This window comes from Meles meles, chromosome 16 (assembly GCF_922984935.1).
Source record: "Meles meles chromosome 16, mMelMel3.1 paternal haplotype, whole genome shotgun sequence".
Taxonomy (NCBI): Eukaryota; Metazoa; Chordata; class Mammalia; order Carnivora; family Mustelidae; genus Meles; species Meles meles.
The window spans coordinates 59,237,221-59,800,246 of NC_060081.1; the positions used below are offsets into that span (position 1 = coordinate 59,237,221).

General features: G+C 46.5%; 16 protein-coding genes and 1 pseudogene across 49 annotated transcripts; 7 read left to right on the forward strand and 10 right to left on the reverse strand.

Moving 5' to 3' along the window:
* Positions 1-3,458: 3,458 nt before the first annotated feature.
* MYH7B (myosin heavy chain 7B) lies at positions 3,459-27,540 on the forward strand. The gene is made up of 41 exons (XM_045980379.1): positions 3,459-3,958; positions 5,239-5,345; positions 5,556-5,699; positions 6,094-6,250; positions 6,556-6,583; positions 7,646-7,742; positions 10,003-10,026; positions 10,206-10,298; positions 10,423-10,486; positions 11,471-11,569; positions 12,082-12,185; positions 12,302-12,440; positions 12,728-12,846; positions 12,938-13,087; positions 13,219-13,389; positions 14,766-14,945; positions 15,054-15,186; positions 15,273-15,349; positions 15,778-15,865; positions 16,066-16,183; positions 18,192-18,315; positions 18,405-18,541; positions 19,328-19,583; positions 20,550-20,792; positions 21,413-21,589; positions 21,684-21,829; positions 22,130-22,220; positions 22,307-22,696; positions 23,335-23,461; positions 23,554-23,672; positions 23,764-23,960; positions 24,089-24,438; positions 24,606-24,730; positions 24,841-24,956; positions 25,399-25,795; positions 25,877-26,002; positions 26,101-26,271; positions 26,372-26,476; positions 26,560-26,655; positions 27,082-27,219; positions 27,305-27,540. The coding sequence occupies exons 1-41, from the start codon at positions 3,868-3,870 to the stop codon at positions 27,314-27,316; spliced, it is 5,826 nt and encodes a 1,941-aa protein (XP_045836335.1). The 5' UTR covers positions 3,459-3,867; the 3' UTR covers positions 27,317-27,540.
* On the reverse strand, positions 27,513-96,076 carry LOC123926486 (transient receptor potential cation channel subfamily C member 4 associated protein). The gene is made up of 19 exons (XM_045980373.1): positions 95,870-96,076; positions 83,237-83,365; positions 80,338-80,454; positions 73,031-73,088; positions 70,607-70,662; positions 68,195-68,323; positions 61,891-62,098; positions 54,174-54,359; positions 43,649-43,815; positions 38,918-39,049; positions 36,882-36,940; positions 34,813-34,914; positions 33,635-33,718; positions 32,500-32,590; positions 31,319-31,459; positions 30,430-30,538; positions 29,732-29,844; positions 28,583-28,789; positions 27,513-28,440 (listed from the first exon to the last, which is right to left on the reverse strand). Exons 1-19 carry the CDS (start codon positions 96,032-96,034, stop codon positions 28,303-28,305), a joined length of 2,391 nt encoding a protein of 796 aa, XP_045836329.1. The 5' UTR covers positions 96,035-96,076; the 3' UTR covers positions 27,513-28,302.
* On the forward strand, positions 70,874-72,324 carry LOC123927097 (annotated as a pseudogene).
* A 27,654-nt stretch (positions 96,077-123,730) lies between the features above and the next one.
* EDEM2 (ER degradation enhancing alpha-mannosidase like protein 2) lies at positions 123,731-154,919 on the reverse strand. Its single transcript, XM_045981379.1, has 11 exons — positions 154,737-154,919; positions 154,404-154,514; positions 152,313-152,352; positions 148,656-148,761; positions 143,315-143,440; positions 140,682-140,893; positions 138,591-138,732; positions 137,289-137,413; positions 128,967-129,111; positions 126,094-126,215; positions 123,731-124,290 (listed from the first exon to the last, which is right to left on the reverse strand). The coding sequence occupies exons 1-11, from the start codon at positions 154,841-154,843 to the stop codon at positions 123,790-123,792; spliced, it is 1,737 nt and encodes a 578-aa protein (XP_045837335.1). The 5' UTR covers positions 154,844-154,919; the 3' UTR covers positions 123,731-123,789.
* A 15,986-nt stretch (positions 154,920-170,905) lies between these two features.
* PROCR (protein C receptor) lies at positions 170,906-175,905 on the forward strand. Its single transcript, XM_045981103.1, has 4 exons — positions 170,906-171,194; positions 173,520-173,762; positions 174,203-174,481; positions 174,731-175,905. Exons 1-4 carry the CDS (start codon positions 171,116-171,118, stop codon positions 174,844-174,846), a joined length of 717 nt encoding a protein of 238 aa, XP_045837059.1. The 5' UTR covers positions 170,906-171,115; the 3' UTR covers positions 174,847-175,905.
* Positions 175,906-196,037: 20,132 nt separating this feature from the next.
* MMP24 (matrix metallopeptidase 24) lies at positions 196,038-243,917 on the forward strand. Its single transcript, XM_045980573.1, has 10 exons — positions 196,038-196,088; positions 200,818-201,309; positions 219,376-219,524; positions 223,529-223,645; positions 225,604-225,908; positions 233,173-233,334; positions 235,249-235,463; positions 237,488-237,626; positions 239,056-239,322; positions 241,182-243,917. Exons 1-10 carry the CDS (start codon positions 196,038-196,040, stop codon positions 241,517-241,519), a joined length of 2,235 nt encoding a protein of 744 aa, XP_045836529.1. The 3' UTR covers positions 241,520-243,917.
* MMP24OS (MMP24 opposite strand) lies at positions 243,259-245,016 on the reverse strand. Its single transcript, XM_045981062.1, has 2 exons — positions 244,898-245,016; positions 243,259-244,815 (listed from the first exon to the last, which is right to left on the reverse strand). Exon 2 carries the CDS (start codon positions 244,810-244,812, stop codon positions 244,621-244,623), a length of 192 nt encoding a protein of 63 aa, XP_045837018.1. The 5' UTR covers positions 244,813-244,815; positions 244,898-245,016; the 3' UTR covers positions 243,259-244,620.
* A 548-nt stretch (positions 245,017-245,564) lies between these two features.
* EIF6 (eukaryotic translation initiation factor 6) lies at positions 245,565-251,756 on the reverse strand. Of its 4 annotated transcripts, none has more exons than XM_045981818.1 (7): positions 251,644-251,756; positions 251,278-251,396; positions 251,059-251,144; positions 249,154-249,329; positions 248,426-248,602; positions 248,069-248,250; positions 245,565-245,847 (listed from the first exon to the last, which is right to left on the reverse strand). In XM_045981818.1, exons 2-7 carry the CDS (start codon positions 251,382-251,384, stop codon positions 245,838-245,840), a joined length of 738 nt encoding a protein of 245 aa, XP_045837774.1. In that variant the 5' UTR covers positions 251,385-251,396; positions 251,644-251,756; the 3' UTR covers positions 245,565-245,837. The 4 variants fall into 4 exon arrangements, with proteins under 4 accessions (XP_045837774.1, XP_045837772.1, XP_045837776.1 ...); XM_045981816.1 differs by having other exon boundaries at positions 251,596-251,698; XM_045981820.1 differs by having other exon boundaries at positions 251,641-251,683.
* Positions 251,757-254,021: 2,265 nt separating this feature from the next.
* FAM83C (family with sequence similarity 83 member C) lies at positions 254,022-259,116 on the reverse strand. Its single transcript, XM_045981780.1, has 4 exons — positions 258,604-259,116; positions 256,306-256,473; positions 255,966-256,090; positions 254,022-255,468 (listed from the first exon to the last, which is right to left on the reverse strand). Exons 1-4 carry the CDS (start codon positions 259,114-259,116, stop codon positions 254,022-254,024), a joined length of 2,253 nt encoding a protein of 750 aa, XP_045837736.1.
* Positions 259,117-271,622: 12,506 nt separating this feature from the next.
* Positions 271,623-368,568, reverse strand: LOC123927029 (ubiquinol-cytochrome-c reductase complex assembly factor 1). Of its 3 annotated transcripts, none has more exons than XM_045981502.1 (10): positions 368,500-368,568; positions 354,212-354,316; positions 345,530-345,625; positions 343,894-344,001; positions 336,987-337,059; positions 330,703-330,760; positions 315,934-316,042; positions 281,727-281,804; positions 275,134-275,247; positions 271,623-272,229 (listed from the first exon to the last, which is right to left on the reverse strand). In XM_045981502.1, the coding sequence occupies exons 1-10, from the start codon at positions 368,521-368,523 to the stop codon at positions 272,095-272,097; spliced, it is 900 nt and encodes a 299-aa protein (XP_045837458.1). In that variant the 5' UTR covers positions 368,524-368,568; the 3' UTR covers positions 271,623-272,094. The 3 variants fall into 3 exon arrangements, with proteins under 3 accessions (XP_045837458.1, XP_045837461.1, XP_045837459.1); XM_045981505.1 differs by lacking the exon at positions 271,623-272,229 and adding an exon at positions 272,273-272,957; XM_045981503.1 differs by lacking the exon at positions 271,623-272,229 and adding an exon at positions 272,273-272,960.
* A 15,257-nt stretch (positions 368,569-383,825) lies between these two features.
* GDF5 (growth differentiation factor 5) lies at positions 383,826-387,453 on the reverse strand. Its single transcript, XM_045981879.1, has 2 exons — positions 386,829-387,453; positions 383,826-384,700 (listed from the first exon to the last, which is right to left on the reverse strand). Exons 1-2 carry the CDS (start codon positions 387,451-387,453, stop codon positions 383,826-383,828), a joined length of 1,500 nt encoding a protein of 499 aa, XP_045837835.1.
* An 11,370-nt stretch (positions 387,454-398,823) lies between these two features.
* CEP250 (centrosomal protein 250) lies at positions 398,824-447,476 on the forward strand. Of its 14 annotated transcripts, none has more exons than XM_045980785.1 (33): positions 398,826-399,603; positions 408,531-408,820; positions 409,283-409,339; positions 410,278-410,360; positions 410,603-410,768; positions 411,495-411,601; positions 411,837-412,088; positions 413,629-413,725; positions 415,478-415,585; positions 416,141-416,302; positions 417,044-417,222; positions 417,564-417,746; positions 419,838-419,982; positions 420,824-420,970; positions 421,682-421,912; positions 423,158-423,351; positions 423,575-423,702; positions 423,898-424,067; positions 428,251-428,418; positions 428,814-428,948; positions 430,676-430,819; positions 431,747-431,880; positions 433,407-433,545; positions 434,505-434,844; positions 435,697-435,818; positions 436,754-436,874; positions 437,907-438,028; positions 438,489-441,104; positions 443,602-443,694; positions 443,899-444,054; positions 444,519-444,584; positions 445,527-445,589; positions 446,970-447,476. In XM_045980785.1, the coding sequence occupies exons 2-33, from the start codon at positions 408,635-408,637 to the stop codon at positions 447,231-447,233; spliced, it is 7,278 nt and encodes a 2,425-aa protein (XP_045836741.1). In that variant the 5' UTR covers positions 398,826-399,603; positions 408,531-408,634; the 3' UTR covers positions 447,234-447,476. The 14 variants fall into 14 exon arrangements, with proteins under 14 accessions (XP_045836749.1, XP_045836744.1, XP_045836743.1 ...); XM_045980779.1 differs by having other exon boundaries at positions 398,827-399,603; positions 444,519-444,620; XM_045980782.1 differs by having other exon boundaries at positions 398,827-399,603; positions 415,478-415,579; positions 444,519-444,620.
* A 1,564-nt stretch (positions 447,477-449,040) lies between these two features.
* Positions 449,041-457,167, reverse strand: C16H20orf173 (chromosome 16 C20orf173 homolog). The gene is made up of 5 exons (XM_045980574.1): positions 456,856-457,167; positions 456,492-456,652; positions 456,224-456,392; positions 450,263-450,294; positions 449,041-449,089 (listed from the first exon to the last, which is right to left on the reverse strand). Exons 1-5 carry the CDS (start codon positions 457,165-457,167, stop codon positions 449,041-449,043), a joined length of 723 nt encoding a protein of 240 aa, XP_045836530.1.
* A 7,237-nt stretch (positions 457,168-464,404) lies between these two features.
* Positions 464,405-479,343, forward strand: ERGIC3 (ERGIC and golgi 3). 2 transcript variants are annotated; one of them, XM_045981130.1, is made up of 14 exons: positions 464,405-464,565; positions 464,704-464,774; positions 464,878-464,965; positions 465,167-465,286; positions 471,465-471,558; positions 472,394-472,559; positions 472,704-472,761; positions 476,251-476,265; positions 476,905-476,936; positions 477,763-477,859; positions 477,937-478,001; positions 478,654-478,790; positions 478,869-478,924; positions 479,128-479,343. In XM_045981130.1, exons 1-14 carry the CDS (start codon positions 464,478-464,480, stop codon positions 479,205-479,207), a joined length of 1,167 nt encoding a protein of 388 aa, XP_045837086.1. In that variant the 5' UTR covers positions 464,405-464,477; the 3' UTR covers positions 479,208-479,343. The 2 variants fall into 2 exon arrangements, with proteins under 2 accessions (XP_045837086.1, XP_045837087.1); XM_045981131.1 differs by lacking the exon at positions 476,251-476,265.
* Positions 479,344-480,949: 1,606 nt separating this feature from the next.
* Positions 480,950-513,504, reverse strand: LOC123926631 (fer-1-like protein 4). Its single transcript, XM_045980575.1, has 44 exons — positions 513,445-513,504; positions 512,622-512,710; positions 512,408-512,507; positions 511,057-511,148; positions 510,820-510,861; positions 510,368-510,523; positions 509,790-509,850; positions 509,540-509,671; positions 509,225-509,287; positions 509,060-509,129; positions 508,662-508,821; positions 508,350-508,533; positions 508,076-508,262; positions 507,101-507,456; positions 506,690-506,798; positions 506,321-506,498; positions 506,105-506,225; positions 505,585-505,685; positions 500,490-500,577; positions 500,299-500,415; positions 499,809-499,961; positions 498,845-498,998; positions 498,585-498,709; positions 498,028-498,162; positions 497,729-497,902; positions 496,943-497,059; positions 496,680-496,841; positions 493,256-493,454; positions 493,068-493,126; positions 492,848-492,979; positions 492,192-492,234; positions 491,996-492,102; positions 491,782-491,919; positions 491,572-491,688; positions 486,104-486,231; positions 485,736-485,906; positions 485,158-485,312; positions 484,382-484,542; positions 483,787-483,872; positions 482,771-482,869; positions 482,303-482,544; positions 481,585-481,865; positions 481,360-481,460; positions 480,950-481,263 (listed from the first exon to the last, which is right to left on the reverse strand). The coding sequence occupies exons 1-44, from the start codon at positions 513,502-513,504 to the stop codon at positions 481,071-481,073; spliced, it is 5,898 nt and encodes a 1,965-aa protein (XP_045836531.1). The 3' UTR covers positions 480,950-481,070.
* A 3,670-nt stretch (positions 513,505-517,174) lies between these two features.
* Positions 517,175-521,489, forward strand: SPAG4 (sperm associated antigen 4). 3 transcript variants are annotated; one of them, XM_045981393.1, is made up of 12 exons: positions 517,175-517,484; positions 517,988-518,092; positions 518,357-518,423; positions 518,589-518,650; positions 518,891-518,934; positions 519,249-519,274; positions 519,394-519,502; positions 519,759-519,834; positions 520,008-520,123; positions 520,471-520,638; positions 521,137-521,226; positions 521,340-521,489. In XM_045981393.1, exons 1-12 carry the CDS (start codon positions 517,175-517,177, stop codon positions 521,487-521,489), a joined length of 1,323 nt encoding a protein of 440 aa, XP_045837349.1. The 3 variants fall into 3 exon arrangements, with proteins under 3 accessions (XP_045837349.1, XP_045837350.1, XP_045837348.1); XM_045981394.1 differs by having other exon boundaries at positions 518,009-518,092; XM_045981392.1 differs by lacking the exon at positions 519,249-519,274 and having other exon boundaries at positions 519,329-519,502.
* A 3,678-nt stretch (positions 521,490-525,167) lies between these two features.
* LOC123927072 (RNA-binding protein 12) lies at positions 525,168-559,920 on the reverse strand. 13 transcript variants are annotated; one of them, XM_045981596.1, is made up of 17 exons: positions 559,757-559,886; positions 554,019-554,103; positions 530,729-530,857; positions 530,451-530,630; positions 530,238-530,312; positions 530,084-530,155; positions 529,848-529,928; positions 529,590-529,679; positions 529,390-529,476; positions 529,158-529,244; positions 529,004-529,063; positions 528,791-528,924; positions 528,651-528,705; positions 528,350-528,401; positions 526,091-526,224; positions 525,705-525,941; positions 525,168-525,505 (listed from the first exon to the last, which is right to left on the reverse strand). In XM_045981596.1, exons 3-17 carry the CDS (start codon positions 530,855-530,857, stop codon positions 525,365-525,367), a joined length of 1,614 nt encoding a protein of 537 aa, XP_045837552.1. In that variant the 5' UTR covers positions 554,019-554,103; positions 559,757-559,886; the 3' UTR covers positions 525,168-525,364. The 13 variants fall into 13 exon arrangements, with proteins under 13 accessions (XP_045837552.1, XP_045837546.1, XP_045837551.1 ...); XM_045981590.1 differs by having other exon boundaries at positions 554,019-554,071; positions 559,757-559,860; XM_045981595.1 differs by lacking the exon at positions 554,019-554,103 and having other exon boundaries at positions 559,875-559,899.
* Between the last annotated feature and the right edge of the window lie 3,106 nt (positions 559,921-563,026).

Consider the following 563,026-nt stretch of genomic DNA (forward strand, 5'->3'; position numbering starts at 1 on the left):
GCTCCAGGGCTCTTGGCAACAGCTGATTGAGACCTTTGATAGAAACTGGGGACACCTGGACCCCCGATGTCCAGCTTGGCCGCAGTTCCCCTATATCCCAAGACTGTGCATCTCTATCTTTGGCCACTTTGCTCTCTACCCTAGATCTTGCCCTTTCTTTCCAACTCTGTTCCTAGCCAGGTGCAAGGTTCCCTGGCTCTGCTGTAGGATTGTAGGTAGGGGACTTTCAGCATTGTCGTCTCGGAAGGCAACAATAGGCCCTCAGCCTAGGGAAATCGGAGCCGCCTAGGTCTGGGGGCCTCGGAGCACTGAGGCTGGAGAACCTCCTTGACAGTCCTTCCTAGCACTGTCAGCACCTTAATGAAGTCCCTTGAGAACTGTGGTTCTCAGAGTGATTTCTGGAGAGAGTCCCTACAGCTCAGGAGGCTGGACATACTGAACGCCAGGCCGTGGGTGCCCCAGCGGCCCCCATGCGGTCCTCACCACGACTGCTTTCTCCTTTGCTGGCTTCTGTGGGGGCAGGAGGGCGGGTAGAGCACTAACCTTGGAGGTGGGGTCCCAGAGTCTGGGCCGGGCTCCCTCCGTCCCCATCAGGGCCTCCGTGTCCTCAGCTCAGCTGAGGGTCTAGACGGGATGATTTCACTCTCAGCCTTGATGCTCCTGATTTCTCATGCCCTGCTGTCTTTAATTGGGGGGGGGAGGAGCAGAGGTGAGGGGGATATAAAAGATACAGGAAAGTACAGAGAATAATGAACAAAGCATTGTACACATTCTGTCGTATTTGCCTCAAGCCTTCCGCCCCTGGATTCTAGTACTTCAGTGTTCTAGTGACCCCAGTTTTAACACTCCAGGATTGTAAACCAAGGTGCACACATGTCTTGGCTCGGTAGTCCTAGTCTTGGGAAGCAAAGGCAGGAAAAAGGACTTTGGACTGTCTACACTAGCTGCTCGGTGGGTGGGTTAGGTGGGATGAGAAGGTGATTATGAAGAGATGAAGCTTCCGGGGGTTCCAGAATCCTAGGGTCCTAAAAGTCAGAGCAGCTGAGGTTACCCAGTCCAAATCGGCAAGCCCTGTGCCCCCTCTGCTTTGTTCCTCACTGCTGTCGGCAGGCTCATTTGCTTCTCGGCAGCCTCTTCTATTGCTGACTGGCTCCGAGGATGCGAAAGCCCCTTTCTGTGTGTGTATCCCAACTGCTCCCTTGTAACCACCCCGTGGGCCTGCTTTGAGTCCACCCCAAACCACACAGGCTCCCTCTGCTCCTAAACAGCTCTTCACGTACAAAAGTTCAGTTGGATATTTACGTCCTTGCAGATCGTGGCAGTTGGTGCCTCTCTCGGGTGCATTCTGGATCTCCCCAGTGCTTTGTCATTTTTGTCTGTGCGTCATCTCAGCAGGACGGCGTGCCCCGAGCAGTAGAACTTAGGGAGGAATGCCAGACCCATTTCTTCTGGATGATTTCTTAGCCCAGGTGTATACACCGAGCAGGTAATTCTAGAATTCAGACCCACATCGTATTTAGTATAAGCTAGGCTCATTAGAGGTTCTGATTCTCCAGGCTAATTCGATTGCTCGGGCCCAAGGAAAGAAACCTTCTGTCTGAGCATCTCCAGAGAGCGAGCGAGCAGGGTTTCCCCACCTCCTGAGCTTCCTATAAATTGCTCAAGCATAGCCCCTTTGCCTCTGACCCCATGAGAGTAAAACCCTATAATCTTAAACTGTCCATCAAGCTCAGTTCTTATACTCATTCAGCAAAGATTTATTGACTTTCTTCTATAGGCAGATGCTCTGTAAGGTACTGGGGGACATAGACCAAGCTCTTGCCCTTGGGTTGGCAAAAAGACTGGGAAGCAGTCTAAACGTCACCCAAAGGAGACCTGTATCATTTCATAACATGGAGAAGTCTCTGTAGGATATGTTCCTGAAAGGGTCTGGGCTTTGTAATTTTAACAGATACTGCCAAATCTGGCCATGCATTTTAAGCACACTTTGCCTGTCACACACAAGCAATAAAATATGTACATCTTAAATGCACAGCTCTATTAGTTTCACAGAGTGAACATACCTGTGTACCACCCCCTGCTCACCGCTGTGCTCAATCTACAGTGTTTCCTGCATTCCAGAGGCTTCTCTCGTGCCTCATCCCTTCATTACTCTCCCCCAAAGGACCCCTCTTCCACTTTTGTCATCCTACATTAGTTTCACCAGCTTTGAACTACATACAGTGGAAAACGTATCTTTGAAATTATTTCTATATATTTTATTTATTTTTTAAAGATTTTATTTATCTATTTGACAGACAGAGATCACAAATAGGCAGAAAGGCAAGCAGAGAGAGAGAGGAGGAAGCAGGCTCCCTGCTAAGCAGAGACCCTGATGCAGGGCTCGATCCCAGGACCCTGGGATCATGACGGGAGCCGAAGGCAGAGGCTTTAACCCACTGAGCCACCCAGGCGCCCCATTTTCTATATATTTTATAGACTATAGATACGTCCATGTATTTGGAATTGGTGGCCAGCTGGTACAGAGGATTTCTCTGTGTGAGCTCAGCCTGACATCTGGTTGGACTCCTGGCTCTGCACCTGTGTGCTTCTACACGTCCACTGTCTCAGGTTCCAGGATCCTTTGATTCTCTGACTCTGAAATTCTGTGGTGTCACCATGGCCTGAATGGGGTGATGGACAGGAGAGCCTGGAAGTGGCCTGGTGTATCCCAAAGCCCATCTAAAGTAGACTGAACGCCAGTGTGCTCAACCCTTGTTGAGAGTGGGGTGTGGGAGGGGGCCAAGAGTGAGAACTTGGTGTCCTGGGAATCTTGAATGTCTCCTAAGCGTTCTAATTTCCTCGTTTTGCTTCCTCTTCAGCCAAATTACTCCTTCATGCCTGTGGTCCCTGGTCTAGTTTTCTTCATGTGTGATTTCCCCAGGGGACCCCAGGGAGATGGGGATAGAGGTGGGGAAGAAAGAAACAGCATCCCATATTGGAGAGGGATGTCTCACTCTCTCTGCTTCTCTTTTTGTTCTGATCTCTGCTGCGGCTTATCTGTGAGACTTGCCCGTGATTTCTTTTCTCTGGGCCTCAGTTTCTCTGGATGTATCAAGAGGGTTGTGCCAAATGGTCCCAAAAGGCATTCTGTGGTTTCCTCTCTGAGTCTCCTTGCTCTCTGTTTCTGGGGGTATGAGTCTTTTTCTGGGTGGATCAGACTCCCTGTGACTCAGTTTCTCTCTTTGAGCTCCTCAGTTCTCTCAGATGTCTCCTGGCTTTGTCCCTTCCCCTTTGGTCTCTGAATCCCAGCCTCCCTATCGCTTAGTAAGAGTGTCTCTCTCTGCCTTTGTGATCCCATGACAATGGGAGGTAAAAATAGCCCAGGGGCTGTGCTGGTAGAGATAAAAGGGAATTTGCCTTTTGTGTCCTGTGGCCAGGCTGGGGGGGCTGTGACACGTGGAGATTGCTGACATAGCTCTCCTCCGCTGACCTTGACGGCGGCAATAAAAGGGGTGGCGCAGCTCCCAGCCCTCACCGTGGTGCTGAGGTGGGTGATCAGGGCTGAGGTTGGAACCAAGGGGTGAGGGTCCCCATGGGTGGGCATGAGTCTCTGTATCTGCGGGAAAGGATGCTCTGGTGTTTGAGTGTGTGTGTGTGTGTGTGTGTGTGTGTGTGTGTGTTGGGGGCTCACCAGGGAGGCTGAGATGGGGACCCCCAGGGAATCACTGAGTATTAAGCCTTTTGGGGTTTGAATCATGTCCCAGTTTGGGACCCCAGGGCCCTTAGTTCCTCCGTTGCTGCCATCTTCCAGTGCCTGATGCCTTGGACTGTCTTGAACCTCCAAAATTTTTAGTCTCCCGTCCTCCACCTCTCGGTGCCACTGCCATGATGGATGTCAGTGAACTTGGAGAGTCTGCCCGCTACCTCCGCCAGGGCTACCAGGACCTGATGAAGGTGCACACTGTCCCATGGGATGGTAAGTGAAGGCAGGAGAGCACAGCCACAGTGTAGCCCTTATGAACTCAGACCGGGAGTGGGGAGGGGTGGTGGCACTGAGCTCAGGGCTGAAGGAGCACTCTGGCATGACGCTTTAGCGCTGGCCCTTTCCCTCAGAGTCCAGGGTCCTAAGGCTACATTCTCAGAGACCCTGTGTACATCACGGCATGTTTGTGAGCAAGCCTCGATTTGCTCCTCTGTGAAATGGGACAGTATTCTCTGTCTCCCGGAGCAGCAGGCTGTGGCTGGAGCCCGAGGCTTCCAAGATGAGAGCGATTGGTATGTATGTAGGCTGGTGCCCATAAAACCTGTGCTTTTTTAACCTGAGTTATTTTTAGTGCTTTCCATAGAGCCAAAGACAGGAATAAAGACTACTATTTATGACTTGGTTTGCTCATAGGACAATAATAACAATAGGCAACGTGTACCAAGTGCTTATTTTGTGTCAGGCTGAGTGGATGACTTCCCATGCATCATCTCAACAACCTGGGGAGGGTGGGGACCAGGGCCAAAGCCAGCTTCACGGGCGTGCCACCTCTGCCGCTGCACAGGGCATCACCCTCAGAAGGGCCTCCTGCTTGATTTAACACTCTGGAATCACCATCTTGAGATTCACAATAATTTTTTCAACAAGGGACCTGCATTTTAACACCAGGGCCTGCAAGTTATGTAGCTGGTCCTGACTAAGGCACTTGGCTAGAAGTAGCAGGACAGGGAACAGAATCTGGAGGTCTGCAATCTCAGTCCATGCCTTTAGCCACCGTGACACAGGGGCTCCCGGAAGCTTGGGGACCAGCTGGCCAGGCAAGACACGGAATTAGGAGAAGTGGGCTTGAGTCTTCAGCAGAACGGGGGAGGAAGAACCGAGAATTATGTTCCCGATGTTGAGGGCTCTTCCATATGGGACCTCAGGAGATGCCCATAACATTTTGCCTTGGAGGGAACAGACCCAGAGAGAAAGGGATTTTCCCAAGGTCTCAGGGTAGATAAGGCAAAAACAGGAATCTGAACCCAAGTGGGTGGTAAGGGACTGTTAACTCAGTCAGGGAAGCCCTCTGAAGAGATCCCGATAGACTCTCCCTGCTCTACCCTTCCAGGATCCTGGGTGTGGAAGGATCTTCTCTGTGTCTTCCCTGCATCCTGGCAGAGGGGCTCATGGGAGGGGCATAGCTCTGTTGACATGGCTTGGGAGCTGCAGCTGGGCCCCCAGCCCCAGATATCCTCAGCCTTCTCAATCCCCAGTGTTCTCCCCCCAACCAGGGAAGAAGAGGGTCTGGGTACCGGATGAACAGGATGCATATGTGGAGGCCGAGATCAAGTCGGAGGCTACTGGGGGCAGAGTCAACGTGGAGACCAAAGACCAGAAGGTTTGTCTCCTGTCTTTTGGGATTAGCTTCTCTGTCTCCTGGGGTGCAGCTCCTTACTAGCTAGAGCTGGCGCACTGAATGAAAGGAGGTGGGGGGTGTTGGTGCACAGGGGTAAGAGGCTGAGGTTAGTCGGCTCCTGCCGGTCTGCCACCCCACCCTGTGTTAAGGCCTCCCACGGTATGGCCTCCCACGATATGGCCTCCCGGACAGATGCTGATGGTGCGCGAAGCAGAGCTGCAGCCCATGAACCCGCCCCGCTTCGACTTGCTGGAGGACATGGCCATGATGACGCACCTCAACGAGGCAGCGGTGTTGCACAACCTGCGCCAGCGTTACGCTCGCTGGATGATCTACGTGAGCCATGGTCCGGGCTGCGGGCGGCGGGGGTGGTGCCACAGAGGTAGGGGCGGGGCTAGGGGAAGAGCCCCTGCGCTGTGGGGACTGGGCCACGGGGAAGGGGCGGGGCTAAGGGTGGGACAGGGTGATGTCATGGCCCTGAGGAGGCGGGGCCCCAGGTGGGGGCGGGGCTAGAGGGGGTTCGGCTCCTGGAGTGCAGGGGCGGAGCTGGAGCTAGAGGCTTGGCGTGGCAATGTGGAGGTGGGGCCTCGGGCTGCGGGCCGGAGTGACGGCTGGGGCGGACCGACAGCCGCTTGGGGCATATTGCAAGTGCCAGGGAAGGTTTCTTGAGGGCTGGGGCCGGAGGGTAGGAACTTGGCCTTCAGTAACTCACCTTACATTCTCTCCTCAGACGTACTCGGGCCTCTTCTGTGTCACCATCAACCCCTACAAATGGCTCCCGGTGTACACGGCCTCCGTGGTGGCTGCTTACAAGGGAAAGCGGCGCTCAGAGGCCCCACCCCACATATATGCAGTGGCGGATAACGCCTACAATGACATGCTGCGCAGTAAGAGCCGCTTGGACTCCTCTCCCTCACCCAAGATCTCTACCCCCGCTCCAGGGAGGCCCCTGTAAAGGACCCCTTCCTCCACGTGTACTGCTTCCCTTTTGATGTTGCTGGACACACTCCCAGCATAGCATTCTGTCTTTCCAAGTGGGAGCTGGGTACAGTCTGGATGATCACACTTGGGCCTTCCCTTTTTGGCCCTGGGTGGTGGAGGGGCTGCCCCAGTGCCATGGATATGCAGTGTTGCACCTGTGACTGGTTCCCTACCTTGGCTAACTTCTCTTATCTCCTACCCTTTCCTCCAGACCGAGAGAACCAGTCCATGCTGATCACGTGAGTGTGGGGCTCTGGGGGTGTGGTGGGAAGTGCTGGCAACCTGGCAGGAGGGGAGTGGAACTAAAATCATTTCCCAGGGTTGATTTCCAAAGCACTTAGGGCAGGGCCTTTACCACCTGGAGCTGGTATCCAAGCTAAATTAGAGCATTTTCTCTGTCGCCTTTCTGGGCAGATGCATTATGGGGTGGTGGACAGGGAAGAGATACCCAAGAACCAGAGTGATCAGCAGCCCTGATACTCCCTCCCCACCAGGACCTGGAATCGCCCCTGCCCCCCTTGATCTTTCAAAAATTTTGAAAAATTATGGTTCTGGCTCAATGGGAGGGAGGAGATGATTTTCTCTTTCCTCTTTACAGTCTCCTTACCTCTGAATCTTATTTTGATTTTTCATTTGCACCTATGAGAAAGTGGTAGAATTCGTATATGCCAAGTTCATGCCAAGCCAGTATGAACATTGTGTGTGAGTGTGTGTGCATGCAGCCTGGTGGTTAAAAGCAAGACCTGTAAAACCAGAAGGATCTGGGTTCAAGTTCTCACACATCCACTTCGTGCTGGTACCCTTGGGCCCCTGAGTCTCATCAGTAAAAGCTGAACAATCCTACCTACCTACCATGCAGAGCTATAAGGAGTCGGGCAGTTAACATATGTGCCTGGCACACAGCACAGACATTTACATAACTTCCCTGAGTCCTGTTTCTTTACCCATAAAATAGGGGTTATGATGGTGCCTGCTTTACAGGGTTTCTAAGGCTTCAACGAGCCAGTGCAGGTAAAGCACTTGGCCCAGTGTCTGGCACCGACGTTAGGGCTCAGTAGACAGTGGCATCATCATGTGTGTTCTCATCTCACACGGGTGTTCTGCCCTGACTTGCTTTATAAACCCTTTGCACCTCCGAGGGTTGATCTGTCCCTGGAGGGTCTTGAGTGGGGGGTCCTGAGTTGGGAGCTGGGTGGGGAGAAGTAGAGCATGGCCCTGACTGAGGGGTGGCGTGTTGCGGGGGGTGAGGGGAATTTGAGCGGCCAGATGGGCTTTGGTGACTCATGTTTGTGTCGTCTAAGCGGAGAGTCGGGGGCCGGTAAGACGGTTAACACCAAGCGGGTCATTCAGTACTTTGCCATCGTCGCTGCCCTGGGAGACGGGCCGGGCAAGAAGGCCGTAAGACTCGCCCACACGGGCGCCGCTCCCCACTCTCCCCACTGCTTCTCACTGTTTCTCTTTTCTTTTCTTTTTTTTTTTTTCTTTAATTCCTTTTTAGAAAGTTGATCCCCCAGAGCCTCTAGCCCTGCCTGAGCCTCCCACCCCGGTGGCAGACTCTGGCCTGAGCAAGGCTTGACCAAGAAAGAGGCTGTGACTGCCTCTTCCACACCGTGGGACCCAATTCTGGGCCTGCCTCAGTGGCCCCACCTGTAACACACAGGGGCGGGACAGCTGTTCCTAGACTTTTTACGGAATTTTCCCTTCCCTTCTTATTTTTGAAAGTTTACCAAATAGGCAGCTTTTAACTCCGAGGTGGTTGTTTTCTTGGTTTTCGTGCACCAAAGACAGTTACCTGCTGTCAATCAAAAAGCAGGCTTATGGAGTCTAACCAGAGCCAGGGCCACTTGGCAGGCTCAACAGCCAAGGTCAGGGGGTGGTTTCTCACCCTGTGATTTCTGTATGGGTTTTTGAAATTTCTGAAATAATGGGGGAACCAGTGTTTTGTTTTATTTTTGTTTTCCGGGTATAACATTCATTCTTAGCCTCCAGGGCCAGCTGTTCAGAGCTCTGTGTGTGCTCCTCCCACCCCTAAAGCAGGCTGCCTTTTCTTTCCAGAAGCCCCAGGCCACCTCCCACTCAGCACCCACTCCTGGTCCTGTTAAGCCTTGCTTTATTCCGGGGCATTTTTCTTTCTTCTTCTTTTTTTTTTTTTTCCATTTAAAGTTGTTTTTCTTTTTACCTTTTCCTTTTTCCCCCCATTTGATTTTCTTGCTTTTGTTTTTTTGTTTTTCCTTTCAGTTTTGTTTTTTATTTTTTTTTTGTTGTGGTGGTGGTTGTTTTTGTTGTTTTGTTTTTGCTGTTGACTTTTTGGTGCTCTTTGCTCCTTCCCTTCCCCACCCCGTTTTTGAACCCCCACCCCACCCCACAGTGTCTCTGAGGATGCTGCAGAAAGTTGGGGCTTGGTCCAGTAACAGAACGGAGGGCAGGGAGAGGCCAGAGTTGGCAGGGGTGCAGCTGGGAAGGGTAGGGCAGAAAGGAGCTCTGCAGGGTGGTATGTGGGGCTGTCAGGCAAGGGAGTTCGTGGAAAGAAAGGCTGGCTCCCAGGGTCCATGGATGCTGGAACTTAAAAAGCTTCATCAATCCCCTTCCCTTGGCCCCAAATTTGACTACATCTGCCATAGAGAGCCCTGTTCAAAAGGCCCCAAATGTGAGTGTGGGGGGCGGAGCTCAGAAGGAGGGGGTTCTTGCCACTTCCCTCCAACCTTGGTTCCCCCAGCAGTGTCTTTGGGGGGATTTTTAAGTCTTGGGCTCCCTGGAGGGGAGTGAATAGCCAGAGTCCCTTGGCCGCCTGGCACCTGGCATTCCAGAATCTGTCCCTTCCTTCCTCTCCCTTTCTTCCCAGACTGCAGGGAGCCAGGGTGGGAAAGGGAAGGGAAGGGGACATGGGCAGAAGACAAGATGGAGGCTGGGAGAGGAAGGGAGATAGATCCCCTCAATTCAGCAAGTCCCTCTAGATGAGAGGTGCGGTGGCTGTGGTGTCATGGGAGACAGGACGCCTGGGCTCAGTTCCTGCCCTGCCCCTCACTTACTGTGTGGACTGGAGGTCACATCCCTGCTCTGAGTCTTAGTTTCCTCATTTGCAAAGTAGGGCTAATAATATGCACCTGCCAGGGCCATCTTGTCTAATAATCTATGGGCAATTAATTGTGTGACGGGGATGCAGCTCATCACAATACAAAGGAGAAGTGTGAGGAGGGCTCTTACCAAGGGAGGTGAGGGGTGAGAAAGTTCCAGCCAGAAGAGGGCTCCTCTAGCCTCAGAGCACAGGGAATCCTTCCTGAGAAGGGGGCATTTGAGCTGGGCTCTGAAGGGAGGAGATTTTAGTCAGGAAGCCCTTGGGCTTTTGGGCAGGGGCTGCTTCTTGGAGTGGAAAATTAAGGGATATGGAAGAGGCCAGAAACAGAGCTGGGGGAGGGGAAGGGCTGCAAGCAGGAGACCCTGAGACACAGCCCCTTGCCTCAGGCCCCTGACCAGGGAGGGCCAGGTTCTTCCCACTTTCTAGCATTTCTCCTTCTAACAGTGCTGACAGGGTTGGGGAGGGGCGTGGGGGTTACACGCTGGGGTGACTAATGTTCACTGTCCCGCTAACCACTGCCGCCCCCATCTACCAGCCCTGCTGAGACTGCATACTTTCTCATACTTTGTCTTCTCTCTGCAGCAATTTCTGGCCACGAAGACCGGGGTAAGTATAGGGCCAGGGTTGGTGGGGCAGGCAATGATAATGAGGCCCCAGGGATCTCCCCTTCTTTCCCCCGACCCAAGAGATTGTCCAGGTTGGGCCGAACCCCAGGACTGTTGGGCCCCTCGGTCTCCCATTCAGGGACACCGGGGCTGACAGACCCCTCACACTGCTGTCACCAGGGCACCCTCGAGGATCAAATCATCGAGGCTAACCCTGCCATGGAGGCTTTTGGCAACGCCAAGACCCTGCGGAATGACAACTCATCCCGCTTTGTGAGTGGCCATGGTGGGGGAGGGGGTGGTGTTGGCAGCAGGGAGATGGGGGCGGTGGGAGCTTTCAGCAGCTAGTGCCCCACAGGTGGCTGGGCCCTGGCTCAGCCTGCCCCTCTGCCCACAGGGCAAGTTCATCCGTATTCACTTCGGCCCCTCTGGGAAGCTGGCATCCGCAGATATTGACAGCTGTGAGTCTTGGGGAGGGTGGGAGAGGGTGGAGATGGGGACCAAGGCCTGGGTCTTTCTGCTCAGACTGGGTATTCATCCTCAAGTCCTGGGGCTCCCATCCATTCCAGGCACTTCTCTCCATCCCCTGGCCACTGCCCAGTCCTACCCACCTCACTCTCACCTGGATCGTCCCACCAGCTTCAGCACGGTCTCCCAGCCTCCATTCCTTGCTGGATCATCCAGCCAGAGTGATACTGTCTCAGATACTGATCTGATCACATCATATTTCTGCTTAAAAACCTTTTCGAGATTCCATTACCTTAAGATAGAGACCCAGATCTTTCCTGGGCCAGTCAGGATCCTTGTGATTGGGTCCTTACCCCACCTCAGTCCTTTCTCTGGCCTCCAGTAGAGCAGGCCTGTACCCCTGACCTGCCCCAGTCTCATCTACACAGAGTCCCTGTCCTTCCGGAAGCCTCCCTCTCGCCTCTTGGGGGTTGTTGCCCCTCCCACCTGACCCAGCCCCGCTACTGGGACACCAGGTCCCAGGCTGCAGCAAGGCCCTGCACTGACCATTCCCCACCTTGGGACACATGGCCAGACCCCGACGGTTGAGCCACAGGCACGTGATGACCAAGGAATGTCATCATTTACTCCTTGACCGACCCCTTTGCAGACACGTGGGAGCTCAGCTCCACACGTCACTGACACACCAACTCTGCTCTGAAGGGAAGAAGCGTGGTCTGTGGATGACGGAATGAAAGCACAGATGAAAGACAAACATAGATAACCCCCACTCCCGACCCCTACCAGACACACAGACCTACAGATGCACATTCCCACGCTGACACCCTTCAGTACCTGCAGGCTCGTGTGTGGACACAGCGCCTCTCTACTCACCCTTGACCCTCACTGGTACCTCCTCCCTGCCCCCCTCAGCTCTATCGGGGTGTCCCAGTCTGGGGAGAAACAGGATGGTAGGCCGGTGCCCCTCTTTCTCCCAGATCTCCTGGAGAAGTCGCGAGTGATCTTCCAGCTGCCCGGGGAGCGAGGCTACCACGTCTACTACCAGATCCTCTCTGGGAAGAAGCCAGAGCTACAGGGTGAGAGGCAGGGGTGGATAAAGCGGGAGTCAGAGCCCACGGGGCTGCGTGGGACGGCCTTCCCCTCCCCCAACTCCTTGGCTGGGACTTCTGGTTATTGTTGAGTTCTCTCCTTGTACTGGGAAACGGGCCCATGGGTGTCATCACCCTGGTCGTCCCTTCTGCTATGCTGGGACTGGAGAGGCTTTGTGCAGCACCAAGGGGGGAGCAGTGGCTCTGTCTCGGCCCAGCTTCCCTTTCTCACAAACCCCAAAAGGGCAGAGTGTGGTCCTCCTAGTGTCCTAGCACGCCATGTGGAGCTAGGCCTGGGCTCATTCCTCAGAGAACCATGAAGAAAGCAAAGCCATGGGCATGGGGGAGGGGGTGAGAAACTCAGCCACAGAGAAGTCCTGGGAGGGCCCTAGAGTCTTCTGCCAGGGTGGCCCCTAGGACCTCCCATGCAGGGATGGGGGGGAGGAGAACAGCTGAGTGAACACAACCAAACCCCCCATGCTCCTCCCCGGGCCCCCCAGATATGCTGCTTCTGTCTATGAACCCCTACGACTACCACTTCTGCAGCCAGGGGGTCATCACTGTGGACAACATGGATGATGGGGAAGAGCTCATGGCCACTGACGTATGTCTGTGGTGGAAGGGGGTGGAGCAGGGGGCTGGATGGAGATCGGGGCAGTCCCAGCACCCTTCACTTGGCGGGCCCAGGCCTTCTCCGATCCTTTTTGTCCCCTGCTATAGCACGCCATGGACATCCTGGGCTTCAGTGTGGATGAGAAGTGTGCCTGCTACAAGATCGTGGGGGCCCTCCTGCACTTTGGCAACATGAAATTCAAGCAGAAACAGCGGGAGGAGCAGGCCGAGGCTGATGGCACTGAGAGTGAGGGGTCCTGACCTTGGCCTGACCTGGCCATCAACCTTGACCCTGATCCCCGTGTCTTATCCATGACCATCAACCTTAACCCTTGTTCACAACCTTTGGCCTCCGTTTTACCTGGCCCTGGTTGTAACCCCTGACTTCTCAAGTCCCGACCCTCACCCTCCCGGGCCATACGGTTTGCCTGGCCTGCACTCCACCTCTCCCAACCCCAGGCAGAGGCTGGTAGAGCCCCCAGGTGCCCATGTTCTTGACCACCTCCTTCTTAACCCACCTGTGTGCCCTGCCAGGTGCTGACAAGGCTGCCTACCTGATGGGGGTCAGCAGTGGGGACCTCCTCAAGGGCCTTCTGCACCCCCGAGTGCGTGTAGGGAATGAGTATGTGACCAAGGGCCAGAGTGTGGAGCAGGTGAGTGGCTCACAGGCCAGAGTCCACTGGGAATGGCTGGGGCAGGACCCCCTCCCCTTTGGGTCCCAGCCCTGCCTCTGCACACGTCCAGGTGGTGTTTGCTGTGGGGGCGCTGGCCAAGGCCACCTACGACCGGCTGTTCCGCTGGCTGGTATCGCGGATCAACCAGACGCTGGACACCAAGCTGCCCCGGCAGTTCTTCATCGGGGTCCTGGACATTGCGGGCTTCGAGATCTTTGAGGTGAGCGCAGGGGCCGTGGGCGTTCCCCGCAGGGCGGGGCACCCCAGGTGGGTGGGGGTGAAGTCACACACACCCCGGTCCTCTGCGGGTCCCCCCTGCCCGTCCACTGAGCCCGGCGCCGCCCCCCGCAGTTCAACAGCTTCGAGCAGCTGTGCATCAACTTCACCAACGAGAAGCTGCAGCAGTTCTTCAACCAGCACATGTTCGTGCTGGAGCAGGAGGAGTACAAGCGCGAGGGCATCGACTGGGTCTTCATCGACTTTGGCTTGGACCTGCAGCCTTGCATTGACCTCATTGAGAAGGTGGGGCGCAGGGCAAGGGGGTGTGGGTGTGGGGAGTGAGCGGGAACAAAGGCACGCCGGCTGGTGAGTGAGCATGGGCAAGCCTACACGTGCGCGCCTGTGCGACTGCGCAGTGACGTCAGCTTGTGGCGGGGGGTGCGGCTGTGATGTGTCTCTGTGTGTGCGTGTGCATGCGCATGTGTGAATGGCAGTGTGCGTCGCCGTGAGGAGGTTTGTTGGAGGCGGTGTGAATATGTGTCGGTGAGCACGTGTGAGTGTGCACCCAGCACTGCTGACCATGGCCCCATGGGCACACACGGTTCTGCGGTTCTCGAGGAACTCCTGCGGCCACGCTTTCCCCGGACCGTGGGGGCAGGCAGGGTAGGGTCTGTTCACTTCTTCTTTTTTTTTTTTTTTTAAGATTTTAGATATTTATTTGATAGAGATCACAAGTAGGCAGAGAGGCAAGCAGAGGGAGGGAGAAGAAGGCTCCCTGCGGAGCAGAGAGCCTGATGTGGGCTCCATCCCAGGACCCCGAGACCATGACCTGAGCTAAAGGCAGAGGCTTAACCCACTGAGCTACCCAGGCACCCCGGGTCTGTTCACTTCTTCATTGGATTGGTTACACCTATTTCCCCGTTGTACGAAGACCAGAAGAAAAAATCAAAGAAAATTTGAAAGATCAGAAGTAAAGGGGGAAAAAACGTTTCCCCCTAATTCTCTACCTTGTTTATAGCCTGTAGCTGGCACCTGGGTAAGCCTCCTCCAAACCCGTTATCCTGGGTGCACGTTTTCTTTTATGGACACGCACTCATTTCTCATCTTACTTTTTCTCTGAAAATGTATTTTGAACATTGAACGTTGTTGAAGACCCCACAAAGGTTCACACAGCAGGTGGTTTTTATGCATTTCTGTGATCTCCTGCTTTGGCACATTTAGGGGGTCAGGAGTGTTTTTGCTTGAGATATTCATTCCCTATTTTGCAGGTTAGGAAATCGAGGCCCAACAGCCCCCCTGCTAGTAAGTGAGGAAGCCAAAATTTCAACTGCCTTTTTTTTTAATGGTACTGTGTGTGTGTGGGAGAGAGTGTGTGTGTGACAGAGAGAGAGAGAGAGACCACAGATGTCGGGAGGTGAATGGCAAAGTTTGAGTTTGTGCAGCTGTGAGTGAAGAGGACAGCCCAGAGTGTGACTTGTGCCCAGGGGCTGGCAGCCAAGCCACCAACTTCTCTTTCAGAGATGGGACTCCTGGGCACCGGTATGGTTTCTGTTCCTCCCAACAGATGGTTGGGGCATCTCGGAAGGTTTACAGTAGGAAGGGCTCTAGGATATGGGGATGTGGCCCAGTCAGGACGGACTGGCCTGATGGCAGCCTTCAAGCTTGTTCCCTGTCCGCAGCCACTGGGCATCCTGTCCATCCTGGAGGAGGAGTGCATGTTCCCCAAGGCCTCAGACGCCAGCTTCCGGGCCAAGCTCTATGATAATCATGCAGGGAAGTCACCCAATTTCCAGCAGCCACGGCCTGACAAGAAGCGCAAATACCAGGCCCACTTTGAGGTGGTCCACTATGCGGGCGTGGTAGGTGCCTGTTGGAATCCCAACCCTTGACCACCCTCCTCCCTTCTCTTGGCTCTCTGTCCCTCACTCAACGCCGCCTTTGCTCAGCACCTGTCCGCTCTCTGCCAGGTGCCTTACAGCATCGTGGGCTGGCTAGAGAAAAACAAGGACCCACTGAATGAGACGGTGGTCCCTATCTTCCAAAAGTCGCAAAACAAGCTCTTGGCTACCCTCTATGAGAATTATGCAGGCTCCTGCTCCAGTGAGTACAGAGGGACAAGATCTTCATCCTGTAGGGTACTCACAGAGTGGCATCCCCTAGAGTGACTGGTCCCCTGTCTCTCCTAGCCGAGCCCCCCAAGTCTGGGGTGAAAGAGAAGCGTAAAAAGGCAGCATCTTTCCAGACGGTGTCCCAGCTGCACAAGGTGAGGCCCAGGGTGGGCCCCGTGCAGGTCCTCCCCTGCCAGCATTCGCGCCCCGTCCCTGGTCCCTGCTCGGTCCCCTGCACCCTGGGCGGGCGGCCGTTAAGACTTGCAGTGATGTTTAACTCCTCTCCACGTGAACATCACAGCAAGTCTGTGCTGCTTCCCGTCCCCACGCTGCCTGGGCAGGGAGCCGCGGGATCTGTGGGAGGGAAGGGGATTGGGTGGGGTCGGGGTGTGAAGGCTTCGGTGACTGACAGGGACCCACTCAAGCAGAAGAGGGAAGAGGGTCACAAGGACCGGAGTGAAAGGACCGATGTGCAGTGGCATGCTTCGATGCCCGGCTCACCAGTCCTTAGCGGGCTGATCCGCTATGGTTTCCAATTCTGCTTCTTGCCCCTCTTGGGCCTTCTCCCCTCTCCCACCACCAGGAGAATCTCAACAAGCTGATGACCAACCTGCGGGCCACACAGCCCCACTTTGTCCGTTGCATTGTCCCCAATGAGAACAAGACCCCAGGTAGTCTCCCCAGGGCTGGGTTGGTGGGGTGGGACCATTGGAGGGAGGGGACAGGGCCGACTGAGAAGCTGGGTCTTCCCTCCCCTTGGGGCCCATACGGTCCTGAAGAAAGCCCCTCTGTGGGCCAGTGGTCTTTCTCTGGGACATGAAGATGTGTCCATTGACTTCTAACCTCTCCCTTGAACCCCCACCTCGTTCAGGGGTCATGGATGCCTTCTTGGTTCTACACCAGCTGCGCTGCAACGGGGTTCTGGAGGGGATCCGGATCTGTCGCCAGGGTTTCCCCAACAGGCTGCTGTATGCTGACTTCCGGCAGCGGTGGGTGTCTCCCTGCACCACCCGACCCCCACAGCTCCTACACAGCTCCCTTCCCCTTTGCTCTCCTCCAGGTGGAGGCAGCAGCCCGAGGGAATGGGAAGGGCACACACTTAGAACCAAAAGGATCAAGGGTCCAAGGACTGAGATTCCAGTCACTGAAGGGGACACCAGGGACACCGGGACCGGGGAGGGGACTGGGCAGACCTCTCAGGGCAGGTGGTGGTGGCTGAGACAGCAGCGGGCTGGGGGAGTAGCCAGCAGGCTTGTCCTGAGTGCTTGCGGCACAGCCACTGGGCGGTGTTGGGTTAAATAGGGAGTAAGAAGGAGGAGGATCCCAGGTTTGGGGCCCAAGCCACTGGGGGGAATTGGTGGTTGGTTTACTGAGATACCAAGACAGGGTTTTTTGATATTTTGGGGGATGGAGGGTAGTGGACTGAGCTCCACTTTAAACAAGTCAAGTTTGAAACGTCTTCAGCAGATACCTGAGGGGAGACATCAAAGGGGGGTCAGGCGGAGCCGGGTGTGGATTTGGGGATTGAGTGAGGATCCCTGGAGACTAGACTTTGTGTAAAGCCAGTCGGCGCTATGAGCTCCCCCTGGTTTTGAAAGTTTGAGTTTGTCAGGCTCTAGGTGTGCATAGTTCCCTCCCTGTCCTGAAGTCCCCAGGGTCACGACGTACCCACGCGTGTTGACACGAAGACAGTGGGCATGCTCACATGTGTGCTGTCTCGTGTATGCACGCTCTCAGCCCCCCAACCCTCCACCCTTATTTTGTGAGGTTGTTGTTCCGTGGAAGAGAAAGAGATTTCTCTTTGTCCGCAGACATAAAGTCTGCACCGTGACTTCTCTTTTCTTTTAATTAAGATTTTTTTTTAAGAGCAGCTTTAGGTTCACAGCAACGTGGAGGGGAAGGTACTGAGATTTCCCATATACCTGTGCCCCCCCACATGCACAGCCTCCCCCACGATCAGCATCCCCCACCGGGGTGGGACCTCTGTCACAGTGGATGACACACCGTAACCACCCATAGTTCACATCGGGGTTTGCGCATGGTGTTGGACACCGTGTGGGTTCAGGTGTATAATGACGTGTGGCGTCACTCATTTTGTTACGGCTGCAAAATATCCCATAGCCTGGTGAGGCGCGATTTTTTCCTCAGTGCCCTTGGGAGGGAGCTATCGTGGTTCTCTGGCCTTCACAGTGTGGCCACAGCCACTGTGAACCCTTGCTCTAGAATCCTCTCCCTCAAGTGTTCCTTCAGCTTTGTACCGTACCATATCACCTTTGTTGTATTTTTTGTCTTCTATTTTTTTTTAATTTTTAAAATTTTTATGTATTTGACAGAGAGACACAGTGAGAGAGGGAACACAAGCAGGAGGCATGGGAGAGGAGAAGCAGGCTTCCTACTGAGCAGGGAGCCCATTGTGGGGCTCTATCCCAGGACGCTGGGATCATGACCTGAGCTGAAGGCAGACGCTTAACCGACTGAGCCGCCCAGGCGCCCCTATTTTTTGCCTTCTTAAAAAAAAAAAAAAGAATTATAAAACATAAGTTAAAATATTATGAAAGTGCTGCACGCCCATTTTAAATACAGTTTCTTAACAAATCTAATGAAAAAATGCATTTAAATGCAGCCCAAGCTTTTTTTTTTTTTAATATTTTATTTATTCGACAGAGAGAAATCACAACTAGGCAGAGAGGCAGGCAGAGAGAGAGGAGGAAGCAGGCTCCCCGTGGAGCAGAGAGCCCGATGTGGGGCTCGATCCCAGGACCCTGGGATCATGACCTGAGCCGAACGCAGAGGCTTTAACCCACTGAGCCACCCAGGCGCCCCCAGCCCAAGCTTTTTAAGCAGCACATGCTCAGGCCCCAGGGCCGCCACGCTGCCCACCAGCTGGTTCAGTGGGGCAGTCTGCAGCCTCCTCACTGGCCTCTGTGAGGCCTGGCAACGATTGTCCCTCCCTCCCCTGCTCTGCCCCCTCTCAGCAGCCCTTCCCTGCTCCCCCAGGTACCGAATCCTGAACCCCGGTGCCATCCCGGACGACACCTTCATGGACAGCAGGAAGGCCACAGAGAAGCTCCTGGGCTCCCTGGACATTGACTACACACAGTACCAGTTTGGCCACACCAAGGTCGGGGCACCCGGGATGGAGGGTGGTCACGGAGGACAGACAACACGCAGGCGCTTGGGATTCCACCTGGTGCCTCCCCCGACCCCCAGGTGTTCTTCAAAGCTGGGCTTCTCGGGGTCCTGGAGGAGCTTCGTGACCAGCGTCTGGCCAAGGTTCTGACGCTGCTGCAGGCCCGGAGCCGGGGCCGCCTCATGCGCCTGGAGTACCAGCGCCTGCTAGGCGGCAGGTGTGGCGGTCGGGGGGGGGGGGGGGGGGGCAGGAGCTGGCTGGGGAGGGGGCGGGACCCCTAGGCTCTCTGCCTTGCGTCACAGTATCTGTCGTATGGGTCAGCTTAGTTAGCCCCTGGGGCTGGTCGGGTGGCCCTGAAGGGGCAGGTTCTGTGTTGTGCCCCTCAACTGTCCGTCTCCATTTCTTCACCTCAAAAATTGGGGTAAGAGCACCTTTCCCCGCGCTGCAGGCCACCGGGAGTGTGGCCCAGACGGGTAATAAGGACAACTGGTGTTTTTCAACACTCTTGAAGTGCCAGCCCCAGGCAGAGGCTTTATTTGCATAGTCTTGGTTAATGTGTGTGACAGTCCCCTGAGGTGGGTGCTGTGATTATCTCCAGCCCCAGAAGGGCCACCATCTGAGGCGGAGACTCTGTCACAGCTGGTCGGCAGGGGGGCAGGGCGGCTAATGTGGGGTGCGAGCCCCGTGTAGTCCAACCCCAGAGCATAGCAGGATCCATTCCTGGTGTCTTCAGGACACTTGCAAGGGCCACCGGGACAGTTAGGGCTTGTGAGCCCCTACCCTGGAGGCAGCCCTGGGGGTGGAGGTGGACCCTGGGCCTCTTTGTCCAGCTCACCTAGAAAGCAGAGGCATCAGACCCACCTACAGGGCTGCCGGGAAGGTGAAGGGAGATCACCCTGAGAGCGTGTAGTGCCGAGCCTGGGCCCAGGGCCCCAGACCGTTGGGGCTGTCACTGTGAGGGCAGCACTGAGCCTCCCGGCACCCCGTGGCTTCCCCTCCCCAGGGACGCCCTGTTCACCATCCAGTGGAATATCCGTGCCTTCAACGCTGTCAAGAACTGGTCATGGATGAAGCTCTTCTTCAAGATGAAGCCGCTGCTGCGCTCGGCGCAGGCCGAGGAGGAGCTGGCCGCCCTGCGGGCCGAGCTGCGGGGGCTCCGCGGGGCTCTGGCTGCTGCTGAGGCCAAGCGCCAGGAGCTGGAGGAGACCCACGTCAGTGTCACCCAGGAGAAGAATGACCTGGCCCTGCAGCTGCAGGCAGTGAGTGGGGCAAGGGAAGGGAGGGGATTCCCTTGGTGACCCGTGGCTGCCTCCCACCCCGCACCCCAGAAAACCGCAGGCTGCTTTGAGGAAATACCACGCTGCCATGCTCCCTCCCTCTGGGCCGGGGTGGACCTGGTGTGCCCCAGGTCCTCAGGATCCGGATCTTTCTTCCCAGTCCCAGATGTGCCGTGACAGGAGGCCTGTGGGTTCATGTCCGTGCTTGGCTTCCCCACCCTCCGAGTCTGTCTGTCCACACGTCCTGATGCCCCCAGCTCCTGCTGCCTGGGCTTCCTGCTAAACCCGCAGTTGAGCCCTGTCTCCCCAGCCCCCCCTCCTTTGCCCTCCCGGAGACTCACCTCAGCTCCCTTCCTCTGGGAACCCAGGTGGCAAGTAACAGTAATAGCCAGAGGGCAGGGATCAAGGGTCTGGAATCTCCCCAAGTCCAAAGAGGCAGTCCTTCCTTCCGCAAACACTGAGTGTCACCTGTGCACAGCCCCCATGATAGCTCTGGTGACACGGTGGGAGGACAGGGTGTGGTCACCAGACTCACCTGCTGGTGCAGAGACTGTCAGGCAGCCAGGTGGTGAGGAGGCGGCGAGGACCCCAGCCGAGCCGGGGCACTGCTGCCCATCCTCTCGGAAGGCCTCAGCCCGGAACTTCTCTCCTCGAACCTGTGTTCGGGTGTCACTCTGGGTTACCCCCAGCCTGTCTGATGCTCCCCTCTGGATGTTTCTGCTTCAGCTCCTGCCTTTCCCTCTTCCTGAGCCCTCATTCCATCACACCCAAGCCCCTTCAGGGCCCCGAGCAGGTGGGTCAGGAGCATTCCTGGTCCCCAGAGCCCAGCTGAGCATGGGGGTCAGGACTTGGCATGGACATGAGAACTTTCTTTGGGGCCCAGCCTGGTCTCCCTTGGCTGGATTAGCCGGCCCCCGGCTCTGCCCCATTCCCCATGTCCGTCTCCAGGAGCAAGAGAACTTGGCGGACGCGGAGGAGCGCTGCCACCTGCTGATCAAGTCCAAGGTGCAGCTCGAGGCGAAGGTAAAGGAGCTGAGCGAGAGGCTGGAGGACGAGGAGGAGGTGAACGCCGACCTGGCCGCCCGCCGGCGCAAGCTGGAGGACGAGTGCACGGAGCTCAAGAAGGACATTGACGACCTGGAGCTGACACTGGCCAAGGCCGAGAAGGAGAAGCAAGCCACGGAGAACAAGGTGTGGGCCCGGCCGGCCGTGGGGCCAGGCAGCCGCCGCTCTCCCTCCGGGTTCTAGGACACCCCTGCCGGGTGGCCGCGAACAGGTCCCCTCCTCTCTGTGGGCTTCAGTTTGCTCATCTTTCAGATGGGGTCAAGAACAGCACTTACCTCGCTGGGTGGTTGAGGAGTCAGTGTGAGTAGCTCCCGTGGGCACTCGGCGCGGGGCCTAAGCGCTCGGCAGCTGCTGGCATCTAGCATCCGCCCCCGACTGCAACCTCTTGAGGGCAGGAGGCCCATTGCCCAGCTCTGTGTGCCCCGCCTGCCACGGCGTGCCTTCTGCCATCAGGCCTTCCCACAGCCCCACACAGTTTGTGGGGAGCGTGGACGCTTTTACACAGGGAGGGAGGCAGGCGCGGGTTTGGGTCCTGCCCGGGTGCTCCCGGCGGGGAGCGGGGGAGCCAGGAACGCCTGAACCCCTGTTACAGTGAAGGAAACTGGTGTCTACTGAGAACTGAGGCTGAGTGGAGTGACTTGTCCAAGGCCCCCTAGCTGGAAGGGGCGGTCACTGTGACCTGGAGGGTGGCTTCTCAGACCAGAGTGCGGGGGGGCGTCCTCATGGTGACCTCATCACTGGCACAGGTGAAGAACCTGACGGAAGAGATGGCGGCCCTGGACGAGTCAGTGGCCCGACTCACCAAGGAGAAGAAGGCTTTGCAGGAGGCCCACCAGCAGGCCCTGGGCGACCTGCAGGCTGAGGAGGACCGTGTGAGCGCTCTGGCCAAGGCCAAGCTCCGGCTGGAGCAGCAAGTGGAAGACGTGAGTCCTGGCCCCAGCGGAGGCCGGCGGGGATCCGGGGGGCACGGCAGCTGGGCCTGGCGGCTGAGCCTGCCCCCCGCCCCCCGCCCCCCAGCTGGAGTGCTCCCTGGAGCAAGAGAAGAAGCTGCGTATGGACACAGAGCGGGCGAGGCGCAAGCTCGAGGGTGACCTCAAGCTGACACAGGAGTCGGTGACGGACGCCGCCCAGGACAAGCAGCAGCTGGAGGAGAAGCTCAAGAAGTAGGCATGCGGTGGGCAGCCGACCTGAGTCCCTGGCCAGCAGGCGGCATCGCTGCAGAAGTTGAGCGCGGAGGACTGAGATGGGGGTTGCTAGGGTGCAGGCGGAGTGTCCTGCCTCCCTTGGACCAAGGGCCCAGGCCACGGTCAGGGCTGGGGGGTTTGAGAGGGACCATGGGTGGGGGCGGTCCCTTAGGGCTGGGTGCCTCAGGCAGGGAGCTGGGAGACTGGAGGGCAGGGCGCCTCCAGGCTGGTCCATGGCAGTCCGGCCCTGCCCTGGCTCACGCCCCACACCATCCCCAGGAAGGACTCGGAACTGAGTCAGCTGAACCTGCGGGTAGAAGACGAGCAGCTTGTCGGGGCACAGCTACAGAAGAAGATCAAGGAACTGCAGGTGTGTGGGGCATGGGGGTGGGGGGTGGGTAGGGCCAGGGCTAGTGGTGCACGGAGGAGGTGCCACTGCTGTGTGCCTGTCCCCAGGCTCGGGCGGAGGAGCTGGAAGAGGAGCTGGAGGCAGAGCGGGCGGCCCGGGCCCGCGTGGAGAAGCAGCGGGCAGAGGCGGCCCGGGAGCTGGAGGAGCTGAGCGAGCGGCTGGAGGAGGCTGGCGGGGCATCGGCGGGGCAGCGGGAGGGGTGCCGCAAGCGCGAGGCCGAGCTGGGCCGGCTGCGGCGGGAACTGGAGGAGGCGGCGCTGCGGCATGAGGCCACCGTGGCTGCCCTGCGCCGCAAGCAGGCGGAGAGTGCGGCCGAGCTGAGCGAGCAGGTGGACAGTCTGCAGCGCGTGCGGCAGAAGCTGGAAAAGGAGAAGAGCGAGCTGCGCATGGAGGTGGATGATCTGGGCGCTAATGTGGAGACTCTGGCCCGCGGCAAGGTGTCTGCCCCCTTACTGAGCCCTCCTGAGCTTGGATCCCACACCCATCTCGACGCTGAACCCATCCTGACTCCAGCACTCTCCCACCCGCTGGCCCCTGACCATCCCCGTGCTACTACCGACCTGCACTAGGCCTGACCCTGTACCTGAACCTGACCCCTGACCTATTCACCTGTCATTCAGCGCCAACCCCACACCCGTCCTGACCTCAAACCTTGAGTCCTGCTAAACTCTGTGCTCTGACTCTAGGTCATTTTTGACCCAGCATCTAATTTTAACATCTTGGTCCCTGATCTCTATCCTGACTGTTCCTGTCCTGAACCCCAGCATCCAGCCTTGGCCCTTGACCTTTGTGCCACCAGCCCTGACAGCTGACCTCTGACCAGTCTGCAGCTGACTTCAGGCTCTAGTATCCTAACCTCATCCTGGCCCTCTCACTTCTGACACCTATCTTTTAAAAAAATGGTCCAGCAGTAGAATCTCTTGACGTTGAACTTGGGGCTCTGCTTTCCCTTTGCTTCCTAAGCCCACATCTAGCTTTTTAGTTGACAACCCCAACGTCCCAGTCTCTGGTTGGCAGCCCCGGAGACTGTCTTTAGATTGACAAACTTGTTCTGACTCCTGACCCTGGATCCCAGGCCAGCGCAGAGAAGCTGTGCCGCACCTATGAGGATCAGCTGAGTGAGGCCAAGATCAAGGTGGAGGAGCTGCAGCGGCAGCTGGCAGATGCGAGCACTCAGCGTGGGCGGCTGCAGACTGAGAGCGGTGAGGCCAGGGGCTCGGCTGGGCCACCCGGGGGCCTTGGTGCCACCCCTCAAGGGCCTGCCTGACCTGCTGGCTCACCCCTTGGCCTGCAGGGGAGCTGAGCCGCCTGCTTGAGGAGAAGGAGTCTCTGATTAGCCAGCTGAGCCGGGGCAAGGCCTCGGCCACCCAGAGCCTGGAGGAGCTGCGGAGGCAGCTGGAAGAGGAGAGCAAGGTGGGCTGGCCGCTGGCCGCCCCAGAGTGGGCAGGGTGGGCCCTGGGGCCACTGGCCCAGTCCTATGCTGAGGTCCCTGCGGTCCCTGCAGGCCAAGAGTGCGCTGGCCCATGCCGTACAGGCTTTGCGGCACGACTGTGACCTCTTGAGGGAGCAGCATGAGGAGGAAGCAGAGGCCCAGGCCGAGCTGCAGCGGCTGCTGTCCAAGGCCAATGCCGAGGTGGCCCAGTGGAGGAGCAAGTACGAGGCAGATGCCATCCAGAGGACCGAGGAGTTGGAGGAGGCCAAGTGAGTGCCTCACTCACCGGGCTGTCACCCTGTAGGGGTGGTGTCCGAGCCTCCGAGCCATCAGGGCGCGGCGAGGGGAGACAGGGCACTGTTGAGCCAGCCTCCCACCCTCTGCTTCCATGGCCTAGAAAGAAGCTGGCCCTGCGGCTGCAGGAAGCAGAGGAGGGAGTGGAGGCTGCTCACGCCAAGTGCTCCTCCCTGGAGAAGGCCAAGCTGCGACTGCAGACGGAGTCAGAGGATGTGACCCTAGAGCTGGAACGGGCCACCTCAGCGGCGGCCGCCCTGGATAAGAAGCAGCGGCATTTGGAGCGCGCGCTGGAGGAGCGGCGGCGGCAGGAGGAGGAGATGCAACGGGAGCTGGAGGCTGCCCAGAGGGAGGCCCGCAGCCTGGGCACTGAGCTCTTCCGGCTGCGACACAGCCACGAGGAGGCGCTCGAGGCCCTGGAGACGCTTAAGCGGGAGAACAAGAACCTGCAGGGTATGCTCCACCCCAGGGCCAGAGAAGTGTGCCGGGGTCAGCGGGAGCCCCTTGGAGTCATTGAGGGTGCCCTGGCGGGGTCCCCCTGGAGTTAGGAGTGAACAAAATGACCTGGGTTAGAGCAGAAGGCATGGGGGCGGCCCTTCAGTGTCCTGTTCCCTCTGCAGAGGAGATCAGTGACCTCACAGACCAGGTCAGCCTCAGCGGGAAGAGCATCCAGGAACTGGAGAAAGCCAAAAAGGCTCTGGAAGGGGAGAAGAGTGAGCTCCAGGCCGCACTGGAGGAGGCTGAGGTCAGGAGCTGACCACAGGGCCGGGGTGGGCACCACCCTGCTCCTGGGCCTCTGCTCTCCCATAACACACTTGTGGCCCCTGTGCCCATACTGCCTGCTCTGCGCTCCAGGGAGCCCTGGAGCTGGAGGAGACCAAGACTCTGAGGATCCAGCTGGAGCTGTCCCAGGTCAAGGCTGAGGTGGACCGGAAACTGGCTGAGAAGGATGAGGAGTGCACTAACTTGAGGTAAGGGGGCTAGAGTCATCCCTGCCCACCCAACGTGCGTGCTGCCTCCCATCCACCACTCCTCTGGAAGCTGCCATCCCTCCAGTCCCGGCCACCTGAGGGCAAGAGAAAGGCAGGCAGAGTTTGCCGGGTTTGCCCCTCCCCTAGAGCTCTGTCAAGGTCAGGACCATCGTCCCTAGTCTATAGGTGAACTTCAGAGACTAAAGGACTTGCTCAGGGCTACAGCATGCGGGTAGAGCCCACATCTGTCTGGAGCCTTGGTTTTGCCCGTGAACTTGCTCTGAGGGGTAACAGGCAGTCGCAAGGGGCTTGAAACCGGGAGGGACGATTCATTTATTCCCACAGTGGGTCTGTGTGTGCAGCGTTCCTTGGGCGTAAGAGCAGGTCCAGTGCCTGTGCCCACCCCCTTCTCCTGTGCCCACTCTCCTCCCGCTTCCCACAGGCGGAACCACCAGCGGGCCGTGGAGTCCCTGCAGGCCTCCCTGGATGCGGAGACGAGGGCCCGCAACGAGGCGCTGCGGCTCAAGAAGAAGATGGAGGGTGACCTCAACGACCTGGAGCTGCAGCTGGGCCATGCCACCCGCCAGGCCATGGAGGCGCAGGCAGCCACGCGACTGCTGCAGGCCCAGCTCAAGGAGGAGCAGGCGGGGAGAGACGAGGAGCAGCGGCTGGCGGCGGAGCTCCGAGAGCAGGCGCAGGCTCTGGAGCGGCGGGCTGCGCTGCTGGCCGCGGAGCTGGAAGAGCTGCGGGCCGCGCTGGAGCAGGGCGAGCGCAGCCGGCGACTGGCGGAGCAGGAGCTGCTCGAGGCCACCGAGCGCCTTAATCTCCTGCACTCGCAGGTGGGGACAGGAGGGGCCCGGGGAGGCTTAGGGCGCCACCCAGCAGGCCCCCACCCTAAGGCTCTGCTTCCCCCTCCTCAGAACACCGGCCTCCTGAACCAGAAGAAGAAGCTAGAAGTGGATCTGACCCAGCTGAGCGGGGAGGTGGAGGAGGCCGCCCAGGAGAGGCGGGAAGCCGAGGAGAAGGCCAAAAAGGCCATCACCGATGTGAGGCTGGGCTGGGGCCATGGGAGGCCTGGATCGGAACTCCAAAGGACTTTCACCTGCTGACCATGCCCTCCCCCCACCCCCCACTCCACCGACAGGCGGCCATGATGGCCGAGGAGCTGAAAAAGGAGCAGGACACGAGTGCACACCTGGAAAGGATGAAGAAGACGCTGGAGCAGACGGTGCGGGAGCTCCAGGCCCGGCTTGAGGAGGCCGAGCAAGCTGCCCTCCGTGGCGGGAAGAAGCAGGTGCAGAAGCTGGAGGCCAAGGTGCGTGTGGCCCTTCCAGTTCTTTCCCGGCAGGGTGGGCCGGTGGGCCCGCCCGACGGCAGGCTCCGGGCAGCAGGCCCACCCCTGGATCTGTTTGCAGGTGCGGGAGCTGGAGGCCGAGCTGGATGCAGAGCAGAAGAAGCACGCCGAGGCCCTCAAAGGGGTGCGGAAACACGAGCGCCGGGTGAAGGAGCTCGCGTACCAGGTGGGTGACCAGGTCTGCCTTGAGGGGGGGACCCTGGAGCTGGCCAGGTCTGGCCAAGACCCAAGTTGCTTTTGCCTGCCCAGGCTGAGGAGGACAGGAAGAACCTGGCTCGCATGCAGGACCTGGTGGACAAGCTGCAGAGCAAGGTCAAGAGCTACAAACGCCAGTTCGAGGAGGCGGTGAGCGCACAGGAGTCGGGCTGCCGGGGTCTGGCACTGGGAACTCCCCCTCAGTGCAGCCAGAGGGCAGCAGCCACCCAGGCTCCCGAGGGTTGGCTTTGTGTGTCTGTGGTGGCTTTGTGTGTGGGCAGGGACCCCACTGTCCCTGGGGGAAGAAGGACAATTTCTTCTCAGCTTGGGCTACAGAAAGGACCTAACTCTATCTCCAAGGGGACCCTATGTGCTTTCCCCTTCTGCGGACCTCTGGAAGGAGTGCTGCCCCCTCCCTCCTGGCTTCCCGCCGTGGGTACAAGTCATGGGGGAGGAGGGGAGCAAGAAGCGGTGGAGCAGCTGAGGGCCAGCTGAGGGTCTCTGGGGACGGGGTCAGACAGGACTGACCCCCTCTCTCAGTTACCAAAGGGTGACCAGGCCTGCCTGTGCCCCCAGGAACAGCAGGCCAGTACCAACCTAGCCAAGTACCGCAAGGCCCAGCACGAGCTGGACGACGCAGAGGAGCGGGCAGACATGGCAGAAACCCAGGCGAACAAGCTGCGGGCACGGACCCGGGATGCCCTAGGGCCCAAGGTGAGGGGCTGCACGGGCACCCCCTGCCCTCTGCCTGGGGCGGGGGCGCATGGTGGTGCTCACTCAGCCACTCCTTTCTCTTTAGCACAAGGAGTGACGCCAGAGTCTGGGTTCTGAAGATGCTGCCTGCTGTGCTCCCTCTCCTGCTGCCTCTCCTTCCCGGTCTGCCCCAAGCCCTGCTGGACCCTGAGTAAATGCTACGTCTGCAGCTCTAGCTGGGGCCTTCTCCTCCTCTGAGGTTCAGGAGAAGAAAGGAACACACGGTCCCTGGACAAAAGTCAGGTCCACATCAGTCATTTAAAATAAAGTTCTTTAATAGTCTCCACTTAATCGGTTTATTTGTTGTTAATAAATTGGCAACACAAGGAGGGGCCGAGGGTGTGCTCCTAGCCAGGCTCCTGTGTGTGTGGGCTCAGGCAGGAGACGCTGCCCCGGGGAAGGGCACAGGTACCCTGTGCCCCAAGGGATGGAAGAAAAAGGCCCCCACTTCTAGGGGAACCCCCCTGGGATGAACACAGCGGCCAGTGAGCAAACAGAACCAGAGGAACTAAAGGAAAACAAGGGAGGGAGGGACACAGGGGCAGGTGTGGGGGAAGGCTGCGTCCTCTGGTAGCCCCCACCCCTGCCCAGGGGGCTCAGAAGCCTTTGCCTGGGTCCAAAGGCCGGAGCAAGCTTGGCTCACAGATTGGAGGAGGGTGCCCGTACCTCCCTCTCCACCCCAGGACTGACAGCCAAGAGACTGGGCGAGAGCTCAGACAGAGCTATTTTTAAAAGTTTCTTTACCTCTGGGTGGGCCAGGGCCCCAGGGTTCTGAAGGAAGGGTGGGCATCCCGTCCCTGTCCTTATCATGGGGATCTTGAGGGAACCGAGGTTCCCCCAATGACCTGGGGCCCTCAGACCCAAGGGCCAGGGGCTTCTAGATGCTCCTTCCCACCAAGCCTGTACCTGAAGACTTGGGGCAGGCAAAGTAGCGGGGAGGCAGGGGGGTGGGGGGGATGCAGCCAGGGCACGGCGTGTGGCACACATCCCCACGCTCACCCGCATGGGCCCTGGCCCAGCAGCCTCCCGAGGCCTGGCCCAAGGTCACTCCTCGGTGAAGTCCCTGTCTATGTCCATGTAGGGCTCCTCAATGTAGCTGACAAGGGCAGAGGGCGACTGGCGGTCTGGGTTCAACAGGATGGACACGGTCTCCTTCCAGTAGGAGAAGCTGATGCAGGAGCTCTGGGCAGAGACAGAGGGACAGAGGACCCGGGTGGAACCCAGCACCATGCAGAGGGCCTTGGTCAGGGGACAAGGAGCTGCCCACCGCACGGCCCAGGCGGGGTCCATGCCCCACCCGCTGGGGCTGGTGGGGGGCACTCACGTTCTCCAGGCAGGTGCTGTCCTTGTCTTTGTGCAGGTAATGCTGCTGCCAAAAGCGCAGCAGGTTGTGGAAGTTGTTGAGCAGGAAGCCCGGGTACTTCTTGCTGTGCTCCATCCGCTGCAGCAGCCGCAGGTACAGCGGCAGCCGCTCTTTCCGGCGCGCCAGCATCAGGATCACCAGGCTGGTGTTGAGGCAGCTGACGTTCTCCTGCCGGGCACCGGGCCATCCCAGTCAGGGGCGGGTGGGGAGCCCGGGGACCCCTGGCGGACCTAGGCTGCCGAGGGGCAGCGAGGGCGCCCTGCACCCAGACCCTGCAGGGCCCCTGGCGGAGTCTGCAGGCCACGCACCGAGCTGCTCCCTGCCCAGGCCTGAGAGCAGACCTGCCCTGAGTACCGGAGTACCTGCCTGTCCCTCCTCCACCCACCACCCATACCCAACCTGGTGCGACCCTGGTCATTGGTCCAGCTGGAGTCCACTCCTCCTCCAGAGTCAGCTCAGGCATTGCTTCTTCCTGGAAGCTCTGGATCCCCGCACAGGGCAGGGGGCCTGCCTTAGGGGCAGCTGCCTCACTGACTGACTCCCACTCAGCTCTAGGCTGGGGCTGCACAAGGGAAGAGTCTCGGCCCGTTGGGCTCACTGTGCAGCCGGGCCCAGCTCCCTGCCTCAGCAAGTGTGTGTTGGCTGAAGGAACAGAGGACAACCTCTGAGGGGTACAGCATCACCCCCATTCTAGAAAAGGAGTGTGAAGCTTGAGGAAGGGACAGCTGTGGTTAGTCAGGGAAGGGGTGGGAGGCAATATCAAGTCCAACCCCAAAGCCTGTGCAGAAGAGGGGCGCTGAGAGCACTGGACCGGGAGTCAAGAACTCAATGCCAATGCTGACCACCCATGACTTTGGAGACTTGCTACCCCCTCAGGCCCTGTCCATAAAATGGGGCACTGCACCCTTACTGGAAAAAGTCCTCAGAATAGCTGGCAAGGTTTCCTAGGAACTAACAGATGGATCAAGATACACTCCTAGGGAAGGTGGGACAGATCAACCATCGGGCTCCAGGACGAGGGAGCCAACTCCTACATCCCTGCCCTGCCGCGGGGCCCTGCCGCGGGGCCCTGCCGCCGGGCCCTACCACAGGGGCCGCACGGCATCTCACCTGGGTCAGTGTCTGCACGTGGATGATGTTGATGAGGCGGAAGAGGAAAGACATCTGCGTGGGGACCTGGGATATGTAAGCAAGCAGGCGGCACTCGGACAGGACCTCAGCAACTGGGGACAGAAGAGTAGAGTCTTGGAAGCTGGTCTGTGGCTCAGGACCAGGGACGCGCCACTCGGGCTTCTAGCCATGCCCTCCCTGGGGTCCCCACCCCGGAGCTGGGAGCCCAGGCCACAGGAGTGGAGGCTGCAGCAGGAACACAGGCATGTGCTGCCTCTCAGGAAGAGCCCACGTTCTCAGGATGCCCCAGCAGGAGTTCACCAGCCCCTAGTCCCTCAGTGGGCGCAGGGGCCACCTCCCTCTGAGGCCCTCCCTCCCTTCGGCTCACCACCTGGCCCCTCTCATCCCAGGCAATTCCAGCTGGGGGAGCGGGGCGTGTCTGGTTTCTGCATTTTGATTGCAACAATAGTTTCTTCACTTTTATTAAAATGTGTATCTTATGAAAGGAAGCACAGATGACAGAAAAGTCAAAGCAGCCAGGAAAATCTCCTGGAGAGCCACGACCTTGACCCCAGCCATGTGTGCATTTGGGGCAGGTGCCTCTAGCCACAGTGGTGTGTCCTTGGGAGATGCTGGGTGTTTGACACTGGCGCTGCCACACGGGACCGATCCGCCCAGGCAGGACGGGTTTTTCTTACCTTTCATGTCCACTTGGTTCTCGAAGCGGTCCAGCGACAGAGTGACGCAGCGCACCAGCATGTTGGAGTCTACCAGAGAGCTGTTGATCTGCTTCAGGAACACCTGGAACTGGAGTGGAGCCCAAGCTCAGACGGGTGCCGGGAGGCTGAGGCCCCGGGGCTGGGGGGCGGGTGGTGCTCACTGCAAGGGGCACCCCTTTACCCAAGCCCAGTGGTTTCTGGTCAGACCAAGGCCGTGACACACTGGGGAAGCGGACCCTCAGCAGGAGCTCACACCACATCGGACACTAAGCCCAGTGTCTTCCACACTGATAGGTGCTGGGCTACTCTCATTTCTACCTCTATTGGCCTGAGCTGTGTTTCTGTCAGAGAGCCCAGGAGGTGTACAACCAGGCCCAGTCGTGCCCTTCTGGGGCTCAGCCCGGCACCCGCCGCACCACATCAGGGCCAGGTCAAAGCCCTGGGCCCCCAACGTCTCACTGACCCCCAGCAGCTGCACCGACCACCCCTGTACACCCAGGGTCTAGCGCAGTCCCGGCACAGAGCAGGGGTGAATGACTGTTCACTGAAGACTGCCCACTGACTCCCCAGTGCTCTCCAATTAAAAGGCAGCACCCAAAGACTAGCAAGGACCAGGGCTCCAAGGTAACTTCATTTTCTTCTTTTTAAAGACTTTATTCACTTGAGAGCACAAGCGAACATGAGCAGGGTAGGGGGCAGAGGGAGAAGGAGAAGCAGACACCCCACTGAACAGGGAAGCCTATGCAGTGACCAATTCCAGGACCCTGAGGTCATGACCTGAGCCAAAGGCAGATGCACCACCCAGGCGCCCCTCCACGACAACTTCTGAACACTGTGGCAAACCCCACAGAGCCCGGGTTAGTCTTACCTTTGCATCAGTGTTGATGTATTTGTTGAATCTCTTGAATGCGTCAACGTTGAACTTCATTAACTCCCCCAGAAGGTCGAAGTAACTCTGGAGTACATCCCTCGACTTGCACTCACTGTCCACAATGCAGTACAGGATGTGCTGGGGGAAGGAGAGGACAGGATGAAGGCAGGAAGAAGGCTGAGTCCTGGGGCCAACAGGCAGACGTGGCTGCCGCCCCCAGGCTGTGCTCATCCAAGCTGCCTGCCACCCCCGCCCCCACCGCCAACCCCTGCCCGGGCCAGGCACAGAGCCCCGACCACGTGATGCCTGCTTCGAGTAAGCACCACGTCAGTTGATGGAACCTGTTCCCCTGTCTAGATTCTCATCTGGGGATGCTGGGAGCTCCAAGGGTGGGGCCGGGCCTGATGCACCTCACCAGCAGGTTGGGGGCGGGTTGGGGTAGGCAGCCATGAGCTCTCCTGCTTGCCCAGGGCTCCCCAGCTTGCAGGCGAGGGGAGCTGTTTCCAGAAGGAACATTAGCCACTGCCTGAGCACTGAGGCCACAAAAGCAGCATAGGGTTTAAGGGCACGGGACACATTTTGACCCCACGGTTTGTCTTCATATTTATGAAAAAGAAAGTTTATACTAAAATCAATGAATTTTTATCAGGAACATAAAGCCAATTTAACTTTTTAAAGTTTTCTATGATAGTTCAACTGCTTCCATTTTTCATTTTCCTGAAGGTATGCTAATTTGGATAAATTTCTTATGCATTTACAGTTCATGGGTCAGTTTCTTGTTTGTATCCCTTTTTGATTTTTTTAAAACCAATTATATCTTTGGCCATTTTGCTCCCTGCCTTTTATAAATGTTTCTTTTTCTGAAGGCCATTTTGTAATAAAAGGAAATTAACTTTTCGACAACAGCAAAATATCCTCAGGGTCAAAAGGCCTTACTGGGTAACTTCTGACTCCCACTCTTCATTGGCACCCCCAGCTCCCTCCAGCATCCATTAAGCACCTACGGGAACCCCCAGCTGGAAGCTCGGGAGAAGTCCTAGGGCAATCTGCATTAGCGTTTTAAAATAAAGAGAAGTGGTCTGCTCCTGACCAGCTATCTAGGGCTCAGTAAGGAGAGCAACGCATGGGGCTGCGGGGAGAACAGGACACCCAACACCCTGGCTCCTCCAGGCCATTACCTCCAGAAGGCCTCGCTTCAGCAGGAACATCTGGTCTGCATAGGAGGTGGTCCCTCGGAGGAAACTCTCCACAGCCCGGGCTTGCCAAAACCTGCGACCCAAATGTTGACCCCTGGCCCAGGTGGCTAAGGCTGCCCTCTTCTGTCCCATATTCCATTCACCAAGGAGCTGGGAGATGTTTGCTGCCTCTTGATTTATTCAACATTTACTGCACATCTGCTAGGCATCAGACCTCATGCTAGGCACTGGGGACATGGGAAGGATAAGTCCTCATGGAACAGACAGTTCAGCGGGGAATCGTCCTCTGTTTGGTTCGGTCTGTGTCTCAGAGCAGGGGGATCTAGGATCAAAGGGCTGGCTACAGTAGGACACATAGGAAAACGCACTCTAGGTTTTGACCCTTCAGAAGAACAGGGGGAGAACGGAAAGTGGGGCTGGGAATGCATGAGGAACTGGACGGACATGTGCAGATGAGCCACCAAGCTCACTTCTGACGGGCTGTCCCAGAGAAGATGTGGCTCGGAGGGCAGAGCTGGGATCAAGGAGGGGAAGTCTGGACAAGTCAGGCTGAGCTGACCTGCGGTGCATATGAGGGCACGAAGCGTACTGACGCTTCACAGCCCAGCCCTGACAGAATGCCTCCCTTAGCCGGCTTCTGCCCACAGCCTTCACGACTCATCCCAGGCGAGCAGGAGGAGCTCTGAGAAGCCCTCCCCCTCCCCGCCCACCCTACCAGCCCCCAGATAGCGAAGGGGCTTTCCTTTGATCCCTCAGTTCCCGGGGCAGGTCCTGGCTCCGCTCCTTTTCATTCTACATTCAAACCGATTTCTTTTCATGCTTGTTTCCTGCAACCCAGGGAACTCCTGTGGGCAGGGGCTATAGCTCCTATTTCCCTACCACCTGTCTGTCCAACGCCAGCACAGAGTAGGCGCTTGGTGAATGCCTGGTCAGTTCCTGAAATACGCTGCTGGTATGCACAAGATCACACACACCCGCTGAGTTGGACCCCGTCTGCCCCACAGCAGTCAGATGTCCAGGGTGGAAGCTGGTAACTAAATGAGGTAGTTCTAACCACCTGGGAAACACTAGGTTTCTGGGCCCTTCAGGAGTGGCAGGTGCCTGTCCCCAAACCTACCTGAAAGAGGACTCGGCTGGCTCCTTCTTCATGACCTGCAGCAGACGAGTTAGTAAGCCCCTCTTCCCATCACACACCAAACTCCTGGAATAAAACAGGGACACTGGTGACAGACCTGAGGCTGACAGGGCCCAGTCCCACTTGGCCGAAAGACTACTGTTGTCCTGGGGCCCTGGGGCTGGGTCTCTCTGCTGCTTTTGGTGGGTGAAAACACTTGGGGACATTTCCAAGGCGACAGGAGGCTCCCCTGCTCTGCCTGGACCCAGAGCACCCCAAGGACTCCTGCAGTCTTAGAAATGAACAGCCAAGTGAATTCATACCACGTCCCAGGCCAGCTTTCCCTTCTCAAACCCACTAGCAGGTGATCAGAGGCCAGAAAAACCCAGAGTCCATGCTCAGAACTGCTGGAGGGAGGGCTGTTTCCACCAAAGTGAGTCTGAAATGCTGTGACAGTCTCCCAGATGGGGCAAAGTCTGTGCCAGTAGGGTGAGAAAGGGAGTACACTAGGCCCCACGTTCCGCACCAGCTGGCTTTGGACAAGCCCCCGTGCCTCTGGGCCTCAGTTTCCCAGTCTAGGAAGCAAAGACATTAGATGAGGAAATGACTCAGACTGCATCATGGGGGAGAGAGGGTCAAGCAGGCAGGGGGTTGGGGCCCTTAAGTTCCCTCTTCAAATAGAACAGCTCTACTTTTATCCCCTACAGACATTACGGAGTGTGCATGGTTTCATTTGAACAGATTTCTCCTGCTTTAGAAAAAAGGAGGCTGAGAATTAGGCCTCCTGTTGCTGGTTACAGTCCTCCCTGCCCAGACCCCCATGAGCCTGTGACCTCCCTACTGCTCAGAAGGTGACACAAGCATAACCCAGTTAATGGGACTTGACAAAGGGCGAGAAAGAAGCATGTCTGCAGAGGTGAGTGACAAAGGAGCGGGCAGAGCACATGTGACTTTGGCACCTGACCTCTCCGAGTCCCTGCTCCCCGCTCCATGAAGTGGAAGGGATGCCGGCACTCCCCCCCTAGGGTTGCTGGGGCCCCCAGGGAGGTAAGGCGGGTGATGCCCCTGGGACACTGCAGCCGCCCATCAGTGAGAAACCACCGGTACCACACCTGCGGGCAGGCGTCTGTGGGCGTGCGCCACCCCAGGGCACGTGTGCAGCCACAGCTGCCGCCACCCACCTGTCCGTGTTGAGGACAGCTTCCACCTCAGGGATGTTGGCCTTGAGAGAGATGGCGCTGAGTTCGTTCAGCTCCTGGTTATTGAGCAGTAGGTACTTGTTCCTGAAACACAAGGACAGGCACTGGGCTAGTCACCTTCCCACGTCCCATGGTGAGAATCAGAGAATCCCCTAAGTGCCCTTCCCAGACACCACCTGCCCCTGAGGCAGCAACGGGGCTCCTGGCCGTGGGAGCCTCCCTGCCCCACCTCCTACCTCTCCACTTGCCACATTCACTAACAAGGCCCCTTTCCTCAACATCTCCAGGCCTTCTGTTTGCCCCTGAACAGTCCTATTTGACCTCTCAAAGGCACTTCCAATTCAATGATGTCCAAATCAAAATCTCCCATTTTGCTTCTCAAACCTGGCCCTATTCCAGCATTCCCAGCAGGGGGCCTGAGTCAGCTATGACACTCCATCCTGCGCCCTTCACCTCTAGGCCTGGCATCACCCAAGCCAGCTTCCTAAATGGTCTCTCCCAGGAACGGATTCAACACACAGTACCCAGAGAGAGCCTTAGGAAACGGGACTCTGATCATGTCACTTCCCTGTCAAAAAGCCCCCATAATTTTACACTTTTGACGATATAAAAGCCAAGCCACCAACACAACCCACAAGGCCCTGTGGCTCAGCCACCAACCACCTTCGCAGCCTTGTTCTGAGCCAACTCCCCCTTCATTCACATCACCTACCACACTAGCCTTCCTGTACGCACGGCATTCCCTCTTGCAGTAGATTCTTCTGGAACAGTCAGCCTCTCACTCTTCCCTTTCACCCAGTTTATTACTGCCAACCCTTCGGATCTCAGCTGACAAGTTACTTCTGCAGAGAAGAGCTCCTGACAGCCCTCTGGCCAGGTCACAACCCCTGTCAAATGTTCTCTCACAGAACCATGCTCCTTCCGCCAGAATACTATCGTCATCTGTCACCATACATTCAATGATAAAATTCTCTGATTCACGTCCTTCTCCCTTTCAGGACTGTGCCCTTCCTGAGAGTGGGGGTCATGGCTGATTCCACTCCTCACTGTCTCCCCAGAGCCTAGCGCATACAAGTGCTCAGATTTAAGAGTCTGATGAAAGTTAGGCACCCAATTCCTCAGGGAAAAGAAAAAAAAAAGTACACAATCAGAACAAACTGGTGCCATTTTTCAGAGGGTTCATCCACTTCCTGGAGAACCTCAGACAGAGAACGTCTAAAAGAGGATGGTCAACACGATCCAGACAAAAGCAAAGTGGAGGCCCTGGACCACATCTGTCCTCAGGCACATTCTGGTAGCTTATACAACGCTTCAGAGGAATTTAAGCCAATGTTTAAAATTAGGACCTTTCACAGAAATCTTAATTTTGAGCTTCCCTTGGGGGAAAAACTCAGGAGCTATGTGACAGCGGGCCCAGTTTCCTATATACCCATAGTGGGCCAGAGCTGAGCAGTACTGCCTGTGTGTTCCAGCTCACCAAAGTCCCACTACACTGTCCCCAGTGCCAAGGTCAAGGGTCAGCTGCTACTCACTCCTCCCTGCACTGTTTTTCCTATAGCAGAGAATCATTCTCTTATATATTCTCCATTGAAGGTTGGAAAATAAAAAAATGAGAGGGCAGAATGTGTTTCCAAAAAGTGGGAGTGGGTACATCTCATGCAGCGGAAGACTATCCCCCTATCCAATAAACACTCAGCCCACTCTGCCCACCTGAGGTCCCCGTGAAGAGCCACGCTGTCCGCTCCTCGTTCAGAGCGGCAGAGTCGAGAGATGTATCAACTCCAAGGGTAACAAGGGGCCAGTAACATCCGTACTCACTTCCTAGGCTGGCCCTGAGGGCCCAGGGCAAGCTCAGCACCGGGCCGCGCACAAAGGAAAGGCAGCGCCAGCAGCAGCGCCCAGCAGCGCGTTGTGTGAGTGCGGCCACCCACACCGGCTGAGGTGGCAGCAGCTCGCACAGCTCCTGGGTCCTCCCAGGCTGTGATCGACAGGACAGGGAGATGAGACAAGCTGGTGCAACAGCTCTCCTTCCGGGGACGGCTCGTACTTACTCGTGGTGGTCGCTGAAACTCTGGAGAAGCCGCAAGAACTGTATCTTCAAGGTGATGTCCTAAAACACACGTGTACCCTTGATGTTCAAACCATGGTCACGATGTTCCCAAAGAAAACAGAACACTCTGCCGAAAGCCTGGGCATGTCACTGATTCTCTGAGTCTTTGTCCTCATGCACGATGAGGACTTCCCTTGAGTCAGAAACCCTTTGCTGACCTCCACATCTGGCCAATAGCAGAGTAAGCTAGTGGGGACCCCTCCTGCTAACCCCTACCCCCACCAACACCTTGGATAAAAAAATAACTGAAATTCTTTAAAATGTGAGGCTAAGTTCCTAACAAAGGAAAATCCATGGGAATCAGAGATGAAGAAAGGACTGGGCTCAGAGTAGGAAGCACGAGAGCAGATGGTAGGCAGCTTGGGGAGGATGGAGAAGTGGAAATGACACTTACCCAGGGCCTGGGTTTTAAATGCCCTGCAGGGACTAGACAGAAACCTGAGCCCACATAAAGCCCAGGAAGCATATACACTTCGTGAAAAGAAGGGTTAGAAAACCCCCACTTACCAGCCCAGGGAGCTAGCATGGCTGCCTCTTTCTGTGGGGGTAGTGCTGGTGGCGAAGGCAGCCTGCAGGAGAAGGCTTCTGGGCTCACACCTCCAGGGCCAAGGTGCTCAACGTAAAAATTTGCCCTGGGACGTGTACGCCTAGTGTATCCGGCAGACAAAAGCAAAGTGCTCTAAAGAAACACCTCCAGAGCCCAGGCTATACTACAGAGCACGAGGCAACTTTCCACCCCAAGATGAGTCTGAAGACTCAAATACAAACATTAGCACCTCACGAGCAATCCGAGACCATAAAAAAAGTATGTTACAGGCAATAAAAGAGATGGAATGCAATAGTACAGAACATAAATGTAATGAATAAATACCAAGTAGCTTTTGACAAACAGCCAGGTGTCTCAAAATGCAGACTATATTCACTTGAAATTAAAAACTCAGATGCATGGGCTGAGAAGCAAAATCTGACAAGGCTGAAGAGAAGAACAGTAAGCTGAAAGATAAGGCATGGAGGAAAGTCCCCAGAGCATGGCACAGGGACCAGGGAGGACCTACGGCACTGATGGCTGTGTGGCACTTTCAAGTCCCAGGGTACCATACCAGCCCCTTCGTGGTGGTGACCAGGCCTCCACGTGGCCCATGAAGACAGCAGGCAAGGGAGTGGGACCTTCCTTTTGCAAGAAATAGGCTCAGAGATTCAGTGACTCGCTCAAGCTCTCCTAACAAGCTGAGTGGCACATGGGCCTTCCGACACCCAGTTCAATGCTCTCTCCAGTAAACCATAAGAGAGGCTAGGCAGAGGCGAACCCTTGGCCCCTTTAAAAAAAGAAAGCATCCTAAAGCCCTTTTTGGCTACAGACCATTGGTGGTGCATGGTTTCAGGGGGCAATACTACCGGTGCATGGAAGATACAATGGGGGAAGAGTACGAAACAAGGGAAAACTTGCTACTAGGTCATGGTATGGCGAGCCATTCCTGGAGAATAGCGAGTGCCCCATTCCGGAGGTATGCAAGAGAAAGCTGGCCACAGGGCCTCCAAAAGGATTTCTGCACAAATGGAAGGGCAGGAGCAGACCCTTCTCCAAGGCAGTTTCCAATTATGGGATTATACAGACTTTATGAATTAAAAAAAAAAAAAAATATATATATATATATATATATACACACACATATATATATATAAAATTCTGTATGTGTGTGTGTGTGTGTGTGTGGTCTGGGTGACTCAGTCGGTTAAGTGTCTACCTTCAGATCAGGTCATGATCCCAGGGTGGGATTGAGCCCCACACTGAGCTCCCTGCTCAGCAGGGTCTGCTTCTCTCTCTCCCTCTGCCCTTCCTCTCTGCTCATGCTCTCTCTCTCTCTAAATAAAATCTTTAAAACTCAAAAATTAAAAAACGAGATTTCAAAGGGTCAAAGAACTTGAGTTCTTGAAAGAACTCAAGTAAAGCTCATTTGTCGCCACGCCCCTGCTCACCGGGCTGCAGTCGCAGTTCTGGTTGTGACCATGGAGGACAAGGGCAGATGCTGAGTGCTTCCTCCAAATCAGCTTGTCGAACAAATTATTGAGCCCAGGGATCAGCTTGAACTCCGCGATCATTCTGTGAACCTGGATGGGGTAGGAAGATAAAAGCATTACAACAACCGTGCTGTAAATATCCATCAAAGCCTCATGCTTGGCATGTACAAAACAATCTTTAGGACAAAGAAAGAGACAGTAGGGACTGCTGAAGTTTAAAGAAAATCCCCCGCTTAGCCTACCCCTCACTGCACTCTCACTATGCACAGACACACTTTTACTCTCCACTCACACATTCCCCTCAATATCCTAGGAGACATACTATACGGTGGGTCCTTTTTTAAGAACATGAGTTTGGATTCAGAGAGCCCTGGGTTTGACTCCCACCTCCAGCACATATGAACGTTGTAACCCTAATCAAATCTCTCAGTCCTTCTAGTTTGTTCACTCCTCATACCATTAAAAAATAAAAATAGCCCTCATGCTTTGGAGTAGGATAAATTTCAACTGGAGGCAAGATAAACATTAAAAAAAAAATTAAATGCTAAATATCCTAGAAAAATATACGCAAAGAATTAAAAAAAAAAAAGACCACACAATGAGTAAGACTTTCTAAAGTATTAAGCCTATTAAGTAAATCTAGAAGGCAAAACAGAAAACCACCCAATTCAACCATGTAAACCTTTAAAAATGCTCTATGACAAAATTCACAATAAGCAAAGTCCATACCATGACTCAAAGTCCATACTGTGACTCTCAAGTCATAGGCAAAAAGCTAATTTCCTCTTTAAGGAATCCTACAAATCTCTCCTTTTAAAAAAAAATATTATTTTATTTTATTTATTTGAGAGAGTGAGAGAGCATGAGAGGGGAGCAGTCAGAGGGAGAAGCAGACTCCCTGCCAAGCAGGGAGCCCGATGTGGGACTTGATCCTGGGGCTCCAGGATCATGACCTGAGCTGAAGGCAGCTGCTTGACAACGGAGCCACCCAGGCACCTGGAATCCTACAAATATCTTAAACTAAAAGACCAACCATACAGAAAAAATGGGCAAAGGATAGACACCAGAAAATATAAGATATTCTTCAAGGTATGGAAAGTAATAAGCCTCACTTATAATAATAAGAAAAATTCCAATCACAACGACTTTTTCAGATTAGTAAAGAAGAAAGTTTTATAACACTGTGTTGGTGAGCTTGGCCTTGGGCATGCTCTCACACTGCTGCTGAGAGGGCATACTGGGGTACCACCTGCGGAAGGAGGACATTTTGGTCATATCTCTAAAAATTACAGACACATAGTCCCTTTGTCCAGCGATTCTTTTAGGAATTTATTCTCAGATCCATATACATACTAAGTGACATACGTATAAAGTCACTCATGGTAGGATTATTTCCAATACCAAAAGAACAGATATAAGCTATATTCCCCATCAATGAGGATTAGTTGCATAAATTATGGTATATCCATTGAGAAGGGTATAATGTACCAGTAAAAAAGAATTGAGCCTTTTCACACTTAGTGAACATTCACCAAGATTTAATATTAAGAAAGCAAATATGGGGGCGCCTGGGTGGCTCAGTTGGTTAAGTGTCTGCCTTTGGCTCAGGTACTATCCCAAGGTTCTGAGATCGAGCCCTATGTCAGGCTCCCTGCTGAATGGGGAGTCTGCTTCTCCTCTCCCTCTGCCTCTCTTCCCCTGCTTGTGCTGTCAAATAAATAAATAAAATATTTAAAAAGAAACAACAGCAAAACAAGAAAGCAAATACGTACATGCTATACTACTGATTGTGTTTAAAAAAAAAAAAGAGGAATACATTTGCTTTATTATAAGCATAAAATGTCTCTAGAAAGGTACATGAATAACTGGTAAACTGAGATGCTTCATGGAAGAACCAGAATGTTCAGGACCAGAGAGGAGAAAGGCTTCACTGATACTTATTTACACATTTTAATACAGAACTATGTAAATTATTTACCAATCAAAAATATTTTTTTAATAGAAAACTAAGCTATTACTTCTTCTCAGGGCTACTGTAAGGACAAGGTCAGAATATATATGTAAAGTCCTGAGCACAACACCAGTGCATACTAAACCCCATTTTATAAGGGGAAGGGAAGTCGAGCAGGACCAACCTGGGCAAGGCAGTGGTGGAAACGTCGCCCTAACTCAGGGGTTCTGATCCTAAAGCTCAACCCTTTCAGGCCCACCACAGGTGTGCATTTATCTCAGGAGACCATAACCTGACAAAGATGTGACCCTGAGCAACGTTCTTCTTTGAGCCTGAGTCCCCTGACAGAAAATGAGGGATATCGAAGCTGCTGAAAGGATTCAGTGTGGTCACGTGGGGGAAGCTCAGGGCCTGACAGACAAGTAGTACTGGACGGATTATTTACATTAGCACCAAATGCAACTCCCAACATCTGGGGCAGGTTTCCAGTCTAGTGATTTCAACTTAGCCAAGACTGGCCAGAGAACTTGGCCTGATGGCCCAATAATAAGCACTCTGAGGAGGAGCCTTCTGGGAGGCCTGGCCAGGGAAACCCTTCCCCTCGCTGTACCGGGCTCGGCGAGGTGCGTGCACACAGTGCAGGGCACACGGGAGGAACACAGTAAATGCCAACTGTGCAGATGAGGCCGCGACAACCTAACACTGGCTCTCGGGTGGGCAGGGGCCTGCGGCCAGGCCATGGGCCTTCCAAGGAAGCAGCGGCTGTAATCATGCAGTTTAGAACTAGAGACCACAGTGACTGATTCATAAAGCCTTGGTAACAGGAAGGCTCAGGGAGCAGGGGACAGTCATTGGGGGACAGAAGGCAGGGTCCCGGCAGCAGAGTCTAAATCCTGGCTCTCCTGTTGCCTGAAGCCTGAGAGCACAGCCCTTTTTGTACCTGGGTTTTCTCAAGCATCAAGTGAGGGGACAGAGGGTCACCACCTGTTTTATAACTTACCAAATACTTGAAAATTCAAATAAGAGTAAATGTAAGATTTTCTCAAAAAAGGTAAAAGCACTCAACACATGTAAAACACAGTGACTATTATTTTCTATATATATGCCTCTGTCCCTCACCACCAACTCCCCAACTCACAGTCTTAACCATCTCAGTCAATGGCCAATCCATCCTCCCACCTGCTTGGGCCAAAAACCTTGGAAGAAGTTACGGGGCGCCTGGGTGGCTCAGTGGGTTAAAGCCTCTGCTTTCGGCTCAGGTCATGATCTCAAGGTGCTGGGACTGGGTCCCGCATCGGGCTCTCTGCATAGCGGAGAGCCTTCTTCCTCCCTGCCTCTCTGCCTACTTGTGATCGCTGTCAAATAAATAAATAAAATCTTTTTTTTTTTTTAAGATTTTATTTATTTATTTGACAGACAGAGATCACAAGTAGGCAGAGAGGCAGGCAGAGAGAGAGAAGGAAGCAGGCTCCCCGCCGAGCAGAGAGCCTGATGTGGGGCTCGAATCCAGGACCCCGGGATCATGACCTGAGCCGAAGGCAGAGGCTTTAACCCACTGAGCCACCCAGGCGCCCCTAAATAAAATCTTTTAAAAAACAAAACAAAACCTTAGAAGAAGTTAAAGAAGTTACCCTTAATCCCTCTCTCATGCCCACATTCAAACCTGCAGCAAATTCTACCTGTTCTACCTTCAGAATATATCCAGAACGCAAGCACTTGTCACCCCTCCCCAGCCCTCCACCAACATGCTGGTCCTGGCTACGATCATCTCTTCCACAAAGCAGCCAGAAGGAAATACCACAATGTCCTGAAAGTGGCCAATGAAAGCCAGGCACGGTCTGACCCCCACAGCCCTCCCCACCTCCGCCTCGCTGCCTATTCCCTACTGTCCCACCAACCCATTGGGTGGGGGGGGGGGGCACACTCCCACTTCAGCACTTGTTCCCTCTACCTGGTAGGCTGTCAGGGGGATCAGCTTGCCCTGTTCCCTCACATTCCTCACAACATCCCCATGCTGCATGTCATCTTTTCAGTGAGTCTCCTTCCTGGCTCCCTGTCCAAAAGGGGGATGACTGCACCAGTCTCACACAGAGCTGTTGTGACGGTCCAGTGCCTGACTCAAAAAGGAGCTTGAGGACTGTTGAGTGCCCCGCCCCCAACACCTACCTTTTTTCATCCACAGGACAATGACTGGCTGGTGGAGAAGGCCATTTCTCCTCCATCTTGAAGAAGAGCACTATATAGTTCCAGGGCTCTCTTTCTCCCTTTGGAGGTTACAGACCCTTGCTCCTCCCTCTTAGAACTGCTTCAAGAGTCAGGGAACCCCAGCATATCCGGAGCCCCCCATAGCTGCCTAATTTTTGTAACGTGACACAGCTCCAGGCTCTGGCCATCACCCTGAGTCCCCACTGGACTGGCAAGTCCTCTAGTACATCTCCAGGGCAGTCATCTTGCCACAGTAACCTTTACTCTTCACATTAACAAGGTCAGGTAACATGGTCAAGCCACCAGCTCCTGCCCTGGGAACCAATGCTCTACCCAGAAATGCTGCCCATGGCAAACTACGGTGGAAAAGGCTCTGGACTCTGGAACGAGACCAGTTTCCTGATGCGTAGAACAGAGAGAAGGAAAACGAGCCCCATGCCTTGCGGGGCTACAGACACAGTAGTGGCACGCACGTGCCCAGGAAGCGTGCGCTTCTGGCTCCTCCTGTTCTGAGACGTGGGGGAGGGGCCCACCTGGTTTCGCTGACGCCCCATCAGCAGCACACAGAGAACATAGAGCACTTCCAGTTTGTACATGATCTCATGCATAATCTTCATCGACTGCGGCAGCTGGGTCCTGGTGGAAGTGTGAGGCAGGCCATTCTCCTCAGAGGCCCCTGGGGGAGGGAACACAATGGAGGCTGGGACAGCCACCGAGAGAGAAGATTGAGTCACTGCTTATGAGGAAACATGTTTCTGCCCCTCAAAGCCAGTCTGGACAGACCTGAGGTAACAGAGCCATTAGACTGGCCCCTGAGGCCATGACAGAGACTTTGAAAGCCACAATATCCCCTCCAGCTCCCCAAGGGCCAGGCAAGCTTAGAAACTTAGAAAAACTGACTCTGTGCATCGTAAGGAAAAAAATTCTGTAGTATAGGGACAGGTGTTAACTAGACTGACCGCAGTGATCATTTGGCACTATATGCAAATATCGAACCACTACGTTGTACACCTGAAGCTAATACGATGTTTTATGTTAATTATACCTCAACAAAAAAGGGGGGAAAATCGACTGCAGTTTTGTTGTATTTTATCAACTTAAACACACTAGAAATGCTCTGACGCTGCTAACCCAGTGACGCGATTCATCCCTTCTCCTGCCGCCATCAGCGAGTGCCCCACACCCATGTGCCCACTTCCCTAAGCCACCAATTGTGCCAAACTCTCTTCAGGTCACAAATGACTCTAAGTACTCGGTTCCTCTGCCTCAATTCTACGAGGAGGCACTGCCGAAAGACCGAGAGGGATCCTTCTCCGAGACTTTTCTCCTGTTTTTCAAAGAACCATCTAAAGTTTTCTAATGTTCAACTTCCTAAGGCAGACTGGGCACCACCATCACTGTGAATGATACTGACGAATGCATCATCTACTCACAGACCATCTTACCCAGTTTCATTATTAGTAACAACGGCAGCAGCTAAGTCGTATTTCTGGAACACCTGATATGTGCCAGATACCGTGTTTTGGGCATTAGTCAAGCATCATATTTATTCTACTACCCCGTTAACAAACAAGTCTCAGTGAGTCACGCATGCCGGTGAGGTGAACTCATGGGAAGGCGGCAAGTGCTAGAGGCTGAGGGCTCTGGAGTTACGACTTGCTAACTGTGTGACACTGGGCAAGTCACCTCCTCACGAGGCCTCGAACTGCCCTGTAGAAGGGCGGGAACGGCAGTACTACCGTGGGTGGCTAGGGTAGCTGTGAGGAGTGAATGAGAACACAAGAAAAGCCCAGCACCTGGTTCTTGGGAAGCCTCCCTCTTAGTCCTTTTTATTTTATTTTTTTAAGGTTCCTATTATTTAAAAAGAGCACTGATCAGAGTCAGGAGTACTTAGGGTTTACGTCCCCTCAGTTTTCCTCATCTTTAAGGTGAAAGAATGAAGCAGTAACTATTAAGATGCTTCCAAGCTCCCACTGGAACTGCTGCCCTAGAGGCCTTTGGCAAAGGGCCAGAAAAACCACATGGAGCAGAGCAGGGGTTATCAAATCATATTTGGGTAAGAAGCACTCGCAAGTCTGGTGACTTCTGCAGGGTGATACCATGCCTCAAGAACCCTAGCTACTCTGCCCTACAGATGTGGGACTATTTTTTCCAGCCATATTATGGTACTAATACAAAGTCACAACGCTGGGAGACGACCAGTCATGGGATGAGCAAGACTGAGGGGCAGCGTGGCACAGGACTCAAGAGCACAGCCCCTGAGCCAGGCCGCTGGGTCTGAACCCCAGCTCTGCTGTTTACCAGCTCGGTGGCCTTGGGCAAACCAGTGGATGTCACTCTGCTTCAGTATCCGTCCTCACCTGTAAAACTGGGATGACGGCAACAGTACCAATCTCTTACCCGTGATGCCAAGATCAAAGGATTTGGTATATTCAAAGTACTGCAAACAATGCCCGGCACATGTCACGAACATGTGAGTGTATGTTAAATAGAAACAAACACTTGCGTTTTTCTGCGAATGCTCGCTTGCTACTTGTATTTTTTCCTTTTCATCTGCAACTAAAAATGGCAGTGGGCGAAGACTTAAGAAAAATTTACTGGAGAAAACCGAACTGAGAAAATTCTATCTCAAAAAACATGTATTTGCCTGCATGTTGGGAGAAAAATCATAATTACTCAATTTCCATGTTGGGACTCCTTGGCCCAGCTCCCGGAACAGTTTAAGAGTCAACTGATTTGTGGAGAGACTCAGAAGAGCTATCATGTAGATCCTGCCTCCACGGCACACTTGCTGCGTGGCCTCAAGAGCCTTGGCGTCCTTGTCACCTAGCTCAGGGGGCTCGGGGCGACTACAGGACAGGAAGCCTACGGGAGGCGCGGGCGCAGCGAATGGCACACAAGCCCTCCTCAGTAAAAGTGGAGAAAGAGAAGAACAGGCAGCTCGGACTCTTCCCTGAGGCACTGCCAGTCTTTGGTGCCTGGTTTGCACAGGCGTGACAAGGAAGTCTTTGGTAAGTTGTTTTTTTTTGTAAATGCAGTTCTTAAAGCGATGGCCAGAGTTTAGCAACAAGGTTCATTCCCAAGGATGACGCTGGGCAAACTAGTTTGAGAGGCCCATGCTTCCCTCTGAATCTCTTCAGCGCCACTAACTGATTCAAGGCACCAACCTTATGTCCATACTGCACTCTGGGGCATAGGCACTCATTTTTTTTTTTTTCTTTTTTAAACGGCTTTGGGCTACAATTCACATACAATTCACCCACTTGAAGTGTACAATTCAATGGTTTTTAGCATATTCACAGAGCTGTGCAGCCATCACAACCGACTTTAGAGCGTCTTGTCACCCCAGAAAGAAATCCTGCACTCACTGGTGGCCACTCCCTGTTCGCCACCAAACCCCTGATCCCTAGGCATCCACTAAAGTACTTTCTGGCTCTACGGAACTGCCTGTTTGCGACATTTCATATAAACGGCTTCTTTCACTTAGCGCGATGGTTACAAGATTCACTCGGGGTAGCATGTGTCAGGACTCCATTCTTCAGATCACTGAGTAACACAGCACTGTATGCAGAGGCACATTCTCTTATCCATTTACCAGCTGATGAACACTTGGGTTGTTTTCAGATACTGACTATTACAAATCTGCAGCTGTGAGCACTCGTGTAAGTTTTTACGTCAATATGTTCTCATTTCTCTTGAAAACATAACTAGGACTGGAACTTCTGGGTCATATGGCAACTCTGTTTAGCCTTTTGAGGAACTGTTTGAAAACTGCCAGACTGTTTCCCAAAGTGACCACACCACTTTACACGCCCACCAACAGAGAACAAGGGTTCTGATTTCTTTACATCTTTGTGCCAACTCTTGCCATCATCTATCTTTTGATGACAGACATCCTCGCAGGTATGAAGTAGTATGTGATTGTGGTTTGGATTTGCATTTCCCTGACGATTAACGATGTTGGACATCTTTCTATGTGTTTATTGGCTATCTGGTCACCTGCCGTGCAGAAATGCCTATTTAGGTCCTATGCCCACATTTCGAAATGCGTTGTCTTTTGATCATCGAGCTGTAGGAGTGCTTTACAAATTCTAGATTCAGTCCCTTATAACTATTAATTATTATTAGACATATGCTTTGTAGCTAGTCCATTTCTGCTAAGAAGCCAGTCAGGATTTTGATAAGGGACTGTGCCGAATCTGTACACAGACGTATAGCTCAACACGTGGAGTATGAACATGAACAATACCGAGCCTTCCAATCCATGAACACGAGTATCTTTACGTTTATTTCGGTCCTCTTTTGTTTCTTTCAATATTGAAGATGTTTGGCAATTTCTAGAGTATAAGTTTTGCATTTCTTTGTTAAATTTATCCCTAAGCTTTTGACTCTTTTTGATGCTTTTGTATATGAAATTGTTTTCTTAATTTCATTTTGGTTTGTTCTTTGCTACTGTATACAAACACAATTATGTATACTGACCTTGTATTCTGAAACTTTACTTAACCACTTGTTAGTTTAATGGGTTTTTTTAAACTGGATTCCTTAGGTTTTTCCCTAAATAAGATCATGTCATCTATGAAGAAACACAGTTTAACTTCTTCCTAATCCGGATGGTTTCTATTTTCTCTGTCTTGTTTAACTGCCTATTCAGAACCCCCAACAGAGCACTGAACCGAAGTGGCAGGAGCAGGCATCCTTGTCTGTGCCTGTGTCTGATCTTAGTTGAGGAAAAGCTTTCAGTGTCAACGTACTATGAAGTTTGCTGGGTGTGGGTTTTCGTAGATGTCCGTTAACAGACTGAGGCAGTTCCTACCTATTTCCAGTTGGAGTGTTTTTATCAGGAAGGCATGTTGGATTTTGTGTGAGGCTTTTCTTCATCTACTGAAATGATCATGTAAATTTTTGTCCTTTGTTCTACTGATACAGTGTATACATCAACTGATTCATACTGAATCAACCCTGAATAAATCCTACTTATTCATGTATATATACCTGGTCAAGTGTATAATCCTTGTAATTTGTTGCATTTGGTTTGCTAGTATATTCTTGGGAATTTTTACATCTATATTCATAAGAGATCTGGTCTATGATTTCCTTGTAGTGTCTTTGGTTTGGGTATCAGCTTAATAATGACTTCATAAGACGAGTTGGGAAGTATTTCCTCTTCTTCTATTTTGTGGAAGTCTGTGACATACTGGTGTTAATTCTTCTTTAAATGGTGGGCATAATTCACCAGTGAAGCCATGTAGGCAGTGCTTTTCTTTGGGGGTAGCTTTTTCATTACTAATTCAAATTACTTGTTATAGGTCTGTTCAGATTTTCTTTCGTCTTGAGTCAGGTGCAGGAGTTTCTGTCTTTCTTATCAGCTGTCTGTTTCATCCAAGCTGTCTAGTTTGCTGGCACACAGATGCATACGGTATTCCCCGAGTCCTTTCTAGCTCTGTAAGCTGGTTGTCCTCTCTTTCATTCCCAGTTTTAGTAGTTTCAATCTTGTCTTTTTTTTTTTTTAATCTTGGTCAGTGAAGCTCAAGGTTAATTTTGTTGACCTTTTCAAAGAATGAATTACTGGTTTTTACAGACTTTATTGTTTTCTATTCTCTATTTCATTAATTTCTATGCCAATTCTATCATTCTTTCTATCTGCTTGCTTTGAGAGTATTGCTTGCCTCCTCTTTTTTCAATAACTTGAGAAAAAAATTAGGCCACTGACTTGGATTTCATTTTGTCAGTTTTTAAAAATGTAGGCATTCATAGCTAAAGACTTCTCCCTTATCAGCAGGCTTTAGTTGTATTCCTTAAATTCTGTATGTTGTATCCTCATTTTCATTTGTCTCAAGGTGTCTTTTTTTTTTAAATTAACATGTAATGTATTATTAGCCCCAGGGGTACAGGTCTGTGAATCACCAGGTTTACACACATTTCACAGCACTCACCATAGCACATACCCTCCCCAATGTCCATAACCCCACCACCCTCTCCCTAACCCCCTCCCCCCGGCAACCCTCAGTTTGTTTTGTGAGATTAAGAGTCACTTATGGTTTGTCTCCCTCCCAATCCCATCTTGTTTCATTTATTCTTTTCCTACCCCCCAAGCCCCCTACGTTGCATCTCCACTTCCTCATATCAAGGAGATCATATGATAGTTGTCTTTCTCTGATGTCTCAAGGTATCTTTTAATGCTCTTTGTGATTTTGTCTCAGAACCACTGGTTAATTAGAAGTGTGTTACTGATTTTCCCTGTTTCTAACATCTGATTGCTAATATCACTCCACTGAAGCTGATATACATGGTTTGTACAATCTTAATCCTTTTCCCTTTACTGAGGCTTTTTAGATGGCCTGGCGTACAGTCTACGCTGGAGAATGTTCCATGTGCACATGAGAAGAATATGTATTCTGCGGGGGTTGGGTGGTGTGTTCTAAATGCATCTAGTAAGTCCAGGCAGTTTACTTGCTGCTCAAGTCTTCTGCTTCCTTCTCGATCCTCTGTCTAGTTGTTTGCTCCATTACTCAAAGTGGGGTATTCCAGGCTCCAACCACTCTCTCTGGTCTGCTTATTTCTCTCTTTAAACTATTTCTTATTTCTTATTTCTCTCTTTGTCACATCTTCTTAACAGACTAATACTTTTATTATTATAAAATGTCCTTTTCGTCTCTGATAACATTTTTTGCTTTAAAGTCTCTTTCAGGGGGCGCCTGGGTGGCTCAGTGGGTTAAAGCCTCTACCTTCGGCTCGGGTCATGATCCCAGGGTCCTGGGATCAAGCCCTGCACCGGGCTCTCTGCTCAGCAGGGAGCCTGCTTCTCCCTCTCTCTCTGCCTGCCTTTCTGCCTACTTGTGATCTCTGTCTGTCAAATGAATAAATAAAATCTTTAAAAAAAATAAATGAAGTCTTTTTCAGTATCAGCCACTCCAGCTTTCTTGTGGTTGCTCTTTGCAGGACACATCTTTTTCTATCCTTTGCTTTCAACCTATTTCTATCTTTGAATAGAAAGTATGCCTCCGAGGGGGTGCCTGGCTCAGTCAGAAAAACTCCTGATCTCAAGGTTACCTGAGTTCAAGACCCACATTGAGTATGGAACCTACTTAAAAAAAAGGAAAAAAGAAAAAAGAAAAGAAAGTATGCCTCCTGCAGGCTGCATAACAGCTGGATCTTTTTTTAAAAATCCAATATGACAAGTCTGTTTTTTGGATGAACTGCTTTAATCCATTCATATTCAAGGTTATTACTGATAGAGCTGGATTTACTTCTGCCTTTTTAATTTTTGTTTTCTACATTATCTCATGTGTCTTTTAATTCCCCTATTTCTCTTATAATACTTTCTTTTGTAGTAAGTGAATATTTTCTGGTATAACATTATAATTCCTTTAATGACTTCCTCACGGTATTTTTAAAAAGTTACTTTCTTTGCAGTTGCTATAGGGTTTTCCACATACATTTTGACAGAATCTTCCCAGATTTATACTAATTCCACACAACTCTATTCCTTCTCCCTTTCCTGTACTATTATTGTTACACATACTACATCTAAGACACTAACCATCCAACAATTCATTGTACAATATGTTGCATGCATTATTACACAATACAGTGTTGTAATGATTACTTATGACTGTTCAAGAAGCTGAGGAAAGAAAGTAAATATTAATAGAGTTTGTTATATTGATCCTCTTACCATTTTGGTTCTCCTCATTGATTAGCGTTGATTCAAGTTACCAACTCGTGTAATTTCCTTCCTGCAATACAACTCTGGTCCCACCCAAGATCCCACAAAAGTTGGTCCCACAAAGTTTCTTTGTGCTGTCACTGTCTCAAGTATATTATATTTCTGCATGTCACAGATTCAACAATGTAATTATAAACCTATGGTTTTACCTAACCACTTTTTAAATTCGTTAATGAAAGGAGAAGAAATGGGCATTTATATTGTCTTTTGTGATTATGTAATTGCCTGTAGTAATGCTACTTGCTGTTCTGTGTAGATTTAAATTACTGTCTGAGGTCACTTGCTTTCAGCCTGAAAAATTCCATTGGTATTTCTCAAAAGGCAGATCTATTAGTAACAAATTCTCTTTTTGTTTATCTAGCAATTTCTTTATTTCACCTACTTTTCACAAAGAAAGTTTTGCTGCTGAGAGTTCTTTTTCTTTCAGCACTCTGAATAGGTTATCTCATTGCTTTCTGACCTCTGTTATTTCCGAGAAGTCGGCTATCAATCTTACTGAGATATTCTTGAACACAGGAGTTGTTTTTCTCTTGCTACTTCCAAGATTTTCTCTTTGTCTTCCAACATTTTTATCATGATGCGTCTGGGTGTAAATCTCAGAGTTTATGTTACTTCCAGTTCTTTGGGCTTCTCATATGTATACATTAATGCTTTTCAAATTTGGGAAGTTTTCAGCCACTATTTCTTCAAACATTCTTCTTGTTCCTTTCGGTGAATTTTTCACTCCAGTTACTTATAATTTAATAAACCACAGAACTTCCATCTGGCTCTTTTTTATATCTCCTATCTCTTTACTGATATTCTCTATCTGATGTAGTCACAGATTCCTTAGCTTCTCTTCTCTCTTTTTTTTTAATTTTTATTTGTCAGAGACAGAGAATGAGAGAGAGAGAGAGAGCGAGAGCGCGCAGAGCAGGGGGGAAGGGGCAGAGGCAGAGGGAGAAGCAAACTCCCCTACGAGCAAAGAGCCTGATGTGGGACTCAATCCCAGGACCCTGGGATCATGACCTGAGCCAAAGGCAGATGCTTAACTGACTGAGCCACCCAGGTGGCCCTTCTTTTAAGCATAGCTTCCTTTAGTTCTTTGGCCATCCTTATATTGGATGCTCTGAAGTCTCTTAGATCTGCTTTCTGGGCTGTCTCACAGGCAACTTCTGTTGCCTGTTTTCTTCTGTGTATGGGCTGTACTTTGTTTCTTTTCATATCCCCAATTTTATTTTAAAAATGACATTTTAAGTAAACAATTCAGCAACTCTGATTCCTCTTCCCTTTTTCCAGGGCTTGTTGTTATTTCTTTGTTCATTTCTTCAGTGAGCTGGGAGTTTATTTCAGTGAAATCTATTTCTCCATGGCCTAGGGAGGTCTTTTGTGTTTTGTCTCAGAGTGTGCAGCCGTGGGCATGTTTACAGTCTCCCTGGATGATGGTGTTTTAGCAGGGCTCTCTATGGCTCTTCCCTTGATCTCTCTGTTAAGATTTCTGCCTCAGCTGGTATGAAACCCAGATGTCAGACTCCACTAATTGCTGGCTGAACGCTCTATTTTTGACAATGCCTTGGGGCATAAAGCACTCCAAAGTCTAATCCAATTAAAATTGGGCAAAGGTAGTTTTTGAGTCTGAGTTGGTTTTGATCTCAGAAGAGCTCTGCTAAGTTGTATGCCTGGTTCTTGGGGGTAAACTATATTAAGCCTATGGTTTAGCTTTTTGTTCTCACTCAAGAGCTAACAGCCTCCTTTTATATGCTTACCACCAAAATCTACACTGTTTTTGAGAACACCCTTAGCTTTGAACTTCCCTACTTTCTGTTCTTACCTATTAATTTTCCTCCTGGCACTCTTCTGGTGCCACTACTCTGAGCAAGGTCAGCAGACTCTTAGCTTTCTCAGCTTGCATGCTGCATGGAGATCCCTGCATGGAATCTCTCTGTCCTACAAGTGAGTTGGGGCAAGGGCAACAGGGTCACAGAATTCTTGCTTCCCAGGCCTTGGCCACAGCTTGTGCACTGAGTGTAGTACAGAGGCGGGCGGGGGAAAGGGGCCCCTGGCATTATGTGAAATAAGTGAATTAAATGAAGTAAGTCAGAGGAAGACAAATACTGTGTAATATCACTTATATGTGGAATCTAAATAAGTCAAACTCAGAGAAATAATAGAACGCTCGTTACCAGAGAGGCTGGGAGAAATAGAAAGATAGTGGTCAAAGGGTATAAACTTTCAGTTCTAAGATTAACAAGTTCTGGGCATCCAATGTATAGCATGGTGATTATAGCTAGTAATATTTGAATGATGCTAATAAAAAAGCAGATCTTAAATGTTCTCACCACACAAAAAAATGATAATTGTATGATGGATGAGGGGCTAATGCTCTGCTGATAATCATTTTGCAATATATAAATGTATCAAATTAACATGTTACATACTTTAAACTTAAACAAGGTTATAAATCTACTGTATCTCAATAAAGTTGGGGCAGGGAGCCCCTGGCCTGTAGGATACACTCATCAAGAATTCAACCTCTTCAACTTGGAATTGGAGGGGATGAGAAAAGCTGGTGGTCTGCCCTCCTCCTCAGTGGTGAGAAACCATATTCCTTGTTTGGAAATCCTGTCCCCTGTTGAGGATTGTATCCTTTTGGCCACACCTGCCCACAGTGGAACTTCCAACACGCAGGACTTCAAATGTCACAGACTCTCACTGTTCTGAGTTTTAGTAGATTGTCTGGAGGATCTCCTCATTTACTGTATGCACTTAGAACGACTTCCACAGACTTTACATGGATGGTTTTTGTTGTTTATAGGTTTTGTTTATAGTTGCCATAGAGAACAGGTCCACAGAGCTCCACACACTGCCATCCTGGAAACAGAACTCCTCTTCGCTTTTACAGTGAGAATTCCTCTATTTGTACAATCTGACCCCATCCTGCTGGCCAGAGTCAAATGTTTAAGGGTAGAGCATCTGACCCAAGATGGGCCAGAGCCCTTCACCAGGAAGCTGTTGCTGAAACTAGAAGTCTACTCATCAGAGTAGAGAAGAGAATACCAGAACCATGGAGAATGAAGGGACTTAGAAAGGACTCTCTGAGTTCCTAAGAATGCTCTGGTTATTGGATCCAGCCAATCCCTTCGCCCTTCTTTCAGGTCCACTCTGAGAGAGTTCAAAGAGGTTTCTGTCACTAGCTTTCAAAGTGTCTTAACAGTTATGATCTAGGACTTTGCTGAGCAAAATTCTCCTTTGAGAAAATTTCAATTAATCCTCCTTGGAAAAGAGGTCAAGAATGGCTCCAGGTGCCTAAGGGAAAGATCCCCACCTCACAGAAAACCCACGCCAAGTACCTTGATTGTGTTCGGATTCTTCATTAGCTACTCGCATCAGGGCGTCCAGCACCAAAGCATTGTCTAGCCATGTGTACCACTCCTCCAGCTCCTGAAGGAAGCTAGCTGTCCCCGTTGACTCTGATACCTTTCGAGTCGCAAGCTTGCAAAGTCGCTCAACAAAGCCAGGGATGCTGAGAAGGGCCGCTGCCAAGGAGAGAACAAAAGAGTGCATTTTCAAAACAGAGACCAGGGGCGCCTGGGCGGCTCAGTGGGTTAAAGCCTCTGCCTTCAGCTCAGGTCATGATCCCAGGGTCCTGGGATCGAGCCCCACATCGGGCTCTCTGCTTGGCAGAGAGCCTGTTTCCTCCTCTCTCTCTGCCTACTTGTGATCTCTGTCTGTCAAATAAATAAATCAAATCTTTAAAAAAAAAAAAAAAAAAAAAAAAAAAAAACAGAGACCAGCTCTAAAACCCTGAACGATAAGCCTGTTCTTTACCTACATGATAGGAATGACTTTTAATTTGACAGCAGCTAGTCAGAGTTTCTTTGCAAAATGAAATGCTAAGCCAAAGTAAAATAGTACTTAAATTAGAGAAACAAGTTCAATAGCAGGTGCAGGGAAATAGACTCTTTTACATGTACTGGTGGGAAAAGAAATTGAAATCACCTTAATTTCTTAAACCTGTGTGTCTTTGAGCCGGGAGGCTCATTTCTGGAGATTTCCTGCAAGGAAATAACCAATCACATCTATAAAGATATTCACTGATGTGGATTCTACAATAGCAAAAAGGTAAAGATAACTACACGGTCATCAACAGCATATCGATTAAACACAAAATATCCCAATACAACAGAATACAACAGACACTGAGAGAATAAAGACACATATATCTTTATACAGAGTGACTAAAAAAAAAAATGTTTAAGTTTTACTTGTTAGAGGAAAAATTATTAAACAGTATTGGCATAAGCCCATTTTCTTTAAAAAATTGCTTCTTTAAAATATCCACATAATATACAGGTAAAGAATGAAGGCTATACAACAAGATGTTTACTGTGGCCATTCCTGAGTAGGAGAGGATATAAGTGCTTCTTTTAAAACTACTTCTCTGTAGTTTGATTTTCCTATAACAAACATGTCCTACATGTACTAGCAGAAAGAAAGGAGTTTTTTTTTGTTTGTTTGTTTTGTTTTTGGTAAAGAAAGAAAATGAATAATCACCCAACTCTTATTTCCCTTAATCTCATTTTGCTCACAACAGTAAGATGGAAATTCTGGTCAGCATAAGAGAACATAATACACAGTGGAGGCAGGGAAATTCAGGTGGTAGATCATGGATCTATCATTTAACCTTCTTTAAAAATAAGGGCTAACATCTCTATGTATTTCCTTATACATGTATTAAATCTTCCTGGAAGGATAGAAAACACCAGTGGCTACCACAAAACGCAAAGAGAATTAGGCCACTGGAAATAAGAGTGTAGGGGAAAACTTTTCAATGAACACCTTTTTAAATCTGTAGATTTTTTTGAACCACATGAATGCATCATCTAACTGAAAATTAATAAACAGGCATTTGATAATACCAAAATATTACTATTAATTTGGGGGATAAAATATGGTGTTGGAGTCACTTTTTAAAAAGAGTCCCTATCTTGTGGGAATACCGTGATATATGCAGGTTAAATTTTATGATATCTGGGATTTGCTTCAAAATAATTCAAAGTAAGGTAGGGAGGAGTGAATGGGGATACAGACAAAGAGACACTGACACTTAGGGTGCCTGGGTGGCTCAGTGGGTTAAAGCCTCTGCCCTCAGCTCAGGTCATGATCCCAGGGTCCTGGAATTGAGCCCTGCATCGGGCTCTCTGCTCAGCAAAGAGCCTGCTTCCCCCCCCTCTCTCTGCCTGCCTCTCTGCCTACTTGTGATCTCTGTCAAATAAATAAGTAAAATCTTTAAAAAAAAAAAAAAAGAGACACTGACAGTTGAAGCTAGTTGATGGGGAAATAGGTATCATTATAATGTTACATTGTCATATACTTGTCTCTGTGTGAATAATTTACATGAAAATTTTTAAAGTAAAATTCAAAAGAAAAACAGGAGAGAAAATTCTTCAAAAATAAAATAAATTACAACAAATTAGTTAGGATTATACAAAGTCATACAAATTCAGTTCCAGCACAATGCTCAGCAAATAATCTTAGGTGCTTTTCCATCCTCTATAAATTAGTAAGTGACTACACTATCTGACCTCATTTTTAAAAAAAAAGCTAAAATTAGCTTTTCCTCAAAGAGTTGAACATGGGGCGCCTGGTGGCTCAGTCAGTTAAGCGGCTGCCTTCGGCTCAGGGTGTAATCTCGGGGCCCTGGGATTGAGTCCTACATGCAGTGGTTTCCCTGCTCACAGGGAATCTGTTTCTCCCTTTTCCTCTGCCCCACTATTGTGCTCACCTACTCTCTCAAATAAATAAAATCGTAAAAAAAAAAAAAAGTTGAATGTAGAATTAGCACATGACCCAGCAATCCCACTCCTAAGTATACCCACAAATTACTGAAAACGGGTGCCAAATTCATACACACACATTCATAGCAGCACTTCTTCAACTGCCAAAACGGGGAAACAACCCAAATGTCCATCACCAGATGAATGACTAAACAAATTGTGGTATATACAAATAATATTATTCAGCCATGAAAAGAAATGAAACATTGACGAACTACAGCATAAAGGAACCTCAAAAACATCACGCTAAGTGAAAGCATCAGGATACAAAAAGTCACGTATTCCAGGATTCCCTTTATAAGGTTATCTAGAACAGGGACATCCACAACAAAGCATGTAGCTGCCAGGGTTGGAGAGAATGGGGAAGTTCACCTATCTGATGTGTATGCAGTTACCTTTTGGGGTGATGAAAATGTTCTCAAAATAGATGGAGGTGTGTTTGCACGCACTGTAAATGTACTAAATGCCACTGAATTGTTCACTTCAAGTGGTCTGTTTATGTGACATTCACCATAATTTAAAAAAATACACGGGGATAGCTTTTTTGTTTTGAGATACCATTTTTTACTTACTGGCTTGGCAGACATCGGGAAGTTTAAAAAGGCCCTAGACTAGGAATGGTATATGGGATGGGAGAAAATGAACTGGTAAGTTCTTTGCAGGGTTAATCTGTCAACACCCATCAAAGTGTAAGAGGCAAATATCCAGCACACCATACTCCATACACAAGCCTGTTATTTGTAAGAAAATATTAAAATAAACAAAATTTCCATCAATCAGGGACAGGTTAGTTAATTGTGGTATGTCCATATATTAGAATACTATGTAGTTGTGAAAAGGAATCACATAATTCTGTAGGTATTGGAATAGAATGCTTTGTAAGATAAAGGTAAGTGAGGGGCGCCTGGGTGGCTTAGTGGGTTAAGCCTCTGCCTTCAGCTCGGATCATGGTCTCAGGGTCCTGGGATGGACCCCACATCAGGCTCTCTGCTCAGAGGGGAGCCTGCTTCCCCCTCTCCCTCTGCCTGCTTCTCTGCCTACTTGTGATCTCTGTGTGTCAAATAAATAAACAAAAAAATCTAAAAAAAAAAAAGATAAAGTTAAGTGAAAAAAGCAAGGGGCAGAAGGGTGCCTATTTTATACTACCATCTCTACAAATAGGGAGGAGTCAATCTCTTTCCCTCCTGCATCCCCTGGACTGGGCATGTAGAGAATTTCTTGGGAGGGACACATGAGAAAATGTAACAGGATGCCATGGGGGAAGGGAACAAACTTTCTACTATATACCAACTCTCTTCTTATTATTATTTAAGAAACTTTTAGATATATATCTTACCTTTTTCCAAAAATAAATAAAGGAGTAGATTCTACATGAAAATCCTCCCAAAGATAGATTTTTACTCTCAACCTCTTTTACGCAGGATGAATGGCTGCAGTTTCTCTGTTCCTCACAGGACAGTTCCTAAGACCTATTCTTCCCACCCTGCGTACTCAACACAGCCCTTCAGATGTGACTGCCCAGCACTCAAGCTTCTGAGACTCCAAACCCCACCCTGGAGATTCCTAAACCTTTGTGAATCAACTACCTCTTGAAAAAGTGATGAAGGCTAGAGGCTCGCTCCCAGAAAAAAAATCATTGGCCCAATTATGCTCATCAAATTATACATAACCTCAGGGAACTGGCACCCAGTGTCACAGTGTCCTTGTAACTCTCACAGCCTTACTGGCAGTGAGCCACAATACTGGTTAATGTTAAACTGGTTGACAACTGAAACACAACTTCTGAGAATTTCTGCAAAAGCAGACCTTCCCTCTTTGACTTGTTAAAACATCAGTATTTTGAAATATTCCCATAAACTTTCCTCTTTCCAGCTAAGAGGATTCTATCTATTCTATTCTATCCTGTCCTAGCTGACAGAAATCAGCACTTCTTAGCTCATGTTACCTACAAATTGATAATTATCTGGCCTGTGGCTTCATCCACATTTCTGACTAAAATCTTGAACGAGTTTTCCCCCTGATGAAACTATCTGTTCCCCTCTGAATGGACAGATGAATAACTGGTAGTTCTGAGAAATCCAAAAATTTGTTAGAGCCTAATGTTTTTATTATTGTATGAGCTCCAGGAAGACATTAATGACATTATAAATCATTTTGCTGGGCAAGAAAACAGCTCCAGCTTATGGAAAACGAAACAAAAACATGTCCACTTTCCATACTCCTATGGTCCGAATTGTGTCCCCTCCCCCAAATTCATATGTTGAAGCCTTAATTCATAATATGACTGTATCTGGAGATGGTGGCCTTTAGGGAGGTAATTAAATGGGGTCGTTAAGAGTGGGCCCTAACCCAACAGGGCTGGTCTTCTTATATGAGGAGGAGACACCAGAAATTGCTTTCTCTCTGTACATACACAGAAGAAAGACTACCTGAGGACACAGTGAGAAGGCAGCTGCCCACAAGCTAGGAAGGGAGGCCTCACCAGAAACCAATGCTAATGGCACCCTGATCGTGAACCTCTAGCTTCCAGAAGAGGGATAAAATGAACTTCTGTTGTTTAAGCCACCCAGTTATGGTACCTGGTTATGGCAGCCTGAGATGATTATTATACTTGTCTCTATTTAAAAGTATTTAGTACTGGAGTTCAGTTGAAGCATGCCAACATTGAGGACGAAGATCTTTCTCATTATACTTGTGATTTAATTATGTTCACCTTGGCCTTCCCAGGACATGTGACTAGAGAAATGTGTGTGGAGTGGGGGGCAGGGCAATAGGAATTATGGTCAGAGAGCTGAGAAAGGTCAGACCCTGTACAACACATGCCAAAATACAACATTTACTAAAACTTCAACCCAAAAGCTAAAAGCAGACATCACATGTAGATTATCTCATGGGTTAGCCACACAGGTATACAAGTGAACTTAGATATTTTATGAAGACTTTCTTTTTTTAATGACCCAAATCAAAGAAACCTGGGTTTGAGGTTAACTCTCAGTTAATTAAAAAAACCAACTGACTAGAATACCTTGTCCTCTAAGAATGATGGGCAATGCTCGTTTCATTTAAGGCAGCTTATAAACAGGTATGTGTAATTGATACTAGCAGGATAAAAATAATCTGCCAAAACAGTTTCCTTAAATGGGAAACTGAAATGAAAGTGACCTAGTGCCTCAGCACACACAGGTATCCAATAGTGGCCATTTATGACCCTCACCTTCCTAAGCTGTGCAAAGGGGATGCGAACCTCTATTTCACAGGGCTACCTGGAGGGTAAAAATAATCACTCCTAGCAATGCAGTTAGCTCAGTGTTTGCTACATAGCGGGAACTTAACAAATGTGAGCTTTTGTCAGTGTGTTTAAATCAGCTTTAAAGTATAATTTAGTTATAATAAAATTCACATGTTTTTAAGAATGTATATTTTATGATTTGCTAAAATGAGCACTCCTTAAAAGTCATAAGAAAGGAGAGGGGAAAGGAATAAAAGCCTACAAAGACCAAGGTAGGGCCCCTGATCTATGAAATCAGGAAAAAAAAGGAGCCTGGAAGGGGAACCATGAAACTGGGGTTCACAGATTCATATATTTCTGCTTTTACGTATGACTAAAACATGTAAAATTCTATTCCTTAATAACTAGAAATACAGTTCTGACCATTTGGTGTTCGTAACTCCAACGCTCGCAGAGTTAAGGGACGACTCACATTCAGTAGTCAGAAGCAAGGCTGCTGTGCGGCACTTAGCAGGTGTGTAGAGCCGGGCCTGGGAATGCACACATCCCGTCACCCAGACTTCAGAAACAAAGTATTGTTTTCAAAGCATCATCAGGGCTGCCACAGGAGGATCATTGCTCTCTACTGCTGCTTTTTAATGCTAAGTTTTTATTATTTCACCTTTGTTATTCAGTTAACCCTAAGGCACACGTATATGTTACTGCAGTCTGTTGATGTTTAAGAACTAGGTTTTAAGACACATAAATATTATAGTTCAAATATGGACCATCTATACTCTTACAACCAAAACAGGTATATACCAAATTTCCCCCAAATCTGCTTAGACCAGCATAGAAATAGAAAAAAATTCTCTTGCTACCAAAAAAAAACAGTAAGTAGGGAACTAACATACTCACATGTTTCTAAAATCAAATATATAAACAAATACATTAAGAAGTCCTACTTCCGGGGTGCTTGGGTGGCTCAGATGGTTAAGTTCTGCCTTTGGCTCAGGTCATGATCCCAGGGTCCTGGGATTGAGCTCCACAGCAGATTCCCTGCCAGGGAGTCTGCTTCTTCCTCTGTCCCACCCCCAATCATGCATGAGTGTGTGCTCTCTCACACACAAATAAAATATTAAAAAAAAAAAGTCCTACTTCTGCTGTTGTCATCTACCTCTCTTCTAGCCACCCTCAACAGGTAACCATTTTCAGTTTCTTGTACATGCTTTCAGTTAACGCATACTGTATATGAGCAAACAAATACATTTGATCATATTCCCCCCATCTCTGCTTTACCACACAAAGTATCATACTATACACACAGCTCGGCATTTTCGTTTTTAACAGTAATACATCTTGAAGATATTTTCCTGTATCATACACAGAGATCTTCTTCATTCTTTTTTCTTAACAGCCATACAATTTCCCATTACATAAATATTCTAGAAATTAAGTGGCCTCTTGTTTCTGGTCTTTTTGTTAGTACAATGTTGCAATGAATGACCCTGAATATACATATCCTATATATCTATAAGATAAAGACCCAGAAGAGGCTTAGTGATCAAAAGGTAAGTGTATTTGTAATTCTGATAAACAATGGTTCTTAACTTTTTTTTTTTTTAAAGAGAGAGAGTGCGGGGAGAGGGAGAGAAAGAATCTTAAGCAGGCTCCATGCCCAGTACAGAGCCTGACATGGGGCTTGATCTCATGATCCTAAGATCATGACCTGGGCTGAAATCAAGAGTCTGATGCTTACCAACTGAGCCACCCAGGTGCCCCTGGTTCTTAACTTTTCTAAGATTCTGAATCAATTCAAAAATCGGATAAAAGTTATGGACTTTTGCGGCCCCCTAAAATGATGAAGAGATACACACACACACACACACACACAAAATGTACATACTCTAAGTGGACCTTGGAGCCTTCACATGAATAACCCTAGAGATACTGAAAGAGCAGATAATTTATGAAGGGGGTCTCAGAGCCATAGTCTCAAAACTGAAAACTTAGAGACCTTACCTTGGTTGATTTCAGCTGCAGAAGGCCCCAAGCTCAAGCTCTTCTTCTGCTGAGCATTTTTGGCAAGTAGTGTGTGCTTGTCATCATTCCCTGTATCCATCTCTGAAATGGTGACAGCCAGAATCCGGCAGAAATTAGCAAGCTGCTGCTGATCAAAATTGGATACTAAAGAACTCAGATTGGGGACTTCGTCTAGTCGGATCATTTCCTACAGGAGACACAAACAAAACAATCCCCATGCTCAGTTCATTCGAGGCTGGATGTGTCCCTCTTTTGCATTCCCCTAAAAATGGGACCTGGTAGCTAAACCACTTGGATCCAAATCCTGGCCCTGCAAACTGCAGTTGTGCAAATGTAGGTAAGTTATGGAACCTCTTTAAGTATTTGTTCAACTGTCAAATGGGACTGACATGCTTCATAGGACTGGTCTGAGGATTAAACCCTTTGGAGCACCACTATTCTCATTTCTCTTTGTTCATGTGACTCATTTTGCCTATTTAAAAAAGGAAAGAGAAGAAATGCCTACCACGCAAATTTTCTTACTCACAAACTGCCATTCCTACTACAGATGTTTTCTTTCTAAGAAATAAAATATTTCAAATATAGCTGAAGGCCCCTGTGTACTCCTACCCAGTTGTATTCCCATCTCTCCCACTGGAGGTAACCATTATTTTGAACTGCTGATTATTTCCATACATGTTCTTATATTTCCATAAAAATATATGGTATTAAAGCAAAGGAAACCACCAACAAAACAAAAAGGCAACCTTCTGAATGGCAGAAGACACTTGCTAATGATACATCTGATGAGGGGCTAATCACCAAAATATAAAGAACTCACACAATTCAACACCAAAAATATCTGATTAAAAATGGGCAGAGGACCTGAATAAACTCTTTTCCAAAGACACCCAGGAGGCCAACAGACCCATGAAAAGATGCTCAGCATCACTGATCATCAGGGAAATACAAATCAAAACCTGACGCCTGTCACAATGGCTAATATTAAAAAGGCAGGAAATGAGAAGTGTCGGAGAGGATGTGGAAAAAAGGAACCCTCATGCACCACTGGTACAAAGGTAAACTGGTGCTCCCTCTGTGGAAACAGCTGGAGGTTCCTCAAAAAATTAAAAGTAGAAATACCATATGATCTAGTAATTCCATTACTGGGTATTAACCCCAAGAAAACAAAAACAATAATTTGAAAAGATATATGCACCCCTACGTTTACTGCAGCATTATTTACAATAACCAAGTACAGAAGAACCCAAGTGTTCATCCATAGATGAATGGATAAAGAAGACATGGTATACATATCCGACGGAATATTATGCAGCCATAAAGAATGAGATCTTCCCACTTGCAAAGACGTGGATGGATCTAGAGTATAATGCTAATTAAGCAAAATAAGTCAAAGAACAGGCAAATACTCTATGATTTCACTCATATGTGGACTCTACAAAACAAATGAACAAAAGAGATAAAGACTCAAATACAGAGAACTGGTGGTTGTCAGAAGGGAGGGGATTGGGAGGAATGGGCAAAATAGGTCAAGGGGATTAAGAGGTACAAACTTCCAGTTATAAAATAAATAAGTCGTGGGGATGAAAAGTACAGCATGGAGAATACAGTCAATAACACTGTAATAACAATGTATGGTGACATGGTGCTGAGCATGGCTTCATGTATAAAATCACTGAATCACTATGCTGTAGACCTGAAACCAATATAATATTGCATGTCAATTATACTCCAATAAAAAATAAACCAAAAAATTGAAAAACATATGATAGCGTTCCATATGCAGTGGAATGCTACATTATACCTTACTTTTTTGTCAACACTGGAATTTTTTTTTTTTTAATTTAGGTCACTTCAGATAAGAAGTTAGTACTTCTTTTTTAACATTTATTTATTTTTAAGTAGGCTCTAGGTCCAATGGGAGGCTTGAACTCAGGACCCTGAGATCAAGGGTCACATGCCCTACTGACTGAGCCAGTCAGACGTGCCTCAACAGTGGGATTTAACTACTCTGACAGAAGTAGCTCTAATTCATTCATTTTTCACTGCTTTACCCCACCATGTATTTAAACATACATCCATATATATGGATGTATGTTGAGGTGGACTGTAATTTTTCACTAATAAACACTGTTGCAATGACCATTCCTATAGGTGTCTCCCTGTGTATGTGCTCATGTAACCAATTACCTAGAGTAAGTGATAGCAGACATTCTTGTCTTTTTTTTTACTTTAACAGGAATATTTCCAAAGTTTTAACAGGAAGTTTAATGTCTACTTTAAGTTTTGATATCCTTTGTCAAACTAAAGAACTTTCCTTTTATTCTTAGCTTTTATCATGAATGACTATTGAATTTCATGAAATGCTTTTTATTTGGCTACATTCTTTTTTTTTTTCTTCTTTAAAATCTGCAAATGTGGGGCACCTGGGTGGCTCAGTGGGTTAAGCCTCTGCCTTTGGCTCAGGTCATGATCTGTGTCCTAGGATCAAGTCCCGCATCGGGCTCTGTTCAGCGGGAAGCCTGCTTCCTTTCCTCTCTCTCTGCCTGCCTCTCTGCCTATTTGTGATCTCTGTCAAATAAATAAATAAGATCTTTTAAAAAAATCTGCAAATGGGGGCGCCTGGGTGGCTCAGTGGGTTAATGCCTCTGCCTTTGGCTCAGGTCATGATCTCAGGGTCCTGGGATCGAGTCCCACATCAGACTCTCTGCTCAGCGGGGAGCCTGCTTCCTCCTCTCTGCCTGCCTGCCTCTCTGCCTACTTGTGATTTCTCTCTGTCAAATAAATAAATAAATAAAATCTTAAAAAAAAAAAATCTGCAAATGTGCATTACATGAGCTTCTCTTCTTCTGAAACATCCTTATATCCTCAGATTATAGCTACTACCCTTCATCTCACTAATTCACTTCCACTAGACTGGGTATTTATCACTGCACATGTCACAGGATCTTGTGATACCTGTTCCTCCATTTCCAAACAGACTCACACTACACTGAGGGAGCTGTGTGTCTTACTTTCTTTCCAGAGCCTCAGCACATGAGACTTGGTAGGAGGGGTCTCAGTAAATGTGTACTGAACAAGTGAATGATTCCCAGAAGCCCTCATGACCTCCGCTCTTAACTCTGGTAATGAAGAACAGGAGTTTGCTGAGGGGCTATTTGGGAACAGCTGCTTCTACCTTTGCCTTCTCCTTCCCCCAGTACACAAAAGTTAGTGATTTTTTTTTTTTAAAGATTTTATTCATTTGACAGAGAGAAACACAGTGAGAGAGTGAACACAAGAAGGGGGAGTGGGACAGGGAGAAGCAGGCTTCCCTCTGAGCAGGGAGCCCAATGTGGGGCTCAATTCCAGGACCCCAGGACCACGACCTGAGCCGAAGGCAGACACTCAACAACTGAGTCACCCAGACGCCCCAAAAGTTAGCAATTGTTATGAGAGGAAACGGGACTTTCAGTCCTGTTCCTCTAGCCTTAACTTAGTGTATGGGTCACAAACCAGGTCCCACTGCCCTCCAAGCCCACCTCCTGTGTCATATTTTAATATCTGATACATACAACATATGTTATGAGGCATAACCAAGTGAAGAGCTGTGTGTATCTTTCCTATCACATCTTCCACACTCTCTGCCAGAGGTAACCACAATCCTGAATTACTTTCGTTTTGCTGTTAAAAAAAAAAAAAGTTTTATATGTATGAGTTGAGTCTTATTTCAGAGCTTTATAAGAATGATATACCAGAGGCACCTGGGTGGCTCAGTCAAGCAAACATCCAGCTCTTGGTTTCGGCTCAGGTCATGATCTCAGGGTGATGAGATCAAGCCCTACACTGGTACCTCCATGCTGAGCTTGGAGCCTACTGAAGATTCCCTCTCTCTCCCTGTGTCCCTCCCCTGCTCACACTCTCTCTAAAAAAAATAAATAAATAAAAAGATACTACAGTCTTCTGCAACCGACTTTGATCTATTTCTACGACTTTGATCTATTTCTACGATTTAGCTATGTTGTTGCCTATAGCAACAGCTTATTCACTTTTGCAACTCTATAATATTCATTGTGTGAATAGAGAAATTTATCCATTCTCCTGTTGATGGATCATGGATTTGGCTTCAGTTTTTAATCGGAAACAATACTATAAACATTCTTGTGCGTTTCTTGATGTACACATGCGAAGTTTTTCTGGAGCGGTGGCTTCCAAACCATTCTGACAATGTCCAGGAAGAAGAAAAAATTTCCATCCCAACCCAGTAAAACATACATATGTGAATATATAACTACGTAACAAAAACTTAAATAATACCCTTACATGACACACTTGAATCCTTTCTTTTTTAGCTGGTAGACTCAACGAATGAATTGATTTCACAACCTCTTGGCTTTGATGTAGTGTTTTCATTTCTGAGAACTACTGTTCTGGGATGGAGTTTATCCACAAGCATGCCTGGACATAGACTATAGGTGACCCAGGCACAAGAATGATGTCTCAGCCCTCAGGGTAGTGCTTCCCTAGGTGCTGGGTCACAGGGAATGCACATATTCAGCCAGAAAACAAAGAAAGATGAATAGATTCTGCAGAAACAAAAAGGTATCAGCAGTACATAAGTGATTGCAATGATACATGTTCTTGGGGTGCCTGGGTAGCTCAGTTAGTTAAGCATCCGACTCTTGATCTCAGCTCAGGCTTTGATTTCAGGATTGTGAGTTCAAGCCCCATGTTGGGACCCCACGCTGAGCATGGAGCCTACTTTAAAAAAAAAAAAAAAAGCCAAAGAAGAAAAGAAAGGCCGATGATATACATTTTCGCCAACATTTGCTCTCTCTCTCTCAGTGTGGTCTTAATTTGCATTTCCCTGATCATCGATGAAATTAAACATTCTTTTTACGGATTGTTTCTCTTCTGTGAAATGTTTGTTACTATCATTGCCCCCCCCCTTCTCTTTACCAGGCTATTTGTCTTTTTCTTGCTGATTTGTAAGACCTCTTGATAAATTCTGAATACCAATCCTTTGTTTGTTACACGGGTTACGTGTATCATTTCCCAGTTTGTGGCTTGGGTTCCCATTTTCTTTATGGTGTCTATCCCCCTTTCAAACTGCACCAAGGTAACCATGCCTAGCAGAACTCATCACTATTTTTGGTAACACACAAAAAATGAGCATGTCAGGGCACAAGGGACAAGCGGGAGAAGTCAAGAAGGAACAATCCCAGACTCCCATGCTCAGACTGCCAGGGAGTTTGGTGTTTCCGCCCTGGAAGCCCTCTTTCACACACTGGCTGGAGCATACAATTATTGGAAAAATAACAAAGCCTTTTTATCAAAGGGTACAAAGGGTCTGTCTGGGACCTGCACACATCTCCAGTGTGTTCCTACAGACAATGGGTCACTTGTGCATCTTCCGCCTGTGCATGACAAGCAGGGCCCGGGGAAAATGCAGCAGAAAGACAGAAATGAAAGCTGGGGTAACCACAATGCACGTGGGTAGCCTTTTCCCTGCAACAGCAATTCTAAGAGGCTGCTCCTGCCTCCTCAACTGTAAGAGGAAGAAATGTGCCAGCCTGCAACCAACATGGAGGCATGGAACAAAGACTGATCTTCACCCAACGTGGGGCTTAAACGCACAACCCTGAGATCAAGAGTCCTATGCTCCATCGACTGAGCCAACCAGGTGTTCCTTTCTGTGTGCATGTTTTTTTGAAGCATATTCTGGATCTTTTGAATGTCCATCTTATGACCAAGTGGCAGGATGTCAGTGCTCACATCTGTGTCCTCTATGCTAATATGAATTAAATTTTAACTGCTGAAGACTAATGAGAATAAACAGAAGTAGACTTAATAAATAAAAGTCGAACATCACCACCTAATGAATGAAAATTTCACAGCATTCAAATAAAGAAAAACGGTAGGAAAATGGAGTCATTACATAGCATACAGCAGTGTAAGTATGCTACAAAGATCATGCAACATAATAATTAATGAGGGGCAATTTGATTTTGACAAAGTGGCATTAGCCACCACATTAAAAACAAAGTCAATCTGAACTTTTGAGTCTTATCATTAGATTGATTTCAATTTATATACTGATTTAGGTTTTACTGTCATTTAAAAACCACCAAAAGGAGTATGACCTAGGTTTGTACTTGAATATATTTAAGTAAAAAAAAGTTAACATTAGAAATATGGAAGAATTTCCTTTAAAAGAGCTCTGTACATCATTCAGGTTTGAGAATCCAATGTCTGACACACCCTCCCCCATCTGGTCACCCACCTGCTAGAAAACATAGCTCACCTTTTTAACCCCCAAAATATCTTCGATGAGGGTTGCTGTTTGTAAGAATGTTTTCTTACTCGTCATCAGTGTAAACAGGAAGATCACAAAGTCATTCTTTTCTGCCAAACGCTTTGTAACTCCTTCCGTCTATCACAAGGGAAAAGGAGAGAAATGGCAAAATAGATTATAATTACAAAATAAAACATGAAAAGCAAGGCATCCTCCTTCTAGAAACCAGAAAAGCAATTCCAACCTACATCTGGAATTCTCGGCAGAGGCCTTAAATCACTAAAACTATATACAAAACACTGTGTGCAAATGCATTTTGAGGGGAGGGGTTTTTTCATGGTAGGTCCATCAAAGGGTCTTGACTTAGTATCTGCCTAGGAACCAAATGAGGAGCTACAAACAAGCATCCAGCAGGCCAAGTTTTATTTGGCCAGCGGTATATTTTAAATTTGGAATGTAAATGTCCTTAGGCAGGACACACTTACTCCAAGTCAGAAACAATTTGCACAAGTTTCCACCCCAAAGCAGGCACTGTCAGACATTTCTTGGTTTCTGCCTAATCCCTGAAATTAAGCCACATCAGCAGAGTTGGACCGTATCATTCCATGTTCTTCACATTTTTTTTCCTTTCCTTCTTTCATGAACTGTGTTTTGCGCGAATATTATTAAGTGTCATTAATAACAAATGGCCTCATAAAACTAATGACTATGTGGAAGTTGCCAATGATGGAGTCATTACATCATACACGTATTTTTTAAATTAAGGACAAGTTCTTACTGACCTTAGCTGCAAGAGTATTGTGTGTTAGCTGAACAACTAGTTAGTTTACTGTTATCTTATCGGTCTGCGCCTATCTGTCCACTAAAGACATGTGGCTACTGAGCACCTGAAACATGGCTAATCTGAACTGAGATGTGCTTTAGGTATAAAAAACACACTGGATTTTGAAAGCTTAGTACAAAAAAGGAGGTAAATATCCCATTAATAATTACTTACATTATTTACATGTTGGAATAATCTTGATATACTATGCTAAATAAAATATATTATTAAAATTAACCTCACCTATTTCTTCCTACTTCTTTTCTTCCTTTCTAAAAAAATGTGGCTATAAGGAAATTTAAAATAATCTAAGTGGCTCACACTGTACTTCTGTTGCATGGGACTATTACAGATGCTGAACTGTGTAAGTATTGAAACTTACTTCCCTATTTATGTTGGTTGATAAGAAGCTTAAACCGAAATGTGTGCCCCCATCCAGACGACAGATGATTTTTTGGGCAGCCCAATTCCTGCATACATGTTATACCCTCAACTTGTTTTATACTCTTCTTTCTTACCTACTTCTAAATATATGATTCATGATCTTGGTAGATTTTACATATCACTACAAGAACGCCTGACATCTCTTTCTGAATGAGGCAAGAAACGAAATGGAATTAAATGTTCCATTGTATTTTCGTAACATGTAAGTTTCGCCTCTACAGGAGCCTTTGTTTCATTCTGGTGTGTATAATGATTCACTGTGTACCGGTGACCGCATAAGTTCCTAAAAGATAGGTACTGTATTTTACAAACACTGACACTTGTATGTCGCTTTACAAAGTGTTTCCACATCTCACAACAAGTCTACAATACTAGTAAGATTACGGACTGCACTCTCCAGATGAGAAACTAAAGCTCAGGGAGGTGAATTAATAATCACTGAGCCAGGAGCCAGAACTCCAAATCCAGTTCTAGCACTAAGTGCTAGGCTTTTTCCTTCCTACCAAATTGCTGTTTTATTCACACTTCTTTCCTTTTTAGGGGTCAAACAGTCTCCTACTTACTACACTGGTGGGGCTTTTGCCTTCTAACAAGGAAAATGAAGGAACAGAAATAATGGAATTAAAAGGAATCTTAGGGGCGCCTGGGTGGCTCAGTGGGTTAAGCCTCTGCCTTTGGCTCAGGTCATGATCTCAGGGTCCTGGGATCGAGCCCCGCATCAGGCTCTCTGCTCAGCAGGGAGCCTGCTTCCCCCCACCTCTCTGCATGCCTCTCTGCCTACTTGTGATCTCTGTCTGTAGAATAAAGAAAAATCTTTAAAAAAATAAAATAAAATAAAGGAATCTTAAAGGTGCCATACACTCTTCCAGTGTATCTATAAATGATAAATGATTGTTCAGTATCTGCTTGGACACCTCCAGGGCTAAAGGAGATTGCTATCTGCTAAAGGAGCCCTGATTCTGAATTTCTATAAAATTCTGTCTCCCCACAATTTCCACCTGCTGGTCCTGGTCCTCAGGCCCACAAAAGTCAGTCCAATCACCGCATGTCCGAGGACAGCTTTCACGTGCACCCTCGCCCCTTGAACTTTCCCTTCTCAAGCACTGCAGATGTGATAGAAACATAACTGGGCCCCCAAGGGCAGGTGTACTTACACAGACACACGTATTATACAGGATGCTCAAACAGTCCTTGGACATTTCATCACTTACTGAAAGTGAAGGGAGAATAACTGGTTATTTTTCTTACTGAAAAGATGGCATAATAGAATTAAATTTTTCAACCTAAGAACTGTTCCTCACAATCCCCTTTAAGATGCTTCTTTTCCTTTTAGCACACCTCTTTCCAGTCCTTGCTTACCAAAGATTTTCGTGATGCCCATCAGAATCTACAATCCAATTTGTATACTGATTTTTGGCTTGATGCAGTAGCTGTTTTCTTCTTAAGCTCCACAGTCTTCATACTTTCAACCTGTATATCATCTCTTAATAGGCATGTTCCCTTTGTAGTTTGCTTAGAAGATATCCAGGGTTTTGGGGGGATTTTTGCTATTTAAATAGACTAAAAACAAACTATTTATGTAGCCTTTCTATGCCTGTGTTGCATTGGTTCCTCAAGATACATTTCAAAAGCAGAACTGCTAGAATCCAAAGTATAAGCTTCCTGATTGCATGTTATAAATTTCCACTGAAGGTTGTCCTAACAGCAAACAAGGGTATCATTTTTACTAAAGACTCACAAGTGTGTTTTTGTTTTGCTTTGTTATTTCTGTTGGGGAAATGTCTTTTAATGCCTGACCTACTAACTCCAACAGAGAACTAACTACTTCTCTATGAGCAAGAACAGAGGAATACACAACAAGGAAACATTTTTATGACATCTGAGCCTGGAGAGGATAAAACTGAGTATGAACCATCAACAAAGTGTTTTTGCTCAGCATTACTTTTATTTTTAAGAACTATTTCCATTCATTTCTATGCTGCCACAAACTCTAAAATGTTAGGTCTCCCTCTGAGATGTCAATGGGCAGCCCTGCCAAGCTAGCTTGACCAGAAGGGTTATCTGATAAAATCTGGAGACAGTGCAGATGTCCTGTACCCCTTATCACTACCTTTCAACCTGTGGGGGCTTTTTCGTTTATCTCATGACTTCAGAGCAGGATGGAATACCAGATCAGTTCATCTCTGCATTTCTAGACCTTTCATTTTCAAAAGGAATTGCGATTCACTCACTCATCAATTATTTATTCAGCACCTACTCTGCAGCCGATAAAGAATACACAGTGGTTGGCGGGGGGGGGGGGGGGGGGGGCGCAGGGGGTGGGGAGTCTCTAAACCTAGCAGGAGAAAGAGAGAACAAATACACCAACAAGTAATTACAAGATGCGACTTGCTATCAGCTTAGACAGAGAACACAAAGAACCAATTTAGGTAGAGTACAAAGCTGAGACATCAAAGACGAATATGAACCTTCTTAACCACTGCTGCACATAAAAATGAGGCCTTACATAATATGTTCTGTTCTGGTTAAGGGGGGGATTTTTTTAAATAAAAAAAAAAAAAAGTACTTTTCCTTTTGCCCCATTGCATCCAAGAGAGCAAGATGGGTCCCAGCAGCTCTCCGGGAGCCATCCTAGAAGTTTGCCCAGGGTTCTCCTTCTTGCCGCCTATGCTCAAACTGGTAGAGTCTCATCAGGATATACAGACTCAATATGGGCCACCAGTGTTTCTGTCAGTACACAAAGGATACAGGCTTCATTAAGTTGGATTAAGTGAACTTCTTTGAATGGGTCAGTCAAGATACCTACCTTACCTGCAGATATCCAGGATACCTACCTTAATGCTACCTCATTGTATATAAAATAAAAATACTTCAATTAAAAAAAATGTATGATGTTTGTAGAAGGGCATTCATCAAGTGTTAAAAGTGATTTCTGGCATGTGGGTAAGTATGTATGTATGTATGTATCTCTGTGACCTCTGGCTTATGCCAGAGTTCTCTTACTTTTTTTTCTTAATTAAATACTGAATACCTAAAAATAGTATTTGTAACATGTATAAGTTATAAAAAGGAATTATAGAATACCCATAGACCCATCCCAGCTTAAGAAATAATGTGCTACCAAAACACTGACTTTCTAACCTTTACCATTTCTGGTAATGACTAAATTTTCTTACCAAGAGCACATATCACCCTTACAACAACAAGAAATAGATATACTTTTTCAAATAAAACAAACAAATGATCCTACCAGGTTATTCATTACTCCCTCAATTAACTAGATAGGAGAAATAAGACTTTCCAGAGAAAATACAAAAGCTGGGCCGATGACAATTAGAAACTACAACGATGCAATTCATTTAGCCCAGTGGCTTTCACACTTTTTCTTTCACAGCCCCAGACCTGTATTTCTACCTAGTACAAAATGAAGAAAGAGAGCTCTTAGGTGGGGGGTGGAGAGCGCATGCTGGAAGGCAGACCCTCACTGCTGAGCTAGGAGTAGGAAGAAGAGAAGTCTCTGGAACCACATCACATCAGCAAGCTGGGAAGGAGGACCAGTGGCTCACAAATATACTTACTTTTCAGTTTCTGTCCCCGGATAGAGATCGTAGGCCTCATAAGAATTTCTACAAGGAGCTATATATTTTAAAAAAAAGAAGAAGAAGAAGAAAGGAAGAAGGAAAGAAAGAAAGAAAAAAAGAAACAAAGAAAGAAAAGAAAATTGGGTAAAATGTTCAAAATAAACTCTAAGCACAACTTATAAAACAATCTTTGCCATGACAAATGATGACCCAAATACCTGTCGCAGCACTAAAAGACCCTCTGGTTCCCAACACAGACACAAGGTGGTGAGGCTCGCGGGAATGAGCACTGTACCAAGGGTCAGGAAACCTCAGTCACAGCTCAGCCACCTAGTCCCCATGTCAACTTGGGCAAGTCAATATCCCTCCATGGCCTCAGTTATCTCATTTAAAAAAATAAGCACGTTGGACTAGATAATCTCTGGGATCCAATGCAGTTTTAATTTTTTAAAAGCTATAGAACGTTATCACTAGGATTCCACTTTTGCTTTAAGAACATTTACATTCTTGGGGCGCCTGGGTGGCTCGGTGGGTTAAAGCCTCTGCCTTTGGCTCAGGTCATGATCCCAGGGTCCTGGGATCGAGCCCCGCATTGGGCTCTCTGCTCTGCAGGGAGCCTGCTTCCTCCTCTCACTCTGCCTAGTTGTGGTTTCTCTCTGTCAAATAACTAAAATATTTAAAAAAAAAAAAAAAAAAGAACATTTACTTTCTTTTACAGACATAAGTCAATAAAAACAGAATCTCAAAAGATACACCTATAAACTGTTAATACAGATTTCTACAGGGGATAGGGATGTTATGCATTCATTTTTCATTTTACATACTTTTAATACAACACATAATTTTTGCTTAAACTCTTTACAATAAGCATACACTTAAAAACCCATTTGACTGAGAAAAAGGACAGTTTATTATGAGAAAAGGGTCAATCCATCAGGAAGATAGAACAATTATAAATACATGCACCTAACAACAAAGCCTCAAAATACATGAAGCAAAAGCCGACAGAAGCTAAGTACAGAAAATTCAAAAATAACAGACACTTCAATATTCCACCTTTAATAATGGACAGACAACTAAGCATCACCAAAGAAACAGATAGACTTGAACATTATAAACCAACAAGCTCTAACAGACACCTATAGGGCATTTTGCCTAGAAACAATATACATTCAACTCAAGCACACATGGAATATTTTCCAGGATAAATCACATATTAGACCATAAAACAAGCCTTATAAATTAAGAGGCATTGAACTTATCAAAGCATATTCTCTGAGCACAAGGAAATGAAATTAAAAATACCAGAAGGAAATTCCCCAATGTGGATAATTAAAAAACAAATCCTAATTTATCAATGAGTTGAAGAAGAAATCACAAGGAAAACTGGAAAATACTTTGAGATAAAAGAATACAGTTAAACTTATGATACAGCTAAAGCAGGTTTAGAGGGAAATTTATAATTTTAAGTGCCTATACTTAAAAAGCAAGAAACAAAAAAGAATTATCTCAAACCAGCAACCTAACCTTCTACATTGAGACACTGGAAAAAGAGGTACAAACCCAAGGCAAGCAGAAAAAAAGAAGAAAATAGAATTAGAGTAAAAAGTAATTTAGTAGGGCGCCTGGGTGGGTCAGTGGGTTAAGCCTCTGCCTTCCGCTCAGGTCATGATCTCAGGGTCCTGGGATCGAGCCCCACGTTGGGAATCTCTGCTCAGCGGGGAGTCTGCTTCCCCTTCTCTCTCTGCCTGCCTCTCTGCCTACTTGCGACCTCTGCCTGTCAAATAAATAAATAAATAAATCTTTAAAAAAACAAAACAAAACTTGATTTAGTAAAGATTAGAAAATAACAGAAAATCAACTATATAATCTTACAGAGAACCTTACAGACCTTACAGAGAACAAAAATCACCTTCCTTCTGATGGACACTTTTAACTACTATACATGAAGCTACACTAAGCATCTTTGCATACAGAGCTTCATCGCCTTCTGACTTACGTCTTCATGAGAAATGTAAACAAGGCAAAAATGGGTAATGATCTTTAAGGACTAAGCCATACTACAGAGTTCTCAAAGAGATGCCTCAACTCCCACAATTATCCAAAGGTGTAAGATGCTCAACTGCACAGAACATAGATTCACTCCACAGGGAAGATAAACTAAGTCAATGAATAAATTAAAAGTTCTTGGATGTCAAGCTATGGATTATACGTGGCCCACCGGCATTTCATTTGATCCACACCTACTGAAAAGCTGGGAGACTTTACAAAAGAATCTGGATTTCTCACGTGCCCCAGGGCAACAGCAATCAATGGGCATGAAAGAGTCATTTCCCCATAAAAGGGGTCACACTCTCCACTTCTCCACAGTCCCTGCAGGCATTTAATTTACACAGGTCATCTGACTTGGGCCTCCATGCTCCAGTAAGTTACCTACCTGACCCTGACGCATCTAGGATGCAAACTCTAGGATACACTTTTCACTGTCACGTCAGGGTTGACAAAGGAGTGGACTACCCAGCAGTACTCCCAATTATTCCAATTCAGCTGAGCTTTGGGCAGCATACTGAAGAGAGGGTTACTTTGGGGCCTGGCTAGTGACTGGCAGAGGAAGAAATAAAGAGCTCAGTCTCAAAAATACTTCCAAGAACAAGATGACAAGGGAGTTCAACAAGAACAAATGCATCCAAGTTAAGGTAAGTGAAGAGCAAAAGGTCCTAAGCAAAAGCTCATATTTATGAACAGACTGAAATTCCTGGAGAAGCTAATCTTCTCCAAAGCAGACCAAAACCAAACAAAATCAAGAAACTTTGATGCAAAGTGTCCATGACCAGCACCTGCAACAGAAAACCACACTGTCACTGCCAACAGACAGCCGGCTAGAAACCCACGTTATTCTTTTTTCCTCCCATAAATCTACTGGTTTCTATTAAATAAATTCCTTGATGAACAATTCAGAGGTGAAGGGTCCCTCATGCTGGCCATTAAGCCCACACTGCGAGACCACTAGAGCTGCTAAGGAGAGGCAATGCAGAGCAACAATTAGGGAATGAAAGCTAAGGTTGATGCTACGGCTGCAAATGTGTAATGATCTTTACTTTCATGGCAAACAGCATCTTTTTTTTTTTTTTTTTAAAGATTTCATTTATTTGACAGAGAGAAACCACAAGAGAGGCAGGCAGAGAGAGAGGAAGGGAAGCAGGCTCTCTGCTGAGCAGAGAGCCCGATGCGGGACTCGATCCCAGGACCCTGAGATCATGACCTGAGCCGAAGGCAGCGGCTTAACCCACTGAGCCACCCAGGCGCCCCGGCAAACAGCATCTTTAAGGAAACCATTTTTAAATTGCAATCTAACGGGCGCCTAGGTGGCTCAGTGTGTTAAGCCTCTGCCTTCGGTTCAGGTCATGATCTTAGGATCCTGGGATCAAGCCCTGCATCGGGCTCTCTGCTCAGCAGGGAGCCTGCTTTCCCCTCTCTCTCCACTTGCCTCTCTGCCTACTTGTGATCTCTGTCTGTCAAATAAATAAATAAAATCTTTAAACAAATAAACAAATTGCAATATAACATACGGAGACAGTAAAATATAAACCATAAATATACAGCTCCAGTTTTTACAAAGTGAACATCATTCCTGTACAGTCACCAGCCAGATCAAGATATAAAATAACCATGACACCCTGGGAATAAGGACAGATACGGGGGATTGGAGGAGTAGGATCCCAGTCCCTCACTCATTACATGGTACAAAAATTTAAACATATGTGATAACAACTTTAAAATATTACCAAGAAAGGAGACACAGCTTATAATCCAACAGCGGGAAAAGCAAGAAACAAAGCTCTGAAGCCATAAAAGGAAAGACTGAGCAATCTGATAACCTAAAAAGTAAGGCCCCTTACCTACATCTAAAAGTACCATAAGGGAAGTCAAAATTCATTTCTCAAACTTGGAGAAAAAAATACAGCACATATAATAAAGGACCTTTAAAAACTGAGTAATCACAAAGTGCTACAGTCTAAACCTCTGTGTCTTCCCAAAATTCATGTTAAATCCTAATGTCAAACGTGGCAGCATTAAGCTGTGGGGCCTTTTGAAGCTGATTAGGTTTGGAGGGCAGAGCCCTCATAAATGGGATTATGCCCTTCTAAAAGAGGCTCCTGAGAGATTCCCTAGTCCCTTCCACTATAAGAGGACATGGGGAGAGGCTGGCAGTCTGCAACCTGGAAGACGGCCTTCACCAGAAACCAAATCTGCCAGTGTCATGACCATGGAATTCCCAGCCTCCAGAACTATAAGAAATAGATTTCTGTTGCTTATAAGTTACCCAGTCTGTGATGGTCTTTTATGGCAGCCCAAAAAACTAAGACAGAAAATCAGTAAGAGAAAGACCCGATAATCAAATAGAAAAGGATGCAAAAGCTACGAAGAGGTAACTGGCAGAAAAGGAACTGCTTATAAACACACACAAAGATATTCAATCCCACTGATAGAAGAATGCAAATTTTAAGAACTATGAAGAGAATATATAAGGTACTCTTAGAATGCATAAGACAACCCAATTAAAAAATGGGAAAAGGAGGGGTGCTTAGGTGGCTCAATTAAGAGGCCGACTCTGATTTTGGCTCAGGTCATGATCTCAGGGTTGTGAAATCAAGCTCCTTGTCAAGCTCTGCGCTCAGCAGGGAGTCTGCTTGAAGAGTCTCTCCCCCTGCCCCTCCCCCACCACGAAGTGTGAACCCTCTCTGAAATAAAGAAATAAATCTTTAAAAAAAACAAACAAACACACATTCCTATGTTCCAAGGAAGACATACAGATGACCTGTAGGCACACAAAAAGATGCTCAGCACCATTACCCATCAACACAACCCATATCAAAAGCACAGTGAGATACACACTCGCGAATATGGCTATAACCAAAACATAGGTAACAACAGATGTTGACAACAAGGACATGGAAAAATAAGAACCTGCATACACCATAGGTGGGCATCTAAAACGGTGCAGTTGCTTTGGAAAACAGTCTAAAGAGTCCTCAAAAGATTAAACTTAAGAGTTACCATATGACCCAGCAAACCCACTTCCAGGTATACACCCCAAATTAATAAAAACATATGTCCACGCACCAAGGGGGACACGAAGTTAAGAGCAGCATTATTTTTAAATTATTTTATTAACATATGATGTATTATTTGCCCCAGGGGTACAGGTCTGTGAATCATCAGGCTTACACATTTCACAGCACTCACCAAAGCACATACCCTCCCCAGTGTCCATAATCCAGCCACCCTATCCCTCCCACCACCAACAACCCTCAGTTTATTTTGTGAGATTAAAAGTCTCTTATGGTTTGTCTCCCTCACAATCCCATCTTGTTTCATTTTTTCCTTCCCTACCCCCACCACGCCCCACCCTGCCTCAAATTCCTCATATCAGGGAGATCATATAATAATTGTCTTTCTCTGATTGACTTATTTCACTCAGCATAATAACCTCTAGTTCCATCCACGTCATTGCAAATGGCAGGATTTCATTTCTTTTGATGGCTGCATAGTATTCCATTATATATATATACCACATCTTCTTTATTCATTCATCTGTTGATGGACATCTAGGTTCTTTCCATAGTTTGGCTATTGTGGACATTGAGAGCAGCATTATTCTCAACAGCTAAAGGTGGAAGCCCAAAAGTCCATCACTGACAAACATATACAAAATGTGGTATATCCATTCAATGGAATATTCTTCAGCCATAAAAAGGAATAAAGTACTAATACATGCTAAAACATGGATGAACTTGAAAACATTAAGCTAAGTAAAAGCAGTCAGTAACAGAAGACCACATATTACATGATTCCATTCAGATGAAATGTACAGAACAGGGATATCTATAGAGAAGGAAAACAGAGTAAAAATTCCCTATGACAAGGGTGTGTAGGGTAGTGATAGCTAAAACATAAGGAGTTTTTCCTGGGGTGATAAAAATATCCTAAAATTGACTGTGCTGATGGTTGCACATATCTATGAATTTACCAAAAACCACTGAATTGCATACTTTAAATGGGTAAACTGTATGGTATGTGAACTATATCTCAATAAACCTTTTTAAGAAACTAAAGAAATACCACTTCTCTCTTCTCTACTTAATTAATACTTAAAATTTACTTAAAATGTGCCATTAGGGGGGCGCCTGGGTGGCTCAGTGGTTTAAGCCGCTGCCTTCAGCTCAGGTCATGATCTCAGGGTCCTGGGATCGAGTCCCGCATCGGGCTCTCTGCTCGGCAGGGAGCCTGCTTCCCTCTCACTCTCTCTGCCTGCCTCTCTGCCTACTTGTGATCTCTGTCAAATAAATAAATAAAATCTTTAAAAAAAAAAAAAAAGTGCCATTAGGTAAAGGAGACTACTGGGAGCCGATAATGTTCCATTTCATGATTTGGGTGGCAGTGACAAAGGTAAAGTCACTTCGTGCTAATCACTGGTGCACTTTTCTACCAGCCAGACTTCAATAACACAGTCCACAAAGACACACACACATACACTGTGTTGGTGATGGTGTAGAGCAACAGACACTCTTACACTTTGTTACTGGGAATGTAAACTGATATAACCTCTTAGGTATATAATTAATGAGTTTATAAACAATAAAGCACACATATGTTTTGGTCCCATACGTATATACTCCCATGCATAAAAGCCTTCACTGCAACTTTGTTGTAAAAACAAAGGTGTGAAAAAACTCTACATGCCCATCAGTTGGGGCCTGGGGAAAATAAATTATGGTACAATTATACCAGGGAATACTATATAGCTATTTAAAATAATGAGGCAGATTTACATATACTGAATTTATCCCCAACCTAGAGAATTACATGAAAAAAGCAAGGTACAGAGCAGTGTTATCTGTATATGGGGTATGCCACCTCTGTGTGGGGAGAAAATAAACCTAAGGTGAGGATGGTGGGGTTATTTATATACACACACACACACACACAATTACCACAGAACATCTCTGGAGGGACACAGAAAAACTAGAAATCACAGCTGCCTCTGAGGAGGGGATGGGGGATAAGAGACACACCTTTCACTTTGTGCCTTAAAAAAAAACAGGCAGAAATATTATCAACTCAAATAAATCAATCCTTCTCATGTAAAAGCTATGATGAGCCAACAGACGTGAGCGCCCCTGAACTTCTAAAGATTGAAATTCTGAACTGTTTGATGTAAATTCTGCAATGTCTTACTTCTCCCATTTTAAGAGTTAAATACTCAAGCCACTAAGCAGTAGTAGTAATGAATAACTACTTACATCAACACCTCCAAACAGGTCGAAAATATAAGTATTTGGATAAGTGGTTTCTTGGGTAAGTTTCCTCTCTTCAGTAACAAATGCCATAGCCTCCATGGAGAGAAGAGGAGAAATTTCCTAATTTAAAAAAAGTATACAGAGAGACTTTCAGTTTTAGTATCCAAGAGGAACCACACACCAAAACAACAGTTTGCATTTTAGTCACAACCTGAATGCCCATGAGCCCAAAGATAGCCCCCAGCGACAACAACAGAAAGATAATAATCTTACAGAAAAGCTAATATGATGATCAACATTTAAGTAGTAATAATAGCTCACTTACTTAATGATTATGTACCAGGTATGGTTCTAAGTACTTCATGCATGACCCCTTTTAATCCCCACAAACCTACAAGATAACAGTAATTTATCACCCTAATTTTATAGATAAGCAAACTGAGATACAAAGAAGTTGTCAAGGTCACACAGCTGCTAAGTGACAGGGCCAGAATTTAAATGTCGGAAGTCTGGCTCCAGAGTTTGCACTTAGAGAAGAAAAGTAACTATTTGGGGTGAAACAGAGTGTGGGAAGAACCCAGGACCCTACTCTTATGCTCTCTCTTCAGGGATCTTGAGGGAAGAAGGAACACAATGGGCGAGGGCAGTGGTTCTCACACAGTGGTGAACATCAGAATCACTTGGAAGGACTTGTTAAAATCCCTCCTGCTGAGTCCCACGGGCGGAGTTTCTGATTCAGTAAGCATGGGGTGGGCCTGCCAAGGGCTCCTGATGCTGCTGGTCCAGGTATCACAAACCAGGAAAAAGCAGAACTCTTACAGACAACCGGTTATATGTTGGGCACCAGGCTTTGATACTTTAGCCCATCTAATCCTTAAAATAATTCAATGATGTGAGTATAGTTTTACTCATATTATGTGGGAAAAGCAAAATCACAAAGTTGCCCAGGCTCATGTAATTAGTGACTGAACCACTTACGAGAGACTGAACCACCTTCCCCAGGTCTCATTTTTCTCAACTATAAAACTAGGATGTGATTCCTGCTGGCAACACGGTACAGTGGAAGCTGGTCTTAGGAGGAAGACAGATCTGGGCTCATCATGTGATAGCCACAGGCTCTGGGTGGGTTACTGCTGAGGCTGTTCTTTCAACTGAAAAAGGAAATTATAGAAGACATTTGGGTTTGCCTGCCCACTATCTCGTTTTCTCTTCTTCAAATAAAAGCCCCATTTCCTTGGGGGAAAGGCCCCTTCCACTTTCCACAGAGTTCTGTTGGGGCTGCCACCAAGCACCTCAGTGCGAGCCCCAGGAGCAGGTGACCAGGCCTCGCCAACAGTGTCTCATTCCCTCACCTCGGTGGCTGGCCCAAGTTGTAGAAATGTCCCCCTAGCACTGTGATCACATGGAGGAACATTTTAGACCACACGCAGATGTCAAGGTAAGAAAAGGATAGCTTAACCCTGTTTAGCCCCTGAATTCACACATGTGCTCTCCAATTTGTGAGACAATAAAGGATCTTTTTTGATAGTCTGAGTGGGCTACTGTCTCTCACAATCAGAAGTATTCTGGACTAGAACAAGTAAGTAGACCACCCATGTCATAGAGTTACCACAGGAATTAAATAAGCCTGGTACAGAGACTTCAAAGAAGCATGTGTTGGATGAAGAAAGAAATAGTGACTGCAGAGCAATTACTCACAAACGTTAATTTCTCTCTTCCTTCTACCCCGTATCTCAGAGATTTTGCAGGAATCAAGTGTAATGTATAATTCCTTGCACAGAATTTTCAAAAAGTGTAAAACACTGCAACTATTTCTGTCTCATTCAGACTATAATATCAAGAATACAAAACACCCTTTTTTAATTAAATAAACTTATTTGGAAATTATTTTAAATTTACAGAAAAGTTGTACAGACAAAACATCTCTTCTTAAAGGTAAAGCTTATTTGCTGCCTACTATATTTTAGAATGACTTATGTGATATAATAATCAAAACTTTACTTCCAAAGAACATTATATCAAGTTTCATTACAATCAACTGTAACTCACACGAGTTTTAACTGCAACTAGTACTGGTCATCTAAATTCAAATTTGGACCCACCCCTGACGCTAAAGTTTGGACACAGTAACTCGGTGACCTAGTGAACCATAAACTCCCGGCAGGCACATGGGCCTTCCAGGTGATTCTGATACACACTCAAGTTTGAGAACAAGTGCCTTAGAATCTCTCTGCACTCTTCCATCCCTCTCCCAACCATCAATCCCAGTTCCTTCATCTTCTTATGTTGGTCATAATGGATCAACAACCACAAGGTTGGGGCGCCTGCGTGGCTCAGTGGGTTAAAGCCTCTGCCTTTTGCTCAGGTCATGACCCCAGGGTCCTGGGATCGAGCTCCACATCGGGCTCTCTGCTCAACATGGAGCCTGCTTCCCTTCCTTTCTCTCTGCCTGCCTCTCTGCCTACTTGTGATCTCTGTCTGTCAAATAAATAAATAAAATCTTTAAAAAACAAACAACAACAACAAAAAACAAACAACCACAAGATCACTTCCCTGAACCTTTAGCAGTATGAGAGTTTTAAAAAACCTTCTTAAAAAGAAGGTCATCCCAAACCCAGGACATAGGGTTGGCCTCCCAAATTAAGCAAGCACTGCCACAAAACAAGTGTGAATAAAGCCCAGAAGGGCAGACACAGGGAACTTAATGGTGATTATCTTTGGGTGGTGGGATTATAGTTGATTTTTATTTTCTTCTTTGTGATTTTTCTCAACTTTCCAAATTTTCTACAGCTTACACAACAGAAACAGTCTATTTTAAAAAGCAGACTGAAGGAGAGAAAAACAGACATCTGCATCACCTGGAGGCTTTGAATGAAGCCTTTCCAAGGCCCCTAAGAGTTACCTTGAGGATGTTTTGGCACTCAATGAAGTCACTGTGGAGGTGGCTGGTTGCATACAGCTTCAGGAGCAGCTGAGGAATCCCACTCCATTTGGACTGCTTGTCTCTCTCTGCCAAAAACGTCTCTGTGAACTGTGAAGCAAAAGAAAAAAAGAAAAAGGAACATTTCGCTGATGAGGACAGAATGACTAGCATGCGTGGCAAAGGAAAGCAGCTGCCTCCTAAACATACCCAGGAGAAATAATTCAAAGGTCTCTTTCTAGAAACCTTCAAAAGCTCCCCAACAGCCTACAAGTGAAAAGTCCAGCTCCTCGCCTTGTGACACAGCAGCCTTTGCATCCTATTACCAATCCTCCTCTCTAACTTCGTCTCTTAGTGCACACTTCTCCAAACGCACATGTTCTCTATGTCTCTCTGCACGTGTTCTTCCTTGCCTAAAATGTTCTCTGTTGTTACCTGGAAAGCTCCTTCTCCTTCTTCAAAGTGTGACACAAATAACCAGAAATGTTCCTTGCTGGGTCTTCCCCTCTCTCCTTTTTCTTTCTTTTTAAAAGATTTAATTTATTTATTTGACAGAGAGCAAGAAAGTGCATGCACACATGCACACTAGGAGCGGGCGGGGGGAGCAGGGGGTGGGGGGAGGAGGAAAGACTCTCAAGCAGACTCCACGCTGAGCATGAAGCCTGACACTGGGCTCAGTCGATGCAGGGCTCAATCCCATGATCCTGAGACCATGACCTCAGCCCTGAGATCAGGGTCTGAGTTGGATGCTCAACCCACTGAGCCACCCAAGTACCCTTGCTCCTCTCTCTCCTTTCTAAGTGAGGACGTGCTCCTCCTCTGGGGCCTGATCTTAACATCATAATTACTGATTCACTTGTTCCCCTCCTCCTGTAGACCACAAGCACCTTCAGAGTAGGTACTAGGCTGCGTTTATCGTGCCCACCTTCTCTCTCTCAAAGAATGCCGGGCAAAGAACAGAGACTCAGTAAATGTTTGAAGAAATAAGCAATAACTTTTTAGTCTAATGACAGGTTCATTAATCAACTATGGCACAGTTCCACTAACACTCTTATGACGTATCATTAACCAGGGGCCGGATGTGAATTATTTTCACATACACTTGTCCCTCAATCAGATCAAAAGCATCTTATGACTGTTATTACAGGACATGCAGGTCTTCAATAACATCTTAGTTTATCCTGGCGCATATCAGTTCTATGATTTTGGACGAATCCCATTATCCTTCCTGAGCCTGTTTTCTCGGATTGTAAAAATAAGATAATACAGAAGTAATAGAGAGATAATGAAATGTTTGTGAGAATAATCTGTGTTTGGGTGAACCAAAGGCATCACTATTTCTGTAGGTTAAGAAAAAAAAAAAGACTGACTATCAGCAATTTCCTATCATTCAAGCTAGTTCAAATCAAGGCAAGTCCAAAAACAATGGGAAACCATTTTTCTTTTTCTTAAAAGGAAAAAAAAAAAAAAGAAAAACATGGTTTCATGGGACTCAGCAAATGTGGTGTTTACAAATTTACAGGTATGCACATTTATACTAAAAAGGAAAAATGTCTCAGATAAATTAACTAAACTTTCACCATGAGAAACTAGAATAGCATAAACCAAACCCCAAACAAGCACAAGGAAATAAATACGACTACAAAAATAAATGATATGGGGGCACCTGGGTGGCTCAGTGGGTTAAGCTCTGCCTTCGGCTCGGGTCGTGGTCTCGGGGTCCTGGGATCGAGCCCCACATCGGGCTCTGTGCTCAGCAGGGAGCCTGCTTCCCCCTCTCTCTCTGCTTGCCTCTCTATCTACTTGTGATCTCTCTCTATATATCAAATAAATAAAATCTTTAAAAAAAAATAAATGATATGGAGAGCAGAAAAATAATCAAGAAAAATCAACAAAATCAAAAGTTGGTTCTTTAAAAGAGCAACAAAATTAAAACTTTAGTTATGATGACCAACTTAACACTGACTCAAATAACTAAACTCAGGAATAAAAGAGGGACATTACTACCAATAATATAGAAATAAAAAGGTTTATAATGAAGTAGTAGTAACAATTACATGCCAACAAATTACATAACCTAGATGAAATGGACAAACTCCTAGAAAGATACAAAATACTGAAATGGACTCAAGAAGAGGTGAATCACTGGTTTAGCAAGAAAAAAGAAAACTACCCACAAAAAAAAGTGTGCCCAAAACCAATGCTTCACTGGTGAATTCTACAAAACATTTATTTTATTTATTTTTTAAAAGATTTTTTATTTGTTTATTTGACAGACAGAGATCACAAGTAGGCAGAGAGGCAGGCGGCAGGTAGGGGAAGCAGGATCCCCACTGAGCAGAGAGCCTGATTGCAGGGCTTGATCCCAGGACCCCGGGATCATGACCCAAGCTGAAGACAGAGGCTTTAACCCACTGAGCCACCCAGGCACCCCATTTTATTTTCTTTTGAGATTTTATTTATTTATTTGAGAGAGAGAGAATGAGATAGTGAGACAGCACAAGATAGGGGAGGGTCAGAGGGAGATGTAGACTCCCTGCTGAGCAGGGAGGCTGATACTGGACTCTATCCCAGGACTCCAGGATCATGAGCTGGGCTGAATGCAGTCGCTTAACCAACTGAGCCACCAGGAACCCTCTACAAAACTTTTAAAGAAACTAAAAATTCTTCACAGACTCTTCCATAAAACAGAAAAGGGGACACTTCCCGACTCATTCTGTTATCCTGATACCAAAATCTGACAAAGATGTCATAAGAAAACTACTGACCAATATCTCTGATGGATACAGACACAAAAATCCCTAGCAAAACCCTACCAAACCAAATCCAGCAACATGTAAAAAGGATTATATACACCATGACCAAGCAAGGTATATTCCAGGAATTCAAGGTTTGTTCAACATATGAAAATTAATCAATCTAATCAACCTGTTAAAGGGCATTTAACAAAAACCCACAACTATCATCATAATTAACAGTGAAAGCCTGAATGCTTTCCCACTAAGATCAGGAAAAAGACAAAGATGTTGATCCTCACCACTTCTATGTAACATTGTACTAGTAATTCAGGCCAGAGCAATTAGGTAAGAAAAAAAATAAAGGCATCCAGGTGGGAAAGAAGAAAAACTATATTTGCCATCCTATGATCTTGTATATAGAGTACATTATGGAACCTACACATAAAACTACTAGAGCTAACAAATGAGTTCAGTAAGGCTGCAGGATAAAAATCGATATACAAAAATTAGCTAAATGTCTATACACTTACAACAGACAATCCAAAAATGAAATTAAGAAAACAGTCCCATTTACAATGAAACCAAAAATAATAAAACACTTAGGAATAAATTTAACAAAAGGAATACAAGACTTATAAAATGAAACTACAAAGTATCATTGAAAGAAATTAGTGGAAGTCTAAATAAATGGAAAGCCATCCATGTTCATAGACTGGAAGACTTAATATTGCTAAAATGGCAATACTTCCTATATAGAGTCAATGCAGTTTCCATCATAATCCCAGGTGGCTTCATTGAAGAAACAGACAACCTGATACTAAAATTCATATGGAAATGCAAGGAACCCAGGATGGCCAAAATAATCTTGAGGCAAGAGAACAAAGTTGGAAGAATCACACTTTCTCTCATTCAGAACCAACTCAACTCTCCCCATTCCATAAAGTTCTCTAAAGCAATCACAGCCAACATAATCACAGGAGAGAAAATGGCTTTTAAAAATAGGAGGGCCTTGGGGCGCCTGGGTGGCTCAGTGGGTTAAGCCGCTGCCTTCCACTCAGGTCATGATCTCGGGGTCCTGGGATCGAGTTCCACATTGGGCTCTCTGCTGAGCAGAGCCTGCTTCTCTCTCTCTCTGCCTGCCTCTCTACTTGTGATCTCTCTCTGTCAAATAAATAAAATCTTTAAAAAATAAATAAATAAATAAATAAAAATAAAAATAGGAGGGCCTTTTAAAAGTTTAAAAATTAAAAAATAAAAATAGGACCCTAAGAGAACAGTGTATTTTTCAGAGGAAATTAATGCCAGGTGATGGACGTGACTTTTTTTTTTTTTTAAGTTTTTATTTATTTATTTGAGGGAGAATGAGTGAGAGAGAGCATGAGAGAGGAGAAGGTCAGAGGGAGAAGCGGACACCCCAAGGAGCTGGGAGCCCGATGCGGGACTTGATCCCAGAAGTCCAGGATCATGACCTGAGCCGAAGGCAGTCGCTCAACCAACTGAGCCATGCAGGCACCCCTGGACATGACTTTTTAATAGTTATTACATATTTATTTTTCAGTCACACATTTTAATGTGTACTTACACAAAATGTCCAGCACAATGAACAAAAAAGAAAGACTCTCACCATGATTAAATTTCAGAATGCCAGAAAGAGATGATCCTAAAAGCTTTGAGGGGGTAAGGGATGGGAAAATAGGTCATATACTGAGGAATGGGAATCAGAACAGAACCTCTCAACATTCACACCAAATGCTTAAAGACAATGGAATAACACCATTAAAAAATTTAAGGGAAAATAACTTCCAACTTAGAATTCTATACCCTGCTAAACTTAATATACAATTATAAGAATAAAAGACATTTTCAAACATGCAAGCTTAAGAAAAAAAAAAAAGCCACCTCTCACGTACTCTTTCTTGGGAGGCTACTAGTGAATGTATTCCCCCAAGAAAGACAGGATTCACGAAACAAAGGATCTAAAACATAATAAAAACAAAACACCTTAAATGTGGTGAAGGGAAATCCCAAGAATTCAGATGTATAGCTGTCCTAGCAAGGAACTAATCCAAATGAAGGAAGATGGAGAATTCCAAGAAGGATTTCTTTTTAAAAAAGAAAGTTTTAGGGATGCCTGGATGGCTCAGTTGGTTAAGTCTGCCTTCAGTTCAGGTCACAATCCCAGGATCCTGGGATGGAGCCCCGCATCAGGCTCCATGCACTGTAGGAAGCCTGCTTTTCCTCTCCCACTCCCCCTGCTTGTGTTCCCTCTCTGGCTGTCTCTCCTGTCAATAAATAAAATCTTAAAAAAAAAAAAAAAAGAAAGTTTTAGAATTGGGACTAAATTACAAGCACACAAAAACCAAAGCAAATTTTAAAAGAATGACATTATTCTAGTGAAAGAAGCCAGACCCAAAGGCTACATATGGTTCAGTTCCATTGCAATGAGAATGTGTAAAAGGGTATAGGAACAGGACAGTAAACAGATGAGCAACTGCTAGAGGATGGGGCTAGGGAAGGGGTTAACTACTACAAGGAAATTTTCTATATCCTAACCCTAGTGGTGGTCACACAACTGCATTTGTTAAAACTCATAGAACTAACAGGCATACCTCGGAGATATTGTGGGTTCCAGACCACCACAATAAAGTGAGTCAAATGAATTCTTTGGTTTTCCAGTGCACGTAAAAGTTATATTTACATTACACTGTAGTCAATTAGGTGTGAGATTATGTCTAAAAAATGTACATGTCTTCATTAAAGAATAAAGTAAAAAATACTTTATTGCTAAAAATGCTATCATCTGATCTTTCACAGTTCACCATATTATAATAATAATAATGGAAGTTCGAAATACTGTGAACATTACCAAAATGAGACAGAGACACCAAGTATGCAAATGCTGTTGGAGAATGGCACCAAGAGACTTCTTTGATGCAAGGTTATTACAAACCTTCAATTTTGCAAAAATGCAGTATCCATGAGCACAACAGACAAAGCACAACAGAACAAGATATGCGTCTATACACTAAATAGGGAGAATTCTATATTTATAACTCAATTCAAACAATGGGGAAGGGGACAGCAGCTTTTAACTCAAAATATATATATATATAAAGCATATACTGTCGTATACCATATGGCTCTATTGTAACCAATGATATCATGATCGTATAAATATTTAACACCAATAGCCCAAATTGTGACTTAACTACATTAGAAGAATCAAAAAGAAACATGTGGCATAGCATGTTGAGAATTAAATCCTAGTTTACAAGGGAAGAAAACAGATAATGTCTAAAACTGAAGTCAAGAAATAACCTTAAGGGGCGCCTGGGTGGCTCAGTGGTTAAAGCCTCTGCCTTCAGCTCAGGTCATGATCCCAGGGTCCTGGGATCGAGCCCTGCATTTGGGCTCTCTGCTCAGCAGGGAGCCTGCTTCCCCCCCATCTCTGCCTGCCTCTCTGCCTACTTGTGTGGTCTGTCAAATAAATAAATAAAATCTTTAAAAAATAAAAAAAGAAAGAAATACTGGCTATGCTTGCGGTACCTGGGTGGCTCAGTGGGTTAAGCCTTTGCCTTCGGCTCAGGTCATGATCTCGGGGTCTTGGGATCGAGCCCCGCATCAGGCTCTCTGCTCAGCAGGGAGCCTGCTTCCCCCCCCCCCCCCACTCTGCCTGCCTCTCTGCCTACTTGTGATCTTTGTCTGTCAAATAAATAAATAAAATCTTAAAAAAAAAAAAAAAGAAAAAGAAATACTGGCTATCCTGTTTCCTGCAGGACCCTTCCCCTGCAAAAAAACAGCTACAGTGTGGGCAGTGGTTGTGTGGGGAGGGCAGAATTTGGGGGCAAAAAGTGGGGCAGAGCACAGCTGTTTTTAGTTACAAGGCTCATGATACCCAGAGAGCTTCCCTATCGTAGTCCAAATATTCAACTACTCAAGGAATTTCTTTTACCCTGTCTACATAGTCTTACAAGGCATTTACTCCCATTTAAAAATAATCGTTTGGATTTTGTTTTCCTTGTGGACATCTGATTACTATGATGAAAGAGCCACCAATCCAGTCATCTTCAAAGCTGAATTACTGGCAGGAGTTGTACGGGTTTCTTCTCTTGGAGTACTTGTGGTTTGACAGTTTATAGCAGTGATAATCTCTTACATCATGCTGCATAAGCTGTCAACCTGTTCAGCGGATGTGGCATTTCCAGACACTCAGTTTTCATTGACTTATTTTGTCTTTACTGCTTTTCTTTTTAAATAAAGGCTGAATTTCATAAACATAAATGTGTATCTTGTTTGTTTAATCCTAAGTGTAAGATATCTTTTTTAAAATTCATTTTTTTCTAAAGAGATAGCACATGAGCCAGGGGAGGGGGGCCGGGGAGAGGGACAAGCAGACTCCCCATTGAGCAGGGAGCCCAATGCGTTACCTGATCCCAGGACCCTGGGATCATGACCTGAGCCGAAGGAAGATGACTGACTGAGCCACCCAGCCCCGTAATCCTAAGTGTAAGATATCTTATGTCTTATAGTATCATATTAAATTCAAGTAAATAGCTGTCTTAAAAAATAATTCAGGGGACGCCTGGGTGGCTCAGTTGGTTGGACGACTGCCTTCGGCTCAGGTCATGATCCCGGAGTCCCGGGATCGAGTCTCACATCGGGCTCCCAGCTCCACGGGGAGTCTGCTTCTCCCTCTGACCTTCTCTTCACTCATGCTCTCTCTCACTGCCTCTCTCTCAGATAAATAAATAAAATCTTTAAAAAAAATTCAGGAAAATAAAATACTTTGTTAGGTTATTCTTTAATTTTTTTAAAAGATTTTATTTATTCATTTGTCAGAGACAGAGAGAACACAAGGAGAGGAGCAGCAGGCAGAACAGGCCAGGGAGAAGAAGGCTCGCAGCCAAGCAAGGAGACCGATGCAGGACTCGATCCCAGGATCCTGGGATCATGACATGAGTCAAAGGCAGACCTGAGCCACCCAGGGGCCCCAAGGTTATTCTGATTATAACTGTTAACCAAGGAATACTTGTGTCCACTTTAATGGGATTTGTTTTAATATAATTAGGAGTGAATCTTACGGTTTGTAAATACAAAAACTTCTTGTTAAAATGAATAGCATTTCTATTTTTAATTTATGAGAAGTTATCATATCCAGGGGTTTTTTAATACCAAATTACCCTTGACAGGCAAAGGAAGACTATATTTGACTTAAACCCTTAGGTTTCACAAATACTAATGCTTAGGATGATGAGGTCAAAATAATTGTGCTCAACGAAATCTTAAAAAAAAGAAAAAACAAGGCGGGGGTCAATCTAAAGTGTGAGGTAAGTAATGTTCGGGTAGAAATGACCTATGCCAATAATCATGAAGGAAGCAATGATTAGCATTTGGGAAGTAGAACGAGGATGCCATAACCTAGTTTGTCACCAGACTGCCATACTGAAGGACAAGCTCTAGCGGTGGTGGGACACAATCTGTTTGAGTTACTCTGCCTTGAGCCTACGGTTTGCCTAGTCTATCCCCTTCCCTCAACTCCTACTGATCACGCAGGTCTTGTGCACGCACCGTAAGGAATGTAACTGCAGAGGGATGCTACTGGAGGGCTTTAAGCAAGGGATTTGTAAGATCTGATTTGCTGTAAGGATCAAACGTGCTGATAAAACGTACGCAGGCTCTGTAAACACTAGAGCATTACACCAGCATTACTTTGCTACCCTGATAGAGGACAAATCAAATGGGAGAAAAGAAAATACACGAAAATCCACATAGCACAGGCCCATTCTAAATCATGCAGTCTGGAGTCTTCTCCCAAACTTCTCCTAAATCCCATTTAGGGAAATGTGGAAGACTTGGGGATGATCAGGTTTGGTGAAGGAGGAATTACGGAATCAGGAATTCTATATTAAGTTTGAGATGCCCACTAGACATCTAAGTGGAGGTGCTGAGAAGATATTTGGATATACCCATCTGAAGCTAATGGGAGAAATCTGGATGGAAATATAGATTTAGGGTCCATCAGAATATAGAGAATTTGTTAAACAATACTCGCTAACCTTCATAGCATGCTTACTACATTTTAAAACACCACTTTAAGTGCTTTATATATGAGAACTCGCTTGATCCTTACCACAATCTTATAGGCTGTCTCATGATTAGCCCTATTCCACAAATGAAGAAACTGCAGCATAAAGAGATTAAGTAACTTGCCCAAACGCAGACAGCAAGTATGTACCAGAGCAAGGATTCAAACCTAGGGTATCTGACTCTAGAACTCTTTAAAACCCTGAGACTGTTCAGGAGTAGAGACAGGATTGAGGAGGAGGAAGACTGAGCCCTCACGATTCAATTCAAACAATCTTCTGAGTCCTGGGTATCAAGAGCCTGACACTGTTTCCAGGCTCTGCAGACACAAAGTCCCTTAAGAAGCCCAGTCTAACAAGCTGACTGCAACTATTTACTGAACATCCACTATCTGCCTCACACTGGCCAAGCTTTTTATTTTTTTATTTTTTTAAAGATTTTATTTATTTATTCGACAAAGAGAGATCACAAGTAGGCAGGGAGGCAGGCAGAGAGAGGAGGAAGCAGGCCCCCTGCGGAGCAGAGAGCCCGGCGTGGGGCTCAATCCTAGGACCCTGGGATCATGACCCGAGCCCAAGGCAGAGGCTGTTAAAGCCTCTGAGCCACCCAGGCACCCCTGTCCAAGCTTTTGAGACATATGATGTCTCTTCATCCTCCAAACAGCCCTATGAGATGGATATTATTATTGCCATATCAGAAATAAGGAAACAGAGCTTCAGAAAGTTTAACATAACCTAGGACACTCAACTAGTAAGTGACCTAGGGTTCAATCTAGGTCCACCTTCCTTTAAAATACGGTCTTCTCCAAGGAAATCCTGTCCACATGCTAACACACGCATGAACTTTGAGGACTTTATGCTAACTGTAATAAGCCAGTCACAAAAAGACAAATACTGCTTGATTCCACTTCCATGAAGTATCTAAAGTAGTCAAATTCATAGAAACAAAAAGTAGAATGGTAGCTGCTGGGGGCAAGGGGGGCGGGAGGGGAGTTGTTTAATGGGTATAGAGTTTCAGACTGGCAAGACGAAAAGATGCTGGAGCTCCGGTTCACAACAATGTGAACACACCTTCTACTACTGAATTGTACACTTAAAAATGGGTAAGATGAGGGGTGCCTGGGTGGCTCAGTCATTAAGCGTCTGCCTTCAGCTCAGGTCATGATCCCAGGGTCCTGGGACAGAGCCTCGCAATGGGCTCCCTGCTCTGTGGGAAGCCTGCGTCTCCCTCTCCCACACCCCCTGCTTGTTTTCCCTCTCTCACTGTGTCTCTGTCAAATAAATAAAATCTTAAAAAAAAAAGAAAAATAGGGGTGCCTGGGAGGCTCAATGGGTTAAGCCTCTGCCTTTGGCTCAGGTCATGATCTCGGGGTCCTGGGATCAGGCCCTGCGTTGGGAATCTCTGCTCAGCGGGGAGCCTGCTTCCCCCCTCTCTCTCTGCCTACTGCTCTGCCTACTTGTGATTTCTCTGTCAAATAAATAAATAAAATCTTGGGAAAAAAATGGGTAAGATGGGAAAGTTCATGTTATGTGTTCACAACTTAAATTTTTTTTCAAGCTTGTCTTTTCCAGTATACCAATATGCCATAATGGACATGCTTACTGTGCTATGGAAATGCTTGTGTGCAAAGAATTTACCTATAATGTGGGGAAAGTGGGTATGTGGAGCAAGGAAGAGATCAAGCAAAGTCACCAAGAAAGGATACATCTGAAAGACGAAATTCCCCACTTTATCATGACCAGAGTTTTATGAAGATCTCTCCATCTCAACCTTGGAAAGAGCTTCCATGCCTGCATACAACTACTGATTAGCACAATACTCATCCTAAAGCAGGCTTAAGAGTATTCTAGCACCCTTCTTTTTTTTTTTTTTTTTTTTTTTAAATATTTTTTATTTATTTGACAGAGAGAAATCACAAGTAGGCAGAGAGGCAGGCAGAGAGAGAGGAGGAAGCAGGCTCCCCGCTGAGCAGAGAGCCCGATGTGGGGCTCGATCCCAGGACTCTGGGATCATGACCTGAGCTGAAGGCAGAGGCTTTAACCCACTGAGCCACCCAGGCGCCCCTTCTAGCACCCTTCTATCTGGGGAGCTTCTCCAATCTCCTCCCATTCCAAGTCATCCATCACTGGAAACAAATTAAGTGTCCTAAATTGTCTCATTTATTATGCCAAATGACCTTTGTGGCTCCCTACAGACCTCAGAATGTAAAGGATAAGCAAGACGGGTGTTTAGTAAGAGATCACCTTTTTTTTCCTGAGCCTCAGTTTCCTCATCTGCATTGAAACACAAGTCCTGACACCTTATTCAAAAGACTGAAGATTAAATGAAGACACTGTTTGAATACCTTCCACAATGTTTGATCTGAAGTATGTGCTCAGTGATGGTGAATTAACTCCCTTTCTGCATGTCCCTACAACCCTGCTAGGTAAGGCATTTTGGTTTAAAGAGCAAGTCTTTCCAGGATGTTAAGGCAGATAGAGAAGAATGCAGGGGGAAAAAGTTGCTCAACTACGATTATCTGATGTTGGGGAAAATACTGCTCACCCAGAACTGGTTCTTCATCTATAACCTGTTAACACAGAGACCACCTGGTTTTTATCTTTATTCTGTCCTTTTAAGTATATGAGTAATACTGAAATGGCTCGTTTATATATAGATATATATAGTACATTGCAAAAAATCTCACTCCCATTCTCTCCCCCATCTACCCAATTGCCACTGATTCCCACCAACCACTGTATTAGTTTCTTCTGTATCCTTCGAAAAGTTTCTATATGCAAAAGTTGTCTTTAAATTAAGCTGTTTTCCAGGCGTGTTTGTAACCTAAGTTGTGGGAATGAAAGGAGGGTAGTACAGCGAGAAGCCTAGGTCTTTCCATCCTGCCTTACCCTAAAGCAATGTCCTTCATTCATTCAAAAAAATACTAATCATATATTGGGCGCCTATTATAAGCCAGATACCATTAACTAACTGATTATCCTTCAACCCTTACTAAGGAACAAAAACGCACTTAACGCTTTACAGAACGGTCTCCATTGATCCTCACAGCACCTTAAGAGGAAGGTTACTAATTACCATCTCCATTTCACAAGTGAGAAAACTGAGGCACCCAAAGATAACTGGCTCAAGCAAGGCTTTGAATCCAGGCCTGACTCCAAAGTCCTCGCTCTTAACCATGACGCTTTACACTGCACCCTTTGGAGCTCAGCCTAACGTGGGATACAGGCGAGAAAAAGGGTAGACAACAAAGAAATATGTAATTACAGACTAAGAAAGTAATGTGAGCAAAACGAATTCAGGGCTGTGACTGAATAACAATGGGGACCTACTTTAAATGTGGAGTACGGGGTAGTGTCAAGGAAAGGCCTCTCTGAGAGAATGACATTTATGATAGGCTTAGGAACCGTTCGGGGGCTGCAATAATGACCCACCACCCAGTTCACGGGGGACAAACTCGAGGCCCTTAGAAGCTAAATCAAACTCGCTCAGGGTCCCCCAGACGTGCAGACGTGGCGCAGGGCTGGGAGGATCCAGGAGCTGGGCCCAGGGCTCGTACACGCCATCGATGCCCGATGCAGCCCAGGCCCGCTCGGCCCCTAACCTGGGCCTCTAGCCGGCGGGTGCCCACCGCCCCGCGGCGGCTGACAGCAACGGGACAGCCTGCAGGGAGGCCCCGCGGCCGGCTAAGAGGGGTCGGGCCCGTACTGCGGCGGCCTGGAAAGGCCTCTTCTCCGGCCCCCCGCCAGCTCCCGCCCGGTCCGCCCCGCCCCGCCCCTCCGGGCCGGCTTCGTACCTGCACGGCCCGGACCAGGCCCCGGCCGGTCAGCTGGCCCTGCCGCAGGTGCAGCAGAATGTTACCGGGCCGCGGCCGGCCGCCCCATCCGCCCCAAGCCGCCACCGTTGCCGCTGCCCGTCGCCCTCGGCCGGCCCCAGACCCCGCCGCCGGCGCCGCCGCCATGTCTCCTCGTCCGACAAACAGGAAGCAAGCGGCCCCGGGGCCGCGGAGATTTCTACGGGGCGGCGGAGGGGTCGCCGCAGCGCCCCCAGCGGGCCAACGGCGGAGGCGCAAGCCGCGTGGCAGAAACCGTACGCGTCGCGGGGCCTCCTGGGATATGTAGTCTTGCTCTCAGTTTGGGCAGGTGCGAAATTGAGATGTGGCGTTTCCTGCGCCACTTGCTTTTGGGGACCCTGGGTCCAGCATTTCGGTGAGGTCCCCCGAGGTCAAAGACACGTCCCTGCGTGCGCACTCTCCCATTTCTTGCCTGTTTCGGGGAGGTTACAGCCAACTGGCTAGGAAAATCCTGGACTCCAGTCCAGGAATCAAGCCACACACCGCCCCCCCCCCCCCTTGATTCCTGCCTGCCTCTCTCCACCCCTTATTCAGGTGGATGGACCTAGGCTTTCTGCTTCTTAATTTCCTTGTTAGTTCATTCAATCAGTAGTTCCTGGGAGCCTAGTCAGCCAGTAAGTAGTTCCTAGAGGCCCTGAACCAGTCACTGTGAATACAGTGGAGAGCAGAACAGACTTAACAAGGTCCCTGTTTTGGACTGCAGGTTACTGCAGAAGACAGCAAATCCATACACAAATAAACGCACGATAACAGACTGGCTAAGTTGTGTAAGTAGGTAGGTTGTTGTGAAGTTGAGTGAAATAATGGAAGGGAAAGGGATCGGTAAATTATGACATATACTTTGTCAGAGGAAACTTGTCCTAATTCTTCCCCACCTCTACTCTGAGCCCATGTAATCATTGTTTTAGCAAACCTCTGCGTCAGGATTGCATTCTTGCCTCCCCTTTTCCTTTCCTGCAAGGGGCCTTGTAACATAAATGAAAGAGGAGTGCTGGGTAAGATGTAATAAGGCATGGTGGAGATAGTAACTTATCATTTATCGCCCAAACAAAAACACTTTAAAAAAAAAAAGATTTTATTTATTTATTTGACAGAGAGAAAGAGAGAGAGAGAGAGAGATCACAAGTAGGCAGAGAGGCAGGCAGAGAGAGAGGGGGGAAGCAGGCTCCCTGCTGAGCAGAGAGCCCGATGCGGGGCTCGATCCGAGGACCCTGAGATCATGAGGCTTAACCCACTGAGCCACCCAGGCGCCCCCCCAAACCAAAACACTTTTAAGAGAAAAAAGACTAATTATGCCTGGACAGCAGGCATGGTGACCATTATCCCAGTTTGCCTGGGATAGTCCCCATATATGCCTGCTGTTTATATTACAAGACCCCTCCTAGGAAAGAAAAAGGGGAGGCAAGAATGTCCTAAAATGAGTGGTCCCTACTGGCCTATCTGCCTCTGGCAGATAGTTGCTGTATATTCTGGTTTTTCCAGAAAAGCCAAAAATCTGGGTTTTTATGAGAAATCCCCAAATTTTGAAAAATCCATGAACTAAATAAAACTCTGTCTCTTTTAGACCCTTGGAACAAAGAGACCAGGAATAAGTCCAAGGGAGATATTTCAGATCAATGGGGAAAGGGATGCCTGAGTGGCTCAGTCTGTTAAGCATCTGCCTTTGGCCCAGGTCATGATGGGATGGAGGCCCACACTGAGACCTGAGGCCCACATGGAACCCCACGGGGCTCAGCATGGAGCCTGCTTCTCCCTCCCCACTCGTGCTCTCTTGCTATCTCTCCCTCTCTCTCTCTCAAGTAAATATATAAATAAAATAAAAAGAAGAAGAAAGAACATATCAATGGGGAAGGGAAAAAAATGTTAAAGTCTTTCACTTCACACCAAAAGCTAAAATGAATCTTAGACATATTAAAATCTATTTATAACAGGTTCACCTGGGTGGCTCAGTTGGTTAAGTGCTAGACCCTTCATTTCAGCTCCAAGTATTGAAGTCAGAATCATGGACTTGAGCCCCAAGTTGGGCTCAGCACTCAACAGGGAGTCTGATGAGTGTCTCCCTCTGCCCTCCTCCTCAGTTGTGCACGTGCTCTCTCTCTCTCTCTCTCTCTCAAATAAATAAATAGATAGATAAATAAATAAAAGCTATATATAATAAAATCAAAGTATAGTTCTAAAACTGGATAGTGGTGATGATTATTCAAGTCCAAGTTTACTAAAAACCATTGGATTGTACATTCAAAATGGGTGAATTTTATGATACATGAATTATACCTTAACAAAGCTGTTAAAAACCAAAGCATAAAAATAATAGAAGTGAATCTATGAAAATACTTCTATGATTTGAGGGTAGAAAAGTTCTTATTCGTTAACCCAGAAATCATGAATATGAAAAGATCAAAAAGTTTGATCTCAACAATATTAAAACTTCTGTACAAGACACTATGAACAACCATAAAAGGCTAGAGATAATCTGGGAAAGAGTCAATATCCAGAATTCGTGAAGAATGTATTGTGCCCTCTGTCTTAAGTTCTCATTCCCAGGAAGATGTGAATGGCTTGCTTCCTCATGTACTCCAGGTTTCTGGTCAAGGGGAGACCTTCCCTGACCATCCATATAAAATAGCATTTCTTACACTCTCTATCTTACTACCTGCTTTGTTTATTTGCTTGCTTTTATAGCACTATTTCCAACGGACATCTAGTTGTTTACTTCCTACACCCCTCCTCTTGACTAGAGTATAATTTTGGTCTATTTTGCTCATTGTCATATTCACCTCCAGCACCTAGAATACTATTTAACACGTAGCAGGTGATCAAATATTTGTTTATTGGATCAATGAATGAGCCAGCAGATACATGAACTCCTACAAAAATACAAAGAAATGCCAAACAATCCAATAGAAAAACAGATAGAAATGAACAGGCAATTCACAAGAGAAAAATCGATGGCCAGTAAATGTGTAAAAAAATGTCCATCCTCAATTTTACTAACAGTAGAATTGGGATGGTCAGAACATAAATTGATATGCCTTTCTGGAAAGCAATTTTTAGCAATATGAATTAAGTCCTAAGAAACCCAAACTTTTTCACTCAGTAATTACTTCTTTAAAAATCTCTCCTAATGATATTATTTGATACGATGATGATTCACAATACAAAAATGCTTATTGTATTATTTGTAATTGCAAAAACAGAAACAATGTCACCATAAAACAGGAGCATGTTTAAATAGATTCTAGTATTTCAATATAATTGAAATATAATTTAGTCATTGAATATCACTGCTTATGCTTAAAATGAAATTAAATGCTAAGATTTTGGGGCACCTGGGTGGCTCAATGGGTTAAAGCCTCTGCCTTCAGCTCAGGTCATGATCCCAGGGTCCTGGGATAGAGCCCTGCATCGGGCTCTCTGCTCAGCAGGGAGCCTGCTTCCTCCTCTCTCTCTGCCTGCTCTCTGCCTACTTGTGATCTGTCTGTAATAAATAAATAAATAAATCTGTCTTTTAAAAAATAAATAAATAAAATCTTTTAAAAATATAAAATAAAATAAATAAATACTTAAAAAAATAAAAATAAATAAATACTAAGATTTCAAATAAAATTAAACATGCATATCCTTTGGTCTGCTTCTAGGAATTTATGTTTTAGCAACAATGAAAGAAGTATACCAAGACATATTATTAGAATAATTATTAGAATATTCAGTGATGAGGAGCTTGGGTGACTCAGTCGGTTAAGCATCTGACTCTTTTTTTTTTTTTTGACTTTTTTTTTAAGATTTTATTTATTTATTTGAGAGAGAGACAGTGAGAGAGAGCATGAGCAAGGAGAAGGTCAGAGGCAGAAGCAGACTCCCTGTGGAGCTGGGAGCCCGATGTGGGACTCGATCCCGGGACTCCGGGATCATGACCTGAGCCGAAGGCAGTCGTCCAACCAACTGAGCCACCCAGGTGTCCAAGCATCTGACTCTTGATCTCAGTTCAGGTCTTGATCTCAGGGTCGTGAATTCAAGCCCTACATTAGGCTTGAAAAAGAATAACAGGATAAAAAGGAATAAAAAAAGAATAAAAGAATACTCAGTAAGGCAGTTATATATCAAAATATTAAAAATAATCAAAATATCCATCAAGAGAGGTCACTGGTTAAACAAACTGTTTCATCTCTACAGTAGAATAGTCTGCAGTTGTTAAAAGGATTAAGTACACACACACACACACACACACACACACACACACACACACACACACGTGCTGACATAGGAAGATGTTCAAGACACAGTCAAATGAAAAAAACAGAAAACCAACATGCATCATGTGATCCCATTTGTGTCTAAAATCATCTAGTTACAGAACTTATGTATATGTTGTAAAATCTGGAAGATTATGCACAAAACAATTAAAAGTAGTTACCTGGGGAATGGAATTAGGAAGGTGGGAGGAGAATGTTCATTTTTCCTAACTTTGACACTGTTACTTGCATGTTTATTATGAGCATATATAGCTTTAATCATTTAACACTTAAAAACTTTTAAAATTAGTATCCATAACTGGATTGGAAGATGTTCACCACACATTGTTGAAAGAAAAACAAAGCTAGTTATAAGGGAATAGGCATACTGTGATCCCATTAATGTATAATTCGACATCCCTACTCTATGTGGTTATATGCATAGAATGACCTGAAGGAAGCATCATCAAAAATGCCAAAGGTGGGGCGCGTGGGTGGCTCAGTGGGTTAAGCCGCTGCCTTCAGCTCAGGTCATGATCTCAGGGTCCTGGGATCGAGTCCCACATCGGGCTCTCCGCTCAGTGGAGAGCCTGCTTCCCTTCCTCTCTCTCTGCCTGCCTCTCTTGTGATTTCTCTCTGTCAAATAAATAAATAAAATCTTAAAAAAAAAAATGCCAAAGGTGGAAGGCACCTGAGTGGCTCAGTTGGTCAAGTGTCTGACTCTTGGTTTCAGCTCAGGTCATCATCTTGCAGTCATAAGATCAAGCCCCATATCAGGCTCTATGCTTAGCACAGAGTCTGCTTCAGATTCTCTCTCCCTCTCCTTCCTGCTCACTCTAAATAAAAAATAAGTAAATAAATAAATAAAAATTTAAAATGTCAATGGTATTTATCACAACGTAGACAGATTTCAGGTGATTTTTACTTGCATATTTTTATATAGGCCATGTATCATTTTTTAAAGTTTTTATTTAATTTCCAGTTAATGTAGGAATGTCTGTGTGGCTCAGTCAGTTAAGGGGGCCTGCCTTTGGCTCAGGTCATAATCCCAGGGTCCTGGGGTCGAGCCCCACATCAGCCTCCCCACTCATTGGTGAGTCTGCTTCTTCCCCTCCTTCTCCTCCTGCTTGTGCACTCTCTCTCTCTCTCTCTGTCGAATAAATAAATAAAATATTTTTAAATAAATAAATTCCAGTTAGTGGGATGCCTAGGTGGCTCAGTCGGTTAAGCATGTGCCTTCAGCTCAGGTCATGATCCCAGGACCCAAGGCTCAAGTTCCACATCTGGATCCTTGCTCAGTGGGGAGTCTGCTTCTCTCTCTGCCTGCTGCTCCCCCTGTTTGTGCTCTCTCCCCCCTCCCTGACAAATAAATAAATAAATCTTTAAAAAAATTAAATTCCAGTTAGTTGACATACAGTGTGATATTAGTTTCAGGTGTATAGTACAGTGAATCAACACTTCCCTACATCACCCTGGCTCATTACTCTCTCTCTTCCTCTCCTTCTTATTTTTTTCCCCTTTGCTTGTTTGTTTTGTTTCTTAAATTTCGCATATGAGTGAGATTATATGGTATTTGTCTTTCTCTGACGGACTTATTTCACTTAGGGTAATACCCTCTAGATCCATCCATGTCATTGCAATGGCAAGATTTCATTCTCTTTTATGGCTGAGTAATATTCCATTGCATATATAGACCGCTTCTTCTTAGCCATGAACCATTTTTACACTCAGGGGGGAAAAAAATATCTTTTAATATTAGAAACTAAGAAAAAAGAAAAGATGTTTCCACAGACACAGGCTAGGCATTTGTGAGCTGATTGGCCAGCATCCAGTCTTCCCTAGGTAATCACAGCCTGGGATTCTGCCCAAAGTTGTTCCTGAAGTATATGGTGGAGTATACTCTCATTCTTTTTTTTTTTTTTAAGATTTTATTTATTTATTGGACAGAGGAGAGAGATCACAAGAGGTAGAGAGGCAGGCAGAGAGAGAGGGGGAAGCAGGCTTCCCGCTGCGCAGAGAGCCCGATGCAGGGCTCGATCCCAGGACCCTGGGGTCATGATTTGAGCAGAAGGCAGAGGCTTAACCCGCTGAGCCACCCAGGCGCCCATATACTCTCATTCTTGTCAGGATGAATGAGGAAACAGGATCCTGACAAATTTCGCAGTTCAAATGGACCTTCAGGTTTCCCTTGGCACTCATGATGCTGGGAACAAGTCTTTCCACCTAAGCTTTAACTCAACTACAAAAGTCACCTGCCATTCCTAAGTTTGTACTTTGTTCAGCCCAGCCTGGCTCAGGAATTACCTAAAGCTGGCTATTCATTGAGTCAAAAATTATCTCATCAAATTCAGACTGTAGGGTCACCATGTGTCTGGGAAGTGAGGGGATATGTTTTCAGAAATCTCTGGGTAAAGCCATTCTTCCCATTGCATCCTTGTTCTGCAGGCCTTTTTCATAGAAACCAGATGTGTATCTCTCACCACCAGAGGGCGCAGCATCCCTACCATAAGAAGTCAGTTGATGTCAATTTGGGTCAGGGTTAGAAAAAATGAAGCTCTTAAACCGGCTAATTTTTTTTCCCTCTCACAGTAATCCCAAATGGTTTAACCAAACACGCTGATGTTACTCAGAGAATATTACTTCTTGTAATTGAGTTACCAAACTCATCTCACTCGGGCAGAAAGATTTTCTTTTTAAATCATATTTTTTAATCATAGAGAAGTCATTTTAATCAAAGCAACTGGCACAGCTATACTCAGACCATAGAAACAGCTGTCCCATGTAGTTATACATTGTCCTGTGGTGGTATTTCAATTACATTTTTTTCATTTTACATTTCTAATGTACGATCATCCCAGTGATCAGTTTCTTTTTTTTTTTTTCTTTTCCTTAAGATTCTATTTGTTTGAGAGAGAGAGTGCAAGCAAGAGCAGGGGGAGGGGCAGAAGGAGAAGGAGAAGCAGGCTCCCCACTGAGCAGGGAACCTGACTTGGAGCTCAATCCCAGGTCCCCAGAAATCATGACCTGAGCTGAAGGCAGACGCTTAACAGACTCAGCCACCCTGGTGCCCCTCAGTGATTTGTTTCAAAAATGTTTGTTGAGTACAATCTTAAGTGCCGGGCACTGCTGTAGGTACTAGGAATACTGTGCTAAATTAAAAACACCAAAAATCTCTGCTCTCTTAGAGCTTATACTCTTGTGTAAGACCCACCCTTTTTTGGAGCACATACCGACGTACCACTGGCCAAGTACTTTATTCGCACGGTCTTATTTTCCCCGCCACTTTTTAGGGGAAGATTTTCAAATCTATAGAAATTTGAAAGGGTGATACTATGAACACACATTTCCTTTGCTTGGACTCACCAATTGTTAACATTGTGTTTTACTGGAGCTATTCTTTCTCTCTTTCCCTATCAATCGCATACATATACATATATATGTACACATATATTTTAGCGTATATCTCCAAGAAGGAGGACATGCTCCTAATAACCATGACACCACCACACCCAAGAAATGTAATATTGATATAATAACATCACTCTATATTCCATATTCAAATGTCTGCAATTGCCCCCAGAATGTCCCTTATAGTCTTTTCCCCCTAAACCTAGGATTCAATCAAGGATCATGCATTTTTGAACATCACATCTCTTTAGTGTCTTTTACTCTAGAAGAGTCTCTCATCTTTTCTGTCTTTCATGGCATTGACCATTTTTAAGAGTCCAACTTTGCTGAATGCCCTACTACCTAGATCTTCCTGACTATTTCCTCATGACTAGATTAGGGCTTAACTTTCTTTTTTTTTAAATGTATATAAAAATATAGATATATAGAGAAAAAAATTTATTAGGTAACAGAAAAATAAATAGGTTCTACAAAACAAAAAAAGTTGACATTCTATGTAATAATTACCACCCAAAAAAGAATAGAATGGGAAATGACATCTCACAAGGACATCATTTGACAATAATAACTAAGATCTGGTTAATAGTCACAAATTCCTTTAGTGCTTGTTTGTCGGGAACTCTTGATCTCTCCTTCCATTCTGAATGGTGCCCTTCCTGGATAAAGTCTTGGTTGTAGGGTATTTCTCATTCTTTTTTTTAAAATATTCAATTAATTAACGTATAATGCATTACCAGTTTCAGAGGTAGAGTTTAGTGATTCATCAGTTGCATGTAACACCTAGTGCACATTCCATCAATTGCCCCTTTTAATGTCCATCACCCAGTTACCCCATCCTCCCCACCTCCCCTCCAGCAACACTGGGGAAAAAAATAAGAGATAGAGACCGAGAAACAGACTCTTAAGTTTGTTTTCTATAGTGAAGAGTCTCTTGTGGCTTGTCTCCCTCTCTGTTTTCATCTTATCTTATTTTTCCCTCCCTTCCCCTATGATCCTCTGTTGTGTTTCTTAATTTCCACATTTGTCTGGAAAATAGTATGGGGCTTCCTCCAAAAGTGAAAAATTGAGCTATCCTCCGAACCAGCAACTGCGCTACTGGGTATTTACCCAAGGGATACAAACACAGTGATCCCAAGGGGCACCTGCAGTTATGCTTTCGGCAGCAGTGACCACAAGGGCCAAACTACAGAAAGAGCCCAGATGTCCATCCACAGGTGAATGGACAAAGGAAGATGAGGTATATATAGACAAGGGGATATTACTCAACCACCAAACAAACAAACAAACAAAAACAACCTTGCCATTTGCCATCAGAGTTTTCTTCCTATTCAGCACCTCCAAGAGATCATACCCCTCCCTTCTGGCTTGCCAAGTGTCTATAAAGAGATCTACTCTTTCCATCCTCGTGTTCATTGCATCAGCCTGTTTTCCGTCTTAGTTATTGTAGTTTTCATTTCTGACAGAATTTTTTTTAACTCTTTTCTCTCCATGGGAAGGGCCTCCCTGAAGTCCTCCATTCTTTTCTTAATGCTAGCGAATATCCTTAGGACTGCGCTTTGCACTCTCCATCGGGCATGTTCCGTCTATCCGTCTCGCTTAGATCTGTGGTCATGACTTGATCTTGTCCTTTCATTTGGGATGAATTCCTCCGTCTTGGCATGTTGTGTAAGTCTCTGCCTTCTTCCCGGTGCAAGAACAGTCCGTTTGTTTCCCACTCGGGAGAGAAATGGCTTTATGAAACAGAGGGTATGTAGTGCCCGGCGCCGGGCCCTGGGCCGGGGTCTCTGGTGGGGGCTGCGTGCCTTCTGCTGCTCTGGCCTTCAGGCCGGTCACCTGCAGAGGCTCTCCTGGCCGGTGTGGACGGTGTTTGGTCCCTGGTTGGAAAGTGGCGAGTTTACACGAGGCGTGCTCTGCTCTGCTTGTGAAAGGGGACCTGAGGCTCCTTGCGCTATAGTGGACCGCAGCCCCGCAGAACTCTCTAGTCGGGGCACGCAGTATGTGCGGGGGCTGGTGCTGCTCTCCTGGACAAAGGTCCCTGCCACACCGGGCCAGAGGCAAGCCTGGCGGAGCAGGGCAGCAGGCCGGAGCGCCAGGCCGTGGGCCTTGGCGTCCCGCAGGCTGGGCAGCCCGCGTCCTCGCTGTGCTGCTCACCGCCCCAGGTGGCTCTGTGTGGATGCTGCCCCGCCGGGGAGGAAAATGGCACTGGCCTCCTCCTTAGCCCCGAGAGAGCAGCCTCTGAGGCCGCTGCCTCTAGGGAAAGCACTCTGAGAAGAACAACTCATCTGCCCCCCCGGGTGTGTCCCAGCGATTTTCTAGATCGTTCTTTCCAGCCCGCCTGCCCCTGGCTTGCGGGCTTGCCTCCTCTCCTCGCCCGGAGCGGCACGGGGCCCTGCGGCTTCTCTCCTAGCCAGGCCAGGCGACTTTTCAAACTCCGGGCTTTAGGGACGCGATGGGGGCAGGGGCCTGCGGGGGTCGGCCGGGGGCGGGTCTGGGACCGAGGCGAGAGTCCTTGGCCTAAAGAGAGAGTCCCACCAGTGTGCGGGGAAGTGGGGTTCGTTGGAAGCCAGGGAGGCAGCCGGCGTTGGCCCCCTGCTGCCCCCTGCTGGTGCGCCTGTGTTTGTGCCGAGAGCCTGCGAGAAAAATGGCGCCCCTGGGGTGCTCCCTCTCTGCGAGTCCTCCTGCGAGAAGAGCAAATCGTCTTCCCGCTCTGTGCTGCCGACACTCTTCAGATGGCTGTTCCCATGGTCTCTGCCCCCGGTGTGTCTCCCAGCTTTCTCTCCAGCAGCAGGGCAGCGCCCTCGGCGCTCTATCCCAGCCAACCCCACCGACCTTTCAGACTCCAAGCTTGAAGCCCCACCGGTTGCAGGAACTCAGGAAAATCAGCCCCTCTCTTTTTCCCAGCGAATGGCTTTGCGGATATGTTCTCCTTGTGGGTTCCCCTGTGTGCCCACCCCCTCTCTCTATCACTTCCTCGACCATGGCTCCCTCTCCCCCGCCCCCATCAGTCATGATCCCTTTCCCCCCCAAATCACGTTTCTGCCCTTCCTACCTCCTCCATGAGGCTTCTCTTCTCCCTTTAGTTGTGTTTGTTCTGTCCATCTTTGTGCAGATGTCTGGGGTATGTAGGATGATTTAACAGTTATCTCATTGTGTTCCATGGACAAAACCAGCCTAGGGTCCTCCTACACGGCCTCCACCTCAGCTCCTAGGGCTCAATTTTTAGCAAGAATACAACGGAGGTGATGGCCTGTCTTTTCCATTGCTCACATCAGGGGGAAATAATGTAAATTTATCCTATTATTAATGATGCCAAGTTTGATCTCTTGGCTCATGTGGTGTTTACCAGCTGTCTTCATTGAAAAGGTACATTTTTGGGGCACCTGGCTGGCTCAGTCCATACAGCATGCAACTCTTCATCAGGGTTGTAAGTTGGAGTTCCCCGTTGGGTGTAGAGTAGAGATCACTTAAAAATAAAATCTAAAAAAAGAAAAAAAAAGGAAAGGTACATTTTCTCCTTTGTAATTTATAAGTAACTGGCCTTCAAGACTGAGAGTATCTTGTTCTCCAACTTTCACTCAGTAGTTTTAAGCATCCTTTGGCAGTCTTTGCCTGGATTACTATGCTGGTGGTTGCAAAATGGTGATTTTTTCTAATTTTATCATTTCTTCCCCCTTTTATTAGATTGTATTCTCCTGAAAAAGGGAGCACTTCCATTTTTTTATCTGGGGTATCACTATGGACCCACAGATTCTTTTTTAAGTAATGGGTTACAGTCCTTTACTGTTGTGACTTTATTTTCCTTAGGTTATCATTTACATAGGTGAACTATATAGATATTAAGTGATTAGTGTGATGAACTCTGACATATGTATATACTTATGTAACCAACACCCCAATCTAACCAATGCCCCAATGGATATAGAACATATCTATCACCCCATTAAGTTTCATCATGCTCCTTGCCACTCAACTCCTGCCCTCTAGGCAACCGCTGTTCTGATTTTCATCATCATAGGCTCATTGTCACTGTTCTAGAATTTTATGTCAACAGAAACATACAGTATATAGTCTTTGCATTTAGCTTCTTTCACTTGGCCTAATGTTTTTGAGATTCATCTGGATTGTTCTATGTATCAGTGGCTCAGTCCTTTTTACTGCTGGGAAGTATTTCGCTGTATGAATATACAGTTTATCTATTCATTCTCTTGTTGATGGATATTTGGGTTTGATGGATATTTCTAGTGTGGGGCTATTATGAATAAAGCTAATCTTACACGAGTTTATACAAGTTTGAACATTCTTATGCAAGTTTTCTGGATGTATGTTTTTATTTCTCTTTCATTATTCCTTTTAATGCTCAAATTGCCTCAAATTTGACCAGTGGTAGTCCTTTCAAGCCAGTTCCTGTGTCCTTTTGGTATCCTCTAGGATAATCCTAATTTTAATATTTTTATTTATTTATTTGACAGAGAGAGAGGTCACAAGTAGGCAGAGAGAGGGAGAAACAGGCTCCCCACTGAGCAGAGAGCCTGATGTGGGGCTCGATCCCAGGACCCTGAGATCATGACCTGAGCCGAAGGCAGTGGCTTAAGCCACTGAGCCACCCAGGCACCCCAATGCTAATTTTAAATAGCCCCTGTGAGGCTTGAATTCAGTACAGTCTCTCTAGACCTCTGCTTCAATCTTCACAGGTGTAGATTTTAACCTTATTTCCATAGCCAGTCATTCATTAATCTGTGACAGTGGCTCATAGCCTTTTGGGGGCTTTGGACCTTTTTATAATAAAAGCTTGAAGCTTTTCTCCCCAAAAGATGTGCGCGCATACGCACACGTGCACACACACACACACACACACACACACACACACAAATTTTGCCACAGGATTCTTGGATTGGCCTCCAAACTAGTTGTCTCAAGTCTGTTTACTGAACACTTAATATGTACCAGAAATTATAGAAATGCAAAGAAAGAAAAAAAAAGTGCATTAAGAAAGACCTAGTATGGGGCGCCTGGGTGGCTCAGTGCGTTAAAGCCTCTGCCTTCGGCTCAGGTCATGATCCCAGGGTCCTGGAATCGAGCCCCACATCGGGCTCGCTACTTAGCAGGGAGCCTGCTTCCTCCTCTCTTTCTCTCTCTCTCTCTCTGCCTAATTCTCTGCCTACTTGTGATCTCTGTCAAATAAATAAATAAAATCTTAAAAAAAAAAAGACTTAGTATGTGTGTTCCAGACACCGTATCAAGAGTTTGTTAACATAAAGACATAAAATAGTGTTCCAGATACCATATCAAGAGTTTGTTAACATAGAGACATAAAATATGAAAACAAATTTTCATAGCAAATGAAATATATGCAATTATAAATAATGCATGTGGTCATTAAGTTTCATGCGTTCACCAAATCTTTACTGAGACTTACTACATCCAGGCACTCTCCTGGGAATTAGGGATATATCTGTGAATAAGAGAAGTTCATCTGTGGCTGTTAGGGCCCAGAATCTAGTGGAGAAAAACATAAAGATAAGCAATTACATATATGGTTGTAATATATATATATATCACAGGCTCCTATAAAGCCTACATATAGCCTCCAATTCACACATCATGACCTTGAACAAGTTAGAGGAGGCTACGGGGGATATGTTCCAAGACCCCCAGTGAATGCCTAAAACCAGAATGGTACCGAGTCTGTACATACCATGTTTTTTCTTAAACATATCCACCTATGGTAAAGTTTAGCTTATAAATTAGGCATAGTAAGAGATTAACAGCAATAACTAGTCATAAAATGGAATAATTATAACAACACGCTGTAATAAACGTTGTGTGAATGTGGTCTCTCTCTCTCAAAACATTGTATTGTGCTGTACTCACCCTTCTTGTGATAATGTGAAATGATAAAATGCCTACACGTTGAGATGAAGTAAAGTACTGTCACGTAGCATCAGGGCACTGTTGACCTTCTAACCATGCTCAGAAGGAGGATCACCTGCTTCCGATCACAACTGACCACTGGTAACTAAGCTGTCGAAGAGCAAAACCCAGGATAGAAGAGAACTCCTGTACTTAACTTTCTGAAGTTTCAATTTGCTTATGTGTATGTGGAGAAAATACGTCAATGGATCATTCAAAGTTGCATATGAGATAATAAATAAATATAAAGCACACAGGGCCCAGCACAAAATAAGCATGAAAAAATATTATTATTACATTATTTTTATCACATAAGCTTTCTGTCCATGAATATGTAAATTTCAGCAGCTTTCAACTGGCATATTTTAGGGCTCCACACAATCCAGCTCTACTCCGAAGTATTCAACGCCAGTTCCCACAGTTCCTCTACGTGCCTTCCATGTTCCAGGCAGCCTAGGATCCTTAGAGAACCTCTGTTATGCTCAGGAAAGGATCCCCGTACTCGTACAAATCCCACATTTTCTTTAAGACTAAGTTCCTGTCTTTTTCCGAATTCTGGAGGCATTTCTCACAACTTAACCCTTGCTTACAAACCTTCGTAGTAATCGTTCTGTTATTAGTCCTAGCAGTTTCTTTCCTTCCTAGGTAGATTTCATCTGATAGAAGGATAAAGCAATCCGATTACTTTTTTCCCCTCTGAACATAAATATCGTACAAAACACATTCAAAGCCTCGTTTCCTTGAATTGTATAATTATTGCAATAGAGTTGCAAAGGCGCCATCCCTTCTTGGAATCTTTCTTTGGAAAAGGCCAAAAAAAGAAACACCTAAGTAAAAGCCATTGCCTCTGAGCCTTTATGATGATTCTTTGGAAACTCCTCCAAGGCAACAAATTCTAATTCTCTGGTGGATTTGAGTCTTATAAACAACTCCAAACCCTTCTGAATGGAGCTTGATGAATAAGTGGATGATTAATACTGTTTTGGGGGTATTTTTATAAGCTTTTCATTTGGAATAATTTTAGGTTTATAGAAAACTTACAAGGAGAGTACAGACAACTCCCTTACACCCTTCACCCGGCTTCCCTTAGTATTAACATCTTACATAACCAGTATTTTTGTTTTTTTCTTTAAGTTGCAGTACATGAAAAGAAATCCCAGATTGCCCGTTGTGCCATTCTAGAAAGCAACCAAACAAATTAGAACAGACCGTATGAAGAAAAAGAACAGATTCCAACCAAGAATTAACATCGAAAATAGAAAAGGGGAACATCATTTTAGATTCTTCAGCATTAAGAAGATGCATAAGAGGATATAAGCAATTTTATGTCTATACATTTGAAAATTTAGATGGAATGGGTAAATTTCTAGAGGAAAAAAAAAAACCCTGAAAGGACACAAGACATAACTGAAAATGGGAATAATCCTATAACTATCAAAGAAATTGAAACTACAATATAGATACCTTTTCATAAAGAAAACTCCAGCCCCAAACGGCTGTGAAATATACTAAACTTTTAAAGAAGAAACAATACCAACAACACACAATTTCTTCCAAAGACCAGAAAAAGAGGTAACATTCTCTTGACTGACAAGAGGCCCACAGAACACAAGTACAACACAGGAGGTGAGACGCAACTTTCATCAATGAGTTCTCATCAATTTGTTGCAATGATGTTGGGAACATCTAGTAAGTACACTAGTTCCCATATTTGAGCTTATATCTGAATTGCCTGGAAGGCTTTTTTTTTTTTAATTCCTGGAAGTCTTTTAAAAACATATATTGCTGTTCCCACCCCCTTCTGATTCAGAAGATCTGGGGCGGAGCCCAAGAGTTTGCATTTGTAGCAAGTTCTCTGGAGATGCTGATGTTGCTGGAGACCACATTTGACAACCATGGGTCCAGTGGCATATTTATTAAAACCTTGCTTACCACAGCAATAATGCCCTTTGGAACCCTCAGAAAGGCTTGAAATATTGGAAGAGTTTTCCTATGAACATTCTAACTGAATTCTCTAAGAATGTTTTAAAAAAAAACAGCTAAAATACATACATACATACATACATATCAGTTAAATGGGTCCAGCTGCTACTCAAAAATAAGCTTTGAAAAGATTTTCCAATGAGATTACTTTTCAGCTAGAAAAACACAAATTTCATTCTTGTATTCTTATAATCTGCTTTGAACTTTCGTTTAAGACAACAAACTAACTTTGATATGATAAATTAAGTGGCGTGGTCTGCTCTAATCCATGAAAACATTTTCTGGGTTGTTTTTTTCCTCTTCCCAAGGAATTGGCTGTTTTGTTTTTTTTTCAGCTTCCTTTAATAAAAGAAACAACTTCCACTGTTTTGTTTTGTTTTTTAAGATTTTATTTATTTATTTGACACACAGAGATCACAAGCAGGCAGAGAGGCAGGCAGAGAGAGAGGAAGGGAAGCAGGCTCCCCGCCGGGCAGACAGCCTGACGCAGGGCTTGATCCCAGGACCCCAAGACCCCAGGACCCCAGGACCACAACCCAAGCCAAAGGCAGAGGCCTTAACCCACTGAGCCACCCAGGTGCCCCTCCACTGTTATCCAAAGAATTACAATACCCAAGCTGTAATAAGAGTAGGCCAAGAAACCCCATTTTTCGATGTTTCTAAACAATTCTTAAATAACTTTTTTATAGTTTCAATTTTGCAGACTAATTCTTGGTAACCAAAATTGTACTTTTCAATTCTGCAAATATTTTTAACCCAGTTTGTGAGGGGAGGCTAAATAAACATAACAAAACCTTCCTTAAAATGGCCTTAACCAAACTCACCTCAGGCATAAACTATTGTGCAATTTTCAACTTGTCTTGCTCAAGGATTTTTGGATCACAAAATCAATACCAGACTGTAAAAGCATACAAGCATTGCTCCTAGAGTTCTACAACAGTACAGATTTGAGGAGAAATTATATTATTTCTAAAACCTATTTTTATTGATTGATTTTTCATAAAAACTGTACAGACCAAAGACCACTGTACATGCCACAAGAGTATTTTTTTTTCAGGAGGCCTGTAAGCAGTTTCCACTGTTGGCATGTATTACGTAACCCAATAATAATGTGGCTTTCTCATTGGCAGCTACATCAGGACTCAGAAAATTTGTCCATCACATTATATATCATTTTTCTTGTTTTGGAAAATACTGAAAGGACTAAATTCGGTATGTCATGTTTCCAAATATCTTTTTAATTTTGATGTAATCGAGCTTTCATTTGCAAGAATATTATTACAAATAATACATTAGTATATGTCATTTTGTTGGTCTGCACATTTGATAAAACTATTTTTTTCAAGACTTATTTATTCGGCGGCGGAGAGGGGCTGAGGGAGAAGCAGATTCCCCACTGGGCGGGGAGCCCGATGTGAGACTCAGTCCCAGGACCCTGGGATTACGACCTGAGCTGAAGGCAGAGGCCCAACCCACTGAGCCACCCAGGCGCCCATAAAACTCTTTTATAAACGCTGTCTTAGGGGGTGGCTCAGTGGGTTGAGGCTTTGCCTTCGACTCAGGTCATGATCTCAGGGTCCTGGGATCGAGCCCCGCATCGGGCTCTCTGCTCAGCGGGGAACCTGCTTCCCCCACACTCTCTGCCTGCCTCTCTGCCTACTTGTGATCTCTCTCTGTGTGTTAAATAAATAAATCTTTTTTTTAAAGGGCTGTTTTACATTCACACGCAAATGAAATCACTCTGCTGATTAAAGTAGATACTTGCCCTAACATCACGATTAACTCATCCCTTATTTTTCACCTTCTCATTCTCATTTTCTTTAGCATTAAAACAACCTATTTAAGGGCAATTTAAACTAATCCAATTAAAATGCTACATTTGTCACACATTCAACATTTTCCAGATTATGCGCTTTCTGAAAAACCACACTGTAAATTCCCAACCAAAATAGGTTGAAAGTCACTAATGTTGCCAAAAATGAATAAAATTCTCCCACACTTCAGTTCACAACTAATTTCAAATTATGATATAAAATTTAGAATTACTTGATTTTTCCCATTATTGGGTGGTGGTCATATTGGCAATCATGCACCAGAAAATCAAAATGGATGCCAGTGTGTTGAATAAAACAATCTGCTTCTAGCCAGTGGGTATATTTTTCACATCTCCCCTCTGTCTCTCTCTCCCACAACATGAAGCAGTTAGCTTCAGTGTTGTGCTAATGTCCTTGGTTCTTGCTAAAGGCCTATGTGACACTTTGTGATGCTTTCTAATTCATTCTTTCATTATTTTAAAAGTTAGTTATGGGGTGCCTGGGTGGCTCAGTGGGCTAAGCCTCTGCCTTCAGCTCAGGTCATGATCCCAGGGTCCTGAGATCGAGCCCCACACTGGGGGGCTCAGTGTGGAACCTGCTTCCCCTGCTCTCTGCCTGCCTCTCTGCCTGCTTGTGATCTCTCTCTCTCTGTCAAATAAGTAAAAAATAAAATAAAATCTTTTATAAAAAAATAAAAGTTAGTTGTGACACATTAAATTTATTCGTTGGCCTCCTAAAGGGTCATAAGCCAAGTTTCAAAAAGATTTTCTAAAGCACTAGCCTGTTAGCGTAGCAACAAAGTTTGTTTTGAAAATATATAACCAGAATAGCTTGCCTTTCTGCATGCAGAATGGCTTTCGGGGGGGATTTTTTTGATAATTTTTTTTTTCCAAGCACAGATTTAGACCACACTGTGCCTGCAAACTACTGCTGCTTTGTGAGGGAATATGTGTTCTCTCCCCCACCCTCTTTTTTTTTGTCTTTTTAAAAATGAAGATATTCATATGCATAAATTTCCCCCTATTAAAAGTATACTTTCAGTGGCTTTTAGTATATTCACAAAGCTGTGTAATAATCATCACTATCTAATTCTATAACATTTTCATTACCCACCCAAAAAACTCACTTATGGCAAAAAAACAAAACAAAACAAAAAAACCCACCTATACCCACTAGAAGTAAATATTCGTCCCTCCTCCCCCTGGTCCCTGGGAGCTACCAATGTACTTTCCATTTCTATGGACTGGTCTATGCTAGAGGCTTCATGAAAGAGGAATAATACAATATGTGGCCTTTTGCATCTGGCTCCTTCCCCTTAACATATATTTTCAAGGTTTATTCATATTGATGTAGTATCAGCACTTCATTTCTTTTTATGGTTGAATAATATTTCATCGAATGGATATTCTACCTTCTGTTTACCTATGGATCAGTTGATGGACATTAGGGTTTCTTCTGCCTTTGGCTATTATGAGTAATGCAGCTGTGAACATTGGTGTACAAGTTTTCATGTGGACATATGTTTTCATTTCTCTTGGGTATGTATATACCAGGAGTAGAACTGGTGGGTCATATGGTTATTCTATGTTTAACTTTTTGAGGAACTGCCAAAGTCTGTTCTAAACCAGCTGCACCATCTCACATTCTGACCACCAGTGTATGAAGGTCCCAAATTTTCCACATCCTTGATAACATTTGTTTGTCCCTGTTGTTTATTACAGCCATCTGCGGTGGACTGAATGTTTATGTCTTCCCCAAATTCATATGGTGAAATCCTAACCCTAAGGTAATGGTTTAAGAGGCAGACCCTTTGGGAAGTAATTAGATCATGAGGACAAAGCTCTACATGAATGGGATAACTGTCTTAATAAAAGAGGCCCCAGAGAGCTCTCTCACCTCCACTGACATGTGAGGTTACAGTGAAAAGATGGTCACTGAGGCAGCAGGCTCTCCCCAGACATAGAATCTGCCGGCACCTTGATCTTGGACTTCCCAGATTCCAGAACCGTGAGAAATAAATTTCTGTTGCTTATAAACCATTCAGTTTATGCTATCTTGTTATAGCAGCCCAAGCAGACTAAGATTCCATCCTAGTGCATGTGAAGTGGTACCTCATTTGGTCTTGATTTGCATGTATCTAATGACTAATTATGTTGACCATCTTTTCATGTGCTTACAGGCTATCTGCATACCTCTTTGGAGAAATATCTATCACCTTTGCTCATTTTTTTTAATTGGGTTGTCTTTTGATTGTTGAGTTTTAAGAGCTCTTTACATATTCTAGATACTAGACCCTCATCAGATTTTTTTTTTTAAGTAGGCTCCAGGCACAGTGAGGAGCCCCATACGGGGCCCAAACTTATCACCCTGAGATCAAGACCCAAGCTGAGATCCAGAGTCTGATGCTTAACTGTCTGAGCCACCCAGTCGCCCCTTCCCCCATAAGGTATTTTGATTTGCAAATATTTTCTCTTGTAGGTTGTCTTTCAATATTATTGATAATGTCCTTCGAATCACTAAAATCTTTAACTGTGAGGAAGTCCAACTTACCTGTTTTTCTTCGTTTGCATGTTCTGCTTACCTTGTCATCTAAGAAGCCCTTGCCTGACCCAATGGCACAAAGATTTATGCCTGTATTTTCTTCTAAGAATATCATAGTTTTAGCTCTATTTAGGGCTTTGATTCATTGAGTTAATTTTTTTTATATGGAGTGAAATCAGGTTCAACATCCTTCTTTTGCAGATAGATATCCAGTTGTCTCTGCAGCCTTTGATTAAAATGTGTTCCCAATTGGATTACCTTGGCACCTCTTTCTTTCTTTCTTTCTTTCTTTCTTTCTTTCTTTCTTTCTTCTTTCTTTCTTTTTTTTTAAGATTTTATTTATTTGTTTGTCAGAGAGAGGGAGAGCAAGAGAGCGAGCACAGGCAGGCAGAGGCAGGGGGAGAAGCAGGCTCCCTGCTGAGCAAGGAGCCCAATGTGGGACTCAATCCCAGGACGCTGGGATCATGACCTGAGCCGAAGGCAGCTGCTTAACCAACTGAGCCACCCAGGCATCCCCTCTTGGCACCTTTTTCAAAAATGATCTGACCAGGGGCTCCTGGGTGTCTCAGTGGGTTGAGCCTCTGCCTTTGGCTCAGGTCATGATCTCAGGGTCTGGGATTGAGGCCCACATCAGGCTCTCTGCTCATCGGGGAGCCTGCTTCCCCTTCTATCTCTGCCTGCTGCTCTGCCTACTTGGGATTTCTCTCTCTGTCCGATAAATAAATAAAATTTTTTTTAAAAATGAACTGACCATAAATATAAGGGGTTAGGGACTGCCTGGGTGGCTCAGTCATTAAGTGTCTGCCTTCAGCTCAGGTGATGATCCCAGCATGGAGTCCTGAATCAGGCTCCCTGCTCAGCAGAAAGCCTGCTTCTCCATCTCCCACTCCCCTGTGCTTGTGTTCCCTCTCTCGCTATCTCTCTCTTCATAAATAAATAAAATTTTATATATATATATATATATATATATATATATATATATATGGGTTTATTTCTGGATTCTCAATTTATACATCCATCAATTTATACGTCCATCCTTTGCCAGTACCACACTGCCCTGATTATTGTAGCTTTGTAGCAAGTTGAAATCAGGATGTGTAAGTCCTCCAACTTTGTTCTCCTTTGTCAAGATGGTTTTAGGATATTCTGGGTCCCTTGAATTCCCACATGAATTTTAGGATCAGCTTGTCAATTTCTCTAAAAAAAAGACAGCTGGGATTTTGATGGAGATTGCAGTGAATCTGTAAATAGTAATGTCGTCTAAACACTATGATATCTTCGGGGGCGCCTGGCTGGCTCAGTGGGTTGAAGCCTCTGCCTTCAGCTCAGGTCATCTCAGGATGAAAGTCTGAATAAATAAAAATCTAAATAAATAAAATCTTTAAAAAAAAACACTACGATGTCTTCTGATCCATGGACATGGAAATATTTTTCCATTTATTTAGATCTCTTAAAATTTCTCTTAACAATGCCTCATAGTATTCAGTGTATAAATATTCTCATAATTCTTTTGTACATTTATTCCCAAGTAACTTATTCTTTTTTATGCTGTTGTAAATGGAATTGTTTTCTTGGTTTCATTTCTGGATTGTTAGTTGCAACTGTATAGAAAGAAACTGATTTTTGCATATTGATCATGCATCCTGAAACCTTGCTGATCTAATGTTTTTCTCTTATTTAGAAGGAATATAAAGTTAATTGATTAACTTTAGACTTTAAATTAAGACCATGTACCAGTCATAATGGTCTCTACGTATATCAGTCAGGCACCAGAGCACCCGAGAGAAAAATGGATGACTCATTCAAATTAAGAAGTTTAGGGGCATCTGGGTGGCTCAGTGGGCTAAAGCCTCTGCCTTTGGCTCAGGTCATGATCTCGGGGTCCTGGGATCGAGACCCACATTGGGCTCTCTGCTCAGCAGGGAGACTGCCTCCCTTCCTCTCTCTCTGCCTGTCTCTCTGTCTACTTGTGATCTCTGTCAAATAAATAAAGTCTTAAAAAAAAATTAGGAAGTTTAGAGGAGGTCTGGGCAGAATGCAGGAGAACCACAAGGGATAACTCAGTAATCTGGGGCTACTCACAGCACAGCCATTACCATCTCTAGCTTGAGGGAACAAGGGAATTGGAAAGGTTATCATCACAAGAAAAGAAAGAGTTGAGAGAAACAGCGATCTTCACCTGAGAAACTAGCCAGCCTGAAGCGAACCTATCAGAAAGAAGCCAGGGGAGTAAAGGTCTTGACCACCCTCTACTCTCTCCCTCCCATCTCCTGCCTGGACACCCCACTGGCTGAACCTGGTCAGAAGCCAGAGAGCAAGTGAGCCCACTGATGTAGTTCATACAGGACTGGAGTGGTGAAGAATTCACCTGCTTGGGGTAAAGAGCGGAGAGCACAACCAGTGGGGCACATGGAAGATACCCTACGCACAGGGTTATGCAAGAGTCCCAGGCAACTTCATCAGAATCACTGGAAGAGAGTAGAAAGGAGGAAATGATAAAAGCCCAAATCAGGACAACAGAAAACAAACATACAATTAACAGCAATAACCAAGGAAAACACTTGTTTTTGAAAAAAGAATGATAGAAAGGGTTGGCTGAGAAGATGGCAAAGTAGGAGATCCCAGAGACACAACTAGATATAGCGCTCACGTCAGCGAAAAAAACCCAGAAAATGGCTTGGTGACTGGCAGAACACAGTCCACAGCTAAATGGTAGCGAGGAGGCCACATAGAAGAAGGTAAGAAGGGCAAGGGTCTGGGAGCGAAATGGACTGGAACCATCTACCCACGGCATGGAAAAGGGCAAAAAGCAGACCTTCACACCAGAGAACCCTACCAATGAGAGGAAATAGCCCCATAATATTTGCCTTTGAAAATGTGATGGGTCCAATGGACTGAAAGCCTGGAATTAAAAAAAAAATTTTTTTAAGATTTTTATTTATTTATTTGATACAGAGAGAGACAGAGAGAGAGCACCCAAGTGTGTGAAAGGGAGCACAAGCAGGGGGAGTGGGAGAGGTAGAAGCGGGCCTCCCACTGAGCAGGGAGCCCCATGCAGGGCTTGATCCCAGGACCCTGAGATCATGACTTGAGCTGAAGGCAGAGGCTTAACCTCTGAGCCACCCAGGCAACCCTGAAAGACTGGAATTAAAAAAAAAAAAAAAATCTGTGGTTTTGGCTCTAGGAGAGCCAGGATGCCTTAGGAAGCAGAGTCTCTACCCTTAAAGAAATAGCAAGACAAACAGCCCCTGCAGACACAGGTAGAACCAGCAGTTTGAAAAACCGCCAGGGGCTCTCTGCTCAGCAGGGAGCCTGCTTCCTCCTCTCTCTCGGCCTGCCTCTCTGCCTACTTGTGATCTCTGTCTGTCAAATAAATAAAATCTTTAAAAAAAAAAAAATGAAAAACCGCGAGGGACATACAATAATTGTCTTCCTCTGCTTGACTCATTTCACTTCGCATAATCCACTCCAGTTCCATCCATGTCAATGCAAATGGAGGGTATTCATCCTTTCTGATGGTTGAGGAATATTCCATTGTATTTGTATTTGTACCACATCTGTCTTTATCCATTCATCTGCTGAAGGGCATCTCTGCTCTTGCCACAGTTTGGCTATTGTGGGCATTGCTGCTACAAACACTGGGGTGCATGTGCCCTTTCTTTTCACTACCTCTGTATCTTTGGGGTAAATACCTAGTAGTGCAATTGCTGGGTTGTAGGAACATAATAATAACAAAAAAAGATGAAAGAAAGAAAGAAGGAAAGGAAAGGGGAAGAAAAAGAAAGGGAAGGAAAGAAGGAAGGAAGAAAAGAGAAGGAAGGGAGTGAGAGAGGAGAGGAGGGAGGAAGGGAGGAAGGGAGGGAGAGAGGTGAGAGGAGAGGAGAGGAAAGGAAAGGAAAGGAAAAAGAAACAAAACGAAACCAGGGGCAGAGGGCAGGGAGAGTGATTTGCTCATCTGAGAGCATGCCGCAGAGACAAGGATCACAAGGAGATCCCTCCATGAACAAAGGACCTGGCAGGTGCATTTCCCTCCCCTGCCCCCAGCATAAACAGCCACCTGTGGGTATCAATGCAGCACAGACACTAGCTACCTAACTTGCTTACACCAAGCTCTGCCTGCCCACCCCTCAGTGGATCTGCCCTTCCTAGTTACACTTGTCTCAGTCCCACACTGTCCCCTGCCCCCCAAGAAGACCAGGACAAACTCTGCCAACTCCACACCTCCCAACACAGGCACTGTGGGACCTCAGCTGCTGTGGTAGCAAGGGCAAGTCTCATTTCCCAAGCAGACCCATGCACACCTTGTTAAAACATGCCCTACCCTTGCTGGGGACCAAACACTGCCCACAATAGGCAAAGAGAGCCTCTGCAGACAACTGGACTGAAGGGAAAAGAGGCCAAGAATCAACAGCTGAGCACAGGCAACACGCATAGGAGACATTCCCTGAAGTGCCAGGCCCTGGGGAATAGGGGACACTGCACGACAGGCCACTGTAGGACTTCATCATAAGGCTGTTATTAAGACCAAGAGAAGCAGGGGCGCCTGGGTGGCTCAGTGGGTTAAAGGCTCTGCCTTTCGCTCAGGTCATGATCCCAGGGTCCTGGGATGGAGCCCCACATCGGGCTCTCTGCTCGGCAGGGAGCCTGCTTCCTCCTCTCTCTCTGCCTGCCTCTCTGCCTAGTTGTGATTTCTCTCTGTCAAATAAATAAAATGTTAAAAAAAAAAAAAGAACAAACTAATGGTTACCAGAGGGGAGGTGGGGGGATGGGGAAATATGTGTTGGGGATTAAAGAGTCATGATACAGAATGGTTGAATTGTTATATTGTACACCTGACACTGTTAACTATACCGTAGTTAAAATAAAAAAGTTTCATAAAATTATATATTTATATATACTAATATATATGTGTATACTTATCTTGATGAACATGGAGAAATGTATATAATTGTTGAATCATTATATTGTACACCTGAAACTTATATGACACTCTATGTGTTATATAAATTAAATTAAATTTAAAAAATTAAAATTAAATTTAAAAGTTAAAAAAATAAAAACAAACCAATGACTGTTATAAAGACAATCAAACATATGTGTCTCCCGACTGAAGTATACAACACCACTTATGAACCACTTTTGCAAAATAAAAACAAAATTTAAAAATCTGAATGGTGAAGCCTGTAGATCTTAATATCAATTTACCAAAAAACAAAACAAAACAAAAACAAAAACCAAAATTGACAACACAGTTCCTTCAACAAATTTCAATGAAACTAAGAAGTAGTTCAAGAGAATGAAAAGACAAGCCACAGACTGGAAGAAAGTATTTGCAAGACATACATGATAAAGAACTTCTTTTTTTTAAGATTCTTATTTATTTATCTACAGACAGAGATCACAAGTAGGCAGAGAGGCAGGCAGAGAGAGAGGAAGGGAAGCAGACTCCCCGCTAAGCAGAGAGTCCGATGTGGGGCTCAATCCCAGGACCCTGGGATCATGACCTGAGCCAAAGGCAGAGGCTTTAACCCACTGGGCCACCCAGGTACCCCTGATAAAGAACTTTTATCCAGAACATACAAAGAACACTTTAAGTTGAACAATAAAAAAAATTTTGATTAAAAAGTGGTCACAGACCTTAACAGACACCTCACCAACGAAGATACACAGATGGCAAAAAGCATATGAAAGCATGCTCCATGTCATGTGTTATCAGGGAAAGGCGAACTAAAATAACGGAGATACTACCACACACCAATTAGAATGGCCAAAATCCAAAACACTAACAACTCCAAATGCTGGTGAGAATGTGGAGCAACAGGAATGCTGTCATACATTACCGGCGGGAATGCAAAATGGCCCAGCCCCTTTGGCAGACAGTCTGGTGGTTTCTTACAAAACTAAACCTACTCTTACCACATGATCCAGCGATTATGCTCCTTGATAATTACCCACAGGAGTTGAAAACATATCCACGCAAAACCCAGCACACAGATATTTACAGCAGCTTTATTCATAATTTGCCAAACCTTGGAAGTAACCAGGATGCTTTAGTAGATGAATGGTTTAATAAAACAGTACATCCAGACAACATTCTAAAAAAAAAAAAAATGAGCTATCAAAACTTGAAAAGATGTGGAAGAAAACTAAATGTATATTACTAAGTGAAAGAAGCCCATCTGAAAAGGCCGTATACTATATGATATTCTGGAAAAGGCAAAACTATGTAGACAGTAAAAAGATCAGTGGTTGCCAGGAGTTGGGGGAGAAAGGGATGAATGGGGGAAGCACAGAGGAATTTAGAGCCGGGAAATTACTCTGTATACTGTAACGGTGAATACATGTCATTACACATTTGTCAAAACCCAGAGAACGTACAACACCAAGAGTGAACGTTAAGGTAAACTATGGACTCTGGATAACGATGTATCAGTGTAGGATCATTGATTATAACAATGCTCGGCTCTGGTAGGGGATGTTGGTATTGGGGGAGGCTATGCAGGTGTGGGAGCAATGGGTATTTGGGGAATTCTCTATACAGTCTGGTTGGGACTGAAATGAACCTAAAACTCTTCTAAAATATAAAGTCTACTAAAAATTAATAAATTCATTTCCTCGGTCACAGAGCCCCATTTCCAGACGTCAACAGCCCCATGTAGTGGTTACTCTATGGGACAATGCAATCATTCTAATTGTTCTTTTAGAACAATCCATCATCTCGGAACGGTCTGTGGGAGAGCATGGTTCTGTATCTTCATTGTGGTGGTGGTTACATGGGTGTCCAAGTTTGCAAAAGCTTACAAAAAAGGATGAACTGGGTGCAATTAATTGTATGTAAATTATATCTCAACAAAATCGGGTTTTTAAAAAAATAAAGAGAAGACCTATAGACCAGAAGACAATTCAGAAACGGATCATCTGATTGTAAATACATGTGCCCTGCTTGGATCCTGATTCGAACAAACCGTATTTATAAAATAACAACAACAAAAAAATTGAACATAATTAGAGACTTGGAGATTATTAAGGAATAATTGTTAATTTTTGTAGGTGTGTTTTGGAGGTACATTCTGAAATACTTAATGGGTGAAATGATCTAGTATGGATAGGGGGTTATTATCCTGTTCTCCTTCTGTTCATTGTCAGTTTTCCATAATTAGAAGTTTAAAACCTCACTTCCTCAGAGGCCTTCCCTGCCCTCCCTGTGTAAGGTAAGCTAAGATTACCTCCCCTCTTTATTTTCTAGCATGCATCCCATTAGCTTCCTGGCACTTCCCACAATGTGATTTTACATTATCTACTAATTTGTTTCTCTCTGCTAGAATTTAGTTTTCCCAAGGATAAAAACCTTGCTTCATCCACACTGGCCACTAGGGCTGGGGCTGGGGTACAATAGTGTTTGTGCTAAAGGGTGGGAGCATAGGCTTGGGACAGATGTGACAAACCCGTTCTTAACCACATCCTCTCCAGAGATACCAGAAGAGGGGAGCCTTGAAAGGAAGGGAGATTCAATCATCAACCCCCCCTAGGGTCTGTGCAGTGGGCCGACTTTGGGTTCAGCTGTTTCTCCAACGGTATGAGAAAAGGAAATGAGATTCACAATGTTTTGTTTTTGGTTTTTTTTAAAGCCATGACATCTTTTCTTTGAACCAAATCTCCCAAGACAACCCGATAGGTAAAACAGAAAAACAGGGGGCACCTGGGTGGCTCAGTGGGTTAAGCCTCTGCTTCTGGCTCAGGTCATGATCTCAGGGTCCTGGGATCCAGCCCGGGATCTCAGCAGGGAGCCTGCTCCCCCCCCCCCCCCCCCCCCCCCCCCCCCGCCTGCCTCTCTGCCTACTTGTGATTTCTCTCTCTCTCTGTGTCAAATAAATAAATAAAACCTTAAAAAAGAAAAACAAAACAGAAAAACAAGATTGTCAAAAGCAGGTTTATTGTCACAGTTCAAACACAAAAGAAAAAAATCGTCCAGTGGTTATGAGGAGTCCAGGAAAACCTGTCCCAGTAATGCCAATTTGGAGGTAAAGGGCTGACTCGGGCAGCTGAGCAGTGGGATTTTAGGCTTGGCAGGCTTCTTCTCCCTTGCCTGGTCATGGCTTTCGGGTGAGGAGACCGTGCCTGACCGTGTTGGCGGTTGCCACGGCCCCGAGCTCATCGTTTTTTTCTGAAATCTCGACCTGTTCCGTTTGAGGGAGTAGAATTCCCTCATTAAGTCTTCTACTTCCCACTGCTCCTCCTTCAGCCTCCGGCAGCAGTGCAGGGCAGCGGGGTCGATGGGGTGGGCTTCGGTGTTGAAGATGTAACCCCCGGCCCCCAGGATGCACTCCCCGTAGGGGGTTATCACCGCGTCAAAGGTGGAGCCGTTGTTGTGGATGAAGTTGGCCGGGTCGAAGAGAAGGTAGAGGTATTTCACAGTCTCGGCCAGGAAGAAAGACTCCATGCGGTTGTCCAGCTTGTGGTCTCGCAGATCTTTGATCTGCCACGAGGAAAAGGGAAGCGAATCAGAACCAGCGGCAGGGGACAGCCGATGGGGCTGCGGTGCCATTAGCGATTTCCGCTTCGCTACTGAGCAGCTGAGCGCCAACCCCGGGGGTTGGAACCCTAACGTATAGTTTATAGGGTAGGCTTAGGGGTCACTCCTCCCGTGAAAGTGCTCTGTTGACATCCCACTTCATGAAGACTCAAAACCAAAGTCCTGATCATGGCCTGAGCGGTCCTCCGGGTCTGGCCCGTGCTCTCTCCCTTGATCTCGCGGGTCCAGCCAACGGGCTGTTCGGTGAGCAAGTACGCGCACACTGGCTATGATCCTACCCTTGTTGTGACCATACACAGATCGAGTCATCCCCTTTAATGACACTAAAAATACAGCGTCATTTACTTAGCTAATCTCCCTTGATGAGCCTTAAGGTGGTTAGCAAGTTTTTGCTACTGTCATAATTAATTAGGAGTCTGTAAGAAGAAAAATTCATACTAAGTTCACAGTCATGGATGAGTAAGTTTACTTCCTACATTTATATTCGCGTCTCATAATTAGAGATACATTTTCTTAAAACTAATTCTCGGTGGACATTTATTTTTCACCAGAAAAATGTGACTAAAATATGGACTTGATGTACCAAGAATTATTTGTCAAAGGCCAAGGAATCTGACGCCTATTCCCATCATTTGCCTTGGAAGACCTCCAGAGGGCTTTCATTTTCATGGAAATAAGTCAAATATTTTTAAGAAGTTCCCAGTGGGCTTATCCACTTTGACTTTTCACAAAATACAAGACGTTAGACACTAAAACATACCACTGCTTTATTTTCTCCCTATATACATAGGTCTTTTAAAAAATATACATATTAAATAGATATATATATATAAATTTTAAATTTCATGTATTTAAAATTTATATAAAATTTAAAATTTATAAATTTAAATTAAATAAATATATATATATATTTCATATTCTACTTGTAGAATATAACCACAGCACAAAATTTTGAAAAAAGAAGGAATTTTTTTTTTTGGTCTGTTTTTAATCCCATACCCTAAAAATCCTCTGTACACTTTTTGGTGAATTTTCTTCCAGACAATTTTCCTACACATCTGGTTTTTACATGTCCATAATGATGGTTTATTAATAGCTTGCCTGCTTAGGTCCTCTAAGGATGTGACATGGCTCTTACCCTTGACCCTTTCAATTCCTTTTCCACAGAGCAGCCAGAGTGGTCCTTCTAAAATACAAGTCAGACCATGTCCCTGCTCTGCTGTCAGTCCTATGACGGCTTCTCCTGTTAAGTAGAACAAAATGCAAACTCTCCCCAGCACCTCTTCCAAAGCCCTACACGATCTAGCCCCTTCTTCCCTCTGGGATTTATCTCTTCCTCTTCCCTCCTTGCTCACTCCACTCCAGCCATACTGGCCTTCTTTCTGTCTCCCAACTACATGTTTGTTGTTTCCTACTAAGATATCTGCTCAGGGGCTTGGTCTTTGTTCATTGCTAGAACCCTCGGTCTAGCATAGTGCCTGGCACATAAAAGACATTTAGAAAACATCTGTGAAACTACTGGACTGTTTCATTAAGGACCGTCAGGTTTGAATACAACGCAATGGGACTCTATTTCCCTTCTAGAATCCACCTGATAGGCCTTTCCACAAAACTTTTCACAAAATATGCCCCAGTAAAATAAAAGCATATGTACATCTCTAAGGTCCCTTCAGTGCTCATATGCCAGAGGCTCGTTAGCAGCAGAGGGAGACATTTCTCAATTCTTGGGCCCGTGGAAACACTTACTGTTGCAAATCCACACTCCACCTTGCTGATTTTTTCAATGGATTCCACAGCATCTCTTCCGAGTTCTAAGAGGGTGGGGTCCCCCGTGGCACGGTAGAGGTACATTGCGCTCTCAATGAGTTCTGTAAAGTCCAAGGCAGACCCTTCTCATCCAGGAAGGCTCAGGGCCCATTTCAGGCAGTGAGAGACTCCTTCCCTCATACATTGTCCATAGGGCCCCAACCAGGAGGAATAGGGCATAGCTCACACAGTGCTGAATTTCCAGAGCCGATATACCCAAAGCCTGAAGTGGAGATCAGCCTTAAAACTGACCATGGACTTCCCATCCCAAGGGAGAGAGGCAGCTAGGTTCTGGGATGGGGAGGTGTCAAAGATTACTCCCTTTCTCCCAGTATTTGTCCTCTCCTTCTTCCGTAGTAACGATCCTTAACTATAGCCACGTACACCCAGCAGCCAGGTGTGAGATTAAAGTCCCTGACACCATAGAGGGACACATAAGGCCAGAAGTGAGAGAAGAATAAATGTCTATCTTAATTAAGCTACTACTTACCTTCTGTCACTCACAGCCTAACCTAATCCTAAAACTTAAAAGTATGAGGCCCTTTTTGAGATGGGATGGACAAAAAGATGAAAGTTAAGATATTCAAGAGCCAATCTTCAATCTAACAAAGAAGGAGCCACAGTTCACCAGGCCCAGAACACGGTGATAGTCTTGTCCGACTCTATACACACAACCGGAATTGGATATTCAGACATGGGTCCCGTTTTCAGATGAATATTGGGCAACAGGAGTTGATCCTGATGAGGAAGTTTATTTTGGAGAAAAGAAAACCCAGGATGCATTTACTGCTTTCAAATATCTGAAGAGCTAGCATAGAAAAGAAAGATTTGACTTCCAGAGTGACCCCAGCAGGCGGAAGGTACAGCTCAACAGACTTTTCTACTTCTTCACCCATCTCTTCTCAGAGAGGAGAGAACTCTCCCCTCCCTAGACCAACCTCTCCTCCTGATCTCCTTCCCTGTTCCCTCCTCGGCCTTGATCAGCACTTTTCTCCCTTTTGATTTATTACTGCAAACTCTATTTCTTACTTTCGGAAAAACGATCTCTGCCTGTTCCCCCGTTCTCCACCACCTCTCCCTCTTTCCCCCACGGGTCTCTAGACAATTGCTAATCGGAATGCTCATATTCGAAGCACAGGTCAGGGCACATTTAGTGGTAAGAGAACATGCTGTGTGCGTTCAAAGAAAGAAAAGCTAGGGAAGCCTCTTGTCCTGCTGCTAGCAGGGGCTGGCTCAGAGCCCCCCAGGGCCCAGCCATCTTGTTTTCTCTTTCTCATACATGGGCCTATGCTGGCTATGGTCATTTTAATTTCTTCTATTTTGACCAACTCTCCAGAACAGGGCAACAGCCCAAGGCCTGGACTTGGACTTAGGGGGAGGTAAAGGCCCTCAGACCCTTAGGCCGGGTTCTGTGCTACTATACTGCTGATCATGTACCAGAGCATAGGACACTCGTCAATCTAATGAAAGAGCACTACCTTATCTCCCATTCGCTATTGTTTTAGGGTAGGAGGGGTGACTAGCTAAGGTGATTACTGGATTCCCGGCGGTGGGGCCTTACTTTCCACTGAGGCCTTCCCGCCAGCCCATCCTGCAAATGGAACAGGGTGCCTCTGGAAGTAGTGAGCTCCCTGTCACTGTGCTAACCAAACAAAGACCAGATAACTACTTGCCAGGGCGATGACAGGGGACCTCAATTAACGGCTTCTTGGGTTCCCTCTAACTCTGAGAATGCACAAGCTTCCTTCCTATGTTTAGCCCCAAATTCTCTTCATCTCATCTACTGGTATCACTGGGTAGGATACCTTCTGAGAGTCTTCTCTTAAAAAAAAAAAAAAAAAAGAAAGAAAGAAAAAAAAAGGAAAAGAAAAAGAATGGAAAAGAAAAGAAAAAGCTGTGAGAATAAATGCATTAGAAATACCAAGAACAGCAGACTCGAGGAATCAAAGTGACTAATTTGCTCTTTGCAGTTGCTGTTTTACTTCCTCTTCTGTTCCCCCTCCACAACTCCCACAACAACCTCTTGAGCCGGAGGAAGGAAATGGATAGAAGAGGGCAGAATGGGCAGAAGGCATGAGAAGGCCTGTCCCGCAGGCAGCTCAAAGGCATTCAGGTAGGAAGGTGGGAAGAATCTAACAATGGGAACGTAACCCATTTCGGGGTAGGGGATGACTGTGTGTGCTGACTAAGCTTCCTTCCTCTGGCCCCCTTCCCCTTCTCCTCCTTGCAATGTTTAGCTTTCCTGTAGTGAATCAGAGGCTCGGCGCTGGAAAGGAACTCTAAGACAGTGATCGAGTGTGTAATACCTTCCTTCTCTGAGCCTTGATTTCTGAGCTGCAAATGGGGAGGTGGACAAGACCAGATGATCCATTCCTAAGGTCCATTCCAGAATTCTAACATTCCGTATTACAGAAGCATAACTCACCTGACCCAGTGATTTAGGAAGTTTGTCTACACTTCTGAAATCCCGATGGCAAGAACTCAAAAGGAGACAACTTGACTCTTCCCTTTGCCCTCACTTGCTCAAGTTTGAAGGAGCCTAAGATTTAGCTGAGAGGCCTGTGTTCCAGTCCTACCTCATACATTTAGTCTTGGGCAAGCCAGCTCAACCCACTAAGCTTCAGTGTCTTTATCTGAAAATATATGGGTAGTTCATTCCTACCAGGAAAACCACCCAGAGCCGCTGGAAGCATCAGATGGGAAAAAATTAGCTTGTGAGCACTTGTGAGGCTCCATGCCTCACAGAAACATGAGGGTTTGGGGTTCAGAGAACTAGAGCCTGTGGGTTGGGATGAGCCAGAGATCCTGCTTACCTGGCCGAAGAGGGTAGCCCTCTCGCTTCTCCACTGTGTATCCCTGAGGAATGTTGTAGAATTCTGGGAGCCCCCCAAACTGCTTCCATATAGTGTAGTAGTTGAGGAAGGTCCTCATAGCATTGTCAATGTCCCCAACGAGGCTCTGTAGGACAGAAGTGGTTGTTAAGCCGGCAGCCACCAGGCATAAAAACCCACATACAAAAAAGAACTCACATACCACACCACACGTACAACCTCGGGGAAGAGACAATAAAGGCTTTGGAGTCACAAAAGCCTGCGATCAAACCGAGTCACCCATTTATTCATTGTTTGGCCCTGGGCCAGACACTTAGCTTCTCTGAGCCTCATCTCTCCCATGCAAAACACAAAAACATCGAAGTTACTGTGAGGGACAGAGGTTGTATTCAAAGCCCCTGCTCAGTCCCTGGCTACTACAGTTTTTAAATAGGTAAGTCAGCTGTCTGGTTCAAAATTCTAAAAATATGAAAAAGGTTAATTTTACTAAGTCTCACTCCTATCCCATACCCCAAAAGAATCTGTATTAGTTTGTAAATGTAAATATGTGTGAGACTCTATTATTTTCCCCCACATAAAAGATCACTGTTCACACATACAGTTCTGCACTTGATTTTATTCATTTAACTACTTTCTTTAATTTTTCATCTAAGTGCATAAAAAGCTGCCTCCTTCTATCTATACAGTTGCATAGTACTCCACGGCCTGGACCACAGTTTAACTAGTTCCCTATTAACAGCCAGTTGGATTGGTTCCAATGTTTTGCTATTTGCTAGAACAACCAACAGTGTAGTAAATAACCTTGTACATATGTTACCTCAAACATATGCCAAGTTTACCTGTAAGACAAATGTCCAGAATTAGGATTGCTAGGTCCGAAAGTATACGCATTTGTAATTTTATAGCTATTGCTAAGCAGCTAGTAATATTAACATAAGCTTGCAAAGAAACAGCTTTTTTTTTTTTTTTTAGATTTTTATTTATTTATTTATTTAACAGAGGGAGAGAGAGCACAAGAAGGCAGAGCAGCAGGCAGAGGAAGAGAGAGAAGCAGGCTCTCTGCTGAGCAGGAAGTCCAATGCAGGGCTCCATCCCAGGGCTCTGGGATCATGACCTGAGCCAAAGGCAGCCACTTAACTGACTGAGCCACCCAGGTGCCCTGGGAAACAGCTTTTTGACCTGACATTTTTGACATCTCCTGTGGGTGCCTCGTGGATAGGACAAACTTAACATTTCCCCAAGAAAGCTTGGTTCCCTCACTTTCCCACAAAGTTGCCTCCTTACTGTCACTCTCCCTTCTTAGTAAACGGCACTTAGCAAATCGTGGCCATCCTTGACTCCTCCCTTCCCCCTACCCCTATATCCATTCCGTCGGCAACTCCTGTCAATTCCATTCTAAACCATCACGGTCTGTCCCTCCAGCACCGCCACCCCATCTGGCCACCAGCATCTCACACTGGGATCACTTCCACAGTCCTCTCACTTCTCCTACCACTTGTTCTCATGCCTCTCTCCCCACACAGGCAGAGTAACTGCTTTCCTACAGACACCAGACCTCAGGGCTTCTCAGGGATTCGGCATAAAGTCCTGATACCTCCACATAGCCCTCAAGGCCTTGCATGACCTGGGCACTGCTGACTTCCATTGACTGATCTTTCCCTCCCTTGGAGTGTGGCGAAACTGCTTTTCTTTGTTTCTGATAAACACCCAACTCTTTCCTGTCTCAGGACCTTCACACATGATGTTTCCTCCACCTGGAACATCATCTCCTACCTCTGATTCCTGAAATACCAGCTTTAGCATCACATCTCTGAGAGGACTTACTCCCTCAAGTTTAGGCCCCCCTCCAACATTTTCTCTCAGCCTTTCGCTTTGTGTCCTTCACTGCAACTGACTATTTTATGCATTTGTCCACTCAATTTTTTCTTTTGTGTCTCACACTCTAGAAACCGAACAAGGGCAGCGCCTGGAACGCAGCAGGCATTCGGATATTTGTTGAATAAATGAATGAACAAATTGAACATATCTAAGCCTCCTTTCTTCATCCATAAAGCAACATTTACTTCAGTGTGCTGTGATAATTCTGTGTCAAGTGTCTGACACAGAAATCATTCTCTTATCAATATTTATCACCTCTGTGTGTCAGTCACACTACAAGGCACTGACTAGATGTTAAATAAATGTCAGTTATTAGTGTTTTTATAGTCTCACAGAGAATGAACCCATGATCCCTGGTCAAGCCAGGAAAAAGTACCACACCAAAGAGGATGAAACTCTTTCCTTCCTTATCACACCCTCTCTTTTATTTTCTTAATTTTTATTTTAGGAAATTTGAAAACTAAAGGTATAAAAAAGTCACTCTTAACCTTACCACACAGATAACATAGCTTTGATATCTACCTTCCTAATTTATATTCTATTCAGAGTTATAGAAATTTTTTTTTAAACATACAGGAATAAAAAGGTAATCACCTTTGCAGTAGAAACTGTTTACATTTTTGTTTTCTATTTCATAACATACCGAAACCAAAATTTTAGAATTGTAATCAATTTACACATAATATAATGCCTTTGTGTGTATTTTGTTATTGTTAAATCTACTTAGAGAATTTTTTAAAAATTTAATTATCACTCCTAATTTCTCACTATAGTCCAACAGTATGTTTCATTCCTTCCACATTTTCTTGGTTCTTGTCGCTACCTCTTCATGTAACACAGGAGTTTACATATTAATTTCTTAAAGTTATATAATGACCCATTCCATTAAAATGTAATTATTCAGGGACACCTGGGTGGCTCAGTTGGTTGAGCAATTGCCTTCGGCTCGGGTCATGATCCTGGAGTCCTGGAATCGAGTCCACATTGGGCTCCCTGCTTGGCAGGAAGTCTGCTTCTCCCTCTGACCCTCTCTCTTCTCATGCTCTCTCTCTCTCTCAAATAAATAAATCTTAAAAAAAATTTTTTTAATGTAATTATTCATTTGCCCCTCCATTAGTGGGCATTTGGATCACTTCTAGGTTTTCTTTGTCATGAACTTTGTTGCTAGGAATATCTGTATATATGATGCATCTTTCCCTCTTGAATTACTTTCTTGGGGAGCATGCAGAGAAATGGGATTTGGCAGGGTCAAAGGGTGTCATCAGTGATATGGCTGGATTGTACAAGCAGGTTTCCCAAGAGGAATGTAGTCACAAATAGTTTTAAGGCAATAGAGTTCTAGATCCTCTACCTTCCTAAAATGGATCTGCCTGAAAAGATGCTTATAACACAAAGGCAGGCTATCTATTATCACTGTTTCCTTCACAGTTATCCTTCTGACATTTTACCTTCTCCAAAGGGTACTGACCAGCAATCTCTACCCTTCCTGTAGAACACTCTCCTGGGGAATAAAGACTTCCTGAGCACCAACCTAGGTTACATTTAAAATAGTGGTTGGGGCGCCTGGGTGGCTCAGTGGGTTAAAGCCTCTGCCTTCGGCTCAGGTCATGATCCCAGAGTCCTGGGATCGAGCCCCGCATCGGGCTCTCTGCTTGGCAGGGAGCCTGCCTCCCCCTCTCTCTCTGCCTGCCTCGCTGCCTACTTGTGATCTCTGTCTGTCAAATAAATAAAATCTTTAAAAATAATAATAAAATAAAATAAAATACTGGTATAGAGGGCACCTGGGTGGCTCAGTCGTTAGGTGTCTGCCTTCAGCTCAGGTCATGATCCCAGGGTCTTGAGATCAAGCCCCACATCAGGCTCCCTGCTCAGTGGGAAGCCTGCTTCTCCCTCTCCCACTCCCCCTACTTGTCTCTCTCTCTCTCTGTCAAATAAATAAATAAAATCTTTAAAAAAAAAATACTGGTGCGGGTGTTGAAAAAACAAAATGACTCTAACCACCATGTAACAAATTCTTTTGTGTATCAGATGGTTCCCAATACTCTGCCTTCAAAAAACTGGAAGAGCAACTTCCAGTTCCACGTTGTCAGCAGAGAGATCATTAAAAATGATTTCTGAAGACAGATTATGATTATTTTCATCATATAAAGAATGAACCATATAATACTGCCATTTTTGTAGGTAAAACAATGAAATACTGGCAGTTTTATATGGATCAATCTATTAAGTCAATGATTACAAAGAACTGAATGATGGGCACCTGGGTGGCTCAGCTGGTTACAAGTCCAACTCTTGATTTTGGCTCAGTTCATGATCTCAGGGTCATGAGATGGAACCCCACAGGCTCTGCACTGGGCGTGGAACCTGCTTAAGATTCTCTCTCTCCCTCCCTCCCTGATGCTCAAAAAAAAAAAAAAAGATCCTTCCATTCCTATCTACTTATTTATATGCATATGGCTACTCAGCACTTATAGCTAAAAGATGAAAATAGGAACAAAACTTTTGATACATAACCATGTCCCATTTTAGCAATATGTGTTATTCATGCACAAATACATAAACTACTTAAAAATCTAAAAGCCCCCAAAATCTCACAAAGAAATGTATTTCTGATTAAATTGCCTTTATGTTTTGTAATTATTTATCAAAAAATGTAAGCTATTAATGTTGCTTTACTCATTTACATACTAATGATAACCAAGTCAAGAAGAAAACAAATTTAATACTCAGAGCTTATGGTCACAGGAAATTCTAAAGTATTTTAAATTCCTATGTATACAGAAATTTTATTACAAAGATATAAGAGGATTTCAATAAAATATATCTAGCATAAAATATAACAATTAGTATAAAATCTTGTTGGAGGAGAAGAATGAAAATATGAGATCGAGGAGAAGAATGTTAAAAACATGCAGGGGACTACACGGTTCTTCAAAATTCTTTTAGTGGGCATCCAAGAAATAGAATTTGAATATCTTAGAAAAGCTGGACCTATATTTAATATTATCAACAAGTTTTCTCTGAGCCTGTTTCCCCATCTGTAAAATAAGAAGGCTGGCTAAAAGTACATGATGGGGGACTAGTACATGAATTGCAGTATATCAATTTAATGGAATATATTCATCTGTTAAAAAGAAGTAAAATTTAGGGGTGCCTGGGTGGCTCAGTTGGTTAAGCATCTGCCTTTGGCTCAGGTCGTGATCCCAGAGTCCTGGGATCAAGCCCTGCAATGGGCTCCTTGCTCACTGGGGGGTCTGCTTTTCCTTCTGCCCCTCGCTGTTATTCGTGCTCGCTCTCTCTAATAAATAAAATCTTAAAAAAAAGTAAAACTGACCTATATGTATCAATAAAGAATGATCCCCAAGACATATTCAGTGAAAAAGTACATGATATATTCCTATCTATGTAAAGAAAAAAGGTAAATATAAATTATGCATACCTTTATGCATTTAGATTTCTAGAAAGCTATACACAAAACTGATAATACAAGCTGGACTGGGGAGGGCGTCTGGGGGCGGCTCAAGATTTACTTTTCGCTGTATTCCTCTGTGTGCTTTTAAAATTTACCACCATCTACATGATATTATCTTTTCTTAAAATAAAAAAAGAAACTAGCTTGTAAAAATATTGTGGTACACATAGGGGCCTGTTAGATGGGCTCCAAGATCCCGCCCTCCCAGTTGTGATTCCATCAGATCATGTAATGGAAAACAATAATGATGGCACACAGAGCAGCCCCAGCTGCTTTCACGTCTTTTCTCAGGCTCGCGGTCAAGAATGAAGAGATTTGACAGAATTGTCCAGTGGAGAAACAGTTGTTGCCTATGGCGGTTACTGCCCAGCCTGGAAAGACACTTCCTACTTCATTTTAAATGGTATCACATTTCACAGCACACTGGAAGCTCAGTTCCTGACACCTTAAAGCTCCCTTTGGAAAATTCAGCTTGGCAGAGTCCCAAGTCCGTCTAATTCACTGTAAGTCTCTCTTCTGTCTCCAATCCAAGTACTCAAGCAACTAAAATACCTTATTTGACTTATACCAGAATGAACCTGCTTTGATCCTTTCTTGATTAAACTCTTCGGGAGTGTAGGGATAAAGGGTACATACCTCAGTATCATAAAGCTATCTATGAAAAAACCACAGCAAATATCATTCTTAATGGGGAAAAACTGAGAGCTTTTCCCCTAAGGCCAGGAACACGCCAGGGATGTCCACTATCCCCACTGCTATTCAACATAGTACTAGGAGTCCTAGCCTCAGCAATCAGACAACAAAAAGAAATAAAAGGCATCCAAATCAGCAAAGAAGAAGTCAAACTCTCATTCTTTGCAGATGATATGATACTTTATGTGGAAAACCCAAAAGACTGCACCCCAAAACTTCTAGAACTCATATAGGAATTCAGCAAAGTGTCAGGATATAAAATCAACACACAGAAATCAGTTGCATTTCTGTACACCAACAAGACAGAAGAAAGAGAAATTAAGGAGTCAATCCCATTTACAATTGTACCCAAAACCACAAGATACCTAGGAATAAATCTAACAAAGAGGCAAAGAATCGGTATTCAGAAAACTATAGAATATTTATGAAAGAAACTGAAGAAGACACAAAGAAATGGAAAAACATTCCATGCTCATGGATTGGAAGAACAAATATTGTGAAAATGTCTATGCTACCTAGAACAATCTATGCATTTAATGCAATCCCTATCAAAATACCATCAACTTTTTTTCCATAGAAATGGAGCAAATAATTCTATAATTTGTATGGAACCAAAAAAGACCCTGAATAGCCAGAGGAATGTTGAAAAAGAAAAGCAAAGCTGGTGGCATCACAATTCCAGACTTCAAGCTCTATTACAAAGCTGTCATCATCAAGACAGTATGGTACTGGCACAAAAACAGACTTAGAATGTGTCTATGGAACAGAATAGAGAGCCCAGAAATGGACCCTCAACTCTATGGTCAACTCATCTTTGACAATGCAGGATAGAATGTCTAATGAAAAAAAGACAGTCTCTTCAACAAATGATGTTGGGAAAATTGGACAGTCACAAGCAGAAGAATGGAACTGGGCCATTTCCTTACACCACACACAAAATAGACTCAAAATGGATGAAAGACCTAAACGTGAGAGAGGAATCCTTCAAAATCCTTGAGGAGAACACAGACAGCAACCTCTTCAACCTCAGCCACAGCAACTTCTTCCTAGAAACATCACCAAAGCCAAGGGAAGCAAGGACAAAAATGAACTATTGAGACTTCATCAAGATCAAAAGCTTTTACACAGCAAAGGAAACAGTCAACAAAACCAAAAGACAGCTGACAGAATGGGAGAAGATACTTGCAAATAACATATCAGACAAAGGGCTAGTATACAAAATCTATAAAGAACTTATCACACTCAACACCCAAAGAACAAATAATTCAATCAAGAAACGGGCAGAAGACATAAATAGACATTTCTATAAAGAAGACATCCAGATGGCCAACAGACACATGGAAAAGTGCTCAACATCACTCACCGTCAGGGAAATACAAATCAAAACCATAATGAGACACCACCTCACACCAGTCAGAACGGCTGAAATTAACAAGTCAGGAAATGACAGATGTTGGCGAGGATGCGGAGAAAAGGGAAACTTCCTACTCTGTTGGTGGGAATGCAAGCTGGTGCAGCCACTCTGGAAAACAGTACGGAGGTTCCTCAAAAAGTTGAAAATAGAGGTACCCTACAACCCAGCAATTACACTACTGGGTATTTACCCCAAAAAACACAAATGTAGAGATCTGAAGGGTCACATGCACCCCAGTGTTTATAGCAGCAATGTCCACAATAGCCAAACTATGGAAAGAACCTAGATGTCCATCAGCAGATGAATGGATAAAGAAAATGTGGTGTATATATATGATGGAATATTATGCAGCCATCAAAAAATGAAATCTTGCCATTTGCAACGACATGGATGGAACTAGAGGGTATTATGCTAAGTGAAATAAGTCAATCAGAGAAAGACAATTATCATATGATCTCACCCATATGTGGAATTTGAGAAACAAAGCAGAGGATAATAGGGGAAGAGAGGAAAAAATGAAACAAGATGAGGAAATGAAACCAGAGATGGAGACAACAAAAGAGTCTCTTAAGACTCTTCATCTCAGGAAACAAACTGAGGGTTGCTGGAGGAGAGGGGGGGTGGGAGGGATAGGGTGGCTGAGGGATGGACACTGGGGAGAGTATGTGCTATGGTAAATGCTGTGAATTGTGTAAGACTGAGGAACCACAGACCTGTACCCCTGAAACAAATAATACATTACATGGTAATAAAAAAACAGGATTAAGTTCCAAAAAAAAAAAAAAGAAGAAGAAGCCTGCTTTGTCAGTTCCAGAAAAAAAAAATCCACCTCTCTGATCATTCCTACCTGAAGACCAGGCCAGTAGGCCTCTAGGGACTGGAAGACTGGCATGGACACAGTCCCCTTGTACATCTGCACCCACAGGTACCAGTCATCGAAGCGGGTGTAATTCCGAATGGCTGTGTTATATTCTGCAGAGGAGATGCAATAAGACACATCAGTGATCACGGAGATGAAAGGCAGTCTTGACCCCAGGAGCACGGACTTATACTTTTGGAAGACCATATGATGGTGTAGCTTCAAAGCAGACTAGGAAGCAACAAGGCACAGAGAAAAGAGCATGGGTTCCGGAGCCAAACGTCCAGACTCAAATTCCAGCTCTAGCTTTACCACCTGCTAACTGTGACCTTGGGTATGGTTTTCCTTCTGAAGCCTCAGTCTCATTATCTCTAAAGTGGGGAGAGTAATGGTACACATCTCATGGGATTGTTCAGTCATTCATTCACTCAACAATATTCACTGCACGTGAAGGGCAGAACTTTATTTTGCTCACTGCAGAATCCTCAATGCTACAATAGTGCATAATATATACACACAATAAATTATTATCCAAATGAAGTACCAAATACACACGCAAATTACTAAGACAATCTCAAATAGCGCTGTAAGGATGAAATGAAATAGTCCACGTTGGGTGCTTGCGCGGCACTAGACAGATCAATGGTACTAAGTATCTGCTGAATAAATGAATGGTAGCCCTCACAGTAACTATTATTAGGTGCTCAACAATTCCTCAATTTCATTATCGTTAGTGTCCAAGGGCCTAGAGAATAAAATGCTTTTATTCCACAGGCATTAATCAACCACCTACCTCACGCAAAGCACTGTGAGGGACAGAAAGATGAATACGGCATAGACCCTGCACTCAGCAGTTAGAGCTGTTGGCTGTGGACAAAAGCTGACTCTACAAAAAGTACTGAAGGCCCTTAGTTCTAAGGAGGGATCAAGCTGCTTTGTGGGCAAGGTGACACTGTAGCTGGGCCTTAGAGGGTGAATGGAATTTGGACACATGAAGACAGGGAAAAAAGGTATTCTAGGCAAAGGGAACCCAGGGGCAATGGTCAGCAAATAAGAAACCCAGGGCCACACACAGAGAACGGAGCACCGTTCACTGGGATCTTGCAGGAAGGCCTGAAGAGCTACAATGGGCACCAAGGGGGCAACGTTCAGTCCATCCTGGCTCTGAATGCAGACTTGGGTACTCAGAACAGATTCTGTCCGCACTTGGGAGCAACTGAAAATTTCCAAGCAAATCACCTGTTGATGGGAAAAATCATGGCAAAAGCCTCCCTGCCCCACCCTTTTTACCTAGGAACATGGCCATGAGTTTCTTATCCTGAAGCAAAATGGCTCCTTTCACCAGGTACTCGAAGTAGGAGTCCACGCCAGCCCCGATGCCCGAGTCCTGTGCCACCCACTTTCCAGTGAGCACATCGATATGGTTGCCAACCTGGGAGGAAAGAGACACATACACACACACACATAGTCCCAAGGGAGGGCTCAAGACCAAACATGGCTCTCCCCATACCCGTGACTGGCCAGTCAGAGGCAAGGCAGGCAGCCTGATACTCTCAGAAGACATGCAGGCTATCCAGGTGTGGGGTTGGGAGGCCACAGACTCCTATCAGTATCAGTCACTGATTTGGGGAACTGCTCCAGGTCGTTTTAAGTTCTGGAACTTCCAGCTGATGGCAAACAGAGCAGACCCTGGGCACCAGAGAAGGCCCACAGGGAGAGACACTGTCAGAAGACAGGCCACGGTAAGGGCTGAGAGGATATACGAGACCAGTGCTCTAACCCCTGAGCTACGGAGCCTGAGAGGATATAAAGTCCACTGTGGTGTTCCAGGGCTGGAGAAAAACCTGCTGGTGTTGGACCTACTGTAGGTCTCCACAGTGGCATCTTCTTAAGGGATTTTCAAGGATTCCTCATACAAATCTCACTTTTCAAGCTTAGAACCAGACTTGCATAAAATGTGTCCCTGCTTGAATCACTTTCAGACAACTCAGTCTTTCCAAGTCATAATGACTCACCAAAAGTATATTAGTACATCAACATTACTGCTCCAGTAACTGAGGATCAGAGAGGTTGAGTGACTCGTCCAGGGTTGCAAAGTTTCAGTGTAGCAAGGCCAGGGATCAAACCCAATTCTGACTAAATCTAGTGCTATTTCCTGGATAGCTTTGGCTCAATTACTGTTAGTTTCACTGGACTATCTGATTTAAGAGCTGAAGCCAGCCTTAGAGATCATCTGGCTCAAAGTGTGTTCAATCTCCATGGGTTCATAGGTATTGGAGAAGAAAGGGAAGCTCTGGGGTCAAATAAGTTTGGAAAATATTGAGTTAAGCCAAGTTAAATAAATTTATTTACCACAGTATTTCATAACCTTTAACCTATTCATATTTATTACGACTCTCAAAAAAAAAAAAAGACACTACAGTTGGCTCTTGAACAATGTAGGGGTTGGGGGTGCTGAGCCCCATATAGTCGAAAATCTGTGTATTAACTCCTGACTGTCCAAAACCTAACCACTAAGAACCTGATCTTGAGTGGAAGCTTTACTGAAAACATAAATAGTCAATTAACACATAACTTCATATATGTATTATGTACTGTATTCTTTTTAAAAAAGATTTTATTTATTTGATAGAGATCACAAGCAGGCAGAGAAGCAGGCAGAGAGAGAGAGGGAGGCAGGCTCCCTGCCGAGCAGACAGCCCGACGCGGGGCTCGATCCCAGGACCCCGGGACCATGATCCGAGTCGAATACTGTATTCTAAATAGAATTCTAAAATGGAATATTTGTATTCTAAAATAAAAAAGATCATATAGAAGAGAAAATATGTTTATAGTACTGCATTGTAAAAAAAAAAAAAAACAACTGTGTCTAAGTGGATCCACACAGTTCAAAACTGTGTTTCTGAAGGGTTAACGGTCTACATAGTATTCCCCAAACTTAACTGACTAGGAATTACTTTTTTCATAGAACAGCTAACCATTCAACATCTCTCAGCACTGGTGTTCCAAGAAACCCAGTTTAACAAACACAAAAAGACAGTAAAAATGAGGGCCAGATGGGCTGGCCATCCAAGGTCACCATGCGAGTCACGGGCAAGAAGCGTATGACCCACTTACTAAAAATCAAGGAGCTCAAGGAGTCAAACCTCAACAGGGCCCCCCTCCCTGACAGAGGGTGTGCTCTCCCGTGCCCTCTTCCCCCATGCCAAAACCTGAACTGGAGGCTTGGTTAACTTTCAGTGTCCTGATGCGAAGTCCTGGGTCACTGCTGAGGTCACCCTAAGTGTCCCTTGGTTGGGCTGCAACTTACTGCTCGAGTCTTACAAGCAGGGGCTACGGTGGCCAACTTGACTCAGACAGAAAGGGTGGCAGCCGACCTACCAGCCCAATATCCGACCGGCTCTCCCAGAGGCGCATGAGGGCCACTCTGGCCACATCTTCAAACACGGGGTCACCAGTGAGGCTGCTCAGGGTGGCAAATTCCACAATGAAGGTCCCAATGCCTGCCGTACAGGTGACAGGGGTTTCTCCCGGGTTCACACCATGAAGCAGGTTCACCGTTCCATATGGCATGCCAGTGGGGGTCTGAAATGCTGAATAATCACAAAATAATGATCTCAGACAGGAGTGGACATAGGGATGGTTCAACACAGAGGCCCAAACCCGAGGGCTCAGCCGGCACTTCCCTCTCTATCTCCTGGGTGATCTTCTAGAGATGAAGACAGAGAGGGATAGAGGTCATGACTACAGGCCCTTGGTGGCCACCTAACCCAGATGCTATCAAGCACTGATCAGTGGGGCCCTTGGGCTCTTGCCCATGATGAGGAGGAAAGCAGCAAGCTGTGCTCCAAGCTGCCATGCCCAGGCAGGCCTACTCTGGCTAGAGGAGCTCCATTTTTAAGTATTTTACATGACGCCTTCAGAGGCAGGCAGGAAACGTAGTGGGAGGAATGTAGGGTTTAAGCCATAGGAAGCGGCGGGGCTTGTGGCACCCTGAAGAGCATGCGCCATGAGAAGCCCTTCACATGCTTCTCTTTTCTTTTTATTGAGATACAACTGACGTACAGCACAAAGACCTGACTTACCTATACGGTGAGAGGATGAATGTGGAAAATTAACATCCATTGACTCATACAGATACAAAAAGAAAACATTTGGTTTTTTCCCTTATGATGAGAGCTTTTAGGATCTACTCTCTCTCTCTTTTTTTTTTAATATTTTATTTATTTGACAGAGAGAAATCACAACTAGGCAGAGAGGCAGGCAGAGAGAGAGGAGGAAGCAGGCTGTTCCCTGTGGAGCAGAGAGCCCGATAGGATCTACTCTCTTAGCAACTTTCAAACATATCGTATAGCGGTGTGAGCTATGGTCATCGTGTTGTATGTGACAGTCCCAGCACTTACGGATAACTGGAAGCTGGTATCTTTGACCGCCTTTGTCCGATTCGCCTCATATGCTTTTCCAGACACAGTATGACCAAATGAAACCTACCTGCAGACCCGAAGCAGTCCCAGAGGAGGCAGTTTGAGATCCTTGCTTTAAACAGTTTAGGGGGGAAACTATTACAATTTTTTTTTTTAAAGGATATAAACTGCTTAACTACTGATGTGGTTCAACCCTCAATTTATAGGTAGGAAAAGTCATGTCTGTAAGGAAGTGACTCAAAGGTCATAGAGAGGGAGCCAAACAGAGCTGGGATGAGAATGCCCACCTCGTACCCACTCTGTTACTCTCTGCCCCTCCCATCCCTGTGTCTTCTGATTCAGGGCAAGGAGCTAGATAAATAGCCAGAGGCAGAGATTTCCTCTCTAGGCCAAAAGGTCAAATAACGCCAGAGCAGCCCATGCGTCACAGAACTGTGAAAAAAGTTATCAAAACTTCCAAGAACCACAAGGCCCAGCCACTTCATTATGAGTGGCAGACTTGTGTGTGGCAGGCCCAAGTGGCAAGCGAGGAGAACGTAAGTCACAACTTCCGGGCTCAAAGGAGTATTTCAGAAAAGTCAGGCAGTGTTCAAAAGAGGGGGAGTGACAAAATCCTCTTTCTTCACCTGAATGGCAGATCGGTGGGGGCTTGCTCCAATATGGACTTTCCAGCATTTGAATTTCTCAATACAAACTGGTTTTTAATGACCGAAAAAGAAAGGAAGGGGGAGCAACCGAGCAGTGTGCCGTACCAGTGATTCACACAGGATATGATGTTTTTAAAGACACTGAGGCTACGAGCCGTAAGCCATGAGTGCATGTGAACCAGCTCCCTCACTTTCCTCTGCTCTCCTCCAGAAAGGGAGAACTGTGGTGGCCAAGAGGTTGGTGAACGCCTTGGGTGATGTGTTTGGGTGTGAACAGCCCCAGAGTCCCCACCACGCCCCTAAGAGAACACAGTGTCCAGCTCATGCGGCCGTGCTCGGCTACTGCGCCGCCAGACAAATGCACCGAGGCTTGGCCCGCAGCCCCGGACACAGCTGAGCTACAAACAAGTCCCCTGTGTTTCAGCGGTGTTTGTGGTTCTCCAAGCACTTTCTTCTTTCTGACCTCGTTTTTGGCCTCTCAAAAAGCCAATTCGGCAGGCAAGCAGGGATTATGATTCCCTTTTGAGAGACAAGGAAACTGAACCAGGGAGAGAAGAGTGGCTTGGTTAAGACATTGGCTAGTCCAGAACCAGGGGCTCCTAATGCACTGATCGAGGCCCTTCTCGGGAATCCCTTTATTCCAGCAGAGTGTGGGGCAGAGAGGAGGCCAAACGGCTTGCTCAAATAAGAGAGCCTTCCACCCACCAGGCTGGCTTTCAGTGCCACCCTGAGAAGAGTCATGAGGTCAGCTCATCCGTCCTGGGCCAGGGTCCCAGCAGGCCCTTAAAATGCCCAGGACTCTGCTGATTTCCATGGTGGGGTTCCAGAGGCAGAGACAGCAAGGGTTTGGGTGAGAAACAGCAGAAAATAATTCAGCATCGCCATCCTGGTCTCCAGCAAGAGTAGCAGGACCTACTAGACTTCCTGTCCCCCCAAGTCTTACCTGGGAGGAGTTTTCGGGCCGCCTCTTCAGCCATCCTCAGGAGAGGCCCAGAGCAGGGCCAGCCGGCCTCCACTTCCACCCCAGCCTTCTTCGACAACAGGTGAGCCGACAGAAGTCCTCCTACCACTACAGAGAGCACGAAATCCAAGTGTCAGAGTCCCAAAGACCAGTCTTTCCCTTGCGTGAATGAAACCTACATACTCTGTTGGGTGGCTGCTGGGAAGGGGCTAGAGCCACCTAGTGAAAGAATCCCTTAATCCCACATACTGGTACACTGGTAAATTTACAAAGTTTTTTGCTCTTGGTGGATCCCCCAAACAATGGTTATCACTTATTTTTAGTCCCTATTGTATACCAAGCCCTAGGTACTATTGTCCCCTCTTCAAGTGACGATATTGAGGTTCAGAGAGGTAATGTGACCTGCCCTGGGTCATTATCTAGCAAGTGGTAGGGCCAGGTCTGTCCGACTCCAAAACCCATGTTCATTTCACTTGGTTATCTGTCTCCCAATCCCCACCCCTGCCTCCGAGACCTGGACAGGCAGGGTGGAGGTCAGAGTAGTTATTACCTTCATTGCATTAATTCATCTGTTTGAATTTCTGACACAATATTTAAGACTTATAAAAAGACATAAATGTGGGGCTCCTGGGTGGCTCAGTCTGTTAAGGGGCTGCCTTTGGCTCAGGTCATGATCCCAGGGTCCTGGGATCAAGCCCCATGTTAGGGTCCTTGCTTGTTGGGGAGCCTGCTTCTCCCTCTACCTCTGCCTGCCTACAGCTCCCCCTGCTTATGCTCTCTCTCTCTCTCACTCTCTCTGTGTCCAAAAATAAATAAATAAATAAATAAATCTAAAAAAATAAAACATAAAAAGACGTAAGTGTTCTGTATCTGGAAATATGACTAAATAGATATCCTGAATGGCCCTCTCATTGGAAAAGAATTAGTGACCTTGAGCTTCCCCTTCTTCCTGTCAGAAGGGGAATAAGAAACAAAGGCAGAACCTACTGTAAGTGGAAAGTCTGATAAAAGATACCACCATAGGGGTGCCTGGGTGGCTCAGTCGTTAAGCATCTGCCTTCGGCTCAGGTCATGATCCCAGGGTCCTGGGATCAAGCCCCATGTCAGGCTCCCGCTCAGCAAGAAGCCTGCTTCTCCCTCTGCCTCTACCTGCTCCTTCCCCTTGTGCTCTTGCTCTCTCTATCAAATAAATAAATAAAATCTTACCAAAAAAATACCTCCCTAAAGTTGGGATCTGAAAGAATTATATAGCCTGTATAAGGATAGATTCAAAATAAACCCTACCCACCTCCCCCGGCATATTATAAGGAAAATCGTATGCCTCAGATCCTGATGCCAAGTAAAGGAAGGGAAAACAGAAAACAAAAAAACTTCCCTAAGAATTAGCAACTACACTCACTAAGTTTTGCAGCTTGAATTCACACTAACTTAGTAGTCTAGGACAACACAAATTTTTGGCATAAAACAGTTTTGGGGAAACAGTGCCTCCAACCAAGTGGCAGAAATAAACAAAAAGTCTACCTGGAAGAAGCGACCTTCAGTCTAGGCCTCAAAGAAGCCCAGAGATAAAGTCTAGGGAATGAGTGTACATTAAAATCTAAATAAATCATAAAACATACAAAGAAACAAAGCATTGGGAGTATAAACCAGCAGAAATGACAACAGAACAAGACTTACCAGTATATCAAATATTGGAATTATTGGACACAGTTACAAAATAATTATGTGGAAATGTTTAAAGAAATCAAAGAAAGATCTGGAACAGGTGACTAAGTAGCAAGAAATTATAAAAAGGACCAAGCCTATTTACAGAAGAACCAAACGGAATTTCTAAAAGTGAAAAATGTAATAACTGGAGTTAAAAACTACTAAAAATTACATAGACAGGTTCAACAGCAAATACGATATATCTGAAGAGAGAATTAGTGGACTTGAAGACAGATTCCAAAAAATTACCCAATGTGCAACACAAAGAGACAGAACTGTTTTTAAAATATGCCAAAGAGATTTGGAGGATATAGTAAGAAGGTGTAACATCTCCCTGGCTGGAGTTCTAAAAAGAGAAGAGGGAGGAAATGGGGGAGAGGTACTACTTGAAGAGAAAAATTCATAACTTTTGAAAACTAATGAAAGACACCAATTCTCAGATCCGGGAATGCCAAGCAAGATAATTAAAAGAAATCCACATTTATGCACATCGCAGTAAAACTGCAGAACACTAAAAGAAAAAAAAAAGTTAGGAGTCCATGATAACAATGATTTTTTTAAAAAAGATTTTATTTATTTGACAGACAGAGACCACAAGTAGGCACAGAGAGAGGAGGAAGCAGGCTCCCCGCCCCGAGCAGAGAGCCCGATGCGGGGCTCGATCCCAGGATCCTGAGATCATGACCTGAGCCGAAGGCAGAGGCTTTAACCCACTGAGCCACCCAGGTGCCCCCCCATGTAACAATGATTATTGAAATCGGGTGATGGGTAGCTCTAGTTGATTATATTATTTTCTCTATTTTTATATACTTTTGAAAACTTTCATAATAAAACGTTTTTAAAAGGAGGGGACAATGAGCATAAATAAAACCAACCACCTGCAAAATAATCACAATGAGACTGACAGATTACTTCTTAACAATGACAATAAAATGAGAAGACAATGGAAAGATTTCTTCCATGTGCTAAGAGAAAAATCCCATCAATTTAGAACCATATGTCCTGCAAAATTATCCCTCAAAGACCCAAGAAAGGCAGTGAGATAAAGACATATCATACAAACAAAAGCTGAGAAAATCTGCCAAGAACACATCTGCAATAGAGGACATTATAAAGGAAGTGCTTCAGATATAGAAGGAAAGATATCACAGATGTAAAGTCTGAGACATAGGAAGGAAAGATGGTTAAAGAAGTAGTAAGTATGGGGCACCTGGGTGGCTCAGCCGTTAAGCGTCTGCCTTGGGCTCAGTCATGATCCCAGGGTCCTGGGATCGAGCCCCACATCAGGCTCCCTACTTGGCAGGAAGCCTGCTTCTTCTCCTTCTCCCACTTCCCCTGCTTGTGTTCCCTCTCTTGCTGTGTCTCTGTCAAATAAATAAAATCTTTCTTAAAAAGTACTAAAAAAAAAGAAAGAAATGGTAAATATGAATAAATCTAAAACCTCAACTGTATAGAACAGCAATCATGTATGGAGGGTTTAAAACAAAAATGCAAACTATAGCATACAGGTCAGGATATCCTCAGAGCCAGACTTTGTATTATTCAAGTGAATAAAGATTCTCATTAACTCTAGACTTTTGTTATGTTATGTTAAATTTTCCAGGAAAACTATTTAAAAAGCTAGATACTGAGCATAGTTTCTACATTAATAAAAAGGGAATAGAATAAGGGGAAAAAAATCAGTCTGAAGAAGGCACCAAAAAAAAAAAAAAAAAGAGAGAGAGAGAGTGAAAAAGAACATAGAGAAGATGGGACAAATAGCACAAAATAATACCACAGAAACTAATGTAAATACCCAAGTAATTATAGTAAATGTAAATAAATGGATTAAATGCTTCAGTTAAAAGAAAAGATTGTCAGACTGGATAAACAAAATATAATATGTAATTTATAAAAGATCTATCTGATCATAAAAATACAGAAAGATTGAAAGTAAACAAGTAGAAAAAGATCCTGGTCGAATGCCAACCAAAAGAAAGCTGGTATAATTATATTCATATCAGCAATAAAAGTGTAACAGACTCGTAAATCACAGATTATAAATTAGACTCACAAGCTGTGAACACAGCAGTGAGCATGGCCTCCAACTCAGGTCTGTTCCCTCAGCCAGATTTTGTATCGTGCTGTCCCTCTGCTCCCTAACCTTTCCAAAAACGTTATCACATACCCACAATACAAGTTTCATTGCAAAACACATACAAAATAAGGGGAAGAAGTATAACTCGGCCTCCAGAAGTGATAGTTTGTTAAGCCACTAGTGGTCTAGGGTTCACTGAAAGTAAGGGTTGTACTAGCTTCATAAGAATCACTGGACACCTGATAAATATATTGATGCTAGGACCCAACTCAGAAATCCCCATTCATTAGGTTTAGAGTGGAACCTAAACACTGAACTTTTTTAAAGGTTCCAAGTGGTTCTTTTTTTTTTTTTTAAGATTTTTATTTATTTATTTGACAGAGAGAGAGAGATCACAGGTAGGCAGGCAGAGAGAGCAGGAAGCAGGCTCTCCGAGGAGCAGAGAGCCAGATGTGGAGCTCAATCCCAGGACCCTGGGATCATGACCGGAGCCGAAGGCAGAGGCTTTAACCCACTGAGCCACCCAGGTGCCCTCCCAAGTGGTTCTGATGCACAGCCAGCTTTGGAAACTAATGCCCAAGACTTGCACCATATAATGCAATAAATCATGAACCACATGCCACTATTTTTTTTTTTAAGATTTATGTATTTATTTTAGTGGGGAGGGGCAGAGGGAGAGAGTGTCTCAAGCAGACCACTCTGAACATGGAGCTTGACGCAGGGCTCAATCTCACGACCCTGAGATCATGACCTGAGCTGAAACCAAGAGTCGGACACGTTTTTGTTTGTTTTTTTTTTAACATAATGTGGTATTAGCCCCAGGGGTACAGGTCTGTGAATCACCAGGTTTACACACTTCACAGCACTCACCATAGCACATACCTTCCCCAATGTCCATAACCCTCCCCCCTCCCCCCAGCAACCCTCAGTTTGTTTTGTGAGATTAAGAGTCTCTTATAGTTTGTCTCCCTCCCGATCTCATCTTGTTTTATTTACAAGAGTCGGACACTTAACCGACTGTGCCACCCAAGTGCCCCCCCATATGTCACTATTCAAATTTAAATTTGTTAAAAATTAAATGAAATTAAAAATTCAATTCCTCAGTTGCAGTAGACACATTTCAAACGTTCAATAGCCATGTGTGATTAGTGGATACAACACTGGACAACACAGATACAGAATATTTCCATCATCATAGAAAGTTCTATTAGATAGCCCTTCTTAGACAATACGATCCAAGAAGGCAAGGGTTACATCCTTCTTACTCATGGCTGGCTTAAGCCTAGCGTCAAATACAGGAATCGTTCTGGCACAATTTTTTCCAGTCTTTTCTCTGTCCCCTGCTCATGTCTAAAACTGATGGGGGATCCTGAGACCTCCACACTCCACCCTCCGCGGGGAATATCTGTCAGTCACTGGTCTGGGCCAAGTGTTCTGGCAAGGTTGACCCTTATGATCCTATATACTACTTCCTGGTTTACACAGAGGCAAAACTCCACACTCTCTTTTCTTCCAAAGGTTCTAGAAGTCAGCCCTCACCTCGGATGTTGGTTTCAAAGACGGAGGCATTCACGTCAATATCAAAGTCTACGTTGTCCTGGAGCACTTCAACCACTCTTTGGAATTCTGAAACATTCCCCAAAATCTGGAAGGGAGGAGAGACTTGACAGTGAGGCTCTTTCAGGCTTGAAGGCCCTGAAGACATTGGATCAAGAGTCTGGGATCACACACTGGTGTGGCCTTCACTTATTCAACTTAAGACCTCCAGTTTCTGTTCAAGACTGGTGACAGGAGAAGGAAACACTGAGATCTAGAAATCACCTAATATCAGACCAGTTAAGTAAATTCTTAGGTACCACTTAAAGAGTCACTATGTACCCACTTAATGGAAACAATATAGACTGTAGACCGCGTGAGGAAAAACTAGTTTGATATTTGCAGTGGGTATCTGTTAGTTTTAAACTTCTCTGATCACCTTCATCCTTGTGGGAAACACTGCAGATTGGTTGGTCCAATACCGATTTCCAATCTCCTTTACCCTGGTAGTCTCCCACTATAGAGGACAGAAATCCAGATACTTTCTGGATTGCTTTTTGGATATGCTTTCTCCACCTCCTTTGCTGCTAGAGGTCACCATGTTATCTAGCCAAAGCTAAGCCTTGAGAAGTCTAGTGAGGGTACATCTGGGAAAGCTTCAGTTTTCCTAATAAAAAGGGACACTGCTTACTCTTCTTTCTGCCTTGAAAGCAGACTTGATTTCTGGAGCTGTAGCAGCCATTTTAGACCCTGAGGTACTAAGCATGAAAATGAAAGCCAATACACTAGTGATGGTAGAATGGAAACATACGAAGAGCCTGGGTCTCTGATGGCACAGGTGGACAGCCAACCCCATGCTAGAAATTACCTCCAGACTTCCTCTCACTTGAGAAAATTAATCCTCTTCATTTAAACCATCAGCCAAATGCAATTCTGATACCTTTTACTCTAATAGTAGTACCCTAATTCTCTCTCGAGGAATCACTCTTCTTCTATAGCCATTTCTGCAGTTTGGGAGAGGCTGACCCCATTCCCTCTGCTGCAAGAATGCGTGCTTGATCTGGACCACTGTACTGTATCCCTTGGCCAGTGACTGGTTCAGGAATAAGTGGGTGACCGAAGCCAAATCAATGAGACTCAGTTCCTGGTATTAATGCGTAAGGGCTGATTCTTCCCATATGCACTGAGTGGGAAGTTAATCTGGAGATACTCTTGGCTACTCTGCCCAGCACACCGAGAGCCCAAGAACACAGCTAACAAAGCAAGCAGAGATAAAAGATAGAAGGACTCGGAAAGACATTGTTCATATGCCTGGATCCAGCTAAGTCTGACGCCAGGCTTTATCTGCACTTTTTACTTATCTGACTCAGTAAATTCCCTTCTTGTCTCTTATCAGTTTGAACTGGGTCTCTTGTCACCTGGAATCAAAACAATTCTGATTATCTCAAGCTGCTCAGTGATTTGGACTCAAATTTTCTTTTCTTTTTTAAGATTTTATTTATTTATTTGAGAGAGAGAGAGAGAGCGAGCATGAGCAGAGGGAGAGGGAAAAGCAGACATTCCACTGAGCAGGGAGCCCAATGCAGGGCACAATCCCAGGAACCCAAAATCATGACCTGAGCCGGAGGCAGACACTTAACCAACTAAGCCATCCAGGTGCCCCTCAACCTACGTTTCTCACTGTTGGTCTTCACGTAATCTACCCTCACCTACTTCAGGAAAACCAAACCCGCTATGCCTCCATTCTTTGCCTTGAGACATGCTGTGTCCTCTGCCAGAAATCTCTCCATCATGTGTCTTCCCATTTCCAAATCCCATCTGGCTTTGATTGTCTGAATGTCACTTCCTAGGAAGGAAGCCTCTGATCCCTCCAGCTAAAATGAACCTCGTCATCCTTTAAAAGACTCCAGTAACTTTATCCACAACTCTTACCAGCGTCTGTTTCTTTCCACATTAAGAGAGACCTTTGTCTGGGAAGGAGCCTCATTCATTCCTGCCTTTCCCCAGGGCGCCAAGCACAGCCCATGCAGCCATCACTCCACAAATGCTTATTGAATGATTACACGAATCTCTTTCCACAATGCAGTTAGAGATCTTCTCAAAACAGAAATCCCAGCATTTCCCACCCTCTACTGAAATGTTTCAGTGGCTTTCCATTCCTCTCAAATTAGAAATCAAAATCCTTAACATAGTGAACAAGGGCTTCCATCATCCTGGTCCCCAACCAGGCTTCGAGCTCCACTCTGCTTCCTGCATTTCCTTCTCTGCATCCCAGACATACTGGCCCTCCTTTAATTTCCTGCATCTGCCTCGCTCTCTCCTGCCGTGAGGCCGTTGCCCACACCCGCTGTTCCCTCTGCCTGGACCACTACGTCCTCCCCTACTTCCCTAGTCAACACTGGCTTCTCCTTCAGATCCCAACTTGAAGTGTCATTTCACTGCCTTAGGGAAGTCCTCCCTGACCTCCTCAGTCTAGGTCCATTTCCTTTGTTACATGACCACTCACAGAACCATGTTCCCCTCCCTCAGAGCACTCATCTTGATTTGTAATTCTATGTCCTTTAAGATTAGTTTCTGATTCCTCATCTCCCTCACTGAAGTCGTAACTCCAGGAAAGTAGGGACCATGTCTTTTTAAACTTACCACTGTAACTCCAGAGCTTAGCACTGTGCTTGGCATACAGGGAACCCCCAGTAAGTATTTGATGAGTGGACAAGTACATACAAGTTAACATTAAGGGAAAAAAGGCAAAATTATATCTACAAGGTGATCACATTCAGGTCAATGTTATTAATATATAAAAATGAGGGGCGCCTGGAAGGCTCAGTGGGTTAAGCCTCTGCCTTCGGCTCAGGTCATGATCTCAGGGTCCTGGGATCGAGCCCTACATCAGGCTCTCTTCTCAGCGGGGAGCCTGCTTCCCCCTCTCCCTCTGCCTGCTTCTCTGCCTACTTGTGATCTCTCTCTCTGTCAAATAAATAAATAAAATCTTTTTTTAAAAAAATGAGAAGACGTGACAGAAAACCAGAAATAGTGAAGTGGGGAGAAAGTTGTTCAGTCCTCTCCTGTGACCTTTTTAAGGAGGACAAATAAGACTCGGAGTCATTCAGTTAAGCTCAAGTCCTAGGCCCACCATTTCATAGCCTTGGACCCTGGTCAACCCTTTTTACCTTTCTAAGCATCAGATTTCCCCACACTAAGAAGCGGTAAAGGTACATATCTCATGGGGGTGTTGGAAGGATTAAACAAAGTAACACATACAAAGTGCTTGCACAAGCCTACACACAACACATGAACTCGTTACAGTTACTACTTTTTTTTTTTTTTTATCACCGAACATGGCCAGTTGGAATGTAAGCCTCTGAAAACAAGGAGGGTCTCAAAGTCTCTGTATCACCCAGTTATACGGGCCTATCCCAGTGCTGTGTTCATAACAAGTCCTCTATAAACATCTGCTGAATCAATGACCCTGAACACGTTTGGAATTCATCCTTTTCCCCTATCTAGCTGGGCGACCAGAACCTGATGGTTCAGAATCCGGAGATGAAAATAAAAGGCCTAAGTGAAGAATTCCTTTTTCACCCACAGTCAAGCTGCCAAAAGAGAAAGGATCTCGGTTACACAACAGTGGTGCAGAAAAGCAACCGTCAAGTCACTTACCAGCAAAGTATCCAGGGCATCAATTAGCGTCAGAGAAAAACTGTAAAAGGACAGAAATCCCAGCTGCTTAGTAAGAAAACCAAACGCAAGATAGTAAGGCTGCCCCAGATCAGATACCCCCAAAACCAATAAGTGAGGCACAGCGACGCCTCTGCCTGTCCCAGCTTCCAGTCACAACAGAGAAGCCAGAGTGAAAATTGCCAAGAAGCTCTGACCCATTTAATGCACCTGGGAGGATGGGCTGGTACTGCTCAGCTGTGGTTAACCACTGTATCTATATGCACTGGCATTCTCCTCCGCCATAGGGAGGCAGTATAAGATTATAGCTAAGGGCATAGGCTTTTCCCCATCTAGGAATTTACCTCAATGTGTACAGAGCTGTATGTTTGAGAATGCAGATCCAGTAATGTGCAGAAGAGCAAAAAGCTAGAAATAACCCAAACATACACCAGTTGGAAGAATAATTATCTAAATTGCAGTACATTTGAATAGTGCAAAACTATGAAGTTGTCAGAAAAGACTGTTATCAGGAGTTCTATGGATTAATGTTAAAATACTCACATTATATAGTTAAGTGGAAAAGACAAGAATAGAATAGGCAGAGAGAGTCTCTCTGCATTTTCGAAGAGAGACATATAGACAGAAGGTAGATTAGCAGTTGTTTGGGTCAGTAGTGGAGGAGGGATCAACTTTAAGTTCCTATATAAGAGAACTTTAGCATGACAGAAATGTACTCTATCTTGACTATGATAGTGGTTACTATATGCTTTAAATGGGTTCGTCTTATTATATATGTTATGCCTTTTAAAAGCTGATTTAAAAAGACACATACGGGCGCCTGGGTGGCTCAGTGGGTTAAGCCGCTGCCTTCGGCTCAGGTCATGATCTCAGGGTCCTGGGATCAAGTCCCGCATGGGGCTCTCTGCTCAGCAGGGAGCCTGCTTCCCTCTCTCTCTCTCTGCCTGCCTCTCTGTCTACTTGTGATCTCTCTCTGTCAAATAAATAAATAAAATCTTAAAAAAAAATAAAAAAAATAAAAAGACACATACTTATATGATGGTATAAACCGAAAGTATTTTGGGGAGGATGTACACGAAAGTCAACAGTGGTTGGGGTTCTAGGGTAAGGGAGAGACTGACTTTATTGTATATGATTTGGTACTGCTTGGATTTGCCATTTGCTTACTTACTTTTTTTTTTTTTCAGCTAAAAAAAGAAAACCAGCACAAATTTTGTTGAGTTAACGTCTCCCGTGCTTAGCATACTCATTTGTTAAATGGAGAAAGCAGCACTTAATTCCTAAGGGTGTTAAAAGAATTACATGAGAAGACACAAGTAAAATGCTTAGCACAGTGTTTAATCAATGTCAGCCTCAGCGAAAAATGCAATAATTCTTCACTCACTCAGCAAGGAACAAGACAGAGAATTCCATCTCATAAATTTTTATTCTAGTGGAAGTGAGAAAGACAAACTAGCGGACAAGTGAAAATGATAGGATCAGAGAGTGAGAAGTGCTACTAAATAAAAAATAAATAAATAAATAGGGTGATTTAGGAGAGTGACCTGTAGGGGGTGGGTGGTTAAGGGAGCTGATCCTGAGGTGACATTCTGAGCTGAAATCTCAAGAAGCAGTCAGTAATGAGAGTGTGTTTCAGTTACTAACAACAAATGCTCTGAAGTTTCGAGTTTGGAAGAGTTACACCCCCTCCTGGGCCTATTGGCCCAATTATAAAATGAAGGGGTTGGGTCTTCTGACTTTTGGAGTTCTTCCTCTATAGCCTGGGACTCCAGAGGTCTGTCCATTTGTCCAAGTCCCCACTGCGGGTGCCTGTTACTGTCGTGACTGGAGCCCAGAGATCCAGTCCACCAGGCTAACTCAGGCTTTTTTCCACGGTGGGATCCAACTTTCCAGGAGGCTGGGTGGATCCCGGTGGTGCTGGCCTGAATTGGAGGGAACGTGGCCTCACCCTCGCTAGGAGCTTTTTTGGAACTGGTGAGGAGACTGTGAAGCCACCAGGCCCAGCAGACCCGCCCGCCTAGGACCGGACTGCCACACCCAAGCCGCCCCCCCTTGCTCCTCCACTCGCACTACCTGCCCCAGGTGTCGTGCCCGTCACAGGTGAGAGGTCGCAGCTCGTCGTAGGGAAAGGCATTCTCCAGGTAGCTGTCGTAGGCGTGGTAGAACATGGCCTTGACTCGCTCCCTGGTGCGCGGTACAAGAAATAAGTCAGGGAGCCACAAAACGAAACGAGGCAGGGGAAAGGACAAGAAATAGGGCGGAAAGTGGGGAATCACCACCTGAGCCCAGTGGTGGGGTCCGAGCAGGTCAGGGTGGGGGGTCCTGGGACCAAGGGAAAGGAAAGGGACCGGGTCTGCGCTTCCTCTTCCCCAACTATGGAAGGGCTAGGAGCCTGACCCCCTTCACCTGTAGTGAGCGGGGTCGGGCGCGGTGCCATCCGGGCCTGGCGCACCATGGTGCAGGGGCAGCAGCACGCACAGGAGGCCGAGCGGGATCAGCAGCCGGAAAGGCATAGAGCTCGTGTCCTGTCAGCGCCGCGGCCGCAGCAGCAGCCACCGGCACCCGCTCATCCTGCAAGCCTCTGCTGGTTGTTCCGGGAATCCGCACCCCTGCGCCTGCGCGCTGATGAATCAGTGACCCACTTCCGGACTACAAGTCCCAGAATATAATGGGAGGTGGAATCCAGGCAAAGAGCATCTTGGGACATACAGTCCCTGAAGTGGAAATGAACGTGGCTGAAAAACAGTGGCTACTACAGATACTATAATTAACTAATGTTTTAGTAACAGCATTTGTTGAGCACTTATTGTGTACTACGACTGTATTGAACACTTTAAATACATTTAATTTCAACCACCGTATAAGCATTAAAGACAGAGGACAGCAGGAGACTTAGATAACAACACAGGTGCACTGCAGTAGTTTCCTGTGACTACTCTAAAAAATTACCGCACATTTGGTGGCTTAAAGCAACAGAAACCGATTCTCTCTCAGTTCTGGAGGCCAGAAGTCTGAAATCAGTTTCACTAGATCAAATTCCTCTGGAAGCTCAAGAGGAAAATAAGCTCCTTGCCTCTCCAGCTTCTCCTGGAGAAGAGAAAGTTGCAGTATTCTTTAGCCTGTGGCCACATCACTCCAATCTCTGCCTTCTCCTTTGTGGGTGTGTCTCACCACTCTCTCCACTTATCTCTTATAAGGACACTTGCGATTGCATTAGGTTCCACCTGAGTAATACAAGATAGCAACCCCCACCCCCAACTCAATCACATTTGCGAAGATCCCTTTTCCAAATGGCGTAAGGGGTACAAATTCCAGGGATTAGGACCTAATTATCTTTAGGGGCCTTCTTACAGCCTAGCACAGGTACTAAACATTTTTCAGGTCTGGGCTTTTCTGTGCAAAAAAAAGTGACCCCAGGCCTCATCATCCTTCCCTATATACATCCTGTAGCTGATATTTTTGTCTCTCATTCAAAATTCTAGTGTGGATAAAATGTTTCCGGAGGCAGGAGGGAGGATAAGTTGCTGGGTTTGGTAATGCTAGTTCTCTTCTTTATGAGCAAGACTGAACTACTCATAATTTTTCTTTTTTTCTCTAGCTTGATCGAAATGTGCATTTTCTACACTGGCACAGAAAAATACAACCATGACTTATATTTTCACAATTTATGTGATTTCATGGTTCCCTCATAAGAAAAAACTTTTTTTTTTTAAGTCTCTGGAAAGTATTAGGGCTCTTACTTCCGGGCTCTACCTCTTACCCTGTGATTATCTTTTTGGATTCTAGAAGGTTGTAGTCCACCAGAGAAGTGTCAAACTTGAACATTTACTTGTGAAGAGATGCAGAGTGAGCTGCCTAACCTGTCTGAACCTAAATTTCCTGATCAAAAAATGGAAATTCACAATGCCATAAAAGATTTCTGGGGATTGGGGCACCTGGGTGGCTCAGTGGGCTGGGGCCTCTGCCTTCGGCTCGGGTCGTGGTCCCAGGGTCCTGGGATCGAGCCCCACCTTGGGCTCTCTGCTCAGCAGGGAACCTGCTTCCTCCTCTCTCTCTCTGCCTGCCTCTCTGCCTACTTGTGATCTCTGTTAAATAAATAAATAAAATCTTTAAAAAAAAAGATTTCTGGGGATTAAATGGGGAAAGAGTGAATTTCTCAGTACAGTGACTGGCACATACTAATTTGTTAATAACTATTTTCTTCCCTGCCCCCCTATTTCTCTTTAAAAACAAGGTGGGGTATATTTATTGGTTCCATTTATTGAGTAACGGCCCCTATTTTTCCCCCATATGATTCTTTCTATGTTTCTACTTAAATTCCAATTAGTTAACAGTGTAATGTTAGTTTCAGGTGTACAATATAGCAATTCAGCAGTTCTATACAACACCTTTTGTAAAGAGCACACGTTACAAGTGTGCTCCTTAATCCCCATTACCTATTTCACCCATCCCTGTACCCATCTCCCCTCTGGTAACCATCAGTTTGTTCTCTGTAGTTAAGAGTCTGTTTCTTGGTTTGTCCCTCTCTTTTTTCCCTTTGCTCATTTGTTTTGTTTCTTAAATTCTACATATGAGTGAAAACATACGGTATTTGTCTTTCTCTGACTTACTTTGCTTAGCCTAATACACTCTAGCTCCATCCACGTTGTTGCAAATGGCAAGATTTCATTCTTTGTTGAGTAATATCCCGTGTGTGTGTGTGTGGTGTGTGTGTGTGTGTGTGTGTGTGTATGGTGTGTATACACATATACAGACACACACACACAGTGTGCAAAAGCTTTTTTTTTTAAGATTTTATTTATTTATTTGACAGACAGAGATCACAAGTAGGCAGAGAGAGAAGAGGAAGCAGGCTTTCCGAGGAGCAGAGAGCCGGATGTGGAGTTCGATCCCAGCATCCTGGGATCATGACCCGAGCCAAAGGCAGAGGCTTTAACCCACTGAGCCATCCAGGCGCCCCTGCAGAAGCTTTTTTTTAAAAAGATTTTATTTATTTGAGAGAGAGAGAGAGAGAGAGAACGAGCACATAAGCAGGAGTGGGAGGACAGAGGGAGAGACAGACACCCGCTGAGCAGGGAGCCCAATCTGGGGCTCAATCCCAGAACCCCAAGATCATCACCTGAGCCAATGGCAGTGCTCAACAGACTGAGCCACCCAAGTGCCCCCATGTAGAAGATTTTTACTGTGATGTAGTCCCAATAGTTTATTTTGCTTTTGTTTCCCTTGCCTCAGGAGACATATCTAGAAAGATTAAGTCACTATGGCTAATGTCAAAGAAGTCATTGCCAGGGGCACCTAGCCGGCTAAATTGGTAGAGCATATGATTCTTGTTCTTGAAGTCATGAGTTGAAGCCCCACATTGGGTATAGAGTCTACTCAAAAATAAAGAAAAGTTACTGCTTATAATCCATTTTAAATTTATTTTTGTATGTGATGTAAGAAAGAAGTCCAGTTTCATTCTTTTGCATGTTGCTGTCCAGTTTTCCCAACACCATTTACTAAGGAGACATTCTTTTTCCCATCGGATATTCTCTCCTACTTTGTCGAAGATTAAGTGACCATAGAGTTGTGGGTTCATTTCTGGGTTTTCCATTCTGTTCCATCGATCTACGTGTCTGTTTTGCCCGTACCATGCTGCTTTGATTACTACAGCTTTGTAATAGAACTTGAAGCCTGGAATTGTGATGTCTCCAGCTTTGCTTTTCTTCTTTAAGATTGCATTAGCTATTTGGGGTCTTTTCTGGTTCCACACCAATTTTAGAATTGTTCTAGCTTTGTGAAAAATGCCTTTGGTATTTTGATAGGGATTGCATTAAATATGTAGATTCCTTTGGGTAGTATAGACATTTTAACAATATTTGTTCTTCCAATCCATGAGCATGGACTGTCTTTCCATTTCTTTGTGTCATCTTCAATTTCTTTCATCAGTGTTTTATAGTTTTCAGAGTACAGCTCTTTCACCTCTTTGGTTAGGTTTATTCCTAGGTATTTTATCATTTTTGATGCAGGTGTAAATGGGATTGTTTTCTTAATTTCTCCTTCTGCTGCTTCATTATTGATGTATAGAAATGCAACAGACTTCTGTACATTGGTTTTGTATCCTGTGACTTTACAGAATTTATCAGTTCTAGCAGTTTTTTAAGGGGGAGTCTTTCAGGTATTCTGTGTATAGCACCAGAACATCTGCCCTTATTAACTGAATGTGTTCTTGTAGGCAATAATTTCTGCCCTCGAGAGTCTGATGGACAGTGCATGGCATACAATCAAAATTCCAAAGTAGTCAGGCCACAATCCTTTCCTTTGAAGTGCTTGCAATTTTGATAAAAATGAAAGACATCTGTTGGAAAATACCTGGAACCGTAAAAGGTCTTCTTGTGGGTGAATAGAGTTTGAGGATGCCCAGATTGTGTCAGTCCCCAAGGGTGAAAGTTCTTGGTCTCTGTGACAAGCAGAATGAGCTTTGGACTAGTGGTCAGAAGCCCTTGGTTCTATTACTGGTTTAGCCATCATTTCTGTGTGATCTTGGGTAAGCTGTTTTCCCCTGCGGGGATTCAGTTTCCATATCTGGAAAGTGAGAGAACAAGACTGCCTCTCAACACAAGGAAAATATTAACAGATTCATGCAGAGTTATTGCAAAAAAAAAAAAAAAACAACAATAACCGGAAAACAGAATTCCACACATATCAACTGCAGAATTTTCCCCCAGAAACAATCATGAAGCCAAATAAAACTATAGGAAAACACTCTAAATTTGACTGTTTTCCATCTGAATAATAACCATAATAATGCTAATATGAAAATGGCCAAGATATATTGATCATAGCAAGTACTTATATAGCAACTTACTATGTTCCAGACACTGTTCTTAGTACTTTACAGGTATCAACACCATTAATCCTCACCACAACCCTCTGGAACAGTATTATTATCATATTACAGGTTTAAAAATTACAGATTTAAAAGAAATGGAAGCACAGGTTTTAAAAATTGAATGAGGGGTAGAGCCAAGATTTAGTGCCAGTATATGATGAAATTAATGATAAATGTTTAGATAAAAGGCCAATACAGAATTTAAAAAGTAGAGATTTGATTGACTTCTGCAATGTCCTCTGGCTTTAGCTGCATATAATTCTACATTCAACATTCCTTTTCTTTCTGCTGGAAAGTCAGAGTAAAAAGTTCAGTTCCCTGAAGCTGGAAGTCAAGACACTGTAGTTCTCTTTTGACCCAGTTCTTTTGACTACTTTTAGCAAGGAAGTATCTGGGAATTCTTTTTCTAGCATCTGGGGGCCATGTGGTTCAAGCAGATTCAACCACCTCCCAGAGTAGAACTTGTATGCTACATATTTTCTCACTGCCAAGAAATAACTAGTTTATCCCTGGGAAAGTTTCCATCTGTTGCTTTGTAGAAATGTTTGAATTTCCCCCGTCTCCACATGTCCATGCATTTAAAACAATGATCCTTGGACACAGCCCCAGAACGTGTTTTACAGAGCTCATGTTCCAAGTGAACTTGGACCTATGGCAATTTGCCTAGAGAAACCTAGCCATCCTGGGTGTATTTAGGCAAAAGTGTAGAATCAAGAAGAGACCACACATGGTCTCATAATCTGGTCTGTCCCAGGTCTTGGGCCAGATTACAGTCTTTGATATCTCAAGCCTTGAGAATGGTGTCCATCCCTCATGTGCAATTTAAAACAAAAATAATCCTATACTATAAAATTAATGGAGGCAATAGGCAAAGGATGGAAATGGTGCAAATGTCCCCTGATCCACAAATGGATAAACAACATGTGATACAAATATGATGGACTATTAGTCGCCCTTTAAAAGGAAGGAGGTTCTGACACATGCTACAGCATGGACGAACCTTGAGGACATTATGCTAAGTTGAACAAGCCAGCCACAAAAGAACAAATGCTGCATGATATCACCTAGATGAGGCACCTAGAATAGTCAAATGCATAGAGACACAGAAGTACAAGGGTAGTTGCCAGGGGCTTGGGATGAGGGGAACGGGTTACTGTTGAATAGGTACAGAGTTTGAATTCTGCAAGATGAAGAGTTCTGGAGATGGATGGTGGTAATGGTTGTACAGCGTGACTGTCCTTAACACCACGGAACTGTGCATTAAAATGGTTAAATAGTAGATCTTGTGTGATACGTATTTTATCACAATTTTTTAAACTAAAAAAAATGGAAAAAATAAACGGATAATGGTTCAACACATTTCTGATTTTTCCATGGTGTCAACTTAACTGTGTTTTGGAAACATCCAGTTCTTTCAAAGGAAATATGTACTTTTGGGGATGGGGGTGACTCCTCTGTGATGTCCAAAGCAGATACTCCCTCTGCCTATTTGGTGACACAGAATTAGCCAGAAAGCACCCCAAGGTGAGGGAGGGAAGAGCATAGGTATCTTGCAGGTTTTCCCTCTCAGCCAACCTACTCTGTAGGCCCTAAACTCTGCTGCTGGAGAGAAGGAAAAAAATCTAATCAAATGAAAATCATTCAGCAAACATTTATTGAGAACCTTAACAACAGTTAGTATTTATAATTAAACTTATTAGTGTTAAAAAAAAACTATCTGAAACATGTCACTAAAATACAAAGATGACTATGTGACTTTTTTTTTTTAAGATTTTAAGTGATCTCTACACCCATAGTGGGCCTCAAAGTCACAACCCAGAGGAGATCAAGAGTTGCATGCTCTACCCACTGAGCCAGCCAGCCGCCCCTGTGTGACTTTTAGTGTCATAATAAAGCATGGACCAGCAAGTCTACTTAAGCGTCATCAGCTTGTAACGAGAAGTTTGACATTATTTACACAACTGACTAGGGCCCAGACACTTTACAATTCTGTAAAATAATAAACTGTGATGATTTGATTTTCAGTCTATAGTGAAGACAATCCCAAAGGTTATGGTTTTATTACCCTGTAAGACATTAATCCATTTTGCATATAATTTAGCAATCTCACTTTTTTCAATGTTTTTCTTTTTCATTGACTATAAAAACTTCAGTTTTTTTAAGATTATTTATTTATTTATTTGATAGAGAGAGATCACAAGTAGGCAGAGAGGCAGGCAGAGAGGGAGGGGGAAGCAGGCTCCCCGCCGAGCAGAAAGCCTGATGTGGGGCTCGATCCTAGGACCCTGAGATCATGACCTGAGCCTAAGGCAGAGGCTTTAACCCACTGAGCCACCCAGGTGTGCCCCAAAACTTCAGTTTTTATATTCTAATTTGAACTGGCTTTGCCATCCTGCTAGTGTCTGTTTGTATGAGAATGATATTTTTAGTATACTGAGAATTATCCTTTACACTGTATAAGATCTGTGATTAAGCAATTCACAGACCCATGACATCCCTTTGGGATAATTTCTATTTTATCCCCATTTTCCAGATGAGAAATTGGAGGCACAAAAAAGATTAGATAATTTTATTTTTTAAGAAGATTGATTGATTGATTTTAAAGATGTATTTACTTGAGGGGGGGCGGAGAGGGTGGGGGGAGGGGGAGAGGGAGAGAATCTCCCGCAGACTTCCTGCTAAGCGGGGAGCTCGATCTCAGGACCCTGAGATCATGACCTGAGGCAAAATCAAGAGTCGGACCCTTAACCAACTGAGCCACCCAGGCACCCCAAAAAAGATTAGATAATTTTCTAAGGGCCAATTATGTGCCAGGCATTTTGTGAGTCACAATTTTCTTTCCTTCCCTGGATGTCCTATTTATTTGTTCATTCACCCAATAACATCAATTGAACACTTACTCTGTGCCAAGTACTCTGCTAGCCTGGTAACACAGAAATGTTAAAACACATTCCCTGCCCTCCTACAGCTTTTGGTGTGGAGGACAGATGCTTAAACAGACAATTATCACGGAAATAATTAAGGGCTATGAAGAGTGAAAAGAGAGAGCTATAGTAGAACAGCAGGAACTGCCAGCTCAGACTTGTGGGTATGAAGTTAGGGAAGACTTCCTGGAGGGGCGCCTGGATGACTCAGTCGGTTAAGCATCTGCCTTCACCTCAAGTCATGATCCCAGGGTCCTGGGATCAAGCCCTACATGGGGCTCCCTGTTCAGTGGGAAGCCTGCTTCTCTCTCTCTCTCCCCACCCCCACTCATGCTCTCTCTTCCTATCTCTCTCTCTCTCTCTCAAATAAATAAATAAAATATTTATTTTTTTTAAAAAGACTTCCTGGAGTAGGTGGCGCCTACTCTAATAAGTGTTGGCGAGGCCAAAGAAGGAGGTGAGAATCACCTCAAGATAAAGTCTCAATTCCTTAATATAGCAGGAAAGCCTCTTCGTCAGATTCCAGCCTCCACCTTCACCTCACATCTGCCTCCCCAACACTTGTTCTGTTTTAGCCATCCTTAAGTACTACCAATGTCTCAAGCCTGTTATTTTCTTTCTTTCTTTTTCTTTCTTTCTTTCTTTCTTTCTTTCTTTCTTTCTTTCTTTCTTTCTTTCTTGCCTGCCTGCCTGCCTGCCTGCCTGCCTTCTTTCTAAATCTTACCTGTTTCAGGTCCTAGCACACAGTAAGTGCTCAATAAATGCCCATTGAATAAAAGAATGAAGCATCAGGGGCGCCTGGGTGGCTCAGTGGATTAAGCTGCTGCCTTCGGCTCAGGTCATGATCTCAGGGTCCTGGGATCGAGCCCCGCATCAGGCTCTCTGCTCCACAGGGACCCTGCTTCCTCCTCTCTCTCTCTGCCTGCCTCTCTGCCTACTTGTGATCTCTCTGTGTCAAATAAATAAGTAAAATCTTGAAAAAAAAAAAAAAAGAATGAAGCATCAGGTGAACCACGTTAGAGGAAATAAAGGAAGAAGAGAAGATGACTCCAGAAGCGTTTAAAAATAAATTATGAATGGCTTACAGTAGCCGAAGCATAGAGTAGTGGTAATGACTGCCGAGTGAGCTAACAGAAATAATATATGTCCAGAGCTGTACTAAGTAATTCTATTATACCAGCTCATTTCCTTCTCAAAACAGCTCTTTGAGGCAGGTACTATTGTTCTTCCTGTTTTTCTGATGGTCTCAGAGAGGCCAAATGGCATCCCCTAAATCTAACAGCAAGTGGCAGAGCTGAGATGTAAATCCATGCAGCTTTACCCAAGCCAGTGTTCTCATGCTAGGTCACCCTCCATACTTCCTCTGTTCTGGGTTCTGGAAGGTAGGAGTGGGCTGAGAAGAGAGCACAAGGATGCTCTCCAGGATTTAGAGTCCGGGAGAGAAAACAAGGGAAAGAAGGTGACCATGGAGCTACAACCGGAGGCAAATTCTATTGGTTTTGTAAGAAGAGTAAGAGGTCATTTCTAACATCTGGGAAGGCTTTTCAGAAGGAGGTGGTGCCACAGCAGGGCTTTGAAGGAGTGAGGAGAATTTGGAGACGTCTGGAGAAAAAGGACCGAAGAGTAAAATACACATAAAAAGGATAATACCTCATAAAGAAGTTTCATCTCAGTAACGCAAGGTTAGTTTGATAATATAAACTTAAAGCATTTGCCATGTTAACAGGTTAAAGATGGAAACTTGTGATCATTTCATTAGATTATGGTAAAGGATTTGAAAAACTCAAAAACAGTTATGATAAAAACTCAGTTAACTAGGAATAAAAGGAATCCTATTTAATACAATAAAGGGTATCTATAAAAAATACAGCAAACATCATGTTTAATGGTAAAAAAGGTGAAAACTTTCCATTTTAAACCAAGAAAATTATAAGAATACTTAAAAAAATTATTTCTATTCACATTGTAAAGAGGTTGTAGCCAGAACAATAAGTTAAGAAAAGGAAAACTATGGGGGCGCCTGGATGCCTTGGGTGGTTAAGCATCTGACTCTTGATTTTGGCTCAGGTCATGACTTCAGGGTTGTGAGATTGAGCCCCACATCAGGCACTGTGCTGGGCATGGAGCCTGCTTAGGATTCCCTCTCTCCTTCTCCCCATCTCCCTCTGCCCCTCCCCCCCAAATAAAGAAACTATAAAAATTAGAAAGGAAGAAATAAAGGTCACTATGTATTAGTGATATGACTATGCATATATAAAATTCAAAAGAATCTATAATTATTGGAATAAATAAAAGTTTATTAAAGTTTCCAGATAACAGAATCAATGCAACAAAATAATCATATTCTTACACCAGCAATAAGCCGCTAGAACATGGCATTTCTTTTAAATACTATTTTCAGTAACATTTTAAGATATGAAAGGCCCAGGGACACCTGGGTGGCTCAGTCGGTTAAGAGTCTGCCTTCAGCTCAGGTCATGATCCCAGGGTCCTGGGATGGAGCCCCACATCAAGCTCCTTGCTCAGCAGGGAGCATGCTTTTCCCCCTGCTTGTGCTCTTTCTCTCTCTTTCTCTGACATAAGAAATAAGTAAAATATGAAAAAATATTTTAAAAAATATGAAAAAAATATGAAAGGCCCGGGGGGGTGGGGGAAATCTGTCAAAGGGTGGGGAAGATGTCTAGAGATAAACTTATAAAACTCTGAGAGACACCAAAGAAGATATAAATAAATGAAGAGATATACGCTATCATGCATTGAATGATTTATATCCTGAAGACCTCAGTTCTCCCCGCAAACCATTAACACATCTAATGGGATACCAACCAAAATCCTATCAACCTGATAAAGTGATTCTAAAATTTATGTATAGAAGTTCAACATACAAACACAGCCAAGACACTCTTGAGGAACAAAGTGGGAAGACTTGATTTCCAAGATATGAAGGTGTATTATTATAAAACCATACCAATTAGGATAACACCGCCTTGGTCCAGGGAGAGAAAAACAGCCTATTGAAACAGAATAAACACATTTACTATCAGGCATATCACTGCAGATTAGTGAGGAAGGGCAGAATTCTAATAAATGTTGTTGGGGAAACTGGATATCCACATAAAGGAAACTAATCTTGACCTGTATTTCACACCATACACCTAAAGGTAAAAGACAAAACTGTAAAGCTTTGGAAGATAAATTGGAGAACATCTTCATGACCCCAAGATAGGGAAGGATTTCTTAAGGCACAAAAAGCATGAACTAATGGAAAAGATTTATAAAGTTGACCATTTTAAAATTAGGAACTTCTGTTTATCTAAAAAGAAGATAAGGAAAGTGAAAAGATAATATTTGTGTGTTCTGTGTTCAGGAAATCAAGAGGAGCAGATTTGGCTGAGACTGGTGTACATGGAAAGATAAGGCTGGCAAGAGAGGCAGGAGCTGAGCCAGGAATGTACCAGGCTTCCACTGAGGAGGCAAGAGCGGGAATCACTCTGACGTTACGGGCTTCTTTTCATCTTCCCTAAATCTGGGTGGGTGAGTGACTACGTGGGGAAAATTCTGAGGAAGATTCATATCTTCCTTGCCTCCCCTTCAGGATCATACTTAAAGTCAACAGTCATTCTTCCTGCTGCAGGGTCACCTCTGTTTGCTGCCCCCCACCCAAAGCCAAGCCCCTTTCTTATCTCTCCCACCTACTGAATTCACACTCTGTCCTGGCACTTTGTATAAAAGTAACCTCATTTATCCTTATGGGACAGTCTAATAGTTACAAAAGTATGTTTCAGGTGAACAGGTCCAATCACTGCTCTTTGTCTCTGTTCCCTCATCTAGGAGATGTGAATAATGGCTGTTTCTTTATACATTTCATAGGGCACTAGTGAGAATAAAACACATGTATTCTGCTTGCTTAATACAGTGCCCAGCAATGTGTAAGCTCTCGATGCGTGTTACTAGTCCGTATCTTAAGCGGGAGGTAACGGAGATAACACTCGGTTGTTATCTGAGTTCGGTCTGGTTGGTTAAACTGTTAGCTACTCTGCAGTAGCTAACAGGGGAGGGAGAGCGCTGGTCTTCTGAAGTCCTGCTGGGCACATCGCCAAGTCTCTGGCTCAGCTCAGCCTCTCCTTGCCCACTGGGGCTGCACCGGCACTGGCCCCTGCTCGGCTTCCTGTCTCCCTTATCTTCTCCTGGCATGTGCTCTCTAGAGTGGGAAATGCTACCACTGGCTTCCTTCACTTCCCTCTGCTCAACAGGACCTTCATTCTTTAGATCTCGGTCAAATTGCAGCTGCTGGCCCTACGCCCACTCTGCTCTGTGATCTTCTGCCCTCGTCCACCCAGGCCCCATGTAGCAGAGGCTCCAGCTCCAATCACAACCTGTCTTTTCTCTTTCCCGTCCCAGCCCTGAGTTTAGAAGGGGACGTGAGGATGCCCCTCAAGCTCTCCCCACTCATCACCTTCCGCATCCCAATACTCTCCTCATCCCAATACCCCATGCCAAAACTCCCTGTACCCAAACCCTTGCCCCTCTGTTTTTGAGTTCAAATCCCTGCTCTGTACTTTCATGGTGTGTGGCCTTGGGCAAGTTACTTAGCCTCTCTGGGCTTGAGTTCTCTCATCAGCAACGTGGAGAGATTGAGCCTGGTGCTATGCTCCCCAGAGAAGATGAGAAAGGCCTAGGACACAGTATGAATTTGGGGCATATTTTTTATTACATATTACATAAATATTCAGGAGTGTTGGAAGTATGTGTTCAAAAATGTATTGCTGGAGAGTGATTCCCCCAAAACTTTTGAGACACTATGAGGTGGCTAAGTTCACAAACTTTGGCATCAGAGAAACATGGGTTCAAATTATAGTTTTTGCTGTGTGACCTTAGTTAAGTCACTTACCCTCTCAGAGCCTCAGTTTATTAGGAAAATGGTGATGTTAATGAAACCACCTCGAAAGACTGGCATACAGATAAAATGAGATAATTTGTGTATAGAGCTTAACACTGCTCCTGGCCCACTATAAATGTTAGCTATAACAATAATTGTTATCTCTGCTATTTGATTTTTGGGGCAGTGGTGTGTGAGGAGGACGCTTGGGAAGTAGCCATTGCTGTTGCCATCTCTGTCTATGACAGATCTTAGCTTGGTGGGAAAGGCCCATCTGTGATTAGCTCTGTGGATGCAGGTGTGGATCACTTTAACCCCAGGGATACAGGTCCTACCTGCACAGATCAGGCTGACAGCACCCAATTCTAAACTGGTCCAATCATATACTTTATTACCCTCCATCCCAAGGCGGCTTTCAGGTCCTCAAGGGAGGAAAAAAAGGCAAAGTAAAAATATGCACAAACTCACTAGGAATCAGAGGAAGCACAGCGAAACCAAAATGTAGTGCCATTTTATACCCAACCATCTGACAATGCCAAGGGTTGGCAGGGATTTGGAGTGAGGGAAATCTCGTGCGCTGTTGGGAATGTAAATTGGCCCAAACATTTTGCAAAACATTTTGGCAATTTTTAGTAAAGCTGAAGATGAATATACCTATGACTCAGCAATTCTACTCCCATGTTTGCACCTACAAAAACTCTCCCACATACGCACAAGAAAACACATACAAGAAAGTCATACCAGCACTTTGCATAAGCGAAAAAAAAAAATCTGGTGGGGGTACTTTTAACAGAAGAATGGATAAATAAATTGTGGTATATTCCTAAGATGGCATTATAAAGCTGGGGAAATGAATGGACCTACATATAATAATATGGATCAATCTTATTAATATGTTAGGTGAAAAAAGTAAGTTGCAGAGGAATGCATGCACTTCAGTATTATTTATACAAAGCTCAGAATATGCAAACCACCATTACATATTGCTTAAGGATATATGCATATACAGTAGAGAATCCAGAAACAAGGAAATGAGAAATAGCAAATTCTTTTTGTTTTTTTTAAGATTTAACTTATTGGGTGCCTGGGTGGCTTAGTGGGTTAAGCCTCTGCCTTCGGCTCAGGTCATGATCTCAGGGTCCTGGGATCGAGTGCCACATCGGGCTCTCTGCTCAGCAGGGAGCCTGCTTCCTCCCTGCTTCTCTCTCTCTACCTGCCTTTCTGCCTACTTGTGATCTCTCTCTGTCAAATAAATAAATAAAATCTTTTTTAAAAATTTATTTATTTGAGAGAGAGAGTGTGAGTAGTGGGTGGGGGGAGAAGCAGACCCCCGGGATCATGACCTGAGCCAAAGGCAGACGCTTAACCAACTGAGCCATCCAGGAGCCCAGAGAAATGGTGAATTCTGATTAGTGGTTACTTCGGTGACAGGGCAGGGGGGAGAAAGTCACCGTCAGGGAGTTTAAGGGTCTTCAATTATATTGGTAATATTTTATTTCTTCCCCTGGGTAGTGAGGACAAGTAGGTTTGTAATAAAATTCTTCAGCCATGAAAAATATTCTTCAAATATGGAATATTTCATAATCATTTTTTATAAAAGCCAAAACAGTGTAACCGGCAGTGATTTAAGACCGTCCACTCTTCCTGAGTACCAGTCCAGGAAAACAAGGCCCCCATTTGCCTCCTGACTAGACCATTTTGGCAAGCTGGAAAAACACTTGGTTATTTCTAAGCTTGTCTACAATGACTGAGGAGTGAGCATGGACAGTTCAGAGAATGGGAGGCTGGTATGTGTTCAGGGTTTGCCCTGATTCCATTAGGACATCAACTCTCCCTCCAAGAACAGTATATAAAATAAAGAAGTTAAAACCTCCACCTCAGTCCTTTATCTAATCCTGTTTCCCAGAGCGAATCTCTCTTGACAGCCCCTCCTGGTATTCTTCCTGCGGACACAGGTGTATTACTCAGACAGAAGTAACATTCTAAACTAAAACTAGATGGAATTATCCTGTACGTATCATTCCACACTCCCCTTTCTTTTTTTAATTTTTATTTTTTTATAAAGATTTTATTCATTTATTTGACAGAGATCACAAGTAGGCAGAGGCAGGCAGAGAGAGGGGGTTGGGGGGAAGCAGGCTCCCCGCTGAGCAGAGAGCCCAATGCAGGACTCAATCCCAGGACCCTGAGATCATGACCTGAGCCGAAGGCAGAGGCTTTAGCCCACTGAGCCACCCAGGCGCCCCCCACACTCCCCTTTCTCACTTATCAATGTCTCATGGCAGTACCTCAGCTCATGTGATCTGCCACCTTCTTCCCCCACAGTTTATTACTTAAACTTTTATTGTCAATTCCAGGCAAGATATATCATCTCATGTTAGGGGCAGACTTTTCAAACAATATAGATAGAGTGATAAAACTCTTCACAAAATAGACAGAAAAGGCCTTCCACAAGACTGCCGCCCTGACACACACACACACACACACACACATTCACACACGCATGCGCCTACACACGGGCCCACACACATTCATATGCACACACACACGTGCTTACACACATACACACCCCATACACATATACATACACATCCGTATACTCGTAACCTCGGGCTCCTCCCTGATAATAAATCACTGGAGGAAAATCACTGTTATATTTGATGCACATCCTTCCAGATCGCTTCCATAAAGAAATAGGTTGTTTAGTGGTTACGTGTGTGGTTGACACATACATGGTTCTCAACCCCATGTCCTGCAACTCACTCTTTGAGATTTATGCATATCTTCACTGTCTCAGTCAGCGATCACTGAGTCACTATCTCCATCACTTGTTAGCTGACAGTGATTACGGATTGTAGTATTTATTATGTGCTCCCTTCCAAGCAAGGGAGCAAACAAGACGGACAACCTCTTGGGGCTCACATTCTGGTGGGACATTCAGACAATAAACATGTAAATGAAGAAGTAATATAATTTCAGGTAGTATTAAGTAATATGGAAACAGAGTGGAGATTAGGCAGGGGAGGTTTTTTGTTTGTTTGTTTGTTTTTAACTACCACATAGTATTCCATAGGTAATTCTATAGGATTAATAAGGTGATTCTATAGGATTACCATAGTTGGGTGGAGTGACTTCCAAATTTTTCCACTTGCTTCCCGGAGTAAGAAATACATTTTAAACTGCCATTCAAAATCCATCACGGAAACATACATGCACAAAATTGGAACAGGCATGTGTACAACTGAACAACTATTTCATAAAATAATGCTTACTCTAACCCAGAAGGAGGCACTGATAATTTTTATTCTGCTCTAGTTCATAAAAACAAACAAAAACAAAAACAAAACTGCTGCTAGTCGTCATCTGCTAAACCGTTTTCATCATCTAGGAGTGGATTGTGACCTGTTGGAAAAACACTGCTTTAAGTGACCCATCCCCTAATGAGATTTAGTTGTTCATAATTCTCCCCTATTACAAAGAACACTGCAGTGAGCTGTTTTATACTCATTTTGTAACTATGTATTTCTGAGAGCAAGATCCTTGATTGTGTAATTACTATAATCCTGATAAAACTTTAGCCAGCATGCTGGAAAACTGAACTCTAATCCCGATCGGTTACCAGCACGACATATAAACTTCCGTCGGGCAAGTCCCTGCACCTCTTGGGGCCTCAGTTTCCCCATCAATAACCTGCGGATCCCTACACCCTAGAGTGTGCTCCAAGTTGAAAGCAGAGGCCCCACCCCCTGACTCAGCGAGGGCAGAACTTCTCTCTGAATCTGACTCCCCCCTTTTCCGCTCACTGTTTGGAAGAGGCCCAGGGAAAAGGGAAAAGGCAGGTCTGGGCAGGAGGGCCGATGCAGGGCGGGGCAAGGGAAGGGCAAGAGGGAGGCCAGCCCCCTAGTAGGAAATGAGACAGGGGAGGAATAACACTTTATAAGCCTGCCGTCTTCTTCCTCCTCCTATCCTCTGGCCACCTTCCAACCTCCTCCGTTCAGCCTCCTCCCCTTCCAGACAGTCCTCACTTCTTTTCCCTCTAGGCTGCAGCCAGCCAGAGCCCCCTGCCTGCCGGAGCCAGGAGCCCAGGTGGGGTAGGAACTTCAGCCCCAGGATGTTGACAACATTGCTGCCCCTGCTGCGTCTACTGCTCCTGCCTGGCTGGGCCTTTTGTAGCCAGGACGCCTCAGATGGTGAGTCAAGGGCACATCTCCTTCCTCGGGATGGTTCTGGAGACTCTCAGCTTGTCTGGGGCACATGGGGAAGACCAGCGGAGCACTTCTCCCACAGTGCCTGTGCCTGCAGCCAGACCTCTCTATGGGGCAGGCAGGGTCCTGGGGACAGATTTGTGTCCCAAAGCCAAGGTGAGGAAGTACAGTTCGCCGGGGAAAGGGGGTGATGGAAGAGGCTGGAGGAACAGGACTGGAGAAATGGAAAGGGATAGGTAGAAAGGGGAAGGGGATTAGCCCTGGGGAGAGGGGGTGAGTCTGGAGAGGGACTGCTGAGAGTGATGTGGATAGGGGTGAGTCCACGGAAGATGGGAAGAGACTCAGAGAAGAGATGAGAGATGGAAGGAATGGGAAGCCACTGGAGAGACTGGGGTTGAGAGAAGCAGATAGGAGGAGGTTGAGAGGAGGCAGATAGGAGACTGGAGGAGGTGGAAGATGGGTGGCAGGAGGCAGCGGGAAAGTCTGGGGAAAGGGAAGCTGTGGTCCATGGGTGAACTTACAGGGGTCAGGCTGCCTTAAGAGGCTCTTTAAGCGGAGAAAGGAGTTATTGCTCTGTATTGTGACTGCACAGGGACCTCCTCTCCCCTTTCCTACAATCTCCAGAGCTCTAGTCCCCCCCTCTCCAACCCCTGTCTTAGAGAGGGAGCAAATCGCCAGAATTCTACGAGCGTTCACTACGGTTAATACACGCACTGACTCATCTAACCCCCGTGATATCTCTATGGTGAGCAGTATGATTATCTCTATTTTACAGCAGAGGAGACTGGGCGCAGGGCAGTTAAGAACCTTATCTAGGGTTACCCACACAGATGTACCTATTCATACCTGCAGACGCAGAGCACTTTTCATATGCAAATGTGGGCAAGACACACACACCACACACCCACAGATTGACAACCTCAGGCCCATCCCCTCCTCATACATTCTCTGGACATCAACCCTGTGCCAGGCCCTTAATAGGTGTAGAAGGCAGATAACCAGACACAATTCTATAGCCTAGTGGAGCCCAGTGTAGTCTGTATGTATTTGAAGACAGTTATGTGAAATCTGGGAACGTTGAAACAGACCCACTGTGTCTGGGAGGGTAGGTAAGTATTTATTTATAGATTTTATTTATTTGAGAGAGAGAGAGAGCACAAGCAGGGAAGGGACAGAGGGAGAGGGAGAAGCAGACGGGAGCCTGATGTGGGGCTCAATCCCAGGACTATGAGATCATGACAAAGGCGAACGCTTAACCATCTAAGCCACCCAGGCGTCCCTGTGTCTGGGAGGGTAAAGAGTAGAGGCATTAGGAAAACTTTTATAAGGAGATGGCAAAAGAGCTGGGTCTTTAGGCTCCAAAAGAAGTTTGCCTGGAGGCAGAGCAACCTGGACATGCTATTCATGTCAGCCAGAAGGCAGCACGAGGAACTCCAAGTAGTTCACTATATCTAAGGACAGGAAGAGGCCAGAGAAGCCAGCTGGGACCTGGTCTCCTGCAGCCTTGAATGCCAAGCGAAAGACTCTGGACTTCATTCTCTGGACAGACATCCCATGGGAAGACAGTATGGCTGAGTGGCTAAACGTGCCGGACTCACACTGCCTACATTCAAACCTTGGTTCTGCCGTACCATTTAGCCTGCTTCCCTTATGCACTGAGGTTAATAACAGTAGCCACTGCATTGAGCTAATGGGAAGAAAGCACAAATAAGATAATAATGTGTGTAGGTACAGTGTTTGGTTCGTCATAAGTACTTAACAGCAATTATTACTATTATTGATAGGCGAATGTGTCACTGGAGCATTTCAAGAAGGAGAAGGGCATAATCTTATTTCTGGGTCAGATGGAGGTCAGATTGGAAGGAGTGAAACTGAACAATGAGGGCAGGGGGATGAGGAAGGAAGTTACTACCCCAGTCCAGATGAGCACCCACGAGGCCCGACGTAGGGCAGTGGCGGGGGAGGCCGAGAACTGGAGACGGAATGGGATTTTATTGTAGGTCAGCCCGTGTTGACCAACCGGAAATGGAGGTAGTTAGGGATGAGAGAGAAAGATCCGAGTGGCTCTTCCACTGACTGGATTACCCTGGGGCAAGTGGCTTCTGCTCTTCCCAGCCTCAGTTACCTTATCTGTAAAACGGAGATAATAAGCCCTGTCCTGCGCTCCCGACAGGGTTGTGGGAGGAAGGGTGAAAGCACACTTTATAACTATGGGCGGCCGGGAAGGTGGGCGGCCGGCCTTTGGGTAGGGGGTTATTATCTCCAGCTTCACGCCGGGCCAAGAGCTGTCGCGCTGACAACTACCCGCAGGCCTCCACATGCTCCAGATCTCCTACTTCCGTGACCCCTATCAAGTGTGGCACCGGGGCAACGCGTCGCTAGGGGGACTGACGACGCACGTGCTGGAAGGCCAGGGCACCAACGTCACGATCCTCCAGCTGCAGCCCTTGGAGGCGCCCGAGACCTGGGTGCACACAGAGAACCGCCTGAAGACCTACCTGAGAGAGTTCCAAATGATGGTGGAGCTGGTGCACCGGGAGCGTCACTTGACCTGTGAGTGGCGCTCGCGCGCGGCGGGTGCAGCCTGGGCGGGGCCGGTGAAGGTGGGCCTTCCGGCTGGGAGGCGCGGCCTGTGGGAGGGACTTGGTGGGGGCGGGCCTTGGAGAAAGGGGAGGGGTGTAAGGAAGAGGCGGAGTTCCCGGAGGGGTCTCATGGATGGCTTGGCTCCCTGGGAGCTGGCTTCTCTGAGGAGCCCAGGTGTCGGAGCACCTGCCTTTGCTGATTGCTGGATGGGAGCTTGAGCTTGAAGAGGAGTCCTACTTGCGGACCCTCGGTCAGGCTCTCTTCTTCTTGGCATGACCTCGGGGTAGACCCTGTTGGGACGTCCTGTCCCTGATCCAACCTAAACCCCAAAAGTTCATGTTCCCCCTGGTGGCCATCCTCCCCAGGCATGCTCTCCACACAGCTGTCTCACCCTGAATCCCCATCCACAGTTCCTCTGACCATTCGCTGCTTCCTGGGCTGTGAGCAGCCTCCTGAGGACTCTCCAGCCCGCGTCTTCTTCGAAGTGACTATGAATGGGAGCTCCTTTTTGAGTTTCCAGCCAGAGACAGCCTTATGGGTGGCAGGGCCCCAGGCACCATCCAAGGTGGTCACCTTCACTGTACATCAGCTCAACTTTTACAATCGTACTCGGTACGAACTGCAAGAATATCTGCGGGACATCTGTGTGCAGTACATGCAGGAATATGTCACTTTGAAAAACTCAAAAGGTAGGATGGGAAGGCGCGAGGGGCTGGGTATAAGGGTGGGTTCCAGGCAAATGGGTGGACCTGAAGGATGGCTGCCTTTAGCAACGGGAGGCCCCGGGCTGGGGTTTTGGGACAGAGTATACACAACTTCCATCACTTGGTGAATTAGCCCCTTCCTTTTGGGGTGGGATTCCCTTAGGGTGTGACTCAGAGCATGGACCAGGATGTTGGAGGTAGGTTCCTCAGGCTAACTCTGTGCATGTTCTGCAGGGAGCCAAACAGGCCGCTCCTACACTTCGCTGGTCCTGGGCGTCCTGGTGGGCAGTTTCATCATTGCTGGTGTGGCCGTAGGCATCTTTCTGTGCACAGGTGGACGGCGGTGTTGATAACTCTCCAGCCCCCTCTGAGAAAGGGCTGGCCTGATGGGGGCTAGCAAGGGAAGACCTCAGCTCACGACAAAACCAAACAGAGTCCCCATCTGGGACATTACATCCCAGAAGGTTTGGAGTGGCTGCTCCTTCTCTCAGATCTGCCCACCCAGAGTCTGGGGGAGGGGAAAGGATGGGAGGAAGCTAGGTAGACAGAGGTTTTGGTTTGCTGAGCACCTAAGAGCTTGCATGCTTTGCTGAATTGGTCTGAGAAGCAAATGCTTATCTATCTTTGTGGAAAACAGTTGATGGAGTTGGGTGGGGTTGGGGGATGTCTGTGGCACATCCTTCAAGAACAGAATCACCTGAGGCATTCAAAACACCTAACAAATACAAGAAGTCCATCCACAACCAAAATAAACAACATTTGGTGCTTCCAGGCACATCAGACTTGGGAAGGGACGCTGGTTTAATAGAGGTAGACAGAAATAACCATAGAAATGGTGAAAGTGTAAAATATAAGTAATATGGGAGCAAAGAGTTATTAATTACTTAATAATATTATTAATAAATTCCTTACTTATGTATATGGCATTATTTTTTTCTCCCTCTACTTTGCAAAACTTCTGGGAAAGTAGCCTTACCTTTTGCTTCCTCATCTCCCGTACACTCCCAAACCACTGCAAACTGACTTCCTTATAAACTGCTCTAAGATCATCAGTGACCTCTAATTGTAAATGCTTCATCCCCATGATATCTGTAACATTTTCCTTTGTGGACTAGAACCCTCTTTTGACCTTGACTTCTGAGATACCATACTTCTAATTTTTAGAAACTCTTCTGGCCACTCAGTCAATCCCTTTGCCTTTGTCATCTTAGTCCATTCGCCTTGGAAATGTGGCTTCCTTAGAATTCCATTTTTTGGCTCTTTTTGTTCCCATTTGAACTGTACCCTTTGTGGATGACCTACTAATCCTCATGGCTTCAAATGCCATCTGTTTGCGGTGTTTTCCATGGAAAACAATATAATCTTGTCTTTGAAAGCTGGTGTTTTATCATCGGACTTGAGTTTTACTTCTTTGAGTGAGGAATTTAACTTCAAGTCTCAGTTTCTTCATAAATAAAGAGTATAATAAAAATAACACCTGCCTTTACCTCATTGAAGCATTACAAGTATGAGGGAAGAATATAGATATACGCCCCATGAAGAGACTGAGTCGGGAGAGATGAGGGAAGTTGCCTACTGTCTCCTCGCTTTGATTTTCAAAGCACCTTTGTATCAATGATCACATTCAATTCTCACAACCTCCCTTCAGAGTAAGGTCACAGAAGGCTGGAAACCACACGCCCACCTCAGACACTACCAGACAGTGGCCCCCAGAGCTACAACTCAACCTAGAGGTCCATAGTAAGACCTCAAGCTGCCCCTGCCCACAGAATTTTCCCGAAGAAACTGCTTTGTCCTCAGTCCCTGGAGAAGAGCCAGAACTTGGGCAGACATATCCCACTCAGGCAACCCTGCTCCCAGGAACACTAATTTGTCTGAGGGTGGACACTGGATCCAAGGACAGCCACTCCAGGGTTTCTCAGACTTTGGTCATGTGTGACCCACCTTCATGATTTTGCTATAGCATCACACCCTGACTATTTTTGTACTGTTTTCCTTTAAAATGATATACTTCTTAGGCATGCATTTTCTCCAAATATAAATTAAAATAAATGAAGTACTAAGTGCATTCAAAATAAAAAAAGAATATAGATAAAAAGCACTCACTGCTGACCTCCAGACCCCCCATTTACATTGATTCTTGAAATCATCTCTACCTAATATTTTGCAGACATTTCTGAGTCAACATGTTCTAAATTAAATTCCTTATCTTTCTCCCCAAACCTTTTCTCTCTTCTGTTGTTTGCTGTCAGTTAAACAGAATTATTATCAAATCATATCAGTGTAGAGATCTCAGTGTTAACCTTTATTTACTCCCTTTTCATCCCCACCTAGAAAATAGAGTATCTGTAGAATTTAATTCACTTTTTCCACTCTCTTGCTTTTTTTCCCAAGATACAGTCCCTCATGTCTTTTTCTGTGGCAGGCCCGGAGGTGTACCACCCAGTCCTACCTTCAGGGAAAGTCTAGCCATTTAGTTACAGGGCATAAAGGCAGCAGATAGCAAGCCTCTAGCTGCTTCAGTCCCTTCCATGTCGGCCTCACCTGCAGAGAACAGTCCTGCAGGAGGTCACGTTCCTCCTGGGGCTGTCCTCATCTGGTGACTGAGCAAAGCAAAGATGTAAAGTTTCAGCCATTCTGGCCCACTGCAGGACAATTCTGATAAGCAGTATTCACTCCAGAGTTTCTTGCCAGGGGGGCTGGGTCTCTGTCATTGTTATATCTACATTGCAGTTGACTTCTCCCTCTCTTCAACCCTGCTTCCTTTCCCCAGTTAGTATCTTCTACCTCAACTGTCTCAGCATCTGCTTCCAGAAAACTCCAACCTATGACTGATAATCTTTTTTTACTTTCTTTCTTCCTTCCTCCTTCCTTCCTTTCCTTCCTTCCCTCCCTTTCTTCCTTCCATCCTTCCTTCCTTCCTCTTTCTCTCTCCCTCCTTCTCTAGATTCAGAGATTTGCTCAATATTGTATATGGACTATGGCAGTAGCCTCCTTCTAACTATTCTCCTGTCCTCTAATTTCTCTGAATTCTTATCCATCTACATGGATATGTAGATGGCAATAAACAAACAAACAAAGGTCTCTCATGTCATCATTGCTCTGCTTTGTAAATTCCCCATACTCAATTGAGCTAAAATCAGAATCCTTAAAATGATATTCAAGGCCTTGTACAATTTGGCCTTATCCTGAGTTTCATATTTTATATCCTACCACTCCTCTTACCCCCACGTACTTTAGGCTCTTGATTTTTAAAGTATATTTTAATTTTAATTTTCTTTAAGATTTTACTTATTTATTTGACAGAGATCACAAGCAGACAGAGAGGCAGGCAGAGAGAGAGGAAGGGAAGCAGGCTCCCCGCTGAGCAGAGAGCCTGATGCGGGGCTTGATCCTAGGACCCTGGGATCATGACCTGAGCCGAAGGCAGAGGCTTTAACCCACTGAGCGACCCAAGCACCCTAAAAGTATATTTTTAAATAACAGAAGTAATACGACAATACTAGCAACACAGACATTTACAAAGAAAGTTTTTGCAAAGGGAAAAGTGAAAGACCTATGCTTTCTCTTTCTCCCTAACCGTTACCTCAACAGTATGCCAGGTTTCTTAGTTTCCAGCAAAAGAAACCAACTCCACCAACTTAAGGAAGAAATAAACATACTGGAAGGTTATCAAGCAATCCTCAGTTTGATAGGAAGGTTAGCTAATTAAGCTCGGAGAATAGAACCAGGAATATCAGCCAATGTCACAACAGAGGGACGGTCTAGGTAAGGGGGCCACAGCTGGAACCACTGCTTTCATCATGAGCATCATTATGGTGCTATCGTAAATTAATTCTACTCTGTCCCTGTGTTTTTACACTATTCGTTCAAGATTCAAAGTCCTGATGAGAGGTCAAATGACCAAGCCTAAATCATTTTGTCCTTGCCTTAGCTGCAAGAGGGGAAAGGGGAAATTTTATGTGATGTAGCAAGGTTAGGGGAAAATGTATAGTTGTAAGTGCCTATATTAAAAAGAAGAAATATCTCAAATCAAAAACCTAACTTTTCACCTAAAGAAGGTAGAAAAAGAAGAGTAATCCAAACCTAAATCAAACAGAAAAAGGGAAATAATAAGTATTAGATAAAATAAGTAAAATAGAGACTAGAAAAACAGTAAAGAAAATCAACAAAACCTCTTGCTGAAAAGATCAATAAAATTAACAAAACTTTAGGTAGACTTACCAATAAAAAAAATGAAAAGATCAAGTTATAAAAATGTTACAGAAATTACATTAGGGGGCGCCTGGGTGGCTCAGTGGATTAAAGCCTCTGTCTTTGGCTCAGGTCTTGGTCCCAGGGTTCTGGGATCGAGCCCCACGTCGGGCTCTCTGCTCAGCAGGGAGTCTGCTTCCCTTCCTTTCTCTCTGCCTGCCTCTCTGCCTACTTGTGATCTCTGTCTGTCAAATAAATAAATAAAATCTTTAAAAAAAAGAAATTACATTAAAGAAATATAAACGATTATAAGGAATACTACAAACAACTATATGCCTAATAAATTAGATAACTTGGATGAAATGTATAAGTTCCTAGATAGACATCCATGCTTGACACAGATGCAGAAGAAATAGAAACTCTAAATAGGTATATATATCAAATAAAGAGACTGAATTAGTTAATTTTGGAAAAATAAAATCCCACAGCTAACATCATACTTAATGATGAAAGCTTGAAATTTTCCCCTAAAATCAGAACTAAGACAAGGATTTCTGCTCTTTCTACTTAATTTCACTATGTATTATATGTGAGATTCTAGCCTGCACACACAGGCAAGAAAAAGAAATAAAAGGCATCTGGATTGGAAAGAAAAAAGTAAAGGTATACCTATTCTGAAATTACATGATCTTGTATATAAAAAATCCTAAAGAAGCTACAAAAAAACCCCACCTTATTTATTAGATTTAATAAACAAGTTTAGTAAGGTTGCAGGATACAATATTAATATATAAAAATCAATTGTATTTCTATGCACTAGCAATAGACAACCCAATAATGAAATTTAAAAGAGAATTTCAGGAGCACCTGTGTGGCCCAGTTGGTTAAGCATGACTCTTTAAAAAATACATTTTTTTTTCTCTACTTATTTTAGAAAGAGAGAGGAATCAATCAGAGGGAAGGGGAGAGATAAGCAGACTGGGCACTGAGCACGAACCCTGATGTGAGGCTCAATCTCATGACCTTGAGATCATGATCTGAGCTGAAATCAAGAGTCAGACATTTAACTGACTGAGCCACCCAGGCATCCCAAGCATCTGATTCTTGATCTCAGGATCATGAGTTCAAGCCCCATGTTGAGATCTATGCTGGGTGTTTAGCTTATTTTAAAAAGAGAGAGAGAACCATTTACAATAGAATGAAAGAGTTAAATACTTAAGAATAAATTTAACAAAAGAAGTGTAAGATGTGTACATTGAATTCAAATACTTATTGAAAGAGATTAAAGGTCTGAATAAATGGAAAAACATCCTATATTCATTGACCAGAGACTTAATATGTTAAGACAGGAATACTCTCCAAGCTAATCTACAGTTTCATTGCAATCCCTATTAAAATCCCAGCTGCCTTTTTTGCAGAAATTGATAAACTGGTCCTGAAATTCATATGGAAGTGCAAGGGATACAGAATAGATCCCAAAGAAATCTTGAAGAAAAAAAAGTTGAGGACTCACACTTCTTGATGCCAAAATTTACCACATAGCTACAATGATCAACACAGTGTTTTATTGGCATAAAGACAGACATGGATTAGGACAGAGACTCTAGAAATAAACCCTTACATTTGTGGTCAGTTGATTTTCTACAAGATGCTAGGAAAATCTGATGAAAAAGGAATTATCTTTCTTTTTTTTTTTTAGGAATTTTCTTTTCAATAAGTAGTTCTAGGGCAACTAGTTATCACCAAGCACAAGATGGAAGTTGGAATCCCAACATCACCCTATAGACACAAATTAATCCAAAATGGATCTAAAGCCATAAAAGGCTTGGGACACCTGGCTGTTTCAGTTGGTGGAGCATGCAACTCTGGATCTTGGAGTTGTGATTTCAAGCTCCCATGTTGGGTATAGAGGTTACATAAAAGTTAAATCTTAAAAAAAAAAACAACCCATAAAACTCTTAAGGGAAAATATAGATGTAAATATTTGTCTTAGATTAAGCAATGGTTTCTTAGCTATGATACAAAAAGCACAAGCAACAAAAGAAAAAAAAAATAGATGAATTGGACTTCCCCAAAATAAAAACACTTTTGTGCTTCGACACTATTAATAAAGTGAAAAGACACCCCACAAAATAGAAGAAAATATTTGTAAATCACATATCTAATAAGAATCTAGTATCCAGGGGTGCCTGGGTGGCTCAGTGGGTTAAGCTGCTGCCTTCAGCTCAGGTCATGATCCCAGGATCCTGTTATCGAGCCCCCCATCGGGCTCTCTGCTTCTCCCTCCCTCTCTGCCTGCCTCTCTGCCTACTTGTGATCTCACTCTCTGTCAAATAAATAAATAAAATCTTAAAAAAAGAATCTAGTATCCAGAATATATAAAGGACTCTTACAACACAGCAATAAAAAGACAAAGGACCCAATTAAAAATAGACAAAGGATTTGAATTGGCACTTCTCAAAGATACACCAGAGGTCGATAAGCACATGAAAAGATGCTCATCATCACCAGTCATTAAGGAAATGCAAGTCAAAACTGTAATGAGATACTAATTCACACCATCAAGAATGGCTACAATAAAAAAGACAGACAATAACAAGTGTTGACAAGGATGTGGAGAAAGTGGAACCCTCCTATAGTGCTGCTGGGAATGTACAATGGTATAGCCATTTTGGAATACATTTGACAGTCCCTAAAAATTCATCATAGAGTTACCATTTGACTCAGCAATTCCACTCCTGTCACATACTCAGGAGAATGGGAGACACATGTCTACACAAATACTTGTACATGAATGTTCATAGCAACATTATTCATAACAAACAAAATGTGGAAAAATCCAAATGTCTATTACTTGATGGATAGATAAACAAAATGCGGTATGTTCATACAATGGAATCTCATTTTGGCCAAGAATGAATGAAGTCCTGATTTATGCTACAACATGGATGAGCCTTGAAAACATAATAAGAGAAAGAAGCAGCCAGTCACAGAGAACCACATCTCTTATGATTCCACTTCCATGAAATTTCCAGAAGAGGCAATCCATCAATATGGAACATAGAGTAGCGCAACCTAGTACTGGGAGGATGGAGTGGTGGCAGAGAGTCACTGCTAAAGGGAACAGGATTTCTTTCTGGGATGATGAAAATATTCTAAATGTACATTGTGGTGATGGAGGCATAGTTCTGAATATAGCTTTAAAAAACCGAATTGTGGGGTGCCTGGGTGACTCAGTGGGTTGAGTATCCAACTCTTAATTTCAACTCAGGTCATGATCTCAAGGTCGTGGGATCAAGCCCCTCATCTTGGGCTCCATATTCAGTGGAGAGTCTGCTTGGGATTCTCTCTCTCCCTCACCTTCTACCCCTCCCTGCTGCTTGCATACATGCTCTCTCTCTAAAATAAATAAACAAATCTTTAAAAAAAAAAACACTGAATTGCATACTTTAAATGGATGGATTTTATGGTATATGAATAATATCTCAATAAAGATGTTACAAAGGGATCATGAGAAAAAAATCTTGAATATGCAGAAAGAAAGCAATGGCTGTTTAAATCAGTGGCTGTCTAAAAATGTTAATAATTATTAAAAAGATGGGGGCACCTGGGTGGCTCAGTGGGTTAAGCCTCTGCCTTCTGCTCGGGTCATGATCCCAGTGTCCTGGGATCGAGCCCCAAATCCAGCTCTCTGCTCAGCGGGGAGCCTGCTTCTCCCTCTCTCTCTGCGTGCCTCTCTGCCTACTTGTGATTTCTCTCTCTCTGTCAAATAAATAAATAATTTTTTTAATCTTAAAAAAATTATTAAAAAGAGAGAGAGTGAGCCTCTGGAGTTAGGTTGGGAGAGGTACGTTCTTCTCTCTTTGTACTTTCTCAGTCCACGGTCTGATGAATCTTCCACTGTGTCCACAAGAAGAATAAGGAGGTAAAATTACAAAATATTAGACCCAAACGCACTTGTCCTGACGGTGAAATTGAAGCTGGGAAGGACTAAGCAGCGTGTCCAAGGTTCTACAGTTGGCTGGGACAAGAGCTGGAACTAGAGTTTGGGGCTTTTGACTGGAGTCCCTGAGTTGTTGCTGCGACACCGTGTCCTGGGGAAAGACAGGCAAGAGTCCCAAGTTGTAGGAGTATCAAGATTCTCTGAAAAGCTTTTGTCCACATCCAAAAACAGGAGAGGTAAAAACACCAGGGAAACAGTAGGATGAGTAACTCTTGGCCCTTTAGGGCAAGAGGTATGATCCTCATTTCCAGGATGTTCTAAAACAGCTCCTAGGAGAGAGTGAATCGAAAGTTCATCTGCCGGTGCTTCAGTGTGTGAATATGTTTCTAGCTGTGTGACTGTGACCTTGGATAATCAGTCAGAGGCCCCTCTCTGAAAGAGAATTTATAATTTCTAAAGATACCTTTCAGGTCTGAGAATTAGGATTCTAAGTTCCTAAGCCCAGACTGCTAGCGCTTGGGCAATTCTAAGTGTCCTAGAAGTACCCTTCTTATTCTCGGAATGACCTCAGACTATTTGGCTTAGACCTGTCCCCTGACAGACAGACCACGGGAGGTCATGCTGAAGTTTACACAAGAAATAAACAAATCTGGAATAAATGTAAACAAGCGGCTCTCCAAGTGCATTCTAAAAATCTCCTTCTGGGTGGCTTGGATTACTTTGATTCCTCCACTTTTTAATTCAGTTCAACGTGTGTCTCATGATAGATGCCTCCTGCCAGCTGGCCTGAGGTTCAGGGTTTTGTACCCAGTTCAGCCAACTATTGCTGAGGTCTATTTGATGCAAAGCATTGTACTAACTGCTCTCAGGGATGCAGAAAGGGGTAAAACATGATCCCTGCCCAGGAGCTCCTGGTCTGGAGGAAGAGGTGTACAAACCACGTCGTTTGAGCCCAGAAGAAATGAAAAAGGTGCAAAGCGATTATAAGCTATGTACTGAGGAAAAGAGATCAGGGAAAGCTACACAGGGGTCATATCTTCCATCTGAGCTTTTAAGAAAGAGAATTTTACTAGGTGAAGAGGGGAAAGAGATTTCTCTCCTCTTGGGCCAAGATCTTTGAGGAAAAAACAAGGTCTTATTTATCAGCATGTTCCTGACACCTAGTATAATACGTCATATAAGGAAAGAGCCCAGTATGTCTTTGTTCAGTAGTGAATAATGAGTGGATTCTGGACTGATATAACAGCACGAAGGCAAAGGGGGTGAATGTGCCCTGTATGTTTGGGGAATGGTAAATGGTCTGATGTGGCTGCTCTGAATTAAGTTTATGCAAGGAAATGTGGGAGATGGGATGAGACACTTGGGTACCAGATTATGCATGGCATGCTAAGAAGTTACACTTAATTCTATGGGCTAACTAAATAGGTTATGTATTTCCTCCTCTAGGGAAATATTACCCTTGTTCATCTTTGTGTCCTTAATATCTAGAACAGCCACAGGGATTTGGAAGATAGATAACAAAAGGCTGGATGAAAGAATGAACTCATGATTTTTGAGAAAGGAAGCTATTTCATCCAATCTCAGTTTATTCTACTACCAATTCTCACTTTTATATGTAATTTTTAAAAAGATTTTATTTATTTGAGAGAGAGAGAGAGCATGAGCAGGGGGGAGGGCAGAGGAAGAGGGAGAGGAAGCAGACTCCCCACTGAGCAAGGAGCCTGATGAGGAGTTCCATTCTAGCACCCCAGGATCATGATCTGAGCTGAAGGCAGATGCTTACAGAATGAGCCACCCCAGTGCCCCTATATGTAATTTTATACTTTCAGAAACACTTTTATTCTATTATCTCATTAAAATTTTTGCTGAACCACCCAACAAGTTCATGAGGAAAGAAGGACAAATATTATTCTCATTTCCTGGCCAATCTTGTGAAACTAAATGAAGGAAACCTCTTTCAAAATGGGGGGGGGGGGGGCGGGTAGAGTTGTCGCCTGGGTGACTAAGTCTGTTAAGCCTGTCTGACTCTTGGTTTTGGCTCAGGCCCTAATGTCAGGGTCATGAGATCAAGCCCCATAGCAGAGTCTGCTTAAAGAGTCTCTCTTGCCCTTCCCTTTCTGTCCCTCCCTCCTGCTCACTCACTTTCTCTAAAATAAATAAAAGAATCTTTAAAAATAAAAATAAATAAATAAAATAAAAATGGAGCCGGGAGCTATTCACAGACCTGTACCCCTGGGGCTAATAATACATTGTATGTTAATTTTTTAATGCAAAAAAAAAAAATGGGGGGGGAGCCAGGAGGCCAGCAGGGGGAGCTCTCACCCCTTACCAACTCTGTCAAATACAGACCCTCAACATGAAAAGCCAGACCTTGCGTTCCCAGCAAGAGGAAGCCTGCTTTACTACTCCAGCAAGAGGAAGGAATATTTTTCTCTTGGCCCAACAATAGCGCGGCCAACGAGAAACTGCCACAACTCAGCCAATGAGAAATTATCATCATCCTCAACTCTCAATTTGCCCAAAGGGTCTTTCCTGCAAAGTAATACCTCCCAACTTACTCCTTTTTCTCTATAAAGTAACATTCCTCTCCTTTGTTCTCCTGAGTTGCCTATGGTTTTGCCCTAGTTGCTGGTCCCAAATTTCAAAATTCAAAAATCAATGAATGTAATTCCCTATATTGACAGGCTAAAGAAGAAAAAACATGATAATCTTAATTGATGAAGAAAATGCATTAACAGAATTTAATATGTCTATGATAAGATCTCTCAACAAATTAGGAACAGAAAGAAACTTCTCTAACCTTAAAAAAAAGCATCTACAAAAAGGCATCATACCTAATGGGGAAAGCCTGAATATTTTCTCCCTGAAGTTGGGAACCCAAAAGGATGTTCACTCTTGCCACTCCTATTCAATATTATCCAGAAAACTTTAATTAATGCAACAAGACCAGGGAATAACGAAGACATATGGGTTGGAAAGGAAAAACCAAAACTGTCTCCATTAGTAGTCAAAAATGATTGTCTATGTAGGAAATTCTATTTAATCTACCAAAAAACTCCTACAACTATTTAATGAATTTGTCAAAGTCATAGGATTCAAAGTCATAATATAAAAATCAATCATATTTCTATATAGAGACACAGTTGGCAACAAACAATTGGAAAACCAAATTAAATAAACAATGTAATTTATAACCACACCAAAGTAATGAAATACTTAGGGATAAATATAACAAAATATAACAAATATATGATGGATCTTTATGCTGAAAACTACAAAATATCAATGAAGAAAATCAAAGAAGCTTAAATAAATGGAGCAATAGAACATGATTAGGAGGCTCAATTCTGTTAGGATGTCAATTCTCTCTAAATTAAACTACAGATTCAACACATTCCCAACCAAAATCCCAGCGGAGGTTTTTTTTTTTTTTTTTAGGATTTTATTTATTTATTTGACAGAGAGAGGGATCATAAGTAGGCAGAGAGGCAGGCAGAGAGGAGGAAGCAGGCTCCCTGCTGAGCAGAAAGCCCGATGCAGGGCTTGATCCCAGGACCCTGAGATCATGACCTGAGCCAAAGGGAGCGGCTTAACCCACTGAGCCACCCAGGCGCCCAGGGCTTTTTTAAAAAATAGATATCAATAAGTTGATTCTAAAATTTATACGGAAAGACAAAAGAACTAGAAAGCTAAAACAATTTTGGAAAAGTAAAACAATGTTGGAGAACTCACACTATCTGGTTTCAAGACTTACTACAGTTACACACTAATAAAGACAGTGTGGTATTGGCAAAAGGATAGACACACATGAATCGATAGACCAAAATAGAGTCAGGAAATAGATTGGCACAAATATGGCCAATTGATTTTTTTACAAAAGTGCAATGGGGAAAGACTGTCTTTTCAGCAAATGATGCTGGAGTAATTGGGCATTCCTATGCAAAAATGTCAACCTTGACCTATACCTTGTATTTTCTATTTTAAAAATTCAGTTGAGGGGTGCCTGGGTGGTTCAGTGGGGTAGAGCTCTCTGCCTTCAGCTCAGGTCATGATCCCAGCCCCCACCCCCACCCCCGCCTGCCTCTCTGCCTACTTGTGATCTCTGTCAAATAAATAAATAAAATTCAGTTGAAATGAATCATGGACCTGAATAAACCTATGAAACTTTTAGAAGAAAGCAAAGGAGAAAGATCCTTGTCACCTTAGGTTAGACAGAATTCTTAAATGCAACATTAAAGTGAAATTCATGAAGAGAATACTTGATAAATTTGACTCTAGGGATAAAGAACACATCAGTGTCGCAGGACTTAAGGGTGGGAGAGGGTTTTGCTCCAAAGGGGTACTACATGGACGTTTTTAAGGAATGATGGACTATTCTGTATTTTAATTGTGGTGGTTATATGACTGCATTTGTCAAAACTCACAGAACTCTATGCCAAAAAGTAGTTTTTACTAATGGAAATTACAGTTAAGTTAAATAAATGTATATGTATATATACATGAATTTTTAAGTTTTCTTTTCATATTACTATCAAGTCATATCTAACAGATTCTGTATTTGTATAATTCTTTTTCTTCTTTTTTTAAAAATAAGATCTTATTTATTTTTTTGCCAGAGAGAGAGAGAGCACAGGCAGGAGGAAGTGGAGGCAGAGGGAGAAGCAGGCTTCCCGTTGAGCAGGGAGCCTGACGCAGGGCACAATCCCAGGATCCTGGGAACATGACCTGAGCTGAAGGCAGACACATAACAGACTGAGCCACCCAGGCATCCTATAATTGTTTTTCTTGAGCCCGAGATTAGGACTGCCATAATGCCTGTTAATTTTTCATTTCCTTTCCTCCCATAGAACCTGAAACTGTACCATCAGCAATTTATTCTTTTTGAGTAGGTTATTGTTTCTGGGTTGGGAAGGTCTGCCTCCTTTTATTGGGAGTGGTAGAATGACATACTACCAGTCATTAGCACTTTAGCAGGGATCCAGTCACTGTGGTAGCTAGCTGTCACTGTGGATGGCAGTGAGCAGGCCTCTGAGGGGCCAGGACACGGGACAGATGTGGTCTGATAGGAGGAACGGGAAAGAAGCAGCGAACACAGCTACCGGACGCGAGAGGCTGGGGCTGGCCGCGGGAGGACAGCGGATCAGGGAGCAGAGCTGAGAGCCCGCCAAGAACACACTGTGCTGACTTCACAGCTTCGCCTCCGGCTGGCTCTGGACTTCAGCCAGTGTCTTCTTGAGCTTTCATTTTCTCCCTTCTGAACCTGTCAAGTCTCTGCTCACAAGAGTTCCGTAGCATAAATAAGATCCTTGTCCTTAGCTTCCATTTATTCAATAGTTGTCATAACTGCGTCTAATAACACTCCCTTCTGTTTGAACAGCACGAAAGCCCTTTTATATCTACTTATCTCTTTTGATCCAAGAAATGGAGAATTCGCTCTGATTTCCGAGAAGGAAATAAAGTCTCGGAAAGGTTAAGTGATGTAGTCAGTTACTTTTTTCCCTAAGGAGGCCTGGACTCTCTCCATTAGCTATACTCTGCTGCCCCCTACTGGGCACATAGCATTACGTACTAAATTGCAAAGACTGAACACACAGTTGTCCCAGGCTGAGAGTTTACATTTTGTTAACTTAATAAATATTTATTGAGATCTTACCATGTGCCGGGGAGGGAGGTGGGAGAAAAAACGGACATGGTCCTTGTGCATACGGAGCTTATGATGTAGAGGGAGAGATAGAATTACACAAATAATTATGTCATTACAACTTGGATAAGCAGTATGAAATGCAAGGTGCTGTGGAGGATGTAGACCAGGGGTGTGTAGCTCAGTCTGGAAGATCAGGGAAATCTAGCACGAAGTGTAGTTCATAGAATTAGATTACCCATTAGCTTAGAGAAAGAAGAATATGAGCTTAGCTCTGGCTTTTTTCAGTTTGGAAATCCTATGAGACATTCCGGTGTAGATGTGGAATAAGCAAGTGGTATTTGAAATTGTGGTTATGGGTGAGATCTCTTAGTAAGAAAAGAAGGAAAGGTAAGAGGGCTTATCACGGCCATGAGAAACTCCTGGGTTTAAAAGTCCTGTTCATAGGAGATGGAACTAGACCAGGAAGCTTGGAATGAGGATCCAGAGGGACAGGGAGGAAGGTCAGGAGAGTGTGATAAAGTCAAAGCCAAGGGGAGAGTGTGTTTCAAGAGGGAGGCTGTCGACTGTGGTGGAACTTGATGAACAAATCAAGTAGAACTTATTTACCTGGCTTGCCTGGCAGGAGGGAGGCTCAGTTTCAGAGGCCTGGAGTCTGAAAGGTCCAGGCCAGGACTTCCTAGAAAACCCTCCAGGGGCCACCAGAATGTGTTGCCTTGGACAAGTCCTCATATCTTTTTCACATACCACCCAAAATAATTTTGATAAATGATGTCACCCTATAATTAAAATATGTTTCCCTGAAACTGCTATTTTTTTAAAGGTTTTATTTTATTTGAGAGAGAGAGAGAGAGACAGCATGAAAGGAGAGAGGTCAGTGGGAGAAGCACACTCCCCGCTGAGCAGGGAGCCCGATGCGGGACTCAATCCCAGGGACTCCAGGATCATAACCTGAGCTGAAGGCAGTCGTCCAACCAACTGAGCCACCCAGGTGCCCTGAAACTGCTATTTTTAAAAGTCCCTTTGTTTCCTCCAGGATTTTTTTTTAATTGCCTCAGGTAATATACCCTGGTAAGACTCAGGGATTCAGGGCAAGACAGGGGTATACCTTTCTTATGAAGACTAGCAAAATGAATCAAAGATCTAAATGGAAGAGCTAGGGGCGTGGGCGTGGCTCAGCCAGTTAAGCTGTGCCTTCAGGTTGGGTCATGGTCCTAGGGTCCTGGAATTGAGCCCCACATCAGGCTCTCCGCTCATGGAGGAGTCTGCTTATACCTCTCCCTCTTCCCCTCCCCCGACTCATGCTCACTTGCTCTCTTTCTTTCTCTCAGAGAAAGAAAGGAAGGAAGGAAGGGAGGGAGGGAGGGAGGGAGGAAAAGAGGGAGGAAAGGAGGGAAAGGAAAAGCCGCTTGGAGTCTCATCCCTAGGAACTTTCTCAGGCAGAGTACAAATGGAAGTTGAGAATATGGAAATTAATTCCCTTAAAAATATCGGTGCATGACTACCTCTTGGGAAATCTTTATGTATCAGAGGGTTATTGCACACTTCCATTTGAAGGCCAGATTTGCAAAGCATTAGGGACAACCTAGAACTACTATCAGGTTCTTAGAACCTGGAACTGACTGATGGAGCTGGCTGGCCCTGATAAAATCGGACCCCATTTTATTTATTCGATTTAATTTAATTTACTTTCTATTTTGTATATTTGTTTACAGACCCCCATTTTAAAAGCCTGAACTTGGGGCACCTGGGTGGCTCAGTGGGTTAAAGCCTCTGCCTTCGGCTCAGGTCATGATCCCAGGGTCCTGGGATGGAGCCCCGCATCGGGCTCTCTGCTCCGCAGGGGGCCTGCTTCCTCCTCTCTCTCTGCCTGCCTCTCTGCCTACTTGTGATCTCTCTCTCTGTCAAATAAATAAATAAAATCTTTAAAAAAATGAATAAATAAAAATAAAAGCCTGAACTTGCATAAGGAGCTTCAGAGATAGGGTTTGGAGTGGTTTGGAGGGGTCCTCCAAGAGGCTTTCAGGCTCAGGCATCTTCCACCACTCCAGGGGACCACCTTGAAACTGTATCACGACTCTCAGAAGCCAGAGCCAGCCATCAGGGCCTGCTGTCCTCAGTGAGATTAGAGTCCAGCCTGATTTAGCAACATGAGGGGGAGGTGTAATCGGGAAGCAATTGGACTGATTATTAAGCACACCCACCCAAATGTTTGCACTGCGACTCATTCATTCTCCCAAATCCCATGTGCTAGGCAATGAGTGAGGCGCTGAGGTTACCGAAGAATCACAAGCCACAGGCCAAGCCCTGGAGAAGCTCAGGGAGAGCGACTTTTAAACACATGCTTGTAATTCATCGTAAGGAAGAGTGAATACAGCTTCCGTGCAGGAGCTGGGGGAGCACTGAAGAAAGAGCATCTGGGGTAAGAGGGGCCAAGGAAAACCTCCCAAAGCAAGTGACATCTGAGTGATTTCTAGACAGGCGTGCAGTGCATCAGACAGAAAAAGAGAGGGTGGGGAAATGTGGTTCAGGCAGAAGGAGCTTTGCAACCTGTGTAGAAGGGTCACGTGACCTCTGCAGTCACCCAGGGACTCACTCTTAGAAGGGCCCCCGCCCTTGTTCCAGTGCTCTGCCATTACTCTCTCGAAATTCTCAATATTTTTTTAACCAAGGGCCCTGCATTTTCATTTTGCTCTGGGCCCCACCCGTTATGTAGCAGGTCCTGTGAGGGGATAAGACGAAAGCAGGGAGACCTGCCGAGAAGCTATTCCTGTCGTCCAAGGAAGAGATAATGAGGGGCTAAATTAAGATCATCTTGTCACAACAGCACTACAGACCCACATTATTCTTTTCAACACCTACCTAGTGTCCCTCTGTTTAGATGCAGCGGTTTCTCTAGTTGGAAAATATTTAGGTTGACCGTGATCTTTTGTAATCACAAAGACTGCTGCAATGAATAATTCTGTACATTTGTCCTTGTACTCGTGTAGGGATTATCTCTCTAGAATCAATTCTCAAAATTAGAATTGATGGGCCAAGGGCATGCTCATTTCCAAGGCTGACAGGCATTGCTAATTTGTGCTCCAAAGAAAGCGTACCACTTTATACCCCTCCCAATAGTACTTTTATTATACCCTCATTAACACTCTGTAACATCCAACTTTTTGATATTTGCAGTCTTGTTGGTGAGAAAGCAAGAGCTCTGGGGTGCCTAGGTGACTCAGTGGGTTAAGTCTCTGCCTTCAGCTCAGGTCATGATCTCAGGGTCCTGGGATTGAGCCCCGCATCAGGCTCTCTGCTCAGCAGGGAGCCTGCTTCCCCCCCACCTCTCTCTCTGCCTGCTTCTCTGCCTGCTTATGATCTCTCTGTCAAATAAATAAAATCTTAAAAAAAAAAAAGAAAGCAAGAGCTCATTGTTCTAGTTTGCTTTCTTTAATTAAAAATGAGGTTGGTCTTTTTTTAAAAAAAGGTTTTATTTATTTTTTGAGAGAGAGAGAGAGAGAGCAAGTACAAGCAGGCAGAGGGGCAGAGGGAGAGGGAGAAGCAGACTCCCTGCTGAGCAGGGAGCCTGATGTGGGACCTGATCCCAGAATCCTGAGGTCATGACCTGAGCGGAAGGCAGACACCCAACCAGCTGAGCCAATCAGGCGCCCAAGATTGGTAATTTTTTTTTAAAGATTTTATTTATTTATTTGACAGGCAGAGATCACAGATAGGCAGAGAGACAGGCAGACAGGAATGGAAGCAGGCTCCCTGCTGAGCAGAGAGCCCGATGCGGGGCTCTATCCCAGGACTCTGGGATCATGACCTGAGCCGAAGGCAGAGGCTTTAACCCACTGAGCCACCCAGGCGCCCCAAGATTGGTCATTTTTTAGAAAATAGATTATAACTCCATTTATACTCTCCTAAGATGAAACACATTTTACCATTCTTGAACTGGGTTGTAGGTTTTTTTCCTTATTGGTTTCTAAGAGCTGTCTTATGTTAAGAAAATGAATAGTAAATATATTACCTATTCTGTTGTTTATTTATTATATATATAAAACATTTTTGCCGTACAGATTATGGCCTGAAATTTTGAGACTGCCCACCTATGAACCGCTTTTCCCTCTACCTTCATATTACAACACATGCCCTCTTTTCAGGGAATGGCCTTTGGAGACTATTACAGTTACTTTTTAAAAAGTTCAACTCATATTTGTTTACTTTTCAAATAGATAATCCATCTACATAGTTAAAAAGTCAAAGGACACAAAAATGTAGGCAGTGACAAATCTCCCTGTCATCCTGTCCCGCAGCCACATGGTTCCCCTCCAGGAAAGCAATTACTGTTCTCAGCGCCCTGGGGATCCTTCCATATTTTACACGTTAACAGACAAGGGTGTACACACACACACACACACACACACACACACACACACGCATTTGTTCTCCATTATCACACCAATAATGCCATTCTCTACCCTGTATTCTGCACCGGGCTTTTTTTTTTTTTTTTTTTTTTTCATTTAACATTACATTTTGGAAACAATTGCCTATCAGTTCATAAAGTAATTCATTTTTTAAAATGGCCTCACAGTGTTTCACTGAATGTGCGTCTTTCCGAATACAGTCGTAAGGGGAAAATACACCTAAGTCATTGGATTTGAGGCTGGAGGTGGAGACAAAGGCGGCGAACTGAACGGGGCCTTCCGTACATCCTGAACAATCAAACCCTTTCCTTCCTCTGTGCCTTTACCTTCCCATCTCTGCCAGTCAAAACTTCACACAGTCTTCCATTGCTTATGTGTGCTAATGAGCAGCTTATATTGCAGGTAAAACAGTGTAAAAAACTCCTCTGCTTACATAGACTCATCCTAAATGCTACTTCCTTTCTGAAGCTTTCCTTGAACTCTGATTTTTTTCCCCAGCCAGAGCGACCTCGCCCCCTTCTGAAATCCTATGGTAATTGTAATGTGTTGTGGTTATTTGTCACATCCTCTACGTGCTCAAGTCTTCACTCTTTTACCTAAACACTGTCTCACTCACCCGATGGCTTCCGGAATGGCTGCTTAGTAATGTTTATAGAATCTCTGAGGTAATTAATGAACGAGGAAATACGTAAGGAGTTAAGGACATACGTTTCTGTGCCAGACATTTGGGGTTTTTCCCTTGTTTTCTGGGTGTGTCATTGGCTAGATCACTTTTCTTCTCACCCTTTCCTTAGACTCCACGTCCTAGGACACTTGTGAGGATTCAATGACATGATGGGGATCAATTGCGTTGTCCTTAATAAGCCCTCATTATGGGTTGGCTGCCATAGTGGGAATTCAGAAGAAGGAGAGAAGTCAAGGAGACTTCCTGAGCTGGGTGGTGCTCTCCAGCCTCATGTCTATATTTGCTTTCAGGGGTGCCTGGGTGGCTCAGTGGGTTAAAGCCTCTGCCTTCGGCTCAGGTCATGATCTCAGGGTCCTGGGATTGAGCCCTGCATGGGACATCCATCGAGCTCTCTGCTCAGCAGGGAGCCTGCTTCCCTTCCTCTCTCTCTCTCTGCCTACTTGTGATCTCTGTTTGTCAAATAAATAAATAAAATCTTAAAACAAACAAACAAACAAACATGGATATATTTGCTTTCAGATTCCAAGTGAGAACTTCACTTTTTTCTATTCCTACGTTCTCTTTTTGTCTTTATCTTTTGGGTAAATTTGTCTGGCTTCAGGCCTTGGGCACTCCAGCACCAAGGGCTACTCAACTGTTTCTTGACTTTATGAGAAGCAAGGATCTCTACCCTATGGTGGAGCTAGCGGGTTATTTTCTTCCTCTGCAGTGTTAAAGGAAAAAAATTCAATGACCCTTAAAGAAGACTTAATTCATGGGAGGAGGTATGGGTGTACTTATACCTGGGTATACCGCAATGGAATTTTGCAGTGGGGGAGAGAAATTAGGCTCAATTATGAATACAGCATGAGAAAAGGGGGGCATCTATAATTAAGGTACAGGGCAAGGGCCAAGTGATCGAAAATTACGAAGAAGAAACATCAGGGGTAAGGGGTAAGAATCAACATTCTTGCTGAAGACAGGCCAGGATGACCAGACATCATCAGGGAGACAGTGGAAGATGAGGGACCTGATCAGATAGCAAGGGGATCAGACATTGAAGGGGGAGGGGCTCTGGACAAATTGAGTTACCAAAATTTTTGGTAAGACTAGGCTTTTACAAGGAAGTGCACGCAGATGGGCCTAGGAGAAAGTTTAGAAGCCTGACCACCGTTTGGTCAAGCAAAGAATCTTTGTCATTGACTAGAAGGCATTCTGATATCAGCAACAGGATTAAGAAACAGACAAAGTTCCATAAACATTAACATAAAGAACACAGCGCCTTGGGGCTCCAGGAACTCTAGTTGCAACAGCCTTATCGTTCACCTCCCTCGTACAGTAGTGAGGAAAGCATCCCCCATCTGCTGGGCAAAAAGTAAGTAACCAACAAATGCAAGTTCCCCTCTAATCTCTTGTCTGCACTGGTACCAAATTTACACTCCCTTTGTACACTTGCATAATCGTGGACACTGCTTCTGCCATTCTCCCCCCTCTCTCCCGCAGGATCAGTTTCCCCCTCTCTACTGGATCGTTCTAGGTCGGCTTATAAACATTATTCCTCCCATGAGGAAAACAAACAAAAACAACCCTCTTTTCACTCTACTTCCTCCTCCAGCTGCCACATATTCTCCTTCCCTTTGTAGCAAAATTCCTTGGAAAAGTGTGGGTGTACTCAACATTTTCAATTCCTCAACTGTGCCCTCTTGAACTTATTCCAATCAGATGACTGACCCCTACAAGCCACCAAAACTGCCCAAGATCACCAATAGCTCCACATTGGTCAATCCAATTACGATTTCTTAAATTTCGTATGACAATCTGAAAGCAGCATTTAGTATAGTTGATTACTCTATTTTCCTTAAAACACTTTCTTTACTTGGTCTCCAGGATTTCTCACGATTCTGGATTTTTCTTCTTTTGCCTCTTCCTGCTCAGTGTCTTTTTGATTCCTCTTTATTTCCCCAACCTCGACATACTAGATTTGCTCCCCGGATAGAGTCATTAGAACTCCTTCCCACCAACATTCATTTCCTAAGTAATGATTTCTGATCTCTCAGCCTTTTTTTTTTTTTTTTTTAAGATTTTATTTATTTATTAGAGAGAAAGAGAACAGAAGCAGGGGAAAGACAGAGGGAGAGAGAGAAGCAGATTCCCTGCTGAGCAAGAAACCCCACTTGGGGCTCCATCCCAGGACTCTAATCATGACCTGCGCCGACGCTTAACTGACTGAGCCACCCAGATGCCCCAGTCCTTCGGTTTTTAAATCCTGTCTTTGTTCTGAGAACCTCTCAATTCATTTTCCAGTCTAGACTTCTTTTCTGAAGTCAGACCACATATGAAACCGCCGCCTACTTGCCACATCCGCTTGGGTGTTTAATAGACATCTCCCACTTAATATGTCCCCAACCAAGTTCTTGATAGTTCTCTTCAAACCAGTCCCTCCTGCAGCCTTCTTTGTGTCACACAACAGCAACTCCACTCTTCCAGTTACTCAAATGTTTGGTGTCATTTGACTCTTCTTTTTTCTTCATCCCTCCTGTCCATACATTGCCATGTTCTGTCAACTCTACTTTCAAAATCTGTCGAGACTCCAACGACGTCTCCCATCCCTGCTTGGACCCTGGTCCATACCACCATCATCCTGCATCGGGAGTCTTACCATGGCTGCCTAGCTAGCCTTTCCGCTTATGGCCCTTCAACCTGCTCTGAGTACAACAATCAAAGTGATTCTGTTAAAGGTAAGTCAGAAGATGTCTCTTCTAGTCTTAAAATCTTCCATGGGCTTTTTTCTCTCAAGAAATGTACCTCCCCTCTATAACCTTCATCCCTAGTACTCTTTTTTTTTAATTTAATTTATTTATTTGACGACACAGAGAGAGAGAGAGAGAGAGATCATAAGTAGGCAGAGAGAGGGGCAGGGAGGGGTGGGGAAGCAGGCCCCCTGCTGAGCAGAGAGCCTGATGCGGGGCTCGATCCCAGGACCCCGGGATCATGACCTGAACTGAAGGCAGAGGCTTTAATCCATCCTTAGTACTCTTGCCCTTCTTCCACTCCCACCACACTGGTCTCCACGTTGTTCCTCAAACCTGCCAGTCATGCTCTTGCTTTAGAACTTCCCCCCTTGCTGTTCCCTCTGTCTGACTTCATTTCTCCCCATACCTGCAGAGTCTACTCCCTTATTCCTTCAGACCTTTACTGAAAACTCACTTTCTTTTTTTTTTAAGATTTTATTAATTTATTTGACAGAGATCACAAGTAGGCAGAGAGGCAGGTGGGGGATGAGGGGAAGCAGGCTTCCTGCTGAGCAGAGAGCCCGATGTGGGGCTCGATCCCAGGACCCTGGGGTCATGACCTGAGCCGAAGGCAGAGGCTTTAACACACTGAGCCACCCAGGTACCCCAAAAACTCATTTTCTTACTGAGGCCTTCCCTATCCAAAATCACACACACACACACACACCTCTTTCAGCTTTCATATCCTAGTTCCCTGCTTTTCTCAACAGCTATTACTTTCTAATATACTACATATATCAATTATTTTGCTTGTTGTCTGCCACACCAGGATAATTTAGGTTCTGTGAAAACAGGGAGTTTGATTTGATTTGTTTACTGCTCTATCCCAGCACCTCAAATCCTGCCGGGCCCAATCCAGGTGTTTAATAAATATCTGCTGAACAATTTGCTGAAATGTTATCATGTCACTCCTTTATTCAAAACCCTTTGGTGAGGTCCAGCAGCTCAGAACAGGGTTTTCAGACTTTTTAATCTCAGGATCCCCTTTACACTCCTAAAAATTATCGAGGGCTCCAAAGAGCTTGTGTTTATGTGAATTATATCTATTGATCATTACCACTAGAAATCAAAGCTGAGAAATTATAAAATATTTTCATATTAATTCGTTTAAAAAACAATAATAAACCGCTTAACATAAATAACATTCTTGTGGTAAATAGTTATGATTTCCCAAAAAAAAATTAGTGAAGAGACTGGTATTGCTTTACATTTTTTTTAAGAGAGAGAGAGAACAAGTGGGGGAAGGAGCAGAGGGAGAGAGACGAACAGGCTCTGTACCAAGCATCATGCGGGGCTCGATCTCAGGACCCTGAGGTCGTGACCTGAGCTGAAATCAAAAGTTGGAAGCTCAACGGACTGAGGCACCCAGGAATCCCTGCTTGACATTTTTGACAACCTGTTTACTGTCTGAATTAATAGAAGACAGTTATATTCTCAAGTCTACTTCTGTAATCTGTTGTGAAGCCTCAAAAAAAAACACCACACAGCCCCCTCAGGAGGGAAGGAGAGTTAAAGAGACAAACAATGCTTAGTATTGTTGGGAAAATAGTTATGATCTCACAGAACCCCTGAAAGGGTCTCAACCACACTCGGAGAACTGCTGGCCTCGAACATAAAGTCCAAATTCCTCAGCGTGGCACTTCTATTTTTCTGTGTCTTTGGATATACAGTTCCTTTTGCACTCTCCATAGCAAATTCCTGAGATGGCCAAGGCCCATCTCACCTGCTGCCATCTCTAGACAATTAGTTGTTCCCTCCTCTCTACTTTCCTGAAACTGTTCTTCTATAGCACATGTTGTTCTATCTTCTTGCTGTCTATATGTGTCCGTCTCCCCAGCTGACTGTCTTTCTAAAGGAGACAACTATAACCTAATCTTGGTATCCCTGCCCAGCTAGCACCCAAAAGATACTTAATAAATATTTGCTGAATAAAGAAGTAAGAGAGGAGGTGAAGGGGGAAGGGTTCTAGTTTCCCTATCGTCAGCTCTGGTACTGGCATAACGCGTTCTGGTAAGATTATCAATATCTAAGTTTCTCCCAACATCTGCTCAGTTGACTATGTAGTTTACAAAGTGAATCCCAACCATTTGTGTGGTCCTTCTAATGAAGTGGAGAGGGAAGGGCCATTAGTTTTACTTTACAAATGAGGAAGCTGAGGCTCAAGGATATGAAATGACTTGCCCAAGGGTGCACTACAAATTAGTGTCAGCCAATATTGAATCCAGGTATCCGACTCCAAGACCCATGCCTTTTCCATGAAAAAAGGGAAAAGAAAAGTCCGTGCCTTGGTGAGTTCATCTTACAGTGTTACTCTGATGCCTCTAAACTTCCTCTTGGGCTGGCTTCACAATAGGCTCTAGACCTTCTCTACTAGGGACCTGCCTTAGGGTTACATTCTATAAGCATCCATTTGCTTATACCAATATCTTCCTTCTTTATCATTAATTACCTACCGCCACCCACGTCTACCATCCTTGATATCTGGCTTGAATGTACTATTTCCTCCTGGAATGCACCCTTTCCCAAAGCTTCCAACATTGGGTAATTTGTTGCTCTTTCCTCAATGTTTCCATAACACTTCCTTCCCATCTCTGTCATAATTTAGCATGAAACCATGTGACTAGCTCTGTCCCTATCTTCCTGCTAGACTGTGAGCAGGAAATCAGTGGTGTGTATACAGTCCTCAATCTCTGTGATCTCCCTGATACTGCCAAGTGCTCTTCTTCTCCTTGAAATGCTCCTCACCTTTCTCATATACTCCATGATTCTGACTGCTCAATCTTTTGAGTGCTCCTCTTTAGACTGAATATGTATGTCTCAACACAGGGCCTGCAGCTTTGCTTTTTCTACTCCAATCTCTCAGTTTCAACTATCACATTGACCTCAAGGTTTCTAAAATGTCCATTCTCCACCCTCTTCTGAACTCGTTCCTATATCCATCTCAGGGATCTTATCATTGACGTGGCCTCGGCAAGCCTAAAACTCTTTGCCATCTTCCTCCTTATGATACCTCCATTTCTGTAAAGACACTACAATCCATCTTCCTGGACTTGTTATCACTCCAAACTCCTTTCCTTCTTTTTGGCCCAATGTCTCTTCAATTTCTTCCCCCAACCCTATCTTAGAAAAAATGTGTTCTGAGGTCAGATTGCTTCCCACTCTGCCGCTTGTGAATCATGCAAATTTGGCAAACTTATTCAGAGCCTCCACTTCCTTATTCTAAATTGGGGGTGTTAATAGTGTCCGTTTCATAGGGTTTATTTATGAGGATTAAATGAGATATAACACAGTTAAGGGCTTAACCCAATGTTTATTACATACTAGGCATTTAATAAGTATTTGTTATTATTGCCATCATTATTTCTTTATACTGAGACTATTGTAGTCATCTCCAACTAATTTCTGTTTCCTCTGGTCATCATTCTGTATACTGGAAGGGGAACTAATAAGGAACATTTCTTAAGTGCCAACCACATCATCTTTAGAACAATCTTATGCATTAAAATCGACATCATTCTGTAAAAATGGAAGAGAGCCAATATATGAACATAGGTCTGATTCCTAAGCTTGTTCCCTTTCCCCACCTCCAAAGTACCAGGTAACCATAAAACGCCATCTTCCACACACTATCCTGCTTAAAGGAGCTTTCAACCACCACCACCCCCATTTCCCTTCCCAAATTCATTATCCTGGAACTGACCGTCTTCTGCTTCCTTCACTCCCCAGCACTTTCCTATGGGATCCCTGTGCTCCAGAGAAATGATCTACAGCCCCAACCATATCCTGTGCCCCTCATCTTCCTACCTGACATGCCCTCCCCATTCTCCTTCCCTTATTTAAATCCAGCCTTTCCTCAAGACCTAGCTAGAGCTCCCCACCCCCTTCATAACACTTGTCCTGACTTCATCCTGTCCCTCATGAAGCCTGTCCTGACCCCTGGAGCACCTGCCTGGATCCTTTTTGACACTTGGTGTTTGCTGCCCTGTGCTTCTTTGCACTTCTGTTTTCACACCCAGCTGTAAACCTCTACACTTCAGGGAATCAGCCTCCTTTTTGGTTTTTTGGTTTTTGTTTTTTTTTTTTTTTCTTTTTAAGTCCCAAGTAGCCCAGAGTCCTACATATATATAGAAAGTGTTCAATACATATGGGTTGTTTTGGATGAAAGATGATCTTCCCAACTGGTTGATCACTCTCCAACTAAGGGAGGCGGTGAGAGAATGAGCTTCACCTTAATTTTACCAATGTCTCCCAGGGATGCTCCCCCCAAACACTCCTCAAATCTATTCCTTAGTGTCCCACCCTCCCTGCCCTCCTTTCTCCAAGGCCCCCCTCTCAGACCCTCTCCGCCAGGGCCACCAGCCCCACCCCCGCCGTTACCCCAGGGCGTCTCCTCAGTGCCTTCCCCCGTCCTCCTCAGTTCCTATGCTGTCTCCCATACCCCCCTCCTCCAGGGCCACCCCCTCAGACTCCGTTCCTCAGGGCTAGTCTTTTGGCTTCGGATCCCGAACCCAGTACATCTCCCCCAGAGCCATAGCGCGGTCTACCTCTGCGACTATTTATTTAGCCTCTTCCCCCTCCCTCGGGGCTGCCCCCAGACCCCCGCCTCTGGTTCCACCCCTTCGGACCCTCCCTTCCGAGCTGTGCTTCGGGCCGCTGAGACCCCTCCCCCGCACAGTTCCCCAGCCAGTGCCCCAGGGCTGGCCCGGAGCCGCCGCCCCTGTGGTCCGGCCCGGGTGCTGCCCTGGTGCCCCTGGCCGCCCCCCACCGGGGCGGGGCGCGCGGAGGCGGGGGCGCGCTGGCGGCCGAGGCGGCGGCGGCGGCGAAGACAGGCGGGCCGGGCGCGTGTCCGCGGCGCCGTGACTCGGCGGCTCCGCAGCGGCTGCAGCGGGAGGACCCGGCCGGAGCCGCCGCCGCCGCCGCCGCCGCCGCCGCCATCGCAGCCGGGCGGCCGGGCCCCGCCGCGGGGATGCCGAGGAGCCGGGGCGGCCGCGCCGCGCCGGGGCCGCCGCCGCCGGGCCGGGCCCCGCGCTGGAGCCGCTGGCGGGTCCCCGGGCGGCTGCTGCTGCTGCTACCGGCGCTCTGCTGCCTCCCGGGCGCCGCGCGGGCGGCGGCGGCGGCGGCGGCGGCGGCGCGGGCGGCCGAGGCTGAGGCGCCCTTCGCCGGGCAGGTGGGGCTGGCGCGCCGGGCCGGGGCGCGGGCTCGGGGCCTCCGGGCAGGGCGGGGGGCGGCGCCGGGGCCGGGCCTGGGCCGGGGCGGGCCGCGTCTGCCGCTGGGGGCGCGGGGGTGGCGTGCGGGGGTCTGCGCCTGGGGACCCGGCCGGGGGTTGCCTAGGGCAGGGGCCGGGAAGGGCCGCGGGGCTGGGAGCTTCTTCAGCACCGCGGACAGGGGCAGCGGGCGGGGGCGGAGCAGGAGGGTCGGGATTGTTGTGGTGGCGGTGGGGTGTGTGGCCTGCATGACTATGTGTGAGGGAAACCGTACAACGCCTCGGAGTAAATAGTAAGCGCAGCCAGTATGTTGTGGGCTGGGAGAAGAAACCAAGGATGTTCAAGCTGGAATAGAGAGGATGGGGGGGTGGGGGACGGGAGGGCGGGGGAAGGACTGGATCACTGTCTTCCTATCTGAAGAGCTGTCACGTGGAGGAAGGATAGACTTGCTCTGAGTGGCCCCACAGGGCAGAATTAGGGTCAACAGGGGTGGAGGTAGGGGTTGCAAGAAGACAAATTTCAGCTCAATATTAGAAGAAGTTTGTAACAATCAGAGCTGCTCAACCAGCTTAGGAGGCGGTGAGCTGCTCATCACTGACATGTGCAGGCAAAAGCTCGTGGGGGGGGATGGATACATGCATAATAATAACAATAATGCCAACTAGTATTTACTGATGAGCCAGTCCTGGTGCTGTGATTTATATTAATAATCTAATTTCATCCTCATGACTACTTTATGAGATAGTTGTCATTATTATCCCCCTTTGGAGATGAGGATACAAACTTCAAGAGCTTCAGTAACTTGCCCAAGGTCACACAGCTATGAAGCAATGATGTTGGAATTCTAGCCTGGGCAGGCTGACTCTAGTCACCATGTATTTAACCACGACACTATTCTATATCACAGAGAAGGGGTTGCGGGGGTGGGGGGGGCAGTTGGACTAGGTAATTTTTCTGGTCTCTTCCAACCTGCAGGTCTGCAGTTCTAATATGTGATAAGTAATAAGTTAGGACAGTAGTTCTTTGCCAAGGAAAATTAGAGCGATTGCCTCAGTTATCCTGTGAGATTGAGCCCATTTGTTGAAGCAGGCAGTCTGTTCAGAAAAATGTGCCAGAACAGGGATTTTAACTGGGCATGGGACTCAGGGGGACTGAAATTTTGTGCTAGATTGTGTTTGTGCACGCAAATGTATTTTTCTAGAAGAGAATCCCTAGATTTCTTCAGATTATCAAAGGAGTACACAATCCCAAAAAATTAGGGTGTGTAAAAAGTCTCTTTTGCCCAGGTTGGTATTTGTCTTTCAAAGATCTATCATTGCTCATTGACTTCTAGTGGAAACTTTCCCTCTCCTGTTTGTGTTTTCAGCTTTATTACATCTCAAAGTAATGAGTTTCTTAGGTTTATATCCTATAAAAAGTCGGATTCCCCTAGTCTTCCTGAGTGGGAAGGGTGAGGTAGAAGACCTGGCCTGGGATTTAGGCGGCCTGGCCTCTAATCTGACCTTGGACCATTTCCTTGCCCTCTCTAGGCTTGAATTATACCATCTCAAATATAAAGAGATAGGGCTAGATGACCTCAACTCTGAAACCCTTTTATTCCTGTGATATTTCAAGCATCAAGAGGAGACTATTTGCTTAAATATGTCAGGATGTGGAGGAAAGGTTATGCATACCCACGCCTTATCCTTATCAGCTTTACAGGCTTTGATTATTCCTCCTCTCTTAGCCTTTGTTTTTTCATGCGTGAGCTTCCCCCTTATGACCAGCTACCCATAGAAGGCCACATTCATCCTCTGGGTCATTGTAGTTGCCTTTTTTTAGATATCCTTGGGCCCTAGTTTTCAATAGATATAAACCTGACCACTGTCCCAGATGTGGGACTCTGTAGTCTGGCACAAAGAAGGATGATTCCTTCTTTGGTTTTCAGCTCCATTCCCGCTCCTGCCTATCCCTTTGTCAGCCTTCCTGACCCACACGTTAGGACACTGCCTTTAGGAAACAATCTGCAGTAGTTCTCCGATCCCTTTCCTGTTCAAAACTGATAGCCTGGAACCCAACACCCCGTACGTGGATTATTTTTATCAGAGTGCATTACCTTACGTTTCCTCACGTTGACGTTTACCTGCCATTTTGCATCCCACTCAGTACCCTCCTTCAGCTCTGTCTCCTTTGGCAGAGCATTTCCCTTCCTGAAAAGGTTTGAGAGGATCTGCATTTCTTGAAATTTTCACTTTGCTTTACTTCTGGATCACTTATAAAAAATTTACATGAGACAAGTTCCAGCCTGGTCTCCTGGGGCCCCCTGAACTCTTCATTTCCTTTCATTGTGAGAAGTGACCCTATATTTCTATTGTTTCCTATTTGCAAGTGACCTGATTTAAAAAAAAAAAAAACACCCTTAATTCCATGATGACTCCATTTTCAATGTCTAATATATTGTCCAAAAGTTTCTAAGAGATAGGAGAATTATTTCCTCTGCTTCTCTCAACAATTTGCTCCTAATTATCCCTCGTTGAACACTAGCAGCTCATGTGATTGAAACCTTACAGAAATATGGTTGCTTTTCAGCCAGCAGATAATGTTCAACTCCTCTTTCTGTTTTTTAAATCCTCTGGAGTCTGAACCCACACGACCTCCTCTCTAGAAGGCTGTGTTTCCCACTGCTCATCGGTATACAGTCTTACTGCAAACAAGCTTGTCTCTCCTTTATCCTAAGACAAACTCACTACCCACATTTCTCTGCACATCACATGCCATTTGTGTCTGTACCTCCACTCACCCATCTGTGACCTTTCCTTAGAGTTTCAGCCCAAGCCCCACTTCTTCAGGAAACTCCCCGACTTCTCTAGTTATTTATTCCTCTCTTTTCAGGTTAACACTCTGAAGCAGCCCCAGCCAGTTTGCCACTTAATTTTTTTTTTAATACGTAAACATCATTTGGGCAGTTCTTAGGCAGGGCCTAAACACATCTTCTGTTTTTAGATCTAACATAATCCCCAATGCTCATCATTAATTACTCAATAAGCATTCGGTGATTCTACTCTTTGTCCCTTGTGCCAAAAAGTTACACGGATCTGAAATAGATGCTTATGGACAGGTGGGTCCTTCTAAAATGCTTCTTAGGGATGGGACTCATTGCCCATCTGTCCTTCTTTCATTGGAAACAGAGGTTATTCCTTTTGGCAGTGGTCCCACAATCTCACCCTTGAAAACCTGCTCAGTAGGTCATCATCTGGTGGTCGTGACATATAACAGAGAGGCACCGAGAGGTGGCCATGATCCTAGAGATCACCAAATAAGCACATGGTAGTACCTAATAGACACTTCTTGAATTGCTGAGAGTTGCCCAAGGACTCTAAATCTGATAGTAGGTGATTCAGGACTCGAAACTTTTCCCCCGGTCTCCTGACTTCTCAGTTGAAAGCATTTTCACTATCTTTGGCTTTTAATTTTATATCTCTGATCTATCATTACCAAAAGACAAAATGAAAAGAAAAAGAAGAAAAAAAAACCAACCCAGCTCATTCAATCTGTTTTCTCCTTTGCATTCTTGAGTCTTTCTTTTGTATTTTGCACATCAGGGGGTCTCACTGATTCCCTAATTGGCTTCCTGTGTTGGTTTATTTAAAGCATCCCTTTCTTTTCTTATTAGCTGAGTAGAATGTCCCACAGATAGTGTTTTGGCCCTGCTACTTTCCAGTTTGATTCTGAGGAAGGTCAGTACAGACAGAGACAAGCTGATCAACATGGATCACACAAGTAACAGAGTGTGACGGGGGAACCAAGGCATAATGGACTCTTGCCCTCTAGACCAGTTTTGAGGGATCTGCCCTGAGTGGATAGAGAGCATTCTTTGGTTTGCATCTATAGTCAAGAAAAGTTAGAGCCCCAATGAGTCTAGCAAGTGAGGCAGGCCTATTAAGAGGCACAGATTCCCCAACCAAAAATTTCTTTCAATATGATCATGGCCTCCCTCTATAGCTTCATTCTTGTCTGGGGGGGGAGGGGAAGTTCTCACTGTTAGGAAGTTCTCCCTTTTACCTAATCTGAACCCAGTCTGCTGCATTTTAATTCATTTCTCTTATTATTACTGTGTTTTTTTCCTATGACTTTAACAGCCTCATATCTGAAAGGTGCTTTGCACTTTCCAAATGCCGTCATGTGTGCCCCCCTCCCCCACTCCTTGATCCTGGCAACAACACCATGAGTGAGACAGGGAAAATACTGTCATCATTTTATAGGTGTGCAAACAGAGACTCTGAGAAAGATGTGACCTGTCCACAGCTTGTCCAGGGACCCACATGTAGCTAATAAACAGTAAGGCTAGGACTAGAAGCTAGATTTTTTTGTCCTTGGTCTGCGTGCTTGTTCTAAAGTACTGCAATAGCCTTTCAGCCAATCTTTTCCACTTTCAGCGTTGTCCTTTCCAGTCCTTGAGACCAGGTAGTTTCAGAGCAAAGAAAAGTTAATTATAATTGTACTAAAGAGACTGATCTTGGGACATGTCTAGCCTTATGATATGGTATAGTTTGAACTCAAAATGAGAGGAACCAGTTTTTTTTTTTAATTTTTTCATTTATTTATTTGATAGAGAGAGAGATCACAAGTAGGCAGAGAGGCAGGCAGAGAGAGGACGAAGCAGGCTCCCTGCCGAGCAGAGAGCCCGACGCGGGGCTTGATCTCAGGACCCTGAGATCACGACCCGAGCCGAAGGCAGAGGCTTTAACCCACTGAGCCACCCAGGCGCCCCGAGAGGAACCAGTTCTTAATAATGGCAGCTGATGTCTCCTGAATATCTAGAACAGTGCTTGGCACATTCTAAATATTTTTTAATTGATTCTATTGTCCGGGCCCCCACTACCTTCTCTCGATCATGCTTCATACACAAAAGTCAGTACCTTTTTTTGAAGAATAGATGAATGCATGCTAGAGGTAAAAATGAGGGCTGGGGAACATAGCATGGGGAGGAGATGAGGCTCTCAGAGAATGTTTTAGGAAGAAGGTTGGTATTAGGGAAGAGAAGGGCAGTCAGCAGTGAGGGGACAGTCCAGACAGAAGGAAAACCAGGAACCAAGGCTCTGCAAAAGCGCATGGCATGTTTAGGAAACGGTAGCTAACTTGATGAGCCAGAGGCATCACGTTACTGGCTGTTTCCATTAAGAGAGCAGGAGAAGAGGCTGGACAGGGAGGCTGAGAGCAGATTGTGAAGCTGGCTTTTGTCCAAAGGCTGAGGGGAGTCATTAAAGGTTTCTGAGCAGAGAAGTGACCTGCTCAGAGCCGGGTTGAGAGATGGAGGGACAGGGGCCTGTTCCTGAGCCAGCTGGGTGCTGGCTCCTGGCCAGATGCTTGAGTTTTTCCTACCATAGCTTAGATCTGCATACTGGTTTGAGAGAATAGTCTGTGGATAGAAATTGGGAATCCCAGCTCCAGCCCTCCCTAGCTAAGAGATTTTGGAAAAAAGCTTTTGGTTTCTTTGGACCTCAGGATTGATTGCATTCATATCCTTCGTTAGTTTTCCTTCATCATTATTCCATCATTTTTTTTGTTTTTTTTTTTAAAGATATTTATTTATTTATTTGTCACAGAGAAAGAGAGAGAGCACAAGCAGGCAGAGAGGCAGGCAGAGACAGAGGGAGAAGCAGACTCCCCACTGAGCAAGGAGCCTGATGTGAGACTCTACCCCAGGACCCTGGGATCATGACCTGAGCCGAAGACAGCGACTTAACCAACTGAGCCACCCAGGTGTCCCCTTCTATGCACTTGTTTTAAAAGGCAACTTTGAACTAGGCTTTAATGACATATAGGAAAATGGCAAAGCCTATATATATAAAGGGCAACATTTTCTCAAAAGTCAGACAGGCTGTTGTAACAAAGCAGGTAGAGAAAACAGGCATTGTCATCAACAACTTTTGTCGGCCATAATAATTTTAAAATTCGATTCCATAGCACACATACGCTCCTGGGCACACTGTTCTCTGTGCCCCAAAAGCTCTGGGCCAGAGAGATGGGGCTCGCTCCTCGCCTTCTCCTCACCTCACCTTGCAGTCAATGACCAGGCCCCAGAAGTTCTTCCTCCCGACTGGACCTCCCGGGCACCTTCTCTCCACCTCCACTGCCTCCTTCGTAGTCTGAACGTCTACTCTCTCTCATCTGGACTACAGAAATTTCCCACCTGCTCTGCCTCTCTCGCCTGCCTCTAATCCCTCCTCAAATGGCAGCCAGAGTGACCTTTTAAAAATAAATCCACACAGGGGTCAATTATATCTGAGGCAAATATGGCCAAAGCTAAGATTGAACAAAGCTGGTCGGCGATGATCCAAGGCCTGTTTGATTATTTTTATGCCTTACTGAGTGCTAGAAATATTTAATAATAAAAAAAACTTTTTAAACAAAAAAATCTGATCATGCTACTCCCACACTCACTTTGCTAAAAGTGGCTTTGAGGAGGGAGACTAACTAGTATTACTACTCTACCACCACTTCTTCCTTTTGATTCTTGTTATGGGAACATCTCAAACACAGATGGAAGTTCGTAGTATTACGAACCCCCTTGTATCCGGCACCCACCGGGCTGCCACATAAGGCTGACGACGGCCTGCGTGACTGAGCCCTTCCCGGCTCTCCCGCTTCCTTCTCCATATACCACCTTCTTACTCAAGTCTGGCCACCCTGGCCTTCTTTCTCTTTTGCTAATGTGCAGGCTCCTTCCCATCTCAGGAATTCAGGAAGATATGCTTCCTCCCGGGCTGCTCATTCTTCTGCCTTCGCCACGCATCCTCAGGGAGGCCATCCCGGACATCACAGCCCGGGTCTCCTGTCAAACACGTTCACGACACCTTCTCCTCCTCCTTCATCCCACTCAGTGAAACATCGAGTCTTTCTGTGTCTGAACCCCTCACCAGGCCATGAGCTGCAGCGTTCAGTGGGGACCACGGGCTCGTGAAACACGATATGTAATATAATATGAGTGAGGGGGTTGTGGAATGCCATTGGGAGCCCAGAGGAAACCCATCCACCCCTGGATAGCCTTCCCAGATGAAGTGGCAATTAAGTCGCCTTTGGAAGCATATTTAATAGTTCGTCATGGAGAAGCCATGAGGGAAAGGCATTCTGTGGAGAGGGAAGGAAAGAGGCACAGAGGAAGGAAACGGTGGGACGAGTGCTATCCACACAACGAGGTTGTCAGTAGCTGCAGAGGGAGCCCTGGGGTGGGCAGTCAAACAGTAAGACTCTCTTGACAGAAGATAAGGCTAGAAAGGTGCATTGGGTCGGACTGGGAAGCTTGGGTCCCACATGAAGGAGCCTGGATTTAAAACTGGCAGCGAGGAACCAGAAGACGGGTTCCACACCCAAACCCATCAAACTAAAATTATTATACATTTTATACTTTGTATGATTGTTTACGGGTTATCTACTTCAGCCATCTGCCTGTTACAGTTGAAAAACAGAGGCCTGACCATGGTCTTGTGTTCCCTCTTCCCTTTTCTTGACTCATCAGTACGTCAAACCCCAGGGGACAGAAAACTGTGGCAGATTGGCAGGAAGGCCCTGCAAAGAGTGAGGACGACAAAGTGTCTTCCCTCCTCGGAGAGTGAATAAGAGCGCGGCCCCTCTCCTGGCCCCGGGAGGAGGCCTCCCCGGAATTGGGAAACTTGGACATCCCCATGCTGGCCCAAAACCCCAAATGTGCCATCTCCTTGGGGATGGTGATTGTCTGGCTTGTGGTGGCCTCCTGGGAATGAGCCAAGGACACGGAGCAGAGCGCCAGGGAGTTCCCGCCAGTGCACTCACCACCCACTCAGGAGCTGGTGGCAGCCAAGAGGCAACGCTGTGCCATTAAGGTGTTTGTCAAGAAGCTAAGCTGGGCATTGTGGGCGATCCTGAGGGCCCTTTTTAGACTGGCTGTAAGTGAAAAAGAAAAAAAAGAAAAAGAAAAAGAAAAAAAAAAACAACCCAGCGCTTGGAGGCAAACCAGAGCTAGAGCGGGGGGTGTAGCGTGACAGAGAGAAGCTCCCTAGCAGGCAGACACCCAGCTCCATTTCCTCTCTCTACTTGCTCGGCGATTTTGGATAAGTCATTTCTCCCTTCGTTGTTTTATCTTGCTCTTCTGCAAAATAAGCGTATTAAAGCAGATGGTTCCAAAGCATGTCGACCAGTGCCTTTTCTAGATACCTGAATGGTTAAGCCTTCAAGTTTGCAATTTTAAAAACTTAGCTATAACGGAGGTGGGCTCCTGGCAAGACTGGGACCTCAGCGGTATGGCTGGAGGAGGAAGCAGGGCTCTGGTGGGACAGGAGCTGGGGGACTGACAGGATGCTAGGGCTGATCTCTGAGACTTCGCCGCACCGTGATTTGGGTCACCGAAGATGGTGGCCCATCTCTTACCAGAGAGTGCAGGAGCGAGAACACAGACAACAGCACTGTAGAATGCTTACTACTGGCCAGAATCTGCTCAATGCTTTGCCTGCATTCCTTTCCTATTGCTGCTGAAACAAATGACCACACACTTAGTGGCTTAAAACATGGATTTCTCATCTTCTGGAGGTCAGAAGTCTGAAACAGGACTTACCAGGACTAAAAGGAAGGTCTCTGAAGGGCTGGCTTCCTTCTGGAGGCTCACGGGAGGATGCGTACCTGGCCTTTCCCAGCTTCTAGAGGCCTCCCACAGTGTGGCCATTCGTGTGGCCCCTTCCAGCATGGCGCACTCTGACGCTTGCTTCTGTCATCACCTCTCCTTCTCTGACTCGGACTCTCTTGCCTCCCTCTCACAAGGAACCTGTGATTAACATTGAGCCCACTTGGATGTTCTAGGCTAATCTCCCCACCTGAAGATCCTTCCCCTCATATCTATAAAGGCTCCTTTGCCACGTGAGTTCACACAGTCATGGGGTCCAGGGACTAGGCTGCAGCCATCTTTGGAGGGCCATTTTTTTCACCTACCACAGTGATCATCTCACAGGATCCTCCTCACAGCCTTCTTTTATCATCCTTTGCTTAATAAATGAAGAAAACGAACCTTAAGGAAATAAGGTCATTTGCCCAAGGACGCTCAGCCAGAAAGAGCAAAGCTAGGTAATATTTGGCATGTGGTGATATCTTGGTCCCAAGTGGCCTGTCTTTTCAGACAGGATCCTACCCAGCTCCCAGCTGTACAGGGACTAGAGTCTCACTCTCTAGAGAAGACCGGGAACCAGGCAGGGAATGTGAGACCTTGAGAAACAGATTAGGGTCATAGCAATCTCAGCTTGGGACCCAAGTGCCAGACAGGAAAACCGAGGCAGAAACCCAGATATGAGGATTGAGCTAACATAGCAATAGATGGGGAAGAATGATGTTAGACCACTCTTGATGCTGAGTTTTAAAATGCAGATTCCCAGTTTCCGGCCTCATGCAGTCCAGTTTAGTAGGGTCTAGGTTCAGAGTTAGGAATATGGACTTTTAACGAGTTCCCAGAACCCTGTGATGCTGACAGCCCATGACACATGAGGACTGTGCACTGAGCGACACAGCCTTGGTGATGGGGCTTAGTACAACGAGGTGTTTAAGTTGCCTGTCACCTCTCAGGAAAATAATAGTTGTTATTATTGCTATCTTTTACTGAGGACTTAATACCACGAGCTATGTTATTTCATCTCCACAACCACTCCACGAGGCACGTGCGAATGACACGAAGTGGTTGGAGAAAGTGAGCATAAGGGAGGTTGAATACTGTGCCTAAGGTCGTGCAACAAGTAGATGGAAGAATTAGAATCTGAACAGAGCATGGTTTGTCTCCAAAACGTATGTTCTTTTTTTTTTTTAATATTTTATTTATTTGACAGAGAGAAATCACAACTAGGCAGAGAGGCAGGCAGAGAGAGAGAGGAGGAAGCAGGCTCCCTGCGGAGCAGAGAGCCCGATGTAGGGCTCGATCCCAGGACCCTGGGATCATGACCTGAGCCGAAGGCAGAGGCTTTAACCCACTGAGCCACCCAGGCACCCCCAAAACGTATGTTCTTAACCACAACCCTACACGTCCTCTGGAGCTGCCTTACTCCTCACCGCTCAGCCAACCCCACATCAAGACCACTCCTGCCCACCTGCCCAGATGAGGAAACCAGTTCTCACTCTGAGTCGCAACCTGGGAGGCTACTGACTGAGGCCTCATGCTTTCTCTAAAACAAAATATAGGGTCGAACGGACCCTTACAGGATAGTCAAGGCAGCTCTATGTGGGATTCTTCTTATAGCAGAAGTTCTCAATCCAGGACAATTTTGCCCACTCTCAGGGAGACTTTCGGCAATTTCTAGAAACATTTTCTCGATTGTCACAGCTGAGAGGTTGTGCTACTGGTATTCTAGTTGAAGAAACAAGGGATTCTGCTTAACGTCCTACAGAGCACAGGACAGCCGCCCTGCAATGAAGAATGATCTGGCCCAAACTATCGGTAGTGCTGAGTTTGAGAAAGCCTGTTCTACAGCAAGTTCTGACCCCATGATTCTCCCTCCCCCCGAACACGTCCACTCGTTTTCATTCAATAAATATCCAAGCCAGGCCCTGTGCTAGGTGTGGAGGCGCTGTACTGGAGAAGACAGACTACGAGCCCTGGCCGGGCACTGTGCAGTCAAGAAGAGGTGACCAGTTGACAGCACGTGATGACAACAGTGCGTGATAAAAGTTGTGATAAGTTAAGGGGTCAAGGAAGGCCTCCCCAGAGATAGGAACGAGATCTAGATAGAAGGACCAATGTATGGAAGGGTCTGGAAGACTTGGAACACACCGGGAACACAGAGTGCTAGGTGGAGAATGGTAAAAGAGGCTGCAAAGGGAGTCGGGTCAAGTCATGAAGGCTCTTTTTTTTTTTTTTTTTAAACCACTTTACTGAGGTATAACTGACACCCAAAAAGCTGTGCATATTCAATGTAGGCAGCTTAATGAGCTGGGAGATAAACACCTGTGAAACCATCACCACAGTCTAGGCCATGAACAAGTCCATCCCTTCCAGGGGTTTCCTCCTGCCCTCATTGTTTATCACTATTATTTCATGCCAAGAACACTTAAGATCTGCCCTCTTAGCAAATTTTTTAAGTATATAGTACAGTATTGTTCATTCTAGGCCCTGTGCTGTACAGTAGATCTCTAGAACTTACTAACATTGTGAAACACTGTCCCCTTTGACTAACACCTCTTGTTCTCTCCCTGGAAAGTTCTTGGTGGAAAGCCTCTGAGGCCTTGGGGGAACACTTTGTGTTCCCTCTTCAGGTCTCTTGCCCAGATGTCACTTCCATGGGGCCACCTTCTCAGAACATCCTTTGTAAAACAGTTGTCCTATCCCTCTTAGCTCCTCAACTTGCTTTATTTTTCACAGCACATAGTGCCCCATGGTTCTTCCACTAGCCTGTAACTAGACATTAACAAGAATGTTTCTGTTTGCTGTTCTATCCCAGAGCCTAGCACACAGTGCCTGGTACATAGGAGTAGGACCTTGAATACTTACTGAATGAATGAGTGAGTGAATAAATGAATGGACAGAAGCACATCTGATATTTAGGAAGTAGAACCAATAGTTCTTTGGCAAAAGATGGATGTGGACTGTGAAGGAGAGGGTAGAGTCATGGGCCATATGAGGCTTCTGGTTGGATAACTGGGTACGTAATGGTGCCCTGGCACAGGGGTCACAGTAGAAGGGTACGGAACTCACTAGGATGTGAGATAAGACATTGCTCTTTGGAGTATGAGGGCACTTATTAGCTTTGTGACTCTGGATGGTTAGGTTACTTCTCTGAACCTGTTTCCTCATCTGCAAATCGGGGAGATTCCTACCTCGTGGGGTCATTGCATTCTAGAGTAATGCCAGGTATGTACCTGGCATTCTAACACAGTAGCGGTTATCATTGTTGCTGTAATTCGAACACCTCTGTTTCAAAGTTGTTTCCTATCAGCAGTCAAGATCTATGTCCTATCATCTCCTGTGCTGGTCTTAGGTCTGCCCTCTGGATCAGCCAGAATAAATCCTCTTCGTCTATAGCAAGTCAGCTTTATGAAGACTGGCATGTCCCCTGCAACTCCCCCTTCTCTAACCTAAACATCCCTCCTGCTTCCCTTCTAGTAGGACATGCTTCATATGAGTGGTTCCTTCATTCACCCAGCCACGCTCCCTTAGTCACTGTCCTTCTATGGGATGGGACCAGGACGTCTTATGAGTGTTGAGGTCATGCCTTCTTCCTGTTACTCACATCATTGTCCTAGACTATGACCTCAGCTACCCAAACTCTTTGATCGGGGGTCTTTCATTCTTTCTTCTTCATTCTAGCCCATGCTTCCAAATTGGACACCTCTTGCCTGGTCCTTCTTTGTGGGCTTCCCCTTGGAGCTTTCTGATAACACCTTCCAGCCCACTGCGATCCTGATCAAACATCCGATCCTAACCATTCTCCCGCTCCTTCTCCAGACCTGAGCAGTTGGCGTTGGCCGCACACCCAGACAGTGCGATGCTCCAGGATAGCCCTGGAGGCCATGCTGCTTTAGCGGATCCATCTTTCTCTCCTCCTCCACTGCTTTCTCTGTTCTCCAAGAGCAAACAGCAGCACCACCCGCTGATCCACTTCTTGCTGCCCCCAGCGCCACTTCTAATGTCACCACCGCCTCTGCTGTCTGCCGCTCTCTTCCCTCTCCGGGCCACGTTTCTTCTCCTTGTTATTTTCCGCTCTCTCCTTTGCCTGCCACTACTGAATATCTCAGCTCTGGCTTCTCAGGCACTTGAAATCCCGCCTTCTGGCCAGCAAACCAATCACACATACTGTCTGCCATCTCTACATCTTCGGTTCAGCCCCGCTATTTTGGTCCCTGCTCGCCACACTCTGAGATTTTTCTCACTTTCCTCTGGGTTTACACCTCTTTCAGCACTTAAAGGGTGACAGACACCCCAGAGTTGGTGAACTGAGCTATAAAGATCAGACTTCTGACATGACTGGTGATTGGTCAATAAATCTAGGTGTAAAAGGACGGAAGGTAGGTCATTGTGTTTAAACTGAATGGGCCTTTTTTTTTTTTCCTTTGGTGGATTTTATCTTTTTTTCCGATGGGACAATGGCGCTTATTGCCTCTTCAAGCAGGGAAGTCAAACCATGCTAGACTGAATTTCTGCAAATGTTTTTCTCGGCCTCTAACAGATACCAAGAATTGTGCTTGGTGTTTTTGTGTGTATTGCTCAGGAAGCCTTCGCAAGATGAAATCTCTTCCTTGGTACCCAGGCAATGCCTTCTGGACCAATTGTTCATTTGTTGGTTCATTCATTCATTCGTTCATTCATTTATTCATTTATTCATTCATCTAGTGATGATTTGTTGTGCCAGGCACTGTTCTGAGTGCTGTAACAGATACAAAAATAAATAAGACAATCTCTGCTCCTCCAGGTCTCAATCTACTGGGGAAAACATATCAACCGAATGGTTGATATTAGCATATCTACCGAACTCACTGTGGCATCTGCGTTTAGAGTGGCAGACAAGCAAAGCCCTGCAGGAGTAAGGAGGGTGCCTGCCAGTTCTGCAGGGAGACTTACGGAAGATTTACCAAGAGAGGTAACATTTCAGCTAGACCCTGAAGGATGAGTTTGCTAACACACATAAAGAGAATGGGCTTGGAAAGCAGCAGGAACAGCCTGAGAGTATGCAAGGGCAGGGGCTATTTTGGAATAGGTATGGCTGAAGCATAGAAGACGTGCACCAACACGAGGAGCTTCTGCCCAGAGAGGTCAAGAGGGACTGCGTGGGTCACACAGTAGCAGAAGCAAGTGAGTGGCAGGGACTGGGTTAAACAGAAGTTGGAATTATCTGGTCCCTAGCCTCGTAGCCTCTCACACACGCATTCATGTACATACACACATGCAGGTCTAATCTCAATGCCCCGTTCCCTAGTTTGGAGCTGTCCTTTGACCAGCCCTTCCCCTCCCGTTTTCCTTCTTAGGGGTCTGCCCCTGAGCTCTGAGGATAGTTTCCAGTGAATCTGGGAGGGAAGCAGAAGCATAGTTTAGAGAAGGCTGATCCATTCTCGTGTTTCGGCCTGATACAGACATTTGCCTAGGACCTGCCTAGGATCCTTAGGTCTTAGCTCCCGATGCTGCTGAGCTAGACTCTGTGACCTTCATAGCACATCCTATGTGGCCCCTGAGTGGCTCCTTGCTCGAGTAGCCCAGAAAAAGAGCTGGGTAAACCAGGTTGCCATTTACTGAGGAGGAGCTATTTTCAATTCCCCCAAGTTGTCAAAGGCTGGAGTAGGTTTATGCCCAGAGTTCCCTGTTCCTTATCTCTTACCATAAACAGTAATAAGGGCAGGAGGGGAGAAAGTTCTGAATTCCTGTGCTAGTTCAGAGGAACTCCTCAGTTGGCTCAAAGAACTCAGTTGGCTGCCTGGTTTGTCAGTGGTATCCGTCCAAAGATCCCCAGCCATTTCCCAAATGCCATAATTCATCTTAGTTGGGTTTCCAGAGTGTAAACTCCACAGATAAAGAGGAATTCCATTTATTTTAGATTTGTACCACACCTCTTTCTGGAAGGGTTTGAGACAGCTTACAGGTTGAGACGAGGGTTGTAAGTAAGACTTTTAAGGATGAAACATAACTTGGTGGTGGGAAAGATGAAAAAAGTAAGTTACTTCCAGGTCTCACCATGTTTCATATTTAAGCCATACATTTGGCTGATGGATTCTTGGGGGGAAAGGCCAAGAGGGAAAACCCCTGGGTCACCCAGTGTCCACTTTCTGAATCCAGAAAACATAACCTCCTGCAGGGAAAACATTTTCATCAAGCTAAAGCTTGATAGAAAGCGACTGTATTTGGGCCTAAGAAAATTGAGTGAGGGTGAAGAGTATGCAATTCAAGCCAGCTGTCAGTTCTCCACTGAGCAGTGCTCCAGATGCTGTGGGAGAGATGGTCACGGCCACCTGCCACCTAGGGGCAAGCAGACTTGACCGTGACACCTGCTGCCCTCCACAGGACCCATTAGGACTGGCTCTTGGTCCAGGGAGAATGTGGGAGGGTGGGATGACTAGATTTCAAAAGCCAAAGGAGTCAGAGACCAAGTTTTCCATGTTGAGTTTGCAAAAGATACCAGAGATACCATCCCCAGCAATAGCAAACACCTTTGCGTGATTATGTGTCAAGGAATTTGTTCATTTTATCTTAACAGTAATCCTGTGGAGGAGGAATTACGGTTCACATTTTACACACTAGGAAACTGAAGTTCAGTTTGCCTGGCATCACATGGCCAGCGAGCAGAGAAGTCAGGATTTGATCTCAGAACTGGGTACCTCTTTCCCACCATACGCCTTGTTTATTCAACCCAAGAATTCTTCACTGAGGTTTCCATTAAAAAAGGGAACCTAATGTACCATTCTGGCTGAAAGGATGCAGTGCGGGGATGTAATGTTTCGATGGCATGATTTAACCTGGGGGTAGCAGCTGGAGCACCAGGATGAATAGTGGGTAACTTAGCTGTGCTGTCGTGTCCATTTCTAGATGATTTACTTGAGCTTTTTGGCTGATCCTGGGCCACAGTCAGAGTCACAAGTGATTCTCTGTAATTTGCCCACTTTGTGAACAGCTAATAACATATCATCTCCCTCCACATCCTCCTCCTTCTCCTCTCCTCTCCTCCTCCTCCTCTCATCACCACGCTCCCCTCCCCCAATTCTTCATTATTGCAAACCCCTCTCAGAATGCGCCATGCTCCCCTCCCACAATTGCTCATACTGTATGCCTCAACACTGCTTCAATCCCTCTTGGCCTGGGAGCCTCCCCTGAGTTCCCCTCGCTCCCGGTCCCCACCCCCATGTAGAGAAGATCCATCTCTCTTGTTCTCCCATAGAACCCTGTACACACCTGACTTTGAGGGCTGTGTTTTCATGGTGGGTTTACTTGTGGGGCTGTGAGCTCCTTAGGCATCTTTTTATCCCCAGAGCCTTGCACAGGCCTGGAATGCAGTGACTGCCCAGTTATGTTTGTTGAGCAGATATGAGGAGCAGCACTGGGTATCAGGCACCTCCGGGCGCTGGATGAAGAGAGACAAGTAGAATACAGACCCTTCCCTTAAGGCACTTAGAGTCTGACAGGTCAGATAACGATTAGAACCCAGTACTATAAGGTCTGTACTATCTATAATGGGGGATTGAGGGAGCACAAAAGAGGAAGAAAATGACTTAGTTTTGGGGAGGGTGAGGGAAGTCTTCTGGAGGTAGTAATTTATGAGTGGAGCCTTAAAATAATGAAAGATTTTCACCTAAGGAGTATGCCAGGGCCAGGGAAAAACATACAAAAGCAGGAGAGAGAGTCAGTGTTTGAAAAAGTGCAAAAGTTTTGATATCTTGTGCCATAATTTGGAGTGAAAGACACATTCTAGGTCTCAGTATGGAGGTGGTAAGGCTGTCATGCTGTTGTAGAGGTTAAGACTTTATTGTTCTGTTTTGTTTTTAATCAGTCAGCTGCATTTATCGCAAGGCAATAAAGATGTTATAGTCACCTTAGATGAAAAAAATAATAACTTATTTATAGTTTCTGGTCTGCTTCCTTCCCTGGTTTGCTTTGACTTGTAATGATAGACACATCCACAATAAGACTGTTGGTATAGAAACAAGAAGCAAAAATCACAATGGGAATAATATTGTTTTCTAAGTTCTTTCTCCTTCCCTAAATCACACGGTGTGCAGGGTAATTCTCGAGGATGGGCTGAAGCGTCCATCTGACTCAGAGACCAGCATGGGGGGGTGCTCCTGTGAATGCTGGTGGGTTCAAGAGACCCATGGGGGTTTCCCTCATTTTCCAACTGATGCCACAGCTATTTCCCAGTGCTCTGGTTTCTTCAGGCTTCCATCCCCGCATGCCTGTCAGTGGGAATAGACATCTCTACTTTGCTGTCTTCTGGAGTCATTGTCTGTTTGAGTTTCTTCTTTCAAGTTACTTTCCGACATTCTTGCCCTTTCAAAGTGTTCCTCCCCTTTCTAAATGACTCCATGCCTAAAACATAGAAAACAGAAATGCTCCCCCATGATCCCCGAATGGAGGATGCTCCTGGTTAATTCTTTTTTTATTTAAAAAAATATTTTTGACATCATTTCAGACTTCTGGAGAACTTTTCCAGAATAGGACAAAGAATTCCTGAATACCCTTCACCTGGTTTCCCCAATTCTTAGTGTTTTACTACATTTGTCCCCCGCCCCTCCTCTCCCTCTCTCTTTTCTGAATCTGTTTAAGAAAAAGTTGCAGAGGGGGAACAGGTGGTGGGTAATAGGGAGGGCACGTTTTGCATGGAGCACTGGGTGTTGTGAAAAAATAATGAATACTGTTACGCTGAAAAAATAAATTAAAAAAAAAAAAAGAAAAAGTTGCAGACATCATGCGCCATTATATAAGCCAAAATACTTCAGTGGATATTTTCTAAAAACAAGAAATTCTCTTACATAACCATGCGATTATTTTTTTATTTTTTAATGTGTGCCCATCTATGCTTTTTTCCTATGCATGCATTTATGTATTTATATTTAAATTAAATAATGCATTATTTTGCTTATATGTACTTACAATGGCTTGCTCTTTTGGAGGGGTTAGCGATAAAGCCTGTATATAATCTCAGGTCAATAAGGATTCTATAACATGATTCTTCAGCCAACTCTGACGTTCGACACAGCGGTTCTGGAGCGCACATTTTAACAGGCTGCCCTGCTTCAGAGAAGAAGCATTCTTATGCTCATGCATGTCTAGTTACATTTCAGCGGAAACCACTGCATAAGGAAGTAAAGAGGCAGGGTACCAGCCAGTCTTGAATGCAAATTTAATCTTTTATTCTGTAGCCAGTAGAGAGCCCATGAACACTTCATGGCCAGGGAGCCAGCGAGAGCTGGGTTTTCTGGAGACTAGCTTACCAGTGCGTGTGCAGGAGGGAACGAAGGAGGAAGCAATCAGAGCATGAATCCATAGGTCCCTTCAGTAAAAGGATCCCGAGTAGATCGGAGCCTTCTGCATGATGATGCGTCTTTCTCTTTCCCGTGTCTTTCAGAACTGGCTAAAGTCCTATGGCTACCTGCTGCCCTCGGACTCCCGGGCACCCGCGCTGCACTCAGGGAAGGCCTTACAGTCAGCAGTCTCCACTATGCAGCAGTTTTATGGGATCCCCGTCACGGGGGTGTTGGATCAGACAACAATCGAGTAAGATCTGCGTAGGCCATCGTGCCCTACTTTCCAGACTTACATTTGGGTTCATATTGGTCACGGCCCCCGTGTATATACCATGCCCATCCTGCCTGCCTGTCTTTCACTCCTGCAGTATCATGAGTGGGTACCCCAAGGTGCCCTTGCCTATGTGGGGCGGGGGGGGGGGGGCTCGGCCCTAAATTTGCGGTGTGACCTTAACCCTTCTGGACCTCAGTTTCCTTATCAGCACAATGAGCAGTTTTGTGAGACGGGGTCTTAAATCTCCCCTGACTCTAATAGCTTTTGGCTCTCTGAGTCACCGCTCTGGCTTTCCCGAAGACGTACACATCTCCCTTGGTACAAACAACTCCAGAATGATAACGAGTTGGCAACTCGTTCCACTTTTTCCATTTTTCAAATATCACTGAATGCCTACGTGTGCCAGGCACTGGACTTGATCCTATGAGCCCTGCCCTCCAGAGGCTCACCACGCCATGAAAAGGGCAATCATCTGGCTGCGCCAGTCTAGAACGAAGAAGGAAACACGAATTTTCAGGGAGGTACTCCAGAGAAGCCAGACCATGAGCTTGGTTGCGTTACTCGGGGGGAGTACAAAGAGGAGGAAGAGACAGAGTGATAGGAATGGAACTCAGGGTGGGGGCTGGAAAGGAGCAGCCAGAGAAGTAGAGGAAGCCGGGGGTTCTGTGTCCCGGGGCAGAAGGAGAGCACGGTCAGTGGGTCTGGCTGCTGCAGAGCAGTTAGGAGACAGAAGAGCACGGGGGGCGAGTCTAGCAGGGAGGAGACCAGTGCAGGCTCTGTGAACCGGTGGAGACAAGGTCTGACTGCAGTGGGGAGGAGCGCAGGAGGGAAGTCGAGGTGGCAAGTGGAGGCAAAACTTGCTAGAAGCCTGACAGTGAGGGAGGAGTAGAGGGTAGCTAGAGGTGGATGGATTTTTGTTGGTTGGTTTGTTCGTTTGAAGATAGCAGAGAATTAAGCATCCTTACGTTTGTTTGAGAAGTAGCCTTGAAAGTCATTGACGCTGCACAAGGAAAGTCATTGCCACCACAAAGCCATGGCAGCGAGCTGGGGGAGGGTCCCAAGGAGACAAAGAGGGCTGGGGGTCCTGAGCCCAGGTAGCAGCAGGGAGCAGGGCCCCAGGGCGGGGTGCAGGGAGGTGGTAGGTGAGGGCGGATCCAGGATCCATCCACCCTGGGCCTGAGTCACCCCCAGGAGACTCATCTTTCTGGGCCTCAGCTTGTTCACATGCAAAGGGGAGCACTGGATTACGGGTCTCCAATTCTAGATCCCATTTTTCTAAGCTGTTAAAATTGGGTTGAGTCTGAGGTTTTCTGATCTTCTAATTCTGTACAGACATTTTCTAGTCCTCGGGTTCTCTGATTGCGAGATTGTGAACTTCGGAGACAATACATTTCACTGCTGCGATGATGGCGTGGGGACGGTGGATGCCGTGGCCCTGTGGCCTCTGGAGGCAGCCGGTTACAGAGAGCCCCGCCGTATTCAAAGCAGAGGTTATTTTGAGGGCTTTGTGCGGGCCTTGTGGCAGTGCATCCTGGGGCAGGAGCGCTGGTGTCTCTGCTGAGGCACCACCTGGCCTTGGGTTTTACTCTGTTCCAGAAAGCCCCAGGCCTGCTGGACAGGGTTCAGAGAGTGGCAGGTGGACCAAGAGAGGAGGAGGTGGAGGGAACGAGCTGGGGGAGGAGGATGGCATCTCCCACGTGCGGGTCTGCCCCCACGTCTTTGTAGGAAGGCAGGGAACGCGGTCTTAGAGGCACGACAAGGGAGAAGGAGCACACACTTCATCCCAGACCTGAGTGGGGAGGCTGTTTGGTGGGGTAGAATTTAGAGACCTTAGTTTCTATTCTAGTTCTGTGACCTTGGCAGTCACTGCCTTTCTCTGGGCCTGTTTTCTTCCCCGGGGGGCCCTTCCAGGCCTACCTCAGCCTTGCTGTCGCACAGGTGACTCCTGGTTCTTCCTAAGGACCATCAGGGAAAGGAAGCCAGAGCAGCCATTTAAAAGTACTACTTTTTGAGTGCCTACCTCGGAAAATGTCACCCATTCCTTCATTCAGCATATCCTCCAGCCCAACCTTTTGCTAAGCCTGAGGAAAGAAAAGCCCTAGCTTCTACTGTTTTGTTTTGTTTGTTAACTTGCATGAATTACTCGCTCATTTACTCATTCAACTAAGTTCCTGTCCTGCCTCAACAGCTGTATTCTGCAAGTTACTCAATTTATGTGTATCTTTTCACTCCTCTGCAAAAATGAGGATAAATAATTTCTGGTCACCTCACAGAGCTGTTTTGAGAATCCAAAAAAAAAAAAAAAAAAAAGTCTTTAAAAGAACGCCAAACTCTGTAAAAATTAGACACGTTTGTACCAATACGTGATATTGTTATTATTGTGTTTTTTAGCATTGATTTCTGAGTAGAGGCACTCAAGGCAACAGGAAGCCTGCAAAGATGAGTAAGACCTGGTGAAGTCCCTTGGGAGCCTTTTACTATTTGGTGACAATAGTCTCTGTTTCCTCTTCTCTATATTGCCCATGGCAACGGCTTTCAGCAGCTCCCCAGGAGGTGGCCTGTTGGCCCTTCCAGCAATCTCCAGCTGTGGTTTAGTGAGTTGGTCATTAGGCCAACACGAGGACATAAAATGCAAGGTTGGCCTGGGCCCCAATCAACTATGATCTTCAAAAATCTCCCACCCCGCCCTCTTTTTGATACCCCAACCATGCCCCAGGCTCGTGGTTCCCTAATGTCATTTAACCCCGACAACAGTTATTGGGATTCACTTAGTTCTAGGCACTGGGCTAGCTCCTGGGGACACGATGATGAATACGATGCTGTTCCAGTCCTCAAAGAATCTGCCATTTGTTAGAGGCGATACACTAATAGATTTAAAATCACAACACAGCGAATGAACTACAGCAGAGAATTCTGTTCCAAGCCCTACAGGTGTTTAGCCACTTTCTGAACAGCTCTAGTGAAAGGGAATTTGCTGTCTTAGGAGCTACGCCAGTCTGCTGCTGGGAGGTTCTGATTCATTCTCTGATTCATTCAGCAAATCATTAGCAAACATCTTCTGAGTTAGGCACTGCACAGGCAAGGTTCCTAAGTTCACGGAACTTGGAATCTGCTAAGAGAGACAAAGAATAAACAAAAAAGCTAATATATGATATAGTTTCAGGCGATGATCAATGCTATGAAGAAACCATATCCTACGGATAGCCGTCGGATGGGGGGGGGCTATTTCAAAGGAGGTGGGCAGGGAAGTCCTCTTTGAAGGGGTAACATTTGATCAGAGACCTTAAAGAAGTATGGAACAGATCATGCTGAGAAGAAGAGCATTGTAAGCAGAAGAAACAAAGACCCTGAAGTGGGAATCATCTTGGCCTGTGCCAGGCCCAGCAAGAAGGCCCAATGTCTGGGAGCCCAGTGTAGGGGGCGGCAGGCGGGGCCTTCCCCTTGAAGAGGCCTCAGGGCCTAGATCATGTGTATCCCTGCAGGCCGACATAAGGAGTTTGCATTCATTCTAGGTGTTTGGGGACATCATTGGGGGGTTTTAAAGCAGGGAGTGAGGTGACCTCATCCCATTTACAGGGTATTTCTACATAGACTAAGGCTTGCTACAACCTAAGAACAGCGAGAGCAAGAATTCTCATGTTGTCGATGGGGAAACTGAGGTTCACAATAATTCACAATAAAAGGGCTCCCACGATGAGGGGTGGAGCTGGAACTATCAAGCCCATGCCTCTGAGCCCCAGGCTCGAATGCAGCCCCGTAATCAGTAATCAGTGATGAGTGAAGGAATCAAAAATCAGTCGTGAGTGAAGGAGTCGCATAACCAGTGTGGGTCCTGTCCTGCGAGGGAGCCCATCAGAGCCAGGGCCCCCAATCCAGGGCGCAGGAGCACACGGCCATTTCGACCAGGACTGGGAACCCTGCCTGGCCTTCCTAGAGTGCTGGGTGACCACAGCATGTGCATGTGTGTCCTCTCTGCCCAGGTGGATGAAAAAGCCCCGCTGCGGTGTCCCCGATCACCCCCACTCGAGCCGCAGGCGGAGGAACAAGCGCTATGCTCTGACCGGACAGAAGTGGAGGCAGAAACACATCACCTACAGGTGCTTACCTCCCTCCCCCTTTCCTGGCTTTGGCTCCACCCGCTCCTGCTGTAGGTGGTGGGTGTGTGATGGGGGTGAGAGCCAGGTATGCCCGCATCAGGACCCGGTGTGGAGGGACTATGATTTCGTCCCCTGGTGGCTTCCAGAGGATGCTATGTCTCCAACTTCAGGTGTGTTTGGTCCTTTGGGGGCTCATTAGTTGTGTCCTGCTTAGAGTCCTACAGTTCTTAGAAAGTGGGGTATGGATTGTTCAGCAGCTTTCTGCTGTGATAAAAATCCAGGGCTGCACGCACTCTCCCTGTCCCTGCTTGCCAAACCCCACTCACTCCCTTTGATCTGTGTCCCTTCTCCACTGAGTCCCCATGGACGTTGCCTGAATGTCCCAGCACAGTTCCAGTTGTCTCCTAAGGGAACTGAATCACAACAACGTCGCTCCTGAACTGTCTGGGGAAACCAAGGGTAGAGGAGGATCAGTTCCCAAGTCAGATCAGTGACCGGGGACAGGGGTGATGGAGCCCAGCACAGCGGACTCAGACAGCACAATTCAGAGTGGGGCTGAGGCCAAGACCAGGCATAGAGCAGACTCAGATGGGCTCTAGTTGGCACCTCTCAAGCCCCTGACTCCATCTAAGGTAGATGCCCTGGGGTTAGGGGTAGGACCTAAGACAGAGATCCCTCAATTTAAAAAATAATAAAAAATAAAGATTTTATATGTTTATTAGAGAGAAAGAGAGCACAAGTGGGGGTGGGGAAGCAGAGGGAAAAGAAGCAGGATCCTTGCCAAGCAGGGAGCCCGACTCAGAGCCCAATCCCAGGACCCTGGGATTATGACCTGAGCCAAAGGCAGACACTTAACTGAATGCACCACCCAGGCACCCCTAAGAGAGAAATTCTTTTTTTTTTTAAGATTTTATTTATTTATTTGACAGACAGAGATCACAAGTAGGCAGAGAGGCAGGCAGAGAGAGAGGGAGAAGCAGGCCACCCGCTGAGCAGAGAGCCCGATGCGGGGCTCAATCCCAGGACCCCGGGATCATGACCTGAGCTGAAGGCAGAGGCTTAACCCACTGAGCCACCCAGGTGCCCCTAAGACAGAAATTCTTAAAACTGAAGAATGAAGGGCTCTTCTGCTAATGAACTATAAAGACTAGAACTTGATTTTTTTCCAGAAATCTGACAAGAGAAGGAAACCTAAGAAGAATCTGGGTTAGAAACTCGATAGACTCTTAAGGTATCCTAAAGAAGTAGAATGAATCAAGAGAAAGAACAGGCTTCTAACCCTAACTTCTATCATTGACCTCTCTGGGCCTCAGTTTCCTTACCTATAGAATGGGTGAATAATCCTTACCCAGGTGTTCATGGGGCAGAGCACCCAGTAGTGATGCCCTGTATGGAGAAGCATTCAATATGGCTCTTGTAACCTTAAATCACTAAATCTTTAACTGACAAAATCAGATACCACTGTATACCAACTTCCCAGGTCAACAAGCAATAGTTGGGTAATTGGTACCAAATATTTGTGAAAGGGATGTTTGACTTAAACTCTCCACTGTTTAAATATTTCTGTAACTTTTATAAATACCTTTTATGTATTAGGAGAAAAACTTAAAATTTTGAAAATGCTGTTCCCCTCCCCCTTTCTTTCCTGCACATTGGAATGGAATTCTGTATTCAACACAAGCTTTGTGAGAGGTCAAAATATAAGACCTCAATTAATGCCCTGGGGTTAGGGGTAGGACCTAAGACACTAAGACTAAGACCTAAGACACTGAGACTGAGTCGGGGGTAGGGACCCAATGGCTTCACCCAGCCTCTTCTTCAATGCCAGAGGTAACTCAGCAGAATCCTAGGGTTCAAAATTTGGAGACGACTGGTCCATATTGTCTCTGGTATCCTTTTATCTTGCAAAGCTCTGACTCTGACGGTTCCTCCCTACTGACTCTCCCCTCTCTCACCAGCATTCACAACTACACCCCGAAGGTGGGTGAGCTAGACACACGGAAAGCGATTCGCCAGGCTTTCGACGTCTGGCAGAAGGTGACCCCGCTGACCTTTGAAGAGGTGCCATACCATGAGATCAAAAGTGACCGGAAGGAGGCAGACATCATGATCTTCTTTGCTTCTGGTTTCCATGGCGACAGCTCCCCATTTGATGGAGAAGGGGGATTCCTGGCCCACGCCTACTTTCCTGGCCCAGGGATCGGAGGAGACACTCACTTTGACTCCGATGAGCCGTGGACACTAGGAAACGCCAACCATGATGGTAAGGCCATGAGGGGAACGGGGTCAGTCCTAGATTGCTCAGTTGTCAGGGAAAGATGCCCCAGGGAAGAGCTTGGGATGCCGTAGATGAGTTTCCTGTTCTGGAGCTTTGTGTCCAAGAGCTAAGAACCTAGGAGGGTGGAAACTGAGGTCTCTGATAATGTTCAACACTGGCCCATCCATGCGGATGGATCAGATCACTTAGTAAATGGTCTAATGTGGGGTCAGTCCAGAAAGAGGGGTTAGGCCATGAACAGGAGGAGGAAGTCATGGATCAGAGGCTGGAGAAAAAGGTAAAAATGTCATTCAAGTGGAAAGTGGGGTCTGAAAGTGGTAGTGCCTGGCCTGGCTGCTAAGGGCTTCAAAGGCCATCATTCAAGGTGACATGACTCTCTCTCCTTTATGTCAACTTCATGGGTGAATAATAGACCCCATAATCATTCTAGTAGCCTTGGGTAACTTGCTTTTCACCCCCGTAACTCAATGGGTGTTATACGGAGCCACAGTCATATTGTACAGTGCGAGTAACAATACTCTTGAGCTTCCAAAATCATTCCTCATCAGTATTTACTCCCAAGGCACTTGCTTAGTAAGTAGGCAAGTGGACATCATTATGGCCATTTTTAAGATAAAGGGCTTGGAGCTCAAACGGCGCAGCTGGTAAACCAGCAGCGCAAGGGCTCAAAACACAGCCCAGCCACTCTGTGGCTCTGTGACTAGAGGCAAACGATTCCCTCTCAGTATCCTCGCATATAAAAACAAGGGACTGGACGAGGTGATCTCTAAGCCCTCTTCCAACACTAGTGCATGTTACACGTGATACACAGCCCAAGGAAGAGGATACCCAAACATTCAAACAAAAAAGACATGGTCTCTGCCCTCTGATAGTCCACAGTTGAGTGGGGAAGACACATGTGCATAAGCAACTCTGTCACAAAGCAAACCACTGAAGGAGGTAGCGGAAGTACCAGGAAAATAAGAAGAGGCAGAGGGTGTCTGGAGGAGAAAGGGATAGAGGATTCTGACTTCGAGATGAGAATAGATAATGATTAGCATGTTGAGATTCCAAGGCCTGTTTCAAGTGCTTTTCACATACTATGTAATATGTATATATCATTATCATCATCCCCATTTTCCAGATAGGTAAACTAAAGTCTGTAGAAACATTAAGTAGTCTTCCTACAGTCCCATAGGTGGTAAATGGTGAGATGAGGCTTTGAACCTGGGCATTATGACTCTGGGGCACATACTCCTTTCTTTCTTCCTTTTTTTTTTTTTTTTTTAAGTAACCACTGCCCCCAATGTGGGGCTCAAACTCATGATCCTGAGATCGAGTTTCGTGCTCTAATGACTAAGCCAGCCAGGCACCCCTGGAGCACATACTCTTAGCTACCAAGCTAAGCTCCCATGGTTCTCAAACTGCAGGGCACACCAGAATCGTCCAGAAATCTTTCTAAAGAATGCCCATTCCAGGTTCCAGGCCCCTAACCTCTTGCTACTCTGATTCTTTGATTCTGGGGTCAGGCCTGGGGATCTGCGCTTGGTGTAATGCTCCAGGAACCTCTGATGTAGGCGTCCCTCACCTCGAGAAATACTGCCTTGGTCCCCAGAGTTTCCCCTCACTTGCCTGGTCATAAGAATCCCCTGAGATCCTTGTTAGAAACAGATTCCTAGGCCCTTCCCCTGGGCATTCTGATTCTTAAACTTAGGTACAGCCGGGAAACACGGGGCGTTCTTTTCCCTTAGCTGTGCTCAGGCTGAGAGCAGACTCCTACAGGCCCCGTTCCTCAGGCGTTCAGTCTGGTGTCTGGGGGTGGGGAAAGTCTCTTTGAGAACATTTCAGATCATTGCGTGGATCAGGGATCAGCAACTCTTGGCTTATCTGTCAAAGCGTGACTCGGCCAAGGCTCAGCCTTGGCAAAGACAGGAAAGTGTTAAATTTCTCTTTGTCCCTTGCCCTCTTCAAATGTTGGTCCTCTTTCCTATCCAGCGCCATTTCTTCAGGCCTGATACCCCCTTCCTGACGTCCTGGGTGTGCTTCCTGGCTTTCTAAACCTCTATTTTTCTCACCTTCTTCTTCTTGAATCAGTGTCCAGGAAGGGCTGTCTGTGCTACCTGATAAAGTGCGAGGAGAAGAAATTAACGTTTTTGAGCCCTGTTATGTGCCCGGCATGGTTAGCTGACAAGATTTTAGTTCTAGCCCTGATGGAGACAAATGAGTTCTTAAAGGGATGTTGGCTAGAGGAGGCACAGGGAGGACACTCCTAATAACTCTGCCTTCCCCTTCCCAGCTCTGGGGTTTCTACGGCCTGCCAGCCCTCCTTGCTGTTGGAGACCTTGTGTCCCATCTCAAAATCCCACGAACTTCTGGTGGTGTGTGCGGGAAGGAGCTGGGACCTGTGGATGGGCACAGTCCCAGCTTCTCTTGCCTGTCCTACCCCATCCTGATCACACACCAATTGTGATAGACCGTCCCAGATGGCCAGTGTCTTCTCTGGATAAGAGTCAGAACTTTCCTGTGCTCTGGAAAGCCAAGCACGAACTTGTTCAGTGCAGCCCCTGACCTTAGCAACAGGCCCCTGACAGGTGAACTGGAACACAGCAGGTTGCCCTAGGACAGTTTCTGGAAGGAGATGAGAGGATTTATGGAGCCAAGATTTATGGAGCACCCGTATATTATCTTGTTTAAATACCACATAAATCCAGCGAGGGAGTATGTGGAGCCTCCCGGGAACTTTGTGTTTATTGGCTTTCTTCTCTCTTCTAAATTTCCATCACGGAAAACTTCAAACTCACGAAATAAGGGAGAATGATAATATGAACCCCCAGGTGCCCACCACCTTGTTTCGCCCATTCCCCATGTGATGTCTGCGCCATCTCACCTACTCTCCCCCTGCCCCTTGTGTTTCCTGGCTGACATATTTTAAAGAAAATCCTTGGCACAATATCACGTCACCTGTAAATACTTTAGGACATACCTCTAACGGGTTATGTTTTAACCCAACCACAAAACCATTATCAAACCCAACAAAATTTTCAAGAATTTCTTAAAATCCAATTCCCGGTTTGGGTCCATTTTCCCAGAATTATCTCAAAAACGTCTTTAACAGCTGTTTGCTCACAGCTGGACCCAGACAATAGCCACATGGCGCACACCGTTGACATCTCGTAAGCCATTTCCATTCACAGCCATCAGCTCACCTCTCCACCCGCAACCCCATTGAAGAAACCGGGTCACTTGTCCCAAGCACAGTTATTTGGCTTGATGGGATTCAGATTCACTTTTAACGCATCTCCCTTCCTCCCATAGCCTGAATATTGGTCATTAGACCTGCACGCCTGACTAGACTCACTTTGGGGCAAGAGCGTCCTAAGTGGCGGGTGTCGTCCTGCCCTGGGATGCTCTGCTGTCCCACCGTTAGTGGCGCCGAGGTGGAGGGGCGGCCTCATGTGTGTCAGCCTGACCCAATCACTATAAAATTCACTTGGGGGATTTTATATTTTAAAAAAATGTTACCTAAGTCCTAGCCCCAAACTCCTGAATCAGAAGCTCCCCCCGTCTGTGTTTGAAAGGCTCTCCCGGAGAACCACTGGATGTAAGGGTGGAAGGGCGATCCCGATTCCTCCACGTCATTGGAGATTGTGGGAAGGGCAATCTGGCCCACCGAACCTTCCAGCTTGTTTTGGGGGCTGCTTCCAGGCACCTGCTGTCCTCATCTCTTTTCAGTGAGTCAAGCACCAATGTCTGAGTTCACTAAGCTGAGTGAGAAGGGGGCCCGGCCCTGGGGGAAGGTGACGAGACAGGAAGAGTCACTGCGACCAGCCCTTCGTAAAGTCCTTCCACGATGACTTCTGTGGCTCTTCCCCACCCTGGGAGTTAGACCAGACAAGGATCATAATCTCCCTTTAACGGATGAGGAAAGTAAAGTTCCAAGTGGTTATAAAAACTCGGTTAAGTGGCAGAGCCAGGTGGGAACCCAGGACTCTGAATTTTTCATAATCACCCCAGGTGGTTCTGCAGCAGGTGGTCCAAGGACCACACCTGGAATGTTTGGCACTGTTCCCTCCCGACTGCTGTCACCCAGCCCTGTCACCCAGCCCTGACCAGCACAAAGCCTGCCGTTGAGGAAGTCACAGTCCTGGGGCAGAAGACAGCATGTGCTAGTGGCTGCCACGGAGGGTGGAAAGGGGTCAGTGCCATAAAGATGACTCGAAGAAACTGCTAGGGGAGTCGAGGATGGAGTACTCACTGCCAGTGGGGGAAATCAAGGAAGTCTTCCTGGAAGATGTGGCGATGAGCTGAACTTGGACAGAGTAAGGCTATTCTGGGTAGAGGGGCCCTGGCAAAAAGAACAGAGGCAAAGGGAAATGTTACAACCTTTTTGGAGGTTGGAGGGGGTCAATGAGATGGGACTTAACAAATAAGGAAGTTCTAAGAAAAGGAAATGAAGCAGAGACAAGGTATACTTGGGTAGTAGAGTCAGACGTTTGGGTACTTGCTAGCCGACCCTAGGACTTGAGCTCCCAGCCTGTGGGGATGCTGGTCCTTGCACACAGCTCCACGGGACCCTGCTAGTTAAGAGTGATCCGCAGCTCTGTGCCAGGAGGCAGAGTGAGCACTTGACATGCCTTGCCTCATTGACTTCACCCCCTTCTTAGGGTGAAGGTACCATTCCCCGCATGTTACAGAGAAGAGATTTAAAGCGTCACATGGCTGTGACACGCAGAGCTGGGATCCAGGTCCGGCTCCCTTGGACCACACTTCGACTACTCTGCTTCCTTGCTTCTCACCCTCTTGGAGGATGAAGACCCTAAAAGCCTCCTGCCCCTTAAATCCTGGGATCTTCTCCATCCTACTGCTTTTCCCCCCACACATTCCAGGGAGTTCTTCTGCTCCCCGCTTCCGTCTCCCCAGAGCAGCCCCCACTGAACAGTCTCTTCAGGTTCTGTACCATGGGATGCCAGATCCCCAGCTCCTCTCTACCTTTTGGTCCCCGGAATAAGCCCACCGTCCTCTTTCCTTCAAGGGCTTACTCCTGTTCTCTGCAAAGACCCAGGCACAGAGGCCATCAGAGTAACAGACACAGACTGAGGACAAAGGTTTAGAGTCTTGCTAAGTGCTCAGAGCCCCGCTCCCTGGTTCCCAGCAGAGATCCCTGTGGATGCCCCCCGAGGAAGAGCCTAGTCATGGGACAAGAGGCCTGAACAGCTTGTCCCAGGTCGCAGAACAGGCCAGGAGCAGAGCCAGGCAGCACAAGCCCCCAGGAAGCAGAGCTGCCTTCTGCTGGCTCCAGTAGCTGCCTTTGTTTGGGATGGAGCTGAGAGATGAGCTCACCCTTCCCTGCTGCCAGAGGAACCAGCACCTGAGGAAGGAACTGGGGGTGGCCTGGCCTCCTCCTGCCAGCTTGCCCTTCCCCGGCAGAAGGCCAGCCCCAGGCTCTTGGCCAACCTTGCCCTGATCTTGCCCATCCCTACTTTGCTGGAGACGCCGGTGATGTCAGCAGAGAGGCAGACATGCACACGTCTGGGTCTGCCCCCAGAAAACTCCTCTCTTCCCAAGACCTTAACCAGAAAGGCCAGAGATAGTCGCCAGCCCCATCTGACCCTCACGGGGCCTTGCGCAGGGCTGCTTCCAGGCACCTGCTGACCTTCCAGGCACCTGCTGACGGTGTCCAGTGACACCGGCGCCAGAGAAGGCCCCAGTGGACTCCTGACCACCGCATGGGCTCCTGGCAGCTCCCCTGCACTTCAAGGTGGCAGGATTGAGCCACAACATGCCTTAGGGCTGGGCAATGAGAGGCAGAGCTCAAATGCCAGAGGTCAAGGCAAGCAAGAGTTTATAACGGGACGGACAGGGGTCAGGACTCTACAACAGCCTGCCAACTCCCTGTCCCTTGTGTTCCTTTCCCAAAGCTGGGGTTACTTAACCCCTCCCCACCCTCAAATCTGGCCTTGCTCTGTCCCAGGCCTGATCCAGAGACTCAGAGGAGTTGGCTTAAGAAAATCTGGTAGCTGGAACCGCATGGGCCTTGTCCTTCCTTTCTGGTCAATGGGCACGTTCCAGGTGCCAAGTGGCCACCTTAGATTTGCTACTAGCAGCTGCTCGGCAGCGTCACGCCCTTCGCACATATCTTATCCAATCCTCACGTGACCCTATGAGGTAGATATGATCTCCTCCTTTTACAGCTCAGGATGTTGAGGCTCAGAGGGGAGACCGACTGGCCAAGTTCACAGCACTGGTGGGCGTAGAGCTGGAGATGAGGGTCCGTCTGGCTCAGGGGCCCACACTCATGAGCACTGTGCCATGTTGCCGCCCCAGCTTCGTGCTCGGGATCCTGTGTCCCACTTTCAGCACCTGGACCTTGTTGTTTCACTCGCATTTGAGTCCCTGCCTTGATCTTGGCCATGGTTCAGTTCTGTCAGGATTGAGGTCTTGCCCAACCGCGCGCTGCCGGCAATCAGGGCCCTGCCTGCACCCGGGCCTCCTGAAGCTGACTGCCTGCCCGCTGCTCCCAGACCTCCCCCTGCTGCTGCTGCTACTCTCTCCCCTGGCTTGGCCCTTTCCATCTCTCACCCAGACCCTTCTCCAGGCTCCAAACCGGCCCCGCTGATGCCCTACCTCTGGTCTCCTTCCCCTCTCCTCCCTCCTCCAGCCACAGCACAGGCAGAGTGACTCATCCCATTGCCACCCCCACTCTTGCCTAAACCCCCCACTGGCTAAGAAGCCAATCCAGATTCCTTTGCGTGGCATCCCAGCCCCACTTGCCAGCCTGGCTGACCTCATCTCTCTCTGCCCTCCCCTCGTGCTTTGTTCAGGAGCCAAGTGGAATGAGCCTGCTTGTCCCTGGGTCTTGTTTACAGCGTCCCCTAGGCCAGGAATGCCACCGCCGCCCCTCCTCCTGCCCTCTGAATCCATTCTCCTGACTAACTTCTTATCTTTCAAGAGTCAACTTAAACTTCACCTTTATGAAGCTTTCCCTGAACATCTTCAAGTTTATATCACGCCTCTCTTCTCAGAATCCTCACTTGACCCTTACAGACATCTATTCAAACACCTGGAAAATGAATATCACTTAGTTGTTTCTCTCTCCAAATCCCCCACTATATGGAGAGTTCCAAAAGGCAGGACTGTGTAGGATTTCCTGGTAGATCCCAGTGTCCAGCACAGGGCCTGACACAAAGCTTTGCTCAGTGTTTGCTGAAGCAATGGATTGATTGATACCTAAGTGGGTGCCCTGGGCACCTCCCCACCCCCCTCTCCACAGGGAATGACCTCTTCCTGGTGGCTGTGCACGAGCTGGGCCACGCGCTGGGACTGGAGCACTCCAACGACCCCAGCGCCATCATGGCGCCCTTCTACCAGTACATGGAGACACACAACTTCAAACTGCCTCAGGATGATCTCCAGGGCATCCAGAAGATCTACGGTGTGTGGCAGGGGAGATGGGGGCCACTGCTCCTTCTTCGGGAATGGACTGTGACTACCTGCCCAAGGGGTTGGGGGGACACTCACATCCTTCTCCATAGCCCCTGTCTGACCTTGAGAGACCTCTGAGGTCTTTGCCTGACCCACTGGGAAACTGTGGGGAGGGTCTGAGCTGCCAAAAGTGAGCGGAATTCCACTCACTCCCTCTTCTCTACCTCCTCCCCCTCCATACACCTCCATCTTGCCTCCTGTAGTGCACTCTCAAGGGGACCCCCACCTCTAGTCAAGAGATTCTTAAACAAGAAAAAAATGAGAAGCTAGACTGGTATCTTGGTAAGATAGGAAAGGCCTCCCTCCCAGTTCTCTGTTCACACTGGTATATGAAGGTCTTGTTCTTACCAAGTCAATTGAGAGGGGAAGACCAGAGATACTGGGGCAAATGCCCAGGAGTTTAGCACAGGCCGCCTCAGGCCCCAGGCTATGAAGCCCGGGAGGAGGGCTCCCTCTGGAGGCCCTGAGTTTCTCACAGAACAGGGGGCCCCCCCGTCAGAACCATGGAGGATGGGCAGGATCTCTCTACCAGGGAGCAGTAGCAGAAGCGAAGACAGGGCAGAGCAGGGGAGGGGAGGAACTAGAAGTATTTTGAAAGTAGAATGGACAGGATTTGCTGAGAGATCAAACATGTGGCTGAGAGTCAAGGACAACACCAAGATTCCTGGCTTTTCTAACTGTGAGGCAATAGGATTTACCAGTCTGTTGCTCAGAGGTCTGGGCTGGGATATTGATTTGGAATCCCTGGTGTCCAATGTATAACCACGAGCCATGTGTGACTGTTGAAATTTAAATTTATATTAATTTGAATAAAATTAAAATTTCAGTTCCTCTATCACACGAACAACTAGTCACTCATTTCAACTGCTCCACAGCCACATATGGCTGGAGGCTACTGTATTGGACGGTACCCATAGAAACCAGTTCTGCCATCACAGAACATCCTACTGGACAGCCCCAACATAGAGGGTCTTGAAAGCCATGAACCCGGATGAGGTCACTTAGGGTGGTGATGCTTAACTAGGGGTCTCATTGGAATTACCTTGGAATTTCAGTAAAAAGTGCCCACATTCTCAGAGATTGGGTTCTGATTGGTCTGGGCTGCCTTCTGAGCATCAAGCATTTTAAAAAATCTCTCCAAGTGATCCTAATACACTGCCCAAGTGAGAAAACTGTCCCGGGGACAAAAACAGAAAGAAGAGGATCCAGGAGCACTCCAAACGTTAGAGTAGGGTCGGTGAGGAAAAGCTACCAGCAAAGGAGGTAGAGAAGCAACAGCCCGTGAAGTAGAAAGAAAGCCAAGTCAGTACGGGCTCCTGGAAAAGTGCTTCTCTCATCTTGCTGCTCCTGGCATCATCTGAGAGCCTGAAGAAATGCAGAATGGCAAGCCTCACCCTAGACCCTCTCGAGTCATAATCCGCATTTTCTCAAGATCTCTGGATAATCTGGATGCACATCAAAGTTTGAGTCAGTAACCCTTGGATTTGGCAGCATGGAGGTCACTGTAGATCTTGACAGACAGGGCGGACACTGTCTTGGAGCAGGGTAAAGAGGGAAGGGGAGACAGAGTGAGGCCAGCATGTGTGGAGGGGGCAGAGGAAGACGGTATGGGACACTGAGCCTCAGAAAGGACATGCTCTCTCTTACAACAGAAGAGAAGAAGAGAAGATACCGGATTTGCAGGTGGAAAGATAAGAGCCCCATTTAATGGCTCTTTCCATCTATGTTCTCAAAGATTGGGGGAGGAGGAAAAAAATGGGAGAAGGAACAGGGGGCTGGAGGGTGACAGACCCCAGGGCTGCCTGGGTGGTGATGAGGCACGGGCACTGGGAGGCCCTGTCTAAGATGCAGCCCCTCTCTCCAGGACCTCCAGCTGAGCCCCTGGAGCCCACGAGACCACTCCCCACGCTCCCCGTCCGCAGGATCCACTCACCGAGTGAGAGGAAGCACGAGCGCCAGCCCAGGCCCCCTCGGCCGCCCCTGGGGGACCGGCCATCCACACCGGGTGCCAAACCCAACATCTGTGATGGCAACTTCAACACGGTGGCACTCTTCCGAGGCGAGATGTTTGTGTTCAAGGTAGGGTCAGTCCACTGGCAACACCCAGATGGTCCCCTTCCCACTCATTCCCCCTCGTGAAGCAGGAGAAGGCTGATGCTCTGGGGTTCAGCCTGCTTTGGGCTTGAACAGCAGCTGGCCCAGTGGCCAGGACATGGGGTCCCTTTCTGGTGCTGCCGGGTGATTGGACTTGTTTCCAAGAGGGAGGCGGGTAGACTGGTGATCCTACACCTTCCCAGGGGTTAATGCTGGGGGAAAGTGCTGGAGGCCTGCTTCTGGTTAGTAACTGTGAGCAAGTCACCTCCCTTCTCTGGACCTCAGTTTCTCCGTCTGAAAGCTGGGAGTCATTCCCCTAATGAAGGGTGTATGAAGATCAAATGGGTGCACGGCCGTGAAGACAGCAATTTGGAGTCACGGCTGGCACGGTGGTGGCTGAGTCTGTCACCAGATCCCACCAGAGTTGAGGGTCCTGTACCAAGGGATGCCTGATAGGAAGCTGGCCTAGACTCCATCTTGTCACTTGTCCTGTTCCTGTCACTTCAGCCATGGGCCGACCCGGGGCCAGCCTGTTTGGTGGGTGTGTTGTAGATTTTGAGGCAGTGTTTGGAAGGCAGGATTTCAATTAGGAAGTACCTCTGGGATCAAAATCTGTGGGAAGGAGGGAAAGAAGCAAGCTAGGCCTGTTGCAGAGTTGGCCACCCCCACAGGGAGTTCTGGAGCTAGAATGGCCCATCAGAGTCATCCCACATTGGGCCCTCCACTTCATTCAGTCACTGGATGAGAAGGGGTATGACCTTGGGGGAGCTCTCTAAAGCTAAGGCCATCCCCAGAGAAGCTGGCAGTTGAAAACAGCCGCTGACCACACCCTGGGCCACCAGGGCAACAGGCCCTCCACTGAAAGCGATCTGGCCACCATGTCTCCGTCACACTGGGTGGTTGTGGGGACTGCCCACTCCTCTCAGGGAGTTCTCCCAGCAAGCTCTGAGTACCAAGCTAGAATCCGGTAACATGGGTCGACGCCAATCCTGCCTCTCACAGAGTAGCTCTAGGAAAGTCGCTTGGCCTTCCTTAAGACTTGGAATATCTCAAATCTACTTAACAATAGATTATGAAAGTCAAACTAAGGTTTAAAAAACTCAGTGTGAAAGTACTTTGTAAAACACCTTAAAAAAAAAAACCTTTTCTAGTTTTTGTGCCATCATTTACATATGACCTTCATCCTTCTGCACTCTGATACCCCACCGAACGGCTCCTCAGCAAGTCTAGGTTTTATCATCCCCGTTCACACACGAGAAAACTGAGCTCCTGGTAGGTTATAGGCCTTGCCCAGACTGCCTACCGGCCACTGGCGCTGCACAGGCCCAGGACACTAGTTGAAGAAGAGGGCTTTGATCAGACTCCTGGCCTACTGAGCTGCCATTCATTTAACATCAACTGTGTGCCCCTGCTGTTCTTGGCACTTTACCCATCATCTCTCATCTGATCCCCATTGTTACCCCCGTTTGTAGATGAGGTGCTTAAAGTCTGTGCTCACGGTCATGCAGCTCTGAATGGAGGAACCTGAATTCACACCCAGGTCTTGAGAGATGCCCACAGTTTGCTTCCCAGGGTCCTTGCCCTGCTGGGTGGAGCCAGCTGGCAAGGGGGGCACTCTGCCCAGGCTCAGTGGCCAGCCTGGGGAGTGGCCGCTGAGGTCAGTGACTCTCTGCTGCCCTCATGTGGCCACACCAGGCCCGGCATCATCCCTTTCAGGTCCTCCACACCTCATCCCTGCACCAGGCCGGTCTGCTGTCTGTCTCATGGCCCCATGCTGTCTGTCTCAGGCAGCAAGAGCCATCAGGAGGCTTATATGAAGAGAGTTCACAGGCATCTTGTCTTCCTCACAGGGCACTGGAATCTAGAAGCAGCAGATGGACAGACATCATGGAGGGTTGCAGGGCTGGGCCCAGGGGAAGCTTTTGGGTTACTGAGGCTTGAGCCCCAGGGCTGAGACCACTAGATTGAGGCAGGGCCTGCCATACCTTTCCCCCACCCCTCACCTCCAGGATCGCTGGTTCTGGCGCCTGCGCAATAACCGGGTGCAAGAGGGCTACCCGATGCAGATCGAGCAGTTCTGGAAGGGTCTGCCCGCCCGCATAGATGCAGCCTATGAAAGGGCCGACGGGAGATTTGTCTTCTTCAAAGGTAATACAGCCTGTGCTGAGGGACAGTTCCCTGACCTTCTTGGGACCCCCTTTCCCATCTGTACACAGGAAGAGGTGGGGTGAGGAGCAGGTGCCCCCCAAGAGCCCCTCTGGCCCTAACAGAGACACTGACTTCTGACAGGGCAGATCCCTGCAGGCAGGCGAAGCACAGTCTGGGGGAATCAAGTCACGAAGAGATTGTGGAGGGTCTGTGTGCCCAAGCTGGTGGGATAACAAGGCTCAGCTACACTGGGTGGTCCAGGTGCCTGAAGACCACGCGGGGCTCCATGGGAGGCCATCCCAGCAGTTCTGTAAGAGGTGGCTGGGAGGCGGTCACAGAGGCTGCAGAAGCCAGGGCAGGGGGCAGGGGGAGCTAGCGTGTGCGGCCTGCCCACTCAGAGCTAGGTGGTTTCACTTCCATTATCCTGAGGTGGGCCCAGCCCCAGAAGGGTAAGAGACAGTTAGTGAGAAGTGAGGCAGGCAGTCCAAGGGGAAGGGACAGCTTGGGTAACAGAGTCGTGGTGTGGGAATGAGCGCGTACACCGGAAGAGCTTAGACTGACTGACCACGGAGCCCCACGTCGGACAGCCGTGAGCGGTGACCTGGAAAGGACAGTGGGGGAGAGTCCTGAGGAGCCTTGGTTACAGCAGAATGCGGTCTTGACCTGTTAGAGCAATGCTGGAAGTTCACAGGACGTTTCTGAGTAGTGGAGAGCCAGCGGGCAGGTAGCAATCCAATAGGTCAGAGGTGGGGAGGCCATTTCTGAGTCAGTTGCCGGAGGGAAGGAGACGGAGTCGATGAGGCCCGCACCGGGGAGGACTAGTGAGGCCAGAGTGGGGAGAGCTAAAAGATGCAAAAGGCCTCATAAGAGGCTGAACACTGAGAGGAAAAGGAAAGAGAGGGTCAAAGGTGATGCTAGGGCTTCTTGTTGGGGAACTGGGAGGCAGAAAGGTGATGAGGGAGGCGATGAGGAACTCTAGGAAGCAGATGTGGAAATGCCCAGAGGCTGGGATCAGGGTTCCTGGGTCTGGGGCTCAGGTCCGATGGGAGTCGCTATGAACCTGCAGAGCTGGGTGTCACTGGTGAAAGGTGAGGGAGTCCTAATATGTGTGAAGCCACAGGAGTGGCTGAGGACGCCCCAGAGGAGAGGAGCAGGTCACCTGAGCCAACAGCAGGGTGGGGGATGGAGGCTGGGCAGCGTGGGTCCAGCTGCCCAGGATCTACAGTGACTGGCTTCTGGCTCCCATCCTCTGCCAGGGCCAAGGGGCTTCAGTCTCCCACAGAGGACCTCAAGCAGACCTTAGCTGCTTCCCCCTGACACTCTGGCTCATGAATGACTTTAGTTCTGGAAGATAGACCCGTGGCACTAGCTGCCACCTCTGGCCCCATGTGACTGGGGAAGGCTGATCCTGGGCTTCTCTTGGCTACAGGTGACAAGTACTGGGTGTTTAAGGAGGTGACGGTGGAGCCTGGGTACCCCCACAGCCTAGGAGAGCTGGGGAGCTGTCTTCCCCGAGAAGGCATCGATACGGCTCTGCGCTGGGAACCCGTGGGCAAGACCTACTTTTTCAAAGGTGAACGGTACTGGCGCTACAGCGAGGAGAGGCGGGCCACGGACCCTGGCTACCCCAAGCCCATCACTGTGTGGAAGGGCATCCCACAGGCTCCGCAGGGGGCCTTCATCAGCAAGGAAGGATGTACGTAAGAGCGTGGCGGTGTAGGGGGTGGGCTGGTTTTATGTGGGTCTCAACAGGGTCCATGGGCATACTCTCAGGGTACCCAGATTTGAGAAAGGTGCCTGATGGTAAAGACAACAGCCTCATGTCTAACCCTTTCTCTTCCCAGCTACCAAGTCATACCTCTCATCCGTAGGGATGACTCACATTTTATGTTTCCACAGACTGCCTTCACCCCTTCGGATAGCATTTCTCAAATAGTGATCCTCAGATGTACTCTAGGGGTTCCTCGAGTTTTCAGATCTGAAAAAGCAATGATGGATACGGGTGCTTTCAAAGGTGCTTGTGTAATGAGGCTTGAGGGCAGGCAGATGGAAGGAGAAGCCTTTTATATTTATGAGACATTTCCAAAGCTCCTCCTGGAGGCCAGGCTGGGAGCTCCCCATCAGACTAGGAGCTTCTCAAGAGGAGGGACTGGGTGTTGCCCAGTGCAGAGTGGGAGTGCATGGATGTTTGTTCAATAAATTTCCCCTGATCTGGGACTCTGGGGCCTGGCTGGCTTCCTGTCCCACCTCCGCCACTTCCTAGGAGTTTGGGCAAAACATGTTTTCCCAGCATCCTCATCTGTCAAATGGGGATAATAATGGTACCTACCTCGCAGGCACTTCTTAAGAATTAAATATGATAAATTAAGTGGAGCTCTTAGACACACACCTAGTACATGGTCCCTACCGCATGCGTTCTAGCTGTTGTCATCATGGCCATCATCAACTTCTTGTTGGCGTGTTTTATGTTATGTAGAATGGCAGGAGTCATTCAGTTACTCCACAAGAATTACTGAGCGTCAGCCTGCGTGGGAGAGCTGGGGAAGTAGCAGGGAATAAGCCTTGCATTGCATCCCTGGCTCCCAGTCTAGAGGCAGAAAACAGCTAAGGTGGCAACAAATGCTCTAAGGGAAGGGAATGCGGTGGGAAGGCTGGGGGGTTGGGGGGAAAGGCTCTCCAAGGAGATGTCACCGGTAAGAAAGCCAAAAGTCTCAGGGGCAGAGCTGCTACTTGGTGTCTCTCCTGTGTACCTGATGCTTTACACACATGGTCTCGCTTTCTGGGAGCCTCAGAGACAGGTGACATCAAGGACTTTGGCCAATGAAAGTCCCAGGGCATGGGGGTGCTGGCCAATAGGAGAGTCCGAATGAGTTGCTTTGTTGTCTCTAGACTGGCTGGGCCCTGAGGATGTTGTGGCTGCCCAGCACCGCCCCCCCCCCCACCTCCTTTCTTTCCAGGCCCTTCCCCAGCAGGGTCCCAGAGACCCTGACTCTGTGTTGTGATGTGTGACAAGCCAAAGAAAACCCATGATTACTGTGACAAAGTGGTGTCTGCCGTCAACAAAAGAAGTCTTGCTCCCCACCCCCCCTTGCCTTAGGCAGGAGCTGGGCTGAGGCTCCAGAGCTAAGAGGGCAGCTGTCCAAGCCATAGTGTGAGAGACAAGGGGGTGGGGGGTGGGGGGAATGTGATGGCCCTGTGACCCAAAGCTAAGGCAGAGAGGCACAAACTGGGACTTACTACACTTACTACTTAAAGCCCCTCAGTGGCTTCCCAGCACCTCTGAGATGACGGGCTGGGCTGCCCCAGGTCCTGGGCACACCCCTCTGCAACTGTATGGGTCATACTCCGTGGCCCTGCCGCACTGTGTGCAGAGTGTGTGAGCACTGCCCTCTCCCCACCTCCAGGCCTTGCAACGTGCCGCTCCCACCCCTCCTTCAGAGCTCCTCTTGGACTCCAGGGTGGGAGAGGTGCCCTTCCTCGATGCTGCCCTCTCGCCATGGGTCAGAGCAGGTGCGGGGAAGTGTCTGGGAGTGATGCTGGGCCCTGTTTCTGCAGATTACACCTACTTCTACAAGGGCCGGGACTACTGGAAGTTTGACAACCAGAAACTGAGCGTGGAGCCAGGCTACCCACGCAACATCCTGCGTGACTGGATGGGCTGCAACCAGAAGGAGGTGGAACGGCGGAAGGAGCGGCGGCTGCCCCAGGACGATGTGGACATCATGGTGACTATCAACGACGTCCCAGGCTCTGTGAATGCCGTGGCTGTGGTCATCCCCTGCATCCTGTCCCTCTGCATCCTGGTGCTGGTCTACACCATCTTCCAGTTCAAGAACAAGGCAGGCCCTCAGCCTGTCACCTACTATAAGCGGCCAGTCCAGGAGTGGGTGTGAGCAGCCCAGAGCCCTCTCTGTCCACTCGGTCTGGCCAGCCAGGCCCTTCCTCATCAGGGTCTGAGGGGCAGCTCTGGCCACTGCCCACGGGGGCCAGCAGGGCCCTAGGCCAGGGGTCATGCAGCTGAAGTGGTAGGTACATTGGCCTAGGCTGAGCGTGGGGCGGGGAGTGGTGGTGGCTGTGCCCCAGGGTGGGTGTCTGGCACCCAGCTGCCAGCTTTCTGTCCTGGGTAAACTGCTCCCTACCCAAGGGAATAGGCCAGGCCCCATCAGGAGGTAGGGACCATGCCAGGAGGAGGCCCTGTGGTCACTGAATCCTGTGGTACCAATGAGGCACCACAGCTCCGTTCCTGGCTGGGCCCAGCACCTTCTGTGGAAGCCAGCACTAGCACTCTCAGCCCCATCTGGGAGATGCCACCGATCCCGGTCCCCCTTTGCCAACACCTGCTGGTCAGATGTCCCCCCACCCCTACCCCGACCCCACTGTCCTCCAAGGCTACAAGACCCCTGCTGCAAACACGGTGGGCAACAAGCCTGGGTTTCCCCTGCTGGCATTCAGCAGATCCCTCAGGAAACCTGCTCCACGCATCAGGGTCTCCTCTGAGACCTAAGATTTAGGGTCACATGTTGCAGGCAGTGTTGTGGCCCAGCTGGGTCTGACAAGGACCCAGCTGTCATGTCGTGAATATTTAAATGTCCTGTCACTACTGTTTTAAAAGTCCCATTCTGCAAAGGCTGCTTGAGGCGTTAGGTGAATTAGAGGTGACTATCTTGGTGATGAGGCCAGCGTGGCCGGCCCTTCCCCAGGAGATAAGGACCAAGGTGCTGCTAAGACCACTCTAGTGCCCAGACACCCCAAGAGCTGGATTCGGCTCATGAGGCTAAAGGGCTGGGGCAGGAGCTGACCCTGTTTCTGGAGGCTGATCTGAGTTGTGACCACCCTCCACTCCCCTGTCCCTCTTTCCTACTCCCCTAGGCCCTGGCCCTGTTGCTTACAGTCTGGGGCTCAGCCCGACTAGTTAGGTGTGGTCCGGGGCTCAGTCTGACTAATTAGGTGCACAGAAAAGGCTCCAGGCCAACATTCTCATGGCTTTGGAGTAACAGGCCCAGGGGAGCCTTCTGAAGTGTTCAGGGCCCACACCCCTAGCTACCTTGAGGCCAACTCGACCTCTCAGCCTGGAAGCAGTGTTTATACAAGCTTCGCCCTTGCTGACCCAGCTCACTGGGCCCATCTTCCTGCACTGCTCTTTGGAAAAGGGCACCCCCAACTGGTAGCAGTCCCACTGCTAGGGGCCAACACTTCACTGTCTGGCAGGACATCCTAGGGCTCAGCTTGTCTCTCTCCAACTGAGTAGAGACAGCCCCCTTTGTCACTGAAGAGCCCTAGGAAAGGCCCATGGGTTCAGTGGTGCCCACTGGCTCTCTGCCAAAGCCAAAAGGATGTATCAGTCCTCAGGGTGCTGGCAGAGCCTCAGAAGCCATCCTGGCCCTCTGAGCCTGCATGGGCCTTGCCCCTACCCTGTGGCCTCTGGGCTTTGGGTTGGCTTAACCTGTAGCAGACAGGGACTACTGTTGCCCTGGGAGCTGTCTTCAGCAAAATCTCTCTTGTCCCAGAGGCCACCTATGTGGGTCCACTGTATTCCTTGTCATCATCCTTCTGTTTTTTCTCATTTTGGCCAAGGGCGGGCTCCCTGGGGCGGGTGGGGAACAACTGCAGAGGTATTAGCAATTCATAGGTTTGTATAGTGTTTTATACTTTGCGAAGCACTTTATTAGCTCATACCTGTCCACTCACATGAAACTCGTGTAGGCCCTGGGAAGCCTAGGGTACCTCTCACCGTGCCCTCAAATGAAGCACAGAGAGGTTGTTTCTCACCCAGGTCATCATCGGGTGGGCTGGCTGGGCTTTGGGTCCCCACCTATGGATGCCTCTAGGGTCCAAGATGAGATCAGAAGGGTCTCTTTTATCCATCTCTTCCTGGCCTCCCTTCTCCCCTTCTAGGTCCCCCTCCACTCCTCAGGTTGGTGCTCTCACTTCTTGAAAGCTCTAGGCTCCCCAGGCTCCCCATTGGCTCCTGGTACTACCGAGGCCAGCTGAGAAAGAGCAGGAGATGGAGGCAGGCAGAGCAGGCTGCAGACGTGAGGGATGCAGGGCCAGGCCCAGAGAGGGCTCAGCCTGGAGGCTTCCAATCTCGGATTCTCCTGTCTTGTGGTCATCTGTTTGTCCATCACCCCAGGACAGGGCAGACAGACAGAGGGGCACAGCACTGGGGACCCCAGAGCCCAGCTTCCCTCGGCCTGGGGAACATCACAGCATTTCAGTGTCGGTCACATTTTAAACTGATCAGCCTTTGTATAATGTTTTTTAAATCATTTCTAAATAAAACAAAAATACAGAGTGTGTTGTTTCCCTGGGATGTGGGAACAAGGATCAGGTTCTGGGAGTGGCCTTAAGAAGCTTCTGGGAGAAGTGGAACAAGGTGCTTTGGGGTGTCTGGGAACTGTCCCGTGCATCTCATCTCCCAGCCCAGCAATCAGATGTCTCCCTTTTCCAGAAGGCCGGCCCTGCGGGCCCAGGGTTACTGGGGTTCCAGGAACAGAGCCTAATAATGCCTCACTAGGATCCAGAATGACAGAGCAACTTCCCCCAGGAGGGGCACCGGGAGGGTCACTGTGGCTAGGTCTTCTCTGAAGGCAAGGCACGTGGTGCCATAACCAAAGACAAAAGCAAAAGTCAGGTTCTCAGCAATAAAGGACAGATGACAGGAGGTCAGGTCAGCAGTCTTGGGGTTTTACCAGGAGTCCTGACCTGGTTTGGGAAGCCAGTGCTGGGGAGGGCTGCCCAGGACCCAGACCGCTGAAGAAGCTACGGGGTAGGGTGAGCACGAAGGTTTGAGCTGGTTTGGGTTCAGGCTGAGAAGCGAACAAATTCGGGAGGAGCTAGAGGCAAGCCGGTGCCCCATTCATGGTCCTCCGTGACCTCCTCGAACTCTCCGAGCGTCTCCTGGGCACCGGGGGTGGAAAGAGACCACGAGAGACGAACCAGGTGAGGCGAACAGAACGACAGTTGGCGGCGGGCGGTAACTGCGGAGGGTGGCTTGTCAGTACCAGGAGGTGCAGGCGATGAGGAAGCGCACATCGTCCAGCGGCCCCCAGGGACCAGGTTCAGGCGGGGGCCGCTCAGGGGCCTCGGGCGCCCGGGGCTGGGGTGGGGGTGGGGGTGGGGGTTGGGGCTGGGGCTGGGGCTGCACCTGCTCCGGGGCGCCCTGGCCGCCGCTCAGCCGAGAGCCCATGGTCTGCAAAGAGAGGCCGTCAGGCGTGGGCCGGCCGCATGCCACCCCGTCTCCCCGCCCCGCTCCAGCCCAGCCCAGCCCTCACCTCGAGCCGCGAGAGCCACGGGTGTTCGGGATCCCAGCGCCGGCGACTGCGCTCCGCCGGCAGCGTAGCGACGCCGGAAGGGGCTGGCGTCGTGGCGTCACCGAGTGCGCCGGCCCCACCCTCAGACCTCCGCTTCACACCCCGGGGGCGGGCCCGACAGACCCAACCCCACCCACCAGCCCCCGGCCAATGCCGCTCCAGCGTCCCGGGGCCCCGCCCCGCACACCGCCCGGAGACACAAGTGACTCCTCCTCCGGACGCTTCCCACACCCACTGGAGCTACGGAGGAAAGCTGTTCTGCAGATGCTGGCAGCCAGCACTGCGACCTCCGCCCACCTCGGTCCAAGGAGACAAGATTGCCGTGTGGCCCGTTGCTCCAGACCCCTTACACGTCCTCATACCAGCCCGGAGAAGAACTGGAACAGATTCTCACCCTTTGAAGCCCAGAAGTATGAGACTGAAGTTGTGTGGAAAATGTGAGAACTGCAGTAGAGAGAATGCTTCTTCCTCCTGCCCTGGGAGGAATCCACCCATCCTGATCATGGGGGTTGGAGGGTGGGAGATTGCGAAACTGAAGTGTGTGTGTGCATCCTACCCACTTACCCCCCAGAACAGTGCTAGGGAAGGAGGGTTGCAGGCGGAGGCTCCCAAACAACACATTCAAGAATAGCGAGAGGCAGCTGCCCTTTAATGGAAGTGGTACAGCAAACAGAGCAGTCAGTCAGGAGCCCTTAAGGCCTGACAGACAGCACAACATGGCAGATTTTTGCAGTTAACTGTAAATTCAGGAGATGGGCACAGGTGAAAAGCTGGGCATCCAGCCACTCAGTCCCAGTGAGCTCTCTGCCAACTCCCGGCCAGCATCCAGAACAGACTGGGTGGGGCATGGAGGGAGCCGAAGTCCAGAGCCAAGAGCCCACAGAACAGCATGGAAAGTGACTCAGGTGAGACTAGGGAGAGAAGAGAGAATACTGTCAGTAAGTGCTTTCACCCTGCACTAAGATGCTGCCTCCACCCTTATCCCTTTGTTCCAGCTCAGGCCTGAAGAGCCCCACTCAGAGCCCCACCCCGCTGCCCAGCCCACTGCCCCGCCCAGATTACACTGCTTCCTTGAGTCACAATCCAGTCTAGATCGCTCAGAGCTTAAAACCTAAAAGTAACTCCTTCCCCACTCAACTCAGTAATTTATTCAAACTAACCAATCATAAACCAGAACCTCAGAGGTCAAGTCCAACAATCAGAAAAGGGAGTAAGAGGATTCAAAATAGAAGGGACATGCCCAGACCTCAAATCCCCCAGTGACAGGAATAGGGCCAGAACATTCTTCCTGGAGGTAATAATTACGCATACAATTATAAAACTAGAGTACGTATTTCTAATCACCTACCTGACCCCATCATTATGAGCGCTCATGGGTACCTCAAATCAGTGGGTTCAAAACCAAAGGAAGCCAGTGAGTTTGGGCTCTTCCTTTCTAATACCATGTCTTTACCTTATCTAACTGCATGACCTAGGACCACTATATGCTGACCCATGCTGGGGACTGTGGGCCAATTCTGCCCGGCTTTAAAAGCAGTTTCTAAAGCTTCACCATTAAATACAACATTTGCTGTAGTTTTTTGGTAGGTATCAATGATCAGGTTGCAGAAATGTCTTTCTGTTCTTAGGCTGCTAAGAGGTTTTAAGTTTTGTTATTTAATTAAATGATTGTGTACCTACTGTTTTCTTTATAAGATTATATGTTCCACAGGGGCAGGGCGCATTTATTTTATTCATTACCACATCATGACTGGCATAGCAGATGTTCAAAAAGAAGTTATTGAACAAATGACAAATCCACTGATAACACTTTCCCATTTCAACTGACCCTTTCAGCGGCTCTCCCAATGCCGGTTCCCCATCAGAATCATCCAGACAGGGGCGCCTGGGTGGCTCAGTGGATTAAGCCACTGCCTTCGGCTCAGGTCATGATCTCAGGGTCCTGGGATCGAGCCCCGCATCGGGCTCTCTGCTCTGCAGGGAGCCTGCTTCCTCCTCTCTCTCTGCCTGCCTCTCTGCCTACTTGTGATCTCTCTCTCTGTCAAATAAATAAATAAAATCTTTAAAAAAAAAAAAAAAAAAAAGAATCATCCAGACAAACTTACTAAAATAAACCACACATGGTTGGGTCTCACTCCAGACCTAGGCAATCAGTAAGTGAGAGGTGATGCCAAGAATCCACATAAACAAGTACTGCAACATAGATTCAAGGTCAAAATCACAGGCCTACAGTCAAAACTTCTTGATGCGGGCATTCACGTCCTTGCCTTTCCCTTTCCCTTTCACTCTCCACACTTTTCCTACTCAGGGTCTGTCTCAAATGCTTCCCCACTCCTGTTCAAATACCGACTCATTCCCCCGGGGCCCAGACTAAACAATGTGTCCTCCACAAAACCTTCCTGGATAACAGAGTGTCTCACTGGAGCTTCCTAAGCCACTTCGGGAACAGGGCTCAGTGCACATCAGGTGAACGAATGAATGAAGAAGGGAGAATGAAGGATAATTCTGCCTGTTAAATAAGGGGTCTGTAACAGGGTGCATGCTCTACTATGGGGTTCCTATCCTCATACAGACTACTGTGATACTTGGGGGTGGCATGCTTTGAGAAGAATCCTCTGGGAAGGGTGAATACCCACACCTGCTGCTCTTCCAAAGGAAAATGATTCCAGAGCCTCACCCCCAGACTCTCCAGGGTTAGGGCCCAAGAACCCGCTTTTTCCTTAAACCCACACAAATCCACACGACTGTGATTTTGATGCAACCCCACCCCCAACAAGCCCCCTAGGAATCTCCTCAGTTCCTAAGAGCAGCTTCCCCTCCTTCCCTCCGTGGACCACTCTTTCTGTCTCAGATTCTGGGCTGCTGCCTGAGGACACAGACAAACAAGCAGCCAGACAACAAAACGACGTGGTGAGAAAATAAGATGGCCCCGAGGGAAGCTTTGTGAGCTGAGCCTTCAGAGATGGCGACGATATTCAGGCAATGCTTGCTGGCTGTGGCCCGGGACCCCTCAGCAGCGCTGCAGGTGTGCCCTCCCACACGAGGAGAACCAACCGGTACGAACACAGTGCGGCTCCTGTTCTTGGTGGCATCTCCTCCTACCCTCCAAAGGCAGAAGAGAGGCCCAGGTACCTGTCAATGAGGGAGTCCCGCATGCTGGTAGCGATGGTGCTCGGCTGGGCTTCGTTCAGCTTGAAGACGCTCTCCACCACGGACAGCTCTGTGCTGGTTGTGTCCAGGCCACAGAAGGCACACCAGTCGTTCACCACCATCCCAGCGGCAATCACCTCACTGCCTCGGTTCACAGTGCCCGCCTGCGAAGGGATGGCTCAGTGTGTCTCATGCCCCCCAAAGCCCAAGTCTTGCCACTCCCCACTGAGGACGTTCCCCAAACCCTGCTCCCTGCCCTGCAAACCCAACTCCGATCCTTTACACTGGGCAACGGAGCTGCCTCAGCAGGAGACAGAGATCAGAGAAAGGAACGCTTACCACAAGAGGGACCTGAAGAAGAGAGGACAGTTCATCCTGGTCTTCAATTGAAGTCTTGGGATGTACCAGGCCTCCCTGATTGCTGAAGACAGAGTAGCTTCCTACGAGCACCTGGTCAGCCACTGTCTGTCTGAAAACTTCCACCTTGAGCACATCAGCCAGGATTTCTTCTGTTTCCTGTTAGCCAAAGGCATGGTACTCAGCCCAGAACCTGCAGGTCAAGGAAACCCAGGGCCCTCCATGCCCAGAACCACCCCCAGCTAGGCTCTCTAAGCCCCTCATTCCTCTGCTACGTAGTTGCATATGGAAGCTTCACACAGAGAAAGGAGGGCATATGGCTTGGAGTAGAGTCAAGGCCCGCTCCAGAGCCCCTAGTATGTGTGAATGCCCTGAATAGACAGGCTGGTCTCCAAATCACTCTCTCTCTTCTAACCCACACTCAAAAGTTCGACTGTCAATCATCCCTCCTGGTATTGGCTGCAGGACGGGATGTGACCATCTCCCTGATTCTGAAGGATTAATACCCTCCTCAGCTTCTTTCTGGCACTGACCACACCACGGAAGGCCCCATTGGTGCCTAGCATGTCAGGCACCAATGAGTGCCAGACATGCTAGAGCCCAAGTATAAAAAGAACCCACAAAAGACACCCCTAAGTCCTGGCAAGACCAGTGACTAACCACTGACTAGGCTGGTCCTGTGACTCCCGGGCCAAATCAGGCTACCTTACCCTGTCCAGGTCTGGGTGAACCAAGGCCACGTAGTCATTGCAAGTGGTGACATTGCCCAGGGCTGAGAGCCGCTCCTCTACCCGCCGGATCTGCACTGAGTCTGGGAGGCAGTTGCGAATGTGCTGCAGTTCCTGGTCGGTGGTATTGTTGGGCACCAGGAGACCGTGTCTGTTCCCTAGAGAGACCCAAATTAAGAGGTGGGCCAAGAACGGACCACAAATCCACAAGATGCCTGCTACGCTCTGGGGGCTGAAGACATAATCTCGTCCAGTTAGCTTCCCCAGGAAAGCTTTAGGCCCAGCCCCCAGCCCACCAACCTATTGATCCATACAACACCCAGGGGGCCCAGGAGTCCCACTGGGCAGGCCAGAGATAGCCCAGGAATCTGTCCCAACACACCCCATCCACTTTGCTATCATCAACCAGGGGAGACCACGACTAGAAAGAGGAACTCTTGGTGTTAGTTGTGTATTTTGCTACTTAAAAACTGAGGTAACACTACACACTTACCAGAAAGCTAAAATTTTAAAAAGAATGTCAATACCAAGGGTTGGCAAAGATACATGGAACAATCAGTAGGAGTGTAAACTACTCGACCACTTCAGATAATTATCTGGCATCACCTGGTACATATATTCACATACCCTGTGACCCAAGCATTCCTCTCCTAGGTATTATATATCCAACAGAAACATGTCCATGTGTTCAGTGAAAGCCAGAGCAACACTATTCATAATAAAACCAACCAGAAACTACCAAATGCCTACTGTCAACACAATGGTTGAATATATTGTGTTATATACCTACACAAAATGTAGTCAGAATGAACTACAATTATACTGTAACAACCATAACTAAACCTCCACCTACTACAGCTAGAACACAACTCTGAACTTCTGAACTCTGAGTTACCACACATTATAAAAAAAAACACCAAGTATCAAGTCCAAAGTTCATGACTAGGGATGAGAGTGTTTGGCCTAATGAGAAAATACTCGGAGGCCAGGGTCATCAGGCTTACGAAAAAAAAAATAAAAGAACAAATTCCTATATGCCCCCAGTGAAAAGGACTAGCAAGAAGGGGTGATGGTAAAGAAATAAGGGGCGACAGTGAGACAGATCCAGCTCAAAGAAATGACCAATGGCCAGACTCCACAGTGATGGGAAGCAGGGGAGTAGGATGGGGATGCCACTCAGAGACATGGTAAAGAGGATTTACCATTTAAACGGGTAACTGGGGGCGCCTGGGTGGCTCAGTGGGTTATGCCGCTGCCTTCGGCTCAGGTCATGATCTCAGGGTCCTGGGATCGAGTCCCGCATCGGGCTCTCTGCTCGGCAGGGAGCCTGCTTCCCTCTCTCTCTCTCTCTCTGCCTAGTTGTGATCTCCCTCTGCCAAATAAATGAATACAATCTTTTAAACGGGTAACTGAACAGGATGACCCAGAATTTTAACTTGTAATTTTATAGTGGTAGAACTGGATCCTCATAAAGAAGAAGCAACATGCCCAGAGTCAGTGGCAAGGGAGAGATGACATTTCAATCTCTCTCACACTAGGTGTGGAACCTGGTGAGTCACTGGGGTTCTTTGGATCTTAGCTTCATCATTAGTCCGATTAGGCAATAATGCCTACCTGCCAGGGTCTTGGTGGAGGAGGAAAGAAATCAAGCGTAAGAGTGAAAGCACTTCGTGTTATTTGTGATCCTATGATCCCGAACCCTTCTCCACTGTCAGATCTGCTGACCCTTTAACTGGGTCCGGCCCAGGCCTGAGAGATTCTCTAGTCTCTGGAGAAAATGGCTGAAAGCCTGGAAAATCCAAGGGTCACTTGGGCTTCTCTCCAAGGCTACAATTAAAGCCTCTGGTCGGCTCCACTCCCTCGCTCCGCGTCTTCCACCAGGCTTACCCACACACATGCGCCCGATGATGCGGCAGCCGGCGATGGAAGCGTGCACCACGGGGATGGTATCGGCCAGCTCACCCTCGAACACACTGTAGGAACATGGACTCGGTGGTTACGGGGCTCAGGGGCGTGAGCCCTCACTCTGTCAGAGCCCCCGACTCCCAGAACCCTCCCCGCCATGCAGCCACCCCACTGCCCGCGGATCCGGGGCTCCCGCCGCACCTGTAGAAGTTCTCGGACCCTCCAATGGCCACTAGGCAGTAGGTGTTGGTGAGTTTGGCAAAGCAGCCGATCTCACAGTTGTTCTCGAAAGACGCTCGGACCGCCATGAGGCCTAAGGGCTGCGGGAGCGGGAGTTCAGGGCCCGCAGATCCTCTCCCGGCCCCTGGGTCCCGGTTTGCCGGCCTCGGCCCCTCAGACCCCGCTGCGACCACGCCCCGCCCGGCCCTTCAAATCTTGGGTCCCGCCCACTGGGCCCCTCTAGACTCTCTAGCCTCGAATCCTCCGGCTCCTACTACTAACGATGCGGGGATTCCGGACCTGTCCCTCCCGGTGTTCCTCTGTACCGGATCACAAATCCACCACTACCTCCGCACGCGGCAAAGGAGTCCGCTCGGCCTTAAGTAGGTTTCCGTTTCCGCCTCCGCCCAGGGAGACTTCCGGGAGCGCTCGGCGCGCCCAGCCACGCAGGCGGCCACCGTAGCTCCACCCCGTGGGAGGACTCCAGGGTTGCGATTGGTCCGGTCCGTACCCACCTAGCCCCGCCCCAAGCGTGCTCTCATTCATCTATCCATCTATCCATCCATCCATCCAATCACTCATTCGTTCGTTCATTCATTCATTCATTCATTCATTCAGGAGTTTTTTGGGAGATGCAATTGATCGAGACCTGTGGCTGCTTGGATGTGAGCCATAAGAGAGGAGGAGACAGGGATGTCTCCCAGAGACACAGTGAACTGATGACGGAGGTATTTACTGAAGTAAAGCCGAAGGAGGAAGAGCAGGTGTGAGGAAGATGACAGTCCGAGAGTGAGGTGCGAGACAGATGTCCAGTCCAGATCTGGAGCCCAGGGGAGAGTGAGGGACTGAGATTTGGGGCTGAAGTCACCCATGGAGGGTTCCAGGGGGGAGAAATCAGACCAGGACAAAGGCTGGAGAAGGAGGGGTGGCCAGAGAAGTAGAAGAAATCAGACTGAAGAAGATATTGGAGAGAGGGAAGGGTGAATGAAACCGGGTCTTAGGGAGGGTCCAGATGGGCAACGGTGTGGGTCCTAACTGGCTGCCACTGTGTGCCCCTTGCATGTGCTTGATCAGTCAGCAGCCACTTTCTGCCCCCGAGATAGAGGGTGGCAGTCAAGGGACCTGCTCTCATGGATGAGAGGAATTTGATCTACATTTTGTAGAATCCACAAAGCCCTAGGGCCTCTAAGAATGTCAAAATGAAGGTAGAGGGGGCCTGGAGCCCCTGTCCTCTCCCCCCCAACCCCCAGCCCTTCTGCAGCCATCCACTCTCCCTCAGGGAGCCCTCCATAACTGGACTGAACGGTGCCCTTTCCCAGCCCTCAACATGCAGTTCCATAACTCCGCCTTTCTCACAACACACCAGGCTGCTGCTGGGTCGTAGCATGTCTGCCTTTATTGATTTGTATCGTGTAAACTGTCCCAGACTGGTGGTGAGCTCAGGAAAAGGACGCACAACCTATCAGAACCTGTGTTTCTAGGGACACTCAGCACAATGTTGTGTGCCTGTGTGTGTGTGTGTGTGTGTGCGTGTGCGTGTGTGTCGGGAGTCTGAGTATCCATGCCCTCTACATTCTCCCCAGCTCATCTCAGACCCACTCCTCCAGTCCTCTCCCTGACTTCTCTTCAACCGCTTCCTTCTACCAGGAATTCCTCTTCTTTGCCATCTGTCCAATCCTCCCCATCCTTCAAGGCCTGGCTCAAAGTCTGCCTCCTTTGAAACTGCTCACCACTCCACCGTCACCACCACTCTCTGCCCTTCCTTCTCCACCATCCCATCACTGATTAGCCTTTAGTTAGATACATCTTTGTCTTGCCTGCCAACAAGCATTTATGCATTTAATCCTTGTCTCCCAGGGACTGAGTCTGATTTACTTGTCAGCCCCATGGTATGCTAGTCCAGGGCCAGGTACACAGCTTAGGTCAAAGAAGATACTGGTTGGTGTGTGCAAGCCTGTGTGTGTGTGTGTGTGTGTGTGTGTGTGTGTGTGTGTGTGTTTATATGCCCATTTAACATCTGTGGTTCCTGAGAGGTCTACAGGTGAACTGAATGTATATATTTTGTGTAGCCATTCATTTAGCCGTTTAACATTTATTGAATACCTATAACTAGAATTCTGGGTGTTTGGGTTTATCACATAAACCTTTGTGTACTTACTGTGTGTCTACAGGTGTGCAGTTTGTGGATGTGAACCCCGTCAGTGTATTGTATGGCATTTGGGGCATCTCTGTAATGTGCATATTTTGTGTGCAGGGGGCATGTGAACTGTTGATAATAGTGTGCCGTGTGCAAAAACACCATCTTAAGAGTCAGAGACATGGGGTTTGGGCCCTGGCTCTGCCATTGACTTGGATCTCATTCCAACTAAGTCATCAAACTCTCTGGGCCTCAGCTTCCACATTTATAAGATAGGAAAGATAATATCTATGACCTTAGACATGTATACCTTCTAGAGGTCTATCTTGTAGGATATTATGAGCATGAAGGATGGGAATTAACCAGTGTGAAGTCCCCAGCACAGTGGCAAATGGCAGGTACTGTGGGTTCCATTTCTGTGTGTGTGTGTGTGTATAAACAATCCCGAGCCCAGTGAGTATTTAACCTGGGCTTCTAGACACCCTCTGCTCCCCATGCAGCCCCTGCTGGAGCGCCCCAGAGTCTGGAACTTTGATAAATCTAGAGTCTAAGTAGATGGAGGAGGGACACGTCCCTGCTGGGAGCAGGACTAGGATTCAAAGCGGCTTCGAAGCAGCTTGAACTTGGACTTGTTGTACTTAGTGATGAGGTCCAGCTTGCTGTGGCCCAGGGTCAGCCGCTTCTCATCCCCAAACAGGCCATTGTTACTTCCATTGTGATGTCCACCTGTGGGGCCCCCAGGGAGGCCAGGCTCAGGTCCTTGCCTGGTACTCTGCAACTGATGATACTTGGTGATGAGGTCCAGCTTGCTGTGGCCTAGGGTCAACCGCTTCTCATCCCCAGAGCCCACTCCAGCCTTTCGAGCAGGGCTTGGTCTGGGGAGATCATTGGGCCCAGGTCCCTCGCCCCGGAATGGGCCAAACTTTGTGATGAGGTCCAGCTGGCTGTGGCCCAGGGTCCGTCGTCGCTCATCTTGACCCTGCTTGCAAGCCCTGGCTGAGGAGCTGGCTTCAGGGGGCACTCTGGAGCCCCCACCCTTGGGGTACTGTGCCAGGAGGTCCAGTTGGCTGTGGCTGTGGCTGTGGTTCGAGGACAGCCTCTTGTCCTCCGGGGTTCGGTTGCCAGGTCTAGGGGAACCTGACTCAGGGGTACCCCCAGCACCCTGGGTCTGGGGCAGGAGATCCAGCTGGTTGTATCTCTGGTTTGGGGACAACTTCCTATCCTCTGGGGCCTGCTCTCCAGGCCAGGGGGCGCTTGAGTTGGGGTTAACCCCAGAATCAGGGCCTCCGGCTTCTCTGGCTCTGGGGAAGGGGACAAGGAGATCCAACTGGCTATGGCTCTGACTCAGAGACACCTTCTTCTCCTCCACTGTCTCCAGGGCTGTGCCAGGTACCCAGCGACCTCGTTGGGGGCTACACTCCTGGCTTCCCAGAAGCCCATTCTCTGGGAGCCGGGACAGGGCTACAGCCCCCTGGGGGAAGGAGAGGAGGGGGCGTTGGCGAGCAAGCAGAGGTGACCCCACTGCTAAGGTCAAGGGACTGGCACCATTGTGGTTGAGGGCAGGAGAGGACTGGGACCATGGGGACACCCCCAGCTTGCCTAGATTGGACCTGTAGAGCCCTAGCAGGGAGCCGTGGTTTGAGTCTGACAGCTGGCGTTGCAGAGAGGGCTGGCCACTGGCCTCCCGGCGGGCAGGGCCCAGGGATGAGGACACCACACCCGTGTCACTGCAGCCAGCACCTCCCGGTGGAGCGAGGTAAGAGGAATGGCCCATCAGAGGTGAGCGTTTGATGCTGCTGAGGCTGGTGCTGGAGGGTGAGGAGGAAGTGGGGCTTGGCACGGCGGGCCCGAAGCCCAGGGCTACTGGGGGAGGACACAGTGCCCTAGGAGACATGGGATCCTCGCCACCACAGAAGCCCTCCACAGGCTGAGACTCGGCATACAGACAGCGGAACTCCCGGTCAAAGTCTTCCACGATGCGGCCTCTCAGCTGTAGCACCATGCTAGTGTGGGCCTGGCTGCAAAGCCAGGTGAAGCTGGGGGCAGAGGGTCAGGGTCAGAAGGCCAAGTGCAGGACCCTGGGGTTACGCAGGGGTCACAACCAGGGGAGCACATCAACACACCTCCACCACCTTGAGGACCCAGTTGACGCAGAGCTCTGACTTCAGAGCTGAGCTTAGAGGACTTGGGCCCACGGTTCCCCATCTCAGGGCCTCAACTTGCCCATCTGTAAAATAGACTGGGGGCGAGATTCCCTGAAGTCTCCAGTTCTGATGTGCCATAGCCATTTTCTCTGCCAAAGGCACTAAAGCAATCCTTCCACAGGATGAGCTCCTCCGGGGCCCAGCCTGGGGCTGTCTTGCTTCCCACACTATCTTCCTGCACCCAGTACAATGCCTGGCAGGGGGCAGCTGCTCAGTCCACGCTGGAGGCGATGGATGAGGGGAGGCCCACTCAAGCTGCCAGACCCCAGGCACCCTCACCAGCCAGTGGCACAGCCCCCGGCCCCTTTCTGCCCGTTCCACATGCTCACCTGTAGCTGCCCGCCACCACCTGCTCACAGTCGATGACGACGAACTTCTCCAGGGCCTGCCCCGTGAAGCGACGGCCTGCCTTACTGCAGTATGTATCCCCACACGTGCTGCGCACACGCATATTCTGGGCCAAGGACAGAGGGAGGCTGGGTGGTGACCTTGAGAGAACGGGGCTCAAGCCCTGTCTAAATCCCATGCAGTCTCTAACCTTAAACAGCTAAGGGAATGCGGTTGTCCACTCCCCTCGACCCCCAATGCTTCCTGACCACCCAACTGACCCTTCTGCCCTCCCCAACTCCCCACCCCACCCGTTGGTTACTGCCCCTGTCCCTCACTGACCGGCAGGTGCCCCCCATTGAGGTCCATCTTGTAGCACATCTCCAGGAAGTGCCTGAGGTGCTCCTGGGCCAGAAGCAGGTAGACGGGGACACCACGCCGGCTCGAGGCCTCCATGAGGTCACACAGAAGCTCCATGTCAGTGAACACATCCATCACCACGGCCACCACCTGGGGAGATGTAGGGGAAACTCAGCCCTGCCCGGAACATTGCCCAGTGCAGGGCTAGGAACTGGGGTCCAGGAAAAGAGAATTGGGCTTAATTAACATCGGGAGGCGGGAGCCTGGGAGAACGTCTGGACTGGAAGGGCTTATTAGCAACAACAACTCTCCTTAACTGAGACACACGGAGGGTCCCCTGTCTTGAATGCCCAGAATCTGTTTGAAAGTTTCTGAGTGTATATCTTTGAGGACAGAGTGTTTATTTGTCCTGAGCTTCTCAAAAATATCTGCAGAGAGACTGAGGCCCAGAGCAGGAAAGGAGTCAGAAGCATAACTGAGACCCCGATTCCCAATGCAACTCACACTCTCCCACTAGCTCCAGGGCTAGCTCTGTCGGCGGTTCCTTCCGCCAGACTTAGAGCTGCAAGCCAGTTGTTCGGGACCTCAAGCCCCTTGACAGACCTGCCTCAGTTTCCCTGTGAAGCTGCAGAGGTCTGGCATGGTTTCCCATAACCATGGACTCCCTCACTTCCACCCACACCAGGTGGAACCAAGTTTTCTGCTCAGTCGTGGGGCTGGGGCTTGTGGTCTCCTCCTACAATGGACTGCCTCAGAGAAGCCCTGAAAAAAACCCTTGCACCATCAAGCCCCCAATTACCCCTTCTTCCCATTGCGTACATGTGCTGCGAGAACGCCTCTCCTCGTCCAGGCTGAGGCAAGAGGTGCAAGGCCAAGAGCCCCAGTTCTGGAGCCAGACAGAACGGGGTTCGAATCTGCACTCTGCTACTTGCTAGTGTTGCGGACTTGGGTGAGTTGCTTTACCTCTGTGGGCCTCAATCTCCTCATCTGTTAAATGGGGACAATGAGAGCTCTATGTCATAGTTCTGGGGGTTAGATGTGAAAATACTCCGCGCACAACAAGCACTCAACAAATGTTCCCTGCCTCCTGCCTACTTAACAAACAAGTACATTGGCCCACAGGAAAAGGAAACACTTCCCAAGGTCACTCTGACAGTCAGTGGCACCCCAGAGTGGAAGCATGGCTCCTGGCCCAAAGGGTGGGGGCAGGGGGTCTGGATGGGGTTAAGGAGGCAAAGTGCTGGAGGATCCCTCCTTGTCACAGGCCTGGCCAGGGGTCAGGGGAAGAAGGTCAGGTAGGGAAGATCAAAGGGACAGGAGTGACAACAGCAGTCACCTCACTAATAACCCATTCCCACTGCTAATCAAGCCTGGCCCTCCCCTGCCTGGGGCACAGGTAGGTTTGCCAGGGAGGCTCTGGAGGTAACCGTGAGATTCCCAACATGCTGGCTCCTGATCTCTGCAGCTGGAACCCTCCAGGCTGCTCCCCAGACAAAGACATGGAGTCTAACTCACCTCAAATCCTTCTTGGGGTCATCTGATCCATGCCCCCGCCTCCTGAGTCAGAGATCAGGGCTCGGGAATGAGGCTATGTTTGTGGCTGGAGCCTTCCTAGGTACCGACCACCAGTACCAGCTCTTCTCCTTCTCTTTCTCCTGAGCCCCTAATCCCCAACCTCGAGCCCAGAAGCCTCCATTCCTCTTCCCTTTGGGTGCAAAACAGAAAGCCCAGCTCTCCAATGCCATGCTGTGGTCCAGGCACCAGCGCCCCTTCCCTGCTCCCAGCCCAGCTGGAGATGCAGTGGGTGAAGGGTGAGGTGTGGCTGGTGATAGGTCGCAGAAGGCAGCGGCCTCCCCGTGAACTATTTCACCAATTGACTGGACTTCCCTGAACAAGTTCCAGCCCCTCGCTGGCTTCAGTTTCCTGCTCTGAAAGTCAAGGTGGTGACTCAAATGTTCACAAGGTTGGAGTTCTTAGTTTGGGATCATAAACCTTGTTGAGACTCTGATAAAGGCCAAGGACCCTCTCCCAAGAAAGATGCAGAGGATCTCTCCCTGTAGTGTGCACAGTCGTGCATGCATTTCCAGAGTGTTCGTGGACGAATGATCTTGAGTGCCAAGCAGTTACCAAGGTAAATAAAACACATGCCCACCCTCCAGAGCAGAGGTTCTAGTCCAGTGCTGTCCCTAGGCTACTGGGCCTTGGGGTTGGTCTCTTTACCTCCCTGGGCCTCAGTTTCCACATCTGTGAAATTAATGCCAGAAGAGATAAGGCCCTTACCGTGCGGGCCTGGCTGAAGAGAAAACGCAGAAGGTCCTTGATGTTCTTGGCCTTGTCCCGCTGAAAGTGGACCACAGCCTGGGTGGGGCTGAAGCCTGTGGCCTGTGGAACCTCAGGCCAGCCCAAGTCCAGGTCTGGGGGGTCAATGTCGGAGGCCATGGGGAAGTAAGTGCCCGAGGTGACTTCAGAGAGCAGGCTGAGGCGGTCAGGCCCCGAGGCTTCCGGTCCCTGGGCCTCGCTGAGCTCAGGGCCCCCATGCACATGGCTGGTCATGTAGTCCATGTCCAGAGTGCTCAGGAAGGGCAGCTCCCGCTCCTCAGAGATGACCCGCAGGTAGGCAGCTTCGCCCCGCTCCAGAAGGGCATCAGCTGCCAGCCGGGCCGCCTCACTGTGCTGGAGCACCAGCGGTGAGGCCTCCCGCCACCACGGCCGCTTTAGCTCCTCCACCCGGCCCCGCAGGGCTCCCGCCATGCCCTGGGCTCCCAAGTCCCCAGGCCCAAGGCTTCCGAACATGCCTGCCCACCGGCTGCCCTCACCCTCCTGCAGTTTCCATGGCCTGCACCCCCGGGGCTGGCTGCAGCAGGAGAAACACACTAACAGAAGCACTGCCTGCCTGCCCGCCCGCCCTCTATGTGCCAAGGCCCCCAACCTGTTGCTACTCTAAGTCAGAGCCACGCTCCACCCCATTGCCCCTGGCCTCGAGAACTTGTCAGGTCAGCCTCACCTGTCTGCCTGCTGTTGAGACTCGCCCGCCCAGGGAAATGGCGGGGCCAGGCCCTTAGCACACACTCCTACCCACCCCCACCCCGGCCCCACCCTGGCATCATCGGCTCCATCCCCACCAGGCTCCTAGCAAGTTTCCTCCAAACCCTCACCTTCCAGAGCCCCCGGGAAGGTTGGCTTATGATCCAGAGAGACCCAGACATTCTCGGGGACACGCGTGCACGCACACACACATCATACACACCAGAGTGGACAAATGACTCAAGACATGGAGACAAAGGCGTGAACACACAGGAGACAGACTGACCCACGGACAGCTGACACACGGACATGGAGGATAGGCTGACATACGCAGACCGCACATATTGATCAAACTCATGTAAGCAAACCCGAACGCTAATTCAGAGACTAGCCATAACCCCAACCCACGGTGTATGCTTGGTATCCCAAGCCTTGATATGCCTGCACACAGGCCCTAAATAAGAATCAAACAGAGTGTCACACTGAACTGTCAACATCAACACCTGTCTGTCCCGCATCTGGGCCTCTCTGCTCCCATCACGGCTCTGCCGCTCTATACCTCCATTACTGCGACACAGTTCCCGCCCGACCCCCACCCTGGCTCTGAGCCCACCCTCCAAGGGCCTAGAGCAGGGGCTTTCAACCCAGCCCCCAGGAATAGCGGGGAAATGTCAAAATGCAGATCCCCAAGCTCCAGCCATCTGAGATTCAAATCCAGAAAGTCTGAGTAAGTTTCTGGAGCCCGCTTTTTATATTTATACGTACCCCGTAACACCTGGGGCAGTGCTCCCAGGCCTACACCTGAGAAACACTGTTCCAGATGGCTAAGTTTCTGACACCTTCCACTCCAGCAATGCTCCTGGCCTACTGTGGGCCACACCGCAGCCTTCCTCCCCAACTCAGGGGCCGAGTATTAAATGTTAGTAAGAGGGGAGCCTGGGTGGCTCAGTGGGTTAAAGCCTCTGCCTTTGGCTCAGGTCATGATCCCAGGGTCCTGGGATTGAGCCCTCTGCTCAGCAGGGAGCCTGCTTCCCCTCCTTGCCTCTCTCTGCCTGCTTGTGATCTCTCTCTGTCAAATAAATAAATAAAAATCTTTAAAAAAAAATAAAATATTAGTAAGAAAGGTTTCAGAGGATGGGGGCAACTTCAAGGTCAGGAGGCAAACTTCTGTTCTCTGCCCCCAAAAAAGACCAGAGTCCTCAGTAGCCTAAGAGGCTTTGCTCTGGAGAAGAGGGGTCAGTAGATGGCAGTTAGTTAAGGAGGCAGGCCAGGCAGATGCACAGGCCAGGCACAACGGTGCACAGTGTCAGCTCGAGGTATCCCCCTTCTGAGGAGGAATGAGCTCTGATGAGAACAGCCTGGAGAGCGGAAGACCAAACACCATGTCTCACAACCTTGTATAATACCGATTGCCCTTGCTTTATCTGGCCTGTGATCATGTTCAGACCAGACGCAGGTCCTTATGTCCACCGAGCGTCACATAGGGCCCCTCACGTTCATGGCAGGGGGCAGAGAGATTTAGGGGTTCCTGTGTCGAGCTGAGCCCTGGGACCAAAGATGAATGGGGCTGGAGCTTTGTCTTTGAGGAACCGTAGAAGGGAGGAGCCCAGGGGTCAGTGTAAGGCCAGGAGGTGAAATGCTGGGCCATTCCATCACATTCCAGGGGCAGGGGCAGAAACTGGAGCACCAGGGGCTCTAAGGAGGCCCCTCCCTAAGGGAGGGGAGGCTGCGTGAAGGGTGGGCGGTTGAGTAAGCAAAGCCAGACCGTAGGAGGGTAATGAGCTGGGGGATATCCAAGGAGGCAGGCCTTCATTAGGGCCTTATCTCCAGATTTGTTGAGGGGGAGAACCCGGGCCTTATCTGGGTTGGAGAAGCGCTTCTGGGAGGGGAGGCAGCGCGTTCCTATGTTTATCCCTCGGTGTTTACACATCTATCTGATGAGACATATTTTGGGCTTTTTAAAAATTATTTTTAATTGTGGCAAAATACAACATAAAGTTTACCATCTTAGCCATTTTTAAGCATACAGTTCAGTAGCACTCGGTACATTCATAGTTACCCAATCATCACCACCATCCATCACCAGAACTTTTTCATCTTCCCCAGTCAAAACTCTGTACCCTTAATTAAACACCAACTCCCCATTCCCTCCTCTCCCCCAGCCTCTGGCAACCACCACTCTACTTTCTGACTCTATAGATACGACCACGCTAAGCATCTCATCTAAGTGGAATTTGTGTGTGTGTGTGTGTGTGACAGGCATATTTCACTTAGCATAATGTCTTCCAGGTTCATCCATGTTGGAGCTAAAGTCAGAATTTCCTTCCTCTTTAAGGCTGAATAATATCCCATTGTGTGTAGAGACCACACTATGTATCCATTCATCCACTGGGGGATGCTTGGGTTGTTTCCACCTTTTGATTATTGTGAATAATGCTGCTTAAATGTGGGTGTACAAATTTGGCTCTAGATTTTTGTTTATTTCCTTCCATGGCCACATTTGTATTCTATTCTCTCCCTCTCTCTTGGCTGCCTGGGTGGCTCAGTGGGTTAAGCGGCTGCCTTTGACTCAGGTCATGATCCCAGGGTCCTGGGATTGAGTCCTGCATCGAGCTCCCCTCTCAGCAGAGAGCCTGCTTTTCCCTCTCCCTCTGCCTGCTGCTCTACCTACTTGTGCTCTCTCTCAAATAAAATCTTTTTAAAAAATTCTCTCTTTTTTAAGATCTTTTATTTTAAGATCTTATTTATTTGAGAGAGAGCACGAGTCGGAGGAAGGGACACAGAAAAAGGGACAAGCAGACTCCCCATTGAGCAGGGAGTCTAATGTGGGATATGGGGGCTTGATCCCAGGACCCCGAGATCACGACCTGAGCTGAAGGCAGACGCTTAACCAACTGAGCCACCCGGGTACCCCCTAATCTTTTTTTTATTTTTTTAAGTAAGCTCTACGCCCAGTGTGGGACTTGAACTCACAACCCGGAGATCAGGAGTTACATGCTCTACAGACTGAGCCAGCCAGGCACCCCTAAGATTCTATTTTGGTAAGGAAAGAAAGAAAGAGAGAGAGAGGGGAAGGAAGGAAACAAACACTGAATATTGGTAATTTCATATGGCCCAACTCAACGTATCCACACATGCCCATGCATAACCGTACCTGTGCATGTCTGGAAACGTATGTACTATCTCTGAGGTTTGCATGTCTGCTTGGCTGTTTTTAAGTAGTCGTATGTCAGTGTGTGTTTCCCTGTGCACGCGTCAGTGTCTGTGCAGTTGTGTGCATGTCTGGGTGCAGAGCTATCTGTGTGCATGAGTGTCTGGGCAGCAGCGGAGGTCTTGGACCCTCACGCTGGAACCTGGTACAGGGAGCTCAACGGAGAAAGGCAGGGATGAGCAGACTGAAGTGACAAGGGCCCCAAGGTATCCCTGACATCCTGATCCTGAAAGCGTGCAAATCAAATCAAACTCCCCAGGTGGCAAGACTGGCCACCCTTCCTACAGGCTGACCAGGTAAAGGGCCATGGGAGGGGAGATGGCTGTATCCTGGCCTCCGGGCTGGGCCTCAGGCGGAGACCCAACGCGACAGGAGCACACAGATAGCAAAGCCCAGCCCCTGGCTGCAGTGTGCTGGCACGGGCCCCTTAATAACTGTTATTAAAAGGACGAAAAATACTGTCACGTCCAGGAGATGTGTCAGGCGCCTGCCTGGCATCATTCTGCCATCCTGGGGGCCATTTAGCCCTGTCTGTTGTCTTTTTTTTTTTTTTTTTTAAAGATTTTACTTACTTATTTGAGAGAGACACACAGCGAAAGAGGGGGAACACAAGAGGGAGAGGGAGGAGGAGAAGCAGGTTTCCCATGGAGCCAGAAGCCTGATGCGGGGCTCGATCCCAGGACTCTGGGATCATGACCTGAGCCAAAGGCAGACGCTTAATGACTGAACCACCCAGACACCCTGTCTGTTGTCTCCTATAAGCCAAGAGGCGCCTGGACAGGTGATTGTCACACTGGGGATGGTAGGAGCAGAGGATGGGCTGTAGATGGTCAGTTGCAGGCCGCTCCAATGCCAACACTGCCATGTACATTTCATGTGGCACTTCTGGGTCACTGGAGACAACATTCCCGGGTCGAGCTGCCAGGGATAGGAGAGCCATGGTGCACCCAAACCCCTTGAATCAAGGTGAAGTGACGTGGGAGTTAGAGACCCAGGAACATGAGGTGACGGTCCCCAAGCTAGATAGCAAAGGATGAGAAAGACTGGAAGTTGTGCAAAATGACAAGCAGGGCATTCCCAGGAGGAGGACTAGAAGGGCGAGGGCACAGCTGTGAAGGAAGATGGGGGCTGTGGGAAAGGCCATCTGGAGCCACACTCTGCAGAGGGCCCAGCTAAGTTGCTGGCTCTCATTGTACAGACCATGGTGCAAGGCTGGCAAGATTCCTAGAGCTGTGTTTTAGGATTATTTACCAAGCAGCCCCCAGGGGGAGAGTGGCCCGAAGCACTAGACTCCCAGAAACAACCCAGATGGGTGTGGTCCTCTGTTCTCGAGCACCGCACAGGCCTTCAGGAGCCCCCACGCCCACCCCCGGCTCTGGCACATAATGGGTACCTTGAACAATCAACTCTTGAGTCACCTTGGCTTAATCTGTAAAAGGGGACCAAATCACCTCTTTCGCCAGGTTTTGGAATAAATGGACTCTTCTATGGCAAGTACCTGAGAGGAGGAGTAATTCAGTACATGCTAGATTCTAGAGCTTTCTCAGGCCATGAAGGGGTGGGGGCTTGGTAGAGGCCTGAAGACACATGAAGCAGCAACCAGAGGCACTCCCCTCGTCGGTTGCTGCCCTTTCTAGACCAAAGGCCAGCTCTGAATGTGAACATGGCCCTCTGGCTGTGTCAGTGGAGTGTGGCTCTGAGATTTGGTCTCTTTTTTTTTTTTTTTAAAGATTTTTATTTTATTTATTTGACAGAGATCACAAGTAGGCAGAGAGGCAGGCAGAGAGAGAGGAGGAAGCAGGCTCCCTGCCAAGCAGAGAGCCCGATGCGGAGCTCGATCCCAGGACCCTGGGATCATGACCTGAGTGAAAGGCAGAGGCTTTAACCCACTGAGCCACCCAGGCGCCCTGAGATTTGGTCTCTTATTCTGGCTCAAGAGGAGGCAAGGTCCTCTCCTCACTCTCCTCCATACACAGATGAGCATTCTGGCAGGCAGATCATGGGAATCAGGATTTGGGCATTCTATCTTGGGCAGGTAGCTATGTCTGGGTTCTAACCTGCAAACATTGTGATGATGGCGTCTTCCTTCCCGCAACCCCCCTCTAGCCAGCCATTCATTCACCTACCCCATCCGATGGGGGGAGACTTGTCCCCACTAGTATTTCCATACAGGGAGGGAATTCCCACTCTACTTTCCTGGACAGGGAGGTGTGAGAGGACTGCCCCGCTCTTTTCTCTTCACTCAGCCTTCCAGTCCAAGGGAGGAGGCTTGTCTGGTGGCTTGCAAGGTGACTGAATCTTTTTGCCCCCACACCCCTCTCTTTCTTTCTTTTTTTGTTCTATTGTAGGCAAAGATAGCATATTCTTCATTGATCTACATGGTAAACTTCCAGAGGAAGTTCTGTCCCTGTAATGAGGAGGGAGAGGTCTGATCTTTTGGGGTGTGTGGAGGCGAGCATGGTTAGTTTTAGGAGGTTTTTTTTTTGTTTGTTTTAAGATTTAGGGGTGCCTGGGTAGCTCAGTCTGTTAAGGGTCTGCCTTCGGCTCAGGTCATGATCCCAGGGTTCTGGAATTGAGTCCCACGTCGGGCTCACTGCTCATGGGAGAGCCTGCTTCTCCCTCTCCCTCTTCCTGCCGCTCTACCTGCTTGCGCTCTGTCAGATAAATAAAATCTTTTTCTTAAAAAATAAAGATTTATTCATTTTAGACAGAGCGCATGTGCACAAGAGCCAGGGGAAGGGCGGAGGGAGAGGAAGGGGGAGAGAAGCAGACTCCTGGCTGAGCATAGAGCCTGACGCTGGGGCTCAATTCCACAAACCCGAGGTCATGACCTAAGCTGAAATCAAGAGCTGGACAATCAGCCAACTGAGCCACCCAGGCACCCCAAGTTTTAGAAGGTTATTAACAACCAGATTTGGCCAGAGAGTAAAAACTACGTTCTTTAATCAGCTTTGTCAGAAATATTGGTAAAAAAACAGTTTTCATGTCTGTCTGTCTCTTATGTCTTATTTCTCAGTTCATTTTGAACTTGGGAGGAGACAGTATCTAATGATCTCTTAAGCCCCCAACACTACTGGTCCAGCTTCCTGACACTACCCATCCTATCCCAACTCCTCCTCTTCCTCTGTCCATCCAGTTCATCCAACATGTATTTAATGCCTCTTTTAGGCCAGCACTGTGATCCCAAAGATGAGTAAGACTTGGTCTCTGCCCTGGAGGAACTCACAGTTTAGTGGGGAAGGAAGACTCATAAATAATTATAAGCCACAGGTTAAGCCAATGTATAAACCAAGTGCTTTGAGGTTTAGAGCTCATGACCCATTCTAGAACCTTAGAGGAACCATGTCTCTACATCCCCATCCCCAACGAGGGTACAGCCCTGTGGCGGGCTTTTTCTCAGATGGTGAGTGGGAGGTGAAGGAGCCATTTCTGTCAACAGGGAGAGATAAATTTAGGGAAGAAACAAGCCAGCACAGGCCTGTGGCTCTGGTTCTCAACTGTGAAATCTTGAGTGAGCCTCTCAGGACCACTGCCTCCCTTGTGTGATGTTAAGAAGGCTGGGCAGGAGGTCTCCAAGTCTCTTCTAGCATTCATATATTCCAGCACCATTTTCCCCCCATCACTTTTTGATATTACAGGTCAGTACTTGAAGACTCCCTTCCTGGGAATTCTCCAGTCAGGATCTCTAGGACCTTCTCTCCCCTCAGTAGTGAGTAGGCTCACCAGCATGGCTCAAGGAAAGTCTTCTGGAAGCCACAGATGATTTGTGATGGGTGGTTAACACAGGGGCTGGGGTGAATGGGCAGAGGATCATGGCCAGGGGCTTGGCTTACCCCTCCCTAAGCCCAAACCCAGTGGAGCATAGTGGGCATAGTGGGATGCTGTGGGATGGCTATAAGAGGGCAGAACCAGAATAAGTACGGGAGGACTGCTCCCAAGGGAAGAGTTCAAACATTTTGGGACTGTCTTGTTCTCTGCCCACAGACCTGCCAGCTCCCTCCACCCCGCCTTCCTTTCCCCTTCACCCCAATGGCCAATAATTCTAGGTTCCCTGGGGATCGAGACCAGCATGGACTGGTCTTCCCCGCCCACCCCACCCCACCCCACCCCCCGCCGCCCCACCCCAGCCCTCACCTCAGAAATCCCTTGTCCCCATCTGGCTCCAATCTCTGGTCATAGGAAAAAGTTCCCTCCTCCCCTCCAAAGCCAGGCCCTTGTTCTCAAGGCCAGGATCCCACTTCCAAAGGGATCTAATGATTCCTAACATTTACGGGGTTCTCCTACTCCACTGAGTGCTTTACATTTGGTCAGGCTCCTCCTCACCCCCATGCACATCTTCAGCCTTCTTCCATGCTGCAAAAAAAGGGTAGTTCTCTACCCAAAAAAAGGGTAGTTCTCCTAACTCCTGCCCAATTGTTCTCCATTTCTTTTCAGCTAGGCACCTACCGAGATACCACAGCCGCTGCCATACCCTGCCTTCTTAACCCTTTGCAATCTCTGTATTCTCTCAAAAAATCTTGTTCCTGTAATATTCTAAAGCCCGAGCCTCAGTCACTTACTCCCTGGCCCCGACTCAGCAGCATGCAGCATTAGGAACGTCCTCCTTCTGGAAGCTTCCTCTCCCTTGACTTCTTTCTACTCCAGCCTCTACTTCCTCTGCTGGTTCCTGCTCTTCCTACTTCTCCCCACCCACCCTACCCCCGTCCCCACACCACCCACCCTGGGATGCTTCCTCCCACATCCACCCTAGTCCCTGGCCAGCCCTCTACATGTCACCTCTGGGAGCTCATCCATTTTCATGACTTCAAGTGCCCCTTCTACATGAAAGACAAAGCCAAAGTCCTTAGCCCCTCCACCCTAATCATCCCCTGACGTCCAGCTCCTCTCTTGCCCTCCCTGGGGCACCTTCCACCAGACTGGCTCCCATACAAATACGACCAAAAGCAATGGAGTAGGGCTCAAGACAGGAGACTGGTCAGCTTTGCTACAGGGTCACCTTGTACCAGTTTGCGGCTTCTTCTCAGTGGACCTGTTCCCCTATTGCATGATGGGGACAATAATCCCCGCCCTGTCTATCCCATAGCATAATGTGGCACTTGGAAAAAAACACAGTACAGGACATTCTTTTTTTTTTTTAGCTTCCGTCTTCTGCCTGACATTGCCATCTCCTGGTTCCCAGGAGAGCTCCAGATAGCTTTCTTCAGGCTGCATGTGCCGAGAGGTATCAAAGTCCCCAGGATTTCTCTGCAATGTCTCTGGGGTTTGAGCTTCCCTCTGAATTCCTACAATCACCCTCCAGTCCCTTAGGCCTAGATGGCTGGTTCCTGGCTGAGCCGACCTACCTTGCGCACGGCTGTACGTCTTCACCCCCAGCAGGTCTCTGTCCTTACCCAGAATGCCTGCCGGCTCTGCAACCTTTTCTGCCCTTAACAAACCACTCAGCTGGTCCACTTGAGTCTGAAGAAGCTTCCTATTCTGTGCCTTCCCCCAGGCAGCTTCTCCATTTCCTATTTTTCTTTCCACCTACCTAAACCTTGCCCATCCTTTATGTCCCGACTCCCTTCGGGGGTTTTCTGAGGTCTAACCCCCTTGTTCTGATTTTTCCTGTTAGTACAAGAATGTGTCCACACAAGCCCATGTAGCTGGAATATCACTGAAGGCTTCCTCTCACTTTTTAACTGTGTAGCACATGGTTCTTTTCTCCATCCAGTACTCCTTCTCTGAAACTAAGCGTGCTGCACGCAGTCAATCTGCCCCCACCGAGCTTCATGTAATTTCCCTCAATGAGAGAGCTTAGTAATACCGCACAGATCTGTCACTGAAGATTAAAACAGAAAACAAGTAAAAATACCAAGCAGTGTCTGACACAGAGCAGAAATGCAAAAAATACTGGCTGAACTGGGGTCTTGGCTTTAATCTCAGCTTGATGTAAGAAACAGCAATTATTTATGGTTCTCAACCTTCTAGGCAAAACTGAAATCTTAGAGATATTATTCACTGCAGTGTTTGGTGTTTCTCATTTAACATCCCTATAATACATTATTCTCTGAAACATTTCTTCTGGTGAATAAGTATACTTTCCTTTATGTGACGAGAACGCTTACCTTGACTCCCATTTCTGCCTTTGATTATACTCGGTTGCAGATTTCCTTCCTGACCGGTGGGGGGCAGTGTGGGATGGGGAGAGAGCAAGGGCCCTGGGGTTGGAAGATGGGGATTTGGGTACACTGGGCCCCTTCTTCCTGAGGCTAGTTAACCTGAGCCTTGGTCCCCTCACCTGTGGAAAGGGGTTAAGAATGATGAGGATACCTATTTTACAGGACCACTGAGATAATATCTTGAAACTACTTTATAAATTACCCCCAAAAAACACCATGAAAATTGGTTATTAGTGGTACAGGTTTTCTGACGTGACTATTTCCCTTTCCCGCCTCCCAATACTTGCATCTTATCTTTTAAACTTTGTTCTAATCATGTTGTAGTTTTACTATAACTGTGTCTTTTGATTTGCTGTGATCCTTTCTGGAAGTATAAATAAATGACAAAACTGTTTCTAAAGAGCAATCTCCCTGAGGGCAAAAAATGTCCTTCACTGGGGCGCCTGGGTGGCTCAGTGGGTTAAAGCCTCTGCCTTTCACTCAGGTCATGATCCCAGGGTCCTGGGATCGAGCCCCGCATCGGGCTCTCTGCTTGGCAGGGAGCCTGCTTCCTCCTCTCTCTCTCTCTCTCTGCCTGCCTCTCTGCCTACTTGTGATCTCTATCTGTCAAATAAATAAATAAAATCTTTAAAAAAAAATGTCCTTCACTTGTTTTATGTAATAACAATTTACAGTAGAAACATGTATAGCTACAGGGACGCCTTGCTGGCCCCGTCAGTGGAGCACGAGACTTTTGGTCTGCACGTTGCGAGTTTGAGCCCCACGTTGGTGTGGAGATTACTTAAGAGAGAGAGAAAAGAAAACATGTAGCTACAGAACGAAAATTTAGCTTTCATGCCTATGCAAAGGCCAGTGGAGGTACTTTGTACTGAATTGTTAAAAGAAGCTGAACTGGGGCGCCTGGGTGGCTCAGTGGGTTAAGCCTCTGCCTTCAGCTTAGGTCATGATCTCAGGGTCTCTGGGATCGAGCCCCGTATCGGGCTCTCTGCTTGGCAGGGAGCCTGCTTCCTCCCCTCTCTGGCTGCTGCTCTGCCTACTTGTAATCTCTCTCTCTCTCTCTCTATCTGTAAAAAAGAAAAAAAAAAAATTAAAAAAAAAAAAAAAAAAGCAGCTGAACTGCAGGTCAGAATGATCCAGAAAGGGACTTTTTCATGGGGCTTGTACTGATAATCGATGGATGATCTAATCATGCATTCCTTCTTTCATTTGTCCAAGCCTATACTGATGCCTACTGTGAGCCAGGCGCTCCTGGGGCGCTAGAAAAACAAAGGTGACTGACCCAAACACAATGCCTGCTCTGAAGGAGCTCACAGGGCAGGAAGGAGGGTTGGGAGGTCAGCCATAGTTCGCCTCTGGGGCGGACAAGGCTGGGCAGGGGAGGTGGGTATGTGCACACACATGGGGTTTCTCTAGTCAGATGGGGAAGCAAGGATTCCAGGTAGAGGAAACGTACAGGGTGATCACTTCAGGTAACCCCAAGTGGTCCAGTTTGGTCAGAGAAGAAATGAATTCGAGACTCAGACACAAGAACAGGTCAAATTAAGATGAGCCTGGCAGCCTCCAGGAGCCTGGATTGTATCTTGAAGGGGAAAGGAGGTGTGTAGTGGGAGAAAGACGCCAACAGTCTGGAAGTGATGGCTTCGGGACATCCCCGACCTGATAGCTCCAATTCGGTTCTTCCAAAGGCAGCTCTGCGCTACAAGCTGCGCTGTCCGACGAGCACTCAGCTTACAGAGACGCGACTGGGCTCTGCAGGCAGATGTATTCATAAACGGCCTTTATGGACAGAGCCAACTGGGATGTTGAGAAGGAGAGTCAAGTTCTGGACCCGGGCTGGACTTCGTGACCTCTAAAGTTTCTTCTCAATCTGCAGTTCCGTGATTCTCCAGCAAGCCCAGTAGCTGAACTGTGCTGTGGGCTGGGATCTGTGGCTGGGGAGCTGCCCTGGGCAGCAAATGGGTTAAGGCTCAAATAACTTTTATATATGAATTAATGTGTGGAGCTGGGAGCCAAAATCTGTTCCATTAATTTTTCCATCCATTCCAGGAGCAGTTAGGTACACACAGTAAAGTTTATTTTGGTGCATGGTATACTTCACTCCATTAAAAATAAATTAATCAGCAAATTCCTGCCTGGCTCAACTCTGGTTTATGTAAATAGTGCCCAGCTGTAATGAGTTACAAGGTGTTACTATCTCACACACACAGAGGGGGCTTCACTCTAGACCTCCGCTCGCAACAAAAGCATCTTAAATAAACTCAGAGAAGGCGGTCTGATTTGTAATGTTTTCACAGAAGTGGGATATACCTCACCCATATAGAATTTCTTTATATGACTCATTTTATAGCAAGTTAAATGAAGGAAGTCTGATGGGGGAAGGAGGGGCACTATGGTTCCCCGCCCCCTGTCTTTAATTCAAAGAAAGTCCCCCAAGAGCTGACCCACACTCGGGAAGGAGGGGACTGACCCCCAAGTGCACAGACTAAGCTGGCTCTGCAGCACATGCTCCAGAAGCTGGGATGGGGCTGGGCCCTGGGTTGGTACAAAGAAGCCAGAAAGAATCTCTTCTTCTCCTCAGCATCTCACAGAAAGGGAGTCAAGAGAGAAAAGACAGCATGTTCCTCCCCCTCATTCAGTGGGGTAGTGACAAAGGGTCCTATGTTCTTGGGGCTTCTTTCCAAATGATGCAGGATGTGACAAGCCCCAGGGCTTCTGGGTCCCAGACAATGGAGCCCGGCAAGGCCATGGCTTGGCCAGAACAGTGACAGCTCCATGAATTGGAGACAAAAGCAGCAGCAGACCCTCTCGCCCGCATGTCTCTAACTGAGCTGGGACGTGGTCCTCAGCTTTTGGCAACTGCCATCTCAAGTAAGTTTCTAAAAACCCAGGAATAAAGAAGAGCCATGGCAGAGATAAGTCTCTTTCTTTTAATGGCCAACTCAACCCCATGGCTCAAAGCCGGAGGACAGAGCATGGTTACCCGTCTTGACTCAGCAGCACGCCAAACTGCCTCTTGGCCATGGTGGGCCCGTGGTGGAAGTGTCCCCTTGCTAACCTATCCCCATCCCTCTGCGGCCTTTGGGTAAAGCTGTCAATCACATCGTTACTGGAGGGGACCAGAGGAGAGTGTGCTGGGGAGCTCTTGCTGACGGGGAGGATACCTCAGAAGAGCTAAGGGTTTTCCCTGCATTGTATCCCACCAGGTCAGACTCCTGGGCATACTAAGAGGAAAATCAATGCAAATGGGGCCAGGTATTTGACAGATGCTGTTCACAGGTCAGTTCAGGCCACTTTCTGCAGGTTTCTGAGCCAAACAAGCACCTCTCTCCTGGCAGTTCCTCAAAGCCAGCTGGCCAGCTGTGCAGAGACACCAGCCCATCAAAGACCCTCGTCGTTATAAGTCGGGGAATGAGGCCTCAGGATGCTCTGAGGATTCTTCTCCACAAGAGGGCGCCAGCTCACCTCCCCTGTCAGCAGCAGATCCTCCCCATTCATGGAGTCCAAGTACTGCATCTGCAACAGGGGGAGCGGGAAACAGAGGACAGGGACAAGGGCAGGAGAGACGTAAGACGGCATTAAGGAACCGGCCTTCAAATGGGGAGGACGGGGAGGGGCTTTGGGGGGTTGGGTCCGACCATCCCAGCTCCCAGGACAGCAGGTCTCTGATCGTCCAGACTATTTATTTCATTACCGTGGGCTGGAAAAAATGAGTTACATGGGGAAGGCTTTAGGGAACTCCCCGTCATGCCCCTGAACAGACAGACACACAAGCCCCGACTCTGTGGACTGCAAGAACTTTCTAGGGTGGCTATAGTGGGGGGAGACATGTCCTTGGGATGTGTATGTGAGTTTTATCTGTCCATTCAGGGTGGTGGTGTTACTCACAGTGAGCCAATTCCCTTTTCTGAGCTTTAAGTTTCCTTGTCTGAGAGAGGGGACAGTAACGTGCACCCCACAAGACTCAAGAAGCGATTGAACGGTACAATACATGTACACTATAGTCACTGGAACTTTTTATTTTAAATATGTATTTCTCTACTGTCCTCTAGTGAGCTCTGACCCCACAGTTAGCCGGCTTCCATGCAGACCAGTGGGTCCAGCTTCACCCACTAGGCTGGCTGGGGGGAGTTTTCCTGCAATGAAGGACGGAGAGCAGCTGCAGGGGAGGTGAGGCTGGGCGGTTCGGCAAGACGCAGGTGATCTAATGAGTGGCCAAGTCTCTGGGAGGCTTCCCCGGGCCGCTGCTAGTAAGAACAGCAGAATGAGAAACGCTTTCCAGTGGACAGGCCAGATCAAGGGGAGGGCTGCGTCAGGAATGGGCACTGGATTCAGAAAGATGAAGCTCCACCGTGGGGTGAGAAGGCGTTTGGGAGGAAAGGGGCAGGAGTCAGAGGCCTCATCCTAGTTCCTTGGATCTTCTCCCTCTTCCAAGAATTCCTTCGCTCCTGTTCTGTCACCTTTAGGCTGCTGACCCTTGAACTCAACTCGTCTCTCACATACACCTCAGGTCTAGATTTCCACACGTCCTGCTGTCTTCCAGTGCAAGGAGAGCCACGGACCCAATACCTTGCCTAAAATACACTCCTCTTTCCAACAACTCCATTTCTGTGCCGTATGCCACCTCTCTGCCCATCTTCTGTGTTGAAAATCCCAACATAACCTCTGACTGGCCCTTGGGCTACCCACCAGACCAGCCAGGATCATGGCAGTGCAGGACTAGTCTGCTGACAGCCCAGCTTCCTGGTCTTTCCTGATCCGCTCACTCATAGTCTTGCCTTTCTTCGGCCTTTCACAGTATTTTGTTCCTACCTGTATCACCTCACAGACTGACTTATTTCAGGGTTATTAGCCTTGTGCCTGACTGTTCTCCTCACCAAACCATGAGCTGGCTCGAGGGCAGGTCTGGGTCCTGTGAATCTCCGTTTTCTCAATAGAGTCCCCGGCACAGCACATATTCAGAAGTTCTGCTGATAGGCCCAAGTCCCCATCAAAGCTCCCTGCTTTCCTAAGAGAGCCCCATCACTGTTTCCCTATTGCCTGCCTCTCACCAGACAATATGGGGACTCCGAAGGGACTGGTGTGCAGTCCCTTCTTTGGGGGCTCTCGGAGAAGTCCCAGCTGTGCTCTTGCTGTGGCCCCTGGCACAAGCCCACCATGGCAGATGGAAAAGTTGAGCTGGTCTCTCAAAAAACACAGCATTTGCTTTGCCAACTGCTACTTGTGTCTGACGGTGAGGCCAGTCAACAGTGTGAGTCTTAAGAGCTCTCCGTGGGTGGAGTCCTCTGGCCACAGAACTTTCTCCCAGCTCTGGCAGATCTGAAGAATGGTCAAACAGAAGTCCTGGCTTCTGGGGTTCTCTACCCTCTGGATCTGAGGAGCCCCACTGTGTGGTTTTTCCAGCAATCAGCAAGTTGCCCCTGCTGGACCTGTCTTCTCCCTAAGAGCTAGGGCCTGGCCTTCCCCCTCCTGGCTGTTGAAAGCTTAAAGGCCGTGGACACAGGTGAGTAAGAGAGTAACTGTGGGGTGAGGCCCCTTCAGCTATAGGGCCAGGCCCATGAAGCAAAGGTGTGACTCATGGGACAGCCTGAGCTGATGAGCCGTCTGGAGCAGCTAAGGCCTCTAGTGGCTACATGAATCACCGGCTTGGGGTTGTAGGCCAGCTGTGCGGGCTGACTCACTGGGAGACCCTGGAAAAGCCTCTATGTTCCTCTTCTCTGCCACTCAGCTCACTCATCTATAAAGTATGGGTTTCCCATCAGTACAGGATCAGGGGGACAGAGAGATCAAGAAGTGAGGTAGCCATGGTTTCAAGGAAAATGATGTAGTTAAGCAGTCCCCACTCTGGAGCCTTCTCTTAGAAACTCTGCTGTCAGGGAGCCCTGGCAGACGAGGGGGTGGCGAATGAAGCAGGAGGACCCTACTTGACTGTGGCTAGCACTCGGCGGGGAGAGTCTCGAGGGATGCCCGTGGAATGCTACCTGGAGCCCAGTCCTGCTAGAAATCAGGAGCAGGAAACATGAACCTTGGAGCTTCAAAGTGGGGACAGAGGGGGCTACAGTGGGCAACTACACTGTCCCCCATTCCCATATCCTACAAGACTGTGTGTGTCTGGGGTCTCGCAGAGCACTGGGCATGTAACAGGCAATCAAATGTGTAGTGAATGAATGCCTAAGTTTTTGAGAGCAGACGCCTGAGAGCTGCTGCTTCTACCCCATTGCCTCTCCCAGCCTAGCTCACGGCTGGACACACAGAAGGTGTTCTTCACCAGCACTGCCGCTGACAGGATGTGGTCAGAATTCCCTCAGACTGGCCTCTGGGAACTCAACCTCTCACAATCCTCTGGAAGTCCAGCATCTCCAGACCTCAGAAAGACCTGCTTTCTGTGAGCCTCTGGAGAGGAGGGGTGGGGCTGTTCACCTGTTTCCTCACATACTCCACCAACAATTCAAGCTGCCGGGGGTCTTCACATTTCTGGTTGAAGAAGGTCCTCCAGAGTGCAGCAGCCAGCCCATGGTCATCCGAAAGGATCCCCTGGAAAAGAGAGTATAACTTGTCTTCTAGGGAGTCTGGGAGAGCCGTCAAAAGGTGGGGATAGTGTGAACACACTGGCAACCACAGAATCAGACTGGAAAGACCTTAGAGATACCACAAGAGAGAAAACAGGGCAGCTACATGGTAGAACGGAAGGGTCTTCAGCATATGGTCCAACTCATTCATTTTATGCAGAGGAAGGACATGGAAGCCAGAGGGGTCGAGTGACTGGCTAAGATTAACGCAGAGATGGGGTTCATGTCTGGCTGCCCTCCCAGGCCACAGCTCCCAACACTCTCCCACACCGTACATGACCCAGCAATACCTGTGAGGCCAAGAAGAGAAATGGCGATACAGTGTTCCTACCGCTATCTGCAATGAATGGGCACAGAGTATTGAGGGTGGGTATTTTTTCCCCCAGAAACAGAGGTAGGCATATACTGCACCTTTTTCCTAGTCCAAAGGCATATATCCGCAAGGCAGCTGGTTCTCAGGGAGAGGAACCAGGCACCTTGGCCTCACTGTCACCCATCTCTGGGTTGGCCACGGCTGGCCCTGCCTCAAGTGGAGGAACAGGCTGTTTACAGGACTGCCACAGGCCAGAGGGAATGCTTAGAGCCCGTGTGCATGTGTGTATGTCTAATATTGTCCTTTGCAGCACAGAGGAGGGCTCTGCTGAGAAGGAACAGGTATCAAGTATCACAGAGACTAATCAGCACCTGGGCCATCTCTGTCCGGGTGCCATGCTGTGGAACCAGAGAGCGCACCGACTTATCAATCAGAAGGCCGGTCAAGTCCTGGCTCGGCCACTACCAAACTCAGAGGTGGCTGACAATTCACTAATCATCTATGAAACAGAGACCGAAGTGCTTGCTCTACATATGGCATCTCTGCATTGTAAAAGTGAGACCATGTACAGGCATTCTGTTACGTGTAGTATGTCAGATACAAGAATCAGGAGCTTGCTTTGGCAGGCCGCTGTGGCTCCAGCTGAACCAACAGTGAGATCTAGGGATCAGACCACCTAGGTTCAGATGGCAGCTCGGTCCCTTGACAGCTGTGTGGCCCTGGGAAAGCCACCAGCCCTTCCTGAGCCTCAGTTCCTCATGAGCCAAACACGCACAGAAAGACCCAGCCCACGGCACTGTTGTGCGAATTCAGAGATGACGGCCGTCACAGGCTCTGAAGACCCCAGATCATGCCTTCAGTGTGATGTTGTTCACTGGCCTCTGGGACACGGCGGCATATGAGGTCTGACTTCAGGCCTGCTGCCACGAAGGGCCAAGTCCAGGATGGGGTGCTGACAGTTTGGTGGAAAAACAGTCAACCTGTTCCAAATGCCCCCTGCTAAACATCTCTCTGATTTCCCAGCTTAAGAGACTGTGCTGGCACAATGGCTGAGTCAGGAAAACCAGCTTCTTCTGGCAGATGGGGACAGGGTCCAAGAACAAGCTCAGGCACATCACCGTTCTCCAAGCTATTTGCTAACACAACAGCCTGCCTGTGTCTGAAGTGCCCTGGGCACAAGTGGAGCTGCTGGCAGTGACCCACGTGCGCTGCATGGGAAGGACCAGCAGTGGGAGCGGTGTCATGAGGACCTAGAGAATGAACACAGAGCACAGGACAGCAAAAGCCCTGGGAGCCACGGCCTGCAAATAGGCACCTCTGGCAATGGGGGAGACGGCTGGGACGGGGCAAGTCCACGATCAGTCGGAAAGAAAAGGATGACTCAGGACTCATATCAACAGTGATAACACCTGACTGTTCCAGGCTGTCAGTTTCTTCACACACCTGGCTCCTAATGACTACACTTGCCAGAAGAATAGATATTATTATCCCCATTTGGAAGATAAGTACACAGAGGCTTAGAGGTTATCTAGCTAATTGGCAGTAGACTCAGGACCAGAATGCACTGGTGAGGTCAAGGGACGGTGCCTGACCAGCTCTATTTAGGACACAGTACCTGGCATAGAGTGGGGAGTGCAATAAAAAATGGCTGAATAAATCAGCGAGCCCAACTTCAGCCTTCTTTCCACCAAACTGCTAGTAAGTCAGTGAGAACAAATGGGAGACTGGTCTGAGAGAGAGAAATCAGGAAAGGAAAAATGGTGCTTGGAGGCCAAATATTAGTTTGCATAGCAATGTTTCCATGATCTACTACGGGGCCTGCTTATTTTCCCTCACGACACAAAAAAACCATCCCTCCAGAGATTAAGACACCTAGGTCTAGAGTAATTGGGAGGAAGCCTGTGCCTTGAGGGTCCCAGTTATGGCTCAGGTTTGGAGTGGCAGTATCCCTCAGAGGAGAATGATTTGTGACACCATTACATGCTTATTAGCATGACGCTGAGAACACAGAATCACAGCAAAATGGTCTCAGCTCATGGGCAGCTTGCCATCTAGTTGAAGAAACAAGCTAGTGCCCACCAGCACAGGATCAAGTTCTAGAGAGTAAACAACTGCCATCAGTAGAGGGAGGCTCCCAAGGTAGACTGGACACGGTTGGCTCCTCATTCTTCTTAGCTGCTACGACAGGGTAAATCTCTAACTAGATACTTGCTTGTTTACCTGCTTACTATTTCCCCATTAGAAGGTAAGCTCCAGTGGAAAAGAGCCACACCATGTTTGTTTTATGCACCAATATATTCCCAGCGCATCCTCTATGGAAGCCACTTTATACCTGTTCAGTGGATGGATGGATGGATGGATGGATGGATGGATGGGTGGATGAGGCTGAAATTCAGAGTAAACAAACACAGATCTAGAGAGGTCAGGGAAAGCATTAGGAGAAAGGGGCCTTTAAGAGTGAGACTATCTGCAGAGCTACATTTTAAGCAAGAGAGACTACACTGGTTCACTGAACATTTACAAAGAGAGTGCCTACAAGGTGCCAGGCCCAAAGCTGACAGACTCGACCACTGCGCTCCAAACCTACTTGCCCAGGAGAGCTTCCAGCAGGCACAGCACATCTGTGGGTCAGTGGGGCAAACTGGCCTCCCTTGGAGGGAAGGTTATATACACTCAAAAGCAAGGGGACATAACAGTGGATAGGACCTGTCACAATGGGGACATCTGAAAGAAGGCCTGGAAATTCCATGGAGGAATTTGGGACTTAATGTAGTAGAAAATAGGAAGGTTCCGAAAGTGGCCAGGGTAAGGGCACAACCCAAACAACATTCTAGGAAAAGGGGGCTGCAGAATGGCACTGTCCAAGTGAACTTTCTGGGATGACAGAAATGCTCTACGGCCACACAGTCCAGCACAGCAGCCACCAGCCACATAAAGCCATCGAGCACCTGAAATGTAACCAGTGTGACTCAGTTTTCAATTTTATTTAAGGACTTGAAACCAAAATAGCCACATGTGGGGCATCTGGGTGGCTCAGTCAGTTAAGATTCTCACTTTTTTTTTTTTAAAGATTTTATTTATTTATTTGACAGACAGAGATCACAAGTAGGCAGAGAGGCAGGCAGAGAGAGAAGAAGGGAAGCAGCCTCCCCGCTGAGCAGAGAGTCCCACGCGGGGCTTGATTCCAGGGCCCTGGGATCATGACTTGAGCTGAAGGCAGAGGCTTTAACCCACTGAGCCACCCAGGCGCCCCAAGCTTCTCACTCTTGATCTCAGCTCAGGTCTTGATCTCAGGATCGTGAGTTCAAGCCCCGCGCTGACAACAACAACAGAAAAGAGCCACCCGTGGCTAGTCTTGGACAGCACAGCTCTAGAACCCATGACTCCCAGTGCGGCCTGCAGAATGGAGGCACCACGTCACCTGCAGCTTGTTCGCCAGGCAGAATCTCAGGCCTCACCCCAGACCTGCTGAGTCAGAATCTGAATTTTACTTATGTGATCTGCATGCGCATTACAATTACCTGAGGAACTTCTACAACAGATGCCCACCTACGGCAGTTAACACAGAACTTTGGGGAGACAGGGCCCAAACAAGTGGTATTTCTAAAAAAGTATCCCAGGCAATTAGTGTATTTCCCAAACCTTCCCACTCTAAAGAGTCACGAGAGGCGCTTGCTAAACACCAGGCCCCACTCCTATTGACCTGGAATCTTCAGAGAGGTGCTCAAGAATCAGATTCGAACACTTCCCCAGGTGACTCGTGCCATCAGTAGTGTTTGTAAGATGGCCCTGCCAGGATGGATTGGGATGGGAGGGACAGAAAAGACACACAATTCAGAACATTATTAACACTGGTGAAAGGAATCAGCTGAGCCAGCTGCAGCAAAGTCCTCAAACAAATGCCAGCTAATAGAGAATTCTATTTCTTCAATTCTAAGCCTCTTTTTTTTTTTTTTTTTTAGATTTTATTTATTTGAAAGAGAGATCACAAGTAGGCTGAGAGACAGGCAGAGAGAGAGGGGAAGCAGGCTCCCTGCCTAGCAGAGAGCCCGAGTCAGGGCTCGACCCCACGACTCTGAGATCATGACCTGAGCCGAAAGCAGAGGCCCAACCCACTGAGCCACCCAGGTGCCCCCTAAGCCTCATTTCTCTATACAAGGTTTGTGAAGTCCGAATGTATCTAATTTAACAATTAATGTGCAGGTGGAAGCAGTGTTTCTCAACTCCTGTCCCATGCCCACCAAGCTCATGTTAAATCGATGACGTGTGTATGCAATTGTTAAAACCGCTCTCCCATAAACCTTCCTGTTTTCTACAAATATGTGGTGGACCGAGAATCAGGAAACCTCAATTTTAACTAGTCCTATTTTTGTAAGCTTATCTCCTGGCTTTAATTATTATCTTCAGACTCATAACACTTCCTCTAGCCTGAACTCCAGCTCAGTACTTTCATCCTTTATGCCTTTCTTCCCTTCCTCATTCCTCACTTACCACATGCCAGGCAAGAGAAATGCAAACACTGTAGACACTGTCACCACCCAGAAGGAGTCCCCACCCAGCCAGGGTGACAGTTAACACTAGTGTAGTGAGTACTGTGGAGTCCGGAGCAGGTGAAAGGAGCTGAGCCTGGGGAAATTCTAGGCCTGTTTCGCAGAAGGGGTGGTGCTTGCATTAAATCTGGAGGTCACCACAAAATGAGCAGAAAAACACATGTTTTATTAAAAAGATGAGGTATGATGAACCCTGGTAGTGTGCATAAAGGTGTTCATTACACCATTCTTTTACCTTTTTGATGTGTTTGAAATTTCCATAATAATAGTGGGGAGAGAAAGATGAGATGGGAATGCCACCACATGGGCGAACCCTGAGAACATTATGCTAAGTGAAGTAAGCCAGTCACAAAAGAATAAAACCCATATGATTCTACTTACATGGGATACTCAGAGTGTTCAAATTCACAGAGGCAGAAAGGAGAAGATGCTTTCTGCTGGTTACCAGGGGCTAGGAAGAGGCTGAGGGAGGAGTAAGAGTTTAATGGGCGCCAGAGCTTCAGTTTGGGAAGATGGAAGAAGTTCTGGGGGTGGGTGATGGGGACAGTCGCTCAACAATGTGAATGGACTTAAGACCACTAAAATGTGCACTTAAAAGTGGTATTTGATGTTATGTATATTGTACAATGAAAAAAAATGAGATCTAAATGTTCCGATGTGTAAGGAGGCCTAAGATATATTGTTCAGCAAAAAAATAGTGTATGCAGCGTAACTTCCATTGTGTAAAGAAAATACGTAGGTGCCTGTGTATGCAAACATAATGTCTGGAAGGACACCCGATAAACTATTAACAAAGTTTTCCTCTGGGACAGGGAATTGGGCAGGACAGGAAAGAGGCCTTCTATTTACTTCAACCACTTATGTGCAGTTTTATGAGTTTTTGAAACGAGTATGTACTGCTTTTATAATGAAAGCCGCAAAAGTGTATGATTTGTCTGGCAGCCCATGCTGTCTTCCTATCTCTAGAGGCTGAAATAGTGACTGATTTGCCTTTGTTCCTACATCCAGCACCCCACAAGGACTCAATAAATACTACTAGTTGAATGATCTGACCATATTCTATCGTGCCCTCTTTCCCAAGCACTAGGCAAACTGCTGAGCATAGTCATTCCTATTGCCAAGTCAATGAAGATGAGGAAATAAATTCTAAGCCATAATGGCAGGGTAGTGACAATGTCCCCTGAAGGTTCCCTCAGAGTTTCTCATCAAAAGTCTTTCTATGGGGGCACCTGGGTGGCTCAGTGGTTTAAGCCGCTGCCTTCGGCTCAGGTCATGATCTCAGGGTCCTGGGATCGAGTCCCACCCACATCAGGCTCTCTGCTCTGAAGGGAGCCTGCTTCCCTCTCACTCTCTCTGCCTGCCTCTCTGCCTACTTGTGATCTCTCTCTGATAAATAAATAAAATCTTTAAAAAAAAAAAAAAAGTCTTTCTATGTAAGTGATGAATCCCTGAATTCTACTGCAGAAACCAATACTACACTGGGTGTTCACTAATGAAAATTTAAATTTAAAAAAAAAAAAAAAAAAAGGTCTTTGTTGGGGAAAGCCAATGTTCTGCATAAGGCTTGGCAAATGCTCTTACCTCATCATATCCCAAGATTGCTGCATAGAAATTATTTGTCATAAGGATCATGTTCTTCTTCAGGATATAAGAATTAACCTACAGAAACAAAATGACAAAAACAAAAGTATGAAAAAAGGGGAAGAAAAACAAAAATTATTTTTGCCTCTAAACTATCACAGACTCTTAGTAAAACAAAGAGAGAAGGCCCCTAACAGGTCAAACTGCTAGTTCCATTCCCCTGATCTGCCAGGACTCTCCCCAATTTGACAGGTTCTTTCAGATTTTGATCCCAAATTACACAAAGCAGTAACTCAGTTTAATGAGCTGAGCCACGAGTACATGTCAGGCTTTGTGCTAGACCCTACAGAACACCAAGTGTAAGAAATGGTTTCTTAGCTGAAGGAGCACACAGTCTAGTATGTAAAAACAAACATGTAAAAAATAATTAACCTGTAATATGTTGCCTCAAATTCTATCCCAAAAGTGGTGAGCAATAAATGAATTTTAGTACAAATGATCTCTGCTCTGGGAGCAGGTGAAAAGTTCTCCAGGAGGTAACACTTAGGTGGACCTTGGAGGAGAAAGGACATTCTAGACCAAGGGAACAAGGTGCGCCAAGGTACAGAGGCAGGAAAGGACATGTTTGGGGAGTGCCAGGGAAGGTGAATGGGCAGGAACACTGGAAAGGTATGCTGGGACCAGGTTAGGAAACATCTAAGGGTTACTCAAAGAAGCTTGTGGTGGTGAAAGACAGAAGGCAGTTGCCAGGAGATGTGAAGAGGAGGGAGAAAGGCAGGACCCTAAGTGAGATGCTGAGGAGAAAGGAGAGCCCCCAAGGCTGTGAAGAAGAGGAGAGAATAAGCCGGGCTAAAGTAGTAAGACTGTTAATCTTTTTTTTTTTTTTTAAGATTTTATTTATTTATTTGACAGAGATCACAGGGAGAGAGGTAAAGAGAGAGGAGAAAGCAGGCTCCCTGCTGAGCAGAGAGCCCGATGCCGGGCTCGATCCCAGGACCCTGGGATCATGACCTGAGCTGAAGGCAGAGGCTTTAACCCACTGAGCCACCCAGGTGCCCAGTAAGACTGTTAATCTTAAGAGACTGTTTGAAATATAATTCCAGGGAGACCACGGACACCCGGGTAGAACTTCTCTCAGAGAACAGCCAGGTGGGCCTTCAGAGTCTGGATTATAGAGTTCATTCAATGTCTTCAGTAGCGTAAAACTCTGACCTCCAGACTTTTAGGACGATGCTTAAGAGCCCAGGCCATGTTTCATCCTCTCTGGGATCCCCGCAGAAAGTCTGGTGTAATGTACACGATGTAAGGAAGGACTCACTGGATATTTAAACTGACAGGTTTTAGAAACAACCAAGTTATTTGGAACGTTACATGGAGGATAAGATTCGTCCTTAACAACCCTGACCATAACCACGTCCATTGTCATCCCCTCCATTTACCGAGGACCTAGTATGGCCCATGTGCTTTACGGCTATCCTCGCCTCTAGCTCACTGGAACTCAGAGGGTAGGTGTGCTTCAGTCACATTTTTATGGACACAGACAACAGCCGCAGGCAGGTGAAGTAACTGGCCCTAGGTGCCATAGCAAATTAGTGAGAAAGCGGAGACCAGCATTCAGCTCAGTCTGAGTCCAAAGTCCATGTGCCTTCTGTTCCATCAGCTTCCTGCCTCCAGAAGGATGATTTTACTTTGTATCATGTATCAAAGACTGAATGATTTAATCTGGTGGTTCATAACTGGTCTCTGAAGAAGAGCAGAAAGGCATTGTGAAAGGACCTGGGTTCGGTCAGACAACCTGGTTCAAGTTCTAATTCTGCTGTATACAGAGGATGTGATATTGGGCAAGTTAAATAATCTATTTCCTTGCTTTTCAAATGCACTACACACAGTGCTGGTTTACGCAGCAATTGAATTAGCATGCATTCATTCATTAATTCAACAGTGTATGCTGAAAGCCTCCGTAAGCTGTAACGTGCTCTGCAAATGCAATGAATTATGAGTAATACCTTCTGGTTTGTTTACAGAAAACCAAAACCAGTTCCAATAGTCAGGGATAATTTTCAAAAAGGAAGAGAGAACAGCCCAGCTCAAGACTGGAAAATATGAGACTGGATGCAGCTGGTGGTACAATCCATGACCTTTCCCCCCTACCTTCAACCCAGGCCAAATCAGACCTCCAGCCTTTACGTTCCCAGAGCTCTGTCCACATTCCTTCTCCCGGATGCACAACACGGTTTAGAGCCGTGTATGTACCTGTCTCTCCCACTAGTCTGTAAGCTACTCAAAGGTCATAAGGAACTCTGATTAACCTTAGTACCCCCAAGAGACACCTAGTCCAGGGCCTGGCCCAGAGCAGGACTTGAGATGGCATGCTGATGACTGAATCCTTACAAGGGCCTGAGTGCCACGCATAACGTGTTCTATCCAATGACACCCTTTTGTTTGTTTCCCCTTTTTTGCTGCTTGAATACCTTGCATGTGTCTGAAATGTCAACGATAGGTATTGCCTAATTTGTTACTGCACCATCTTCCAGAATGGGCCGAGGTGAAATGCAGAGTCAAGAAACAAGCCAGAGCCAGAGTTCATTCCTTCTGAAGCGCAATGATCGGACTACAGCCCAGACCTGCTGAGAGCCATTCTGGGGCTCTCCCTACTCCCGTACAAGTTATTCTTCTCACCCTGCAAGAAGAATCAGAGCCACAAACGGGCATCAGAGACAACACAGAAAGGCAAGAGCATCTCTCAGAGGCAACCAGGCACTGAACCTGCTTAGCACACTTAGTTTATGTGTTGCATCTACCTAGTAAGCTTTAGAGCTGGAATGGTCTTCAGAGATCACCTAGCTCAATCCCTCCGAAGAAATGGTGAACTGAGACCCAAAAAGGGGTAAGAAACTTGCCAGAGGTCACACAGAAAGATACTGGCAGGGCCAGGATCTGGAACCTGATTTCTAGACAAGTGCTTTACCTGCTTCACCATCTGTAGGACATTTCTAGAGATCAGAAACACATTCATCTGCAAACCTCAGTTTCCAGTAAGGTCCAGTAACTTACAAACATACTTTCTCCTCTTGGGATGCACCTGCATTCTGGTTGGCTATGACCCCAGAAGAATGGAAAGCAAGGGGAGAATTCCCTATGAGCAAGGCTCTACCACCTCTGGTCCTATAGTCTAACTGCAGTGACCTGTAAGCTGCCACTCCCTCTCCCCTCTAGCTGAGAGATGGCAAGCAGCCACAGCCAGGAATGGCTTTCAGATATCATCACCCAGGCTGGATTAGATCATGAAAAAGGCCCTTCCTGGAAGAGGGTGGAAGCTCGATCAGTGCAGACACATGATCTGCAGGCAACAGGTGAGGGTGAGTGAGAACAGCTTCCTGAACTATGGGACTCACCCCACTGGGCCCTCCTAGCCGGCCCAGCAGCCAAGGGGAGCTGGATATTCCCGCACTTAAGCTTTTGTTTGTTGACCCACAGGTTCTGTGTCCCCACTGCTAGATGATTCTGGACGGAGCACCCTGCTCGTGATGAATACACGGATGGACAAACCAAATGAGAAACTCCTCCCAGATAGTGTTGAGCTGTTCTCTCAGTAAACTCTTATCCTTTCCATAATGCTTTGCTTTTCATAAAAACCCATACATACAGCACCACCACAAGGAAAAGGTTCCTTTTATATCAGTTACTCATATTTTCCCATTTATTTAAGCTATTAAAATTCATGCAGATATTTTATAAGCCATCAGGATTTGGTGACTGGTATTACTGAATGTTTAATAATAAACTAAACAGAAGAAATCAGAGGGTTAAATGATGACTGCAATTCCTGTAATGACTTAATTAAATTTTTATTGAGTACATAAACTATGATGTCATTTCTAGCCAACCATGGGTCTGCTTTCCCAGCATGTCACAGGGTGGGAGCACTCAATAGGAGGCTAGGCTAAATGAGCATCGAGTCTCAGCTGAAATGGGGAGGGGAGCAAGGCTCATGTAACACACTCAATAAATTATCCGTTCATTTTTAAACAAAGTCCATGAGTTATAATATATTTGCCATGCACTTTTTATGACATAATAAAAATGTTACCTTAAGGATTACTTAACACATACTACAAATGTTATAGCAGAGGCAGGCACAAGGGGCAAAGAAAACAAACACGAGCAGGCCAGGGACGGGTCCTGGAGTTTACGTCCCAGGGGGAACAGCATAGTATATTAAAAAGGCAATGCCAAAAAGGGGGTGGGGAGATACAAGAGTTCAGGGTTACTAATCAGCAGATTAATGAATGAGACAACCAACAGGGAACACAAGTAAAACAATAATGAATCTCGCAAGGCACATGTTTAATTAATATAGTATTCTCGAGGAGGAATATTAGCTTTAAAGAGAAGCCAGTTCATTCGAGGCCAAGTCACTGCCCTCTTCCCCTTTTTGCTGTTGCTACTCTTAACGATGTTTCTGTGACTGTTTAACAGAGGAACCAGATTATGTGGATGGAGGGAGCGATGGAGGATCTGAGTTTAAACTCCTCCATGAGCTCTACATGGTTCACTGTGATCTATTCTTGGTCATCTTTCCTGCCTCACCTCCTCCCCACCTCCCCACTTTTAGCTCACCCTTCATTCACAGTAAATGATATGCAATTTTCACAAATAAGCTTTCTTTCTTCTTTTTTATTAAAGATTTTTTTTTTAATTTATTTGACAGAGAGAGATCACAAGTAGGCAGAGAGTCAGGGAGGAAGCAGGCTCCCTGATGGGCAGAGAGCCTGATGCAGGGCTCGATCCCAGGACCCTGAGATCATGACCTGAGCCGAAGGCAGAGGCTTAACCCACTGAGCCACCCAGGCACCCCAATAAGCTTGCTTTCTTATAGCTCTTAAGCATACTACTGCCGGGATTCTTTCCCCTTCTTCACCCACTGGGATGCTAACTCCTTCTTATCCTCTAAGACATAGCTTATAAATTACACCTTCTGCAAAGCCTACCCTCTCCCCAGTCTACCGTGCCACAAAAGTGATTTAAGTCCAGAAAGAGGTCCTATAACTCCCTGTTTACCAAGTGCCAAGAACTGAGACAGGTACTGTTACTATCCCCACTTTAGAGAAGAGGAAACTGACATTTGGGAAGCTAGGAAATAGTGGGTGAAGATGAGAATACAGAGCGGTCTGACTCCAGTGCTCATCTATGTCAGAACAAACACAAAAAATTATGTGGCCACCACTTCCTGTATCTACAACTTAGATTATCTGTAGCGGTACGGAGAAAACAACTAATAAGGTCTTGGGTAAACACAACTCAGAGACTCCCAATTGCAATGGTGGCTAGAGACAGGTCACCAGATGGGTCATCAGTGGCCAATTACTAACAGACATTAGACATCGCTAGTATAGATAAGCCCCATTCCTGGGAAAACTAGTGGGCAAAAGGGTGTGATTGGGGCATGGGAGGACAGAATGGAAGAAGCTGGTGGTGACAACACAAGAACGGATGCACATGAAGGTAAGAGTAAGTTTTACAGCTACTGGCTTGAGGCCAAACTACTAACAGTAGCAGCCTAGTAAGAATTTGTTGGAATGGGGGAGCTTGGCTGGCTCAGTCAGTGCAGCATGCAACTCCTGATCTTGGGGTTGTGACTTTGAGCCTCATATTAGGTGTAGAGATTACTCAAAAAGTACAATCTTAAATAAAAAAAGGAAAAAATGGTTGGAATGAATGACTAACAAGGGGTGGCTAGAGTTGCTGACTAAAGCATAAGGAATACACAAAATTCATCCTCAGGGTACAACAGTGCGAAGGATCACAGGTCAGGTCTTTACAGCAGTCAGAAATGCCATCAGCAGTGCTCTGCAGGATCACCACCACGGCCTACAGCGACTGCACGGCAATAGGCTAATATGCACTGAACATCAGCCAGTCTATTAAATTCAATGTTAGAAATGAGCTCACTGTGCAATTTTATGCAAAACACATAGAAACAGGTAAGAGGAGACAGAGAGGAGGAGGACACAGAGAGACCAAACATAACATGCCTGCATGTAACGCGCTGACTTGCATGATGACTAACAGATCTACTGAGGGCCTTATAGCAATGATCACAAAATATAACAAAATAAAATTCTCTGTGTGTGTGTGTGTGTGTGTGTGTGCGCGTGTGCGCGCGTGTGTGAGGCAGATCCAGAGAAAACTACATTAACACCAAGAAGAAAAGGAAAAATAATAAAATTTGAAAAGATGGTCAGTTTCGATTTCTTCTTCCCTCTTTAGAAAATCATGTGAATCTGGGTAAAGCATATTTCAGCTGTGATGAAAAGCCAACCTAAACGAAACATGAGATAATTCTTACATCTTATTTTAATAAATCATCTTAAACTTTTAATGCACAGGGAAGCTGGCTACATTGAAATGCCTTTTTAAATTATTTATTTATTTATTTACTTACTTATTTTAAAAATCCCAGTTGTGCAGCTTGGAATCTGCATATTCAAAATTTGCACAGCCTGATCACGTCTTGAAAAACAAGGTAAGTGGTTTGGCAGGCACACCTGCCGAACCACTAGCTTTAATTTCTGAATGGTTACAAAGCACAGGAGTCTTTTCCTCAGGCTTGGAAAAGAGCAAAGCAAGAGACAGATGTCCTTGAAAATTACAGTAATTTACCCACTTGACAAGACATTCCAACACATCAGTTAAGTCGGAAATCACCTTGAAAAGAGCTGATGAGGAACATTATGATCCTGGGAAGATCAAACTGTTATACCAATTTAATTTTCTTCTTTGTCAGGACGTACAGATAAGAGGAAGATAACAGCTATACTCTCGTTTTTGAAGTTTTTTATTGCATCCCAGATGGCAAGTCTCATGCACATTCCAGTTAGAATAGTTAATATTGGCTTGAAAGAGTCACTGTTTCAACAATAACAATGACAGCACAAAGTTTTAAAGGAAACAATTCTGGGGGCCTCCACTGAAAATCGGAAATGATTTAAGTGGTGGTGATAGTAACAATGAGCATACATCATATTTGATTTGATAATGTATTCATATATACAATCTTATTTGTGCCTCATGACAATAACCTGGTCATTCTAGGAGCTCACAGACTAACTGCTACTATTGTCCTGACTCTATAAGTTCAAAAATGTTAAATGGCTTACCCTGAAGTCACACCCTTCTTGTGATAGTGCTATAACTTTTATCTTGGACAGCTGGTCCCTAAATCTAGTGTCTGCACTAAAATGTCACATCTTTCTGCTTTTGATGAGTTGTATCAGAAATGAAGAATCACACAAGCAAAAAAGTTAAAATTGTTAATTTTAGTACTTTGAAAAACTAGAGTAAAATGGAAATGACTCTAAATTCTTGAAAAGGTGTTCTAGAAACAAGATGAGATTCAACAAGGTCAAATACACAGTAGCATGTATAGGCTAAAATAATAAGTAACTGAATGAAGGAAAGGTTTGACTACACACATACTCATAATGAAATCCCAGAGCAAATCTCTGATCATGAGCTGACAAATGAGAAATTTTTAAGGTAGATATATGAAAAGAAATTCCATATACAAAGGTAAAAAAGTTTTCTTTCTTCTCCTATTTTAACAGCCAAGAGTCTTTGTTTTAGCTGTCATAAGAAACATGGAGAAACCAGAAAAATTTCCATGAAGAATGTCAGATAGGTATGGTCACGTTGGGTTGCTATTTGTCGTAAGCCAGATTCAAGTCATAAGCCACAGATTCAAGATTCTGTGGACAAAAGAAACACCCAGAGAGTGTTTCATGAGTTGGCCTGGTTGCTTCCATCATCGGTATCAATGGATCAGCAGATTTTGGGAATACTCTGATACTGCCTAAGGTGAGTATCACTCACTCCCTGCATCCCTTCCTTAGGTCCTAGACCTATTCCTCCCCAACTCCATATGAGTTGGTGGGCTGCTGGTCTTGGAAACCTGTCCCCTCATCACAGAGATGGGCAGAGAATCCCAGCTAATCAGAGTTTTGCTTCTGAGCAGAGACACCCAAAGATAAAAGGCAGCTAAAGTTGGGTCATCCCAAAGAGATGTACTAAGTTCCTATTATTAAACTGCGATCCCTGAGCTTCCTGGGGCCTGTTGGCAAACTCTCCTTTCCATTCTGTGAGCAATAGTTAGCCCCCAATAAATATCTTTGTTTGTTTAAATTAGCTGAAGTCAGTCTCCGTTGAGTAAAATCAATGCCATTCATCAATTTTGTCATTCATCAATTCAATAAAACCTCTCCATAATAATATAACAACAACATTACTTAACATTTGTCGAATACCTGCCATGTGTCAGCAACTGTATTAAAAGCTTTATGTATTATCTCTTTAATCTTCACAATAATCCTAAAAGGGGGGTGTCATTGTTCTCATTTTACAGAAGAGGCATCACCTTATTTTCTGTGAAGTCTTTCAAGTTCCCTAACGCTTGTTGCTTTTTCCTTCATGTGGCTTTTTAATATTTCCACCAGGAAGGCATACTGTGCTATTTTTTTATTTTATTTTTATTTATTTGACAGACAGAAATCACAAGCAGGCAGAGAGGCAGGCAGAGAGAGAGGAGGAAGCAGGCTCCCTGCGGAGCAGAGAGCCCGATGTGGGGCTCGATCCCAGGACCCTGAGATCATGACCTGAGCCGAAGGCAGAGGCTTTAACCCACTGAGCCACCCAGGCGCCCCATACTGTGCTATTTTAATAGTCTGTTTATAGTGTGTCCCTGTCATCCCCCGACTGCATTAGACTGTGAGCTCCTTGAGGGCAAAGATGGTGCACTGCTCAGCACATGGCAGCAGAATGACTCAATACAGTATTCCCTGTCATAATTACCTCTTGTATTAGTGATGTCTATCCACTTTTACAAATTTCAGGAAAGCTCCCTTGAGTATAAGGATTGAGTACATGGATTTGGGAGGGGTTAAGCAGGCCTGTGTACATGCTGCTGATGTTTTCATGGTTTCCAAACACTACTCTAGCCTGAAGAGGCCCAACTCCTGTCTTTCAGTGTGTCCTCACCTGGCCTCTGAAATCCCACACCTTACTCAAAGCAGTCTCTTCCACTGAAATATTTCAAGACCACCTCTAGTTCCATGACTACCAGGTTCCAGTGTTCTAGACTTGAAGTCAAAATACTTAACACAGAAGGAGAACCTCTGACTGAACAGAGAAAGAACTTCACAAGTGTCAGGGTAAGAAAACATGAAGTGGGCAACTGGATTTTTCCTCTCTCACTGATCATTCCAATGAGATTAAGAGCCAGCTAACTCGGGGCACCTGGGTGGCTCAGTGGGTTAAAACCTCTGCCTTTGGCTCGGGTCATGATCTCAGGGTCCTGGGATTGAGCCCCGCATCGGGCTCTCTGCTCAGCAGGGAGCCTGCTTCCCCCCCCTCTCTGCCTGCCTCTCTACCTACTTGTGATCTTTCTCTCTCTGTCAAATAAATAAACAAAATCTTTAAAAAAAAAAAAATAGCCAGCTAACTCTCTGAAGTGAACAGGTTAAACATTAACAGACCTTTGATCCCTGCCTGTTCTATAACGAATGTTATGGAAGAATAACTAGGAAACATTTCTAAGAAATGCCCTTTTGCTTACATTTCCAAGTTTAACAAAGGGCTCATGCCCTGCTAACAAGTGCCACTGCACAAGTTTTGATCAGGCTTTGGTTTTCTGTTGTTAAATATAAGATTTGGAAAGTGAAAACAGTTTCATTTATTAGTGGTCATTAATGGCCAATAATCAAGGTAGAACCAATCAGCAAAGCAATTATAGAAGTATAATAAACAAAGGATAATTCCATTCACACCTACTAGGGGGGCTATAATTTTTTTAAAAAAAGAGGAAAAGGAAAATATCAAGTGTTAGCAAGGATAGAGAAAAACTGGAACCCTCAAGCATTGCTGGTGGGAATGTAAAATAGCATAGCATTGTGAGAAACAGTTTGATGATTTCTCACAAAGTTAAATACAGAACTACCCTATGACCTACTAATTCCATTCCTAAGTAGATACCCAAAAGAACTGAAAGCTGAGACTGGAACAGATACTTGTACACCAATGTTCACAACAGCATTATTCACAATAGCTAGAAGGCGGAAAAAACCTAAGTGTTCATCAACAGATGAACAGATAAACAAAATGTGGCATCTATAGGCAATGGAATAATATTCAGCCATTAAAAGAAATCAAAGTAATATATGCTATAACATGGATATACCTTGAAAACATTACACTTAATGAAATAAGTCAGACAGAGGACAAATACTGCATGATTCCCCCTTCTGTGAGGTATCTAGTAGGATAGGCACAGAGGCTGGAAGGAGTTGGAGAGAGGAGAAATGAGGGAGTTTTTGTTGTGGATGATGAAAAAATTGGCATAGATAGTGGTGACAGGTACGTAATACTATGAATGCATTTCATTCAGTGCCACCAAATGGTACTCTTGTGAAGGTTAAAATGATAAATATTATATCTATTTTACCACAATTTTTAAAAAAAGACAATTCCAATTACAAATGATTCTTCTCACACAAGAATTTCAATCTGTGACTTAACCATGTGTATACATTAAAGCCTCTCTTATAATACTTACCCCATTCTAAGCAGTAGTATTAGGAAGTAACTTATGTTCTTTGCTAGACCATAAGCTGTCCAGGTGCAGAATTCTACACTGCCTTATACACACATTTGCTAAGCATATATTGACTGTCTACTATATTCAAGACATTACAGTATGCAGTGGACATAAAGGATGAATGAACACAGTAGCTATCCCGAGGATGTCTGTGATCTCATGTGGAAGACACAACACACACAAATGAAACACCTGGCACACTGTAAAAAATGGCAACGGGGAGTCTGGGGGCTGAAAGGCTTCAGAGATGAAGCAACATTTATTATATTGGGTATCAAAGGGTGAACAGGGATAACTACTTTTCAGACTGCAAGAATGGTATGTGCAAAGCCACAGAGGTAAACAAATATTGCATTTGCAGAAGAAAATTTGTAACAAAAAGGCCATGAATGGGAAGCAGCAGGGGCAGAACTGGAAAGGCAGTATCTGTTTGAGTGGATATGGCCCTGAAGGCCACAAGAAGAGGTCTAGGCACAGGGGAGTTACATGGACAGATTTATTTCCGAAAATTAGCCCTAGAAGTATAAAGTACAGACTACGAAGTTGGGGGAAAGGCCAGAGCTAGGAATACTGGAGAAGCCTGCAGTATGGCCCAGGTGAGAGTTGGTAAGGAACTGAATTAACATAAGTGACAACAGACATAAAGAGGAAGGCAGGCCTTCTAGAGAAATGTAGGAGCAGGATTTGTACATCAGGATCAACACGATTTGATTATCAGGTGGATGCAGAGGAGAAAGGTGAGGAGGGCATGCCTTGCACATAATTAGACCTCCCTGGATACCAACTGCAAAAAGAATGCAACAGTTATTTGTAATCATAAGCTGATGACTTTCTGACCCTGGTCACACTCAGGACAGACAAGGAGTCTTGTAGGGTTTTAGCAATCATGGTGCCCTCAATGTCTGCTGTGTTGTGGTAATGGAAAATCCTACTTGAACAAGATGTAATATGAGCAAGATGTGTACTTAGCTTGAGCTCGGCAGGCATCCGCGGTGGACCGGGAGTACAGAACACCAGGGCCGAGAAGCCTGATCCCCTTTCAGTGGGAATGAATCAGTGGATATCATTCCTCTGGGTTCTACCTGCAGTCATGAGGTCTGATTGCTGTCAGCAAGATGCTGACACACCTTAGGTTTCCAGAGACACTTGCAGGCTCCCAAATGCACCATGGACCTCATGACTGCACATATGAGCACAGGAAAGCTGCAGGCACAATGCTGCTTTCTAAGTGATTTTTTATTAAATTTAGGCAGACTTGGGACAGTGGGAAACCACAGAACGCTTGTTCCCCAACAGTACTGGCCATCTCAAGTGCACAGACACATAAGCAGAACAGATGAAAATGGACAATTAACAAGCTAGTAAGTTCTTTGCTAATGGAGCCTGGGCACTGTCGTTTGTCCTGGGTGCTAAGGATCTGAACATCCCAGAAGACTTGGAGGCAGCACTGTCCTTTCCCACTCAGCAAGTCCAAGACAGACATCATGCTGCCCGGAAAACATTCTCAGAGGATCCAGAATCTACCCCTTCCCAATTTTGAGGTTCCTAGATCTTTTACCAAACAGTCCTGCCTTCTCCTTCTCTGCAGTAATGGGGAGCAAAAGAGAGGTACCACCCTAAATCACGGAATCACACAAGTTAACTGGTGACTCCAGTGGGCAGAGAAGGTCAGACCAAAGTCTACAACCCCAAAAGGTAAAGTGGACACTTCCCTTATTCTCCATGAGTCATACACAATGCTTGTCGTTCACTGCTGTCTCCTTACTGCTTACTGCTCCGAACCACACAACTTCCCAAATACTGCCCCTGTGGTAACCTCAGAAACAGGCTGGTCCCTGCTGTGGAGATGAGGAAACAAAGGTTCAGAAAGATGAGTCAACAACTGTCAGTCTGCTCAGAGATGGTGGAGATGTCCACAGAAACACAATGTCATCTGATTCTCAGTCCAACATTCTTTTTTGTCTTAAAGCTCAAAGAGAAGTGCTATTCTGCTGACAGAATCCTGTGGAAGTATCCTGGGAAGGGCTGAGCCTGGATTCCGGTAGAAGCTCTCCTGCTCTAGTAATGAGAAGGTCAGTGGTGAGACAAGCAGGAACATTCAGAGTCCCAGAAAATGGAATGGACACTTGGCTTTATGAGCTCTGAGAGGGGCCCCCATCTCTACAGGTTAATTCTTTTTGTCCTCTTTTTTCAGTAAAATATTGCTAAAACAGTAAACATTTTCTCTAAAGGAAAAAGAAAACCTCAGTTGGAATGCTGTGTCTGGTAAAGAGCTGCTCTCTCTAACGATCTGTATTCAAGTCCCACTCAGAACTTAGAAATGCTTGGAAATCTAAGCAAACTCTGGGTCCACACAACTCCATTTCCCCACCTTGTGACTGTGGAAGACAAATCTCTTTGAGACTCAGTTTTTCCATATAACTATGCAAAACTGCCTTTCTTTTTTCCATTTACATCATCACATCTGATACAAATACTTAATATGTAATAAAATGAAGAGCTGCAAACTTTTATCTGGCCCCCAGGCACTGTTTAAACAGTCTCACACGTGGTAACTCATTCAACCCTTCACAATGCTATAAGTAAGGTGAGGTAGGTACTATAGTTATTCCTATTTTACAGAGAATAAAATGGAGGCACAGAGACTAAGGTCCTTGTTCAAGGTCACACAGCTGGCATGGGATCCGAGCCTAGTCTGACTTTGGTGTCCAAGGGCTCTCAACCACTGTGATTCTGCCTTAGAAATCTGGTTACAAACCCAACCCATTCCTCCACCTGAGCAGAGGGCTGCCAGTCTCCATCCCTCCCTTCAGCGCCTGGGGGCTGCCTAGTTTCCAGCACCATCCTGTCATCACACTCAGCCCTGTGCTCGGCCAGCTTCTCTAGGAAGTCCGCAGCAAAAAGATAACAAAACAAAAAACAGGTGAATTCCAATCTTACTGGTTCATCTATTTAGTTTAGAACCTATCCCAGGAAAGATTCAACCTCATTTCTCTTTTTGGCGTATAAGCCCTGTAAGATCATTTCTCTCTGGTACACTCTCTACCAAAGGCATCTGGGGATTAGCATGCGGTGAGGAACAAAAATGTTCCCTAAATAAATAAGTGAGTAAAACAACCCTTAATAGAGCCATACAATTCATAATGCTGCTGGACCTGGAGGAGAAAAAAATTCAATAGTGCCTTTACCATCAACAAATGTATATTCAGTATTAACCACCCACCAACGCACTATTCTAAGAGTTGAGGCTACAGCAATAAACAAGAGACAATATAGGGGCCCCTGGCTGGCTCAGTCGATTGAGCATGCAACTCTTGATCTCGAGGTTGTGAGTCTGAGCCTCACAATGGATACAGAGATTACTTAAAAACAAAATCCTTAAAGGAGGAGAGGGGCGCCTGGGTGGCTCAGTGGGTTAAGGCCTCTGCCTTCGGCTCGGGTCATGATCTCAGGGTCCTGAGATCGAGCCCCACATGGGGCTCTCTGTTTGGCGGGGAGCCTGCTTCCCCCCTTTCTGCCTGCCTCTCTGCCTACTTGTGACCTCTGTCTGTAAATAAATAAGTAAAATCTTAAAAAAAAAAAAAAAAAGGGAGGAGAAACAGATAATACTTGAATTCCTAGAGCTTACATTTTAGGAAGGGGAAAAGGGCAAAATAAAATACATAAAATGTTAAATAGTAATTTTATTTTTTTGAAAAGATTTTATTTATTTGTGAAAAGGGGAACAAGGGAGGGGAGTAGAGGGAGAGGGAGACGCAGGCTCCCCAGTGAGGCCGATGCAGGGCTCCATCCCCAGGACTCTGGGATCATGACCTGAGCCAAAGGCAGCCCATCAATGACTGAGCCACCCAGGCGCCCCGAGACAATAATTTTAGTGCTATTGTCCAAATTCTATCACTCAAGGCTCCTAAAATGAGAACTGCCCAGTTCTGTGTGTGGTGTTCTGATGTGGGGCTAGGATGAGAGTCTGCTATTGCTAAAAGCTGGCAAGCACTGATGTAAAGGAAGGAGAAATTGCTCTGAGACTGAAGCAAGGATGTTTGATGGAAGCTTTACTGTATGCTCCTGGAGGACAAGGTCACACGGCCCCACCTGTATCCTCAGCTCATGGCAAGCACTGAATGACACTTTATGCAAGGGCACAGCATCTGGGGACGGTAAGGAAGGAAGAGTGGGAGGCCCCCTGCCTTCCTATGTATAGCTCTGCTCTGCACCGCTGTGTCAAGTAAGAAAGAGTCAAGGGGATAGCTGAGGAAAATTAACCAAGAAAATATTTTTCAGAATATGCTTCCCCATATATTTAGCATAGATGTTTCAATACCTGTCAGGGTTTTTGTTTGTTTGTTTGTTTTGTGCCAAAACCCGGGATCGATACCTGTTTATTTTTGAAAGGATTGTCCTTACTTTATTTTGCTCTTCCCCTGGAGCTTCTTGCAATGCAACAAAACCACTTGTTCGATCAAATCAAGCACCATTTCCTGTGTACTTAAAATGCGCCTTGCTCTGTGCCGGGCCCTGAGGAGGCCACTCGAGGATGCCCCATGATCCCTGCACTGGAGAAATTTACTATCACACTGGCACAGTCAGACACGTCAAGCAGAGTGGTTCAAGAGAGTTTCCTGTGGCTGGGCAGAGACTGAAGGAAAAGTTCTGCAGGCAGAAAAGATAATCAAATGATGGTGAATCACAAGGAACCCTGAAGACAGGGTAAGGGGATAGTGTACAGCCAGCAGGCCCTGGGGAGCCACTGTAGGTTTCCGTGTAAGGAGTATTTGACAAAAGCAGTGTTTAAGAAGATGAGCCAGGCTGTTGAATGATTTGCAAGATGCATCTGAGATGAAGAGAGATGACAGGCAGGGGATCTGTGAAGCAACCAAAAGTGAGTTGAGGTAAGAGGTCAGGACTGGCTGACTGTCAAGTAAGGCAGCTCAAGACCAGAGAGTGGCTGTGGTTCCTCCTGCTCCTCTGAGGACCAGACACGTTACATGTATGGTGCCTATCACTACCACTCAGAAAAGAGCAGCTAAACAGATGCATTGACGTGGAGAAAGAAGTTGCTACTTTCCAGCTACGACCTTTCAGATCTAACTATGACCACAGGATTGTTCACCCAGCATTTTAGGGAAATGGGGAAGAGGACTGTTGCAACTGCCTCGCCAATCCAGAAATACTCACAGCACATCCAAGACAGCTACAACCCATGTCTACCCCTACTGTACCCTGGTGTGATGCCTTAGCTTCCAGAACTTTTTCAAGCAGTCCTCCTATTCTGAGCAGAGCCACTGCCCTCTGGTAGTGCCCAGTGCAGGGTTAAACCCACAGGAGAAAAGAGCAGACAGGTGCCTACTTCTGGTAGGACAAAGAGCGAGGGGCCCTAATAATCTTGCCATACCCTAGGAGCCCCCCACAGGGCTACTGCAATCATTCCTTCTGCTGAAGACACAATTTACAGAAAGCCCCAGTGAAAATGCAGTTGTTACGGGACCATTAAAACATGACCCTATTAGCAGCCACTAACAATTCAGCATGAATCAGTTTACTAGGTAAGGTAGCAGTGGAGAACTGAATCTCATTCGGATGAGTTAGCAACAGACTCTGTGAGTTCACTCACTCATCCACTAACATATTTGATAAAGGCCTAGTACGTACTAAACACTGTGCTAGACACTAGAACACCGACCTTAAGAGAAAAGGATCAAAAGAGATCTGTAACACAGAAAGACAAATGGAGGGAATGTATGGCAGCTCTACAGAATGGCAAAGGCGATAGTATGATGTAACGAAAAGAACAGAATCAATCAGCAATGAGTTTTAATCTCTGCTCTGCTACTGTGACCCCAAACAAGCCATTTTTTTCTTGCCAGGACTAAGTGTCCTCCACTGGAAAAGATTAAATCAGGATCATCTTTGTGCCTGTCAAACTTCTAGAGATTGCCGGCCACTGAAGTGGCACAAAATACCAACCTGGACTGCTTTGCAGTTCTGACCAGTGAGGTCCAGCCCTGAATAGGGCTTCCTGCCATCAGCTGGAGCAGTCTGGACTTCCTTAGCGCAGTCCCTGGGGGGCGTCACCAAGTGGGATTCTCCCGCCATTCATGTCTATCCATGGCTTCAGACCAGACAACTCCGGCATGTTTTAAATTCCACACTGGTCCCCAAACCACTCTAGTCTTTCCTGGGCCTTTGAGCTGAGGATAATAGGGAAAGGGCCAGTTCTTCCAGGGTTACAGAGCAAACAAAGCTTGGAGATTAAGTTCAAATTCTGACAAACTGCTGTTCCCTCTTGTGAATTCCACCCTGGATTGGAAAACTGTTATCTTATGGATTTTTCTTCAAGCTGGAAGGGCTCTTTAAAATAATATGGTCTAGGGTGCCTGGGTAGCTCGGTCATCGAGCATCTGCCTTCCACTCGGGTCGTGATGTTAGGGTCCTAGGATGGAGCCCCACACTGCAGGCTCCCTACTCAGTGGGTAGCCTGCTTCTCCCTCTCCCACTGCCCCTGCTTGTGTTCCCTCTCTCTGTCTCTCTGTCAAATAAATAAATAAAAATCTTTTAAAAAATAATAAAAAAAATAATACAGTCTAGGGATGCTTGGGTGGCTCAGTCCATTAGGCATCCAACTCTTGGTTTCAACTCAGGTCATGATGTCAGGCTCAGCACTAAGCAGGAAGTCCACATGGGATTCTCTCCCCCCCCTCCCCCCCCCCAACCCCCACCAAGCACTCTCATGTGCGTACTCTCTCTCTCTCTCTAAAAATAAATAAATAAATCTTTTTTAAAAAAGAGAGAGAGGGGGGTGCCTGGGTGGCTCAGTGGGTTAAAGCCTCTGCCTTCGGCTCAGGTCATGATCCCAAGGTCCTGGGATTGAGCCCCGCATCAGGTTCTCTGCTCAGAGGGGAGCCTGCTTCCTCCTCTCTTTCTCTCTCTGCCTGCCTCTCTGCCTACTTGTGATCTCTGTCAAATAAATAAATAAAATCTTAAAAAAAAAAGAGAGAGAGAGAGAAAATAATCCAGTGCAGGCTCTTCACCTGACTTGCTGATTAAATGGTAAAAACCAGGTTTAATTCCTCACTCTTTTGACTCCAAAACTAGTGAGTGGTCTTTCAACTCTCCCATCCTCTCCTTCCTCTAAAAGGAGGAGCTTCTTTGGCAAGGCAACTTGGGACCTAAAGCACAGCAGATGATAAACACTTTTTGTCTTTGAAAGAGAAGAGGTAGAGCCATAAATTATCTGTACTCAGAATACCAAAGACACTAGAATTCATCTGAAATCCAAAGAATCTTAGCAAAAGGGCATAGGACAAGGATGAAAGGGGTAGTGTGGGTGACACTGAGAATGCCACTGAGTGCTTAATGGGAATGGTCTCCTACTTCCCCCATAACCAGGAACAAACCACAAGCCTGCTGATTCTTAACCCCAGCAGCTGAACTGCCCAGGGCCCACAAAAGGGGCAACACACACAGTTTACACCTTTTATTATTCTGATAGAAATTTCTCTCCTGGGAGCGGAAAGGGGTCAAAAGTCCAAAACCAAAAATATATATCTTTGTAAGTCAGAGCAAAAGAAGCATTACAGCAGACAGTTATTAAAAAAAAAAAAAAAAAAGTCTTAGTGAACAGAGTGGGGTAGGAGGTGTTAGAAAACTCACTCCAAGTAATTTATTCGCTGGGAACCACAAAGGGCTTTCCCAAGAACAGCAAAAACACCATTAATTTCCCCAGTACCCTCCTTTCAAAGGGCTCCAAACACTTCACACATATCGTTTTAAATTGTCCTCAAAGGCTCCAAAATAAGGGGTTACTATTTCCCCAGGTTCGGATGGAGAAACCAAAACATTCATGACCGCCCTACCCTGTCCAAGTCATCCTAACAGATTCAGCCCACAACCACTGAGGGCCTGAGGGCCTGCAATGTCCATGACCCGTGCCACGCAGAACAGGCGATACAAAGATGAAAGATAGGATCTCTGTCCTCTAAAAAGTCAGAAGCCAGTAAGGCATGACAGATGTGGACACAAATCATTCTGAAATAAGGCAGCCGATGGTAGGTGCTCTATAAAGGGTCCAAACGGTGCCCATTTTATCAAGTGACTAAAATGTGCCACACACCATGCCAGGTCTTTACTAGCATCACATTGTTGAAATCACACTATGTGTGACTTATCTTACAGAGAAAGGAATGGAGACAATGAAAGGTAAAGGGACTTGTCCAGGGTCTCTAGGCCACATTATGGCACAGCATGAACAAACACCCAGATCTGTCTGGCTCCAAAGCCCATTTGACGGGATATAAGTGCTTGGAAGTCATACACACACATACATGACAGCAGAGCGCCATTTTCTCAGAGCCAGAGAAGAACGCCTGTACAGGAAGGAGGCCCCTGCTGGAGATCCCTGGAGAAGGTTCCGGCTTGGTGACAGCTCTACAGAGACTAGCTGGTGGGGGCAACCCCTGCCTCTTTAGTCAAGGCTCCACTTTGGAGGCCGAGGAAGAAAGATTTGGAGGAAGAAGAGCTTATGAAGCAGCAGGCCACTGTCTGCAGACCAGACAGGTTAGAGAGAGCATGATCGGCCTTGGGGAATCCCTTGTCTTAGCAAGGTTAATATAAATAGCTCTACTTTAAGCCCACAGGACAAGAAGCAGATTGGGGAAAGAGAAGGTCCTCCAAATTCTAGGAGCAAAGTTGAGCCTGGAATATGGAAGCCTCGTCACCACTCCAGCATTCTTCCCATTTAATAATGGGATCCTTCTGTAATTGTGTTCAAATCTTAGTTTCAACCTAACAAAACAACAACAAAAACCCTCTGACGGGGGGGCACCTGGGTGGCTCAGTTGGTTGAGCGTCTGACTTCTGCTTGGTCGTGATCTCAGGGTCCTGGGATGGGTCTCGATGGCTTCTATACTCAGTAGAAGTCCGTTTCCTCCCACCTCCCCCCACACCACTTGTGTGCCTCTGGTAAGACTTATGATAAGACTACATATTACAGAATATTATTTCATTATGTGTGCATTCTCTCTCTCTCTCAAATAAATTAAAAAAAAAAAAAAAACTTTGATGGAGCCCGATACTTCTGGGTATTAGTATCTTAATCAACACAAGTGACTTTGTTCTTATCAATGCATAGGTTAGTCATTAGTTCATGTTCTTGTATTCTAACTACTTCCAAAAAAGGTTTAAGTTGGCTTATTAAAAAAGACCATGTGGTATGGCCAAAAGAACAAAAGTTTGAAAATCAATCAGATCTGAACTTGTGACTTACTGTGGTGGCCACAGCCAAGTTCTTTTAAAGTTTCTGCCCCTCAGTTCTCCTCAGCTGCATAATGGGTACACTCACCTCTCTAACCAGGCAATTCGTGATTGAGATGAGATCTGTGAAATGCCTGCCAGAATTGGGCCGACAGGACACCTCTCAACCAAAAAGGGGAAAAAAAGGGGGGGGATAGAAAAGGGTTAATAAAGTGTAGGTGTGAGAGAAAGAAGATAATGAAAAACTGTATCAAATACCCAAGTAAGGGAAGCTCTGTACTTTCTGGCAGCCATGGCAACAGGGAAGCAGGATTGTTATACCAATCGCATCATTAAATAAAGGGAAATATAAGTTCATCAGGACAGAGAAAGTTCTTAAATTCTAAATGCACAGAGGCACATCTTCAGTTGAGTGGATGTAGATGTGCACACATACACACACACGCACGCTCACACCATTTTTCTCTCCACAGGAACAGGGCGAACGGCTCTCCAGAGCCCTGCTGCCCCCTGACAGCACACTGCTGCTGCATGCAGGGAAGTACTTCAACAGTTAAAACATTTTTGTGCCAATATTTTAAGAGTGCAGAAGGTTCCAAATTACATGTAAAATAAACAATGCCAGACTGTGAAAACTCTTGGCTGCAACGTTCTCTGATGTTAACAAGAGTTTCTTTATTACTGTAACCTTTCAGAAGTGAATAAAAATTATTTCTCTGCCCTAGTTTTGCCCTCCAGTAAAAGGGAAGAGAACAGTGACCATGGAAAGAGCTGTACAATGACCTCTCATGAAGGCGAGGAGGCTGGGAAGGGGGCAGTTTAAAACACAAAGCCTTCCGTATATGTTTTCTAGTCAAAGGTTAGAAATTTAGTTTGTGCTGTGCTGATCATATTGTAAAATTTTATGTTCCTAATATTTTTATGTAACTAAAACCCTCAGAGGGGACCAGAGCATTTGCAAGGAGCCCAAACCAAGCTGATGCTAAGAGAAAACCCAAATCTTGATCAAGGCTCCTTGGCCACTCAGGGAACCTCATCACTCTGAAACTGAGTCTGAAGTGTCCTTAAAAACTGGGAAGAAGATCTACAGGTGGCCAGGACTTAGACAAAATACGTTTTTTTTGCAGACCTTTCAGTCAATGAGTCTTTGAATATTAGACACCCAAAATGATCTCAAAACAGAAGCTCATCTGGATAAAGAGAGTCTGCTTTCAGCACTGTAGGAAACAGAAAAAAAGTCACCATACGAAGGCAAACACGCTCTGTCCTCTCACACCATTCTGCCTCTACCTATACTGTTCTCTGCCTGGAAGGCTTCTCTAGTCTGTTAAACACTTACCTGAAAAGATAAAACCCAAATGTCACCTACCCCAAGCTTCTCTCCTCCGGGCCTTCTCAGCAATTTTTAAACATCATAATCTCTTAATACTATAATCACCAGCTAATATGTTTGTCTTCTCCTATAAGACCGGGGAGTTGGGGACAATATCTTCATCATCTGCGTATCTCCAGTGCCTAGCAGAGTACCTGAAGCTAGCAGGCCACAGTAAAATGGAGGGATAGATGGGTAAAACCTTGTTTGTGTCTGGGAACAGAAATCCGACAGATAATGATGAACTGCTAAAAAAACAGAACACAAGTTCTGGGATTTAACACAAGGCTAGCTTTTCAGACTCTCACAGAATTGCAGAATGTTAAGTCTGGAAGAGAATTTAGAAATCATCTAACTCTCCTCCCCAGAGAAGTGAGCTGATTTGACTTACTCGAGCTCACCCAGAGTGGGCCAGGCCGGCCAGAACTCCCTCCATAATACCATACCACCCATCCCTTCTCTTTACTATAGAAAATTATAGGTGTCAATATTTATTTGGCAGTTGAGAAATATGAGAAGACTACATATTACAGAATGTTATTTCATTATAAATAAATAACAATGGGTGTTATGCTAAAATTCCAACAATTTGATACAATACACTGAGCTGCTCAAAAAAGTTAAACATAACATCACTGTATAACCCAGCAATTCCACTCCTAGATAATATGCCCAAGAGAACTGAAAACCTATGTTCAAACAAAAATATGTACATGAATGTTCACAGGAACATTATTCATAAAAGTAAAAAAAAAAAAATGGAAACAACCCAAATGCCCATCAACTGATAAATGGTTAATAAAATGTGGCATATCCATACAACAGACCATCCATAAAAAGGAATGAAGTATTGGCACACACTACAACATGGATGAACCATGAAAACATGATGCTAAGTGAAAGGAGCCAGACAGAAAAGGCCACATATTACGACTCCACTTCCATGAAATGCCGAGGATAGGAAAATCTATGGAGACAGAAAGCAAAGTAGTGGATGCCAGGGGCTGGGGGGAGAGAGGAATGGCTGGAGGGACTGCTAATGGACACAGGGTTTCTTTCTGAGGTGATGAAAATGTTCTGCAATTAGATAGTGGTGATGCTTGCATAACACTGTGAATGTACTAAAAAAAAAAAAAAACTTAAAATGGTGACTTTTATGGTAGACTAATTATAACTCCATTTTTTTTTTAAATAAAAAAAAAGATACAATCTCTGCCCTTTAGGAGCTAACAATTTAACTGAAGGAGTCAGGACCAACATACAGGCATGCTTAAGGACTCAGAGGGTCAATAATGTGCAAGTTAGAGGAAGAAAGAAACAACACTTAAACTAAAAATCTTAATGCTTGGGGCACCTGGATGGCTCAGTGGGTTAAGGCCTCTGCCTTCCGCTCGAGTCATGATCCCAGGTTTCTGGGATCAGGCCCTGCATCCGGCTCTCTGCTCGGCGGGGAGCCTGCTTCCCCTCTCTCTCTCTGCCTGCCTCTCTGCTTGCTTGTGATCTCTGTCTGTCAAATAAATAATAAATAAAATCTAAAAAAAAAATCTTAATGCTTATGTTAGAGCCATGGTTCTGAGTGATGACCTTTTCAGGTAGTACAGACTAGTGATTAAGAGCGTGGTCTCTATGCTGTGAAGTGTGTAAGCCTGATGATTCACAGACCTTTATCCCTGGGGCAAATAATACATTATATGTTGATAAAAAAATAAAATAATTTAAAAAAAAAAGCATGGCCTCTAAAGTCTGGCAAGTTTGGGTTCCAATCCAGGCTCTCATATTTACTGTGTTAAGACTGATTAAATTATCTTTCTGGTAGGTTGGAATAATGATCTCCCAAAAGGTTATCTACAGCCTAATTCCTGGAACCTGGAATGTACCTTATAAGGGGAAAAAAGGCCTCCGCAGCTATGATTAGATCAGGAGTCTTCAGATAGGGAAGTTAGTCTGGATTATCCAGGCAGGCCCTAAATGTAATCACATGTACCCTTAAAGAGGGAGGGTGGAATTGGAGTGATGTGGCCACCAGAAGCTGGAAAGGGCAAAGAACAGGTTCTCCCCTATAGCCTCCAAAAGGAGTACAGCCCTGGTAAAACCTCAATTTTGGCCTCACGAAGCTGATTTCTGGTAGTCAGAACTATGACAGAATGAATTTCTGTTGTTTTAAGCCACCAAATTTGTGGTAAGTTGTTACAGCAGCTACAGGAAACGAATCCACTAGCCTCTCTGATCCTAGTTGCCTTCATCTTCAAAGCAAGGACAGAAATACTAAGTCACAGGTAAGACTATGTGTAAAATGTAAAATTCATACGTTGCTTATAGAGTGCACAGCAGATTAAGTGTTAGCTACTCCTGGGGGTGAACTGTTTCTGCATTGTGCTGAAATCCTCAACTTTCACAAGGCACCTGCCCAGGCCCACACTTCGCTCACCTCAGCAGGGAGAGCCCGGAGTTAGGAGACCCGAGTTCTGCTCTTCAGTTGGTTTCTAACAGATTTACTCCTCTCCTTGAGCCAGTTTCTCGAGAGAGTTAGCTAAATGACCAGATCGGAGGAGAGCAGTGGCCCTCTAATCGGAGGGTCAATTAAATCACAGACTGGGGGCACCTGGGTGGCTCAGTGGGTTAAAGCCTCTGCCTTCGGCTCAGGTCATGATCCCAGAGTCCTGGGATCGAGCTCCACATTGGGCTCTCTGCTCGGAGGGGAGCCTGCTTCCCGCCTCTCTCTGCCTGCCCTCTGCCTACTTGTGATCTCGCTCTCTCTCTCTCTGTCAAATAAATAAATAAATAATAAAATCTTAAAAAAAAAAGTAAAACACAGACTGCTAGACCCTACTGCCAGACTTTCTGATTTGGCAGACTGAGGGGTGGGGCCCAAAATGTACATTTTTTAACAAGCTCCTAAGTGAGGTTGGGGTTGCTGGTCTGGAGACCCCACTTCTGAAAATCTCTGGTCTAGATTATTTCAAGGTTCCTTTCCAGTTTTAATAGCTTAAGACACCCCACAGATGCCAGCATTCAAATAATAAACACTGCTGTATCAGGCTGAAGGAGCTTCACAACGAAGTTCTTTTCCTATGTAAGAAAGTGGGGGATGGGAAAGTATGAAGTCCATGGTTAAGGACTAGTTCTAACTTTTGAACTAAGCAGAATGAAAAATCTTAAGCAATAGTGGGAACAGGAAGGGGTTGTCCCCTTATCCAACATGCTGGCCTCATTTTAATTTATCTTAATCCCACCTTTCTGCCTTTTCACCAGACCCCTCCCCCTCACGCCCTCCTCCAGAAACACATCTAGGTGTCTCCTGAATTCATTTATTGGCTTTGCCGTGCACAGTATAATACCGCCTTTGTTAGTCTCCCAGCCCAGCCTCTCCGAGCACGGTGTTCAGTCTCAGTGTTCCTCTACTCTTAAAAAAACACAACCAAGGAGTCTCTGAAAAATAATTGTAAAATCAACTAAGGCAAATTCAGACGATGTGGAGACATTCAGACTCTAAATGCTGGAAAAAGAAACAAATTCAGAACATTGTTAGCATTCTCACCTGTCCTTTTTTTCCCCTTAATCTCTATTAGTCCTGTTGAGTAGGAAACCTCTGCCGGATTGGATTAGAAACTCTGAGTAAAAGGGGCCTCAGGCTGGGGACTGCGCTGAAGAAATGGAATGTCTTGAGACTCAAGAAAAGCTGTCCTCTTGGCCTATGGAAGTCCTTGGTAAGAAGACCAAGGAAAAGGATCCTGCCATGAAGTTGATCCCCTTCCCGCACCCTAGGAGGGATCATGGTATAGTAAAGGGGACAACGAGCTGGGAATCAGCATATCCTAGCTTGGGTGCTCGTTCTGCTATTTTGTAGCTGCTCGACCTTGGGCAAATCAATGAACTTTTCTGGGACTCCATTTTCTCACCACAGAAAATGGGCCAGTGGGACTTGATCTATAGTCCTTACTCTGAGAAGCACATCAGAAATCCTCCGGGGTGACTTTTCAAAATACATATATCTGAGCCCCTCCATATTGAGAACCATGGAATAAGAGTCTCTGAGGTATTCAATCTAATATTCTTTTTTTTTTTAAGATTTTATTTATTTATTTGACAGAGATCACAAGTAGGCAGAGAGGCAGGCAGAGAGAGGGGGGTGGGGGAAGCAGGCTCCCTGCTGAGTGGAGAGCCCGAAGTGGGGCTCGATCCCAGGACCCTGGGATCATGACCTGAGCCGAAGGCAGAGGCTTTAACCCACTGAGCCACCCAGGCGCCCCTCAATCTAACATTCTAAGGCTCGTCTAGCCTATAAAGTGAATGAGAAATATAAATGATGAGAGAGCCAAGGAACCCCAGAGGCAGGGCGGGGAGAGAAAAATGAAACTTTCTCGGGAAAGAGTGGGTCAAAGAAATTGAATCCACGTGTGATAAGAGATCATTTATTAAGTCAGTATTTGGGAGACTGTGCTGCCCAATCACTAATAATGGAAGCAAGGACCTGTGTCCACCCAAGTGCCTGAAGGGCCACCATGTCAGGCACTCTAGGTAAGACACCAGGAATTCTAGGATCCTCATCCCGTCTACTGGGCGTGACCTATACAAACCCACAATTACAGGACAGAAGTTTGTGCAAAGTGCTACAGCAATACAGAGAAGGGAGGAAGCAAATATACCAATATTACAGTGGGGGCGGGGGGAGGGGTGTTGCTGGGAAAAGCTTCCTGGAAGAGGTACTATCCAGCTGTGTCTTACAGTGCCATGAAGAGGCGAGACAGGTGTTAAGGCCACTTCAGACAAAGGGAACCGCATAAACAAAAGCCCAAAAGCATAAAGGAACATGGCATACTATAGCATCAGTGAAAACCTGGCCTGAGTGAAACCTGTGTTTGAGTGTGTGTGTGTCTGCGTGTGCACATGCACACATGGATATCTGTGTATTAAAGAGGTCTCTTAGCAATCAGACTAGAAAGATGAGTTGGGGCTAGAATGTAAAGATCATCTTTCCTCCCCTTCCCCCTACCCCCACCGGTTTCACTCTGAAAAGTTTCAAACTTACTTAAAAAAATCTAAGAGCATTACAATAAAAATCTGTATAACTTTTAGATTCACAACTGTTAATATTTTTAACATTTGCTTCATCTCTCTCTATATATACATACATATGCCCTTTTATCTTTTGCTAAACCATGTGAAAATATAAAATCATTTTGGGGGTACCTGGGTGGTTCAGTAGGTTAAGAATCTGCCTTTGGCTCAGGTCATGTTCCCCAGGGCCCGGGATCAAGCCCCACTTTGGGCTCTCTGCTCAGTGGGGAACCTGCTTTTCCTTCTCCCTCTGCCTGCCTCTCTCTGCCCACTTGTGCTCTCTTTCTGTCAAAAAATAAAATTTTTTAAAAAGAAAGTATCAAATCATTTCATTTCTAAATATTGAACACCGTATCTTCTAAGAACATTCTCTTATATGACTACAAACCGTTCTACATACCATTGCTAAGATATCTGAATTTCATCCCTCAGATTTCTAGACAGAGGGATATCATCAGACATGGAATTTGGAAAAACCTCTGGTGATTTACGTGGTTCACTAGAGTGAGGCAAGTCCAGAACCAGTTAGGAGGCCATGTGCAATGAAGGAGAGATGATGAAGGTTGATATGAAGTAATAGAACAGAAGAAAAAAAAAAATCCAAAGATATTTTGGTCAGAAAAATGACAGGACAATTTGGGTGCAGAGAATGAGGCAAGAGTTGAGAACTCTAAGAATTCCAGCTTGGAGAGGCTAGACTGATGGTAACAATGTCAGAAGTGAAACAGGAAACAGGAAGAACAGGTTCATGGAGCTATTTATCCCATCTCCCGAGTGAGATTTATTTAGGAGAACCATTAGCAACACCTGCAAGGGAGGTGTGGAAAATGGCTCTGGGTGAGGCCAATGCACACAATTCTAAGCAGTACTAGAACTATGGTACAAAAGACATCAAAGAGAACAGGGCACCATTTCAGGTACCAGAGGAATTCAAAGACAAACAAATATGAATTAGACCTCAGGAAACTCACAACCTATAACTGAAGGTAAAAACAGCCATGAGAGAGAGAAGCCATCATGTGCATAGACAGGAGCTTTATGCTCTATATAATTTCAATTTCAGAAAGGTTTATAACTTCTCTTGCAGGGACAATCCCTGAAATGAAGTGAGTCCAGCATGCTGCCCAGAAGGACACAGGAACTAAGCTGTCACATGGGCATTCTGGCAGTATGCGCCCAGGCAGCTCATCAGTCCCAAAACTGCCTAAAGCACACATTCCACGCAGCTTTGCCACCTCTTGAGACCTGGGGTCGTGAAACTTGTGCAAAGAGAGGAATGCATCTACCCAAGATACATCTCAGCTGGACCCTGCTGAAGTTCATGAGCCAATCCCAAAATGAAACTGCTCTGCCGTCTAAGAATTTTCTGCCGTCTAAGAATTTAGCCTTCTTTCACCTAATAAACAAATATCCACTCCAACAGCTTAGGACATTCAAAAACTTTCAAAAAGGACAACTGATACCTGGGAACAAACTTGTCTTATTTTAAAGGCCTCATGCCCAAGGAATTGCTTAGTATTTATATCCCACCATTCGTATCATTGGCCACAAAACTATGCCCTTAAAGTGGTCCTTGCCTCTTAAAACAATACCTATGGATGGTAGTGAGTGTTAATTCTGACCTAGAGATATAAAGTATAATTTTTAAAATTTAAAAAAAATTTTTTTTAAATTTTTACCTCATGGTAAAACAGAGGAGTTTGAAGATTTCTGTGAGGAGGTAGGGAGAAGAAGGGAATGGTATTAGAGATGCCTGGAAGAAAATTTCCAGAAAAACTGAAGTATGTATAATTCTTATTTTTACCACCCTTTATAGATTTAAAGTCTTTGTTAGTTTAGAAACATAAATGACCTCATATATAAGTTGTTTTTTTTTTTTTTTTAGTCAAATCCATTAGAAGATGCGAAAGCATATAAAAAGAAATACTTGAGGGTCAAGGAAACAATTTCTCATTTCTTTTTCTTACAATATTTAAGACTAACAGAGCAAACAAATATGCGCAGAATGAAAAGGGATGCCTCTCCAGCCCACTTTTTCTAATACATATAGTGGGCTTCCAGAACAGTCCTCTGTTGTCAGTTATTTACTGGACAAGCATTCAGCCAAGGGGCAAATGATAAGCACTTTGGAGGACAGAAGGAGGGATGGGGTGGGGGAATCCAGTCCCCAGGCAATTTACCTGGAAGGTAATCAATACTCACGAATAACAATGATACAAAAGAGAATCGGTAAGAGCCAGAAGAAGGGTATAGATAAATTACTAAGATGCTTCCAGCTAAGGACAACTGGGATTGGCTTCCAGTATGGGGTGGAGGGATGTAAAGGAATTGAGGCTGTGGTGTTTAGGCAACCCAGTGTATGTACCGTACGGAACAGGGAAAGACACAAGAAAGGAAGAGCAAGGCATTCAGCCTGGCTGGAGTGAAGAGTATGTGAAGCAAGGCTGGAATGTGATGTTCACTGAGTGCTTACTATGTGCCAGGCACATGTGCTAGAAGGTTTTACATATTTACAGTTCAAGAAGAGCTAGAGGAAATGAGTTTGGAAAGGTAGTCTGGAGTGTGATCACAGAAGACCTTGCAAAGTAAAATGCTGGTTCTAAGAAGAAAAGTAGAATTTTACAAAGGAGTCCAGTTCAGCCCACAGCTCCTCCACCTCTTTCTAGGCCCGCTGCACCACCCCATGAGGCAGCTCTGCTAGACAGGACAGAGACCTTAAGGTGACAGGAGGCTCATCCTTATTCTGGAATGGTGCTGGCAAGAAATCATCTGACGTCCTGATGAGACAACTGGCATTCCAGGGACCACTGATAAGGATAAACTTGGAATTTCTTAATACTCCTTCCCACCTAGTCTCCAACTATTGGAAAGCTTAAACCTGCTCATTGTAAGCCACAAGGTGGAGATGTCTGGCAGGGCAGAACTGAGAGGAAGTCGTTTAGCCAGCCTAAGGTTACCATTAACACTTTGAGCCACTGCCTTGAGCTAATTTTTATGTTTGTTTTTTAAGTTTGGTTGAAATGTCACAAATGGAAAAATTAACTAAAGCACCCGGGTTAGCCACAAGACTGGACACACCTGGCTGCAAATCCAGCAAAAGAAACTTACTTCATTAGTAGGAGAGGCAGAAAGTGAAATTTACATCTGAAATGTGCCTGCACCAAGAGAAAGCACTGAGGCCAAAGGCGCTGTCTGTTTTTACAGCTGTGTCAAGTCTTAGTTCTCTACTCTTAGCAACACTCAGGAGTGAGGCAAGGGCCCAAGGAAAAATGGTCTCTAACCTCTTCAGCTGCAACTCAGCTCACAAAGGTTTTTAAGAACCAGTTAATGAAATAAAACAAGACCAGATGAGGTGATATAATGAACTTTATTTCCACAGCTAATTTATATGTTTAAATCCCAAATAATGTTTTTTTAAAAGTTAGAACGCTCTACATTATTGATGTGATTTTTGTAACCTCAAATTTAACACTCGCATTTTATACCAGCTTCACGAATGATATATGAGTCTGCCTTGTTTTTCACAATAGTTGGGCTCCTAAAAAGCAAAAAAATTTTAATAAAAATTTCCCCCACCAAATGAGACTGCAGTTCTAATTTCAAAGGAGTTCTTGAATCAAATTTCTGATTCATCATTAATTCACAAGTGGTTCCACTCAAAGTAATTGCCTCTAAGAATTCTTTGGCATGAAAAAGATCACTACTACATTGATCAGTCTTATAAATTCTACTTTTTATATGAGTTTTCTTAAAGATGTACACCTGGGATGCCAAATTACACAGAGACAGATTTACAAATTACCACCTTCTAGTCAGATTTTCTGAGGCACCCCAATAACTCACTTTTTTTTTTTTTTTTTTTTAAGAAACTGAAGCACAGAGGAGGAGAGACGTGGCAGCCAGGGTCAGAACCAGGCCAGACTGGCTCCCTACTACTTTCCCCAGCCGCATGTCTCTAACTTTCCCATTTCTTTAGGTTGTACACACACAGAAGACTGAGAACCCCTCTACACACATAATCACACTCTACACATACAATCACATAACAAAAGTGGTTAAAGTATAATTTTCTTGCCTGTATAAAGGGTGTCTGTTTATACCATGAGTTTGGAAAGGGGGTGCAGGGGAACCAAGTCAATTATAATAGAAAAGCAGTACTGGTAACTCCACAACTCTTTGAAACGTCTGTTATTTTTAAATCACCATCTTTTATTTATAGTCTTTGTAACTAAACTGGGCTTGGCATTTCTCTTCATGCAGGTGAATTTACAAGTCTGTACTTGGGGAGTATTAATGGATCGTCTAAAACCTTGTTATTCAAAGTGTTGCTGCCCCATCCTCACCCTGCTCCACCTATGACACCAGCATCACCTGAAGCTTTCTAGAAATGTAGACTCTGGCTCCACCCCAACCTACTGAATCAGAATTTGCATTTTAGCAAGATTCCCCAGGTGGACCACAGGCACATTAAAGTGTGAGAAACACCGATCTAACACACCTCTCAACAGGACATCGTATCTAGCAAAATTTAGAAAGAAAAATGGTTGAATAAAATGGAGGGGGAAAAAAAAAAAGAAAAGGAAAAAATAATTCCCACAGGGCTATACTGATGTACACATGGACTACAAACAAATAAATCAAGCATCATCTATCTGATAAATGGGCTTTAAAATAAAACTTCAGAGGCTGAAATTAATTTATTCATTCAACAAGTATTTATTCATCCAATGTTTCCCATGTAAGCAAAAACGTGTGATTAAGACAGGTCTCCTGCCTTTATAAAGCATGCAGTCAAGTGGAAGTAACATTATAAAGTAACACAGAAGGTTCAAAGTACTGGAGATTGTGATGGAGATATTTATGGAGGTCCAAAGGAAATTGATGGTGGAGGGGTAATAACTAAAATGTTCCCGTAGTTCAAGAATCAGTAACCTATGGCTCACTAAGCCATGTGGCCCACGTGGCTCTAAGCAGTCTAACATCCAGGCAAGTTTAGTCAATAGTGAAAAGAAAAAAACAGGTTAAATAATTAGAAGAGCTACTGTGTCACTGCATGGCAGTCAGCCAAGGCTTTGGCTGGCCAAGGGGTGTCACAGGTTATCATTAAATGATTTGGTACTAGCACCACCCTATGTCCACTGGGTGCTGCCACAGAGATGGACAGTAAGTACCTGAGGGCATGTGGAACACTTAGCTACAGGAATAGCTTCAAGGCTGCTGACCCACTCTGGGTAGCAAAGACAGCAGAAAGGCCTGATGGTGAAAAAAAATGAACAAACCAAAGAACACACTTCCAAAGACAGTCAGTACTCACTGACTCTGAAACAAATGATGATGATGCTGATAGCAGCTAAAACTCTGACATACGCTATCCTCTTCTTAGAATGAACAGAAATGCCAATGGTCTACTGTCCCAGAGAAAGACATGTAAATGTCACTGGAGACACGTTAAAACCAAGGATGTCCACGTGCTTCCTATACGTGCAGTTCCTCCAAAGACATGAGAATTTGGAAATACCCTCTCAGTAAGAAACCATCATCTCCATGATTCAGCCTCAAAGACCACAATTTTACACAGAGAGTAATTAAGCATATGATACCATTAGACAATGATATAAGAGTATGTGAAAATAATTACAATAAATACAACATAGGGGACGACCTCCCACTTAACTCTCAAGCAGCATGGGAAAAATTCTCCAAGACATATTGCTGAGTGAAAAAAAAATTAAGTACATATTAACTACATATTAGTACACAGAAGATGATATCAGGTATAATCAAACAGACAGACACAAAACCCATATTATATATTTTCTGTAGATAACACAGAAGAAAGCCTTAAAAAATATACACCAAGTGGAAACAGTAATTACCTCCTTCCAGGAATGAATGATGATTAAAGGAATTGCAGTCTTAGTTAAAACATTTTGAATTTTAAAAACAATTATAAGTATGGAGGTTCCTCAAAAAGTTGAAAATAGATCTACCTTACAACCCAGCAATCACACTACTGGGTATTTACCCTAAAGATACAAATGTAGTGATCCGAAGGGGCACGTGCACCCGAATGTTTATAGCAGCAATGTCCACAATAGCCAAACTATGGAAAGAACCTAAATGTCCATCAACAGATGAATGGATAAAGATGTGGTATATATATATACACGTATGTGTATATATACACACACATATCCATACAATGGAATACTATGCAGCCATCAAAAACCCCGAAACCTTGCCATTTACAAAGACGTGGATAGAACTAGAGGGTATTATGCTGAGCGAAATAAGTCAACCAGAGAAAGACAATTATCATATGATCTCTCTGATATGAGGAATTTGAGAGGCAGGGCAGGGGGCTGTGGAGTTAGGGAGGGAAAAAAATGAAACAAGATGGGACTGGGGAGGGAGACAAACCATAAGAGACTCTTAATCTCACGAAACAAACTGAGGGCTCTGGGGGGGTGGGGGGAATAGGGACAGGGTGGCTAGGTTATGAACTTTGGGAAGGGTATATGCTATGGTGAGTGCTGTGAAATGTGTTAAGCCTGGTGATTCACAGACCTGTACTTCTGGGGCAAATAATACACTAATGTTAATAAAAAAATAAAATGCTTCATGGCCTTCAAAAAAATAAATAAAAATAAAAACAATTATAAAGTAAAAACATATCTAATATAGGAACACCTGGCCAGCTCAATCATTGGAGCAACTCTTGATCTCAGGATCCCAAGTTTGAGCCCCACATTGGGTACAGAGATTACATAAAAAAAAAATCTTTAAAAAAAAACCCATATCTAATACATATTAAGATAAAAAGCCAAGATGCAAAACTGTGTATGGTTAAGCCCAGTTGTGTTATTTATAATTTGCATTTATCTAAGAAACAACTAGAAGGATACACATCAACTCTTAACAATGGTTACTTTTGGGGGATTGGAATGGGGAAAGGACACTTGTCTTTAAATACTTTTTACTGTTTGATTTTCACTCTAAGAATGTGTACGACTTTTATAATACATATATAAACTCTGTTTACTCCTCAGTCTGTAGGGAGAACATTTTAATGGAAAAAAAAACAAATTAACCCATTTTGTGACCCCATCTGCTTTAGACAATCCTAAACTGGGAGGAAATGAAATGGGAAAAAACAAGGATTACAATCTAGTAAAATATGGTCTAGACACAAAAATATACAATATACCCAAAGGAAGAGATTACTATTCATATAAATGAAACATTATACTATTCATATAAATAAACAACCTTATTCTAATGTCATGGTTCCATTTCCTACACTCTATGCTTTACATACACATACACACACACACACACACACACACACTCTATCCCCCTTTCTCAGGTCAATTGTTAAATGTACTAATGTACATCTTCAGTAGACACCCTGCCAAATTATTCTAGGTTGTTAGTGATCAAGGTGCTTGTTTTTCAGTTCCTGAGGACAGTGCAGGCCCGATGCCAGGGTATTTCCATCAGAACAAATTTAGAGGAGGACTGGTTCAAAGACTGAATTGGTGTCAAAGGCATAGCGTCCTAAAGCTCAATTATTTGATTTCCTCCATTCAATAAATCCATCCCTCTTACCACCATTATTTGGGCTTAATAATTCCATAACCATACACATACACAGGATGTCCTCACACTGACAAACCATAATAATGTGTGCAAACACAAAGTCTCCATGGCATGTCAGTCTCCACAGAGGCAGAAGCAACTCTAGCTGAATTACTACCTGACACTAGGCAGCACTGCACAGAAATCTAAAAGCAAAGCCATTCTAGAACACATAAAACGTCAAGTCAGGCAATCCCTCACTGGAGTTTTCCAGGACCAGATTCTGACAGCATTTCACTTACCCCCATGACTCTGCCACGCTGCTCAACATCCTCCCACATAAAATGAACTATGATCCGACACATGTATTTCCCACTCCGGCCTTCCTGCTTCATTCGGACTAGACACATCCTGGGTGGGAAGAAGACATAAAGAGTAACTGGCTGTTTGCTTCTTTATATCACACATTTATACTGAAGGTCAGCTCATCTGAGTAATTTCAGGAAAGAACACAGAATTAAAAAACTGTAAGTGAGGGGCGCCTGGGTGGCTCAGTGGATTAAGCCGCTGCCTTCGGCTCAGGTCATGATCTCAGGGTCCTGGGATCGAGCCCCACATCGGGCTCTCTGCTCCGCAGGGAGCCTGCTTCCTCCTCTCTCTCTGCCTGCCTCTCTGCCTACTTGTGATCTCTCTCTCTGTCAAATAAATAAATAAAATCTTGGGGCGCCTGGGTGGCTCGGTGGGTTGGGCCGCTGCCTTCGGCTCAGGTCATGATCTCAGGGTCCTGGGATCGAGTCCCGCATCGGGCTCTCTGCTCAGCGGGGAGCCTGCTTCCCTCCCTCTCTCTCTCTCTGCCTGCCTCTCTATCTACTTGTGATCTCTGTCTGTCAAATAAATAAATAAAATCTTAAAAAAAAAAAAAAAATTAAAAAAAAAATAAATAAATAAAATCTTAAAAAAAAAAAAACTGTAAGTGATTTTATTTTAAAAAAATTCACTGAGGTATAACATAAATACTATAAAGTACACAAATCTTTAGTGTATAGCCTAAGAAATTACGTATTATATATTATATACATGTAAGCAACACCCAGATCAAGATAATGAGATTATTCGGAGCACCTCAGAAGGTGCTCTCATACCTGCAAGTGACTCACATTTAGTTGTTAGAAGTTAAGCAAGTCAAAATCTTTCATTTTACTGAATAAAAACAGAAGCCCTACACAAGGAAAGTAATTTGCCCAACACTACTGGGTAGTCTGTAATATGGGCACAGTGCTGTGCTGTCCAACACAGAAGCTACTAGCTACATGTGGCTACTGAGCACTTAAAATGTGACTAGTTACAACTGACATGTAGCATAAGTTTAAGATTTCAAAGATTTAGTTCAACAAAAAGAATACAAATACCTCAAATTTTTTATACTGCTTACATGATGAAATACTATTTTAGATATACTGAGTTAAATAAAACCAATGATTAAAATAAATTTCATTATTTTCTTTTTACTTTTTTAAATGGAGCTACCGGAAACTTTTAAATTCAATAAATGAGTTGCATTGTTTGTTGGACAGTACCTATCTAGAACACCGATCACAGAAAGTACTATGATTTCACCTACGTAATTACCGAAACGTTTCCCCCATTAGAGTAGAAGTTCCACTGAAGGCAAAGATCAAGTATGGGCTGGTGTTTTTCTTTAAAGATTTTATGTATTTATTTGACAGACAGAGATCGCAAGCAGGCAGAGAGGTAGGCAGAGAGAGGAAGTGAAGCAGGCTCCCCACTGAGCAGAGAGCCCGACGATGTAGGGCTCGATCCCGATGTAGGGCTCGATCCCAGGATCCTGGGGTCATGACCCAAGCCACAGGCAGAGGCTTTAACCCACTGAGCCATCCAGGCACCCCCGGGCTGTTTTTGTTTTGTTTTGTTTTGTTTATAACCATTGTATATCCAGGGCTTAAGAATAGTAGGCATTTAATACTTATTTGTTAAATAAATAAGTGAATAAAACATCTCAGGGTTAGTTTAGGGCTTCCTCTCCTATACCACATTGCCTCTAATCAGTCCATAAGGGTCCCTGCTTAAGATCTTCCATAAGAATGTAAGAATTGTGTTATATTTTATTAACCAGTAAACATATATCATACTTAACTATGTGTAAAAATACAAACAGGGCCATTAACTTTTCAAACTAGTTTCTTATCTCACTCTTAATGAGCATCCTTATTTCTATTATCTTTCATTTAATAGTTTTTAGGTGGCTATAATAGGACTACTCACCAAAAGACATTTCCTCCTATAATTATGGCATATTGGATCTAAACTGACAATTCTGTCTCCATACACAATTAATCCTGCCCATTAAACTCTACTAGCAATAGTATGGTACAATGGAATGATTCCAGCCTGGCCTGCCTCAACATCTCTGTTAACGACTAAGATGGAGAAAAGAAAACATACTTATCAAATCTGCAGATGACAAGAAGCTGGGCAGGAAGACAAATATGCTGGATGACCCAACCATAAGCCAAAAATACTTCAACAGACTGTTTCAATGGGCTGAATCTAACAGAATGAATTTGAACAGGGGTAAACCTAAGGTCTTGCACTTGAGTCTTAAAGAACTGGTACTGGTACAGGATAGGTGAGTCATGCCCATCTATGTGTGAAAAAGCCGCATAGGCTTAAGCTGACAATTAACTTCAAAGGAAGTCAAGGTGATGATGAGGTTGGCTCCCAAATTAACGTGATTTTAGATATAGTATTGGAAACATAACATCTTCAAAGTGTAATTTTTGTTCCATTCAGCACAGGTCAGACTCTACTTAGAATGCTGTCCATAGTTTTAAATATTATATTTTAAGAAATAAGAGGATGAGATGAAAGATCAGAAGACATGTAGCCTGGAGAAAAACAAGAGAGTTGCCTTAAATATTGTAGACAAGTGATTGGACTATTTGTCCAAGAGTTAGAATCAGACCCAATGGGTAAGCCACAGAGGGAGAAAAAATTCCTCAACACTGAACACTGAAAGAAATAACTTTCTAACAGGAGAGTTTCTGAAGACTTGAATAATGGAATGAATAAGCCCAAGATGTAAAGAATTTGCCTACTTCTGAAGGGTAAACACTTTGTGAGAACTCAGCTGGGAGGGTGACTACGTGGTCTTTAACATCCCTTCCAACCATGAGATTTGGGGATGCTGTGATTTTAAATTTGTAACCTCTGAACCCAGTTGGTGCCTAAGAAATAACACTTTGTAACAATAAAAACAGGTCATGGAAAAAGATTTGACTACTTCATATGACATAGGATATATTGCAAAGCAGAAAGAAACTGGATGGAGAAAGTTCAACAGTCCTTTTTCATAAGATTTTTCTTAAAGTTAATCAAGTTGCTCATGTCAGCCTCTCACCTGAAAAGACACTGTGTGTTTTGATGCTTACATGTCGTCAGAGGCCAATTCATCAACAGCAAGTGAGGTAATGGAATTCTTCATTTATTTGAAAATTCTGTAGTTTGTTAATACACCTGCCCTCTGAGGTTTAAAAGGCACAGATTTTCTCAGACCATAAAGTATACATTATGCTATGTTCCTCAAGTGCACCTACCATCTGTTACCGTACAATCTATTACAATACCATTGACTACATTCCCTATGATGTACCTTTTATCTCCATTACTTATTCATTCCATAAAGTGGAAGCCTGTATCTTTCCACTCTGCTTCATCCATTTCACCCATTCCTCACTTTCTCCCCTCTGGGAAATATCAGTTTGTTCTGTGTATTTATGAGTCTATTTTTGCTTTTGTTTATTCATTGGTTTTTTTTAGACTTCATACAATAAGTGAGCTTATATGGTATTTGTCTTTCTCTGACTTAATTTAGCATCATACCCTCTAGGTCCATCCTTATTGTCAAAAACGGTAAGATCTCATCCTTTTTAATGGCTGAGTAATATTCCAGAGCGGGGAAGAGACAGAGAGGGAGAATCTTCTTTATCCATTCATCTATTTTTTTTTAAGATTTTATTTATTTATTTAACAGAGATGACAAGTAGACAGAGAGGCAGGCAGCGAGAGGAAGGGAAGCAGGCTCCCCGCTGAGCAGAGAGCCTGATGTGGGGCTCGATCCCAGGACCCTGGGATCATGACCTGAGCCGAAGGCAGAGGCTTTAACCCACTGAGCCACTCAGGCGCCCCTATCCATTCATCTATTAATGGACACTTCAGTTGCTTCTAAATCTTGGCTACTGTAGATAATACTGCAATAAACACAGAGGTCCATGTTATCTTTTCAAATTCATGTTTTCATTTTGGGGGTAAAGACCCAATAGTGGAATTAGTGGACCATATGGTTTCCTATTTTTAATTTTTTTTAAATTTTATTTATTTATTTGAGAGAGAAAGAGAGAGCATGAGAAGGGGGAGGGTCAGAGGGAGAAGCAGACTCCCCGCCAAGCAGGGAGCCTGATGCGGGACTTGATCCCGGGACTCCAGGATCAGGACCTGAGCTGAAGGCAGTCACTTAAACAACAGAGCCATCCAGGCTCAGTTTTTAATTTTTTTTTTTAAGATTTTATTTATTTATTTGACAGAGAGAGAGATCACAAGTAGGCAGAGAGGCAGGCAGAGAGAGAGGAGGAAGCAGGCTCCCTGCAGAGCAGAGAGCCCAATGCGGGGCTCGATCCCAGGACCCTGAGATCATGACCTGAGCCGAAGGCAGCGGCTTAATCCACTGAGCCACCCAGGCGCCCCTCAGTTTTTAATTTTTTAAGAAACCTCCATACTGTTTTCCACAGTAGCTGTACCAATTTATATTCCCACGAACAGTGCATGAGGGTTCCTTTTTTTTTCCACATCCTCACCAACACTTGTTATTTCTTGTCTTTTTTTTTTTTTTTTAAGATTTTACTTATTTATTTGTAATCTCTCTTTCAGAGAGAGATTACAAGTAGGCAGAGAGGCAGGCAGAGGTGCGGGGAGGGGGGGGATGTGAAGCAGGCTCCCTGCTAAGCAGGGAGAGCCCAATGTGGGGCTCGATCCCAGCACCCCGAGATCATGATCTGAGCTGAAGGCAGAGGCTTTAACTACTGAGCCACCCAGGCGCCCCTATTTCTTGTCTTTTTTATTCTAACCATTTAAATCACAGATTTAAAGTGAAGTTTCACTGTAGTTTTGATTTGTGTTGCCCTAATGATTACTGGTGTTGAGCATCTCTCCATGTGTCTGTTGGCCATCTGTGTCTTCTTTGGAAAAAGGTCTGTTCAGGTCCTCTGCCCTTTTTTTTTTAAAGATTTTATTTATTTATTTGACTGACAGAGATCACAAGTAGGCAGAGAGGCAGGCAGATAGAGAGAGGAGGAAGCAGGCTCCCTGCTGAGCAGAGAGCCCGATGTGGGGCTTGATCCCAGGACCCTGAGATCATGACCTGAGCCGAAGGCAGAGGCTTTAACCCACTGAGCCACCCAGGCGCCCCCTCTGCCCATTTTTTAATTGGATTACTTATTTTGGGGGAGTGTTGAATCATATAAGTTCTTTATATATTTTAGACATTAACCCCTTATCAGATATATCATGTGTGATTATCTTCTCTCATTTAGTAGGTTGCCTTTTCATTTTGCTGACTGTTTCCTTCACTGTGCAAAAGCTTTTTCTTTTGGTATAGACCAGGTGTTCTCACTGTCAACACTTTATAGTTGAGGAAATTGAATCTTAGAGGAATAACTTGCCCAGAGTTACAAACCTAGTCAAAGGTGAGATCTGACCCCTGATAATTTGATCCCAGGACAGTACTATTTAGCAGCCTGCTTTAATGACTAGTACAAATCTTACAGAATCCATTTACTCTACTTTCCATTTAATCCTCACAAGGGGGTAATAACAATTTCAGAACTAGCATCACGGAGCACCTGGGTGGCTCAGTGGGTTAAGCCTCTGCCTTCGGCTCAGGTCATGATCCCAGCGTCCTGGGATCAAGCCCCGCATCGGGCTCCCTGCTCATCAGGGAGCCTGCTTCCCCTTTCTTTCTCTGCCTGCCTCTCTGCCTACTTGTGATCTCTGTCAAATAAATAAATAAAATCTTCAAAAACAAACAAACAAACAAACAAACAAACTAGCATCACATTAGAAATAGCATATCAGAAGGGGAAAGACTGGCTAACTTGAGGCAAGCATACCTACAACAACCAAAAGTAACTGCTGGCACCCTAACAGGAAAGAAAGAAACAAAATATATTGGAAACAAACATACAAAAAATAGCACAGCAAATGAGGTACAACAGGGATGGTAACATACCCAGCACAACTTAAAAAAGATAGCCTGGCAAAGTACAGCTAAGACTTTTCAGGACCAGGACACGCCTGGGTAGCGCAGTCAATGAAGCAACTGCCTTTGGCTCTGGTCTTGATCCCAAAGTCCTGGGATCGAGCCCCACATCAGACTCCTCAGCAGGGAGTCTGCTTCTCCCTCTGCCTGCTGCTCCCCCTGTTTGTGCTCTCTGGCAGATAAATAAAATCTTGAAGAAGAAAAAAAAAAAGTTATCAGGACTTCCTGAATCACCCAGAAAAGGTTAAAGTACATTGGGAGATGAAAAGAAAAAGAAATGATGAAAAGAAAAGAAAATGAAAAGAAAATAAGTCCAAAATGGTACACAAAAACAAAAAAGATCTGATGATCCTGGTATCCACTACAAAACAAAGCCAACACTTGTCACACACAGGCTCTCACTGCACAACAATAATGTCTGAGTCACTAAACTATATTCCACAATTGAGAATACTAGGTTTAAAGAGCAGAACAGGATAGCTCTACCTCAATTTACATTATGGGTGCATTCCTCATAATAAATATTTAAGTGCTGAGAAAACAAATTACATTTTGCTACTGATTCAACTTCATACTTTCAGAGCTCTGTTGTGGGGGATGGAGGAGGGGAAAAGGGCAATACTTCCCTGCTAAAACATAATAAAGACTGCCCTTAAGAATGCAAAGCAGGGGTTCCTGGGTGGCTCAGTGGGTTAAAGCCTCTGCCTTGGGCTCAGGTCATGATTCCAGGGTCCTGGGATAGAGCCCCACATTGAGCCCTGCATCAGCTCAGTGGGTTAAAGCCTCTGCCTTCAGCTCAAGTCATTACTCCAGAGTCTTGCGATCGAGCCCCGCATGGCGGGGGGGATCTCTTCTCAGTAGTGAGCCTGTTTCCCCCTCTCTCTGTCTGCCTCTCTGCCTACTTGTGATCTCTGTCAAATAGATAAATGAAATATTAAAAAAAGAATGCAAAGTAACCTTTAAAAAAGAGAGAATCTTCTGCTCAAACCTAAAATTGCCCTAAAAAGACACTACTTTAAAAAATCTTTTTAGAAAAAAAGAACCTATCAATAAAATATTCTTATATTAAATAATGAACTTAACCATTCATTTAATAAGTATTTACTAAGCACCTACTCTAACTACAGACTTAATCTGTATATAAACTACTCTCTGTTTAGGAGCAATTCCAATTACCCCTCCCAAGTTTGATGATGTTCTTAAACCCACAATTTATTATTGAGGTTTTAAGCTTCACAGTACCATCCTTGTCTCTCAGTGATTCCAGTGGCTCATAAATAATACTGATCTCCTTTACATATAAGGAAAGCAAATAGCCCAGCTAGCAAAGGAAAGAAAAAAAAAAGGAGTAGTTAAGTCTTAGTCCTGGCTCCCAACTATCGCTAAAAGGCAAGCACAGAGGCAGAGAAAAGGGGAAAAAGACTCACTTCACTAGGCGTCTCAAAAAACAAAGGGTGGGGCGCCTGGGTGGCTCAGTGGGTTAAAGCCTCTGCCTTCGGCTCAGGTCATGATCCCAGGGTCCTGGGATCGAGCCCCACATCGGGCTCTCTGCTCTGCGGGGAGCCTGCTTCCTCCTCTCTCTCTGCCTGCCTCTCTGCCTAGTGGTGATTTCTCTCTGGGAAATAAATAAAATATTTAAAAAAAAAAAAAAAAAAAAAAAAAACAAAAAAAAAAAAACAAAGGGTAAGATGTTGTGGCAAATAATAATAGTGATTACTGCCATTTGTGACATCCTCTAATATCAGACTTGTCACTTGAACATGCATTTTTGGGGCGCCTGGGTGGCTCAGTTGGTTAAGCAACTGCCTTCGGCTCGGGTCATGATCCTGGAGTACTGGGATCGAGTCCCGCATTGGGCTCCCTGCTCATCAGGAAGTCTGCTTCTCCCTCTGATCCTCCCCCTTCTCATCCTCTCTCTCAAATAAATAAACAAAATCTTATAAAAAAAAAAAAGAAAGAAAGAAAGAAAATGCACTTTCATTCACAGTCTTTCAATTTTTTTAAAAGATTTTATTTATTTGACAGAGAAAAATCACAAATAGGCAGAGAGACAGACAGAGGGAGAGGGGGAAGCAGGCTCCCTGCTGAGCAGAGAGCCCAATGAGGGCTTGATCCCAGGACCCTGAGACCATGACCTGAGTGGAAGGCAGAGGCTTACCCACTGAGCCACCCAGGCACCCCTCTTTCAATCAATTTTAACTGCTCCCATTTCACAAAAACAAAAACAAAACTGACACTCTGAGGAAAGAAGAGAAGGAAGTAAAGAGGTTTCTTCTTCTAGGTTTATAAAAATGCTTCAGTGTTTCCCCATCTTAAAATAAAAAATAAAAAAACATTTCCCCTCCATCCCACCTTCTTAATCATTTGGAAAACCTTAAATGTAGTTCATAATTACTTGAGTAACCTAAGATTGCCCAAAGGAAAAGAAAAGAGTTGGAATGAAGCCTGAACACCCCTAGTTTCCCCGAAGCCAGTGTCTCCCAGGGCAGTGTCAGTATGGGCTGTGTCTCCCCCATTCTGTAACAGCACAGTCCAAGAGCCTCTTCCTGCAGAATCAGCCAAGGAAGAAGAGGAAGACAGCAACACTCTCTGCAAAAGTTCAAAGGAATAAGAGTCCTAGCCACGCTCTACTCCTACTCCTACTCTCTCTGCCTAAACCTGGGAGGGAAGAACTCTTGTTATTCTTGACGCTGACCTCCTGCCATGTATTGGCAGCTCTCAGTACCCTGTACGACTTGCTCTGTTTGGGCCTTCTGACAATGCCAGTTGTGTTTTGGCCTTATTTCTCTCTCATGGTGCTTTATAAGCTGCTCAGAGTGGGATCAGATTTTGACTTCAATGAAGACTAGTGGGCATTCAAGGCAGGTCTGTCACTCTGGCTGCTATGAAGGAATCCCAAAGGGGACTTTCACATAGCTTGTTTCCCTTACTCTGCCACCAGCCAAGGCCAAGGAAGCAGAGCTTGCATGCCCACACTCAAGCCTCAGCAGTGTGCTAATGAATGAGTTTATTTATTTGTGAGCTGGCATGCTTACCCTTCCCCGGGGCTGTGTACATGGCTATCTCCACCTGGTTTCCTAAACTCCCTCCCCATGAAGCCTAACCTTTATGTGGGGAGTGTGGGGAGTGTGGGGGCCACAGTACCGTCTGTGGGCAAACAGACAAGTGGGGTGAGGCACTTCCTGAAGCCATCTCACCTGACAGCGAGCCTCCTCCAAGAACTACACCTGGCCTGTGGCCTGCCTGTCAGATCCACTACAGAGGACAAGCTCCTGGGTAGCAGGTACTAGTGCTTTTAGGTTATGCAGTGTTGATAAAATGATGCCGCATAGAACTTCAGTTTGGGTAAAAAGCCACATTTGTGAGTGTTTGAACAGAGTGACTGGCTGGGGCAGGGAGAGTGAGGATGTACACATGGCCAGGCCTCAGCATACCTAGCAGGTCTGGAGCCGCTGGATGTTCCAGCGTGAGCCTACAGGCCTACAGTGACATCAAAGCTGCTGTAGCCATTTTAAAGAGCCCCCTTGCAAAGGCCGGCAGCATCTGCCAGGGTAGTTCTCTGGCTGGAGACTGGGACCAGTCTGTTTTCCAACCCCTTCCCACCAGCGCAGTTTACTTCCTTCTCTTCTTTCCCAGAGGCTTCTTCCCCGAGACTCATAAAAATGTTCCAGTGTTTCCCCCTCTTAATATAAAAAATAGAAAGCAAGTATCAAAATGCTTCCTCTCTGTCCTGTTTCTCCTTCTAGTGATCATCTTTCTTAATCACTTGGAATGTCTTAAAAAGTAGCTTACAATTACCTTCTACCCTCCTAATAACTCAAGACCCCATGTGCTCTGGTTCTAGACCCCAGAATGCCGATGCAACTGCTTCCTTTGACCATCCCCAGGCAGTACCCCCTTCCTCTGTGCTCCCATAAGACCTACACAGAGCACTTACCACCCTGTACTGTTTTCAGATCTACTTCTTGCCTCCCCCAGAACCCAGACAGCGAGCACCAAGAAACACAGTTTTGTACAGCTGATGGTCAGTGCTATGCTGTTCCTATTCATGGGAAGAAGCCCCCATCACCATGACCATCAAAAGGGGACAAAAGGGATTACAGAAGGAGCAGTTAGCTTTGGATTTGAGTCTCAGATCCTCCATTACAGATGAAGAGGCCTGTGACAAATTCCTTAAACTTGCCAAAATCATGTCCCTGTTTGTAAAATCAAGTAGATCTGTGGTTTTATTTTTTTTTTTAAGATTTATTTATTTGAGAGAGAACAGGCAGGGAGGGGCAGAGGGAGAGGGAGAGCGTCTGCTTGGGACATGTAAAATAAACAAAAAATATTAGTAAAAGGCTTAGTAATTACTACATTTATGATACACCTGACTTTAAAATAGTTTTTGTTTTTTTTTTTGACAGAGAGAAATCACAACTAGGCAGAGAGGCCGGCAGAGAGAGAGGAGGAAGCAGGCTCCCTGCGAGGAAGAGAGCCCGATGTGGGGCTCGATCCCAGGACCCTGGGATCATGACCTGAGCCGAAGGCAGAGGCTTTAACCCACTGAGCCACGCAGGCGCCCCTAAAATAATTTTTAAAAATACAAACTGCAGAGGCACCTGGCTGGTTCAGTCGGTCAAGCATGCGACTCTTGATCTCAGGGTGTAAGTTCAAGCCCCATATTAGGTGTAGAGATTACTTAAAAATGAAATAAAAAAAAATACAAACTGCAATTTATTCCCTGCATCCCATCTCCATCATAAGTATATTCTAATTTTATTTATTCCATTCCATTTCCTAAAATTAACCTCTGCATCTAGAAGGTATTAGTGTTCCACGACTAAAAGGGGAACTTCCAACAAATCTACTAACGCCAACATAAATTCCAGCTACATACATGTAACCACCAGAGAAACTTAAGTAGGAGTGGAGCTTGCCACTCTCACCCAACCAAAAGACAGTGCCAGGACCCTTCCAAATGTGTGGGAGCCAAGCCAGATCTGGGCCCAACAATTACTTATTGAACATTTACTGATACAAACTAAGAGAAAGACATGCAATTGAGGGAAGAAATATCTCATTTTCATACCTTTCCAAAAAGATAATTAAAAAAAAAAATGTTGCGCTCAATAAATTCACCATCTGTAAAGATGATATGATAAAATATAATGTTACATGGTGAGTGTTGTGATAGAAGTGTCTAAAATACTAAGAAAACACAGAAGAGGAACTAATTATCGCCTTCAAAGGGTAGCGAAGGTTTCAAAGAGAAATGATATCTGAGCTGGATATTGAAGGAAAAACAGGAGTTTGTCAGGGGGAGAGCAGGGAGAAGGGCTTTCCGGACAGAAGAAAGCTTTGTACAGAAGATTTGATACTTCTATTATGTAATACTATTTTATCTTGTAGAGGAGGGAGTGGTGGTGATAGTGGTACCTAGAATAGCACATGAGACTAGCAGAGGTGGCGTATTTGGTGGGATATGAATACAATGCCAAGAAACATACTTGTCCCGAGAATAATGGAGAATATTAAGGAGTATGTGTGTGTACTGATCCAATTTGTATTGAGAAGACCAATGGCATGTGAAGATGGAAATTGGAGGCCAAAGACCAGTTTCCAGGTACTGTTGCCTATAACCCAGTAAGATCAATTTAATGGGTGACATCTTAAATTTTTTTTATAATGAATTCAAACGGAATAGAAAATATCAGAGATTGTCTGGCATTGTAAGGCCAAGTTTTAAAACTATAGTATCAGAGATGTATGTGTTCTGGTCAAAAAAGTTTGAGACCAGATTAAGGGAAAAGTCAAGGAGCTCTCCCTGGTTTCTGGTGTGGATACCTTAATGGATTGCAATGTGACTGCCCAGGACAGGGAAGAGAGAAGGCCTGCCTTTATCAAATTCACAGTTGGGCGCAAGAAAGCCCAGAGAGCAACCTCTCTCAACAATTTTTCAGCGGCCACAGTCAATACTAATCTTGTTCGGCAGAGAGAAAGGACACATAGTCATTGCAGCTGCACGCTCACGTGAATACACAACTGATAAGGGCCCCCTAGAAATTGGAAATACACAGAAAAACTTGGGAACTAGAGAAAGCACACAGGATAAGGGAATCATCAACACCTCCTCCAGGGAACTAGAAGTATGTGAGAAATCCTGTCTCTATTCTAAGAGCCAACAGGGAGTCATCATCCTCGGGAACCCAAGCAAGCTTTCTGAAAAGTCCACTGCCAGGGTATTCTGTTTATTAGGGTTTACTTTTTTTCCTTGGGGGATGGGAAGGGCTCTTTCTACTTTTGTAACTGCTTCCTAAGCCTCCCTAGCTCTCCCTACTACCACCTACAGGAGGTATTGCAACCTTACACATCTCTGGCAAGTCCACTGAGTCCTGTAATACCAGATACGGCTATCCCTCAGCTATTCTCCTGGAGCTTAGGCTAAGAGAACAGGGCTGGAAAAACAAAGCTTCTCCACAGACTTGGAGTGGATCTATTACTCCTCCTAATAACCTTATGTCCTAGAAGAAGAAGGTTCCCCAATTCTTCTTGGAGGGTGACAGCACAATTGGGCCCCAAACTACATTTACAGCAACGCTTCCCATTAAAACCCCTGCACAAACCCGCTCTAGACACTTCAGACAAGTGGCTGTCCTCAAATACTCCGTGTCCTTGAACATACATTCTGTGTTTTGCCCCTGATATTCCCTCAACCTAAAATGCCCTCCTTTTCTCTGACAGAAATTCTACTCACCCTTCGTGGTGTATCTCAATGTCACTCCTTATCCAATAAAGCCACTCTTTATCCAATACTCTCCCCAACCACTACCACCAAATTTGGATTTAGTCACACCTCCCCATCCTTCCATCGAATCTGCTTGTGCCCTGGGCACAGCACATCTTTCAATGTCATCCGTTTCGGGCAACTGTACTTTCTGCCTGTCATCTGCGGGACTGTTTCTGAAGGTGCATGCCCTTCTCTCCAAAGCCCCCAGTCCTTAATGCCCAGCGAGTTCTCAGTAAGAGTTTCCCAATTCAAACTGAAAAGCTACCGCTTCATTCCACCAGAGCCTGCAGATCCCAAGAACTAAAAAGGAACGGTGGAGGGGAGACCAAGTGTGGATTTGAGGCACATAGCCTCCCTCCCCCTACTTAACCGGCAGCAGTACTCCCCACTCCTCTGAGAAATTAGAACCAACCTCAGCAAGGAAGATGCAGCAGGCATGTCTGGAAATGGGGGCTATCTTGAAAAAACTAGAAGTAGTTTCAAGGTTCTCCTGGCTACTATTAGTCAGGGATCGACCTTGGGATGTGGTTACAGGGATTATATATTTTATTTTGCCATCCACTCCCTCTAACTCTCTGATACCTCTAGCTATATGGGCAATAAAGAGTCTTTCATACCAGCTCTGAATATTATCTTTAAGCTCCTCTGGGAACAGCCTAGCCTCCTCTCAGCCCTCCCACCTTTCCAGTGAGTAATTCTGCAGTGCCCCCTCAGCAGTCCTCTCCTCTTAAAAAAGTGGTTTTCCTCTCAGTATATCCAGCTGCCCTCCCTAAACCTTTCCTTAACCTTCACCGTTCAGACAGAGGGTAGTCTGCCTTCTCAGCTGCCTGACTAAAAGACTGTGTATTTCAAAAAAACATAGGCAGAACTAGTAAAGGTTTTGATAACTGTGGCTTCCTCTGTGGTCCCATAGGCAGTACTTACTCAGATTTATTATGAAACTTAGCCATTCCAATTCATCACTGACTATTTTAAATGTCTTATCTCCCTCATTAGACTGTGAGCTTCTTGAGAACCACTGCTAGTTCCCAGCAAACTTCCCAGGACATAGCGTGCACTCAATGAAGTACCGCTTAGAAAAAATAACATAAAATAAATTGCTACCTTGTGCCCCTTAGCCAATCTGTGACTATGGGAGTTCAGAAGGAGAAATATTTCAGAAGCGATCAAAACCAAAAAGTCTTTATATAGTAGTCAGTCCTGTGATGCAAAGCTCAGCTGAAGGCAGTCTCAAACAAGGGTCCTTTTGACAGGGGAACCATTCCCCACATTCCTCAGATACTCACTATGGTCAAAGTAGTAAACTTAGTTCTCCAGAATTTACTTTCCCAAGATCTGGCAGTTCAATAAATGCATTCCCCAGCCCCCACTTCAACGTCTCTCCTATATCCTTGACCTTTAATACTGTGTAACATTAGATGAAAAATTGATTTTTTTTGGCTACTTAATTTGCAGCTGAAGAAAAAATATACTGTTTAAGGTGTTAAATATTTTTACATGCAACAAACCTGGCATGAATTTAACCTGTATGCACATTTTAGAGGTACAGGCGTAAATGTCAGTGCTATAATTTGTTATAGGTTTCTGATGACCAGCAATGAAAATGACCACGGATTCTCACAATTCAAACCACTTTTACGTAAATGTGAACTTTCCTAAAACAGCCAAGGGAGAGAACTTTCCATCCATGCTCACAGAGTCCCTTAGAGATAGTGATAGCATTGTTCACCAGGTTAGGTGTTCTTTGAGAAAAGCTTACAAATATTAGTTTCTTTCTGGGACTATGCTTTGACCTTTAATAAAAATGTGCTTTAAGACAGTAGCTATTAAAATGAAAGGAACAGTTTTTAATGCCTGAACAACTGCCATTTCATATAATCAGCCCTGCTGAAGGCTATACCTTACAAGTTAGCAGTGTTTAAAAAAAAAAAAATTTTTTTTTTGGTGACTTCACTTAAATTGCTCACTTACCAGACGTGAAGTAGAGTTATAAGAAACCATGAATTGAATGTATCAGGCATCTGACACCCTAGAAAATAACAATAAAGTATAAATACGTGAGGGTTTAGAGAAGGAATATGACTATATTTTAAATATTGGTAGGAATCTGTTCAACTCAAATATATGGCAGTTACAGTGTTCTCTGATTATGTGACCACAGAGAGGGCCAGTGGAACCACAGGGTAAGATGATGGGTCGAAAGAGCATTGAATGCAGTCCGACAACCAGCCTTCTAGTTCCACCCCTGGTACCACTTTGCTGTGTGGCCTTGGGCAAATCGCTTTTCTTCTCAGATGCTCAGTTTTCTCACTTCACATAATGTGGCCTAGATGATCTGTATGGTTCCCTCCAACGTATATGCTATTTTCCCTTCCTAGTCTCAAGTTCATCTGGAAAGCTAGGCCAACACTACTTTGTCTACCACACTTAAGCGTGAGTGTTTTTCACTGTTGCCCTGCTGAGAAGTCTAAGTTCTTCTAGTTTCTTCTTCCTGTCTTTCTTCCTTAAGGCGATCCAGTATGCTACGAACATACTGGGTATGCTGAATGATTCACTCAAAATAAATGACCAGGAGAAAGAAGTGAGACTCTAGGGAGCTGTAGTTGAAAAGGAAAGCAGATTACATCTAACGAAAGGCCATTCATCACCCCCCAGGAATGACAAAACTTTAAGACACTAAAACTCAGGTCACTGCTTAGACATCCACGCCTCTCAATTCTCAGACCTCTAGGAAATGCCTCTGGCCTAGATGATGGGTCCCCCACTGAATGCACCTTCCCTATTACATGACAGGGAGAAAAGGTAGAGAAAGTGGATGAAAAAAAGTGAGTATCAGTGGTCAGATTGGGCCCTTCGAGTAGAATCTGCCCTTTGAGCAATGACTCAAGAAAAAGGGGATATTTTCTGCCTTGTATACAATACAATGTACTAAATGATAACAAACTAGGGCCACTAGGAGAGAAAACACAGAGCAGAACCTCTGCGAAGCACACTAACACTACCAACAATAATAAAGAGCTGCATTCCTTGTGGGCTTACTTTGTGTGAGACATTGTAATTGATGCCTACATGCATGACTCAGTAAATCCTACCAACAGGCCTATGAGGTAGATATTACTAATACCCTCAATGACAGGTGAGAAAATGGACTCTTAGAGATCATGATAATTGCCCAAGTCACAGAGCTACAAAATCAAACATCTAGGATCAAATTCAGATCTGCTTGATTTCAGGCACTGTGGTCTTAATTGCTAACTGATTCTCTAATACTAGTATCAGAAACTAACATTCACTAAGGGCCCATATTTCCTGCCAGCTTTACTGCTAGTCATGGTAACACATTATCTTACTTAATTCTCACTTTAACCCTGAAGGGAGGCATTATAATCCTTCTTTTAGAGATGAGGAAACAGGATCAAAAAGGCTAAGTAACTTGAGGGCAGCCACAATATAACAAGCTAGTGACTGGGCTGGAGTTTAAGTCCAGATCTGTCACAAAGTGACACCAAAATACTCTGGTGAGCTTACTGGGAGGTGCCCAGCAGTTGTCAAGTGGACTTCCTCTTGGAACCCAGTAGGAGGGAGGTGAAGGCTGGCCTGGCCAACCATACAGCTATTAAGACACATGCCATCTGAGAGTGGGCCAACCACCCTCCACCTAGAACAAGAATAGCCATGAGAAACTCTCAAGCCCAGATCTGAAGTTGGGTCTTTTTTGGATGCTAGAACAAAACATTAAAAAGAAAAGTTTTCTTGGAAGTCTGTCTTTCAATCTGGAAAATGAAATTTGGCCGCCTCTAAAGGACAATCTGTTCAATTGCTACCTCTACATCAAAGCTTCTCGGCAGCCTCCAGGAGCCTTTCCAATTCTCTCAGAGAGGGAATCAATTCTTTGGCTGGAAAGCACAGACAGACAGACAGGCCAGCAGCTGGACTTGGGTCACAATTTTCCATTCTGGGGGTCAGCTCAGGGCTAACGATGGGAAAAGAGCTGGCATACTGACTCCCTGTACCCAGCGGAGTCAGAACAGAAAGCCACAGGGTAAAGCCCTGAGAAATTAGACCACTGAGTGACCATAAGCATCACAAAAACATAGTAGATCTTCAGCTCAATAAACTGTGTTTAAACATGTCAAAGTTAAAATCTGTTACTGCCTTTTGTCAAGATCACGCTCTTGTACCAATACACGCTTGGTGCATTATTTCCTGAGGCTAGGTACTTTCTTCCTCAATATCAAGCTGGATAAAATTAAATAATTCATCACTGTATGGAGTGGCAGTATTAACACAGTTGTTTGTTTAATGCAGCCTCCAGGTCAGACCTCCCGATTCAAAACCCTGACTCTACCTCTTACTTGCTACGTGACTCTGGGTAAAGTTACTTAGCCTTCTCAGTGCCTATGCCCTCTTCTCTGTAAAAATGGGGAGAACAAGAGAACCTACCTTATAGGGATTTGTGAGGATTAAATGAGATAAGGCCTATGAAATGTTTAGCAAAATGGTTAATATTTAATAGGTACTCAATAAATATTTACTATTGTTTCTCGGTGAATTATTTAAACAGTAGGGTTTAAAATATCTTAAATAGCTCACTATTTAAGATTGTGCCAATAAAATGATGAACCTCAATCACTGACTCAGAACTTATTCATTAAGGAAACTCCTCTCCAAGGTATTAAGTCTCTTAAGAGCTAAAGACAAAGCAGTTTTCATACAGAACGGAATTTCAGTATGGAATTAAACACAAACTTTATTGATTGGCCACATCTGTTCCAAAGTGCTCCTCATAACAGAACTGATTTCCAAAAGACCAGTGAGCAAACCACTGCATTCTCACAGAGGTTACACTCATTGATGCCACAAATGGGATACACCATCAGAACATCTTGGAAACAACAGGAGGCCATTAATCTCACTAGTCAGAATCCCCAAGGTTGAGGTCACTGGATCAAGACCTTGGAACACCTTGGCTCTGAGATGATAGAGAATCTATAACTTGGACATTTTATGGGGGCCGATCCAAGAGGCTATAGGGCTACTCACAACTCATTCTTACACAATCTTCAGGAATTAACACTGGCCTCACTTTTTTGGAAGAGTAAGGATGATAGTGCTGAGCTACCTAAGCCTCCGTTTTTAAAAACTACTGAATCCTCAGGACTCTAAAAGTCAAGCCCGAAAATACCAAAAATCCAAAGGCAACAGCTACTTTAAAAGTGTAATCTTGGGAAGTGATATATATATTCTCTTCTTTTACCCCAAACCTGCCTGGCCTACTCTTTAGAACCTTTCTTTAGAAGATGCAAGCAAGTCTCATTGTTTCATAGATATTTATCTGCCTCCAAATGGTATTTTTCAGATTGGCTCCCTTTTTTATTCCTAGCCACTGTTCAGAACCACTTTGGTTTCATTTTTAAATTTAATCTACCCACCAACAACAAACATGGACCACACTGGAGCATTAATACAAATGAACAAGCTGTAAGTCTAAAAGCCAATACTTTTTTTTTTTTTTTTAAGATTTTATTTATTTATTTGACAGAGAGAGAGAGAGAGAACACAAGTAGGCAGAGAGGCAGGCAGAGAGAGTGAGGGGGGAAGCAAGCTCCCTGCTGAGCAGAGAGCCTGATGCGGGGCTCAATCCCAGGTCCCTGAGATCATAACTTGAGTCGAAGGCAGAAGCTTAACCCACTGAGCCATCCAGGTGCCCCTAAAAGGCAATTCTTTTTTTTTTTATATTTTATTTATTTGACAGAGAGAAATCACAACTAGGCAGAGAGGCAGGCAGAGAGAGAGGAGGAAGCAGGCTCCCTGTGGAGCAGAGAGCCCAATGCGGGGCTCGATCCCAGGACCCTGGGATCATGACCTGAGCCGAAGGCAGAGGATTTAACCCACTGAGCCACCCAGGCGCCCCTAAAAGGCAATTCTTAAACTGGGTCTTAAAAAACCTTAAGCAAGAGTGGTATCACCAAAATGTGCTGCCTCCCCAGGTAACAACTTCAAAGGGCAAGCTAGAACAAAGTTTATTGAGGTGAACATACTCTAATATATGTAAACATCAGTTAATAATACTAACAGAGTATCTCCTAGAGATAGTTCTTATTTAAAAACAATAACATACAAATATATTAAAATGAATTATAATTTCTAATTTGCAATTACATTCTTTCACAGGTCATATATTATAGTGGAAAAATTCCTGGACTTTAAGCCAGACAACATAGGATCAAGCTAAGCAACTCTGGGAAATCACTTCGCCTTTAAGTTACAACTGCTTCTGAAAAGAAGCAGTTTTTAACTCATTTAACTCCTAAATGAGCCAAATGTAAAAGTACACCATGTAAATGTGATTAGCATGTAATGGTAATAATTTGCATAAACTTTTATTTTTATTAGTAGTTAACAACAAATTATAAATTGAAACATGATATGTTACCTTAAACATACAATAATAATCTCAGTATTCAATTTATAATATTAACTCAAGGATCTTCAAAATGAGGACTGGAGAAGACAAAGATAACTAGTAAACATCATTTCAAAATAATTATAAATTTATTAGTTATTTAGAGAATCAAATATTAAACAGCTATCTGAGGATGAACTTTTAAAAAAGATCTGATGAAAAATACTTGGGGAGATGGAGTCCAGAAATCACTTAGGAAAAATCCAGCTTTAAATATTAATAGTTTCTTCATCAAATAGATAAAGAATATTTTCTCCTTTCAGACTAATTTCTCCTAAATGAGAATTTTTTAGAGATTAAAAAGAAGCAAGAAAGTTTGCTTTTGTCCCTATGAGTAAATAAGAAACAGAAGGTAGACACTAATCAGGATTACAACTCAGTAGGGTACGTATTTTAAGTTTCTAACGTAACATGGATCTGCTCAAATTATAAAATCACCAAAACAACTTGCATTTGCTTTTTAAAAACCAAAACAGTTATTAAATAATCCAAACTGCATCCAGCTATCTTCCTTGTTATTAACATAATTCTATACAAATATTTGCTCTCCATGAAAACTATCAAGTATATACAGTCAAGAGTTTGTGGCTTTCAGGATAATGGCTGTAACCACAGATGTGCACAGCACACATTTCTTTCCAAAATCTGTAGAACTAGAAACAGCTTCAACTTTCTCAATTACTTTAGAACGTTTTTTTTTTTAGAAGTTATTTATTTATTTGACAGAGAGAGAGATCACAAGTAGGCAGAGAGGCAGGCAGAGAGAGAGGGGGAAGCAGGCTCCCCGCCGAGCAGAGAGCCCGATGCAGGGCTCGATCCCAGGACCCTGAGATCACGACCTGAGCCGAAAGCAGAGGCCCAAACCACTGAGCCACCCAGGCGCGCCTCTCAATTACTTTAAAAGTACCTGCTTAACTAACTTTATTTGTAACTAAACAGTTGACAGCATCAAAATGAATACTATGTCACTATAATCAACTGACAGTGATGATCTAAACCAGCAAAACCCCTTTGGAAAACAATTTACTTCCAATGGGATATAAATAATAAAATTATGTGTGTGTGTGTGTATATATATATACACATGTGTATATATATATACACATATATATATATACACACACATACATAATATGATTATAATATTATAATATGATTGGGCCAAAGGTATATATAGAGAGGTATATACCTCTATATATATTATATATATATATATATATTATATATATATACCTTTGGCCCAATCATCCTTCAACAGAAAGAAAACAATCATTAGGCATCAACCAAAACAATTAAAAACTAGAAATAAAAGAGGAATGATTGGCAAAAAGTTCATTTCACCCAAAATGCTAAGTACAACATCCAGAATGTAAACAGGATTTGTTTACTATGAGTAGTCATATGTAAAAAGATGCATGTGTGGAAAATGTCAAAGTACTAGACAAATTTTTGGTTTCTTCTTTTTTGTAACTTGTTAAAATGTCTTATTTATGGGGTTTTTTGCCCTTGTTTATACTATTAAAAGAGAAAAATAAGCAGCTTTTATTACACACTTTTGTACAGGAAAAATTGTTTCACTAGTGACTCAAAACTGACCCAGTCATAAAAACGAAAAATAGGTGTTTTTTTTTTAAGATTTTATTTTTAAGTAATCTCTACACCCGACATGGGACTCGAATTTACAACCCCAAGATCAAGAGTCACGTGCTCTACCGACTGAGCCAACCAGGCACCCCATGAAAAGTAGATTGATTTTCCTTTTCAGAACTATCAAAAACAGTAAACTTACTTAGAAAGAATTCCTCGAAGTCAGTTTTCTCCACACAGCTAGTATACATGCGCAGGGCCGCAATCTTTATCTTCTAGACAAAAAATAAATAAATAAAACCAAACTCAAAATATGACCAAGTATGTTCCAGTGCTAGCAGATGTAGTCACAACATCTTATATTTGTTCAACAAGGAGGATGAATGCAAACCTGTCTCTAGGCAAATTTAATAGCTAAACCAACACAGATTATTTCTTTCTTAAAGCTAACCATTCACAGACTTCACACAATTTTCACATTTTATGAGTCAGCATCAAAATGTCAAAAAGATTTTTCCAATATTTATTTACATGAAATCTCTTCTTTAATTCAAACTTACTTCATCACATTTGAGCCTTTAAATCACTGTTCAGCATCACTATTAACTCTTTGTAATCTGAAACCCCTTATATTAAAAAATTACCCATTCTATGATCAAAATCAAACAAACAAACCAAAAATCCCCTTAATCCTTCAACCTGACTTCAGAAGCACCACTATGTATTCTATAAGTCTTTTTAATGCCTTGAGGAAAGAGTCATTTTTTCTATATTTTCCCTAGTTTTATAGTTTGCTGATTAAGAGAAGGCTGTGCTTACCACTAAGGGTTTTCAATGAATGCAAAATACAGAAAAAGGATTAAAATTTTACTACTTCCCAAAGCACTAAGAATTCTCTTAGAATCTTGATTTGAGTGGTGGTTTTAATTTATTCACTGTAGGGGCGCCTGGGTGGCTCAGTGGGTTAAGCCGCTGCCTTCGGCTCAGGTCATGATCTCAGGGTCCTGGGATCGAGTCCCGCATCGGGCTCTCTGCTCAGCAGGGAGCCTGCTTCCCTCTCTCTCTGCCTGCCTCTCTATCTACTTGTGATCTCTATCAAATAAATAAATAAAATCTTTAATTTATTCACTGTATACCTAAGATCTGTATATTTTACTATATGTACATTATGCCTCCATAAAAATAAATCTGAAAGTGAAAAATAAATTCTTTTAAGAGTTAAATTGTAGGTCTGAAGACCAACTCAGTGCTAAAGTAAGGAAGTATTTCTAAGGACTTTCAAAAATATTTCCTTAAGGATACAATTAAATAAATTAGTCCAACCACAAAAGTCTTATGACAGCTAATTTTTTCTTAAAATGATAATTACAAACTCAAATATGCAGACTAAAAAAATGCAAAACTGAGAATGAAATAGCAACTGAAGAAAAAACAATCTAGAATTTAGTAAAGCTATGTTATTAAGGTTCAAATTCACCAAAAAATATTATAACCAATACTATGTCATGCTCATTTCTCAAACACTCTAGGGTCAAAACAGCAGTGTCTCTAATGGGCAGAACCCAGAATAAATTAGAGAAGGATTATGTCTTTAATTGTAATTAAGATTTTTTTTTCTTTGCTAATTGAGGTCTGTCATGTTTTCAAGGCTTTCAGAGTAAAGCTCATATGGGGAAAACAGAATAACCATATAACAACTGAAAAACATGTATCTACATGGGAATAAATCAGCATTCGAAGCCAACTTAAACAAAACCTATGGTAAGACACTAAAAAAGAAGAGCAAATTGATAAAATGTTGACAGAACTGATCAAGGAATAAAGAAAAAACAGAGAAGATAAAAATTACCAGAATCAGAGAAGTTATCACAACATATCCAAGAGATATTCATAAAATAATAAGGGACTATTATGAGCACCTTTAGGACAACAGATATGATTATTAGATAAAATGGACAAATTTCTTGAAAAAAACACAAACTACCCAAACTCCCTAGAATAAATAACATGAATAGTCCTATTATCTATTAAAGAAATGGGATTTACAACAACAACAAAAAGCCTTCTCCAAAGAAAACTCCATGCTCAATGGCATCACTAAACATCACTCAATGTTTCTACCAAACATCTAAAGAAATGATACGAAATCTACATAAACTCTTCCAGAAAACAAGAGGAAGAACATTTCCTAGCTCTTTCTATAAGGCCAATATTACCCTGATATCAAAACCAGAGTTATTAGAAGAAAATAAAACTATAGAACCACAGCCTTCATGAATATAGATGCAAAAATCCTTAACAAAATACTAACAAATCAAATTCAGCAATATTTTAAAAGGACAATAAATCACAACCAAATGGGATTTATTCCTGAAACGCAAAGCTGATTCAACATTCATAAATCAATCGGTCTAATTCACCATATCAGCAGGCTAAAAAAGAAGCCTGTTTAATTTTGTTAACATCTGCAGTTCTAGGAAGTATCTGACACAGAACACATTTTGGGGAGTACTGGTCTGTACCATGATCAAACTAATGACATCCTAGTATCGTTGTCCTAATGCTGTGACTTTGACCAGCCTACTTCTATCCTCAGGCAGGGAGTTAAGGACACCTATTAGCTCTTCATTTCAGTGAATAAATAGTTTATTGAGTACCTAACTCAGTACCTGATGTGGGTTTGGACATCGGGAAGAAAGAAGTGAACAATGAAGTAAAAAACTCCAGCTTTCATGAAGCTTACAGCCTACCTCAACTATAGATACACTGACAATTTTTTTTTTTGCCTGTAAACATAGAAAAAGACACTTGACTTTATTAGTGACCAGAGGAATGCAAACTAAATCAAAAATACTCTATCACACCATCTAATTGGTAAACATGAGACAGTCTGACATATCAAGTGTTGGAAATGATTCTGAACCTTTAAACCCTAACTGATGGACATATAAACTGATAAAACAAGTCGTGAATATAATTTCATACAGTTAAAAATATTCATAGACTAGTACCCAGCAATTCCATCTCTCTCTCTCTCAAGAAACTCCCGCACAATTTAAAAGGTACTGTCATTATGAAAGAGCTAAAACAACTGTGTTTGGTAGACGAATAGTTAAGCTGTAGTTTAATTATACCATGTGAAGCTATTCAGCAGTTGAAATGAAAAAAAATCAGATCTCCACTCAAAGACATAATGTTGACTAATAAAAACAGGTTGAAAAGTGAGATACTGCTTATATAGTTTTCATTAATACAATATATTATATATGTTGTTTATGGATAATATACGAGTGGTAAAAGATAAAAAAATGTACAAGGGGATGACAAAAACCAACTTAGAACAGTAATTATCTTGGTGGAGAAAGAGAAGAAAGGAGAAATGGGCTAGTTTACTTTCTGTGAAAGTTTATCTTGGAAAAAATAAAACTAAAGCAAATATGGCAAAAATTAATATTTGTCAAATGTGGGTACTGGTATATAAATGTCAACACATTTACAATTTTAAGTAAAATTCCTAATGGCCTGTTTCTTGACTTTTTTTTTTTCTAACTCCACAGTTTCCTTCAGATCCTCACATAGAGAGAGTCCTGTAGGTTCATTAATTATTCTACCTAAGAAAGGCAGATTTGCCACCAAGACCCAAATCTTCCCTGAAGAAGGCCTTCCCCCACACCATGTTCATGAAGAAAGCATCCATTACAAATAATGAAGACCTCACCAGACCAGCCAGCGTATTTAAACACTGCTCATAATGTGGCAATCAGGAGCATTTTATAGTTCCTCACTTTTCCTGCAGTGAAGCCAAGCCTTTATACTTGGGTGAGCCACTTTCCTGGACAAATGTCTAAAGCAAGTCCCCTAAGACCATCACAGAGGGACTGGAAATAACAACTTGGGGAAAGAATTTCTTCCAAGATTCATGCATTAATGTAAGTTAAAGAGGTAGGTGCACTAAATTCCACCCAGTCAATACAAACTGTTCTGGTTCTCAGAAGACTTCATGTTTATTTCATTCTAACTCTGGAAGACTTCATCAGTGTCTCTAATGAAAACACAAGCACCTCAGGCAGCTTTAAGAAATGAAAATCAGCTCTCCCACTGACTGCTGCATCTTGTGCCATCTTACAAGATGAAAAATGAATGTAGTAAAAGGTCTGCACTAACAGCTGTGTGAGAGTTGAAGGGGCTTTGAAGTCATCTGAACCTTCTATTCTGTACTGGAATTCCTTCTACTGCATTCTTGATTCACAGTCAACCATCTGGGCCACTGTTCAAACAAGTCCAACGACCTTGGGAGGTTACCTATCCCCCTGAAGGACAGTTCTTGTTAGACTTTTGTTTTATTGAATGTAAATCTGCTTCATGTAACATTCATGAAATGTCCACTGCCCAGTGGAATACCTTACTTAGATTAAGTCTTTTCTTTCTTTCTTTCTTTTTTTTTTTTTTTTTTTTGACAAAGACTTGAGAAGAACCATCATGTCTTCTCTTTTCCAGGGTAAGCATCCCTATTTCCTTCACCCATTCTTATTCAACACAGTTCCTAAACCCTTCACAAGGCTCACTGCCCACTTCTTTTTTTTTTTTTTTTAAGATTTTTATCTATTTATTTGACAGACAGAAATCACAAGTAGGCAGAGAGGCAGGCAGAGAGAGAGGAGGAAGCAGGCTCCCGGCCAAGCAGAGAGCCCGATGCGGGGCTCGATCCCAGGACTCCAGGATCATGACCCGAGCCGAAGGCAGAGGCCCCAACCGACTGAGCCACCCAGGCGTCCCCACTGCTCACTTCTGAATGCATTCCAGTTTGTCAGTGTCCTTCAGAACAGAAATCATTTCTTGGCTTTATGCTAATCTGGAAACTGCCTATTTGACATGCAACTGAACATGGGCAATGTCCTTGTCTTACCTGATACTGCTACACAAAGATAATGGAAAAGACTGGTTATTTCAAGACAAACCGGTAAGGAAAAGCTACATTTAAATTCCTAAATATGAATCTAAAAGAAAAATTAAACTACATATGAAAATGTTACAGAAAAAAATGGAGGAAAAATGGTTGATACTGCTGATGTCAAGCACATATTTTACTCCCTAATGAAAGACATGTGAAAATGCAAAACTTAAAGATCTTTCCAGTACAATCCAAGAGTCTGATCAGATATCTGAGTCAAATTTACCGAAAAGGGCTTGCAATCAATATATCCTTCTTTCTTTCTATTTACTTATTTATTTAAAAGAGAGAGAAAGAGAGAGCGGGCAGCAAAGGGAGAGGAGACTCTCCACTGAGCAGGGAGCCCAATGCAGGACTCAATTCCAGGACCCCTGGATCATGACCCAAGCCAAAGGCAGACATTTAACCAACAGAGCCACCCAGGCACCCAGGGCTTGCAGTCTTTCAAAATGTAAAGTTATACCTATGTTTCCCACCGAAATTATACTAGAATGTCATGTTTGATGTTTTGATGTCAGAAATTCAAAAATAAAGATTATGGAAGTAGACACTGCACATCATAAAGCCTTTTAAAATGCAAATATTAAGTACTTAGTTGAGGTCACAAAGGAACCAAGAAAAATCAAAGGCTAACTTAAACTACAACAGTGAAGAAATTTTCCTGATGATTTAGTAATCCTCCAAATGGTAGCCAACTTTCCCTCTGGAATCATAAAAAAACAGACTAGACAAAGCAATGGTAGCAACAAAGTGGAACTCAACCATCAAGAAATGAATAAAACAGTAAACTTTTCCCTTTTTTTCTTTCTGCTCTCATTTCTCTTTTTTCTTAATTTCTCATTTTCAAACAAAACACGTATTTTAGTTTTTTAATCCAAATGCCATAATAATCACAAACCTTTTTCTCATAAGAAAAAGGATTCTTCTTAAAAACATTACCAAATATACCAATGAATATCACTGGCCAAAAGATTAAGATTAAAAAAGATAACTTTGATGAATATGACTAATATTTCACTGATGATTAAGAAGGCACTTCATAATCTTAGAGTCTCAGGACCATCATTACCTGTGTATGTGTTATCTTCTATACTTTCTAAAGCCCCTTAAAAACAAAATGTTTGCGGAATCACCATTAGCTTTTCAGAATTTATGTAAAAAAGAGATTATAGAGAGAAGCCTACACTTGCTGCAGTGAGAATTGTTAGGAAAAGAACCAGACATTGCAAAGAGAAACTACGAGTAAAGTCTGTAACAAAACTGAAATTCTAATTTAATCCATCCTGTTAAAATGGTGTAACTGGAATTATTTGATCATCTGCAGCAAAGCTACAAAGTTTTCTAGAAAAGTCCTCCCTACTGCTTTGTGTTGACTTGTTTTGATGGCTATATAACGAATGACTGATTAGGCTTATCCAACATTCTAGCAACCTTGAAAAACATTAAAAGGCACTTCTGCTATAAAGTTAGAGAAACGCTAGCACCAGGAGACACACTGGGCTAATATTTTATTACTTTAATTGGTTAGAGGCACTTATAAAACCCAGGGGCAATATGCACCTGATGCACAGAAGACATTCATTCATTTATAGAAACTATGAAGCAAATAACATGCTAGGCCAAGACTTGACTAGGAATAACATAGCTAGCAAATATCCCTCCATCGTAAGAATTGTAATAAATCTTAAAATTGATTAATTTAAAAATGATTATTAGTAAAATTTTAACAAAAGTCACTACAATGACCTAGTGAAAAAAATCACTTATGAATATGGATTCATCAGAGAGTAATATTTCCTTAAGAATGCTATCCATCAGAACATTTTGCCCATCCACTTCTTTAGAACTCATTTGTATGGCATATCACATAGCAAGAGCCTGGAAAGCCCAGTTTTATTGGCTAAAATACTTTTAAGGAATCAGGTTAAGGGGACAGGGAGAATACTCCAGACCCACACATTACATAGATCTGACTCAGAATGGGGCGGAGGGGGACACAACACATCTGAAGCTCTCAAAATAATGCATGAATTTCACAAAAGCAAAGCAGAAGCTTTTTTTTTTTTAAAGCAGAAGCTTTAAAAAAAAAAAAAAAACTCTAAGGAGCAGAAGGCACAAAGCCCAAAAAGAAAATGAGAAGAATTTAAAAAGAATTTACCCATTTACTGTATTTCAAAGGTCCTGTAAATCCCATAGCTTCTATTATCTTCGTGAAGGCACCGACCTTCTCCTCAACTGGCTGTGGGAAATCCTTGGTAGTAGAAAGCTATTTCATCAAAAAGAAAGGGACAAAATTAGTTGCAAAAAAAAAATTTTAAGATTTATTTATTTTGAGGGGCAGAGGAAGAAAAGTATTTTTTGTTGTTTTTGATTGTTTTGTTTTGTTTTTGAGAGGGTGAGCATGAGCAGGGGAAGGGGCAGAGCAGAGGAAGAGGGAGAAACAGACTCCCCACTGAGCAAGGAGCCCCATGCAGGGCTTAATCCCAGAACTCTGGAATCATGACCTGAGCCAAAGACAGATGCTTAACCAACTGAGTCACCCACCAGAGGGAAAGTCTTAAGCAGACTCCTTGCTGAGCATGGAGCCTGATGTGGGGCTTGATCTCACCACCCTAGGATCACAACCTGAGCCAAAACCAAGAGTCAAACACTTAACAGACTGTACCACATAGGCACCCCCCAAAATAATTATCCAAAAAAGAATGCTTTTGTTTCTTATTAGATATAAGGGTATTTTTTTATTGCTTAGATTTTTTTTTTTCCACCTAGAATTTTTAATTCTTATTTTTCTGGGCATCTTATCACTCAGTACAAACACATCTGGAACTCTAATAGGTGTCCTTCAAATTTCAGAGCCACCTCACTGACTATATGCCTATGGACCCATGTCTAGGAAATAACAGATGTGGGCTATGAGGATAAAACTTCTATGGAAAAGAGTACTTTTAAAAGGAAATCTTGGCCCTCATCTCCCAAAGAAGAATTCTGAGAAGCAGAATGCTCTGTTTTAAAGTAACAGGAAAAGGAAAGAAGACTACTGTCTGAAAGCAGTCAAAAGTCATTCAGAATCATAACCAACCAAAGCAAGCAGTCAGTGAATAAAATGTTCCTAAACTCGTATTTTTAGTATACCACATTTTATGAGTCTTGTAGTTTGCAAATAAACTCCAAGAAAAACCTATTCTTTTTTTTTTTTTTTTAAAGATTTTATTTATTTATTTGACAGACAGAGATCACAAGTAGACAGAGAGGCAGGTGGGGGGGGGGGGGAAGCAGGCTCCCCGCTGAGCAGAGAGCCCAATGCGGGGCTCCATCCCAGGACCCCAGGATCATGACCTGAGCTGAAGGCAGTAGCTTAACCCACTGAGCCACCCAGGTGCCCCAGATAAACTTATTCAAATGCTAAGCTCTCCAAATGAAGGCAGGCTATAAGAAATTCTCCAAGTTAAATACTACTTTAAACAGATAATGTATGTTTTAACATATAAAAATCTTTACTTTTACTTTTAACATATGAAAAATCTGTAACAACTTTTTTCTCTAAAGTGTTTTCCAAGCAAGACAGTACGACAGAAGTGATACAGGACACAGGATCAGAAGCCTTGGGTTCAAATATTCAGTTGGTCTGTCACTTATCCTTGTGACCTTGGGCAGGTCACTTCATTTCCATGAGACTCACCTTCTGTATTCAATAAAATTCCTTGCCTCATCCAGCTAACAATTTTGCTAAGGTTCAAATAAGAATACCTGTGTGAAAGCAGTCTATAATTGTAGAAAATACTAATAATTCTCACCTTATTTGTGGTGTGATACTTCCTACTCCACTGAACATCTATCCCAGGAATCTGTTCTGATCCACCACATTCCAGGGACTGGCTCATCTGAGGCCACTGGGAGATTAAAAAAAAAAAAATAGATGTAAGCAACAGAGAGCATTCACTTGGACAGTTACTCTGAGAAGAGCTGCTTCAAAGTAAAGATCATAGAATCCTTCCAACCTAGTTCCCGGTGATCTGATCACCAAAAGAAACCAAGATGGGCACCTAAAACTGTGTCTGGTATGCAGTAGGTACTCAATAAACATCTGTTAGATACCTGAATAAATAAAAGTTGGCCCTGGAAACCTGGAACTAAATAAATCTGGGGCAACTCTAGGAACTAGAATTATAATAAAGACCTACCTAAACATTGGCAGCAGTGTGGTAAATGGGGGGAAAAAGACTCTTAACAGTCAATTTTTTTTTAAACAGATTTTTAAAATTTATTTATTTGACAGAAAGATCACAAGTAGGCAGAGAGGCAGGCAGAGAGAGAGAGAGGAAACAGGCTCCCCATGGAGCAGAAAGCCCGAAGCAGGACTTGATCCCAGGACCCTGAGATCATGACCCGAACCGAAGGTAGAGGTCCAACCCACCAAGCCACCCAGGCACCCCTTAACAGTCGATTCTAAGTTTAAAGCCTGCTTCTGGGGCGCCTGGGTGGCTCAGTTGGTTAAGCGACTGCCTTCAGCTCAGGCCATGATCCTTGATCCCTAGACTGAGTCCCGCATCAGGCTGCCTGCTCGGCAGGAAATCTGCTTCTCCCTCTGACCCTTCCCCTTCTCATGCTCTCTCTCTCTCATTCTCTCTCTCTCAAATAAATAAATAAAATCTTAAAAATAAACAAATAAATAAAGCCTGCTTCTGCCATGTATAAGCTGGGTGGCCATGAGCGACTTACTGAACCTCAGTTGTAGGGAGGACTGAAGAAGACAACACATGTAAAGTACCTTTCACAAAATACTCAATAAACAGAAGCTTCCATCATCACCAACATCATTGTTGTTCAGATCAGAACTGCCTTCCTTTTATGTTCTCATTGCACTTGAATGCACTTGGGCAATAAAATAGCCACTATTTACAATTATCATATGCCAGGTACAATACTAAGTGCCTTAACATATACTGCCTTCTTTAATATTCACCATTAACACTATTAGGTTGGAAATAAAATCAAGACCAATAAACACAGTTTTGAAAATAAATTCCCAAGGGGAAAAAACTTCATGTAAGAGAGCCTCAGTGTAGCATTATTCACAAGAGTGAAAACTTGGTGGGGGGAGGGGGGGAGTCCAATAAGATGGTTAATTAAATTACAGTAAAGTCACTCAATAGAAAATCAGGCAGTCATTGAGATTTTTTTAATACACTTTATGTTCTAAAAGAGTTTTAGGTTCACAGCAACACTGAGCAGAACTCCCATAAACCCCTTCTTCATATACTCACATCCTCCACTATCAGCATCCCCAGCAGAACAGGACATTTCTTATGATAGATGAACCTACCCTGACACATCATTATCACTCAAAGTCCAGAGTTTACATTAAAGCTCATTATTGCTAGCAACATGGGAACACTTAAATGTATAAAATTATAGGTAGACACATGAATGCATATGGGCACCTCTAGAAAGAAACATACAGAAATTAAAGAGTTAGGGGCGCCTGGGTGGCTCAGTGGGTTAAGCCACTGCCTTCGGCTCAGGTCATGATCTCGGGGTCCTGAGATCGAGTCCCGCATCAGGCTCTCTGCTCGGCAGGGAGCCTGCTTCCCTCTCTCTCTCTCTGCCTGCCTCTCTGTCTGCTTGTGATCTCTCTCTATCAAATAAATAAATAAAATCTTTAAAAAAAAAATTAAAGAGTTATTTTGTTAAGTTAATAGAATTATGGATGAATTTAGGAATAGTTTCCAAATTCTCAGTAATGTTTTATTACCTTTACCAAAAAAAGGGTGAGGAAGCAGAAGGAGGGTTACCCCTTCAATTGTGGTTTATTCCAAGAAGAGAGGGAAAATATGAAATGAAATTATTTTTTTCTTTAATCCTAATGAGGGAAAAACAGAATTTCTAATTGAGTTATTATTTACTTTTCTTTTCGAATTAGGATACTAAAAAATTAGGATTTTCCCGATCAGTCCTAAAGACACTTATGCTTTAATTCATAGGTATTAACAGGCTTTATAAAACAGATCAATCACAGAACACCTCCCATTACATTACATACACCACTATAATGGTTTATCTAGAACACAAAGCACTCAAACAGGTTCAAAAAACAACTGACAACAATTTCAACTAGCTGTGCTTTGGGGCAAATTCTCTTTAACTAGATTACATGATCCTTCTCTTCTCCCATAGCTCCAGGAGTAACCAGTGGATTCCTGTGTGACTGTCTCACCAACTGCTCTATTTCTGTTCTAACCATTATTCATGAGCTAACATTTAACACTACTTCAACTACTGAAGTACCAAGAACAACACCTAGTTTCCGCATACCTACACATATTTATAAATACACACATTTACTATTTGTTGTTCTTGCCCCCCAAAAAAGATTCCCTTGACCTTTAAAGACATCAATTTTTCCTTTCTTTAATCTGAAAAAATACCAATAAACAACTTCTTGTTAAAGAAAAAAAAAATGCCCTGAAATACTCAAATGTCACTTTTTCAAAGAGGACTTCTCTGACCATTTTATCTAAAATAGTTTCTTATAATCCCATTATTCTCTATTATAGCAGTAGCCTGTTCATTTCATTCATAGTACTCATTATAATGTACAAGTATGTACTTCTTAAACCTGCTTATTTCCTATCACCACTACGGAAAAGATCCATGAGGGTAGAAACTAAGCATATTACCAGAATGAAATATAGTGTGTTGGATATGGGAAACACTCAAATATTTGCTGAATGAACAAACCCAACCATTTACATGGTTATTTATTATTTCCTTCTTGTCTTTATCTATGCCATGTATACATTCTTCATTCACCCAACCTTAATTAAATGCCCACAATAGCTAGTCTTTGTGTGAGGTTTTAGGATACAAACAATCCCTATCCTCAAGCAGCTCATAGTCTTATGGAGAACAGAAAGACTCACTACACAAGAAACAGAACCTGTTCCAGACAACTCCAATGATAAACTCTTATGCAGGCAGTCCTTCATTAAAATAAATGTAAAATTTGACCTTTTTTTTTTTTTTCCTTTCAGGAAGGTTCTGAAAGTAAAGAGACCTTCCTGACCTGAAAGAGAGAGGGAGGAAGGAAGGAAGGGACGGTCTGAGGGAGGGAAGAGAAAGTTGGGGGGGAAAAAAGGAAAGGAAGGAAGGACTCCAGCAATTCTGGACTACCATGGTATGCGTAACTGGTCCCTTTAACAAAACTATAAGCTCTACCAGGGAACAGTCCATCTTATACTGTCCCATTGCTCAATATCATTCTGGGCATGGAGTCGGCACTCAATAAAACTTAGGTGGATTTTTTTTTTAATGGCTTTTTTGTTATTGGGTTTTTCTGTGTCTTTTTTTTTTTTTTTTTTTAAATAGAAGGACAATCTGGAGAAGATCCAGAAAAGAACCACAGGAATGATCAAAGAGATGAATAAAAGGTCCTAGTGGAAAGGTTAAAATGAATTGAGGTTGTTTAGCTTGGAGAAAAAGCAACTGAAGAACTAAGGAGTAACTGAGAAGAACAACACTTGAGCTAGAAGAAATCTCAAAGATCTAACTCCAACCTTTTCATTTCACAGATGAGGAAACTAAGACCCAGGGAAAGCTTGCAACTTGAGGTAGTTTAGGACAATTTTTTTTTTAAGTTTCAATTTATATAGTGAGGATAAAATTTACCCAAGTAGCATCAACATACATATAGCAACAAAAACAGCAATTACAATTTACTGAAGATCTCCTATATGCCTCACACCTATATGCTTGATGTTTTATTCAAATTATCTCACAACTCTGTAAAGCTGATATGATTTTCTCCCATTTTAGAAATGAGGACAATAAGGTCCAAAGAAGAAAAATTCATTAAAGGATTAGACATATATTCAGAGCTATCTTCCTTCCTCTGTATCAAGCTGCTTTCAAAAACCCAAGTAGAGGTCAATGACATATGCTCTGCGCACTGAGCACAAATCTCTGAGTTCCCAAACATTCCAAATACTATTCTCCAGTTAAATGAACCAGGTCTCCTTAAAGAAATTGCTGAATCGGGGCACCTGGGTGGCTCCGTGGGTTGGGGCCTCTGCCTTAGGCTCAGGTCATGATCCCAGGGTCCTGGGATCGAGCCCCGCATCAGGCTCTCTGCTCAGCGGGGAGCCTGCTTCCTCCTCTCTCTCCCTGCCTACCTCTCTGCCTACTTGTGATCTCTGTCTGTCAGATGAATAAATAAAATCTTAAAAAAAAAAAAAAGAAATTGCTGAATCTAGGGCTAACACAAAGAAAATACAACATGAACTTGAAACATCTTATGCTAGGAAATAAAGAATGTTCAAAAATGATGAAAGCTCATAGAAAAGAACTTGAAGGAGTTCCTAAGAGCCAAAGCTGGGACAATTTGATCAACAAAAATAATAATAAGCAAGACAAATTACAACTCATAGAGGGAAATAAACATCCATGAGCTCATACTGATATAAATAATTGAATAAATAAATGGAGAAGTAACAGCTCTTCCTTAAACAGTAGAATTCCAAACATTAAATATAGTAATCATGATGGAAACAGAAAATCACCATTATACAAACATCACAGGAACGATTACTGCAGTCAAGAACCATCAACAGAATTACCACATAATGCAGTAATCTCACTTCTGGGTATACATCCCAAAGAATTCAAAGCAGGACCCTGAAGAGATATTTGCATGCTACATCAGTGCAGCATTAGTCACAATAGCCAAGATGTGGAAGCAACCCAAATGTCCCATCAAAATGGATAAAGCAAATGTGGTATATACATATAATGGAAAATTACGCAAACTTAAAAAAGTGAAATTCTGTCACATGCTGCAACATGGATGAACCTTAAGAACATTATAATAAGCGGGGCGCCTGGGTGGCTCAGTGGGTTGAGCCTCTGCCTTTGGCTCGGGTCGTGATCCCAGGGTCCTGGGATCGAGTCCCACATTGGGCTCTCTGCTCAGTGGAGAGTTGGCTTCCCCTGCTCTCTCTGCCTGCCTCTCTGCCTACTTGTGATCTCTCTCTGTCAAATAAATAAACAAAATAAATAAAATAAAACCTTAAAAAAGAACATTATACTAAGCAACATTAAGTCACAAAAGGACAAATACTATATGATTCCACTTATATGTATATCCAAAGTAGTCTAAATCATAGAAACAAAGTACAAATGTGGTTGCCAAAGGTGGGGTGGGATGAATTAGTGTTTAATGGGTATAGAATAACAGTTTAGCAAGATGAAAAGGTTCTAGAGAGCCATCATACAACAATGTGAATATACTTTACACTACTAAACTATATCTTTAAAAATGGTTAACATAGTAAATTTAATGCTATGTGTTTTTTGAGCCACAACTTTTAAAATAATTAATTGATTGATATTATATATCTTAAAAAAAGAAACACTGATGGATGTTAAAAGTAGTGAACAGAAGTATGCTGAGAAACAGGATATCCGCAGAGCCTCTAAGTATCTTCTCACAAGGTACTTATTAATTATAAAGGGGAAAATAGTAACTTCATAGTAGGGAAACCTGACAGACACCAATTTAATAATCAAGTGATCAAAGTTAACATCACCAGTAACAAGACATATTGGCACCATATATCCCCTGTAATCATGCACTAAGAAGGGAACATCACTTTTGCCAAAAATGTATAACCTAATTACAAGAAAATATTAGACAAACTGAAATTGAAGAACCAAAGAAAGGACATTAGTGGAAAAAAGACTGGTAAAAGTTACACAGATTAGTTGATAGTATAATATCAATGTTAATTCCCTAGTTTCAATAAGCGCACGATTGTTACAGGAGATAACAACATTAGAGAAAGCTAGGCGAAGGGTATATGGGAATACTATTTTTGCAACTTTTCTGTAATTTATTTCAAATTTTAAAAAAGTTTTTTTTTTTTTTAAGATTTATTTATTTACTGGGGAGAGAGAGAGAGAGCAGAGTGAGTGAGAACATGAGTGGGGGGCAGAGGCAGAGGGAGACGAGAAGGAGGGAGCCCAACTCAGGGCTTGATTCCAGGACCCCAGGATAACAACCTGCACCAAAGGCAGACTCTTAACCTACACCCAGTCCCCCCTAAAAAAATGTTTTTAAAGTAGACTCATCAAAGCATGACAGAACCCCAAAAGGTTATTTAGGAAAGACAGAGATAAGAATAAAATGTCCCTAGCTTTTTGAAAATGGTAACAGGATTATAGCATTGGACATTACCTTAGAGATCATTTGATACTATCATTCAACCAATGAATTCTTTTATGTCATGCTCTCAACACAGAGTCTTCTAACCATTGCCTGAATATTTCCAGTAACAGGAAACTTACTATGTCAAAATGCAGCCCACACATTCCATGACCCCACAATTCTAATTAACACAAAGTTCTTCTCCATTCTGAGCTAAATCTGTCTCTCTGTCAGACATGTACCTGAAGAAAACCAGATTTTTCCAACCAGGGGTCCTCAAAGTGGAAAAATGTGCCAATGAGGCACAACAAAATGTCCAGTTTATTTACATTGGCTAAAATTACCTCTTGACAGCATGAGATAAACCACCCTAAGTTATTTCATGGATAATTGTTATAATGCTGTCTCAGAACCTAATACAGTACCTGGTACATATTAGGTACTCAAGAAATGTTTATTGATTCAAAGAATGAGACATAAGTCTGAGATTCACATGATGAGTTCCCCCCCACGCATATACACACAAAAACAAATGACTTAGAACTCTATGATATATTTCATTAAAATTTTCCAATGCACGAAGAGTAACAGAACATACCTCAACTCTGAAAGAAATAGCTGCATGACTACATAAAGTAGAATGCCTCCTCTGTACAGACATATTCTTTATTCATTCAACATATATTTAGCGCTTACTCTGTGCCAAGGTGAGTAAGAAGCCCAGGAAGTACAGGCACAAACAAAACATGTCCTCAGAAGGGAAAAGCTTACACACTAGTTAGAGGGAATTATACTACTTTAAATTGTTTTCGGGGATGCCTGGGTGGCTCAGTTGGTTAAGCAGCTGCCTTCGGCTCAGGTCATGATCCTAGCGTCCTGGGATCAAGTCCCACATCGGGCTCCTTGCTTGGCAGGGAGCCTGCTTCTCCCTCTGCCTCTGCCTGTCAGTCTGTCTGCCTGTGCTCGCTTGCTTGCTCTCTCTCTCTCTCTCTGACAAAAAAAAAAAAAAAAGAAAAATTGTTTTCGTATATTTACATAAATAAATTATATAACATAATTTTATATCAAAAATATTTTAATTACATCAAATATGAAGAAGTTAGTGGCTACAGAAGGAATTCATATAGACTGGTAAAAAAAATTAATTCCCATAGATAAATGGAGAAGTGATACAAGCATATGATTTTTAAAAACTAGACTACAACTGGTAAACATAGAAAAATGTTTAGCCCTGACAGATAAACAAAGAAATACAAAGCAAAACAAGGTAACATTTTCTACCCAGTTAGTTTAAATTCTTTTAAAACACCCAATTCAGAGGTGGTAATAATGAAAGACTAGCTAGATATACATTGCTGATGGCACTATAAATTAAAACAACTTTATGGAGAGAGAAACAGCTCATACTCATCAACCCAGGTACACCCTCCTAGTAACTTATATTTAATAAATAATTAAAAATTTTAAAAACTATATATCAAGAAAATGGTAACTATATTAAAGCCTATAAAGGAAAAAAAACTGGAAGTAATTTTTAATATCAAACATGGCCTAAGTAAATAGAATAACACGTAGCCATTAAAAAATTTAATTATGCAATCTACCTAACATGAATAATGTCTGCTCTAATAAGTGAAAGAGCACCAGAAAATAAAATTCTGTGGTTATTTGTTAAGGTATCTAAGGAAAAAATTAGCACACACACACATAAGGACTGGAAAAAAACCAGATGTTTTCAAGTTTGAGGTCATGGATAATTTTTATTTCCTTTATTACTAAATTATTTGTATAATTAACAAAAATCAGGAGAAAAAACTCTCAAGGAGGGTCTAAGGCAATGAATCATGTGGTCAATGGTAAACTAAGGCCTCAAATAATTGTTCCTTGGATTTTGTGTTCACGAAAAGAGAAGAGAAGAAAAGAGAAGAGAAGAGAAAAGAAAAGAAACATTTCTTACCCCAAATAAAAGTGGCACAATGTGGCTGCAAAAAGAAAACTGAAGTTAACTCTGAGATGAATATCTGGAAACATTCCCAACAGTAAAAATCATCAGACTGTAGCATGGTATCCTAGGCTAAGTTCCACTGCTGGGGTATTTAGAAGCAACGCCCTAGACACCATACTGTAGGAATCAGTCCTGAGTTGGCACCACAGAGACCCAGAAGTGGTCTCATGAGGTTTTTCCATCACACAATTTGTTTGGCTAATCTATAAATATATGACATTTGCAAATAAACACTAAGGTTTTCATACCAAGCAAAGAAACAACAAACCTTACCTGGAAAGTACCAGACAGAGCCCTGCCCCACTGTCCCTGTGTAGAAGACACAGGTACCAATCGGCTGCATACTGGAACCCACGGGGAAATGTTAATCCGGTTCTTCTAGAGAGAGAAAAAAAGGTCAAGAATTTTATCCCATTCCATGTATAGAAGTTGAGAAATTCTCCCAGAACAGGGTACATGAAAAGAGAACTTCCGGGGTCACCCACTTCCTGGGTCCCTGGGTGACTCAATTAGTTAAGCCTCTGTCTTCAGCTCAGGTCATGATCTCAGGGTCCTGGAATCGAGCTCCATGCAGGCCTCCCTGCTTAGCAGGGAGTCTACGTCTCCCTCTCCCTCTGTCCCTCTCTCCGTTCATGCTCTCTTTCTCTTCTTTCTCTTTCTGTCAAATGAATAAATACAAATCCCTAAAAAGAAAAAAAAAAAAAGAGAGAAAAGAGAAAAGAGAACTTCCAAAATAGGACAAGACCAAAACTGTGCATGCTTATCTCTCTAAGGAAGATGTACCCTTACCTATTTCCGATCTATGAACCAAAACAACTCTAGTAATGGCTGACTCAAGCTGGGGTAATGGGTTCTCTCTCAGGAGAAAGTAACAAAATAAGCAGGCTTCAGGCATTTCACAATTAGATTATCATTTAAATAAGAGTTTACAATGCCTTTTCATAAACACTGACTTGTCTGATCTTCACAGAATCCCTTTATAGTAAGCAGTGTGGAATCACTATCTGCCTTCGGCTCAGGTCATGATCTCAGGTTCATGAGATCGAGCCCCACTTCAGGCTCCATGCTGAACATGGAACCTGCTTAAGATTCTCTCCCTCGTACACCTGGGTGGCTCAGTGGGTTGAGCCTCTGCCTTCAGCTCAGGTTATGGTCCCGGGGTCCTGGGATCGAGCCCCACATCGGGCTCTCTGCTCAGCAGGGAGCCTGCTTCCTCCCTTCTCTCTCTCTGCCTGCCTCTCTGCCTACTTGTGATCTGTCTGTGAAATAAATAAACAAAATCTTTAAAAAAAAAAAAAAGATTCTCTCCCTCTGCCCCCTGCCCCCACTCATACACACACACATGTGCACACTCTCTCTAAAAGATAAATAGTTAATATAATGATAGGGTTAAGATTTGAACCCAGGCAGCCCAACTCCAGAATCCATGCTCATTTATGGGATGAAAAGGTAAAGGGAGTATCTCCAAAGTCTCCCCAACACTCTATAATCTAGTCTTGAAACAACAGAATACAGTATAGTACTGTGGAAAGAGCCATGTACTTGGACTCAAAAAGCACTGAATTGCCTCTTAGCTTCACTGTTGAGCTACAAGTCTTTGTTGCCTCTTCTATAAAATAAAGAAAAAAAATCCCTACTTCTCAGGACTTTAGAAAAATCAACAAATGTACCTTGCAGCATGTCCAAATAAATAGTAAGTTGAATGTGAATCTCCATTTCCTCATGAGTAGGCCGGAAGGGGTAAGATGTAGAAAAAGGTGTAGGAATTTTAAACCTAGAGATGCTTTCTAAAGTGTCTCACAGTTTTAAAACTGTGTAACTATTTTGTTTTAAAGATTTTGTTTATTTGACAGAGATCACAAGTAGGCAGAAAGGCAGACAGAAGAGAGGGGGGAAGCAGACTCCCTGCCGAGCAGAGAGCCCCGATGTGGGGCTAGATCCCAGGACCCTGAGATCATGACCCAGGCCAAAGGCAGAGGCTTAACCCACTGAGCCACCCAGGCGCCCCTGTGTAACTATTTTTTATAGACCACTCACAACCCCTTATGTTTAAATGAAAAGTAAAGCTTCAAATATTTTATTTCAGCTGAGATTTGATCTGCTGGGATAATATTTAAGTAAGAAACAGTTACTGGCTTTTTGTTTACTAACACTGAATCATTTGCCAGAATCACTCAATGTTAGATGTTCCTTTCCTAAAAATGTAAACATGGGATAAACTTCTGCAGATTTAAGTCAAAGCAGGGAAAGAAAAGTAAAGGGAAATTACAAGTAGGAACAATACAAACTTCTGAAAGATTTTCTGAAGAATTTCATCATATTTTTTTCCCACGTCAACAAAACTTTTCTCTTTAATTTTGGTTCTTTTTTTTTTTTAAGATTTTATCTATTTATTTGACAGAGAGAGAGATCACAAGTAGGCAGAGAGGCAGGCAGAGAGAGAGAGAGGAGGAAGCAGGCTCCCTGCCGAGCAGAGAGCCCCATATGGGGCTCGATCCCAGGACCCTGGGACCATGACCTGAGCCAAAGGCAGAGGCTTTAACCCACTGAGCCACCCAGGCGCCCTTTAATTTTGGTTCTACTTGGTTTTATGCCAATACTTTATATCAGTTTTTATTAGAAGAAAGACGCGATCAGCTCTGTTCTTTCCTTCTCCAATCCTGTAACAATTCTTGTCCAATTCAACTCTTAATTGAAACTGAGGTGCAACAGAAAGGGTATATGAATTCCAAGACGGTTATTAAATAGCTGTGTGACCCTGAACTAGTTACTTAACATTCTGGACCTCTATTTTCCCTAATGTAAAGTGGGAATAATAAAAGCTACCCCACAGGAGTGTTCCAAGGATCATTTGTAAAAGCACCTCAAGAACTCTAAAGCACACACAAAAGCATCATTTTAGCAACTGTTACTGAATTATGTGCATAAGCTTCTCCTTCCATAGCAAACTGTCACGGCAACAAGAACCATTTTCTTAAAATACTATTCTGAACCTGGTATTCCCTTTTTCAAAAGCTCGCAGTGCCTCCAAGTGCCCTTTTAGTCAAACTTGATTACCTGATCTTTACCAACTGGACCCCTGTAGACTCAACTTTATACTTACATACCCTGCCTTGTATTCTCCATTCAGCAGCTCCAAAACCTGACTCAGATTCCCTGGTTTGGGAATTAGTGCTCCTCCCCACACAACCTAATCCCCTTCTGGTCAGTTCCTCTGAGACTCTCTTCTTCCCTCTTACCCAATCCATGAGCTCATTAGCTTCAAGAAGTATCCCCAGATTCCAAGTACTGGTTCTACTGACTCTATTCGGTCCATTTCCCCCACCCCACCTCTCCCAGTTCTTCATTTATAAATATAAATCTGTGAAAGTACTTCTCTCTCACTTACAGATACTGACGTATCAGGCCTATAACAATTAGCAAACCTCAACTCCCAAGTTTAGGAAAACATTTGTAGCCATTTCCAATGGTTAAAATTACTGCTTTAACCTAGGATAATATATACACCACAACTAAATGGGAACCAGTTTTATTGTCTTTTTGCCTCATCAACGCTTCAGAAACCAAAATTTTAGACAGGTTCCACGTTTTTATTTCCTGTGAGTATTGAAAATTGCAGATGATTTTACATTTGTATTTCAAAATACTCGGATAGACCAATTTTTCAACTATAATCAGTCCGCTGCTGACCAGCCTCTTGCTCCATGTGGTATTTAAGATACATAGTATTTTCCTCAGCTTACTGATGAGCTAGAAAAGGCTTTACACTGCGTCCATTTTCTATTCCTCATAGTTTTGTTTTGTAAAGTGCACACAAACACTTAGTAAATACTGAACCATCGCTCCTTCGGTAAATACAGGCTTAGGTTCCTACAAGTCTCTGGTCCCATTTCCATCAATCAATCAATATATAACCTGTGTGCTTCTACTTAAAGACATCTTATTTTATATATATGTATATGTAGTTGATTCATTAACATTGAACTCATAGCCAATAGCCAATAGCACTGTAACTCCTGAACAAAACATATCCAACACATAAATTTTCTCTGTAAGGAACATCACGGTCTTTTTGCACTTCGCAATACCAGACAGCACTAGATGGCACTAACATTTGGCAGCCATATTAAACAGGGAAATCACGGGGACGCCTGGGTGGCTCAGTCATTAGGCGTCTGCCTTCAGCTTGGGTCATGATCCCAAGGTCCTAGGATTGAGCCCCGCATCGGGCTCCCTTCTTGGCCGGGAGCCTGCTTCTCCCTCTCCCCCTCTCCTTGTTTATGTTCCCTTTCTCACTGTGTCTCTGTCAAATAAATAAAATATAAAAAAAAAAAAAACCCAACAGGGAAATCACCAACAAGTCCAGGAAAGATTTGAGCAAATCAGTAAATGTACTGAGATTGAGCAAATAGTTAACATACATTAATTATTATAAATATTAAGGGTACCTATTAGAGAAAGGAGTTAATAAATATGAAAAGGCAAAGGGTACAATACACCCTGTGGTACTAGGATGGCTTTACAGTAATTAGTATGGGTTTTTATTATGTATAGATAAATATAGAAACAGATGTGTGTTTATGTATATGTATGCACTTACATACACTTCTTATCCTTGTCTTGATAGGTCCTGGAAGGAGAATACATCTAGCATCCAGGTTTGGCTTCTAAATAGCAATATTCACTAAAAAGAACTAGTCTTCTCTGGAGAAAAGTTGACTTCTGAATGGGGTTGATGCTCCTTAAAGCCTTTTTTTTTTTTTTAAGATTTTATTTATTTATTTGACACACAGAGAGAGAAATCACAAGTAGGCAGAGAGGCAGGCAGAGAGGGGGAAGCAGGCTCTCAGCTGAGCAAAGAACCCGATGCGGCTTAACCCACTAAGCCACCCAAGTGCCCTCCTTAAAGCGTTATTTGCAAAGCACTAGCATTATTTGATCTGTTAGTAGTTCTTTGTAAGACTTCATTTGCAAGGGTGCCCTGGAACTCTTCCAATACAAAAACGTTTCCCCAGGAGTATTGGTTGAAAACAAATAGAGGCAACTGTTTAACTTCATGGCTGCCTAAGGTAGTGGATACTACTTGGGGAAAACAAAAGGCTAATAAAAAAGCTTAAAAGGAAAAGCAAGAGAATGAGCTCATAGGGGCTTTGAAAATGTCTGACATATTCCTGGGAATCTGAAGGCCATGCATATGCACAGAGCTGTGTACATGAACAGGTTAAGACCTGAGAACTCTGGTTGACCTTGAGGCTCTGCACAAGAAGAAAGGGAAGTTTAAGACAGAGATGTTAAATGACTGGCAGAATGTTGATGGCGTGCCCCAACATGTGCAAAAAGTCCCTCAGCAAAAACCAGGAGACATACTGGTTCCAAATATTTAAGGAAGTCTCCAATCATTATCTGACCACTAAGCCAACCAAGCAGAGACCACACAACAAAGAATACAGACATTACAGAATTAATTCAGAAAGGTCATTAAACAGAAAAAAAATAAACAAACTCTGAGAAAGGACAGATCTGATTTCCAAAGTTGCCATACTGTATTATTTTAAATGTCCACGTTTTAACAAAAAACAAACATACCAAAAAAAAAAAAAAAAAAGTATGAAACATGTAAAGAAACAGAAGGGGGAAAAAATGATAAAAACTGTCCCTGGGGCAGGGCGCCTGGGTGGCTCAGTGGGTTAAGCCTCTGCCTTCAGCTCAGATCATGATCTCAGGGTTCTGAGATCGAGCCCCGCATCAGGCTCTCTGCTTGGCAGGGAGCCTGCTTCCCCCTCTCTCTGCCTGCCTCTCTGCCTACTTGTGATCTCTCTCTGTGTCAAATAAAATAGATAAAATATTTGGGAAAAGAAAAAAAAGAAAAGAAAAGAAACTGTCCCTGAAGAAAGAAAATAAAACTGTCCCTGAGGAAGCTCAGATGTTACACAATCTAGACAAAGACTTGGAACCTGCTATTTTAATGTTTAAAATCTAAAGGAAACCATGTCTAAGGAACTATAGGGGAGTGTAAGAATGCTATCTCACCAAATAGAGAATATCAACAGAGAGATTATTTTTTAAAAAAATAGAAATTCTTGGGGAGCCTGGGTGGCTCAGTGGGTTAAAGCCTCTGCCTTCAGCACAGGTCATGATCCCAGGGTCCTGGGATCGAGCCCCGCATCGGGCTCTCTGCTCAGCGGGGAGCCTGCTTCCTCCTCTCTCGCTGCCTGCCTCTCTGCCTAGCTGTGATTTCTCTCTGTCAAATAAATAAAATATTAAAGGGAAAACACCAGGCTGAAATGAGACTTCTGACATGACAGTAAACTCAAATCCACATGAAGAAATAAAGGACATTGATAAAGGTAACTATTTAGATAAATAAAAAATACAGCATAAATATATTTTGTTTATAATTATTTTTTATTCCCATTTTTATTTTTAATTTAAAAGGGAACTGCATAAAAAGTAATTGTAAATCTATGCTGACGGGCACACGATGTATAAATATATAATCTGATTACACTTATGGCATGAGGGACTCAGGAAGGAATGGCACTAAATGGAATCAAAGCTTTTATATATTACTGAAATCAAGTTGATATTAATTCAAACTAGATTGTTATAAATCAAGATGTTAATTGTAATTCCCATGGCAAACACAAAGAAAATACCAAAAAACCACAGTAAAACCCTAAACACATATAAAAATTAACTCAAAATGGATCAAAGACCTAAACTTAAGACCTAGAACTATGAAGCTCTTCAAGAAAACATAGGTGATGACAATGGATTTGGCAATGATTTCCTGGATATGACAACAAAGCCCAGGCAACAAGAGAAAAAATAGTTAAGTTGGACTTCATCAAAATTATAAACTTTTGTGCATCAAAGAATACAATCAGTAAGGTAAAAAGACAACCCATGGTATGGGAGAAAGTATTTGCAAATCATGTATCTGATAAGGGACTGAATCCAGAATATATTAAAAAGAAAAAAACTGGGATCCCTAGGTGGCCCAGCTGGCTAAGCATCTGCTTCAGCTCAAGTCATGACCACAGTCTTGGGATCAAGTTCCCACATTAGGCTCATTGCTCAGCAGAGAGCCTGCTGCTCCCCTGCTCGTGCTCTCCCTCTCTGACAAATAAATAAATAAAATCTTTAACAAAGAAAAAGAGGGGCACCTGGGTGGCTCAGTGGGTTAAAGCCTCTGCCTTCGGCTCAGGTCATGATCCCAGCGTCCTGGGATCGAGCCCCGCATCGGGCTCTCTGCTCAGCAGGGAGCCTGCTTCCTCCTCTCTCTCTCTGCCTGCTTCTCTGCCTACTTGTGATTTCTGTCTGTCAAATAAATAAAGTTTAAAAAAAAAAAAACAAAGAAAAAGAAAAAAGAAAGAAACTCCAACTCAGAGATTAAAAAAAAAAACCAACTCAATTAAAAAACGGGCAAAGGACTCACACAGACATTTGTCCAAAGATACACAAATGACCAGCTTACATATAAAACATGTTCCACATCACCAATCATTAGAGAAATGTAAACCAGAACTAGAATGAGACATCACCTCACACCCATTAAGATTGCCACTAAGGGGGTGCCCAGGTGGCTCAGTCGGTTAAGTGTCCCAACTCTCAATTTTTGCTCAGGTCATGATCTCAGGGTTGGGAGATCAAGCCCCATCATCAAGCTCTGTACTGGGCATGGAGCCTGCTCAAGATTCTCTCTCTACCCCCTCCTTTGCCCCTCCTCCCCCACCCCACTCCTGCACATTCTTAAAAAAAAAAAAAAAGGATGGTCGCTATGGAAGGAAGGAAGGAAGGAAGAAAGGAAAGAAGGAAAAATAACAAGCATTAGCAAAGATGTGGAGAAACTGGAGGCCTTATGCTTTCCTGATGGGAATGTAAACACTGTAGCCACTACAGAAAATAAAATGGCAAATTCTCAAAAAATTAAACATAGAATTACCATAAGATCCAACAATTCTACTTTTGAAGATTTTTTTTTTTTTTTTTGACAGAGAGAGAGATCACAAGTAGGCAGAGAGGCAGGCAGAGAGAGTGGGGGAAGCAGGCTCCCCGCTGAGCAGAGAGCCCAATGTGGGGCTCGATCCCAGGAACCCAGGAACACGATCTGAGCCGAAGGCAGAGCCTTTAAACCACTGAGCCACCCAGGCGCCCCATCTACTTTTGAATACATACCCAAAAGAAGTGAAAAAAGGGACCTGAAGAGATATACGTACACATGTTCATGGCAGCACTATTTCAGAATAGCCAAAAGATGGAAGCAACCCAAGAGTCTGTCCTCAGACAAATGGATAAACAGAATGTGGTCTATACATACAATGGAATATTATTCAGCCTTAAAAAAGAAGGCGGTGGGGCGCCTGGGTGGCTCAGTGGACTAAGCCGCTGCCTTCAGCTCAGGTCATGGTCTCAGGGTCCTGGGATCGAGCCCCACATCAGGCTCTCTGCTCTGCAGGGAGCCTGCTTCCTCCTCTCTCTCTGCCTGCCTCTCTGCCTACTTGTGATCTCTCTCTCTGTCAAGTAATTAAATAAAATCTTTAAAAATAAATAAATAAATAAATAAATAAAAAGAAGGCGGCAATTCTGGATGCCTGGGTGGCTCAGTTGTTTGGGCAACTGCCTTCAGCTCAGGTCATGATCCCGGAGTCCCGGGATTGAGTCCCACATCAGGCTCCCAGCTCCATGGGGAGTCTGCTTCTCCCTCTAGTCTTCTCCCCTCCCAGGCTCACTTGCTCTCTCTCTCTCTCTCTCTCTAATAAAAAAAATCTTAAGGGGCGCCTGGGTGGCTCAGTGGGTTAAAGCCTCTGCCTTCGACTCAGGTCATGATCTCAGGGTCCTGGGATCAAGCCCCGCATCGGGCTCTCTGCTCAGCGGGGAGCCTGCTTCCCTTCCTCTCTCTCCTCTCTCTCTCTCTCTCCTCTCTCTCTCTCTGCCTGCCTCTCTGCCTACTTGTGATCTCTGTCAAATAAATAAAATCTTTAAAAAAAAAAAATCTTAAAAAAAAAGGAAATTCTGACACAAGCTACAACACAGAAGAACCCTGAGACATTATACTAAGTAAAATACACCAGTAACAAAAGAATAAACACCATATGATTCCACTAATATGAAGTACATACAGTATTCAAAATCATGAAGACAGAAAGAACGGTGGGTAAGGAGGGGGGGCATGGTAATTTATCATTTAATAGGTAGAATTTCAGTTCTGCAAGATAAAAAGGGTTCTGTGATTGATGGCTGTGATGGCAACACAACAATGTGAATGTATTTAATGCTCCTGAACTGTATAATTAAAAATTATTAAAATGGTATATTTTACTACAATTAAAAAATATAAGTACAGAGGGGCACCTGGGTAGCCCAGTCACTTAAGTGTCCAACTCTTGGTTTTGGCTCAAGTTGTGATCTCAGCATCGTGAGATCAAGCCCTGCATCCAGGTCTGTGCTCAGCACAGAGTCTGTGTGAATTTCTCTCTCCCTCTGCTCCCTGCCCTGCCCCACATACACACTCTCTCTTTCTCTCAAATAAATAAATAATTTTTTTTAAAGTACAGAGCGGCTTTCTGCAATTTCTACTACTGTCAAAGTAAAGTAAAAATGATCACCTATGCCCAGTGGTGATAAAGGTTAACTATTAGATAAAACCATAAACAAGTCCCACTGCCCTGCACTGCTTAAGTGTCCAGTTCCTCTGCTAGAGTTACTCAGCAACTGCAGTGTTTGAACTTCCTAAACCCACTGCTGGAGAAGGGAAAGAAGAGAAAAACTAAGGAGAAACTAACGAGAAAGTTTTAGGAATACTACTTCTCCGGGGTTCAAATTTCTTATCTTAAAATGGGGAAAACAATAGTGTCTACCTTTTCAGAGGGCTACTGTCAGGATTAAGTAAATTCACATATATAAAGTATTTAAGAGTGCTTACCACATGGTAAATGCCCTATAAATGTCAAACTTTTTCGTTTTCAGAGCGGGAGGGAGAGAGAGAATATGTGCACGCACAGGGCTGGGAGGGAGGCAGAGGGAGAGGGAGAGGGAGAGTGAGAATCTCAGGCCGACTTCCCACTGCGTGCAGAGCCCTATGTGGGGCTCAATCTCAGGACCCTGAGATCATGACCTGAGCTGAAATCAAGAGTCCAGCACTTCACCCACCAAGCTACCCAGGGCACCTTGATAAATGCCCTAAAAATGTTAGCTATCCATATTCTTGCCAGGGAAGTCTCAACATCTTATTTCAACTACAATCTTTATCTCAACTTGCTTACTCTCTCCTGAACACCAACTCTCCGGCTACTTAAAAACAAACAAACAAACAAACATTAACAACAAAACACCACCCTCTCCAGCTGGATACGTTCAGTAAAGGACACTGCTCTATAAACTCAGTCATCCAAGGCAGACCTGGGACTCACTGTTAGACATCCCTCTCCCTCACCCTCAATATCTAACCTTTCACCAAGCCCTGCAGTCAGTTTCCTCAATACCTCCTGAAATCATCCCTTCTCTTTAACCACACTTCCCTTCTTACTACAGGCCTTCCTCACTTCTTCCAGGATTACTTGAGTAGCTTCTGACCGGATTCAGGACTTGAACCTCAGCCCTTTGATCCATCCACAACTGCTACAGGGATCTATTAAAGCAAAAATCTAATAGCAGATGTGAGAGTTTACTATGATGAGTTTGTTTGTTTGTTTTTAACTTTTTTATATTTTCAAAATATAATTTTTATATCTCAATTAAAAAATGAGAGAAGAGGGGCGCCTGGGTGGCTCAGTGGGTTAAAGCCTCTGCCTTCGGCTCAGGTCATGATCCCAGGGTCCTGGGATAGAGCCCCGCATCAGGCTCTCTGCTCTACTGGGAGCCTGCTTCCTCCTCTCTCTCTCTCTCTCTCTCTGCCTGCCTCTCTGCCTGCTTGTGATTTCTGTCTGTCAAATTAAAAAAATAAATAAATAAAAATTTTTTTTTTTAAAAATGAGACAAGAGAGGCACCTGGCTGGCTCAGTTGGTAGAGCATTCAACTCCTCATCTCAGGGTCATGAGCTCAAGATCCACATTGGGTAGAGAGCTTACTTTAAAAAAAAAAAAAAATTAAAAGACCACAGCTTTAAAAAAATAAATAAAAATTTCAAAAATAAAAACAAAAAATGAGAGAAGAAACTCAAGTGTTCCCCTGATCAGTTGTGGTTGCAGGGGGAAAACAATAGGAGAAAAAGGGCTGCAAAAGAGCACAAAGAAATCTGGGGGAGGGAGAAACCTATTCATCTTTTTTTATTGTGGTGATAGCTTCTCAAGTGTATATCTATGTTAACAGTTATCAATTGTGTAACTAAAGAAGTACAACTTACTGTATGTCAATTATTAACTTTAAAAATTTAAATAAAAAAAGAATGTATCAAAAACCTTTAAAAATAAACATTTTCGCCCTATAAACAGAAGCGTTGACATTGATGCCATCTAGAGCATGAGAGATGATGCCAAGTAATATATATGCATCACTATCACAGACTACCTGCGTATCTCCAGCACAGGTCACAAAAGATCAGGAGTGGGTAACCTTGTCCTAGAGCCCAGTCTCCAAGGCCAGGCACAAACGGGGGACCACAGCAAATCAGCCCAGACCCTGGGCTCCTATCAGTTCACATAGGTTGCACACCATTCAAACCCCCTCAGTGCACATGTGCGGCTTACCTACCCATCACACATCTCCTACCTTAGCCCACTTGCAAGACTCAGGGTCTCACCCTATAGAAGTACCTTAGTGGATTATATTATAGGCGTAGGAACAACTTGAGAATGAAGATCGGGTTGTTTTCAACTTGAAAACTATTTGAAAAATAAATAAATAATATTTGGAAAAAACCCTATTAAAAATAAATTTTCCCTTGCTTAAAATATTTTAAAGGTTCACCTCTGTCTCAGAATAAAACTCTAATCCTAACCACGAAACACAAGGCCCTGACTCCTCTCCTGCCATTTCCCCATAAGTATCCCTGAGTCAAGTCAAAGATTCATGTACAGTTCTTGGTTGTCTGGCATTAGCAGCATAAGCTAATGCTTCTTTTCTATGCTCTCTCTCCCATTCTCTAACAAATACTCTCATTTAGTTCAGGCGTCTTTCCCTGATGGAGGCTTATCCTCAAGCTGGGTTAGGTGTGTCTCTTACTATGCTCCTGTAGCACCTGGTACAGTCTTTTCTCATAGCATTTCAAGTACTGTATTAGTTGTTCTCTTTTTTGCCTCTGCTAATTAGATTATACACTTGAGAGAAAGGTTTATGTTTTTCTTTTTTTTTTCTTTTTTTTAATTTTATTTATTTATTTGACAGAGAGAGATCACAAGTAGGCAGAGAGGCAGGCAGAGAGAGTGAGAGGGAAGCAGGCTCCCTGATGAGCAGAGAGCCCGATGTGGGACTCGATCCCAGGACCCTGAGATCATGACCTGAGCCGAAGGCAGCGGCTTAAACCACTGAGCCACCCAGGCGCCCAGGTTTATGTTTTTCATCCTCAGTGCCTTGGATAGTTCCTAGGTGTAGTAAACTCTCAAAACAGCTGCTAAAGTAAAAGGAAAGGAAGAAAAGCACTTAAATGTCATCTGTACCAACTAATTTTCTGATCAATCCTATCAGAATTTTAAGAAAATCTGAGGCTCAGAGAAATTAGATGACTTGCTCAAGGTCACGCTCATAGTAAGTAATGGAGCCAAGCTTTCAACCAAGGCTCTTCAGACTCCTGGACAGGCAGATTTCCTGTATTCGTGAACCTAACCAAGATGCCTCTTCACAACAGGTAATCAATAAGTATCTCTGCTCTCATGTTTCCTGCCACTTTCAACTAGTCCTATGGGAGATTCCATGGCTTTGTCATACAGCACATTGTATCGTCTAAGAGGACTTTATAAACAATCACAATATAAAGTCAAAGTGATTTTAAAACCTAAAAAGTGAAAGGACTTTCCTTATCTAAACTTGCTTTTTATCTAAAAAGATGAACAGAAAGAAATAGAAAAAAATCTGACTAACAGAGGCCAGTTAGGCAGTTTCAATGGATGCTACCACCTAAGAATAAACCTGCAACAGTCCACACGCTCAGGGACAAGAATATATTTAATAAACCTGGGGCAGCCAATAACTTCCAAGACAAATCAAGGTGTTCCTTTCGGATGTACAGCCCAATAAACTTTTCACCTGTTTCCTGACATATCCACCTTAAAAACTAAATAAGGACATCCTAGTTGCCATTTCCAACAGTTCTCAAATCTGAATCAATTTCTGCCCTGCATCAACAATTACTTCACCAAATGAATCTTTCTGTAAGTTAAATGAGCTACTATTCTTCAAAGACTTACTGATCAGCAACAGAGAGTACTGCACTTTGCTAGGCTGACAAGAAATACAAGAGGTAAGACTGCAGTCCTTGTAAACCATATATAAGAAGATTAAAAGTTAGGTGTATATAGCAACTCACAAGACAGCCAGAGGCAGGAATGAAAAGTGTCTGCTCTAAAAAAACGACCCAATTTTTGGAAGAGTCGCTAAAATTATAAACCCTCCCATCCCTCAATGATTAGTAACTAAGCTCTGTTTATCTTCCTAACCTTTTCCTGCGGCCACGTTCTTTCTCCATGAATTCCCAGATGTCAGAGTATGCTAGAAGAATAAGGACTGAATCACAAAGGCAGTAGTTTCCCATAAGGGTGCTAATTAGTCTAGAGGCGCCTAGGTGGCTCAATTGTTAAGCGGCTGCCTTCGGCTCAAGTCATGATCCCAGGGTCCTGGGATCGAGCGCCTATCGGGCTCCCTGCTCTGAGGGAAGTCCGCTTCTCCCTCTCCCACTCCCCTGGCTTGTATTCCCTGTCTCTCTTTCGGTCAAATAAATAAAATAAAAATCTTAAAAAAAAAAAACTGCTAAGAAGTCTAGTAATCCTTTCTTCCTTCCTTCAACAAATATTTCTTGAACACCTATGATGTGCCATACACTGTGCTGGGCAGTCAGAACGACAGATAGGAGCCAGGTTTTCGTGCAGCTTTCAAACTAACAACCTGTAATAGTCTATAATAGTATTTCACTTAACTATACAGTTACGAATCTTCTTACTGATCTCGGAAACAAAACCCAGAGAACCTCAGAAACCAAAGGGACTGCAGATTAACCTCGTTTTTCCCATTGGGACACCGAGACCGGAAAGTGACTCGTCCAAGGTCACACTGGGCATCAGTGACAGAACAGAAACTAGAACGCAGGTCTCACAACACTCCAATCAGTGCCCCCACGTGCTGCCTCTCCTGGCGGGAAAGCGGTCGCATGAGGTGACTAAAAAAGCAAACTTCGCCAAATTTAGGTCCTATGTCATTCTCTTCCTCCTCCAAAGAGGGGGACGTCACAGCCAGAGGGTAGGGGGAAGTAGGACGCTGCCTCAGTCTCCCCGCTAAGATGGCGGCCGCGTAGCCTCGCTGGCGCACAAACTCCCCTCCTGCACTTTCCTCCAGTTTCTCCCGCCCTGCCCTCTCCGACTCCAACCCTGGGGCCCAGCGGGCGACCGCAGCAAATTACTCCTTCACTCACAAGGACTCGCACCAGCAACGCCATGTTCCTGTACAACCATTTCCGGGTAAAGGGTGGCCTTCCGGAGTCCCCGAGGCCCCCACCCCTTGCCAATGTTGTTCTTCTGCGGGCGGGTGCCCGGCAACGGCGGCGCAAGCGTACAGAGGCCGCCGCGCTCACGAGCGCGCGCTTTTTTTAGCGGAGCGCCAGGCTGCCTTTCCGGGCGCGCGCCTCCCGTTCTCTCCAGTCTTCAGCCCCACGACACGTCACAGAGGCTCAAGTCTTCTCCGCGGCACCTGTCCTCCTTGACCCGTGGCCTCGGGCTTTTCACAGCTGTCTCCTTATCCGCCCCGCTTCACCCAGCCTCATTCCTCAGCGCCCCGTTGTCCGAACTTTTCCAGACTCTACCCCCATGGGAATCCTTCCCCTTTGTCAATGGGGGTGTTGGGGGGGGGGGAAGGACTTTGGGAGATCCCAACATTTTAAGGGCTCCCTATAAAAAAGATCCTGAGAAGGAGTTGTAGAGGAACACAAAAGAGTGTTCATCTGAATCCTGAAAGTCAGGGGAAGAGGGCTGTCATGGGCTGACCTGAGGCCTGAAGAGAACTTTTGGGGTTTCTGGAGGGTGGGTGGTTTCATGAGAATATCTTTTGCCTATTGATAGGAAATGATTGTAAAGGTGAAGATACGGAAGAAAAAATCAAGGATTCAAGGAGTTTCTTGAGGAGGTGGGAGAGAATGGCTTTGGCTGGAAGACCCCTTCCATTGTATCCCAAGAGCAGTAGAGGAGGAAAGATAGGGGTGGATGTTCCCCAGGGTTGACTGAGAGCAGAGGGACAGGATGTCCAAGGACTTCCTTCTAGTCATTCAGTTAGCAAAGATGAATGTTCACTATGTGCTGGTTACAAGACAGGTGTGGATAATGGCTTTGTGCAGCATCTAGACTGCTGGGGAGGCATACAAAAGTCTAGTAAACCAATGAAAAAATAAAGTAATTAAGACATTAAAAAATTATGGTAAGTGCTTTGAAGGAAACAACCGAGCTAAACTTGAGAATAACATGGGAAACTATACTTAGCTAGTATGACCAGGTAAGGCCTCTCTGAGGAGGTGGCATGTAAGCTGAGACCCAAAGGATGAAAAGAAGCTGGCCATGGGAAGTGACTTTGAACATGCTATTTTCTCAGCAAGTCTTGGGGGATGAGAAAGGGAAAGAAGATTGGAGAACAGTTCTGAAATGGGAAAGAATAACGGTTTATTTAAAGAATCCAAAGAAGAGGGGCACCTGGGTGGCTCAGTGGGTTAAGCCTCTGCCTTCAGCTCAGGTCATGATCCCAGGGTCCTGGGATCCAGCCCCCCATCGGGCTCTCTGCTCAGCAGGGAGCCTGCTTCTTCCTCTCTCTCTCTGCCTGCCTCTCTGCCTACTTGTGATCTGTCTGTGAAACAAATAAATAAAATCTTTTTTAAAAAAAAGAATCCAAAGAAGAATTGGGTATTTATACCCAAAAAACAAAAACACTAATTCAAAAAGATATAGCAACCCCTTAATTTATTGAAACATTATTTACAGTAGCCAACATATGGAAGCAACCTAAGTGTCTATCCACTGGTGAATGGATAAAGAAAATGTGGGTGGAGCCTAGGTGGCTCAGTGGATTAAGCCTCTGCCTCAGGTCATGATGAGCTCAGGGTCCTGGGATCGAGCCCCACATCAGGCTCTTTCCTCAGCAGGGAGCCTGCTTCCCCCTCTCTCTCTGCCTGCCTCTCTGCCTACTTGTGACTTCTCTCTGTCAAATAAACAAGTAAAATCTTTAAAAAAAAATGTGGTGTGTATATATACACAACGATATGTTACTCATATCATAAAAAGGAATGAAATCTTGCCATTTTTGACAACATGGATAGAACTAGGGGGTATCGGGGCACCTGGGTGGCTCAGTGGGTTAAAGCCTCTGCCTTCGGCTCAGGTCATGATCCCAGGGTCCTGGTATCGAGCCCCGCATGGGGCTCTCTGCTCAGCGGGAAGCCTGCTTCCTCCTCTCACTTTCTCTGCCTGCCTCTCTACTTGTGATCTCTGTCTGTCAAGTAAATAAATAAATAAATCTTAAAAAAAAAAAAAAAGAACTAGGGGGTATCATGTTAAGTGAAATAAGTCTGACAGAGAAAAACAAATACCATATAATTTCACTTATACATGGAATCTAAAAACAAAATAAACAAAAAAGCAGAAAGAGTCTCATAAATACAGAAAACTGGTAGTTGCCAGAGGGGAGGGGAGTGGGGAGGATGGATAAAATAGGTGAAGGGAAGAGGTACAAACTCCCAGTTATGAAATAATTCACAGAAATGAAAAGTACAGCATAGAGATTTAATACTATTGTAATAACTTTGTGTGGTGACAGATGGTGACTACACTGATCATGGTAAGCTCTGAGTAATGCATAGAGTTGTCAAATCACTATGCTGTATACCTGAAACCAATATGACTATATGGTCAACTATACTTAAATTGAAAAAAAAAAGGAACCCAAAGAAAACCAGTGTGGCATTGAAATTAATCTGAAGTAATTTAAAGAGATAATTAAGATAGGCAGAAGCTAAATTATGCAAGGAATACTAGATGAAGTTTGTATTTTATTCTAAGTATAGTTGGAAGCCATTAGAGGATATTAAGCAGGGGACGACTAACTGGCCCATGTTTAAGAAGCTGGTGTTGACATAGATGGATCAGAGAGAGTTAAATGTGAAAACGGAAGACCAGTTAGTAGGCTAATAGTATTCAAACACTGATGATTTTCATATGTGAATTTAGTTTTGTTTTTATACAGAATAGAAAGATTTCCCTCATCAGTCTTCCATACGAAGGATTTTACGAGCCTGCAGCTTACATATGCATTATTGAAAAACAATAGTGTAGTGCTCCTACATGTACCTCGGGACATGTGGCATCGCATATTAAAAAGCGACAAGAGGGATCCCTGGGTGATTCAGTCGGATAAGCAACCTCCTTTTTATTCAGCTCAGGTCATGATCTCAGGGTTGTGAGATCGAACCCCACATCAGGCTCCACACTCAGTGAGGAGTCTGCTTGAGATTCTCTCTCCCTCTCCTTCTACCCTTCCCCCACTCACTCCTGCAAGTGTGTGCGTGTGCTCTGTCTCAAATAAGTAAATAAAATCTTTTTTAAAAAAAGAGATAAGAGAGGGGCGCCTGGGTGGCTCAGTGGGTTAAAGCCTCTGCCTTCGGCTCAGGTCATGATCCCAGGGTTCTGGGATCGAGCCCCGCATCAGGCTCTCTGCTCTGCGGACAGCCTGCTTCCTCCTCTCTCTCTCTGCCTGCCTCTCTGCCTACTTGTGATCTCTGTCTGTCAAATAAAGAAAGAGATAAGAGAGACATTCTTTTTTTTTAAGATTTTATTTATTTATTTGACAGACAGAGATCACAAATAGGCAGAGAGGCAGGCAGAGATAGAGGAGGAAGCAGGCTCTCTGGTGAGCAGAAAGCCCAATGCAGAGCTCAATCCCAGGACCCCAGGATCATGACCTGAGCCGAAAGCAGAGGCTTTAACCCACTGAGCCACTCAGGCGCCCCAAGAGAGACATTCTTGTTAATCAGATCCAAGAAGCAAATGTTAGGGGCACCTGGCTGGCTCAGTCAGAAGAATATGTGACTCTTGATCTCAGGGTTGTGAGTTTCAGCCCCACTTTGGGTGTAGAGGTTACTAAAATAAGTGAATAAACTTTAAGAAAAAAAAGAGGTACCTGGGTGGCTCAGTTGGCTGAGCATCTGCCTTTGGCTCAGCTCATGATCTTGGGGTCCTGGGATCGAACCCTGCATCAGGCTTCTTTCTCAGCAGGAAGTCTGCTTCTCTCTTTCTCTCCCTCTCCTTCTACCCCTCCCCATTCCTCTCTCTCTCTCTCAAATAAGTAAATAAAATCTTTTTTAAAAGGTAATATAAAAACCTTGCAAATAGGCCAATAAATGATTCACACAAAACATGATGACCTAAGATGTTGGGGACAAGAGGAAAAAAAAGATTGAAATTTAATTTCCTTTCTGATGATTTCTATTTTCTCTGTGAACTAAGGGGGAGAGATTTCCTACTCAGAGGAACGCAGATGGCATGGAGACTATGGAAAAGTGGAAAGAGTTTAAAGCTCAATAGAGGACAAAAGAAAAAGGGGCCAGTTGAAACATGGAGGATCTAGTTGAAGTTGGCAACTCTTCATTTTGTAAATTTTAATCTATTAATTAATTTTAAATTAAAAGGTGATGCATAATCACATTCTCTTCTAAAACTTAGTATGTTGGGGTGCCTAGGTGGCTCAGTGGGTTAAAACCTCTGCCTTCGGCTCAGGTCCTGGGATTGAGGGCTCTCTGCTCTGCGGGGAGCCTGCTTCCTCCTCTCTCTCTCTCTGCCTGCCTCTCTGTCTACTTGTGATCTCTCTCTCTGTGTCAAATAAATAAATTTTTAAAAAATCTTTTAAAAAATTAATAAAAAATAAAACTTAGCATGTTACAGATAAAGCTAAAGTTCCATTTACCTTTGTCTTGCATCCCAATTCTTTCCACCCTCTCAAAAATTGAATTTCCTTCTAGATATTTTGTATTGTTTTCACATACACATACATATTTCTTCAGAAAATATATCACTCTGGCTGGCGTGGGTTTTCTTTCTTTCTTTCCTTCTTTTTTTTTTAATTAATTGACAACATTCTTATGTTTTATTTTGCATCTTCCTTTTTTCCACTCAACAGTTTTTTTATTCTATGTATGTTGCTCTCTATAGATCCAGTTCAGGTCTTTTTAATAGCTGTTCTATCATATAGTATACTTGATAGATGTTTGTTTCCTTTTTGTTGTCCTTGTTTCTATGACCAGTGTTTCCATGAATATTCTTGTACATTTAAGACCAAAACTTTTAATAGCACCAATTGTCTCTTTTTTTCTTCAAAATCATTTGCCAGCTTGGAATTAGCAGAGGAGAGAGCTGATAGTTGGATTTAATAAATGATTATGGTTTTTCCAGGTCATGGAATGGATGTCATCAGCACAAAGAAAGTGATGATATTGGGTTTTTTTAAAAGATTTTATTTATTTATTTGACAGAGAGATAGAGAGCACAAGTAAGCAGAGTGGCAGGCAGAGAAAGAGAGAGAGAGAGAGAAGCAGGCTCTCCATGGAGCAGGGAGCCTGATGTGGGGCTCGATTCTGGGACCCTGGGATCATGACCTGAGCCAAAGGCAGCCACTTAACTGAGTCACCCAGGCGCCCCAAGTGATGATATTGTTAAGAAAAAGGTTCAGGGGGTAGGTCAGGAAATCTGTATGGTAAAGGATTTAAAGAAAAGAAAGGGAGAAACTGTTAAGAAAGTGGCCTAAGTAAAGGAGAGGTTAAAATCCCTGGGGAAGAAGCCTTCAAAGAACTGAGGGCCCACGTTTCAGGAGAGTCATCTATATAGACATTTAGGTTGCCTCAGACGGTGGCTGGATTTGGAATGAAGAGGCATATTCTATGTCTGATGCCAAAGGCTAAGAGAGTGTCTGAGTTTGGAAGTAGCATGAACACAGAGCATGTGCCATGAAGAAGCAGCAGGAAGAGGGGTAATGGATTGAAGATGGTACTGGAGACCAAGCAGATGAAGACTCCTTAACTGCCAGTCTTAACACTTGAAGGGTATAGAATAATGACAAGCACCATCCCAGAGAAGAAAGGCTACAGGGGAAATAATAGAAATACTATTCAAAGAGGAAGGCCAGGTTTCAGTAAGACAGAAAGTAGAAAGAAATTTCTGGGAACAGGCTGAGGGTATAAACAAGTTTATCTTTCTTGAAACCCATGGAGATGGCAGGTTCCATAAGGCCCGTCACAGTGCTCCTCCCCCTGCTCCTTGGTCTAAACCCTCCAGGCTGCTCAACTTCTCTCCACCATCAGGGCTTGTCCACAACTTGTGCCCCAGCAAACTCCATTGTTCTCTCAAAGCTCCCTCTGTCTATGTTTCATCTTTTTCCACACTGCCTCTACCCCTCAGGATTCCCATGCCTCCACATAGAGGCTCCACACTGAAATTCAGTCATTCAATAAAGAAATATATTTGCTGAGCATTTACCATGATGCAAGTTCAGATCTAGATGCTGACGATACAATAGAAAATAAACGTTCCAGGGGCACCTGGGTGGCTCAGTGGGTTAAAGGCTCTGCCTTCGGCTCAGGTCATGATCTCAGGGTCCTGGGATTGAGCTCCGCATCTGGCTCTCTGCTCCACGGGGAGCCTGCTTCCTCCTCCCTCTCTCTCTCTGCCTGCCTCTCTGCCTACTTGTGATCTCTGTCTATCAAAGAAATAAATAAAATCTTAAAAAAAAAAGAAAATAACCGTTCCTACTGTCATTGAGTTTATAGTCCAGTGAAAGGAGACAAACAGGCAAATAAATAGATATAATCTAATGTCAAGTATTGGTAAGTGCTAAGCAGGACATAAATAAAAAGTAATATAGCAGGTGTTATTTTAGCTAGGATGGTCAAGCAGGACCTCACTGAATTTGATCAGGAATGTGAATGAAATGAGAGCGTGATCCATGTAACTATCTCAGAAAAGAGCATGTTGGGCAGAGAGAACAAGTGCAAAGGTCCCAATGTGGGAGAATGCTTGGTGTTTCCAAGGAAGAACCAAAAGATTATTATGGCTTGAGCCAAATGAATGAGGCAAAGTAGGAGATGAAATTGGTAGGGGATGGGGTTGATAAGGTGGCTATAGAGGCCAGATCCTGGGGGACTTTATAGGCCATGGTAAAAACTTTGGATTCTATTCCAAGTGTGTGCTAGTGTAGGTATAAAAAATCATTGAAAAGATTGAAAAGATATTGAAATCATTGAAAATTCAATGAAATCATTGAAAATCATTGAAAAGATATACAAGAAATTGGCCATGGTTGTTGATTGTGAGAAAGAGAACTGGAGGACTAGGAGGTTAGGTATGAAGAGTCGACACATTTTCCACTCTGTGTCCTTTTGTCTCATTTGAAGTTTGACCATATCTATGTAACTACCTTTAAAACTGAAATAGATGGGGTGCACCTGGGTGGATCAGTGGTTAAAGCCTCTGCCGTTGGCTCAGGTCATGATCTTCAGGGTCCTGGGATCGAGCCCCGCATCAGGCTCTCTGCTCAGCGGGAAGCCTGCTTTCGCCTCTCTCTCTGCCTGCCTCTCCACCTATCTGATCTCAGGGTTGTGAGTTTGAGTCCCATATTCGGTGTAGAGATTACTTAAAAATAAAATCTTTAAAAATAAAATAAAATAGGGGTGCTTGGGTGGCTCAGTTGGTTAAGCATCGGACTCTAGGATTTGGTTCAGGTCACGTGGGCTCAAGCCCTAACTTGGGCTCCCTGCTCAGCAGCAAGTCCGCTTCTCTCTCTCCCTCTGCCTGCCACTCCCTTTGCTCGCACTCTCTCTTTCTCTCTCTCTCCCTCATAAAAATAAATAAAATCTTTTTTTTAAATATTTATTTATTTATTTGACAGACAGAGATCAAGATCAAGATCAAGAAGCTGGCCAAGAAGTATGACGCCTTTTTGGCTTCAGAATCTCTGATCAAGCAGATCCCATGAATCCTGGGCCCAGGCCTGAATAAGGCTGGCAAGTTTCCTTCCTTGCTGACCTACAATGAGAACATGGTGGCCAAAATGGATGAAGTGAAGTCCACCATCAAATTCCAGATCCTATTCTGAAAAAAAAAAAAAAAAAAAATTTCCTCATTGGTTTTATGGAAAACACAAAGAACTAGAACTTGGTCCTTGCCCTCAAGGATGTTACAGTTAGGAGTGGTGGGGGGTGGGGTAGGTATAATACATATTCACAACTTTTAAAAAAATGCAAAAGTATGAAGTTGGACTCCTCTCTCACACCATAAGGAAAATTAACTCAATATAGATCATAGATCTAAGTGTAAAAACTGAACAATAAAACTCTTAGAAAAAAAAACATAAGAGTAAATCTTTATGACCTTGTGTTAGGTAAAACCTTAGATATAACACCAAAAGCACAGATGACAAAAGAAAAAATAAGTTGAAACACATAAAAATTTAAACTTTTATGTTGCAAAAAATATCATCAGGAAAGTAAAAAGATACAGAATGGAAGAAAATATTTGCAAATTATGTATCAGATAAGGGACTTATACCCAGAATATACAAAGAACTCTACAACTCAATAATAAGAAAACAAACACCCCATTAAAAATGGGCAAATGATTTGAATAGAAATTTCTCCAGAGATCTACGAATGGCCAATAAGCTAATAAAAAGATTATCAACATCAATAGTCATTAGGGAACTACAAACACACATACATACACATACACACAGATGCACCCGCAATGAGATACCATGTCACACAACCACTAGATGGCTATAAGCAGGCAGACAAACAATACAGAGTGCTAGCAAGGATGTGGAAAAACTTGATCCCTCATACATTAGTGATGGAAATGTAAAATGGCACAGCTGTTCTGAAAAGAGTCTGGCTGTTCCTCAGAATGAAAACACAGAATTACCACTAATTCCATTCCTAGGTCAAAATTAAAGCATGTCCACACAAAAACTTGTATATGAATGTTTGTCACTGCATTATTCAAAATAGCATAAAAAGGTGAAAACAACCCGAATGTTCATCAACTGATGAATGGATAAATAAAATGTGGTCTTTTGAGAAAACAGATTGTTATTCAGCAATAAACAGGAATGAACTACTGATAAGAGCTACAATATAGCTGACCCCAGAAAATAGGCTAAGTGAAAGAAGTCAGTCACAAGAGGCTACATATTGTATGATTATGGTTCCATTTCTCTGAAGTGTCCAGTCACCCCCTTCCATGGCCAATTCCTGGACTTTATTACTGGAATTGTTTTAGTTCTGAAATTCTCCATTTATGCCATTCTGTGTTCTTACCATCCTACTCTTTCAGCTTTCATTTATTACTTCTAGTACACCTGTCATTCTACCCCATGGAGACCTCCAGACTTTTTATCTCTTCTCTTTATACTCTGTCAACCCTCTCCTCACTATACTTCTATGTAGCTCAAACCATATGGTCTATCACTCCAACTGTTCTCACACCGATATTAACTCTCTTACTCAAACATCTTTCTATCTTGTCCACCTAGAAAGACTCCAACCCTGTAATTGTTTATGTATTCCATGCCTGCATCCAGATTATTGAGTATTATTAAAGAAAATCATACAAGTACCACCAAATATGGTTATCCACTTCTATTATGCTCAACTCGGCTTGCTTTCTCTAGGATTGCTATTCGTAACTGTATTAATTTCATAGGGCTACCATAACAACAACAACAGTAAAAAACAAACCAGGTGGTTTAAAACAATGAAAGGGTATTGTTTTGGCTAGAAGTCCAAAATCAAGGTGTTGGCAGGACCATGCTCTATCTGAAGGGAAGGATCTTTTCTTGCTTTTTCCTAGCTCTGGCAGGTGCCAACAATCCTTGGTGTTTCTTGGTTTACCACTGTATAATTCCAACCCCTTTATCTGTCATTCCATGGTCGTCTTCTTTTTTTTAAAATAAGATTTTATTTATTTATTTGACAGACAGAGATCACAAATAGACAGAGAGGCAGGCAGAGAGAAAGGGGGAGGCAGGCTCCCTGCTGAGCAGAGAGCCCAATGTGGGGCTCGATCCCAGGACGCTGGGATCATGACCTGAGCCGAAGGCAGAGGCTTTAACCCACTGAGCCACCCAGGCACTCCCATCATCTTCTTCTTATCTGCCTGTCTGTGTGTCTCTTCTTTTCTAAGGACTCCAGTCATATTGCATGAGGACATAGCCTAATGACCTCATCTTAACTTGATTACGTCTGCGAAGACCTTTTTGCCAAATACAGTCATATTCACAGGTATGAGGGTTATGGCTTAAACATATTTTTTTGAAGGACACAGTTAAACCCATAACAGAAGCCTTTTCCACATTCCTCAAACCTTGACTCTGACCCCTTCTTACTGTCTCTGAACAGACGGCATCAACTCCTACTTCGCAGAGAAAATAGAAATTAGAAGCCATCAGAATGAAACTTGACTTCCCACCTCACAACCAACAAACCAGCTTTTATCATATTATCATATGAGTGTATCCCTTCTTCTTATCATTTCATTAAAGAATTGCTGCTTTTTCTATATTTTTAAAGATTTTTTATTTATTTATTTGGCAGACAGAGATCACAAGTAGGCAGAGAGGCAGGCAGAGAGAGGAAGGGAAGCAGGCTCCCTGATGAGCAGAGAGTCCAATGCGGGGCTTGATCCTAGGATCCTGGGATCATACCCTGAGCCGAAGGCAGAGGCTTTAACCCACTGGGCCACCCAGGCGCCCCTGCTTTTCCTATTTAAAGTTAATCTCTTAAGAGTTCTTCAGGGTGCCTAGGTGGCTCAGTCAGTTAAACCTCTGCCTTCAGCTCAGGTCATGCTCCCAGGGTCCTGGGATTGAGCCCCACATCTGGCTCCTTGCTCAGCCAGAAGCCTGCATCTCCCTCTGCCTCTGCCTGCTGCTCCCATTGTTTGTGCTCTCTCTCTCTGTCAAATAAATAAATAAAATCTTAAAAAAAGAGTTCTCCAGCGGCACCTGGGTGGCTCAGTGGGTTAAAGCCTCTGCCTTTGGCTTGGGTCATGGTCCCGGGTCCTGGGATCGAGTCCCACGTCAGGCTCTCTGCTCAGCGGGGGGCCTGCTTCCTCCTCTCTCTCTGCCTGCCTCTCTGCCTTCCTGTGATCTCTGTCTGTCAAATGGATAAATAAAATCTTAAAAAAAAAAGAGAGTTCTCCAAACTTGACATGTCCAAATCAGATCTCATCATCTTCCTCTCAAAAATGTGTTCCTCCTTCTGTGTTCTCTTTCATTGTTGTTCTTGAATGGCATACCTTCCACCCAGTTGCCCAGCAAAAAAACCCACAGGATTCATCCTTGACTTTGCTTCTCCCTTACTCTGTCCATTTCAACACTCCTCAAGTCCTGCCTAACAGAGCAAATGACAACTTCCTTGGGTTTGTACACGACCTGTCTGTGAATGAAGCCCACACTTAATATTTGCACTTAGCACCCACATTATATTCGTTGATTCAATCCAGTTCACAGCTGCCTGTAATACAATCTCTTTCCCATCTGAAGTTGTGAACTCCCATTGTCTTACATGCTGTACTTGTATGGTCAGTTTCATGCATTCTGATGGACAATGCAAAATTTCCCCTTTATTTCATCTCTTTTGATTCAGCCTATTATATTATCATCCTAGCATTCCTTGGGGTCTTTATTTTCTCTTTCATTCACGCATGGAACTTGAGGACCTGGTCATTGTCAGATAAGAGAAGTCAGGTAGAGTGCTAAGCACAGTATTCTGGCACATAATAGGCCCTTGATAAACATTTACCATTGTGATTGTTATTATTATCCCAACGCTCGGCACAGCGTCTGGGCCATAGCAAGCCCTAAATAAAATCTTATTGGGGGCACCTGGGTGGCTCAGTGGTTTAAGCCACTGCCTTCGGCTCAGGTCATGATCTCAGTGTCAGCTCAGGTCATGATTTCAGGGTCCTCGGATCGAGTCCCACATTGGGCTCTCTGCTAGGCAGGGAGCCTGCTTCCCTCTCACTCTCTCTGCCTGCCTCTCTGTCTACTTGTGATCTCTCTCTGTCAAACAAATAAATAAAATCTTTTTTTTAAATCTTGTTGATTAACAAATGAATGAATGGATCAAAGGTTGGGGCGCCTGGGTGGCTCAGTGGGTTAGGCCTCTGCCTTCGGGCTCAGGTCATGATCCTAAGGTCCTGGGATTGAGTCCCGCATCGGGCTCTCTGCTCAGCAGGGAGCCTGCTTCCTCCTTTCTCTCTCTGCCTGCCTCTCTGCCTACTTGTGATCTCTGTCTGTCAAATAAATAAATAAAATCTTTTAAAAAAATGGATCAAAGGTTGTTGGAATGAATAAACATCCCCTCTCCCAAATCCCAGGCCCATTAAATTTGATATTATTATCCCTCTTTTACAGACAGAGAAACTGAGGCTTAGAGAGTTTCGGCTGGAAAGTGATGAAACCAGAACTGGAACGCAGATCGGCCTGACTCCCAAGCATATGGGACTCACCCTTCCTTACTCTGTTTCCTTACAAGTGTACACAGAACCAAAGAACTAGTTGTGGAGTCAGAGTGAAGTCCGAGAGGTGTTCCAGGGTTGTGTGTCCAAACCGTAGAAAAGCCAAGTCCCCCTCCCATGTCTGGCCCTGGGACATAGGGATGTGGAAAGGGCTAAGAGGTGACATCAGAGCACCAGGAGCCTCACTTCTTTCCACCCCTATGGGCCTCTCATCTTCCCTGTCTAACCCATATGCCTAGCTATTTGTCCCCAGAAGCTAACATATTGTGTAACCCCAAGGAGAAACTTTTAGGAACAGAAAGGCAAGGCTTATGCCAGGACTGGAGTCAGTGGCATGGGGGACCCAGAGATGTAGCAAGAATGGTACAAAGAATGCTAAGACCCGCAGGAGACCTGTGTTACCTCTCTGGACATCAGCTTCCTCATCTATAAAAATGGGGGGGGGGAGGTTGGAGAGTAATAGTCCTTTCCCTACCTGCTTCACAGGACTGTTGGAGACACAATAATGGTAACATCTAATATTTATTGAGTGCCACCACTGGGCTGGTCATTGTGTTGCGTGTCTTTCATATCCGCACAGTAACCCCTATGAAATAGGCATATTGTCTACCCCTCCCACCTCCTGACTTCCACCCCCACCCCAACACCGACAAATGAGGAAACCAAGGTTCATGGAATTAAGTTACTTGCCCAAGGCCTCTAACTCTAAGTGACAGATCCGAAATTTGAAACTGGGCTGCCTTTTGAGCCCTTCAGAGCTGTGAGCATGTTTGTGAAACTCAGCAGAGAGCCTGTTTGTGAACCCCCAAGAATGATACACGCCTGGTGCCCTCTGGCACACAAGTGTTCTATACAAGTCCGTAGCTTGTTTCGATGGGGACTGGAGGTGGATTCCCAGGTAGATACTGTTGTCCAGGGAGGAGGCTGATCGGATGGTTAGGATAGAAGGGCTGTCTCCCACACTGGTCTGATTGGATTCCCATAGTCTGGGGAGGAAAGAGGGGAGGGCACGCAGTCTGAGTGGCTCTTTTGTGAAAGCAAGTTCCAGGGCAGGTTGAGGTGGGAGAGGAAGCTCCTAGGTACCAAGCCAGACCACAACAGTCAATGCAGTGCACCGGCCTGCGGCAGGACGAGCACGGGGGCTGAGATGACAGGAAGCCCCCTCTGACAGGACTCAGGCAGGGTGCCGCTCCAGGCTGTCAGACTTTCCAAGAAATAAAGGACACACAGGCCAGAAAATCAGTGCATGTAGGAGCCAGCCCCACCTGTGACCTTTTCGTCCTCTGCCTCTCCTTCTCTCCCCTGGATTTCCAGTCCTCCTGCTTCTACACTGCTCTCCCTGTGTCCACAGCCCCCTGGTTGGCTTCCCCTGCACCGCCTGCAGGCCCGCTCTCCCCTCACACCAGAACTCTGTCTGCTGTGGCAGCAGCTTTGTTTACTGCCGGAGCTCGCAGGCCTGCCACCAGCCAAACACAACGAAGCCTGGCCAGGGAGGGCTAGGCTCCAGGTGCAGACTGGCCCCTCAGGGACAGGTAATGGCCTCCAAGCTAGGGAGGGAGCTCCAAGGTAGGCTGCCCCCTGCGCTGGGCTCTTGTTTCAGGTCCTGACAACCCAGGTTTCAGGCCTAGAGGGAAGGGACACAAGATCTGCCCATAGCTGGGCAGGAATTCCTACTGTTGAAACAGCTTTGGCTAGGAGCCCTGGGAATCAAAGACCCAGCTGGAGAGAGGTGGGGAAAATGTTGAGGCCCCCTGGGTGGGAAGCAGAGGCCTAGACTCCCTTCCCCTGGTCCTCCCTCTCTTCAGCCAGGCAGAGTCTGGTCCAGAGCCCTTAGAACAAAGATTTGCATGCCCAGATTTCCCAACCAGAGGGCTCTGTTCCCCTCCCAAGCATTCATGCCTCATGCTCCTCTGTGGATTCTAGTGGTTAAAGGGAAGTGGGCATCTACTCTGGGCCAAGCCCCAAGCTGGAAACATTGTCAGGATGTGTCTGGCATTGGTCTGTCTAAGGTTAGTGGGGCAGTTACTTATCTAATACATGATTAGGTATTTGTATAATATATAATGTAAAAGGGAGGGACTCCAGCTGTTTCTAGAGGTGGAGTGATGGGTAGGACGTGATAGATGAGCAGGAGGACTGGTAAAATTGTCAAACTGGAGGGTAGCAGGGCCACAGACAGGATGGTTCAAGGAACAGTGGTCAGTGGCAAAAAGAAGATGCCCCAACAGGAAGGAGGAGATCCCTGGCAGCCCAAGTTCCCCACTAAAAGGTAGAGGGCTCTCTAAATGGTCAGTATGTGGGGGAATGGGGCACAAATAGGTGAATGAAGTGGGGATGATTTTAGAGGAAATGAATTTCCCAATTTCCCTCCCATGTAGGAATCCATTTCGGAGGCAATAAGCTCGACTAAGGAATGTCAAATCTGTTGCCAGGCCCCAGAGGAGCAGACAAGAGCTCCAGACCAGCGGGTCTTTGGAAGGAACGGGAATGGGGTTAGAGGTAGCACTGGTCCTACTTAGCCTGTACCCTCCCATTTTGCTTCAGGCAACGCACCTCCCTTCCCTGGGTCAGTCATTCTTTGAGGGGTCACCGGGTCCCCTGGAGTAAATAAGAAATTTGCCACAGTTTTAGTAACAGTTTTGCTTTTTATCTCGTCAATGTACATTTTCATCTAACAGTCTAACAGCCTCACGCTCCTCACCCCGGCCCAAGCCCTTACCCCCTCCTGCCAACCCCTGCCCAATCAGCATCTCATCTGCCCCAGCGGCAGGAAGTCACCAGGCACAATGGTGATTCAAAAGAGAGGGCAGCACCTGTGGGCTCTCCCAGGAGGAGCCCTCCCTGGAAAGTCTGGAAACCAGAAAGGCCCGGGTAAGAAGAGGTTGAGGGCTGAGTCTCATCGGAAAGCAAGATCTCCCGGGTCTCAGTCCCATTCAGAGTCTGTCTCCCTGGGTCTGTCCCTGCCAGTCAGAGCAGCAGAAGGGCAGAAATCCTCAGACAAGGGGACTTGCAGCTAGAAGGGAACCTTGAACCCAGTCCCACTCAGAGAGTAAGAGCAAGGCTGTCGGGAACCCCCTATCATGCAGGCGGTGTAGAAGCTCCTGGCTGCTGCTTCCCAGGTTCTCTGAATCCGGGAGTGCAGGGACGGGCTGTTGTGACCAGCATCCTGGGACGTGCCACCCAGGAAGACAGAGGGCCAGAGCTGCTACCTGCAGCCACAAGACTCCACGACCATGTCCTCATACTGCTTATAGACCACGTTGTTGGCGGAGTCGATGAAGAGGATGCTGATGGGACTCAGTCGTGTGGGCACACAGCAGGTTGGCGGTGTGGACTCGGGGTCCATGGAGTTCATCAGGGTCTGGATGACTGCATGGTTTGTGGGCTCCAGGTGGGAGCGCAAGGGGAACTCACACAGCCCCTCGCAGTGGAAGGCCTCGTACTCAAGAGGTGCGATGATCCAGTCATCCCAGCCCATGTCCTTGAAGTTGACATGCAGCGCCTTCCGACTGCAGCGGGTCTTGGGGTTCTTGCTGGGCCGTTTGCCCTGGCGCGTGGCCAGTGGGGCCCGCCTTTTTCGCCGCTGGCTGAACAGGTACTCATACACAGTCTTATCATCTTGACCCGAGCGGGCCTTAATCTCATTAAAGAACAGGTCCCGTTTCTTGGTGCGGCCGAATACCAGGAACAGGGCCTTCTCATGGACCTGCCTGGCAGCCCGGTCAAAGCCCAGGCCACGGAGGTCCACGGCCCGGCCCCGTTCCCAGGCCTCCAGCTCCAGGCACAGCTGGGCTGAGTTCTTAAAGTTTCGGAAGAGCTTCCAGATGTCGAACACCTCCCAGCCAGATCCGTCCAGGCCTGGCACGGAGCGCACATCCAGCAAGGCTGCCGGCTGCCGGCCGCTGGGGCAGCTGGACAGCTTCAGCTGGGCAGCCCGCCCGATGCCGGGGGCCACTGGCTTGGCCGTGTCCGAGGGCTTCTTCCGCAAGATCCGCAGCTCGGCCCCTAGCAGCCCATCCTTCTCCAGGGCACTAATGTCAAACACGTACCTCTGCTTTCTGACCACAGGACCTCGGTCATCTAGAGAGAACACCCAGAAGTCATTCCCTGCAACCTCACCAAGAAAGCCAGCCACCTCGGGGCCTCGAGGGAGGGCCACGGCTCTCTCCCCTCTGGAGACAGCTTTCTTTAACCTCTCCCCTACTCTGACAGAGGCCAAGACCCAAATAACCGAGAGCCTTTTTCAAAATAAGGGAACTTCCTAAACGGCAGAGCAAGTAGGGTTGTTTCTCCGTAAATGTGACTGTGGTGATTTGAGCAGTTCCGGGTGTTTGTGTCAAGGACAATGCACATCAGACATGCCTCAGCCTTGGAACTGCCACTACCTCTCCCTCCCCATCTCTTATCTTATATGATATCTCATAGGAGAGATAGGTGGGTATTATAATGAGCCCTATTTTTTCCAGAGTAGAACCTGAGGCTGAGAGGAGTTAGGTAACTTGCCCCAGATCACCCAGCTAGGAAAAAGCAGAATGGGAACTATAGTCTAGAACTTTTTATACCCAACCCTGAGCTACTCCCACTACACCTTAAGGAAGATCTTCGTGTTCTCATTCTACAGATGCGGCACAGGGAGGGCAAGTGACAATCCAATTTCCCCGGCTTCCTAGTCTAATGATCTTGTTGTGTACATGTCTTACCCTGCTGGGTGTATGAGCATGTGTGTGAGTGACAGTTGGGGTGTGTGTGTGTGTGTGTGTGTGTGTGTGTGACCGTACAGTTGGGCTTAAATGTGAATACGAAAGGTAAAGTATAGAGAGTGACGAGTGTGTATGATTGTGCTTGTGTGAATATTTGAAGGATATGTATGTATATGTGTGTGTATGCGTAAGATGATGCTGTATGTACATGTAAGAAGGTGTGTTTTTACATGTGTACGTGTGTGTGATTCAGCATGTATATATAAATACAAGGCTGTGTGTGTGTGTGTGTGTGTGTGTGTGTGAGAGAGAAACTCTGTAGTGTGTCCAAATCAGCATGCCCTCCTTCCTAAATACCAATTTGCCATTGGGAAGCATTCATACATTGCTCTAGAAGGTGACTAATTAGGCCTTTAACTCCCCATCTCCCCCTCTGCAAGCTCCCTTAGAGCTGGGGGGCACAAGGACTTATTTTATGAGCCCCCAAGGGGTCACAGCTTTCCCTGGCTGGGCAGGCAGCCAGGTCACCTCCCCCACCCCAGCCAGACCTGCTTCCTCCCACCCTGTCATTCCCCCACAGGCCAGCTCTAATGAGGAGCCTCTCCCCATCTCTGGCCCCTCCCCCACCCTGCCAGCCCAAGTCCTAAGCCTCCCAGAACCTGAGCGTAAGAGCTATGAGCAACCCTGGCAATGAGTAATCCATCTCCCTCTTCACATTTACAGGGAAACTGAGGCCCTGAGAAGGGAAGGGTCTTGCTGAGATCACACAGCAAGTGGAGAGGGAAAAGCCAAAACAGTAATGCTAGGTGAACATAGAGTGTGGTGAGGGGAATGGATACCCTCCCGGGTTGACGATAAAATTGATCTGTGTTTAGGACAGGACATAAAGTATTCATTTTTGAAGGAATCTCAGAAATCACCCAGTCCACCCCCGCCATCGAGTTGTACAGATGGGGAAACCGAGACCTCAAAGGGAAAAAGAACTCTCTCAAGGTCACATTGCCAGTTAGACCCTAAGTCTGCCACACCTCCACACCATATATTTAAATGTCATTCCATGATTCCAAGATGCCCCATTTACTGCCTTCACCCATCCCACCTCCTCTGTCCCCTAACCTGAAGGCAAATTTACAGAACCACGGGTATCTGGAGAGTAATTTCTCTCCCTGCCATCTGAGAAAACCTACGAACCTCTGGAGCCTGGAAAGTCTGGCCAACCCACCTCGGAATAGAGCATGGCCTGGTAGGAGTCTTAAAGTGTGGTCCCCAACTCTGCCACCAACTGGCAGTTCTTGTCTCCTGTCCGGGCTTCAGTAACCCCCTCTGCACCTTGCAGGCATTGGCTCTGACCCGGCCTGGGACCGGGCACGTGGGAGGTAAATCCCAGACACCCCAGGCCAATGCACACAGTCTCTCCCACCGGTGCAGCGTCGGGGCTCTGAAAGGCCCCTCCACGCATGCAGACGCCCCTCCCTCTCAGCCGAGCCCCTGCCACCCCACCCCCTCACCTTGCCCTTTGTCAATAAAGCTGGTGATGGTGTTGGCCAGGCCAGCCTCCAACTTCACGCTGCTGTTGCCTCCCTTTCTGTCAGCATCAGACAGTGTCCTGTACAGCGAGAGCATGTACTCGTGGGGCGTGATGGGGGGCGGGCGGAACGGCTCCTCAGGCTCTTGAGGGGGCCTGGTCTCCCTGGCCTTCTTCAGCAGGAATGGGCTGGGGACAGATCCTGCCTTTGGAGGTGCCTTACCCCCAGGAAGCTGTCCTTTTGGGGTCACCGTCCGCGTTGCCGCCTGCCTTGTCTGGGGAGGGTGTCCTGGCTTGGGTTCAGGGCCGCCCGATCTTGGGGGCAGCTTTTTGGGTTCATCCTTCTTGGGCTGTGTCAGGCCTCCTGTCTGCCCGGTGCCCCCCTTTGCCCTGGCATTGGCGGCCCCCCCACCATAGCTGTGACCCCCTGGCCTAAAGATGGTCCGGGCCAGAGGGGGCCTCTCCTTGGCTTCTGCTTTGGCCAAGCCTGGCCTGGCCCCCTGGGGTCTCTGGCCCAAGTCAGGGGCACCCAACACAGTGCAGATGATTTCCAGGTCCAGCCAAGCCAGGTGCCAAAGCAAGAAAGTGAGGAGTTTGGGGAGTCTCATCCTCTGACCAGCCTCTGAATGACACCAGAGAGAAGGACGGCAGCAGCGAAGGTGACTCTGGTCTGGCAGGAAAAACCATGAACGGAGTGGACCCTCAAAAGCAGCAGCAGCAGCGGGAGCAGCAGAAGGAAAGGCTTTCTCCTCAGTCTGAGACTCTTTAAGTCTGCCGGGCGTGTGTTTGTATCCAGTCCCATAGTGGAAATGCTCTCGTATCCAGACGTGCACCGTCTCCAGTCAGCAGCTGAAAATAACTCGTTCTTGAAAGGAGAAAGCCGACCGCCCCCTTTCTCCTGCACAACTGACTGAGGGCTTGAAGGAGGCTTGTATAAGGCTGAGGGATTTTTCCAAGAAGGAAGAATGGCGTAATGCTGCCTGTGTGCTCCAGTTTTTTTTTTTTTTTTAAGTTTTGAATCCTTTCCAGTGAAAATACTTCACACACACACACACACACACACACACGCACACACGCCTGCAGGTGCTCAGAAAAATCTTTTACAAACCTGAACTCAGGAATTGGAAACGGAATTCCAACCCAAACCAATTTAATTACTCTCTGATGTCATGCTGTCTAAACTCATTTAAGTGCGATATATTTATGTGAAAAAAATCACCGCTGCCCTTTCGAGGCCATGGCTCACGGGGGGCTCTTGGCACAGAGCCCCACGGCAGGGCTCTAGGCTTAGGGGCCTCTCAGCCCATGGAGCAGACTCAGGGGTCTTCACCTCCACCTCCAGGGGCAGCCCACCCCACCTTCCTGAGGAGAGATACTAAGGAATGAGCTCAAGATCTTAAGCCCCAGAAGCATGGGGAGTGTGAGTTTTCAGTTAAGTCCTTGGGGTGTTTTAAAGCAGTTTCAACCCCTGCGTCTAGTCTGGGGCCTGATTTGTTGTTGGGGGGGGGGCAGCACAGATGGCAGCATTTACCCACAGTTGCTTTTATTTTAATAAACTTGTGGTGACCCAGAGACAGAAAAATGTCTGTCCCCACTGCCCCCCACCCCCAGTGCCACTGATGGAGCTCAGATGATTTCTTCAGGCTTCAGGGGGCACTGCCACCCCGAGCCCACTCCTTCGATGGAAGCAGGTCTGGGGTGTACCTCACTACCACCCCGGGCAAGACAGACGCCCGTGTTTTGTTGGGAAGGACTGGCTGAGCCCAGAGGCTGCAGCCTCAGCCTGGGGCAGCAGCGGCCCCTGCAGGACACTGGAAAAATGACATCCCACTTGATGTTTTTCTGGTAGCTCTGGAAAAAGTCTGAGTTTCAGCGGGACTCCTGGGGTGAAGGGAACTGGTAGCTCTGGAAAAAGTCTGAGTTTCAGCGGGACTCCTGGGGAGAAGCTGTTCCCTTCACCTGAAATATCAGCTCCCACAACTGGAGGAAGTCCTCCTCATCCTGAGAGCTTCAGCTGAAAATTCACCTCCTCTGGGAAGCCTTCCCTGATCCCCAGGTAAGACTAACTACTCCTTCTTGTACCTGTCGCCATGACACTTGTCACACTGTAGGAAGCAGCGTAGAAGGAGTAATCAGGAAAGCTTCCCTCTTAATCTGAGATCCTTTGAGCCTGCTTAATGGGGATCTGTTCTCACTCTAAGGTCACCAGATCGGTTTCCCAGCATGACCTGGCACAGAGTAGAAGCTCAGCGAGTGTTTGAGAATGAAGGATGAGACAGGGCTGGAGTGTCCAGGTGCTTGACCAGCCTTTTCATAGTGATGCTCCCAGATCCTCGCTGACCTTCAGAGCACAGCAGCATAACTTGGCCATTTCAAGCTTTCTGTGTGCTCCTGGGCCCGCATACCCTGTAGAGCTCTACCTCCCCATCTCAGAAGACCAAGGCATCATCAGACACTCTTTGGGGCAGCTTAAAGAAAGAGCTGAATTCATTACCATCCCCCACCCCCAGTTGCCCACATTCACAATACTCAGTTTCCCTTTGGCTTGCTCACACTGAAGCAGTCATCTCTGACATTGCTCCCTCCCATCCATCCCCCAGTGCCTCACTATCTCGATCCTCACCGCCTGTTCTACTATAATTACCTGGTAACTGGCTTCTAGGCATCCAGGACCTCTCTGTTCCAAAGCTCCCCCTCTCTAAAACTTACCTATTGAAAAGTGCCAGGTCATGTACCCTCTCCTCCAGGAAGCCTTCCCTCATCCACCAGAAAATATGCACTCCTGAATTGCCATCACACCTCTGTGCTCCTGCCCACTTTGGCAGCTCAGACCTTACCCAGTCCTGCCTCTGCCCCCTGTTTTGAACACAGTTCATTTCTTCTATTCTGTGTATGTACCTTTTCCCCATGTTTTTTTTTTAACTTTTTAAGTTTTTTGAATTTTAAAGATTTCTTTCTTTCTTTCTTTCTTTCTTTCTTTGACAGACAGAGATCACAAGTAGGCAGAGAGGCAGACAGAGAGATGCGGGGAGACAGGCTTCCCGCTGAGCAGAGAGCCCAATGTGGGGCTTGATCCCAGGGCCCTGGGATCATGACCCAAGCTGAAGGCAGAGGCTTTAACCCACTGAGCCACCCAGGCACCCCTCCCATGTTTTTAAAATCATAACTTAATCCCTGACAACTGTAATAATTTATTGAAATTTCTGTCTCCCCCACTAGATGATGACTAGACTGCACTATATTTACCTCTCACTTATCTCCAGTGCTGGGCACGGGGTCCAGCACATAGCAAATTCTCCATGTGTGTGATACGGATGAATAAACCTCTAAGTGGCCCTTATATACAAAAGCCATAATTTTCTACCTCAAGGTATAGTGACTTATGGACCTGTCATGACTTCCCTGCTGGACTCTGAGTTTCTTAAAGGAAGGAATTCTGTCTTGCCACTTATCAGGCACTTGACTAAATGAAGGGATGAATGAATCAAACAACAAAGATGTCCCAGCACATGGTTTGATAAGGAGTAAGGGTCCTTGGAGACAAGCTGGTTTGGTATCCTGGTTCTGGTAGATGATTTTGTGCATTGCATGATTTTTGGAAACCTCTAAACCTCTCTGAGACCCCGAACAAGGATCATAACAGTACTCACCTCCCAGGGTGTTTGCAGAGATTCAGTTAAATGAATCATAAAAGATATCAACCTAGCACCTGACAAATATTCATAATAGATACTATTTATTAAGCAGGTAGTCAAATGAATGAGAGTCTGGCCCTCGCAGTCTGCTGTACTTTGTACCTTATTTATCTTCCCAATAATCCCACAATGAAGGTGTTCCTGGTATCCGCGCTTTGCAGATGAAGAAAGAGAAGTTCAGAAAGGTTAAATTGCTTTTTAAGCTGAATCCCTGCTTTGACACATTTTGTGCCAAAGAATCCTGACCTGGTCTGTAGAAACACAAGAAGAAGTAAAAGGGTGGTGGGGGTGATTCTGGTACTCTTGGCTCTCAGTCAAGGTCTCATCCAATGGCCTGGGACGTTGGGGACATGGTGGAGTCTCAGAGCAGGGCTGGGACTTTGGGGACAGGGAAGAGTCTCAGAGCAGGGACTATTGTTTGGAGATCAGGGAACTCCAGAAATGAGATGAGAGCAGGGAAAGGGGACTCTGAGCTTGATGAGAAGGCTCTCTCCAGGGAAGAACCCAGGGGACCGACGTGGCTCTCACTATAAAGGTGACTAATCACTTCAGTCCCCTCTGGTAATTGCAACCAGATGCTGCTGCTGGCAGGACTTCAGTCCCAACATGTTTAATTACTGGGATGCAGAGTCCCTTGGTCTCCCATGTCCCCCACCTTCCCTACTCCTGTCAGCAATATTAATGTCAAACTTGAGGTAGAGGACGAGGCTTCCCTGGAAAGCCACCAGCATAGAAATAGTCTTTACCGTCCCCTCTGCCATGCAGAGCCTTTAACTTCTGTATGTTTCCCCATCCATTATCTCATTGGCAGTCCACAAAACATCCTCTTAAAGTTGGTGGGCAGAGTATTATTATCCCCATTTCACAGATGAGCAAACAGTGCACTGAGTAATAATAATAATCCTTTGCTTTTTTCAGGCACTTAGCAGTTTTTCCAGTGGTTTCACATCTGTGATGCTATCACGGATAGAGCCAGTCCGGCAAAGCACAGTGGCTTACAGCAGAGCCTCTAGCCTCAGCTGGCATCCTGCCCGTGCCTCTAGCCAATTCAGTACCCATGGATATTCATTCACTTATGGACTTAATTATTCAGCAACTCTCTGTTGGGTGTCTACCATGCAATAGGCCCCACACCTGAGCACTGGGTTAGACAAGACAACCAGGTCTGTGCTTGCATTCTGATAGAAGAGACAGACAAACCAGCAAACAAAAGCATAATTACAGAGAGTTCTAAACGCTGTGAAGAAAAATTAAGTAGGGTCAAAGGAATGTCTGTTTTAATAGGAATGTCTTTTTGTGGGGGTGAAATTTGAGCAGAGATCTGGATGTAGTGAGGGAATGAGCCATGCAAAAGACGGGAGGATGATCATTCCAGGTGGAAGGAACAGCAAATGCAAAGGCCCTGAGGCTGGAATGTGCTCCGCATATCTATGAACCAAGAGAAGTTGGTATGGCTGAAGCAGAGTGAGCAAGCAGGAAAATGATAGGAGATGAGGTCGAATCACATCAGGACCACTTCAAGCATGACCTTGCAAGCCAGAGAAAGGATGTTGAATTTTATCTTTAGTGTGGTGGGAAACCCAATGGAGAGTTTTAAGAAGGAAAGTCTAATTTGTAACATGATTAAGAGCTGGGCTACCTACCTTTAATTCCTGGCTCCCCATTTCACCAGCTGTGTGACCTTAGTTTAATTTAATCTCTCTGTGCCTCAATTTCCTACTATATAAAATTAGAATAATAATAATATGCCCACCTCATGGAATTGTTATCAATTGTAAGTGCATAGAACAGTGTCTCATGCATAGTAAGCAGTACATAAATGTTACCCATCATCTATAGTTTTAAAAAAATTTTAAAGATTATTTATTTATTTATGTGAGAGAGAGATAAAGAGAGAACACAAGCAGGGGGGAGTAGCAGAGAGAGGAGAAGCAGGCTTCCCACTGAACAGGGAGCCCGACGTGGGGCTTGATCCCAGGACCCCGAGAGCATGACCTGAGCCAAAGACGGACACTTAACCGACTGAACCACCCAGGCATTCCCTCATCTATATTTTTTAAAAAAATCACTTCCAAGGGCACCTGGCTGGCTCAATCAGTAGAGCATACAACTCTTGATCTTGGGGTTGTAAGTCTGAGTCCCACATTGGACATAGAGATTACTTTAAAAAAAAAAAATCACTTCTCTGTATCTGTTTCTTTACCTATAACATTAAGATTAAAATGTCTTCACTTATTTATTTATTTTTTTTTAAGATTTTATTCATATATTTGAGAGAGAGATAGTGAGAGAGAGCACAGAGCGGGGAGGGGCAGAGTGAGAGGAAGCAGATTCCGCTGAGCAAGCAGGCTAATGTGGGGCTCGATCCCAGGACCCTGAGCTGAAGGCAGCCGCTTAACCGATGAAAACACCCAGGTGCCCCCAAATATCTTCTTTTAAGAGCTAAATTGTATTTACATATGTAAAGCACCTTTCTTTCAGTGACCAGCATAGAGTAAGGTGCTCCATAATTTACAGTTAAAAAAAAAAAAAAGATTCAGTTGTTAATATGCTAACCTTGTTCACAAATGAGGAAACTGAGTCTCAGAGAAGTGAAGTGACTGCCACAAGATCAGATAGTTAGAATTGCTAGAGGCAGGACTCAACGCATACGCAGGACTCAGAATCCAGTGCTCTTCCTGTAAGAAGGAAGGTTGATCTTTCGTGGTATCACCCTACATGCTAGGGTTTTTGACAGGAAGAGGGCCCAGAGTCCCTGACCCTCCATGTTTCTTCTGATCTGTGGAGCCTGACCTGTTCCCATCAACGAAGCCCAGAGAGCCCCGAAAGAGCAGAGCCAGGTAATCCTTCCCTCCCCTTTCTGGTTTGTGTTGTTTAAACTTCCCAGGAGCTGCCACTCCTTGGGGCTCTCCCCCAGTGAGCTCTCAATGGCTCCCCCAGCTGAGCTCCTCGGGAACGGCATCTGGTCAGAGCCAGGGCCTTCTCTCTTAGGTCCATCCATGCCAACTCCTATAGTCTGGAAACTGGGTGTAGATGTATGTGTGTTTCTGTCTGTTGCAGGTGTGGGGCATGAACAAAGTAACCATAATTTTTCATTTTTATTCTTTATCTCAAATATTTTTGTTTTAAAAGTAATTTTAAAATTCCTTCAAAATTACACATATTAAAGAAATAATACAAATTCGTGATGAAAAAAAATTTGAACAGTAGTACAAAAGAATAGGCAGAAAGACCCAGTTCTTCCAGTCTTTTCTGGAAGCAACCACTCTTATCAGTCTCCTGGATAACTTTCTATGCAATGTGAGATATTTTTTAAAACTTAAAAAAAAAGATTTTATTAATTTATTTGTCAGAGAGAGAGAGAGCTCAAGCACGAGAGAGAGAGCTCAGGCAGAGGGAGAAGCAGGCTCTCTGCTGAGCAAGAAGGCTGATGTGGAACTCGATCCCAGGACCCTGGCATTATGACCTGAGCCAAGGGCAGATGCTTAACTGACTGAGTCACCTAGTCACCCCTTAAAAACTTTATTGAAGTATGATACCCATACTGAATATATTCTAATTACAAATTAATTCATGTCTATTATTTAAAAAATTCAAACAATACCAAAGCTTTTTTTTTTTTAAGGTTTTTTATTTATTCATTTGACAGAAAGAGACGCAGTGAGAGCGGAAACACTAGCAAGCAGGGGGAGTGAGAGGGAGAAGCAGGCTTCCCACCAAGCAGAGAGTCGGATGTGGGGCTCAATCCCACAACCCTGGGATCACGACCCGAGCCGAAGGCAGACACTTAACCAACTGAGCCATCCAGTCACTCCAATACCAAAACTTTTTAATTAAAAGAGACAGTCCTTTGGCACAGCTCCCAGGTCTCCCTCCCTAGAGGTAACCACTGTTAATATTTGGGACATGAAAACCTTATTGTCATTCTTAAACTCTGAAAGCTCAGATTCTTGCTAGAGTTCTTCTACTCCTCCCTCCCTTCATCTCATCTCATCTCCCACGTTGCAAATAAAATTCTAATAGATGAGTATTATTTACCCCCATTTTGCAGCTGAGGGATCTAAGGCTCAGAGAGGAGCCTCAGGGGCCGGTTGCTCAGGGACACAAGGCAGAGCCACAAGTTCAACCCCAGGTGAGTATGTCTGCCTCCAAGCCCAGTGCTCTTTCTACCATGTTCCTCCACCTGATTCCTGTCTGAATCTTAGAGCTTAGTTGCTGTGACACATGAGGCAGCAGGTAAAATCTCAGGTTAATATATAATTAAGGGCTTATTTTTTTTTTTGAAGAAGCAGAAGAGGACCTGGTCCTATGGGAGCTGTCACCAAACATCCTTTATTGCCCAAGTCCGGAATGGCAGTGGAAGGATGCCACCCACTTCGAGAAATGTCAAGCCTGGATGAGTTAGTTACTTAGAGCTTGACTTTGTCAGTAACAAGGGGCCGGGACTAGAATAAGACTCGCCCCCTGCGGCAGGGTCAGGACCAGGGGGAAAACATGCAGCAGATGAAAGAGTCCGTCTTATTATCTAATTCTACAATCCAAGAAAATTCATACAATCCTAGGGGCAGAATCAGCAAGAGGAGCTCCTGGAGGAAATCCCCAGCATTCCCCAAACACCCTAGGCTCCCATACGCTACTGTGCCATGCATACTGCTTGGAACACCCTCCCTGCCTTTCTCTGCTCAGCAGATTTACCCTTTGCCATCAGGTTATGGCATCACTACCTCTCTGAAGACAGCCACTCCCTCTTTATAAAACTTACCACACTGTGCGTATGAAATATGTTATTTTCCTGACTCCCATGTGAGTCCGTGAGCTGAAGCTCTAGGCAGGGTCCATGCGTTACTAATCTTTGGTCTCTTCCAGTGTCTAATTCAGGATTTGGCACATAGTAGGTGCTCAATCAATATCTGTTTAATGAGGAAAGAGTAGACTCAGATGGGCAGAAGCAGGTGGTTCACAATCTACTGTAAGATACCATATTCTTTTTGTTCTCCGAGCTCTGCTTCAGACTGGTGGCTTGGAGTGACAAAGGGAGGAATGGCTGGGATTTTTCCTCAATTTCTTCCCCCTCTGTCATCCTCAGCTTGCTCCAGCCACTCAAGGTGTTGACATGGAGAGGAAGATGGGGAAAGGGGTGGCAAAAGTCTTCTTTGAACTCATAACATGGTTGGCTTTACGCTTTCCAGGTCTGGCTGACGTTTATAGCTGCTCCTGCCCATCATCAAAACTTCATGGGGTGCTTTTACAGGCTCTTTAGGGGTTCCCTGCTGAGCCCCTGTCCTGAATTCCCCCTTAGCAAAGGCACCTCTGTTGCCAGTAATCATTTGTCTTCCTTCTTCTGGGGTCTCTTTTTCCCTCTAGGAGGCCCTACTGAACAGGAGCCAGCATGGGCCTATGCAAGCTTTCTCTCACTTAGCCCACATCTGGACTACAGAAAACATTTCCCGGGATGCCTGGGTGGCTCAGTAAGTTAAGCAGCCATGATTTTGGCTCAGGTCGTAATCTCAGAGTTGTAAGGTTGAGCCCCAAGTTGGCTCCATGCTGGGAGGGGAGCCTGCTTAAGATTCTCTCTTTCCCTCCCTCTGCACCCGCATCCAAAAAACAAACAAACAAACAAAACATTCCCTGACAAATTCTGGGATAGCAGGCCAACTCCAACACAGCAGCACTTTCCTGGGTCTGCCACCAAAGCAGTTATCAGGCTTGTCTCTTATTGCTAGATTTCCCGGGCAGGAGGAAGATCAAGTCCCCGTGTTCTCCCATTGCAATGGGGGATAGATTGGGCACCTCAGGCCCTTCTGGAAGTTCCCTCTTCCAATCATCTGGCTTAAGCAGTTAAATCTTCTCCAAGAAGGGTGGGGACTCACAGCCAAAAATAGCCCCACACAAATTCTCTATCCTCCACTCTCTTAACTCCATAGATAAGGAATTTAAGAACTTTAAAATAGGGGTGCCTAGGTGGCTCAGTGGGTAAAGCCTCTGCCTTCGGCTCAGGTCCTGATCTCAGGGTCCTGCGACCGAGCCCTGCATCAGGCTCTCTGCTCGGTGGGGAGCCTGCTTCCTCCTCCTCTCTCTCTCTGCCTGCCTCTCTGCCTACTTGTGATCTCTGTCTGTCAAGTGAATAAATAAAATCTTTAAAAAAAAAAACCTTTAAAATAGATTTTAGGCTGTTAGGGGAAAAAAGTATTTTTTTTAGCACCTCACTTTGAAATTTCACATATATAATTCTAAAAAGAAAGAAAGTCAGTCAGTGCAAGCAGCCTCTTGGCATGGGATAGGGAGAATATCTATAAATAACAAGCAAGGCTGGGGTGCACGATCCATATTTTAGCCCCAGGAGAGAGGATACAAAGCATGTTCCAGAGATATAATTTGGAGCATAAAGAAAGAAGCCCAGTTCACCTGGAGGGAACCAATGCTGGTTTGCTTTCCACAGATCCATCTTCTCTCCCTTCAGTGCAGGCTCCTTTGAGGACCTCTCCCTACTCTGGTTCGTCAGACAGATTCAACATGGCCAGATGGATTAAGTCTTTCCTCAGATGGTATTAAGGCCTCAAGCAATTCAGGTGATGTGTATGATTATTCGTTTGCTTTTCCAAAAGTTCCTGGCACTTTGAAGAACATTCGAAGGCTGATGTATTTTCAAAGTCTGGACAACCTCTGGGGGGGAATATTAACCACCTTCACACATCACTGAACTCCACTTTCTGCTCTGGCCCAGACAAAATACCCAGTTGTACTACTTTATGTTTTGATACAATTTCCAACTTTCTCTTAATACATTGTATTATTATCCAATACTAATACATAATAAGCATTCAGTAAATGTTTGTTGGGTGAATGAATAAACAAACAAGGGAATGAATAAACAAATCCCACCTTTGCAAAGACTGAAGATTAGTTTGGTTTTAATCCCCTTCTACTACATTTACCCTTTATTGGTAGTATGAAACCTATATTCACTCCTCATGGTCTTTAAACATATTGTATAGTTTGTTGATGGATTTTACGTTATCAATCTTTGCAATACTGAGGCTGACTTGATTCATTCATTCAATGGATGCTTATTTAACACCTACCATGTATCAGGCTCTGTACTAACTGCTGGGAATAAGTCAGATATAGTTTCCGCGCCTCGTGAAGCTTAAACTTTTAAGGTGGAGAAAAATAATAAGTAAACGAAAAATGATAGCAAGTGGGAAATGCTATGAAAGAAACAGAGTACTGTGATAGAAAATGATAGGATAGGGGCGCCTATGGGTGGCTCAGTGGATTAAGCCTCTGCCTTTGGCTCAGGTCATGATCCCAGGGTCCTGGGATTGAGCCCTGCATCAGGCTCTCTGCTCGGCCAGGAGCCTGCTTCCTCCTCTCTCTCTCTCTCTCTCTCTCTGCCTGCCTCTCTGCCTACTTGTGATCTCTGTCTGTCAAATAAATAAATAAATAATCTTTTAAAAAAATGATAGGATATTATATTGAATAGCATGGTCAGGGAAGATTTAGCTGAGGAAGTATCATCTAAGCTGAGGCCTGAAGGAGGGAAAGGTATCAGTTAAGCCTAGAGATGGGGGGAAAGCGGTCTAGGTAGAAGGCATAGTATATGCAAAGACCCTGAGGCAAAGAGGTGGTTTCTTTTCTCTCCATTCCAAATATTGTTGTAGTGAACATTCTTGCACAGTTCCCATTGCAGTAGTATTTGCCTGGGGTGGATTCCCACACCACTGATTCTTTGCATCTTTTTCTCTGTCCAGTGTCTCTGATGTTTCTTCTTTTCTCCCCAGATAGTTTGCCTTTCAGAGTCGGGGTCCTCCCCCTCCTCCCTCCTGCCCTCCACTTACTTTTTTTTCTCAAAGTAACCATTAAGAACTTTTTCTGTTCTTATAGGAGAAAAGATACACTTATCGAAGTGTTTCCTTGTCAGGTTCTTTTGGCTGCAGATTGTGTTTCACTCCTACTGTCCATTCATCCATTCAACTATTCACTCAGCACTTACTGAGCACCTATTTTGTACCAGGGACTGCGCTGAGTGCTAGAGATACACAGCCTTATCGGTGCTGCTCAAATGTGTCCCTGATGTATCACCTAAGGTATTTGCCAACATGCAGATTCTGGGGTTTCACACTTGGTTTACTCACTCTCTAGGGATGGAATCCAAGACTTTGCATTTTAAGAAGTTCCCTGATTTTTTTTTTTAATCCCAACTAAAAATTTAGAACCACTGAATGTAAAAGAGGCAGGTAAATGAAATTTACTATTCTAAGATGTTTTGAATGATAATGCATTGATAATTTAAGCACAAAACGCTACGAAATAACAGTGGGTCATACCGTTAAGAACGAGTTCCCTAGAGGAAGTCAGGTTTACACAGAAAATAGAAAAACTGCAGTTCTCCGGACTAAGACATTCACGCAAACACCACTCTGTGCAAGACGTGCGCGAAAAAGTGCTGTGCGGCCGGACAACACTGAGTATGCTATAAGTGTCGTGTTGCCTGAGGCTGCTTGGAGCTTCGCGATCTGAATGTGAGAAAACCCAAGAACCGGTTTCCCTGCACGTTTTATCCAGACCCAAGCGCGTGTTCCCTCATTGCTCACGCAGTTGTTAATTGCATTCCGATTTGTAAGGGGGAGCAGTGAGCAGGCGCACGTTGAACCAGGCCCCATACACATGCGCAGTGTGTAACCCCGAAGCCAAAAGGGGGATGATTGAGGGCAAGATTTCTCAGTTACCAAGACTTTCCTTACTCCAATCCAGCAACCCCGGCTGTCGTCATCTCTGTCCAGAGACTCTTACATCTCTTAACGTAATCCCACTGTTCCCTCTGGGCCACTCCAGTAAGTCGGATGCCAATACTCAACATGGCGGCAGGCCCCGAAGCGGCGCAATCCGACTACTGGCTCCCGGCTCCGGGGGCGGGGCTCGCCGCCCTGGCAGGAGTCGGGGGGCGGGGTCTTGGCCGGGGCCCGGGGCTGGACTCCCGCCCCCCGCCCGGCCTTAGTGGCTGCATCTCCCGCTCCCGTGCTGAGGATCACGCTGGAAATCGCGGGAGCCGAGCGTGGTGAGGTGGGGCCTCAGGGCAGGCGGGAGGTGCCCGGGTTAACGGTCTGAGGTCCGGAGACTCTTCCGAAGAGGGCGCCTCAGGGAATCCCGTTCGAGCAGCGGCTTCCCATTCCCCGGGAGAAACCCGAGGCCCAGAGCGGGTCTGGGACCCGTCCTAGGGATTCCGGCCCCTTGCCCCCGCCTCCAGCCGCGGCCACCACTCTGGGCTCCAATCCGCGCAGAAAGGGATCTTCCCGACCCTCGTATCCACAGCTGCCGAGTCCGGAGGTGTTAGGAAAAGGCGCTGTGCTCTCCTTCCTGCGCGCGTCTCGCTCCCGGCTCCCAGAATTTTGCGACTCCCTCTGTCCTTGGGACTTTGCACGTGATCTGCCCTAAAGCCCAGTCGCACCCGCCGCCTTGCTCCGGAACTCTGGTTCTCTACGACCCGACTCAAATATCACTTCCTTGGAAACATTTCCCAGCCGCTTTCTGCAGGCGCTGTTAATTCCGCTGCTTGGTTTTTGAACTCGTTGCACGGAGTTATTTTCCCTGCCCCCTTGTACACCCGTGCACTTGGGGTGTTATGCGTTGCCTTTTTCATCTCTAGAGAGCAGAGTCTGGCACATGATGACACTAATATTTCCTAAATAGTCACGAAGTGTCAAGTGCTACCAAATGTATTACAGGTGAAGGCCCGTTTAATCCTCACAGCAATTTCATAAAGTGTGTTCTATGTCTTCACATTTTATGCATGAAGAAACTGAGGCATTCGTAGATCATTTTGCCCAGAGTTCCACAACTAATTAGTGAGTGGAGCTGGGAAGTGAATTCTAGTTTGTATATCCCCAGAGCATGTGATAATTTCACTAGATTGCCTTTGGGTTTGGTAAATGTCTATTGAATTGGTTTTTACTTTAACCCCATGTGTTATGGTGGCCACGGTTATGATGTGCATTTTGACTGAGAGGGCTTGGAAAGAAGAATTGATATCCCCAAATATAGGGAGTGAGTTTGGGACAAAACCCGGGCCAGAACCTACTTCCAGCCCTCTGTTCCTCAGGCACACTCTACCTTTCTTTGCTTCTTTTCCATCAGAGAGCTGCAGACCTACACCTCATCGTTTCACAGGCTTTAGAAAGTACCCCTCACAGAGCTGTGATTTCATATTTCATGATTTAGGAGGCAGCTTAATGAATTGGATTAAGCCTAGAGTGTGGAAGCAGATTGGGGTTTCATGTTGGCTTGGCTACCAGTCATTTATATCCCTTCCATTTTCTGAGCGTAATTTTTCTTGTCTGCAAAATGAAGACAATGATCTTACCTCAAAGGGTTTTTTGGTGAAGATTACAATAATTGTTTTGAGAAAGTAAAGTGCTATATAAGCCACATGATCCTTTTTTTGCTTTTTAGAAGGTTGTAGAGCTGTAAGCTTTTTGTAATGTGATGGTGATGTGGATCATGTTACCTAATGCCCTTATATTCTTTCATTCAGTCAGTCGAATATTTAATGTGTACCTACTCTATACCAGGCACTGTTTTAGGAGCTGGGAATATAACAGTCAATAAAACTATTCTTGTACTTGGGAAATTTGCATTCTGATAAGTATATTACACATAATAATCAGATAGCGACAGATAACACGTTATAAGGTAAGTAGAAATACCAGTGTGTGGAGGGGTGTTGGTATTTTATATTTGGAGGTTAGGGAACAACTTTAACTGAAAAGGTAACACTTGAACAGAGATCTGAAGGTGGTAAGGGAGCGAGTGAATCAAGAAGATAACTGGAGGAAGAGGCCCAGAGATGAGTGGGTGGCTTGGTGTGTTCCAAGCACATGCCACTAGGAGAGCTGTGTGACTGGAGAGGAGTAGGAAATGGAATTAAAACCACTGGAGGCTGGGATCAAATAATTAGGAGCCTCGGGGCCATGAAGATGATTTTGGATTTTCCTCTGAGTTGCATAATCTGTCACTGTTTCATTTATTTATTTTTTAAAGATTTTATTTATTCATTTGACAGACAGAGATCACAAGTAGGCAGAGAGGCAGGCAGAGAGAGGGGGGAAGCCGGCTCCCTGCCGAGCAGAGAGCCCGATACGGCCGATCCCAGGGCTCCATCCCAGGACTTTGGAATCATGACCTGAGCCGAAGGCAGGGGCTTTAATCCACTTAGCCACCCAGGCGCCCCAGTCTGTCACTGTTTTAAAAGATCACCCTGAATACTCTGTTGAGATAGATCAAATTCTAGAATCAGGGGTGGTAGCATTACAACAGTCTAGGAAGCTTTCCCAGTAATCCAGATGTATTAATTCTTTATCACTGGGCAAGAAATCACCCCCAAATTTAGCAGCTTGAAATAGCAATCGTTACCTCACACAATTGTGAATTAGAAATCTAGGAGTGGGGCACAGTCGGGTTAAGCGTCCGACTCTTGGTTTTGGCTCAGGTCCTTAGGGTTATGGGATCCAGCCCTGCACTGGATTCCTTGCTTGGGGATTCTCTCTCCCATGCCCTCTGCCTCTCCCACTCATGCTCTCTCTTTCTCTCTCCCTCGCTCTCAAAATAAATTTTAAAATCTAAAAAAAAAAAAAAAAAAGAATCTACGAGCAATTTAGCTGGGTGTTTCTCAGGACCCTCTCAGGAGATGGCAGTCAGGTTCCTGGCTGCTTTGCTCCCAAGATGTTTCCTTACTGCTGGGCCTTTTCACAGAGATGCCTGAGTGTTCTCAGGGCCTGGTGGGGAGAGTGAAGAGAGAGAGAGAGGTCATAGTGCCTTTTATGACCTTTTCTTGGAAGTCATTTCTACTTTATTCAGCTTCATTAATTTTATTCTGGTTCCTATCCAAGGAGAGAGAATTAGGCTCTGCCTCTTGAAGGAAGGAATATCAAAGAATTTGTGGGTCTCCCTTAAAGCCACCACACCAGGCAAGAGAGGGTGGCTTGGCTCGGGATGGTGGTGGTTAGTGGTTGAAAAGCGATGGGATCTGGTAGAGCCAACAGGTTTGCCGATAGATTGATGACAGGGTGTGGGAGAATGGAGTAAATATGACCATAGACTTTGGGCTTGAGCAGCCAGAAGGAAGGAATTGCCATATACTGAAATGGGGAAGATTGGAGGAGCAGAAGTCCACTTTTGGACAGGTTAACTTTGACGTGCCTTTGAGACACCCATGTGGAGAAGTTAAACCGGTGTCTGGACTTAGTCTAGGAGCGTAAAGTTCCAGAGGGAAGCGTGGCTTGGAGACCTAACACGGGAGTCATGGATGGCTAGGTACTGTTTTAAGTCAGGAAACTGACGGGGATGAGGTTGCCCTGGAAATGAATGTAGATGGAGGAGAGGCCAGAAGCCTGAGCCCTAGGGCCTCCAAACTTGGGGACATGAGAAACCAGCAAAGGAGACTATAGGGAGAAGCCGGAGAGGTGGGAGGAAAAAAGAGAGAGGCCCCTCATAAGAGGTTTATGGAAGCGGCTGCAAGCTTTTTTTTTTTTTTTTTTTTTTTTGCTTCCCAAGTTTTATTCAAGAACTCATACAAAATATTCCAGGTAAATGAATTTTCATCTTCATCTTCCCCTATCGTGTTTAATCTGGAGGTAATGCAACTAATCACGTAGATTATTCTCCTCCAAATATTCTGTGGTGGGATATTTCAAATACTTCTTGGAAAAAGGCACCTCAGAAATTAACAGCCGTCTTGCTCTGGGTTACTGAGATGTCCAGCTTTTCCATTCACTCCGATGCCCTCTGGAAGAAACTGCTCAAAATTGGCAACATCCCTGATTCCAATCCATGGAATCCAAAAAATCCATGATTTTTTAAAAAGTTATTTTTATTAACATATAATGTATTATTTGCCCCAAGGGATACAGGTCTGTGAATCATTAGGCTTACACGCTTCACAGCACTCACCATAGCACATACCCTTCCCAATGTCCATCACCCAACCACCCTCTCCCTACCTCCCTCCCCCAGCAACCCTCAGTTTGTTCTGTGAGATTAAGAGTCTCTTATGGTTTGTCTCCCTCCCACCACCTTGCCACAAGCTTTTTCACGGGTGCCACACAGTATTGGAGGCAGAAAACATGCTGAGTTTTTTGTGTGTCCACAAAGAAATAGAAATCGTTTCTGCAGACAAATGTGTGTGTGTGTGTGTGTGTGTGTGTGTGTGTGTGTGTGTATAGAGAGAGAGAGAGAGAGTTTCATTGTTCAGGAAGTAAAATGTTGTGCCCTCAAGCATTTTTCCTCTTTTTGCTATAAGTGACATTCTATTTAATGATACTAGTCCCCATCCTAGTCCTTGCAGTATACACACCTCCAAGTCTAGGTGGTGTTGCTTCTATTCTAGACTTTATTTAAGTACCCCTTTTGGTTTGTTTCAGGTGAGGGGAACTCAACGTAATGTGTATCACTCTTCTCTCACTTTCCACACTAGGTTCAGAGGTTACTGCCCTTCTAGTCTGTTCCTGGCGAAAGGAGGAGGTCAGTCTTGCTCATGTCTCTATCACTGTGGCAGACTGCCCAGAACTGAGCTCTAATTCATGAGCGTCTGTGGAATAAGTTAATGCATAAAAGGAGTGAATCTTTTTCCTTTTCCTGTCTATTCAGTGCTTTACAGTTTGCAGAGCACACTGACCTCCACGGTCTTACATGAACACGATCTAGCTGCTAACCATTTGCCAAATCCTGACCTTTTCCTTTGCTGGGGGGACATGGAAACCTACCTTTCTTCTGGCCGTCTGCTAGTTCGTTTCCTGGGAGATTGACAGAGTGTTAATAAAACAGTGCTGAACTCCATCTTGAGGAGACTCTGTTCACTCCCTCTTTTTATTCTAGTTTTAATGAATTTAAGTTTTATGGGGATTTTTTTGTTTTAATTGTAAAACACTTCAAATCATTTTTAAGATAAACTATTTTTAGAACAATTTTAGATGTATAGGAAAATGGCATAATACAGAGAGTTCCTGTCTGCCCTGCACCCCGTTTCCCCTATTAGTAACATCTTACATTCATATGGTATGTTTGATACAATTCCAGATCATTTTTTGGGGTAAGTGGAGTATATAAATAAAACATGAACAACATGAAGTTACTGTATTTCTGGAAGCCTCAGTTTCCTTACCTGTAAAATGGGAGGATTGGACTAAATTTTTTAAATAGCTCTAAAATGTTTAAATTATCTGCTGAAATAAAATAATCATATAATTCTAATACAATTCCACTTCTTTACTGAACATTACTATCACTTTCCCAAACAGTGTATACATCTTAACAGCAGTCTTTTTTAAAAAAGGTTATTTATTTGAGAGAGAGAGCACACATGCACAAGCAGGGGAAGGGATAGAGGGAGAGGGAGAGAGAAAGCTGACTGTGTGCTGAGTGCAACGCCCACTGAGGGGCTCGATCTCACAACCCATGAGATCATGACCTGAGCTGAAACCAAGAGTCGGTTTAACCAGCTGAGCCACCCAGGTGGCCCTGCATGTTAACAGCAGCCCTAGCCTCATCCTAAGAGATGGTTTAAGTATGCAGATTCTGGGGACTGTGGCAGAGCTGCCCGTGGAGATAGTAGGTTGAACTCTATGACATTACCATTTTCGTAGGTTAAAGATGGGCAAATGTGGCGATTTTGTATGGTTCAGTCAAACATTGGGGGGTAGGAATTCAACGGAGGGAGAGGATGCCCTTGGGACCTCTGAGACTCCCACTGCGTGCAAAAGCCCAGCCCCAACGCTCACGGTATTAGGAGAGAAAAAGGTCCGTCGGGTCCCTTGAAGCAACTGAGAGCTACTTTTGTTGCCGGCAGTGTTGGCAGCAAGAGTGGTTTCCCCGCAAGCTCGTGCCTCCTCCACAGGGAGAGACTGAGCCAGCATCTCACAGAGCCCCCGGTGAATGGGTTGATACAGCCGTGGTGGAAAGGAAGGGCAGAAAAAGACGATCTTTGGAGTGTGGAGGAAGACCGCATTCACCCAGGATAGAGGCTAGGAAGAGGCAGCCCGGAGTCCTGGTGCCATTCTACCCTTTCTACTCTGTGCACTTCCCTTGCGGTCTCCTACAGGCTCTACGAACTCCGCAGTCTTCTGTTGTCCAGGAGGTAATATAAATTAGTAAACTGAACTTTCCTCTGTAACTCTTAAAGAAAAGCAACAGCACAAGTGCAATGATAAATGGCCACTAAAATCTGCTGTCGGTGTGAGGGAGAGAATAGGCTGGGGCGACTGGGATGGTGGGGGTGCTGGGGACTGGTGAACTGGAGAGCATATGCCCTATCTAAGGGGGCACACACACTTTTTTTTTTTAAGATTTTATTTATTTATTTGACAGAGATCACAAGTAGGCAGAGAGGCAGGCAGAGAGAGTGGGGGAAGAAGACAGAGAGTGGGGGAAGCAGGCAGAGAGAGTGGGGGAGGCAGGCTCCCCGCCGAGCAGAGAGCCCGATGCGGGGCTCGAACCCAGGACCCTGGGATCATGACCTGAGCCGAAGACAGAGGCCTTAACCCACTGAGCTACCCAGGCGCCCTGGGGGGCACACACTTGTAACTGCAGCTGGTCGTTGCCTTAAAGGGATGCGGGTCACGGGTCACTAGATATTCTGCTTTTCCAAAGGAGCCAGAAATAAGGATTTTTTTTTTAAAGATTTTGTTTATTTATTTGACAGATCACAAGTAGGCAGAGAAGCAGGCAGAGAGAAGGGGAAGCAGACTCCCTGCTGAGCAGACAGCCCGATGCGGGGCTTGATCCCAGGACTCCGGGATCACGACCTGAGCCCAAGACAGAGGCTTTAACCCACTGAGCCACCCAGGCGCCCCCAGAAATAAGGATTTTTTAAAAAATTTTTATTTCTTTATTTTAGAGAGGAGTGCTGGCGCACGCACAAGTGGGAGGGGCAGGGAGAGGGAGAGAGAATCCGAAGCGGACCCCCTTACCCTCCAACCACCCCCACCCCTCACCCCCAAGCTAAGTGCAGAGCTAGCCTCAGGGCTCAGTTCCATGACCCAGAGATCATGACCTGAGCTAACACCGAGAGTCAGCCGCTCAACCGTTTGCACCACCTGGGCACCCCCAGAAATAAGAATTTTTGTATGCGTTCTCCCAGTGGAAAATGTTTGTACCTGATTTGAATTCTTAAAAGCTTGACAGAGGCCGCATCATGGTGGAAAAGAACGAGCAGGTCACATTTGTAACCTCTGCTAAGGTTTTAGATCTGCCTGGAGTGAGGCCCACAGGCGTTTCCTCAGTATCCTAATGACCAAAATGAATTAGACAGCTTCCGCTTTTGCGAATTCACAGATTAGTAGAAAAGATAGACAAGTAATAATGATAAGATGTAATATAGTCATTAGACTCTCTCTGTATTATATATACAGTTATATATATAAATGTCTTAAATACATCGGGTCATATATGCAGCTATAAAAGTGGTTAACTCTTCCCGAGTACATCTGGGATGACACGATAGGAGATGGCATTTGAGCCGGGATATAGGAAGTCAGCAGTTTGGTGCATTAAAGGGATTTGGGGCCCCTGAAACTCCCAGTGTATATGCAAATGTTAGATTTGCATTTGCTGTATATACTACTTTCTTCACTGCTGTATGTACCGCTTTCTTCAGATGTTCACACTGATGGGGTGCTGGCTGGACCAAGAGGGCAGCTCTAATTTTCTATTTTCTTGATAGGTAATTGGAAAAACAAATATTCCTTAACCCTTCTAGTGTGAGTCTCAGGTCTCCGGGTTAATGAAATGAGAGCTCTAACCTACCCACCTCCTCCCAGGTTATCGTGTATTTCAGAAGCCTCAGAAACTCAGAGGTAACGTGACTGGGAACCTTCATTCATGGATGAGGGACTGAAAGGGAAATGGTATGTTCGAGATCACAGAGCTCATTAGAGGCAGAGCTTGAACTGGTGCCCCAAACTCTTCCTGACCACCATGCCTCCCCCTCTCCGTGTCTCTTCCAAGCTCTCTGCTTAGGCTGGTGTCCCCCTTTCCCTGTTTCCCCTCCACCCCTGGGCATGACCCGTTGCCCTGTTTTGGCCCAGCTCCTCCTGGGTGAGGAGGTTTGCTGTCCTACTGAAGGTGATTCCTTCCCCCTCCCCCTGCCTCCCCACTGCTCCCCACTGCTGTCTTAATGGACCCTCCTGGCCTGAAATGCCTGCTACTCTGTTTCTTCATCAGATGGTCAGACTTGCTGGTATTCAAATCCCTAATAACCGAATGCCAACTGTATGAACTTGGACAACTTGTTTAACCTTTTTAATTTCTTAACGGAGGCTTCAGTTTTCTTTGTAAGCTTCAATTTCTTCATCCGTGTACAAAGAGTTCTAATATCACCTACGCCGAAGTGTGATAGGAAGGCATTGGAAGGTTTCAAGATTCTTGGGATGACAAAATGACCTAGCACGGGTAAAGCAGTGAACTGTGACTGACCCGTAGACATACCTGACAAGGATTAACCGTGGTGATGATTCACACAGTACACAGACCACCAGATTGGATTAAATGCCAGTCCACTCTTTCCCCTTGCTGTCATTAACGTCTCTGTCGTGATCACACAGACTACATTGTGTTGTGATTGTGTCTTTCTCCCCAACTAGACTAGAAACACCTTCAGGGATTCCTTCCGCAGACGGCTAATAGGGACTGTGCCAGGCATCAGGAACACGCGGGTAAACTGAGCACTCTTGGTCTAGTACAGAGTTCCCGAAGGTCTGCCAGAAAACACTGGTCCTCTGAGCTTGTCTCATGATCCAGTGAATTTGCGAAATGATGCTTAGCCCCTCCCCCCTTAGAGATTACGGTCCATGTTAGTATTTTAAAGGCTCTGATGGATCCTGTAGTAAAAGAATCCACTTACTTTCCCCAACGCAGCTTTGCCAGACCTAGTGAGTATTTGATGAGTAAATTTGAATCACCTAGACATTCCTTTCAACTCCTCTATGTGCTTTGGTCCCCAGCTCAAGAGGAGGTCCAAGTGGCACAGCAATGATTAGAGACTTTACCGGAACTGAGCAGCCTCTGGCTGGATAGCGGCCTGTGGGCTTACCTGTCTGGTGCTCCCATGGAGACGGGAGGCCCTGGCTTGAACAATATGAAGCCCCAGGCACTGCAGCTGGTGCTGGAGGAGCAAGTATTGGCGCTACAGCAACAGATGGCAGAGAACCAAGCCGCCTCCTGGCGGAAGCTGAAGAGCTCCCAGGAGGCCCAGCAGAGGCAGGCAACCCTTGTGAGGAAGCTACAGGCCAAGGTGAGGCAGCAACCCGTGCAGGGAGGTGAAGAGAACACCACCGAGCGCTGGGTGCTGAGGTGGGATAATAGTCCCAGGAGACAGAGCCATGTAGTGGGAATGTCCCTCAGCAGCCTCTCCCGTGACGCTCACAACTACTCCAGGAGAGATCGAGCCTGTCGCTTTTAAAGATGGCGGTCCCAAGGGCTAAGTGGGTTGTCTATGTTTGCTCCCCTCGGCTAGAGCGAGAACCTGGCCCTGTGTTTTCTGGTTCCAAAGCCTGTAATCTTACCCCTCTGATACAACAGGCATAGGGAGAGTATTATTAACCGACCAAATGGAAATGAGATGTTATGGCCTTACCCCGCTGTTGTCACCCAGACCCTGTTCACAGCAGGTTTGCCCCAAATCTTCCTGGGCCTTTGGTTTGGGCTGTTGGTACCAGCTGTGACCGTCACCCACACCCTGCTCTGTTTGCCTCAGGTGTTGCAGTACCGGACCTGGTGTCAAGAGCTGGAGAAGCAGCTGGAAGCCACCGGGGTGAGTGAGGCTGTTTTGTGTCCCCAGGTGCCCTCAGCGGGTATACCTGCAAGGAAGGCCTTGTTTGCTGACTGACGGAGACTGGGGTGTGATAAGGTCATGTTTGGTGGAAGTCTCTCCTCTCTTCAGCCCCTGAGAGCTTTATCCCACAGATACTCTGATTGGATTGGCCATTCCAGGCCTGTCAGCCTCCAACCCTTGGCTCTCTGAGGACAAAATGCAGCTTCAGGAGATTTAATCAGACTGGAAAGGATGTGGAATCAGAGGGAAGAAATGCATTTTTCCTCCAGAAGGTGTCAGTGTTTATCTGTCTTAGATGTGGGCCTTTGCAAGCCTAAACTTGTTTAGTGGCAGAGGAACTTACTTGTGCCGTTGGCTGGGTAGAACGGGCTTTGAAAAACTCATTGGCTTTGTTCCAGCTCTCTCTTGGCAGCTTCTCACATTACCCTCAGAAAAGTTCTCTCAGAGGAAGGGAAAAAACAAAACTTGCTGAGCACCATTCCGTGTAGGCCAGGCGCCATTAGGCATTGTCATATAACGATGTCACTCAATCGACGAGGCAACTTTCTGTGAGGAACGGTGTCTCCATTTTGTAGTGAAGACTTGGTGGCTCAGAGAAGTTGAATAACTGTCCAAAGTCCAAAGTGTAGTGTAGTAGAAGTCAAGGCTGTTAGTGAAAGCTCTGTCTTACACTTCTTGGGTCGAAAGCTCTTTTCCCTACCCAGCGCCATCTTTCAGGAGACATTACTGATTCACTTTTGGAGAAGGGATGCAGTGGATTTACCTTCAGGATGTAGTGATGGAGTAAAGAGGCATATTGCTAACACAGGAGAGGAGGAATAGAAAGAAAGTAGGTGGCTGCAGAAGGGAGCATCAGGCCATTGGTCTGAATGGTGTTCTCTTCCATGGTAAAAAAATCTTGTTTCTGTCTGGCTAAGGGACCAACCCCTCAGAGGTGGGAAAGTGTGGAGGAGCCGAACCTGGAGCAGCTGCTGGTCCGATTGGAGGAGGAACAACAGAGGTGATGAACCCCAAGTTCTCTGGTTGGGGGGGCGGGCAGGCGATTCTGGTGACCTGTGGGTTGAAAAGGCAGAGGGGGGCACCTTGGCCCTGAGTGCTAATAGGGCTCAAGCCACGGACCTCAGCCTTAGCCCTCCAGTCCCTGGCAATGGAAAATTCCAGTGTTTGTCATCTTACTCCAAGAGGTCCAAGGGTTGGATCAAGCCTTTATTTTGCACTTGCTCCTGCCCCTCCCCAGTGCAGGTGTGAGAGTCTAGCAGAGGTGAACACCCAGCTTCGACTGCACATGGAAAAAGCTGACGTGGTGAATAAAGCGCTTCGGGAAGATGTGGAAAAGCTGACAGTGGACTGGAGCCGAGCCCGGGATGAGCTGATGAGGAAGGAGAGCCAGTGGCAGATGGAGCAGGAGGTAGGAGGAACAGGAGGGCTTGCACTCTGGGCACCAGCCTGGTCGGTGCTGGGAAAGGGTACCTTCGGGACCTGGATGGAAGCTGAGCTGTCACTAGAGTCCCCGGCTCTCCTCCCCACTCTGGCTGGCGACTTCGCCCTGCCTCGGCTCTCCGCTGACTCCTGTTCTTACCTGCCTCGTCGAGGTTTTGCTAGCAGGTGGCATGACACTCAGAGCACCTCTGTTCCTGCATGAGGGACTAGCTTTGGTTCTAGAAGGATCTGAAAGCTTGCTGACTCCCTTCTTCTGGAGGTCTGCATATCTAGAAGCTAAGGAGGTAGCTATTGAAACCAAATGGGAAAGAAAGACCAGATAAAGACCCTGGGAATTTTCAGATCCCAGTGCAAGGAAATGAATGTTTCCCGAGTCTTTGCTGGGTGCCAGGCACTGTGCTAGTCCTCACTGTAAGTCTGTGGTAGTAATGGCGGGATAGCAACTACTATTTATCTTTTTCTAATCTGCTCAGAGGAAGGTCATATGCCATCTCAAACCCTTTGACTTCTTCAGTGCCACTGCTAACTTTATTAAACACTTCAGTGTGACCCGAATATAGACACCCATTCATAAGCTATCTCCTGTAAGTCCCTCCTTCCCTCCCCCCAAGTAGTCAGGAGGAATGCAAGACTCCTGTGCTGGCAAAAGATGGCCCTCTGCCCTTTGACATGACCTGGGTTTCTGACTACACAGTTCTTCAAGGGCTACCTGAAAGGGGAGCACGGTCGCCTTCTTGGTCTGTGGCGGGAGGTGGTGACCTTCCGACGCCATTTCCTGGAGATGAAGTCAGCTACTGACAGGTTAGTGTGGGGATAGGAAGGGAGGTTTGCCCTTGCTGATTCTAGACTTAGGACGGTGGGCTGCTGTAGAAGCGGGGGATGGGGGGGGGGGCGGATAGAAGAGTGGGTGGGAGGGAAGATATTGTTGGATTCAGATGATTTTCCCAGACCTGCTCCTCAGGCTTCACTGGGCCTGATCTCGATGCTCCCTTAATCCATCCTTACCGGAGTCTGCTCTTTCCTGCCTTGTACTCAGAGACCTGACGGAGCTCAAGGCTGAGCATGTGAGGCTTTCGGGGTCCCTGCTGACCTGCTGTCTGCGCTTGACTGTGGGTGCCCAGTCTCGAGAATCTGAGGGATCTGGGAGACTGGATGGCAGTGAGCCAACCCAGCTGCTGCTTCTACTAACCAAGACCCAGGAACTGGAGAAGGAGGCCCATGAAAGGAGCCAGGAGTTAATGCAGCTGAAGAGTCAGGGCGATCTGGAGAAGGCTGAGCTACAGGATCGGTGAGATGGGCTGGGGGCCTGGGAAGGGGTTGCTGAGGGTGGTGACTCCCTTAGGGGGATCGAGAGAGCTGATGGGTTGGGGGTGGGGTGTGAAGAGAGTTCCTCCCACCGGAGGGGAAGGAGAGGTGCCAGAGGGAGTCTAGTTTGAAGCCACAGTTGGGGCCATGTCACTGCCCTCTGCCCTCAGACTGTCTTGCAGCTCAGCTTCTCTCCTGTTGATTTATAGACCTAACGGTGACTGTTGTCCGTCAACACCAACCTACTCCCATTCCCAGAACAGCCAAGCTCTTCCATGCTTCCCTGCCTTGGTACATGCTGACCTTAGCCTGGAACGCTTCCCTCCCTTCTGCCTCCACCTTATCCTTTAAGGCGTGGTTCTGAGAAGCCTTCTCTGAGCTCAGTAGCCTGTTAAATTTCTATGCCCTGGTGTGGCCTTTTGACTTGCTTGTTACAGCATTGATCTCACTGTTTCTCTCTGATTCTTTAGCTTTTTTTTTAGATTATGACAAAATAGATTTTTTTGAAATAATAGTAAGAAGGGCAGGAAACTAAGCGAAGAGCCCCATTTGAATTTCTGGACAGGATGGGGCTTATACCCCATGGCCAGGGTCGTGTCACCACCTATTGGTGGTGGATATGAATAGCAGTTTGTTTTGGGTTGGGTTGGGAAGGACAGAAACCGTGTCTTCGTAAGTCTGTCTCCAGTGCTTGGCACTTCATCTACTGTAGAGTAACATTCAATGAATGTTTGTTGAAAGATGCAATGATTAAATGAATGGCCATACAGTGAATGAAGGCTCTTAGATACTTTTTATTAATTATTAAGACTTGGAAAAAAATAATTTTAACTCCTAAATAGCATTCATCTATGATATATTTATTTAGGGGTACCTGGCTGGCTTGGTAGAGCGTGCAGCTCTGGATCTTGGGATCATGTGTTTGAGCCCCTGCTAGGTGTAGAGATTACTTAAAAAAATATAGAATCTTAGAAAATATATATGTATTTAGCTACCCATAGAATACTAGGTACTGAGCTCCAGGATGTAGCATTAAGTGACAGAGTTATATGATGATTTCCCTGAACTTTGAGGTTAATATCACAGAGGTTGACCATAATCTTCCCCAAATTGCCCCTTCGTTTTCCTTATCAGAGACCCTTGGGCTAGAGGGACCTGGGGACTCTCCCATGTGGCAACTCTGATGTTCTTATTGGCTTCAGGGTGCTTGACTTCAAGACCAAGTGGGGCCTGGAAAGGCCTGGTCCAGGGCTTTCCTTCAGCTCTTGGGCCCTCAAACACGTGCTCCAGCCATGAGATGTGGTAAATCCCTGCATGTGTCTGAGTGCCTTTTGACTCCTGCCTTTCCCCCCAGTTCAAGGCTATAGCGTCATGTGGTACTCAGGGAGTACAGGGGCGGGGGTGCCCAGGTGGCTGTGGGGGGGCTGCAGTGGGAGTGTCTGTTGGGGCTGGGGTGTGCTGCGTGATAGGCCTGTCCACCTCAGTGGGCTGCCTGGATGACAGTGCTGTGCTCTTCTCTTCAGGGTGACCGAGCTCTCTGCTCTGCTGACCCAGGCTCAGAAGCAAAATAAAGATTATGAGAAGATGTTAGAGGCTCTGAGAGAGACAGTGGAGATCCTGGTACGTGACCATTTATTCTGGAAAGGAGTTGGGACTGGGCCTGTAGGTTCCTTGTCCTTTATGGACAGATGATGTGGGATACCAGTTAAATGTGCCTTGATAAAAACAAAAAAATAAATAAATGTTGGCTGAGTCTGACAATTAATTAACCTATTGATTTATTCATTCATCAGTAAATACTGTGTCCCATCCCTCCTGCATTCCTGGGGAAACTACAATGATGTGCGCACCCAGTATGTCCTCCTCAGAGAGAGTGGGACACGCGTTACGAGGCACACCGGCAAAGGGTGGGGTTGTGTGAGAGATTCAAAACCTAGTCACATGGGGAACAGCTGAGGAGTGTGGCAACGGTCAGCTTGGAGGAAGAAGGGCTTGAGGGAACACATAATGGCCGCCACCACAGACCTGAACGACTGACATCGGGGGAAGGAGTTGGCTTGTTTAATGTTTTCCGGTCGGCACGGGCAGTGTCGATGACTAGAAGCTACAGGCTGGGACCGTTTGTCTACCAGTGAGAGAGGCTCCGTAGCTGAGAAGTCTGTCCTGTGAAAGAGTGAGGTTCGTGTCCCTGGCTTCTCATCTGCCAGGACATTATCAAAGGGACTCTCTGAAGGTTCGACTGTTAGAACCTCTGGCTTGATTCCACATTTCCTTTCGTGTCTTAGAATTTTCAGATCTTTCTCTTTAGGCAGATCCTGAATGACCATCTACATGCAAACCTCTGGTCTTCTTATCCAACCTGGAATCAGCCGGGACTCAGAGTTATTTATGCCTTTTGACTCCTTTTGGTCAGAAATTTGCAAAGTCCGATGTCTGCAGTGCCTAGATAATGCCAAAGAGCCAAGTGGGTTCAGTTGTAAGGATTCTGGTTGGTTGCCCAGCGTTGTCATAGTTCGTTTTGAGTACAGTAGGGGACACTTGATCTCAATATTAAGGAAACAAGGAGGCATCATAGGGACCAGGGGACCCCCAAAAATAGAAGTCTCCTCTAGCAGAGGCACCCCCTGTTCAACTTCAGAAAATTATTGCCGTGGGGGCCTGGAGGCTGGTATGGCTCATCTGTTAACTTTTTGAGAAAAACCAGAAAGTCAGAATTTCTCAATTCATACAATCTCTCAAAATCTCTCAATTTATAAATGTCGATTCAAGTTTTGTGCAGGCCAAAAAAACAGAGCTGCAGGTGTGTGTCTTCAGGCCTTCACTAACAATATGATCAGAAGAAACTGAGGAAAGCTTGAATCTTCAGGCTCTGGGGCTGGGGGTTTCTCTGGTCTAGCCTTAGGTCTCCAGGAAGGGTTTGATGTTCAGGGACAGCTGCCATCCTCCCTCCCATGACAGCTGACATTCATTGAGCATTTTCTTTGTGCCGGGCACTGTGTTGAGTAACTTACATGCATCTTTTTCATTTAAGCCTCAACACAAACCTGTAAAGTAGTTGCTGTTAATTTTCCCTTTTTTAAAGAGAAAAGAAGCTCAAAGAAGCAGCGGCCTAAGGTTGCCAAGCTAGGACGTGATTGAGTAAGAACTCTAACCTAGGCATGCCCATTTGGAGCTCTGATGCGCTTACTGTGAACTCTTAATCACCACATCCCACTGTCCTCAGAGTCCTGGGACAACAGTAGCATTCATCTGTAGTCAGGGAAAAAGTAGCGTTGACCGAAGAGACAGAATGAGCTTCTGATTCATTTGGGGCCTGGAACAGTAGATACTTCTGCAAGTTTTGCTCACAGCTCTGTCTTGTTCCTTGTTCAGGAGACAAATCATGCAGAATTAATGGAACACGAGGCATCTCTCAGTAGGAGTGCCCAAGAGGAGAAGCTGTCTTTACAGCAGGTGATCAGGGATATAACCCAGGTACTGGTAAGCCTTCTGTTTGTGGAAACCGGATCATGGCTCACCGCTCTGCAGGCCTCCTTGTCCTCTTAGTTGTGCCTAGGTTTCCACAGTCTGAGATGCTTGGGCTTAGGGTCTTTGAGGAATGAGTTCTCTGAGTGTCTTTGAGGACGGGCTTGCTAAGGAGTAGCTAAGCATTCACGTGCTGGCCCTGCCTGCTGGAACAGGCCCTCTTCCTTATTGCCATCTGCAAGTCTCGGGCCAGTGGCTGGATTCTGGTCTTTGTTACATCGGTATCCTCTCCTTTCTTCATTTCTTATTTTGTTAATTGCCTCAGAGAGTACTCTAGCCTTCTTGCTAGTCCTAGGTTTTGGTGACAAAAGGTGAGGGATTGGAGGAACTGATCCTTTTTGCTCTCAGATACCCTCCGCCCACCTGCAGGGGAAAGAAGGTGAGAAGGAAAAGGTCAGGTTTGTCCAGGATGTAGCCATTAGTCTTCTCAAGTTAATCTTTTAGTTAGTCTTCTGTGCAGACTGTAGGCCTTGGTCAGTAGGGTAGTGACTCTGCTGTGTTGGGTTTCAGGTCATGGTGGAAGAAGGGGACAACATGGCCCAAGGCTGTGGTGAGGATTGCTCCTTGGGGTTGGACGCCAGTGGCCTCTCCTCCCAGTTTGATTCCCAGGACCCAGAAAAGGCCCTTACTCTGGTGCGTTCAGTGGTGACTCAAAGACGTCAGGCTGTGCAGGTGAGAATCTGACCATTCCTCCTCAGCCACGGGTATGGGTGTCCGAACTGCTCTGTGCCCCAGGTACCTTCCTCACCTGGACTGCCCCTTTCCTTTTTTTTTTTTTTTTAAGATTTTATTGATTTATTTGAGAAAGAGAGAATGAGAGAGAGAGAGCATGAGAGGAGGGAGGTCAGAGGGAGAAGCAGACTCCCCGCCAAGCAGGGAGCCCAATGCAGGACTCAATCCGGAGACTCCCGGATCATGACCTGAGCCGAAGGTCTGACTGAGCCACTCAGGCGTCCCTGGACTGCCCCTTTCACTATGTTGACCAGTCATGAGGTATTTTCAACACTCCCAAAGTGTTCATTAGAATCTCTCGGTGTCTGCCCAGCTGTCCTTGTGGCTAATGGGCACATTCTGTGTGCCCAGTGGTATGCTTCCCTTGGCATGCCATCTTTGTATAGCACTACACAGACAGGCCACTGGAGCCCTGGGAGACCACGGGTAAGCGTTCCCGACTCTAAGGGTTCCAGCCCAGCACCGCATCCCAGCACACGTCTGAAGATGATGGACCCCGAGACTCCAGGCAGCACAGAAGCCCAGTTGTAATCGCTCATCCTCTGTCTTCTTGACTGGCCACATCTCTATTCCTGGCTTACCCTCGTACCAGCCCTCAGCCGCCTCACCCAGCCCCACTCTCAGGGGGCTTCATTCTGCCCTCTTGGTCACCATCTCACTTCTGTCACTGTCCCTCCATAGGACTTAAGGCAGCAGCTTTCAGGCTGCCAGGAAGCTATGAGCTCCTTGCGGCAACAGCATGATCAGTGGGAGGAGGAAGGCGAGGCCTTGAGACAGCGGCTGCAGAAGCTCACTGGAGAGCGCGACACTCTGGCCGGGCAGACCGTGGACCTCCAGGGGGAGGTGGAGTCTCTTAGCAAGTGAGCAGGGAGTGTTCATCCTTCCCCACCCCGCTCCCGGCCCAGTCCTCATCCAGCCCTCATCCAGCCCTTTACTCACTCCCTGGATGTTTCTGGTTGCCTGGCCCTGCCCTCCCTGACTCCTCAGGGCTGTCAGGGGTTATCTTGCTTTGTGTTGTGCTTATTCCCGCTCACTCACTTTGGGGTCTTTGTGATGATTTTAAAAAAAGTTTCCTGCTCAAAAGGGAAGATGAGATTTTGAAAGGAAACAGACACCTCTGTCCTTTGACCCTGTGATGTCTGCTTCCGGGAAGGATTGGAGGTTCCAAGGTTCCTGCTCGTCTCTGGTCTGCCCGTTCCAGGGAGCGCGAGCTGCTGCAGAAGACCAGGGCGGAGCTGCAGCAGCAGCTGGAGGTGCTGGAGCAGGAGGCGTGGCGGCTGCGGAGGACCAACGTGGAGCTTCAGTTGCAGGGGGACTCGGCTCAGGGCGAGAAGGAGGAGCAGCAGGAGGAGCTGCACCAGGCTGTCCGGGAAAGGGAGCGCCTGTACGTGTCCCCGGTCCCCTCCTCCCTGTGGCTTGATTGTCCCTTCAATTCCATACCCTCCTCCACGCACTCCCATCTCATAGGAAATGGAGTAAATCGAAGCCTGGCATGCAGTGGGTTTCCATTAGTTTACTCTGTTACTTTTGCAGAAGGCTGCATACAGCAGGTTCATCCAGGCTTTTCTGAGCCCTGCTAAGGGCTGAGGCACTGCGGGGTATGGAGACTAGTAAGACCCAGGCCCTGAGCTCAAGCAGTTTGCGGTCTCATGGGGAAAACAGACAAGTAAATAGCAAACTGTGGCATGAGGTCAGATGAAGTATGAGGGAACCAGAGCTTCCAGCTGGGCCCTTTGGACGCATGGGAATGACAGTTAATAATGGAAAGCCTCATGGAGGAGAGGGTGGTCTTTGAGCTGGGCCTGGACATATTTTGATTGGTAGAGAGTGGGAGAGGGACCGGAGGGACAGATTAGCAAAGAAAAGGATGCAACAGGTTCGTGGCATATACAGAGTAGGCTAGGCTGGCTGAAGGGTAGGACTTATCCCAGGTAGTAATGGGAAATGAATTGATCAAAAAGGGAAGTCCAGAATCAAGAGACCTAGCGAATCTATAAATGCTGGTATATAATGTCATAGAAAAAGCAAGGACTTTCGAGCTGGCAAAAGCTTGGTTAAAATTATGGCTCTGCCACTTGGGTAGATTATTTTATTTATAAAATGGGGATGATAGTATTTACCTTGAAGGATCCGTGGGAAGGTTAGAGCACTGTCTTGCAAAATGCTGGCATAGAGCCTGGCATGTGGTAGGTCTTCAGTAACTGGCAGCGGGGACTGTGTTCTTCCCCTCTGGTAGATAACCCTCCTCCCCTGTGCTCTTGCTCCTTGCAGCAGGAGGCATGGATAATGGAATCTTGAAGGACTACTGTAAGAATCATGACTCATGCAAGGAATGGTCTCCCCCGTACCAAGGAGAAGAATAGACAACCCACAAAGATAATTATGTTTTTAAATTTAATTAGTGTGAACTGGTAATACATATATCAATATTTATTATGACCTGAAAATCAAAACTATTGAAAAAGACAAACACAGGGGTGACTGGGTAGCTCAGTGGTTAAAGCATCCGACTCTTGATTGTGGCTCAGGTCATGATCATGGTTTAGAGCTGGGCATGGAACCTGCTTAAAAGCCTCTCTCTCGGGGCGCCTGGGTGGCTCAGTGGATTGAGCCGCTGCCTTCGGCTCGGGTCATGATCTCAGGGTCCTGGGATCGAGCCCCGCGTCGGGCTCTCTGCTCCGCGGGGAGCCTGCTTCTTCCTCTCTCTCTGCCTGCCTCTCTGCCTACTTGTGATCTCTCTCTCTGTCAAATAAATAAATAAAATCTTTAAAAAAAAAAAAAAGCCTCTCTCTCCCTCTCCCTCAGCTCCTCCCCAAAATTTCCCTTAAAAAAAAAAAATTGGACAAACACAGAAATCTTCTTCTCTATTTCATCCATCCCATTTCCCTTCCTTCTATAGGCAACCTCTTAAACTGCTTTGTTGTTTGTCTTTCCATTTGCTTCATGCAAATACATGCATATATTCTTTTTTTAACTAAATTTTATTGTTTTTATTTTATTTTTTTTTAAAGATTTTATTTATTTGACAGATAGAGATCACAAGTAGGCAGAGAGGCAGGCAGAGAGGGGGTAGGAAGCGGGCTCCCCACTGAGCAGAGAGCCCAATGCAAGGCTTTATCCCAGGAAGCTGGGATCATGACCCAAGCTGAAGGCAGAGGCTTGAACCCACTGAGCCACCCAAGTGCTCCTATTGTTTTATTTTAAGTAGGCTCCAACACCCAACATGGGACTTCAACCATGACTCTGAGATTAAGAGTTTCATGTTCTACTGAATGAGCCGGCCAGGCACTCCTACGTGTCTTCTTAATTTCTCCCAATGTCTGACTTTCTTCACTTTATATGTCGTGGAGTTCTTACTGGTTTTTAGGGACCTTCTTCATCCTTTTACGTGGCGAACATAATCACACTCCTGTTACCTTTTGGGGTGTGGCCACTCCCTGAGATTGCCCCCAGCCTCCTCTCCTTTCCATCCTAGTCAGGAGACACTGGCGAGCCTGGAAGCCAGACAGTCAGAATCACTCAGTGAGCTCATCACTCTTCGGGAGGCCCTGGAGGCGAGTCGCCTGGAAAGGGAGTTGCTGAGGCAGGAGCAAACAGAAGTGACCTTGGCGCTGACCAGGGTAGGTGGGCCTCTACCTCTCACTTGCTTGGGGAAGGGGAGGGGGGTTTTAGAGAGTTGTGTTTCTAGGCAAAGGGCATGCAGCCTGACTCATTCATTCTTCACCTTCCCAGGCATGACCCGTCGTATTCCCTACATTGCTTAGTTGCCTCTGCTTTTGGCCTCTGTCGCTCCCAATGTACTCTCTATGCCGGAGTTAGAATGGTTTTCCAAAGTGTAAATCTGGTGATGTCGATCTCCTTCCTGTAACCATTCAGTGGCTTCCCAGCTGCTTGGTGACATGTTCAAAGCCCTTTGCATCTGCCCCAAACTGTTTCCAGCTTCCTCCTCTCTCCAGATCCTGTCCTAACTCCCCATCCGCCTCGACTCCTGCCACCCAGCACTGATCATGTCCTCAGCTGCACCCTCCTCTTTCCTGCCTCCGCTGCTTGTGGACTCCTCTTCCCTTTGGCTGGACTGTGTCCTTCCTCTCCCTCTACCCACAAACTCTTCCTCACCTCTCAATACCCACCTTCACTGCCAACTTTTCTTCCAAGCACTTCTGATTCCCCCAAACCGAGTGAATGCAATAAATAATTTCCAGAGCACTGTGGGGCTACATTGCCTATGACATCATTGCAATTCTAGTTGTTCGTACATCCTGATGTCTGTGCCTCTACCGTGAGCTCCTCTCCTACTTCTCGATGATTGAAGGAAGGGAGGGAGGGAAAACTTGTTTCGAATGTAAGGGAAGGAATGGAGTGTTCTTTGTGCGAAGATAGCAGCAGGTGTTGGGGACATGAGCTGCTCACCGTGGCAGGAAAGCTGGCGCAAGGCATCCCTTTAACTCTCCTTGTTTTTAGGCAGAACAGTCAGTTTCCGAACTGTCAAGTTCTGAGAACAGCCTGAAGGCTGAGGTCGCCGATCTTCGGGCTGCTGCTGTCAAGCTCAGTGCCTTAAATGAGGCTTTGGCCTTAGATAAAGTTGGACTGAACCAGCAGCTTCTCCAGGTGAGCAAAGACTTCTCTGATCCGCAGGGTAGGTCTGGGCCCTGACGGAAGGCCAGCCAGTGACTGATAAGCCTGATGCCCATAACAGGGAAGAGTCCGTAATAGATCAGCCCAAGACAGCTCAGCTCCTAAATGTAATCCTGAAATGAGCAAAAGGAGCATTGGGGGTGCAGAGGACAGCCAAGATTGGAACGCCTGGGCTTGGCCATTAAAAATAGTCCCCTTTCATGCCTACAGCAGAACCACCTATGGGCTGTAGGGTAAAATCACCAGGGCCAGGAAGAAAGCCCGCGTCCTCTGGAAGGAAGACTAGGTGTTTAATCTCATTGCATGAGATAATAGCAATCACCAGAAAAGGATCTGCTGAAGAGCCTACATCTCAAAGAGTCTTCTCTGTGGGTTGCAGATGTTAACATGGCTCTTCACTACCACTGTTACCTTGAGCCCTGGAAACGTTCCAGAGTCCCTTTATTCTGAATTCTTTGAGAGTAAGCAGTTTTGCCTTTTAATCACCATCCACAGCATCAACCCACCCAGCGCCTGGAACACAGGCACCAGAGCAAACGAATGCACATAGTCCGCCTCTCCCATAAGCCCTCCTATATTCCTCTTTGGAGAACAGAGTCCCATCTTCTTCGGATTCCTGTCTTAGCACTTGATCCATAAGCTGTAACCATTGGTCTTTGACTCCTTTCCCGTTCTGACCAGTAGCTCGAACAGGAGAACCAGTCTGTGTGCCGCAGAATGGAAGCAGCAGAGCAGGCGAGAAACACTTTGCAGCTGGGCCTGGCGGAGGCCAAGAGGGGCCGGGAAGCCCTTCAGGAGAAGAACACTGTCTTGGAGGCTCAGCTGCAGAAGGCGGAGGGGAGCAGGGCTGAGCTGCAGGCAGACCTCAGGGGCATCCAAGAAGAGAAGGAAGAAATTCAGGAGAAGCTAAGTGAGGTGAGAGGACAGAACTGATGCCATCACACGAAGGTATCGCACAAACCCATTGTGAAAGATGAAAACTCAACAGAAATGGTTCAGAAAGTGGGAAGATCTTACTTCCTAAAAATGACCGATATTACTAGTTTGGGGTACATCTTCCGATTTTTTTTTTTTAAGATTTTGTTTATCTGACAGAGAGGGGGAACACAAGCAGGGGGAGTAGGAGAGGGAGAAGCAGTCTTCCCATTGAGCAGGGAGCCTGATGCAGGACTCGATCCCAGGACCCTGGAACCATGACCCAAGCCAAAGGCAGATGATGCCCAACGCCTGAGCCATCCAGGCGCCCCACCTTCCAGTTTTTTAAGAGAATTCCTGTAAGAATCCTTTGGTTCCCCCAGCACCTCACACCCTCTGGCTTGAATTAGATGCCTGTCCTAGGTGCTCTACCTCCAGAATATTCCAGCTACCACACCACACACAAGACACACTGTGGTATAATTATCCATTTATAGTCTCCACCATTAGACCAAAAGCTCCTTGAAGACAAGGCTGTGTCTTACTTGTTTTTATTCTTCCCTTTTTTTTTTTAGATTTATTTATTTATTTATTTTAGAGAGAGAGAGCATGCAAGAGCATCAAGAAGGGGCAGAGAGAGAGGGAGAGAGCACTTAAGGAGACTCCATGCTGAGCACGGAGCCGACAGACCCAACGTGGGGCTCGATCTCACAACCCTGAGATCATGACCTGAGGCAGAAACCAAGTCAGCCACTTAACTGACTGCAGCCCCCCCCGCCAGGTCCCCCGTTCCTCCACCTTTTAACAAAATGTCTTGACACACAGCAGCAACTCAGTACATTTTTTTTCTGAGCCAGTGGCTCAGCTCAAAGGTCATCTTTCTCCTCTACCAAACTTCTCACTGCCCAAAAGATGATACATAAACCTCCTTTCCAGACTTCCTTTCTCAGAGACTGATCGCTTTCTTCCTGATGTTTTGGGTGTCTTACTCCTTAACACTAAAAGCTCCTTAAAGGTAGTTCTCTTCTAGCCCTAACACACAGGGTCTTGCATGAGAGAGAGTGTGCTTCCTGGCCTGGGAGTTCTGTAGGCTGATGCAGGGAATAGGATTTGCATGAGCCGGTGACCGTCCGGACTCACAGAGGTGGTTTGGGAATCCTTGAAGGGCCAGCGGTCCTAACCCGGTGATAGTAACCCGGGGGGTTCCTGCCTCCACTCTGTAGCTTGCCCATTTCTTCCTCCCAGGCCCGTCATCAGCAGGAGGCAGCCTTAGCTCAACTGGACCAGCTGCAGCAGGAGACAAAGCGACGGGACGAAGTGCTCGCTCGGGAAGTCCAGGAGAAGGAGGCCCTAGTGCGGGAGAGAGCCGCCCTCGAGGTGCGGCTGCAGGCTGTGGAGCGAGACCGGCAGGACCTCTCCAAACAACTGCTGGGGCTCAGGTAGGGCCCAGACCCAGTTCGGACAAGGGCAGAGGGAGCGTTGCAAGGGGAGGGGGAGCCAAACTCAGTTCCAGGCCCAAAGTATCACAACTACTAAGTGAGTTGTGAATTTATCATTGATCCCTAATTTCTCTGGGTGGTCAGTGCTTAGAACCCAACTCCTCTTAAGGAAAGTTAAGGGGCCTGATGGGTCAGAACTCTTCCTGATTCCTGAACCTCACAGCTCAGCCAAGGAGCAACTGGAGAGCAGTCTGTTTGAGGCCCAACAACAAAATTCTCTGATAGAGGTCACCAAGGGCCAGCTGGAGGTCCAGATCCAAACTGTCACTCGTGCCAAAGAAGTCATTCAAGGTGAGACTCCAACTGGAATGGGGACACTTCGTTCCAAGGGGATGTGGAAAGCCAGCAAGGCTGTGGGAAGTTGTCAGAGGTCCTGCTGTAGCCAGGCCCAGGGCCTCCGAGACGGGAGTTTGCTCCCGAGGTCTGAGGAGAAGGGAGAAAGAAAGGGCAGAGGCTGAGTGGGAGCTCACCCATCTGGCATCTCAGGGGAAGTGAGGTGCCTGAAGCTGGAACTGGACACCGAGCGGAGCCGCGCAGAGCAGGAGCGGGAGACAGCAGCCAGTCGGCTGGCCCAGGCTGAGGACGAGGGGCAGTCGGCCCTGCAGCAGCAGAAGTCAGCCCATGAGGAGGAGGTGAACCGGCTCCAGGAGAAATGGGTAGGTCATGGATGTGGCTGGGGACGGGAGAGGCAGAGCTGGCCTCCCTTCAGTGGGAACTCCACCTGCTGACTCTTGGGCCAGAAGTGGCTGCTTATAAGAATGAAATCTGGGGGCACCTGGGTGGTTCAGTGGGTTAAAGCCTCTGCCTTCGGCTCAGGTCATGATCCTAGGGTCCTGGGATCGAGCCCTGCATCTGGCTCTCTGCTCAGCAGGGAGCCTGCTTCTTCCTCTCTCTCTGCCAGCCTCTCTGTCTACTTGTGATCTCTGTCTGTCAAATAAATTTTAAAAATCTTAAAAAAAAAAAAAAATGAAATCTGAATGGGACTAACCTAGTCTCTAAGGTGCAAAATCCAGTTTCTAGCTATTAAATGAATAGTATATGGAGAACCCTGAGAACGATTTCTGACATGTAGTAAGCTCTGTATTTGTGTTGGCTGTTATTGTTATTGTTGTCATTGTTGTTTTGCTATGTACAGAGAATTAAGCATGGATCTTGGGATTTACAGTTGTTAAACTGGCCCCAGGGCACAGAGGAATATCTTGGACCCCTTCTTCCCGGTTTAGAAGTGTATTTCTTTTGTTTTTTAATTATATAATGTAGTCCATTTGCTTTGATTGTCCCTATAGGTACATTTGGATTTATTTCCACCACTCCTATGCTGTTTTTCCTGCCTTTTTATATCTTTTTGGGGTGGGAGGTCATTTTTCTTAACTTTTAGGGAGTTCAATTGGATGATTAAGTTGTATTTTTTACTCAGTTCTTTTTCTCTATTACTTTGGATGGTATATTCTCTATTTTTTTTTTAATTTTTGTAGTTCTTTCCTTTAATATTTAAAAATATGTACCTAAGGGCGCCTGGGTGTCTCAGTCATTATGCATCCGCCTTTGGCTCAGTGATGATCCTAGGGTTCCGGGATGGAGCTCCACATCGGGCTCCCTGCTCAGCAGGAAGCCTGCTTCTCCCTCTCCCACTTTCCCTGCTTGTGTTGCCTCTCTCACTGTCTCTCTCCCTGTCAAATAAATAAATAAATAAAATCCTTCAAAAAATAAAAAGTAAAATAAAAATACATACTTAATAAAATCTCAGGTTACTTGGTATGTTTCCTGTTTTTCTGAATGACACAGGGACCTCAGAACATTTTACCTTCATTCACTTCTCCGACCCATTGTACTTTTTTAACAAGCAATGTCTTGTTATAACTAGTTTGTTAGCACCATAAATTATTCTGACCTTTTGTTTTATACAGTTAATATTTGTTTTAGATACACTGAAAAGTGACATTTTTTTTCACTGATCATTCCTTCTTGCGTATTAGACTTTCATTTGGATTTATTTTCCTCCTTGAAATAGAATTTATTTGGTGAGAGTCTGTTGGTAATTAATTGTCTGAAAATATTCCTGTTTTACTTTTATTCTTGAAAGATAGATTCACTGGGTATAAAATTCTAGGATGGTAGTTATTTTCTCTTAGCATAGTGATTATTCCATTGTGGGTATCGGGAAGACCTTGATTAGTTGGGTGTCAGACCTTCTTACAGTATCCTTCACGTATCTTAACTCTTAAATTTTCCGTGTTCATTTTCTTTTTCTATTCTGTGTTGTACATGATTTTTTTTAGGTCTCTCTTCAACTCCCCATTCAGCAATGTCTAATCTGCTATGTAGTCTGTTTGCCAAGTTTTAAAATTCACTTACTAAATTTTTTTAAATTTCTAGACAGTGTATTCCATTATTTTTTTTCAAATCTTCTTAGTCACGTTTTAATCGTTTTTCCCTATTTTGTATTTTCATCCTCTTTTATTCTTTTAACACATGAAACATATTTTTATGCTGTCTAATAATACCAGTAACTAAAATCTTTTTGGGCCTGATGGTGTTATATGTTGTTTCCATTGGTTCTCACTTGTGTGTTTTGTGGTTCCTGACTCTGAGCTCATGTTCTTTAGAAATTTTTCTTTGGGAATTCTTGTAGGCCTCAGGTGAAGGAGTTTTTCTTCAGAAGATTTGCTTTCACTTCTGTTAGGAATTTCCTGGCAGAAGAGGAGGACACTGTTGTTATCCCCACTTTTGTAGATGAGGAAACTGAGGCATAGAAATATGATAGAAATTAACTCAGTTCACTTATCCTAGTAGTGTTGGATTAAAGGTTCTAGCATCCCAGAACATCTCATCTTAAAATTTTAAATTAAAATGAAATAAAATTTCTGTTGAAAGTGTTTGGGGTTCCATTCAGGCCCTGCACCCATATGAAGACCAGGTTGTGGTTGACTTCTTGAAGGAGATTTTTTTTTTTTTTTTACCCTGTGTAAAGGTTGAAACAAACAAATGTTCTTATTGTTTCCTTTTGTGGGGTTTTTGTTTTGTTTTCTCTCCTACTTTCTCTCTGCTTTTCTTCCCCATTTCTCTCCTCTTTCATCTCTCTTTCAAGTTTATCTTTCTACTGAGGGCAGTATAGCCCAGAGATAGGCAAGTTTTTGGTAAAGGGCCACATACTAAGCTTTGTGGACCTTATGGTCTTTGTCGTAGTTAACTCACCTCTGCTGTTGTAGTACAAAAGCAGCCATAGATAATATGTAACCAAATGAGCATGTTTATGTTCAAATACAACTTTAAGTGCAGACACTGGAACTTGAATTCCATATAATTTTCACATGTCACAAAGTCTTTTTTTTTTTTTAAACTTCTTTTTTATCATTAAAATGTAAAAACTACTATTAGCTCACAAGCCATACAGCAAAGGAGGCTGGCTTGATTTGGCCAACATGCCATAGTTTGTTGACCTCTGGTTAGCCCTGTGGGGGTCCAGCTTTATGTGGGAATCTTCTTTATTTTTTAAAGATTTTATTTTATTTATTTGACAGAGAGAGATCACAAGTAGATAGAGAGGCAGGCAGAGAGAGAGAGAGAGAGGGAAGCAGGCTCCCTGCTGAGCAGAGAGCCCGATGCGGAACTCGATCCCAGGACCCTGAGATCATGACCTGAGCCGAAGGCAGCGGCATAACCCACTGAGCCACCCAGGCGCCCCTATGTGGGAATCTTCTATTGGACTCCTCCCCACCCTTGTCTTCTGTTTTCTTTTGCCACATAGCATTAAGGTGAATTTCAAGATTATTAGGTATAACAAAGACCTCCGGGAGAAAGCCAGTTCTGTGCTCATTTACCTCTTTGGATCACAAGTCTTGCCTTTATTTATTTTTTTTTTTAAAGATTTTATTTATTTATTTGAGAGAGAGAGCATGAGAGGGGAGAAAGGCAGAGTGAGAAGCAGACTCTCCAAGGAGCAGAGAGCCTGATGTGGGACTCGATCCCAGGACTCTGGGATCATGACCCGAGCTGAAGGCAGTCGCTTAACCAACTGAGCCACCCAGGCGCCCCTCTTGCCTTTATTTTTGACTTCTCTGAAGTTCCTGCTGGCTCATTATACATTGAAATGTATATTTAATATTTTATCCAGTATTTTTTGCCATTTTGCAGCTAGATCATTCAGAGATCTTGTGTGGCAGATTCTGGAAGTGGGAGTTGACTTGTGCTTTGTGTGTATTTGTGATTTGACTCTTGACTTCTATCACAAGGCTGACTTGTTGGCAAGATGGCCGCTGAAGTTTGCTTCTTTGGGAGTTACGTGCCTAAGGAAGGGGAGGGTGGGCAGCAGAGAACCAATCTGCTTCCTCAGTTCATGGTCATAGCATCAACCGTGGTGTGGTTGGTTTAAAATGACAGATACTGGGTGATTCAGTGGGTTAAAGCCTCTGCCTTTCGGCTCGTGTCAGGATCCTGGGGTTCTGGGATCAAGCCCTGCATTGGGCTCTCCGCTCAGCAGGGAGCCTGCTTCCCTTCCCCTCTCTCTGCCTACTTGTGATCTCTGTCTGTCAAATAAATAAATAAAATCTTTAAAATAAAATGACAGATATTTGTAACTTGTATTAGGGAGAATTGCACTTTAGAAAACACTTTTTCATGTATCATTTGACTTTTTTTATCAATCTCATTTGAGTCTCATAAAATTTCATGAGATAGGTAAGGCAGGAGTTAGCAACCTCGCTTTATCGATGGGGAGACAGGCCAAGGGAGGGCCCAAAGACTGTTAGTCGGTGGGGGTGGACCCTCTCTGCTCCAGCCCCCCTCCTGCCTCTTCTCCTCACCCCCTGGGTTCTCACAGTGCTTCCTTCACGTGACCAGGAGAAGGAGCGTTCCTGGCACCAGCAAGAACTGGATAAGGCCCTGGAGAGCCTAAAGAGGGAGAAAACAGAGCTGGAAATGAAGCTGCAGGAACAGCAGGCAGACGCGGAGGCCATCCGGAGGCAGAGGGAGAAAGAACGGGCAGAGGCAGAGAGCGCCCTCTGCCAGGTGGGAATCTGGGGAGATCGGAGCTGCGATTCCCCCACCTCTGACCACTTCCTTTTCCACTCCCGAGCGTGCTGCTGCAGGGGGCTTCCAGAAGAGAAGTACCTGCTCCCTTTGCTGCTAGTGAGCCCCGCGGACCCCTGAGTTAGCTGCAGGGCCTAGGGCATGTCACACTTCCTGAGGGAGGGCCGATGCTCACCACATCCTGTCAGCTCACAAACCAGGGACAATCTTTGCGCTTCCTGGTTCTTAACAAGCAGGTCCAGACCTTCTTTGGCCCTGGGTCCCCTCCCCATTGGCCGGAGGAGCCCTAGAGCAGCGGGAATGTGCTCGTGGCCTAGCAGGTGAACACGGTGACCCCTGACATGGCAAGCTCTCGCCTCCCTGCCCCTCCACAGATGCAGCTCGAAACAGAGAAGGAGAGGGTGTCCCTCCTGGAGACACTGCTGCAGACCCAGAAGGAGCTGGCAGATGCCAGCCAACAGCTGGAGCGGCTGAGGCAGGACATGAAGGTTCAGAAGTTAAAGGAGCAGGTATGGAGGCCGGTCCTGGGCAGGGAGGCAAGGCAGCGCAGCCAGCTCTCTGGTGCTTCTGTGTAGCTGGTCCAGGGCGAGGTGCCATCCCAGGACAACCATCAAGGTGCATGCAGAACATGACACACGTGGTCCCTGTCCTCAAAGAGCTCACATTCTAGTGGCAGAGCATACGAAAATGCGCAGATAGAGAATACATGAGATGATCGCAGGTGGGAAGGAATGCTGCGAGGGAGACGAGGGAGACGGATAGGGTGATGGGATTGAGAGTGAGTCACCAGAGGCCACTTTGAACAAGGTGGTTGGGGGTGGGGCTCACTGAAAAAGTGACACTTGGGCTGAGATGTGAAGGCTGAAAAGAGCCAGCCGCGTGCAACAGCAGAGATGAGCTCTGACAGCGTTATGCTGAGTGTAAGAAGCCAGTCACAAGAGGCCATGTCCTGAGGGGTTCCCTTTGTAGGCAATGCCCAGAACGGGCGAATCTACAGAGACAGAAAGCAGATGTGTAGTCGGGAGTGGGAATAGCAATAGGGAGGGTACAGGGGTGATAAAAATATTCTGAAATGTGGTGCCATGTACAACTCTGAATATACTAAAAGCCATCAAAGCATACGCTTAAGCGGGTGAATTGTATGGTATGTGGGCTATGTCTCAGTAAAGCCCTTTTATTTATTTTTTTTCAAAGATTTTATTTATTTATTTGATAGAGAGAGATCACAAGTAGATAGAGAGGCAGGCAGAGAGAGAGAGAGGGAAGCAGGCTCTCTGCGAGCAGAGAGCCCGATGTGGGATTCGATCCCAGGATCCTGAGATCATGACCTGAGCCGAAGGCAGCGGCTTAACCCACTGAGCCACCCAGGCGCCCTTATTTTTTTTTTTTTTAAGATTTATTTATTTGAGAGAGAGAGAGCATGCACGCACACGAGTTGGAGGGAGCAGGCTGAGGGAGAGGGAGAAGCAGCCTCCCCGCTGAGCAGGGAGCCTGATGCCGGGCTTGATCCCAGAACCCTGGGATCGTGACCTGATCTGAAGGCAGCAGATTAACCGACAGAGCCACCCAGGTGCCCCTTAGTAAAGCCCTTTAAAAAAAAAAAAAAAAGAAGAAGAAGAAGCCAGCTATTTGAAGATCAGTTTTGGCAGGGGAAATAGCCATGGTCAGGGCAGTGGGACAGACAGGGCTCGAGGAGTGCCAGGACAGAAAGGAGGCCAAGTGGCCCCAGCATGATAGGCTCAGGGGCAAGTGGAGAGGTAGGCAGGAGCCCTTGGTCAGCCACGGAAGGAGCTTGGAATTTGTTCTAAGGGCAGTGGGAAACCATTGGATGGTATTTAAAAAGCAGAGTGGGACATGATTTACTACATGCATTTAAAAAAGTACTTCTGCTGAGTGGAGAAGTGTGTGCATGTTTGTGTGTGTGCACACGCATGCCGGGGGGTGGTGTCGTGGCATGGAAGTAGGGATTTGCGACGGGAGCCTGCTGCAGAGGTCTGGGTGACAGACTGCTACCAACTCAGGCACCGACGAGGTGAGCCAGCACGGTCTGTGGGGGAGGAGACAGACTAGGAGGTGAGGGCCGAGGTGGCATCATGGAAACAGCGTGGATTGCTGGGTCCTGCCTTAGCTTTTGCCACCAACCAGTTGAAAAGCCGGTATTTATATGACACAGACTTTAAGACACAGGCCCCAATGGGAGCTTTCTCCTGCTCACTGTGGTCTTCTCCCTTGGCAGGAAACCACCGAGATGCTGCAGACCCAGCTCCAGGAGGCGCGGCGGGAGCTGGAGCAGGCGGGCCGGCAGAGCCGAGACGACCTCGCTGCGCTCCGAGAAGAGTGCAGGGCCCTGCTGCAGGCAAAGATGGACCTGCAGGGACAGGTGCCTCCTTCTCTCTCTCAGCCCTATAGCCAGGCTGTCCTGCTCCCTCTGCGCTAAAGGGGAGCCCCTGGGACTGCTTGGGAGGGAGAGGAAAATGGAAGGGCACTTAGAGCAGAGCACATGCCCTTGGAGCCCTGGGACAGTCATCTCTCCCTGTCATGACCACAGAACTTAGATTTTCTCAGGCAGCCCCTGTGCCCTTCATTCTTCCCACCCTCCCCGAGATCCAGTGTTTTAATATTCCAAGTTGCTTTTCCTACTCTGATTGCTTTTCCTTCTCAGAATTCCATTATCAGCTAGTGTTCTGATTGTTGGTTTTTAAAAGATTTTATTTATTTATTTATTTATTTGACAGGGAGAGAGAGAGGGAGAGTACAAGCAGGGGGAGTGGCAGGCAAAGGGAGAAGCAGGCTCCCCGCTGAGCAGGGAGTCCAATGCAGGGCTTGATCTCAGGACCCTGGGATCATGTCCTGAGCCGAAGGTAGACGTTCAACTGACTGAGCCACCCAGGCGCCCCTCTGATTGTTTATTTAAAAAAATACGATCACTGTACACTTGCCCATCCCTTTATCACCCTGCCTTTGGGTGGCTATATTCAGCCAAGATTTTTTTTTTTTTTTTTTTTTTTTACGGAGCAAACATTTAATAAGTTATAAGATACAATTTACAGTCGGCATCTGATTCCAGTTTCACTTCCACTCAGCCAAGATTTTGATTTGTGCCTGCCTTTACACAGCAGATGTGAGGCTGGGAGACCACAGTGAGGCCGGATGGTCCAGAGAGAGGGGTGCTAAGAATGGTGTGTAAGCATTGGCAGAAAACCCCAGGGCACTGGAAATGGGCCAGGGGCTGTGGCCTCAAAGGACCTGGAACCCTGGTGAGAAGCCGCGGGCCCCTGCCCTTGGTCATCACGTGGTATCATTCCAGGTGGAGGACTTGAAGTCTCAGCTGCTTTCCAGGGATGACTCCAGGAGGCTGGCGGAGCAGGAGGCTCAGGAGAAGCTGAGGGAGGCCCAGGAGTATAGCCGAATGCAGAAGGAGCTGGAGAGAGAGAAAGCCAGGTAGGTTCGATAGGCCGTGGAGTAGGCTTTGTCTGTCTAGCTACTGTGGTCACTGTGAGGTGGACAGCTCTTCCCTCAGGTACCCAGCCGCTCGAGTCTCTAGCCCCGGCCTGTGCACGTTAGGCACCAGGCACTGTGCCAGGGGCTGGGGACGGCCCCCTGCCTCAGCAGAATTTACCGTTTTGTGGAGAAGATGTTAATTAAGTGATCCTCCAGAGAGATCAGTGCAGGTATGTTACATGGCATGGAGGAAAGAAACAGGATGCTGAAGTCAAAATGGGGGATTGGGGATGAACTTTTTTTTTTAAGATTTTATTTATTTATTTGACAGACAAAGATCACAAGTAGGCAGAGAGGCAGGCAGAGAGAGAGAAGAGGAAGCAGGCTCCCTGCAGAGCAGAGAGCCCGATGCGAGGCTCGATCCCAAGACCCTGGGATCATGACCTGAGCCAAAGGCAGAGGCTTTAACCCACTGAGCCACCCAGGTGCCCTGGGGATGGATAAGATTTCAGGGAAGGCCTGCCTTAGGGAGGTTGCATTTAAACTGATCACTGTGGAGGAACTGGAGCTAGCCAGGCAAAGGGGTGAGGGAGAGCTCTGTGGTAGGAGGAGAAATCTCAGAGCCCAGAGACGGCTCAATACTCAAGGTATTTGGGGACACCGGAAGCACTGCGTGACCAGAGCCTGGTGAATAAGACCCGGGTGCGGGATCTGGGCAAGTCTGTTTCATTGGGGATTTATGGGCCATGGCCAGGAGTATGTAGTTTAAGTTTAGTAGGAAACCACTGGAGGGTTTTAAGCAGGGAAGTCAGCACAATCCAGCTCAGGGTGTATCAGAAGAAGTATGATGGCAAGAAACCTTGGGGGTGAGTTAGGGCCATCCGAGTGAAGCATGGCGTGTCTTCTCGGTGATGTAGGAGCTTGAAGCAGGACAGACCCTCTTGTTGAGGCAACCACGGGCAGCAAGACATGTTAGGAGACAGGTGCAGTTGTCTGCCTGAGAGATACTAAGGCTGCACCAGGGTAGGGGGAGTGGGGAAGGGGTGTGGGGGAGGAGGTCAAGGGACGTTGAGGGAGTTGGAGTCTATTATATGGAGTCTATTATATGTCATCACTGATTGGACTTAGGTGGGATAAAAGGAGAACTCTGATGTGGTCAAGGCTGCCAAGTTGGACCACCGGGTGGATAGAGGTGCCGTTCACTGAGCTAGGGAGCAGAGTAGGGGATGGCGGGGGGGGCTGTGCAGAAAGGATGGGAAGAACTGGACACAGTGAATTTGAGCTGTTGCATAGATATTTCTGGAATCTGCCAGAGAAGAAGCTGAAGCTGAAAGGAGGTATCACATGCCAGAAGTACCTGGGAGCACTCAGTTGGTGCTCAGTAAATGCTGGCTTCTGTTGTTATGCTGCCATTGTGATCTTACTGTTTCTCTCTGAAGGATTAGTGCCATGTTTCGCACAGTCAGCTGAGAAGGTAGTTCTTCATTCCCTGAGAGAATGACCTTAGTCCTCTGGCCTCTCTGCAGCCTGACTCAGTCACTGATGGAAAAAGAACAGAAGCTCCTTGTTCTCCAAGAAGCTGAGTCTGTTCACCAGCAAGAGCTGAGCTCCCTGCGCCAGGACGTGCAGGAGGCCCAGGGAGAGCGGAGAGAGCTCAGCGCCCAGGTACTCCCCACACCGCTCATGGGCCCCGTTCCTCGACAGAGGCCTGCTCCTGGAGTGGAGAAGCCGGTTGCTCAGGACCCTCCCGTGAAGAGGACCATTCTCTTGTTCCGTATTACAGGATGTGCTGGGACTGCAGCAGCCTTGGCAGGAGGGGCATGTCAGATTGGGCGGGGTGGGGGCTTGGGAACCTGACCCAGAGCTGAGGAGGCTCCCGTGAGGGTTCTGACAGCCCAGAACATGGTGCCCAAGGGGGCTGGGCTCCCACGGGCCTGGGTCGAGTGTGGCCGCATCTAACTGTGCTTGGTCAGCTTGGCGAGACACAGCAGCAGAACAGACGAGGTAGGCAGCACCGAGAAAACTTCAGGACTCCATCTGCTCACACCAGGACCCCAGACCTTGGGCACAGAGGAAAGCGGGAACCAGGAGGGGAAGAGGGAGATGGTCAGAACTGGAAGGGAGACTAGGGTAGAGAGGGACCGGGTCGGGACATCAGAGCTGGCTTTGGCTCCCAGCAATCCAGCTCACAGGTTGCGTGAGCATCGGTTTCTTCACCCGTAAGATGAGGATGATCATTCTTAGCCATTAGGGGAACGTATGAAGTGTCAGAACACAGCAGACATTCTATAAATGGGAGCCGTTATTATCGTGACCGGTTTCCTGTAGCTCAGTGTCAGGGTTTAGGCCGAGTTCTGATTGAAGCAGGAGGCTGGTGTGGCTGCCAGGGGGACTGGAGCCACAGCCCATTTGCATCGCGTAGGTACATGTGACAGGAGTCAGTAGGCGGGCAGATAGGTCGGATGGAGGGTAACACTCCTTCCAGAGCCCTCCTTATCCACTGGAGAGCTGAGCCTCCTGGCCCCGATCAAGGTGAGCCCAGGGCTTGATTGGGGTGAGGCCAGGGAGGGGCCATCGAGGTATCTACTCGCTGCTCAGAGTGACAACATTGCCTTCCCGGGCAGGTGGAATTCCTGAAGCAGGAGGCAAGGGAGAAGGAGGCGGACTTTCTGGCTCAGGAAGCGCAACTGCTAGAGGACCTGGAGGCAGCTCGGGTAACAGAGCAGCAGCTGCGAGCCTCCCTGCATGCCCTGGAAGCCAAGGCTGCCCAAGTCCAGCTCCGCCTGCGCGGCGCAGAGACCCGGCTGGCGGCGCTGGCGGCAGAGCAGCAGCCCGGGCACCAGGCCCAGGCCCAGCTGGCCAGCCTCTGCTCTGTTCTGCAGCAGGCCTTGGGGTTCGCCTGTGATGGCAGGCCTGAGCTGCGTGGCGGGGGAGACTCTGCTTCCCTCTGGGGCCCTGAGCCAGGTAAGGCAGCCACGCAAGGACTCGGTCCTTTGGGCCAAAGCCACAGCCTGGCTCCCTGGAGGGAGAAGGCAGGGGCCCACAGTTCCTTAGGCAATATCACAGCAAGGTTAAGGCCACAGACTCTGGAATTAATTCAGTCCTCTCTGAGCTTGATTTTTTGTTTCTTAGAGAGAAAGAGAGAGCACACATGCACAGGCAGTGGAAGGGCAGAGAGAGAGGGAGAGAGGATCTTTTTTTTTTTTTTAAATAATATTTTATTTATTTGACAGAGAGAAATCACAACTAGGCAGAGAGGCAGACAGAGAGAGAGGAGGAAGCAGGCTCCCTACAGAGCAGAGAGCCCGATGTGGGGCTTGATCCCGGGACCCTGAGATCATGACCTGAGTCGAAGGCAGAGAGGCTTAACCCACTGAGTCACCCAGGCGCCCGAGAGGGAGAGAGGATCTTAAGCAGACTCCCCTCTGAGCACAGAGCCCGACTTGGGGCTTGATCTCACGACCCTGAGATCATGCCCTGAGCTGAAATCAAGAGTGGAAAATTTAACCAACTATGCCATCCATCTCAGGATTTTTCTAAGGAGTTCCTGAGAGTGAGTTCCTGAGAGTACATAAGTCAAAGAGGTCACACAGTTCTGGCATTTAGTAAATGCCTAACAAGTGACAGCTAGCGTTATCTAATGCCCGCCACAGCTCCTGGCACATAGGAAGCAGAAAGTGCCTGATGAATGATCTGCTCAGGCAGGGTTCTTTGGGGAGAGGAGGGATCTGTGGGAAGGCCAAGACTATCCGGGGAGGTTTGGCTGTTTCCTTTCATAGGGCAGCCAAGTGAGGAGCTGTTTCCTCATTTTTTCAGACCAGAATGGAGCTAGGCTCCTCCGTGAGAAAGGGCCCCTCCTGGCAGCCCTGTCAGCTGAGGCCGTGGCATCTGCCCTCCAGAAGCTTCACCAAGACCTGTGGAAGACTCAGCAGGCCCGGGTATGATGCCCTGTTCTCCTTCCTTGAACTCTTCACTCCCCGGAAGAGGACTCATGAACAGTTTGAGCTGTTTTATTCCCAAATTGGGATGAGTTCCATCCCTAGCCTTTCCTCACGGGGCAAGCATGAGCACAGCATTTGGTTTCCTGGGCCTGGGTTTCACTAGTCAGCGAGGGCAAACCATGCGCGCCTCAGGGTTGTGAGGATCGAGCGAGTGAGGGATGTGAGGGGCTCTGAACTAGAGAAGCCTACATAGACGAGGGATACTGTTTTGTATGATTTTCCTCTCAGCTGTGAATTACTTGTTCTTGGTGCCAGTACCTCCAAGAACAACCCGACAAATGGACTGCTGAGATTTGAGGCTGCCATTTATAGGAATATTCCAGGCCTAAAGCTAAACTAAATGTCCCATAAATTCCACCTCTCAGTGAACCTATCATTCAGTAAAAATTGACCAGCTCTGTGCCAGCCAGTGTGAGCTGATGGCTCGGAAAGGAGAAAGACCAGATCTCCACCCTCGAGAAGGCTGAGGAAGGAAACCACCTTCTAAAATAAGCAGAACTGATAGAATTCACCGGATCAGTTACAGATGCAAATGATAATGACAGGAGGAAGGGACAATTCATTCCTACTTGGGGAGGGTCACAGGCAAGGAAGAAGGGACCTTGGAGCTGAGCTTGGAAGTAAGAGTTTGGACAGAGGACAGGCAACCCCGGGCGAAGGCGCACAGGGGTTAGACAGGGATTCTAGGCTCCAGGCCGTTGGAACAGAGCCTTTCACAGCTCCAGGGAGCGATCTGGGAACAGATCGGGTGGGGGGGGGGAGGCAGATCCCACAGAGGCTGAGAGGAAGGGGGCTGGCACTTGGGTCCTGGGCTGGGATAGCTTGGTGGGGAATGAGGAGGTTGGAGTCTAGCCTTCCCCTTCCTTTCCCAGGACGACCTCAGGGAGCAGGCTCTGAAGCTGGAACAGCGTCTCGCTGATGCAGAGGCCGAGAAAAGTCAGGTCTGCACAGAATTACAGGATTTGCAGAGACAACTTTCCCAGAACCAGGAAGGTGAGGAGCGCAAGGCAAGTGGGGAGATTTAGAGGGAAGTGAGAGGAGAGGCCAGAAGCCCAGAAGCAGTAGCCGCTCTTTGCTGCTCGCTCCCAACTGTGAGAAGCTACCTAGAAACTTCTCCAAAGGGGTGATGACCCCTGTGAACGGCTTCTCTGCTTTGCTTGGCCTTTGAGGAATTCAGGGGGACAGAGTAGGTGAATTGAGAGAAGTTCCTGGCTGGGCTTCCACTTTCTCTGCCTGCGGATTAAAAAACAGGCAACCTAGAGCCAGGACTGTGAGAATGTTACAAAATTCTGTGTCTTTTGTCATTTATCTGTGTTACTTGTTTTTGTTATCTCCAGCTGTGTCATCAAAATTATTCACCTTAGACAGCAGAGGGATTATGGGCTTGTTCAGGAGACACCAAAGTGGGGGGACCTGGGGAGAATGCCCCCGGCATGGCCAAGGGCGTGGGTGGTGACTACTTGGAAAAGAAAGGAGGGGGCCGAGTCTTGGGGGCCAGGGCTCTGTGGTAGAAGAGAAGAGGACAACTTGGGGAGGGGGGTCAGGTCTTGAAAGTATCCCAGAGGGCTCCCTGAGAGCCACACACACGGAACAGTGTTCTGGTGGGTTTTGCAGAAATGGGGGGGGGGGGCAGCCTGTAGAGCGACAGTGGTCTCTGGAAACGTCTGCAAACCACAGAATTAGAGACTAGAAAGGACCTCCAGCGTCCTTGGCTCCACCACCCTTGGATCTGGAATCCAGGGCTGGAGATCACTATGTGGTGAGGGTGAGGCAGTGTTGGGAGGAGAGTCAGGCAAGCGCCAGCACCGGGCGGCAGCTGCGGACGCGAGTGTGGGAGCTGCAGGGGCCCAGACAAACCCGGACCAGCTGACCGATGGGTGACGTGGCTGTGAGACTGGACGTAATTCTCTCCTTCCTCGCCTTCTTCCCCTTTGATTCTGTCCCTCCCCTCCCCTTCCATCTGCCTCTGTGTCCCTCTCTTCCTTCACCCTGGGCCTCACTCTACCACCTCCCCTCTTCCCAAAGAGAAATGCCAGTGGGAAGGAAAGCAGAACTTGCTGGAATCCGAGCTGACAGAACTGCAGGAAACCGTGGCGTCTCTGCAGAGTCGTCTGCGGCAAGCAGAGCTGCAGGGACGGGAGGCCCAGGTGAGGTGGGCCTGGTCTGGGGCAGGGACTTTCTTCAGTAGGAGTCCTTGGGGGCCAGGCTGAAGCTCCAAATCCACCTGGGCCGGTGGTCATGCCCCAGCCACAGGTAGTGCCCAGCGTCCTTGAGCAAGGGGCTCAGTTTCCCTGGCTGTCTCCTTGAGGTCCATTAGGAAGGCCCTGGTCAGTTATCCTAAAAGGAGGCTGAAATGTTTGTCCCCTGCCCTGAAGGACCAGAGTCTGGGATGACTCATTTGTTTCAGGCTCTCTCCTCTGGGCCTAGCAGATTCCTGGAATTCGGTAAGGACAATCTTTTACTAGATCGGCTTAAGTGGAAGGCACCAGTTCTCTTTGTCCCTCCTTGCTGGTGCTGGGGCTGCAGGGAAAGGAGACGAAGGGCCTACACTGGGTGGATGGTATCCGGGAAGTGTAGCCTAAAGTGGTTTTTCATCTTCTTTTCCAGAAGGAGCGAGAGCTCCTGCAGGCAGCCAAGGAGAACCTGAGAGCCCAGGTGGACCGTCTGCAGGCATCGGTGGCAGAAGCCAGGGCTCAGGCCAGTGCTGCTGGGGCTCTGGAGGAGGACCTGAGAACCGCTCGCTCGGCCCTGAAACTCAAGAGCGAGGAAGCGGAGACCGAGCGTGAGCGAGCCCAGGCTCTGCAGGAGCAGGGCGAGCTGACAGTGGCCCAGTGGAAGGCTCTGCAGGAGAATTTAGCTCTCCTGACCCAGACCCTCTCTGAAAGAGAAGGGGAAGTGGAGGCTCTGCGGGGAAGCGTCCAGGAGCTGGAGAAACAACGGGAGATGCAGAAGGTTGCTTTGGACACCCTGTCTCTGGACCTGGAGAAGAGGAGCCAGGAAGTGGGCGCGCAACACGAGCAGATCCAGGAGCTGGAGAAGTGCAGGTCTGTCTTAGAGCACCTGCCCCTGGCCGTCCAGGAGCGGGAGCAGAAGCTGGCCGTGCAGAGGGAGCAAATCAAAGAGCTCGAGAAGGCTCGAGAGACCCAGAGGAGCATCTTGGAGCATCAGCTTCTCGAACTTGAGAAGAAGGCCCAAGTGATAGAGTCCCAGAAAGGACAGATTCAGGATCTGAAGAAGCAGCTGGTCACTCTGGAGTGCCTCGCCCTGGAACTGGAGGAAAACCATCACCAAATGGAGTGCCAGCAAAAAGCCATCGAGGAGCTGGAGGGCCAGAGGGAGATGCAGAGGGTGGCCCTCACCCACCTGACGCTGGACCTGGAGGAGAGGAGCCAGGAGCTGCAGGCCCAGAGCAGCCAGATCGACGAGCTGGAGAGCCACGGCACCCTTCTGGCAAGAGAACTCCAGGACAAGGACCAGGAGCTGAAGTGCCAGCGAGAGCAGATCGAAGAGCTACAGAGGCAGAAAGAGCATCTGGCTCGGGACCTGGAGAGGCGGGACCAGGACCTGCTGCTCCAGAGGGAGAGGATTCGGGTCCTAGAAGACCAGAGGACACTGCAGACCAAAATCCTGGAGGAGGACCTGGGCCAAATCAAGCTGTCGTTGAGGGAGCGAGGCCGGGAGCTGGCCTCCCAGAGGCCGCCCGTGCAGGAGCAGGCGGAGGAAGGGAAGAGCCCGAGTAAAGCCCAGCGCGGGAACCTCGAGCACCTGAAGCTGATCCTGCGTGATAAGGAGAAGGAGGTGGAATGCCAGCAGGAGCGCCTGCACGAGCTGAGGGAGCACAAGGACCAGCTGGAGCAGCAGCTGCAGGGCCTGCACAGGAAGGTGGGGGAGACCAGCCTGCTCCTGAGCCAGCGAGAGCAGGAGCTAGTGGTCCTGCAGCGGCACCTGCAGGAGGCCAGGGAACGGGGGGAGCTCAAAGAGCAGACCTTGCAGGCTCACCTGGAGGAGGCGCAGAGAGCCCTGGCTCAGAGGGACCAGGAGCTCGAAGCCCTGCGGCACCAGCAGCAGCAGGCGCGGGAACAGGAGGAGACAGCGAAGGAGCAGGCGAGCGCGCTGCAGGGCACCGTGGAACAGGCCCGCATGCAGCTGCAGGAGCGCCAGGGAGAGCTGGAGGAGCACAGGGAGCACGTGCGAAGGCTCCAGGAGGAGCTGGCCTTGGAGGGACAGCGTGGGCAGGCCCTGGAGGAAGTGTTGGCTGACCTCAGGGCCGAGTCTCGGGAGCAGGAGGAGGCTCTGCTGGCCCTCCGGCAACAGTGCGCCGAGCGGGCCCAGGAACACGAGACAGAGGTCATGGGCCTGCGGGACCGCCTGCTGCGGGCGGAGGCCGCACTCAAGGACCGGGACCAGGAGCTGGAGGCCCTGCAGGTGGCCAGCCGGTCCTCTGAGCAGCGGGAGGAGACAGCCCGGGAGCAGGCCGAGGCTCTGCAGGAGGCCCTGAGCAAGGCTCAAGCCGCCCTGCAGGAGAAGGAGCAGCGGCTGCTGGGGCAGGCGGAACTGAGCCGCAGCCTGGAGGCCAGCACGGCCACCTTGCAGGCCGCCCTGGACTCCTGCCAGGCACAGGCCCGGCAGCTGGAGGAGGCCCTGCGGAGGCGGGAGGGTGAGATCCAGGACCGGGATCTCCAGCACCAGGAGGCTGTGCAGCAGCTCCAGCGGGCACTGGCCCAGAGGGACGAGGAGCTGAGCTATCAGAAGAGGCAGGGGCAGCTGCTAGAGCAGTCGGTGGCCCGGAGGGCCCGAGAAGATGCCCTCCCAGGGAACCAGGGTCCAGAGCGGGAGAGAGAAGAGGAAGAGGTGTGGGGCCTCCGTGAAAGCCTAAGGGAGTTGCAGCTGACTCTAGCCCAAAAGGAAGAGGAGATCGTGGGGCTGAGGGAGGCCCAGCAAAGGAAGCATCTGGAGGACTCAGCCCACAGCCACGCAGCCTCCCCAGCGGAGGAGCCCCTTACAAAGCTTCGCGCTGCCGGGCCTCGGCTGCAGCAGGAGCTGGAGCGACTGCAGACAGCGCTGAGGCAGACGGAGGCCCGGGAGATAGAGTGGAGGGAGAAGGCCCAGGACTTGGCGCTGTCCCTGGCCCAGAGCAAGGCAAGCGTCAGCAGCCTGCAGGAGGTAGCCATGTTCCTGCAGGCCTCTGTTCTGGAGCGGGACTCGGAGCAGCAGAAGCTGCAGGTGAGTCACTCCACGGGTGGTAACGGCCAGCGGGCAGAGCCTAACGTCTGGCTGAGCTCAGAGGCTCCCTGCCACCCCGGGCTTGTGACCCCTCAAGGTGCAAGAGGGCGGAGAGAGATGGAATCCAGGGTATTGTGCTCATCTGGGAGGATATGGAGAGAAGCCCACAGTTCCATAGAGCTTATGGTCTATGGTCTATGGTCTGTGGTCTATAAGCACTTGGAATGCTGTGTCTAGTTCAAGTCAGTGCCTCGTTAGGGAAGTTCAGCGTGCTCTTGAGCACACGGAGGGCACCCAGCTGGCCTCTCCTAGTGGTAAATCCTAGAAGGCTTCCCAGTCAAAACAGAGTTTAAGATTAGATCCGAAGGAACCAGTAAGGAATTAGCCAAGCACAGGCTGGGGAGGAGGTTTCTGGGGAAGAGGAAAGAGGAAGGAGAGCATGGAGCAGCCGTACAAGACTTAAGGCTGAATGGGACGCAGAGGGGCAATTGGCCACAGAAGACAAGGCAGCAGGGGCCCCATCATTCAGGGCTTGGGAGTCATGTCGAGGAGCTGGGTGACCAGTGGGATCTGGATGAAGTGTTTGGGGCAGTGGGGGAGGGTGACACACCCAGTGTCACAGTAGATCTGGGGAGACCGACAAGGAGGCGGTCCTCGAAGTCGTGGGACAAATGAAGACCGAAGACGGGAAGGGTGGATGGTGATGCGGGGCTGGGCCTAGAAGCTCACAGGACTTCTGGCAGCTGACTGGCTAAGAAACGGGGGAGTAAAGAAAGAGCAGAAGGAAACCGAACCCCCAGGTTTCTGCTCAAAGGCAGGTTTCAGGAATGCTGTGGAATGGCAGCGGAATGAGGTGCCTGTGGGACCTGTAGGGGGTGAGGTCCAGGAAGTGATCTGAAGTTGAAGGGTGGGGCTAGGGATAGACTTGGGGTCCTCAGCAGTTAAGGATAAGTGAACTCTTCTAGGTGGAATATCGAATGAGAAGGGAAGTGGACTTTAGGGTGTAGCATTCAACTTCAGGGCCAGGGGCCATGTCTTTGCTGCCCCAGCACTGGCCACAAGGCCTGCACAGAGCAGTCAGGAAAGCAAGGTTGACCGTTGGCCATAGAGAGGCATTGTCTCTTTTTCCAAGAACAACCTAGCCCATTTTTTCCAGGAAATTGACCCCATATCTTGGGGCCTTGACCAGGGCTGAGCCCCAGAGAACCCCTCCCATCCTCTCAGACACAGCGCTGCAGGGACTTACCTTCTAGGGGCAATATGCCAAGAAGGGGATCCAAGTGTGAACTCGAGTCAAGTTCCTGGGTTTGCAATACCATCCTACAGTTTGTGGGCTGTGTGACCCCAGATAAGTGCCTTCACTTCTCTGACTTTTGGGGGAATAGCAATACCAGCCCTGTAGGGCCATCTTGAATATGAAAAGAGATAAGCATTTGATAAGTAGAATTCTTTTCCTATCTCTAGACTCGTTCTTATAGTCACAGAACAAGTAGGGTCCGTTGCTGGGCAGGAGGGTTGCTGAGCAGTATTGTAGCTCCGGTCAGTGTCCCCCTGCACTGGCCCCTGCCCAAACACTCAAGAACATCTTTCAGATACAGCTCTTCATCCCACTGCTGTCATTTCTTCTTTTAAGCATTTTCCATGCTGAGAAGTTGGAATTATCTCTAGTTTATAGCTCAGAGAGGCCAAGTAACTTGTCCAAGGTCATATGGCCAGTCAATGGCAAAACTAGATCTAGGGAGTCTGACTCTAGAACGCAGCCTGTTTACTGAACTCCCCCTGTGAGACATACGGTGCCTAGAAAATATCTAGCCTGGGGTCCCCACTTATCAGGAGGGATTGAACCCCAGAGACCTGATTTATGCTTCATGGAGCATGTGGTCATTTTACAAATGAGGAAATTGGGTTTTGGAGAGGGCTCATATCTTGACCCAGGTCATATAGCCAGTAAGTAGCAACAGATACCCCGCTCTGTGTCCCCAGAGTCCATGCTCGCTCTTTATTTTTTTTTTTTTAAGATTTTATTTATTAACTTCACAGATAGAGATCACAAGTAGGCAGAGAGGCAGGCAGAGAGAGAGGAGGAAGCAGGCTCCCTGCTGAGCAGAGAGAGCCCCATGCAGGGCTCCATCCCAGGACCCTGGGATCATGATCTAAGCAGAAGGCAGAGGCTTTAACCCCCTGAGCCACCCAGGCATCCCCCATGCTCTTTCTACACCACCTCAGTGCTCCAGGTTGCTGCTTAATTTATGCAAGATCTCAAACAAGCCAGGTTTTAGTCTTAGCCCACCATGTAACTTGGAATAGACCCCTCTCCACTTCTTTGCTTTGTCCATCTGTAAATAAAGATTCTGCCCCAGAATAGCTCAGAGGCTCCAGGAACAATAAGGCTATAACCTGATGAGAGGATTCAGTGGTTTTGATGAGGATGGGAGGTGGCGTGGGGCTGGATAGGAGGTTGCCATCGTGTGATTTGCTGCACACCTCGATATCCCAGGATGAGTTGGAGCTCACCAGGCAAGCTCTGGAGAAGGAGCGGCTCCTGAGCCCGGACTCAACCAGCAGAGCGGAACGGGGGCCCAGAGAAGAGGTAGGTGCACAGCTGGAGGAGGTGAGCTGCGGGCCTGGGGGGAACCGATGGCCAGGAGGAAGCTCCTTTCCAGGGGCTTGTTCCCCTCCTTTGGGAATTGGGTCCCTGAAGCTCAGACCTGCCACACTGCTCTGTTTGCCCTCTGTCTGTTCCCCCATCGGTCTAAGGGGCTGGCCAGGTGAGAGTCCCCGGGCTGTCCCGCAGGTGCCAGGAGTAGAGGCTGAGCCTGATCTCGGGGCAGAGGAGAAGCAGCTCTGGGGACAGAGGCTGGAACACCTCCAGCGAGCAGTGGCACAGCTGGAGATTGACCGGAGCAGGCTGCAGCACCACAACGTCCAGCTGCGGGCCGCCTTGGAGCAGGTGAGTCCTTTCTCGTGTCCTCAGCGTCCTCCTCTGGGGCTCGGCGCGGGCATCTCCACTTCTCACGGAGCCCCCGGAGCAGAGCGGTCAGCTGTAGCCCAGGGGCCGTATCCAGCCTGCTGCCTCTTGCTGAAAAGCAGTGTTCATGGGAAGACTGGCGAGGTGGAGTCGAATAGTTGGGCCAGAGATCTAACGGCCTGCAAAGCCCAAAATACTGCAGAAAGCATTTGCTAAGCCTGCTCAGAAGGCCTGAGAGGCGGGCCCTACCTCTTCTGCCCCAGCAGCACCTCTCTGCTCTCAGGGCTGCCCTGGCCCGTGCCCTCCTCACCCCTTCTCGAGGTTGCTGTCTCCTGCTCACCCCTACACCCGCAGCCACACCCACGCCAGCCTCCTTTCTCCAGAGGCAGTTCTGTTCCCGCCCCAGAGCCAAGCCGAGCCCTGACTTTTCACGTGCATCTCGGCAGGTGGAGCGAGAGCGCAGGAAGCTGAAGAGGGACTCTATGCGCACATCGAGGACGGGCGTCCCTGAGGTCAGGGAAGCCACAGCTTCATCCCCCACACCGCAGGTTTGCAGGGGGACACTACCATGTGAGCCGCTCCGGGGAGCCCCTCCGGGCTGGCTTCTGCACAGCTCAGTCTGTCCCTGACCCAAGAAGGAGGCCCATCTTCGGTGGGTGGGGATGGAGTCACAGCTCGCAGCCCTACCTTCTCAGGAGCTCAGAAAGCCTTCCCTGATGTGTCACCTCCCTGCCTCCAGACCAGGGCCTCGGCTCATCTAGGAGTGGGGCTCATCAGATTTCTGGTCAGAATCCCGGGCAAGTGGGTATCGGGTGGTACTTGCCAGACCCTGACATGCACATGAGCCTTATAGCAGCTTTGTGGGCCTCTCGGATCTCCTCCCTTATAGGACTGAATTTGCGAGGTTAGAGTCTGTGGGATTTCCTGGGACTAGACTCCCTTTCTGGGGTAAGGAACTGGGGGAGACTCCCCGTACCAGGACTCTTCTAGCTGAGTTATGCCCACCCAGGAACAGTGCTGCAGCCTGTCGGGGAGAGACTGCTTCTGCTAGCTGAGCGTCTCCCAGCCCTCCATCCCCCTTCCTTTATGAAAGCTTCCCAAGGGCAGGCACCTCGTCTTACTTCTTTCTGCACCCCTAGCTCACAGCCCAGGGCTGCCACAAGGCAGACGCATGCTATACTTCTGTAAATTAAAAGGTGACTTCAAGAAGCCGGTGCCATCCAAGCCTTTTGGATGTTCAGCATCAGGTCTGTGGGGCGTCATCCACTAGGCTGACTTGGACCCTCCCAGGCTTTCTTGCCCAATGGTCATGGTGCCCCATGGAGTCCAGTCTGGGTTCTGTCACATAGCCCTTGCCTTGGCCCCCAGGATTGGGATGAGCTGGCTGAAGATGCCTATAGAACCCCCAGGACAGGAAGGCCTATTCCAGTAGGAATGGTATTTGTCTTCCGTAGGATGGAAGAGGAGGACAGAAGGGCTCCTCAGATGCCAAGCACGTGGCCGAACTGCAGAAAGAGGTATATTCTGGAAGGATCAGCTTTGTAAGCCCCCTTTCCCTCCTTTGTCATCAGACAACAAAGCATGAGTGTCTGCTGTGTGCCTGACCCTTTGTGCCCCTCCAGCAGGAGACAGGAGATAGTTCCTCCCTCAGAGAACCTCAGTCGTGTGGGAGGCAAGAAGAGACCAGTCCCAACTCAACCTCCCGTCTGCTTAGGATAGGAGGAGGGAAGAAAGCATGCTACAGACCCCAGACCGCCAGGTTCCTAGCTAGAAAGAGAAGGAGAAGAAAGAGGGCTGAGGGGCAGACAGAGATTCTAGAAGGACAGAGGAAAGCAAACAACGAGCATCCCGGCCTCCTCTGCCCTCACATGCACCCGTGCAGGCCGGACTGTTGCCAGCACACCAGGCAGAGGAGCCTAGCACCAGCACCAAGATCCACACCTGAGAGCGCAGCTCCAGCTGCCACACCCCAGAAAGCCAGGATCAAGTGCCTTCTTGCCTCCCAGGCCTCACCTGAAGGCTCACCCTGTCTCTCAAGGCCCCAGAGTAGTAAGAACCGTGGAATTTTTATTTCTGAGCCTGTTTTGGGAACTGATAGTCACTACCAGCAGAGCCTGACCATACAACTAGACTCAGCTGTTAACTGGAATTCACACGAAGCAGTCCCTGGATGGGGCCCAGATTAGGGTGAGGCAAGGGAGGCACCCAGGGTGAGAATTTAAGGAGATGCTCACGACGACCTAGAGTCCCTCCTTAAATTCCACACCTCAGGGGCCTCTCTGCCTCATCCTAGTCCTGGCACTGCCCTGAGCTCCCCATAACCATCTCCTGGTGCTCTTTGTGTACTCATCGGAGAAACTAGGGTTTGTCACTGATTCCCAGCCCTGGCTGCACCTGAGAACCACCTGGGGAGCTTTGAAAAAACACTGACGCCCAAGCCTCAGCGCAGTCTAATTAAGTCAGAGTATTTATCAAGAGTCTCCAGAGTAGAGCGTACTGCAGTGATGATAAAATACTCTGTATCTCGATCGGGATAGCAGTTACGCACGCGCACATGTGTGATCAAACTCATCACAAAATGTTCTTAAAATCCCGGCATTTTATTACATGCAAATGATCCCTCAATAAAACCGATGAGTGGTTTCGTCATTGCTGTTGTTTGTAAGGTCCCTATCTGAGTCTCCTACATAGCCAGGATTGAGAAGCCCTGGATTTCCCATCACTCCCAAGGGCCCTTGCCCCAGACACCCTAGAGCCTGATCCTGAGATCGGCGTGTGGTAGTTGATTCAAATGCTCTCTCCCAGGAGCCCCAGGAGTAGAGCAGGAGGACCTGGGGCCACTTCAGGGCTCTTAATTACTCTTTCCTTCTTCGTCCCCTCCCCCTCCACCGACCCAGGTGGCCCTGCTGCGAGCCCAGCTGGCCTTGGAGCGGAAGCAGAAGCAGGACTACATCGCTCGCTCGGTGCAGACCAGCCGTGAGCTAGCGGGCCTGCACCACAGCCTCTCCCACTCTCTGCTGGCCGTGGCACAGGCCCCTGAGGCCACCGTCCTGGAAGCCGAGACCCGCAAGCTGGACGAGTCCCTGACTCAAAGTCTGACGTCCCCAGGGCCAGTCCCGCTGTGCCCCAGCCCCAGCACTACCCAGGCCATCTCCAGGTAGCAGCCACAGCCGGGGCAGGATCCGGGCCAGCCTGGGACTGCATGGACGGACAGCTGGCTGTCATGACCCAGTAGGAGGGAAGGAAGCCCGCAAGGCTGGGGGCAGGCCCCGGCTCCCACGGGCGCGAGGCAAGTCACAGCTGCCGGTAGCCCACAGAGTCACCTACAGGAGCATCCGATGCCTCTTGTCTCAAGTGTGTTGTCCCAGCACCTCCCCGCCAACAATAAACCCCGCATCTCTGTGTTTGTTCTCTGCCGCTGTCTCCACTTTGTCATTGGGCGGCCGCAGCACAGCGGGGCATCTGTGAAGGAAGAATTTGCCACAGATTCCTGTCAGGCGGCGTGAGTTCCTTGTCCGCCTGCATTCTGACAGAGAAGGCTTATGGCAGATGCAGCAAGACAAAGCCCCTGTCCACAGGAAGCTTGAGTCCGGTTGGTGAGAACACTCATGGATGAGTCACAGCTCTGTGTGCTGACCAGAGTGCATAGAAATTCCGGGGACCAAGGAAGGAAGGCTTGAGCTGGCCGTTGAAGGATGGCGCATTCAGGCGGGTTGCAAGGCCTGCTGGTGAGATCGGTGGGCCTGTGGAGGAGCGTGCTGGGGCCGAGGGTGGATAGGGAGGGAGGGGGATGCTAGAGGGGCTTAGAATCTAGATTTGAGGGGCGCCTGGGTGGCCCAGTGGGTTAAAGCCTCTGCCTTCGGCTCAGGTCATGATCCCAGGACCCTGGAATCGAGCCCCGCATCAGGCTCTCTGCTCAGCAGGGAGACTGCTTCCTCCTCTCTCTCTCTGTCTGCCTCTCAGCCTACTTGCGATCTCTCTGTGAAATAAATAAAATCTTTAAAAAAAAAAAAAAAAAGGATCTAGATTTGAACTCACGGAAGATGAGGAACTATCATATGTTCTTGACTTAAGTTCTAGGACTTCAGAAACACTGAGTTGACCTTCAGCTAGTCGGTCTCTCGAGTTCAGACACTCCATCTGGCCTCATTCCCCTTCTGCTCTGGGTGAATGCCCCCGGGCTCCCTTCCTGGGCATACCAGCTGGGACCAACTCTGATCCCCCATAGTCCAATCACATGTCAAGCCAGTAAAGAGGCTGGACAATGGCAGAATTCGCCACTTATGGACTGACCCTGGTGGAGGCACCCTGGACTGAACCCCATTCCCTGGCGAAGACTTACTGCTGGCAATTTCCTCGAAGCCTAAGAGAAGTTTTCTTTAAAGAAGCTGGGCTTGGCTGCCTTCTGGCCCTTTAATTGTAGTCTGGAATTCCTTTTTCTAAGCCTGAGGATGGAGCTAAGGCCTAGTTAAGAATGTGGGGGTTTGAGAGCAGCACCCCACTACCCCAAACCTACTTACTCAGGGCTCAGGCCCTTGTATCCCATCGCATCACACAGCGATTGAGGTGGGGGGGAGGCTGTTCACCACTGCTGAAGCTTTATTCTAAAAATTCATGGTACGGGACTGGGCAACAGATGCTTAGTAAAAAGTCACGGTTTAGAACCCCTCCCCCACCCCGAACTATACCTGAGGCCCCAGAGATTCTGGACCCTGGATGCCACCTCTGGTCAGGCTCCCTGTGACTCAGAATCCTCACCTGGTCTTTTCTGTGCCAGGAGTTCTCAAAGACAAACAGGACTTCTCTTGGAACCTTCTTTTCGAGTCTCTTACCTCTAGTTCTCTAGCTTAGAATGTGGACCTTCCAGACAGGACCCAACCTTACCTAAGGGCATCGGGCCAGCACTTTCTTTCCTTGTCCTTGTCCCATGCCACAGCGAATCGGTGGTTGGGTTATGTTCCTGACCACCTAGGTCTCATGGATGTACTTGAGGATGGTGAAGTTGGTCACCAGAACCCTAAGGGGAAAGGTCAGAGCTGAGTGCAAGGGTCTCCTTTCACCAAACTTCTCCTCCCTCCAACCTCCCCCTCGTCTGTTTTGCTAGAGGCTGGTACAGGCCAGAAAGTCCTGAGAGTAGAAAGGGACAAGAGCTGAGCCAGAGCCTGGGCCACGTTCCTGTTCCTAGGGAGTGCCTAGGTCTGGGGGGTGTGGCACCCCATTCTCAATGAGTCTCCATACAGTGTGTGTTAGAACAAGATCACCAGAGCACAACCTAATTACCTTGACTCATCCATCTGCTTTTCTACTTGGGACTAGCAGCAGCTTGAAGGCAAAAAAGCTGCCCGGCATGAGGTAGGGAAGGAAAAACTGGCTGTATGTTAGCGAGGGGGTAGGGAGCGTAGTCACAGGCAGCCGAGTGACAGCAAGATAGATCAGCAGTTACACCAAAAAGCCAAGGGATGGGGCGTCTGGGTGGCTCAGTGGGTTAAAGCCTCTGCCTTCGGCTCAGGTCATGATCCCATGATCCCAGGACCCTGGAATCGATCCCCGCATCGGGCTCTCTGCTCAGCGGGGAGCCTGCTTCCTCCTCTCTCTGCCTGCCTCTCTGCCTACTTGTGATCTCTGTCTGCCAAAAAATAAATAAAGTCTTTAAAAAATAAAAAGCCAAGGGGTGTCCACTCCAGGCCTGGGGCCTCCACCAGTCACACCACCTGGTAAGAGGTGCCCTTGTCCACCGAGGCTCAAGACCGTGTGGTCCACACTACATCTGGAAGTTTCCACAGCGTGTGGATATTCTTGCCAGCTCCCCGGCTCTCTCAAGAACTTTATGTGCAGGTAGGCTCTGTTGGTTACCCTTGTTCCCTGAACCTAAAAATGGGGCCTGGTTCATTCTGCAGAGACAGGAAGTCAGGAGGGCACCGGGGCTCACAGGCCAGCACTGCTCACCACCCTCACCCTCCCGCCCCCTCTGGGACCCAGTGTGCTGCTCAACGGTGGATGTCCCACGGTGCAAAGACTGCAGATCCCCTGAGTCCTGCACTGTTTAGCGCTGGACCGGCATGGGCGGGTCTCAGGGTTTTGCTGCAGCCTGGGGATCGGTGATCGACTGAAATAGATCCTCCTTGGCCTGCTGGACCTGGGTTGGGTCTCCCAGCATCAGTGCCTGTGGAGAAGAGCGCAGACCACTTACCACTTGACACTCACGTTCTCACACAGAGGAGGCTGGACCCCATTGGAGTGGAAAAGGAGTCAGGGAGGGGATACAGCCCAGAGCCTGGGAACTCCGGAGATGGAGGTCTCCAGCTCCATGAGTAGCTTTGGGGCCCATCTGGAAGTGCTGGTCAGACCAGGCAGACAGCCTGCCCGTGAAAACAGGCTATGCAGATGTGGCGCCGTGGTGAGCAATCTCAGAGCCTCTGCAGCTCTGGGGCCAGCAAGAGAACTTTCCAGAAGCACCATGGAGGTGGGGATCCTTTACCCACAAAAGCATCAAGACAATTCCCAGGCTAAGACTTTGCATGCAGGCCTTCTCGCAGCATGTGGGACAGGTCCCTTTCAGCCAGCTGTTTGTTTCATTAATTGGTCTTCAGACAGATGATCCTGTGTCCTTTCCTCCCCAGCACCACCCTGCAATACCTCACCTCCTACCCCCTGACCCACTGACCACCTGTTCGCTCCCCAGGCCAGGGGAAGGGAACAGCTGAGCTCTGTGCAGACACTAGCCACGAAGAGCAGAGCTGGTGAGGGAGGGGGGCAGGGAGCAGGAGGGCAGGGCTGTAGGAAGCAGCTAAGTTCCCTGTGTGATCCTCCAACACAGCAGGAAGAGAGCACAGGCTCAGCTCCGCTCGCCACACTTAGAAAGCAGGCAAGGGAGCATGAAGACCACAGGGTCTCACTTGGGGCTCACAAAGTAGACTTTGCTCCGTCTACTCTGCTGAGACCCGGGTTTGCCTAGACCCCCATGGAGGCAAGGCCGAGAATGGAGGCTCCTCCAGAGAAGGGAGGGCTATGCTCATGGGGTGTCACCCAGTTTGTTTATACTGGTGGCCTGTCAGTGTGGACATCGTGACCTTTCTTCTTAGTCCTTTGTTAATCAATGTTAATCAGCTCTTTGTATGCCTTCGTGAGGCCCAAAGCCTCAAGCAAGTGGGAGGGCTTGGAGGTAAAAAGGTGAATGGGTTGGGGGTCTGTGGAGAGTGCATTTCTCCGCTAGCGCTCTGCCCTGTGTCCCTCTGAGAGTGGCTACTCTCTGATCTCAGCACATGGCCCTGTGTGTGGAGGTGGGCAGGGAGAGGAGAACTTGTTTTCAAATTTGATTCTTCCTTAACTACTACTGCCTGTTGTCGAGGTAAGGGAATCAGGGAGGGCTTTATCCAGTGTCTGGTGATCCGTAGGTCACTCTTAAACCTCCTCTCTTGGTTTCCTGTCATAATATCTCCTAGATCTGAGTATTCGGCCCTGCCAGGCAGCTCCAAGAGTCTAAGGCTTGCTCCTAGCCAAGAATAGCCTGACATTCTAGCAGGCTGCTTCCCTTGCCTTCTGCTGGTGCCTGGAGTAGACTTAACTCCCTTCTCTGTATAAGGGCCCACCTCTCGTCTGCCCAACTCCAGACATAGAAACCTTGTGGAGAAAATGGGCTGATTGCTGCCCCTGCCCCGGATCCAGCTCTTCATTCACTTGGCAAATACTCATCACGCCTGTGTGTCACGAAGCTGCACAGTGAGCCCTGAAAAGAGGAGCTCTTCGCCAGGGAAGACACGCCTGGGTGTAGACAGACACTCGCAGAATGACCCGGATGTCCGGAAGAGACTCACTGGCCACTCGATGAAGCCAGACAAAGTGCCGCAGAACATCATGGTGGAAGAGAGCGCTAGAGAACCCTTTCAAAGTGTTTCCAAGCTGACTGGATGAATACACTGGGATTATGGGGTCCTGAGGTGCGCCTGTGTGTCCCAAGAATGATGGCAGGCCCTTGGAGCTCTACCAGCTAGCCTGCTCAAGTCAGACCTTCCTGAGCAGAGCAGAAGCATCAGCCACAGGTGAACTTCAAGGCAGCCCACAAGCCTAACATCCACCACGAAGGCTTCATTACAGTCCCATGCACTGGGCCAAGAGGCGGGCTGACTCAGACACCAGACACTGGGAGAAGTAGGAAGCTGTGGTCACGGACCGCGCTGGCTCCCCACTGTGCCAGCGGCCTCCCTCACAGTCACCTGCTAAGCTCTACAGGGTGCGCCGCTGGAGGCTGAGAGGAGGAGGGGAGAGGCAACATTTGGTGTATCCTGTGCCCTTCCAGGAGGAGACAGGGTTGATGCCCCGTGGGGTTCTTCACGGCAGCCCAGCATCAGGGACCCCGCCCCACAGGTCACATTGTGAGTTCCTGCCTGGAGGCCTGGGGGATAATCGCCTTCCTCTTGGATTCAGCCCAGGGTCCGGCGGACAAGGGAGGACTTGGAAATCAAGGATAATGGGGACAGGAATACAACAGGCCAGACTGTCATATCCCCTCTCTCTGAGACGGGGGCCTCTATTGCCAGTGCAGGGGTTCTGGGCCTAAGGCAGAGACGGGGAGAGGAAGAACCTCCTGGCCCCTCTTAAGAAAAGAACCAACAGTGATCTAACCATGATGTGGTTGAAAGTACATTTCTCTCCACCCAAACTTGCCCACCGCCCCCCACCCCCCGCAGATTTTTGTTTCATTTATTTAAAATAAAGCCAGTGCATCCCCTGGTTACAAAATTCAGTAGAAAAGAAGGTAGCCATTTCCCACCCAGTTCTTTTCCAACCTCTCTCCAGAAGCAGCTGATTCTTAAAGACTATTTCTGTAGTGGGTAACGTTATTCCTCCAAATAGGTTTATATGCGTCATGTTGGGTCCAGTACCCGGAATAACAGACGACGGGCAGCTGTGCTGCTCACGCCTTTGGGGATTTTTGGACTCTGGCTCCAAGCAAAACAGCCAGTCACCACAGAGCCCTTGGGGAGCGGGTACATGTGCACCTGGTCGCATGAGGGACATAGGCATTTTGTTAGTGTGTGTGTGTGTGTGTGTGTGTGTGTGCACGCGCACACGCACATGCTTGTTGGGCAGACAGGGAGGTAGAATGTACTGGCTATTCTTTACAGACCCAGCAACTGCACACCCTCGTTGGCTGAAGCTGTCTGGTTACCTTGAACCACTGTTTCTACAAGGAATGCAGGATAAATGCTTCCCCCTCCCCAGCTGATGTAACAGTTCCCCCCAACGAATTGGTTTTATTTGTGAGTCTCTTTATGGACTCGGGATCTTTTTTACATTCCCTGTGATTCCATCACGACAAGTGCTACTTTTGATGTTCAAATCTTCCCAACGTTGAGGTCTGGGTTTTCCTTTGTACCTTTCCCGTCCAGACTTGGAATCTTTTTGTGGGAAAGAAGCGTTTAGAAAACAAAATCTGCGTTCTGGGATTAATCCTTGCTACCGCTATGTTCAGGCTTTTAGACCGTTCAGATGACAGAGCAGAAAATGTGTTCGCAAAATCGTGAGTCAGGGCGCTTGGGTGGCTCAGTGGGTTAAAGCCTCTGCCTTCAGCTTAGATCGTGATCCCAGGGTGTTGGGATCAAGCCCCGAGTTGGGCTCTCTGCTTATCGGGGAGCCTGCTACCTCCTCTCTCTCTCTCTGCCTGCCTCTCTGCCTACTTGTGATCTCTGTCAAATAAATAAATAAAATCTTAAAAAAAAAAAAAGAAAAGAAAAGAAAAATCATGAGTTCACCGCGGTGTTGGCTGCACAACAGCATATGCTTAATGGCCCTGCACCGCATGCTTTAAAATGGTCAAATGGTAAATGTTGTGTATATTTCACCACAATAAAAACTAACTTAAAAATTGAGTTTATAATGATATTTCCAATTTGAATGTAATGTCACAGGGTTTTTACTCTACCTGTCTGACTTTATACTTGGTTCCTAATAATATTACTATAATTATTTATTACCTTATTCCATGATACTCATCGTATAGTTTCAAAAATAATACCAATATTATAAAAAAATCTACTAAGTGACGCTTAAAATGTCTTTGTAGCCCTTTTTGCCCACAGAAGATATCCTGCAAAGGATACACAGTGTACTGAGTTCCAAAGGAACTCGAAATAATTCTTTTCTCTGGCGCTTCTGTTATCAAGTTGATATATGGTTAGATCTATTTGATTTGTTCTCAGCTTCAGGGTTTGCTTGTTTCCTCTTTTCATTTGATTAAATTTATTGGTGAGAGATAGGTAGATAAATAGATATTCCTTGTGAGATATATACATACATACGGTTTGGTGATATGTGTGATACGTATGCTGTTAAGAATCTGAAATAGGGGACACCTGGGTACCTCAGTGGATTAAAGCCTCTGCCTTCGGATCAGGTCATGATCCCAGGATCCTGGAATCGAGCCCCGCATCAGGCTCTCTGCTCAGCAGGGAGCCCGCTTCCTTTCCTCTCTCTCTGCCTGCCTCTCTGGCTACTTGTGATCTGTCTGTCAAATAAATAAAATCTTTAGAAAAAAAAAAAAAAGAATCTGAAATAGGGGGCGCCTGGGCTGCAGTGAGCCTCTGCCTTCAGCCCAGATCATGATCTCATGATCTCAGGGTCCTGGGATCGAGAATCACATCGGGCTCTCAGCTCGGTGGGGAGCCTGCTTCCCCTTCTCTCTCTGCCTGCCTCTCTGCCTACTTGTGATCTCTCTGTCCAATAAATAAATAAAATCTTAAAAAAATAAAGAATCTGAAATAGGATATAGCCCTTTAATATCACCAGGACTCCAATGAGAGAAATAAGCTATGGTTTTATTTAGCAGCAGAGTGATCTATATCTGGGGTCCCCCTTCTGACACTCCGTGGTCCCCCTCTCCTAGGGCCTCCGGGAGCTGAGCAGGATGGAAAACGTGTCAGCTGTAGATAGCAACCTTCCCTTCACCCTGCAGCGTGAAGATGACCTTCTGCTCTTCTTTGAAACTGTGCATGTTACTTTCAAACCAATATTTAACATCCCAGTAATGGGACCACCTCATGAGCTGGTCTGTCCCAAAACCAAATAAGGACACCTGGGAAATTGGCTAAGACAGGAGAGAGCCCCAGGGTCTCAGGCTGGATCCTGTCCTGCCCGCATGTCTGCCAGTGACGCCTCAGCACTCATGGAACAACTAGTGTGATAGGCTTCCTCTTAGAGATGGGAGAACCGAGTTTGCCTTCTCCAGGGAAGACACACTCTGAACACACAGTGTGACCCCAGAGCCGAGCAAAGGGCATCAACAGCTGGTCCTCCTCATACTGGAGGAAGAGAGAGAACTCCCCAGAGAGACCCAAAAAGGACATTCCCGGCAGAGGCGGCAGTGTGTGAGAAGGCAGGAGGCAGCTGGGGTTTGGGGAACACCAAGAAGCCCCATGTGGGAGCCTGGAGAGAGGAAGGCGGGGGGGTGGGGGTGGTCAGATGATGTAGGGTCTTGAAAGAATTTTTAGACTCTCTGCTTGTGTGGGAAATAGACCAGAATCTTTCTTAACCTGGTCACAGGTGTGCAAGGATAGAGCAGAGCCACGAGTGCCAGGAATGCACACTGACCCCGATCACCCAGCCAGTTGCCCTGGTTGTACCTGAGGAAGTGGGGCTGATCACCAGGGGGTGGGGAAGAAGAGAGAGGGGCCTGAACTGGGCCCCTTGCCGCAGCAGCCCACAGCCCCGTCTTACTCCCTCCTGTCCTCTTACCTGGTCTTGGTTGCCTTCCATTCCACTAGGGAACTGGACCACCTTCCAGAATCTAAGAGAATTGGGAGGTAGGGGAATTTCAGCAGTCTGAGACCTGAGAAGGTTCTGCAGGTGCCCTTAATAAGCTAGCAGAGGGTCGGGGCACCTGGGTGGCTCAGTGGGTTAAAGCCTCTGCCTTCAGCTCAGGTCATGATCCCAGGGTCCTGGGATGGAGCCTCGAATCGGGCTCTCTGCTCAGCGGGGAGCCTGCTTCCTCCTCTCTCTGCCTGCCTCTCTGCCTGCTTGTGATCTCTCTCTCTGTCAAATAAATAAAATCTTAAAAAGAAATATAAGCCAGCAGAGGGTCTCCCTGGAGCCCCTCTGTCCTCCCCTGCAGTGACCTCCCCTGACCCCCATACTAAGAACGTTTGGGTTTCCAGACCATCACCTCCTCACTCGGATCATCTGAAGTCCACACCAGACCAGAAAGCTTCAGCAGCAGCACCAGCTGTCTCCAGAAGCCCTGGATGCTGGCGTTCCCAGGGTAGACGAAGTGTCCTGAAGTTTGGTTCTGCGCCATCTCAAAGCCTTGGGTATGGCCCTGGTTCATCCTGGGAAGGAAAGCAGGAACTGCCAGCACTCTGAGGGTACCCCTGGCCTTCCCAAGGCCTGCCCTCTCCCCAGCCCCCACCCAAAGGGTGTGGGGGTACCAGTTGACGTTGTGGCTGAGGCCAGAAGCCCGTAGGGTCTTGGGGTTCCCCACCAAAGCACAAGTCCCACAGCAGAGATGGAAACGGCTTACTGAGGGCCTGGGAATCACCTTGAACAGCTTCTCCCACATTTTGCCAAGCCCATTTTCTGAGTTCATGCCCTAGAAACAGCAGAAGGGAAATCAGGGGCTGGGACCTGGGTGTCACCTGGTAGTGGGCGAAGTCCCCATGCTGGGGTCAGGGGTCAAGACCACAAAGATGAGAAGTGTGCTAAGCCAGGACGAAGGCTTGGGTGGGAAAGAGGGACATGGGTTAGGCCTTGAAAGGATAAGGGGTGGGACTGGGCTCAGGGCTGCCCACTGACCAACCACCAGAGCACAGTGTCAGGGGTCAGAGACTCTGTCGTCCCCATCAGGTACTCCACAGTCTTCTCACAGCGGGCAGCAAACCCTGTCCGTTCTCCAGCTCGGTGGCGCCAGAGGGAGGAGTTTAGCGTCTCTGAATCGCAGCCCCTTGTCCGGAGTTGGAGCCAGGGGCGGTTGCCATGCCGTGGTACCAAGACCATCAGTTTCTCCTGGGGGGCTGATTCAGGTCTGAGATCCAGGCAGGGGGCCATCAGCCACAAGAGAAGCACCCAGAAGACCCACAGGACAAAAATCTGCCGGAAGTGCTTCATGTTCCGCCCAGAGGATGGGTCCTGTGGCCAGTGGCGCACCGACTTCTCTGCCTGGGACTGGGAAGGAGGAGGAGGAAGTGAGGCCCCAGCACTTCTCTATCCCCTCGGCCCCCAGGGCACCCCAACCCTCCACACCACACCTCCCAGCCCCTCATCTCCTCCCTCCCTAGCCATCTGTTCACCTCCAGAGAGGACTATGACTGGCCCTAGGACGAAAGGTGCAAGGGCAGAGAGGGGCCTGTACCCTCCCCACAGGAGGAAGTCTGAGCTCTCGGGGTGGTCCTACGTGCCACCACTGATACCAGAGCGCTCATCACAAAACACACATTGTGACCTCCTTCCCCGTCTGGGCCAAGAGGCCACCCTGTCCTGTCCGCCAAACACCTGTGGTCTACACTGAATGTAAGACCCACGGGGACAGGCACCGAACCTCTCTGTCTTTTTTAGCTCCACTTCCCTAAGACTTCGAATCATCTAATAAGTATTCATGGAACATACAAGCAGAGTTGAGAGGGAACTTAAAAACAAGGGCGCCTGGGTGGCTCAGTGGGTTAAAGCCTCTGCCTTTGGCTCGGGTCATGATCCCAGGGTCCTGGGATCGAGCCCCGCATTGGGCTCTCTGCTCAGTGGGGAGACTTCTTCCTCCTTTCTCTCTCTGTCTGCCTTTCTGCCTACTTGTGATCTCTGTCAAATAAATTAATTAATTAATTAAATCTTAAAAAAAAAAAAAACAACTAGTTAGTACCAGGGGCACCTGGGTGGCTCTGTTATTAAGCGTCTGCCTTGGGCTCAGGTCATGATCACAGAGTCCTGGGTTCAAGCCCCGCATTGGGCCATCTGCTTAACGGGGAGCCTGCTTCTCCCTCTCCCACTCCCCCTGCTTGTATTCCCTCCCTCGCTGTCTCTCTCTGTCAAATAAATAAATAAAATCTTAAAAAACAAAACAAAACAAAAACTAGTTAGTGTCAGGGTGATGGCCCCTCTCCAATTGTGTAACTTGGGCTCAAACCTCTCTTCTATTCTCCAGACCTCATATTCAGCAACGCAGTGGACTTTCCCTTAGATGTCTCAGACATCTCTCCTGCTGAACAAGCCTGAGGCTGAACTTGTGGTTTTTCCCTTTATACCAATCCTTGCCCAAGATTCCTCCATCTCGATAAACATCCCTCTGGTCACCGAATTGCTGAAGCCAGAAACCCCTATGCTCTCCTGGATTTCCAAAACCATTTTGCATTCATTTGTTTCTGTCTCACCTTCTTCATCTTTTTTTTTTTAAGGATTTTTATTTATTTATTTGACAGACAGAGATGACAAGTAGGCAGAGAGGCAGGCAGAGAGAGAGGAGGAAGCAGGCTCCCCGCCCAGCAGAGAGCTGGACACGGGGCTCAATCCCAGAACCCTGGGACCATGACCTGAGCCGAAGGCAGAGGCCTTAACCCACTGAGCCACCCAGGCGCCCCTGTCTCCACCTTCTTCTTATCACCTTCTTCATCTCCACTGTCACCCCCTCAATTCAATCTTCACCAGTGGAAAATATTAAAAAACAAAATGACAGGGGCATCTGGATGGCTCATTCGGTTGACTCTGTTTTTTTTTTTTAATTTTTTTTAAGATTTTGTTTATTTATTTGACACAGAGTGAGAGATAGAGAGCAAGAGAGGAAACACAAGCAGGGGAAACAGGAGAAGGAGAAGCAGGCTTCCCACTAAGCAGGGAGCTTGATGCAGGGCTTGATCTAGGACCCTGAGATTATGACCTGAGCCCAAGGCAGATGCCCAGTGACTGAGCCACCCAGGCGCCCCTAGGTAGGACTTCTTAAAAGTTAAAACATCTTGAACTATTAGCTTTGCTTCTCTTTTTAACAACTTTGTTGAGGCACAATTTACGTGTCATAAAATCCACACATTTTTAAGGTCAATGATTTTTTAGTAAAATTGTAGAGTTGTGCGAAGATCACCACAACCCGCTTTAGAACATTTCCGTCAGAGACCCCTCATTCACAGCTACTGTCAATCCTACTCCGCATTCCAAGCAACCTCTCACCCACTTCCTCTGTAGATTTGCCTTGTTGATTCTCTCACGTAAATGGAATCATACAGTGTGTAGTTTCCTTTTTTTTAATATTTTATTTATTTGACAGAGAGAAATCACAACTAGACAGAGAGGCAGGCAGAGAGAGAGGAGGAAGCAGGCTCCCCGCGGAGTAGAGAGCCCGATGTGGGGCTCGATCCCAGGACCCCGGGATCATGACCTGAGCCGAAGGCAGAGGCTTTAACCCACTGAGCCACCCAGGTGCCCCCAGTGTGTAGTTTCTTGTATCCAACTTTTTTTTTCTACCATAATGTCTAATTGGCTATTTAACCCTCCCCCTGATTTTTTTAACTCAAATTACTATATTTTTCGTTTCTAGAAATTCTTTTAAATTTTAATACCTTTTCTTTCTTTCTTTCTTTTTTTTTTTTTTAAGGAAGTGGGAGAGGGGCAAAAGGGGAGAATCTGAAGCAGGCTCCATGCCCAGCACAGAGCCTGATGTGGGGCTCAATCTTCCAACCCTGATATCACGACCTAAGCTGAAATCAGGAGTCAGACTCCTAACCAACTGAGCCACCCAAGTGCCTCAAATTTTAATTTACTTTCAAGTCTTCCTGATGTGATACTATTTTTACATCTTGTTTCTTAAATGTTGTTAGTCACTCTAAACAGAGTTTTTATCCAAAAGATCCATTATCTCAAATTCGCAGGAGTCTAATCATGCTGATGGTGTCTGTTGAGTCTTGTTCATGAGGGACTGTGTCCTTTTTTTTTTTTTTTTAAAGATTTTATTTATTTATTTGACAGATAGAGATCACAAGTAGGGAGAGAGGCAGGCAGAGAGAGAGAGAGGAGGAAGCAGGCTCCCTGCCAAGCAGAGAGCCCGATGCGGGGCTCGATCCCAGACCTGAGCGAAAGGCAGAGGCTTTAACCCACTGAGCCACCCAGGCGCCCCAAGGGACTGTGTCCTTAAGTATTTTGGAAAGTTGAGCAAAGTTTTATCCTTGAGAATGCTGTGTGGCTTAGGCTGAGGTGTGTTCCCTCAGAACAGTTTCCTGCGTGCCTCCGCCAGGCACCCTCAAATCTAAGTAAATTTCTCCACCTTGGAGCTTCCAGACTAAGCAGAGAATATAAATCCAAATCCCAAACTTAGATGAGGACAGGCCTGTGTTTACAGAGTCCTGGCAATGCTTTGTTTTTATGTTTTTTTGTCTTCCTAGCAAGGACACAAGTTGAGACAACCTTGAGCATTCTCTTTTTCTTCCTGTACAAGTGGATGCTTTGTTTTATTTTGCTTTGTTTTGTTCTGGCCTACATTTTTTCTATGGGTTTAGCTCTGTTAAGAAGCCTTCTTTTTATTGAGGCCTGGAGGTATCATCTGCTTTCCCTATATAGGCATTAATAGCCAATACCCAAAAAAGACACTCCCTATCTATTTTTGACAATGATTATAAGGCAAGAAGAGTATGGTCACGGGAAGTTCAGGCCACACTGACTAAAAAATATTTTATGAAACCATTTTCTTCCCATCTACTTTATTCTAATAAAAAAATCAGTTCCTTCCAAAGTCTTCCTAAATTAATGTAGTATCTTACTACATTATTGGTACCAACATATTACTCTCCAATGTAGAAGATCTTTTATATGAAAGTGCTTTGTGAGCTCCAAATGTCTATGTTACTATGAATTATTATATGCTAAAAAGGAAGAAAAGGAAGAAGAAAAGCCAAGCTTGTAGATTACTGACACTCCAAGTCCCCCTTAGCCACCTCTCCCTGTCCCATCCCCAGAATCGCAAAGTCAGCTCACAAGTTTACTGCTTTTTTCAACTCTCTCACTTATAGCCCCTGGGAATTTCTCTTACTTTTTCATGAGTCGGCTGTATGTTCCAAAGGATAATTTTTATTTAGCATTTCAAGATATTTCTTAGCAAGAAGTTTTCCAGGATTAAATCTACATATTATTGGAACTAGAATCTTTATAATTAGCTTGCTCACTGGTCATTGTTTTAGGATTTGTGTAATAATTTTTTAAAGATTTTGTTTATTTATTTGAGAGAAAAAGCGTGATTGTGGGGGAGGGGCAGAGGGAGAGGGAGAAGCAGATTCTCCACTGAGAAGAGAACCTGACCCTGCTGGATCCCAGGACCTCTGGGATCATGACCAAAGCCAAAGGCAGATGCTTAACCCACTGAGTGACCCAGGCACCCTTGATTTATGTAAGTATTTAAAGAATGTTTTACAAATGTTGAAAGACGATCCTTCCTTATGTGGGTTGCGCCATACTGAGCATAGAAAGTATTTGCTTGTGAGTCTTTTCTGAGTCCAGAGCTTTTCAAACAAGAGTATGCCTCAGAATCACCTGGAAAGCTTAATAAAAACACAGAATGCTGAACCTCATCCCCAGAGCTTCTGACTTAATTTTTCCGGGGTGTGCCTGAGAATTTGCATTTCTAACTAGTTCTCAGGTGATGACAATGCGGTTGGCCCAGAGGACCCCACTTTCAGAACCACTGTCTTGCCTTAATAGATCTAGTCAGAAAGTATTTTACAGAAAAAAAAAAATAATTCCTCTATTAAAATGGAAGCTCATATTCTAATTTTTTTTTGTTTTCTAAAGAGAAGCTTATATTTTCCCTGCAATAGCATCTTAACTGGTGTATCTACTTCTGTTCTATCCATCCCTTGTCCATTCTTCACCTAGCAACTGGCATGATCTTAAATTAATTTCTTGCTTAAATCCTTAAAATGGCATCCCATTACATGCAGATTAAAATCCAAAATCGTCATTCATCTCACATTTTCCAGACATTCTGGCTTTTCCTTTTTCCTAGAACTTTCCAAGTTCTCTCTTGCCCCAGGACCTTTGCGCTTGTAATTCCTCTTCCTAGAACACATTACTCCCTCCCACTTAGTACTTCACCTCTCTGGTTCCTTCCTTCTCTTCAAGTGTCATTTTAAATGTCACTCATCTTGGGGTCCATTCCCTGACCCCAGTATTATTCAAGTCTGTAAGAAGCTCTTTTTTTTTTTTTAAGATTTTATTTATTTTTTTGACACAGAGAGAGAGAGAGATCACAAGCAGGCAGAGAGGCAGGCGGGTGGTGGGGAGCAGGCTTCCCGCTGAGCAGAGAGCCCGACGTGATGCTTGATCCCAGGACCCTGAGATCATGACCTGATCCGAGGGCAGAGGATTAACCCACTGAGACACCCCAGCGCCCCTATAAGAAGCTCTTTTTTAAAAATATTTTATTTATTTGACAGAGAGAAATCACAACTAGACAGAGAGGCAGGCAGAGAGAGAGGAGGAAGCAGGCTCCCCGCGGAGCAGAGAGCCTGACGTGGGGCTCGATCCCAGGACCCTGGGATCATGACCTGAGCCCAAGGCAGAGGCTTTAACCCACTGAGCCACCAAGATGCCCCTGTAAGAAGCTCTTCTAATTGGACTCTGAGACACACTGACACAGCTCTGTTATGATTCTTCCTTCTCAGTGGAAGCAGTGGGATTTCTACACTGTGACTATTGTTTTCAATCCAGAGACACCGAGGTCTCCGTATTTCTCCCAAGAGAAAAATGGTCCATCTGCAGTGGGGAAGGAGAACATGCAAGAAATGCATTTATTTCTTTAACAATTAGGAGAAGTTCATTTATCAGTGTGAAAATAATGTGAAAGAAGACTGTGATGGGGCAGAAGGAAACAATGAAAGGAACTGAAACCTTCCTCTTCTCTGGATGGGCTTGTAGGCTGCAGCTACAGGGGACCAGTGACCTGTTCTACAGGGGAATCAGTCCTGTGCAGTCCCTACCTGCTCCAAAGTTTGGAGGAGCCTGCCTTGATGGAGAAGGTTGAAGCATTAGTATAAAGCCTGACATTATGAAGAGTGAAGTCTCTAACGAGTCAGCCGTTTGGTCTCCTGTCACGGCAACCTAAAAGAATTCTGGAAAGAGCATGACCATCTAATCCTAGAATTCCTAAAACAGAAAGTCCCCTACCCCTGTTGTCACTGTTATAGTTCCCTTATTATCTGCTTCACAGTACAAGACACATTCCTCTTTTTAGTTTTCTTTCTTATTTTCTTTCTTTCTTTTTTTTTAAAGTAAGCTCCATGCCCAGTGTGGAGCTCAGTGTAGGGTTTGAACTCACCATCCTGAGATCAAGACCTGAGCTGAGATCAAGAGTCTGATGCTTAACCAACTGAGCCACCCAGGCACCCCTGCTTTTTAATTATTATTTACTCTTTTCCCAATTGTGTATATGGTAAAATACACATAACATAAAACTTACCATCTTAACCATTTTTAAGTGGAATGTATATACATTTCTTGTTTACCTACTTTGAGGTCCAGAAGAAATGGGCTGGAATCAACCCAGCCGCCACCCAGGGTTTAAGAGAGCAGAGTCAAGGTTGACTCCAAGGGTTTTGCGCTGAGCAAATGAATGACTTGCGACAGGTATGACTAGAGAGGAGAAAGAGAATGTGTGTGTGTGTGTGTGTGTGTGTGTGTGTGTGTGTGTGTGTGTGTGTGAGAGAGAGAGAGAGAGAGACAGGGGAATATTATATATCTGCTGCAGTGTGACAAATTATCCTCAAAATTAGTGGCTCAATAGAACAAACATTTGTCTTTTCAGTTTCTGTGGGTTAGGAATTCAAGACTGGTGTGGTTGAGTTGCCCTGCCATTAACTGGCTGTGATCTAGGACAAGTGACTTAGCTTCTCCAGGCAGTTCCTCTTCCAGAAAATGGAAATGAAAGTCCCACCTACTTTCTACAGCAGTGATTCTCAAACTAACTGCAGGGAATCACCTGGGATCCACTCCTAGTTTCTGATTCAGCAGGTCTGTGGTGGGGCCAAAACGCATTTTTAACCAGGTACCCAGGTGATGATGAGGTTGCTAGTTGGGGACACTTTGAAAGGCACTGTTCTAGGAGGTTCATGTTGTTCCAGAAGTCTGATGGAAAACTCTTGGCTCAGTTCCTACGTCAAGGCAAGCGAATGCTGCTATTACTGCTTCCACCCCGCAGAATCACCTCCGGGAGCCCTGTCCACAAGACACGACTACTCTGTCCGCGGGAGAGGTCACCGCCACCAAGTTCAGACTGCAGCCCCCAGCACCCGTGGGCGGGGCGGCCCGAGCGAGAACAGGAGCGAGGGGTGGGGCCAAGCGTGCGCATTGGTGCGCCTGCGTGCGCAAGGAGAGGGGGCGTGGCTCAAACTCCTGGCCGGAAGCAGGAGGCTGCCGGGGCGGGCCGGCTGGCGTCCCCTTTCCGGCAGGTCCCCATGGAGGCGCTGGGGAAGCTCAAGCAGTTCGATGCCTACCCCAAGACTCTGGAGGACTTCCGGGTCAAGACCTGCGGGGGCGCCACGGGTAGGCCGCTACGGGGTCGGGGTCGCGGGGACATGGGTGTCCGAGAGCTTGGCCTGGACACCTGGACTCGGCCGGGCCTATGGGGAGCTTGAGAGAATGGAGCAGAGGCCCTTCTGACCCTCGCTCCCTTCCCCGCAGTGACCATTGTCAGTGGCCTCCTCATGCTGCTACTGTTTCTGTCCGAGCTGCAGTATTACCTCACCACTGAGGTAAGGGGCGGGCCTAGTACGTGGGCGGGGCTCGGCATTCTAGGGATGGGAGTGGGGAAGGAGAGGCTTAGGGCCAAGTCTTACTGGGGTAGTGCTGCTCCAGGTGCATCCTGAACTCTATGTGGACAAGTCACGGGGAGATAAACTGAAGATCAACATCGACGTATTTTTTCCGCATATGCCTTGTGCCTGTGAGTACCCACCAGGGCTGGGAGTTGCAAGTTCAGGTGGGCTTCCAGATTCACACCTCCAGCCTTAGGTTCTGGATCGGATTCCAGGACAGCCTCTTTCCCCTAATCCACTGCTGCCCCCAGACAGTCCCAGCATCCCCTTAACCTCCAAAACCCCTTGCCCTAGGTTCCCAGTACCTTACCCTGACTTCCTGCTTCCAGATCTGAGCATCGATGCCATGGATGTGGCTGGGGAGCAACAGCTGGATGTGGAGCACAACCTGTTTAAGCAACGGCTAGATAAGGATGGCATCCCCGTGAGCTCAGAGGCCGAGCGTCATGGTAACTGTGGGGAGGAGGCCAGATCTCAGATCTCAGAGCTGGACATGCCCAAGCCCTCCCTTCTGGCAAGTGGGATGTGGCTGGCCAAATGACAAATGAAGCAGCTAAGACCCAGAGAAGTCAAGTGGCTTGCTTAGGGTCCCCCTGTTATTAAGAATCAGAGTGGCCTGAAATCCAGGCTTAGTAGAGTACTCTAGTTGGCTATCATTCTCAGAGGTCTCCAATCTCTGCCTATCACAGGTGAGTAACAGAAGTTTCAGGATGGGTCTTATGTGCCGTTACCTTAGCAGAACTCCTCTAGATGGACCCACATTTCTCTGGGCATTCGCTTCCCCATCCCGTTAGCTGAATTCAGCCTTTAGTGTTCTTCCCTTTGGAAGGCACTTCCAAGGGTGGCTCAAGGTTAAGAGTTTACATTCTTGAGTTAGACTGCCTGAATTCAGATGTAATTTTGTCTCTTGCAATCTATGGCCTCACCTATAAAGCCAAGATAAACACTAGTACCAACCACATGGAATTACACAATCAAATGAAGTCATATGTGTGTGATGCCTGGTACAGTGTGGCTGTTCACCCTAACTTCCTTTCCTGTCCCTAGGTGGCCTCCCGGGGCCTACATTAATTCAGTTTCCCACCATAGCAAAACCCTCCTCAAAGCTATGATTTCTCACACCTTAGGGACTGCTGTGTTCTGAGCTTTATCAGTTGTTCAACAGATTTATGTTGAAAACCTATAAAACCAAGGGATTTGCTGTAGCATTGGTTATAGGGTATAAGAAAGCAGAGTCAAGGTTGATTCCAAGGGTTTTGCTGTGAGAAAATGAATGACTTGCAATAGGCATGACTAGAGAGGAGAAAGAGGATGTGTGTGTGTGTGTGTGTGTGTGTGAGAGAGAGAGAGAATGAGAGAGACAGGGAATATTATTTATCTCCTGCCGTGTAACAAATTATCCTCAAAATTAGTGGCTTAATAGAACAAACATTGCTTTTTTTTGGTTTCTGTGGGTTAGGAATTCAAGACAGGTGGTTGGGTGGTTCTGGCGTAGGGTCTCTCATGAGATTACAGTCTAGCTGTTGGCTGAGGCTGCAGTCATCCGAAGGCTTGACTGGGACTGGAGGATCTGGTTCTAAGAGCTCACGTGTATGGCTGTTGGCAAGATGCCTCAGTGCCTTTAAGCACATGGCCCTCTTAATAGAGCTGTTTCAGTGTCCTCACAGCATGGCATCTGGCTTCTCCCTGTGCATGTGATCTGGGAAACCACAAGGTAGAAACCACAGCTTCTTTTATGACCTAGCCTCAGAAGTTGGACACCATCGTTTCTGCGATATATAAGTGGTCACACAGATCAGCCCTATTCATTATGGGAGGTGGGACTACATAAGGATATGAATACCAGGAAGTGGTGATCACTGGGGACTTCTTGGGGATTGATCTCACAAGGAAGGATGAGGATTGGGAGGTAGATTTCAGGTTTGAGGCATGTTAAACTTGGGGTGCCCATTTTATACCTTGTGATGTTAAGGAGGCAGACATACCAGTCTAGACATTAGAGAAGGGCTGGGGAATAAATGTAGGAGTTATCAGCATGCAGATGGCATTAAAGCCATTGGACTAAAGGAGAAGACCTAAGGAGTAAAGTAGAGTAGAGTAGTAGAGTAGAGGTCTAGGGACTATACCCTCAGCCCCTCCAATATTTAGAAGTCAGGAAAAGAGGATCCAGGAAGGAAGATTGAGAGCCATTAAGGTAGAAGAGAAACAAGAGATGTTGCAAAAGCCAAATGGAGGCAGAGTCTTTCAAGAGGAGAGAGTGAGCAACTGTCAGAAGCCATTGATAGTCCTGTAAATTCGGTAAGAGTTGACCATTGCAATTGGCAACATGGAGGCCCCTGGAGACTTTACAAAGAATAGTTTCGATACTGTTGAGGATGAAAATCTGATGAAAGAACAGAAAAGGAAAGAGAGGCATTGAGTAAAGATAACGCTTTCAGGGGCACCTGGGTGGCTCAGTGGGTTAAGCCTCTGCCTTCGACTCAGGTCATGATCTCACGGTCCTGGGATCGAGCCCCGCATGGGGCTCTCTGCTCAGCAGGGAGCCGCCTTCTCTCTCTGCCTGCCTCTCTGCCTGCTTGTGATCTCTCTCTCTCTGTCAAATAAATAAGATCTTAAAAAAAAAACACTTTCAGGTGTTTTGCCATAAGAGAGAGCAGAGAAGGCAGGGTAGGGGCTGACAGAGAATGCAGGTGGCCTGGTGGATTTGGTGGGGAGATCAAGTGGGCTCTGTTGCTTCTCTGTTCTTCGTGGAAATTGAAAGTGAGGTCATGGGGCACCTGGGTGGCTCAGTCGTTAGGCATCTGCCTTCAGCTCAGGTCATGATCCTGGGGTCCTGGGATCGAGCCCCACTCAGGCTCCCTGCTTGGTGGGAAGCCTGCTTCTCCCTCTCCCACTCCCCCTCCTTGTGTTCCCTTTCTCTCTGTCTCTCTGTCAAATAAATAAAATCTTTTAAAGAAAAGATATAATTGAAGTATAACATCATGGGGGCACCTGGGTGGCTCCATCGATTAAGTGTCCAACTCTTGATCTCAGCTCAGGCCTTTATCTCAGAGTCAGGCTCCATATTGGGCTCCATGCTCCACATTGGAGCCCACTGGAAAAAAAAAAAAAAAAAAACATTTTGTAAACTTAAGGTGTATCGTGTGATGATTGGGTTACACAGGTGTTATGAAATGATCACCACAGTAGCTAGCATATCCATCACTTCACATGGTTACATTTTGTGTGTGTGTGGTAAGAACCAATATTGAAGATCTACTCTCTTAGTAACTTTCAAGTATACAGTACAATGTTGTTAACTATAGTCTATCCTATACATTAGATCCCACAACTTACTCATAACTGGGAGTTTGTGCCCCCTGATCAACATCTCCCCGTTTCCCCCACCTCCCAGCCCCTGGCAACCATTCTAGTGTCTATTTTTATGAAACAGGCTTTTTTAGATTCTACATGCAAATGAGATCATGAAGATGTCTTTCTCTTTCTGACTTATTTTACTTAGCATAATGTCCTCAAGCTTTATCCATGTTGTTGCAAATAAAGGATTTCCTTCTTTTTCGAGGCTGAATGATACTCCATTATGTATATATGCACCACATTTTCTTTATCCATTCATCTCTTGACGAACACTTAGATTGTTTCCATGTCTTGGCTGTTGTAAGTAATGCTGCAAAGAACATGGGACTGCAGATACTGATACGAGATACGATTTGGGGTTTTTTTGGATATATACCCAGCAGTGGGATTGCTAGAACATATGGTAGTTCTCTTTTTAATTTTTCAAGGAACTTCTGTACTGTTTTCCATAGTGGCTGCACCAATTTACATTCCCACCAACAGTGCACGAGCATTCCCTTTTCCCCACATCTTTGTCAATACTAGTTCTTGTTTTTTGTTGTTGCTTTTTTTTTAAGGAGGTTTTTTTTTTTTTTTTTTAAGATTTTATTTATTTATTTGACAGAGAGAGAGATCACAAGTAGGCAGAGAGGCAGGCAGAGAGAGAGGAGGAAGCAGGCTCCCCGCGGAGCAGAGAGCCTGATGCGGGACTCGATCCCAGGACCCTGGGATCATGACCTGAGCCGAAGGCAGCGGCCTAATCCACTGAGCCACCCAGGCGCCCCTTTTTTTTTTTTTTAAGATTTTGTTTATTTGACAGAGAGAGAGCACAAGTAGGCAGAGAGTCAGGCAGAGAGAGAGGGGGAAGCAGGCTCCCTGTCGAGCAGAGAGCCCGATGTGGGGCTTGATCCCAGGACCCTGGGATCATGACCTGAGCTGAAGGCAGAGGCTTAACCCACTGAGCCACCCAGGCGCCCCACTTTTTTTTTTTTTTTTTTTAAGTAGGCTCCACACCTAATGGGATCAAATTCACAATCCCAGGACCAAGAGTTGCATTTTATACTGAGTCAGCCAGGTGCCCCAATACTAGTTATTTCTTGTTTGTTTGTTTGTTTGTTTTTTAAAGATTTTATTTATTTCAGAGAGAATGAAAGAGAGCACGAGAGGGGGGAGGGTCAGGGGGAGAAGCAGACTCCCTACTGAGCAGGGAGCCCCCGTGGGACTAGATCCCAGGACTCCAGGATCACGACCCCAAACCGAAGGCAGTCACCCCACTAACTGAGCCACCCAGGTGTCCTGTTTTGTTTGTATTTATGAATGATAACAGCCATTCTAGCAGGTGTGAGGTGATCTCTTATGGTTTTGACTTGCATTTCCCTGATGATTAATGCTGTTGAGCTCTTTTCAATTTGCCTGTTGGCCATTTGTATGTGTTCTTTTGAAAAATGTGTGTTCAGGTCCTCTGTCCATTTTTAATTAGATCAGTTGATGTTCATTTGTTTTGCTGTTGAGTTGTATGAGTTCCTTATACATTTCGGGTAGTAACCCTTTATCAGATATATCATTTGTGAGTGTTTTCTTGTATTCCATAGGTTGCCCTGTCGTTTTGTTAATCATTTCTTTTGCAGTGCAGAAGCTTTTTATTGTGGTGTCATCCCACTTGTTTATTTTTGCTTTTGTTGCCTTTACATTTGGTGTCATAACCAAAAAATAATTACCAAGACCAATGTCAGAGAGCTCTTTCCTTATTTTCTTTCAGAAGTTTTACAGTATTAGTCTTACATTTTATTTTTTTTTTAAAGATTTTATTTATTTATTTGACAGAGAGAGAGATCACAAGTAGGCAGAGAGGCAGGCAGAGAGAGAGGAGGAAGCAGGCTCCCCGCGGAGCAGAGAGCCCGATGCGGGGCTCGATCCCAGGACCCCGAGATCATGACCTGAGCCGAAGGCAGCGGCTTAATCCACTGAGCCACCCAGGCGCCCCTCAGTCTTACATTTTAGTCTTTAATCATTTCAAGTTAATTTTTGTGAGTTGTGTAAGATAGGGGTCCAGTTTCATTTTTTGCATATAAACATCCAGTTTTCCCAGCAGCATTTATTGAAGACAGTCCATTCCCCATTTGGACCATGGAATTTAAATGAGGGAAGCGAGGGCGTGAGGGGGTGATGGTGTCAGTGTTGTCAAAGAATTGGTGGTTTCTGGGTACTGGAGGTAGTGAGCTGGGAAAATAAGGATAAGGAGTCAGAGATTGGGATACTCGAAATTGAATTGTTGAAGGTTTGCGGTCATGGGAAATAATAGGGTCTGGGGGGGGCGCCTGGGTGGCTCAGTGGGTTAAGTCTCTGCCTTCGGCTCAGGTCATGATCTCAGGGACCTGGGATCGAGTCCCGCATCGGGCTCTCTGCTCAGCAGCGAGTCTGCTTCCTTCTCTCTCTCTGCCTGCCTCTCTGTCTACTTGTGATCTCTCTCTGTCAAATAAATAAATAAAATCTTAAAAAAAAACAACAAAAACCTCAAAACCTTTAAAAAAAATAATAGGGTCTAGGTGTGCATGTGGGAATGAGGTTCAGATGGGAGGACAAAATACGACTTGGGAAGGCAGAAGGTCGCGGCATTGAATTTGCAGTCTGCGGTTAGGAGGAGGTAGGTAGAGGCAGGGAGTCGGGCGCGGAGAGAGAGGTCTGAGGTGTAAGCACCAAGGTGAGGTGGTTAAAGGCACACACCTGGACACTAGGGCTGAAACCTGTCACTTACTGTGTCGCACTGGGCAGAGCCACTTCTCATCTCTGAGTCTCCACATCTTTGCAAGTACGATGTGGGTAATAATCATCCCAACCTTCCTTGGATCCGTGTGCGGTGAAAGACATTCTGCGCACAGTGACCTGTAGTCAGCTAACACTATTTGCTGTTACTCTTTCATTACTCGTACTTTTATTTCGAGAAATAATACGTGTCGAAGTGCTTAGTGCCTGACACATGGTGTGCACCATATAAATATTGGCTGTTTTTTTCAAGATTTTATTTATTTATTTGAGAGACCACAAGAGATGGGGAGGGGCAGAGGGAGAGGGACAAGCAGCCTCCCCGCTGAGCAGGGAGCCTGATGGCGATCATGACCTGAGCCAAAGGCAGACGCTTAACCAAATGAGCCACCCAGGCGCCCCAGTATTAGCTATTGTAGCTTTTATTATGCCCAGGCCACAGACCAAAGGGCCTGTGCAGGGGGTCAGGGGTGCAGTTTTCACTCTGTCTGCTCCCAGCTGATGCCCCTGCCTCTGTCCTCCCCTTAGAGCTCGGGAAAGTCGAGGTAAAGGTGTTTGACCCTGACTCCCTGGACCCTGATCGTTGTGAGAGCTGTTATGGTGCCGAGACGGAAGACATCAAGTGAGCTGGACCCTGGGGGCCGGGGTGGGGTGCTCCCGCGAGGCACCATGTGTCAGCCAGACTCCGTCTGTGGCGGGCTCCATGGCAGGTGGGGGAAGTCAGACCGGGAGTTGAGCGGGGATGGAATGCGTGTCTCAGTCACTGCTCCTGGTGCAAGTGACCGGGACTCTAGCTAGGCCCTGCATGGGGCCAGAGCGAGGTGGAGGCTGAAGTGGTCCCTGCTCCAGTTCAGAGTCCAGCCGCCTAGGTTCCACCCTTGTGTCCTCAGGCAGAGCCACATAACCTCTCTGGGGAAGGAGGGTGATGAGAACATGTCTCCCAGAACAGTCGCATCGGGATTAGGTATACTGTATGTAAAGAGCTGGGATTATGGGCCCAGTCCAGGTAATGAGGCCTGTGATATGTGGCCACTGCTATTCTATTCCTCAGGCCCTGGCTCCCGAGAAGCTGATTCAGCAGGTCTAGGGTAGGGCCTGGGAGTGTGTATTTAATATTTTTTTCCCATTGTGCTAAATTATGTATGACTTTTTTAAAATTTAGCATTTTAACCATTTTCACGTGTTGGATTCAGTGGCATTAACTACATTCAAGTGTTGGACAGCTGTCACTGCTCTCTGTCCTAAAATATTTCAGCCCCCCAACAGACTGGAAATATGCATTTTTAACAATCCTGCTGCCTCTGAGCAAACGTGGTTTGAGAACATTTGGTGACCGGGGGTGAGGCTGGCAGAGGCTTTGTCCGTGGACAGCACTGCTCTGTCTCCCGAGGTCCCGGCTCCCGGCCTGTACCTCTGTGCGGCTCTCACCGCGCACCCACCCCTCCCCCCACCCGCAGGTGCTGCAACACCTGTGAAGATGTGCGGGAGGCCTATCGGCGTCGGGGCTGGGCCTTCAAGAACCCAGACACTATCGAGCAGTGCCGGCGAGAGGGCTTCAGCCAGAAGATGCAGGAGCAGAAGAACGAAGGCTGCCAAGTGTATGGCTTCTTAGAAGTCAACAAGGTGCGGGAGGGACTGAGGTGGGAAAGGGCCAGCCAAGCTGTGGGTTGGCCCCACTCCACGGTGAACCGAGGGCCCGCTCAGGCCCTCAGGAGACCAGAGGAAGCGAGGACACGGCTGGAGAATGAGTGGGAATATCCCCTACAGGTGGCTGGAAACTTCCACTTTGCTCCTGGGAAGAGCTTCCAGCAGTCCCATGTGCACGGTGAGTGAACCTGCGTCCGCGGGGGGGGTTTAGACCCTGGATGCCCCGGTGGGTTTGAGTGCCCCTGCACCTGCCCGATTGGGTGTCCTCGGCCCGGGGGAGACCCTCATCATGAGGCAGCAGTTTGGTATGCAGTTCAGAGCACAGGCTGGGAGCCAGACTGCCTGGGTTCAGAGTTCAGTTTCAGACCTTACTGGCTATGCGAAACTTGGAGGAAGTTCCTTCGCCTTCTTGAGCTCGTTTCCTACTTTATAAAATGGAGAGGCTGGTCCTTCTCTCCTAGGGTGCTCGTGCAGGTGAAGGCTGCGGCCCAGGGCCTGGCCGTAGGGGGCACTTGTCTCACAGTAGTTCCCAGGATCAGGTATGCTGTGTGGGAGGCTTTGGGGTCAGCAGGGCAGGGTTCGAACACAGGGTCAGCCTCTCCCAAGTTAGGTCAGATATGGGGACTAGGGAGCCCCATTCAATTTCTTCTCGAAAATGGGGCTGCAGATACTAGTCCCCCGCCACACACACACACAGGTTGTTCACAGGGATGAATAAGTGGGATTTCTGTTCCTCCGTGCACACACTAGGTATGCGGTAGTCACCGCGAGCCCCCTTCTAGTCTGGGTGCTCACAGCACAGCTCCGAACAGAACACAGTCCTTGTCCTCAGCGTGGAGTAAAGAAACAGACCAAAAACGTTACTGTTGAGTACTGTGAGCCCAAGAAAGGCAGGATCAAGATGACGGAGGCGAGGGGCTCTGGCGAGGTGGTGCGTGTGTGCCGTTGTGTGTCGGGCAGGCAGGGAAGGACTGATGGGGCGGCATTTGAGTAAAGACCTGGAGAAGGTGAAGGAGCTAGCCCTAGAGTTCCGGGCAGAGGTGTCTGAAGCAGAGAGAAGAGCAAATGCAAATCTCTGAGCTGAGACTGGGCTTGGTGAGTTGGAGGCGCAGTAAGAAAGCGGGGGACTGGCACGCAGCGAGCAGGGCAGTGTGGCTAGAGGTAAGATGAGCCTGGTAATGGGGCCCCAGCCTGCAGGGCTTAGGAGGGCACCACAGGGACAAGGGCCCTTACTCTCCGTGAGACAGAGCCATCGTCGGGCTCTGAGGAGGCGCTATGTGCTGTGACTTGACTTGGCAGAAGTAGGCAGCACTCTGCTCTGTGGACAAGATTGTGGGCAGGACAGAACCAGAGAGGCCAGTAGGTGGCCATGGCTGTGATCCATCCGGGCACAGGGTGATGGGGGCCGGACCAGAGTGGGGGAGGGACAGGCCGGGCTGGCTGATGTTGGAGGGTGCTGCCGAAAGGCGCGGCTGATGGGTGCAGTGGGCGCGGGAAGGGACGGGGTCAAAGATGACTCCGAAGTTTTGTGCCTGAGGAGTGAGAAGGATGAAGTTGTTTAGGGAGAGGGAAAGATTCAGAAGAACTTGGTTAGATGGGTGGACAAATCAAGCAGGAATTCGGTGACTGATGTGTTCAGACTGGTAGGCTCTGGGGGTCCTTTTAGACAGTCCGGATGCAAGTAAGCAGCTGGCTGGATCTGGAGGTCAGGGGAGAGGTCCGGCCCCGAGAAACTTAGGTGGCAGTCCTCGACTATGTAAAACAGTGGAACAGGATGAGGTCGCTGTGGAGGTGAGGGTAGGCGGCGAGGAGGAGAGCTCCAAGGACGAAGGGCGGCACCTCCCCGTCAGAGGACACGGGCGTTGGGAGGAAGCAGCCGCTGGACCAGTAAGGAGCACTGGTCAGACGGGAAGGCCAGTGGAGAGGGGGTGTTCCGAAAGCCCAGGGAAGGAGGTGTTTCCAAACCCAGACCCAATGTTTCTGCACATCGAGTGAGAGTTGCCCACTGGCTGTATGACCTGGCAGTGGTCACTATGATTTTGGCCGCAGTTTTCGTGGAGTGATAGGGAGCACCCACTGTGTGGCTCGGGAAGGAAAGGGAGAGGGGTTGGAGCCGGTGAGTAAGGACCACTCTTCTGTGCAGTTTGCTCAAAAGGGAAGAGGGTGGGCTGGACCTGGAGGGCAAGGGCTAGACTCGAGGGGGTGGTGGACAAGCTGTGCGAGGCAGCGGTGGGTGACACGCGGTGGGAACAGTCCGCCGCAGAGCCGGCTAGTCATGCTCCAGGGTGGGCGAGACCGTCGCCAGGGTGACATCCTCGAGAGGGAAAAAGAGGACAGAACCGAGTGCCCTAGAGGTGTAGAAAGCCCAAACATGGCTATGGGAGGAAAGGCTGACCAATTCGGGACAGGTAGGATGACAGCTGGTGATCGGAGATCATTGGGAAGGGTGACAGGGTTGTGGAGGAGAGAGTGGTGGCCAGACGCGAGAGCCGAGAGCCGTTGAGAGGCGCTTCTGTGTGGATCTCGAAGGGACTAAGATGAGTAGAGAGAGTCGGTATACTTTGCCACAAGCTGCAAAGCTGGGGATTTTTAGGGCAGCTTGAGGGACCATGATCTGGAATGGCATTAAGAAGCAAGGCCTCACGTGGGGAAGAAATCATCACCCCTGAGGGGGCTGCGGGGAAAGGACTGTCAAGAGAGAGCCAGGCTGCGGTTGGAGCACGACAATGAGTTGAATGCATAGAGGCTGAAGATGTAGGGGTTTCCCTGATGAGTAATGGGGCCCCCTGGGAGGGTTGGGCATCGGGATCATATTGGCGGATGTACGGAGCTGCAGTGTGACAGGCGTCCGGGGGTGAGGGATGAGCTGGCGGTCCTGAATGCCCAGGGACTGCGGTAAGCGGAGGAATGGGCCTGCTGGAGCCTGCGCGGCTGGTGTGGAAGGCGGTGTGCAGGGGTGAGGCTGAATGCTGGGCAGGGGCGGGAGGTGGGTCTGGAGCCCCCTCTTCTGGAGGGGGTCACATGAAGGGTAGTCTCACAGGGACGCTGGGAGACAGTCAGGGTCGTGCTGCTGGCCAGGGCTCTGGAGGCACGCAGTGGGAGGTCTGCTCTGCTGCTCCACGTGGGCTGCAGCCCCAGTCAGGGAGCCCAGAGCACAGGTGCTGTCTCCCGGGAGGGTGTTCAAAACACAAGGCTACAGTTGCCTGAGGCCAGAGATCTGGCTGAATGGAAGGTCTGGGAGCTAGTTTCTGACATCTTTGTTGCTTTGTGGGGGGATGATTATGAAGTTTACCTTGTGCTTTTCCATCTTAGATCCTACCTGGTCCTCAGGACAGCCCTTTGTAGAGATCACTGAGCCCCCGAGAGGGCAGGTTGCTTGCCCAAGGTTACACAGCTAGGAAAGTGGCTTAGTGGGCTCTAAACCTTTTATTCTTCCTAGGCCACCATACTTCTGCCCCCCAAGAGCCCCTGCATTCCTCCCTGGCCAGGGAAGAGTTCCCCTGGGGATGAGACCAGAAGGAGCCTTGTTAGCAGGGTCCAGACCCTGCTGCTGAGTCAGACTATTCCAGCCTGCCTACCATGTGTCTTGCTCCGTAGTTCTTGTTGTGAAGCTCTCAATCTCTTTTCTCTTCCTCCCGTCTCTCTCCTGCCCTCCCCCGTGCTGCAGTTCATGCTGTGGAGAGTAAGTGGCCCTGCCCCTCAGGGAGGCCAAGCCCCCGCTTCTGGGGCAGCCTACCCTCTCAGGATGGGAGGAGGTTTGGATGGGCCTGGGATGGTGGTCTTACTTTTCAGGTAGGGTTCCTCAAAGTAGGAGAGATCAGGGCCAGAGGGCAGGAAGCACTGGTTCTGGAATAGACAGCACAGGGTACCCATAGTGTTTCCTTTGGGGGCTCTGAGGGTGGAGGCCCAGGGGTCGGGGAAAGTGCCTGGACAGCCTTCTCAGGGCCCACCTCACCTTGGGGCTCAGCGATTGGCCCTCAGCTGTACTTAGTGAGAGACCAGAGTCAGCGGGGCTTGTCTCCAGAGGTGCAAGCAGGGATTTGGTGAGAGTGGAAACCTGGGAGACGGCCATAGAGGGCTCCCTGTATGTGTCGGGGGGAAATGGGGTCTGTGTTCTTAAGGTCCGAGGAGGCCTGGACTTGCACACAGGCCCAAGGGAGGCCTGACGGGTGGCCCTCCAGCAGGGCCAGGCTAGGGGGTAGAGGGTCGAGGAGCTAGGCAGTCACACTCCAAGAGGGTGTGGAGGCCTGAGCAAGGACGCTGAGGGAGCCAGGAGGCCAGTGCTACCCCATCTGGTGACACCTTCTCCCTTCTCTCCTAGTCCATGACTTGCAGAGCTTCGGCCTCGACAACGTATGTACCACTGGAAGCCATGCGAGGCGGATGGGCATGGGAGATGGCTGCTGCCTTCTTGTCTCTGCAGGGATGTCCTGGGATGGGGGAGTAGAGAAAAATATACCATATTCTGCCAGGCGATCAGTCTGAGGGCAGAGAACTGAGGTCTGCACAGGTCAGAGATGGGCAGGGCTGGACAAGAGCGTCCTGGGCAGAGGGATCCTCTGGCAAAGTCAGGAGGGAGTGGAGAACTTCTCAGAACCCGCAGAGGCGGGTGTGGAGGAGGAAGCTGGAGAGGTTGGCGCGGACCAGACCGCACAAACCTCAGGCCAAGCAGCGGTCTGGTCTTCCTCCTGCAGGCGGTGGAGGTTATTGGTCCTTTAACAGGGGTGATGATGTAATCAGATTTGCATGTTTTTAAAGACCCTTCTAATGGTTGAGGTTGATACAGACTAGAGCAGGACAGGTGTCAGAGCTGGGAAGTCTGCCCCTCCCCACCCCCCAGGCTAGGCTCCCCTGGCTTGAGACTTCCCAGGCAGAACAGGCACATGCCACACCTGTCCGTGCCCAGCCTTTACTGGCTTGGTGCTGGAATGCCACCAGAACCTCAAACTGGAGGCCCAGAGGCCGTGGACTCTGTGAGAAAGGAGTTCCCCAGTGGGGTGTAGGGGTGCCTGTGTTGGTCACATTCTCCCAGGCAGGACATCTCCCTCCCTCCCCCATCTCCACACGCCCCCTCCCCAGACGCAGCATCCCTGTCTGCTGCTGTCCTGCGGAACCGTTGGTGGGGTGAGGCCTGGTAGGGCCTTGAGTGCCAAGGCTCAGGTGCTGCTGTTGCTTTCAGATCAACATGACCCACTACATCCGGCATCTGTCATTCGGGGAGGACTACCCGGGCATTGTGAACCCCCTGGACCGCACCAATGTCACCGCACCCCAAGGTACCAGCCTGGGAGGTAGCCCTTGGCTGCCAGAGCCCTGCCCGGCACCCATGCCCAGTGCTCTCTTCCCCCTGCAGCCTCCATGATGTTCCAGTACTTCGTGAAGGTGGTCCCCACAGTGTACATGAAGGTAGACGGGGAGGTGAGTCTGCAGGAGCTCAGCTGTCAGAGTCCCTCTTGGTGCCAAGCACTTGAGTCCTGTCGACCTGGGAAGTGGGGCGCTGCTCTTATCCCCGATGATGGATGACAAGCTGGGGACAGGGGAGTAATACACCCTCACAGCCAGAGTGCAGGGGCTAGACTTCAGACTTGAAAGCACTTTAACTTTCTACTTGCCCTCACTGCCTCCGTCCATTCCTCTGGTGCTCACCATCCCTGTGGTCTGCCCTGGGCTGGGGGCTAACCCTTCCTGGGTGCCCTCCTCCCCTTTCTGCTGTGGCCTGTGGAGCAGCATCTTGGCAGACAGGAAGTCAGGCCTAGCCTTGCCAGGAACTCATGGTGCGGCCTTGGCGAGTTTCCCATCCCGTGAACCCCCGCTGAGAGAATCCACCCCATGTAGCCGGGATCGGTAAACTGTAGAGAGCTGGTGACCCGGGGGAAGGCGGGGTGGTGAGGCTGAGAGTGTGTCTGGGTGGCCCCCGGGTCTTGCGGTGGTCATTAGCAACGTGGGGCCTCGTTTTCTCTCCCACACAGTCCTGGCGCCACGGACAAGGGCAGGAGCAGGCTTAGGACTTAGAGGGTTTGGGAGCCAGGTCATAGACTTGGCCCCGGCCCAGACTCTCTTCCTGTCCCAGGTGCTGAGGACAAATCAGTTTTCTGTGACCAGACACGAGAAGGTTGCCAACGGGCTGATGGGTGACCAGGGGCTTCCTGGAGTCTTTGTGCTGTATGAGCTGTCACCCATGATGGTAAAGCTGACAGAGAAGCACAGGTGAGGGGGGCAGAAGGGAGGGGCCTGGGACTGCGGGGTGGAGGGGTGCCTGCTGACCCCCTGCCATCCCTCCACCAGGTCCTTCACGCACTTCCTGACAGGCGTGTGCGCCATCATCGGGGGCATGTTCACAGGTTAGAAGCTCGAGGGCGTCTGGCTGGGGCTGGGGCGTGCGGGGGGATGTGAAGCCGGGGTTCCCTGCCGGAGTTTTACTTGGGGAAGGAGGACTACCTCAACAGCCAAGGGGAGATGCTGGCCTAGCCGGTCAGGCGACAAGGCTCTGGGGTCCAGTCAAGGGCCCAGTGGGGACAGCGCCAGCCCTTGTGTTTCTCCCCAGTGGCTGGACTCATCGATTCACTCATCTACCACTCAGCTCGAGCCATCCAGAAGAAAATCGACCTCGGGAAGACAACATAGTTGTCTCCTTCCCCATCTGTTGTTCTGTTCTCCTGTTTCTCTTTGGCCCTGTGGTCATTCCCAGCCTCTTGCCCACCCCACCCCCACTCGGCGTTGGTCTCAGTGCAGGTTCATAAATGTGTTGGTTGTGATAGTACTTGCTGGTCTCCATGTGGTTCTTGTCTGGTTGGAGCCTAGAAACAACCCCTCATCACAGCCACTTCCTGAAGGCAGTCAGGACTGACAGATCAGGCCAGGTGCCTTCTGGGAGCCCCACGTGGACATTCCCTGGCTCATGGGGCTTTAGTCACACCAGATGAATGTCCGTCCCACAGCCCTGTCCTCCGTCCCTCCTCTGCGGTGGTCTTTGGGCCTTTTGGGCTCAGCTCCAGGGTGGAGATGGACCTTTCCAGTAGGAGCTTCCTGGAGCCACCACAGCCCACAGGCTCGTGACAGGCTGATCCCAGTGGTACTAGGGCCTTGGGTGCAGGCTGGGGCTTGCCACTTCTTCCTTGATAGCTGAAGCCAGGGCCTCTCCCTGCCACCCAGGGCTCAGTCTACTGAGCGGGATCCAGGCAGGTCGTGTGCAGTCTCCAAGGTGGAGGCAGCACTGGAAGACGGAGGCATGGTAGCAGTGGCCGTTCTGGAGGCAGACTGGTGTCAGATCCCCAGCTCTGGAGCTCGCCAGGGCTACCCATCACAGCCCACAGTCCGTGTGCAGAGCCAGGGCCAGGAGCCCACTGTGCAGCAGCCCAGGGAAGCAGCGGCATTAGCGCCGGTCAGTTCACCTGATCGTTTCTCAGGGAGGGTCTGAGTGAGACATTCATAGGGAGGGAATAGAGAGGACAGGAAGCAGGGTAGAACGGTGAGAGCAAAATGTCTAGAGGCAGAAAGACCTGAGATCTAGCTCTGATGGGATCCCTCACGAGCTGTGTGACCTTGGCCAGGTCTCCTCTGCAAGTTACAGATCAGATTGCAAGCTGTAGCAAGCCTTGTTTTTTCGGTCAGCTGGAAACCATTTCTGCTTGTTAACAGTATCCCGAATTTCCTCTAGGAAGCTCCCTGTCTACCTTCTCAGCTTCTGTGTTGGGGAGGAGGTTTGATCTCCCACCCTAAGCTCCAGGGAGGTCTCAATCCGCATGCCCCCCACCTTCGGTGCGACATTGCCAGCTCTGGGCTCCGTCGGAACTAGGAAAACTAGGACGTGAATGTGGGGAGACTTGAGGTTGGTGCCACCATTCTGCAATTCTGGGGTGGGGGGACCCTCTACAAATGACCTAGCCCCCAGAGGACAGCTGAGCCCACAGGCAGAGAACCAGTCCTGGTGACATCTTCTGACCCCTGGGACAGGCTGCCAGCTAAGCCCTGGGAATCGCAACTGTGCCAGCTCCCCAAAATGCCTTTTTGCTTAAGCCAGTTTGGGTTGTGATTTCTATTATTTGCAGCCAAAAGTGTGCTGATATGGTTACTCTCAGCATATCAGAAGTAGGTGAGTGCTTAGCTGTCACAGAATGGTAGAAGCCATAAGCAGGTTAAGTGAAAGGGATCTAGTCATTGTCAGGAGCAGGAGCAACAGGTGGGCCGCTCAGAGGGCATGATAGCTCGGTGGCCAGGATTCTTGGCCTTGAACTTCCTGCCAGGTCCCATTATTCCTCTGAGCAGCCTCACACCCTTGGGTGACTCCCCAGCACCTGTCACCCAGGGACAGCTCTGTTTTCTGCCCTTGTATTATGTATACCCTAAGTTCAAGCATCAGAGGGGAGGCATAGTCAAGTTTATTCAAGGAAAGCAGTGAACTCTCAACAGCTCCTGTTGGTGAGAAGGACTCCCCAGGAGGATCTGAGGGGCTGGAGTTCCAGGAAGAGTATGCAGGGTCAGTTAGGGTCAGGGCTGGTGGAGGGGGTGGAAGATGACCTGGCTGATCTGGCCGGGCATGGTGTAGAAGACCAGGAGGAGGAAGACGGTGACCAGGGCCAGCAGCAGCAGCAGCACCAGGATGCGCCAGTACCGGCGCCAGATGAAGAAGACGAAAGCCTTAAGCGGGTTCACAAACCAGTTGAAGGAAGTTTTCGGGCGGCTGTGGGGCCAGGGAAAAGGGAATGTCAGAATGCCAAGAAAGCCCCTGCCCCCTCCTCCTGCCCCGCTCGAGCCCCGCCTCCCGCCTCCCCCTCACTTGGGCTTGTCCAAGGGCTCGGGCTCCTTCCGCCCCTTCCCCACTGGCCGCTTCTCCGCCTCCTCCACGGTCAGCAGCTCAAACTCTGCCTCCACCTTCCCCTAAAGAAAGGGGGAACAGAGGCCAGGCTCGGAGGTGGACCTAGGCCCGCCCCTCCTGCCCCGCCCCCGCCCTCCACAATCCGCAGTCAGCGGCCCGCCGCGGTCAGGAGTCTGCCTCACACACCGTGAGCACGTGGACGTGGCCTCCGGGGTCCGTGAACGCTAAATCCTCTGGCCGGCCCTTCCTCTTCTTCCTCTGCCTCTTCTTGCCGGCTGGAGCCTCCCGCTGCTCCCGTTCCTCATCCTCTGGCTCCCGCAGCTTCACCACAGGCCACCAGCCCCGCAGGCGGCGGCAGCGGAAGAGGTTGCATCTCGGCCCGGCCCCATCGCGGGCCAGCCTCACGGAGCAGAGCTCGGGGCCCCGAGCCCCCCGCACCATGTCTGGCAGCTGCAGCTCCAGGGATCCTGTAAGTCCGGAGCTCTGGGGTTAGGCCAGAGATCAGGGTCTGTCTAGCAACCCCTCCCCGCAACACACACACACAGCAGGACTGTGCCTTGGGACTTAGAAGCTCCTGGGTGATGCTCAGGCCACAGCAGCGGGCCACACAGCACCGTTGTGCCAGCAGCTTGTCAGAGCCAAGAATGGAACCAGACTGCCAAAGCAGGGACCATGGCATCGGAGTCCAAAGTGACCTTGGATTGGGGACATTATAGGGTGGGAATAGAGGTCTGTGCTCTGAGCTAAGTTCAGTAAGGAGGCCAGAAAGCCAGGAATAGTGACCTAGGTCTGAAACCCAGGATCCAGGGCTGGGTTAGAGTAGGGAACCAAGGGACAGGGAGCAGGGGCAACAAGGGCAGAAATTGGGACCCGGGGATGAGGCAGGAGGAAGGCGAAGCCGTACCAAGGAAGTCATTGGCGGAGATGCGGTCATAGTCCCAGACCTGCAGGACCAGCACCGCCGGCTGCCGGAACTCGGCTTCTTCCAGGGCAAAGGGTCCAGGCCGGCGCCGGACGCTCACCTCCCGCTCCGTGGGCAGGTAGTCGAAGCGGAATACGAAGCGCCAGTTGAAATTCCCCTCCCCAGTCAGGGAGTTGAAGTGAACGTCTGTCTCCTGCTTGTCGTGCTCCAGCCCCTTCACCCAGCTACAGGCAGAGAAGAGGGGCAGGCGGAGGGCTGGACCCCAGCACAGAGACCCAACCCAGAGACCCGCTCCCCCCCCCCCCCGCTTGCCTCCCCACCCCACCACCAGGCCAGCCCCTTCCCCAGCTCCCTGCACCCCTCGTGGGCCGAGGGGACAGGGCTCTGGCTGAGCCCAAGGCCCAAGCCCCTAGCCCCTGATTGCAGTCTCCGCTTAGTCCGCAGGATCACCTTTTCACGTAGATGTCACTGGACAGCTCTCCAGTGAGCGGGTTCACATCATCCAAAACCACATCTTCCGTGTTCCAGATGATGACTCTGAGCTCATAGCTGGGGAATGTATTGGAAGAGAGTTTTAAGACTCTTGAGGGGTTCCTGAGAGGGGCTGCAGGAAGCAGGAAGGACCTTGGCCATGGCCATGACAAGGTTGACTATAACCTCAGATACAGAGCTGGAGGCAGCAGCAGCAGGCTGACACGCAAGCTGCAGTTCTAGGGTACAGAGGAGAGAGAGCCAGTCTGCAGACACAAGTGGGAGGGGGGGAAGAGACAAAGCTGGGATGAGGGTGTGCAGGCCCTGAGGGGCAGAAAGAGGGGCTCCAGCTTTCCTGTACTACCCCAAATAGCCCTGTCCTTGGCTGCCAGGGCTTTTCCTGGATATCCCCTCACCCTCACCCCCCACACTGTCAATCTGTGTGATTCTAGTGGGGAAGACCCACCTCTCCCAGGCTCCACAGGTGGCGGAGGCCAGCCCCCCAACCACACGGATTGGTGAAGGACCAGCATTTGAAGCAAGCTGATGGAGGAGAGTCAGCCCTGCGACTTTTGCTTGGCCTGGTAAAGGCACGTTTATTTTTCTGCTCAAGGAGTGGAGTTGGCAAGATGTAAGCCTGGCACTGTCAGCAGCCACCTTGCCCCCAGACTGCAGAAGCCTCCCCGAGAGTGACAGCAACGAAAGCAGAGCCCACAGGTAGAAAGTGACAGATTGTGGGCAACATCTGAAGCACATACCCCCTACACCAAACTCCGCTCTGACGAGCTCAACTTGGAAAAGGGTTTATTGGCATTTAAACTTTTTTGGTTGCAAGTGACAGCTCTCTACTCACGATGGCTTATGAGAAGGAAGGGAATTTAATGGCCCGGCAAACAGAAAAGCCTGGGTCAGCAGCCTCTGCCTGTTTCACTGGCGGTCTGCGGCGCGCAGTCCCGGATACGCCTGCCCAGGGGAGGAGGGGTCAGGGGGCTCACCTGATTGGCTGTCGAGGCTTGATGTCAACTGGGGGTGGGGCGGGCACATCGCGGGGAAAAATATCAATCCACATGTGAAGGGATCCCTGGGAACACAGGACCAGGCTGAAGGGTCCCACTGAGGACCCCTCCTCCAGCAACAGCCAAAGAAGAGAAGAGCTGGGGTCAAGAGGGCACAGTCCCGTAGATCCCTGGGTGCGGTGGGGTGGGGGCTGGGGTAAGGATGAAGGTAGAGTCGGAAAGAGGGGCTTCCAGCGCAGAGGTTGGGTTAAGAATCAGGCCCTGGGGTGGAAAGTTGAGATCAAAAGTCAGATCTGGTGTTCCCAAGGTCCAGATCCTAGGGACCTGGGGTTGAGGTCAGATTGGGAGTGCCAGCTCTTAGCCTTGGTGGCCCAGAGATGGGGATCCTGCAGGAACAAAGTCAGGGGTGGAGGTATGGAGTCCCGGATGGGGGTCTAAGACTGGAGTGGGAATGCTGGGGACCAGGATCAGGAGTCAAATCAGAAGTGGCCGGGTCGTGCCCAGGTAACGGTCTTAGGGAAGGCTCAAAGTCCAGGAGCAGATGGGCGTTCTGGGGTTCTGAACCCTCCCTCACCTGCAGCAGCCCTGGGCTGCGGGGATGGTACAGGGGCCGAGATTCCACGTGCTCTGGCACCAGCTGGATCCCGAGCTCTGGCATCTCTTGCCAGCGCCGCAGCACCAGCAATGCCTGTGCCTCCTCAGGGACCTCACTTGCCACCTTGGGGCCCCCTCTACCTGCAACAAGAGGTGTGCAAGCTTGGGTTCTGCGCAGTTCCCAATGCTGCTGCCTTCCTCCCCCAGTCCTCAGCAGAGGTGCAAAGCTGAGGCAGCTGCTATTTGGAACAAAGCCCATGGGCTGGGAGGGCAAGTCCACAAGGCTCAGAAAGTGGGAAGATGCTTCTCCAACAACTTCTGCCAGTGAAACACCAGTAGTGGAGGGCCAGTGGGATGGGAGGGGCCGTGGCTTTGTGAAGACTCTTGTTTAGGGACAGACCACCAGCCAGTTATGAGGCATGAGCTCAATTCTGCAGCCATGTTTTGTCATATGGGACCCCCTATAGGCCACCCAATGTTCTGGAAGCTTGATTAGCTAGGCCTCTGAGGCCGTGCCCAGGTAAACGTCATGGGGAAAGGGCATCCTGAGGGCTCTTTGAAGATCATGCTCACCCACAAAGACCATTTTCTCCCTGTCATCCAAGAACCTCATCCTAACTAGGCCGAACTCACTTCCTCTGCTTGCAGAAAGAGGCAGGCTCTTTTGGGCACACATTAGAGTGGGCCCCAGGGGCCCCCTGTACCTTGTTAACAATCTTGTTCCCTAGGGGTTGTCCACCAGAGAGGGGCTGGTACCTGGGGGCCGGGTCTCAGGCGGTGTCAGAAAGACTTTGCTGCCCACCTTGACAGCCCCGGCTCGGTATTCAGGGCCGGGGAGGCCACAGCGTTGGCAGAGCCCTGCCAGGATCTGCGAAGGCCGGAATGCATCACGCCAGGCATTGTACCCGTCCCTGTGGGCAGAGAGGGAAAAATGCCTCCGCTGGGGTCAGCATATGGACATAGTTGGGCACAGGAGCAGGGATGGGGACCCCTGAAGACACGGGATCCAGATTTATAACTCTAATGCAAGACAGATTAGTCCTCGCTAATGGTAACCATGAAAATCAAAGATGTATGCCACGTGCTCCAATGGAGGGGATACTGATATTACCTCCATTTTGCAGCTGAGGAAACAGAGGCTCAGAGAGATCAAGTGACTTAATAGTTATAAGATCCCAAATCCTTAGCCCAGGCCTTGACCCACTACACTATAAGGTCTTGGTCATGGGGAGGTCCCCTTCAATGAAATCAAAGGATCTGGACACCAATGGGAATGTAAATTTGAATGTCTTTGGTCAGATTCAGAAAGGCTCCTGAGGGTCTGTAGGACTCACACATCATACTGGGAGGCCAGGCCACAGTTGGCCCTGTGGTGGCTATAGAATCGGTTTTCCAGGTCAATGTGGGTCTCCCCAATGAGGTCGTCAGAACCCACGAGGTCATGGTCAAACACAGCCACAGTCAGTTCTGGCTCAGCAGGGAGAGAAACGCTGAGCTCCAGGACCCTGGCCAGGAGGGAGAACAGCTGAAGACACTTCCATGCCCTAGGAGGTGGTCTTGTCGAGGCAGGGGCTCCAGGGGTCTCATCAGCCTCTATCTAAATCCTCACCATCACCACGGCAGCTGCCTGAGTGGGAGCCCTGGGGCCACAGGGTCAGATGGTAAAGGTGCTCCCATTCCCACACCCAGGGCCCAGCCTCACTCTCCAAAGATGGGATTCAGCTGCTTGGGGATGTAGCGTTCCTTGGTGTCCTGCCGTTCCCATCCAGCACTCACCACCACGTAAGGGTCTGCCTTGCCATTGGGGTCTGCAGGAGCCAGGTTGGTAGCCTAGGGGGACAGAATAGGGTGGGCTGAGAAAAGTGTCACTGTCATAACCCAGGGTTACCCTTGCTGGACTAAATCTCAGATTAAGTGTAAGCAGCAGGTTACCGAGAAGAGATCTCCCACCATGAGGAATTAACAGAGAGGCTGGACAAGGTGACTTTTAAGTTAATTATGAACTGTTAAGACATACAAATAGATACAATAAAAAATATAATGAAACAAGATATGTGGAAAGATTATAGGGCTTTAATATTCAAATCATAACTTCCTGTATTATTCACTTTTATTTTTTATAATGATAGATATTTTAATATAAAAGAATAAATCAATGAGCACATGTGTACCCAGCTTAATAAAGAAAATGCTACCAACAAATGGAATCTCCTTATCTGATTTAATTCCCTTTTCATCCCTGCAGTAGCCAGGACACTTTGGGGTTTAGGACTCACACACACAAAAAAAGTGAAAATACTTTTAACTACATGTACACATACCCCTAAGCAATATATGGCACCATTTTGCATGTTTTTTTAACTTTATGAATTAAACTTACTCTTCTGTCTTGGTAACTACATAATTTAATAAATACATAACATAAATTACTGAAGTATAATTTATATACAGCAATATATTTTTAGTGGTTTTTTAAAGGTTTTATTTATTAATTTGACAGAGAGAGAGAGCATAAGCAGGGGAGCAGCAGGCAGAGGGAGAGGGAGAAGCAGGCTCCCCATCCAGCAAAGAGTCCGATGCGGGACTCTATCCCAAGACCCTGAGATCACGACCCGAGCTGTTGGCAGATGACCAACAGACTGAGCCACCCAGGCGCCCATTTTTAGTGTTTTTTTACACTGCTGTCTGCTGTGTATGAGCATTCCAGTTGCTCCACATCCTCAGCAATACTTGGTATTGTCAGTCTTTTTAATTTTAACCATTCTAGTGTATGCAAAGTGGTCGCTCACTGTGGTTTTAATTTGCATTTCTCTGATGACGAACCATGCTGAGCATCTTCGCCTGTGCTAGTTCACCTTGTGTATGACAGCTCACTGCCCACGGCAGCTTTCATATGGAAACCAACCAGTCCAGAGCCCATGCTCTGAACCCTCTCCCCCATTGGGCTCTCCTACTCCAGGAAGTAAGTTCCTCTGCCCTAATCACCCCAGAGCCAGGCACCAGACAATTAGAGACAGCGAGACAGCCCCTGTACCCAAGAGCCTGCTGGAATTATTCACACTAACCAATCCTAAGGCTGCTCACTCTGTCTTGCCTTGCTTTTCCTGCAGAAACCACAACAGAGGCTCTGGCCTTTATGTTTTCTTTTTTTTTTTTTTTTTTTTAAGATTTTATTTATTTATTTGACAGAGACAGATCACTAGTAGGCAGAGAGACAGGCAGAGAGAGTGAGGAGGAAGCAGGCTCCCCGCTGAGCAGAGAGCCCGATGTGGGACTCAAACCCAGGACCCTGAGATCTGAACTGGAAAGCCTTAACCCACTGAGCCACCCAGGCGCCCCTGTAAGTTTTTATTTTAATTCCAGCTAGTTAACATACAACATTCTATTAGTTTCAGGTATATAATATAGTGATTCAACAATCCCCTACATTACCTGGTGCTCATCATGACAAGTGCACTCCTTAATCCCCTTCACCTGTTTCACCCATCCCCCACCCCTATACTTAAGAGTCTATTTCCCTTTGCTCCTTTGTTTTGTTCCTTAAATTCCACATATGAGTGAAATTACATGGCATTTGTCCTTCTCTTACTGGTTTCACTTAGCATTATACTCTCTAGCTCCATGCATGACTTCATCCAAATTTATGTTGGGAGGGATGCCTGGGTGGCTTCTACCAAGCATCTATCTTCAGGTCAGGTCATGATCCCAGGGTGCTGGGATCGAGCCCTACATCAGGCTCCTTGCTCAGTTGGGGAGCTTGCTTCTCCCTTGGCCCGCAGCTCTCCCTCCTTGTGCTGTCTCTCCCTGACAAATAAAGTGTTAAAACACACACACACACACACAAATTGGGGACACCTGGATGGCTCAGATGGTTAAGCACCTGCCTTCGGCTCAGGTCATGACCCCAGGGTCCTGGAATTCAGCCCCACGTCAGTCCCTGCTGAGCAGGGAGCCTACTTCTCCCCCTCCCTCTTCCCTCTGCCTGCCGCTTCCCCTGCTTGTACTCTCCTCTCTCTCTGTCAAATAAATAAAATTAAAAAAACAAAAACAAAAACAGGGGCACTTGTGGGGCTCAGTCATTGTCTACCTTTGGCTTGGATTATGACCCCAGGATCCTGGGATGGAGTCCCATGTCGGGCTCCTTATTCAGCGGGGAGTCTGCTTCGCCCTCTCCGACTCCCCCTGCTTGTGTTCCCTCTCTCGTTGTATCTCTGTCAAATAAATAAAATCTTTAAAAACAAACATAAAAACAAAAACAAACCCCACAGATTTATGTTGGGAGATTTATTCTTTTTTGGCGGGTAGATTTATTCTTGTTGAAACATGCTGCTGTACTTTGTTCAATTGAACTGTAGTATCTGTTGTATGCCTCACTCTCCCGTTTAGGAACATTAACACTTGAGGCCATTTCTTTTTTTTTTTTTTTTTTTTTAAGATTTTATTTATTTATTTGACAGAGAGAGAGATCACAAGTAAGCAGAGAGGCAGGCAGAGAGAGAGGAGGAAGCAGGCTCAGAGAGCCCGATGCGGGGCTCGATTCCAGGATCCTGGGATCATGACCTGAGCCGAAGGCAGAGGCTTTAACCCACTGAGCCACCCAGGCACCCCACTTGAGGTCATTTCTAAAATAATTTTTGTTATGGGGTGCCTGGGTGGCTCAGTCGGTTAAGCATCTGCCTTTGGCTTGGGTCATGACCCCAGAATCCTGGGATCAAGTCCCCTATCTGGTTACCTGCTCAGCAGAGTCTGCTTCTCCCTCTGCCCCTCCCCCTGCTCTTGCTCTGTGTATCTCTCTCTCCCTCAAATAAATAAATAAAATCCTTTTTATTTGTTTAAAGATTTTATTTTATTTGACAGAGAGAGAGAGACAGCGACCACAAGTAGGCAGAGAGGCAGGCAGAGAGAATGGGGGAAGCAGGCTCACTGCCAAGCAGAGAGCCCAATGCGGGGCTCAATCCCAGGACCCTGAGACCACGACCCCAGCCCAAGACAGAGGCTTAACCCACTAAGCCACCCAGGTGCCTCAAATAAAATCTTTTTTTTTTTAAAGATTTTATTTATTTATTTGACAGACAGAGATCACAAGCAGGCAGAGAGGCAGGCAGAGAGAGAGAGGAGGAAGCAGGCTCCCTGCTGAGCAGAGAGCCTGATGTGGGGCTCGATCCCAGGACCTGGGATCATGACCTAAGCCGAAGGCAGAGGCTTTAACCCACTGAGCCACCCAGGCGCCCCTCAGATAAAATCTTTAAAAACATTTTTTTATTACAAATAATGCTAGAATGAACAATTCTTTTTTTTTTTTTTTTAATTCGAGAGAGAGAAAGAGCATGAGAAGGGAGAGGGTCAGAGGGAGAAGCAGACTCCCTGCCGAGCAGGGAGCCAGATGTGGGACTCAATCCCAAGACTCCAGGATCATGGCCTGAGCCAAAGGTAGTCAGTTAACCAACCGAACCATCCAGGTGCCTTAGAATGAGCAATTCTTCTTTTTCCTTGTACACATATGTAAGAATTTGCCTGGGATCATATCTAGAAGTATAATTATTAGGCATTGACAATGAAAATCTTCCCTTCTCCTAAATATTGCCAAATTGTTCTCCAAAGCCATTATAGCAATTTACATTCTGTGGCAAGCAGAACAGAGTGCCCCCACCACAAAGTATGTCCACCTTTGAATCCCCTGACCCACTGTGGATACGGCTACTGACAGGGCAATGGGGACTTCGCAGGTGCGGTTAAGAATCATGAGATTAACATTCCATTCTCCACCAAAGCTTCTCTTTAAGTTGTTCATTATGAAAACTGTCACACTAACTTAAAGGAAAGGGGGGGATATGTAAATTATCTGCTAAACAGTTAAATAAAAATACAAAATGTAAAAAAAAAAAAAAAAGTCACGAGAATATTCTAGTTTATCCAGGTAACCCAATGTAACCACAAATGTCCTTACGAGTGGAAGGGGGAGATGGAACAGTGGGAGAAAGATTTGAAATTGCTATGCTGCTGGCTCTGAAGATGGCGGAAGAAGCCATGAGCCAAAATACACAGGCAGCCCCCAGGAACTTGAAAAGGCAAGGGAACGATTCTCCCCAAGAGTCTTTAGAAGGAATGCAAACCTGCCAACACCTTGATATAGTTCAGTAGAACCTATTTAGGATTTCTGTCCTTTAAAACTGTAAGAGCATACATTTCTTGGGGAAGACATTGTTTTCTATTTCTCCCAGTTGGAGCAGAAGCTAAAACAGACCACTACCCTAACAGGTTCCTTTCCCAGCAGGTAGATTCCTCTGGCCCACCTTTCACTAAGAGCAGAGCCCTTCCTGGGGAGGGTCATGCTTCATGCAAGGGTCTTGGCTGTGGCTCCCATCTTTGACAGGCTGTTAGAACCCAAGGCTGGGGGCCCAGACATGGACAAACCTCTCAAGGCAACTTGTACTTCAGGAATTAGGATTCCTGCTACCTCTTCCTCCTCTATGCCCATTGGGAATTCTTATTTTTCCATTCAATTGCCCATTCTTATGAGCTTAGCATTCATTTAAGATTGTTTATCCAGCAGTTCTACGTGTATTACATCGGAAAGTTATTTCAGACCATCTAGTCTGTGCTACTGCTCGAAGCAGATTAAAACAACTCCTCCTATCGAATTACACACTAGGATACATCATAGAACATTAATTTCCTTCTTCCTCAGAATCCTTATATTTAAACCAGATAAAAGCACAGAATCTATTCTGGGGTTGGGATGGAAGGGGGCAAAGCAACCCACTCATTCCTCTCATCCCCTGAGATGCCTTTCAGGAAACTTCAGGGCCCCGCTGAGTGCTGTATGAAAACCACAGCCAGGCAAGGACCTGTACGAAGGAGCTGGATGACAAGCCACGGTGAAACCTGAGATTCAGAGTGGCATTCTTCTTGGAGTTATACTCGCCGTGCTATGAACTAAGGGTCTAGAATTATGATAAAGGAGTTAGAAGACCTAAGTTCTAAATCTGGGTTGTGCCACAAGCAAGCTCTTCAACACTGGGGAGTCTTTTCACTTGTGCCTAAGATTCCCCAAAAACTGAAGGAGGTGGACTCTGACCCTTGAGTTTCCCTCCAACGCCTGCAGTCTGGAGCTTTCCCACACATTACCCTTGCTGGAGTCGGAGGCCATGCTGGGTGACGGATGCTCACCTTTACCACGTACACTCTGACCAGGAGCTTGATGGGCCGGTTCTGTGGGACTCCCCGGGAGATCTGGGGCTCGGAGAATGGCACTGCGTCTGATTCAGGGTAAATAAGGAAGGAGCCCTGGATTTGGGGGAGACAGAAGAGTCCCTGGGAAAAGAGTCTTTCCCCTGCATCCCACCTGTACTCCTTGGCCACTTCTTTCCCCAAACATACCTTGAACTTGCCCACAGGATGTCCGGACCCTTCTTCCTCTCCATCTCCATCCTGGCCCCCTTGTCCTCGGTACAGGGGAAACACATTCAGCCAGTCTTCAAAGTGGTTAAACTCTTCCTCCAGGGTGCCATTGTAGATCTGAAGGGCAAGGGCCTCAGTGACAGGCCAATGGCCCGAATCCTAGCACAATTCTCTCTCCCGGACACCCACTCACCTTCAGGGTGGGGACTGCTTTCTTCTGGGATACGGGGCCTTTGACTTTAGCCTCACCCTGACCCTGGTCTTGGGCCTCCGCAGCCACAGATATGAGGTGGACCCCATCTGGGAATAGCACAAATGCCGCAGTTTAAAATGCTGGTGTCAGAGGAGGAAGGGAGACAGAGCAAGAGCAAGAAAGTCAAATCTCCTACCTGACTCCCCGGGATCATCCAGCTCATCCTCCTCAAGGTTGGTCTGAAATTAAAGGGCAAGTCAGAGATTCTTCCCTTCCCTTTACCTCCTTAATCCACCCCTTTTCCAGGACACGGAATTGGGAAATCTCAGTTCAAGATCTATCTGTGTGAACCACTTGCATTTTCAAAGCTTCGGTTTGCCTAGTCCTGCGCTGCCCAGACAGTAACCCCCAGCCGCGTGTGCCTGGAGAGCACCTGAACTGAGATGTGCCCTAAGTGTAACACACACACACCAGATTTTTAAACTTCTTAGTATAAAATAAGAATGTCAAATATCTCACTAGTAATTTCGTATAACGGTTCTTTGTTGAAATGATATTTTAGACATATTAGATTAAACGAAATCTATTATTAAGATCAATTTCACCTCTTTAATTTTTTTTTTAAATTTGGCTACCTCAAAAGTTACAGTGACAAATGTGGCTCACGTGTTTCTGACAGCATGGCTAGAGATAATAGGGTTAGTAGTTCTCAGCTTCCAGAACTGTTACAAAGATAAGATCTGTCTAATGAAGAGCTCCGAAAACTGTGGAGCGCCACATTTCCTGAGCTCCTTCTTGGCATTTACCCTCCTCAGCCTCCAGCTGCGGCTGGGCCCCACCCCCCGCCCCCACCTGGCTCCGGAGCTCCTGCAGGGATGCGTAGTACTTGGACCACCAGTCGAGCTCCTCGGGATCTGGGACTTCCTCCTCCAGCTCAGGGCCTTGGTTCAGGAGGCTCCCCAGGGGGAACTTCTTCAGAGGAGCCTGAGGGAGAGACAACTCATTGCCCCTAACCCAGCACCACCCTAAGCCCCGCCAGCCCCTTCTCCACCCATCTCGAATACCCCATCACCTTCAGTAGCCCTCTGGGCATCCCCACTTCTGCCAAGAAGGGATCCAGGGACTTCTGTCCTGGGAGAGGAGAAATGACAGCAGGAGGAGGCCAGGTGAGTAAAAGTGAGACTCCATGCCCCACAGGAGGGTCCCCTGGAATAATTCTCAACCAGGAACCAGAAGGGCTTCTGTGTGGTGGCCCCTTACCTTGTGGTCCCTTGAGCATTAGGTCCCCTGCCTCTTCCTCTTGTCCTTCCTCCTCCGGGGGCTCCTCATGACCTCGGAGTATGAATCGCAGCATGTGGGAAACGACATGCGAACCCACGAGCACGGTGCGGCCAAAGGCCCGGCGCTCGATCACCAGGATGCTGAGTGGGGGCTGCAGGTAGGGCTGCTCAGGCAGGTCCTGGGGTGGGGAGAGAGGAACTGGGTCTGAAGGCCTGCGGGCGAGGGAGAGGCAGCAGCAGAGACAGACAAACAACGCAGCCAAATCTGCCTTCTCAGCTCAGCTCCATCACAGCCTCACTGGGTCCTGTCTGGTAAGCGACTGAGCCTGCTTTCCCCGCAAAAAAGGGACACACACAATCCTGGACTCAAAAGACTGTTGTAGATATCAAATCACATAACAGATATAAGACTACTTTGGAGCCTACAAATCGCTATCAGAAACATGTGGTGGTGGTGGTTATGATATAATGGCCCAATGTTCAGTTTGCCAACAGATCTAGAGCTATAAAAATGAGTATGTCCTTTAATACAGGGATTCTATATCTATCTATACATATACATATATATATACACATACACATACATACATATATATATGACAATTATCGCACAAAGGAGGAAGGAAAGAATGGTGCTATAATGAAAAAAAGTTTTACTGGAACAAAAATAAGTATTAATCTGAAGTAGATTGTGAAAAAATCCGTCTTCAAATTGCAATCCCTAGAGCAACTACTAAGTGAGAATCAACAAAGGAATTAAAGCAGTACACTAATAAATATATATTTAATACAAAAGAAAGTGGTAAAGGAGGGATATAAAATAAATGAGACACACAGAAAACGAACAGCAAATGGCAGATATAAATACAACCATGTCAATAGTAACATCAAATGTTGCTTTGATGTGAAAACAAAGGCTAAAGAAAAAAATGAAACTTCCCTTGCATCCCATCAACAAGTGCTTAAGACAGGCAGAGTGACCTTCCTCCAGGAAATCTGCTAGAGGCAAAAGGCAACATTAGCCAGACCTCCAGGATCCTATAAATCTTCTCTAACAAATAAAAATCCCTGGGTGGCCCAGTCAGTTAAGTGTCTGCTTTTGGCTCGGGTCAAGATCCCAGAGTCCTGGGATGGAGCCCCGCTTCGGGCTCTCTGCTCAGTGGGGAGCCTGCTTCCCTCTCTCTCTGCCTGCCTCTCTGCCTATTTGTGATCTGCCTCTGTCAAATACATAAATAAAATCTTAAAAAAAAAAAAGCCTCTGCCTTCAGCTCAGGTCATGATCCCAGAGTCCTGGGATCCAGCCCCACATCGGGGTCCCTGCTTAGTAGGGAGGCTATTTCTCCTCCCACTCCCCCTCCTTTGTTCCCTCTCTCACTGTATCTCTCTCTGTCAAATTAATTAATTAGTTAATTAATTAAAATAAATTTTTAAAAAGTGTCTGACCCTTGATTTCAGCTCAGGTCATGATCTCAGGGTTATTGGATCAAGCCCCATATGGGTATCTGTGCTCAGTGCTGAGTCTGCTTGAGATCTTCTCTCACCCCCTCTGCCCCTTCCCACCACACTTTCTCTCTCTCTCAACTAAATAAACCTTTAAAAAAAAAAAAAAAGATGCAGGGGCGCCTGGGTGGCTCAGTGGTTAAGCCGCTGCCTTCGGCTCAGGTCATGATCTCAGGGTCCTGGGATCCAGCCCCGCATCGGGCTCTCTACTTAGCAGGGAGCCTGCTTCCTTCCCCTCTCTCTGCCTGCCTCTCTGCCTACTTGTGATCTCTCTTTGTCAAATTAAAAAAAAAAAAAAATTACTGTTAAAAAAAAAAAGATGCAACTTCCTGATGTCTAAGAGACACCCTTTAGAAAGGTACAAAAATAGGTTGAAAGGAAAAGGATGGGGAAAGATATATGAGGCAAACAGTAGCTATAGAGAGCTGGAGTGGTTATACTATCAAGCAAAATAGACTTTAAGACACAAAGTTTTACTAGAGGCAAAGAGGGACATTTTATAATGACAAACATCAATTCATAGGAAGCTATAACAATTGGAAACATACATGCACCTACTTCCCAAAGTAGAAGTAAACTGTGACTAAATTAAAGGGAAGAAAAACAACTGAACAATAATAGCTGGAGATTTCAACCACATAGTCTTTTTTTTTTTTAAAGATTTTATTTATTTGACAGACAGAAATCACAAGTAGGCAGAGAGGCAGGCAGAGAGAGGGGGAAGCAGGCTCCCTGCCGAGCAGAGAGCCCGATGTGGGGCTCGATCCCATGACTCTGGGATCATGACCCGAGCCGAACGCAGAGGCTTTAACCCACTGAGCCACCCAGGAGCCCCTCAATAGCATATTCTTAACAATGGATGGAACAACTGGTCAGAAAATCACCAAGAAGGCTTTCCTTAAGACGGCTTGCAGAACGTTATCAACCCAGCTGGACCTACCTGACACCCATGGAGCACTCAGCCCAACAACGGAAGAGTCATTCTTTTCAAGGGCACAATGGAAAGAGGGATAGGAAATGTGAAATGAAAGGAAACACTTCCTAGAAGTTCAGTGAGCGAACTGCTTTCAGCTTCACCAGCTTATAGCACAATCAAGTTTTCAAAGTGAAAGCTGCATATGAAATAAAGTCAAGAAAATGTTAAGGTTTTCTGTTGCTTTTGTTTTTTGTTTGTTTGTTTGTTTGTTTGTTCTTGTGGGGTTTTACCTCCTTGCAGTCTGGAACCACTACATTTTGTCCCAGTACCCCCCTCACAGGGACACAGCACTCTTCAGTTTGCAAACCCTTTCACCCAGATCCTTTCGCTCACGCGCTCCTCAGAGCACTCCTGCCTCCAATCTTTCTTTCTTTTGTACCTGTTGCTCCTTTAAAGAAACAAACAAAAAACACTAAAGTTCAACTAAGACAAGCAATCTGACAAGCTCCTAATGAGCATTGCCAGAACTTGAGACCAAAGTCCATACTACAGGAATTAGAAAATACACGAAGAATGCATGGTGTCTCAGGGACTAGACCGATTCCTTTTGACCCATACTTCATGACACTTACCTAACCCATCCCCTCAACAGAACCAAGAGAGCACCACCAGTTCATAGATTAACCCAGAGATTAGCAAACTACAACCTGCAAACCAAATCTGGCCCACTGCCTGTTTTTGTAAATAAAGTTTTATTGAAACATCGTCATGTTTATTAATTTACTTGTCTAAGTCTGTTTTCATGCTACTAAGTCAAAAGTGAGTAACTGCTGCTGAGACTGTATGGCCTAAAATATTTACTATCTGTTTTTTTATAGAAAGTTTGTTGATCCCTTGATTAATCTAAGATTAGTGGCTGGGAATTCATCATCCCTCTGCCCTTTCACTTCTTAGTCCAGCATTTCCTGCTCCACACCCACATCCTCACCACTGTCAGATGCCTGACGAGCTCAGTGAAATTGGGGTTCTCACGGTAACTGGCCAGGACCTCTGACTCCACGCGTCGCCCAGCCACCTCCAGCACCACCTGGGGCTGCTCCACTTCGAACAGATGCACACGGCCAAGGCCCCTCAGACCCCAGAACAGCACCTGGGGTCAGGAAGTGAGAAATTCAGGGGCCTGCACCTGACTGAGGGCACACAGATGCATGTGTGGTGGGGGTTGGGGGATGTAAGTGTGACCGGCAATACCTCCATACGGAACTCCCTGAGCACTGGACGCACGTCAGGTGGCAGGGACAGGCGTCCGGAGAGGTGCTCGACCAGGGGTGTCAGGTCCTGGGGCTCTACGTCACTGGGCACAGAGGGCTGCAGAAGGCAAGAGAGCAGAGGTCAAGGAGGAATCAGGCCAAAGCAGGGAAATCTGGGCTCAGGGAGGGGACACTGAGAGCTCCCAGGGAAATATCAATCCAGAGGAACAGAGCAAGCCTGGATGGGCAGGAAGGAAGCAGCCCAGGAAATATCCGGTCCAGGCAGGAGGGTGGGCATCTGAGGCATGAGGATCCACCTGCAGCCTTGGGTATCCAGGGTTGGAAGCCTGGCAAGGTGAACCTACAGTGCGTCTACTTCTAATGTTCCCTGAATTCAGGAGGTCCAATGAGGTGACCTCAGGGACAGATCTGCAGCCTGCCTTCTCTAGGGGCCAAGTCCTCAGAGGAGTAATCCCAGGACATGCCCATGTTCCGTATTTTCTGGAGCTGGACCACCTGATAGACTAACAAGAGGAGGGGCGCCTGGGTGGCTCAGTGGGTTAAAGCCTCTGCCTTCTGCCCAGGTCATAATCTCAGGGTCCTGGGATGGAGCCCGAGTTGGGCTGTCTGCTCAGCAGGGAACCTGCTTCCCGCCCCCCCTCTGCCTGCCTCTCTGCCAACTTGTGATCTCTCTGTCAAATAAATAAATAAAAATATTAAAAAAAAAAAAAAAAAGAATAACAAGAGGAGTCCACAGCCCGTGCCGGCCAACCCAGGGTATTCTGACCTCAAGGCGGCCACTGTAGTCTAGTTCAATGAGTTCAAAGGTGGCGATGAGCTCTCCAGCTATCCGGGGCCCCTTCCTTAGGGGGAAGAACTGCAGCTCAGGGCGTTGGTAAGGGTCCTCCATCAGCTTTACCCTTGGGGCGGCCAGTGCTCTGCCCAGGAACACAGGGGGGCCCTGTGGAGAGCAAGGCAAGGAAGACAAAAGTAGAAGATGCTCAGGAGCCAGGGGAAGGGGGCATCAAGACAAGGAGTGGGGGTGCTCAGGGGTGGAAACCCAGGTGGGGCCCAGGCCACACTCACAAACTTATTGTGGTCAAAGACATTGACGAGCACTAATGGCGGCTCCTCCTGCAGATGCTCCCTCCTCCCATCTATGATCAGCTGATCAAACACCAAGAGCTCATCCCACAGGGGGCTCAGCGTCTGCTCCAGGACCTTGGGGGCCATGAAGAGAGGGACTCAAAGGCAGGCATCCAAAGGATCTCCCAACACACATCCCAGGTGAGCATTCTTGCCCTAAAGTAAAACTTTAAGCAGCTGTTTATCCCAAAAGGAGGGAGTGTGATAAAGATGCGAGCGCCCTTCACACTGGGGTTGAAGCCTGCCCTCCCAGCCGGGGCTCCATGACTAATCTGCCACCCTTGGGGCTAGTCCTACAGTCAACCCCAGAAAACCATTCCTCACCCTGAAGGCCCTCCAATTTTATACCACCCTCTAAAATCAGGGCAGTCCAAACCAGTAACCTGTCCTGAAAACCCAGGCCGAAGAGAGACTTAGGGTCGGAGGAAAAGCTCAGCCTTCACCCGACTTTGTCTCCCGGAGTCCCCCCACAACCCACATCCCAGTTCAGCCCTCACTCTTGTGGTCTGGCACTGGGTAGAGATGAGGACTCGAGCAAAGGGGTCCGAAAGCCCACTGTCATCAGCTGCCAACACCCCTCGGGCCTGGTACAAGTGAGCTCGGAGCTGGAAGTAGCTGAAGTCTGGGTTGGGGAGAACACAAAGATGTTTGCTCAGGGGACCACTGGAGTCCTTGGCCCCAGACCCCTCCCCCCAACCCCCAGCTGAGCATCAAGCCCCACACCTTGGGCAAATATCAAGCTGGGCCCTACACTCACCATCCCGGTACAGGTGGTGGGGCAGTCCCTCAGAGGGCTCAGGCAGCAGGTCCCGGGGGAGCTCTGAGGTGCAGGCCTTGGCTTGCTTACCAAGCCCCAGCCACAGGAAGAGCTCCAGCTTGGCACAGACCTCACCAGGAGCTGCCCCAGGTGCCTATTGTAGGGAGGTGGCATGTTAGGGTCTGCCTCTTATTACCCCAGCTACACCAGCCCCTGTTCTACCAAGGCATGCCCACTCTCTCTGTGTTGCTAGATCATTGCCCGATGCCAAACCCAAGGAGAGCTCTCTGTACCTTACCCTTATATCCCACTTCCTGCCCTCCATCCAGGACCCCATTACCCTGAACACTCCCGTTCCCAGTCCTCCTGCCCCAACACTGTCACTTTCTATACCAAACCGCACACCCCACTTACCTCCTCGGTCCCCTCTGCCCCAATGCATTTAGATTCCCTGTCCCTTACCCCAAGGGCCACAGCTTCTCAGCACTAGGGACCCCGTGGGCATCTGTTCCAGGGACTCCTCAGTTAGAAACATTTTGCCCCCAAACCAGCTGTACTTGTAAGAAACTGACTAGTCACTCTCCCATCTTCACCACCTGCCGGTCTGCCAGAACCCAGTCAGCAAAAGGGCCAGCGCAGGCCCAGAGCTCCGAAAACCCCATGTTTATCTCACATCAAAGTGGGCCTAGGTAAAGGCGTAACCTCTTTCGGTTTGGGGGATAACTGAAAAGTATACTTTTAAAAATAATAATTCTTAAATAATTTAGATTTAAAAATTAAAACATTTTTAACTTAAAAAATTTTCAATTGAAAATTGAAAAATATTTTAAATAAAGTTTTTTCATTTGAAAAGACTTTGGGGACCCCCTTGTTGGGAACCATAGGCCTCCACTCTCTTGTGCCGCTCACCCCCGCCCCTGGAGCTTCAGCCCACTCCAGTCTCCAGCAACCCACTCCCCCTCACTGTGAGCAGCAGGCTCTGGATCTTCCCACAGTCCTGGCCCCGTTCCTCCTCGACCACGGAGAAGAGCACATCCTGGGCAGGGATCCGGGCCCAGGCCACACGGCGCTGCCCACTGAACATCCAGACTAGCACATCTGGGAGGGGTGGCTGGGGCTGCGGACAGAGAACTGAGTCACGGATAGAGGTGGGACCACCTGTTTCCACAGCTTCCACTGGACAGATGGACAAATACCCATCTTAGCCCTGACACAGATCCGTATATCCCAGATCCATGTGCCCACCTGCCTCCTAGCTGTCTCTCCCCTAGATGCTCCACAGGCAACCTCATATCCCACTTTTTTTTTTTTTTTTTTTTGGTGATAAAATATGGGTAGCTTAAAATTTACCACTGCGACCATTTTTAAGTGTATGGTTCAATAGTACATTGTTGTGCAGCAATCACTGTTGAGCAACCATCATTCATAGTAGAGAAATGGTGGCCTGGGGTTACCTCCTGGGCCAGGAAGTGGAGTTTCGCCAAAAGCTTCTTGGCCAGTGCTACCCTCTCTTGCACATTGCCCTGTCTCAGACCCTGTAGAAGCCGCAGTCCTTGCTTTGCCAACAGGTTCTGGAAGGGCAGGAAGAAAACATGAACGGAAGGCCCCAGCTAGATGGCCTGGGTCCCCCTTCCCTGGACCATACCAGGCTATGCACCAGCAGTTTCCCTCGGCAGCGATCCAGGGCGTTGGGCCGGGTCATTGTCCTGCGCTCAGCACTGTGGCAGAACTGTCTGCAGCGAGCAGGGGCGGGCATGGCAGGTGGGAGTCAAAGGAGGGAAACCTGACCCTTAGGAGCCACCTCCCTCTGAGCAGACCTCCTACCCCCAGACTTGCTTGCAGCCCTTCTCTCTTATGTTCCTAAGCCAACCATGGCTTCTGTATGTGGACCACTGCCAAATGGAGTGGAGCCCCAGAATGCACTGGTATGCAACCACCTGCTGCCTGACTTCTCAAAGCTGGCCCAGGACCAACAGCGTTAGTATCACCGAGTTAGAAACACAGCATCAGTCCCACTCCAGAGCTGCTGCTAGAACCCGCGTGCTGATATCCTGGCAGATTCCAATGCACACTAAAGGCTCAGATGCGCTGTGCCTGACAGTTCCCAAACTGACCAGAGGTAGCTCAAACCAAGTGCATGATATCCAGTTACCTCCCCACGCCACCCCCCAAAACCCGTGCTTTACTTCAAAAGTTGAGAGAAGCCCTTCACTGCTCTTTCTTTCACTCGCATTCCACATCAATCCATCGGCATGTTATTTAGGCTCTACCTTCAAGATACGTTCCACATCTGACCACTTTTCTCCTTTCCCAGCACTGCCCGAGTCCAAGCCGCCATCATTTCCCACCTAGGACTGCTGCAACAGTCTCCTAGCTGCTCCCACTACATCTACGCTTTCCCTCCCTCCGCCCTGAATAGTCTCAATACAGCATCCAGAGGGATATTGTCAACACTTTTCTGGACCATTTCACTCCTCTCCAGGGGTTTCTCAGCTGAGTCAACAATGGAATTCTTTTTTTTTTTTTAAGATTTTTATTTATTTATTTGATAAAGAGAGAGACAGCAAGAGAGTGAACACAAGCAGGGGGAGTGGGAGAGGGACTCGATCCCAGGACCCTGGGATCAGGACCTGAGCCAAACGCAGATGCTTAACAACTGAGCCACGCAGGCACCCAATAACGGAATTCTTAAAAATGCCCTATGTAGGGATGCCTGGGTGGCTCAGTTGTTAAGCGTCTGCCTTTGGCTCAGGTCCTGATCTCAGAGTGGGATCAAGCCCCACATAGGGCTCCTTGCTCAGCAGGAAGCCTGCTTCTCCCTCTCCCACGCCCCCTGCTTGTGTTCCCTCTCTCGCTATGTCTCTCTAATAAGCAAATAAAATCGTTTTAAAAAAATGTCCTACACAATCAGGCTCCCTTGATCTCCCTGTCCTCATTAACTATTACTGTTCCTTCATGTTCAACCCACCGTTGCACTGGCTGTTCTGCTCCTCCAGAAACACACCCAGCCCATCACCACCTCCAGACCTTTGTATCAGCTGCTCCCTCTGCTAGAATGTTTGGCCCCTGGATCTCTGCATGGCTCATGTCCCTTCTCCATTCAGGCCTCTCCTCAAATGTTACCTCCTCTCAGGCCTTCCTTGATCCTCCCTTCTAAACAGCCCCTGCCACTTTCTCTACCTCATATTGTGCTTTTTCTGTCTCTCCAAATAAAAAGTAATAGAAAGTCTCTAGGGCAGGGACCTCATTCTGATTACCACTGTACCCTCAGGCCTTGGCACCTAATCAATGCTGAAAAAGTATTTGCTGGGTAAAGTAAAATGATTTTTTTCAAGATTTTATTTATTTATTTGAGAGGGAGCGAGCATTCCAGAGAGAGCACAAATGGAGGGGAAGGACAGAGGGAGAGGGAGAAGCAGACACCCAGTGGAGGATGGAGTCCAACATGGGACTCAAAAGCCCAGGACCCCAGGATCATGACCTGAGCCGAAGACAGACACTTAACGGACTGAGCCACCAGGTACCCCAGATTATTTTTGAGACATATTTGGGGTCCTTTATGACCCACGATGATTTCTTAAGTTTTTATTATGGAAATTTTCAAAAATATATAAAATAAATAACTCCCTTCTTACCTAATACTGCTCCCAGAGCTTACACTTTTAGCTTAATAATGCTCCTTGCTCCCAAGACTTCTATTGCTGGAAATAATCAATAAAATAAAACTGAGACAAATCTTCTTGATAAGATTTAGATCCACAGGGGCATCTGTGTGGCTCAGTGGGTTAAAGCCTCTGCCTTCAGCTCAGGTCATGATCCCAGGGTCCTGGGATTGAGCCCTGCATCGGGCTCTCTGCTCTGCAGGGAGCCTGCTTCCTCCTCTCTCTCTGACTGCCTCTGCCTACTTGTGATCTCTGTCTGTCCAATAAATAAATAAAATCTTAAAAAAAAAAAAAAAGATTAAGATCCACAAGATTGGATTCAGGGAAATTGGACCTGATAGAAATAATAGCCACAAAAAGAAAACCACACTGGCCACCACTATACATAGTGAAATATTATATGGACAAATCTTTCATTGAAATTTCCCTGCCAAAGAATAACTTTAGTAATAAAATAATTTTAGCGGTGCCTGGGTGGCTCCGTCGTTAAGCATCTGCCTTTGGCTCAGGTCATGATCCCAGGGTTCTGGGATCAAGCCCGGCCTCAGGATTCCTGCTCTACAGGAAGCCTGCTTCTCCTTCTCCCACTCCCACTGCCTGTGCTCCTTCTCCTGCTTTGTCTCTCTCTGTCGAATAAGTAAATAAAATCTTTAAAAAAAAAGAAGATAAAGTAATTTTAGTAAAGTGAAAATAGAAGCAGTTTAACTGCCCTGTATGGAAAATCAAGTAAGGAATTAAATTGGATTAGGGGAGATTACTCTTTTGGAGATGTAGACAATGTAGACAGAGAAAAGATACAGTGAAGCCCTGGGACATAATCACACAAACATCTGCAGTGAATACAGGTCAAGAAGAGAGAGAGAACCAGCAAAAGAGAAAGAATGGCAAGGGAAGCAGAAGGAAAATGAAGGGCATGGAAGCCAACAGCAGACTCTTTCAAGAGGAGGGTGCGTCAACTGCATCCACTGACACCGAGAGGTTGAAAAATGAGGAAAACTGACCACTGACAACCAGGCCCTTGACGGAGTCCTCCTCTCCCCCTACCTCTGCATGCTGGAGCCCTCCAGGACCTTGGATTTCTTTTTTCTCCGCTCCCTAGACAATCTTAGCCAGTTCCATCTACGTGTTGACAGCTCACTATTTCTCATTTCTAATCTAGAAGTCTCCCCAGAACTCAACTCAGACAGCTAACTGTCCAGCAGACATGTCTGCTTATAAGTCTAATAGACATCTCAAAATTAACATACCCCAAAATGAGCTTCTGATATTCCCTTTGCTCCCATCAGACCTTCTCCCTCTCTTGTTTTCCATCGCTCAGTAAATAGCACCATCTATGTAGTTGTGCAAGCCAAGATCTTGAGAGTCATTCATGACTCTCTACACATCTTCCTCATCCCCTATACTTTCCATTCTCAAATCCTGCATCACCTCCAAAGTCCCTCCAAAGTCCAAATTGCTCTTGAATCCATTCATGTCACTCTATGTCCACTGCAACCACCCTCGATTGAATTCACCATTATTGGTCACCTGGATTATTACAATGCCCTCTTTAGTAATCTCTTTGCTTCCTCTCTTATATCATTCCTCCACCACCAACCCTTTTTAAGGATAAGTTAGAGCATATCCCTTCTTTTTTAAAAATCTTCAGTGGCTCTTAATCTAAATCAGAGAAGAAGCCAAGGTCATTAAAATGGCCAATGAGGCTTCTACATGCCTCTCTTCACCATCATTTTCCTCCCCCCCCCCACCCTGCAGCCTCATCTACTCTGCTCACTCTGCTGCCATCGCACTGGTTCCCTTCCTCCCCCTCAAACACACCAGGCATGTTTGACCACAGTGCCTTTGCACACACTATCTCTCTGCTTGGAACACCCTTACAGATACAGCTTGCTCCTTCACTTCTTCATGTCAGCTCCACATGGCCTCTCCTTACCACCCTTTCTAAAATGGCTACATCTCTCTCTAATATTTCTTAGCTTTGTTTTCTCCCTAACACCATCCTTATCATAAGTTCTATGTTTCTTCCTTGCACTTTTACGTGTTTCTTATCTGTTTCCATCCAACTCCCGCCCTATCCCCCACCAGAATAGAAATCTCGGGATTTTTTGGTGGGCAAGAATGCTTTCTCACTGTTATTCCTGCACCTGAAACAGTGTCTGGCATGGTAAGTGCCACAGATATTTATTGAATAAATGGACTGATAAATCTTTTGAGAAGAGGATCAGAAAAACACTGAAGTACCTGGAACAGGTTATAGAATTCAGGGCAGTGAAGGTCAAACATGGAAGTCACTAGAACAAGTATATGTGGTTACAACAATGACCTGGCAAACCAGGGACCAGCTGACACTGCAGGAGAGAAAGGGGACAGTTGTAGAGCTAGTTCCTCCAGTGAGAGATGAAATCAAGATCACAACCACGGCTATGGGAGCAGGGACCCTTCCTCTGCTGTAGCAGGAGCGAAGGTGAGCAGATGGATTACAGAGCTGGTAAGGTGGTAGATTGGATAGAGGAAGGCGAGGCTCCTATTTTCTCCATGTAGTAGGAGGGGAGGTCGGTAGCAGTAACAAGTGTGGAGGAAAGGAGCAAAGGAGATTTGAGGGGAGGGTGGGTAAGGGAGCTTAAGTCTTTAGGAGACAGAGAACTCAGCCTACTGGAGGGGAGTGACCTAAACCCAGGTGATTTCCGTCAAGTTCCCGTGATATAGATAATCATCAATCTTATTCTTCTGTAAAAGTGCTGACCTAGGGGCACCTGGGTGGCTCCACCTAGGGGGCACCTGGGTTGAAGCCTCTGCCTGGCTCGGGTCATGATCTCAGTGTCCTGGAATCGAGCCCCTCATCGGGCTCTCTGCTCAGCGGGGAGCCTGCTTCCCCCCCCCGCCCCCCGCCCCCCGCCTGCCTCTCTGCCTAGTTGTGATCTCTGTCTGTCAAATAAATAAATAGAATATTTTTTTTAAAAAAGTGCTGACCTAACACAGCTTCCAGCCGCCCTTGGCTCCAAATACCGCCTCCAGCCTCCCTCTCCCTGGAATTTGGGGCGGGGACCCCTAGCAGCGACGCGGAGGCGTCCAGCTCACCTGCTCCCCGCCACCAGCTCTTCCAGCGCCTGCTTCAGCCGCGTGCAGGTGCCAGCTCCAGGCCTGCGCTGCAGAGTCTCAACCTCCTGCAACCCCTGGTCCTGCGCGACAGAGTCCCGAGTGTCTCAGACTCCGACCTCTTTTAGACCACACCCCGCCCAGAGCCCGGTCCACCCTCGGCTGCTCCTCTGGGCACGGCGCTTCTTTAGCTTCACCCAGCTCGTGGTTCCTTTTTTCTAGCTCTCTCCTGGCTCCACGCCTGTGGGGCTGCACCCCCAGTAGTACTATTCACGACCGGCCCCTTTCCTGGGTGTAGCAATTCTGAAGCCCTGTCTTCCCACAATTTCTGGTCTTCTCAGTTCGCCCGGAGCTGTGCTCTTTGGCTCTCCAGCCTTACGGCTTCAAGGTGCTGGCTCCCCCGTGCTCTATTAGCCTCGCCCCAGAGCCCCCTGCAAAGGCCACAGTCTTCCCGACGCCGCTGCGTGCGGCCTGTCCCTGTGGGCGCCCGCCTCACTCTCACCAGCCTCTCGGCCACTTTCCGCACGCAGTTAGTGCTCTGCAGGCGCCACGTGTGATCCTCCCAGCGGCTCCACACGCGGACGCACGGCTTGCGGTGACGCAGGGGCAAGCAGAAATAGGGCCTGTGCGCGCCAGGGAAGATCGGAGGCTGCGAGGGGCAGTCCCGGGTCGCTGGAGACCTCCCGCCGCCCTCCTTCCAGCCACCAGGTACACTCACCCGTTGCCATCCATGGGCTCAGGTCGCTGGGCAGGGGTCCCTAGCTCCTCTCCCTCCTCCCCTGGCCGGACTCCTACTTCGGTCTCCAGCAGAGGCTCTGCTTCCCCTGCCACGCCCTCCACTCCCTCCCGGGCCCTGGCACCTGGGCCTGGTTGCTCCTCCCTGCGGCCTGCGCCACCTGCCAGGGCAGCAAGGGTCAGAGGGCACCAGGCTGAGGGGCTGACCCCTCCTTCAGACCTCCTCTGCCTCAATCCTATTCAGAGCCCACCCCTTACTGAGACTCAACTGTCCCTTCCAGGGGCCCAAGTCTGGAACAAGAGTCACCACCCTCAAACCCATGACCCTCAGGGGTCCAGCTAGGCTACACACCAATGGAGATCTCGAAGCTGATGGGCTGGGAGGCCAAGGCAGGGTCAATCATGGTGGCCTCAAAAAGCACACCGAAGAGCAGGAAATCTTGCAAGGGCGCCAGGGCATTCTGAGGGAGGAGGGTCAGGCTGCAGTCAGTCCCCAGCTACCCAGGCTGCAACCTGGACTGCTTGGCCACAATGCCCACCAAAAAATATTGGAACCAAGGCCTCCATAGGTCACTACAAGCATCCTAACTCTGGTTAGCCCCCGCCCTATATTCATAAGAGCAAGCACGTGTATACACACACTGCGTTTTTCATCCAGGCCCCAACATTCAGACTCCATCCCCTGTGTTAAGTGCCTGGGAGCCAGTTACATACCCCAGAGCTGAGAGTGACCCTGTCCCTTTGCTAAACCCCAGGCCCCCACCTCTGGCAGAGGCAGCAACTCCTCCACCTCCACCTCCATGGCACTGGGAAGCTCAGGACCATCACCACTGGAGCTGGCATCCAGGGGCTGTGGGATTCCCGTTGGGGTCTGACCCCGCCTGGCTTTCTTCTTTCTCATGAGCCGGGACAATCTGGGTCGCTGTGGGGTCTGGGGAGGCTCAGGTTCAGCTCTCCCTTCGGACACTTCCATGGACACAGCCACCAGCAGGCGGCCACGGAACCAAATGCCTTGGCCAAGGCCTTCATTGAGACTTTGAAGACCATCCCAGAGCCCCCCGCTGGGGGGAGATCCATAGAGAGGAACCCATGCCGGGCCGAAGGTGGGGTTAAACCCCGCTGTGGGGGACAAAAACAGCGTTTTGGAGGGAAGCATGGGGCCCATGGATACCAGGTCAGTCTATGCAGCACACCCTTCTCCCCTGGGGCGGGGAGTCGGATTGGGCCTTGGCAGCTCGGAGAGGAAAGTCTGAGAACTGCTGCAGACCGACAGCCACGGACCAAGACCCGAGAGCCACTTCTAAACCTGTGCAGCTCCTAAAGGCGCTAGGGAAAACGGAGCTGTGGCGCCGGGGCCGGAGCCAGAGCCAGAGCCGTGGGGCTGGAGTCACGACTGGGTAAGAGCCACGGGTGATCCGGTGAGGGTCGGGGTAAACCGACGATATACGTGGCTGGGCTTATTTCTGTACGTGTGTTGCTATAGGGAGAGCACAGCTGGCGGGTTTACCGGGCAAACGCAGCTGTACTTAGGATTTCGTCCCCAGAGGCAACCCGAGAGCGGGGTTTATAGTCTGGGGGCAACAGGTGAGGCTCCGAAGGGAGGGGCCGTCTTGGAGCGCAGGTTACCCATTGGCCCGAACTCTAAGCGGAGCGGGGTCTCGGGGATGCCGTTTGGCGTCGGGGAAGGGACCCAGCGCGGGCCGGACGGAGGCAGCAGGCGCTGCCCCAATGTGCTCACCCGCGCGGCCCGGGTGTGAGATCTGCCTCAGGTCCAGCACGTGCGTGGCAACAGCCACATCGACCAGGGGTGCTTCGTCCCTCAGCTGCAGACGGAGGCCGCGCGTCAGCGGCGGGAAGAGCTCCACGAAGCTCAACTGCTCGTTCCACTCGGGCGCCGCCGTCTCGCCGCGCACGGACGTCTCGCCCTAAGGGCCGCGGCGAAGACCGGCGGAGAGGGGTCAGCGCGGGACCGGGACCTGAGCCTCGGCCGGGTGGGGACGGGAGGGATTTACCTGCTGCCCCAGGAAAGACACGCGCACGTAGGGGGCCATGAAGACGCGCTGGTCCTGCAGGGCGCGGGCCAGACTTCCCAGCAGCCCGGGGCGCAGCGCGGGCAGCCCCTCGGCGCGGTACACGCGCACGCGCAGCCACGCCCACGGCCTCTGGGCCGGCACCCGGCGCGGCAGGAGCAGGTTCCTAAGGGAGGCGCGCGCTGAGGCTGGAGGACGCCGCCGTCTCGGCCCCTCCCCTTCTCAGCCTCCCGGAGGCCACGCCCCGTCCTACTCTCCACCTCCCCACCCCCACCCGCCCTCTCCCCTGCTCACTTCTCGATGTCCGAACTGTGCCCCGGGCCCGGGGCTGGCAACGGAGGGGGCAGGTCCCCGCGCGCCCTCACGGACAAAGTGACCTTGACGAAGCCTTTGGTCCCGGCGCGGGTGTCGCGGGGATCGTGAAGCGGAGCCCATTTCTGGTAGAAGTGGCCATCTGGGGGCGGAGGGGCGAGCCACAGTTCAGGGGACACTCGCAGACTGCACGGGGCGGTCGTGGGGCTGCGCTGACCGGGGTTCGTGTCCGACTCGGTAGGAAGGAGGAGCGGGAGTGCCTGGAGGTCAGCCTTCTGAAAAGGCTTCTGTCTCCGAAGTTAGTATATAGGGATCAGTGCCCAACGGGTCAATTTCCCCTGTCGGTGCAGATGAGTCTAAAGGAGGGGAGGGTTCGGTACCTGGCTGGTCGAAGATAATGCCCAAATCCATCCTGAAGGTGCCTATCCGGGAGGCCATAAAGGGGAGGGTCTGCGAATGGAAAGCCTGGGGGAAGGTGGGGTTAGTTCTGGAACTTCGGCATCCCCCTTTCTCTGGAAGATACCTCTCATCCCTAGCCGCCTCACCGTGATCTCCAGCAGCAAGTCTTGGAGGTGAAGCCGGGTCTCATGAAATTTGAACAAGAAGTACTAGGTTGAAGTGGGGTAACAAGAGAGGTGAGAAAAAGTATATGTGAAGGGCTCATGCCCCCTGGCCCCTGCCTCTTGCAAAGAGAACGCCCTCCTCCCTGTCCTGGTGCCTCTTGGCACCCACTCCCTCATAGAGCCCCTCTTCACCAAAGGCACTGACTCCATTCCACTTAGCCCACGCCCCCTCCACCTCCACCCACCAGGTAAATCCTGGGTCCTTCTCAGGCCCCACCCTTCCTTGGTTGCACACACCTCGTTGTAGAAGGGGCAATTAGTCCCGCGTTGGGTGGCGGTCACTCGGTGCTGCTCCCCGATTCGCACAGCCACATAGGGGTTAATGTTGACTCCTACCAGCTTCTGGGCCTCGAGCACTGTGACCCCCACCTGAAGGGGGCAGAAGCAAGAGAGAAGGAAGCCATCCCTGCCAAAGGAGGGGGAAAACCTCCAGCGTGCAGAGTGGGTGGTATTCACCAAGGGTTGGGGCCTAGAGGGAGAGCAGTACCTGGAAGTCCCCAGCTCCACACGCCTGGAAGGGATCTCCTCGAGCCAGACCCCGAGTGCGGCTGCGGGAAGGACAGGCTCAGCTCTCACTTCGCTTCCTCTCCTGGACCACCTACACTCTTGCTCAGTGCTAGGGGTAAGACCTCCTCTCCCTCTGAACTTCTGGATTCTGAGTGCTTCCAGTCTGTCTGGCATCCATCTCAACCATATACCCTGAATTTGACTCATTCCTGGAGCCCTGAAACCATTCATTCATTATTTCGACAGAGATTTGTTCAATACCCACTATGCACCAACACTATTCTAGGCCCTGGGACCCTGCAGTGAACAAAAGAGACAAAACTCCTTACCCTCATCAAATTTCATCCCCTAAGTGGACTCCAGCATCTCCACGCGTGCCAGCGTAACCGTGTGCGTGAGTGGGGCAGGGTGTATGTCTAGGAGCAGGCGACGCTTGACCCCAGGATATCCACTCCTCGCCCATACCTTGGGATTGTGTGATTGTGAGCGTGGAGGAGCATGGGCCTACATGTGTGAGCTGGTAGGTGTGGGAGCAGGTGTGCAGTGGGTACAAGTTACCTCTTGAGGTGGCTGAACACAACCCCCGAAAGCTCCACATCAGGTTCATCCTCCAGCTCCAGCTCCAGCTCGTCTTCATCATCCTGCTGACCTAGGCCTCGAGCTAGCCTGTGGCCCAATGCCACGGCTCGCCGCTCCAGCTGGGCCTCCCGGGGCCTGATAAGAAAGGCCTTCAAGGAACGTGTCTGGACCTGTCACCCATCTCTGGGCACCCCTTGACTTCCCTGACCCTAGGACTGACTTCTGACCATTAGACTGACCCCACTATTTCCAGAACTGACCCCTAACCAGGGACCCCTAATTCCAGAATTGACTCCTGATTCCAGGACTGACTTCTCACCCTAGAATTACTTAAATACTGACACACACCACCACCCCCGCCCCAGACCCTGGGCACTGACTCCTAGTCCCAAGACTGACTTGGTGATCCCAGATCAGCTCCATATACTTACTCCAGCTCCTGGAAGCCCACATTGGGGATGATCAGTTCTGAGCTGGAAGGAGGATAAGTGAAAGGAGTGAGGGACTGTGAGGGACTACAGAGCTACAGGCTGGGCAGCACGGGTCCAAGGGCCACCACGTCCAGCAGATCCAGAAAACAGTTGGGTCCCACTTCTCCCTTCCAAGACCTGGCTGGGGGGGAACAATCTGGCCTTGCTTAGATGGCAGGAGATGAGGTGCAGGGGTACCTGTCCTGGATGGATGCCCCAAAATCTTCCTCTGCCCAGGCTCCAGTTGCCCCCTCTGGGGGCTGATATTTCAGGTCAAGCTCCACCTGGATCTGAAACCAGACACACAGTGTGCCCCAGTGCCCCTCAAACTGCCTGGGGCTAAGAGAAGTCCAAAGACAATTCCTTTTTTTTTCCACCTGTACCCAGAGACCCTCCTGGCATGCTTCTGTGATGACTTTGTAGTTTCTCTCTGATCATTAATAATATTGACAACTTATTAAGAACTTAGCATGTGCAAGTTAACTTTTTCTTGAAGAGACCAAAAACGACTCCAGAATTCTCTCTTTGTTCTTGGAAATTCATGACTGTGGCCTTCCCAGCTCTGCATGATCTGGCCCCTGCCAGCCTTTCCAGCCCTGTCCCATAGGAGGTCTGCTCCTGCCCTGCACCCCCCTTATGCTCTCTCAGAGCACTGGGATTTTCCATCTGCCCATTTTTCTGCCTGGAGCATTCTCCCTTCCCACTTAGTTAACGCCTATCATCCTTCCATTCCAAGTTCAAACACTACTTCCTCGGGAAACTTAGCTGACCCCCAAGTACACTATACCCTCAAATCCTTATCTGGTTGTGCTCACCACTCAATCCTCATTGCCTGGCACAGCTTATAATCAGAACTCAACAAACAACAGACTGACTGAAAAGTTCAACATTTCCTATGACTCCACATAATGTAAATGAGGAAACAGCTTAGTGAAGCTAAATAACTTGTCCAAGTTCTCAGCTGGGAAATGGTGGATTTGAGATTTGAACCCAGGTCCATGCCTCCCAGGTTATATGACCCTCCATGAAACACCAGGAAAACCCAGCCAGGTTCATCTTTGCCTCCCAGAAGAACTGAGTCTGGTCCTGGGCCAAGGAGCAGAACAGAGCTCCTTTTCTTCCCCCATTGCCATACCCCTGGTCCTCAGTGCTGAGCCTGGCTCTTAGCCCATGTAGGGGCTAACCCATTTAGGGGCCACAGTGAAAGGTGCAGTGGCTGGGGGATCTTGTTATCACTCTTGTCTGGATCCGGGTTTTCCCCTCTGAAAAATGGAACTCTCTGGGGTGCCTGGGTGGCTCAGTGGGTTAAGCCTCTGCCTTTGGCTCAGGTCATGATCTCAGGGACCTGGGATGAAGTCCTGCATCAGGCTCTCCGCTCAGCAGGGAGCCTGCTCCCCCTCTCTCTCTGCCTGCCTGCCTCCCTGCCTACTTGAGATCTCTGTCTGTCAAATAAATAAATAAATAAATAAATAAATAAGAAAAATGGAATTCTCTATCTAGAGGGACTCTCAGGCTTGGGGACAGCAGGCTGAGGACTGGTAAGACTCACGGGGGTCACTCGCAGATTCTCATCCACTAGGGCCTCCTGTAGCACCAAATGCCCAGTACTCTGTAGCTGCTGCAGGGAGATCACCAGGGTCCCGAGAGACCTGTGGGTATGGCAGGGAGCAGAAGAATGACCCACAAGGATAGCCCCACACCACGTCTGGCCCCATACCACGTCCAGCCCCACCTGCATCCTTGGCTCCCCCAGGCCTACTCACCTGGGGCTGAACACACGGCTGCAGTTAACCACCTGCACAGACAGGCACTCCCCAACCAGCGGAGCCCCATAGTGTGGCCAACGGAACAGCTGAGGATAGGAGGAGTCTTGTGATACACGACGCTGGGCTGACCCTGACCACCAGTCCAGAACCTATCCTAACCCTAAAACAGGATCCAACCCTCCAAACTTGGAGCTAACTCTCTGACTAATTTATCCTAAACCTGGAACCAAACCCTCCTCCCCCAACACAGGGTTAACTCTAAACTAGGGCTGATCGGAGGGTAACTAGCAGTCAAGAACTAATCCCCCCTGTCTTGATTCTGACTGGGTCTGGCTTCTCAAGTCTGAGACTGATCCCACTTCCTGAGAATACAGCTCCCAAAACCCAGGAATATGCTCCCCAGCTCATGTAAAGAGGGACTTAGATGGTGCACAGATCAGCTTCTCCCTCTCCAGGACCCAACTCCAGGACCCACCTCACTGATATCTGCTTCTTGACCACAGCGAATTCTCCTTGTTTTTTGGGTGAAGCCTGCTCAGAATTGAAATAGTCATTTATCAGCCCTTCCCCACAAAGAAATCACACACACACACACACACACGCCCAGACCAGGGTCCAGTCCCCCTGGGTTCACCCTTAAAGAAAGGTAGAAGATGGACAGGGAAAGAGGCAGAGAACTGGGCTTGGGGAGGAAGGAGACAGGCTGGAGAGATGCCTATGCACTGGATTGGGGGCCTAGGGAATGGAGAAATGGGAGCCCCCCAGTTACAAAATCCTTAGAACACCCTTACAAAGCCTCACCCCGAAAGCTGAGCCTCACTTGTCGGTCATGGGTGCCCGGCAGCCCTGTCAGTCGCCGCACACACACAGTCAGAGCCATTGTCCCAGGGCGACTGGCTCTCCCTCTGCCCGCCTGCCCTCCTGCCCACCTGCCCGCTCACCCCGTTTGCCTCTGACTCAACTGGACTCACCCAGCAGGTTCAGCAATCCCTACCCTTTAGTCAAACACACAGGCAGGCCTGGGGGTCATGGGTGGAGAGGGAGCCAAAGGACTGAGAAAAGGGGGTAAGTTCCCTGTGGTCAGCTCAGGCCTCCCTGCCTTCACCAGCTTTACCTCCATCCTGCATGAGTTCTTGGGAAGTGGGAGCTGGGATAAGGTGGAGATGGAGTCAAGGGGAGAGACAGGACCCTACTCTGTCCCCACTAGCCAATGAGGTCTCAGGGCACAGGTCTCATGATGCTCCTTATTTATCTCTCTGTCCTCAGTGCCCCACTGAGGGTCTAGTACATGGTAGACCCTCAAAAAAACTAAGTTTGGATGGATTAATAAATGAATCCCCTAGCCCGCAGCATTAGTGCTGCGGGTGCTCAACACATTGGAATTAATGAGTGGTTGAACGTATGTCCCTGTTGCTCACTTGTGAGCAAGTGTTCAGAACACTTCTTACCCAGAAGCCAGAGGTCTTTACCTGGGGAACTTGAGGTCTTACTAATGGGACCATAGAGAAGCTCCAGGGGATCTGAAAGTTCTTGAAATTGTCTATAAGATATTGAACAATTGTGCATTTTCCTGGACATAGAGCTCCTCACTTAGGTTAGTAACCCTTAAATAGATATGCAGTACTTTTACTGAACGAAGGAATGAATGTATATGGTAGCCTGCACCCAGGTGTGAATGTAACTGGGTGTGGAGGGCCTATCCTGGCTATCCATTTCACCATTCTGTTTAAAGACACCTGCTATAGGTAAGACTTGCGCTATGCAGCCACGTTGGGGAAGGGTGTAGCCACAGAGGGACCCAGACACATTCTCTATCTTCCAGTAGCTTAGTAGCATCACAGATTCCAACACCAAACAAAGTGACTGCAATGCCCATCAGAGCAGGAAAGGGTCAGGACTCAGGACTCAGGACTCAGGAACTCAAGAGGAGGGTGGCCAGAGGCGCTTACCCTGAGAAGACAGTGTTTAAGATGGCCTTTTGAAGGAGCACCTGCCTGCCTCAGTCCGTAGAGCATGTGATTCTTGACTTCAAGGTCATGAGTTCAAGGTCCACACTGGGCACGGAGCCTACCTAAAAAAAATAAGTAAAATAAAATGGGCTTCCAGGATAGGATTTGAGGAGAGAAAGACAGACATCCAGGCAGCGGAAAGGAATGCTGGGTGGGTTCTGGAACTGGCGATTTGTCATTTTGGCCTCTGTCCAAGGAATGTATCAGGCAGCAGCAGAGATAAGATTAGACCTTCAGAGGAGCTGGGTCTTGCTGTGTGGCCTTGAGCCAGACAGAGTCCCTCCTTGTGCTTCAGCTTCTCCAACGTAATAGAGGGATTAGAAAGCCCTGTTCTGTTTCCTAGGTGTTACCTGCGCAAACAAGCTTTGAGGTCTACAGAACACAAGACAGGCATGGATTGTCCCGTTTTTAAGTAGGTCCAAGTTAGACCTTAAGGCCCCAGTTACTGGGGGAAGGCTTCATCTCCCCAGTTGACAGGGGCAGTGGTATCCAAAGGAAGTCAGAGAGGGGATCAGAATTCTTAGCTCGCAGTGCCTTGGCCTTCCCCTCCCTTCACCTCTGATCTCTGTGACATCTAATCAAGCAGGGTATTCATGCCACCCTTCTGGAAACTAATGTCGGCATTTCCTCTCTTCTTCCTCCCTCTCCTCCTCCTTGACCCCCTCCTCCTCTCCCTTCCTCCTCCTCCTCCTCTTCCTTCTTCTTCTTTTTTTAGTTTTATTTATTTGAGAGGGGGAGAGAGAGAGAGAGCAAGCAAGACCACAAGAGCAGGGGGAGGAAGAAGGAGACTCCTGGCTGAGCAGGGAGCCCCATGCGAGGCTCAATTCCAGGACACTGGGATTGCCACCAGAGCCAAAGGTGGATGTGCTCAACGAAATGAGCCACCCAGGCATCCCAGACACATCCCCTTCTGGGCAGGAACACAGCCTGGCAAGTTTTCACTCCCCCTCAACCCCTCTAAGAACTGTCATTTTCTCTTCCTAACACGCCAAAGAAAATGGGATGTGGCAGAAAGTACTGGGCTCCAGGGCAGGATTTTGGAATTCTAATCTCTATCATAAAATGTGTGGACTCTAGAAAATGTGTGGATTCCCCTTTCTGGACCATTTGCCTGGCTGTGCAATGTGCATAGAATGCACTGCATTGCTTTTCAAAGTGTGATTCTTAATCAGGATCACACATATGATTGTTGTTTTTTTTTTAAGATTTTTATTTATTTATTTGACAGAGAGAGATCATAAGTAGGCAGAGAGGCAGGCAGAGAGAATGAGAGGGAAGCAGGCTCCCTGCAGAGCAGAGAGCCAGACGTGGGACTCGATCCAGGACCCTGAGATCATGACCTGAGCCGAAGGCAGCGGCTTAAACCACTGAACCACCCAGGCGCCCCCACACATATGATTGTTAAAAATGCACATTCCTGCACCCACTCAAGAAATGCTCAAGTAGAATCTCAAAATGTACCTGGGAACCTGAATTTCTATTCTATTGCACAGCAGGAGTCTGGGAACCTCTGGTCTCTTGGCTGTGACCATCTGGGATTCCTCATTCTATTTTTGGCATCGCAAGATGGTCGGAGTGTGGGCATGGTGGTTGATGGGTGCTGAATTCTCACCCCATGGACTCCTGGTGAACATGGGTCTGGGAGAGGGAAGCACAGATCCAGAGGTCGGAGTTCTCTGTCCTGAGGACTAGGAAGAGAGGACGGGCCTGAAGGGTTTGCTGATCAAAAGAAACTAAGTGTTTATTTAGAACAGCCCTGGGTGACTCCCTTCCCCTTCTTTTTTTTTTTTTTTTTTTTTAAGATTTTATTTATTCATTTGACAGAGAGACAGAGGGAGAGGAGGGCACAAGCAGGGGGAGCAGCAAAGGGAAGCAGAGAGAGAAGGAGGCTCCCTGCTGAGCAAGGAGCGGGATGCCGGGCTCCATCCCAGAACCCCAGAATCATGACCTCTGCGGAAGGCGGAAGCCTAAACGACTGAGCCGCCCAGGTGCCTCCCCACTCTACCCCTTCTTAATATTCATTCATTAGGCCTATCTAGGTCTTGAAGGATACACTAGTGAACAGGACAAAAATCCCTGCCTTCATAAAGTTTACGTTCTAGTGGGTGTGACAGGCAATGAGGAAATATGTGAGTAAAATATACAGCATATTGGTGATATGAGCTGAGGAGAAAAACTGAGCAGGAAGGGGGCTAGATAATCTTTTAAAACTAGTGCATAAGATGGGGCCTTCTGGGAAGTGATGTGATGTCATCGTTTGCTTTACCATGGGAAAGAGTAAGAGACTGCCATGGCTCCCAAGGCTGTCACGACTAGTTCTGTGACGCACCCTCAGGGAGTTCCGTAGAGACCATGGCTCCTTTATGACGTCAGCAGCCGGGCTCAGCTACGAGGGAGAGGGTTGAATCCGGCTGGGGGGCCCGTCGGCCGCACACAGGGTCTGTGGGGTCCCGGCGGCGCACATCGGTTGAGGGAGAGCCGAGGGCCTTGGCGGCTGCGGCGGCGACTTTGGCGTCCGTGAGAGGGCGCCTCGGGGTCAGGATGCGGCGGAGCCCCCGCCCGGGCTCCGCCAAGTCCCCTCACAAGCACACGCCCAACTTCTACAGCGACAACAGCAACAGCTCAGTGAGCGTCACCTCGGGGGACGGCAGCGGGCAACGGTCAGCTGGGCCGGGCCCCGGGGAGCCTGAGGGCAGAAGAGCCCGGGGCTCGAGCTGTGGTGAGCCCGCCTTGAGCGCAGGAGTGCCCGGAGGAACCACATGGGCTGGAAGCTCTCGGCAGAAGCCGGCGCCTCGGAGCCACAATGGGCAGACCGCCTGTGGCGCGGCAACCGTGAGGGGCGGGGCCTCGGGTGCGGGCGGGGTCGAACCCGGGAGAGCCGAGGGAGGGGGCGGGGCCCATGGGGCGGGGCTTGCACGGAATCGGGATAAAATCTGGGGGGCTACCTCCTAAGGGGCGGGGCCTGTAGGGCGAAGAGGGAGGCGTCAAATACGATTCCCTAGGGGGCGGGACCTTGATGTGATGGACGGTCCTGGGAAGGGGCGGGGAAATCCCGTAATCGCACACCACTGAGGAGGCGCGGTCTCGGTGTTCGCAGAAGTAGCTACCTCTAAATAAGGCAGCACCAAGTCTCGCCTGAAGGCGGGGCTTCTGTTCGGCCGGGTTACCAATGTCCTGGCTGAGCATCCTTGAGGGGCGGGGCCTCAGAGTGCAGAGACCTAGGGTGGGGATGCGGTGGGACCATTGCAGGTGGAGGCTGCCCCGCTTCTGGGCTGGGAAATCTGCGGCCCGGTCCCGGGGAAAGAATGGACCTGCCTTGCGCAAGGCCCCAATGGCGCCCCTGGGCTCCCGCAGAACCGGCTGGATCTCCCGTAGCCTCTGAGGAGCAGCTCGACCTTCTCTCGACCCTGGATCTGAGACAGGAGATGCCTCCACCGCGCGTGTCCAAGAACTTCTTGAGTACGGGCCACGCCAGCCCGGAGCCCCTTTGACCCTCTGGCTTCCCTCTCTGAACTCCAGTTCTCATTTCTGAGAGACCTGCTCGTTCTGAGCCCCGCGCCCATGTCAGGTTCCAGTCCCTTCCCTGGGCCCGAGCCACCTTCTCTGAGCCTGAACTCATTCTCCTTGCCCCCATCTAATTCTCCTAGCCCACCCTTCTCTTCCCAAGACCCTCCTGAACCTATCTGAGCCCTTCTTCATCTCTGCCCCAACTCTTCTCTCCAGGCCTGCTGTTGCAGGTGCTGAGCGTGTTGCTGTCCCTGGCAGGAGACGCGCTGGTCATTGTATACAGGTCAGAGGGAGGGAATGGAGCGGGGAGCAGGGCCGGACCCGAGGAGGCTTGAGCCTGTCTCAATCAGACCTGGTTGGGTCCTGTCAGCAGAAGCTGGGTTTAGGGCCTGGCGTGGGGCTGAGGGGCGCATTAGGGTCCGGGCCTCAGTTTCCCTCGGTTCTTCAGGGAGGTCTGTTCCATCCGGTTCCTGTTCACTGCTGTGTCACTGCTGAGCCTCTTTCTGGCAGGTGAGGGGGTGGTGAATCCCCTGGGGCCCCAGCCCTGGATGCTTTGCAGCCAAACCTGAACAATTTCTCCTGTATCCCTCAGCCCACTCAAGGCCTTCAGCTGCTCACAGTCCCCTTCAGAGCCCACTAACCCCCGTAGATCCAGCAGCCCCCCTCAAGTCTTTTCTCTCCTCACCACCCCTTTATGCCAAAGGAAATCCTCTTCCTTGGCTTGCCCTGAGACCACCCTTCTTTCTCCAGCACTCTGGTGGGGGCTGCTGTACCTGGTTCCTCCTTTGGAAAATGTGAGTCAGGGCAACTGTATCCCAGGGTGGCTGGTTGGCAGGGTATGAACCTGGAAATTGTGGAGTCCCCTCATCTGGTGGGAGGGGACAGTGCTGGAGGCTCCAATTCTAACGAAGGGATATAAACGGATCTCTCTGAAGGATTGTGCCCAGAGGCGGTTGGGGGTCTCTGAGAGGTCCTGGCAGGTCAGGGAAGGGGAGGCAGTCCTCAAAAAGTAGGCCCTTTGAGTCAGGCTGCTCCCAGGCTGAAGTGGGAGGAGAGAGTGGGTGGGAGCTGAGCAGTGCTGTATTTTGTCCCTCCCTCCCTCCCATAGGAACCTAAGGAGATGCTGACTCTAAGGTGAAAGGGCACCTGGGGTGGGGAGTCAGGGGGCTCAAAGGCACTTCTGTGCAGGACCTTAGGGGAAGTGCCCAGGGGGACAGGGAGCCAACCTTGCTGTGCCAACCTCCGGCCTACAGCGAGTACCACGAACGTGTGCGCTCCCAGGGGCAGCAACTGCAGCAGCTCCAGGCCGAGCTGGATAAACTACACAAGGAGGTGTCCAGCGTTCGTGCAGCCAACAGCGAGGTGAGGCCTGCAGCCTCCTCCTGTCTGTGCTGCCCTGTGTCTCCACACACTGCTCAGTCCAAGGTCCACCTTGGAAGCCCCTTGTGGAGCCCGTTCCTTGGGTCTGGAGCAGTAAACCCTGCCCCAGAGCCCAAACTTGGATTTCTCTTTCGGGGTCCACAAAATCCAATCCAGAGAACCTAGTCCCAGAACTCTGCCCCCTTGTACATCCGCCTGCAAGCTCCATCCCTCCAGGACCTGCCCTCCCTCTTTTCAGAGAGTGGCCAAGATTGTATTCCAGAGGCTGAATGAAGACTTTGTGAGGAAACCCGACTATGCACTCAGCTCTGTGGGTAAGGCCCAGAGACACTGCAAGACTGAGACTCAGAGACACAGAAAAAGATGGAGACATTGATACAGACAGACCTACACATATGATCAGACCAAAAAGACAGACCTCAAACACCCTGCCCCAGCTGTCAGTCAGGCCTGGGAGCCCCTGAATGATTGCTTCTTCCTGCTCCAGGGGCCTCCATCGACCTAGAGAAGACATCACATGACTATGAAGATGCAAACACTGCCTACTTCTGGAATCGCTTTAGCTTCTGGAATTATGCGCGGCCACCAACGGTTATCCTGGAGGTGGGCCTGGAACCTGGATCCCAAAACCAGACCAGGGGCAGGATGCTGGGGAAAGGACCCAATAGCTCCCTATTGGTGGGACCCAGTGGAACTGAGGTTGTGGTGTTAGGTGGGGTCCTGCCTGGCAGAGGAAGACTCGGCTGGAGGCTGGGTCTAGTGGTCCTAGGGACTGTGGCACTGAACAGGATCTGGCAGCATAGACACCCAGGCTCCAGATGGAGGGCTGGGGGGGTGGGCGATGAAGAGGTTCGCCTAAGGGTAGGGGCTACCTGAACTAGTGCCCAGGCTGGGGAAGGGCTGTCGTTGCTCTGCTAGTGGGTTCTGAAGGTCTACCTGCTCACCTGCAGCCAGATGTGTTCCCTGGGAATTGCTGGGCTTTTGAGGGCGACCAGGGCCAGGTGGTGATCCGGCTACCGGGTCGTGTGCAACTGAGTGACATCACCCTGCAGCATCCACCACCCAGTGTGGCACACACCGGGGGAGCCAACAGTGCCCCCCGCGACTTCGCAGTCTACGTGAGTGGGGGCTAAGGCTAAGGAGGTGGGGGATTTTGCCTAGAAAGTACCAGCTATGAAAATTGGTGTCACTGAGTCTTCGCCTGCTCATCTATAAAATGGAGATATTACCACTCATCTCTCAGGCCTACAGATTATAATTACAACCATATCCAAACATTAGGTATGGCTTTATTGAGCACTTATTCTGTGCTAAGCACTTTACATGGATCATCTCCTTGCATCCAGTCAACAACCTAAGAAGTTATTTTCATCTCCCCCCTCACTGATGAGGAAAGTAATGCTCAGAAAGGGGATGTTATTTGCCAAGGTCACACAGCTAACAATTGGCCAAACTAAACTGCGAACTTCTTAGAGCCCACGTCCCACACTACACTACCCTAACACCAAAAAATGAGAGCGTGCATACAACTATGCCATAGTAGGTCCTCAATAAAGTTGCTTTCTCCCTCTTCCACCTGCACCTCACTGTTCCTCTACTCACTCTTCACCCCCCAGGGCCTCCAGGTTGATGATGAGACTGAAGTTTTCTTGGGGAAATTCACCTTCGATGTGGAGAAATCAGAGATTCAGACTTTCCACCTACAGGTGTGTGTGTCTGCAGGGTGAGGGTGCTAAAGGAACGGGACAGCAAAGGAAGACTGGGGAGGAAGGCAGCCCTTGGGACAGCAGGCTTTGGCATGAACCATTTGTCTCCCCAGAATGACCCCCCAGCTGCCTTTCCCAAGGTGAAGATCCAGATTCTAAGCAACTGGGGCCATCCCCGTTTCACATGCTTGTATCGGGTCCGGGCCCATGGCATGCGAACTTCAGAGGGGGCAGGGGACAGTGCCACAGGGGAACCCCATTAAACATGCTGATTGTTGGAATAGAGTGCAGGTCTGTGCTAAAAGCAGCTGGATCCATGCTGAGGTGGGTAGGGAGGGCTCTGGTTGCCTTTGGCATATAAATATGGTGTGTGTGGGGGGGTCTATTTTCCAATCCACCTTCTTAATTTGGAGAAGTTCAGATCAGTAAGATAGCAGCTCATGTTTATGGAGTGCTTACCAGGCACTAGAGATGGTACTCTGGACATTCTACACATTAACGAATCCTCGTAACTTCAGAGGGGGAACCATTCAGGTCAGGAACTGCTCAAGGTCACACAGCTAGTGAACAATGCCACAGTGGAACCCAAATTCACCTTCTTCCAGAGGCCACCCTGTTTAACTCAGAGCTGTCAGTCAGCCTGAAGCTGTATTTGTGCACCTCAATTCCTAGCTCTGTACTCTGGGACAGTCTCCCCAACTCCTACAGGTACAGTTGGAGAAGTTAACTACCCCTTTTCTTGAACTAAACATTCAAAAATTAAGGACACTTGAGAACCTCTAAGAAGCATCGGAGTCAGAACTGACACAGGCAGGCCTCGTAGTCCCATCTCAGGCTGTCTTTACTACAAGGCCCAATACAAATGGTATAGTGTTCATCAGTCCCTGCCCTCAGGGAGCCTGACAGGGGAGGGCAGATACTCCAGGAAAGAATTCCTTTATTGATCCAAGAATTCTTTACTCTAAGTGTCAAAGTAGAATTGGAAGAATAAAAGATGGAGGAATCAGGCATCAAAAATTAAGGAGTTCTACCTGCGCAAAAAAAAGGGGGGGACCAACCTGGGCAAAGGAACATGCACCATCTTGCCTGCTGAAATCCTCCCAGTGTGTTCATGCACTGGAAGAATATATATACAGATTATAAACAGTGCTTAGATCTCTAGGAAGTAGAATACGTGCATATGTGTGAGAGAGAAGCACATATCCATTTGTTTAAATTTTCAGGATATTACTTTCATAATTTAAATTACTCTACTGAGGGGCACCTGGGTGGTTCAGTTGGTTGAGCAGCTGCCTTCAGCTCAGGTCATGACCCCAGACTCCTGGGATCTCCCTCCTGCTTCTCTCTCTCCCTCTGCCTGTTGTTCCCCCTGCTTGTGTTCTCTGTGAAATAAATAAATAAAATCTTTTAAAAATAAGTAAAATAAATAAGTACTGAATGCTCTCAAAGCCTAAGGTTAGAAATACAAACTAATATAGATTCTCTGGAGGGCAGTTACACAATGGGAACCAAAAGCCTTAAAACTTCTTATTATTCTCTAATCATAGTAATTTCATTTCTAAGAATAGAAACAAAGGATATATCAATGTAATCAAAGATAATACTTTTAAGGATATTCATTACACTATTTATAAAGAGAATATGGAAATAGTATATAATAAACCGATTTTTATTTTATTTTTTTTTAAGATTTTTATTTGACAGAGAGAGATCACAAGTAGGCAGAGAGGCAGGCAGAGAGAGTGAGAGGGAAGCAGGCTCCCTGCCAAGCAGAGAGCCCGATGCAGGACTCGATCCCAGGACCCTGAGATCATGACCTGAGCCGAAGGCAGCAACTTAAACCACTGAGCCACCCAGGCGCCCCATAAACCGATTTTTAATTAATTTATTTATTTGAGAGAGAAAGACAGACAGAATATGTGCAGGGGGAGGGGTGGAAGGAGAGGGAGAAGCAGACTCCCTGCTGAGCAGGGAGCCTGTCATGGGACTTGATTCCAGGACCCCGGGATCATGACCTGAGCTGAAGACAAATACTTAACTGACTGAGCCACCCAGGAATCCCATATAAGATAAATTATGCTACCAAAATAATGTGACCAAAAGAAATGGTAATATTTAAGGGAATGTTTAATGTCATGAAAAGCAATTCATGATATATGGATAATTTCTTTTCTTTTTTAAGATTTTATTTATTTATTTGACAGACAGAGATCACAAGTAGATAGAGAGGCAGGCAGAGAGAGTGAGAGAGGGAAGCAGGCTCCCTGCTGAGCAGAGAGCCTGATGCGGGACTCGATCCCAGGACCCCGAGATCATGACCTGAGCCGAAGGCAGCGGCTTAACCCACTGAGCCACCCAGGCGCCCTGGATAATTTCTTAAAAAGCAAGACTAGACTGGTATAAATTTCCAAAGAGTTCTATGGATTAGAAGATACTATAAATGAAAAGGCAATAACTTGGGAGGAAATATTTTCCACATGTGTAAGAATAAAGGCTGAAACAACAAACAAACCTATAAATAGACTATTCAGAAGAAATTTAACTCACAAATACATGAATGGTACCACGCCTTCAAAATTAAATAAATTCAAGCTAAAAATGAAAATGTTTTCTGCGGGGCGCCTGGGTGGCTCAGTGGGTTAAAGCTTCTGCCTTGGGCTCAGGTCATGATCCCAGAGTCCTGGGATCGAGCCCCACATCGGCTCTCCCCTCAGTAGGGAGCCTGCTTCCTCTTCTCTCTCTCTACCTGCCTCTCTATCTACTTGTGATCTCTCTCTGTCAAATAAATAAATACAATCTTTAAAAAAAAAATGTTTTCTGCTTGTCAGATTAACAGAAAAAGGGATACAAAAAACTGTTGTTATAGAAGGCAATTTACAGTATCAAAATTTTAAACATTCAAACCCTTTGATCTAGCATTCTACTTCTAGGAACTTCTTTCAGAAATATTGTGGCAAATGCACAGATAAATGTACAGGGATATTCATTACAACACTCTGTAATATTGTAAAATTGGAGGGGACCCAAATCTCAATAAATAAAAGACTAGGGGAACCTGGGTGGCTCAGTGGGTTAAAGCCTCTGCCTTCAGCTCAGGTCATGATCCTAGGGTCCTGGGATCGAGCCCCGAATAGGGCTCTCTGCTCAGCAGGGAGCCTGCTTCCCTGTCTCTCTCTGCCTGCCTCTCTGCCTACTTGTGATCTCTCTCTGTAAAATAAATAAATAAAATCTTAAAAAAAAAAAAAAATCTTAAAAAAAATAATAAATAAATAAATCAGTCAATAAAAGACTGGCTAAATAAGCTATAAGATACTCATAAACAGAGTAATTTATGCATTAAAAAGAATAAGGTCACCAGTAAGTTCTAATGGGTAAGGCCAAACACCACTTGGGGTGCCTGGGTGCCTCAGTGGGTTAAAGCCTCTGCCTTCGGCTCAGGTCATGGTCCCAGGGTCCTGGGATCGAGCCCCGCATAGGGCTCTCTGCTCAGTAGGGAGCCTGCTTCCTCCTCTCTCTCTGCCTGCCTCTCTGCCTACTTGTGATCTCTCTCTGTAAAATAAAATCTTTAAAAAAGAAAAATCTTAAAAAAAAAAAAAAGAAAAACATCACTGCTCCCTCCTCCAGAAGACTAGCATAATCCTTAAACTCATCCCTGGCCTAGCATGTTCCACCTTATCTCTGTTCCCAGCTCAGCCCCGTCCTAAGGCAGGGCAGGCTGGCTGTTTGGCTCACATACGATCCTTGTATTTTAAAAACAGAAGTGTTTCTAGACTTCTGGCCTGGAATACCGAATTTCTTTGCCTAGGCCTATGATGTCAGAGGTATCCTTCACTCGACGACCTCTAAAGAGATAAACCGAGGCTCAGGAAAAATAAACATGGCTAAAAGTCAAAAGTGGGACTTTTTCAGTCCCACTCAAAAAGAGAGTGGTGGCAAAGCAGTTGGTCTTCATTGATCTTTATTAAATGAAGGACTCCAGGTGTACGCAGGAGGGATCAAAAGCAACAGCAGGAGCAAATATAAAAGTATAAAATGTAAAGTGCAGCACTGGGGAATGTGTGTAGGGTTGAACCATGCCCACAGAGACCCTGGGGACACAAGGCTGAGGACCAGCCATAGCCCACCCTGTGAGGGAATCTTAAGCCTGAGAAGCATGTGCAGGGCTCTTGGCTGGGGGTGGAAGTGGCTTGAATGGGGCCCAACCTTGGGCCTTGAAGTAGGAGACGAGTTGCGTGGGTACTTCTGCAAGCACAGTCTGTGCCAGTGTCTCCCGAGGGGCCTGCCAGGAGAAAAAGGGCAAGGTCAGTGATGACCCATGACAGCTTCCCAAAGTCTACATTTCATACCCAAAAAAGGATACAAAGAATATAAACCCCAACACCCAACCCTGCCCCAGTGGAAGGGTGAGAATCCCCACTCAGAGAGGTGGGAGGATAAACTCCCAGATCTGGTCTGCCCCTAGGCTTGTCCCTACTCACATTCTGGAAGCGGCGGTAGGGCACAAACTGCACTATGTCACGGGCAGCTGCCTCCCCAGAGCGTGCACGCAGGGGTCCACCATCAGCATCCAGCTGCTCCATGGCCTCGAAGTCAGCACCACCCACACCCACGATGATCACTGACATGGGCAGGTGGGAGGCATGCACCACAGCCTCACATGTAGCCTCCACATCTGTCACAGCACCATCAGTCAGCAGCAACAGCACGAAGTATTGCTGGGAATAAGTCCATTCACAAACTGAGGCACACCTTCTAAACACCCTAGCCACACATTCCCATACTGGTAAGAAGACTATTGTTACATATCCCTGAAGGGAACCCTTGACCAAGACTGCCCACCACCACTACCTCCTATGATCCTCACCGAGGCAGTCCTTTGATGTGCAGCCTGGACTGCCAACCTAGCCACATGGTTGATGATGGGTGCAAAGTTGGTAGGGCCATAGAGGCGAACTTGGGGCAGGGCTTGGCGGTAAGCATCCACAATGCCCTGGATGCCTAGAAAAGGAGGGCAAAAAACACTGTAAAATACCAATCCTGACATCACCATCCTGGCCAAGGAGATCTGGGAACCTGGGTGGATTTCATTCAATCACCCCTATAAACCCAAGGTACTAAACTTTATCCTAATCATAGAAGAATTAAGACCAAAGAGAAGGGCACTTCCCCTAAATCACAACTTGAGTTAAATCTGATTAAGGGGGTCCCCTGAAAAATCTAAGATGGTTAAGCATCAGATTATAACCTGCTTAATAATATTAATTATAATCTATCTAACAAGAACCCCTAGATAAGTAATTAATGGGAAAGAAGAGGAAACTTTTTTTAAAAATATTTTATTTATTTCACAGACAGAGATCACAAGTAGACAGAGAGGCAGGCAGAGAGAGAGGGGGAAGCAGTCTCCCTACATGGGGGCTCAATCCCAGGACCCTAGGATCATGACCTGAGCTGAAGGCAGAGGCTTTAACCCACTGAGCCACCCAGGCGCCCCAAGAGGAAACTCTTAATAAATTCAGGAGGAGGAATTACAAAATCATCTGACAAACACTGACTGCAAAGATCATCAATGGGTGCTAAAACTATAGGATACTAAAACTATAGGGTACTAAAGCTATAGGGTACTAGTTAATGAGTAACTGGATATTGATATAGTCTCAAGGCATCTTCCCCAAAGACACTTATTAATTACAAACAGCAGACAAACCTGGAAGACTCTACCTTAACCAAATGATCAAAGTTAACATGACTAGTAATAGGATAAATCAACATCAGGGCCTCCTGACATGGTATACTGAGAGAACACATAACATCGCTTTTATAATATACCCACTGGAAGTACATAATCTCAATCTAATCAGAAATAAATATCAGATAAACCCAAACTGCAGGACATTCTACTTAACTAGCCTGTAATCTTAAAATATGTCAGCATCATGAAAGACAAGAACTCTGAAAGACAAATACATTATGTGATCTGTGATTTTCTTTAACTGTAAAAGACAACTGACAAAACTTGAATAAATTCTAGACTGGATAATGGTATTGATGTTAATCTCCTGATTTTGAGACTTGTACTGTAGTTACATAAGAGAATGTCTTTGATTTTAGGAAACATCCAATGATAAACAATGAAGGGTGCAAAGTTGGTGGGGCCATAGAGGCACACTTGGGGGAGGGCTTATTCACTGTAATTCTCAAACATTTCAGGAAAAAAATGTGTACACACACACACACACATATACACATGTACATAAAGATGTAAATATATAGCTATCTATATACACAGCACAGGGGATAGGGAGGGAGAGGAAGAGAGATAGAGAATCTGAGTGACAGAATCACGTGGCAAATGTAGTGTTTATGGTTGGGGAATCTGTGACCCAGGGCCTGACTGCTGAGCTCCAAAGACTTAAAGACTCTATAACTACTCTCACAACTTTTCTCTAAGTCTGAACTCATGTCAAAAACCCAGGTCAGGTCAAGTTTTCCCCTTTAGTTTGTTGCCTATTTGGGGGTACTGGGGTGCTACAAGGTTTGGCCCTCTCTAGACAAAGAGTGTGGGCAAAGGGCACCCTGAACACCTGGACAGGTACCAGTGAGCTTCCAGGCAAAGGTAAAGCAGTAACAGCTACCACCGCTTAGAGAGAGCTTATACATATCCTCTCCTTAAATATTCAACATCCTATAATTATGTATCACTTTTATGAAGCCAAAGCAAATTGGCCCCAACTCACATGGTTTTAGAAAAAGGCAAGATAAAGACCTGAGACACAGATTTGAGTCTAAAGACCTAGCTCCAAAATTCCCTGCTCTGGGGGCACCTGGGTGGCTCAGTAGGTTAAGTGGCTGCCTTCAGCTCAGGTCATGATCTTGGGGCCCTGTGGTCAAGCCCTGCTGAGCAGGGAGCCTGCTTCCTTATCCTGTGTCTACCTGCCGCTTTGCCTACTTATGCTGTCAAATGAATGAATGAATGAATGAATCTATCTTTGAAAAAAAAAAAAAAAATCTACTTCTCTGGACAACAGAACTGTCCCATTACCCCCATAATCCCTTGTCTGCATGGGCTTGGCCTTCTAAGTGTAGACAGATCTGTCTTACAGTGGAGTTTGAAGGAACTTACCTGTGCAGTAGGGGTTATTGGGGTTGAAGTTCAAGGCAAATTCATGGGAGACCTGAGGGCAAGAATCAAAATGAGGTTCTTTTCCCATGACCATCTATATGCAAAGAAAAATGACACTGTGGTATACAGCAAGCATTGTGGGGGAGCTATGTAGTCCTGAACATTCTTTGTACACGTGTCTGTAGGCATACATCCCTGCATCTCCACATAAAGCTGGGTGCCACACAGCAAGTCAACCACATCCCCCCAAATCAGGACCCTGACACTGAAAATAGGAGTTGGGGAAGGAAAGAGTGCTCACCTGCCAATCAGGGGGTACCTGGGCCCCAAATCCAAATGCTGGGAATAGCTTGTCCCTGTGGGAAGATAGTAAACTGAGAAGAGACAGAGAGGGGACTGTGAGCCCAGAGGCTGAGGGATGGGCAAAAGAAAGGTACTCACGAGTCATAGTCCTGAATCACGCTGCCCACACTCCACAGCGCTGTCAGGTACTCGTTGACCCCTGTTGGGCTCAGGTAGTGCAGGGAGTCTGGGGAGGAAGGATCTCCATTGGAGCCCGTGAAGTCAATGCCCACCTAGGAGGAGAAGAGGAGGGGAGCTGAAGGCCACTCTGAGACCCAGATCTGTTCTCTTATTCCTGATAAAGCAACTTACAGTGAAGTTGATTTGACAGCCTCCCATCACATAATCCAGGAATGAATACTGTGTTTCTACCTGCAGATAAAACCAGGATCATGGCTGGGGTTGAAGGGGTTGGGTCCATGGAGCACAGGGGTCAGAGCCTGGGTCCCATGGGCTATTGCCTCACCTGGCAAATCTTGACACAAACAGTCCCAGAGTTCTTGTAGCTTTTCTTTTTCTGCTGTTTCTCAGGGTGGATACATTCAAACTCAGCCTGGTGAGGAAAGAAAAAATTAGGGTAGGAAACTCCCAGAGCATCAGCTGGAACTGGTCTGCCCTCCCTCCTTTTCTCCCTCTCTCCCTGGGGCTGCAGTCCTTTAAAGTCCACCTCCACACTCCTGAGCAGGGCTGGCACTCACCGGGACTGCTTGCAGCTGGGCCAAGCTGGTATAGAAGGTACCAATAAGATCGTGTGAACCATCACTGTCATAGTCTGAGCATCGCACCTGTGTGTGAGTAAGAGGGGGTGAGGGAAGGTGTGTATGTGTATACAGAGACCAGGGATAGGGAGCAGGTGAGAATAAATCCCTCCCCAGGTACATTCAGGAGGCAAACTCACCTGGATGGGTGTGCTGGGGTCTCCCCCACAGAAATGCTGAAGGGGAACAGAGAAGCGCTTCCATGTAGGGTTCAAGTTGTTCTTGATTACCTGAAGATGGAGGGTAAGGCCTCTAGTGAGCTCTGGGCTGGCATATGGGGAGCTGCCAACCTTCTCTATCCATATGCAGTCTATTTCTCCCTGTTCCAAACCTTGGTAATCACAAGCCCCAGGAGAATCTCTCCTATCCCACTTCACCCAATCCCAGGGGTATCACACCTCAGATCTGTATGCCAGGTGCCACTTCCCATCACCCTGACGGAAGAACTCCAAGAACGGATCCGATTTCCCCAGGAAGTCCTGTCAATGACACAGAGACCCCAATATAAGACTCAGGGAGAGACAACCATTTTGCCATTCCCCAGTCCCACCTCTGTAATTCTTAACCACCCCCCAACACCATTCCTGCCCCTTAATTCTTACCCCCCCACCCCAGGGCTTCTTTCCAGACACACCTTCTTATCTAGGTTTCTGGCCTCTACCTCCATGGTCACTATACGACTATCCTTCATCTCCTGAGCGGATACCTAGGAAGGGGAGGCAGGAGAATGTATCCCTTCATGAATTCCTCACTGATGTAACCCTCCTCCCCACAGAGTTCTTTCTTACCGTGATGGTCCCCCGCCCAGCAGGTTTTCCAGGCTTCAGCATCAATGGTAGAGTTATTGTCTGGCTGGACACAATCTGGGGCAGAGTGGATGGGGGAGCAAAATCTCAGGCAGGGTTAGGTCTTGCTTACCCCCACGTTCATGTTGCAGTCTAGGCTGTTAGGGCTCTTACTGAACATGTGTCTAAAGTATTTTAATCCCTAGCCCCACATACCTGTCCTAGGGAACACTCGGCCCCTCCTAGGAAATCATCATCCCCCAGCGCAGGTGTCTTGTTGTCTATGTCATAAATGCCAAATCGGAGCTTCTGGACTGTTTCAAAGTGGTACTCAAGTTGCAGAGTCTTGGAGAACTCAGGGCTCGAGCAATTCTGTACTCGCTCAGTTCGGCCAAGCTGTGGGCAGAGGCCAGCAGTATCATAGTCACACATCTTCCACCACCAAAACAGTTCTAATCTTCCTCCACAACTTTAACCCCCAAGGCCCTTCTCACCTCAGCCCAGCTGCCCCCTCCCACATCTTGTAAAAGGACGCAGAGTGGGTCAGACTTGGAGCCGATGTCCTTGTCAATGAGGTGGTCACAGGAAATGGAGAGCTGAACCAAGGTCACGCAGTGGGCCATCTGGGAAAAAAGGACCCAAGTCAAACAATGAGGACCCTTCTCTACCCTTCCCTGACTATATGTCCCAGCTTGGGAAGCCCAGTAGGCTTCCCCCCAGGCAGGGCTGAGCCTGTATCCAGTTCCATGACACCCAAGGAAGAGAAGGTCTTAGAGCTTCCATACTCCTCTATTTCCCTCAGGTGAGCTCAATGGGACAAGACACAGTGAGTACAACTAACCCTGGTATGATGGAAGATGTGGAAAAAGTATACTGGCCTTCATCGACAACTTTGAGCCCAAACTGATCCTCAGGCTAAAATTCCTATAATGTTCTCAAGACCCAGAATCCAACCCTGATCTTCTGAGACCAATGAATCTCTGACCCTTTACTGGGCCCAGATCAGACCCTAATCCCAACATGACCATGATCCAGATACAACTCCCCAAAAAGTTTCTTCCTCCAATGATTTCTCACTAACTCTCGGGCCCTACATCTTGAGGTGGTGTTGTGATCCCCCCAATTGATTCTCTGAGCAGGCAATGAGCTGCTCACGGACAGCTCCTCATTAGTTTCACTGCCACCACCCAGTCCAAGCCATTGGGCTTATCGCATTAGCCTCTTTACCTGGTCTCCCTTATCTGCCATCCCCACCTCCACCTCCATCCTCACACCAACAGACTATTCTCAATATAGCAACCGAGGTGATCCTGTTAAAACTTAAGTCAGATTATGTTACATGTCTGCCCAAACCCTCTAATCATTATTGACCATTACTTAGGAAAAAATGCAAACTCTACCATGGTCTCCAAGGTCTTGAAAGATCTAGATCTCTCTAACCTGATGTCCTAACACCTCTCTTGCTCACTCCATTCTGAACACACAGGTCTGCTTGCCTGCCATTCCTCAAATAAACTTGATTCTTCCTTCATATTATCCACATTGCTTGGTGTTTCTTCACTCCTTCTAGGTCTTTATTCAGAATCATCTTATTATGAAGAAAAAGGTTCTCCTTTTCTAGGTACTTAACATTTCAACCCTACTACTACTGATGCATCACATACCCCTTTCCGGCTTTTTCTCTTTAGCATTTATCATTGATTGTCGAATATATAACCTCTCTTGCCCACTAGAATGTAAACTGAAGGAATGTAAATGTGGGGGAAGGGATATTTTATCTTGTTTATTGCTCTATCCCAAGCACTTAGATAATATTTTGCTGAATGAAATCCAAAAACGCCATCTTCAGTCTCAGCTCCCAGCCCAGTCACTGCCAAACTGATTGGCAATCAAGGAACACTCATTTTTCCAATTTACCCATCTCCTTGGCTGAAACACTATCTTCTTGCATGGATCTCCTTGACTCCCATGTAACCCCTCCTCCTACAGTCTCCATTAACAATTACCCTCAGACTCCTTACTATCCCTGTTTCCCCACTGACTCATACACCCGCAGACTGTACCAAAACTGCACTTGACGTCAGATCTCTCATCCAGCTTCACTCAGCACTCCAGACTTCCCAGCACTATACCCCAGGATGCCTCTAGCCTTAGCCTCCCCTAAACTGATCCTCAATCAATCCTTCCCCCAACCTAGCCCACAGTTTGTGCTGTTCCCATCTTGTGCCTCACAGTCTCCATCTGGAGTGCTATTACCTACTAATGTTAGGATGACTCTTACACTTCGGCTTACTTCACATATTGCCTGTTCATAGCACCTCAGTCTCTGAAAGCATCCAGTGATGGAAAATCCACCACTCTTCTAATCCATTAGATAGTCCTGCTTCATAAAGTCCTACCAAACCAATTCAAGTCTGTTAAATTCTCATTTCTACGTTATTTGTCCTATTTCTCCCCAGTCTAAACTTCCACAAGGAAAGCCTCTGAGAACCCACCTGACACTTGGAAGCAGTGAAATCCCCAGCTAAAATCTAGAAAAAGAGCCCCAGTTCTTTTTGAATGTTGCCCCTAGAATGTGGCTTTTAGACTTTGACCAGCCTTATCATCCCCCCTTTGGAAGGTCCCTAAGAACAGATCCAAAGAAGAACACATACTCCCAAAGGAGTGGGACCACAACTTCCCAAAGTCACAATCTGACTCCAGGCTTCTCACATCACATGTTCTTCTGAAGCAGTGTTTGCACACAACAGAAACAAACGAAGAACGTTCATTTCACTACTGCTGAGAAAAAACCTGAGACTGCCAAAGGTCTATCTATTGGGCACCAAGTAAATTACAGTACATTAAAACAATGGAATGTTGAGCAGCAGGTAAAATACAAGGCAGAACTATATTATATTGGTAGTCTATGAAAAAATAAAGTCACAAAAAATGGTAAGTAGGAGTCCATTGTAAACTTCAACTGTATGTGTATGTACAATAGATTTGAATAGGTACACAAAATAAATACACAGAAAAATGGAAGGCAGACCAAAAATTGCAACTTTTAGGTACACCTCAGGGAAGTGGAATGAAGGTGAGGATTTTATAATCTATATATACTTCTGTATTATTTCAATATTTTAGTTTATTTTGTATTTTTAAAGGACATCGTTAGTTTTTCCCCCCAACCCACAACTCAAGTCCTCTTAACTATTCAAAGTCCAAAGCCTCTACTTCTGGTTTAACAATCCCTACCTAACTTCAGGGCTCAATATCTCTTGCCTCTTCACTGGCTTTTCCTCCTCAGCTAGTCTTCCTTGTGTCAGCTTCCAGAGTCTCTACCTTAACTAGAAGTCCTGCACAGATGCCCATGGCCCGTAGGTTTAGAGCCAAGCTCCCTAGCAAGGCCACCTTGTGGCATAACTCCAGACAGTACATCTATACAGAATTCAGTAGGTGTGTAATATGGTGACCCTGCATCCCTAACTGAACCTTCAAAGCCCTTCCCAGTCTGCTCTACCTCCTGTTATTCTACCACAACCAACTAGTCATTCAAAGCTATTTCTGGCTCCTGGAACATACACATGCTGATACCTCTGATTTTCCTGTCTAACATATATGCCTTGTCATCCAAAGTTCTGCTAGGACATTATTCCTTTATGAAGCCTTGCCCAAATTCCCCAAGTAAAATTTATCATCTCTCCTCTGGATGATTACGTGGTCTCCTCATCATATTCCTGCAAACACACAAACACATTTCTGTGCTTATTAGCCAAACAGAAACTAGGCCATACCATTTCTCCATTTAAAACTCTGGAATGGCACCCCAAATACTCAAAGTCCAAAGTTCTTTCCCTGATCTACAAGGCCTTCCCTGAAAGACCTGACACTTAACTAATCACCTAGCCACATAGGTATGTTTCAGTCAGGTTTCATTTCTGACCCACATACACACAACTTCAATCTCATTGCCCTTATCAGGGCTTCAGCGGTGTCTTTATCCACAGACACCCAAGAAAATAAGCTGGATTAGAGTAGGAACCACGTCTAGTTTGCCTAATCTATCTCCAGCATCTTTAACAGTACCTATCCTATAGCAGGTACTCAGTAAATATTAGTGATATAATACTGAAACTGCCATATCAACAATTTGACTTTTGTTTGTCTATTCTCATAATCTATGGCCTCCTTGGAACTAGGGTTGGGTATGATTTCTGTATCCCTAATACCAGTGCTTAGAACATAGTACTCATAACCATTTGCTGAATAAATGGTAACATGTGTTTTTGCTCAACTCAAACTTTGAGGCCTTTTCCGTTTGAATTACTGTCCCAGCAGTAAGTCTTCTCTATCCTTATCTTGTACAACTGAGCTTTAAAATTTAAATGCAGGACTCCTCCAACTCAATACTGATAATTTAAAATGGGCAAAAAATTTGATCAGTTACTTCATAAAAGAAAACAGAATTGGAAATATGCAAAGGAAGAGTGATCAAAAGCACTAGTCATCAGGGAAATGCAAATTAAAACCACAAGATATTATCACATACCCACCACAATGACTAAAAGTAGAAAAACTGACAATTCCAAATGTTGGCAAGGACATGAAATCTCATACATTGTTAGTGAAAGCATTAAATATATCACTTTGGAAACTATCCGGCAGCTTATTAGAAGACCAAACACACATCTAATCCAAGAGCAATTTCACTCCTAGATTTTTATCCAAAAGAAAACATTATGTCCACAAAAAGATTTGTACAGGAATGTTCATAACAGCTTTATTCATAATAGCCAGAAATTTGAAACAGCTCAAGTGTCCATCAATACGAGAATGAATAAACCATAATGTTTATACATGTAATAGAAAACTGGTCTGGTAACAAAAAAGAAACAAACTATTAATATCTGCAACAAGGAGGAATCTCAAGTGTAAAATACATAGATTCCACTTAGAAAGTTTTTAAGACAGGCAAAACTAACCTATAGTGAAAAAAATTCAGAATACTGGTTGTTCCTCCCATGTACCCTGAGGGCAGGTATCAACTGAGAAGCAGCAGGAGATGGGGGGGAGGGGGCGGGCAGACAGAAAAGTTCCTTATCTTGACAGGAATGTGAGTCACAAATGCATTTTTCCTTTTCACCTAATGGTACACCTAAGGTGTATATATGTTATTGTATGTAAAGATTACCACCTCCCCCTGCCCAACAAACCTACATGAAATAATGAACGCAAGACATGATAAAATATTTATGGGTGAGGTGTGATGTTCGCAATTTCTTTGAAACGCACCAAAAAAAATAAAATGGTATGCTGAATGGATATGTATGTGGTAAAACACATATAAGAGCATTAAACTGTAGGATCTAAATAGCAGATATATGGTTATTTCTTGCACAATTTTTTTTTTAACTTTTCTGTACGTTTGAAGTTTTCACAATAAAATGCTGGGGAAAAATTTAAGTGGAGGACTCCAAGTGGAGAACTCTGTATTTATTCCTGACACTTTGTTGTTAACTACAGAAGTACTGCCAGGAATTATCTCTAGTGGTGAGGTTACAGACAACAACGGAAACTGCTGCCTTTTCCACCACTCTTTCTCAAAGATCCCAGAAAGAGGCTTTTCATCAGGGGAAGACACATCAGCAGTGGGTCAGGTGCTGCTTCTGGTGAGTCCTCAATTTGTGGTAGACAAGAGCATTCTTTCCTAGTGTATTAGCATGTCTACCCTTTCCCAACTGGTCCTGTTCTGTACTTTTTCAGTTTCTTCTGGGATCAAACTAAAATCCCAACCAGAATGTTGTGGGTCCACATGTGCACATGGGGCTGGATTCAATTTCTAAGAGACCGGAGCTTGCTGTGCTACCAGTTGTTTTCTCCTCAATCTCCCCGCTTTGCTTCTCATTGGAATTAGCAATCCTTTATAAGCAAATCTTTACAATGTACACTCTTCTATCCTTTGAGTCATATTCCTTTTAAAATTATCTAATGCTTGGGATTATTCATCTCTCCCAAATCCTGATCTCCTTTAATATCTATTTCCAAGCCTACCTGTTTAGAAATCTTACAGAATTAAAATTCCTAGTTCATGTCACTTTTCCATCCTATATCCTTTGAACAGCTACATCCTTTAGCCAGACTCATTTACTTTTCATCTAGTGCCACTACAACGAATCTCATGGGACTTTCAGCCTCCTTTATAGGACTCAAATTTTATAAAACCATATTAAATATGACATTTAAGTGAGTCAATAAAAATCTCAGAAATTTTATTTATTTTTGTAAGACAGGTCTAGCTAATATTTGCCAGGTCTTTGTGTCCAGTCTCTTCTGAACCAACATTTCTTGCCTGGATGTCTGTAACAGTCTCCTAACTAGTTTCTTCATTTCCATTCTTGGTTCAACCAAGCCGAAGACCCTCCCTGACTACAACCCAACAAAACCCAGCTTCTTACTGACCTATCAAAATGTGCAACTTATTTATCTATTACATGTAGTAGACTCTAAATTCAACAAAAGAAGGGACCAGATCTGTCTTGCTCCCATTCTCGTGACTCACACATAGCAGGCGCTTTGTAAATATTTGTTGAATTACGGCTAGGAAAGGAGTGATAATCCAAGGATCCTCGAAATGACCCAAATCTAGACCTAGCCTGCTACTGAAACCATCAAGGGAGAAATGAGCTTTTCAGGAACACTCAACACAAAAGACTAGCTTGTTATTTCTATGTGCTCCCAACACTCCCAACCTTTCTATTTGGTGCTAGTCAGGAACTGCAAGCGGAAACAACTAAGTACATAGGACCGATCTTTTCTGCCTCTGCTTTCTACCATTTGAAGTCTTGTTTTCTTCTGCACTCCCTTGTAGGCTGTTTCCCTCTGCTTTTCTCCACTGTCAGAAATAACAAGGAACTGAGTGATCATTTAATCCAAGTCCTTCAATTCAAGGAAGAGAGGTAAAATGTGATTTTAGCTAAGGCCACATACACAGCTAAACAGAATGAGGACCAAAACTCAAATATTCTGACTCCTACCTCGTGTCTAGAAGTTGGGAATACAGTCATACCGTCCTCTCCTGAAGAACTTTCCTTCTTATATCCAACAACAATGTGATGTAGTGCTCAAGAGCATGGGTTCTGTGGATGAAGTGAGCAGGCTCCAAATACTGGCCTTACTTCTCTCCCTAGCAACAATGAGGTATCACTACACACCCACCAGAACGATGTTCTACCTATGTAACTTAGGCAAAATACTAAGCCTAAGGTTCCTCAAGAGTAAAGTGGGGGATATTATCTTTTTTGGAAGATTCATATAATGTATGCAAAGTGCTTAGCACAGTCTGAACTATTATTACCAGTGTTAGCTATTATCATCCTCCTTCAAGTCCAGCTCTCATATGCTCTTTTTCACAGTATCTCCATCACTCAGAAATTTCTTACTCTGGCTACTATACTCATCCACACCACAACTATAGTGTCAATGTTTCTAGTTCCTCAACTGTCTGTAAAATAACACCTTTAGAACAAACACTGCTATGCATCTCCTATTTTACACAGCACAGACCTAACCACATGATAGCAATTCAAAGCACCTCGAGGAAAGGTTACAGCAGTGCGCTGGAGCATGCTTGTATGGTTTTATAGCATATCTATCCAAGTGTTAAAGTTTTAAGCCACAGAAACTGGGCAAATGCTAAAAATCAGAGCTTCCCTTCCCACAGCTAGCTGGTTTACCATTGTTGATAGGGAAACCCGCTCTGCCAAAAAGGGAGTGATGTGCCCACTTTCTAGGGCATCCCCTGCCCTGCCTTGGAGATTCTAACTCTGCTCTTCATAAATCCACGAACACATCACTCCTCTTAGATCCAGTTCATGTCAGTCAAGCTGAAATTCATTGGTCTTTCATGCTCAGGTATTACGCTGCCATCTTCCCTTCCCAAAAGCCTAACAAAGAAAGGAACCAGCCTCCAATTCCATTTCCAGAATTTGAAAAGGAAGAATAGAGCACCAAAATGTCTGGATGGCAGGATCACTCCAACAAACCAAAGCCATGCTCACACTCCTGTTGCCTACCTTGGCATGCTGGAGCAGCTCAGATGCTCAATCAAGTCTTGAAAGCCAATCAGGAAATTCTCCACAGGCTCCCAAACGGCAGAGCACCACCCATGGAATATATTCTTTTCCCTTCAGATTAAAAAGATGAACTACGCCCATCACCACTGTTCCTTTCCTTCTCTGCCTCAAGGGACATGAGTAAGGTTGACAAGTTTTTCTTTACCCCTGTTTTTCCCTTTATTAACTCAGAGATGCCCCAAATTTAACAGCCCCCAAAGACAGTCCTCATAAGTCACAAACTGAACCAATTATATGTAAACCCCTACTATAAAACTATATGTTCTTTATTCACACATATGACTACAGGCTACAAAAACTGTGTTAAAACTAAAAGTTTAAAAAATAATTTGGTTTAGATCCTTATAATACTAAGTAGTCTGGCTGCCACTGTATTTGGCAATACTATAAAGCTTAAAATGTGAACATCACACAAAAAATGAAACGCAGGAAAACATGGTACAGTAAATGGTAACAGGGTGTCCCATCCTGCTATATTCTGTGAAGGTCAAAAAAGTCTGGAAGTCAAACTACAACATTCCAAGACTTATCCAAAGTTGAACTACAACCTGTGTTCAACTCTTCAAAGAGAACCTAGCTTGAGCAGCAAATTGGGTATGAGGAAAGAAGCAAACTGAGGAAGAACATATGGCCTTCAAGCAAGATAGGACAGTACTGGAACCAGAGTTTTTCTCTGCCCTAGGACTCTGAATGTGTTTACATGAAGCTTCTACCTGCCTACTTCAAAATAAACACTGGAGTACTGGAGCAAGAATCCTTTCCCCAACAGGCTCAAGACCCCTGACAGAAGAGTGCTGCCAGTGGCCTCCATGTCTTCTCCCAAAAGTTAGGGACAGGCAATGGTTGAAGGAAGGCTCTGCCTCTGGAGTCATGCAGACAACCTATCACTGAATCATCTCTGCTTACCCTTACTATCAATTAGACTTTGAGCAAGTTATTTTGCTTCTCTTCCCCTGATTTCCCCACTTGTAAGGTAGGGAAAATAATAGTATCAACCCACAGGGTTATTGTGAAGATAAAATGAGGACAACCATGCAAAGTATCCCCTGCCTGACACTAACAGAGTAAGTGCCAAATAACGAGTTAACTGCTCCTCTTCTCAGTGCTCATAAATGGGTCCTTTGTACCATTATCTAACTAGCTGGTTCATGGACAACCAAGAAAAATGCCTCTGGTCTACCTGCCCCAGAGGACGTATCTGGTGGGAATGAAGAACCTCCCTACTTTTCTCTTCTAATGAAATTCTGAAGCTGCAGTGTGATTGCTGTCAAACTCAGAAACAGCATCAAAGCAGTACCAGACCAAAATACTGAGTTCCACTGGCTTTTCTGTAGTTTAAGGTTCAAATTACCTACAAACTTCCATAAAGAAACAGAATGGCTGGGTTCATAAAATCTCAGAAGCTTGAAAACTGGGCATAATGAGATTATCTCACTTAATCTTATCCCTTAAAACACAGACCAGAGAAAGGAAATGACTGATCCTGGGACATACAGTAACAAATGAACCACAACTCTGAGAATATGATTTCTATTCCATCCATTTTAGCAACAGGTCGCACCTTGTAATCCAGTCCAATATGAAATCCACCTGGACACTCCACAGGAGCACTGAGGCTCATGTGGCCTCTTCCCATGACCTATACCAACTAGCCTTATACTAAGATGGAAAAGAATTCTGCATCCACCATGTTTCCTCTATTTGTCCGTCAAGCAGGAATAGAGGAACTGCTAGATTCTACATGTTTAGGACTAGAATTTAAGTTTATTCAAAGGAATAACCTTAAATAACAAGCGTAAACTCTGCAAACAATGTAGAACTCAGTTCAGGAAAATGTGATTTTTATCAAAATTTTCAGAAACTACCTATTAGGCAGCCAATTCTGCCCCTAGTCGGCTCTGCTGGAATCTACACTCAGTTGATCTACCTTCCTTTAACAACCTTCCTTTGGCTCAACCTTCCTTTAACTACCTGCAGAGTGTAGAAGACAACAGTACTGGACCACCTTCCTGAGCATCTCCAGGGCAAGGACATCAACAAGAGCTTGTGCATTTCCAGTGTGCAATGTGATCTATGGCATAAAGAAGCCAAGTGAAAAGCAGCAGACCAGAGCCCTGGGAAAAGAAACCTACCTAATGTTCCCAGTGCAAGTTCCTCTTACTGGAATAAATCCACTTGGGATACATAGGAGATCTTAAAATGGGTTGTTCTTCAAATTTTGTATTAGGCAAGGTGAGAAAAGAGAGGGTCTGAACAATAAGGAAACTGCATTACACACACGCAATGACTTGCTCACTTCCCACTGTAGGTGGGGTGCAGGGGGTGGGGATCAGCAGGGGATAGGGAAGATTCTAGTTCTGTTGCTGAACTCTGGTGGATTAATTTAACAATAGAAGACCCAGTTAGCCAGTGAAAAAGTTTACTGTAGCCCATGAAAACAGTAACTGAGGCACGTTAAACTGCTTCAAAAAAACTGCCAACATAACTGGAATGGGAAAGGTTAGGAGGAACACAACAAAACTGAAATACTTAAAAGTAAAGAAACAGCTGAAAGAGGCAACACAGCTTAGAGAGAAATGACAGGGGATAACCTTTCTCATAATCTAAATCTATACCGTCCAGGATGGCCTCCTACCCACAAGCAGATATTGAGCACTTGACATATGCTTAGTTCAAAAGAAAATGTGCTGTAAAGTATAAATTGAAAAAATACCCCCCCAAAATCTCAATAATTTTATAAAGTATACACTGAAATAGTTAACATTTCAGATATACTGGGCTAAAATTTATTATTAATTTCACTTGTTTCTTTTTACCTTTTTCGTGGCTACTAGAAAAATTTAGATAACATAAATGACTCTTATTTCTATTGGTCAGTGTTGCCTAACATGGTGATCTCCAAAGATCAGATATGAAGAGGAAATTTTCTGTTGCTCTGTGAATTTAGGATTGTGCTGTTCAATAGTTGCCAATAGCCTGCTTTTTAAATTTAATAGGAGCTACAGTAGCAGGGCCCCTGGGTAGCTCAATCAGTTAAGCATCCAACTCTTGGTTTTGGCTCAGGTCATGATCTCAAGGTTGTGAGATTAAGCCCTGCTTTGGGCTCCATACTCAGCGTGGAGTCTGCCTGAGATTCTTTCTCTGGCCCTCTGCATCCCCCTCTGCCCGCTCACATGTGCTCTCTCTCTCTGTACAAATAAAATCCTTAAAAAAAAAAAAAAAGTAGCCACAGTGGCTAAGTAACATGAGTGCTAATGAGAACATTTCTGCTGAACAAAATTCTTAGAACAGCACTGCTCTAGAAGAACAAGAACAAAGAGGTACACATTTTACACAGAAAAACTAAAACTATCAATCAGTGCAAAACTGGAAAAGAATCAATTTCATACAGTCAACTGTGTAAGTAGTGAAACTGATAGGAAAATTCACTTAACTCCAGCATTAAGAATGTCTTATTAGGCCATTTGTTTATAAGAACTGGTACATGGCAGCTAGTCAAAGGGTTATTAAAAAGATAAAAGGTTCTATCCCTCTGGTAGGTCAGGACACCCCTAGTTCAACCCTCACCTGCCTGCCTTAGTCACCATTCAGCTCAGTCATGCCACTCAGGCTACACTGTTAAAGACAACTTTAAGAGCTTCCAGGACAAACATCATTTTAGGGAGTGCCACTGTGTTCCCTCACACTACTGAACATTTCATTTTACTAAATTAACATACTCAGCTTACACACAAGGCTTCCATTACACTTCCATTATACTTGTTTAGCAACTGGCCAGGAAACTCCTATCCATCCAGTTCCTGTAGGACATGAGTGGTCCTCATACATGCATAAGTACAACTGAGCACTTACTTGTATTATTTAAAACCTTAGGTCTTTAAGAACAAGCATCTTATTTTGCTTCCTTTTCTATCACAGTGTGGAGGTGCTGGGTGCACAACACTGCTCAAATAATTTAGTTAACATGGGTTACTGCTATGGCTAAGGTATTATCCATGTAAAACTGTCTTAAAAGCTTGGAGGCAACAGACATTTCGAATTCCAACCTGTCAATTCAATGGTCACAGAAGCAAAGATAATTGGCAGAATCTACTTCAGAAAGTTAAGAGCTGCATTAGTCTTTCCACAATAGCCAGATTTAGAGCAGAGGAACCCTACTGGTCCCACAGGCCCACACTACAAAAGAGAGTTATGTATAAAGGACATAACCATCTCTGTATAGCAACACAGTATGTGGGAGAGTACAGTGGAGGATGGCATTCACTCACAAGCGAACAAAAGAAAAATGACATCAGCAACAGCACCAGTTAAAGATCCCTTAAGCAGCTGAGTATCTTTACCCTTAAACATTCTTTGCTCTGCAAGGACTAACAGGTGACTTACAGGAGTATCACAATGTGGTTGGTTACATCTGGCATGTAACACAAATGCTTAAGTGACAAATCTTATTCACGAAATGAGAACTGTGAGTGAGCTCACATTCCCCCCTACCCCCCAAGTTAGGCAGCTAGGCTACAAAGATAGACAGCAGTGAGAAACTCATAGCCCTGGTTACCAGCAGACTTACTAATGAAAGCAGGTAAAAGGGAAAAACTGGCAGCATCAGAATGGAGAGGGAATGAAACACTAAGGGGCAGACTGTTTGAATATAGCACATTCCTGGGAGTGTCTTATACTTCTTCAACATCTGACTGTCCATATTGAATTACGTTCTCTTGCTGGTCATGGCTCTTGTTTTTCTCCAGTAGTCACCTCCTCCTCCTCCTCTCAACATGAAATAGCAAGCCACCTGCTGACTAGGAAAAATGATTTGAAATATTAAGCTACTAAAATCAGAATCCAGATGTCTGGTACAGCTGGGATGCCAATTCCAATGTCTGCTGTGTCATTTAACCCACAACTTGTGTTCCCTTAGGTTCTAGGACTTAACTATCAACATTTTCACCAGGGGAAGGGCCCTGGGCCTCTCAGAATTAAAAGATGACAGTTAATGAGGTTTTCCCCAGCACTACTTGCTGCCCCCAGATTTTCAGAGTGCTGCCCTTCTGCCCCTGGGGCTAGAATGCTTTCTTTCATCAAGTGGCTTTTTTGCCCCTTCTGGACAATATGTAGAAAAGCACTGCCACCTTAGTTGCTCATTGTTAATTATGTTGATCCAGAAAAGGAGCCAAATTCTAAGATGCTTGTGAGATCCTCTGGCACAAAGTAGTACATGGCAACAAGAATAAATCCAGGAACAGCACAATAAAGAATTAACATTTACAGAAACAGGCACCATTAAGAGATGAACTTGTCCATACTCTCAAGAAGTGTTTTTCCAGAAAAGTCACTAAATCATCAGAGAACTATGCCACCACCAGAATACACCATCTCCAGAAATTTCAGAGTAAGTCTAAGTGATCTATCAGATTTTATACTAAAAAGACAAAACTGAAATCAAGCAATTTTTTAATTAAAAAGACAGTCCTAAGTTTGGACTCTACCATATCCTATAAAAGCTCTAATTTGGGGGGGGGGCAGTAAGGAGAATGGTGGCGATGCACATAACTGATAAACCATTTCCTGCTATAAAACACTGGAAAGCAGACAACAATGAATTGAAGTGAGTTTTCTCCTGAGCAAGAAAACAAAATGTATTATTAGCATCAGTCTATCCTTTTAAGATGGTAAAGACCATTCTGGATATCTGTAGGCAGCTGATTTCACTCTGTGATTTTTCAAATATTTAGTCAAACTTTCATAATTTTAGAACAGTTCAGCAACCACCTAGAATTAAGTATGTTTAAGTCTAAACCCCTCTGAAACAACCTGGGTACTGAAACTCAAAAACAGGCTAAAAACTCTTTCGTGATAAAGGTAAAAGTTATATGTATTTTTCAAGAGCTTTGGTTAAAAGGAATAGCACACTAATTTCTCTGCAACTCCAATCCAGAATTTTTTTTTTTAAAGGACTCCGGAGTTTATGGAAATTTCTCATTTGCTAATTTTTGTCTTTCAGAAGCTGAACAAATGTGAAAGGGACAAAACCAGAGCATCAATGTCAGAAAGCACCAGTATTTTTAATTCCTGTCCCCCTTCCCCACCTCAAAATACCTCACATACTAATGCAAGAGTAAGTAAACAAAAAAGAGAAACCTCTAATTAGAAATATGTGCAATTGACAATGTATCCTGAAGATTTCTTTTCCCATTTCTTAAAGTAATCGGTATTTTAAGAAGACAATCACAGCCCCCTTTAAGACACCTCTGTAAAAAGGAGCACCTGGTTTCTGTTTCTTTCTGAGTCCACAAAACGAAGTGGCTTGCTAGCAAACCATACAAGATAAAAGTCTGAAAAGGTGGATACCACAGATTTGACCTAGAATCAAGTTTCCTCCCTGCCGTTCCAGGTTATCTTCTTTCCACATTTCAGCATTAGCAGACAAGGATAAGCAACAATGGTTACCTCCGAGATCACCAAATCCACCTTTCCAAAGGCACAAAATATTTGTAGGAGTTTAAAAAAAGTAACAAAGACAACAAAAACCTGATGGTATAGCTCAGTAGGGTACTCTTATGTAAAGCATTAAAAGCATCAGCCTCTTTTATTTTGTGACAAGTTTATTGAACAGTATTCAAGACTTCATCTTTATAAACAAAAACCTCTGCTGAACGATGCCAAGGCAGTATTTGCTGGCAATGTTGTGGCCATACTGGCAATGAATCATTTTATTGTGTTTGGTTTCTAACTGCTTGGACTACTATAGAACTGCCCGTAAAACAAAATGTGGTAAATTTTGCAAGAGTGGGAAATAAGTTTTAAAAGTGATCACTGCTAGAAATTCTTTACAGATTTAACTAGCAGTAACTTTACAGCTTCTTTACTCATTTTTAAGTATTCTTGAAATTGATGAGTGGATTTATTTTTAAACATTTGACCCACACATGTACACAATGACAGAATCCAATAAAAAGGACTTTGAGTTTGATTAAGGCTTTCATGGATCCTTATTTTATCCAAGGTATGTTTGTTTATGTCCATACACACCCCTAGATTTTCATCCAGTGGGTTAAGACTGACCGAATTACACTGGACATTATTCTGAAATTCTGAATAAAAATTTCCCTAATGAAATTTTCATGGTTGATGCTTTGACAACTTGGAGCACAAAGCTAGGAACTACGTTTCACTCAACAGTGTTGCATTTTTTTAAGCCACTAATAATTAATTGTACATCCAAACTATAGTATTAAACACAAAATACACCTCCAAATTTTACTTGTGGACTAAATGTTTCACTGAAGTTCAGAAAAAGTTTACAAATTTGCTTATTTATAAAATACATTTTGTAGTATCTCTAATCCTTTAAACTAAAAAAAAAAACCAAAAACGCCCTGGCAAGGGGGTGGGAGGAATTAAACCTAATGGAAAAGATTCTCTTCCATTCATATCAGTCACCAAAGACAAGATTTACACATAAAATTGAAAATATCATGATCGTGTTTACAAATGCACACAACTTTGAGCAAAGCTTTACAAATCCTTCATACCATACAAAGCAAATGAGAAAATAAATTCATTTTCACCCCAAACCTAGTTCTTCTGAGAAAATTTGCAGGAAGAGAGGTATGAGTGATTGCACAGAACATATTTTCAAGAATTTTTTTAAAACTCAAACTCCAGTGCCCAGAACAAGATGAACAGTACGCTTAGCAGTTAGCACTATATTAATAAGTCTCAGATACACAAACATCAAGTTCCAGAGGGCAAAGCATTTAATTACATTTCACAACAAGAGAAGCACTGTTGTGACTCAACCAAATATAGAACATAGATCTCTCCAAATTCTACACAAACCACTATTTTCTTAATTTATTTAATTTGATGAACAATGAAATCAAGTTTTCCTTTTCAGCATTTATCTAAGATGTAGAAATAACAAAGTAATTGCAATAAAGTATTTGAAATATTTAATAAGATTGTACGAACATATAACCAAAATAAACTGTGAAAAAAGATAAAAGGCTTTCATCTTCAAACAACCCATTTTTCTAAAATGAAAACAGTCAGCTCTCCAATGGGGAAAATAATCTGCAGTTGAAATAAGACTCCCAAGCAGCGCTGAAGTTTTCTGCACTCGGTCTTTGGAATGAGAAATGATTACTTAACAGAAAACTTAAATTGAATAGCATATATAAACATCATATTGCTTTTTTTAGTTGAGGAGGCAATATCTAGCGATCTGTCAAAGCAAATTTGTATTCATGAATTGTCAAAAGACCCACAACACAGCCATGTCTTCTTTGAAAGTCTAAGCAATCCTTTCCCTAAACAAAAAAATCCTGTACTGTCAAACCTCTAAGACTGTAGTGATGAAAAGGCTTTCCAAATCTTATCACGCAAATGAAACTGCTGCCACTCTTAACTCTAAGTTACACGAGACGCTGTATTTCAGTGTTCCACTGACTTGCAACACCAAAAAGGCACTATTTTTTTTTTTAATAGGAAATAACTCTTTTAAAAGTCTGACCCCTTTGTAAGTACATTGATTTGCAGGAAATGTTGGGGATGTTTCAAACCAAGACAGAGGCCCATGTTAAAGACAAAATTTGTTTTTCATGATATCTCACCAATCTCCTATTCCATGTATGTTTATAATACAATGTGACACATCTTTCTTTAGAGCATTTTAACTAAGAAGGAAAGTAACCATAAATAGAGCCTTTTGTAGCAGTGAGCAGGATCTTGTAAGGCAAATGTTTTTATGACAAGGACACTTACCAACCAGAACCCATGTGGTCCTCCTGCCTTAGTGTCCTGAATGCCAAAAAAGAGTATGAAAGGGCAAAGAGTCTCAATTCTCTCCCCTCTGGCAGCTGCACTTGTACTCAGTATGAAGAATTTTTATGAACAGGCTCCTGATCAAACAACTAGACCAAAAAGCCTCCAAGTAACAGGATTAAATGCACATCTATGGAACAGCTTATGAATCTTTTATTCTGTAACACTACTGCTAACAAAGCTAACAATTTCAACTTCAGTTTTTAAAAAAACCTAGATATAATGCTCTTATAAACGGACCCTCTTTGTTTAGTTACAGGCCAAAATTTCACACAAATTTGGGACAGAAGGAAACTGCCAGAACATTAGTCCATCATGGACAGGACTTCAAATCTGGCATTTTAAACAATGATCATTAGAAGTGGTTTCTGGTTTTCAAAGCCATCCAAACATGAACAATTTTTAAACTGACTAAACTAGAACATGGCGGTCAAACCAAAAAGGCTCTGGTAGGTAGAGGACTCTGTATTTTATTTTTGTGGCAGAAGTTCTTATTTCACACGATTTTAAGTGTGACATTAGAAATCAAAGTTCCAGGGTATAGCACAAACCAAGTGTGGAGTTTTATATTAAAACAACAACAACAAAACAGTTCTGCTCATTTACAAATGAGTCAATTAGGCAAACAAAAAAGCAGCAACTTCAGAAGCAGGACTGTCTATACAGCAAGAACCCTTAAGAAGCAATAAAGGTACATACAGTGGATCTGTATACAGAGATTTTATTCAATTTTAAAAGAAAATGAGGACTTTAGACAAAGCTTTGACCCTATAACAAAGCAAATCTGTCCAGCTTTAAACCAAATTCCAAGAGTAGCCAACTTCTATTTTTCAGCAGCTGGCAAGAGCACCCTTAATGAGCTCTATTGACATTTCTATTTTCTTCATCCCATATGGTATAAAACAAAACCAATCTAAACTCCTTGATAAGCTTTATGTGGTCATTTGTGTTTTACAAATGGTTTCTCTAATGGTACGCCAAAATCATTTTTGTGTTCTCTCCAGACAGCTTTACTGTAACATACAGCAGTATTTATCCTGGTAGTGAGTCTTCTGTAAACAGTCAACCAATGCTCTATGTTACAAAAACCAATCTATATGCAATTGAAACAATCCACAGGTTCTAACCTGGAAATACTAGAAAAACAATCTGGATGCATTAATCACAGCACTATGAAGATCTACCCTATAAAGAATTGATGTGAACAGCTACCCTAAGACAAGTTTTACTTTCCTTGAGCCTATAGGTCTGTCATTTAAGTCAATGACAGCAGCTGTGGCTTCATCCCGAGATTCGAAGGCCACCATGGCTTCGCCTGTGGGCATACCTTTTTCATTGTATTTTAAACACACTGAGCCTGGGATCACTTGATAGCCATAAAAGAAATCTAAAATCTCATCAATAGACACAGTGAAGGGCATATTCTGCACTTTAATTACTGTTGGTCCTGGTTTTCCAGAACTAGATCCAAAGCCAGGGGGACCACCAATGTGAATTGGGCCAGGGCCAGGCCCAGGCCCAGGCCCAAAGGCTGGTGGCCCACTCAAATGCCCAGGGGCACTTCCAAGACCAGGAGGGCCACTTCCAAAGCCCGGGGGGCCACCTAAACTACCAGGGCCATTTCCAAAATTCTGAGGGCCTCCTCCAAATCCTGGCCCACTTAAGTTATTTGGTCCACCTCCAAAACCTGGAACATCCAGTCCTAGACCAGGCAAACCACTATTTCCAACTGAAGGCATACCAGGCCTAGCATCACCAAAGGCTCCTCCTAATCCTGGAGGAGGGAGTGGTGGCCCAAAGGCATTGGACCCACCAAAATTACCAGGAAAGTTAAATGGAGGCCCATTGTTGGCCTCCTTAGATCCTACAGCCAGGAAGGCATGCTCTTCACCTCCTGCACCAGGCATTCCTGCACCAGGCACTCCTGCACCGGGCACTCCTGCACCGGGCACGCCTGCACCGGGCACGCCCGCGCCGGGCACGCCCGCGCCGGGCACTCCTGCACCGGGCATTCCTGCACCGGGCATTCCCGCACCGGGCATTCCCGCACCGGGGATTCCCGCACCGGGCATTCCTGCACTGGGCATTCCCGCACTGGGCATTCCCACACTGGGCATTCCTGGAACTGTAGGATTACCTGGCACAGGCATCTTTAACCCTTTTTTTCCTTGGGCAGGGGGATTTTTTTCAATCTCTCTCATATCTTCTAGAGTAACTACATGAACAAAAGCTTCTCTCCCATTAAGTTTTTTACGGTGTAAGCGTTCAGACTTACGTGCATCATCTTCATTTTTAAACTGAACCAATGCCTGTCCTAGACCTTGCCCATTGTTATCAACAAGAACATGTACAGCATTTTCATCCACTGGGATTCCTTCTAGGAACTGAAGAACATCCATCTTGGTAATGCTGAATGGAATATTTGTTATATGAGCACAGACTTTGGCAGAGCTGACATCCCCCTCCGGATTTAACATCATTTCCCTCTGGTCATAGCTGAAGTTCTGCAGTCTTTTACGAATCATATCTATCTTTTCTAGCATACCTTTCTTAGTAATTGGATGAACTTGAATAAAGCGATTGCCCATGTATTGTTTATGACGACACAGAGCCGCCTTATAGTCAGCCTCGTTCCTGAATTCTACGAAGCCTTCACCAGTTGCTTTCCCATTGGGTCCATAAGCAATATAAATACTATCTTCCACAATATCCAACTTTTTAAAAAAATCAATGACATGTTTGTTTTCCGCTTCAAATGGTAGCCCTTTCAAGTAAACACAAAAACCAGCCTCATGTGGTGATCTTGACCTTGACCTTTTCTGCCCACTGGGCGATTTTGACCTGGGAAGTGTCTGAGGAGGGGGATGGGTTTGTCCAGAAGGTCCTATACTTTGCTTAAAAGTGATATGGCCTCCAGCAGCTACCCACTGTCTCTCTGTGGCAGGACTAACTTCCACATAGCGTTGGATCATCAGCATTCTGTTTCGTTTCAAAGCTTCAAATGTATCTTGAGGGGAGAGAAACTTAACCAATCCATTCCCATTATTTCGACCTACATGATCTTTCAACAAATGCACTGCATCAACACGGAGCCCATGGAAAAAATCTCTGACATCATTTTCCATTGCAGAAAAGGGCATTCCATGCACACTGACATATAGATCATCGGGGTTGATGGGAAGTGGTTTCACACTGCTTTGAGAGTTCATCTGGATAGGGTTAACAGGATTCAGTGGACCCAGAAACACAGGGTTCAGGTTATTGTTCAGATTCATAGGTGCTCCAGAGCCATTCATTCCAGCAGGCAGAGGTGCCACAGGTGGCGGGTTCAAGGGTGGCATGCCAGACATGGGTGGCAGTGGGGTCATGGGTGGCACAGAAGGGACTGGGGGAATTGGGGGCACAGGAGGCACTGGAGGCAATGTAGGTACCGGAGGAGGAACTGGTATTGGGGGAATGGACGGCATTGGTGGCAAAGATGGCATCGCTGGGATTGGAGGAATTGGTGGTGGTGGGACTGTGTTCATTGGAGACGCTGTGCTCGGAATGGTTGAGCTAAACGTTGGGCTCCCAAAAGAAGCCCCCATATTTGGAGGAGCCGATCCTATGCTGGCTGTGGAAAATGTCTGTATATTTTTGTTGCTTTCATGAACAGACGTGGCGGCAGTAACTACACTGGGTGAAGGATTATTAAAGTTAGGTACTGTTGTAGGCAAGTTTACCCTGCCACTCATTCCTGAGCTAGGTGGCGGTCCTGATCTACTAGCATTTGCTGGTGGTATATCTAAGTTGGCAGTTTCAAAACGCCTACGACTCAGTTCAATCATATTCTGCATTTCCGTTTTACTACTCAACAAAAGTGTTACTTTTGACCCTTTAATTGTACCACCTGTGCGCATCATACCAAGCCTTGCATCTTCATCAGTGGCAAAAACGATGAAAGCCTCACCCAGTTCACCCCCTACAATATGCACGCCCCCATCAGGGATGGTCAATCCAGAGAAGAAGTGGCGAATGTCCATGGTCCCCGCCACAATTGGGAGACCTTGCAAACGGATGACCACAGCCATGCTGCGCTGAAACCACACACACCTGCAGATGAGAAAAGGCAACGGCCAGGTCAGACTACTGTTTATCACACCAAGTTTTTAACTAAAAGAATGACCAGCTACCGTATTAGGCCCTCAAATATACCCTCAAACTATCACAAGCAATGTAGGTTGTTTTTTTTATTTGAATATTCTAAAAACTGAACATTATGGGCCATTTACAATGTAAAACCTAGACAATTTCAACTTCAAAAGGCATTAATTCTGTGAACAATTAGAAGTTCAGTGCCATAACTCAAAGTTTCAGGGGAAAAAACCACCATAAGAAGTAGAATCACCAATAACATCATTCAGACCACTAATTATTCAATAAGATTTAAAAGAAATGTGTAAGTCAAATCAGGACACAAAGTTGAACAATCTGCAGGGGAAAACCATGCAAAGGATGTATCAAAGTTAATATTTAAAAGTGGCTTAGCATTTTCCTTATAAAAATGACAACTCTGTAGAATTATCAGGGTCATTTTATAACACTCAGTCTCAGAAGGCAAACAGAAACAGAAAACTGCAATACGAATGAATTACAAATAATACTTAACAATAAAGTAGACTCAAGTCTCAAAAAAAAAAAAAAAAGGATTCCATATTTCAACCTAAAACTCTTCAATCTGCATTATAGCTCTATTTATTAAGGAAAACTATATATGGAATTATTTATTACAAAGTTAACACATACAAAGAATCCAAAGTAAATACTGAATAAAACAGCCAAAATCTTAGGTATCTATATTCATCACTCCAAAAAGTAGAACCTGGTTGCAGTGCCATTCACCACAGCTGTTTTAATTTAAACTCAGATCCAATGACTCATTTCCAAACTCACCATAAAAATAACAACAGTAATACACACACACACACAGTCCCCCAAGTCTTGTTTTCCCCAAAGAAGGATGATAACGAAAAAAGGGTATTTTCTCGTTTTGCTTTTGTTTTAAAAAGAACTAGGGTATGAACTTTTATTCAGTGACTGTTATAGTGTCTACTCAACGTAACTCCAGTGGAATTTCTGGGAGCTCACTGCTGTCCTTAAATAATGTCCCATTCTGAACTTTTTCTTTTGGAGACGTTTCTCCCAGATTTAAGTAAAACTTCGGTATTTCAGTTCTTATGGCTTCCAAGAGCAAATTCAAGGGAAGCCCTTTGTAAAGCGGTATAAAACGAATTCTTGGGACTGGAAAAAGTACTGATTTGAAATTTATGTGATCAACAACATAGGGTGTTTTCCAAGCCATCTTATAAATCAACATTTAAATATAAACCTATTGTGCTCGCTTCGGCAGCACATATACTAAATATAAACCTATTAAACTAGTTCTGTGATCAGAAAATTTCTATGATTTAACTTTGGTTTTATCGCTTCTCAAACAGGAACATGAAAAGAGCAAAGTTTCCTGCTGAAAGCTCTAAGAATCCTATAACTCCATGAAAGCAGTTTTTCAATGTCAAATATTGTGTGACTATTAATTTGATACAACAATACCTGTAATTATATCTCAACTATTATGACTGTTGTACACAAAACAGAAATATATTACTTGGCTTCGACAGTTTTCTCACACACATACACAAAAATAAAAGCCACTTTCAAATTTAATCCAGAAAGATGGACTGGCAAACAGAAAATGCTCTTTAAGGGACCATTATAAAACACTAGAAATTTGGTGGAGAAGGGAAGCTTTTCATTTTTGGTTTGCAAGAATCAACAAGAAAAATGAATACTAAAAAAATAAATCACACCAACAAACTCTTTTCTTCGTATTTACTACTATTTAGCAGCCTATAGAGAAGCTCATCAAGAAGATTTCAAGACGTTAAATCAAATTCTCATTCCCTACTGTCTATAGCATATTGGCTACATGTAAAATTAAGACAGCATTCCTGTTCAACTTCAAAAAATGCTTAATCACTTAATCACATCTTGAGTAAGTAATCTAGGCACCCAAAACGACTTGAGATAGAAAGATGTTAGTTTGCACTGGGACACTAAAATGGGAATCTGATATAGTCCCAAGAACACAAAAATTAAACACAGGGCTAAAGTGACATACACAGTAATTCTTCAAAAACCATCTGCTACTAAGAGAGGGGCTTTAGTTAAAGTCTGCACAAGGTACATACGAAAACATGATACTGAAAAATCTGCCCAGATTACCAGTTAGAAAAGGGCTGAGAATTAAACCAAAGAACACATGAATTATTCATAAAGCCATCTAAAGAGAAAAACAGTTTTTAGGTTCGGAAAAAATATGAAGTAAGATCTGCTATTCTTCTAAGTGCCTATTTGACTGGTAAGTCATTTCAACTATCTTGAGCCTACCTTTGTTATTTAACAAGAGGATTAGAGTCCAATCAATTCCATCTAAAGTCAAAATAGGTACTCTAAAACACAGGACCCATTATCTACACATTTACCTCTAAGGAATATTAAAAAACCATACCAATAACAACCACCTACATTTGCAATTAGCCTGGAATGCTACACTGAGGGGGAAAAAAAACAGACTTACTGCCTAATAATTGGCAATTCAGCAAAAGAAATGCATCCATAAAAAACTGAACCCCGAAGAAAGCAACGACTGTTCAAGGCACCCAGTCCACCCCATCCCCATCCCTCAGAAAAGATTTTTAAAAAAGAAAGAAAATCCCCCATAATTCAGTTACTACACATATTTTCATGTTACTAAATAAGCTGTCTCATTTTATTTTGTATAAAAACAAACCTTCTATTCAAAATCTCTTACCTGATAAAACAAGAGATGTATTTTCTTAACAAGAAGTAGAGGCCAAGTCAATCCTGTGGGCAACCAATTAAAACCAACTTTTAGACTGCAATAGAGAATAAATGGAGGCAAAAATCAATGCAGGAAACACAAAACAACACGCACAGGCCACACTGAACTGTACATTATGAAGGCGAGTCTGAAACCACCAGAGTACTTCATTAGAATGCATATTTAAAAAAAAGAGAAAGAAAGAAACACGTGTACCAAATTCCCATACATGCGTTACTTGGTATCGCTTTCAAATTTGGTATCTCTCAAAACATTATATATTTACATATATCAAGAATGTGCCATAAATTAGTCCAAGAATGAATCAGTTAAAACCTAAAACAGTCATAAAGCTCAGCTTTACAGCTGGTAATTACTTTTAATCACTTGATGATTAAACCAGTCCAGAAAATTCCTTAATACAAGTCCAACTACAACCTATTTCCTCAGGTCCCACCAAACACTTGATGAAAAAGCACACGTTCACACATAAACAGTTCCAAGACAAATGACAAAATCATCAATTCAAGGGTACTTATGGAAATTCTTGCAGTTGCGCTTTCAAAATATTTTCCTTTGTACCAAAATAGCATCAAGCATCAAGAAACACAAATGAAGTGACAGTTCAGGCTGTAATGATTAATTCCTACTTAAAACCACTGGGGTTCAAAATCTTAAGGAAAAGTGCTTTTTCTTCTAACACCAAAACTGTTCCAAGAAACTTGTAAAAAAAAAAAAAAAAACCCTAAAAATGGCATATTAAGAAGACTTCCCAAAGTAAAAATGAGTCATTTATCCTTACTGGAATTTCTCCCAAATCAGTGAAGTTGTGAACAATTCACAAGCAATATATAAGACCAAATAATTAGACAACTATATGCAAAAGATCATTTTTGAATTCAGAGAAAGAAGAAAATTGTCAGTTAAGTATAAAGATACCAACAAGAACACTACTTAGAACGATGCTCATTTTTTAACTATCTTTCAAGTTCGAGATATCACCTGTGAGCTTAATATTCATCACCAAAAAGTAAAACGTATTAAAAAATTCTAGTGTTACTCCAAATTTTTTCTAAAGGACAAGCTAAACATCTTCTAGACAGCTACTCAAATTACTCAAGAGTAAGATTGTTTTGCCACAAAAGCTACGTAAGTATGTCATAAACAAGCCTTTCAAAAGCCCAAAGCACTGTATTAATTTTTTTATATGTTGTACAAATCAGTTCTAATTAGGTCTAAAGAGTTTTAAAACTCCTTAAAAGAAACACCTAGAAGTTTATCTAACAGGTCACAAAGGGAAATCTGAAATACAAAACAAGCATGTTTTTAGGTAAAGGCTATGCTCAATGAGGAAGAGCATGAATTCTGCAATATTATTTTCTAAACATTCAAGTTTGACTCTATAACCAATAGAACCACAGTAGTTTTTCTAGTTAAGCATTTAAGATTAACATATGATCCGCCACTGTAGATTCCAATTCAAAGGGTCTGGTACGGGACCAGGATAAGTGCCCTGAAGGGAAACAAACAGGTTCCTTAGCCTCTTCCCTTCCACACCCAAGAAGACTCCAAAAGTCCATCTGGATAGGAACAAGTTTAGAGTCAGCTAGTTATGCCCAAAGGGAACAACATTAGACCTACTATCAAAAATTTCTAAAGGGTTCCCAGAAGTTACTTTAACAAGAAGGAAGTCTCATGTCACAAGAAAAAGTTTAAGTTCCAGCTGAATTTGGCAAATGCCTCATTCAAATTTTACGTTGTTCAATTTAAAGTAAAAAAAATCAATCCATGGGCGCCTGGGTGGGTTAAGCCTCTGCTCAGGTCGTCATCCCAGGATCCTGGGATCGAGCCCCTCATCTGGCTCTCTGCTAGGCGGGAAGCCTGCCCCCCCCACCCCCCCACCCCTGGTAACCCTCCCCCTGCCTCTCTGCCTGCTTGTGATCTCTCTCTCTGTCAAATAAATAAAACCTTAAAAAAAAAAAAATCAATCTTGAAGTAAATTCATGAATCTTATCTATTTAAGCAAAGGGGAAGGCCCACATCAATCCATACCAAAGGAAAGTACCCAGAAACTTCAGGCTTGAAGCTAAAACTTCACAACTCTTGGTGTACACTTCTTCCTTCATATGGACAAAGTAAACAGAAACTGAGACTGAAGAAGTACTTTTATTCTCAACCCCCCACCTTTGTAAAGAGCACAATAATTTATTAATAGAGGCACTACTGTTCTCCAGGAACTACTCATTCCTGTGTTCTAAGTGTCAGCTAGCAACAGAATGCAGGATCCCAAAATGAAAATTCCACTCCAACCACCTAAGACTTGGTGAATTTTAGTTAGAAGGATAAGACAACCAATTGTATGCAACAAAACATCTAACACACATTTTACCTATTTATAAAGTATAAACGTACAAAGGAGAAAATGGGCCTGATTTGCCATTAATTTGCTGATATATATCAGAAGATCTAAAACAAGAAGATTGCTCTAGTATACTTTTCCACTTCGTTAGGAATTAGTCCTAACATACTAGCTTTGCTTCAGCTTTAGAAATACCACATACATGAACAAATTACAAATATCTGCTATGAACATTTCACATATTATGACACGACATATATTCTTATTTACTAGTCATTTCAATCACTTGGAATTTCGGAGTAAAATGTCCGACAACAATCCTCTTTTATCAGAAAACCAAAGCACAAACCAGTTGAACTTAACCGTTTCACTCTTCATCTGGTGATAAATATCAAAAAGTGAATTTTAACTTTGTTCAGTCATCAGTCTTTAATCAATAGTAACCAGGGTATAGCAGAGCTAAGTTCTTTAGATTCAAAATACAAAACCAGCACCCCTCAAATGTTCACCCTCAGAAATGAACAACAGAGAACCAATTATAATGGGCACAAAGCTATAAGCCGCATAATCACATTACGGAAAAAAACCACAGCTTCATCCACATGATTTTGTCCCCATCCCCAAATGAATCACATTTCAGATTCTGGGATCATTCTTAATGAAACAATGCTTCTGACACAGAGGGACATGAATCCTTTAGACAGCTCGTTATGCTACTTCCCCATTAAGCTCCAGAAAGTTCTCAAAAGTGGCAAGCCAAAAGACATTGCTAAAAAGATATATATATTCCTCCTGTCAAAAAGACTATAATATTAAGTTATTTTTCAAATCCTCCCCACAAATGCCAACAAATATGTTCATTATCTTGACTTAAAAGCAACAGTATCAACTTCTAACCTAGCCAACCACATTCATGCTAGCTGTTGGTCTTAAAACTTAAAAGGTGGCCAGAAACTTAATGAAATAAACTCGTTGCAAATCAGAAGGTTTATGAGTGGTGGTAGTAAAATCTGATAAACTATAAATCAGATGAGGTTATTTTTCTGCTTAATTCTAAACATTTAACAACATTCATTTATACCACGAACATTTATTAAGCACTTGTGGCAGGGACAGGAGATATAAGAATGGACAACAGTCCCTAGATTTTAGGGAGAGGTATCTAGGAGCATCTTTTGTGCAACTACTGACACTTAGAAATTCTTTCTACAATATCTGCAGAAGAAAATATTCATCTAAACCAAAAGATGGAGTAGCTCTCTACAAAATGGAATAAAAACGTTATGAACATGGTCACTGGATTCCAGCACCTGGAACACACTGATCCACAAAATCAAGTTTCACATCTAAAAATTGTACCAACAACCCCCAAACTCTCAATATGCAATCATCAAAACATTTGGCATGTCACAAGAAAGTGAAAGAAACTAGAAGTATGCTGATATTAGCACATAACCATAGGTTCCAAGGAACAACCAAAATGGTTTCTAAAGTTTCACATTTTCACCTAACAGATATGAACTTAAGAAAAACACAAATTATGCATTACAACCCATAAACAAAATAAATATTTAATTGAGCTTATAAAGATGATATAAAATGCATTCCCTATTTCGTCAAAAAAATCTTCCAGGAATAATACTGAGCATATCCTCAACCTTTATATAAACAGGCCAAACATTTCGTTTTCTTAAAAAATTACCATAAAATTATTTTAACCACCTGTAACAGTTCTTCCCAACTTTTTAATATTCTTGGGAAATGCCTGAACACAATTACTTCCCACTATCCGGCCAAAACCACCAAAGCTCAAAAATGAGTACAACCAGTCTTGTATTACATTTCTATTAAACAAAACAAAATCAGCCTGTATGTCCACACTTGTAGGACATTTCTGAACTGCAAATGCTCTGAAATACATTAACAATATAAACTATGTAACAAAGTCCAATGCAATTCATTTTACTAATACTGCATTTAACAAAAACTACACGATTTTAAACCATTCAAGCAAGAAGCTCTAAGACTACTCCAGTTACAAGTTCCTCCTTCAACAATCTCTCAGTTGCAATTACATTTGTTTCTCAGGTTATACTGGCTGGAATTACACTTTTCTTGAGTAATACAGAACAGTTCCTGAAAACTGCCACAATTTACGTTAAATCATCTCTGGAAATTCAGGAGTCAAGGACAGTTTCAGAGTCCAGAAACCTCTCTCCTACGGAACCTGCAAGTCAGGGTACAAAACTCCCAGCATGTTTTGTGCTGAATAACGCAAAGTTACCTTCACCGAAGCCGTTGAGATGTTTCACTATAAAGTACACATTACGAGCACACATGAAGTCCATGCATTTACAACCTGGCAGGCAGCTAAGCCTCCTACACTGGTGTCCAACCCCGACACTAACCTGTAGATTCTCAAAGCCCCACCCACCTATTTCACGTGGCTGCCAGCTAAAACCTCCAGCCTCCACTAAAGAAACTCAATTACTCAACGAAAGCAACCCCCCCTCCACCTCCTATTGGGCCTGCTCCTCTTCCAGTGCTGGAGGCACTCTCCCAAGGGATATGTAAAGGTGGTGCTCTTTGCAGCCCCTTCCCTGCTTGGGGTTCAAGGGCCTGGCATCTTACTACAATTCTTAGAGGCGTACTCACCCCCACTTTCTCGCTACAGAGGCCGGCTTCTCAAATCGCCGACACCCTCGAGGGTAAGCCCCGCCCAATGCTGAGCCTCGGGAGCATTTCCCTGCAACCCCATCCACCTTCAGGTTCGACGGCGACCAGCTCTAAGATTTCCTTGCTAGACTCGGAGGAGTGTACTGACTGCAGCTTCTTTCCCACAGGTGTGTCTAGACTCTAGTTCCCTTTTCCTGGTAGGCCACGGGAGCCTCTTTCCACCTCAGATGGAGGGAGTGTCCTCACTACATTTAATCTCCTCACTACTGGGCACAGAGATGCAGGTATAATCCCTGTCCCTTTCGGGAAGCAAAGAAAATCTCGCTCATTCGGGATGTAGGTGTGCTTTTACTGCAATCCCCGTTAATTCGCAGGCCGCTGGGCCACCCAACTGTGGCCTCCTCCCTCTCAGACCACGGGGGCGTCCTCCCTATGGCCTCGTCCCCACTTCGGTATGCAGGCTCATCCTCTCCTGCGTCCTTCCTGCATCCTCTCAGGCTTCAAAGGCGCAAGCGGCTCCCCAGGCCCTCCCCCTCACAGCCAAGCCGCGACCCTTTTGTGTGGGGCTCTCGCTGCGGCGGGCTCGGAGGCCTCCAAAGGCCCCGCCCCAGGCCACCAAGGGGCGGCTCGAGCCCCGCACAGCCCCGCCCGTTCCGGGCTGCAGGAGTCTTACCGGGGAGAGCTGCGCGGCACCCGAACCCAGACCCGAGTTACCCCCCGCGCGAGTGCCTCCGCCCCGCGGCCGACAGCCCCAGCCCGAACGGCTTCCCGGAGCCCACTGCAGCCACCACCTCTTTCGCCGCTTCACAAAATGGCCGCCAGCCCGCTCAGCAGCTCCGCGTTCCAAAAGGGGAGGGGCGGAATGGAGACGTCAGGGGGCGGGACGGCGCAAGCGCGCTAAGGTTCTGGGCAATCTCCCGGAAGTTGCGGGTGTTTGTGGCGAGAGGAACTTTGAGTCTCTGAGTGCGAAGATTTGCGCACCAACCCCGCCTAAGGGGAGTGACGCTGTGGTGTGGGTTGGGTTAAGAGTGCCTGGCTCTGCCCCTCGCTGCGGGACTTTGTGCAAATTACTTCTCTTCCCTGATCCTCTGAGAAGGCGAAGAAGTAGTGCTTTCCTTGCGTGATTGTTTTGAGGATGAAATGGACCACAAAGTATTAACTGGTACTGTTGATGATGCCCTGGCAGAAGAACCCAAAGCTGTTTTTTTATTTTTTCCCCATTTAAAAATTTCAGTCCAGGGAGCCTTACCGGCCTGTCCTTATTATCCCCATCCATGATTGCCCTTTAGTATTATTTTATCATAGAAAAAATTATTCTCATGCTGCGTTGGTCCTTAGCCTCCCAAATTCCACTGCCCCTGCCTAAACTGTTACCGTGATTGAAGCCGCTATAGAAACGTAAAGATGGATAGAAATTAAGATGGACACACTAATGCTTCACCAAGACTGACCTTTTTTTTTTTTTTTTTTTTTTTTTTTAAGATTTTATTTATCTCGGGGCGCCTGGATGGCTCAGTGGGTTAAGCCTCTGCCTTTGGCTCAGGTCGTGATGGATCAAGCCCTGCATCAGGATCTCTGCTCAGCGGGAAGCCTGCTTCCTCCTCTCTCTCTGCCTGCCTCTCTGCCTACTTGTGATCTCTGTCAAATAAATAAAATCTTTTAAAAAAAAAGATTTTATTTATCTGTTTGACAGAGAGAAAGAGATCACAAGTAGGCAGAGGGGCAGGCAGAGAGAGAGAGGGACGTGGGCTCCCCGCTGAACAGAGAGCCTGATGCGAGGCTGGATCCCAGGACCCTGAGATCACAACCCCAGCCGAAGGCAGAGGCTCATCATCTCACCAAGCCACCCAGGCGCCCTCAAGACTGACTTTAAACTGAACAATTTTACCCCCCTCTTCCTGATTATTAAAGCTTCTCTTTTCCCTTGACTTGTTTTTCTGTAGAATCCTTTGTTCTGGGAACTCTGCGTCAATGTTGACATCTTACTTACCACAAAGTATACTTAGGAATGAGATTCAGATGGCCATTGCCAGCGCTAATCATGAAACCACTTTGAAGACATAACCAATAGGACTGGCAGTACTAACAGATTCCTATCCAAACCGCCCAGACCCTGTATTTTCCTTAAAACCTCTCAGCCTTTTACCCAGAGCAGGTCTGCGGTTTTGAAGTCATTAGCTTGCTGCAGCCTCTTTTGCCTGGAAGAATAAAATCGTCTTTCCTCTTTACCCCAAAACACTTTGTGTTACATTTCAGCTCTGAAGCACAGAGCCCAGTTTTCAACAGCATGACTGTCACCAATACTGAACTAATCTTCCAAATCAGAAAGTGAGGAGTCTACTGAGCAAGAAAATCTGGCACTAAGTTCCCACAATTCCAACAAGTTTTGGGGAAGATTTGTGTGGCAGACTTGCCTGGTACTAGCCCAGTATACCAAAAACAGCAAATTAGAAAACTAGGCCACCTTTTTATTTTTTATTTTATTATTTTTTAAAGATTTATTTATTTATTTAGGTTTTACTTATTTGTTTGACCGAGAGAGAGTGCATAAGCCGGCAGAGTAGCAGGCAGAGGGAGAGAGAGAAGCAGGCTCCGCACCAAGCAAGGAGCCTAATGCAGGACTCCATCCCAGGGCGTTGGGACCACGACTGAGCTGAAGGCAGCTGTAACCAACTGAGCCACTCAGGCATCCCTAGGCCACCTTTTTAAACAGAACCTGTACTTTGTCATATATACTCTTTGCAGGTATAGTAGAGTGCATTGAAAACAAAACCTACATGCAATGTTGTATTGGGATTGGATCCTGGAATAGAAAAGGGGCATTAGTGAGAAAACTGGTGAAATCTGAATAAATTCTGAAGTTTAGTTAATACTAATGTACAGATATACAAATATACCATGTAAGTTTTATATTAGATGTTAAAATTAGAGGAAATTGGGTGATGGACATCTAACTCTGAACTATCTTTGCAAACTTTCTCTAAGTCTAAAATTATTCAAAATAAAAACTCTTTTTAAAAAACCTCCTTCCGGGGCACCTGAGTGTCTCATGCATAAAGCATCTGCCTTCAGCTCAGGCTCAGGTCATGGTCCAGGGGTCCTGGGATGCAGACAGCGGCCGGCACCCTGCTCAACAGGAAGCCTGCTTCTCCCTCTCACACTCCCCCTACTTGTGTTCTCTCTCTTGCTGTCTCTCTCTCTCTCAAATAAATAAAATCTTAAAATAAAATAAAAACCTCCTCCTCCTATCCATCTGCATTTACCATAGTGCTAGCTAGTAGCTTTCAAAATTTTTTACCATCACTAACATTATACGTTTGCAACCAGGTATACACATTTAAATATATAATCAAAATAAAATGGTTAAGGGGTGCCTGGCTAGTTCAGTGGATGGAACACGCGACTCTTAATCTCAGAGTTGTAGGTTGGAACCCCACATGGATGTAGAGATAACTTAAAAATAATTAAATAAGGGTGCCTGGGTGGCTCAGTGGGTTAAGCATGTGACTCTTGATCTCAGCAGGTCCTGATCTCAAGGACAGGGATTCAGGCCCCACATTGAGCTCCACACTGGGTGTACAGCCTACTTATAAATAAATAAATAAATAAAATCTTTAAAAAATAAAATAAAATACTTAAAATATGTGTGATATACTGTAATGTATTCTTTCTCTTGCTTTTTTGTTCTGGTAACTATTCACCTACAGTGTCATACCCACAAATGGAAAAACTACTCTACCTATATTAGCCTATTGGTTTCTCAAACATATGATGCTTTTTTCAAACCTCAGGCCCTTTATTCTTCCAGCTCCTTTTCATTTCTCATTTATCTCTAGCTCTTTCCATGGCAGGAAATCACATTTTTAAAAAAAATTTTATTTATTTATTTGACACACAGAGAGAGAGTGTGTGTTAGCATAAGCAGAGGGAGTGGCAGGCAGAA

Bases quoted from the DNA above. Each gene is read 5' to 3' on its own strand.
- MYH7B (XM_045980379.1), top strand. From the start codon at position 3,868: ATGATGGATGTCAGTGAACTTGGAGAGTCTGCCCGCTACCTCCGCCAG. The intron at 22,697-23,334 runs GTGTCTGCCCCC...CCTGGATCCCAG, and splicing joins AGACTCTGGCCCGCGGCAAG to GCCAGCGCAGAGAAGCTGTG. The intron at 24,957-25,398 runs GTAAGGGGGCTA...CGCTTCCCACAG, and splicing joins GAGGAGTGCACTAACTTGAG to GCGGAACCACCAGCGGGCCG.
- LOC123926486 (XM_045980373.1), bottom strand. From the start codon at position 96,034: ATGGCGGCGGCGCCGGCGGCGGGGTCTGGGGCCGGCCGAGGGCGACGG. The intron at 68,324-70,606 runs GTAAGTACACCT...CCCTTGTGATAG, and splicing joins TGTATAATACGTGTGTCTGT to ACGGAAGGAGTTACAAAGCG. The intron at 62,099-68,194 runs GTGAGCTATGTT...TGTCTCCTGTAG, and splicing joins ATATTTTGGGGGTTAAAAAG to GAAATGATCCGACTAGACGA.
- EDEM2 (XM_045981379.1), bottom strand. From the start codon at position 154,843: ATGCCTTTCCGGCTGCTGATCCCGCTCGGCCTCCTGTGCGTGCTGCTG. The intron at 138,733-140,681 runs GTAGGTCGGCTG...CTTTCCTCCCAG, and splicing joins GCCGGTCGGATATTGGGCTG to GTTGGCAACCATATCGATGT. The intron at 137,414-138,590 runs GTAAAAAGGGTG...TCTCCTCTGCAG, and splicing joins ACTCATGGCCATGTTCCTAG to AATATAACACAGCCATTCGG.
- PROCR (XM_045981103.1), top strand. From the start codon at position 171,116: ATGTTGACAACATTGCTGCCCCTGCTGCGTCTACTGCTCCTGCCTGGC. The intron at 173,763-174,202 runs GTGAGTGGCGCT...CCCCATCCACAG, and splicing joins CCGGGAGCGTCACTTGACCT to TTCCTCTGACCATTCGCTGC. The intron at 174,482-174,730 runs GTAGGATGGGAA...CATGTTCTGCAG, and splicing joins CACTTTGAAAAACTCAAAAG to GGAGCCAAACAGGCCGCTCC.
- MMP24 (XM_045980573.1), top strand. From the start codon at position 196,038: ATGGCCCTTCAACCTGCTCTGAGTACAACAATCAAAGTGATTCTGTTA. The intron at 225,909-233,172 runs GTAAGGCCATGA...CCCTCTCCACAG, and splicing joins AGGAAACGCCAACCATGATG to GGAATGACCTCTTCCTGGTG. The intron at 239,323-241,181 runs GTACGTAAGAGC...CTGTTTCTGCAG, and splicing joins CTTCATCAGCAAGGAAGGAT to ATTACACCTACTTCTACAAG.
- MMP24OS (XM_045981062.1), bottom strand. From the start codon at position 244,812: ATGGGCTCTCGGCTGAGCGGCGGCCAGGGCGCCCCGGAGCAGGTGCAG.
- EIF6 (XM_045981818.1), bottom strand. From the start codon at position 251,384: ATGGCGGTCCGAGCGTCTTTCGAGAACAACTGTGAGATCGGCTGCTTT. The intron at 249,330-251,058 runs GTAAGCCTGGTG...GGGTCTCTCTAG, and splicing joins CATCGGGCGCATGTGTGTGG to GGAACAGACACGGTCTCCTG. The intron at 248,251-248,425 runs GTAAGCGTTCCT...ATCCCTTCGCAG, and splicing joins TTCTTCAGGTCCCTCTTGTG to GCGGGCACTGTGAACCGAGG.
- FAM83C (XM_045981780.1), bottom strand. From the start codon at position 259,116: ATGTTCGGAAGCCTTGGGCCTGGGGACTTGGGAGCCCAGGGCATGGCG. The intron at 256,474-258,603 runs GTAAGGGCCTTA...ACATCTCCCCAG, and splicing joins TCTTCAGCCAGGCCCGCACG to GTGGTGGCCGTGGTGATGGA. The intron at 255,469-255,965 runs GTGAGCATGTGG...CTCTGCCCCCAG, and splicing joins GTGGTGGCGGGCAGCTACAG to CTTCACCTGGCTTTGCAGCC.
- LOC123927029 (XM_045981502.1), bottom strand. From the start codon at position 368,523: ATGGCGTTGCTGGTGCGAGTCCTT. The intron at 337,060-343,893 runs GTAAATTCTTTT...TTTTTTGTCTAG, and splicing joins CTTTGAAATACAGTAAATGG to AAGATAAAGATTGCGGCCCT. The intron at 281,805-315,933 runs GTAAGTGAAATG...TTGTTTCTGTAG, and splicing joins AGCGTGGCAGAGTCATGGGG to GTTAATTCTTATATCCTGAA.
- GDF5 (XM_045981879.1), bottom strand. From the start codon at position 387,453: ATGAGACTCCCCAAACTCCTCACTTTCTTGCTTTGGCACCTGGCTTGG. The intron at 384,701-386,828 runs GTGAGGGGGTGG...TGTTCTCTCTAG, and splicing joins CTTTATTGACAAAGGGCAAG to ATGACCGAGGTCCTGTGGTC.
- CEP250 (XM_045980779.1), top strand. From the start codon at position 408,635: ATGGAGACGGGAGGCCCTGGCTTGAACAATATGAAGCCCCAGGCACTG. The intron at 419,983-420,823 runs GTAGGTGGGCCT...CCTTGTTTTTAG, and splicing joins TGACCTTGGCGCTGACCAGG to GCAGAACAGTCAGTTTCCGA. The intron at 421,913-423,157 runs GTGAGAGGACAG...TCTTCCTCCCAG, and splicing joins TTCAGGAGAAGCTAAGTGAG to GCCCGTCATCAGCAGGAGGC.
- C16H20orf173 (XM_045980574.1), bottom strand. From the start codon at position 457,167: ATGAAGCACTTCCGGCAGATTTTTGTCCTGTGGGTCTTCTGGGTGCTT. The intron at 456,393-456,491 runs GTACCCCCACAC...TTTCCTTCCCAG, and splicing joins CTCAGCCACAACGTCAACTG to GATGAACCAGGGCCATACCC. The intron at 450,295-456,223 runs GTCTGGAAACCC...AATGGGGTCCAG, and splicing joins ATCCGAGTGAGGAGGTGATG to CCTCCTCTGTGTGAGAACGT.
- ERGIC3 (XM_045981130.1), top strand. From the start codon at position 464,478: ATGGAGGCGCTGGGGAAGCTCAAGCAGTTCGATGCCTACCCCAAGACT. The intron at 477,860-477,936 runs GTACCAGCCTGG...TTCCCCCTGCAG, and splicing joins CAATGTCACCGCACCCCAAG to CCTCCATGATGTTCCAGTAC. The intron at 478,791-478,868 runs GTGAGGGGGGCA...TCCCTCCACCAG, and splicing joins AAGCTGACAGAGAAGCACAG to GTCCTTCACGCACTTCCTGA.
- LOC123926631 (XM_045980575.1), bottom strand. From the start codon at position 513,504: ATGGCTCTGACTGTGTGTGTGCGGCGACTGACAGGGCTGCCGGGCACC. The intron at 493,127-493,255 runs GTAAGGGGCCAC...CTCCTCTCCCAG, and splicing joins AATGCTCAAGGGACCACAAG to GACAGAAGTCCCTGGATCCC. The intron at 485,313-485,735 runs GTGAGTCCTACA...CTCTGCCCACAG, and splicing joins CTGGCCTCCCAGTATGATGT to GGACGGGTACAATGCCTGGC.
- SPAG4 (XM_045981392.1), top strand. From the start codon at position 517,175: ATGCGGCGGAGCCCCCGCCCGGGCTCCGCCAAGTCCCCTCACAAGCAC. The intron at 518,093-518,356 runs GTACGGGCCACG...TCTTCTCTCCAG, and splicing joins CGTGTCCAAGAACTTCTTGA to GCCTGCTGTTGCAGGTGCTG. The intron at 520,639-521,136 runs GTGAGTGGGGGC...TTCACCCCCCAG, and splicing joins CCCGCGACTTCGCAGTCTAC to GGCCTCCAGGTTGATGATGA.
- LOC123927072 (XM_045981585.1), bottom strand. From the start codon at position 551,238: ATGGCTGTGGTCATCCGTTTGCAAGGTCTCCCAATTGTGGCGGGGACC.